General features: G+C 47.3%; 8 protein-coding genes and 3 long non-coding RNA genes across 22 annotated transcripts; 4 read left to right on the top strand and 7 right to left on the bottom strand.

Moving 5' to 3' along the window:
* Window positions 1-10,524: 10,524 nt before the first annotated feature.
* On the bottom strand, window positions 10,525-72,334 carry SEMA4C (semaphorin 4C). 3 transcript variants are annotated; one of them, XR_014551802.1, is made up of 16 exons: window positions 71,604-71,891; window positions 50,347-50,552; window positions 24,742-24,890; window positions 24,047-24,109; window positions 21,708-21,806; window positions 21,487-21,583; window positions 21,052-21,168; window positions 20,309-20,460; window positions 19,623-19,798; window positions 18,194-18,338; window positions 16,879-17,074; window positions 15,951-16,066; window positions 15,153-15,310; window positions 14,594-14,664; window positions 10,980-12,888; window positions 10,525-10,930 (listed from the first exon to the last, which is right to left on the bottom strand). XR_014551802.1 is itself a non-coding variant. In XM_083629355.1 (15 exons), exons 2-15 carry the CDS (start codon window positions 50,462-50,464, stop codon window positions 12,047-12,049), a joined length of 2,499 nt encoding a protein of 832 aa, XP_083485481.1. In that variant the 5' UTR covers window positions 50,465-50,552; window positions 72,147-72,334; the 3' UTR covers window positions 10,525-12,046. The 3 variants fall into 3 exon arrangements, 2 of the variants coding, with proteins under 2 accessions (XP_083485481.1, XP_083485480.1); XM_083629355.1 differs by lacking the exon at window positions 71,604-71,891 and adding an exon at window positions 72,147-72,334 and having other exon boundaries at window positions 10,525-12,888; XM_083629354.1 differs by having other exon boundaries at window positions 10,525-12,888; window positions 71,604-71,893.
* A 25,252-nt stretch (window positions 72,335-97,586) lies between these two features.
* FAM178B (family with sequence similarity 178 member B) lies at window positions 97,587-273,480 on the bottom strand. Of its 7 annotated transcripts, none has more exons than XM_083629328.1 (18): window positions 273,105-273,473; window positions 269,904-270,419; window positions 268,607-268,673; window positions 261,666-262,681; window positions 260,740-260,798; window positions 255,892-256,014; window positions 245,519-245,674; window positions 231,566-231,671; window positions 216,171-216,252; window positions 202,790-202,922; window positions 190,008-190,113; window positions 183,844-184,020; window positions 181,511-181,608; window positions 160,733-160,808; window positions 141,194-141,325; window positions 104,938-105,015; window positions 103,552-103,719; window positions 97,587-97,949 (listed from the first exon to the last, which is right to left on the bottom strand). In XM_083629328.1, exons 2-18 carry the CDS (start codon window positions 270,294-270,296, stop codon window positions 97,929-97,931), a joined length of 2,991 nt encoding a protein of 996 aa, XP_083485454.1. In that variant the 5' UTR covers window positions 270,297-270,419; window positions 273,105-273,473; the 3' UTR covers window positions 97,587-97,928. The 7 variants fall into 7 exon arrangements, 6 of the variants coding, with proteins under 6 accessions (XP_083485454.1, XP_083485455.1, XP_083485456.1 ...); XM_083629329.1 differs by having other exon boundaries at window positions 202,790-202,919; XM_083629330.1 differs by lacking the exon at window positions 255,892-256,014 and having other exon boundaries at window positions 273,105-273,474.
* On the top strand, window positions 105,374-116,536 carry LOC310769956. The gene is made up of 2 exons (XR_014551889.1): window positions 105,374-107,956; window positions 116,156-116,536. It is a non-coding gene; the product is annotated as an uncharacterized lncRNA (long non-coding RNA).
* Window positions 273,481-279,463: 5,983 nt separating the features above from the next.
* Window positions 279,464-282,350, top strand: LOC310769897 (cytochrome c oxidase subunit 5B, mitochondrial-like). 2 transcript variants are annotated; one of them, XM_083629767.1, is made up of 4 exons: window positions 279,464-279,683; window positions 280,462-280,532; window positions 281,501-281,600; window positions 282,112-282,350. In XM_083629767.1, the coding sequence occupies exons 1-4, from the start codon at window positions 279,566-279,568 to the stop codon at window positions 282,219-282,221; spliced, it is 399 nt and encodes a 132-aa protein (XP_083485893.1). In that variant the 5' UTR covers window positions 279,464-279,565; the 3' UTR covers window positions 282,222-282,350. The 2 variants fall into 2 exon arrangements, with proteins under 2 accessions (XP_083485893.1, XP_083485894.1); XM_083629768.1 differs by having other exon boundaries at window positions 279,466-279,683; window positions 281,473-281,600.
* Window positions 282,351-284,607: 2,257 nt separating this feature from the next.
* ACTR1B (actin related protein 1B) lies at window positions 284,608-299,374 on the bottom strand. Its single transcript, XM_083629590.1, has 11 exons — window positions 299,051-299,374; window positions 294,551-294,615; window positions 294,297-294,372; window positions 292,995-293,120; window positions 291,494-291,618; window positions 290,866-291,082; window positions 289,895-289,987; window positions 289,439-289,613; window positions 287,450-287,511; window positions 287,064-287,104; window positions 284,608-286,615 (listed from the first exon to the last, which is right to left on the bottom strand). Exons 1-11 carry the CDS (start codon window positions 299,096-299,098, stop codon window positions 286,513-286,515), a joined length of 1,131 nt encoding a protein of 376 aa, XP_083485716.1. The 5' UTR covers window positions 299,099-299,374; the 3' UTR covers window positions 284,608-286,512.
* Window positions 299,375-299,481: 107 nt separating this feature from the next.
* LOC310769836 (E3 ubiquitin-protein ligase MARCHF5-like) lies at window positions 299,482-396,152 on the top strand. 2 transcript variants are annotated; one of them, XM_083629651.1, is made up of 7 exons: window positions 299,482-299,548; window positions 380,364-380,442; window positions 386,607-386,809; window positions 392,017-392,147; window positions 392,792-392,975; window positions 393,807-393,976; window positions 395,657-396,152. In XM_083629651.1, exons 2-7 carry the CDS (start codon window positions 380,417-380,419, stop codon window positions 395,825-395,827), a joined length of 885 nt encoding a protein of 294 aa, XP_083485777.1. In that variant the 5' UTR covers window positions 299,482-299,548; window positions 380,364-380,416; the 3' UTR covers window positions 395,828-396,152. The 2 variants fall into 2 exon arrangements, with proteins under 2 accessions (XP_083485777.1, XP_083485776.1); XM_083629650.1 differs by lacking the exons at window positions 299,482-299,548; window positions 380,364-380,442 and adding an exon at window positions 383,161-383,436.
* LOC310769717 (uncharacterized protein) lies at window positions 328,556-388,095 on the bottom strand. Its single transcript, XM_083629353.1, has 20 exons — window positions 387,830-388,095; window positions 364,210-364,277; window positions 336,932-337,100; window positions 336,435-336,576; window positions 336,239-336,357; window positions 335,976-336,125; window positions 335,420-335,562; window positions 335,158-335,272; window positions 334,910-335,046; window positions 334,605-334,724; window positions 334,357-334,471; window positions 333,955-334,089; window positions 333,639-333,803; window positions 333,178-333,345; window positions 332,965-333,069; window positions 332,742-332,847; window positions 332,425-332,487; window positions 331,996-332,178; window positions 331,738-331,906; window positions 328,556-329,498 (listed from the first exon to the last, which is right to left on the bottom strand). The coding sequence occupies exons 1-19, from the start codon at window positions 388,082-388,084 to the stop codon at window positions 331,893-331,895; spliced, it is 2,472 nt and encodes an 823-aa protein (XP_083485479.1). The 5' UTR covers window positions 388,085-388,095; the 3' UTR covers window positions 328,556-329,498; window positions 331,738-331,892.
* Window positions 368,340-369,554, bottom strand: LOC310769941. The gene is made up of 2 exons (XR_014551873.1): window positions 369,317-369,554; window positions 368,340-369,275 (listed from the first exon to the last, which is right to left on the bottom strand). It is a non-coding gene; the product is annotated as an uncharacterized lncRNA (long non-coding RNA).
* On the bottom strand, window positions 372,135-372,858 carry LOC310769917. The gene is made up of 2 exons (XR_014551846.1): window positions 372,590-372,858; window positions 372,135-372,416 (listed from the first exon to the last, which is right to left on the bottom strand). It is a non-coding gene; the product is annotated as an uncharacterized lncRNA (long non-coding RNA).
* LOC310769908 (basement membrane-specific heparan sulfate proteoglycan core protein-like) lies at window positions 372,863-378,484 on the bottom strand. Of its 2 annotated transcripts, XM_083629791.1 has the most exons (4): window positions 377,853-378,484; window positions 377,431-377,514; window positions 376,338-376,441; window positions 372,863-374,411 (listed from the first exon to the last, which is right to left on the bottom strand). In XM_083629791.1, the coding sequence occupies exons 3-4, from the start codon at window positions 376,399-376,401 to the stop codon at window positions 374,239-374,241; spliced, it is 237 nt and encodes a 78-aa protein (XP_083485917.1). In that variant the 5' UTR covers window positions 376,402-376,441; window positions 377,431-377,514; window positions 377,853-378,484; the 3' UTR covers window positions 372,863-374,238. The 2 variants fall into 2 exon arrangements, with proteins under 2 accessions (XP_083485917.1, XP_083485918.1); XM_083629792.1 differs by lacking the exons at window positions 377,431-377,514; window positions 377,853-378,484 and adding an exon at window positions 377,346-377,407.
* A 17,843-nt stretch (window positions 396,153-413,995) lies between the features above and the next one.
* On the top strand, window positions 413,996-419,857 carry LOC310769808 (neuropeptide Y receptor type 1-like). Its single transcript, XM_083629596.1, has 2 exons — window positions 413,996-414,328; window positions 417,302-419,857. Exon 2 carries the CDS (start codon window positions 417,425-417,427, stop codon window positions 418,529-418,531), a length of 1,107 nt encoding a protein of 368 aa, XP_083485722.1. The 5' UTR covers window positions 413,996-414,328; window positions 417,302-417,424; the 3' UTR covers window positions 418,532-419,857.
* Window positions 419,858-436,615: the final 16,758 nt, after the last annotated feature.

The raw sequence follows: 436,615 nt of genomic DNA, 5'->3' as shown, positions 1-436,615 counted from the left end.
TCCACAGCCACAGTGGGCCCCAACAGAGGCCCCACAGGAGAGGCCGAGGCCCCAGTCGGGTCTCCGCACCAGCAGCACCAGAGAAGCACAGCTGTGGTCGGCGGTGGCAGTGGGCAGAGGCTGAGCAGAGCACACGCGACATCATGACGTCACGTTGAGTGTGCATCGCTGGGCACCCACAACCTGGTGCCCAAGTCACCTGGTGTCAAGCGAAATCTACTTTGTTCACGCTCTGTGATAATATTGTTATATCAGTTCTGTTTTGAGAAGGTTGTCAGTCATAACTGCTGCCTCTCCAACCACTGCACAGCACTGGCATAGTTCCCCTGCCCCTCTGCCCACTTTGGAGTCCTTCACCCCTACATTTCTGGGGCCGCACCTGGAATTCTGTCACTTAAATCCTAGGCCTAAAAGCAGCCGTTTGCCAACCTGGGTATTTTGGACTAGAACACCCATCAGTCCCCTCCAGATGTTTTCTCCAAGAGGCTCAAGCTGGTGCACATGGTTCCCCCTCCCCTCCTCATTTAATCCCCACAACAATCCTGTGAGGTAGGTTAGGCAGACTCTGGGAAGCTGGGAGGGGCGGCAGATCTGGCCTCCTTTAACTCCCAGGCTGTCTCCAGTTGAATCAGCCAGTGACCTTTGTGGAGGAGGAGGAAGGGGAAGCAGTGATGGTGGGGGGCTGCGGAGGAGGAGGCGGCGGGAGAACGCTTTCCATTTCACCTCAAGCGGCAAAACGTCCTGGGATGTCCTGCTTCCCACAAACATCAGGGAAATCAAGCCCGGTGTCAGGATGGGGAGAGTTTGTTTCCTTCAAGCTCACATTTCTCTTGCTTGTATAGAAGAGGGTAGCATGGAACTCCTGTCAAGATTGCTTAGTGACGGCTTAATGGGATAGAAAAACTTGAAGGGTGCTCTGCAGCGGCAACGAAGAGGCCACTTTGCGTCCCACGCGCACACCATGGTGTGCCCAGGCGCCCAGCGACACCAATTGTGCAGAGCCTGGAAAGGACCAGCAGCAGGCGGTCTTTGATGACACAACGCAAAAGGAGACGCGCTGGAGTCTGCAGGCCTCTTGAGGAGCGGGAAAAGGCCAGCCTCCTGGCGCATTATCTCTGGTGCCGAAACCCTTGGCCGCCCCTCCAGGGCAACTTCTTAGAAGTTGTCTGTTGTGTGCACAGAGAGAAAGGGAGGGAGAGAAGCACAGGCGTTCCAGGCCAAGCCAACATTTTCTCATTATTACAACATCCTTTCTAGGGCCACATTGCCACCAAACGTTTAAAGCACTATGATACCACTTTAAACAGTCCAGTTATTAAAGAGAGGGAGAGAAAGTTAATCATTTTATAAACCTTTACCACCCCCACCACACGCAATTACTACATCCACCCACGCAGAGAGGGAGCTTTTCAACCAATACACTTTAGCCTTTCCTTACAGTTTGCACTGGACTTGAACCCAATGCCCTCAGCAGCTAATCCTCAGCAACTTTCCTGGCAATTCTAACATTGCTTAATAATCCAGCATGAACTCACTGCCCCAACCCAGCCTGCTTTTTCTCAGGCTGGAGGCTGGAGCCATCCTGGCTGGAGGGGAAAGCCTTGGCTGGGAGGCTAAATCCCCTACGATAATGGGTGCCCCTTGAGGACCTGTGAGGTTCTTCGCCAAACTTTCAATGAGACCAGGGAAAATCAGCCCATGTGGAGATCTGTGCCATAGGGGTCAGGATTCTGAGCAGCAATGCTTCACAGGGACTGCCCAAGACAGAGTGTCTGTGGTTCACAGGAAAAGGCATAAAATGTGCTGTGATTTCTTCCTACATGCCAGGGCATACCCTTCAACATTTCTCCGATGGAAATAGGGATGTCCTATTTCTTCTTCTTCTTCTTTTTCTTCTTCTTCTTCTTCTTCTTCGTCCTTTTATTATTTATGCCCCACCCATCTGACAGGGTTGCCCCAGCCACTTTGGGTGGCTTCTAACATATATAAAAACATAACAAAACATTAAACATTAACAAAACTTCCCTATGCAGGGCTGTCTTCAGGTGTCTTCTAGCAGTTGTATAGTACCTTATCTCCTTGGCTCGGGGGTCGCATACCCTCCAACTTACCCTCCGATGAAAATAGAGACATCCTAAGGAAAAGCGAGACATTCCAGGATCAAATGAGAAACAGGGACGCCTTCTGTAAATCCGGGACTGTTCCTGGAGAATGGCGGCACTTGGAGGGTCTGCAAATGGTGCCAGGAAGGTGGGCAGGGACGGCCTGCTTAAATATTTCCATTTCTTCTTAAACCTTAAAATGTTCTCCCCCTCCCCACAAACCACTGTCCTATCACTACCATGGTAGGGGAACTGGCAAAGTGTGATTGATGCACTGGCAGAGAGAGGGCCATGAGTGCTGCCCTCTTGCGCACTTACTCTTGTCCTGCCTTCCCCTGGGAGAAAAGATGGACTGAACAATTTTCTGCGGTGGCTGCTCTGAGCTTCCTGGCTGTGCTGCCACCATCCCTATCATACTTGCCCTGGAAGGGAGAGGGGTAATGTTCACCCGGCCACCTCCCCCTGCTTCACCCCACAGCTTTGGCCCCCTTTGCTGTTTAGTCATTTAGTTGTGTCCGACTCTTCGTGACCCCATGGACCAGAGCAGGCCAGGCACTCCTGTCTTCCACTGCCTCCCGCAGTTTGGTGGTAGCTTTGAGAACACTGTCCCACCATCTCCTTGTGCCCTCCATCTTTCCCAACATCAGGGTCTTTTCCAGGGAGTCTTCTCTTCTCATGAGGTGGCCAAAGTATTGGAGCCTCAGCTTCAGGATCTGTCCTTCCAGTGAGCATTCAGGGCTGATTTCCTTCAGAATGGAGAGGTTGGATCTTCTTGCAGTCCATGGGACTCTCAAGAGTCTCCTCCAGCACCAGAATTCAAAAGCATCAATTCTTCGGCGATCAGCCTTCTTTATGGTCCAGGTCTTACTTCCATACATCACCACTGGGAAAACCATAGCTTTTACTATACAGACCTTTGTCAGCAAGGTGATGTCTCTTGATGCTTAAAAATATGGCCCCCTACCAGCCCTGAAATTCAAAGTGCTGTTTTTATACCTCAAAGCTCTAAGCCTGGGATGGAGAACCTCTTTTCAGCCCAAGGGATGCATCTGCTTCTGGTCAGCCCCCAGTGGGGGTGGGACCAGGAGCAAAAGTGGGTGGGGCAGCAAATGTAAATGTTACCTGTGTACAGCAGCCTGTCGTTTCCATGCACAATCCTCTCCACTTTCCACGCAGGCAAGCAGGAGGCAAGTTCAAGGACACTTTCCAGCCAGAGAAAAATGCTTGTGGAGAGGGGGTGGTGGCCTGGGGAGAGTTTTGTGGGCTTGACAGAGAGGCCCGGGGGACATCATGTGGCCACTCTGGCCCTACATAATTTTGGGCCAGGTAAATGGAAGGACCACCTGTGCCTGGAGGCCCGGCTTGTTCACTCACCTTTAAGGTGCGTCCAGTGGGCAGGCTCTCCGGCCAGGCCCTTCTCTAGGGAACGGCCTCCCAAGTGATGGAAGCCTGGTCGTTTCTGTTCTCAAAGAGACTTTTAAAAGCAGCCTGCTTCATGTGGTTTTTAACCAATCTGGGGCTTGTTTACTACTGTCTGAACAGTATTATAATGTGTTGCTGTTTTCAGGTGTGGGGTCGAGTTGTTTTGATTTTCATTTTGAAATTTTAATATCTCGCATTACTGTGGTTTTATGTTTTATGTTATACTTCACCTTTGTCCAGAAGAGCAATTTATAAATATTAAAATAGATTTATTTTTTTTAAAAAAATATTTAAAAAGATTAAAATAAAACAATTATTTCCAATTGTTATTACTAGCCAACCTAAGAATGGACATTTTTGGTTTTGTGCTAAAGTCACAAAGATTGAAACCACTGCTGCCATTATGTCTCCTGCAACTGATCCCTTCCTCCATGGATTCGGACAGCTAGCTTTTGCACATTTCCTTTCTCTCTTCCTCCCTTTACATTTTCATTTTAGCCGTTGTGCACCACCACCACTACTACTACTAGTAGTAACAACAACAACAACATGAACACGCAAATATTCAACTTTAGGGGGGGGGCCCTCGAGTGAAATGGCTGGTGTAATACGGCGGCACCCACTTTAGCTGTGGGGACAGTTGTGTTGTGGGATTGTAACAGGGATTAGAGCTCTATGGGACCTTCCAGTCTGCGTGGGAGTAGGCTCACACACTAGAAAATTACGGCTGCACAATTAAAGCTGTTCTGGAGCTCTTTCACAATAAACCCATTTCCCAAAATATCTGACTTTTTGCAATAAGGAAAGTGATGGGAAAACACATGCCTGACGCAATGCAGTATCATCTCCCTGCAAACAAATCAGAATAAATACACAAGCAGAGCTGATATCATCTAGCTTCACCTCAAACTTTGTGCAAACAGATCAGGGTGGATGCTTAATAAACATGCATTCTAAAAGAAACACAAATTAACTGCCACATGGAGTCACAGAGTCACCTGCTTCCAGCTAGTTGCAAAAAAAGGGAAAATAAAACAAAAGTCTCAGTATCACTAAACTAGAGGGCCCTAATGTGGAAGAGACTGAAGAGCAGAGAAAGAAGGTGCTGTGTGAACATACTATTTTGGTTTCTAGGGTTCGGGAGTCTGTCGCCCCCATTTTCTCAAAGCACAGCAGCCGTTATCTGAAAATACCTCGCTGTCCCTCCTGCATTAGACCCAGGATTTGCCAATTCTCCGCATTTCTTAAGCCTGAAATTCTCATGCTGGGGCTGGACAGTTTGGTGTGGTGGCGTGGATTCTTTCTCCCCCTGTTCCCTCATGGCCATTCAATTAAGATTAATCATCTGGAGGGTGGCCAAGTTAAACTCTGGAGAGGACGGGGCCAGAGCGATCTCTCAGCCATCACTCCAAGGGGCCCACCAGCACCAGTCTGTTCCTGCAGCTTGTGGGAAAGGCTAGGAAGGAGGCCAAATCTGCTTGTGGTACAGTGCTTTTCCCAGCCCCTCTCGCCGTTGTTTGCATCTACAGGGCTGTGTCGGGGCTATTTCTGACGCAGGCTGCTTCATCTGCAGGCCGCCTCCGTCCTCCGCCCAGAGCGAATCTTCCACGGCCCCCTGCTGAGCAGCGACACGGCTCATTCTGCAAGGCAGAGGCGAAGGCCGGTAAAGGGGTCATTTCCTGGCTGCACGGAATTGACTTCACAGGCTTGGGCAGCCTGGTGCCCTCCAGATGTTTTGGACTACCACTCCAGCTGGCTGGGGCTGATGGGAGTTGTAGTCCAGAACATCTGGGGGGCACCAGGCTGCCCAAGGCTGCTGTAAACAGTCAGAATAGACTGGTTCATCAATACAAGCCACTGGTCATATTTGGAACAAAATCAAAGCTCAAAGGCTTTTTAAACAGTCTGCATATTCCTTTTCCATACGGCCATTTGCTTTGTGCACTGTGAAAGCGAGGGAATCCTAACTCCGCTGCTGTTATCAGGAAGACCAGCTCTGAAGAGCCATTCCTTTGCCTCAGCTTCTCACTCCCGCCTGGCACTAAGGAATGGGCGCCTGCAGCTGAGGGGCCTAAAAACAAGGCTCTAGCAGAGTCTGTGTTGCTGCTCATGCCAGGGCTGGGGAGAAGCAGACATTGAGCCAAAAAGTAGAAAATTGTCCCTGCAATTTGAGGAGAAATGCCTTTGTGAAATGGCCCCTTCCAGAAACACATTTCTCTGAATGATACAGCTGATTCTTCAGCACATTTAGTTGGGAGTAAACTACTGAGCTCAATGGGGTTTGTTTCTGATTTTTGCATAGGATTCACTGGCAATCTCTGGTTCTGCCCCTTCCCTCTCCCAAAAATGTTTGTATCTGCTTTTGAACAAATTGTATTTGTTTGTTTGTTTGTATGTTTGGTTTTTTTGCAAGACAGTCTTATTCAGCATAAGGAAAAAAGAAACCCACATGTAAAAAATGTTTTTTTCTTGCAGTTCAAGTTTAAAAATAGGATTTTATGAAACGGCACACTGTGACTTTATATTTTTAATAAGCTTGCTTCAGTCATTGTCCTTTTGGAGGAGTATTTAACTGTAGTGCAGCTCTTGAATAAAATGAGTTGCTGGGGGAACGATGTGCCCACTGTGTAAAAGCAAGTGTAAGTTTCTCTCAATATTCTGCTGCTGCTGACTAAGTGGCAGCCACTTTTTCTCATGGTGCCAGCCATTTTGAATTCCCCCCAATCGAAAAAGCTCCTTGGGACAGGCGTTTTTGTGGGAAGCAAAATGGTGGGTGGAAACGATGATTCCCACCTGACGGAATTTCACCTCCCTCTCAAAATATAGATGAAACAAATCAACTAGTTTCAATGTGTGTGAAGCAGCTGCGAAATGCTTTGTGTCAGTTCAGTCCCTCTCTAGTTCACCCTGGGAAGACATCTGACATATTACAATTAAAAATAGGGGGGGGGGGGCACAGACAGAATACGTAGATAATCTCATCCTGGTCTGCTGCCCACAGCTTTGACACACGCAGAGACATCTCCCATCTTTCACACCCATAAAAAGAGGAGCATGTAGGGCAAAACAGTTTTAGCCCAGTCTTTACTGGTGGGATGTATTTAGAACATGGCAAGGGAGTTGTGTGTCAGCACAAAAGCGAGGGCAGGCAACGGGAAGCCATCTGTGCTCAAATCCTAATGGGGGAATGTGTGTGTGTGCTTGGGAGCCAGAATGCCTGCGTTCTTTTTCTTGCTCAACTGAAGACAGTGATGAGAAGATGCGGTCTCTCTTTCCTCCGGCGGTTGTTGTTGTTGCTTTCCTTTCGGGGTGGGGTGGGGGTGGGATTGGTTGCTGGGATGGGCCTCAGGCCTACCACATCCCCTGCCAATAATAGTCACTAGCCCTCCCCAACACCACTGGCACCGATGAGTGATGTGCCCCAAAACCTCTGGAGGGGACCAGTTTGGTGTTCAGTTCTCGAAAGAGGGAGCTGGGCCTCACCGGCCACGTGACCCCGAAGTGCACTGCTCTCTTTCCAAATTTGCTTCATGCTCCTGCCTGAAATCCAGCTGTTTCTTTTTAAGTGGACAGGATGGGCATAACACAGGAACTATCAAGGCAACCTAAGGCCATGGGAAAAGACTCTCTGCCAAAGTGCAGACTGGGAAGAGTCAACTGAGCATCACCCATTTCCCATCCTTTGCCTGCAGACATATATAGATGGATGGGGCCTCTTTTATGCATCCGTTTCAAGAGTTCAAACCCTATAAAAACACACACATCTCCAAACCCATTCCAATGTCACACTGTGACAGCTCTTATCTTATCTGATGGTGTTTCCTGCTTGGCAGGGGGTTGGACTCAATGGCCCTTGTGGTCTCTTCCAACTCTATGATTCTATGATTCTATGGACCTTTTTGTGTCATTTCTATTGGGGCTGCCTCTATTCTTACACAAGTGAATCTTAGAAGACATATGGTTATTATTTATCTGTTAAGCGAGACCTGCAACGAAGTGTTGCAGTGTACCCTGACCTCCTAATAGGAGGGTTCCTGTTCAGGGATTCAGCCTGCCAGCCTTGCTCTCCTCCAGGAAACTCCATTTGACCCCACCCAGCCCTCTGCTTTTCTTTTCCAGCTGACATTCAGCATTCTGTGGGTGCCGACCATGCTCAGACCTTATTGAGCTGAGCTGGTTGAACTTTCTGATGGTAAAAGATGTTTGACAGTGGACTATCTCGGAAGACTCTCCTTCACTGGAGGTTTCTAAATGGAGGCTGGATGACCTTCTGTCAGGGATCCCTTAGCTGTGATTCCTGCATTGCAGAGGGTTGGACTAGATGACCTTTGGAATTCCTTCTAACTCAACAATTTTATGATTCTGTGTTTTTGTTTCTTTTGAACTTTACGTTTCTCCCAAGCATGCTGTTATCTCTCTCTTCTTTCTAAAGGGCTCTATTTTGAGGACAACGCCATCAGCACTCAGCACCTGAGTGTGCTTTTAGAGAGTTGCCAGGTCTTGAAATAAAAAAAAAATGAGAGCTGGATGGGAGTGGGGCTGAGTTAGGAGGAGGAGCCCAGAACAGCTCTGGTGATGGAGCCACAGAGTCCGGCTGTTTTGTCAAGGTGCGGAAAAAGAGAGCACAGTGCAAAAGTGATCTATTAGTTTAAGATGAATCGGTGAAAAACTAAGGAATTAACCCAGCCTTGCCCCACACAGTACTAACATAAGTAAGAGCCACATCCTTGCCACAAAGAGCTTACAATCCGCTCAGTCATTGCACACTCCCAGCTGCATCTGCCCATGAATGATTCTCAGCTTAGGGGTTTCCCCCCACAAATCATTTTTAAAATCAATAAACCAAAAGGGAAGCAAGTAACCTGCTTATTCCATCCTGGGGAAGCGATCTGGCCGGCCACAATGAAGGCTGCTCTGCTATGGCCAGTGAGGCACCGGCCTACCATCCTACTCCCCTCCCAGAGTTCTCTGTGAAGAGGGATTGGTTGTAAAGCACTCTGCAACTCCCGGAGGGGAACAGGGGTCTCCTAACAGCTCTCAGCACCCTTAGCAAACTACGGCTCCCGGAGTTCTTGGGAGGATGGACAGTGTGGCTCTGGAGCCACTGTCATAGGCTTCCCTGCTGTCCACCCCGCCAGTGCCAACGGGCATCGGTCACTGCTGGATTAGAAAGCAAGGATGCCAAATGCAACACAGGTTTGGTCACTGCCAGGAATCTACACTGCCCTGTGGTACAGATAGCAAATTTTTGATTCTGGACTTAATGGCTCCACGGGTAGCGTGCCTTGATTCATTTAGACAGTAGTGGCGGACAGTTGCATTTTGTGTCCTAGGGTTGGCCTCTGCTATGAACTCGCTATTGTGGTCTGAGCTAAGCAACGATTGTGCCTCATCCTCCACAACTTGACAGTAATACAGATCTTCATTACAGGGGTGTTGCAAGGATCACAAAGCCTTTGACTTTATCTTCATTGCCAATTCTAGCAAAGCCTATGTAGGTTTAACTTCATTGCTCACAAAGATCCCTCCCTCCCCTCCCCTCTCTTCTCTTCGCTATTCCCCCTCTGTAAAAATGTAGATTTTAAGTTCTTTTGGTGGTGGAGAGCAGTCTATTTTTTGCTGAAGCACCATGTTAATTGATACACACAAAAACACTTTGCCTTACTCTTGGCAAAGAAGTTGTAAGTGCTATGAAAATAAGGAACTGAATGCTGAGATGCCAAAATAGGTCACAAGCTGGGGATGCACAGATATCTTGAGATTCCACGTTCCACTCCAGAAACTTCCTTGCAAATCCTTTTTAAACACCCAATTTCATCTCTTCATTGCAAGGTTATTGTTAGCTGATTGCCTGATCTGCGCCTCATGTGTAGCAGGGGAAAACTATGGATTATTTTCCCAGACTGGAAGCTAGAAGGGAATCAAGGCAGGATAAGTGGGGGAGGAGAAATCTGTTGCAACACACACCATTACTTCCATCCTTAATATATTTATAAATGCGTGTACAATCAACAGGAGCAGGGAAGGCATTAAATTGGCAGTTGTGACAACAGAGCCCAGAGAGCTGCTTCCTGGGAGCTCTGGTTATTTCCTCCAGGCTCTCCCACCCCACCCCTCCCCTCCCTGCTTGGCCCTCTGGAGTGCTGGGAACAGAGAAATGCCCTTTTATAGCCCTGCTGTTCTTTTTCCATGAGCTCACAAGCGAAAGGAAAAAGACTGGCAGGCTGTCACAAGGGCAGGCCCCGAAGATCGCGGGGAAAGAGGCCCAGTTGTCGGGAAAGCTAACGAAAGGACAGCGCGATATCCAGGAGTGGCCTCCACAGGGCAGAAAAAGAAGAGTTTGTCCTGTCTGGGGCAATTCATCATCTGAGATGCATCATAGCCAGGAATAAAAAAATTGCAGAAAACCAACTTTCACCAACCTAGCGCCCTCAAGATGTTTTGAACTACAGGTCTCTTCATTGCAAGAGATACACTGGGGTGTTGTCAAAAATATCTGGAGTTTGGCAAAGGTTAGCATAATCACACAGCAATTTGTCAGGGCTTCGTTTTCGAGAAGAGGCAATCAGAAACCACCCAACACCATATCCTAATATATGGCCCTTATTCAGCCTTCCTCCCAAGATGACGCCTTTGCCTCTCTCTTCTCTTCCAAATGCAATGTACAGAGCCAATGAAAACAACGTTAGCCATGCCATTTAATGTCCACGGGTCTACTCTTGAGTAGGGCTGGTCCTGGATACACAGCACATTCACCTTTTTTTCTCCCAATTTCCTGCTCTCTCCCTCCTTCTCCCATCTAGATTTAGATGGCAGTCTGCTTGGGACAAGGACCTCTTCTGTTCTGTAAAATGCAGTGTACACCCAATGAGGTTTTAACAATATTATCACTGCCGTCAACTATTATTAATAACCTATAATGCACACTCTCCTCTTGAGAAGGCATGTTCTGCAATGGAAGAGAAACCCCCACGCCCCGATGAACACGGTACTCATCATGTTATTCTTATTCTCCATTTTATTATTAATATAAAAATATCCAGATATTTACATCAAATAAATATATTTCAGTAACAAATAAATTACACGAATTGCCTGGGGGAGGTGGGCAGGGCGAGCAAGAGACCCTTGTTATCAAGAGGCCTCTCTTATTATTTACATGGGGTTTTTCTTGGATTAAAAAAGGGTAAAAAGAGAGGAGGGGGGTGAAGTCAGCTGCTGGCAGTGGTGTGATGCATGCAGGATTAGGGGAAGGGTCTGGCTGCGTTGAGGGCTTGGTTACCAGGCAGGGATACAGCCAGGGGGGTGGGGGTATCTACACTGCATGCTCCTCATTCCCCCAAAAAGAAGGGAGGAAGCTCAGTTTAGTCACAGCAGTCAATTGCTTTGAAGGAAGAGGCATCTCTCTCTCTCTCTCTCTCTCTCTCTCTCTCTCTCTCTCTCTCTCTCACACACACACACACACACACACACACAGGGGTTCTCTCTTCCTCCAGAAGCAAGTCTTACCACGGGGTAAGTAAAGGTGGTCACCACAGGTGGCAGATCTGGGGAGGGCGCCAATCAGACTGGGAAGGGTGTGATTTACTGGGGAGATCTCCTGCACAAGCCCCGCTGAATTGAACATAAACCTGAAAGGCTTTAGCAGGATGGGAGATTGCCACTCAAAACTTTCTGCCTTGACCTGACCACAATCCCTTGGGCAAACCCAGATTCTGCGCACCTTCCCTGGTGGTGCCACCTTTGACAAAAGGTGGGTCTTTTCCAGGCAAAGAAGCCTCCAGCTCAGTTATTCCCTGCGCCACCTTCCCTGGAACTCAGTTCTTCCCTGCGCCACCTTCCCAACCCCTTTTCGCTCTCACCAAGACATCTAAGCTTGAAGAGGCCCAGCCCCACACATGCAGGCCCCCTTTGTGGCATTACTCCCTCGGGGGGATTTATGCATCTTCATGTTAATCCCCAGTGTTTCCTTCAGAGGCATGGGTGGGGGGCACACACTCTCAGCTACCCTGGCCCAACTATTGCATTTGGCCGGTTGTTTCCTGGTCAGCACAGCAGAGGGAAGTGGCAAACAGAACAGCATGGACCCAACAGCAGCTGTGTACTGGGAATGAGACTCTGCCCTGCCTTTTGCTGTCCACTCTGCCATCAGCCACAAAGCCGTTTTGGGGTGGGGGTGGGGGTGGGCAGCCCTGAATTACTGGGTCTGCCAGTCCAATGGTCAAGTCTCCAGTGAGGTTCAGGCTCACCATCCAAGGCAAAGGAAGAGTTGAACACACCTCCCACAAAGTCCTGGGGATTTCTCAGAAGGAAGCACGGCTGAAAACACTGAATGAGGCAGGAGCAGCCTGTAATGGGGGCTTGGCAGTGTATAAAAACTGGGGGCCGAAGTGTCTGAAGGAAGTATTTAAATAGGATTTTCTTTTCTTAAAAAAAGAAGTAGAACCAGCCAGGGGCAGTGATCCCAGCCTAGTTTATGAGGTAGTTGAGTAATAATACACAGGCCCAGTCCACGGCGCTGCTCATACGGACGACTCCTCGGGGTTTGAGTCAGGCAGCGCTTGCCTCTGCTTGAGCTTCCGGCGCAGCTCCTCAGCCAGGTCGCTGTAGTCTGGCCGCTCCTCGGCGCCCAGGTTGAGGCGGATGTAGCCATTGGAGGAAGAGCCGCGGATGTTGCCCAGGTTGATGCGGTTGGGCGAGTGGAGTGGGGGAGACTGCAGGGGCTGCCCAGGGATGCCGTTGGTGGTGGGAGAGGGTGTGGTGCCTCCGTTCTGGCACACGGCATGGCCGGGGACGATCTTCAGGGACCCGTCAGAGTAGTAGTAGCTGGCTGGGTCCCACAGCTTCTCGTCCGAGTCTGAGGTGGTGCTGGGAATGAAGGTGGGGCTCTTTGCCTCCTTGGGCAGCTCAATGGGGTAGACCAAGGTGCTCTCGATGGCCTTGGAGCCCTTCTCCAGCTCTTCCTTGAGCCTGCGCCGCAGGGATAGCACCACCAACAGAAGCACCAAGCACACGGCAGCCAGAGCGATCACAACCATCCACACCAGGCCCAGGTTCTCCAGAGGGGCTCGCGCTTCCAGAGACATGGCCGGGCCAGAGACCACGGTGACCACATAGCTCTCGGACATCAGCTCATTGCGTTCCTCCAGCTGGACACACCTGTACAGCCCGCTGTGCTTCAGGCTGGTGCCCAAGATGATCAGCGCCTTGAGGTGGGCATCGTACAGGACCGAGTCCCGCTCCTCAGGCAACTCCTGCCCATTGAAGGTCCAGCGAGCCTGGGCCAGGTTGGAGGTTGGGCGGCAAGGCAGGACCAGGTCTGTGCCCACCATCACCGTGATGTTCTTGGGAATTACTTTGGTTCCTGCAGAGAGAAGGAAGAGGGTGAACAAGAGATGGGGGAGGACATCACACCTAGCTATTCTTCTGCCAACAGACAGGGCTCCTTGCAGTCTACGAAACACAGGATTTTCTTCCTTCCAAAGCAAAAGCACCCTGGGATCCCACAAGCAGAAATGAAAAGACAGCAGAGTCTTTGTATATTGCATTTGTATCCAGTAAGTCCCTCCCAGGAACCGAAAGAGTGACACACATTTTTAAAATGTCTATCCCACCTGTTTGTTCAAAGAAACACATAATCCCTGACAAACCTCAATATTAGGGTTGCCATATTGCAAAAAGCAAAAATAGCAAAGTTGTTGAGTTTTTTAAAAAATGCTTTTGAGGTTTTTTAAAATGAAATTTGCCAAAACATCAACACTTCCAACATGGGTTGCTCTGTGCCTTGGGTTTCCTGGACATTTTGGCTGAATTTCAGTAATTCTGCCCAGATGCTATTTCCAGCAGACAAATCCCAGCTATGTCTGGGCAATTCTGGGTGTATGGCAGCCCTACTCAGTATAGTGTCACAGAATCATAGAACTGCAGAGCTGAAGGGACCACGAGGGGAATTAACCCCTGGCAATGCAGGAACCTTTTTGTGGGGCTCGAATCCAAGACCCTGAAATTAAGTGTCTCATGCTCTACTGATTGAGCTATATTCAAAGCAATAAATTAACAATAATCAACCCGTTTAACGAATTCCAGCAGCAAAAAACCCACACAGAACTAATCTAGCAAAAATTTGCCCCAGTAACCAAAGTCCTTTTCAAAAAGGCAGGTCTTTATCAATCACGGAGCTACAATTCCCAGAAATCCCTGGGAAGAGGGACTGACTCTTAAACCACTCTGGGAATTGTAGCTCTGCAAGGGGAAAAGGGGTCTCCAAACAACTCTCAGCACCCTCAACGAACTACAGTTCCCAGAATCCTTTGGGGGAATCCAGGACTGTTTAATGTGCTATCACAGCACTTTAAATGTACTGTGTGAAAGTGACCTAGTATAGACATTCTGATCAGGCAGCCTCTTGCCTAATTCTGTTCTCTTGTGCTTCAAATTATGTGCCCACAGGCTCCCACCACCATTTCTAGAAGGATTTGCAGACAGAGGACTCAATGTCATGTGAGTTTTGATCAAGAGGCAATTATGCCTCCTCCTTTTCATGGTCCAGCCACAAGTCCCAGGGCTGCCCTCAGACAAGCAACCAAATCTCCTTGCAGTGAGAGTCCATCCAGGCGCAGCCTGTGAGAGTCCGTCGGTTGCATGATGCAGCACACCAGGGAGGGCCCAGGGACAAATTCCTCACTTGGCTATGAAGCTCCCTGGGTGACCCCAGGCCTGCCGCTTTTGCTTAGCCCAACCTACCTCACAGGGTTGCTGTGAGGATAATAAGGAGGTGTGTGGTGTGGAGACAACTGAGGACATTGCTCCAGAGTTACTGGTGAAAGCTGGAGTGTTTCCTTCACTTGGCATGAGGGATGAGTAAAACTCGATTTTGTGGCATTTCCTATGAAGATGCTAGCTTTGGAGTTGCAACTGAGCATTTGAAACACACAATCACCCTAGTTAAGCTTGTTTTGTCACTGAAGGACCACAATGCTGAAACCACAAGTCCCACAAAGCATATATACGAGGAGTCCACAGAGTAACCACAACACAACACTGCCTGAAAATTGCAGAGCAGGACTGACCTGATTTTGACGTGCGCAGGGGGCTGCAAATCCCCGGCTCCACTCCCAAATCCTGGAACAGCAGCGAGGTCCTAAAAGAGCCAAAAGCCAGTTCATCAGAAGATGTTTTGCCACAAGACAGAGGGAACAAAGCTAAGGAACGGCACAACAATACCAAGGAAAAGCTGGGGGTCACCTTTGTTTTAAAATTTGTATGTTGTCTGTTTTATTTATTTTTTTGTAAGCCACTTTGAGACATGTGTGAAAAACAGGATATAAATTATTTAAATAAAAGGCAACAGGACCATAAAACCAGAGTTGAGTGTATTCTGCATGCCTGTAAGTTCTTTTTGTGCAGGCATAGAGTTCTGACCCTCAGAAAGTGCAGAAGTTTCTAGGCCTGGTGGTTGAAGCTACTTAAGAGCATTCAGCAAAGGTCTGGACACAGAAGAGTAGCTGAACAAGACTCCTGAGAGTTGATGTCTCAGGGCGTACACAAATAGACAACTGCTCTCCACATTTCCCTTCCTTGTCACTCCCTCTTTTGCCACTTTCCAAGATGCACTGATGTGCCTCTTACCCATCATAGGCATCGATGCGAACACAGCGACTCCCATTCCACGTCCAGGCACAGTACGGGTCCTTAGCAAGGATGCAGTCAGAACAGCTGTGATACTTGCTGCAGTCGGCCACAGGAAGCTGGATAACTTGGGAGTTGGAGCCAACAAACAGCACCCTCTGGGGTGAGAGGGAAGAATATCAATACTGGAGCAGCATCTAGACTCATACCACTTTGATCCCACCTTAATCTTCAGATACCACTGAAAAAGTCAGCGCTGCCTCATTCCCTGGGTTGCTCTATTGCATGCTCTTGCTGCAGAGGCACAAACATCTCCTGCCAAATGTGGGATGTTGTGGATCTAAGTTTGCATACATTTGTCCAGGTTTCTAGTCCTTATGGTTGCAGAGAACCATGCAGGCAGTTTCTGATGAAATCTTAGCAAACCCCAAAGTACACAGTGGCTGACCCCAATCCTGTAGTGCTCAGTTGGCTGCACTGCCCTCATCTCCTGACCAGCACATCCCACTATTCTCTCACCTCCAAAACACTACAATTCCACCCATCCCTCATCAAAAAGACCCGCTCACTAACCCTTTGATGTCTGAATCCTGAAAGTAGAATTAGCCAAAGCAAAAGCAAGTGGTCTTAACTTGTAGAATCTGTTCTGAGCAAGGCTTTTTGGGTGGGCCTACACATCAGCACTGCCCATCATGTGGTGCGATTGGGGACATGCCTTGTGACTCCGCAAGGAAAGGACTGTTGCCTGCTGTCACCCCCCGTGTTTCCAACCCCAGCCCATGCAGGGACATTTCTTACCTTCTGCAGAGACAACACTAGGCTCTTGACAGGCTGGGCATGCTCAAAGATCTGCAGCTCTTCGATCAGGTGGACACCCGATGGCAAGACCACGGCCTTGTGCAGCCAGCCATTATCTTCAGAAAATTCAAGAGAGGGAGGTCATGGCAATGAAGCATCACAGGAAGGCGCTTTCTGGGCCACCCTCCTCCAGAACAGAGCTGCCCTAGGGACCACTGCCTCTGCCAGTTACCATATCATAGGAACCTAGGAAGCTGCCTTGAGTCTGGCCATTAGGTCCACCTAGCTGACACTGCCGGTCAGCAGCTCTCTGGGATTCCAGGTCAGGAATCTTTCCCAGGCCTTCCTGGAGATGTCAGGGGTTGATTCTGGGACCTTCTACATGCAGGCGTTAAGCTACAGTCCTTCCTCAGGCCACTCCTTCCAAGAACCGCCCCAGCATCAAAACTGAAATTATGTTGTTCTCATCTGACTCAAGAGCGGGACTCATGTGGCATTTCCATCCCCCAAACCCAGGAACAGGTTGCAGCACTAACTCAGTCTATCCGCAGAGGTGCTGCAACTGGACATACAGAGCCAGACCCCCTACACAATCTTCTCTGCCTGGCAGTGGAGTTTCAGTTTGTGGAGCAAGTACACCAGGGATGGGGAGCCTGTGGTTTTCCAGATGTGGCTGGACTCCAACTCCCAACAGCCTCAGCCAACAAGGTCCTTGGCGGGGGGGGGGGCATGAGAGTTGGTGGTCCACCGTCTTGAGGGCCACAGGTTCCCTATCCCTGGTCTACTCCGGCAGGCAGCAACACTCCAAGACCTCCTGCAGAGAAGCTTTGCCATCCTTCACTAACCAAGACCCTTTCGTTTGATGCGCCAGAGGTTAAACTGGTACCTTCTGCATGCAAAGAGTGCTCTGGGCCTTAGAATCCCATACCTGTGCCAATGTAGAGCAATTCATACGGTTTGCCATCCAAGCCATGAACCCGTTCCACCACCAGCTGGGTGAAGTTGGCCTCCTTCTTCACCAGCAAAGGCCGGTTGCCTTGGGGAGGGACCACCTTATCCATCAAGGGGTGCTTCTTTGCAAAGTTGAGCGTGTTGTCAGGCAGCTCCAGGGAGTTGGTGATGCACTGGAAGGAAGGGAAGATGCAGGGCTTAGGTCAGAGCTGAAAATGCTTTGACACAGATTAAGCCTTGGCTCTGCAAAACTGATTTTAATTTGACAAGGCCCAGCCGTGATGGATGCAAAGCAGTCATGAAGAAGAGTGCTTCTGAGGGCGTACAGAAGGAGTTGCCTTCCAGCTCCTATCAGCCCCAAGCAGCACAATCAGGAGGGGAGCTGCAGTTCAGCAACAGCTGAAGAGCACCATATTGGCTGCTCCGGGTGTGCAGAGCACACTTTCCTCATGGCTAAATAAGAAGGCACCTGGAAAAGTAATGTGCACATGGCAAAAGATGCAAGGATTTGAAGCCAGGAAATGTAGCTTCCACAAGATGAGTAGACACTTATGACAGAGAGACAGCCAGAGAAAACACACCCAGAGAGATAATAATAGAATTGCAGAGCTGGAAATGACCACGAGGGTCATCTAGCCCAACCCCCTGCAATGCAGGAGTTTCTTGCCCAATGTGGGGCTTGAACCCACGACCCTGGGATTGAAAGTCTCGTGCTCCACCAACTGAGCTATCCCAGCTGCCTATGCTCTCAACTGTTGGCCCGATCATGCTTGGGCACCTGGATAAGAGGTAGACACAAAGCCCTGTGGCCCATTATCACAGAATCACCCCAGGATCACTGAGGTGGAAGGGCTGCCACGGGTCATCTAGTATGACCCACTGTGATGCAGGAATCACAACATCAGCTGGGGTGGGGATTCACATAAGCTTGGGGACATGCCAAGTCTTCCGTGTAAGACCAGGGAAATTTCCACTGAGTTGCTCCATCATATACACATTTTCCAAATGTGTGCCTACATTTTTCGTGTTGCTGCCACCTGCCCTGTGTAGTGGCATGAGGTATCTACCACATGTGATAAAAAGTAAAGATACTCTGGAAGAATCTGGATATGGAGAAGCAATCTCAGGATCGTGAGCCAATCTGTCCAAGGGGAAACTGGGAGGGAAGGGAGTGATGGGTACACTTCTGCCCTCACAGACCAGAAGGGGGCAGCAGCTGGGCACCCCATCTCTCAGGGGGTGGGGCAGGCAAGCCACTCGGGATTCCCACTCTCCTCCCCAGAAGTACTTACTGCTCCAGGACGAGGGCTGGGCACTTGGTCCGAGTACCGAACCCACTTCTGAGCTACCTCGCTGTACTCCTTGTAGGGACCGTCAAACACTTTCTGCACCTCTTGAATCTGGTATTGACAGACGGCAGAAACATCCACATCTCCCCTGCAGGAAAGGAAGGGAGGGAGGCAGAAATAAGTTTAGCAATAGAGAGCAACCAAGATTGGGAAGATTCAATTTTAAATAGTTACTCGCCCCCCCCAAAAAAACCATAAGAAGTTGCAAACAAAAAAATGGTATTGAACTAGAAATATTTACAAATAAAAGAAAATATGTTCTAATGAAAACTACATATATGTTTGATATGACTGCCATAATTAAATCCTAAACTGATATGACAACACAGAAAAACAACCATACACTAGGCTTGCTTTTTATCTTGAAATTTGTTATTCCCCAAATAAACAAAGACCATTTTTCAAAGAACACATTTATTTTCTTGAACAGCTTCCAGAAAAACAAGTTAGAAAAACAAATCAGCCATGTAGTGTCCTATATTTTGCTTAACCAGTAGGTGATTGTGGAGAATTTGTCCCATCCCCCCCCGCCCTGCCCTTTGCTTTACAGATTCTACCAGCAGCCAGTAAATTGAACAATAATTCAAGATCAACTATTTCAACCTCCCCTTTCAGATATCAAGGTTGGGAAGTTTTTATTGCTGTTATATCAGGACAGGCTGAGGGAAAGAACAGGACGCCTGCAATTATTCCCATTTCATTGACTGTGTTATCCAAGTATCAGGATGACAGCCTCTCTAACCCTACCCAACCCCACATCTTTCCTTTTGGCATTGGAAGTCTTTTTTTTTGGGGGGGGGGACACCAGGAACAACATAAATCATGTAGACTAATTTAGGCAATTTATGCTGCTCTTTCCCCCATGTTGCGTGACTAGCACAGGTCCTGCTCACTAAGGGCAAAGTAGTGTATGTGCCCAAAAGAGACCTATAACACACTGAAGTTGTACCCGCCTCCCCTGGAAATCTTGTCTGATCACCCCTCCTATTCCCAGGATTTCTATAGGCACGGACCACATGCTTTAAAGGATATGGTTTTACTTCTAATATATAGATTTCTTTTTATATTGTTTTAAGGAAATTTCACTGAATGTCATTTTCAAAAACTGGGTTTTTAAAAATGATTCAGTTGTATCAATAGTCCATCTATCAATACCTAACAAATATTGTTTCTGGCCTTAGGACAAGATGCTTGCTTGTTAAAAAAAAAAAGTGAAAGCAGAGATTCTCAGGAAGCTGAATTCTGTTCTCACCCTCGTACCTTGTGTCATTTTTACACTCCTGCAGCCCTGCCACCCACCCACTCAGCCTTTGCAGAGCAGAGGGCCATCAGCCCCACAGACAAATCTGAAAGCAGTTCTTTGCTGCCTTACCAGCGTGCTTGGAAGACTCCGAAAAAGCTAGTTTCAGACCAATGATCCCCACTCAGAGTGTACGTTCCCTGGATCCGATTGAAATGCAGCTGTTGCTCCGGAATAGAGCACAACAGCCGTGCCTTCAGGAACGTCGTCCACCTCTTCTGCAAAGTCCGAGCGCCACCCACGTCCCCCTGCACAGAGATAATTAACATTTAAGGGGGGGGAGGTCCCTGTCTCATGGAGCTTACAGGCAAAATTTTAAGAGCTGGAGAGGAAGAAGTGAGGCAAAGGTAAAGTATGAAAATCAGCTTCTTGCTGTTTTGTGCATGTTTGTTTTTTATTCTAGAAATGCTGACTTGTTAAAGTTTTTTATTCTTTAGATTTCTCACATTTCATTCCTTTGATGCTATATCAGGTCACTGATGAAGACCTCTGTGTTGTTGGCCAGAGGGTGAAATATACTGCATCAGAATAAGTCCTATTAAGGACTTATTATTGGAGTGTCTGTATATAAGAAAATTGTTTCATTGCAATAAAAGAATTCTGTAGGGTTTTTAAAATACATCCTTCTTTCAACTCTGATTTGGGCTGCTGGAATAGACAAGCCTTGGGCTCTGACCCAGCTGGAGTCTTCTGAGGTGGTCGGAGCCTGCCTTCTGAGCCTGCCATAACTCTCCATCACCTCTGGAAGTGCCGCCTACCTTGCAGACTCTGGCTACCCGGGCCACAACTTGGTCTATGTCACAGTCGTACTCCACCGCCCGCTCGCTGAAGAAGAAATAGACCTTGTCATCATCCCCTCTGTCGCTGCCTTTGCTCTCCCGGACGAAGGCCGAGCCCACAAAGTGGGGTTCTACAAAAGGAGGAAAGGAAGCAAGATGAACGGCCAGTCCTGAAACCAAATGCATCCTTCCCGATCCCCTCCAAGTCCCCACCAAACACACATGTGCAGATATAATCCTGGCCTACTTTCTTTCAATGACAATTATACCCCTCCTTTCATCCAAGGACCTCTCTCCCCATTTAATCTTCACAACAGCCCTGTGAGATGGGTTAGTCTGAGTGACAGTGACCGGCCCAAGGTAACTCAGTGAGTTTTACACCTGAGTGGGGCCTTGAACTCTGTTCTCCCAGATCTCAGTCCAATGTTTTACCCACTACACCACACGGGCTTTAGAAACGGTTGGTTTCAGGCTCCCCATGCCTAGCACAGACAATATTGAACTATGTGCAGACTTGAGATCACAAATTCAGAGTACAGAAGCAGAGGGTGCTGGTTTTTCCAAGCTAAGTAAACCAAGGCAAGCAGCATTTGCCACACTTGTGAGCCTCTGCCTGGAACCCATCGTGGAAAACATGCATTTGTAAGGAGGAGCCATGACGCACTCATGCGCACAGAGAGCCCAACTGGAGAACCACCCCCCTGCTTCCCATCACATCTCACCATTGAGCCATGTGGGCAGGTGCTCAGTCTTGACAGAATACTGGGGGCCCAGGTTGCGCAGGATCACAGGTTCCGTGCCCAGAAAGTTGTAGAGTGTTGCCGAATACAACTCTTCCTCTAAAATGGGTGGAAGAGAAGGGGTTAGTCTGGCTTGAAGAGCCCTGAGGCCCAGGCTGCATTGAGGGGGAGCAGGCAGGGAGCAGGCTGGCCAGCTGTTACTTGCCTGGTTGCCTGTGGAGAGCAAGAACTTGCCTGCAGGCGACCAGGCAAGAAAAGCTTTGCAGAAGTTGGCTCTTCCCCCCACTGCACCCCAAAGCCCTTCTGCAGAATCCTTTTGAATGAGCTTTGTGAAAGAGCGCCTCCCAATGGGACATCCTGCCCTTTGGACTTTGCTCCTCAGGCTGAAGAAGGCAGGCAGCCCTGGGTGCCACTTACCCACAATGAGGCCCGTGTGCCCCTTGTCGGGGTCGTAGGGGCACTTGCCCCTTCCGTCTTCAAAGGAGAGCCTGTCCAAGGAGAAGGTGGCCAGATTCTGCAAGGAGGCCAAGAAAGAGAGGGATGTGATGGGACTGAGCCAGTTGCCCCCATTCAGCGCACTCAGCCCACGTGTCCAAGCACGATTCATGGACAGAAAAGTTGCTCCCCGCCATACTCACAATGTAGGCGCACTTGGGCTGGAAGGCATAAGTACCACAGGCATACATGTGGGAACTGTTGTAACTCTGCAGGAAACGGATGTAGTTGAAGCAGTCAGTCTGAGGAGGAAAAGCAGGTCCTTAGTGAGACTCCAACCGCAACAAACACAGAATAGAATCGCAGAGTTGGAAGGGACCACAAGCGTCATCTAGTCCAACCCCCGCAATGCAGGGATTTTTTGCTCATCGTGGGGCTCAAACCCGCAACCCTGAGATTTAGAGTCTCATTCTCTGCCAAATGACCTGTCCCAGAGGGTGTGGGTTGTTTTCATTTTGTGGTTGCATTGCTGACACGCAGAAGTCAGCATCTGGAGAATCTTGCTGTTCTTTAAAATCATGTTTCCAGTCCTCACGGCTCCTCAGAAGCCAAACTTAGCAATCAGAGGTTAGAGCTCCTTCACAAAAACCACCACAGTGTACCCATGGCACCAATTAAAAGCACAATACAGTGGTACCTCTGGTTACAAACTTAATTCATTCCGGAGGTCTGTTCTTAAGCTGAAACCGTTCTTATCCTGAGGCGTGCTTTCGCTAATGGGGCCTCCCGCTGTGTGATTTCCGTTCACATCCTGGGGCAAAGTTCGCAACCAGGAGCAGCTACTTCTGGGTTAGCGGAGCTCGTAACCTGAAGCATTCGTAACCAGAGGTACCACTGTAAATGTAACCAAAGCATGCATCTATGTATATTATATGCAAATAATGTGCAGGATTCAGCACACAGATACAGCAAAATGGTATCAAATCCTGGCTTAATAAGCCAGCAAATTCAGGAGTGGCCATGAAAACCCTTTCAGGACAAAACAGAAAAGGATAACCCAAACTGGAGAGACATTGAAAGATGAAAAAGCCATGAATGCTTGGCCGCCACAAGCCACAAACCCTGTGGTAACTTTTCTGACACTCGTTGCTTGCCCTTTTTTCATGTAAGAAATTAATTAACTGATTAATTAGCTGGATCACATCAGCATTTGTTTTCATATCCACACACAAATGGATCCCCCGGGAGGGTGGTGATGTGGTTGTTTTTTTTAATATGGAGCCTGTGCATAAATAGTAGGAAGACCTGCTTAGGAAAAGGCATCTCTGCTTCCCTCTCACACCAAAGGGAACACCTCTCTTCTATGGAGGATGCCGGTCACCTAGAGTTGTGTTGTTTTTTTTTAAAAAAAATATTTTACTGTAAGTTAGAAATTCAGCTGCCTGGTTAATTCAGGCCACATTTTATCACTGAGAAAAAGGTTTTAAAACCTACCAAGGGACTCAACATTGAAGCCCCATCAACAATGATCCATAATCAACTGCAACAACAGAAAGAGTGATGGGAGGCTGCTAAAGCTGTGGTCTTAACTGTGACTACTCAGGTGCAGGTCACCCTGAATTCAATGGGGCTTACTCCCAGGTTAAGTGGGGAGAGGAAGGCAGCCTCGGTCTCTGTCTCTCCTGTTGCCCAGTCAGCAAGGAAGCAAGGCTGACTGCCAGATGCACACCTGTCTGGTCCAAAGCCAGCCCAGCTCAGTGAGGATTCACGTTTGTCAGAGAAGTCGGCAGGGGAAGATTTGATGCACAGAGAGCCCTGGTCTGCTTGCTTAGCAGGAAAGGCGAGAAGCTGAGCCGACTAGAGCGGACCAGTGTTCCCAGGGGCAGGGCAATGGAAAGGGGAAGTATAAAGCAGCCACCCTCTCTGCAGGGTGCCTGGGGGCTCACGGGGAAAGGGCCCGTGCACACACTGATACCAAGATGGTGGAGCATAATGGACAGGACAGTGAGCTATGAATCAGGAAAGCCCTGAGCCAAATCTCACCTCCACCATGAACTCCTTTAGGGACAAGCCGCTCTCCCTCAGCTTCAAAGTGGGTCCTCTCTGAATACTCCCCCGGCGTAACAGGTGGGGAGAGCAGCAAGTTCCTCACTGCAGGTGCCTGACAAGCCATGACAATATTGCGCTTGCCTGCCCACCGCTGTCAAGAGACGTTTGGTGGTAGGGACAAAGGCCCATCCTTCTGTGGGAGATCCATGGGGCAAGAGGACCCCCACGGGGTGCAGGTCTCAGACGCCAGCCTCAGTTTTCTTAAGGACAGCTCTTGAAAACAACCCCCAAAAAAGCAATGGGAGACACCTCTCTGTTTCCTTGTCTAGAAGTCTGCAGTGAAGGAAACGTGAACTGGCTCAGATTTGAGTGGCATGTAGGACAGCTGTCCTGCCTGGGGCTGATGGGAGTTGTAGTACAAAGCAGCTGCAGGGCACCAGGTTGGAGGAGGCTGAGTTATGGCCCTGATCCCCAGGGTCATGTCCTGTCTTACCTGATTACTTTTGCCCTTTTGAATACACTCTGCTTTCTTCTCTGCTGGAGCCTCCCAATGGATCTGCAAAGAAGTAGAAATTATTCTTAAGCATCCTATGAAGCCCACCCTATCACAAGGGCTTGGTGTGGTTTATGTTGCCTAAACAGGAAAGTCACACAATCACAGCCACAAACAGCACGATAAAAGCATTTTAAAAGGGTGTTTTAGAGTTGGAAAAGAGCAACCAAAACAATCAAGGGGGTGGAGCAACTTCCCTAGGAGTAAAGGCTGCAGCATTTGCAGTTTTCTAGTTTAGAAAAAAAGTGGGCAAGAGGTCTGGCTTTCTACAAGACAGCTTGCTATGTAAGGACAGACCAACCCAATGGCTGCCAGTCCTGATGGCTGAACACGGCTGGGAAGCAAGAGCAGCACAGCAAGTGCTCTTGGCCTTCAAATGCCCATTTTGGGGATTCCTGAGCACTGCTAGAACACGGGTCAAAGAACGAGATGGATCTTTGGCACAGCCGTCCCAACCTGATGAGACTACAACTCCCCTCAGCGCCAACCAGCACAGCCATCTGGTGCTGGGTCTGATGGGAGTTGCAGTTCCCAAAACTAGAGGGCACCCAGTTGGGAAAGGCAGATTTGGCAGGCATCTCTGTGATTAATGCATCTGTGTAGCACCTCCCAGGACAGCCCAATCTGCAACTCACCATTTCCTCAAGCTCCATGCTGTTGGTGCGGAGGGCGAAAATGGCTTCTCGAGCCCCCACGTAAAGCAGCCCTTTGGGGTCAGCCAGGGTCAGTGTTGTGTAGTTGAACACCCCCATCTTGGAGAAGCGCTTCGTCACTTCCCTCAGGTCTGCAAGGGAAGAGCAGGCAACGTTAAGGGTCAGTGTGGTGCAGTGGTTAGAGTGCTGAGCTTGGGTCTGGGAGGGAAATCCCCACTCAGGCCCACAAGGGTCACTGGGTGATTCTGGGCCAGGCGCCATCTCTCAGCCTAACCTACCTCGCAGTGTTGTCGTATGAAATGGGGAATGAGTGAAGCATATATACCACCCTGAGCTCCTTGGGGGAAGGTGGGTTATCAATGTAATAAAAACTAAACATGAACAATGTTTTAAAAAGTTAAAAGAGGACAACAGGATTCTTGCTTCTCTGCTAGCAGCAGATCCCGGTCCTGTTTGTGCTTAACAGAGAGGTAGACAGACAGATAGAGAGATATGTCCCAGTGGCTTTTCAGGCAACACCCTCGCAAAGCAGGGAACACACAATAGAAGATATAAAGATATAATAGACTTATTAGCAAGAATGCAGAATACTTTCAGACGCTGCTCTGCCACACCCAAGCTAATGAAAATCTCAGTTAAAAGGCAGCACTGAAGAGGCAAGTCCCATACATAGGAGGAAGAATCTTTCTGGAGGAAGAATCCGTAAGAGTGTAACATCCCATGTAGCACAAGGACAGAGCCTTGTGGCGTGATACTTGTTCTGCTAGCAATATGCAAGAGAATGCAGAAACAGGTTGTTGGAAACTAGTTGTATGATCATGTATAATCCAGTTGGGATTCCTGCATGGGGGGAGTTGCAGTGGGTGACACTAGGGGTCCCTTCCAACTCTACAATTCTATACCTTTGCTACACAATGGTATGTGTGATCCACTAGAGAAACTGTTGCATTGGATCCCTGATAGTGTCTGGGTAGACCCATGAAATTAATGGACATTACTAACTTGGGGTTATTAATTTCAGTATGTCTATTCTGTGCATAACTTAGCTGGCAATTTACTGAATTTGCACCAGACAAACTTTTCTGGGTCCCCCTGCCATCAGAGGCAAGGGTGATAGTGACAGGAGGCAGGACCTTTTTGGTGGTGGTGCCTGTTTGTTAGAATGCCTTTTCCAGAGAAAAGCCTGCTGGGTGCCTTCTTTGGCTGTGTACACATTTAAAGCATGTCTTCCTCCCAGCCCCCCCAAGCTCTGGAAACTATTCTTAAATTTGCAGGCTGCTGGGAATTGTAGTTCTGGGGTAAACTCCTGTTTCCATTATCCTGTTTTTTGGGGGGGAGGATGCTTTAAATTTATGGTGCACACAGGGGCAAAGTTACAGTTAAGGCCTTTGTCTCTGACTTGAACCTTTGTAATAATAATAATTTATTTGTTTATTTACTTATTTAATATGCTGCCCTATACACTGGGGTCTCAGGGCGGTTCACAGAATAAAATCAAGATATAAAACCACAAAATACCATAATAAAAATATAAAACAACAACCCAATAGTCCCCTCCCACAAAAAAAAAAAAACATTTTAAAAGGGCATAGGATGTAAATCGGATTAACCAAAGGCCTGGTTAAAAAGGAACCTGTTGCGTAAAGGTGTATAATGAAGGTGCCAGGCGAACTTCCTATGGCGAGAGCATTCCACAGACGGGGAGCCACTGCAGAGAAGGCCCCGTTCTCATGTTGCCACCCTCCGGACCTCTTTCGGAGGAGGCACGCGAAGAAGAGCCTCAGAATATGATCTCAGGGTCTGGGTAGGTTCATATGGAAAGAGGCGGTCCTTGAGGTATTGCGGTCCAGAGCCATTTAAGGTTTTATAGGTCAAAACCAGCACTTTGAATTGAGCCAGGAAACTAATCAGTGGCCAGTGAAGTGGCACCAGGATTGGTGTAATGTGCTCAGACCGTCTTGCTCCAGTGAGCAACCTGACCGCTGAATTCTGCACCAGTTTCCGAACTGTCTTCAGAGGCAGCCCTACGTATAACAAATTGCAGTAATCTAACCTTGAGGTTATCAGAGCACTGACAACAGTAGTTAGACTAACCCTGAGCAGATAGGGGCGTAGCTGGGCCACCAGCCGAAGCTGATGGAAGGCACTCTGGGCCACTGAGGCCACCTGAGCCTCAAGCTTACAGCAATGAATCCAGGAGAACCCCCAAGCTATGAACCTGCTCCTTCAGAGAAAGTGTAACCCCATCAAGAGCAGGCGATCTCCTAGCCATCCGGTCTAGGGAACCCCCCACTAACAGCGCCTCCATCTTATCTGGATTGAGCTTCACTTTGTTGGCTCTCATCCAGTCCATGACTGAGGCAAGACACTGGTCCAGCACTTCCACTGCCTCACCTGCAGATGCAAAGGAGAAATAGAGCTGAGTGTCATCAGCATCTGCTGACAATGTACTCCAAACATCCGGATAACCCCACTATGTTAAACAGCATGGGGAATCTGTGCCCCCCCGCAAGACTGCTGAGACTCCAACTCCTGTTACAGCGATGGAGCTAGCAGTCCTGCATCTGGAGGGCCACAGATTCACCATCTCTGTGAAGTTTAAGAGGCTTCTTGGTGAACAGGGAGCTTCTTTTGTCTGCCAAAAACTTTCATCCAAGTCATTTAATGTCCCATCTGGCATTTGAATATTTTCGTTATTCCTACCCGTTCCAGCTGCTGCAAGTGATTGATTTTAATTGCCATTCTATTTAATGTAGTTCTTTTTACGATTTATGTTCACTGCTGGAATTCCGGTTACAAACTTCTAAGTGGGGATACACATTTCAAAGAAATAAATAGCAATTTTCGTGTTATTTTTGAAGCTAGCAGGTGCAAACACTGTTTCGCTGTGGGGGCGGCACTTGCGCACAAACATCACCGGCCCATCACAAGAAGGGCAGAGATGATATCACTTCCAGGCACATCATTAATCATTCCCCTGCGTGGCTGGGCCATTTTGAGCAGCAAAAACCTCTCTCCCCCCTCTCTTTCCCTTTGCCAATCTGGTGCCCTCCAGACATTTTGGGTGACAACTCCAATCAGCCCCAGCAACACAGAGGATAGGTGTTGTAGCCCAAAACGTCTGGAGAACATTAGGTTGGTAAAGGCTGCCCTAGAGGCTGTGCACTCATATGCACTAGTATCCCAGAGTATAACAAAGGAGCAGTCCTGACCCCTTCCACTGTTTGAGTTTAGGGAATGCCGCTGTGCAGGGCAAGAACAGTAATCTAACCACCTGCAGTGCAGTAACCACAGAAGCTACCATGGGTTTGCAAGGACCCAAGGATTGCCCCCTTTCCCTTTTAGGGTGGCTGCAAGGGCCATCCAGCATCTCCTTTAATCTGAGAGGAATAATTTCACTGCAATTCTCCAAAGGAGATCTAAGCAAAACATTAAGAATGTAAGGTGAGCCTGCTGGATCAGGCCAATGGCCCCTCAAGTCCAGCATCCTGTTCTCAGGGTGGCCAACAAGATGCCTGTGAGAAGCATGCAAGCTGAACAGGAGTGCAGAAGCACTCTGCCCACCCTCTGAGCTTAGCAGGGGCAGCAGCCTCTAACATACGTGTGTGTGTGTGTGTGTGTGTGTGTGTGTGTGCGTGCGTGCGAGATTTATATATACTGATGTACATGCACGCGTGTACATACACACACAGTTTTAACTGTTTTTATATAAGTAACTGTTTTTTGTAGCATTGCTTTGAAATACATGAATTAAATAAATCACCACCACCGGATCCCTGGGCGAAGCGCTGGCACCTAAGTGGTAAAGGCAAACCATGATTTGCAAGCCAGGAGCCAGTCTGAGGAAACAATAACACCCTCTGCCTCTCCTCCCTCCCTTTCTCAATGTTAAGCATGGTTCATTTGAAACAGCACCCCACAAACCTCGCATTTAGAAAACCACGCTTTCATATGCTGCTGCTGCTTCGGATGTCTCCGATTCAAAGGAATTAAAAACACTCTGCAGGACAAGGCAGAATTGCTTAAGGGGGCGGAAGAACCGCTCTGACTTGGCTGCAATGCATGACACAGGCTCCAGGGAGCACAGGTTAACCCTTTCCCTTGATTTCTAAGCCTTGAGTGATGACCAGGTCAAAAGTCTTTAAGTCATCAGAGTGGGAAAAGCAAAAATCTGCATTTGGGGATTAAGGTCTCAGCGCATTCTGTTTCCCAGATGCAGGGCACTCATCCCACAAATGACGGGAAGACCAGGAGCAGAGGCTCCTGGGAAAGACAGCAGCACAATGGTGGCCCATGAACAAACTGGCATCGCTCTTTGAGAGAGTAATCCTGCAAGCCTCAGTCACCAGCATGGCCGGGGACATCGCTGAGCTCCACTATGCTAGCACAGGGAAGGTTAATCCTACAAAATCGCTTCCATTCCCCTGCTCACTGATTAGCAAATTAGTCTCTCTATAAGCCACCGGAAGCTACAGAGCCAGAGCTGGGGACTAAAAACAGCTGTTTTCATGGCAAAGCAGAATGAAGCAGCGCCTATTAGATCACTTCTACCAGGAGGCTGGGTGATATCATCGCCCCCTGTGATAAGCCAGATGGGCAAAAGAAAGGGGGACAAGCGTGCTTGCGGTGGAATACTGATGTGGACACACACAAACACACTGACTGACAGGCTTGACAGATCTGGCAAGCAGCCTCAAGCACAGGCAGGCAGCACAGGCTGCAGAGCAGTGTATGCCGCCTGGAGGCACCAGCTTGGGGAAGGCTGGTGTAATTCCCAATCCAAGGTTTGCTCCCAGAAGACATAGCAACGGCTACCAGCTTGGGTGGCTCCAAAAGGAGAATGGAAGATGGAGCTGCCAGTGGCTCATGGCTCTGATGGCTGCTGCTCCATCTCTGAATGAATGGGATGCCTCTGAGTATCTGTGGCTGGGAATCTCAGGTGGGAAGAGGGCAGCTGCACTCAGGTCCTGCTTGTGGCATCCCCACTGGTACTTCTGTCTGACCACTGTGAGAACAGGATGTTGGACTAGATGGGCCTTGGGCCTGATCCAGAAGCCAGGCTCTTCTTCCTGGCATAGTGCTCAGTCTTGGGAGAGAACAAAGAGGTGGCAGAGCTGGGCTGGAGGCAGGACATCTTTCTCTCTCCTTTTTTTAAGCTGACGGTGGTACAACAGTGCCATTATAAGCCACAAGCTATTAGGAGAGCTGGCCAGAGGCTCTACCTTGTAAAGTTTACAAGGTGACCAAGTTCATAAGATCTAGTTAGTCGGGAACAGTGGAGTGGAGTACAAATGACCTGGAAGCAGAGTGTCACGGGTCTACTGCATGTCCCCATTGTCCTGGGAGGCAGCTGCAGGAAAAGTAAGTTTGTCAAAAGGGCTCCCAGTGGGTAGATTTGCAGAGGGGCCCACTGGCACCCCCACACACGCAAGGAAGCAGCTGGAATCCATGGAAAACGTCCCACCTGGAGGAGGCCTCTGCAGCCCCGCTCCTGCCTGCCAGACCTGATCAAAGGACCATTGTCTGGGATATCCAGAGTGTAACCAGAGACAGAGAACCCTTTCCCCAGCCGGCTCAGGCCTTGAGAGCAGCGCTTTGTTCGCCAAAGAGGCAGCCCTCTGTGTGGCGGAGAGCAGATCCCCCAGGGGAGTTTGTAACGCATCAGGATACGGTTGGCACTCAAGCAGTGCTGGAGGGTGGGGGGAGCCACATGCTGGATCTCCAGGCATTGCTGGCTGCTTGGAGTGAGGAGACGGGGCAGGCGGGGAAAGAAGCCCAGCCAAGCACTGCACCTGCCTGCTCCAGTCCTGCTAAGTGACTTTGGGCAGACACAACAGTGAAGGAAAGCAGACGGAGGAGGGAAGAGGTAGCAACTGCTGTGCCCACTTGTGACCATACGGGCATGTGGCCTTTGGAGGATCGCCCAAAAGGGAATGTGGCCCTTGGGCAGAAGAAGGCTCCGCACCCCTGCTATATATGCAGTTATGCTGTTTCCACGCTAGCCAGAAAGCTGAAACCTGTTGCATGCACAAGACCCAGAAATGGTGGGAAATGATGCTGATGACACTTCGAAGCCACTCATAAAGTTGAAATCTGGCACCTCCAAATGACTGGACAATGAGACATTTTGGACCTAAGTGTCAAAATGCAAGATGTGAACTTGAGCCCAGAGAGGAGCTGACATTTTACCAGAGAGAAAGCAAAGCACCCCGAGGCAAAGGGTTAGGGGCAGGTGTGCTGTTGCTTCGTCCAGCCTGGGTCTGGGAAAGGAACAGTCATCCAAACAAGCAACCAGGTTGCCTGAAGAAGGTGGGCTCCCCCCGCCCCCCCACGGCCAGTGGCTGGATCCACATGGGGCCCTTCCAAACCACCCCAGGAAACCTGCCTCCGCAGTAGCAACTCCTGTCGCTTCTTGGCTCAGCTCCCTCAGCAATCCTTCTGCACAGTGCTCGGCGCCCCCCCTCCCCATTTCCTGGCGCTTCCAAATCCAGCATCTGCAATTTGCCCAGCACCCAAAGACGCTGCAGAGGTCAGGCATCTGGGAGCGATTAGGCCTTGGAGCTGCCACAACACGCCGCCTGATCAAAAGCCCCAAACGCCTGGCTTCAATCAGCCCCTTTTCCCTCAGCAGGAGAGGCTGGGAAGGAAGCCGTCCCAACTCCCTGGGAAGAGAAAGCCAAGGGGGGACATGGAAGGTTCTGGAAGCCCCCAAATGGAGATTCTCTCATCGTGTGCGCACCTCAAGCACACTCACAATTCTTATCATGCCAGCCACACAAACTGCCACTGGGACAAGTGGAAACTAGCTGGGGATCCTCAAGGAAAGCTGCTCCCCAAATGCCAGGTTTGCCCAGCTCAGAAGCTGTTGTGCAGAAAATCTGCCGGCTTCTTCCAGCCCTTGTTGCAGAGCCCCCTGCTTTCTCCTCCCCCCACAGCAGCGTTCAGCGACTGAATGCGCTGAGCTGTGTCAGGCTGCAGGCGCAGGGCCAAGGAGGAAGCTGCAATGGTGCCATCCTGACTGGCCCACTGCCCTCAAAAGCCCCAGAGCAAGGCAGTATCTGGCTTTTTCATCTAAAGCATGCTTAATTATGCCACCCTAAAAAGAAAAAGGAAAACCCACAGCGTCATTTAACATTTATTTTGAAAACCGTCAGATTGGTTGCATGATCTCTGACAACACCCATTTTGTGTCCTGCTCTTGGTCGCGCCCACAGCAACTGTTCCTGTTGCCCTGCCCTCGTGAGACAACTGCAGGCTAGCTCCAGCTCTGGATTAGCAAGGAAGAAGCCAGCGTGTCGGAGCCAATGGGGGTTATAGTCATTTGGAGGGCGCCAGGTTGGGGGAGGTTGGCATGTGCAGTTGTGCAGCCAGCGCTGCCTTTCTTTGCTTGGGACTGCTTGCCAGAGCTACAAATGCTGTTACATATTTCAAATGCAGATCCAGATCCAGATCAGCATTCTGCTCCAAACACTTCCTTTCTTTTGGATCTCCAGCTTATCACAAGGGGGTGTTGAGCTCCAAATGAGATCATCCAGCATCCTAGCAGAAGTGATCTAAGAGGGCCGCTTCATCATTCCTTGCCACAAAACCAGCAGTTTCCAGCCCCCAACTCTGACTGTAAAGAGACTAATTTGCTGGTTGTTTGGGAAAACTGCACTAAGGCCTTCATCTATGGACAGGGACCACCTTGCACAAGAGAAGAGGGCTGGCAGCTATGCAAGCCAAGAACTGCAACCTCAGGCAGGCTTGAGCTGAGCCAGGCTTAGCCCAGAACTCTCCATGCCTTGGGACTGGGCACAGCCCCCGCTGCCCCTTCACTTCGTCCTCACACTTTTGCCTGACTGGAAAGTGCCTTAGCTCTCTTGATACGGCTTCTCTGGGTGAATGATAGAGGGCCGTGTGTGTTCAGGTAGAAACCAGCCTACTCCACCCACTTTTGCCTCTGGCCCCACCCACCACCGCTGTGTGGCCCCTGAAAAGCTGCCCAGAAAGGAATGCGGCCCTTGGTTGGGCTGAAAGAAGTTCCCCTTCCCTGGAAGAGGAAGCATATCTGAGCATATGCAGAATGCCCTTGCCTTACCACTGAGCATACAAGGTAATGGGCAAGTCTCCCCACAAAGAGAGTTACGTTCCTGGATGTTTCCCATTTTAGAAACAAGAAATATTACTCTCAAAACTAATAGGGAAGACAAGGCAGGGAGAATGTGTGTGGCTCGTTGCCACCTCTTTTCTGTTTCTGTCAGGGCAGGTGCCCTTGGCAGCCTCTGGCCATCCATCGGCCCAGAACTGGGCCATCAACGTACCAAATTTATTCAGCGCAAGGGCCAGAAAAGGCAGGCCTGAATTTGCTTTCCTGGGCCTTGGCTCCAGCTCCTGCTCCACTCAGATTCAATTACAAGAAGACTTCAGAAAAATATCCGAACAAGATAGACAGGCGCTGCCAAAATATACACTGACAGATCCTCAGTGTGTCTAGCCAGGGAATGGAGCTATCATTAAGGCTGGCAGGTGCTGGGGGTGGGGGGGGGGGAGAGGACCAAGTCCAAATACCTGGTGGAGCAGATGGCTTGAATAGCGTGCTGGTACCACACAGGATTTGGTACCATTTGTCATATTTCCAGTGCTGCAGAGCAGTAATGCTCTGTGCCTTCCTTCTGTGTTGCTTTCACAGCTGATCACCAATACTGAGTGTGCAGGTCTCTCATGCGAGGTGTTTAAAGCCCTCCGCATTCTCCGGCTTGTTCTAATGCAGGGGCCAGGAGCCTGTTGCCCATGGAGGACCTGCAAGCCAGCAAGAGTCGAAGCAAGCCAGGGGGGGCCTTCTCTGGCTCTCTCTTTCTGACACCCCCTTGTTCTCTCGTTCTAACATCCTCCTCTCCTGATTCTTTCTCTTTTCCCATCCCCTCCATCTCTCCCTCTCACACCCCCTTTCTCTCGCTCTCTTTCTGCTATCTTCTTTCTCCCACAGACAACCTCTTCTCCCCTCCCCATCCCTGGATCACTTTTACCCAAAGACTGAAATGATCACTTGCATAGGGCTCCCCCCCCATCCACTTTGGCTTTCCGCTGTTCATTCCCCCTGCTTCCCTTTTCCTCTCCCTCAGCATGAAATCAGGCTGAGAACTGCAAGGGCCCACCTCTGCTGCAATTTGTACAACATTTTTGTAAAGTAGGACAATAGCCTCACTGGCAAGCTGAGGGCTGAGTTGGAATTGCCTAAAGCTACTTAGACTGATTCTTACATTACCTAAAAATATGTGCTTCCGAGTGGTTCCTCTCTAGATTGCTCAGATAACACTGCAGAACCATCTGCACATGTTCATGAGAAAAATGTTCTTCTTGCATCGCACAAACTGTCTGCTAAATGTTCCTGTTTTCTTCCAATGACTGATAACTACACTGAACCTCCAGGCGCAGGGGCAGTATACCACACAACAGCAAAGGCTGTGAGCAAATCACAAAGGAGAGCAGTTGCCTATACGCATGTTCTGCTTGCAAGCTTCCTGGAAGTATCAGTTGGCCATTGTTGGAAGGCAGCCTACTGGGCCAGATGGACCTTTGGCCTGACTGAGCAAGATGCTGGAACCTGGGAGGTCGTGCAGGATGGGCCCATTGCAGGGGGTTGGACTAGATGACCCTTGGGTCCCTTCCATCTCCAAGATCCTATGATTCTATGACTCTGGCACATGCTCTAGGGCGCACAGCAAGGTGTGCTGGTCAAAGGCTACTGGGCTGTACCACCGTGAAATGAATATGCCCTGACACACCCCCAGGGCTCCTCCATGCCTGTGCATTCCAGGGTAAGGCCGACAACAGAGGACAGGCTGTCTCTTGGGGAAGATTTCGTCTGCCATTGCCATCTGCAACCCCCAGATAAGATATTGGGGGTCCCCAAGACTCCCCAGAAGGCAATTTAAAGGCTGCTGGCCTACAAGCGCATTCCACAGTTTCCTCTCTGCTAGGCGGAATAGTCCTGTGAGGCAGTCTCAGGGGCTGTTGCTAAGAACAACTGCAGGCTTCCCAAAAGAGAGAGGAAGGGGCTACTTGCGACCAGAGGAGTGATTCCAAAGCCCAGTGTGAGCAACCAGTTCAGACCTCTGGAGAAAGCAAGCCATCCCTCCTCGGGCAGCCTGCTAGGTGGGCAGGAGGAGAGGAAGGGGGCAGAGGATGGGTGGCAAAATGAGAGGGAGGGAGGGGCAGAGAGAGAGAGAGAGAGAAAGGGAGAGGGAGAATGGGGTGGCACACAGAGGAGGGAAGAGAGAGTTATTGGTGCCAGAATGAGAGAAAGGGGTGGGAGAGAGAGAGAGAGAGAGAGAGAGAGAGAGAGAGAGAGAGAGAGACGGAGGAAAGGGGGTGGCTGCACCAACTGCTGGCATGCAGCCCCCAACAGATTACTCACATGGAAATGCAGCAAGGAAAAAAGCAGCCACCACCCACTGACCCACATGGCATCAACTCAGCAAAGCTGTCCTGCCAACTCGGGCATTTCAAGCACTGAGCAAGGTCTTTGCAACAGAGCTGGCAGGATGGGTCTCTTCAGCCAAGCACCCCAGCCAGGCAATTACGGAGCCCGGCCCTGTAATCAGTGGCTTTGTCATGAATCAGCAGAATGTGCTGACACGCACCACTGGAGGGAGAGGGATTAGAGCGGCGTGCCTCCATTTGGAGCCAGGCTGGGTGCCCAGCTCCGCCTTCTGGGTGCCCAGCAGCAAAAGGGGGAGTGGAAGAGGAGGAGGCAGGCAGGCGGCTGTGTGTCATCTGTGCACGAGATGGGTGGGAGGTCCGTGGCCCCTCCTTGTACACTTTCACCCCACCTACTCCCATTATAAATGGCTCTAACCTCTCCCTCTGTGTTTGGGGAGACTCCCATCCTCTAAGCCAGAGCAGGGAGGGCGCCTGGGGCTGCCACGCCTCTGCTGTCCCTGCCCTGAAAGAACCCTGTGCAGCCCAAAGTCTGGACTGGTTCATCGCCCCAAAGAGCCACTGCCGGTCAGTGAAGAGACAATACGAGCCAGAGGGAGGAACTGTCTGACTCGCCCAGGCCCTGTCTGCACCATACAGTTAAAGCACTATGATATCACTTTAAAGAGTCCTGGCCTCCCTCAAAGAATCCTGGGAACTGTAGTTTGTTAAGGGTACTGAGACTTCTATTCCTCTCACAGGTTACAATTCCGGGGGGTTCCTTGGGAAGAGGGACTGACTGTTAAACCTGTTCTGTAGCACAGTCTCTCCACCCTTGGCTGGTGGGCCACGTGGCTGCTGTCCCATTGCCAAACAGTGGAAAAGCAGTGGAAAGGAATGCGTGACTCAAGGAATATGGGGAGACTCAGGCCAGAGCCGGCTGTGAGGTTCACGTGGACTAGAAACTTGTTCCTTAATGTAAACGAAACCTGGGATTCTCCAAAATAGACCAGACTCTTTGGAGAGAGGAGAAATGCAGCAGTTCACAGCATGGCTGCAGTCACAGAGTAAGTCATTCACCGTATAAAACAAAAACCTCACAAGCTACCTCTTACGTTTGGACCTAAAATAGACTGGGTTGCCACAAGGGGATAAAGACTATTGCCAGGCGCTGGCCCAAGCCTCCCCCCGCATCCCTATGGCAAAGGATGACATAAGGGAAGGCAGCATTGCTAGCAGGAAGAAGAGGTCCCCAAGGACTCTGTCTGAGCTGCAAACAGAGCATGAGATCATTATCAGGTGTTTGCAGCAACCGCTGGCAATTGTCTCAGGAGAGCCCAGCAGGTGAGACCACGCACTCTCCAGGTGCCCACAGCTCCCTCTATTAGAGCCAATCCTAGGGCAAACCTCCAGCCCAAAGGTGCCAAAGAAAGAGAGGCAGAGATGCTGGCGCGTTGCCCGACAAGCTGGCAAATCTCAGGAAAACCGTGTTCTGCAGGTTCATCTAGAAGAGGAGGGTGCTCTCCACTTATTGCATCTAATAAAAAGCAAGATTTATTTGACAGGAGGCGAACGCTGTCTGGCAGAACTGTTCAGATTGTTCCAAACCTCCACACTACTCATGCCAGTTAAGCTCTCTGCCCCAACTTGTGAGGCCGTGACGGCAGGCAGAGCACAGGCGCCCGGGCAGCACTCAGGGCTCCCCATTGGGGCATCTGGTTGGCCACGGTGGGAAAAGGACTAGAAGGACCTTTGGTCTGATCTGGCATCCAGGCTCTTCTCATGTTCTCAACAGCACTGGGAGGTGTAGAAAAGGCCCGAGCCCCTTCCACGACTCCCAGAGCCTTCCTCTTTTAGAAACCATGAGATCTAGAAGCTTGCTTGCAACTTTGGGGAATGAAGTATTCTGGATTGAAGCCAGGTTCTTTTATTCATGACAAGGCTGTGGCCTCATAAAAAGGAAAGGAAAAGGAAGTGTGGTGGGGGCACAAACACTCTGAGGACAGAGGAGCCCTGGAGGAGCCCACACACCGTGGCACCTTCAGTCTCCTCACCTAGTGACTGTCCCGGACCCCCTGCCCCAAGCCTTCTCAATTTACAACATTTAGAGGTTTCTTTTTGTTTTTGCTTGTTTGGTGATGCTGCAGCCTCTGTCTTTTTGGAGGAGTTGATGCTTGCTTTATTTCTCTGTGTTTTACGTGTGTGTTTTTTTTTTTTGGGGGGGGTCATTATAGGTATTTTGCTTGGAAGGTATTATGAGCATCCAATAGGCTAGGGAACCCTGAAGCAGCCTATGGCATGGAGCCTCATCTCTAAGACTCTGCAGTGGGATTCTTTAAAAACATATTAAGAAACATTTAGTGCTTTCGATTGTTCATTAAAATGGAAATAAAACCAGTATTTGTATACTCATACTGTCATACTTGGGACGCAGGTGGCGCTGTGGGTTAAACCACAGAGCCTAGGGCTTGCCGATTGGAAGGTCGGTGGTTTGAATCCCCGCGACGGAGTGAGCTCCCATTGCTCGGTCCCTGCTCCTGCCAACCTAACAGTTCAAAAGCACGTCAAAGTGCAAGCAGATAAATAGGTACCACTCCGGCGGGAAGGTAAACGGAGTTTCCGTGCGCTGCTCTGGTTTGCCAGAAGCAGCTTAGTCATGCTGGCCACATGATCTGGAAGCCGCACACCAGCTCCCTCGGCCAATAAAGTGAGATGAGCGCCACAACCCCAGAGTCTGTCACGACTGGACCTAATGGTCAGGGGTCCCTTTACCTTTACCTTCATACTACAGATGGGAGGGGAAAGACTGAAGATTTAAGATGTGTTTAAGTGTATAGATATCACAAATCCGTCTGACAAAAGGAGAGGGGGGAATTATTTCCAGCCTTCAGTTGTAGAGCTCCATTAGCCACTTCAGCATGCAATTAAGACCTGCCTCGAGCCTGGTTCACACATGCACATTCACCACTTGATGACCTGCATGTGTGAATGGGACGGTGCAGACATCACATTAAGAAGTTTCAAATCCTTGTCACAGAAGCAGTTGCCACACTCAACACACAGCATGTAAGAAGCAAATCGAGTGAATAAAATAGAATTATATGCCCTTGTATCTGAAACAGGAGTCATTCTCCACCACTCAGGCAGGGGCGAAACCAAAGCAAAGTAACTCCCATCTTTCGTCTCACAAACACAGCACCAAAGCCTTGAGAGAAAACAAGGTCCAGTGGCACAGTCCTAATTCAACAGACAAGGCGATGCTTCAAAGAAGGCGGCTCCGCTTCCTCTCCCCAGGACCAGGACAGCTTGAATCCTTTGAGAGCCTGATCCTGCCACTATTTATTTGGAAGTAGAGTAACACTATATTTCACTGGGGAGCTCTTACTCACAAGCAAATGAGAGTTAGTCCTGATTTAAATAATTTATTTTTATTCTATGAACTTCTAGCTCACTCTTCATTAAATTTAATCCCTGTGGAGCAGAGTATAATATAACAAACCTAATGCATAAAATATAATAACACCCCCCTCCCCACACTAATATACGGTCATACCTTGGAAGTTGAACAGAATCCGTTCCGGAAGTCCGTTCGACTTCCAAAGCGTTCAAAAATCAAAGCACGGCTTCTAATTGGCTGCAGGAAGCTTCTGCAGCAAATTGGAAGCCGCAGAAGCCCCCCAAAGAACGTTCGAAAACCAGAACAGTCACTTCCGGGTTTCGGTCGTTTGGGAGCCAAAACGTTTGAGAAGTAAGGGTAGGACTGTAATCTTCAAACAACAAATCCAGAAGTCCAACAAGGGCAGGCCTATTTCCAATAAGAATAACCTAGGAAGAGCCCTGCAGAATCCGGTCCAAGGCCCATCTGGCCCATCATCCTGCTCTCACATGGCCAACCAGGTGCCTCTTGGTGAGAGGTGGGCAGTAAGGATGCCCAAACACTCTGCACCCCTTTGAGGCAGCCTGGGCTCCAGAGCGCAAGGAGGAGCAAGAGCTTTTTTGGAAGGAGCAGAGGAAAAACTCCAGGCCAGACTGGATCAGCTACGAGGACAAGATTCTTACTTCAGCACAGAAAGTGGGGAGGCAGCAGCAGCCCCCCCTACCTTTGCTACTCACATGCCTTCTTTCTTTTTCAAAGGAAACTACCATGGGTCATATCCAATTGTGGTTTGCACTCACAGGAAGAAGCACCCAGCTTCCACTCCTTCCCCATCCCCTTGTTTACTGTTGCAGAGGGTTCACTCAGGCTCCAGGAGCAGCTCTTCGGAGGGTTGGGTGACTGCAGCAGTGAGGGGGGTTGAGACTGCAAAAAATGGGGGTTCAGCCTTCCAGAACTGCTTTCCACTTAAGCACAGTGGCCACTATAATAATAATAATAATAATAATAATAATAATAATAATAATAATTTATTATTTGTACCCCGCCCATCTGGCTGGGTTTCCCCAGCCACTCTGGGCGGCTTCCATAGAAACCAAAAATACACTAAAATATCACAGATTAAAAACTTCCCTGAACAGGGCTGCCTTAAGATGTCTTCTGAATGTCAGGTAGTTGTTTATCGCTTTGACATCTGCTGGAAGGGCGTTCCACAGGGCGGGCGCCACTACCGAGAAGGCCCTCTGCCTGGTTCCCTGTAGCTTTGCTTCTCGCAATGAGGGAACCGCCAGAAGGCCCTCGGCGCTGGACCTCAGCGTCTGGGCAGAATGATGAGGGTGGAGACGCTCCTTCAGGTATACTGGACCGAGGCCGTTTAGGGCTTTAAAGGTCAGCACCAACACTTTGAATTGTGCTCGGAAACGTACTGGGAGCCAATGTAGGTCTTTCAAGACCGGTGTTATGTGGTCTCGGCGGCTGCTCCCAGTCACCAGTCTAGCTGCCGCATTCTGGATTAGTTGCAGTTTCCGAGCCACCTTCAAAGGTAGCCCCACGTAGAGCGCTTTTTACTATACATTTTTATGTAATGCAACAATAAAAGAAGAGATAAATATAAATATTTATGTTATTTATGTTCTCCAAGGAACTTGAGGTGTCACCCATGGCTCTTCCCCTCCTCAGTCAATCCCCACAACTGCCCTGTTAGGTAGGATAGGTTGAGGGGCAGAGAGACAGGCCGAAGGCCAACCAGTGATCTACAGGAACGAGTGGAGATTCGAACCCTGGTCTCCCAAGTCCTCGCCTGACACTCTAACCTCTACACCACCCTGGCTCTCATTGGGAATCGCAATTCACCTCTCACCTCCCCATTTTACATATTATTTCACACACAGGCTTAATCAAAATATTAAATTGTTAAGATCTAACCTGGTAGGGCAGGAATATTCAGGTGAGTGTTGCCGAATGATAGGGCAGAGTCCCCAACGAGGGGGGAAAGTGCAAGCGAGGGGAAATAAAACAGGTCTATGCAAAAACTAGCACAGATGAAGTCAAGCTGAGCTAGAAGCTCTCTCTCCAAAGCGCTAGGTCAGGGGTGGCCAAACTTTTTTCAGAGACGGCTGGATTTGATGAGTGAGGGCCAACCAAAGTTGTTGAGTCGAAAACACCAATGTGGTTATCCCCACTGGAGATAATGAGCACGAAAAAAGTCAATATGACAGGAGATTGGATTACATATGAAAATTTAATAATCAAAGAAGGTGATAAATGGAATTTGAAACCATATGAAGAGGTTAAAGAAAAAGTGTATGATTGGCTGCATTATTTTCAATTGAATGCAATGTTTAAAAAAGAGATGCGGGAGAAAGGTTACTCAGGAAAAAAATCAAAGTTTCAGCAAGAAATTTTGAATAGTGATGTAAAAGTATTGTCAAAAATGTACAAACTATTACTTGAATGGCATACAAAAGATGAGGAAGTTAAAACGGCAATGATTCAATGGGCTAAAGATTTTGGTTACAATATACAATTTGATGATTGGATAAGGTTATGGAAAGAGGGAATGAAATTCACCGCATGTACCACGATAAAAGAGAATGTGATGAAAATGTTATACAGATGGTATATAACTCCAGTGAAATTAGGTAAGATGTTTAAAGTTAGTAATAAATGTTGGAAATGTCAGGAGAAAGAAGGAACATTTTATCACATGTGGTGGGAATGCAAGAAAGTGAAAAGCTTCTGGGAAATGATTTATAACGAGATGAAAAAAATGATGAGATACACGTTTGTAAAGAAACCAGAAGCATTGTTATTAGGCATACTAGGCAATGATGTTGAAAAGAAAGATGTGAAACTATTTAGATATGCAGTTACAGCTGCCAGAATCTTGATGGCCCAAAAATGGAAACAGGAAGAAATGCCAACGAGGGAGGAATGGAGAATGAAACTGATGGAATACGCAGAGATGGATAAATTAACATGTAAAATTAGAGACCAACGCGATCAGAGGTTCACCGAGGACTGGAACAAATTTACAGAGTATATCAAAACTGTGTGTGATCAGGAAATAACGCTTGTTGGATTTCAGGAAGCTTTGTGAAGAGAATAGTAAGGAATGTTGTTTAAAAGGAAAGATAAAATAAGGACTGTTAAAGTGCAACACAAGTTAAGGAATGTGAAATGTTGTGAAAAATATGGAAATTGTCAGATAGGTTGATGGAAGTCTATAAGATGTATAAGTTAAATTGGATGTTAAATTGTAATTGGATTGGTTATTATAAATTTGAATAAAAATTAATTATAAAAAAAAAAAAAGTTGTTGAGCTTTTTTTAAGGATTATAGGGCTTTTGCTGCAGGAAATAAACTGCCACGGGGGCCGGATTAAATCGACCAGAGGGCCAAATTAGGCTCACAAAATGAACTTTGTACATGCCTGCGCTAGGTGGTTTTTTTGTTGAGGAAAGGATTATATTATTATTATTATTATTATTATTATTATTATTATTATTATTATTTAAAAAGCACCTTCCACTTCTGAAATGAAATACTGTAGACCTGGTCTACCCATCCAGAAGAAAAATGAGTTGGTTGAATCCTGAGGGGCTGGAGGGGGTCATCTTGCAGATATGCAATTAAGTCTGCAAGTGTTCCCTGATCCTGGGGCCCAAATCTGCCATAAAGCTCCCACCCCCAGGCTTCCATATTTAGTTCAGATCTGTTGCATCAACCTAGCCATTATCAAAACATCCCGTTGTTTATTAATCCAATCTGTCTCAATGGTCGGAAGAGACTTCTAATGTTGCACAATAAGCATCTTTGCAGCAGGCAACATAGTTTGGATTTTTTTTTTATGAAAGTGAGCAGCAGCAACACCATCAACATTGCTTAATGTTTTAACAAAAAGGCTGTGATTTCTACCATTTCCTGATGGACTGGAGCGCAAAACTGCAGTGAAATAAGACAAGACCACCCTGTGTGTTTATAAGTGCAGCTTCTCAGGCTTGACCTTTCCAGGTGTTAAACATCAAGATGCCACAGCTTTTCTTTAAGGCTAAGATCCCAGCAATGGTCTTGTCCATATGGCCATTAATGTTTCATATCCACAACTGGGATGGGCAGGCTTGATGACGTGCAGGATCTGCCTACTTTGTTTTTACTGAAAACCCCAAATCCCAGCACCTGGAGTCTGGTGCAAAAGACATGCACTTTGAATTAAATAATTCTGAGCCCAGGGACTTGATTTTGAGCATCAGAACTGGGTGTTCAGAGTCCTTCCAGACACAAAATCCACCCCTGGTCACTGCCCCCCAACACCCAGCTCTCACCATTTAAACAGTATAATTTGGGGGAGGGGCCACTTTGTTGCTGCTTATACCATTAGAAATCTTGCCAACCTACCGCAAGCCACCCAGAGATCTGGATCCAGATCTATCTTCTGTATGTTCTTCATACAGAATATATTGCTCTAAAAGTGTGTTCCGTTTTTTAAACCAATATATCTTGATTCCTGGATCAAATCAAGCAAGCTATTGTATGCAGCCAAAGGACTGCTCTTAAAAGGCTCTTCTGTCGTGTTTTACTAACCTTCCCAAATGGGTCTTCCTTTCCTAATTTTACTGTGATATGAGCAGTACCTGGGACAGGCTGCAGTTAAGAACTTCAGAAGAGGCTGTGCCAATCGGGTCAGCATCCTGGTCTCACTGTGGCCAAGCAGACGCCTCCCTGGGGAGCCACAGGCAGGACTTGAGTGTCACAGCCCTCCGGCATTTTGAGGTACACTGCCTCTCATAGGGCACAGGCATTGTGGCTGGTAGCTACTGGCAGCCTTTTCCTCCATTAATGGGTCTAATACTCTCTTAAAGCCGTCCAAGGAGGTGGCCAGCGCTACTTCTTCTGAGAGCAAATTCCATAATTTAACTATGTGCTATGTCAAGAAGTATTTTTCTTATGTCGGACCTGAATCTGCTAATGTTCAGCAGCATGCAGTTTGGGGGGGGGAGATAAAGGAGCTCTGTATATACTACTCAGTAACACAGATATTATTGCATAACCATTTCTCTGAAGAAGAACAATGGCTGAAGATAGGGCAGGGGCATGAATAGAGGAGGAAGGGCTTATGCCCTTGCCTAGGTCTGGCCCACAGTGACCTCTGGAGCCCATGGCATATTATAGCGACAGAAAGGAGAGAGGAAACAGAACTGCCCCATGGTGTGCCTGCGCTCAGGTCTCAATAACACACCTACCAGCTCTCAGTTAATCCTGGTCCAACTCAAAAAGGCATATGAAGCTTTATAGTCATTAGCTGGGGGAGGAAATATTTTAGAGGCACCAACAAAACCGTGCAGAATGGAAAAGCCCCCCCCCCCAAAAAAAAATCCTGCTGGGAAAGGAACATACAGATGGCCTGAGGCTAGACCCTTAGCATCCTCAGCGCTGTCAGAAAAGTTCCTGTCCAAGCACACAGTCAACTGCTCAGGCGGATGAACTGTCACAGCCCAGTCCTGCTTCTGCTATTTATTATCTCAATACCTTCCAGAACTGGCCAGCACTACAGCCCCATCACTTCAGAGGAGAGTCATCAAGCGATTTAGTCCCCTCCTCCACCACTGTTCCCCTGCCAAGTCCTTCTCCCTACGCTGTCAGTTCTGGATGACGAGTCCGCAGCAGATCAAGAGCCCACCACCGGCCCACGAGTGCATCACCTCACACAAGGCCCTATTAATTTCCTCCCAGCTTCCGTTGCTCCAGCCTATGAGGTCACTCAGTATCACCCTTTGGTCGTCTTCCAATCCTCATCTCTGCCAGCGCCTCTTAACTTGGGGTCATCAGTGAATTTTAGAACACCACACATCCCCCCCCCCCCCGTAAGGAAAAGAAGTGGGGGAAACAAAACGGTCTAAAAGCTGATCTGGGAAGCACATGCTCCTTTACTGTTTGCTGTTTGAATAGAAAATCATCTTTGGAAAAGATGGTAGGAGGAAGGCAAGTGGTGAGCTGCCCTTTTGCATTCTTCTCCCTGCACTTTCGGGTCTTCTTGCCCCAAAGGAGTTTCTTTAATAGGTTAGTATTATGGTTCTTGTTCATTATTTATTACTATTATTGATGATGATGATGCCTCAACATCTATACGGACAATGCTTTACAGAGTAAGATAAGCAAAAACAAAAGAGGCTCCTGAGCAAGATATTGCAGTCTAAATTTCGCCAAGTGGGCAGAGCAACGGAAAGAGAGCAGCCAGGGGAACAAGGGATGGGTGTGAGCCAATGCAATTGTGCACGTTGGGTTTCATTTCATCTGGAGGCAAGGACATCAAAGGAGTTAAAATAGGCACTCTGATAATGCCTCTTGCTTGCCTGAATGGAGGGATGTGTCTGTGGGTACAAACCTCCGGCTTCAGCCTGGCTGACACAAAAACCCCAGTACACAAAGCCAGAGTCTCATTCACCCCCTTTTGCCTCCGACTCTCTCTGCCGTTGGCAAGTGGTCCTTGGAAGGTTGCCCACGAAGGAATGTGGACTCAAAAAATACCTTCACCCCAAGTTAAACCCCCCCAAAGTGAACTTTGAAGAGCATAAAGTTTGGTTTGCAAAGAAGGCATGGCACCGAATATCATCTTAAATGGGGTGTATCCTGAGCTGCTTGCTTCCAGCCTTGGTGCAAACGCTGATTGACGGGGCCCACAGGGCACTTTCTGACAGCCATTCCCAGCTTCCATCTGCCAGCCAAACAGACTCTGCCGATCCATCAAGCAGGATCAGTGCAGGTCACACAATCCGAATGAATGACAGCACTGGGGGGGGGGAAAGAAACCCACAAAAAACCCACAGAGCCAGCATGACGGCCTGAAGGCCCATGAGGCTACAACCTTGCTGAAGCTACAGGAGTCAGTACTAGGAGCACAGACTGTCTGAAAACTGTATGGACTCAAGCAGAACCCTTGAATTCTACTGGAGGCGAGGCAGAATTCAATTCATTTATTTACTTAGGTCAGTGGTTTTCAGCCCGTGCACCGTGGGCCCCTGGGGTGCCTTGAATGGTGGTCGGGTGCCACAGGCAACACTGGCCTCTGTCCCTCTTTCCTTCCCTCCCTCCTCTGATGCCCTCTCATGTCTCTGCCTCCCAAAGGCTTGCACAGCTGTTTGTTGCAGCAGCCCTGGCTACAAGCTCCCCAGGCGAAAGGTGCTTCTAGGGCAGTGTGAGGAGGCACCTCTCTTTGGGGCGGGGGGGCAGTTCAGGGACCTGGGGCAGCAGCTGTGGCTGCCCAGAAGACTCCCAAGGAGGGGGGAGAAGAGAGGAGGCTGAGGGAACCCTCCACAATGGAGGGTGTTTGAAAAGGGGTGAGGGGCTGCTGGCTCTGTAACTGGGCTCCTGAGCCCCACTGGGTGCCGCAGAAAGAATGTAGTTGGTGAAGGGAGCTGTGGACCTAAAAAGGTTGAAAACCTCTGCCTTAGGTGGTTGACACACCACCCTTTGTGCAAGCCACAGGGACACAGCTCTGCAGCAGAGCATCTGCTTTGCACGAAGGTCCCAGGTTCACTCCCCAAGGTCTTCAGGTAGGGCTGGGAGAGTCTCCCGTCTGAGACTCTGGAGGGCTGTTGCCAGTCAGTGTAGGCAATACTGAGCTAGGGGGACCAATAGTCTGACACAGGCAGCTTCCTGTGTTTCCTACACAAGTTGTCCCTCTGCACCCCTGGCAAGGGAAACAGCCACACATGGGGCCCCAGCCACATGGATGGGTCCTTCAGATGCCATCCACAGCCATGTGGGATCATGCCACACAAAAGAGGGTCCCACAGCACTGCAGTTGTGCACAAAGAAGCCTAAGCCATGAGTGTTTCCGTCTGACCCTCTCTGGAGTGGCACCAGTCGCAAAATCAGCTGACTTCTCCAAGTCTGGGTTCTTCTTAAAAATGAGCATACAACTGGATTTCCAATTCAAGCCGCTTCTCCTTCTTTGGAGTCTCCTTCTTTGGAGGTCTTTAAGCAGAGGCTTGACAACCATATGTCAGGAGTGCTCTGATGGTGTTTCCTGCTTGGCAGGGGGTTGGACTCGATGGCCCTTGTGGTCTCTTCCAACTCTATGATTCTATGATTCTATGATTCTGCCTCTAGCTGGCCTAACTCCTCCCTATTTTGCATTTAATTTACAGTGTTTGCTTGCCCCAACTCCCCAGCTTAATTAACAGCTCGCTTGCGAGCCTCAGTCAAACCCACATGCAAAGTTCCACCAGATCACAGCACTCCTTGTGGTTTTTAAGGTTTCCTCGTTGTCAACAGTTGGATCAAGGGACGGGCTTCTTGGAGAAGTCTCCATTCTGAGCCAGGGACAAGGAAGTGGCTTTGAACTCCCAGCGCAGCCTGACCTGGCCCTGTGCTTGCTGCAACCTGGTTATCTCCAGGTGCTGTGGACTAAAAACCCCAACAGCCCCTGTGTCATATATGGCTGTGCTAGCTGGGGCTGATGGGACTTGTAGTTTAATAGATCTAGTTCAATGCTGGTCATTGACCCTAATAATAAAGATTTGATTTGATTTACAAGCAACTGGAGAGTTGCTAAGGCTGCCTTGGAAGATTTGGTGCTAACAGAAGTCACCAACAGCAAGGAACTTTGCAGAATAGTTGTGAGCCCCACTAGAGAACCAGCAGCCAAAGAGCCTCTCTGGGATGCCCTAAAGCGACTTAACTCTCTGCCTTGCTTGTGTGGGACTGGAGGGAAGCTGTGGGCTGCTCACATGGAAGCAGCTCCAAGGGTTTGGGCACATGCAGAATCCTTGGAAGCAACCCCCCACTTGAGAGGCAATTGTACTGCATCCCCCAGGGCAAGGTTGCAGATCACGCAGGAGCCTCAAGCCTTCAGCAGTGGGACCTGCCAACATATAAGCACAGCCTTCTGAAACAGACTACAACGCACGCCTTGCAAAATGCAGCAGTTGCTTCCGTGTTCCTCTTGCTCTGGGTCAGAGTCCCCCGTCCCCCCACACTGTGCATGTACAACACCCAACAAGCACAGCACCCCCCCAATCCCTTTGGCGTATGGGCAGGCGCTGTGACGATTAGAGCACAATAACAGCAAGCACTGACTTGGCAGGCATTTGCCTTCTCCTGGTTCTGGCAAATGGCCCAAAGGACAGAATTCTGGTCAGGCCTGTACAATTCTGGCTGGGTGGAAACTCTAGGCATCTCCTCCTCCCCACATGTGCTGCAAGGGAGGGGCAGGAGCAGCTCTATCTAATGAAAAGGCTGGGTAACCACACCAACCAGCCAGGTGACTCTGCCAGGTCACCCTGATCCACAGTCCTTGCTTTCATCCACCCCATACGGTTCCCATTCAAGGCCCAAACTGCATTCAAGAAAGACAAAAAAAAACCAAAAACAAAACAAAAAACCTTGACTCTTTTGCACTGTAGCTTTAGCATCTGCTCCAGTCACTTTTTCAAACGTATTCCCACTTCAGCCATCAGGACTAGAAGCTTAGAGGTGAAAGATTCCTGTTGGCAGGGCGGTGCATAAAGTTCCAGTTTTCAAAACAGTAAAAACTAGATTGTTGCTTTTGTAAAGCCACTGACTCTTCCTCCTGAGTCTATTACAATGCTTTATCTCATTTGTTTTTCGCTTTAACTGCTTTGGTAGTAACTTTAATTGTTTTAGTAGTTTGTACTAATAGTTTTTAATTGTCGTAGAGATTTTTTTATATATTCAATGGTATAAAATGGTCCTTAACAAGTAAACTAAGGCAGAGCCAGGACTCAAATTCAGTCCAAGGTCTGATTCCACCATCTGGGCTGCAGCTTCACGAAGCAACCCCTTACCCAGCCACAGTCTGAAGTTAGAAGGAAATACCACGAGGGTCAAAAGGCTTAGAGGCAAAAGTCCCTTAACCAACAACCCTTGAGAACTTCTGCCGAGTCCCTGCCTGCCTTGGAGCCCAGATCACCCAAGGCCCAAGGCGCTGCCCTGCTTTCTTTGGCTTCACCCTAAAAAGAAGTGGGAGGAGGAGGGGGCTGGGGGGGCAGCCTCAGGGCAGCTGCCAGGGACAGAGATGTCTTGGTGCCCCATTCAGGGAATGCCCTCTCCAGAGCAGCTCACCTGGGGATCAAATGTGGTATTTTTAGGCACAGAGTGAAGACCTTTTCTCCCTCCAAGGCCCCTTTCCACAGCACCACCCACATTTGCCTGGAGCTTTTCTACAACTCTTTACATCTTAATCTGTGGGCTGCTCACATATTTACACTGGCTTTTCAAAGTCGTCTTCTCTGTTCCTAATTCTTAGTTACAGGGGTAGCACAGAAATGATGGTTTGTTTCCAAAAGAAGTGGGGAGATAAGCATCCTACCACAAGGATTTCCACTTGCACAACAGAAACACACACACACCCCGCTCCCCTGTGTGCCCCCTAAACCCGTTCTGGGGTTCCCCCAACCCTCCAGATCAGACCTGGGGAGGGTGCAGGGGTGGGTGGGGAAATCTCTGCCCTGGTGGGATGTGTTAGCTGGATGGCGTCCTAAATATATAAAAATCAGCTCCCCGTGAAGAGCTGCCTGGCTGCGCTTCACACCCGCTTTCTGTCTCTGGGTTCCTTTGCTCTGCCTGTTTGCCTTTGAAGTCCTGGCTAGCCCTCAGCCCATCCAAGGCAGTTTGCTGAAGGAAAAGCTCAGAGGAGAAAAGAACAGAAGAATCCAAGCAGACCAGATACCTGGGTGATGCCAGAGGCACCGGTCTCCATCTCCTCTGAAACTAGGCTCAGGGCAAGGAAGAGGCAAGGCTCAAAGAGTGGGTGGGGGAAGGGAGGGAACCTCCAAGTTATTAGCTCACATGTCATTAACACTGCCAGCCCACCCTTTTAATGGAGAAAGAGGTGCATTTCCAGTTCACACAGGGTTTCAGACATGAAAAAGTCTTATCTGGAGTCTTCCAAAGAGTGGGTAAGACTTTAGGCCAGAGTAATAGATCTGTAAAGTTAAAATGTGCTATAGAGAAAACTACTGGACACTTTTGCATTGTAGCTTTAGCATCTGTTACAGTCACCTGTTCAGTCTGGTCACCATTACAACCTTGTTTTAAAATATTACTGTTTATAATAATTATAATAATAATAATTTATTATTTATACCCTGTCCACCTGACTGAGTTTCCCAACCCACTCTGGGCGGCTCAAACAGAATATTAATAATAATAAAGCAATAAAACATCAAACATTTAAAACTTCCCTAAACCTTCAGATGTCCTCTAAAAGTCAGATACAGTGGTACCTCGGGTCACAGACGCTTCAGGTTACAGACGCTTCAGGTTACAGATGCTTCCACATTACAGACTCCACTAACCCAGAAATAGTACCTCGGGTTAAGAACTTTGCTTCAGGAAGAGAACAGAAATCGTGCGGCGGCAGCAATGGGAGGCCGGCCCCATTAGCTAAAGTGGTACCTCAGGTTAAGAACAGTTTCAGGTTAAGAACGGAACTCCAGAACAAATTAAGTTCTTAACCCGAGATACCACTGTAGTTGTTTATTTCCTTGACATCTGATGGGAGGGCATTTCACAGGGCGGGCGCCACTACCAAGAAGGCCCTCTGCTTTTCAGGGGCAGCCGCTGCTTTTTTAAATAAACACTATGCATTTTTTATTTCTATAAAGCCACCAATATGCATTTAAAATAGAACAGAAAGGGAGAGGAAAGCCTGTAACCTCACTGCCCACTTAAGGGAGATGTTATCTAGGTCTCTGTTGTGGATATGCAAGCACACAGTGGACATCTATCAAGCTTCCATTTTCACCCTGGCATACGGGTTGGGCCAAGAAAGGCGTACTTGACTCACCTTTGTAGGGGACTGTTTTCCGGGGCACCAGGTTCCACCAGTTGCTAACCGAGGAGGCACCCACACTCAGAACTACAGAGGCCAGGAAACACATGCCCAGGGCTGGGCTGGCGGCCATGGTGACCAGGACGCAAGGCTCCCACTTCTCCCGCTGCCGTCCGAGGAGGCTCCTGCTGCGATGCCTTCCTCTCGCTCCGTCAGGGGCCCTGACAACAATGGAAGGAAGGAGGTTAGCCTGGCTAAGGTTACAGCGGCCTCAATTATGAATGAACAGTGTCAGAATCGGATGGTGGGAAAGGAAGGGGGAGGGAAAGAGGATGCAGAGGGGAACAAAGGGGGCATTGAGAGAGTTTCCACTCAGGTACTGTGATGATCGGTTCCTGCTTGAAGGGAAGGAGCACGTGGCAGCCAGGATGAGTCAGGCTGTGAGTAACCGGGGCTCGAAATGGGAGGAAACCCCCCCCCAGCACATATACATCACCACCCCCTTCATACACTTGTCCAGTTCTGAAATTCCACTTCCTGTGTGTCTATATCAATAAAAAGGGTTTCCTGGACATCACAGGACACTGACCTGAAAGTGAGTCATTGCGAAATATACCCCAGAGCATTAAAAAAGGTAACCACTAATGTGCCCATTAAGGCTGTGATGCTGATAATGGTTTCTGATCTGAGGTGTACCAAGACTCTCAGCCTTGGGAGCAGAGTTCAAGCTAGGGAATTCGGACAGAGGAACAGCAGGTTATGAATGCATTTCCTAGGCTGGAGGCAGACGAGAAGACCTTCTTTTTAAAGGCAGCGGGGGAGCGGGGAATGACCTGTGAAGGCTCCTTCAAGCCACCACTTCCAGCTGGTGAATGTCAATGTGCAAGCAATGTGTGCTCTTCTGTGTTTTTTGGTGCAGTTTGGGCAGCTGCTTCTTTTGCAGAGTTGGAGAAGTTTTGCTTCTTAGGGTGATTGGCTTTGGACCACAACTCCTATTATTCCCATGTGGAGGCTATCAGGCTGGTTGTCAAACACCTGCTTTTTACACACACACACACACACACACACACACACACACACACACACACGCCACCTCCTCTTCTCAAATTGTCTTTAGAAGCAGGCCAGCCCCCACCACAAAACTATTTAGCAGAGTCAAGAGTGAGGTGAATATACACACACCACAAGCCATGATCTTTTTCCAAGTGCCCAGAGTGTTTCTGGAGAATTTGGGGAAACTGAACTACTGTAGTGGCAGAGTGTGAATTAGCTCCTCTTCAGTTCATTTACCCATAATTAATTCCCCAAGATGTCTTACTCCGAATCAATTCCATTCCCCCCGTGCATTACCCCAAGTTATATTAAACCATTTCATACACCCCACAATTCATATCCCACTCAATAACCCACTCATGTCACCCTATCCCTAAATTCTCCAGAAGCAGCCTGGGCACTCGGGGAAATAAATGCTGTGGCCCGTGTGGTGGTTAGAGTGCTGGACCAGGGCCTGGGGAGCGGGTTCAAATCCCACCCAGCCACACCACTTGCTGGGTGCGACCCTGAGCCAACCATCTCTCAGCACAACCTCCCTCCCAGGGTTGTGAAGATATAATAAAGAGAAGGAGTATGAAAGGTGAGATATAAATGTATACTAATAATTCAGCAGTTTTGATTGTTGTCCTAAGACATAAAAATATTTGTAATGTTTCTCAAGAAAGAAAACCTAACTGCTATAATAATTTGCTGGTTTAATTTCACCAGCCAACCAACCACAGCGCTTGTTAAGCGTTCCCTCGGGTCAAATGGCTGGTGGGCTTGTTGTGCTCCCTGCAGGCCCAGCTTGGCCAGATTATTTGTTGTGCTAACAGCCTCCTTGCTACATTTTGCTCTTGGGTTTGATAACCACAGCTGGAATGGGATTGGCACCTCAGAGAAAAGCCATCCAACGGTGCAGAACAGCACTGGCTTAATTTGATAGAACAAGTTCCTCATCGCTTTCTTTCCAACTTGTTCGCCATGGAATATTAACCTTGGGAACAAAAAGAGTAGCAAGGCATTTTTCCCATATTTAAACTGGTCTTCTCTACAGTAGGATTAGGCAGAACAAGGTAGATACATAGAATCATAGAGTTGGCCGAATCAACCAAATCCTTTTTGATCTGCCATGTGCTCAAACCCAGGGAAATCTTTTTCTGGCTTCAAACACAGAAACTAGATTCTGGGGGGAAACACCCAAAAAAACCCTGACACAATTTTTGAAGGAGCAACCTGTCTCTTGCTGTGCAAGCCCAGAATACCTGGCTCAATTTGCACAGATAGCACCTCTTCAAGAAAATGTCACTTTCAAACTCCTGTTCTGCAGAAACAGGCATTCACTTCTCCCAAGGAGAGCACGGCACAACTTCCTGCCACACACCTGTGGGTGAATCACATCCAAGCGCAACAGAGCAACAGCTGCTGCTTAATTTGTATTGATCAAGGATTCCTTTCAGAATCTGGCTAGACAGATCAACAGCCTGACTCAGTTAAAGGCAGCTTCCTATGTCCTAAGTTGTTCTGAGTCTTTCCCATTTCTCCACCTGAAGCCCATGAGCATGTGCAGAATGCACTTAAACCCCATCACTTCTGAATCTAACTGACATTCAGGGGCAGGGCTAGCCCACACGCTTGAGCCAATGCATTTGTCTACATCTGGAATACAGCCTCTGAATAGCCAATAGCTAGACCAATCCAACAGCAGCAGCCTGAGATCCTCTAAATCTTACCTGGCTTGAGATTTGTAGACAAGATCTTCAAGGGCATCAAGAATGCGCTCTCCCCCACCCCTTGCAGAATTATGTTTCCCAGGTTGGTTAACCATGACAGTCTGAAAACGGTTAAAGCACACAAGTGCAGACAGGGACTCAGATGCCCCTCTCTGCGCAGCCCTCCAAATCAGAAGCTGAGCATCCAGCAAAGCACAGTGGAAGACTTGGGAGAGGAGGGGAGGATGGAGAATTACAAACAAGCGTGAACACTCACATTCCCAACAGGAAGGAGAGAATGGAGAGACCAGGCTGAGAACCAGCCAACCAAGTAATTGTATACTATTTCATTTCAGGACTTTATAAATCCAGAAAATTGTTCTGAACAAGACAGCTAATTTCAGCTCTCCCCAGTCCAATCCCAAAACTCTAGGCCAGCCTTTGCCAACTTGGTGCCCTCCAGAGGTTGTTGGGAGGGACAGGTGGGAATTGCAGTCTAACAAACTCTGGAGGGCATCAGGTTGGCAACACCCCAAACTTGATTAGGGGGAGTGCCATAGTTCTGTGGTAGGTAATCAATACTTCAAGGACTGCCTCTCCCCATATGAACCGACCTGGACCCTGCGATCATCATCTGAGACCCTTCTTGGTGCCCCTCCTCCATGAGAGGTCCAGAGGGTGGCAGCACAAGAACGGGCCTTTTCTGCGGTGGCTCCCTGCTTGTGGAATGCTCTCCCCAGGCAGGCTTGTCTGGCTCCTTCATTATATATCTGTAAGTGCCAGGCAAAAACATTCCTCTTCTCCCAGATCTGAAACCTTGGAAAGTCACTGCCAGCAAGTGTAGATGATACTGAGCTAGGTAAGACTGATGGAATAAGACAGCTTCCTAAATTTTGCCTCCAACTTGAGATGCTGGGTTTAATCCTCCTTGCCAGCCACCAGAGCTTAGTTCTGAGCCAAGGCAGACCACAACTTAAGACTTCCACTGCCACAAAGGTCCCGATGTGCAATTGCTGCACCAGCTGTGGTTTTACCCAATGGTGAGGGAAAGGCACTCTGCACAGGTTCATAGTCTTGGGGGGCTTCAAATCCCCACCCAGCCACAAACTTGAGTGGCAGCATGCAAGTGACTCAGTTTCAATTCCCCATGTGTAATCTGAGAAAAGGCTTCTGGGGCTAATAAGTGCCCCTCCACGCACATATTAAATCCTGCCGGCAGCAGGCAATCCACACAAAAAGGCAGCAGCAAGACTAAATGGATACCAACATTGCCTGCAGGATAGGTCTATCAGTAGCAAAGAGGACAACACAAAACCTCCATGTACAGAGGAAGTATACCTCCAAATATCAGGTGTTGTGGAGAAAGAGCAGAGAAACCACATTGTTAAAAGTAGGAAATTGGTTCCTACAAAAGAGGACGTGGACAAATTCATGAAGAAGGCGGCTATCCACAACCACTAGCGATTGTCGCCAGCGTTCAAAACCTGTCAGGTGCCGGGCGCATTTTGCACCTGACTATTGGCCACTTGCGACCAAGTGAAGATGCCCAGGTGCCAGGGTGGCAGGTGACGTCTCCACTACCTGGAGGTGCCTGCCTGGGGATCTTGTCTGTTTTCACACACTAGCAACACATCCTTTAGAATTCTATTTGTGATATTTTATCTGCACAATCAGAAAGAAATTCAGGAACAAAAAAGTTGTATTGAAAAATACGACTTTTGAGCAGTCTGGCCCCAAAGTGGAAACTAGACATTCAATTTTGGCAACTGTAACCCTGGTTTAAGGAGCCATTTGGCGCCTGGCTTATGTATCTGTGCTCTTCGGCTCAGGTCCTGCTTGCAGGTCTCCCAGAGGCACCTGGTGGTCAGCCATTGTGAGAAGAGGGGGCTGGACTGGACGGGCCACTGGCCCGAACCAGGAGCCAGGCCCCTTCCCACAAAACATCTTCGCCTTCACAAACCTTGCCTGTGAGCTTCCTAGAGCTGGCGAGCTGCTTACAGAATATTGGATTAGATGGCTGTCGTCTGACACAGTGATTTATATATTTGCGTGCTGCTCCCACTACGCACATGTGCTCACACACATGCGCACATGTGCTGGAGGAGAAAATGAGTCCTTGCTCTCCTCGTCCCCAGTAATGTGATTTGCTGGCTGCCCCCTCTCCTCCCAAGGGCAGAGTTTCATGCCACACTTCCCAAACTGGCTTCCTTCCAAGGCGGCAGGAGTCTGGGGGCTACCTGTCTGTTGGCTCTGCTTGTTCGCAAGCCAGTTTGCCTTCTCTTCAAATTATTCCAGACAGGGAAGCAGCAAAGTCAACTCCCCACACGACCCTCCGGTCAGCAGGACTCACACAGCAAGACTCTGCAGTGTGTGCCGGTTAAAACATGGTAGAAAACTGCCCCCGAGAGCCCACCCACAATCCGAGGCCCGTCCCTCCCCTCCCCCCATCAGGCACACAAAGCCAATTAGGACGTCGTGGTTTTTTAATATCATCAAAGCGCCCTGCCAAGGCTCCCAACAGCCACAGCCGTTCGGCCTGCATCATTATGCCCACTTAACAGATCAGAAGCCGGGGATGAGTAACAGCCCATGGGGTGGCTAGAACCAGTTTTCACGGCACTCCACCTCCTAGGGCTAATTTAAAATTAAAGTAACTATATATACCTACAGAGCAAAGCAAGGTATTTGAACCTAGAAAACCTGGGATCCACTTTGCGCTTGGTCATGTGCAGACACAAGCCACTCAGGCACCAGGGTAATTTGGGGGTATTTGTGGCTCACCTGACAGCACTGTTGTCGGAAGGATAAATGTAAAGAACAGGGCCCATTAAAATGTTCTGTCAGTCATTCCCTAGGCAAGGTTGGCAAAGTCACTCCTGCCCCCCAGCCTCAGGGGCGCAGTCTGTAAAACGGGAAGACTGCAGACCTAAAAACACTACTTAGCATCTCCACACCTATGCCACCCGTGTTCAGAATTGCTTCACAAACATTTACCTCGCTAATCCTCACAACAACCCTTTAAGGTAGGTCCACAGACAGCAAAAAGCAAAGACTGGGAGCCAGTTGTCTGAGGCCCCTTTTAAGCAGAGCTTGGCTGGCCGTCTGACAGGCACCGCAGGGGGTCCCTTCCAACTCTACAATCTATAATTCTTGGTAAGTTCATGGCAGACCCACCCAGAGGGCACTATTGACTGAAAAGTATATCAACTGCCAAAAATAAAGTAGCAAAATAAGTCCGTTTTGAATGATCTGCTTCCTTCAGCCATCCTGCTACATTTCTGTATATGGTTGGTATCTAACTAATTTCTACAATGAAATTAATGAGTAAGTTGTGTCAATTAACATCAATTTCTATGCCTACAAAGCCACCAACTAACAAAAGTGAAAATGCTGCCGTTTAGCTGGTCTTTGGGGGGCAGAGCCAAGTGTGGGTCTCAGCTGGGGGCAGGCTGGGTCAGGGCCCAATAGCTTTCAGAAGGCTGTGGGGGCAAAGGCCAGTGCAAAATCTGCCTTTTCACCTCAAGCGTACAGCTGAACAAGAAAAGAAAAATACCACCGATTTTTTGACCACCAGGGCCACGGGTGGGCATGCTGCACGAACCACTATGTAGATGAATAGAGGATCTAAACTAGGTTTCCACCCAGTTTTATTATCCACTAACTGTGTGGAGGGGGGTGGAATGGGGGAAGCAAAATAGCCTGCACTGGCTCTATTTTAAAAGAAAGAAACAGCAATGTTCTCCGAGATCCAGGCCAAGAGCCACGGCCCTCCACACCAGAAAACTCTGCCAGGACTTAGAAATGCAGCCCAGCCAACTCACCACAAATCCTTCCATCCAACTCTCCCCAAAGAAGCCTCCCCCCTTGGTCAAATACCCTTTCTTGTGGCTTTCCTGTGCTTTTAACCACTTCCTGTCTTCCGAATGAGGCCAGCGCTGAGTCAGCTGCGTGTAGGAACCAGGGGGGAGAGAACGAAACAATTAACAGTTCCAAAAAAGCAGCCGTGTTTTCCTTTTCCAGCTGAGTCGGAACTGCAGCCACACCTTCCTCTGCCCCTGGGAGCTAAGTCCACCTCACTACCAGGAATGCAGATGGATCACGTCTTCTGCAGTCTCTGGCAAAGGCAGCCTTGCCTGGCCAAACTCACGCCTCCCCCCCCCCCCATCAATTCTGGGAAGGATGCAAGGCGCTGTGAAAGGCGGCATGGGAGGGAAGGGGAGAAGCGAAGACTCCCGATCCTCAATCCAACCAAAAGCTGGCTACTAGTTCACAGAAGAGAGAAAGGCACTCTGTACATGTTCAGAGGCTACCACTTCATGCCAGCAGAGTCTCAAAGCCAGGATTCCTGTGTTCCTTTTTTATCTTCAGGGAAAAGCTGCAGTGCAGGTTGACAAAAGTGAAGTGTCAACTAGGAAGGAACCTTATCGGGAACAGAAACAACATAGAACACAGAACGCTGTCTTACATGTTCCATCTAGCTCAGCACGGTCTACACTGACTGGCAGCGGCTCTACAGGATTTCAGGCAGGAGTCTCTGCCAACCCTACCTGGAGATGCCAGGACTGAACCTGGGACCTTCTGCTTGGAAGGCAGGTGTTGTGCCACTGAGCTATGGCCCTTTCCCAGCATAGACACAGCTGCCCTGAAGGTCTGGCCCAACCACTGGCCAGAGGGAAGCAGGTGCCTCTGGCTGCAGCTGTGGGAGGCAGGAAGCAGCAGCAAAGGCTTTGGTGCTCCATGCACAACACATACACCCATCGCTACTGGTCACGGTGGCTGTGCCCCACCTCCACTGTCGGAGGCAGGGCGTCTCTGAAGGCCGCTCCTGGCATCCCATGTGGGCAGAGTGCTGTTGTGCTCAGGTCCTGCTTTTCAGGCTTCCCACAGGCATACGGCTGGCCGGTGTGAGCACAGAGGGCTGAACTAGGTGGGCCAGAGGCCTGATCCAGCAAGAAATCTGTCCCCCAAGTATGCCTGCTGCTCTTGCGTGTCGCAGAGGAGCCTGTTCTGTTGTCTGTGTTGAAGCAAGAGATTGCCAGGACAGAGCACCCTCTTATGGCTTACAAACACTCGCTCAAAACATCCAGTTGAGCATGCAACGGCAGGGGCAGCCATCGCCAATGGCTTTCCGGTTCACATGCCACTGGGCCAACCTGGCACCTTCAGCCCAAGATGGCTAGGAATAGCCAGAAGCCGGGGAGTGAGTGACCTATGGAAAACTTGACTTATCCCGGGGTGGGGGTGGGGGTGGAGGCCGGAAGAGACATCCCACTTGCTGGCAGCTGAAACAACCATTCAGATGCCAGGCTACACCAATGGTCTCCACTAGGCCATTGCCAAGTTCTATTTCAGAAATTCCCAAGAAGACAGGAGGAGGCTGCAGAGGCGGGTAATGGATCAGTAAACAACACACCCATCATGCGTCACAATCCCCAAATAAGCATTGATGTGGGACGAGGGAAGGTACCCCCCCCAACACACACACACACAGAGCAGAAAAGCATGGGGAAAGATGCAGTAAGTCAAGACAGGAAGAAATGTGGACTTCTTTATCCTGGACGACATCAAGGACCACCAAATGACACAGAAGCAGAGTTCTAATGTTGACTGTTGTGGGACTGAGGGGGACATCAAGATGCTCATGGTTGCTGGCTGGTCTTTCTGGGGCATCCTCCACAGGTGAATCTTCATTAACTCAACCCAATCACATTTCCCTGGTACTTTAGCAACCCTAGCTTGAAAACAAAAGGCATTGTAGCACCTTAAAGACTACCAAACGTATTATTATGGGGCATACCTTCTTGGAGCAGAATCCACTTCCTCTCCAAAAGCAGCATTCTGGCACAGTTCCTGTTCCTTTCAAATGGGTTTGCATAGGAGAAGTTCCTGATTAGAGTGTGCCTGCGCCTTAACTGTGGAGTGGACAGAATAGAAAATCCACTTTGATTTTCCTGCTCAGACCCCCGAATACTTGGGGTGGAGAGCAGGTTCACTCCAAGGCGCCACAAAGCAGAGGTTGCCAATGTGACGCATGGGAGGACGGCAGCTGCCACCAGTTCCTGTCAGCACAGCCAATGGGCAGGAATGATGGAGTTGCAGACCACAAGATTTGAGGACATGGCATTGGCTATGCCTGGCTCCACCCCAGATTGGGGAAAGCAAGTCAAAACGGGTCCATTATCTTCCTTTGGGGTTGGAGGGCAATTCCTTTTTTGAACTAGCTGCTGTATTCTCCACTGAACATAAAAAAGAATCAGGTGTTGTAGATCACTGAGACGGATTGTCACAACCAGAGAGACCCGCTGTGCATGCAGGGACCTAGACATGGTGAATTCTGTGTAGTGACGCTCACATGAGAACCGGGATGAAAGCCAAGGCCTTTCAGGTCCAGCACCCCATTTCCCAGAGTGGGCAACTAGGTGCCCCTTAGAAACCCACCATCAGGCTGTGAGTGCAGCAGTTGTCTCCTCCGGCTGGCATTCCTAGGGATGCTGTCTCTCCTGGAGGTAAGATACAGCCATCAAGACAGTGGGCACTGATAGCTTCATGCTGTGTGAATTTGCCTAAGTAGGTGGTGATCACTATATCTTACAGCAGCAAATTCCCAGTTTACATGCATGAAGCAGTGCTTCCTTTCCTCTGTCCTGGAATCTCCCAGCATTTCAGCTTCATTGCAGGATTCTTGATTCTAGTGTTATGAAAGGGGGGGTGAGGGGGGTTCACTTTCTCCAGGCCATGCATCCTTTGATAAGCCTCTGTTATCCTCCACATGCCCAGACATCTTTTTTCTACACTAACCCCCCCCTCCCCATTGTTGCGATGTATCCTTTGACAATCATCGCCACCCTTTTCAGAGATGTGTTATCTAGAAGTGTACAATGTGGCCCCACTAAGTCTGTACAATGTGGCCCTTTGAGGCTCTATCTGAGGCAATTGGGTTTGTACCGCAGCCACACCCTCTCCCCCTAGAACATCTTTTCTCAAACTTGGGTCCCCCAGTTGTTGTTGGACTGATCATCCCTAGCTAGCAGGACTAGCGGCTGCCCAAGACCACCCCTGCTTTGCACCATCCTTGAGGGTTCCTGCCTGGCTGGACTGTTGTCTTGGACCTCTGACCATGCCCCCCACTTGCCAGGGCAGAGAATAAACAGCAGGGGATGGGGGTGTAGACACTAGCCCACAGTATAAAGCTAAAATTCACTTGTTGCTACACCTACTTTTGCCTTTGGTCCCCCCCCACTGGGATGCGGCCCCCGGAAGGCAATGTGGCCCTCCGGCTGAAAAGGGTTATCCACCCCTGCTACAAGGGCATTCCTCTATTGGCTGCTTTGTTTTTATCCTCCCTGATTCCTGGGACTGGTTCAGATTTGACTCTTCCATCATTTACAGATTGCAGCACTAACTGAGAGACATAACACATCTTGGCACCCTGGGCTTGAGCTCACATCTCCAGGGCAAGTCAAGTGGGACTCAAGTGCAGAGTGTGCAAAGGGTGAACTGGCTGCAGAGCACACAACCCCCATTCCCAGAAGCACCTCTGAGGTGCAGGGTCAGGGCGAGTTACGCAGCATTTGGAAAGCCCTGGACAAGACCATTTTTAGAATTCAGCAGGCCTGAGGATGGGGGGAGTCACAGCTGCTATTGTTCTTCATTAAGGGAAACAGGAAGAGCCCTCCCTCCTCCCAAGGTCCCCAAAGGAGGCAGAGTTCATGGCAGAAAGAAGCATATAAATGGATCTCCGGAAAGGGAACAAGGAACAGGGTCAGTGGACTGTGGGAACCGAAGGCTATTACACCAGGAAGCCCCACCACCAAGCACAGTCCAAGCAGAGCAGGATCTTGGATCTCGGCCATCACCATCAACGGTGGGAGAAGCATGTAAAGTTTTTGGAGTCAGCCCAGAGGCCATGTGGCCCCTCCAGGCCCCTGGGATTCTCCCTGGACCCCACCTCTTGCCAGCCCTGCTCTCTGCTCTCCTAGAGCGCTTCCTTCCTTGCTGGAACTGCATCACCCAACTAGGATGGTGCTTTTTGCACAGATGTCCCCTTCAGTACAGAAATAAAGGTTACAGATAGGTAGCCGTGTTGGTCTGTCATAGTCAAAACAAAAAAAAATTTTTTCCTTCCAGTAGCACCTTAAAGACCAACTAAGTTAGTTCTTGGTATGAGCTTTCATGTGCATGCACACTTCTTCAGATACACACTGTGTATCTGAAGAAGTGTGCATGCACATGAAAGCTCATACCAAGAACTAACTTAGTTGGTCTTTAAGGTGCTACTGGAAGGTAGAAATAAAGGTGACACCCATTGCTCCACCCCCTTTTGCCTCTGGCCCTGCCCACCACTGGGAAGTGGCCCCTAGAAGGTTGGCCAGGAGGGAATGCGGCCCTCAGACTGAAGGTTCCTCAAACCTGGTCCTACTTAACTTCATGAAGGAATCAGGGGAAACTGTGGAGTAATAAAATAAGCACCCTGAACACGTACAGAATGCATTTCTCAGGGATTCCAGGATAGCACAGCAAAGCTTCAGGTCAAAGGCTGCAACCTCAAGACATGCTGCAGCCCCCAGGCCTCTTTTTGCAGATTAGCCTCTCTCTCCTGCCCCACCACCCTGCAAACTACACTTGAAATCATTTTATACAACCTTCCTCACCCCTGAATTCATGTGGATTTGGATGCGCTAGGCTACTATAAATTTATGCAAATTTAAAAATAGCTCACTGCTTAATATTAGCAGATGCCTGAAAAAACAGACTTCAGTTATAAAAAAAGCATATGTGAAAATTGGAATAAAGGGGGCAGGAAGATTCCAGCACTCAACAGCTTCTCCTCCAGGCCTTTTTCATAAAGATTCAGCTCCCTGGGGCACAGGAGAAAACACTCAACTTGGGGTTCATCTGTGCTCAGTCATAAGAAACTTTAAAATGTGAAGAGAGATTCCAGTGTGAAAATGCTGGATTAGAATTTATCAAGAAGTTTGACTCTATCTGCGCAGGGGTTTCCTTTCCCACTCCAGCTCTTAAATAACACAGCAAATCTAGAATGATTATGTTGTATCACCAATTAATGCTTCCACGAATGATCCACTGGGCTTATATTGCATACATTTTAGCATTAACTGAATGGTCACAAACTCAGCATTTTGCATTCTCTTCCCATTTCTCCCCACAGGTCACCTCCCCTTCCCATCTGAAAAATGTATAATCTGTCTGCCAGCTGAGGAGAGGTCCATGCAGCTGATGTTGTGGATGCTGCAATCCACAAAAGTATACCCTATAATACAGGGATGAGCAGGCGAGCAGGCTTTTCTTTGTTGTTTTTTTAACTCCCCCAAATCCACCAATTAGAGCCTGGTGCAAAATATGTGTGCTTAGAATTAAATAATTTGGAGTCCAGGAATTAGTTCTGGGTACCAGAACTGGCTGAGTTTTGTTGCTGCTACTATTAAACAAACTGAGAGTCAGAAATGCTTCTGATCTCCTTCAAATCACCCAGAAATCTGCCTTGCCCATCCCCGACATAATACACATCTTAATCTTGAAGGCCCCACAAGACCCTGATGGGTTCACTGCAACAGACAACTGCGGCTATTTGTATATTTGGTTAGGCTGTCTTGGGTGGCTTGCAAGTTGGGGGCTGCGGAACTCAAACTGGAACTACTCCCTCCCCCAAGTGCTGCTGGCCAGAGGCAGGTTGAATTGGCTGGTCAGACTCCTGCCAAACCCTTCTAATTCCTGCACTGCGAGCGAAGGAGAAACCCACTCTGGTACCATGGGGTGTCTGAAAGTCAGTGGCAGCAGGAAACCCCACCCTCTGCACAAAAGCCAGACCTGTAGATCACTGCTGGATCTCAGGAGAATGGCAGCAACCTTGGCAAGTGTTAAGCAGGTGCTTACAACCAGATCAGAAATAGACCAAGATAAGCAACAAATGTGGAAAAGTCTGTTTAGTGCACACCTTTGGAACCCTGCAACACACCCTGCCCCACAATTCCCCCCCCCCCTTGGTTTATGCATCTGGGATCGGCCAAACCATGCATGCCAACAAGAAAGCTACTGGACTGAATGGGGGTGACCCCCCCAACCGGAATATAGGGAACTGCTTTAGGCCAAGTCAGATTCTTTGTCCATCCTTACACCAACTGGCAGCAGCTCTCCAAGATTTTGGAAAAGGGTTGCAGCTCACACCTTCTGCATGCTCTGCCCCTTCCCCAGACGGTGCATCAGGAACGAAGTGTGCCAATCAGTTTATACCATAACACATCCTTTGCCAGCCTAGTGCACTCGAGATGTTTTGGACCCCAGCTCACAATGAGCGGAAGTTGCCATCCAAAACATCTGGAAGACTCCAGGGTGGCAAAGACTGCTATCCCCATCAGCCAGCACTGCTGTGCCCCCATCAAAACCTCTCTCAAAGCACTTCAACACATTTTGAAGGTTTTTGTTCTGTTTTTCACAATCATGCAGTACTGTATTTTATGAAATAAAATTAACAAACTCTGGCAGGGAGGGGGAAGATCATCTGACTCCAGCCAGACACCCTAGATGCCACTTGCAAATTTGTCTTCATCCGCTAACAAGCAGCACATTCCAACCTGACACCCCCCTCGCCCCCCTGTCAATTGCTGAAGAGCCAAGCGGCAAGAAATCCACCATTGCCCACAGGCCTGCATGAGCAGCTTCAAACGGGTCAGAGGATGCTTTTGATAGGGGGCTGATTATGTTGGCAAGAGGTGGCAGGAACATTCCTATTAATGCTGAAGTGTCCATCAGACTCCAGGGCAGCAGTGAAATCCTGACTAGAGAAACCACCAGGCCACTTACTAATGCAAATACACACAGGTAGCTCTCAATTATACACCAGTGAGGACTACTTTCCAATGCAAATATATTCAGCTGCTACAGTTAGATAGCGGCTTACATCTCAAAACAGTTGCAGTTGCCTAAGTGAGCCAACAGGCTGGAGAAATTTGCATTGGTGCAGACGGTAACACCAGGCGTTCACTCCCCATAGGGGAGAATTTAAAGGCCTTTCCACTTTGGCTGAAAGGAGATCTGTGCCATTCCACCGTTACTTCACCAGCTGATGCCAACTCAGTAGGAAGGAGCCAATTTTTACCTATGGCTATATCAAAGAACCACCAAAGCTACCTGAGACTGCAGAGCTGAAGCGAGACACACTTTGGCCTCTGCCATGGAACCAAGTCTCCCTATCTCCCAGGAAGAACATTCTGCAAAGGGAAGGTCAACCTGGCCCCATCCATCATCTAATGAAGGCACAGCTGCTCCAGTGCTCGCTTTCTTCTTCCTCCCTCCCCAATCCTTTTTCCTTTCGTGCCATGTCAGTTACATGAAGCATCATTTGTTAACTGCTTCCTGTGTCTTGTGAACAAACATTTTTCTCTTGACCCATAAGATTTATTTATTTATTTATTTTTACATTTACCTTTCCTCCAAGGAGCTCAAGACTGGACTCTCCCCCCGCCCCCGCCCCCCTGGAAATTCTGTTTGTACCTGTATCTTGCTTTAAAATATTAAGCAGTTTAGAAATGCTTCTAAATAAATAAATAAATTGTGAGCCTATCAGATGGCGGGGGCCATCTTATTTTTCAGTATGTGAACAGCGCTTAGAAAATGTACCCATAGTTAAACTATGGCATCTGCTTCTACAAGATGTGGTGAATTTTAAATGTTTTAAATATGAATATAAAAGGAGATTAGGCAATGTTCACTAACCATAATGGCCATATAATCTCTCCAAGATCAGAGGCAGGGGGTCTCTGATTGCCACTCACAAGCAAGAGAGGGCCACTGCCCTCATGTTTTCCTCATGGGCTTTCTGGAGAAAAAACCATGGACACCCCCTTGAGCTCCTCCAGGGAAAAGTTGCAACAGAAATGCAATAAATGTTTTAAATAAATCTGGCAGATCACTGTAGGAAGCAGAATGCTGGTCTTGATAAGTCATGTCTGGGGAACCTGGGACCTCAGGTGCTGCAGAACTACATCTCCCATCATCCCTGGCCACAAGCCATGCTGCCTGGGGCTGAGGGGAGATGTAGGTCAGCAGCATCTGAAGGGCCAGAAGTCGCCACACCTGAAACAGACCTTTGCTCAGACCCATCAGGAACTGGATCCTTTAAACTAGAGATATTGCGTGAATATACATTCCCACGGAGTTATCACAGATCTTCCCATTTTTGGATGCTGTGAAGAAAAGAGCCATCAAAGTCAGCAGAGCAGTTGCACAACTCCCAACTAAAAGAGGCTCCGGAATAGCCAGTGAGTCAAAAGGGGAAGAGGACAAAATTAAGCCCCAAGAGAGAAGGCAGAAGAGCAAGACTGTGGAAGCACGTTTATTGGGTTCTGAATAAAAATGATTCAGCCTAGATCAGTCCACCTGAAATGGCTACTTCAGGGTGGATTTTGGGGTGCCAATAAAGGCAGCAATTAGGAACACAAACAGATCTGGCCACCATGGACCATCTCCCAGGATGTTCCATTCATTCCACCGGGGCTTCCAAGGGATTGTCTCCCATAAGTCGAGGGGCAGCGGTTCTTTTTATCTTAGACTACCACACAGATGGGGACCCTGTGGCTCTCCAGATGTTTTTCAATTATAGCCCCTATCACCCCTAAGCACACTAGTTGCTGATGGGAACTGGAAGACCAGCAACTCCTGGAGGGCCACAGGTCCCCCATCAGTGCTGTACTACATGGTGGGTCAGTCTTAGGCAAGAATACAAAGGGAACTCCTCATCCAAGGAGCTAAAATTTAGGCAGAAGGAAGGAACAAAGCAGGCTGGCCCAGTCTAGATTGCTCCAGCAAGGAAATCAGGATGCTTTCTGTGGTGGGAAAAACACATCCAAGATGAATGCCTGTAAGATGCCAATCAGTCCTGTCCCTCCACGAAGGAGTTTCACACCTTGGCAAGACAGACTAGGAATAAAAACAAAATCATTGGTGTCATCCTTGGTGGCTAAGAGGCAGAGACTCACACCAAGAAGTCTGCAGTTCTAATCTCTTACACTCTGCCACTAAATGGCATTAGTTCTCTCACCCTCAGTCTTGCATCTGCAAAATGGGGATAACAGCACTGGCCAACCTTTTAGGGCTCATGTAAAGGTTGCTGATTAGCATTATATAATATAGAAGCATTGTGCACATATGAAGCTTAGAGCTATTGTCCATCAAGCTCAGTATTGTCCACAGACTGGCAACAGCTCTCCAGGGTTTCAGCTGGAAGACAATTCCCAGCCCTGGCTTCAGATGTTCTGCATGCAAGGCAGATACTGTGCCCCTGAGCCACAGCCCTTGCAGTCCCCTCAGTGTCACCCTGGTGGCCGTGGGTCTCTCAGCTTGCACTGAACAATGGTGCAGAGCACCCGCTGCAGCACATGGGGGGGTGGGCTAAGTCCAGGGCCTCTTCTTTAAGGCAGACTAAACAGGAACATGAGTGACAAACTGTAGGGGTCCATTAAGGGATCCTTCCCCAAAATGCAGCGCTCTTTTTCTAGAAAAAGAGGTGCTGGAACTCACCATGAACACCTCCCTTGTTCTTTTATAATGGCAATGGTGCCCCCACCTGAGAGGTGCCAGAACTGAGTTCTAGCAAGTTCTGGCTGAAGAAAAGCCCAGCTAGGCAGCACCTGCACCTACAAACATCCAGTCTCCCCCACCCATCGTGAAAATGAGCAAAGAACCACGTGGAGGGAGGCCGCTTGTGAAATGGAACAGGCCCCAGACCGGGAGAGTGAACTACTTGGAGGTCCCAACAGCCTGGCTTTTTATATCAAGGACTGGGCCTGAGCAGGACCCCGGACAACTAACTACATTTCCACAGGCGATTCATCATAGCAGCCTTTCCGGTTGTTTTGGACTACAGTTCCCCTCAGCCTCAGCCAGCACAGCTGCATTACAGCTTGACTCACTTGCTTTGACCCCCTGGTGTTATTTCCCATGTAGCATGCCTGTTCCTGAAGGGCAGGTAATAAATAGAAAAAGTAATAGGCTTTAGACAGACCAAACCTATTGAAATTAGTGGACTGAACAGAGTAATGTGTGTTAATTTTAAACGAGCCTACTCTGTGTAGGACTAACACTGGATACACCTTTGGGTATGCACAGCTCTACATCTGTGGGGCCTCAAAATGAGTCCACCTTTGGGTTAAGGAGGTCTAACTGGGGGGTGTCTTGTTTCATGCCCAAATCTACCCTCCCCAGCAAGCATTTGCCCACTACTGTCCTGATGACATTTGCCACCAGCTCCAAATGCTGAAGCCACCCAGCAGCAGAAATCAGAGGCAATCTCTGAGGAAATGCTGTGTTGGCAGCAGGCAGGAGAAAGCAGGCAAAAGGAGGAGAGGAAACAAGAGAGAAAACAAAAGATGCAGTTTGCCGCCTCCTGCCCTGGCTGGGAAGATCTTGGTTGGCACAAAAAGCTAACACCAGTGTCGCGTGTGTTTAAATTAGTACCCCTCTGAAAGCCACTTCAGTCGTCTGGAAGCCATGAAGCCAGCTCCACCCGAGAGGCAAAAGCCACAGAGATAAAAGAGCCGTCAAGAGATCAAGGAGGAGGATCTGTGGCTCTGAGCCATTTAGTAACTAGCTTTACTACCGCCTCCTCTCCCCCCTCCCCCACAAAGCCCAAAATGCTTCTGAGTTGAAGATTCCCAGATCCTGCCTACAGAACAGAAAATAGAAGGGGGGGGAGACCACTCCCCTCATTTGGGAAGATGAGGAGGAGGAGGGCATGAGGGTGCCCCCTGCTGGAAAGGAATACATGGTCATCCCAGTGGCCCCCAATTCTGTAAGAGAGAGAGGGATTTGACAATATGGATCCGCTCCCTTTTGTGTGTCCAAGCAGAAGGCATAGCTCAGGTGAAAGCAGCCTTCCACAGCCAGGTGCCCTCCAGATGTTTTGGACTATAATTCTCATCAGCTGTGCTGGCTGGGGCTGAGGGAAGTTGTCGTCCAAAGCATCTGTAGGGCACCAGGTCAGGAAAGGCTGGGGAAGGATGCGCCCCTCCTTAGCACCCAATTTGCTTTTTCCAGCAGAGGAAAACTCACCTGGGGTTCATCTCATTCAAGTCCTAAGCAGTCTACATCTTGCAAAACAGTTGTAGAGGTAGAACAGTTTCGTGAAAGACCAACATCCTCAGTTTAGCATCAACAAGGTGTTGACAGGGTGTTAACATGGGAGGCTGTCATTAGCCCCCAACCCAGAGTCATGTAACTATCAGAACCCTACTAAGATGATCTAAACGAATCCTTACAGTAATCCTGTGAGGAAGGCTCCCTCAAATAAAGTGAGTCTAGAAAGGGAAGAAAATTGGGGAACCTGAGTAGCAGAAGAGAAAGCAGGAATAAATAAGCAAAGAATGCCCACATTTCCTTTGCTAACTTACTTTGCAGATGCTGCTACTCCTGTGCTAATTAAGGAGGGACAATTACTCCTCGCCTCCACACCAAAAATCAGCTCACAGATTAGAAACCTCAGCCAGAGTGGATTGAGAAGGAAAACTGACACCCAGGCTGGCATACACACAACAAACAGGTTCTGAGCAAAAGCTATTAGTCCAAGAACAGCCCAGCTAAATGGAACGGAGTCCCATGGAGAAGCCCAGCCAACTAGTTCCACCTTTGCAGACTCACAAGCAGGGCTGGACAGGTGAGGGGGGGGGGCTTTCTTTTAGTTTGCCCCCAGAGGTACCTTGCCTCTGAACATGGTGGATCCATTTGGTTATCATGCCCCAGAGCTGCTGGCAGACACCACCACCCCCCTTCTCCACAAATGCGCCTGGTCCTTCTTGCTAGAGTCCATCACCACATCCTGTGGCAGCGAATTCCACAAGCTCATAACTTCACATGGAAATAAGTCCTTCCTTTTTCTCAACCTTGAACCTACCAACAATTTCAAAGGCTGACACACACACACAGAGCAAATTATATCTGGCTTAGTGAGGCATTGAGAAGGGGGATCCTTCTCTGCTGGTGTTGAAAGCACAGTTTACAGTGCAAGGAATCCACATCAAGTGTTTCCATCAAATACATCACCACACTCCATCCGTCTGTGATTCTATGGCATGCAGAGTTGCTTACTTCCCAACTGTCCAGCGGTCCTATGCCCTGCTAAAGCAGCTGTTCTGCACCTTCACTGGCAGGTATTAGCTGGCCATCACACTTACCCCCATGCCCAGAAAAGCATTCCCTGCTGCTTCTGCAGATCAGGCTATTATTAAGGCCACAAGAGCAAGCCTAGCAAGGGGCTTTTTGTTCGCTTTTCCTGGTCAGCTGGCAACCCTATTCTGTGTGGCTATGGGATGTGTGGGTGTGGAGAAACGGCAAGGGAGACTGGGGCTATCTGGCCAGTTTTGAACTGGAGAGTTTATTTAAAATAAAAAGCTACACTGAACGGCCGTTGCCTCCCATGCTTTGTACTGATGTGAACAAGCCCCAGGGATCTATTTGCGTTTTTCAAATTACTTAAGAGAAAAAAGAGGGAGGAGAGAGAAAAGAACATTAAAAGCAGGAGGGGGAAGAGACTATAGAGGCTGAAAAGAAAAGCAGCCCAGATGGTGTTGTGTACACATACACAGAAGGGACTTTTTTGTGTTGCTCTGTTTGAAAAGTGGGGAGGCCGCCCCAGACATGCAGGGTTCAAATGTTTGCTGACAAGAGAGGCATCAGTATTTCATCTTCTTTTTCCTTTTCCTTTTTCCCCCCTTTCCTTTTTTGGGAAGAGCCTGTCTGTGGGGGAGGGCAACAGACCCAAAAACTGCAGCAGGAGGAATAAATATTAAATTAAGATTGTGAGATATATATTAGTGGTGAAGGAAAGGAATAGGAAAGGTTGAGTAGTGCTACCACTAGCCAAATATCTGCTAGAATCATTTTCACGATTCTCTGCCTGGGCCGGGCAGCTGCTCTTGGGCCCGAAGCAAGAAGCCAGAGCAGCTGGCTTAGAGACAACCCTTCCCCCCCCCACACACACCTGGGGGAGGACTGCCAAGGCGGCGCCAATGCTGCAATCCTACCCAAGAGTCAAGGCTTCCCCTTACCTGGAAGCAAGCCCCACTGAATTTAACAGGATTTGCTCCCAGGGAAGCACCAATGGGATCGGGCTGCGAGCCCAAGAGTGCAGAGGATGAGCGCATGCCTCGCTTGGAAGGCCGGGAACTTGTTTCTAAGTAACTATGCAGGCAGGCAGTGGAAGACCGGAGTGCCTGGCGCGCTCTGGCCCAGGGGGTCACGGAGAGGCGGACACGACTGAACGACTCAACAACAACAACAACTATGCAGGCAGGAGGGTCGGGCTACCAAATGATGCAGGGGGGCGGGGGGGGCGGGAATGCCCCGGGCAGGAGCCGGGCGGGGGGGGAGAAATCTCGTAACGCGCTCCTCCAAAAGTCACCAGAAGAAACTTGATCCGGAGCAAACACAGGCACACGCCCCAGCGCGCGGGGGGGGGGGGAGTTGCGAAGGAAGGCGAGAGGCGAACAGAAAACTTTCCACAGCTGTTTTTTCTTTGGCTTAAAAAGAAAACAGGCCCACAAGAGGGAAGCAAGCCTAAAACAACATTTTAAACCTGCGTTAGCACGAGAAAGAAGAAAGGAAAACGAAGCCCTTGTGAGAAATTGAGGTGGGGCAGAGGCGCTCCGCAAAAGCTCTTGAGAAGAGCGACCCAGCGCATATTTCCCTGGGAACTGTTGCAGCCAGCGGGACTTACTCCTCAATGAACGTGCAACAGGATCGCGCCCACGTTCCAGATAACACTTGGTCGTTTGCAAAAAAATATGGGGGGGCAGCAACAAATAGGCAGATCCTCTCTCTCTCTCTCTCTCTCTCTCTCTCACTCTCTCTCACACACACACACACACACACACACACACATAGCAACACCCCCAACCCTCTCCGGAGAGAAAGGCGCTGGCCAAGCCCATCCTTGGCCAATGCGCGATCTACTGGATCCCAGGAGAAAGCAACGGAAGGAAGGACGGGCGGGGGGTACATCGTCACACTCTGAGCCCGTTTCCAAAAGGGAATCGTCTTTCTCTCCTCCACCCCCCTCCGCCCAGACAAATAAATTAATTTCACGCCAGAAGCGCTTCTCTGCAATGTTGATGTTATGGTGGGGAAATCAGAGGATGGGAGGATCTGAAGCGAAGGAGCCCCCGCGCGTGCACACGGCATTGTAGGCAAAGGGGGTGGCCTTATCTGACGGGGGTCTCCCCAAGGAAACTCTCTGTTGGCCGGGCTGGGCGTTCGCCAGGCAGACCCCCCCCCCGCCACGCAACACGCCGTTTTGGCCCCGGGGAGGAGAGGGGGGGCGCTTTCTTTTCTGCTTCCTTTCTCTCGCCCGCGCGCAGCGTCCGCCCCTCGAGCGACCCCCTTCCCTGGACCCCGCCCGGCAAGGTAAACAGAGGCAGACCCGGCGGCGAGACAATAGCGGCGGCGGCGGCGGCCCGAGAAGAGCCAAGCGCGCCCAAGGCGGGGAAGACCCGCGGGCTCCCGGGGCGCCTCGGCGCTCACCTCTCCGGCAGCCAGCCCCGCGCGCCCTCCTCTTGCGCCTCCTCGGCTCCGCCCGATGGGAAAGGCGTAGATCCACAGGCGGCGCCCCGGCTTCTCCCGCACCCCCGCCGAGGGGACGGCCACCCCAGAACTTCGGGCGACCCTCCGGCCGCTCCTAAGCCGGCGCTGCTCCGGCTGCTCCTCCCGCTCGGCTGCTGCCCTGCTCGGCTGGCGCGGGAGTGTTTTCCTGGCTGCCTCGCTCGCTCCCGCCTTCCTTCGCTCCCTTTTGCTTTCACTCTCCTCCTTCCTTGACGTCAGGGCCGGGGCGGGCGCCGCCAGTCGGGAGTCGGGAGTCGGGAGCGGGGGGCGGCGAGGGCGCGCGCTCTCCCCCCCCCACCCCTCGCCCTCCTCGCTCGGCCGCCGCCTTCCCCAGGCGCCGGGCTCCCCGGAGCGCGCCCCTCCGCGGCCGAGGAAGGCGCCCTGGGGAGGCCCTCGGGCACCTCCCCCCTCCAGCCCCGCAGCCCCCGGCCCGGGACTCTTGATCTCGCCGGTGCACGGGTCTACCTGGGTGCTTACAACTCACGGAGCCACCATTCCGCGCTCACTCGCCGCGAAACAAAGCCGAGCCTATTATGCTCCGCGTCCAGGCGCCGGGGAAGGATTCACACGGATTATTCAAGCGCATTCGCGCCTGTTGAGCGCTGCCCTCTGCCGGGCAGAGATGCTTTCTGGATGTTACCTTCCTATTCCCTACACGGCGGGGAGGAGTTTCCTTCCCTTCCCGGCGAATTCGTTTTACTGGCTGAGTTTCCTTCCAGCAGGAGCGGGTTTCAGATGCAGGATTAAGGCCACAAGCCCGTTTAAGGGGTGCACGTGTGAAATAGCTCTAGGGGCCAAATGCTGTGCCGGCTAATGGTCCTGGCAGGTGCTGGAAGTTGGCGGGTCGAGGGGCTCACAAGCAATTGCCACTTTTAAATGCTTTTTCTTATGGATATAGGCAGTGCTTTTTTCTGGGGGGGTGCAGGGGGATGCATACCCCTAAACATTTTGTGAATCTTTGTACTTCTGTCCATTTACTGTAATTATTTTTCCCCATTTGAAATGGGTGGTTTTCTTGAGTCAAAATGAGAGTACCCCTAAACATTTTTTTAAGAAAAAAACACACTGGATATAGGAAGCATACACAACCTTCACAAATGTGCAATATATAAACAATAATAAAGCATAGTAAAAAAGTAATTTGGGAGGAGGAGGGAGCACCACCCCACTTGCCTTCCCATCACAATGACATTGCCTTCTCCGCAACCCAGCAAAAGAGATCAGGCCAGTGGTCACATCACCCCAAAGACCTGAGCACGCAGTTTGCTCCAATAAGACTGGGGGTGGTTGAGGTCTTTCCAGCCTCTGCCTCCTGGGCTGTGTTCACACACCCATTTGTTCTGCATCCGGTGGTTTGGTTTGTGAAGCCACGTGGACACAAGAACGTAAGCCACAATTCACATCTATCTGGGAGTTTCTCAAGAAATAATGTGCCTCGATGTGTGTGTCCCCCCCAGCCCCCGCAAGCTTTGATCCAATTGAACAGGTGAGACAGATGAAGACATCCATGCCCACTCAGATGACTGATGCAAGTGCAATTAGAAACAGGGATTTAAGACGGGTGATGTAGGTACTTAAAAACACCAGAAGAGCCCATCTAGTCCAGCATCCTGTTTTTGCAGTGGCCAACCACAAGCCCATGAGAAGCCAGCAAGCAATACCCAGGCACAAGAGCCCTCTCCTCTCCTGTGGTTCCCAGCAACTGGTGTTCAGAAGCATTGCTGCCTCTAACTGTGGAGGCAGAGCATAGCCATTGTAGCCAGGAGTCATTGCTAGCCCTCTCCTCCATGAATTTGTCTCATCCTCTCTTGAAGCCATCCAAGTTGGTGGCTGTTGCTGCCTCCAGTGGGAATGAGTTCCACAGTTGGCCTTGGGTACTTGGCTTGAAGGAAGGCGCCCATGAGATTCCTCCTGACTCTGGCTCTATGAACTTTGGTGGTGTGGGATCTGATGAGGGGGGAACCTCCTCAATCACCTGCTGATCACAAGCATCAGACTCACAGCCAGCTCCTTTGCTGGTGAAACTGCAACCTCTGTCTCAGTTTCCCGATCACTGCTGGGCTCCCGGGGCCAAGACCCCTCTTCCCCATCACTTTTCTATCCCTCCTGAAGGCCAGTCAGGATTTCATGTGGCTCAGAGGCTGCTCTCTTAGGCAATATAAAGACAACAATAACAATGCACTTTAAATTATTCAAAGTTCTTTGGTAATCCTATAACAACTCTGTAAAGTAGGTCTGTATAAATATCGCCAGATTGCAAGTGGGAGAGGGCATGGCAAGAGAGTTGGCTTAAGCAAGGTCCCTGTCCTAGTAACTTTTGAATTGAGCACAGGTAACTTTTGAATTGGGTTTCTTGGCACTGAGTTGGCACTTGGCTGACTGACCGAACCCAAAGGGTGCTCATCAATGGTTCCTCTTCATCCTGGAGAAGAGTGACTAGTGGGGTGCCACAGGGTTCTGTCTTGGGCCCGGTCTTATTCAACATCTTTATCAACGACTTGGATGATGGACTCAAGGGCATCCTGATCAAATTTGCAGATGACACCAAACTGGGAGGGGTGCCTAACACCCCAGAGGACAGGATCACACTTCAAAATGACCTTGACAGATTAGAGAACTGGGCCAAAACAAACAAGATGAATTTTAACAGGGAGAAATGTAAAGTATTGCACTTGGGCAAAAAAAATTGAGAGGCACAAATACAAGATGGGTGACCCCTGGCTTGAGAGCAGTACATGTGAAAAGGATCTAGGAGTCTTGGCTGACCACAAACTTGACATGAGCCAACAGTGTGACGCGGCAGCTAAAAAAGCCAATGCAATTCTGGGCTGCATCAATAGGAGTATAGCATCTAGATCAAGGGAAGTAATAGTGCCACTGTATTCTGCTCTGGTCAGACCTCACCTGGAGTACTGTGTCCAGTTCTGGGCACCACAGTTCAAGAAGGACATTGACAAACTGGAACGTGTCCAGAGGAGGGCAACCAGAATGGTCAAAGGCCTGGAAACGATGCCTTATGAGGAACGGCTAAGGGAGCTGGGCATGTTTAGCCTGGAGAAGAGGAGGTAAAGGGATGATATGATAGCCATGTTCAAATATATAAAAGGATGTCACATAGAGGAGGGAGAAAGGTTGTTTTCTGCTGCTCCAGAGAAGCGGACACGGAGCAATGGATCCAAACTGCAAGAAAGAAGATTCCACCTAAACATTAGGAAGAACTTCCTGACAGTAAGAGCTGTTCGACAGTGGAATTTGCTGCCAAGGAGTGTGGTGGAGTCTCCTTCTTAGGAGGTCTTTAAGCAGAGGCTTGACAACCATATGTCAGGAGTGCTCTGATGGTGTTTCCTGCTTGGCAGGGGGTTGGACTCGATGGCCCTTGTGGTCTCTTCCAACTCTATGATTCTATGATTCTATGATTCTATGAATGAATGGCACTGGATGCAGGCAGTGAGCTGGAGCCAAATGAATAGTGTAATGAGTCCTGCTAGTGCCATGGTACCCTTGTCCCCTAATTGGCTCTGACACGGTAAGGAGAACCCACCCCCCCAACAGCATGTTGCGGTGAGGAGAGGGGAGATTGTTCCATCAAAAGGGGTTTGTGAGAGGTTTTACTTGTCCTGATGTGCACACATATCTTTTGTCCCAGTGTCACATCTGACCAAAAAGGTATTGCAGGTGTTTCAGAGCATGGTGCTGATAATGCCAAGGTTGCAGCTTCAATCCCTGTATGGGACAGCTGCATATTCCTGCATTGCAGGGGGTTAGACTAGATTATCCTCTGGGTCCCTTCCAACTCTATAATTCTATGATTATGACTAGAGGCAAAAAATGGGGTGACTATACGCACCACAAACAGCAGTCCCTTGTTCATCTGCTCTCTAACATGAATTGGTTTTATCCTACACAGAGTAGACCCATTGAAATTAATATACAGTTAGGTTAGTAAAAGTTAGTTGGATATGATCCACTGTCTCTGGATCAGTCCTTTCCAACCTGGTGCCTTCCATATGGTTTTTGGACTACAACTTCCATCAATCCCTTGCCAGCATGGTCAATTGTCAACAGCGATGGGGATTGTAGTCCAAAAACCTGGCAGCACCAGGTTGAGGTTAGGCCACCGAAGAGGCACAGCCAAGCAGAAAAGACTTCTAGGAATCATCTCACAAGTCACCTGTTGTAGCTTATTGATACCCCCACAAATATTCTGAACTCAGGCATAAAGAGCAGCATATAAACAGTCCTAATAAATGATTGCAATTAACAAGCAAACACCTGAAGCTGGGAGGTCCTACTGGTGTTCTGCAGGACAGGTGGGCTGAACCAACTTCACCAACAGAGCACCTGAAGGGATTTTCCACCAGGGATCCTGGGGCGCCAATAGATGGCTTCTTCCTGAATTCTTCCTGAACAACATTTTTTTTTTGTGGTAGTGGGGGGACCTTCCTAGAGAAAGCAGTTGGGTAGGGAAGGTTGATTCTTGCCCATCTCTGGCACAGGGCTATTTGTTTTGTCTGGGTGCCCTTATCTTTAATGGCTTCATTGAGCACGTTGTGGCCCTATGGCAGACTCCCCAGCCTAGTACTTTCTAAATCTATTGGACTCCCAACTCCCAACAGCACCAACTTGCATGGCTGCATTTCCATCAGCACCAGCATCCTAGAGCTACACTGGGGGGAGCTGATGGAAGCTGTAGCCCAACCACCTGGAGGGCACCAGGTTGTGTTTCTCTGCTGATTCTGTTTTATCCCTTTATTGGAAACCGCATTGGAATCAGCATACAAGTTGCCTAAATAGATAAGCTGATGACTCCTGTTTCCCTGCACCTGGGCTTTCACCATCCATGCAATCCTGTTATCTCTGCCTTCCTGTCATTTGCGCTGTGCTCTTGCACAACACCCATTTGCCTCCAGATCAAAGGGGTTTGCGTGGGACACAGGAAGCTGCCTCCTTCATATGGGCTATTGTCCATTTAGCTCACTGCGGATGCGGGCGGGGGGGCTTTTTCAGCCTGAGAGAAGCATGGCAGTGGGGGCAAGGCCAGAGGCAGAGGAGAAGGAGAGAAAGGGATGTGGCTCTTACCTTTGTGCAGGAGGCTGCACCCCAGCTGTGCAGAAGTCTGAGTCTTCCAGAGGCACACCTCCATCCAGGGGAGCAAGAGGCCTTAATATCATGGTTATATGACACATTCCTCTCATGGGAGGGCCAAGGAGAGGGCTGGAAACCCAGAAGTGCTCCCCAGAGTCTCCAGCCGTGACTGGTCCTCTCTGTCACCTGCTCCTTGATCCTTTATCAACAGATGTCAGGGACTGAACCTGAGACCTTCTGCATGCAAAAAAGGTGCTCCACTATGGGGCTCGCAAACTGGCATGTAATAATTCTGCATGTGGACTTGCATTTGGATCTTCTACACCAAAACTATTTGGAGCTGCCCAGCAGACATTGCAGTGAATGGGGAAAGCAGCAGCACTTTCCAGCAAACACAGTGACGCACCTTGTCTTCATCCCTGGAAAGGTGATCATGCAAGCAATGCTCCAGCTGTTGCATCTGCCTGGCGGAGTTTAAAGTTGCAACCGAAATGACTCAAGTGACGGTCAGCAAAAAGGAGCACCAGAAAGACTTGGTTTACGAGTGCAAGAAACTTGGTGTGAAGAGGCCTGTAATGGGGGGGAAGGAGAGTTACATGGCATTCTTAGAAGACTGGCCCCAGGATATCCTCTCTGGGGCTGCAATAAAATATGTGAGGAGGGGGCCCTAAGGCAAAAGAAACAATTTGCCCCACTAATGAATATGCAGCACAATAATTGCTTCCGAGCCAGCCTAATTAAAACCATTCTTCTTGCCCAACTCCTATTTCTTTTATTCATTCATTTTATTACATTTCTGTCCTGCCTTTTTGCCAAGGAGCCTACAGTTGGTGCGCACAGTTCTCTGCCTCCCCATTCTCTCCTCACAACAACCTTCCAGGATAGGTTAGTCTGAGAGATGGTGACTGAGAGATCACCTGGTGAGCATCATGGCCAAGCTGGCCTTTGAACCCTGGGTGATCCCTCTACACCACACTGGCTTTCAAATGAGTTTGTGTCGGAGAAGGACATCTTGATGGATTGGGTCCCCCCTCGGGGTGGGGGTGGGATTCTACCTCACGGAAAGGGCTTCAGAAAGATAGGAGATGGCTTTAAAAGAGGGTTAGACAAAGTGATGCAGGCTGCCAAAGGCCATTGGCCAGGATGGCTGCGTTCTTCTGTGCAATATGCCTCTGCAGAGCAGCCGCCGGAAATTGCAAGTGGGAAGAGTCCTGCTTGTGGCTTCCCACTGTGTCTGCTTGGCCATTGTGAGAACAAGATGCTGGACCAGATGCACCTTCTGCCTGACCCAGCAGGGCCTCCTGATGTTCTTACGTTCATCTCTTGAGGATACTGTAGTTCTCAATTTCCTGCATTAATCTTTCAGTTGACCTGGATGGTGAACAAGGCTCCCTTCTCCCAGCTGCATCTGTCTCCCAGTTTGCACCTAAAACCTGCCACCTCTGGTGTGTGCACTGTAACTGCTTATCCCAATCTGGTGCCCTTCAGGTGTTTTCAGCTGCACCTCCCCTCGGCCTCAGCCAGCACAGCTGTGCTGATGCTGAAGCTGATGGGAGCATGGCTGTGGTGTCTGGGGATGGCGGGAGGGAGCTGTAGTCTGAAGGGCACGAGATTTAGGAAGGCTGCATTGCAGCCTTAAACTGGTTTAATCAGAGTTGGAAGGGACCCAAGGGTCATCTAGTCCAACCCCCTGCAATGCATAATTGTTCTTTTCCCAGGACAGGGGAACCTGAGTGTTGTAGTTCTCTGAAAGTGGATTATGAATTCTCAATAAAAAATGGTCAGCACTCTCACCGAACTACAATTCCCAGAATGCTTTAGGAGAAGATGTGACAGCCATCTCTGCTGCTGCCTTTTCCAAGCATCCAGAGCCATTTCCATTTCCCAGTATGACTAGCATCAAAACCAGGCGGTGGTCTCAGTGTGTGTGAATGGTCGCAGTTCAGCGGTAGAGCATCTGTCTTGCAGGCAGAAGCTCCCAGGTTCAATCCCCAGTATCTCTGGGTAGGGCTAAGAGAGACACCGCTGCTTGACAGTCGCTGCCAGTCAGTGTAGACAATACTAAGCTAGATGGAGCAATGGTCTGACTTGGTATATGGCAGATTCCTATGTTCCTGTGTGCACAGTGGGCAAAAATGCCCTGTCATTTCATCTTTAAGGATTCACTGCTGTGCCGCAAGCAGAAAAACATGCAAAGTGAATCCTCCTACACCTGCCCATCCACTGGGGAAGCATCACCTCTTGAACGTCTGCCTGTCTTGTGGCTGATAAAGGGCCAGAAACAAATGATGTCGACCTTAATCCACCCTTGTTCTCCTTCTCCTGGCCTCTATTTCTTAGGGTACGCAGCACACAAGCAGAAGTCTAGAGCTGGCGTAGGACAAGCCCTGCGGCAATCATGAATGCCTCAGGGTACTCCACTTTTCCTTTTCAGATGTGGTTTCCTTCCTTTCTTCTCTAACAACCCTGCTGGCTGCTTGTTCTTCAGGGTCTCTCCTTGAGACTCCCTTATGTGACAGAGAGTAGTTTTCCACAAAAGGAACTGGGCTTTCGGCAGCTTTGGGGAAGGCGTGCAGCTCAGCGGTCACAGAACATCTGCTTTGCATGCAGGACGTCCTGGATTCAGCCCCCAGCACTTGGGACAGTCTTCCTGCCCGAGGTGCCAGGAGAGCCACTACCACGCAGTGCAGACCACAATGAGCTAGAGATGGATCAGTGGCCTGGCTCCATTGGAGGCAGATTCCTACGCTGTTCCACTCTTGTTCCTACCATATTGGGAGAAAACAAGTTGTCTCTGCTGCAGATCGCTGAGCTTTAGTCCCTGAAGCAGTTGTGCAGGGAAGGGGGGCAGAGGACAGTGCGCATGCTGTTGATGGTGATGGGAGTGTAATTGCAACAGCTGGAAAAGGCAGCCACCAGGCAGCACCGCCTGTCTTCTTCAGCTCCAGCATCCTTTTAAGAGAAGGCAGGCAGGATTCTGCATCTATATAGCACCTGGCATTAGAGAGTCCCGGGTGAGTGCTACGTCAGCGTCGCACTGAATTAGAGTCAGGAAAGCAATATTCTGGAGAGGCAAGGGGAGCAGGGGACAGAGAGAGGCTGCTGTGCCAGGCCTGGTGGCAGACGTGTGGCAAACCACTCTGGCAGCCTGGTGCCCTCTGGGGGTTTTGGACTATGACTCCCATCAACTCCAGCTAAGCATAGTTGTGAATGGTGATCCCCAAAGCTCCAGTTGCTGCTGGGAAGTTGTCCTGCAGCACAAGCCTTTCTGAGGTTCGCAGGAGCTGTGCAAGAGTGTGGCAGAAGGAACAGGGAGGTGTGTGTCCAGCCATGGCCACCAGAGCCCAGCTGGACCTGTTTTCAGGCCTGGTCAAGCCTCTGGATGGGAGATCAGGAGGGGAGGCATTTCCTGTCACAGAGAATAAGACACACCTCTCATTCCCTGCTGGCTGCCTGCAAGTCAAGTGACCGCTAAAGGCCCAGCTGCAGAGGGTGGCTCAAAAGTCAGAGAGAAAACCAGCCATGGAGGAGTGGGAGGAGGAGGCAGCGCTGAGAACCAGGGAACATCCTGTGCAAATTAATGTGACAGAGTTGGTGAAGTGCTGGCATCACAAGCTTGTTTCACCTCCAAGAGTGTGTTTCAGGGGCTACTTCACCAACCTGGAGCTCACCTAATATTTTGGGCTACAACTCCCATCCCAACAGGGCTGGGCTGGTAGGAGTTGTGGTTCAAAACATTTGGAGGGCAAAGTGAGCTGGTGGTGTTGGGGAGCTGACAAGGATGTCCCTCCATGCCCATCTGCCGGAGAGTCTGCGCTGCTGGCCTGTGTGAGGACCTAAGAGGAGGGAGGCCCCCTGTCCATGGACTGCTGTCCCTGCAAGACCTTCTGGCGCTGACTTTGCCATCTTTCCAGTGTCAAGTCACGATGTTCTTCTTCTTGCAAACATCTGCTGGGATGGTTATTTTGCACATTTTAGCTGATTATCCCTGATGTTTTGTCTGCTAGGATAATGTGGCTATGGTATCGTGGTACTCCTTAGACTGTTTTATATTATTGTTTAATTTTTGTACATTTTAATCTGCTGCAAGATGAGTTTCTTTTGAAATAGATGTTTAAGTCATTTAATAAACAAAGTGAAACTTTAATAAACTCTGGATGCTGCCCGATACCAGCCTGCCAGACGGGTATCATCCTTCTAGTCCACGACTGGGCTCTGAATGGGCCTTTTGCATCACCTGCTACTCTGAAATCCTTTTTAATTAGAGATGTGAGGAAGCTGACATGGGACCTTCTGCATGCAAGGAATGAGCATTGTCACCTTGCTCCCTGCACCCTCCTTTGCTGGTCTGTGTCTGGGGAAGCACATTGGCTCAAGCCTCCCACATTCAAAAAAAATTTTTTTTTTAGCCCAAACTGTCTTGGCTGACTCCTGGGATGGCTCCTGGGATGTCAGCAGCTTTCTTTGCCCTAAGTATACCCACCTCTCAATTCCAGGAAGCCATCAACATCAAAGCTTGCTCAGTTTGTGGGGCCAAGGAGGCACCTCCCAAATCATGCACTCTTTTGAGATTCAGATTGCTCTGAAGCACCCAGAGGCACCAGAATCCATCAGCACAAGCCAATCTCAACTGCATCCAGGAGCAACTGTGCCTCGGGCATTGCTCTCTATGTGCATTTGTAAATAACCATGCCAAGCTTCCTTTCTTCGAACCTGCATTAGGGTTATACATTTGCTTCTGGAAATGGAGCTTATTTCTGGCCACAAAGGCCTTAATATTCTGCTTCTCCAGCTAAGCAGGACAGTGCTCTTGCCCAGAGGAACGGTAATAAGCAGATCCTGACCATCTATCCCACCCTCTTAACTCCTTCCTCGTTCCTCTGAATTCCCCAACCTGGTAACCTCCAGATGCTTTAGACTACAGCTCTCATCAGACCCAACGCCATCTGTCCATATTTGTTGGAGCTGTGGATTAAAACAACTGGAGGTTCCTAGGCTGGGGAAGGCTGCTGTCAGGTGTTTCTTAACTCCAACCATAGGAAAGCTGGTTCCTAATAGGTATGCAAGTCCCAACAGAACTTGCTTCCCAATGCACATTGTGCAGGGTCTGGATGCAAGGCTATTAGGATGGGAAACTGGCTGGTCTGACTGGGGAAGGACCATAGCTCAGCGGCAGAGCAGAAGCTCCCAAGTTCGATTCCCAATGGCATCTCCAGGTGGGGCTGGGAGAGGCTCCCTGCCGGAAATCCTGAAGAGCTGCTGCCAGGCAGTGTTGACAATACTGAGCAAGACAGCCCAGAGGCCTGACTCACTCTAAGGGCTCATGCATCCATGGACACAGCCAGTGTTAATCTGAGGCTCTAGTCTGGGTTCACATTTGCACAGGAGCAAATTCCCCCTGGATTTTGCCTCATGCTGTTTATGGGGAGGGTGGTGCCCCATAACCCTTTGTCCAATCCCTTTGCCTGGGAGTTTCCCCTCTACCACACAGGCCCCTTTTGAACAGCCCTGCTGCCTCAGCATTTCCCTTGTCTCTGTTGCAGATGATCACCCAGCTTTGCCTGTGTAAACAGAGGCTTCCTCTCCCCTCGCCGGGGTGCCTGGCAGTGTGTAATCTTGGCCTTGGCGGTGGTGACTGGGGCTGGAGTTCACTGACGCAGATCTGGGCTATTGCAGGATATGGAGAGTGTCTGGTTATGACAGCACCTCTCCTCTGAAAGACGTATCTTTACTTGCTGGCCTGTCATCATCCGTCGTCATCCCATGAGAATTAGGATCAGGAGTTAAGTACTGAGGATCCAGCACGTCAGACAGGGATGGCAAGTGTTGATGTTCCACAGCTAACCTTTGACAAATTAAAAATTAAGGTCATTGATTCATATGGCACACACTGGAGAGTTCTCCAAGAACTCAGATGTGAAATTGTTGATCTCCTGGGTGGGGGGAATATGCAGCTTGTCACTAAGGATGGTGAAAGCTCCACATAAACTGTAAAGAGATCCAAACAGGATTTCTCCAGAGTCTGACTGAACAGAGAACAAAAAGTCAAATGAGGTTCAGGGAAAGGAAACCTAAAGTGTTGCACACAAACAGGGCAAAGAAATCTCTATGCACACCTTCTAGACTGGCAGTGGCTAATCAGGAAGGGGATCTTGCTCTAGAGACTAGCACAGAGGGTGGCCAGGGCTGGCTCAGCGTTGGGAAGAGTGAGGCAGCTAGCTCTGTCTGGCAGCAGCAGTTGGGAGGCAAGCAGCAGTAACAGCAAAGGTTTATGAGCTGTGTCCAGTGTCCACCATGCACACATCATGGGTACTAGCCACAATAGCTATACTCTATGTCAGTGTGCCAAGCTAAATTGAAAGGAATAGGAGCAAGGCAAGAGGAAAAGTTGGCAACTCTCTAACAGCCAATGGAGCAGCACTTGAGTTCCTTTTACATGGAGCATTACGTTTTATGGATGTGTCAGTCACAAGTGGAGCAGATGGTTGAGCCTCAGTATGGGGTGGGAGAGACCAGGGCAGACGATTAACACACCCACACCCATTTGCTACACTCCTAATGGGGAGGAAAACAGCCAGCAGATCAATCCCATCCCAATCTGCTTCCTAATCTACGCTCTCCTTCCTTTTCATCCAAAGGGAAATTAATTAATCAGGCCTGCATCTGTTCCACACCCACCCTCTCTGAACAATGCAAGCGCTTGGGTCTCTCTGCCTAACCCACCCACACAGACAGTTTCCCGCTGCGCAGATCTCCAAACAGGAACTCATCCATCACAAGCTCAGGACCTCGTGTGGAACTTCGAAGCTTGCACTCCCACAATCATTCACAACTTCTCTCTCCATCCATCTGGTGCCTGCTGGAACCCCAGTCCTCTTCCATTCACACGCAGCACGCAATGGTTCCCAGCTTCTCCTCCTATTTCTTAATCAGCTATTAAGCTGATTCTATTTCTTCGGTGCTTTAGGGTGCAAACTAACATGCTGAAATTAGGCATATGAAACATTGCCTACATTTATCACCATGTGTGGGAACATAAAGGTTTTTTATAGAACAACTATTTTTATTCATTTTTCAGAAACCAACGCAACACAAATGGGGAGTGCAGAGGCCAGTTCCAGCGAAGAGTTTACATCTGGCATGGAAAGATTTCCATGAGAACCTGCCTGCCTGAATCTATGTTGCTTAGTGGCTGAATCAGATATAAAATTTGACCAAACTACATAAACTTTCTCTGTGTTCTGACTTCTCCTTGTGCACAAAGTTGCCAAGTCAGTTTGTCCATGAGCACAAAACTCCACAGTTGTTGGTGCAAAGTTATTGTCAGACTAGCACCACACTTCTCCAAACATTTGCGGTCGTAAGCCTTGCAGCAATCGTCAGATGGGTTATCAGATCTTCAGGAACCAAATCCTAATTTTCATGGTTAAAAATGAGGAGAAGAGCTATTTTGGGGTTTGGGTCTTTTTAAGGGGGGGGGATTGGCAGCCAGCCAGCCATACTGATTCTCAGCCATTTTTTGGTGCCCCCCCCCCCATCCACCCTGCTCCCAACAGCCAGTCAGCATTCCACAGCCACTGAGGATGTTCATTCCTTACTGGGCGGCCTTAGGAGGTTATTCATTTAATTAAAACATTTGTGTCCCACACTTCAGCCAGAAAGGTTCCCAGAGCAGCTTCCATACAATCTGTTAAAACAAGGCAGTCTTTGCCCGCAGGGTTACAATCTAGAAAACACAACACATAAGGGAAAAGGGACAAGGAAGGAAGGTGGGGGTGGGACAAATGCAGGCACCAATTTTTAAACAGCAGTTCTTATAATGTGCAGCTTGAATGGAAGCAGTTCAGGGGCAGCCCGTTCTTGATGGAGCTGCTCTTCCAGCAAAGCTGGTGGAATATGCCCTGCTTCCCATGTCTCTCCTTGGCATGGACGGAAGCCCTTTGGTGTCCCCCATCTCACCCAAGGGCTATTCATTTATTCAGACACTTCTGCAAACTTCAGGAATGCACCAAGCCGGCTGGAGCCTCCTTGTTGTGCTTTGACGATGCTCTTCTGGCCTTATAAGCAGTGGCACTCGTTCCTGTACAACATAAACAGAGGGAATAATCAACAGTACTTTTTAAAAGAGAGAGATCGAGAGAGATCCCACTTTATAATTTAGAAAGAATTCTAGCTGGCTTATGATAAAAATAAATAGCAACATGCTACTGACAACATAAAAACATTATTATTATTATTATTATTATTATTATTATTATTATTATTATTTCTATAAATTATCTGTGGGTCTTCCATAAAGGTTTTTATTGAAGGGATGGAATAAACATTTTCTAAACAATGTGATCATTAATTCGCTAAGTAGAGGTGTGTGTGTGTGTGTGTTTAAGCAACAGAATTGCATTTATTAAATACTAAATGTCTAGGCTTTTTTTTAAAGGTCTTAGCCTAGCACTTAAAAGTCACTGGGTTATACACTACTTAACTCAAGAGTAGACCCATTGAAATTAATGACCATGGCTACCTTAGGTCCATTAATCTCAATGGGTCTACTCTGACTAAATGTTAGTTGGTTGTAACCCATTCAAGCGAGGAGATCCTCTCTGCAGAATATGGGTGGTAGTCAACAAAGCTTTACTCAGAGTAGATGCATTAAAATGAACATGACTAAGTTAATTTCGATTGGTCTACTACTGCAATAAAACTCCGCTGACCCCCACCCTGTGGGTGTTGCTGCTGCAGGGAAGGTTCTCTGAAGGGGCCCCTGAAGGCGGCAGGGGTAGGGGCTCCGGAGGCCACCTTTAGATCCTGAATCCCCCCCCAGCTGGATGACAAATAACAATGAATTAGCATGTAGGCACCCAAACATTTTAGTCCCCAAAGCACTTCTTCACGCATCATCCCTGGATGTTGCTGGACTCCAACTCCCATCAGCTCCAGTCACCATGCCCAATAGTTAAGGGTGCTGGGAGTTAGAGGCTCAGCAGCATCAAAAGGGACACAGGTACCCCCATCCCTGACTTGCAACAACCCTGTAAGGTGGGCCAGGCTGAGAAAGTGTTAACTTTAACAATGTAAGTTAGCAGGAGCCTTTTGTGCATGTTAGCACTGACATCTGTCAACATGTGCAGATCCACTAATGGTTAAAGGTAGGAGAGCAGCAGGCAGTTAAAAAATTGGCATCCTGATCAATTGAGATGAGATGCAAACTGGGACCTCTGTGTCTCACACTCTCAGGGAAAGCTTCGCCTGTGTTACTGTTTCCTCCAGTTAAGCTGTCTTTTAGCACCTGGGAGCAGGGCAGAGGCATGGGAGGGGCGATGGCTAATAGTAAAGATGGAAATGCCAACCTTCTGAATTCTGGAAGAAATAACAGTTGCTCAGTCTAATCTGAGCTCCCGGTTCACCTCTGCTCCCTGTGCTGTTCACGGTGGATCACATCATAAATGCGCTTCTTTTCTCTCTCCACTAGATACTTACAGGGCGCCTGGGGCTGCTCAGGTTAGTCACATGTTACTGCTCCTTTTCTAAAAGTAATTTGCAATCCCATCTGAGCCCCATGGGCCAGACCTCGCTCTCCCTGGAAGGAGCTGCTGACCCTTCCTTGGCTGGGGCTATAATTAGCCAAGCCCAGAAGTGGTGCAAAAACCTGCAATTGGAGAGAGCCCTCAGGTGGGATCACACCTGAGCCAGAACAAGGGCAAAGGAGGTGGTTTGAAAAAGGGCTCCTTATAACTGGGGTGAATCACCAAATTATTTTAATACTATGTAACCTGATCCTGGCTGTTGATTCAGAATACAGCCCCACTGAGCCTCCTAAGGAAGGCTGGAATGACATGCGGTGGTGGGAACTTTATATTGTTTTTATACCAGTTTTAACTATCATTGTTCCCCCACCCTGACAAAAAACTCTGGGGAATTATAGATTGCTCCTGATCATTTCTGTTTAGCTGAGAAATCTTTAGCTCCCCTTCCAGAACATTCCCATGGGGGATAAAGCGTTCCTTTTAAACCAGTTTCACTATGTGGTGTAGATGTTGGTGCTGACCTTTAAAGCCCTAAACGGGCTCAGTCCAGTATACCTGAAGGAGCGTCTCCACCCCCATCATTCTACCCAGACACTGAGGTCCAGCGCTGAGGGCCTTCTGGCGGTTCCCTCATTGCGAGAAGCAAAGCTACAGGGAACCAGGCAAAGGGCCTTCTCGGTAGTGGCGCCCGCCCTGTGGAACACCCTCCCACCAGATGTCAAAGCGATAAATAACTACCTGACATTCAGAAGACATCTTAAGGCAGCCCTGTTCAGGGAAGTTTTTAACGTGTGATATTTTTAGTGTATTTTTGGTTTCTATGGAAGCTGCCCAGAGTGGCTGGGGAGGCCCAGCCAGATGGGCGGGGTATAAATAATAATAATAATAATAATAATAATAATAATAATAATAATAATGTGCCCCCCTATGTCTGAAGTCGGGGAGCAGGAGAAGGGGCAGAGGCGACATAACACTGCAGCCTTTCCCAAGCTGGTCCCTTCCAGGTGTTCTGGACTATAACTCCCAGCACCCCAGCCAGCACTGCTTGAGAGGGACTTCTCTAGCAATAGTTCTGTTGTTTACTATTTTGTTCCTTACAGAGGATAACATTGCTGCTGCTGCTGCTGGCAATGCTCTTGCATCCATTCATGCTGGTGGCGATTGTGCAAGATACCTTCCCAGTTATGCATCATGTTAAATATTGGGAGAGGAAGGCAACATTTGGATTTTTCCTCTAAGGTGCCAAGGTCTCTCAGTGGTGGGGCAAAGCATGGGCACACTAGTCCTTCGCCATGGGTTGAAATGTGCACCCTTGCTCGTGAGCTCTGCCTTGGCCAGTTGGATGGTGTGAATCTTCCCACAGAATAGGCTGAATTGTGTCTTGGTATGGTCAGGGTTTCCCAGACTTCTGATAAGCTGAGGACACACTGTCCCCCCCCGAATTAGAAGTTGGGGTACACAAATAATTCTCTCACTTTGGGGGTGGGGAAAGGTTGACTTCTACAAAGGCTAAGAGTCAAGGACTGCACTTCTTCCTTCCATGAGCTGGTCCCTTGTGTGTGTGCATGAGGACCAAATAAGGTGTGCATCCCCATTTAATTATTTCACTTGTCTTAAGGAAGGGGTGTTTCTTACAGAAATGGCCAGGGCACGGGGGCCCAATCTACATCAGAACATTGACATGGGGGCAGAGGAGCTTTAGCCCTTCCCCTGCTGCAGTCCCAATCCGGATCAGTCCTTCCTGCCTACAGTTTGCATGAGGGGAGAAATGCCCATTTGTTCCAGCTGCATATTTTTCTGGAGGGCACTGATTTGAGTCTAGTGCAGTGGAGGCAATGTGTTAAAGTTCCACTGCCTCCTCACACCACAGTCAGGTCACTTGCGCAGGCTATTTCTATAAGGAAAATTCTGCAGCAATCATGTCACATGTACTTGGCCACTGATTTGGGACTGCTGCCCAGAGCAGCAACTCATTCAGAGACGCAATGGGCAGCCTTCTTCAAGGATGGCTAATTTGGCTTCATCTGTGCAATGGAAGTGATGGAATGAACTAAGCATTTGCACCTGATTCGGAGAGGTGCAGAGTTATCCGTTCCCAGTGGCAGCTATTTGAAGACATGGTAGGCCAGGATGCTGAATCATGCAGAGATCAGTAGGCAGCCTCTTCTGCAGGTTTGCTCTTTGGGCTGAGGCACACTTTGGGAATTAATGATCTATCTGGTTAAGAGAAGTCAATTCACTTTTGCTAAGTGATACAAGCAACAATCTCAGGCTGTGAAGGCTTGTTTGAAAAGGGCGTGTGCTCCCCCCTCCCCCCATGAAAAACTTATCTGCAAGGAAACCGTATTTGTGGTGCAAAATGTCAAAAACTGCAGCTGTCCAGAAGCCCCACCCATAGCGTGAGGGAGACCGCAGCTGAAGCAACAGATGGTCTCTGACAATAGTTCAACGGCAACAGGGAAGGGAGGGGGGAGCAGGGGGGCCACAATCTGACTTCGGAAATCAAAGTTTATTTGTGGAGAGGCATAAAAAGGGTCTGTGCTAATACAACAGCTGAAACACGGCAGCTTCTCTCAATGTGATGGAATCCCTGTGTAAATGCATATTCACCAAGAATCATTGTGCCCACCCTCCAGTTGTGGCTTCAGGTCAGCTTTGGGGGTTTTTTGGGTGTGTGTGTGTGTGTGTGTGTGGACTGAGTGCTGGACTTTGATCCAGGAGCTACCAGCTCAAATCTCTGCTTACCCTTTATCATCCTACAGCCAGGTTGAAATTTCTGGAGAAATGGAAGGATGAATAGTAATAAAAAGAAAAAGCTCTTTTTTTAGACTGTATCTGTCCCAAATACATACTATCCCAGTTCTTCAACAATGACAATTATTTCACATGCATTGGAATAATCTCGCATCACACACCTACAAAAATATGTGTTGGAAAAGTTTATATATAGTGTTAAGTGACCTGGAGTTACTGCACTGAGTAGGTACACTTCTGAGTTGATGGAAAGACACAGCCGTAGTAGAGAGAGAATAACAATGGTGGATGTTTATAGAGCACTTTTTGAGTGTTTCCCTCCCCCTCCCCCCCCTTACACTCACTGCAGGAGGAGGCAAAATGGAAGGAGGCGGAGGGAACTTTCAGACTGGGTTAAGTTTCATGTGCTTAACCACCATTCCAAACTGCAACACCTTTGTTACACAACTGGGCATTCTCAGCCATAGCAGTGTGTCCCTTTCCACCAAAACAAGTCTTTGTTTCCACATTTACTCTTTGCAATAAATAGAAATGTGCATCTTGTTCCTACTTGTGTGACAATTAACCCCACCCTGGGATTTCCCAGTTCTGTTGAAACCAGGGATCTGCTTCAGCTGCCAGGTATTGCTTCCCCTCTCTCCCAGTTCACCAGCCTCTCTCCAGGTACTGGAGGGCCGAGGGGGCTAAACTGGGTCTGAGGGGAAGCAGGATGTGTGCAAGACAGGCAACAACTGCAAGAAGGGCAAGTCATGGGCATGCAGCACTTTCTTCATCCCTTTGGCTGGCCCAAGGTGGTTTAAAGGAAATCTTAATGGTTTCCCACTTTCTCTGCACATAGCTAAAAGAATGTTTATTATTTTTTAAAAAGAATCCTGGCCATTTGCTGCCTCTTAACCAGAATCTGCTGCCTTCCTTTGCCTAAAGCAAGGTAAGGCTGCATCCTTTGACAGAGTTCTCCCAACACTTCCTGTTATCAGTTTGGCAACCCGCCCACAGCCATCTGGCCAGTCCCAACGCACCCTGCAGGAAGACTGGCCAAGTTGCTTCCAAGGCCATTTCCCACTTAGCAGTTTGCAGATTTTGAGCACCCTTAACAGTGACAGGCAGGCGGGTATCACCCACAGGCTACCATCCAGAGGGAAGTTCTCCTGCATTCTTTGCAGACTGTGTCTCATTAGGATGATCATTTACAGGAAAAGAGGAAACACATCACCAAAAGGAGAAGAAAAAAAGAGGCAGTTTTGCATACAATTTGCATATGCCAATTTATCCGTACCACTTTAGCTTTCTTTAGAAATACACCTCAGGCTTCCAGAATGTTTTGGGAACAGCTCAGAGAAGGTAGGGTGTGCATTCAGAGTGTGGCCATTGCTTTTGGACCTGCTGGGATGCAACTCAGCTTGTTGCAGGATTTGCAAGGGGTTAAAGCAGACAGAGAAGGGAACCTCCAAGATTCCCAATCTGTCTCACTATCCTTTGATCTCTGTGCTGACCTTTCTATTGATGTTAGGCTGATATTCTTAGAGTTGTTGACCCAGGATCCTGCTTCCCCTTTCTTCATGCTCTTAATTCTGAAGCTGATGGAGAGAGGACATATTTGTGTGTCTCTCTGCTGAGTGCAAGAGGCACGCACAACTCTCCGCAACTCCAACTTAGTTGGCTAGAACTAGGAACTTTTTTCTATCCAAGTAAGTGTTTCCTAAAATAAGCCTAAGCTTTCTTATTTTCTGTGAGCAACCAAGGTAAGCCTCCTCTCCCAGCAAGGACTCAATACCTAGTCAGCTTCAAGCTGTGTGCTAACTCTGCCAACTAAAACAAGTGCCACCAATATTGTTTGCTGCCTGATGCAGAGAACCCTTCCCCATGCTAGCGCCATTAAAGCTTGCTGCACCATTCAGCAATTCATTTCTGCATTCATCTGTCACCCTAAATGTAACCATATCTGTATAGAGGTTTAGGGGAGGGGCAGTGCCTCTGGCGGGGCCAAGTCATGCTCCTTCTGGGGTGGTTTGTGCACCTTTGGTCCCTACCGTGTACTCAGATCTCACCTGTGGCTCTTAGAAGCTGTCAGCAGGCGACAGCAGCCACACCCCAGGGAATGGCTTCCACTGGCTGGCTAAACCAGGTGAGGGGAGCCGATGGGTCTGAAACCCTTGATGAGTTAGGGACTTGCCCTGCATGCAAATACAGGTTCAGGCAAATTGAGCAGACAAGACCATGAGTGGGCTAAATGGCCAGGAAGGAGGTTGTTGCACTTGCAGTAGAGGGAAATGAGGGGCAGATGGGGCTGGTCAACCTGGGAAGGTAGCCCTTCTAGAAGGAAAACTCTGGTCCTAAATCTCCATTGCTTTGCAGCTATATTCATTCCTAAGAAAGAAGTAAACCCTGAGGAAAAATTTGTAGCCGCTGCCTTGTGAGAAGTAAACCCTACACAAATCTGGAGAGGAGTCCTCAAGACAGTTGGGTGGCGCCTCATACATCTCCTTCCAGCAACTCCTGCAGCCAAGCTGGTGCCAAACATACTGCTATAATTTCATTTGAACCACATAAGAAAGGCTGTTTTGTCATCTGAGCAGTCCATGCACACTGCCCAAGCATGCATCCTGGAGAGGTCACTTCGGTGCTCCTAATGCAACAAAAACAACGCAGGAGGCAGCAATCACAAGTTACCATTCTCTGCAGCCACAGCAGGTGCTGTGATTCTCAGTGCTTTGACTTCACACCCAGAGACACTCCATTGTCTCTTGAGTACAGATTGGCAATCTGTTGCTTGCATTTGTATCGTTTTTATATCTTTGGAAGCTGCCTTGTGAAAAGATTTGCTAATAGGCAGGGTATATATCTGTGAAATAGACATGTAAAAGTCCACCGCTTGAGTCAGCTTCTGCACCTTGCTGCAAGGTATGGCTGCCTGTGGATGCAGTGAGGGACTCACTGAAAAAGGCAAAGGGAGACCCTGCCTTGTGCAACCCACAGCCTTCCCCCCAATATCTTTTCTGGCCCTCCACGACCCTAGAAGAGCACCTCCCACCCTGGAAGTGGATACATTGCAGTTGGGACACTGACCTACCAACAACACTGGTGACTGAACAGGACAGGGCCTGGGTGGCTTGTAAAGTCCCCAGCTAGCCTAAGATCCTGGCATGTCCCTTCCTCAAAGGGCTAAAGATAGAGAAGCTCAGTGGCTAATCCTGAGGGATTTATCACCAATCCCAGGACCATTGTCCCACATAGATTTCACAGGGCACAACCTGTCTGACTTCATTGTGCTGGGAAAGTGCCCTTGTATTTGAAGAGACGGGTGGGAGTCACAACCCAGAACTCTGCTTGCATCATTGGTTTCCCCTGCCCTGAATCTCATTAGCATTTATTTACATGTAAAGGCATGCTTATATGGGATGCATTGCAGGATACAGATTTGACATGAGTAAATTATATGGCAATCTGAGTTGTTCACTGCTATTGGCTCCCTGCCCGCTTGCACCAGGAGTTTCCCAACATCACCAATAGCATACTGACAAGCTTACTGGGGCTGATGGGAGCTAAAGTCCAAAACATCTGGAGGCCACCAAGTTGGCGAAAGCTAGGTTAGAGTACTGGACAACCTGGGACCTTCTGTGTGTAGAGGATTTTTCAGACACAAAAATGTATTTTGGGGGGTGGACCTCCTTTTTAATCTTGAACCATATAATTGTATGGTGGTAGTGCTGCTGTTGCAACCACCCTTAAATCAGGCCACAGCCAGGGCCCTGATCCACCAACCAAAGCCAGGCATCCTATATCCTTGAGATATCCCCAAATGTGAGTGTTAGTAATTTGCTTAATTCAAAGCAGAAGCAACAAAGGATCTTTGCTCATAGTTCAGTAATTTCACTGCTACACAACACAGGATGGAAACCTCTGGCCTGGACCAACCCTTCTGTTAGGTGGCCCAGCCTGCAGTCTCAGGTGTCCTGGAGGACACTATGCCACCAGTCCCATTGGCTTCTGCCTGTGGAATGGGCGTGGTGGATCAACTGCTGCCTCCTCTCACTGTGAGCTCTTGTAGAAGACAACACAAAAGGCAGGAAACTTCCAAGATGAAACCAATTCCCACATGGAGCCCAGACAGAAGTGGTTCCCTGTCCTGGCAGACATAAGCATCTGGGCTGCCTGATTCCACCACCCAAAGAGGAATCACAGCTTTGCTGCTGCTGCACACAAACTGCCGCCCACACAACCACTTCCTGCATTACAAATGGACAAAGAAGTCATCCATCTCCTAATGGGAATGCCCAACGGGTCCCCTCTCTGCTGCTTGCAGCGACTCCTCAGCCCTAGTGAAAATGGCTGCAGGCCAGATCCAGGCCCACTGGCATTTCCTGCTTACAGGTAAAATATGCTGCTCATTCAATCCAGCAACTGTTTTAGCAGGCTGGCCCTATGCAAAACCCCTCTGTGAACACCCATGTGTGGACGCACGCACATTTTGTGTGGCTGCATGGCAGGAAATTGAGGGTGGCAACCATAGAACTGGATGGCAGGTAGGGGGGGTCAGGAATGCAATCCGGAGACCTTTCAGGCCACTACTGTTGCAAAGGCAGGCCTGACTATTTTGATTATTGGAGGGAGTGTGCACAGCAGGAGGTGAGAAACCTCAGGACTGGACTTCTACAGAACCGCACACACCCTGCCAACTGGACAGTACTAAGTTACCAAAGGTTGGGTTAACCCTTTGTGCCAAATCAGCAGTGGAAAAGTCCTTCTGCAAGGAAGCTGGCCGTTAACTTTGCCTGGGAAGTCTGAGATGGGAGAAGGGCGCACAGGGCCTGCTCAGCCCCCACCCCATCTGAACAGGAGTGTCTGCTATGGCACCTTCCTTGCCTCTGGACGTCCCTGTCCATCTCCATCGGCCAGACCCACTCGGCTGACTTTCAGGAGAAGGAAGATGCTGGCTTCCTCATTGGCTTTGGACATGGTGCTCTCTTTGAATTGTTGGTGGCTCTGATTTGTCATCTGTGGATTGTTTTAATTATATTTATAAGCTGCCTCTAGAAATCCCTTGCTTTAGAAGGCAGGGTATAAATGTTTCAAATAACATTTCCCCGCCATATGAAGAAACCACCCATGGCTTTACGAAATTAAAATAGATTCTTAACTCTGCTGGCGATGGAGTTACCACCATTCTTCCTTCTGGCTGTTTTGTCTTCCAAAGGGAAGGCTATTTTAATTTACTGCTTCATCCCTGCTGGAAGGACCTCACTAGTGAGGCCTCCTTGACACTGAATTAACAGCATCTGCTTCCCGGATACCAAGGAGCATCTGGCTGGTTGATGCGGAAGCAGGATGCTGAACTGGACCTGCCTTCTCCAGCCTCGTGGCCCAGTGGGGCAGTCCTTACTTCTTACATCGCCATGGCTGCTGAAGGCACCGGGGCAGCTCCCCGCCTTCCAGCGCGCGCACGTTTTCTTGCTAAGATCCCGGCCCGCTCTCGGGACTCTTCTCTCGCCCTCGGGGGCCTGAGCGCACGGACCGCCCTCTGGGCTCCGGGCCGGCGAGGCGAGAGACCCCGCGGCAGCGGCGTCGGAGGTTGAGCGAGCCCCGAAGGCAGCTCCTTCCCCGCGATCAGGCCGCGCCTGGAAGCAAAGGCGGATCAGGGGCAGCTAATCCTCTAACAGGATCCGCGCGATCGCCTTGATTTCTGGCGGGGCGGGGCGGACAGCGAGCAAAGAGCAGCGGATCAGGCGTCCCTGCAGCCGGGGCGCAGCCTGCCGTATCTGCCCACCTGCCCGGTGACCTTCGGCCCGGGCCTGATCCAAGCCCTTTCCTCCCTGTTTGAGCCAGGCAGATCTTTCTTACTTACACACGTCCAGCCCTCCCCTGCACCCCTTTCGGCAGCGCCTCCGTCGTTCAACAAGCTAAAGCCACCATCCGGGGCCATGAAAACCATCAGCTGCTGATTTCTGGGCCCCCAGTCGCTGTTTAAAGGGAAGACTATTCTTTTTTTTTTTTTAATTCTTTTTATTGAGTTTCAGTTACAACATCAAAGAAAGAAAGAAGAAGAAAAAAAGAAAAAAGAAAACCAAAAAAGAACACAAAAGACAAGACAACAATTTCAAAAAGAGAAAGGGAGAACAAGAAGAAAAGAAAAATATCCACATCTAACACCAGAGAGCAACAATCTCTGTTACAATTCTATATCTTATTCTTTAAAACTTTACATATTTGGATATTTAGATCTTTCTTCTGCACCCCTGTTGACCTCCTTCCCTCCCGATTTCGGGCTTCTTGATGAAAGGAAATTTTCCGTTTTCTGCAGCTGATAATTATTAATGGTTTGCGCATCGTAAGTTTTATAACAGACCTGCTATAGTTTTTAGATTTGTATAGTTTCCTTCAGTGTATACCATAAATTTATTCCAGTCACTAATAAACTTTGTATTTTTTTGGTTTCTAATTTTTTGCGTCATTTTTGCTAATTCAACATATTCAAATAATCTTGTTTGCCAATCCCTAACCGTTGGTATATTTATACTTTTCCAATTTTGTGCAATTAGTATTCTGGCCGCTGCTGTCGAATATTGGAATAAAATCTTATCTTCCTTTTTAATTTCATCCCCAATTATTCCTAGTAAAAAGGCCTCTGGTCTTTTAGGGAAGGTATATTTAAATATTTTTTTTAACTCATTATAAATCAAATCCCAAAATTTCTTCATTTCCTCGCAAGTCCACCACATATGGTAGAAGTTGCCTTCTTTGATTTTACACTTCCAGCAGGCCTTATTTCCTGTTTTGTACATTTTTCCTAATTTTGCTGGTGTGATATACCACCTATATATCATCTTCTCCAAATTTTCTCTAAGTGTAACACTTGCCGTAAATTTTATTCCATTGTTCCATAATTTCGACCATTTTTCATATTCTATATTATATCCCAAGTCCATTGCCCATTTTGTCATAACCTCCTTTATTTCTTCATCTTTGGTGTCCCATTCCAATAATATATCATACATTTTGGATAATAACTTGGTTTTACCTTCAATTATTTCTATCTGAAATTTGGATTTTTTTCCACTCATCCCTACTTTTTAAAGGGAAGACTATTCTATGGTTCTCCATGTCTGATCTAGCGGAGATTCCTGCACTGCAGGGAGTTGGGCTAGATGACCCCGGGGGTCCCTGCTATCGCTATAATTCTAAGGAGACAAGCCTTCCCGTCTCAGTCTGGTCCAGGGAAGCGACTCTGCCTCCACAGGGCTGCTTCCTGGGAACTGAGCCACACTGAGCGCAGGACCTTCTTGCTGGTGAATGTGCTCCAGCTGCAGCTGCCCCTCGAGGAGGAGAACCAGGCTTGGCTGGGGACAGGAGCTGGGTGGGCGGCCGCCAGAGTGGAAGGCTGACTATGCTTAAGCACAGGGGGGAGCGCCAGTTTGCCCCTCCCTGAAACCCTGGAGAGCTGCTCCCACTCGAAGCAGACCAGCCTCCTCCCGCCTGGGAACTGTGTTCTGGACTACAGCTTCGCATCAGCCGCGTCTACAGCACCACCCCAAACAGGGTGTCCCCGATGCTGTGCTAGATGGAGCAATGGCATGGCTAGGCATAAGGCAGCTGACACTGGATGGGGCACCATCCAGAGAACTTCCTGGTGGGTTGGGAGCGGGTTGCAGCTATGGGGCTCTTTCAGGTCCCTTTATTTTGAGGCCAGAGAAGTCTCTTGAATGGAAGCGGAGATGAGCGGGGTCACTCACGTATCTTGCCCACCTGAGTCTGCAAATGTGTCCCCTCCTCTCTCACCTGCCTATTCAGAGTGACATTTGGCTAGTGGTACATGGCGGCCGCCAAATCAAATGACTCTGTAAGGTCACAGTGACTGGGTCACGGAGGGTTATCTTGCGACTCCCCCCACCCCCTTTTTTATTTTCAGTTGGCTTTCTACAGCTGCTTCTTGTTGCCCAGCGAAGACACTCCTCAGAGCTAGATCAATAAGCAAAAAGATGGTGGTGGGTTGGAACTGCACACCAGTTTGCTTTGGACAGAGCAGTGACTCCTCCTGCCAGCAGCCAGGCAGTGGGCGCTTTGTCATGCAAGCGAGCAGCATGCATCGACTCCATGTTTTGGAGTATCCTTGGACAAGACACTCTCCAGGGCCTCCCCCTCCCTCCCTGCATCTACCTGCTTGCAACAGCAGGTCCAGGGCACTCTCCTCACCTGCACTGAGCCCTTGGCAGATGCTGACCCTTGGCGCCAGCCTGTAGCAGCTTTGCAAGGCCTTGAATCCTTTCAACCTGATATGCTAGATTGAACCCAGAGCCTGCTGCAGGTGAATCATGTGTGCCTCTTAGCACTGACCTCCGCTGAGCAAACGCCTGGTGGTTCTGTAGACCCACCAGCAGTTCAGGAAGTACAGCCTCTATTTCCTCCAGATCCCTTTCCTGATCTCCCCGGTAAGTAACAAGAATCCAGCATGCTTTTAAGAGTCCTCTCCACACCCTTGATGTGGCCCATCGCCATGCAGTAGAGCACTTACTGTTACAACCTCAGGGAACAGCCAGGAAGAGAGAAATAAAATCCATTAAAAATGACATTTATTTTGGCCTCCTCTGTGCAGAGAGGGGTGGATATTCCTTCCTTGAGCGTTTTTGCTTTGAAAGGCACACTTCTTAAAGGCACAAGGTTGTGCAAATAAATAGCAAACATTGTTAGCTTAGCCCTTGAAAGATCTTTTCTCCTTTAGAAAAAAAAGGTTTGAAACCCAAGTTAAAAATGTCTCTGCGGCTGAGGAACTAGGAAGGGGGGGGACTGGGGGGGAACTGTTGTGCGCCTGCCTCACTCCACCAAACTGCTTTGCTGGACTCCTTGCTGCTGCTCCCTCTGGCAAAGCCCTGGTTTCTTGGGTTATGTCCCATCAGATGTTTTCATTCTGGCCCTAAGAGGGGAGAAAAACACAAGGACAAACTCTCAGAAACATATTTTGCAGCAGACGCCAGCTCTGGGGGGCAGCTATGAGCTATGTAAGCAAAGCCTCCTGCAGACACTGCCACTCTTGGCCTGTTGTCCCCCCCCCCTTCCACCTTGATTATTGCAATTATTGCTCAGCTATCCTCCAAGGATCTCAAGGTGGTGTAGGTGCTTCTCTCACCTCTCATTGTATCCTCACAACAACCCTGTGAGGTAGGTTAGGTGGAGAAACTGTGGCTGATCCATGGTACACCCACTCAGTGAGCTTCAGGATTTGAACCCTGGCCCCCCGGGTCCTACCTCAACATTCTGACCACTGGACCACACTGGTTCTCCTTCTACACCCACACCCATTGAGCACGGCTCTCATCTGCGTCTCTTTTTCAAGTAAACAGGCATGACGTGACTTTTCCTCACCGCTAGGAACATCAGCAGAGCCTGCTGGATCAGGCCAATGGCCCTTCCAGTCGCGGTGGCCCCAGGTGCCTTTGGGAGACCCTCCAGCAGGACCTGAGGGTTTCCAACAACTCTCCGCTCCTGTGGCTGCCAACAATGCAACCCTCTGACTGCAGAGGCAAAGTCCAGCCAGTGGGGCTAACAGCCATGGGTAGCCTTGGCCCCCACGGAAATCTATCTCCAAGGAGCAGAACTTCCTTCCAGAGCAGATGGCTATGCTTCCACACAAGCTGAGCCCTGGCAACTCTCTTCTTAGAAACTGAGCGCTTGCTCTTGCTTTGCTTTGCAGTGTTCCAAGAACACAGTCCAAACACAGTCCACAGTTTACACAGTCCAAAGCAGCTGTGGCTACTGTTAAAATGTATGGCTCTAGGCAGCATATGCTGACTGAGTAGCGGGGGGGGGGGGAGTGGGGCTCTTCCCTTCCAGATGGATGCACGAGGTGGTCAGGACAGGCAGGGCTTTGCACATCTGCTGCAGGGGTTTTTGGTTTGTTTGTTTTTTATTAATTAATCGAATTTATATACCACCCTTCATCTGAGGATCACAGGTGGTTTACAGTACAAAAATGCGAAAAGCAACATAGTAACAAAACAAACCTCCCCTCCACAGTTTAAAAGTCCATAGATTGTTAGCCTGATTACATAAAAATGCTTTTGCCTGGCACCTAAAGATATGCCATGAAGGTGCCAGCAAGCCTCCTTGGGGAAAGCATTCCACCAATGGGAAGCCACCACAGACCCTGCGTTGCCCCCCCCCCCCCCCGTACCTCTTGCGGAGGAGGCACGTGGAGAAGGGCCTAAGAGGAGGATCGCAGGATCCTTGAGGTACTGAGGTTCTGCCTCAGGCAGCAAAATAGTCAACCAACCCCTTGTGGGGGAGCTTCTATCAGCACATCTGGGTCTTCTAGTGCATGAGCAAGCAGGACATGGTGCGGCTCAGAAGTAACCCCTACAGACAACTTTCTCCCTCTCCTGGCCCCTGCAACATAGGTGGGGGAAGGGGGCCAGGGAAGGCTGTCAGGCAGGAGGAGAATGCCAAGGACAGGTCTGCAAAAGCACATTAATCTGCACACATGGCAAACCCTGTGGCTGGGGGTGAGCACCCAACCTCTGCAGATTCACATTTTGTGTGACAGGACAGGGATTCTGGCTCTGTTCTCCCTTGTGGAAAAAGGGAAAGGATTTAGGGTGATGGTCTGGGAACGGCTGGTGGTGTTAGAGACCAAGACACACAGATCCTGAACACCAAAGTGACAGCCTCTCCTCTGCCCCCTGTGGAGGACTGGGGTCACCCAAAGGCATCTGGGGGCATGAGGCAAATGGCATTTTCCACCTCACAATAGCATGAGACGTCATGAGGCATAAAACATAAAGTGAAGTTTCTCTGCACATTACAATAAACAGGAGCTGTGGAAGAGCACTGCTGGAATTTATATCGCCAGCTTAAAAAAATTGCTTATGAAACTTTGCAGAGTGCCATTTGTATGGATGGCACTGTATTACAAATAATTCAGTGTGTCCCTTTCCTAAAGAACACTTGCTCACAATGCTGAAACTCACGAGGTGTCCACACACCCCAACCCCGTAGGCAGCTACTGATGCATCCAGCGCTCTCCTCCTGTCCTGGCTGATTGGATTAAAAGAGGGCAGCCACCAGGTCAGGAAGGGAAGACAACTCATTAAACTCTGTTTAGTAATTAAGTGGGCAGTAACAGCTCTGAACCCCTTTGATTTGAGCCACGCTGATGAAGATCATTTCCTCTCTCCAGCCCCCCCTCCCTATGACTTCAGGCCACACTAGCAGGAAAGGGCCCGGCCAGCATTAACTCCTGGGGTGAGTCAGTCCTTCAGCAACGGAGGCGGAGAAGAGTCATGGAAGTAGTGCTTCTGTTTCCCATCACGTTTGCACAAAAGGATGTAAGCATCATCCCAGCTCGTAAAGCAGGGATTGGGGTGGGAGTGCGAGGCAGCCCTCTTGGGCTTCCTGGGTGCAGGAATGGGTCACAAAGGTTTGGAGGTTATTCCAAATTTTGAGGTTCGTAGTTAATGTTAAGTACAAACCCCATGTTAGCTGTGTCAGTTGCTCAGTTTGTGAGATGCTGCAAAATGCAGAGAGGGTTTTTTGCCGCAAAACAACTGCCAAAGTTTGGCAGAGGTTTGCAAGAGTTCCAAAATTTTGTAGTTTCCGTATTTTTCGCTCTATAAGACGCACCAGACCACAAGACGCACCTAGTTTTTGGAGGAGGAAAACAAGAAAAAAATATTCTGAATCTCAGAAGCCAGAACAGCAAGAGGGATCGCTGCGCAGTGAAAGCAGCAATCCCTCTTGCTATTCTGGCTTCTGGGATAGCTGCACAGCCTGCATTCACTCCACAAGACGCGCACACATTTCCCCTTACTTTTTAAGGAGGGAAAAAGTGAGTCTTATAGAGCAAAAAATATGATAGTTTCCCTGGTCAGAAAGCCTCTGCTGTGGTGCCCTGGACTCTGCTCCCAGGATCCTGCAGCCAGGCCAACCTGCCTGAGCAGGGCTGGAGCTCTCTCTGGCTTTGTAAGCCTGCACAGAAGACAAAGGGTCTCATCCCCAGTGAGGCCCTTTCCTGCAAATCTCTGCCCAAAGCTACTGATCAGTCTCCCCTGACATGGCACTCTTTCCCAAGGGGGAGTTTATTAACCTTTTCTTTCCCTCTAGAGCCAGTGCACTAAAATAAGATTCAAAAATTGTACAGCAATATGGACAAAGAAAACTCAAAATGTATAGAATCTGAGTTCTACTCAGAGTAGACCAACTGAAATGAATGAACCTAAGTTAATCATGTTCATTAACTTTAATGGGTCTAAGTAGGACTGGCATTGGAGTCAACCCACAATTCCTTGGTATACTGGCAATATCATATTGTTGCACTTAACTAAGTTGGCACAGTTTTGAACGCACCAAGGTTTTGTGCATGTTCAGCTGTGCATCTGACCTGCCCCCTGCAGATCCGAGTCCACATTCCCAGCATGTCTGCATTTCTGCCCAGTGCTATTTTTCTAGAAAAACAGGTGCCAGAACTCTCTTATCATGGCAATGGTGCCTACTTGAGAGGTGCCGGAACTGAGTTCTGGCGAGTTCCAGCTGAAAAAATACGCTGCTTCTGTCTCAGTGACGTCTATGCTGGCTTGGTCATGTCCACAGAATGGAAGATGGCAGGATTCGCAAGGATATGTTTTACAGGGGGTTGGCTTCAGGCAACATTCCGCCCCCCCCCCGAACAAGATTTAGTGAAGATAGGAGAGCGGCCAGTCCCTTGCCTCATCACCTTTCAGGCCACATCTGATTGTTTCCCAGGAACGCCTAGACTTCTGGCAACTCAGCTGGCCTCAAGCACAGAACAGCAATTGCTTTAATCTATGAAATGGGCCAGTGTACAAACAAACAAAGGATTGTCTAACCTGTGTTCATAATAGTGCCATAGTCATACTGAGTTCTTTAAAAGATAGGAACCTTCTGAAGATAAACCAATGTGTTGTAATTTAATCTTGAACAGGGAGCAGCCCTTCCAACCTCATCAGTGGCGTAGCGTGGGGGGTGCAGGGGGTGCAGGCCGCACCGGGCGCAACATCTGGGGGTTAGGGTTAGGGGGCGCAAATCCACGGGTTAGGGGGCGCAAATCCATGGGTTAGGGGGCGCAAATTACTTGCCTTGCCCCGGGTGCTGACAACCCACGCTACGCCACTGAACCTCATAGAGAATCTTGCACCATCATACTAAAATCTCATTGTACCCTCCTACGGAAATCTGAAACGGAGCCCGGAGCCCCCTCACCCAGACCAGGGAAGCTCTTTTTCAGCCAGGTCTGCATCCTGCAGAGATTGCTTTGCTCCTCTCCTGGGGGGTTGTGCAGGGGGTGCTGCTGTGGCCTGCAGTCGCTGGGAGTAATGGAGATGGGGAGGTGGAAAGCAAGGGAAAGTGGGGTTTTCTTGCACAAGTACACACGAGCTCCAGGTGGGGTTTTTGGTTAATATTCTGGAGCTGTCCAGGACCAAAGCAGGAACTGCTGGGAGCTTGCCCACTCCTTGCTTTGGGGTACAAGTGAAGTCTTTCTTGGCTGACCTGCAGCACAAATGGCACCAAGTGGACCAGGCTACCTGGGAAAGTGGTGGGCTCTCCTCCCCTGCAGGTTTTTAAACAGAGGCTGGGTGGCCATCTGCCAGGGATTCTTGAGCTGTGATTCCTGCATTGCGGGGGGTGGGACAAGATGACACTTGGGGTACTTCCAACTCTGCAATTCTATGATTCCAAGTTAGACACAGCTCTGGCACGCTTGATCCCTTTCCTCCTTGTTCTGCTTGCTCCAAGCTGTGGGCTTCTTGCCACCCAGCAGGGACGGGTGTGTGTGTCATGTGTGATTAGCCACAGACAGCTGGAGATGGAGCCACAGCTGCCAGGGTCCCATGCATCCCAGGCTGGCTTGAAATACTGCCAGGCTTTTGGTGGACTATCCAAATGACATCCCCCTTACACACACACACACACACACTGCACAGAAGAGTTCTCCTGGTCCTCCCAGTGGCTGTGGTCAGACTGGTCTGTATCTTATTGTACTGCCCTTAAGGGCACCCTCCCATCATCTTCAGCTTGCCTCATGGTGGCATTTCAGCTCCTTTCACATGTTTTGTTCCACTGCACTTTTGTATGAGTGTGTGAACAGGGCTGCACCTGCTTGTGCTTGCTGGCCTGGCTCAGCTCTGGATCCTCTGCTCGGTGGTACAGCAGATGTTTTGCCTGCAGAAGGTCCCAGGCTCAGCCCCTGGCACCTCCAGACTTCCTGAAACCTTGGAGAGCTGCTGCTGGTCAGTGTAGAGAATACTAAGCTAGAAGGACCCATGTCAAGGCAGCTTCTTCTGTTTGGTGAAAGCTGTAAAAGAGCCTATCCATGTTCCAAAATGCCGGTGCATCCGCTCCATCCGTGGAGTCAGGATCCTTTGCAGAGTTTGTGTGCACAGAGGCTCTTTCACACCTTCTCCTGAATACAGGACAGGGAGAGAAGTTGTGACCCTTCCTCTGCCTCACCACCTGCTCACTCACCCCTTCCCACGTGTTTCCAGGTCCCTCTACAAGGAAGTTACCTGCAGGGAGGTTATCTTGAGCCAGCCCCGAGAATGCAGCTCCTCCCACTTGAGAAAGGTTTGGGCAGCCAGGTCCTTGAGCTCAGTGCGGTACATGAGGCCAGCGTCTTCCCGTATGCTGGAGGTGATGTGTTGCTGCAGCTGGATGCAGAGCTGCTGGAGGTGCCTCTGGTGCGGGATCAAGGGGAGCACAGAGTCAAGGGAACAGAAAGGCAGGAAGAGAGGCATCTTTCAGGGAGCAGAAGCTGCTCTCGTCTGGTGAAGCATTAGCAGAGTGCAGAATAACTTTGTGTTTTTTTAATATATATATATCAGAATTCTGCACCAGGGTAGATGATATCCTGCATCCAGGGAAAGCCACATTCTGCAACCTGAACAAATCATGCATTTATATCTTTATGTGTTTGTGGGACGGGGGGTTATTGGTTTGTTTTGTTCTTGTTTTTATTATGCATTTTGTGTTTCTATTTTGTGGTATGCAAATATAATTTAAAAAATAAATAAATAAAATATTTTTGGGTACCAGACATCCTTTTCATTGCACTTTTTCATGATTTGTACTCATGATGCTACTGTTGCCTTCAATGCTGTTTACTGTATTTCCCCACAGCAATACTTTTTCTGAGCACTGCCCCATGCCCCTGCTTACAAAGACCGCTGGGCCTTCAGCTAGATATAATTAAAATAGATAGCATGGAGGTGAACCTTCTCCCACACATGCAGGGAAGTTTTATGTGCAGGGCAGTGGGGCGGCCTTCAATCAGAAATGCTGCTGCTATGCTTAAAGCGTGATGACTTGATTCTGCTAGTTGTATCAACACAGGGCTGCCTCCAAAGGGAGTCTGAAGAGAAACAAGACAAAAGGAGAACTGGAAGAAGCTCTGGACCAAGCCATACATTACACAGTTGAGGGAGGCTTAAGACAGGTTTGTGTGTAATATGTAGCTCAGTCCAGACCTTTCCCCCAGTTCCCCTTTGCTTCCCTCTTGCTTTTGCTTGGACTCCCTTGAGAGTGGAGCCACTTCTCTGCCCAAGCGCACCCTCCCAGGGGCTGCTAGGCTACCATTCAGCTACCACTGCAGCCCCACAGCTGAGTTCTGCTTTGTGCCACTCCCAGCCCCACAGTTGCTCTGAGCTAGGACTTTTTGTTGCTTCTGTGTGCTGTGTGTGAGAGCTGGCTCCAGCAAAGCCGTGAAGCTGCAGTTTATGCTGCCCACAAAGCTGGCCTGCCTCCAGCCTTCTCCTCCACCACACCAGGCTAAATGTCACACACAGTGCAGTTTTCATTTCTCCTGGTGAGCGATCTGTTCTCTTAGCTGGCCTGGGCACAGCCCCCTTTTCAACACAGCCGCTCTCTGCTGTCCTTGCTCCGGGATCCTGACTCACCTGATCTCTCAGAGGGACAGCCGTGGTTCCCACAACCACATTGGCCAGTGTCAGGAGGCTGTGGCAGAGGTAGCAGGCCTGGAAGAGAGAGGGAGGTAGAGGCATATCATTTGGAAGTAGGTCAGCTAGCGAGAGAGAGAGCGACTGGCCCAAGGTGACCTTTGGAGGTCTTTAAGCAGAGGCTTGACAACCATATGTCAGGAGTGCTCTGATGGTGTTTCCTGCTTGGCAGGGGGTTGGACTCGATGGCCCTTGTGGTCTCTTCCAACTCTATGATTCTATGATTCTATGACCCAGTGGGCTTCATGGCTGGGCTCCCAGGCCCCAGCCCAGAATATTAACCTCTACACCAGCTCATGCAACATTCATCACAGAGAGAGAGAGAGAGAGAGAGAGAGAGAGAGAGAGAGAGAGAGAAAGAAAGAAAGAAAGAAAGAAAGAAAGAAAGAAAGAAGCAGGTGTGTTTCCAGACTGAATACTCTCTCACTACCCAGATGCCGCTCTTCTGTGGTAAGACACAGGTAGAACTGCAACTGAGCTTCTGCATTACTACAGTTTTTCTGTGCCCCCCACTACGTTCTCTCCACATTAGCAGGAGTGATGCTACTGCTGTGGGTGGAGCCCTTTGAAGCTTAGCACCCATTCCGTATAACGCTTGCGGCTGGTGGGTGACATTAATTGTTGCTAAAAAAACCTTTTCCAGTTTATAATGAAAGAGAGGCGGCACAGGGCTGTAATGCAATGGTACGGTCACACGTTACTACTACAGAGCCAGAGCATTAGAGGGTTTTAGCACTGCGGTTGCTTCCAGATGACCTCTTTATTGAGCATTTATCCTGATTTGTTTGCAGGGAGATCAGACAATGCCAGCTATGCACTGAGCATTCATTCCTTTTCGTTTGTGGGGAGGTCAGAGGATGCTGTGTCAGAGCAAGTGTTACCTGTCACTTTCCTTATAGCAAGAGTCTGATTTTGGGGGTGGGGAAGCAGGATTGTTGTGCATGAGCACTAACCACCTTTAACCTGAATTTGCCAGTATGCAAATGAATCCAATCTGAAAATAGGAACAGTTGGGAAGCACCCTTGAAATGTCCTTAACATTAGAAATAAATGGAGGAAACATTTCAGCTGTGGAGAATGCACTGCTTCTGGAAAATGTTGGACTTTCTGCAGTGTGGAAAAAGTTGGAAGGTCCGCATGGAAAATAGAGGATGACAGTGGTTTGATGCCCTCTAGAGAGAAAAGGAACAAAGCTGAAAGACCCTTCCCTCAGCCTCCTGGGACCCCCTGCCTCTTCTCAGGACAGAACCATGGATGGCCAACCCACCTGGTGTCCAGCAGAAGGAGACAGACAAATGACCATGCAAGCTTTATCAGTTTTGGGGCATAGCTGTCAAGTGTCCCTTATTTGAAGGGACAGTCCCTTATTCCAGCGCCATGTCCCGCTGCTGTCCCTTATTGATGGATGTCCCTTAAATGTCCCTTAAATGATGTCCCTTAAATTTCAAAGGAAGCAGCTCCTCTCCCTCCCTCCCTGCCCTGTTGCTCACCCAATAAGAAGTCTAAGAACGACTGGGGGTGGAGCTTGCATGCCTTGTGTGTGGTTAGTTAATGCAAGCTGAGGGGGTTTTTGAATGCTGGACGCCATTTTGTTGCACATGCTGCTGCAAACTTTGCAGTGCAAAGCCAGGCCGGGGAGCCATCTTAAGTTGAGGCTGCATAGGCCTTGTGGTGCATGTGATTCAGATTCTATTCAGTTGAACCTCTGGTTACAAAGTTGGTTGGACAGTGTTCTCGAAGCTACCCAGCATGAGTTTGACCAGACTGGAGGACAGGAAGACTGGAGTGCCTGGAACAGGTGAGGCTGCAGGTCCCTTATTTTGGCTGCTGGTCCCTTATTTTCAAATCTGTAAGTTGACAGCTATGTTTTGGGGCCCCATGGCCACTAGCGCCATTGCTTCCAACGGTGTGCCCTGCTAGCAACTAGCCCACCCTGCAGGGAGAGCAAGACCCTTCCTAGGTCTGCCCACTTGCACAACTCCCAGCTCATATCAAGGGGGCTTTTGCACAGGAACTTCTCAGTGGATTGGCGCTTGGGCAGATCTGTTGGTCTCCTACCCTCTGCCCTAAAGGGCATGCAAATCCTACTGCCTTGTTTTGCTGGAAAGCTTAGGTTGCAAGCCTAACCCCACGCACCCGGCAGTTTAAGTCCCACTGAATTCAACAGGGCTGACTTCTGAGTAAACATGGTTAGGAAGCCACTACTGATCAACTTGCTTTGTATCACAACAAACTTTGACTGAAAAAGTCCCCCAATGAATCTCTCTGCTTGATAGTTAGATATTGTAGCCGCAAGCAAGCCGCCTACTTGGCGCACTGAGATTTGTCTCGTAGGGAGAAGGCAGAAGGACAAAGAAGTTCTGTATAGAGTGGAAACTCAGTCTCCCCTGCAAAGAAGTGGAGAACTAGAATCTATCCAAGCCCTTTGCAGCTGCCAGGTGAGTCAGCCCTGCAGCTGTTTTCTCCCAAGCTGAAATCCACCTTATAGTGCAGCAGGGAAGGGGTGTGGCTCTGTTAGGGCTGACACACGCCTGGGATTTCCTGGACATTACCGGGATTTCAAAGGCAGAAGTGACATCCAGGGGGAATTTCCAATTTCCGGAAGGCAGCAGTTTGTCCTGGATCTTTGGCAAGTAAACAATTTTTTTGCCGTTTTTGTAAAGAAAAGCTCAGCAATATTTGGGGTGTCCTGGTTTTTGCTTTTTGAAATATGGCAACCCTAGGCTCCGTGCTCCTGCCTCAGCCTCTGCCCCCACACCTGTCCCTGCCAGTGCCACCTGTCCAGGCCTGAAAGTCTCCCCAGCTTCTATGCCAGACTTCATGGAGTCCCTTGTGCAAACTGTCCTTCCCACAGATGTCCTGCAGCTCAGCTCGTCGCAGCAGAACTCCTCAGCTGTTGTTTCAGCTGTGGAAGGCGGCAGCCAACTTACTGCAGGGCAATGGAGAAAAGAAGATCAGGGTAGGTGTGTGTGTTAAACCACATATCTGCTTCCAAAGGTATGAACAACAGAGCGATTAGAGTGGGAGGAGGCCTGGCAGGCCATCTGCTTGAACTCTCCGTTCACTGCAAGATATTCAGAGTATCTTCAGCAGTAGACGGCCATCCAGCCTCTACGAGTTCCTTCCCTCTCCCACCTTTTCCTTCAGCAGAAGTTACACAGGTCAACTTAGTCAGTAAGTTCCATTCAGTTCCATGGAGCTGCCTGCCAGTAAGTGAGCATAGGAATGCAGATTTGTAGCCTGCCTGCTTCCTGAACAAAGCAATCTAGCCTCTGATCCACTGTGCTGCATGGTGTTTGGAGGCAGAGGACATGTCTTTCTGCTCAGTTCTGCCTGGCTGTGCTGGACTTCACTGATGGGGAGACTCAGCTGCCTAAAAGCACACACCACTTGGAGCTACTGCTGGTGGCATCCCAACCAGTGGCAGCCAGTGCAAAGCCCCCAAAAGGCGTGTTTCAGAGGCAAGAGGGGGAGTTGTGCCCAAAGATCCACTGGATCTTCAGCCAGTCCAGGCCTGCTGGTTACCTGCTTTTCTTAGGGCTGCCTTGCATCCAGAATTTCCTGGACATACAGCACTCTGAAACAGTGTCTGGGCGGAAATCACTTGAATGTCTGGGAAAACCAGACATGGCAACCCATGTCAAAAGTCAAGATTTTGGTGAATTTCCTTAAAAATATCTGAACAACTTCATTTTTCATTCACAAGTTCAACTTTGACCCCAAAAAGCTCAACATTTTCACATTTTGACATATGGTAACCCTAGCTTTTCTTGCTGGCGCAAAGTGGCTCCAGGGTTAGGATGGAGGTCCCAAGGCTGAAATCCTGTGCCCACTTTCTTGTGGCCAAGCCCCATGGAACTCAGTGGGACTTAGAGGTTAGTAGAAGTGTGTAACTCATGGGATCCTGAAGCTCCGCCTTACTTTTATGTATTCCAAAGAGATGGTTATGCTAGTTTTTGCAGCAAGAATAAAAACACCTTACAGCACCAGAAAAAGCAGCAGAATTCTTCTAGTTTACATTTTCTTGGATGAGAGCCCACTTTGTCTGATACATGACACATTATCCTTAGCGCTCTCTCTCTCTCTCTCTCTCTCTCTCTCTCTCTCTCTCTCTCTCTCACACACACACACACACACACACACAAAACAGGCGCGTTTTGGGGTGTGTGTGTAAACAGTGGGCCAAAAGGCCAAGCAAAGCCAGAGGTTCACCCAGCATACATTTCTATGCTAAGCTCCAATGTCTGCAAGAGAAGCATGGTGGCCATTTGCAACAGGAGTAATGAATGATAAGGCAACCTCCTTAGCTTCTTATCTTACATACATACAAGCTTTGCATAGATTGGAAATGCCACAGATCTGCTGTTCCTCTTGCATTGCACGGCCTCCTGGCCCCAGATTGACAATCCATCTTCTGTAGGTTTGTGTGTTTCTCTGTCAACTGGGGATACCCTCACGCTTCTAACAAACTGGGCTTTCCTTCACAAAATCTTATGCCACAGTAAACCTGTAAGTCTTTAATAGTGCCACAAAACTCCCTGTAGTTTTATAAATGTGATTGCTGATGTTGATTAGCAATCTCAGCTGGAGCAGCTGGTAGCATCAAGGTCGTGGGGAATTCAAGCGGTGAATTAGTCAGAATACATGCCAGAGAGCTGTGGGCGAGCGAAGGGAGCAATACGGAAACCTTCCAGCTTTTGAATTGGGCTAAATATGTTGAAAAGCTGGCCCAGCCCCTCTGGCCTCCCCCAGCTTTGCATAGCTGCACATTGCACAATCCTGGGAGTCAGTTCTTCTGTGGAAATTCCTGATTTAGCCGGGTGATGTTTGTCCCAATTCCCTCTAGTAAGTCCCTTTGAAGATTTAACCTATGCTGGTGATCTTTCAACTAGCAAGTAACCCAGCAGCCAACAGGGAACCGTGAAGCATTGTGTGCCGTTTTGCACAAGCTTAGCAGAAGAGGTCAGCAGGTAAAGGGGTTTGCAGGTAAGCTGTTTGCTGTGGGGACGCCAGCAAATTGCATTAAGAGATTGCAAGACAAACAGGATTAAGCTTAGAGGTGGGAGACAATCCTCCCTTTACCTACCAGCTCCCAAGTGCCAGAGGTGGTATCAGCTAGTCCCTTGTCTGATACATGCTACCATCTGGCACTGGAAAAGTCTGCAACTTCAGGTTCCCCCACCTTAAAAATAACCCCTATTTATTCATTTGAACATCTCACCAACTGCATCCCTGCACTGCTGAATAAGTTAGCCCATTGTCAGTATAAAACTGCAAAGTGGTTTGCCTCTGCAGGATTGCATGTGTCTAAGTTGGAACCCCCCCTTTAAAAATCTTTACCTCCAACATTTTCCTACATAATTAGGATTATTTTGTAAACCAGGGGTAGGCAACCTAAGGCCCATGGGCCACAAGCAGCCCATGGGGGTCATTTAACTGGCCCACAAGCCGCCCCCAAACGGCATTAAACCAGCACAGCACGGAGACTCGCTTCCACGGTGCCGGAAATCTCATCTGCGCATGCTCAGGCACCGAAAATCACAGCCATGCGCACGTGCGATCCGGCCCACGGAGGGATCTCCGCTGGAGTGAACTGGCCCAGGTGAGGTAAACCTTGCCGACCCCTGTAAACCGACAGATCACCTGAAAAAACATTGTGGACCACAGTTTTATGGAGAATGCTTTGGAAGAATGCCGTGATGTTTACTGGATGAAGGGAACAGTCTCAGCTTCCAAGTGTACATTTTGAAGCACCCTTTACTAACTGAGGTAGCACATGTTCCTGAGACAAAAAGCAGCACTGCAATTATGAAAATGTTTTGCGCTCCTGTGCAGGACTTAAAACCCTGGAGCCTTTTTTGGAAGGCATGGCTGGAATATGAAAAGAAATAAGGAAGAGGTATAGTTCAATTGAGACTCATAATCTCAGGGTCATGCGCTGATTTGTTTGCTTTTTTTTAAAGATATTTATTGAGATTGTACAGAAACATAAGTTTACAAAATAGAAAAAAGTCACATAGAAAGAAAAAGATACAAAAAAGAAGACATAGAAAAATACATAAAAGAGAAAAAAGAAGAATAAAAATACAAAATACAAAAAACAAATAGATAAAAAAGAATTAAAAAACAAATCCGTTTTTAGTAACTTTAGACTCATTAGCTTGTTTCCTTGGCCTCCTCACACCTCCCCTTTTTGTATTCCCATTTAAATAATCAAATCAGCAAATCCTTACCCTCTTTCGTTTATCTTAACTCTATATCTTAACATATTATAACTATATTTTCATCCATTTATCAATTCATTTTTGCATATTCTTATTAACTTTGTTGCTAATGCCACTTATTTTCAGTCCAACATCATTTTAACATTCATTAATTTTACAGTGTTTCTGAAGGTAGTCTTTAAATTTCTTCCAGTCTTCTTCCACCAACTCTTCTCCCAGGTCTCGAATTCTGCCAGTCATTTCCGCCAATTCCATATACTTCATCACCTTCATCTGCCACTCTTCCAGGGTGGGTAACTCTTGTGTCTTCCAATACTTTGCAATAAGTATTCTTGCTGCTGTTGTTGCATACATAAAGAAAGTTCTATCCTTCTTTGGCACCAATTGGCCGACTATGCCCAGGAGAAAGGCCTCTGGTTTCTTCAGGAAGGTATATTTAAATACCTTTTTCATTTCATTATATATCATCTCCCAGAAAGCCTTAATCTTTGGGCACGTCCACCAAAGGTGAAAGAATGTACCTTCATTTTCTTTACATTTCCAACATTTATTATCGGGCAAATGATATATTTTTGCAAGCTTGACTGGTGTCATGTACCACCTGTAAATCATTTTCATAATATTCTCTCTTAAGGCATTACATGCTGTAAATTTCATACCGGTGGTCCACAACTGTTCCCAGTCAGCAAACATAATGTTGTGACCAGTTTCTTGTGCCCATTTGATCATAGCAGATTTAACCGTTTCATCCTGCGTATTCCATTTTAACAGCAAGTTATACATTCTTGAAAGTATCTTAGTTTTGGGATCAAACAGTTCTGTTTCCAATTTTGATTTTTCCACCTGGAAGCCAATTTTTTTATCCAAATTATAGGCCTCTCTTATTTGATAATAATGAAGCCAGTCTCGCACTTTATCTTTTAATTTCTCAAAACTCTGCAATTTCAATTTGTCTCCTTCTTGTTCCAATATTTCCCAATATTTCGGCCATTTGGCCTCCATATTGAGCTTTTTCGGAGCCTTCGCTTCCATTGGTGACAACCACCTTGGGGTTTTATTTTCCAGTAAATCTTTGTATCTTATCCAGACATTGAACAATGCTTTCCTGACAATATGGTTTTTAAATGCTTTATGTGCTTTAACCTTGTCGTACCACAAATATGCATGCCATCCAAAAACGTTGTTAAAACCTTCTAGGTCCAAAATGCCTGTGTTCTCAAGAAGCAGCCAGTCTTTCAACCAGCAGAATGCTGCTGATTCATAATAAAGTTTAAGGTCTGGCTGATTTGATCCACACGTTGGGCAAAGGATTCCTACATTGCAGGGGGCTGGACTAGATTATTCTCGTGGTCCTTTCCAACTCTACGATTCTATCATTCTAAGATGCTGAGAGTGCCTCTGAGAGTATGTTCCCATCCCCACTGAGTAATCATAGTCCAGCTGTGAATAGAGACTGCTCTCTGAGTTTCAGCATTTCTCTTTGTAGACATGGGCTTCTTTTGCAAAACACAACCAGTGAAAACAAAGCCCCGTTGCCTCCATAAGACATGGGAGCCCATGAATCAGACAGAGCATCTGAGAAGCCAGGCTACTCCTGACGGCTGGAGTGGTGCCTTTTTGCCTTTTCACACCCTGCCTCCTCTCCGCCTCCACACCCGGAAAGGGGAGCAGGTCGGGAGTTGCCAGCCCCAGAGCTAACACGTTCCAGGATGCGATTGTGCAGTGCAGGGGAAGGTTTTACCTGGAGCCTGTCCAAGTAGGGGAAGTGGAGGCCTGGGAGGAGAAAGCCCAGGCAGACAGATGGAGCTACGCGTCATATAGGGCTGGCTCTCACTAGACCCAGCTAGACTTTGGGCATGTGGAGGGAATAGATGTTAGGAGCAAAACACACGGTTCCCAAGACCCCCCTCCTTCGGTAGCTGGGAGGCAGATTCATAGAGTGCTGGCAGGTGTGTGTGTGTGTGTGTGTGTGTGTGAGAGAGAGAGAGAGAGAGAGAGAGAGAGAGAGAGAGAACCCTTGCACGGCTGCTTTTCTTCCTTGCTGAGCTCCAACATCAGAAACACCTGAGTGAAAAACAACTGGGGGGGAGGGGGTAGAGAGCATCCCACCTGCTCAGGATTGAGGCCTGAGAAGCTCACTCATAATGGATAAACACTGAAGACCTCTTTGTTGCCTAAAGTGCCAAGGGAGCTCCCTGATTCCTTATATCTCTGTCTTATTGCTGAGGTCTTTGGGGTGGGAGTCACTGTTAGTGGTCCCCCATGGCTCAGATGTTTGGCACATGTCTGCCAGAAGGGCTTGGGGCCCATTTCAGCTGAGGTCAGACAGACCTCCTCCCTGCTGAACTTCCAGCACCTAATAAAGACCTTCTGTGTCAGCTTTTAAGCACCTACTGAAAACGTTTCTGTTCAGTCAGATTTATGTAGGCAATGAAGAATACATCTTCCCATAACAACTGATTTCTGATTTCAACTTTTTAAATATGGTTTTTATTGTATCATCTTATGCACAATTGTTGTAAACTGCTTTGACATTTTTTTAATGAAAGCAGTAAATAAACAAATACTTTTTAAAAATCCCAGCAGGCATTTAAACTGAATTTTGACTTTATAATTTTAACTGATTTTTCTTTTCAATGTATTGAGACTCTTGTACATTGCTTAGAGGCAACTGCAATTAAGCAGTACTTAAACTGTCAAAATAAATAAATAAAACTGAAACCACTTGCACAGGTCTGGGTGCTTTTCCATGGAAACGTGGAATCCTAGATTTGTAGAGCTGAAAGGGACCACCAGGGTCATCTAATCCAACCCTGTGCAGGGCAAGAAAGAGGCTCTTATGCTCTACTGACTGAACTGTTTCAGTGCTGATCTTAACCTTGCACATTTTTATCGTATTTTAATGGTGGGTTTCTTGCTTTTCTCAGCTGCCTTGTGGGTCTGGTACAAGTTAAGACAGAATACAAGCAAACAGGATATGGGCAGGTTTGTCTCCCGCTAATTCAGCAGTTAAAAGACACAGAAATAAAATGGGTCTGATAACAGAGAAGGAAGAGCAGGAAGGGGAACGAAGCGCCACCCAGACTAATAAAGGGAACTTCTAATCTTCTTAGCAGTAGAAATGTTCATGTTAAGAACCCAAAGTACGCAAACCCCAGTGACAGATCGCAGGATGCGACACACATGACACTATCTTCGTGGGTATGATATTATTGCACAAAAATCTGCCCACCCCTTCCGTGTGTGTGTGTGTGTGTGTGTGTGTGTTCAAGCTGCCCTAAGCAAAGGCCAGCAAAGACCCCCTTCTCTGCTCTGCCAGCAGCAGACCCCCCTCTTCCAGGCTGTTGCCAAGCACATCTCTGAGGGGTGTTCCCAGACAACTCTGCTTTTAAAGGACCAGCACACGCCAAGCGCCTGCCTCTCTTCTCATGTGTACTCTTCACATATCCACATATAATTTAAGAAATGTTAAGTGCAATTATTTGAAGGGATAATTAATTAGGCAGCTGAGGATAAAAGGGGGAGGTTGGGGAGGGTTATTTTTAATTGCCCAAACAGAGATATGCAATAATAGATGTTGGAATGCAGTCTGTTTTGTTGAGTAGAGAGAAAATGCTAATAAATATGTATCATTTTCCACCCTCCTTCTTTCTCTAATCCTATACTTTCCCCAGTTGCCTTCCAGCCAAGAATCTCTGAGCAATTAAAAGAGCTCTAATTAAGCATGAAAGAAAATAAAAAACCAAGGCAAATTAAAGTAATGAGTTGTTGGATAGCTGGGTTGGGAGTGGAGAGAAGGAAATTACAGAATCATCCTTCAAGCCCTGAGTGTAGTCTTGCCATCTACCAACTGCAAGATGAAAACTTCCTTGTGTTCAGAGCTATGCACACATATAGAAACAGGAGCGGGATAAATTCTACACATCTCTGGCACTGGAAGTTCAGCTTCCTGGCAATCTTTGCTTTCCTTCAGATACAGAAAGAAGGGGGAAATGGTGCAATCCAGAAGTGTGCATATGGTGGCATCAATATGTTCAGTGGAGGGTTGCCAGCTTTTCAGCACGCTTCTGTTGCTCTGCCCTTGCCAGCAAATTGATGTGCTGCTGGCACTAGCAGGTGATCACGTTCCTCTTCAGGCTGTGAAAAATCCCACCTACTTATTTCTGCTATTTTAAGTTGCTGTTAAAGGCATAGGTGCAAGCTTACTGGGGCTGCCCTTGAGACTGACCCAGAAACTCCAGCGGGTGCAGAATGCTGCGGTGAGACTCCTTATGGGGTCCTTGCTGCGAGATCACATTCACCCGGTGCTATACCAGCTGCACTGGCTCCCGGTGGAGTACAGGATCAGGTTTAAGGTGCTGGTTTTAACCTTTAAAGCCCTATACAGCTTATGACCCTCGTACCTACAGGACCGCCTCTCCTGGTATGTCCCACAGAGGAACTTACGGTCTGCAAATAAAAACATCCTGAAGGTCCCAGGCCTCAGAGAGGTTAGGCTGGCCTCAACTAGAGCCAGGGCTTTCTCGGCTGCGGCTCCAATCTGGTGGAACGCTCTGTCACAAGAGACTAGGGCCCTGCGGGACCTGACATCTTTCCACAGGGCCTCCAAGACAGAGCTGTTCCACCAGGCCTTTGGTCAGGGCGCAGCCTGACTCCCTCCTCTGGCAATCTGCACAGAATTTTTGCTTAATGGTTGCCATCAATTTGATTTTAATTAATTTTTATAATGAAATGTTTTTAGAATGTTGGATTATTTGATTGTTGTTAGCCGCCCTGAGCCCGGCTTTGGTTGGGGAGGGCGGGATATAAATATTTTTTTTAATTATTATTATTATTATTATTATTATTATTATTATTATTATTATGTCTCCTATGTGGGACTTCTCAAAAAGCCTTATTTTGTGGCTAAAGTGGCTACCTTTTATCTGTTCCAGTGCCTGACACAGAAATGAAGCTGCTTGGAGATGCAAGGCAAGAGGAACAGCACCTGCTGATTTTCTGCATCTCCTGCTGCACTTTCAGGCATGGGAACAGGTCTAGCAGCCAGCCTTAAAATGGATCCTAAGGGCAGCACAGAAGGAGAATGAGATGTTCCTATTTATAAAAACACAAGACAATAGGCTTGCTGCACAAATACAAGCCCTGGGCACATTAGCACAGCCAGTCTTTGAACTGGCCACTGCACATGTGTCTTTAACAGTAGCAGCAACTGACTGGAGCATCCTCCTTCCGCCAGCTCACTCTTAAGAGCGCGATCTGTTGTTAAAGGCGGGGGCGACCCTGCCTGGCTGAAAAGATGGCAAGTCTAAGGGACATTGTTTGCTGCCCCGCACAAAAAAGCTGACCACTGCTTTTGGGGGTTGCTGTTTGTTGTTTTTAACTTCTGTGTTTTTAATAGCAGCTTGATTAGCAGGAGATAATCCTTAAGCCCATGCTATGAATAAGCTTCACCTCTTTGTTTCTGCAGTTCAAACCGCACTCAGTCACAGAAGCAGACTTTCCTCTCCTGCAGATCAGCTGGCAACACAAACTGTTATCAGAGCTACAAATCAAAGGCTTCTTTACTAAAAAAGGTGAGGTTGGCAGAGAAACGCCATGGAGGGCAGGTGGCTCATCCCTGGGGCATATCTGTACATCTGCAAAAAATTGCTGGACTCAGGAGAATCCCAATTTCTTTCTTTCTTTCTAGTAGTAATCTAGCTCTCACCCCCACAATGTACAAATGTTGGCAGCAAAAATACTGGACACTCAGGAATAAGGAGGTAGGTGTGTGTGTGTGTGTGTGTGTGTGTGGTGAAATACAGATTGCTAGTTTCCCCTCAATCTGGTGTTTTTTAAGCCTTTGCCTCAAGGTTTCTCTAGGTCTGTCTCACATTTTTCACAAGTGAAGACAAGAATCCTCAAATAAGCATATGGAAGCCCAACAGGCTTATCAACTGAGCAGAGTACAGGCGTTGCTGCCTCTTTCCTGGCAGGGATCATTCAGAGCCAAGGGGATAAAAAAATGCTGACCTATCACTACTCAGCCCTTTTCCTGCCTCTTTCCCTGAAACAGAGAAGAGGTCAAGAGGAGGAACTGCAAGAAGTTAAAACCAGGTTCCTGCTTTTCTGCACGGAGGCTCAAGCGTTGCCTCAGCCGGGCAACCTGATATCTCCTGGAGACGCATCAAGCGGGGATGCCCCAGACCTGCCCAATCCTGCCTGGTGCTTGGCAACTCTCAAGAGCTCATCCTCTTACGGTCAGGATTAGGCTTGTTTTTTATGGAGCCGTGGCGAGGTCGGTACTGAGGGAAGTGGGTCAGAGGCAGGGCCTCGTGTGACCCCTGGCAGGCCAAAAAAAGGTATGTTTATTTAGGTTGTGAGGCTGAATCCTAGCATTTGGATGAACCTGTGCTCAGAGGCACTGACTGTTTCCCAGCACACAGATGTGTCAATGGATGGCAGGACTAGGAGCTAATCCACATGTACCTCTTGCCCCACACTTTAAAACTCTGAGTCCCCGATAGAAGTGTTAACGGTAAAAAAGTTAAATATAAATGGTGGAAGAGCAACTTATGAAGACATTTTAATGAAAACCGAGGATGGGTGGAAGTTAAAACCCTATGAAAGTATAGAAAACGCTTTCACAGGATGGCTTCAATACCATCAAGTTCATGGAATATTAACAGAAGACAAAAAAACAGGTTTTAGTGGAAAAAAGTCAAGATTCCAAATTGAAATTTTAGAGGGTAGAACAAAACTTCTATCCAAAATGTATGATTTTCTCCTGGAATGGGACACAAAAGATGAACCGATAAAGGAAGTCATGATAAAATGGGCAGTCGACTTTGGATCGACTATGACAACTGGGTAAAACTATGGAACGAAGGTATGAGTTTTACAGCGTGCTCTACCTTAAAAGAAAATTTAAAGAAAATGATGTACCGGTGGTATATTACCCTACTTAAATTAGCTAAAATGTACAGAGTGAGCAACAAAGCCTGCTGGAAATGCAAATTAAAAGATGGTGAACTCTTCCACATGTGGTGGACTTGCGAAAAAATGAAAAACTTTTGGACTTGATTTATAACGAAATGAAAAAACTGTTTAAATATACATTCCCAAAGAAACTAGAGGCTTTCCTGCTAGGGATAATAGGAGATGAAGTGAAAAAAGAGGATTGTAAGTTATTTGTGTATGCTACGACTGCTGCTAGGATTCTCATGGCCCAGAAATGGAAATCCCAGGAGATCCCAACGTTAGTGGAGTGGCAAGTGAAGATGTTTGAATATGCGGAGTTGGCGAAAATGACTAATAAGATTAGACATCAAAAAGTAACAAAGTTCGAAGAGGAGTGGAATAAATTTGTTGTATATATACAGAATAATTGTAGAAGTTTAAAAACCGTAGCAGGAATAACTTAAATCTTGTGATGTGGGTGGAGGGTAAATAAGAATCTGTAGGAGTAGGTGTTAATTTGTGAAAGCCGAAGCAGGGAAGGAAGGAATTCTGAGCGCGACAACCTCTGAGTCCAGGTGAACTTTTTCATCCCAGAGCTTTCCCTGCAAAATCCCACTCTTTAGAGCTGAAGTGAACAAATGGCAATTTGCTATTTGCTCCGATTCAGCAGTAAAGAGTGGGGTTGTTGCAGGGAAAGTTCTGGAGCAGAAAACCCCAAAACCAAACAAAAACAAAGTACCAGAGTTTAAAGCACAGAGCATGCCTGGAAAGCGCAGAGGAAAGGTAAGTGAGGGTTGCTGCATTTCCCCCCTGGCAGGGGTCTTATTGAATAACTGAGACATGGAATAACTTATTGAATAACTGAGACATGGATACATAAACAGATGAAGCTTTTGTGGGCATGGAGGTGCTGTGACGGGGAAGCCTGGACAGCTAAATCTCTATTGACCGTGTTGCTGTTAAAAAGGAACAAGAACTACAAAAACCCCACTCAATTGGAAACTCTACCTGTAAACTCAAGCACACTGGGAACTCTGCCATTCCCCAGCCGAAAAACTGGCAAACCTCTGAAAAATTCCTTGGCCTTTTGGGACTGGCAGATGGCCTACTTAGCTGCTCTGCTTGCTTTTGACGCGGATGTAGAAATTCAGGAGGGAAAATCCCCTTTGACTGAGAGTTTAAAAAGTGAGGGAAAGAAAACTTCTCATTTCATCAGAAAGCAAGGAGTTGAGTCACTCCGATGCCCCCTTTCCCTGGCTCTCCTCCTCCTCACCAGCCTCGGCAGCTGCTGTCGCCAAGGAGGAGGGGGGAGAGCATGCAGTGCGGAACCAGATGTTCAGGCTGGCCTTGCAGACAGGAGCCAGCTCCCAGCTGTTTATGCTGCTTCTAGCTATTAGATTACAAACTGGGGTGGGGTGGGGGTGGCTTAAACTCTAGATTGAGAATGAGGTGACGAGTAGCAGAAGGCACTGCTGCCTGAGCCCTTTCCTTACTCCCTAAAGGTTGGAAGACCAGCTCTGCTATTGGGAGGACACTTGTACAAATGGGATAAAAATAAAATGGGAATATATGCAATGGGAATATATGCATTCTTGGATGAGGCTGGAGACCAACAACAGGTTGCAAGAGAGCTGGAAGTGGTTGAAGAGAAGATTCGCCCTGATGTTACGAACACCGATTTCTTTTCCCTGCCTGCCATCTCTAGTGTCTTGTGGGATTTTGAAACAATAGAAAAAGCTGAAAGACCTGCTTAACAGAGGCAAACACAGGATAAACATACCACAATGAACACCAGTCCCTCTTCCAAACAACCTATATTATAACACTTCATCTGATGTTATGACTGTTCAGAAATGATCTGGAGTTATGTAACCAAATGTGCTGATAATACCAAATTGTTCAGGGCGGCTAAAACAAAAAGGATTGTGAGGAGCTCCGAAAGGATCTCTCCCAACTGGATGAGTGAGCAATAAAATGGTGAAGGCAATTCAGTGTAAGCAAGTGTAAAGGGATTGGAGGGGAGAGGGTCCTTACTTCACACGCACATGAATGGGACTGAACTGGCAGTGACTGATGGGAAGAAGACCTTGCAGTCACAGTGGACAGCTAGGTGACGATGATGCCAATCTAGTGTGCAGTAGTTGTGGAGGAGGTGAACTGCATTTTAGGGATCATTAGAAACGGGACTAAAAATAAACTTCCAATACCACAATGTCCTTATGCAAAACTATGGTGAGACCACACTAGCAATAATACTGTGTACAGTTCTGGTTGCCTCACCTCAGAAAAGGTATTGCAGAGTTGGAAAAGGTAGGTGGGGTGGGGCATGATAGAGGTGGTTAAGTTTAAACGTGGTGTGGAGAAAGTGAGCAGAGAAAGGAACTTTTTTCTCGCCCCCTAGTTCTAGACCCCAGGGCCCTCCTATGAAGCTGAGTGTTGGGAAGCTCAGGACAAGGAAAACGAGCTGGTTCTTCACACACAGCGGAGTCAAACTATGGACTTCTGGTTGTGTCGTCACCAAGTCGTACTGCTCTGGAGGGTCACAGGGCTACTTTTGTATACATTTAAATTTTGTTTATTTACTGACTTGGTAGAAAACCTCTAAATTGTTTAAAAAGATATAAAATAGAACATTAATATTCTTGATAAAAAGCAGTTAAAAACAGGCATTTAAAAACGTTCAAATCAACAGCAGCTAAAAAGAGGTAAAACACATGCAACTTCCCCATATCTGGACAGACCTGCCTATGTGGGAATCTTGTAAGCAGACACTTAAAGAATTGAGTGAAGCTGCCTGCTTGATATCCATCGGCAGGGAGTTCCAACGTGTAGGTCCTGCCACACTAAAAGATCTATTTCTTACAACTGCAGAATGAGTATTATGTCACAGTGCCAGTTCTGCAGATCAAGTGGGCACATTTAGGGATAGGTGATCCTGCAGGTAAACTGGGCCCAAACTGTTAAGGGCTTTATATACCAACAGGAACTCCTTGATCTTGGCCCAGAAGCAAATGGGCTACCAGTGCAGATGTCTGAGCAGAGGTGTTCCACGCTCACAGGGTCTCAGTCCTTTTCGTTATGTGTATTCTCCTCCCCAGTGCCCTGATTTCTTGGTCAATTTGGCCTGACTGTGGAGGGGCTAAACACAGCAATTTCAGTAGCAGCCTGCTAGACTAAGATCTGGGCTCGCTAGTGGAGCAGGTAGCCACTGTGGCCTCTCCCACTTCCAAAAGTACAGACCAAAAAAAGAAAGAAAAAGAAAAAGTAATTGAGCGTGGTTGCGGGAAACTGCCCTCCAGGCAGGCTCTCGTCTTGCCTGTACCATGCTGCGGAGCCAAGGAGACACACGCCATTGGCATTGCTTCTTGAGGCCCAACAAAAAGCCTGCCTAGGGCCTTGGGGGTTCCCTTGAGGTGGCTCTTTAATTGCAAGGCTTCTTTTGTGCACAGGGAGACGGCAATAAAGCCTTTCTATTGAGCAGCAGGAGCAAGGAATTTGGGTCAACAGGCACCCCTGCCGCAATGGTCCATCGCTGGAGTTTTAATCTGAAGCGGTCTTCATTGCCAGAAGCACCCAGACATTCCAGGGTGTTGCAAACTGACTGCAGCCATCAACATGATGCCTTTGCAAAAGCTGAGCAAGGGCCATTTGGAGGTTGCTGCATATCCCAGACATAGAAAGGGCAGACCCACCAACTGGACGGTTGCCTAGAATGTCAGTGGGATGGGAACTGCAGAAGAGGCAATGCCCTCCTTTTGCCTCTGCCATGCTTCACCAGGTGGCTGGTTTGGTTAGGTTTGTTGAATTTAATGCTGCTTCCCATGACGAAAAGCCCCAAAGCGATTTACAACAAGAATGAAATGCAATAATAAAAAGATGCAGCTGTATTGAAAACACAGTTGGAATAAAAACACAGAACTGTAGAGTTGGAAGGGACCCCAGGGCTCACGGAGTCCAACCTCCTTTCATGCAGGAATTACAGCTGAGGAATCCCTGACACAGGGCCATTTTGTTTAAATACCTCCAAGGAAGGCGAGGCCACCACCTTCCAAGGGAGTTCATTCCACTGTCAAATATCTAAGTTCTGCTGCTGCACGGGAAATGCACGGGAAAATAAAAGCAGATTTGCCCAGTGCCAAAACGATTACAAAGTTGGTGCCAGGCCGGCATGCCTGGGGAGGGCGTTCCGCAGGCCGGGAGATACAGCAGAAAGGCTTGTGCTCTCGCCGCCATCCTTTGGACTTCCGTCAGAGGTGGCACACAGAGAAGGACCTCAGGGGACAATTTCAGGAACTGGGCAGGTCCATATGGGAAACGTTCATGTGTTGCTGGCTGAAATGGGAATGAGGGGTGGAGGATAAACCTGGATAAACCCCTTCCCCACCCCAGGCCAGAAAGTTGTCTTTACTACCAGTGCCCCTATACCATTACGTGCCTCTGGATGGGCAACTGGAAGAGGCAGATTTGGCCCTGGAACCTCCTGCTGCTGACCCCTATGGCTTAATGGAGAATTCAGGTAGTCTCTAGTGCACCCCTTCCCCCCTCCCATTTTGTTTATGAACATTATAGAGCCTCGAGGCTTCACTGTAATGAATATCAATCATAAGGAACGCGCCTTCTCAACCTGTTAATGCATGATCCAAAGTGAGACACGGTTCTAGCGGGATTAATGTCTTCCCAGGCCAAGCTGATGGAGATAACGAGGATGCCACCCAGCTAGACAAAATGCAATGCAATAAAAATGATTCCTAGCATAAATATTCTGGAGATCCCAAGATGAAGGACAGAAGGTAAGCTTCTCCAGTTGATTCTGGAAGGCACTCCTAGAGAGGAAGTGGGGGCTGGATCCCATTTTGGTGAGAGCCCCCAAGCCTCCCCGCCCCAGGTGCAACGTCCTGCTGTGACATGTTCCTGCTGCACAAGCCCACTGATATGTCGGGCAAAAGATCCCTGCATGGCAGGGGGCTGGACTAGATGACTCTCATGGTCCCTCCCAACTCTACAATTCTTGCCACATGTGACCCACCTCCCACTTTACACCCTTCCCTGCCCCTTGGAAGAATTGCTCCCAAGCAGGGTGCAGGAACAACCATCAAAACAAAGATCCTGGACAACAGTTCTGGCAGTACCTTCTTGCCTAGTGGTTAGAGAGGGGCTGAGAGGATGAGTGGAGTAAAAGGACATCTGGGTTCTGAGGGAGGGAGAGTCCCCAGTCCTTTCGCATGGCTGAAGTACTAGAGGGAAATCAAGGTTCCTTGGGGCTGTGCTCCTCTGAAAGAAGGGAGCCAATGCAGGCTTTTAGGAAGAGAGGCCTCACATTTAAAGAGAAGCTACAGCAGGTTCTCCACCTGTAGCCACGGTCCCTCTCAGCTTGTCATCTGCATGGCACACATAAAATGGACCTGCTGCCAACTTCCAGCGCCTGTAGCCTTCTCTAATTAATCCTAAATACACAATAACAGAAATAATGGCACATTTGTCCCATTCATGTCTGTCTCCATCTCCCTCACCTTCCTTTTCTTGCTACTGTGGAAGCTATTTTCAGACTGTAAGCCCTTGCAACAGATCTCATTCTCTGCAAATCATATACACCTATAAAGATAGTAAATAAAAGAATATAATATCATAATCTTGCCCCTCCCCACAGCCAGCATGTTTCAAATACGCTCTTCAAACATATACATTCATCTGTTTACCCATTCACAAACATACAAATCTCCCCACCCAAACAACAGCAACAGCAGTTGAAGAGTCCTGGGGTTTGGCAAAGTGCAGGGAGCAGAGGAGTCTTGCTGACATCACAAGCCCAGGGGAGAGCAGCCTTTTTGGCCCAGCGGGCCAGATATTTTTCTCCCCCACCCTGGCAGGCCAACTTTAGCAGGGGCTGGGGCCACCCATCTCTCAAAGTTGGCCTTCAGGGGAGGGGGAAGATACTGCCCAAGCAGGACTGAATTCAATCCTGCTTTCTGCAAGGCCAGCCAGTTCCAGGAGAGAAGCAGCTGGTGTGCTCAGTCCGAGTTGGACTGATCTCGCGGCACCTGGGGAGTTCAATCCTGCTTTCTGTAAATGGGTCTCAACCTGCCACACACCTGATGTCACATATGGGCAGGTGGGCATGATGGGCAGGTGGGCACAATGTTGGGGAAATGGTTTGGAGGGCCAAATGGGGGGGCTGGGGGGCCACCTTTGGCCTGCGGGACAGAGGCGTTTCACCCTTGCACCAGAAAATCTGCAGCAACAGCTGGCTTACTGCACAGTTACAGAACTGATTTATTTTCTTCCTTTTTCAGGAAAGAGAAATATATATCTTTGCACAGAACAGGGCAAGGGCACTTCCAAAGCAGTGCCATTTGCTCCACAGATCTGTCTCCACCCGGTGATACATGCCAGCAGCCGCAGCGAGTGAAGAAAATGACTAAACCTGCTGCAGGAGACATTCTAGGGTTGAATGCTGCTTATTGGGAGCAACCTTCATTACGATTTGTCCTGATATAGTTTGGCAACCCTTGAGTAAGTTGTCAGGCCAACAGAATATTAATGGAATTGAGCTGACTGAGAGCTGGCAAGAGATGCCTGTTTGCCACCCCTGCACTGGGGCAGAGTCCAAGCCAGGTAGCTGGCCAGCCCACAGCAGGTCCAGTGGGGCAGAAGGTGAGCACAATCAGCTGTGCATCCTGATCCCCTTCACCAGGGCTTACTCCTCGGTAGGTATGCATATCATTTCGGCCTTTGATTTAAGAATTTTCACACAACTGGTGGTGCAAGGCTGTGCTCACCACTTCAGAGAACACAACGTTAAGCTTTCCCCCTTCCAAACCTAAAGCTACTTTGGGGGCCCTTTGGAAGCCAAAAGTAGACATTTTCTAAACTTCTACCACTATAGCCATTGTTTTGAAAGGACACTGAAAATGGTAGTAGGCACAAAATGCTGTTTCCTGAGATTAAAACTGCATTTTTTATATTAAAAACAAAGCAAGATTCTAGCCCTCATGGCTGCAGACATATATATTTGGGGGGGGGAAGACAATGCTTGCTGAGATCTCAGCAGCCAGAAGGGCAGTTGCATAAGAATTCCAGCAGAGCAGCGAGGAAGATATCTGTCTTCTTTCTCCTCTGATGGTCAGCAAAACCAAAATAAATTATGCAAACAGCAAAAATGACAATACAGTATATTCATTTATTTGTGCGTGTTATTTGCACATGCACAATGGCCGTCTCATATGTACACATACAGTATTATTGTTGTATTGAGCATACCTTTTAATATGTGATTGTTTATTCAGAGGCATCTTATGTGGCATGGCTTCATGCGCCAGGGCAGAAACCAAAGCCGCTCCTGGCTGACTCTGCCCTGACCCCCCTCTCCTTTTTCTGCACCCCTTTTCTGGATAAAGCTGACAAATTCCAAGGCACTTAACTTCTGGCAGCTGGCAGGGGAAATGTGGGTGTTCAAAAACTGACAGTGCCTAAGGGGGGGGGATGCATTTTCTTTCCCCTTCCGGCTTCTTAGGAGGAAGTGCCAGTACAGCAGATCACCAGGAGCGGTGTGATAGCTTCTTGTGGGAACAGCCTCAGCATCAGCCGGGCAGCCAAGGCACCAAAGGAGGGAGCTCAGGCCAAAGAACTGGCTAATGGCCAGGGGCAGCCTGCGCTTCTTCTCTCAAGGGACACGGGGCAGGCGTCCCTTATGAATGACGCTGCGGCAGACCTGCACCAACCCTGCTGAGCGCTTATGCAGAGGCTGCCTCCCCCCCCCAGGCTCTCCATGCTCTTTTGGATGGCATCTCACCGCACTGTTTTTACTGTGATGCTGCAAATCTGCCCAAAGCATGCGAAAGGGCGAGTAGCACATTAAAATGAGGGTGCATTGTCACGGCATACGTCTAAAGCACTTTCAGATCACTTAGACTGCCATGGCTCCCAACACATAATCTTGGGAACTGTAGTTCACCCCCCAAAGAGCTACAATTCTCAACACCCCTGGCAAACTACAAGTTTCTGGGACTATTTTTTTTTTTGGGGGGGGAGCCAATGGATGGTGTGGATGTGACCTAACTGAGCTGAAACCTAGTAAACACAAAGGTTTTGCACAGGTCATGCTGTGAAAGGATGCACTCAGCAGGGTTCATGGCTGGTTTAAAGACACACACTGCAAAGTATCCATCAACCCCCCCCCCCTCACTGGGTGACCTTGGGCCAGTCCTGTGACTGTTCTCTCATCCTAATTTACCTCACAGGGTTGTGTTGGGTTAGTGGTAGTAGCAGCAGTAATATCCTTATTTGATGGCAGCAGATGGAAAGCCACCTGCTATGTTAAATTTCCCACAGTGCCCTGGACAAGCAGCACATCAGATGTGCCAGGGAGCTGTGGGAAACCTGACATGGAAGGCAGCTTCCCACACCCAGCTGCTAATGTCTGATACGTTTGGGGCAAGGGAAACAAAGGGGCAGGAGAGCCAAGGTCTCAGTGCCAATGGACTCTGCCAGGGGGCTTGGGCCCAACAGCTGCCCAAGGGCGCTGGCTGCTTCCTCCTCCTCTAGTCCCCCTTTGTTCACATAGTTGTGTGGATCCAGGTGACCCAGAATCCTGCCTTTAACTTCCTCTGTTATTTCCCTGGGCGCAGCTGAGAGTAAATCCCTGGATAAAAGAACCACCTGAGTCAACGTCTCTGCGCACTCTGCCCCTAAACTCAAGCGCACAAAGCTGACCCCCCACTCACACTTCGGAAGTTCTGCAAGTGTCGCTGAATGTGACCCAAGAAGCAACTTGCTTTCCCAGTTCTACCTGCCTACAAGGAAGTAAAAGGAGAACACGCAAGAACAGGACTCCTGAAGATCTCTGCATGTTGAGGGCTTTTCGCTCTGGAGCCACTACCCCTGAGGCGGATCAGGAGCACACAAGCCTCAGCGCCTCCCCTCTGTTCCCTCTCGTGTCAGGTCCCAGCTGGCTGCCAAATTATCTGTATGTTCCCGTACTTGGCCCCACAGAGAGTTGGTTCACTACTCAGAATGCAGAGAAGAGTTTCTGCTAGGCTGCAGCAGAATTGCCTCACAATATTCTGGATTTGTGGGTGCAAGGCTGTCCTGCAAGGTTATGGAAAGGCCTGCGAATCTTACTCCCTTGAGCTAAGCAAAGTGACTATTAGCTCAGCTTAGGTGGACTTTGCTTTTGTTTTGCATGCTATTGCATGCTATTGTTCTAAAGCACTATTTTAAAGCCGAGTTGTTTGAAAATGCATATATCGCCATGAGTACTTGTTTAATAAATTTCAAATACAAATAAATAATGCTATAGTTAAAACATCACCATTCTGAATGTCTGCACTTGCACAGTTCTGTAAGCTCAGCACTGCACAAATGGCTTGAGCAGAGTTGCATGTGCTGCAGACACCCCCTCGCACCCAGAATGGTGCCTTCCTCGCCCTTGGCTATTCCTGCATCCCTGGCATTAGAGGATCTTTCCCTTGACACTTCCTCCTGCAGGAGTTGAGAACTCCACTCACTGCTTCAGCCTTCGGATGCCCTTGCTCATGTCGCCTACACAAATCTCAGTGGTTGTACAATGGGCTCTTCTGTCACATGGAGGGGCAGGAGAGGGGGGCGGGGAGGGACCAGCCTGGCTGAAATCTCTTGTTCTGGAGTGCAAGCATCAGGTCTACAGTGAATGCCCACCCAACTCCCTTCCAAGTGGCTATATAGATAGATTAGCCTATGACACCCCTTTATTACCCTAGAAAATAGCCTCTACTTCGGACGGCTCTGGGCAGGCGGTGACGCTGGAGCGGATTCAGATTGGCTGCAAGAAGTTCCTGCAGCCAACCCAAAGCCTCACAGTCCACGGCTGAGGTAAACCCGGCGCGGCCATGGACAGAGAGGCCAGCAGGCGGGCGGCGGGTCTGGGCCACACCATGGGCATCATGATGGGTTCATTGCAGGGCTTCAGCTGGAGCTTGGTGCTGCTGCCGGTGCGTTCTGCGGCCGCGCTGGAGCAGTTGGAGGGCGAGCTGCACGCCGCCTGCCCGGTGCTCTGCGTGCATGGCCTGCCCACCGACCTGGCCTCAGACGACGGGCTGCAGCGTATGGTGCATGCCGCCTGGGAGCTCCGCGGATAAGGGCCGATGGAGCAGCTGCTGCTCATCAACAACGCCGGTGAGTGGGCGGTGCCAAGCTGTGCTGCTGAGCGCGTGCAGAGTGCTTTCCTCCTCCAGGTCCAGAAGCAGCTGTGGGACTGGTTTGCAGGGTATTTATATTTTTCAAAATATAGTCGAGTCCCCCACAAAGTCTGAGGGACAGTGGACCGGCCACCTGATGAAAAAGTTTGCTGACGCCTGCTTTGGTGGTTCAGAAACAGAAAGGGCAATCTTTAACAAAGAAAATCTGGACTTTGGCCAGTAAGTTCAGGATTCAAATTAATGCTTGGCTATTCAGCTACATAGGAACTGAGTATGATCTAGGCCCTAGGGTTTCAGGCAGGGGACAGTCCTCCCCTACAGGGAGATGCTAAGCCAGGCTTCCTCAACCTCGCCCCACCCCAAGATGTTTTGAGATACAGTTCCCATCATCCCTGACCACTGGTCCTGCTAGCTAGGGATCATGGGAGTTGTAGGCCAAAAACATCTGGGGGGCCGAGGCTGAGGAAGCCTGTAAGCACTGAAGTCAGGACCTTATGCACACAAAGCATGTGCTCTACCAATGGGCTAAAACCTTTCTCCACTTGCTTAGGGTGACTTGATATCTTTCAGGCTCAAGTCACCATCTGCACCATGGCCTACCTCATAAATGATTGTGAGAATGAGCAGAAATGTAAAATGCTTTGCAAATTCAAAGTGCAAACTAATTGTTATTACTATCTATGATACATTTTGGAATGTTGAATTTTGGAATCTCTATGCATATGGACAGCTCTTAAAACATCACAACCAAATTTTGCATGATGGTTTCTGAGATCAAAGTGCAGATTTTCATTTATGTTTGAATACCGTTAGACACCCTTTTGAAACCAAAATGACTGAACCTTTCAAAAGTGCACTGGTTTCTTAGAGCTCCTGAGCAATGTGCGAGGCTGCTAGCGGATGATAAAGTATTTGAAGTGTCTACATGCAGCTGGGCTCTTTTGGGGACAATGGTGTTCTCCCTACCAGCACTATAGGCAGGGATGTATTCATATCACAAAGCGGCTTTCTAAAGAAAAAAAATCCTCCATATCAGAAGTGCTCACTCTACAAAGGCCTTTCTTTGCATAATTGGATTAACTCCTGAATTGCTCAAGGACTCCTTACAAGAACCCTGTTTGTCTCAATGGCTGAAGGAGACCATGGATTTAGGGCATGGTAACTATGTGATGAGGACTCTGGGTTCTCCTGCACTACATCATCCCTACTTTGGCAGGGTTTGTGTTCGGGGGGGGGGGGCCTTCTCCCAATTGCTGAATTCATGTTAAAGCACCAGAGCAAGCAAAATCCCCATGGAATAGTCCAGGGGTTGCCAACATGGTACCCATGAGCACCAGTGTGCACAGCGGTGCCTCCTATGGCATCTGTGAAGGACTCAGCTGGAGGTGCAAAGAGCTTCTCTCTGCGAGTACAGCTGTGGCTGATGTAGGTGCCTTTTCCCATTAATGGGGGGGGACTAATGGGGGACATAGCCTGCCCCATTTTGTAATTTCATTCTCTTTGCTCTTTAAATGTGGCAGCTATGATGTGTTGTGCCACATCCCGGTGGCACTTGCCCAGAATTCCAGATGTGCCCAGAGGCCACTGAAAGGTTAGCTGGATTTATAAAGCCCTTTAAACCCCACCCTGGAATCCCCCTTTGCCATGAAGCCTTTGGCTTCTCCCCCAACGGAAAGAAAGACGAGGTTTGTACAGCTCCATTTGCTGACGGTCTTCCTTTGACGTTCCCTTCCCTTCTCTACGTCTGTTGTCTCTCCCCCCACCAACCTCTGCCAAAAATTAGATTGTAAGCTCCTTGGGGTATGAACCTTTCTTTTTTGCTTACCCTACCCTGCAGAAATGTCATGTATATTGACAGCATGGTATAATAAAAAATAAAAATAAAACCTAATTAAGGTTTTATATTAGGTTTTATTAGGAGTAAACCTAATTAAATCTGCACAACGCATTCAGTGCTCCATCTTTCAAACTGCAGACGGAAGCTTTTCACTGTGCTCAGGAACCATTTTTGCTTTCGTCAACGTTATGACTGGATCCAGACTTTAGTGGGTAATGTGGCAGGCTTTGGGTTTTCACATTTCAGTGCTTCCCTGTGCAACACCAAAATTCATTGCCCCCCCCCCCCGGTGTATTCTGTACTAAGTCACTGTTGCCGCACCCCCTGAAGGACCCTTTCAGCTCAGCATCCAGTGTGGGCAAACCAGTCCCTCTGCCCTAGATCTGTCTCTGGTGGGCTGACCTAACGCCGACCTCGGCACTTGCCCAGAACTGTTGCTGCCCCTGCTGGGCATTGCTCTGCTCTCATCTATACCTGTATATGCCACCACACCTGCTTGAGTGAGCACATCTGGGGAAAGTTTCTGGCAGTATCAGACAAGGCGGCCAAAATTGGTGGATGGTGTCAGCAATGCTGTGTGAGGGCTCCATGGCAGCAACCAAGCCTGTTACCCACTCCAGTCTCTGGAATGCAAAAGCTTGCTTGCTACTATCTTTTTTTCTTTTACTGAGTTTTAATAACAAGTGATACTTAAATAATGAAACATTTAAAAATCAGTTGCAATTCCTCCCTCCCTGTTTCCTCACTTATATTTTGGTCCACTTAGTTGAAGAAAACAGAGAGCAGTATCTTTGCTCATTACTTTCTCATCTTTTATGTGGCATCACAGAAGTAGGTATCACCCAGCTATTACTTTGGGATTTTTTCCGAATGCACCAACACAGAAACCAACAATTATCAAATTACTGCAACCACAGGGTGGCTGCTCTAAGTCTGTGCTGATCTATCTCCTCTCTGAAATGCTTATGGGTGAACCCCAGATTGGTTATACAAGAAAAACAGTCACTAAGACTTCAGACTTATCCTCTTGTCCCACTGCTTTCCTCTGGGGAAAATCGCTCTTTAGTGCTCAGCTGGAGCAAATGGCAATTCGGGTTTTCTCCAGACTGAGTTTTGCTCTGATTTAGCACTAAAGAGCAGGTTTTCCATGGGGAAAGAGTGTGGCAAGGAGGCAACCGCTCAACCCCGTGCTTTCTAGGCTCTATGATGAACTAAAGCTGGATCAGCTGGGGCCCTAAGACGTAGGATAACTTTAACACATACACATGCACACTCTTGCAAGTAAGTATGGAAAGCACACACACTGCATTTGGGATCCAACCTGCAAAAGCAGGAGGCAGAAGCCAGCAAACTCCTAAGCCTCGGCTGTGAAATCTGTTCATCTAGATGAATAAAACATGACAGGGGTCCCCCCAGGCTCTGGCAGTGTTTATACCATGCATATTCTCTGTGCCAGCATGGAGAAAGCAACCTCTGATCCAAAAGGAAAAGACAAACACACACACAAACACCTCTCCCCTCTTCTCTGCATTTTCAATGGCATGAAAATACATGTTTCTGCCATTTGCTGCGCTTCACCCGTGAGCACGAGTGATAGACAGCCTTTAATCAGCAAGGGCTGAACCAAAAGCTCAACTTTCCTTAAGCACTCCATGAATTTGCCTGTAATAAGAATGTGTATTTCCCCACCCCCACTCCCAAAATCATTAGTCTTATCGAAACTAATCTGGGGAGCAACACAGTCTAAAACAGAGTTCCCTGGGACGTGCCCAAAGATTAAGGCTTTCTGGGAGATGATATATAATGAAATGAAAAAGGTATTTAAATATACCTTCCTGAAGAAACCAGAGGCCTTTCTCCTGGGCATGGTCGGCCAATTGGTGCCAAAGAAGGATAGAACTTTCTTTATGTATGCAACAACAGCAGCAAGAATACTTATTGCAAAGTATTGGAAGACACAAGAGTTACCCACCCTGGAAGAGTGGCAGATGAAGGTGATGGAGTATATGGAATTGGCGGAAATGACTGGCAGAATTCGAGACCTGGGAGAAGAGTTGGTGGAAGAAGATTGGAAGAAATTCAAAGACTATCTGCAGAAACACTGTAAAATTAATGAATGTTAAAATGATGTTGGATTGAAAATAAGTGGCATTAGCAACAAAGTTAATAAGAATATGCAAAAATGAATTGATAAATGGATGAAAATATAGAGTTATAATATGTTAAGATATAGAGTTAAGATAAACGAAAGAGGGTAAGGATTTGCTGATTTGATTATTTAAATGGGAATACAAAAAGGGGAGATGTGAGGAGGCCAAGGAAACAAGCTAATGAGTTTAAAGTTACTAAAAACGGATTTGTTTTTAATTCTTTTTTATCTATTTGTTTTTTGTTTTTTGTATTTTTATTCTTCTTTTTTCTCTTTTATGTATTTTTCTATGTCTTCTTTTTTGTATCTTTTTCTTTCTATGTGACTTTTTTCTATTTTGTAAACTTATGTTTTTGTAAAATCTCAATAAATATCTTTTAAAAAATAAAAATAAAACAGAGTTCCCTGAAGTTAGCGAACACCTGGCCTTTGTTAAAATCCTAATTTCTAGTAGGTAACAGGCTTAATAAACTCTAAAGGCTAATAGAATCCTCATTATGACAGATGAAGAATGGGGTGGGGAATTTAGTGGAGGCTGCCCCACTGACCTTGGCCTGCGCTCATCCAGCCCCCCCAACCTGCCTCTTTACTTACAACAGTCCAAGGGACGGCCCTGCCTGCCTCTCAGCTTCCTCCTCCTCCATCTCAATGTTGCCTTTGTAGAACTCAACAAGGAAGTGGATGAGGACAAAACTAGAATTACTGATTTAAGTGATTGAATGAATTCCAGAAAATACCCAGGCAGAAAAAGCCCCAGTGATTTTCTGGGGAATAGCAACTTCCTATAATCAAATAATAACATTAAAGGAAGTGTTTACTTCCCTGTTTCAGTTCAATGCTTGCAACTACTGAACCTCAACTCCCACAATTAACTTTTTGGAAAGGCTGGAGGAAGCCCATTTATTGATAATTTAGGACAGGCATGTCCAACAGATAGATTGCAGCGCCCCCAGTGATTTCCTCCTCCCCCTTCCTCAAAAGGGGGGACACACACCACTGTGGCTCCCTAAAAAAAGCTCAACAACTTTGCCTTTTCCAACATAGCTCAACAACTCTAAAAAAAGCTCAAGAACTCTGGACCATCCAACGACAATGGGTAGATCAGTGCCAGTTTTTTTTCATACTGTGAGTAGATCACAGTCTATTGGGAGTTAGACATCTCTGATTTAGGAGAACAAAACCAACACAGGGAAGCAATTCTCCTCCCTAAACGTGATTGATCTATTGTGGTTTGTTTCTTTTTTGCTGACCTCCTTTACTGAGTTAGACAAGACGAAATCAGCAGCATAGGCTAATGTGTAGCAGACAGGAGATGAAACTTGAGAAATTGTAACAGGCTTCTGGAAAATCTGCACCATAATAAAATACATAAACTGCCAGAGGTTGGATAAGGAGTTTGCACTGCAAACGCCGTCACAATTTGACCACTGGCCTCTGCTACGTGGAGCCACAAAACACTCCTCTTCTGACGATGCCTAGTATGTAAGGGAATTCCAATTTTCATTTGAATCCATCAGCACATAAAATAGAAGTGTTAGAAAGCAATCAGGCCGCCTCCTCTTACCTCTGCCTCTTTGTATGCATGCAAATGCTAGACCATTAAGAGGAACCCTTTGAGCTGTCTGGATCTTAGAAAGCCTAATGTCATTACTTGTTAATGGAATCTTTCTTCCTTGCCTTTCTAACTTGAGCCCCCATGGAGAATGCTAAGGAGCTTGCTATTCCATTTCCCATTACTGTTACTATTTGGGGAACATGTGAAAAGGGGAGGGGGGAGAGAGGAGGGACCACATATGAGCAAATGTTTGTGCTTGTCCTAAATCAAAGAGCAAGAACTCTGAGCTAAAAGATTAAGTATGCTGCACTAGTGGAACCCATGTTCTGCAAGAATAACAATAGCTGAATTCTGTGATCAGTGTTTTTGCACGTCTTTTCCTATGCTTAAATTGTCCTGTTCCTGCATATGCTGCCTCTGACTGCTGGAAATCTTATTCAGCAAGATCTTTTGGAGTCTGATACAGTGGTACCTCAGGTTAAGAACTTAATTTGTTCTGGAGGTCTGTTCTTAACCTGAAACTGTTCTTAACCTGAAGCAGCACTTTAGCTAATGGGGCCTCCTGTTGCCGCTGCGCCACTGCTGCACAATTTCTGTTCTCATCCTGAAGCAAAGTTCTTAACCCGAGGTAATATTTCTGGGTTAGCGGAGTCTGTAACCTGAAGCGTATGTAACCTGAAGTGTAAGAAACCCGAGGTACCACCCGAGGTACCACTGTATTTCAACAGTCTCATGGCAGAAGTTCCAGCTGGTTATGAAACATTTTCCTTGCTTACCATTTCCTAATAATAATAATAATAATAATAATAATAATAATAGTAATAATATAGCACTGCAACTCAACTCTCTGAAGCTGGATATCTGTAATCCAAGCCCTTGCTGAAATTCAAATATTCATTGGAGACAAACTCTGATCTGCCCTCTTGCAAACTGATACTTAAAATTGACAACGGTCTTGTCATCAAGCCATTTTCTCAGCAAAAGGAGCTCCAGTATTAGCTCCAGAAAAGATTGTCCTCAAGTTGTTTGGGTGTGCTGGGTCCTTCGCCGCAACCCAGGGGAACACACCCCACACCTTTCCTTTCTGACCTGCAATAGATGGGTTCCTTGCACACAGCCGTCTGCATGCGCTCCTATTGCTTTCAACGTATGTCAGAGCTGCTGCGGAGGCTGGATAAAGTGATGAGCTTCCCAGAGCTGGAAAACAGCCCCTGAGCCCAGGGAACAGCTCTTCCTTTCCAGCTGTTTCTCCCATTACTTCCCCTCCTCCAACCTTGCATCCAGGGCCAAGTCCCTGATCAACGCTGATCCTGCACAGATGAGGGCCAAAGAGAAGTGCACCAGAACTACCAGGCTAGGACTATGTGAAAGATAACATGTGCTCTATTGCAGCCTTCACCAACTTGGTGCCCTCCAGATATTTTGAAATATTACTCCCATCAGCCCCAGCCAACACATGCTGACTGAGGTTGGTGGGAATTGTATGTAAAACATCTGGAGTTGGGTGAAGGCTGCTCTATTGAAATCTGCTGCGAGTGCACTTTTAGGGAGGAAAGGCAGGGTATAAATCCCACTGATAAATATATGCATAAATAGGCAAAGCAAAAATTATGTGCTCAGATCAATCAAATTCTGCAGTTTACATAAATTATGCATATTTGCACGGTATCTCTGAGGTTGCATAATTCTGATCTTAAAACTGTTTTGTGCAATTGATTTTGGCTCTGCTAGTCATGGGGAGAGGAGGGAGGGAAATGGAGGGCACCCCTCCCCAATGAATATAAGAAACAAAGATATTCAACTGCTGCAAGGAACTGGGACAACACATGTGGATGATCCCATTTTATCCTAATAGTGCTAATATCTGTGATCTGTAATACCAAGATCATATCCCCACCACAAATTTAAAGCTCTCTTATAGCTTCCCCAATGAATACTGAGAACTGTAGTTTCTTAAGGGTGCTGGGAAATATTAGAAGAGCTCCTCACAGAGCTACAGTTCCCAACACCCTTTTAAAACTGCAGCTCCCAGGATTCTTTGGGGGAAGCCATGCCTGTTAAAAGAGGGCTTTGCTTGTATGGGGGTGGAGGAGACCTTGGAGCTGATTAACCTTGACCTTCCTGGTCTAAGCCCAACAGGTTAGCTTATTGCTGAAACTCCATTTTTGACCAGCACAATTATAACCTGTTGGACATCCTAATGTGAATGTGAGGCACATGGCATTTGTACGGAGAGCAGGCACTTGAAGCTTCTACTACTCTGATTCTTCAGTTGGCATTGAAGAGTCTCGCTGTGTGCAGGCCGGCTGGAAAGCATTAACAGGGAGAGAGGAAAGAGGGAGTCCTTTGTGCATATGCTCAGGTTTGCCTAGCTGTGCTGGAGACACATCTGCCACTCATCTCCCACTGAAACCCTCTGGATAGTGCCCTGTCTGCCTGCTGCATACTTGGCCATGGAACTGCTGACTTTTCTATGTGAGGTTATGGAATAACTTACACATGAGAAAAGATTTGCCTGCTGACGACACTCTCTAGGTCCAGGGATCTTTGTACAGACAAAAACCTCTAATTTCTTGTTTCAGTATATAAGTGACAGGAGCTGCAGAAGAAACGAGATTGTTTTCCACTTGAGATCAGTTAATACCCTTGGCTAGAATGTCCCTTTTTATTTCTGTTGCCCTCTGCTTTGGTGAGCCAAGCAGTGAGGAGAAAGGAGAGGCTGTGGTAAGTTTCCAGCCTTTGATACAACAACAGAGAAAAGCAAGGGGTTTCTTGGACTACTGTAACACACTCTATGTAGAGCTGCCCTTGGAGACAGCCTGAAGCTGCAGTTAGTGCAAAATTCAGTCCCCAGGCTCTTGTAGGGATTAGTCTGTTGGGATCTTCTAGCACTCTCCTGAAGCAGCTCCACCAGCTGCCTATCAATAGCAGCTGGTTTTGCTGCCCCGGTTTCCCAATGCCAGGCATCAGTGAGGGAGAGGGAGAGGGCAGCAGGGAGCTTGGCACAGTGAGGTGGCATGAGCATCAAAACAGGTGTACCGCTGAGCTTGCTCCGGAAGTGATGTATGGCATCGGAAAGCAGGTCATCGATGCAGCCATCCAACGTTGGCTGCTACTACTGTCAATATGCTACTGGGCCACGTTATTGGTGCTGAGTAATACATTACAAAGCCCAACACAACTTGGGACCTAAATATTTGAAGGCGTGTCTCCTCCCGCAGCAGCTTGCTCACCTACTAAGATACCCGGGGTGGCAGGGGGTGGGTGTTCCACAGCCAGCTGAGATCTGTTCCACAGCAACATGGCAAAGCACCTGCTCCATGGCGCCGTCCCTCTTCTCTCCAGCTGGAGACTTTTTTATTTGCACAGCCGTGTGGGAGTCATAAAGCCATGGCAGAGGCTTGTAATACTGCAGGTGCCCCCTGACCTTGGCTGACCAGCACTCTGTGCCTTACAATGTATTAGAATGTATTGACCTTATATGGTGATGGGTGTAGTAAAAGCCTGACCGGATGAGGTAACGTGAGACATTGGCAAACAGCCATGCGGGCAGAGGAGAACAGAGGAGAATAAAATTGGGGGAGAGCGGACGAGGGAGCTGCTCTTACCATCCTGAAAATATAGCTAGCTCTCTGTGTCTTTTTTCTATGCTGTGCACCATCTTATGACGGCTGGACTTCCGTCACACCCGGGTTCTGGGTGTTAATATATAGGCCAGGTATAAGGTGAGACTGTTATTTCTCTACTGGATGCTGTTTTGATTGTTACTGCTTTTTCCTTTATTATCAAATGTTGTTGTTATGGTTTTAGATTCCTTTATTGCAGGGTGGGCTAAAAAAATCTGAATAAATGAACAAAATAAGGGAAAATTAGGATAAATAACTTATTCAAGAACAAAGTGAACACTTACTGTCCAAGTCAGTGAAGTGGAGGGGCAAGAGTATGGAACAAGGACCTGGGAGACCAGGGTTCAAATCCCCATTTGGCCATGAAGCTCCCTGGGTGACCTTGGGCCAGTCACTGCCTCTCAGCCTAGCCTAACTCACAGGGTTGTTGTGGGAATTAATTGAAGAGAAGGAGAACCATATACAGCAGCTTGAGGATCCTGGAGAAATAGGTGGGATATAAATGCAATTAAAAGTAATAATAATACGAAGTCATTATGAGATTGGATTTGGCACCATTTAGTCATGCGCGAAATGTTAGGCTCAAATCCAGCTCAAGGCTTGGTAGGTGGTTGCACCCAAGCGTGCGCCTGTCCGTGCGGCAGCGCAAGGCAGTCCCTCTTCCCAAGCACATTCTCCCTCCCTCCCTTTGCCTGCTTATCTCTCTGCTTTTGCTCCGGCAGCCCAACACTTTGCCCTCCTTTCCCTTCAACCTCAGCCTGCAATTAAAAGCCATGCACCAAAGAGCTGTTCTGTACTCTCTTGTTCCCCGGCTTCCCTTTGCAAACAAGCCCCAGTGGCTGGCAATAAAGAGGCGCTTTTTCTTACTCCTCCAGTTCCTCCTCTCCCCCTTTGATGCCTCCTGCCAGAGGCCCCGGCTCCAAGGCCACGTGGACCTCACTTCAAACTTCTGATGCTGGCGAGAAATAAAGAGATCCTTTGTAGGCCTGTAAAAACAAACCCCTTAACAGCAAACCTCTCGCAGCTGGATATATCTTCCCCCTAGAACGCCCTGGCCCTTCTCTTCAACCCTGATGAAACATCTGATAGAAAAATGATGTAGCACCAGCTAATGGGGTTAGGCAAAAACTTTGGAGGCTTTATAAGACTGAGCTGAAATGGGAGGGAGGATGCAGAGTATGGAGGGGTTAACAGCAACAACAACAACATCCACTCCACACAAAACTGATTCCCATATGCTCGCATCCATGGCAGTGAATTTTCAGGAAGGCCAGTGAAACGGGATTAAAAATGTTCATCCATCAATGTGAATGCAGGAAGTATGGTACCCCACTGCTCTGGCTCCATGACATCAGCACCTAGTAAAATCTAACCGACCGACTATGTGATCATGCGGATGTGTTCTCTCACAGACTGGGGGCCCCTCCCAAATTCCCGTTCATTGTACATTCATGATTATTTGTGCTCGTGACAGTATGCAACTCTAGTTTAAACACTGTTTGTGCCTGCAAAAGTTTCTGGGTGCAAATACTACTTAATTTTCAGTCAGTGTGTATACTGTAGCTTCCGGCTGATATCCTGTACATTTCATAGCGCAGATGTTCTGGGGCAGAGGTGGCGACTGTCCCACTTCTGTTGCGCTATAGCTCAAAACTGTCCCTCCAAGCAGCAATGGGGAAGCATCTCAGGACAACTAATACAGAAGAATGATGTGTGGACAGTCTAGTATAAATCCACTACTGATGCAGCAATGTATTGCACCACAGAGTGTCAATGAGATGTTGCTGAATGAACCCGCAAACAAAACAAAACATGAGGGAGTTGGGACCACTTCAGGAGGAAGCTGTTTTGTCATTTCCCCTTCAAAATATTTGCAGCTGGAATTCGCCATGTCCCAATTATTTTGTGAAGTGCTATTATTTTATATCTACAAGGCGAGAAAAGATGCTTCTCCATAGAATAAAATTAATGAAATAGCTGACAATTTCCCACCCTTTCATATGATCAAAATGTTCCACCTCACTGTACAGGTACGTCATCAAGAAAAGTCTGGCTTTGTGCATACTGCATCCAGTAATTCAAGAAGAATGTCGACAAATTGCAAAATATTCCGAAAACACCTCATAAAAGCATCTAGAATAAACATTGGAAGTTGCTGCCTTTGTCCATCTAGCCCAGTATTCTCTGATGGGCAGCAGCTCCCCAGAAACTCTGGCAGAGAGAGGGAGGGAGAGAGAGAGGTCTTTTCTGTCACCTTCTAACTGGAGATGCCAGGCTGGACCTCAGACGCTCTGAGATCTACAGCTGAGCTATGGTTCCTCTGCAAGGAAGGCATGACATGGGTTGGATAAGTTTCATCTAGAGCAAGTGCCAGGTGCTAGGTCTGGCCAGAGGGATAGATCCTGATTTCCCATCCTCCCCCACCCGTACATCAAATGTGAAGAGTTGGTGACCCCACTCACCTGTCAATCATGCCATGTCACAATGACATCAGGTGACACAGCACTTGGAAGCCCCTAAAATCAGTACTGCCCTGAGGTCTTCCAGTCTCCTTCCATCATGTGTTGGGACTGTTCTGATACAGTCTCAGTTCAACAGTGAGACTCAGCAGGCCTGGGCATCACCCCACAGGAACTGAGAATGTGACTTTGGAACAACTCCCCCAAATAATCTGCAGTGATGAGCAAAGGCTGTTCCACAGCAAGCAAGCATGTTCACGTGGAAATGTGTCCCTGAAGGTTAAATGCTTGAAAACCAGTTAGCTAGCTAAAATTTGTTTCCAGCTGGATTTTTACAAATGGAAAGAGATGAGCAGTAATGTCACTTAGACATGGAGCGCAGGACAGTAGCTCTAAACTGCCAGGAGGCAGTTGAGGGCAAGAGATAAAACCACCTAAAGAATAATGCATCAGTGCGGCAAACCGACAAGAAAAGGATGTGAGATTTATTAGGGGGCGCAAGGTGGTTTTCTAGGCAGCCCCACCCAGCTTTGTTGGAGGGGCAGTTGGGTCTGCAGCACCTTCGGACTCCTCATTCTGCTGCAAAGAGGGAAGGGTCTCCATAGGCCCTTCCAAAGGTTATTCATCCCATCTCCACAAGGCGGAAGAGGCATCTGCAGGGTACCTTCTTTATGGAAGCCCCCCCCCCCCGCCCATTCAGATGTTCCACTGGATCCTGTTTTAAGTCTCCAAATTTACTAAATCAAGTTCTATTCGGAGATTGCAGCCACTTCACATCAACAAAAGTCCGTCCGTTTTGTCAGTCTGGACTCTGCACACTCCAGCGGACCATGTTTTCTGCTTGTTGATTCCCTGCCGCTGCTGCTGCTCTGCCCCACTGCACAACCTTCTGCACTGACAAAGGCCAATAAGTGCAATTCACACCACACATTTAAAACCACTATGATACCGCCTGAAACACACAAGTTTCCCCTAAAGAATTCTGGGAGCTGTCATTGGTTAAAGGTGTGGAGACCCTTATTCCCCTCACAGAGCTACAATTTCCATAGTTCCCTGGTAAGAGGGGTTGACTGTTAAAGCACCCTGGGAATGGGGTCTCCTGACAACTTTCAGCACCCCTAACAAACCAGAGTTCTTTGGCGGAAGCCACGATGCTTTAAAGTGGCTTCATAGTGCTTTAAATGCAAGGAACGAAGGCGGTCGAAGCCTTCCTCACCCCCCTTTGCTTTTCTCACCTCCAGGTCAAGTTCAGCGAGCGCCTCCTGCTGGTTTTTCCCGGGCTGCACCTGAAGCCTCTGATCTTGCTGTAGGCCCTGCTTCAAAAGGGCAGGCTTCATGAGGGGCAGGAGATGGACCAGCTGTTGCAACTGTGGGAGAAGAGAGGCACTCAGAGTTAGTGGCTGACATGAGCACCATGGGAATTGGTGCTCTAAAGCGATCAACTGGGACACCCCCTACACCCCCCAATTAGTGGTCAACAAATCTGTCAGGGTCAGGTTCTCTCAGTTTCTTATTTCTCCAGTCTTAAGCTCAATTCCACTACATTTCTGCAAGTGCGTGCATTGTATATAGAGACAGAGAGAGAGAGAGAGAGAGAGAGAGAGAGAGAGAGAGAGAGTATTCATGAAAATTCATCAACATTTTAGTGTGGATTTCTTCTAATAAACACATTTTTGCATGCAGTTTGGCCTGAGGCACATATTTTTTGCAAACAATTTCTCCAAATGCATTTGTATGTCGTATTTTCACTAACATTGTCTGTTATTCACTCTGTACACCAGTTCAGTGGCTTTATGCTGCAAAGTAGTTTGTACATTTGCTTAATAAATAGCTAAAATAATCACACCTGCTCTTTTACGCATACTTCCCCCTACTATAAGCATCTTTGTACAGTGGTACCTCGGGTTAAGTACTTAATTCGTTCTGGAGGTCCGTTCTTAATCTGAAACTGTTCTTAACCTGAAGCACCACTTTAGCTAATGGGGCCTCCTGCTGCTGCCGCTCCGCTGGAGCACAATTTCTGTTCTCATCCTGAAGCAAAATTCTTAATCTGAGGTAATATTTCTGGGTTAGCGGAGTCTGTAACCTGAAGCCTATGTAACCTGAAGCGCCTGTAACCTGAAGTGTATGTAACCCGAGGTACCACTGTACATATTATTTGCATACAAATGTTTATAAATGTGAATTTCATGTATTGTGAAATTCCCGTATTATTTTCAGAAAGTGTGAACTAAGAATCCAAAGGGCAATTTCTCCCCCATTGCTGCAGCCAACCTCTTCCCACTTCTGCCTTTCAGAAGGAGCCGAGCCCCATGGCAACATGGGAAGGGGGGCGGCTGCTTTGTCCCGGCAACACCTGGCGCCAAGAGCAGCTGTGTGCTTTGCTGCAACCTAATAATAGAGGCAGGGCCAGACCCTTCAGTTCCATGGGCTGCAGCCGACAGCCCAGCCAAGAGGCCCGCGAAGATCGAAAGCCCACCGAGTCAGACGCACGCTGAGATCAACGGGGTGAAACACTATTCACTCTGGCACCATTCCCACAAACTGCAGATGTTTGGACTGTACCACTTCAGAATTGCAGGTGGGGACTCACATGAACTAAAGTGCTCCCAATATTGAAAGCAATGTGAACAAACAGATCTGCACACAGTCATAAGTCCAGGAGAGCACTCACAAGCCAGCCTTGCCCCCCACATTCATGTTTTCTGTGTATGGGGATTTTTATTTTTCCCCTGGCATGGCGGAGCATTCAACTATGTGACTCTTCAGCTGGCACCAGAAGTGGTACAACTCAGAAACAAGCACCCACTGCTGGCAACACAAGCCTTTGGCCCCATGTCCTCCTCCTTCCCGATTTACTGTCTAAGGACATTTCCTTGGATTCACCCCTTGATATCTTTCCTTTGCTGTCCCTCCTTTGAGATACTTTGCTGACAAAGGCAAGGATGAAGAGCCGCAAAGGTAGCAAGAGGTGAAGGCTGTGGAAGAGGAAGAAGGCTGTGGACTTCATGGAAAAGGTGAGTTGGGGGGGGACTGGAAGGAAAAGAGCGGGGGGGGCACCACGTAGGTGTTCTGGGAAGCCGTTCTCGGCTCTGCAGCTCTTCCACATGAGGGGGAGGCGCTATTACTGGCACTCCGTTTCTGGATTCCTCAGTGCACTTCCAGGCAGAATCTGGGTGTGGCGGGAGCAAGGGATGGGTGCCTTATTTTACAGGTTAAAGATATGTCAGGTCTTCCTTGATGACGACAGAACCGTAAGGAAAACTGACTCAAAGGAAGGGAAACTACCAATTGCGTTCTTTAATATGGTGTCCAACTTTGATTTGATTGACCTATGGCTTTTTAAGCACCCGTTAGAACGCCAATTCGCATTTTTCTTCTCTATTCACAATTCTTTTTCCAGAATAGATCACCTTTGGGCTTCAAAAGGACTCCAAAACCATGTTTTATCTTGCTTATGTATTTCTCTACCTACAACACCCAATAGAAAGGCTTCTGGTTTCTTTACAATGTATATTTCAACATTTTTAAAAAGTTCATTACAGTATATATCATTTCCCAGGATTACAAACCCACCACATATGGTAGAAGGTACCCTTTTTTTCTTTACATTTACAACACTGATTATTTAGTCTGTACATTTTTGCCAACTTCACTGGTTTATGTACCATCCATACATCATTTTCATTACATTTTCTTTAAGTGAACTGCAAGCTGTAAAATTTATTCATCTTTCCAAAGTTTTCCCCAATCCTCTAATTGTATATTATAACCAATGTTTTTGCTCAATGTATCATAACTGATTTAACTTCCTCATCTTTCACATGCCATTCTAAAAGTAGTTTACACATTTTTGACAATATTTTAATTTTAGAACTCAACAAATCTACTTCAAACCTGGATTTTGTAGATTCAAACCCATTATTTTTCTTATCTTCTTTAAATATTTCATTTATTTGATGATAATGCAACCAATCTTTCACTAAGCTTTTAATTTCTTCGTAAGATTTTAATTTCCACTGATTGTCTACTCATAGCTGTCAACTTTCAGATTTGAAAATAAGGGATCAGCAGCCTCACCTGTCCCGGGGACAGTCTACGGGATATCTAACAATCCGGGATAGCAGCAGGAAGCAGCGGGAAACGGCGCTGAAATAAGGGAATTTCCCGCAAAAAAAGGGAAGGTTGACAGCTATGTGTCTACTTCGATCACCAAATTTTCATAGGTGGCCCAATTTCCTTCCATATTTACACTTGTAGCCTCCAATGGCAATAACCACCATGGTGTTTTACATTTTAACAAACTCTTATATCTATTCCATACCTCGTATAATGATTTTTGAATTATATGGTTCAAAAAACCCTTGTTTACTTTTACTTTATCATAACATAAGATCTGTTATCATATCCTTCGAGATCTAATAGATCTGATTTCTTTAATAAAATCCAATCCCTGAGCCAGCACAGATAAGAGGCTTCGTAATACAATTTTAGGTTTGGCAAGGCGAAGCCACCTCTTTCTTTTACATCTGTAAGTAATTTAAATTTAATTCTTGGTTTCTTCCCTTGCCAGATATATCTTAAAATTACTTTTTGCCACTCTTTAAAATTGCTTTGTCCATTTATAATTGGGATTGACTGGAATAGAAAAAAAAATCTTTGGTAGCACATTCATTTTAATTACAGAAATTCTACCCCACAGGGATAGTTTTATTCTTCCCCATATTTCTAAATCTCTTCTGATGCCATTCCACACTGGTATGTAATTATCTTTAAACAAATTAATATTTTTAGATGTTAGCCATATTCCTAAATATTTTACCTTTTTAACCACCTCTATACCTTCTTGTTGCAATTTGTCTTTCAAATCCCGATTCATATTCTTTACAAGCATTTTTGTATTTATTTAATTTAAAACCTGCTACTTGCCCAAATTGTTCAATTATTTCAAGTGCTCTTTTAGCATTGCTTAAAGGTTCTTCCACTGTTTTAACAAGATCATCTGGAAAGGCCCTTAATTTGTATTCATTCCGACCGACTCGAATTCCCTTAATTTGCTCCTCATTTCTCATATTTCTTAACAGGACTTCCAGGACCATGATAAATAATAATGGAGACGACAGACAACCTTGTCTTGTGCCCTTTGTAATTTCCAAATTTTCAGTTAATACATTATTATTATTCATAATAAATAATATCATTGATGAGGATAAACACCTGACAAGCCCAAAAGAAAAAAGGAAAGCATTCGGAAAATTTTATAGGTTACTATATCACCGTGGTAAAGAGGAGTGTAAGAAAATGGAATCTTATTTGAGTAACTGTAACATACCACAAGTATCCAAAGAAAACCAGATAAGTTTGAATGCACCCATATCAATATTGGAAGTACAAATGGCAATACAGAGAATGAAGATGGGGACGCACTGGGACCAGATGGACTTACAGCAATTTATTACAGAAAGTTCCAGGATGCTCTTATCGAACCGCTTAAAGATACCATGAATAGAATATTGGAGACGGGAGTAATTCCTGTATCATGGAAGGATGCCTCTGTTACCCTGATCCCCAAGCAGGACAGTGATCTCTATGATTCTATGATTCTTTACTGAATTGCGACTATTACACTATTTGCCACAATTTTAGCTAATAGACAGTCCATAGAGACCAAGTTTTATACACACACACACACACACACACACATACATATATATAATTTTCATTTTTAAAAACAATATTCTTATACATTCACATCGTTTTCAATTTCTACACTTCTGGGATTACTTAGATCCCTCGGACTTCCCCCTGCCCCTCTGGTTTCCAATTTTCCCTAATTTTTTTGCATCTAATTACATTTTTCTAATCCATTTTATCTCCTTTTTTACCTTAATTCATATTACAGTACATTATAAGTATTACAACAATCCTGCTAACGTTTATATGTATACACAGTGGTCTCTATAAACATTTGCCACTCTTGACTGAATTTCTTGTCATCTTGGGGCCTGATCCTCACGGTCATCTTTGCCATTTTGGCATAGTCCATCATCTTGGTTATCCACTCTTTGGTCGAGACTTTCTCTTCCTTCCACTTCTGGGCAAGTAGCAGTCTTGCAGCTGTTGTTGCGTACATAGTCTTTTTAAATCTTTTGGTATTTCATCTCCTGTTAACCCTAGTAAAAAATCTTTTGGTTTTTTGGATAAACGTTATCTTAAACATTTTTTTCAATTCATTATATATCATTTCCCAGAAGTCTTTTATTATTTTACATGTCCACCAGATGTGGTAAAAAGTACCTTCTTTATCTTTACACTTCCAACATAAGTTGGAGGTGTTTTTATACATTTTTGGTAATCTTACTAGAGTCAAATACCAACAGTGCATCATTTTCATTTAGTTTTCTCTCAATGTACAACAAGCCATAAATTTCAAATCCTCTTTCCACAACTTCTCCCATAAGTTAAATTGTATATTATAACCCACATCTTTTGCCCAGTGTATATTACAGCTTTAACTTCTTCATCCTTAGTGTCCCACTCTAACAGTAGCTTATACATTCTTGATAATAGTTTCTCATTGTTCTCCAATAATTATTTTTTGAACCTTGAGAATTCCTTCCCAAAGCCCACTCCTTTGTTGCTCCTAAATATGTCACTTAATTGGTGATATTGTAACCAGTCCGTTAATAGGTGCCTTATATCTTGAATTTTTTTCAATTTCAATTGATTTTCCATTTCGGTTAACAGCTCTCTATAGATTGTCCATTCTCCTTTCATGTTAATTTTTTTAACAGATATTGCTTCAAGTGGGGAAAGCCATCATGACGTTTTATTCTCTAATAAATTTTAATATGTTTCCTGTACCATATAACTTGATTTCCTTATAATGTGGTTCAGGAACCCTTTGTGTACCTTCGTTTTCCCATATCCTAAGTATGCATGCCAACCAAATCTATGATCATGCCCTTCCAAGTCTAATACATCTGTATTTTTTAACATTATCCATTCCCGTAGCCAGCAGAGAAGGACACTTCATAATATAATTTCAAATGTGGTAGAGAGAACCCACCCCTTTCTTTAGCATCTGTTAGCAATTAAATTTAATTCTGGGCTTCTTCCCCTGCCAGATAAATTTAGAAATATCCTTTTGCCATTGCTTAAAGTGTTCTGGCTCCTCTGACCACGGTATTGATTGGGGAAAAAATAGCATTCTTGGCAATACATTCATTTTAATCATCGAGATCCTTCGCCACAAAGATAAATTCATCCTTCCCTATACCTCCATATCCCTCTTTATTTCATTCTAGATCTTTACATAATTATCTTTGAAAATAAGTGCTGGAGATGTAACAAGGTTGAGGGTACGTTTTATCATATGTAGTGGACTTGTAAAAGGGTAAAAGAATATTGAGAAATGATATATAATGAACTGGAAAAAATGTTCAAAAGTACCTTTCCAAAAAGAGTCCTTTTTGTTGGGGATAATTCAGAGGGAAATTCCCAGGTGTCAAAAAGGACTATTTATGTGTGCCATTATTGCAGCCCGTGTCTTGTTAGCCCAAAAATGGAAAACGAGTGAGGTCCCAACCAAAGAAGAATGGCAACTTGCAGATTTAACACACAGAATAAGAGAACAAGAAAAATGCAAGTTTAAAGAAGACTGGAAAATGTTTATGGAATATATGAGTAAAAACTGTGTTCATTTAAAAACGCTGGTAACATTAAGATAATTTCAGTGTAAATAAGATTTGATAGATGTAACAATGGATTATTGAATGGTTTAGTTCATGTAAAATACGCAGCGCTGTATGGTATGCAAAACGAACCACTGAAAGAGAAGAAGGGGAGTCATTGATTCAAGGATGTTTAAATGAATATTCTGAAATGTAATTTAGAAAATTTAATAAAAAACTATTTTTAAAAAAGATATGTCAGGGAGATGTGTGGAATTCCTCCCAGGGCTTCTGCAGCGCTTGGGCCCCGTAGCCATGCAGCCCTAACAATGGGCAGAATAAAGCAGCCGCCTCCGCTGGCAGACACTGGGGAGCCATGAGGTGTTGTGGGGAAGACCTGTACGTGCCCTATAGCCAGCTCTACACCTGCTGGTCTAGCTTGCTGCCCTCAGGGGCAGTGCAGCATGCAGTCCTGTCACCAGTGCCAAGGTAAGATCCAGCTGTCTGTCTGGTTGCCTTTTGAACATCGAAAGGGTGTGTGTGTGTGTGTGCCATTTTGTCCTTTGCCTCAGGCAGCAAAACATCTTGGCCCAGCCCTGGATGTGTGTGAGCCAAGGGGCCTGCTCAAGCAGCGGCTTGCAGGCGTGTCGTGCCTCGGCTCGCCCCCCACTCGGTCCTCCAACCGGTTTGTTGTTAGCAGCTCGTGACTCAGGGCTGCCTGCCTGACAGCAAGACTCACCCATTCTGCCGGCAAACAACAGCTCAGCATCCCACTGAAGGCACAAAGAATAGCAGAGTTTGGCAGGAAATTGCAGGAGCTCCAAACCCTGGATCAGAAGCCTGCAGTCTATACAGGCACACACACATGTGCACTGGTTTTATTGCTGATGTCGTGTGCTCTGCGATGGAGCCGTGGGCATAGTGCAATTGCTATGCTGCTATTGAACTATGCTGTGCAGCACAAGCAGAGCAGAACTATCCAGTTCTTTGCCTTAGGACAACTTTTTCTTGGTGGGGGGCATAATAAAGGCAGCGGCAGATTTCCAGCAATGGACACCGGGTCTGGAATTGAAGAGCCAGTTTTCCTGCAACAGAATCACAGGTGGGCCAAAGATTGCCAGATTCAGCAACGTAGTGTTGGTTGCCGGTGCCTGGGATGGGTGTGCACTGGAGCAAAGTGGGGCTGCACTGAGCTGCCTGCCCCCCCCTGCACAGGGGGGAGCCAGCCAATGCGTGGGCAGAAATGGGAGACTGGGACGGGCCATGCAGGGGTCACCTGTATGGAGGCGCCTGGTTCGCACCCACTCAAAAATTGTGTGCCCGGGGCCCTGCTACCCCTCACACTTCACCCCCATCCAGTTCATAATTAATACATACAGCATTAATACAAAGAATGTATCCAGTTGTTCAGAGTACTTCACATGCTTCAGTCACCCTTCCAAGGAAAAGCACTATTCTTATTCCCACATTGCAGATGCAGGAGCTGAGGCCAGGAGAACAGCTGCTTGTGGCTGAGCTCTGAACTCATGGTTCATACTTGGCCACAAAAGCATGGCAATGTCAGTGGGCACTTCCAGACAACCTGTTTATTGAGCATTCATCTTGATTTGTTTGCAGGGAGATTAGACAGCATGGGATATTTAATGTGATTTGTTTGCGGGAAGGTTAGATGTTGTAGCGTCAAAGCCTTTGTTGTTGTTATTGCACACTTTCCAGTACATTTTCCTGTCGGTTTCCTTTAGGGAAGCTGTTTTGTTCTGCCAGAGCTTCCAAACCTGAATTTGCTGGTATGTGAATGAGTCCCACTCAAAAATAGCAACAATGCCCGGGAAGTGAACTAATGGCATTCTGCCCCTTTGCATGGAGCTTATCTGGCAGCATGATAGGGATGTTGGGCGAGTCAGCAGCAGCTGCAGCAGATCTTTGCGCTCAGTCCCATGAGGAGGGAGGGTGACAGGGCAGGTGGATGAAAGGATCAAACAGTAAGAAGGCCTCTCAAATGCAAGGACTCTGACCTGGCCAGTTTGTGCACTGCGGCTCTTGAGACCAGGAGGCAATGGAGTGAGCTGATGAGCCCAAGACATTTCTGGAGCCACTCAAAACAAACTAGGATATAATGCTGGCAAAGGTCTGAGAGAGAAGGAAATCAAATAAAACTGGGAGAGGAGAAAGGAAAGGTGAAGACAGGCATAATACAGAAACAGCTCACAGCAGATTTGTCAGCCTGGCTTTCTTCAGCTTTCACCAATGAAATGACAGGCATTTGGCTGGCACAGCTGGCAGCCTTGCCCCTTCTGCCATGCTTCAGGAGTGTTGATACCTTTTAACATTGTTAGAAGTGCTGTACAAATGCCTGCCTTTATATCGTCATTTGTTGCTGTATTAATTTAAAAGTTTTTATTTATTTATTTTAAAACTGCTCTGGGGAAGAGAGTCTTCTGCTCCCAACTTGCAGGACTGGTTTCCCCGTCATTGCCTACTCAGACTTGACTCTGAATAGCAGCCTCTGTCTGATCTGCTTGGCACGCAGCGGGGGCAGCTTGATAGACCTGGCTGGTCTAGAAATGCCCTGCATGTTTCTCCCCAATGTGAAGACGTTTGTTTCCAGTTACTTTGTTGTCGTTAGCAAAAAGAAGGGATTGTTGGCTCCTGTCTTAGCTGCCACTTGCTGCTCACATGATGTGAGCCCCAACCACAGAACCAGAGCCCAAAGGATTCTACCCCACACATGCACCGCACAGATGTCACATGGGAGTGAGCACTGCGGCTTGTGGGCTTGTAGTCAGAGGATAAGGGCCGGAGGCTGCACTGGGGATGAACAAGCAGAGCAACCTCCTCTTCCCTGGCTCAGACAAGTCCCTTGAAGAGGCTGCATGGCGGGTTCCCTTCCCTTGGCAGAAGTTGTGGGATCAGTTCACTCACCAGCAACCAGACAGCAGTTCTGTGTTTTCAGCTCCCCCAACTGACTTGCAGCAAAAAAGAATCCCATCCCTTCTCCTGAAAAAGGCAGCCCTATGAAATAGGAGGCACCCTGACACCGAAATAAAATGAGCCAACAGTCTAGGGACACAAGGGCAGACTTACGAGAGACACCAATCCAACATTTCCGCGCCATTCCTTTTTGCAGGGGAGATTTGCAAGGGCAGAAGAACCGTTTGGGAGATGGGCTTCATCTTTTGCAGGCGTGCTCCCTGGATTCTCCCTGGATTATTGACTCTCCTCCTCCCTTTGCATACATGTAAGTGGAAGTGCAACTTGCAGGGCGGGGGTTGCACTTCTCAGCCCCTATAAGGACCCGAGCTAGCAGGCAGCTCCAGCTCCATTTCTTAGGCTTCACCCTGTCTGCCCTGAATAATGTTGTTTGAGCTCTGTGAGCTGCCATCAATGCTACAGTCTCTGCCTGCCTGGGTTTTCAAGCCTAAAAAGGCAATGGAACAGCAAGCAAATGGAAGGAAGCCAATCCCACCCCACTCCCCCGAGAGAACGGAAAAGGCCACTCAGAAAGACAGCCTCTGTTCCCAGCCAGGCCTGACCTTCTGTAGGATAGGATGTGGGTTTCTGCTGAAAGGGATCAATTCACATGACACTGACCCAAAGCCACCATTCCTTGACCTCACCATTGTCTCCCATCGAAATGGCACGAGAGAGGGGGTAGCAATGTGGGTGTCAAATCCAGACTCCAGCAGGGAGGGAAAGGAGGCTAGCGGGAAGGGGGGAGCCTGTGAGACTAAGAGAGCCCTGCGGGATTAGATGAATCGTCTGTGTAGTCCAGCATTCTGTTTCTCGTGCTGGGGAAGCAGAAGCCTCCAATAATCCCATGTCTCGTGGTACATGAGGGCAGTAGCCTCCTCCAGCTGCTGCTCTCCAGTAACGGGTGTTTGTGACTAGCAGCCATGTGTCGGGGATTGGCAGGGCTCCAAAGTGCACATGGCAGAGCCAGGGGACCAGGGGAGTGACCCAGGAGAGGGGACCAGCGATATATGGGCTTTGATGCCACCCGTAAGGCAGGAAATAGGGCAGGGGGTGGAGATCATTTTGGTTACTTTTTCTGCAACTCTTTTTGAGATATGGCAATTAAAAACCAAACACAGTATTCATATTCTGGTTATACCATAGAGTTTTATAAAGTTGCTATGATATTGGAACTTTTATTTTTTTATCCCTTCCCTAATGATCTCGAGCCTGAAATTTGCTTTTTTAAAAACAGCTGGTGTACTCTAGCACAGTGTTTTGACCGAGCTACCCAGCATGATCCCAAGATCCCATTCCTGTTACATCAGACTCCATCAATATGCATGCAGCTAGGATTTATTTTTATTTGCCAAGATGTGCTTAACATTACATTTACTTACAACAAACCATGTTTGCTATTGCCCATTCACTCGGTTTTGAGAGATCTTTGGGAGCTCTTTACAATTCTTTTTAATTTTACCAACCTGAACAATGTGGTGTCACCAGCAAGTCTGGCCTCTAACCGTCCTCCCCCATATCTAGTCTGTTGATGAACATGTTAAAAACCAAAACAGCTCCTTGAGGAACCTTACTTTTGTGGGAAATTTCAGTCAAATGTAGCTAGCAAGCTTGGGGCTAGTTAATGCATGAAGGGGTTATTCCCCCTTCACCTTTGGTGAAGATGGAAGTAAAGGTTCTTTGTTCATTCTAAAGTTGACCAAGACAACACTGCACTCCAAGCCCAGACTGTGTGCCGAGAAGTATTTTTCTGTGTTTTGTAAAACATTTTTTTTCTACCTGTGTTCTTATTGCTGCTGCATGGAATAACACATTAATCTTTGGAGTTTGTAAGTAATGCATTTAAACTTGCTAATGGTGTGATCGGTTCATTGCAAGAAGGGTTCATTGCAAGAAGGCTATACTGTGGCTTGCTTTTGTGGTTTATAACTTTGCTGCTGGGACTCTGGCTCTGTTACTGGAGTTTGACTGCCCCACATTTCTGGATGTAGGCACCCAGCACATTCTTTTATTAATTAGCCCACATGGGTGATATATACTAGAATCATAGAATCATAGAATCATAGAGTTGGAAGAGACCACAAGGGCTATCGAGTCCAACCCCCTGACAAGCAGGAAACACCATCAGAGCACTCCTGACATATGGTTGTCAAGCCTCTGCTTAAAGACCTCCAAAGAAGGAGACTCCACCACACTCCTTGGCAGCAAATTCCACTGTCGAACAGCTCTTACTGTCAGGAAGTTCTTCCTAATGTTTAGGTGGAATCTTCTTTCTTGTAGTTTGGATCCATTGCTCCGTGTCCGCTTTTCTGGAGCAGCAGAAAACAACCTTTCTCCCTCCTCTATGTGACATCCTTTTATATATTTGAACATGGCTATCATATCACCCCTTAACCGCCTCTTCTCCAGGCTAAACATGCCCAGCTCCCGTAGCTGTTCCTCATAAGGCATCGTTTCCAGGCCTTTGACCATGTTGGTTGCCCTCCTCTGGACACGTTCCAGTTTGTCAGTGTCCTTCTTGAACTGTGGTGCCCAGAACTGGACACAGTACTCCAGGTGAGGTCTGACCAGAGCAGAATACAGTGGCACTATTACTTCCCTTAATCTAGATTGCTATACTCCTATTGATGCAGCCCAGAATTGCATTGGTTTCTTTAGCTGCCGCGTCACACTGTTGGCTCATGTCAAGTTTGTGGTCAACCAAGACTCCTAGATCCTTTTCACATGTACTGCTCTCAAGCCAGGTGTCACCCATCTTGTATTTGTGCCTCTCATTTTATTTGCCCAAGTGCAATACTTTACAGGGAGAAATCTCCCTGTTAAAATTCATCTTGTTTGTTTTGGCCCAGTTCTCTAATCTGTCAAGGTCGTTTTGAAGTGTGATCCTGTCCTCTGGGGTGTTAGCCACTCCTCCCAGTTTGGTGTCATCTGCAAATTTGATCAGGATGCCCTTGAGTCCATCATCCAAGTCGTTGATAAAGATGTTGAATAAGACCGGGCCCAAGACAGAACCCTGTGGCACACCACTAGTCACTTTTCTCCAGGATGAAGAGGAACCATTGATGAGCACCCTTTGGGTTCGGTCAGTCAGCCAGTTACAAATCCACTGAGTGGTAGCATAGTCAAGACCGCATTTTACCAGCTTCTTTACAAGAATATCATGGGGCACCTTGTCAAATGCCTTGCTGAAATCAAGGTAGGCTACATCCACTGCGTTCCCTTCATCTACCAGGCTTGTAATTCTGTCAAAAAACAAGATCAGGTTAGTCTGACATGACTTATTTTTCAGAAATCCATGCTGACTATTGGTGATCACAGCATTCCTTTCTAGGTGCTCACAGACTGTTTGCTTAATGATCTGCTCCAGAATCTTCCCTGGTATTGATGTCAGACTGACTGGGCGGTAATTATTTGGGTCCTCTCTTTTCCCCTTTTTGAAAATAGGGACAACATTTGCCCTCCTCCAGTCTGCCGGGACTTCGCCTGTTCTCCAGGAATTCTCAAAGATGACTGCCAGTGGTTCTGAGATCACATCTGCCAGTTCTTTTAATACTCTTGGATGCAGTTCATCTGGCCCTGGAGACTTGAATACATCTAAACTAGCCAAGTATTCTTGTACTATCTCCTTAGTTATTCTGGGCTGTGTTTCCTCTGCTGAATCATTTGCTCCAAATTCTTCAGGTCGGGCATTGTTTTCTTTATCGGAGAAGACTGAGGCAAAGAAGGCATTGAGGAGTTCAGCCCTTTCTGTGTCCCCTGTTTGCATTTCACCATCTTCTCCTCTGAGTGACCCCACTGTTTCTTTGTTCTTCCTTTTGCTACGAACATACCCATAAAAGCCTTTTTTGTTGCTTTTAACCTCTCTAGCAAGCCTGAGTTCATTCTGTGCTTTAGCTTTTCTGACTTTGTGTCTACACGTGCTGGCTATTTGTTTGAATTCCTCTTTGGTGGTTTCCCCCCTTTCCCATTTTTTGTACACATCCTTTTTTAATCTTAACTCAGTTAAAAGTTCTTTTGATAGCCACCCTGGCTTCTTTAGGCACCTTCCATGTTTCCGTCTCATTGGTATTGCCTGAAGTTGTGCTTTTACTATCTCCCTCTTAACAAACTCCCAGCCATCATGAACTCCCTTTCCTTTTAGTATTACTGTCCATGGGATCTCACCCAGCACTTCCCTAAGTTTTATGAAGTCGGCTTTCTTAAAGTCGAGAAATTGAGTCCTAGTATGCTTGGCTGCTCCTTTCCGCTGTATAGTAAACTTCAGAAGAGCATGATCACTCGCGCCTAATGATCCTTCCACTTCTACCCCACTAACCAGGTCATCAACATTGGTTAGGACCAGATTTAAAATCGCTGTTCCTCTTGTTGCTTCTCCCACTTTCTGGACAATGAAGTTGTCTGCAAGGCCAGTGAGGAATCTGTTTGACCTTATGCTCTTGGCTGAGTTTGACATCCAACAAATATCCGGGTAATTGAAGTCCCCCATTACTACTATCTCCCTTCCTTTTGCATGCTTGGCCATCTGTTCCAGGAAGGCATCATCTATGTCCTCCGTTTGGCTTGGGGATCTATAGTAAACTCCCACAATGAGGTCACTGTTATTCTTCTCTCCCTTAATTTTGACCCAAATGCTCTCACTTTGGCTTTGAGGTTCTAAATCTTGGATCTCTTCACAGGTATACACATCCCTGACATATAACGCCACTCCTCCTCCTTTCTTGTCTGGTCTGTTTCTCTGAAATAGATTGTATCCCTCCATTATTACATTCCAATCGTGGGACTTATCCCACCAGGTTTCAGTGATGCCTATTATGTCATATTCAGTTTGCTGTACCAAGAGCTCAAGCTCATCTTGTTTATTTCCCATGCTTTGCGCATTAGTGTACAGACACTGAAGTCCATTAATCATTCCCCCGTGTCTCTTATTTAAGAATTTTTTCCTCCCACCACTAGGTCTGCGTGCTGTTTGCTCCATTCGGTCTATGACATTTGGATGATCATCTTCATCAATTGATAGACTCCTACCTTCAGGAGCACTGTCTCCCTCCCCCACATTAGTCAGTTTAAAGCCCTCCTGATGAGGTTTCTGAGATTTTTTGCAAAAACATTCCTCCCAACCGTTGTGAGGTGCAGCCCATCGCTTGCCAGAAGTCCATCTTCAAGAAACTGCATTGCGTGATCTAAGAATCCAAACCGTTCCTGTTTACACCATTTGCGAAGCCAGTTGTTCACTTCCACTATTTTTCCCTCTCTCCCTGGGCCACGTTGTTCAACTGGGAGGACAGATGAGATGACAATTTGTGCATTTAATTGCTTCAATTTCCTGCCCAGAGCCTCGTAATCTCTTTTGATCTTCTGGAGGCTATTGCTTGCAGTGTCATTGGTTCCCACATGAACCAAGAGGAAGGGGTATTTGTCAGTGGGTTTTATGATTCCTTGCAGTTGTTCAGTTACATCTTGGATCTTAGCCCCGGGGAGACAGCACACTTCCCGAGACATCTTGTCAGGCCCACAGATCACTGCTTCTGTTCCCCTCAGTAGGGAATCCCCTATCACCACTATCACCACTACTATTTCTTCCCCTGCAACCTAATCCGTCTTTTTAGCAACCCAGACGTATCTCATTACTGTCATCATCAGACCTAAACCTTTGCTGCTTGTTCAGGACAAGGATGAAGAATACAAGGCATCCAGATATTAAGTGGGGGTTGGGTGCAATTATTTCCTCTGCTCAGCCCATAATCCAGCCATGCTGATGAGTACATTTTTTTAGCTGCCTATAAAAAGTGTGCTTGTTTCTGCACCTCCACAACGCCTGCTGACTCAGTATACCATAAGTCAGTACTGATCCTTCTTCAAGCTGGCCTTGTAAAGGCCACCCTGAATTTCTCAAGGCTCCAGGAAGGAAGAATGCACAATAACATCATAGGTTCAGGTCAGACTGTGCATTTAAACAAATAATTAGCAAGAAGCTTGAAATGGTGGAAACTGGAAAAGGTGGCTTAAGCAGAGTCACAAAACTGATCCAGCTTCTCAGAAACTTTGGCAATTCCACTGCTAATCCCTGATAAAGTCCAAAATTCTAAGGCTTGAGTTGGGAACCCGGTGGTCCTTTCAAGGACTGGGTGTGCTCAAGCCACAAAGTCCTTCTTCAAAGAACGGTAATGTGACACACATCTGTGCTTGTGATTGGCCGGCATATATAAGGCCTCCAGACTGGACTGGGCAGGCCAGGTGTAAAGCGGCTCTTGCCTGGCCAACAGGTTAGAACCGCCTGCTTGCTGCCTAAGGCCTGAGTGCAGCTTTGTTTCCAGGCTGGCTCAGCTGCCTGCTCCCCTGGCCGAGCCCTGAGGCAGCACGCCTTGCGCAGATCGGATGGGCTGAGTCGGCACTTCTGGGGCCCCACTGCCCCTGCCAAGCTCCTGTGCAGACTTGCCCTTGTAAAAGCGATTCCTCCTTGTGCACTCTTTCCCTGCCTCCCAAGTGCTTCTAACTCTGCATAACCTCGTTGTGGGTTTGAATGTTAACAAATCAGCAGAAATTTCATTTCCACGGAGCACTGGAGGGGAGGGGGTGTGGGGGGGAAGGAGAGGGAAAGCAATCTGTCAGATCTCCTCTCCGCTCCCGTCCATTCCCATCGCTCCCCATTGTGCCTGCTGATTGCTTATTCTTCTTCCTTAAAAAGAAACCTTGGAGAATATTTAAACAATAGCTTACTTGCTGGGATGAATCACAAAACATATATAGAGCTAAATATACAAAAATAAGCCGCCCACCTGCACGCCTTTCTCGGCGCAAAAGCGCAGAAGCCAAAGGAGTTTCTGCTGTGATGGGCTTTGGAATAAGCCAAGTTGGCAATTTCGAAATTACATTCAATTGCTGGAGCAGAAAACAAAGTATACAGCTCTGGACGTCAACTAATTTTTAAAAATGGGGGTGGGGGGTTGATTTTGAAGGAAGCAAAGCCAGAGCTGGCTTTGTCTGTCAAGTCATTCCCTTGCAACCCAAGCTGCATGCAAACTCTCTCCTCTCCATTGCGCACAAAACTTTTACCAACCTGGGGCCGATGTCGTCCAAAACATATGTGGAGCACCAATGTTGGTAAAAGTTGGTGCACAGCAGGGGGCTACAGGGGGGATAGCCAGGTTTTTTGCCCCGGGCAAAGCCTCCAAAGGGGTACCATTGAGGCTCCTAGCATGTGTGTTTGTTTGTTTGTTTGTTTGTGTGTGTGTGTGTGTGTATGTATGCAAATGCACATGGGAGGCCAAACTGGGTCTTTGACCCTAGTGAAATAAAGCCTAGTTTTGCCCCTGGTGCACAGCAAGAGAGGCCTTGGTAGCACGCAACCCCCCCCCCCAATTTTAGGCACCTCACCTTTTACTCTTGTCCATAATGCAAGGGCTGCTCAAGGGCTCTGAGAGAGGGAACTGCTGTTGACTGCCTTGGGGGGGATTGAAGAGTCATTTGTCTAGCATCTCAGATACATTGTGGGGGTTCTTGGGGTCCTCCTGGGGAGCAGATGGGAAGCCCTGGGTTCCAGATTGAGTTGCTAGACCTCCAGTTGCCTTCCCCTAATATACAGAAATGTGTGGGAAAGGGCTGATGTATTGCTCATAAGGAGAAAAAAGTTTATCTTCATTATGTGATCCTGCCAAGTCTTCATCAGTTTGCATCATTCAAATAGAGTTACAGATTTTTTAAAAAATGTTTCAGCTTGCTTAAGATCATAAGAACGTAAGAAAAGCCTGCTGGATTAGGCTAAAGAGGGCCCACCTAGTTCAGCCTCCTGTCCTCACAGGGGCGAACCAGGCGCCTCTGGGAACCCGGCAAGCCTTCTTCAAACTGAGTAGGGAGAGTTCGGCTGGAAGACACAGAAGGATGGGAAGCAAGAGCGATGGAGTGCTGCAAGGACCTGGCATGAGCAGGTGAAAGGCAAAGACACAGCAGAATGTGCAACTGCCTTTGTGGATGTGACTCCCCTTCTCTCTCTCTCTCGCTTTGCTACCAGCACCTCCTGCCAAAACGTCGACCGAAAGCTCTTTGAGGTGCAGAGCCTCCTGTAAAGCAGGGCGGCCAATGTGGAAGTACTGGCCTCCATCCTTCCTGAACGTTGGCTGGCTGGGGCTGAAGGTAGTTCAAAACAGCAGGAGAAAGGGCACCAGGGTGGGGAAGGTTGCTTTAAACCAGCCAAAATGTCTCAGTCAGTAGAGCATGAGACTCTTAATCTCAGGGTCGTGGGTCCGAGCGCCCCTCCCCCCGTTGGTCAAAAAGATTCCTGCATTGCAAAGGGTTGGACCAGATGACCCTCTTGGTCCCTTCCAACTCTACAGTTCTATGAATGCTTCAGCAACAGGCATCCTGGCTGGGCCCCAAACCCAGTCCTTCTGATTACTGCCTCCATCCTTGGTTGCTAACCAGGAGGCATATGGAGGGAGGAGAAAATAAGTTCGGGGGCAGCAGGATTCCCAGCAGTGCACCTATGGCACTGGCGCATAAGACCCACGGGCTTTTTCCAGTGGCCTTGATATCCTTTTGTGAGGGTAGGTATATAAATACTTTTATAAATAAATATGCATTCATCAAAACTCTGACACCGAAATCATTCTACCAGACTATCTGGCCCCTCATGTATGACAGATATACATGCTCCTGTCTACACGAGAGTGCAATGTGCGGGAGATACTGACAGCAGGGCACATGCTGCTGGAAAGGATGCTAAGAGCAGGCGGCCTTGCTCTCGTGTCGCTTTCCTCCGCAGGGATCCCATCAGCCTTTATCAGTCCCAGACGCAAGCAGCTATATTAATTTTCTGGCATTGCGTTCAAAGTTGAGAAATCAAAACCAGGAAGGATTGGAACCCAGTCACACATGGCAGTCACAAAACCACGGTGTGCACCTCCTCCCTTTCTCCTCCCCTCCTCTGCCCTGGGGGGGCGCACAGAGATGGAACCCAGATGAGGGCAGAAAAGTTGCTGGAGGAAACGATGGTTTCTAGATGTCTTAAAGGGTGCGCCACCTTGGAAGGTTCTGAAGGGGCTAGGCGCACCTTTCTAATTCCGGGGTGGGCAACGTGAGCCTGAGGGCTGATTCTAGACTAAATGCAGGGAGGGGCGAGAAGAAAGAAAAGAAAGAGAAATGGGAGAAGTGAGAGGGAGAGAGAAGTCGGTGGCAGAGGGGCAGGGGCAGGGAGAACACAGGCTGTAATAGAGAGAAGGGGAAAAGAAAGCAGAGAACGAGGGAGGGAGAAAAGGCGTGTCCTGCCCACTTCTGCCCCCAGCCTGTGGTTCCCTGGCAGATCCCCCCCCCCCCCGGAATGTATTCCTCAAGATAAAATGACTTGTCCTTTCGTGCCGCAATGTGTGTCAGAATTCTGACCTGCAAAGGTTCCGTCTGCTGACAAGGAGTTTGCAGGGCACAACGTGGCTCTCCTTCTGTGCCAGGGCCAGGCTGCCCTGCCCTCTGGCACCACCTGCTTTGCTTCCCCTTCTGGGTAGACATGCTCAGACGTGCACATCTACAGTGCTCAGCCTGCTGGGGAGTTCTGAATGCATTCTAAGTCACACTTGGGACTTCTTGGGGCCCTGTAAGCCTGGCTGGCACTCTGTCTGCACCCCAAATGTGTATATGAGCTTGGAGAAAGGCATGCAACAACTCACTGACAGTCACACAGACACAGAAAGGCCTCTTTCACAGGCAAAACTTTGACAACTGCTGGTCTACACAAATGTTTCAGCATCCACAAACACAATGCAATATCCCTGCCAGCCATGCTCCCAGAAAAACCCATAGCCAGTATTCCAAGGGAGCTCCTGCTATACAAGAAAGGCGATTCCGACTAAACCTCAAGAAGAACCGTCTGACGGGAAGAGCTGTTTGACAGTGGGATGGTCTCCCTTGGGAAGTGGTGGACTCTCCTTCCTGGGAGGTTTTTAGGCCGAGATTGGATGCCCACCTGCCATGGATGAGCTGAGATCCCTGCACTGCAGGTTGGGCTAGATGGCCCTTGGTCTCCCTTCCAACTCTAAAATTCTGTGATCCTTTGATTCTATGATTCTATCTTGCAAGGATCCCAGGAAAGCATCATCAGACCTGGAACCAGTTCACCCTCTTCCCACGTTTTCCCACACTAACCTCATTGCTCACTGCTGTCTGCATCTTTCCCAGCAGCTTTGTAATGAAACAGAGACTCAGGTTCCTGCGCAGTTGTCTAGAGGAAAGACGAGAAAGCATCAGCCTCTCCAGTCCCATGCCAAGAAGCCTTTCTTTCCTTCAGCATGCCATGGACCAGCTCTGCCAAGAGGCTGGCAGATTCGTGATGTTGCCAAAGGGCAGCAAAGTTTCTGTTTTTAAATGGAATTATTACTTTTTTAAAAAAGGCAAAAAACATCCCAACAAGGGCAGGCAGGAGCATTTGGATTGTATGCCTCAGGTGCCAAAGTGCCCTTTGGATCAGTCCTAAGGATCCCCATTCTTTTTCTCTCTCTTCAAGGCTCTCAGGGCCCCTCCAGATATCCTTTTCATGGGGCATTCATGGAGACTGGGGCAGTCATATGCAACCCCACTTTTTGAGAATTGTTCGAGTCTGCTAAGGTTTGGCACCTGCCCCGTAACCTCCTGCTAGAATCCTGTAAATTTTCATAACCACAAATATTCAGGTGGGGACAGGATTCGCTCTGCTTTTGCTGTGCTATAGCACAAGAGTTCCCTTCTGGACAGTATAGTAACACTGGGGAAGCATCACAGAGCAAAGATTGAAGAGGGAGGATGTGTGGGTGGTCCAGTATAAATTCACAACTCATGCACTATTACTGAATCTGTGACATGCCGCAGAATACACCCACAAAAACCCCACTGGTCTGGAGGGACCTCAGTCTCCCATCACAGGTTTCATTCACTCCATGTGATTTGTGTCAGGAGAACCACTGGGTGGATTGTGCCCCATATTAGTGAGTGGCCTTTTGGGTTTCCCTTCTCTCAGGCAATGAAACCATCTTGGACAGATCCCACCAGCACCATGCAAAGGGGTCGGTTAGGAGTGAACCACAAACCTCTTGCTAAAGCATTGGCAGAGCTCTATCCCTTGCTGCCTCCCACTTTATGTAATTTGCTAGCCACTCTGTGAGCATTCTTTTGGATGATTTTCTTTTTACTAATTAAATTTAGACTGTCCTCTTATTATGTTAGCACTACAGTTGTATCCTCTTTCCGTATTCTGGGTTGTATTATTATTATTTTATTAGATTTATATACCACCCTTCATCATAAGATCTCAGGGCAGTTCACAGGATAAAAATAAGTAAAACAGCACAACAACAACACGCACACCCTTCCCACAGACTCATTTAAAAGGTGGTAGAATATTAATCAGCCCAAGGCCTGGTTGAAGAGGAACGTTTTCTCCCTAAAAATTGGATTGTGTCCAGTGCAGCACTAAGTTAAAGTTGCTTAGTGGGATAGTTACTCTACTGGTGGGATGTTGTTGCCCAAAGGAATGCCTGAGCAGGTTGCTGGCATCTTTGCTGCACAATGATTCTCTGCTAGCGCAACACTGCACTGGATTCCTCTGTTGCGCTGCGTTACTCCCTTGCACGAGGGCCACTGCAGAACTCTGGCACCACCATGCAAACCAAAAGCTTCTGTGCCAACAGGCCACTCTTATCATCCCCAGCATTAGGCTGGAACTCCTGACCCTCACTCCAAGTCATAATAAGCCACCTTGGCTACATTCAAACGCCAAGCAGCAGCAAGTAAATTAAATCAGCTATATGCATTCTGACAACGCAAACTGGCACGCTGCTCTTTCGCTGACGGTGACATCACTGGCAACAAGGCTGGCAGCCGGGGATCCCTAAGGGCCAAGCCAGGCAAGATGTAAAAGCAGTCATGGGAGATTGGGAATGGCGTTACGGCAGGAGGGGGGGTTAATGCTCCCCTCCGTCTGCACCAGACCCCAGAAGGCCATAGCACTGGTGAGCAGGGATGAGCTCACGCATCCTCCTCCAGGGATTCAGCGCTGCAGAATCTCCAGAGCTTGCTGCCCCTTGGGACTGTGCCAAGGCCCACACCCTTCTCCCCAGCCCCGCTTCCCACCCTCCTCGCGTGTTTTTGCCTGGCTAAAATGTGTCCATGAACTCTGACAATGCCTCTTGCTTGTTTGGTTGTTTGGACAGAGGCTAGAGAGGGACGTGTGAGCATGTGCAGAAACGAGCTCATTTACAGAAAGGCTGCTCCTCCGACCTTGGTCCTTGGCCCAACCTTCCACTGGCATTTGGCCCCCAGAAGGTGGCCCAAGAGGGAATGTGGCCCTTGGTCACAAAAAGGGCCCCCCCACCCCTGCCAAATAAAGTGGTGGTTGCACCCAATATGGTGGCTTAGGGTGAAAGAAGGCCTAATACAAACAGAGCCTTTACAGGAGTCCTTGTGTGAGCCTGGCTTCTTCTCGGGCTCGCAGTTGCCGCAATGGGACTACATGGCAGCAAACTGAGCCCTGATTCAGCCACCGGCTCTGTCCTTCCCCAATTCATGAGCAAGCTGCCTGCCTTTAAAGCGTCACATGAATGATATCTGTTTATAGACCCACCCTTCAGCTTCTTCATAGGAAAAAAGAGAAACTTTTCCTTTTATATATGCAAAGCTGTCCTGGGAGTTTGGGAATGAGGGCAGATTGCAAGCATCATAAGCAGCACCAGCCACAGCTGGCTTTTACTGACAATTTGCAGTATTATTCCCCCCTCCCTGGCAGTTTGACCCTGATGATGGAAAAAGGTGTTCTGCCTGAACTGAACGGAGCTGAGCCACTTTGAAACTGAACCCGCTGCTCTACAAAATGATGTCTTCATCCATGATGTTTCAAGGTACCCTTCAGCCCCTCTATTTGCATACCATTTGGGAATCCCTGCTTTAAATGAAGAAGTGTTTAAATGGAGAAGAGGAGCCTTCACCAGCCTGCTGCCCCCGCCTCCAAGTTCTGAATTACAGTTCCCCTCAGCCCCAGTCAGCCGTATGGGGGCTGGAACATGGGAGCACGGCCATTCTGGCAGAGGCTGGTGGCAGATGCAGGGCAAAACATCTGTGGAAGGGCACCAGGTTGGCACATTTTGAGTGGAATGAACACATAACAGCGCTTAATTCCTGAATAAACCGCTGAGAATTCATTGTGGGTTTTGTCCTTCTGTGGAGTTCCTTGCTGCTGAAAGAGAAGCCCTTTTGTTTTCTTCTGCTGAGGGTGTGTTCCTTTTGTGTGATGTGTAAATATTACTAGCACCATGTGAAACTCTGCAACTTAGTGCTGCTTCACTTCCTACAGGATTCCTCCTACAGGCAGCTTTTTGGCTATGCATACACACGGCATGGAGATTTCACACAAATTCCAGATTCTTTAATATGCACAAAGAGGATTACATGTGCAGAGTCCTAATTTTTAAAATTTCTTTAGAATATTTGTACACCAACCTTCAGAAAAAATTATCCCAGAGAAGTTTACAATATAGTTTAAGACTTTAAAACAACAATAGCAAAATAGCAAATATAGAAATACAACAGAACATTAAAGCAGAGTGGAACACACATTAAACACACCAGTACTTAACATAGTATAAAATTGTTTAAAATGCCTGAAAGAACCATCACACCTTAACCTGGTGCCCAAGGTCACTTTCAGACAACCTGTTTATTAAGCATTCATCCTGATGTGTTTGCACAAAGGTTGAGCAGAGGTGACAGCTATTTACTGAGCATTCATTCTTATTTGTTTCCGGGGAAGATAGATGATGTTGCATTAAGCAAATGTTATCTCACACTTTCCAGTGCCTTTCCCCATCACATTCCTTATTGCAAAAAGGCTGGGGGGTGAGTTTGGGGGGGCAGGTCTGTTGTGCAAGAGCTCCAAATAAACCTGAATTGCACGACCTGCATTTGCCAGTAACTGAATCCCACCTAAAAATGGTGACATTCTGGAAGCACCCAAAGTGACCACAAGATGGGGACCAGGTATACTTCTATGGGGAAGGTGTTGGTTGCCACCTGCCTTTCCCCCAGTATCTGGGGCACCTGAAGAAACAGCTTAGCTAAAGATTTGGGCAGGTTGGCATGGGAGCAGGTGGTCCTTAAGGCGTATGGACAACTCAATTGACATTTGTTCCAATTCAGTGGTAAACAGCATGTTTTCCTGGGGAAATTGTTGGGGTGGGCACACACACAAAACTGCCCAGACCCAGGCCTCTGAATCACAGACCTGTGCCTAGAAATTGCAGCACAAATGGAAATGTGGATGAGCTTCTGCTTCTCAAGTTAGCCAGAGCCTCGCTATCCTCTGGGGCCAAGACCCACCTGGAACATAAGACTGGCCAGCCAACGAGAATATCCAGGACTTCAGTGGAAAAGGAGTTTCATCGACTTGGACTGCTGCTCCTGCTAATCTGGGGAGCCTTCCTTAAACAGCTCGCTGCCACAAGAGAAGGGAGGTGTTCCCACAGAGTTCACCACTAGCTTAGTCTGCCCACAACAGTAGCATCAAGATCTGGTGCTCTTAAGCAGTGGCACGAGGAAGCCTTCTTTTTAGGCCCGCAAGACTTTTGCTGAGCTCTTTGACTTTTGCTGAACCATAAAAAACTTTAAGAGTTGGAAGGAACCTGGCGAACCACCTCGGCTAAGCTCCTTCTCCCCGAGACAGGATTTCCTGGACATAAAGCAGCCATGACAGATTCGTGTCCAACCTTGTCTTGAAAAGCTCTAGGGAAAGACATGCTGCAACTTCCTCTTGCACTGCCAAAGCGTTTGCAGTTTCCTGGAGTTCATGGTAGAGCTTCTCCTGTGCAGCCCTTTGCTCCTTCCAACTAGATTAAATGGGGCAAAGTAATGTGCATTGCACAGTAAATTATGCAATTTATAAATTATACAATTTACAATTTATACAATACATAAATTTATAAATTATACAATTTATAAATTATTCAATTTACAGGTTACAGAATCCATTTTTTTCTCCATGCAGAATTTGGATTATATTGCCTGAAAATTATGGCTTTTATCCAGCATTAATCTGGCTCATAGAGACCATGTCTATATCTCTGTTGGGAAAGCTCAGAATGCTCTTCTCTAGAATACATGCCCTTTTAATGTCGTGGAAGGAGAGATCATGGGTTTGTTTCTGTTCTTATTTTTATTATGTGTTTTGTTTTGTTTTTTTGTGTTGTACTTTTGTGTTGTGAACCGCTCTGAGATCTATGGGTATACAAATTTAATAAACAATAGTAACATAATAAATTAAGGTTGCCATATTTCAAAAAGTGAAAATCCAGACACAAAAGTTGACCTGTTTTTTTTTTTTTGTTTTATTCCAAAGTTGTTGAGTCTGCCAACTGGTCACCCACAAAACCATTCACCAGGAAGAGGGATACCTGAAGAATCCGCAGCCCTGGAGGGAGCCAGGTAACTGCTCACTTCAGACAAAGCCATGCAACTCAGCTCAGCAATTCACACAGCCTGGATCCCTGCCAGCACTCAAGTCATGATTACTTCATTCATTAGATTAGGAGAGAAATGGCTGCAAAGTCTATTGCAATTGTAGCTTTACCATTGGGCACTAGCTGCACAGTGAAGACACTCCCCACTTCTAAGGTCTGCCAGCAAGAGACTTTAAGGCTGCAATTCAATAGACCCTTGGGTGGCGGTGGAGGACTTGTTTTTATTGTTGATATTAATCTTTTGTATCTTTATTTTGGATCTTATGATATATGTGGAAATTGTGCAGTTTGGTAGTGTATTTTTTGATGTTTTATTTATTGTTTATAACTTCTTTTGCTATCTTGTAATTATGTATTTTCCCATGTTTTAAGCTGCCTTGAGCATGGCTTGAACTATGGAAAGGTGGCCTACAAATTAAGTGATGTATATATGTATGTACCTGGGAGTGAGTCCCATTGAAGTCAGGATTGCACTGCAAACCTCTTGAACCACATTAGAATTAAACACACTGTTTTTTTCTGTCTTCCCACCTTACCTGCTGATAAAAGGTAAGCCATTTCCAAATATCAGATGGGGAAACTGAATAATATAAAGGACTAGCTCAGAGGTCACACTGGACAACTCTGCTATAGCAAGGCTGCATAGCACACACTGTGGGATGTAACATCACTCAAGCAGTCAAATACAACATTTCCTGTTTGCCCAGAGTGGACACACAGGGGAATGTTGCTCCAGCCAGAAGGACTAACTGTCACACCTGGTCTGGAGCGTCCTCCCCCTGTGTGTGACCAGGTAGATGGGTGTGGCCCTGGCAGACCCTACAAAAGGGCCAGTCATGCAGCCATCTCTCTCTCTCTCTCGATCCCTTCTCTCCATCTTGCCTTTTGCTGTCTGCTGGCTCTCAGCCAGCAGCACATGGGCTCATCCCTCACAGAGGATGAACCCACACTTTTCTCTGCAACTGTAACTACAAGATAATGCCTGCCATCAGGACTATACTGTGAACTGAATGTAAGTAATGATCATTACTTTAAAAAAAAAACCTGTCGTGTCATTACTGTTTTTAAGAGGGAACTAAATAGGAAATTTACCAGGAACAATCCAATCTGGATAAGCCTGGATTGCTCAACTTATACGATTCCAATGAATCTATCAACTGACTTCCAGCAATGTGCAAGGGAATGTGCTCTGCTACTAGCTCACTAGTGTGAGTGAAGAAGGATAATATTTAATCAATATATTCTCTCCTACTATCCACAACATTCCCCCTGCAACTCTGTCTTCTAACACTTCACTGCCTCCCCCTCAGCCCTTACCACCTGAGGCAGCCACCTCTCTCTGTCTAATGGTAGAGCCAGCCCTGTTAGGGATTGAGTATGTCTCCTGTGTGAGAGCACCAAAAAGCTGCACAATATGGAAATAACTTCCTGAGAATCTTTGGTACTCAGGTTTATATGGGAATCCCTGCTCCTTACTCAGTGTGGAGAAGGAAAAGCACTTGGTACATGCTCAGAAGTAGTTCTCTTTATTCTTGTTGGAAGTTTGCAGGAGAAGAGTTTACACTGACCGAGTAAGGAACCTCCTAACTACCAGACTATCCCTGTACCTTTATCTCTATGTGGACTTCCCTCCCTCCCTCCCTCCCTCCCTCCCTCTCTCTCTCTCTCATTATTTTTGTTGTCTATAGACTGATACATCTTAGGGAGTATACCATTTACAGCTTCCTCCTCTTCCTCACACTTCTCTCTCAGACCTCAATATGGGAGGTCATCTTTAACTATCCTCATGGCTGCCTTGTTCTTCTCTAGACTAGTTAGACTAGAACTAGAAACCTTTTCCATCCAAGTTATGCATCTCCTACAACAAACAACTTTATTATTATTTTTACCTACAAGCATCTATGCGTGTGAGACTGCAGCAGGTGTAGTCTACTCTCTCACCAGACCCACTAAGCAAACGCTGCACACTTAGTATAAGAAAGGGCTTCGAAGACCTTGTCATTCAGCTCAGTTGGTAGAGTCTGAGACTTTCAATCTCAGGGTTGTGAGTTTGAGCCGCATGTTGGGCAAAAGATTCCTGCATTGCAGGGGTTGGGCTAGATGAGTCTTGGGGTCTCTTCAACAATTCTATGATTCTATCTAAAGAACAGTAGGTAATTGAGCCAGTTACCCCAATAATAGTGTTATCACACATATTAATAGCAACCTTAATTTTGTGAGTGCTGTTGCACCAGAGGGAGGTATCAGTGGACTTGGGGAAGCCCTAAAGTTTACAGAAGTACCACCTCGGGAGGGGAATACGCGCCATACAGCCCAATTAGGATGTAAGAGGCTCTGTGGGCATGGAATGCTGAGTGCTGGGGGGAGAGGGAGGAAAGAGAACTTGGATGCAGGTTACACTTGTATTATTTCCTATCTGCTTTCTTCATATAAGGTGCTTTCAAACTGTCACTATTTTCTGGTGGGATGCAATTACATACTGGCAAATTCAATTACAGTTGATTGGAAGGTATTGAGCCAAACAAAAACAAAAAAGCTCCCCCAAAAGATTGGACTTCTTTTTCAATAAGTGTTATACAGTGGTTCTTCTCCTTCCTCCTGGGCCGTGTTCAGAAAGTGGGGGGGGGAATAAGTGTTCAGACCCCTGGGCTCTCACTTGTGGGGTGCCTCAGGGTTCCATCCTCTCCCCCATGCTTTTTAACATCTACACGAAGCCGCTGGGAGAGATCATCAGGGGGTTTGGGCTGGGTGTTCATCAATATGTGGATGATGCCCAGCTCTACCTCTCTTTTAAATCAGAACCAGTGAGGGCAGTGAAGGTCCTGTGTGAGTGTCTGGAGGCAGCTGAAGGATGGATGGCGGCTAATGGATTGAAGTTGTATCCTGACAAGACAGAAGTACTATTTTGGGGGGACAGGGGGCAGGCTGGTTTGGGGGACTCCCTGGTCCTGAATGGGGTAACTGTGCCCCTGAAGGAACAGGAGCGCAGCCTGGGAGTCATTTTGGACTCACAGCTGTCCATGGAGGCGCAGGTCCATTCTGTGTCCAGGGCAGCTGTCTACCAGCTCCATCTAGTACGCAGGCTACCTGCCGACAGACTGTCTTGCCTGAGTGGTGCATGCTCTAGTTACCTCCTGCTTGGACTACTGCAACGCACTCTATGTGGGACTACCTTTGAAGGTGACTCGAAAACTGCAATTAATCCAGAATACCGCAGCTAGATTGGTGACTGGGAGTGGCTGCCAAGACCGTATAACACTGGTCCTGAGAGATCTGCATTGGCTCCCAGTACGTTTCCGAGCACAATTCAAAGTGTTGGTGCTGACCTTTAAAGCCCTAAATGGCCTTGGCCCAGTATACCTGAAGGAGCGTCTCCACCCCCATTGTTCAGCCTGGACACTGAGGTCCAGCTCCGAGGGCCTTCTGGCAGTTCCCTCACTGTGAGAAGCGAAGTTACAGGGAACCAGGCAGAGGGCCTTCTCGGTAGTGGCGCCCGCCCTGTGGAACGCCCTCCTGTCAGATATCAAAGAAATAAGCAACTATCCTACTTTTAAAAGACATCTGAAGGCAGCCCTGTTTCGGGAAGTTTTTAATGTTTAATGCTGTACTGTGTTTTAATATTTGGTTGGGAGCTGCCCAGAGTGGCTGGGGAAACCCAGCCAGAGGGCGGGGTATGTATGTATGTATGTATGTATGTATAAATAAATTATTATTATTATTATTATTATTATTATTATTAGGCAAGGCACGTGGAAAGTGTAGGATAATAACACTTGCTTTGAGTCAGCATCCTCTAACCTCCCAACATACAAATCAGAATGGATGCTCATTCATTGTCTAATCTTCCTGCAAACAAGTCAGGATGAACTTTCCATAAACAGGCTGCCTGGAAGCGCCCAAAGAGGCCTTCCCAGGGCAGGGGGCAGGGAGGCTAAAGAGACATGGCTTAAGGAGGAGTGGGGCGGGGTGATAAGACCATTCGCACTCGCAGGACATTTTTGTTCCACTTATGCTGGGTGCAAGGTCCAGTGCAGCAAAACAGGTGATTTCAGGCTATTATTTCAATCCCTCACCCCCGTTTTGCTGCTGGATGACAGAGGCAGCCTTAGCTCCTGGGCACCACCTTGTGCTTGGGATGCTGCTATTGCTCTGCCAAGCATTAGGAAGTGACTGGTCTGGGTGTAATCATATTGTTGTGCAGCCGCCGCCACTGTGCCTCAGCAGGGTGAATACAAAAGACACATGCTCATCCCACTATTGTGGCTTATCCAGAACTCAATAAACAAATTCCCACAGAGTTATCTCGGGGACTGGACCAGGACATCAGGTAAACTAACCACATAGAGGTGTTCATGCATGGGTGGGTGGGGGTGGATATAGAGAGATATGCCAGCATGCACACATACATGCTGATCATGCCAGCAGTCTGTCTTATGCGTTCATCTGCAGCTGTCTAACTCTATGTCACTTTTGTTCTGGCTTGGAAGGCGAGGCAGGGGGTGGGGAGTGCTGCCGTACAGAAAAGCTGAATGCACTCCACACCCGCTGTCAAGCACAATAAGGAAGGACTCCTTAGATGTGGAAATTGCTCTACACAGGGCAATGCAAAGCATCATCACTGCATGACAACCGTCAGCTGAAGCAGCGGCGTTGGGCTTCATCTCTGAACAGCTGCTTTTAAGGACTTTGCTGGAAAGCACCCCATCAGCAAAATGAGGTGAATGTAAGACAAGGGGCAGCTGAGGCGGGGAGGGAAATTGGCCAGGCACGTGCCTAATAGCAGGCTGGAGAACTCTGCTGCAGAGATTTATAAGGGCATGAGGCCCAGGCAGAGGAATTATCGGAAGGGGGTGTGTGGGTGTGGGTGCATGCGTGTGCGAGTGCCTGGCGAGGAATGAGGGGCAACTGAGGGCAAGGCTAAAGAAATGCTTTCCAGCAGAAAGGCAAAAGAATTAGGTGGCTGTGTCTGTTATCTAGGTGGAGAAGTTGTGGGAGTTTTCCTAGAGCTTGGGAGATGTTCTGTGTGGAGAAAGGTTGTGGGAGACAACTTTGGCAGAGGGAACTGGTCCTCATCAGAATGTGTCAAAGTGTACCAGTGTGCCTCCTTAGGAGAAGTAAAAGAAAAGAAAAGAAAAGAAAAGATTTTCTCTGAAGGAATCTCTCTGAAGGTCTCTCCAAAGAGAAACAGCTCAGATACAAAACCTGAAGCCCAAACAGCAGCAAATGGGCACCACCAATCTGCGTCTGACTGGTAATGCACAGTAGAAAAACAAAACACACAACACCATTGCACGAGTGCTTCCTTGTTTCCCCACTGTTATGAATAGCAGCCAAGTAAGCAGAAAAATCACACGCAATCACGCCAAATCACATTTTCTTCTGGAAAACTCAGGTTGGTGGCACTCGTGCCACTGTTTCCCCATAAGCATATAGCTTGAGCTTTGCTCTCCTTAAGGTCAGAAGGATGCAACCCAACAGAGTTAATAAGGCTTCTGCTAAAGGAAGTAACTCAGTGGGAAATAAATGGGACATCTCATTCCCTCCATGGTGGTGCCATTTCCGGGCCCAGACTGAAGCTCAGTCCTGCCTGAAGTTTGGGCACCAGGTGAAGTAGGGAGAAAGTCCAATGGAGCCAACATGGAGTGAGCTGCGGATTATTATTATTATTACTATTACTAAATTTTGCATGTTTTACTATGTTTTTATATGTGCTGTAAGCTGCCCAGAGTGGCTGGAGAAATCCAGCAAGATGGGCGGGGTACTATTATTATTATTATTATTATTATTATTATTATTATTATTATTACACCCTTCATTCAAAGAGCATAGGGTGGTTCACAACATCAACAAAATTTTTATACTGTATTGATAACATTAATCACTTTGAATTTCTTTTTAAAGAAAATTAAAACCAGGCATATCAGCACGATCTGTATATCTTTCGTCTGTCTGACCTCACAGCCTGTACACATCAGGAATGGAGAACCTGCGGGTGGCCCTCCAAGTGTTATTGGACTAGAATTCCCATCAGGTTCAGCCGGCACAGCCAATGATCAGGGCTGAAGGAGTCCAGCAACAGTTTCTCATGCTCTGCTGTACAGGACCTCACACCCCTTACAAGATTAGCTCCAGACCATATAAAAGATCCACCAACCCCTGCCCAGAGCCTGAGTCTGAAGAGCTACACCTCCCTATCAGTCACCTTTGGATCTTTCTGGCCCTGTTCTAGGCTCATGGTGCCCAAAGGCCACAGAGGTCCCCTCAACGAATGCCAAAGGTTAGACAGACTCAGTCAAGGTACCCAAGAAACCAAGAAGGATCTCGTTCCCCATGAAGCAACTGTTAATACCTCCAGCACGACTGCCAATGCCTCTTTAGGGAGCCCCACTTCCTACTAAGAAGTTTGGCCTATATGTGCATTACTGTTTGGCCAAGCACCAGGAAATAAATGGAAGAGAGTAGTCCAGTATCTAATCGATCAGATGGGACTTAAGATTCATAGCCTAACCTGTCTTGAATCGCTCCATACCTCATTCATCATCCCAACAAGTCAGTGGAGTGGGTTACATTTATCTAATGGAAGCACAAAGAGAGTGACTTGCTCAGAGGTACCAAATGAGCATAGCTGAGTAGGTCTTCTTGGTCCTGCAGGAAGGGCACTGGCTCTGTTGCTGAGCTGTACTTAGTTGAGTTTGCATCAAAGGCCATTCTCATTCTTTTCCTCTTTTCCTCCCACCAGGATGCCCCTGCCTGCTAACTGTGGATGTTTCTGCTAAACTCATCTTCCCATCACTATAAACACATTCCATGAGCGTCCGTACACTGGCTCCCTGTCAAGCTCCATATCAGCTTCATTTTTCTAGCTCTTGCTTTTAATTCTCCCACACTCTCTGCTCCTGACTTTGGGTAAATCAACACAGTCAGAGAAAAGAGCATGGGGCAATAATCCTAGGACTACACAACAGCAGGATGAGCGTAAGAACCTATTTTTGGTTTAAAGGCAACCAAGGCCACCACCTTGCTGAAGCTAAGCAGGTCTACCTGGATGGGTGACCATCTGTGAACCACAAGACAGCCCCCTTGGGTTTCATGTGGTGCAAATGCGAGGTATGAATTTAGTAAAGTAGATAAAGTAAGAAGAGCCTTGGTGGATCAGTCCCAGCAATTGAGCCTTCCACAGTCTGGTGCCCTTCAGGTGCTGTTAGAGGATGCTATCTGATTGTTGGCCATGCTGGATGGGGCTGGTGGCAACGGGCAGTCCAAAACATCTGGAAGGTCCCATGCAGGAGAAGGCTGCAGGGGCCAAGTAGGGCCAGCAACTCCTCTCCCTTTGAGGTTCCATTTAGTGACCTACCATGGCTTATCCACTGACAGATCTGTCCTCTATAAAATTTGTCTCGCTCATAGAATAAAAAAAAATTGTGGATTTGGGAGGGACCTTGAGGGTCATCTAGTCCAACCCCCTGCAATGAAGGAATCCTGCCTACAGCTGTCCTTGGGTGGGCTAGAACCACCAACCTTCTGGTTAGCAGCCAGGTGCACTGACCCATTGTGCCACATATTTTGAGGTCATCTAAGCTAATGCCCCCCCAAATCTTGTGACAGTGAATTCCATACAACCTTCTCAGTGGTGCCCCCCCCCCAGATCTCTCTCCCTCTGAGTTACAGCTGGCGTCGACTTAGATGAGCTTTTCACCGCTAGCTGAAAGGGACGTTTCTTTGCTCCACAATATGCAGGGTGTTAATGCTGGAGCCTGGTGCAACTTGCCTGTTTTAGTGGCTGCTGATACTGTGAATAGATGTTTTGTGTTTTAATCTAAGGGGCTGCATTTTCACCATCTGTTATTTACTCCATACTGGAATTATTTGTAACAATGAAGGGGGTGGATAACACACATTATTAAGTAAATAATTTTTAAATTAATACAAAATGCAGGCCTCTTTTGCCACCAGAACTCGTTCTGGCCCCTCTCAGAGGGTGGTCACCTTTTCCATTCTAAGAAAGGAGGGCTGTGTTCAGGGTGAGTTTCGGCACCTCATTTTCTAAGAAACATGAATAAACTGACAAGACTGGCCTCAAAGATGTTTAGATGCTTTCTACAGCCCATCTTTCCCACTGCTGTTCTGGGGACTGTAAGACCTGCCAGGAGGGAGGATTATACCAGGGTTGCCATATTTCAAGCATCAAAGAGATGTGAACTGGGGTTAGGGGGCAGGTCTCTTGCCTAGAAGTCGTCAGCTGAGGGCCTCTACGCCCCCTGCTATATTTTCAACTTTCTATTATGCACTGGCAACGATAATGCAGTTTATGGCATTATCCAAAAGGCCTAGAAGTCTCAGCATAGCTGGGCTGAAGCCTTCAGAGGGAAGCATGGTCCTGCTTTGAATGTGGGCCTGGTAGAATAAGGGAGTGAGAGTGAGCCGTACAGCAACAAACCTCCCCTCCTCCCCCTGTGCTCAGGGGAAACAGCTGGCATCATGCCAGTGGGCTGATCCCAGCTACCAAAGGGAAAAATAAAACTCAACTCCAAGTAACCTCTCTGGCGAAAGCAGGTTTTATACAGCCAGCTGGGCTGCTGTCCAGCAGGATCCACAGAAGAGAGGGGAGAAGGGGAGGAGGAGCTGCAGGCCAAGGGCTCACAGGAGAATCATTGCGGAAGGCACAGCAGGAGGTGTGGGGAGAAACTGTCAGGGGCAGCCCTGCTTTGGGACATGGGACACGGAGAAGTCCCAAGAAGAGGTGGCCCTCCCACAATGGCCCAGGGAACATATCTGCCATGTACGGACGGGCAAATCTCACAACTTCAGTTTCTCTTACTTTCTCATTTATTTTTTCAATTTTAAATTCAGCTGTATACATTTCCACATCAGTTTGTATTAAACACGAGGGAAAGACCTCATGAAAATTCACCATCAATGGCTCCTAACATACAAATTTTTGCATACAATTTTGCTTTGTGCACATATTTTTGCAAAACAATTTCCTCTAATTGAAGGCATTTTTAATGTTATTTCCCCCAATACATGCATTTTTGTGTACACGTTACATATGCACATGCATTTTATACGTATCTAGTGGGCTGGAAAACTGCATTGCAAAATTCAGGGAAATGTGAATTTCAAAAGAGGACTGTGTTTTGCTTCAAAAAGCGCACACTACGTAGGTTTGCCTTTAAATGTGACGTGAATCATTTCCCACCCCCTCCCCATTTGGGTGCCTCTAAGGGAGTCAGAGTGGGAAACAGAAGACCTTTGTGGCACAATCCAGTGGTTCGTTCTCCCATGCAAATCCTATTGAAATGAACGAGGGCGGCTGCCCTTGAGCATCTCCCAATCGTTTCAGTGGGGCTTGCACAAGGCAATTTCCCACTGAACTGCATTGGGGAGATGGGGGCTCTTTGGGTTCTCCCAAATGCTACAGGCCAGCCCTGGAAAGAGGCAAATTGTTTCACAAAAGCTATAATTGTCTCCTGTCACATTCTTTTGGCGTTTAAAAAATGCTAATTGGAAGCCTCTCTTTTCTCTCCAACTCCCTCCCACCGCCTTTCTATAAATACTGGGGGGGGGGCTTGCCAATGGGGGACAGAGCACGGAAGATTCTGCAACCTCAGGAATAAAAATAAGATTATTATTTTTTAAGTGTGTGTATGAGGAAGGATACTGGAAGATTTCATAACAGGAAGATTTCAAATGGAAATAAGACTCCATGGCTTCTGGCATCCTGCAGCATGGAAGGCACTTCTATCAGCAACTGGTTAACCCTCAAAAGCTTTTGGTTTTGCCTCTGAAAAGGTGCATTCCTGCTTTTGCAGAGAAGAAAATTGTGTGTTTGTGTGTAGAAACTTTGGAGAACCATTTCAAATTTGGGTGGGAAGAAGATTTCAAGGGTAGGAGCAACATTCTCAGCAAAGTTTAAACATCTATTATTGGATCTAGTCAAGAATAAACTGCAGAAAAAGACTATATTATAAGAGAGTCACACGTTAATGAAGCTTTATAAGAGCATGTATTATGGGAACTCTGTCAAACTTCATGATAACTACAGCATTATAATCAGCTAAAGTCAACAACTGAAATTTAGTTATAGGGGGCTGAAAATGTGCCTGGAGCAGCATGGCAACTGGGGATGGGCTACTTTAACCTTCCCCTCCAGGCTATTTTCCTGAGCAAAATTCCTCTCCTCCCCGCTGCTTTCTCATTCATGAAAGGAAAGATATGGGGTTCCCCCCTTTTTTGCCTTATAGATAGAAAAGTAATGGGGGGAGGGCTGATTCTGAGGGGATAAATGGCCCAAGGGAGAAAACAAGACATGAAGCTGTTAAATGTGTCACTTAGAAGGAAATCAGGGATATAAAAATATATAATAACTGGTGTGAGCCCCTTCCCCAAACACACAAAATTTTCAACAATGCAACTATAATCCTAACAAAAATCAATCCCATGCTGCTATTAGTCTTGGAGGGGGAAATTCAGAAAGGGAACTTATCTCAAACCTTCCTAACCTGCAACTCTGGTCCCTAAGAAGATCTCCCGCTTGCTCCTATTCCTATTCACCCCTAATGCGCTGCCAAGGGATCCTTACTGCCATGTCCAGTTTGTGCCGCAATTAAAAGAGAAATATCCACATTGGCCAGTATCTCATCTCATCTGAGGCTTACAGTGTAGATTAGAGCCATTCAAGCTGGACAGAAGTATAGATGATCTCAAGGAATAATTTATATGTTGTCTAAAATGCAGGTCTAAATACTTCTCAAAAAGAAGATTTCCAAACCACGGAGAAGATTTGGGATCCCTCTAGATGGGTGTTTGTTGGGAGGTGTACTGTGTCATTGACACAAGAACAGAGTATTAGCGGTGGATTTAAACAGGACAGTCTACACACCATTCGCCTTTATTAGCCGCTCTGCAATGCTTCCCCAATGCTACTGCGTCATTGCTGTCCAGAAGGGCACTCTGCCGCAAAAGTGGGGCACCCCACCCCAATATGTGCAGTATTAAAAGTTACAGGATTTCAGTGGGAAGTTACAGGGCATGCACTGACGGGAAATGAAGCAGGATGTCCACCCTGGAGCTTTTGCAGGTACAAACTGTATTGAAAGCAGGATAACATGTAACCATCCTGATATCATCATGAGCACAAAACTTCATGAATGCACAAAAAAAAAGGCACCCGGAGCTGAGCTGAGAAGAGAACTCGGGAGTCCAGGCCCCTAGCAGAGCACTGCTGAGGAATGAATGCAAATTATGGGGAGCCAGGAGGTGGCAAGTCACTTTTCAGACTATTATCTCATTACATAAGGAAGTCATTCACCCCTCTGTGCCTGTGGAAAGGAGATAAAATACTTAATGCCTGTTCAAAGCTGTCAGGATTATACAAAGCTAAGTAGAGTTATTATCCTGCTTTAACCTCAGGAACTGCCCTAACTTTTCAAAAGACAGAAAGGAAACTTAGGGTCTGTTTGGACCTTACTCACCCCACCCCACAATCCTTCCATGAGGCAAGGTGAGGAGGTCTCCTCAGAAATGGATTTTGAGGGCATTTAAGGGCAGGGTGGAGGACAGACATACCTGATCCTGAAGAGCACAGACTTCTGGAAGGATATATGTATTCCATGCAATAAAAACACACCCCCAACTTCTCATTGATTGGGCTACTTCGCTTAAACTGACTGACCTATAGAAGAATAGCTAGCACTGGCATGTTACTGTCAGGGCCATTGCGAAATGCAGTGTTCCACTTCAGCTCCGTCCAAGAAGGAAGGGCTTCATGTACTTGAGTATTAATGAGCAGCCCTGTCCCTCACAGTAACAGAAGTAGACAGTCCACTGCAAAAGTCTAAGAATGCCCTAGAACAACTATTATGCTTAACATTTCCCGACAAGCTAATAATTGAGGAACAGCAACTGTGTGTTGTGGGGGGCAGGGCTTTAGAGCAACGGGGCGGCAGGTACAGGCAGGAGCCTTAGTGAAAGGCCAGGATGCTCATGTTCATGTTGTTTTGTAGCCATGAATTGGCCAGGCACTGCTAAGCATACAAGTGACTGGTTTGACCTGCAGCTCCATTTGGGGTCAGGCAAAAGAAGAATTAGATGTGCCAATGAGCTGAGACCATTTGGCAAGACTTTTGGTCTCAGGGTAGGTGAGATAAAGTGGACAGGAATGGAGAGAAAAGGAAGGAAGCTTACTCTTTGATAATAACACACACACAAAAGATCTTCAGTCACTCGACAGCCCTCATTTAGCTGAACTGGCACGTGGAAACAAGCAGGAGTCACTGAGAGGGGATAAACTGTAAGGTTGTGGTCCTGTATACTTTGGAAGAAGCCCATTGAATCATAGAACATGGAATGTTGGAAGGGACCCCAAGGGATCTCTAGTTCAACCTTTGTCTTGTAATGCAGGAATCTCAACTAAAGCATCCATGACAGATGGTCATCCAACCTCCAAGGAAGGAGAGTCCACAACCTCCCGAGGGAGACCGTTCCACTGCCAAATAGCTTTCACAGTAAACATGCACAAGACTGGGCTGAAAATCAGTGCCTCCTTTTGTAAGTGAGGGTCATAAGGCCTTATTCAAACCAACTCTCAAACCCCTCTAGTTCTCTCCCTCCTCTGGGCCTGGCCTTGATCTCCTGAGGCCCTTGTGAGCTCTCATGCTGGCTGGGGTGGGAGTGAGCAGGATGGGGTGGAAGCAGCCTGTGCGCAGAGGAAGCCATGGGAGTTCATCTCACCCCTCTGCTTCCGCTTCCCTTTGCTGGGACTTGAACTCTTGCCCCCAGGAATGGATGGCTGAATGCCTTTCCTCTCCCAAGCAATGTGCAAAGGAAAAGGCAATCTTTGGAAATTTCTGCCCCACCTCCCAAAGAAGGAAATGGGCCCCATGAAGAGCGGCAAGTTTCAGAAAGGAGATGAGGCCTTTGTGTAGTTACAGATGATTTGGGGTTTCTCATCTGGGCCACTCCCTTCCAGCAACTGTTCCCCATCAGACCTGCTGCTTAAGTCGGCTCCCACAAGAGGACACGTGTGGAAATGTGGAGATGAGCAATGCTTTAAATTTCCAAGGGATGCATAGAATGCAGCACTTCCTATGAGCCATAAGCTAATCTAGCAACCCTAAAGTTGCAGCTTCTGCTCAGGTCCTCCGTAAAGCTGCCAAGTGCCCTTTTAGTTCCCCCGAACAGGAATAACATCAACACCTTCAGAAACACACATAGCCCCTGGCAGCCCTGCCCCTTTTCACTTCAATCTGTCTATCAGATCTGTGGGACTAGGAGCCTTCAAGCAAACCTTTTGGCTAGGAAATTCCTGCGTGCACAACCACCACCTACCACACTATCAAGGAACTATGGAAGACACCCCCCCTCCCTGCAAATGTTTCTTACACCAGCTGGTATTTCTCCCCATCTCCATGCTTCTCTGTTCATACATCAGGGATGGTGGTCTTGGCATGGCTGGTGCCACAACTGGTGTGTGGACTGCTGTCTCCAGCACTAAACACCACCAGCTGGGCAGTCCACCATGATGACCAGTAATGAGAAGGCCTTAAGGAGGAGGTCTTAATCATGCAATGTCCCCTTTCCTGAGGGAGGGAAATGGTGTGAGATGGGCTTCTGTGGAGGAGACCCTGGCTCACACGTTCTTGGGAGGGGAAAGTAGTGATGGGGGGCTGCCTCTACCAGCACCCAGACTCACGCTCTCTCCTCCTCAGGGCACATCCAGACTGGTGTTTCTCGCAGGTGGATGCAGCAAGGTATCACTTACACATGAATAATGCCTTTGGCATGGACCATCCACACTTCATACAGCTTTATCCGTTGTTCTGTGCTGATTTCCCCGTGTTCCTGCATTCTTGCACCTACACTTTAACGCAGTCCATGCCATTGTCTGTGTTCCCATCTTCTCCCATATCCTCTCTGAGTGCAGGATGCCATGACACCCTACTTTTATTTCTGCACCTTTGAAGTTCTTATGCTCAGGCTGTGACTGTTGTGCTGAGCCATAGCTTGTTTCCACTACAGGATGCCACAGTATTTGGCATCAGCAGGAAGTATGTGGGAGGGGTTATATCACACAGAGGCAGATAGAGCACATTTCTGCACATTGCCAAGGCACTCCTGCACTACTACAAGCAGAGCATTTGTTGTATAGAAAAAGGTATGGATTTCAGCAGGAAACTACGGTGCGTGCACTAAGTGCACCTGACTGCCCCCAAACTGCCCCAAACCTTTCGCAGGTGGAAATGGAATGGGAAACGTTATTGTGTATAACTTGCCCCGATAGCATCCTGAGCACAAATCATGATGAACACAGCAAGGACATCTGGAGGGGCCCTGAGACGTATGTTCTGATGAGGGCAAGGATTTGCCACTGCATGTAGAATGCAGTCTAAGGCATCATTCAAATGCTCTGTCGTGCACGTGCAACGACATGATTCTCACAGCATGACTGCTGGACTGTCATCACGGCACACTATGATTGAGGATAGTATGCTCATTTCATGGTGATTGGATTGAAAAGTTAGTACAGGAGCTGGAGAAGGGAGACAGGCTGGCAAGCAAGAGATTATGGCAGCAGTCTCTGCATAGGGAACAGCCTCTGGGCTAAATCCTCTAAATTCCATTATCCTAACACTTTTTACACTACAGATCTGCTCCTGCAGCAGCTGCCAGAGATTTGGGTGGCCTTGTAACTTTTTAAGAAACTGTTTTTGGGGCCATGTGTGCTTCCACCTCTGCCCGTTCTCTTGTCCTTCTGCTCCCTTTTCTGATGTTCCTCTGGAGTACTCCCACCTTCCAGCCTTCCTTTCCGAATCCTCTGTGCTTCCTTAGGCTTGCTGAAATTGGAGTCTGTGCCTCCTCCTGTTTTCCTAAACTCTTACTACTACTGCCCCACAGTAGAGGATCCTCTGCCTGTTCCACTCACAGCCCGGCAACATGATAGACATTGGGTTGGTGAAGCCAGTCAATGTCAGAGATGACGTTATCATCAGTCCCACCACCAACTCCCTCAGTGCATCACAATGTGATGCCCGTGGTATCAGTTTTAAGTTGCACCATGTTCTCATTCTAAACAATGTGGTCTGAAATAGACACTCCTGCCCCCCCTTCTTTTTTTCCAAAGCACACATTTCTCAACATGCAGGCACTCTGTTTGGACAGGGGAGGCTAGGAAGGATCTGGCATTCTAATCGGGAAAAGGCTGTGAGCAGAGTGGAAGCACTAGGAGAGAGAGAAAAAGAGAAGGGGACTTCCCAGATAACAGCATGTTTCACTGCATGGCCATGTTTCTGATTTAGCATGAAGCATCCCCTGGAAACATTCAGGTCTGAGTATGGCGGGCACTTGCAATAATTAGTGCCTCCAGAGACATCTAGCCACACTTCTTCCAGGATCTCTTCAGCAAGTCATCCTCCCTCCCGTTCTTACTGAACAAGGGCAAACTCACCGTCCTCTGGCTGTGGTGTCAGGAAAGGAACGCACAACAGCTACCAAATTGTGATGGTGCTGTGAGACATGGCAGAGGGACCTGCACAATTCTGGCAGCTGCAAAAGAAAAGGATGTGTCAGTTGTGAAGTTGCCGGGGAGGTGGGTTGAGATGGTTACTTATGGGGAGAAGGAGGAGACGGAGTGGGTGGGTGATGTTTCAAGATGAACAGCTCCAGTGAACATCTGCAGGCTATGCAGGCTGTGCTTGCAAGCTTCCCATAAACCAGGGCAGGGAACCTCAGGCCTCAGGCCTCTCTAGCTGGCCCTCTGAACTCTCTCTGAGACATGTCCTTCCTCAGGCCACACCCCTCACCCCTCCACAAGTTCTTGTGGAGCCTGATGTCTGCTCAGCTGCATGGTGACAGCAAGCAACATGGAGCCAACCTGATGCTCGGTGCAGCTCTTATGTCCTTTGCTCACTAGCTCTCAGCTGATATTAAACTAGCCTGAGTTTCTCCCTGTTGCACAGCTACATCCCTCTAACCAACAGCTGGTATGAAATCCTGGGGACTCTTTCCCGTTAAGGGTATTCAGGGCCAGACTGCAGCTGGAAGGGGGCGTTGGAGATCTGATCTGGAGCAGTCTCAGCACAGTGCCTGCCTCCACCCAGCAGGCTGCTGCGACCCCAGCCTAGCCAAGCATGTCAGCTCCAGACAGAAGCATACAAATGCCAGCAGCTCTGTCAGGCTCTGCAGGGAATTGCCAAAGCAAAGCTCGAGCCAGAGGTTCATTAAGCCTTGCAATTAATTAAGCAGCTGAATGGAAGATGCTGCTGGCTGTGGTGCAGAAAGAGGCAGAGGACAAGCCTGAATCAGCAGGGCTCCAATGGAGGGGAACCCTATTGCTGCAGCAGGTTTCTGAAGACAAGAAGAAGGTACACATGGATTGTAGGAAGAAGCAGTGCCTATGGGCAGGGACTCTCCAGTATTGCACACTGAAAAGCTCTGCTCTTGCTGCTGCTGCTGCTGTTATCCACAACCAGGACAATGTGAAGACCCCCAACATGAAAACCAATCTTCCAAAATCTAAGCCCCAAATAAATCATGTATCTTGAGGAAATATGCATACACTTCCTTATATTGTATCACTTATTCAGATTGCTTGACCCACATTTGTTTTCCCCATCCCCAAAAAGTAGAATTATTTTAAGCCAAAGATTAGAAGAATGGAAGAGGGTGGATATTGTGAATGGGCACAGCAGCAGAAATCACGAAAAAGAAACCACCGAACATTCCACTCCTGTTCTGTATACTCAAAGTTATTATTATTCAAGAACATGTAGGCACCAAAAGAACAGGTAACAGAGAACAAGTAATGCAGACTTACAGAATAAAATAATAACAGCAAACTCAAACTCTGAAGGTGCAGAATTTTTAGTAGTAAATTCTTCCATCTAAGGCTATAGTATTAATATACTGCCAATGTGCCTTCAGCCACAACTGGTGGAACCAGGCATGCGGCATCCTTTCCTTAGGGCTGTGTTTTCTTGAACAGCAAACAGAAAGAACGGCAATGTGTAGCACCCAGCAAAAATTCATTACATATGTGTGGTGTCTCTTGGGGGCGGGGGGAAACCACCACCCACACAATGTGTTTCAGTGCATCCATGGTGAGGTGACATGAGATTTTTATATTGGATTTTCTTCCCTTAATAGATTATCTGTGGATCAGGAAGATTTGAATTAACTGGGAGTAAGGGCCAGCTGCCAGTTGGATGAGGATGTTGTGTGGAAGCTGCAATAAAACTGAGACACAAGCAGTTTTGGATTTGCAGACCTGGCCCACCCAAGGGGCAGGGTGATGCACATGCCTCAGGCGACAGAAGTGCAAGAGGGGGCAGGGGAGCAGGAAGATGACATTCCCGTTTCAAACAGGACAGGCCACCCCTGCGAACAGTCATTAAACATCCTGTGTGGACAAGACTGCTAACTAAATTGGATTATAATTTTCATTCCATTTGAGAAAAAGCAACAGGAAGTCTGTGCAAGAGAGAATCTGTCTCCTTTCCCACACTTGGGCAGGAAAATTGGTAATGAGCTTAAACCAGTGATATTTTAGTTGTGCATTGTGACTGAAATCTGCCAATCCCATCCTGCCCTGACAGGAAAGACTGGCAACTCTTTTACCGCTCCTTTGTCTTTGACAGCAGCCTGGCAGACAGAAATTCAGCAGGTGAAGCTTTTCTGGACATGGGAAAGTCTGACATGGAAATGTCAAAGACACACAAGCAGAGTCAGCAAAAAAGGGGAGGCAACTCTGTTCACAGGTGTACTAACTGGAGAGGTCACTACCTTTTCTGACCAGTCCTGGATGCCTTCAAACAGCACCAGCAGCAGTTGCTGAAGCCCTGTCTGGGGATGCTTCCGCAGGTTCTTGTCCAGGCCAAGCCGGCAGAGCAACACGAGGAGGGCCAAGCGCTGGCGGTCAGGGTAGGAGTGTGGATGGGATGCCACACACAATGTCAGGAACTAGAAGGAAAGGAGAAACCCAAACAGTGTCAGTGAGAATGAGGCAAGGGGTCTTCCCCAAGCCTGACCCACCAGGAATATCTTAAGAAGAGCTTCCCAGAGGTTCTCCAACACCAGTTGGATAAGGCATACAGATTAATTTGGCATGTATTCATGGCTAGCTGGCAGGCAGGCATCCAAGCTCCCAGATCAATCCTACTTCTAACTGCAACCTGCCACAGCACAGTGATCAGCGTGGCCTGAAGCACTGAGCACTGGCTTGGGACCCAGCAAGATCCATGTCTGAGGACCACCTCTAATGTGAATTTGTGTCACTATCTCTCACTATTAGTTCCCCTCTATAATGTGGAAAGAACAAGTCACCTAACACAACAAAGATAGAGAAGCACTTTGTAGATTAGAAGTGCCAGATGGGTGAAAAAGTCTAGCAGCAATACAGATGATAATACTGTGTTTTTAGAGCAATAGCCTGGAGATGGGCAGAGTCTCCCAGTGCATTTTCAGGGGGGCCATGAGAACGCAACACAGAACATGCCAAGGAAGCCAGACACAGGGCTTGTCCACACTTACTTTTAGTCCCACTCTTTGCAGGCACAGGTCCTTGCTTTACCAAGCGTTGGTTTTTTTGCCCCAAATTCTCCCTGCAAAAGCCCACTTTTTAAAGCTGAATCCGAGCAAATGTCAAGTTGGGCTTTCCATGGATTGACATTTGCTCTGATTGAGCTTTAAAGAGCAGGTTTTTGTGAAGCAATAAAACACAGTGCTCAGATACGGAGCTAAAAAGTGCAGACCATGCCTGGAAAGAGCAGAGGAAAATAAGTGCGAATAAGTCTGAAGTCCTATCTGTAGAAGTCAGCTTCAGACTGATTATTAAGGGGCTCCTTTGCTGGTCTCCTTGTAGTTTCTACCCAGGACTAAGGAACCTTTTCCAGCCTAAGGGCTGCATTATCTCTTTCTCTCTCTTTATATATAATTTCTCCCCCCACCACGTATATACAATATTAATTTGAGAGAACAAAAGAGAAGTAATAAAAAAGTATAATAATGGAAACTTATAGTACATATTGCTTTCTTGATCTACATAAAGTCTCTGTATAATTATACAGAAATGCATTATCATATACCTAATAAAATGTGTGGATTTGCTTTTTCCTGTACTTTATTACACCAATACATTATAAATGCACTCCATTTTTCTATAAAACAATAATAAGATTGCCTGCCTGCTCTGACTTTGACTAAGTAAGTTAATTTGATCATATTTACAATGTCCCACACTGATTATCCAACAAAGGGGCCCTTATTTCCCCCCAATTATGACTTATGGTTATATGAGCATATGCATAATAAACTAAAAACCAGTCTTTTATCATCCGTTATAACATGGTCTTTAATATATCCACAAAGGATAACCAATGGATCTACTAAAAGTGTATGCAGTGGTACCTCGGGTTACATACGCTTCAGGTTACAGACTCCGCTAACCCAGAAATAGTACCTCGGGTTAAGAACTTTGCTTCAGGATGAGAACAGAAATCAGCTGAAGGCTCCATTAGCTAAAGTCGTGCTTCAGGTTAAGAACAATTTCAGGTTAAGAATGGACCTCCAGAACGAATTAAGTTCTTAACCCGAGGTACCACTGTGCCCTGTGACTGTTTCTATTTCTTTTATCATCGCCCAACAGAATTTCTTTATTTTTGGACAAGTCCAGAAAATACATTGTATATCAGCCTTATTTGTTTTACAATGGCAGCCTATATTGCTTGTTGTTCTGTATATATGACTATGTTGTTCTGACATCAGATACGATCACTAATCATTAAGATTAACAGATATGGTTTGTTGAGGAATATTTAACCATTCTTTTTGGGGTGCCAAATGCTACTGGGGATGGGCAGTAGTGGGCAGTGCAACAAAATGTTAATTGCACCTTTATATGGTGGTATTATTAATATTATTATTGTTTGTTTATTTATTATTTTATATTGCATCCTTCACCAGTAGGTCTCAGGGCAGGTCACAATTTTAATTTCAGTATTAAAAACAGGTAAAACAAATTGCAAACACAGGAATAGCAGCAAAACTGCCCCCCCCTCCAAAAATAAGGGCTTTTTGCTGTAAGGAAAGTAACAGGAAAATGCACTGGAAAGTGTAGGATAAAACTTGACACAACATTGTAAACAAATCAGAATGCTCAATAAATAGCAGGTGTTATCTAACCTCCATGAAACTTTGTGCAAGGAAATCAGGATGAATGCTCAATAAACAGGCTGTTTATTGGGTTTTGAGGCGATAGCTTTAACCCTAGGTTTGAGGAGCAATTAGTGTGTGGGGCACTGCAAAACAGGGGGTTTTCACTGCAAAATGCTGCCAAACTGTTGCCAAACTTTGGCACCGGTTTGGAGTAAATCAGACAATGTTGGATTTTGGGGTGTTAACCACTGACCTCATGTTTGATGTTTCAATTACTCAATTTGTGAGGTGGTGCAAAACGTGGGGTTTTCCTTGAAAAATGCTGCAAAGCAACTACAAAACTTTGGCACGGGTTTGGAGGGGATCCAAAATTTTGGAGTTTCTGTTAATTATCCTGCCTGGAAGCAGGCCTTATGCCCCTGGATCTATTTCTGCCTTGACTCTGACCTGGACCAGACCAGCCTTGCCTCCAGCCTGAACTCAACATTCTGCTAACCCCAGTTACCTGCTCTGATTGCAAAGACTGTGTAATGGTTTTAGGGGTTGCTCGTGCATAAGTTGCCGCCACTCCTGGCTAGGTTACCTGTTGAACCCTTTCTGTCTGGACAGCCTCTAGCTTCGTGGCTGTCTCAGTCGCTGGCAGAATCCGTCAGTGGGCGTTTCTTGAACTTCTTCCAGCAAAGAAGTTCTTTGACGCCAAGTCTCCTCCTACTCTCCCTGTGCGGAAGTCTTCTGCGCAGGGAGGGTGTGGGCAGCAGAGTACCCGTACTCTCTCCGCTGGTCTCCGGCGAGGAGTCTTGGAGCCTCCTCTCCAATTCCCCCATCTGCCCCCCTTCTCCACTGGTGTTATGCTGATTTCCTTCCCCAGCAGATGGGCTGCCTCTCTCCCTACTGGGACCCTCTCCGGCATCCCTCGGGAGCCTTCCCTCCGCCTCTAGCTCCGATGGCAGTTCCCTGACAGACTGAGACCATCTACATGACTCAGGCTGGCTGGTATCATTGGAGACAGATAATATGCATGACATGCATGTCATACATGTATGACAAGCATTGAGAAATGTTGATCACAGACGATTGCAGTAAAGCTTAAGCTGCCGTCTGTCTGAATGTGTCCTCTGGCAGGAGAAGAGAATCAGATGCATAATACAAGGAGAAAGAACTGGTGGTTCTCTCCCTTGCGGAGGAGGAGCAAGGAGAACAAGAGGCAGCCTACCTCTCTGTGCTGAAGGCTGCAGTGGAACTGGCCAAGGAAGGATGGAAATCCCAAGCAGTATCTTGCTGAATTATTCAAGTCGGGGAATGAAGTTGTTGGTCTAAGTAGTTACAGAAGGAAGCGGTGGACCATGGGGCAATCCAGGTTCTAGTACAGGGGTAGGTAAACTAAGGCCCGTGGGCCAGATCCAGCCCAATTGCCTTCTCAGTCCGGCCCATAGACGGTCTGGGAATCAGTGTGTTTTTACACGAGTAGAATGTGTCCTTTTATTTAAAATGCATCTCTGGGTTATTTGTGGGGCATAGGAATTTGTTCATTCCCCCCCTCCAAAATATAGACCGGCCCCCCACAAGGTCTGAGGGACAGTGGACCAGCCCCCTGCTGAAAAAGTCTGCTGACCCCTGTTCTAGCACTTCATTGCTGCCAATTCTCAAGCAGATTAACACCCGCTTTGTGACTTGGTTTCCCCTCTGATGCAGAAAGCAATACCTGTCCAGCATATCTGAAGTGTTCAACAGTAAATCTGAGGAGCTCCAGGAGCTATTTAGTTGGGGGACTGTATGACCTGGCGATGGAGGAGCCTGAACTAGAGACCTGCTCTGTGTCTTCATCTCTTGCCTGGGGAAGACAGATGCTCCCCCCACTGAAAGAACATGCTGCTCCTTTGCTAGTATAAACCTTAGGACGTCCTCCTTACTTCAGTCCCAAGAGCCAGAACAGGCACAGGAAGGGTGGATTAAGGGTTTGTCCCATAGGATCTTCAAACAAGCAGCTGTCTGGCTTAGCTAAGTGTCAGCATTGGCCATGCCAGTTATTCACCCATTTTCACCTCCACAAGGCCAGACTAAAGGAAGAGCGGTTTCTGTGCAGCTTTCCATTTAGAGCCCCCAGGAAGGGGCAGGCTCTTTGTGCCCAGGCATGACTGCTTGTCTGTTGCAGGAGACAGAATATGGTGATTCTTTCCCCTTATGGATGCTCTGCGGCCAAGCAAGTCCTAAAACTCAAAAGCATGCTCAAATTCCCAATCTAAATGATTCAGATTGGGAAAACCCACACATACCAGCTTGTTTTGCATAATTTATCATAATTCCAGCAACCAGAGCCTTTGATGGTGTAGAGGAGTGGTGCCTTTCCCTGAAGACGGTGCTTCTGTTGCAAGGTGTTATGTTCCCCCTAGCTATCAAACCACATCTTTGTCCCTGGAAAAATGTTATCCACCCCCCTGCAAAAGAAACCTAGCACATCAGTTGCAGTTTTCTGCAAATGTAACTGCGCTGCTGTCACAGTTTCATAGCAACAAGAAAAATTGCATCCATGGAATGTCACCCTGCTTCACAGCCCTTGCATTTGATTCAGCAGCTCACTTTTAAAAGTTTTTAACCAAGCCCTGTTTCTGAGCAGTATGACAGACAAAGCACGGAAAATTGGTCCTTGTTGCAAGCATTTTTCTTGGCGCATCAGATTTCTGGGCTCACGCTGTCACACCAGGAATGCTTCTGTGTAACAAATAGCTCTGACACTTTCAGGTTGTGATGGTTTCAGCAGTGCTCTCCCCCATCACCACTTGAAAATCCTAATCCCCTGGGTAGGGGCATCACAATTAGCTGCCACAGAGATGATTGTGGTGTGTGACAAACAGCGGATTAGGAGGATGTCAGGCAGAGGAGCAGGCCGTTGCAGGGAGGCAAGAGGAGCTAATCCACACACAGGGTGAATGAAACCAGATTAGCTAACATCAGAACCAGATTGTGGAAATACAGTAAATGCCAGTCAAAACCTTATTTCCAGGCCTAGCTCAGTCTTCCCCAACCTGGTGCCCTCCAGATGTTTTGGACTACAATGCCCATCAGCTCCAGCCAATGGTCAGGGCTGACAGGAGTTGCACTCCAAAACATGTTGAGGGCACCTAGGCTTTGGGTCTTTGCTATTAAATAGGGCCTCCTCATTCAGAATCTGGGGCAGTCACATGGCTTGTCTTTGACAAAAAAGGCTTTCTGGAACCTATCACATTCTGGGCATCCCAGCAGATCATGTGTAATGTTAGTTTCCAGAACCTGCTTTAGATAATCTAAACCCCTTCCTCACTGTCTGTGTCTCAGCCAGAAAATGGTGGTTGCATATGAACAGACACAGGAGCAGGTGTAGGTTTTGATGCTGCCAGTGAGTTGTGTTACCTTCACTCCTCACATGTACAGCCTTCAAATCAAATCATAACCACCTCTTCCATTGCGCCTGTCTCCCCATGATTCAGACAAGCGGTTTGTTTAATCCCCCGTCCCCCCTCTGTGAGTACCCTGCATGAAACTCTTCTTTGGTGGTTTGTTTGTTTTTTTAAAAAACCAAACAGCTTTTTTAACCCCTGAAAAACTGCTATGAGAAGAGTGCTGGCACCAGGGCCTGCCAACCCACCCTGTACAAATCCAGTTTCCATTGCAGACTGGAAAAACAGGCTTCTCCTAAATTCAGTCTGGAAGAAGAGATTGGGACATGTGCCCAAAATGCAGTGGGCATGTTTTCATGCTGGGTCGACAGCTGGGAGTAGCTATGTCTGGATGCACCGGGTGTTTTGCTTGACGCTTACCTTAAATATATCTCCAAGCACTGATGTCAAGGTGAGCTGCCAAGACGCTCCCTCGGGAAGGCTCTCGCTCTCGGTGTCTGCGGAGCCAGGAAGGTGTTCAGAAACCCTTGAGGCAAGAGGAACAAGGAGGAGGTCAGCAGGGGGAGACCAAGGGCAACCCTAGATGCTCTAGCACCAGGCCTGGAGTCCCGAGGCTGAAGACCTTGGGAATGCCAAACTGAACAGCATCTGATCACGAGAAATGAAACCTCACTCTCTTATTTATCCACGCAATGAAAGCAGAACATTGTTTAAATTTTAGCATGGATAAAAAGATTGTTTATAAATGTATAACCTTTAATAAGTTTACAAAAGTATGAGATTAATGAACACATTAACACAGAACATTCATAGGAGAATCATAGGTACATTATTATAACATTACACTATATACAGAGCAGTTTCTTTCAAGCTCTTTTGGATGCAAACATCAATTATATCATTAAAATCCATAAGTCACAGTTTACCATTCTCTATGCAGAGAATGCTTTGATCAGAAAACTTGGGACATTGGTGACCATAGATCATTCTTTATCTTTTCTAGTCTAAAAAAATGATCATTCACCAGTACAGTTTGCAACCATTAACCATGGGAACAATCTGAAAATAGTTTCCAAAGGTGATAAGGTGACTGCTGAGCGCAGGGTGTGGACCAAAGGTGGAAGAACTACCCCAAGAGGAGCATGATGTGTCCCCTACCAGAGGTACTGCCCGTCCCCCAACACCCCATTTTTTTGGTAACAAATTGGGTGCCACTACCAATAACTTGATAAAAGTGCTGCAGGTGTCAACACAAAATGGTCTTGGACAGCAAAAAAGAAAAAAAGAAAAAAAAGAGGTGACTATTCTCCATACCAGTGAGGACTGTCACAAAAAAGCACTGCTTGCAACTCTTTCTTTCCATTGGGACTGAGTAAACTCAACTGGACAGAGCTGGAATAATTGTGCTTTTTCAGAGTCTCCCCCCCTCTCCCCTCCCCATACGAAACCACTTGAGTCTGGCATGTTGCCAGCTGCTGTTTTGAGAAATAACTTCATCCTAACCCAGGGAGTGGAGGGCTTCCAACACACACTTTCATCATGGCAACGTGGAGCAAAAGGCGATTTCACACTCTGCTCCAGATTTCTGCTCAGCAAATCTAACTTGGGGGGGGGACCTCACTTCTCAGCCCCCACCCTTCGTTCCCATTAGAAACCTTCAATTTCAAGGCTCAATTTCTCAGCCATCTCAGATTGCTCTGGGCTGAAACTGAACATGCAGGATCAGACGGCAGCTCTGATTCCACCCGCCTTTTATTCTCTTTTATTTATTTCTTCCTCTTCTTCATAACCGAAAGTGATTTTAAAAAATGCCTCTTTTTATTATTAGAAGGCTTTTAGCTCAAAAGTCTGACCTACATTGAAGACTGTATAATTTAATCAGGATGAAAGAAAGTTCTCTCGTTTCTTAATACCACATTTTTAACTCTTACCATCCTGTTGATGAGAAATCTCATAAAAACAAGCACTGTTCTTGAATTTCCTTGGGGGGGGGGGACACACAGCAGCACCATCTTTAACTCTTTCTTTATTCCAAAGCACAGGCATTTCCACACGAGGCTTAAATGTGTAGGCAATACGAATCTAAACTCAACTTTGGCTGAAAGGTAGAATCTGTCTGCCTGTGCCATAGCCAAATTATCATTATGGAATTGGACTTCCCTATTTTCATCGGAGAAATGTTGGAGGGTATGTAATAACAGGGAATTTTGCAAATTTGACATAAAAATGGCCCTCCACTTTCCTGTCTGCACCAGCCACATCCACACAGTGACAATATAACTGGGGCTGCACAGTGTTTCTTATGCATACTCTGTGCGTCTAATTCTGGAATGTTCCCCAGCAACTCTTGTGTGATTGGTTAACTCTAGTCACATGGGAGGTATCTCATTATCCATTTTGTTTTGTGGGTGAGTGACTTGGCTGTAATGGTGGCATCTCCATGAACACGGAAGAAGAGACCGTGTTAGAGAATTCTCCCTCTCAATGCAATAGAGGAGAGGAGTGCTCATGTTTCTGGATGAATGCATGTGAAGTTGATGCACAGAAGTTGATGTTCTCCCAAAGAAGCAGGTAGGAGAATGGGGAAACCTCTCAGAAGGAGCTGCATGGCCAAGGCGGGTCATGTGCAGAAGGCTGAGAGCAAGGACTGGAAAGAGAGAAAGACACCACTTGTTTGAATGTTTAAGGAAGAAGCTGTAATCTTCAACTAAGAAAAATCAAGCCCATGCTTGGATAAGCATGTGAATGTAAATATTTTGCATATATCTTCTTTAGCTATATGTTATACAGGTAATAGCTTTTGAATAGTTTAACAAGTGTTTGGACACTGTTCTATTCTAATTTCAGGAAATAAAATTTCAAGATTTGGCTTCCTAGCTGCAATTTAGCTACTCTGCCAACCATAACTGGGAAGACGTCTCTGTTTCATCACAGCATCCATGACATCATCCAGCCCTTGACACAAGGGAGAATGGATTGCGAGTTGCAGGTTATGAAACTCCACACGGGATTTTTAGTGGCTAACAGCATAATTTGCGAGCTTTTTTGCAGAGAAAGTCTTGCTGCTCCGCCATGACCTCCCTGCCAATTTGGATACAGTAACAGAACTGGAGGCCCCTTGACTGTCCTCGGGTCCAGTATTGGACCATTTCGACCGGATACTCCCTGCCAATGAGGACAGATTCCTCCGAGCTGGAAGGCCTACCACTTGCCCCCTTGACCCGTGCCTGTCCTGGCTGATTAGAGCATGCCCAGACGAGGTGCGGGTCTCCCTGGGTGATATCATCAATCAGTCCCTTGGCACAGGGACTTTCCCAGGGGAGTTGAAGGAAGCAGTGGTGCATCTGCTCTTAAAGAAAACATCTCTAGATCCTTTAGATCTATCCAATTACCACCCTGTTTCGAATCTTCTGTACCTGGGTAAGGTAACTGAGAGAGCAGTTGCCAAACAGCTTGGCAGGTTTGTGGATGAGACATCGGCTCTGGATCCATTTCAGTCCGGCTTTCACCCTGGTTATGGGACTGAGATGGCTTTGGTCGCCCTAACAGATGATCTCCGTAGACAGCTGGATTGAGGCGGGTCAGGACTGCTGATTCTCTTAGATCTGTCGGCAGCCTTCGACATGGTCAATCATGATCTTTTGGACCACCGCCTTGCCGACATGGGGATTCAGGGCACAGTCCGACAATGGCTGTGCTCCTTTATCTCAGGTCGGGGACAGAGGGTGGCGCTAGGGAAGGAGTTGTTGTCGCAGCACTCCTTGGTGTGTGGAGTCCCGTGGGGCACAATCCTTTCTCCGATGCTTTTTAACATCTTTATGCGCTCCCTTGCCCAGACTTTTCGAGTTTTGGGCTGCGTTGTCATCAATATGCTGATGACACCAAGCTTTATCTGTTGATGGACGGCTGCCTTGACTTGGCTCTGGACACACTGACCAGATGCTTGGAAGCTGTGGCTGGATGGCTGGGTGGGAGCCGGTTGAAGTTAAACCCTTTGAAGAATAGGTCCTCTGACTGGGTTGGGATGACATGGGGTTGGGGGTCCAACTCCCATCTCTTGCGGGGGCTCAATTAGTGCCAGCGCCTTTTGTCAAGAGCCTGGGTGTAACCTTTGACGCCACCCTTTCCATGGAGGCGCAGGTTGCAGCCACAACAAAGGTGGCATTTTTTCATCTCCGCCGTATTAAGCAGTTGGTCCCTTACCTTTCTCGCCCTGGCCACAGTGATCCATACAACGGTCACCTCCAGGCTTGATTATTGTAACTCGCTCTACGTGGGGCTGCCCTTGAAGCTGACCCAGAAACTCCAGCGGGTGCAGAACCCATGGCAAGGCTCCTTACGGGGTCCTTGCTGCGGGATCACATTCATCCAGTGCTTTACCAACTGTGCTGGCTTCCCAGTGGAGCACAGGGTCAGGTTTAAGGTGCTGGTTTTGACCTTTAAAGCCCTATATGGCCTAGGACCCACGTACCTACGGGACCGCCTCTCCTGGTATGCCCCACAGAGGACCTTAAGGCCATAAATGACAACACTTTGGAGGTCCCAAGTCGCAAGGTGGTTAGATTGGTCTCGACTAGGGCCAGGGCCTTTTCAGCAATGGCCCCAACTTGGTGGAACACTCTGTCACAAGAGACTAGGACCCTGCGGGACTTGACATCTTTCCGCAGGGCCTGCAAGACAGAGCTGTTCTTTGGCCTTTGGTTTGGACTCAGTCTGACCCTTATGTTTCCCTCCCCTTAGGTTTTGATCTATTGGCTACTTTTAAAATGAGGCTGCATTTTAAATTGCATTTTAACCTGTATTTTAAATTGGTTTTTTCTATTATGTTTTTATTGTAATTTTACTGATGTTAGCCACTCTGAGCCTGGCTCTGGCCGAGGAGGGCGGGATATAAATAAAATGTATTATTATTATTATTATTATTATTATTATTATTATTATTAATCCTAACAATGTCTACTTACAAAAAGGGAAAGGTAGTTAGGATTGCAGCCTCTCTGCAGTCAAATCTTTTAAGAGAACACAGTATTTTGCCCGTCCCCCATGATAACAAAACAGGATTTTTCATTTCAGTTTAATATTTATTTCCCCATTTTTCTTTCTATAGAAACCAAATGCAAGCAAAAAAACTATATCAAAAACAGCAATATAAACCATTCAACAAATGGACGAACCCCATGAATGCTTCCTAGGCTGTTGGATTTTCTACTCCAGAGCAACGTGTTCCCCACGCATCCTCTGCTCAAATTGCTTAAAAGCAAACAAACACACACATTCCCACAGAGGTAAATGTTATGTTGCTACAGCCTTTGAAAGGACCTCAGCTATCTCTGCTCATGTAAATAAATGGAAAGGTGTGAAGGGAATCAGAGCCTTGTGTGTTATGCTCATTCAGCCATGGGATTGCCGTTCTCCAGAAGCTCAGCTAAGGCCCCGTGACAGCTGCTAGATTCTCCCCTCCCAGAGCTATCAAGAGCTAAAGGAGCAAAGGGGAGAATAAGACATGGCATGAGCCCTTGGCTGCCATGTAAAAACAGCTCAATTCACTCTTGCTCAGGTGCAAAGTGATCAGGTGATGGTGGAGGAGGAGGAGGAGGAGGATTGGTGCAGAGCAAATCACAAAGGCCAAACACAGCAGGAGGGGACCTGGCAACCTGCCCAGGCGCTGGCAAGAATAGAGCCTTAACAAAGCAAACCCGCCGGTTAATCCCGTGGGTGGGAAGCCTCTTGACTGCCAGGCAGTGGAAGTTACACCTGGCTCTGCGCAGAGGCTTTAATCTCCGCCAGTTTGAGAGAATGGAGCAGAGAGGCTACCCCTGGGCCCAAGGTCAAGGGTTTGGAAAGGGTCACAAGACGTCTCGTTCAAAGGGGGGAATTATGCACTCAATAGGTTATCAAGGACTCACACACAAAAGCAATCAGAGGGAAAAGGATGATGGGGAAAACAGCTTGCCGAGAACAGAAATTCTTCCTACTGAACAGTGGAAAATGTGGCCTCAGATTCTCAGTCACTTTTAAGAGCTGGGCTGGAGCAAGTCAGTGTTGCCGCTTGAGGCGAAGGACAAGATGGAGACCCCGATGTTCTATGTACAGAAGCCAGCTGGCCTGGCAGTTGAATCTTATTTCATTCTATTTGAATGCAATAGTGTTCTCTATCACATCTGAGGGCACCATCATTACCCTATATTGTTTTGTGGCTTGGCCCTCCCCCCTGGCTAGTTATCAGAGTGCAGAACAGGCACATAGCATACATAGCTCTGGTCTCTCTCACACACAAAAAGAGCACAGCCATGGGGTTGCCACGGCTGCCCTCCCAGCGTCTGCCACCCAAGACTAATGGCAGAGTCAGCCCTGTCCAAATGTCTTGCTACTCCTCCACTGCCCAGAGATGGAAGGACCAGCGTCTGGGCTGATGTCAAGCTTCAGAGGCACATGGCAAGCATTAGGCAAAGGTGAAGTCATCACCTGAGATGACGGATTTTGCCTGCTTGTCAGAGTAGCAGAACTCCCTGGAGGCACCATTAGGAACTGAGGGGCGGGGGAAGAGAAATTCAGGACAGTTTGAATTCCACTGTGATGTGAAAATACCTAATTTGCACTTTCCCAAACAATATGTGAACTGAAACCAGTCTTTGAAACTCCCATTGTTCTAGGCACATTTTGTGACAGGGAATTTCGTTAGCGCAAGTAGTTTCTGAGCTCTGGGTACAGTACTGCGCCTAAGATTTCAGATTAAAACTGCAGAGTGGAAGGAAAGGAGGACCTTTTTCTGCCTGCCCACTTCCAGCTACTCTCTGAAGATTGGAGAAGAATATTAGGGGGGTGGGCAGGGTAAGGACTAGACCATGTGAAAATGAACATAATATTTTAGCTGCAGTTCATTCACTTCCAGTTTTGTATTCTTGTTGTATCGTGCCTAGACATTCTGTTGTTGCGTCCATAACATTGATTTAAGGTGCCTTTTAGCTCCTAGCTTTCATATCTCAGTTTCTAACACTGACTGAAACACAGCTGTCCTTTGACATTTGCATTTCTCCCAATGCTGTGATGCTGCAAAAACGTGTGTGCAAGGGGCAAGTGTGCCCTTCACAGTTTGGGACCAGTTCACCTGCAAGACGACTTTACCGCAGTATATATCCACTTGCCCTCGTTGATCTGCGGAGCTGGCACAAACACAGTCCTAAAACTCATTCTGCATTTGTAAGAATACAGTCTTTGAGTGTGACAGCTCCCACACTCTGGAACTCCCTGCCTAGTGACGCCAGGCAGGCTCCATTTGCCACCTGCTCAAAACATTTTTCTTTAGGCAGGTCTACCTAATGTTGACATGTGTTTTCATCTGTTTTTAGGTTATTTTGTTTTTAATTATTTTGAACGTTTTAAGCAGCTGTCTTAACTGTTTTTTATTGATAATTTTATTGATTCTTTTTGTAAACAGCTTTCTGAGGGTGTTTTTTTCTAAAAGCAAGTGTTACATAAATTTTATGAAATAAATAAAATAAAAAAAATATATGAGTGAAAATAACATAGAACAATGCTTTGCAAAAATGTATGGATTAGTCAAAACTGCACACAAAAATATGCACATTAGGATAAATTTGTTCTAAAATGCTGATGAATATTCATTAGGACTTTTTAAAAATGGCAAATCAGAAACTGATGAAGAAATATGGATCACAAACTGTAAAAAGGAGCAACGGAGAGAAATTGACAGATTCGTCCCTCCCAGGCTGCAATGCCCCGCAAGGTCCTCCTAAACAAGCCCCAGGAAATGAAGTGGAGCTAAGCAAGGGCCTCTCGGTGGGACTCGCACAAAACTTGGATTTTTAAAAAATCTCAAGTGCCAAAATGTCTCAGTCCAATCCTGTGGCCCTATTCCTTGGGTGCTATTTCCTGAATTTCTGTTTCTGTGCCAGGGGGCAACCCTGGGGTGTGAAAAGTCCAACTGATCTCACATAAGACACTATAAGAAGAATGTGGCAAATAGGAGACAGCTGTTATGTGTAAAGGTGATTAAAGGATCCTTAAACAACAAATTCACTTTTTAAAAAAGTTTTAACCTTTTGAAGTGACAGAGAAATGCATTGAAAAGTTTAGCATTGATGAGGAAGCTGTGGAAATATACCCTGCAAGCAAATCAGGATGAATTATGTTATATAACTCATTGGTCTTCCGCTGGTGGGTCAGTACTGACTAGTGAGTAAGAAAGATTAGGAAATGGGTTCTCCAATGCATGTTTGGATTAAAAGTGGGTCCTGGGACCCACTATTCCACCACGCAGCACAAAACCTCCAGATATAAACCTGCCAAGCCAAAGGCTTATACAGTACCGCCTAGCAGACTTCTACAAAAACAACAAACCCATATCAACACAAGAAATACAAGACAAACTAGGGCATGCCCCTGGCTAACACTCTACCAAATTACATGCCCTCTTTAAATAACTCAGTAGTAAAGTCAGCAGCAACTAGGCTCTTGACAACCTTCAAAAACCTCCTCCTAACAACAAAGAGACATGGCAAAGGGATGATATCCACAATATACAAAATACTGCTCCAAAACCCCACTAAGACGTAATCAAAAAGCAATGGGAGGACAACATAGGCTATTAGATTACCCCACCCAGTGGAACAGGATGCGGTCTAAACCCTTCTTTAAATCCATAACAGCAAAAAGAAGTCACTTATCAGTGAAAAGAAAAGAACCCACTCCATAAAGAGCTCATAACCCACCTACTCTCAGCAGCCAGAAACATCATAGCCAGACACTGGAGAGACCTGTCAGGAGTAAGCATGGACCAATGGTACCAGTATGGGAAACGGCCTTATTAGAAAAACTAGCCAACAAACTGAAATTGACCCAGGGACAAATAGAAGACGACGCCTTCACCCTGGTATGGTTCCCCTTTATCACGTACACAGCCCAACAAGACAATGACAAGCATCCGCCGACAGCATACGAATCAGTCTGGCTAAACTGATTCAAAAATACATACTCACACTCCGCTCACACATAAAAACAATTCTCACTACAGCCAACCAAAGACAACCAACCACACCCTAAGTCCCCCTCAACCTTTCTCACCACCAAGGAAACCCGCAACCTTTCTCACCACCAAGGAAACACAGCAAATGAATAGTAAGAGAACCCATACAAGTGACGCTGACACAACCCCCCCCCCACTAAGTAGAAGAACAGAAGCATAACCACCTGACCCCACCCCACTCACCATTCCCCTCCCCCCTTCCCCCCTTTTTTCTCCCTAATTGTTTAAAGCAATTCATGAACCAAGAACCTATACATTGACCACTAATAATGAAACATATGTTGTAAATATTTTTCCACGGTAATATGCTATTTTTGTGATATACAAATGACATGAGAAAACTTGGTATACTTATTTGTATAACGTTATTCTTGTTTATAAAACCAAATAAATAAATAAATAAATAAATAAATAAATAAATAAGTGGGTCCTGGGTCTGAAAAGGTTGAAGACACCTCATGTAACCGGCCTGTAAAGAACAAAAGCTCCACCAGCTTTTACTGATGTGCTTGACATTTCTAACTTGTTTTACTTCAATACTGTGCTTTTAGTTGGTAACGCACCTTGTGATACTTAGAAATGAAAGTGTAGATTATAAACATTAAAATAAATAAGTAGCTATCTGCTGTCATCTAACCACGATGTAATCAAGGTCCAAGCAAATCAGGATGCCGCCTGGAAGGTCCCTCTCTTGGCAAAAGGGCTATTTGCCTCCCTCCAGCCTTCTAGAAAGGGGACCAAGCTCATCGACTCGTGAGCCACCAAGCGCACCCTCTCCTGGGAAGGGCCCTGGGCTACAGCTGGGACTGCACTCAACCTGGGCAGCAAACTTCCCTCCTAGCGTGGTTGCATGTGACCCGGTCAGAAACATCTGGCCCACCTTGCAACGTGGTTGCTCAGCACAGCTTTCCAGCACCCGCAAGCCCTCTGTTTCTCCTCCCCACCCTGGCTTTGTGGCTGCCTTTATGAACCTGGCTATCTTCTCTTTCCAGACTCCCATCATTTACTTGCTTCTTTGCTTCCCGGCCTGTTAATTACAGGCCTGATGTGGGCAAACAGAATAGAGGGAGGGGGTGTTATTTAGATGGATAACTGCTTTTGTTTCCTTCCCCCTGCCAGACTTTGGAAACTGGAAGAGGTGAGTTAAAAGAGGAAGATTTATACCAGGATCCTCTCCCTGCGGCTCACCACCAGGATTTATAACCTGCTCTGGTTCAAACTATGTTCAGGAACTGGTGGCTCATAAAAGTGAAGGATTGAGAGGTGCCAGCTGGGACCAGGTGGCAGCAGATGCTGGGAAAGACACCCCCCCCCAGCCCTGCCGATGCTGCTCCTGGCCTCCAGCCATCTCCTTATTGCAGCTCTGGGCGTCCCACACATGGAGCCTTCTCAGTCCCTCTCAGTTCTTAATTTCAGCTCTCAGGCACTAACAGCCGTACTGAGTCAATGCTGGGCTCAGGGTGTCACAGCAGGGTTCTAAGGTACACAGCTAGGCATAAGCTAAGCCGGCGTTGTCCCAACACTTGACCTGCCTTCTGAGCTGGGTGGGCATGGTGGTCATCCCAAGGCCTGGGACTGGGCAATAAAGAGAGCGCTCCTGGGAGGAGGCTGGGTCTGTTCAGCCCAGTTGCTGTTGCATCCTTGGCAATGGAGGCTGAGACAATACGGCGGGCTCACTATCTAGTCTGGTCTCAGGGGAGCACTTCACGGATGAGCGGGGGTGTTGAAGTCATGCTGCTGCCGCATTGGAAACATCCAGTAACACGGAGGTGAGACTGAGAGTCCTAGAACTACACCTACAAGGCGCCACGACAATAGCAGCTGAGGAGCATGGGCCCCTGACAAGTTCTTGGACTTGAACTCACATCACAATGGTCAATTGTTGGGAATAACAGGAATTGTGTTACACAAATCAAAACACACCTGTCCTCCTAAATTCACTCTGAATTGTGCAATGCAGTTCTCCAACCCAAAAATGTGTACAAAAACTCCCCTTATATAAGAGAAAGTGTGCACAAAATGCACATATTGGCAAAAATAGCATGCACTATAATTAGGAGAGTTGCACACAAAAATATGCACAAATTTTCATTTGATTTTTATTTTTTTTATTTTTTGCAAAATGATGTGAAAATGGGATGGACTGAATTTACAATTAGAAAAATGAGAAAGTGATAGAAACCAAAATTTTCAAGTTTATCCATCCCTAGTTTTCAGACCCAAAGTTCTGTCATTATGTCAACTTCTGTTCTGGCTCAGAGCAGAATCCAGTACATCCATCAGACTGGAAAAAGCCAACACTTTCTTTTTCTAGTCCTCATGGATGTGCAGATAAAACAGGGAGAAGGCTTAAAACTCAAGTGTGAAAGTCAGTTCAGTAAAGTACTTGTGCTATTTCTTCTCCATACACCAGAATCATCCCAACTTGCCTTTGCTGCTCCACTGCCAACCTGCTTTGGGCTGCTCTCCATTGCTCTAGGGGTGTGTGGATATGAAACAACAAGCTGGGTGTTTAGTGAGGCAAACTCAGCATTGCTTTGCCCAATGCCAAACCCATCCACAACAACACACACCAATCTGCTTGTATAAAGAAAGGCCTTTTTCATGCTCACTGGACTGGTGCTGATAGGCAATGTAGTCCAAAACATCTAGAGCGAACCAAGTTGAGAAAGGCTGGTCTAGATGTGGTACTGGGCAAGAATACCTCACGAAGGACAACATCACATAAAACGTTACACTACTGTCTGGTTTAGCCGGCCAGTCAAAGCTGTTTCCCGGGGTGTGGCCGCTGTCGCCTGCTGACAGCTTCTAGGAGCCACAGGTGAGAGCTGGGAGCAGGATGGGGACCAAAGGTGGACAAACTATCCCTGAAGGAGCACAGTGTTTCCCCCCAGCAAAGGTACTACCCTCCCCTAACACCCCATAAACCCTAAAGCAGGCGAGGGTAGCTGATGGGTCCCAAACCCTTGGTGAGTTAGGGACTTTCCCTGCATGTGAAGACAGGCTCTGGCGGATTGAATGGACGAGACCAAGAGTGAGTCCATGGTCAAGAAGAACTGAAAGTCATTTGGCAGTGGCATTGCTCCCCATAATATACACATGTATTTCTTTGTCCCACTTTCCCTCTCTGGTTAAACAGTTTCTATAGGTTAGAAAATACAAAATCCAGCACATCTTGTTTACCAGCAGCAAAAGCAAGATGAGCACATACTATAGGCAATGATCCCTGTTTCAAATTACTTCCAACTCTGAAAAACAGCCATCTGTTTCTAGGCTTTGCCTTTCTTCAAAGATAGCAAACAGAATGTACAATTCCCAGGGTCCTCTGACTGGGAGTCATTACTATTAGACAGGTTAAAATTGGCTTAACTTTCTTGTTATATCATCCACCCAAGGCTTCTGCGCTGAGCAAGCAGCACAGAAATGTCCTGAAGCAGGAACCTATTGGTCCTCTTCCCAGGGGCCAAATGCTTGTTGCTGCAGCATTCCTTGTCTCATGGTCAGAATGTCTCACAGGAAACAATCTGCAAAGCTGTACATTATTGCTTTAGAAACAGAGACAAAAATCCAGGGCTCATCACCTCCACAAGTTTCGAAGGCATCCAAACCAGCAGCATGGGGATGAAGGTTCAATTTGCTCATCTGATGGTCTTACTTTCTCACCTCTCTACTTATTTTCACATATTACATTTATATCTCCCAAGGATTTACAGGAAGTTTCTCTGATCCTGGCCAGGCCCAGACCAGCTTACAGCTTACATCAGCCACCTCAGACCATTCACTCGGTCCTGCGTCAAAAGGGACGCGTCAGTGCAGCCCCAGTCCTCTGTGTCTACTGGTTCCAAGGACAAGAGAGCTGCTGCTGCTGCTGCTCCAGTGACTTGAAAAGAAGTTTCATGAATATAGGAAATAGCCTTATACCAAGTCAGACAATGTGATCCATCTTAGCAGTGCAGTCTGTATTGTCTCGACCGACTGGCAGCAAATCCCCAGAGTTTCAGAGAGGAAGACATTCCCAGTCCAACCTGCAGATGCTAAGGAATCTGGGACCTTCCTCATGCAAGGCAGTTGCTCTACCACAATGGCCCTTCCCCAAATTTCTTTAGAAGTTCAAAAAGAGTTCAAGCATGGTCCACAAAAATAAAACTTAACTCACTTTACTTCTTTAGGTCTGAATTCTGGCTGAAGAAGCCCAGGAAGGTACAAGGCAGATGTACAGGCTCCCAAATTGTAGAAGGCTTGTGTGATGTCCTTCAGCATTGGGCACCAAAGATCTGGGATCTTGTCTGCTAATAAGAGAAAAAGAGTTTGAGTGTATCTATTTGGGGTTCTTTCAATTTCTTGTTTCTTCATTTTTTCTTGTAATATAGACATCTATTCACTTTGCCTAAATGCACATTTTTGCTAAGCAATTTTCCCTAATAGAATACATTTTTGTATTTTATTTTCACGAATATATGTATTTTAATACACACCTTACCCCGGTATATAATTTTTTGAATACATTATGTGGCTGGAGAACTTCGCTGAAGGATGGCCGTGTTTCTGTTCATGTATTGTTTCATAAAGTGCAAATGAGGTAGGCTCACTTTTAAATAGGAACCTCTGGGCTCATCTACACTTCCACTTGCCCTGTGCCTAGAAAGCAGTTTTCTGCTTGTCCCATGCTTTCTAGACACGGGTTTTTCCTCTTTGCCCCATTGTTTTCTGCTGAAAAACCCCACTCTGGCGCTAAATCAGAACAAATGTTAATCCATAAAAAATCTGCCTGCTGTTTGTTCCAATTCTGAGCTAAACTGCGGGTTTTCTCAGGGGAAAGTAGCAGGGCAAATGAAGGCATAGATTCACCCAGAATCCAATTTCATTAGGTGTCCAGTTGCAGAACACAGGAACAGATCCTTGTCCCTTCTCCAGTGAGAAAGAAATATCAGAACCTTTCACTGATCTGGAGCATTTTGGTCTGGAATGTGAACAAGCAGCATCTCCTCCTGCAGTTTCAAGCAGCAAGCTTGAAGGAGATGGTGTTCCTTGCCACTTGCTTCTCCTTGCCTCATGGGGGGGGGAGTGCTGCAGGAGTCAGCACCTTATAAGCAAGCGCACATCCGCAATACAAACTTATATGAACTCTATGTTAGTTTAACTTTCATAACTTCTCTCTATTGAGGGTAGTAGCTTTTTGGGTTAGATATCCACAGATTTAGAGCCCCTAGGTTTCTGGCAGTGGGGGACTATTCCCACAATAAATTTGGGCTGTGCACACACTGTACCTTTAAAGCACCTTCAAAGCACATTCTCCCCCTCGAAGAATTCTGGTTTACCCCTCTTTTTTGTTAATTCATTAAATATGTACAATGCTCTTCATCTGAAGATCACAAGGTGGTTCACAACATAACAAAAGAACAAACAAAAGCAAACCAATAGCCCACAAACACTGAAAGGGTCACAGAATGCCCAGCCAAAGCCCTGGTTACAGAGAAACGTAATTGCCTGGCGCCTGGAAATATGTAATGAAGGTGCCAGGTGAGACTCTCTGGGGAGAGCATCCCACAGACGCTCTGAGTGGCCTGTTGGTGGGTACATTGTCTTGCATGTTTTTGACATGCCGAGCAGCGGCGGAGCATATGCTACTGCCACCCAGGGCAGGCAAGCAGAGGGAGCCCACTGCAGCCGCACCAGCCCAGCCCTCCCCACTGCTTCAAGGGCACACTCAGGCCATCCTGCACAGCTTTGCAAGGTGCTGGAGGCCAGGGCAGGAGAGAGGCGGCAACACTGCTGCTGCTGCTGCCTCTCCTCCTCCAGGTCAGGCCTGCCCCGGGAATGGAGCCGTGACTGGTGGGGCGTTGGGCCATTGCAAGAAGCAGCTGTCTCCGCAGCTCTCTCTCGCACCAGAGCCAGGCCTCAGAGACCCGGCTGGGTTCGGCTTCCCTCCCTGTGGCTCTGGCTACGATGAGGGGCCTGTCATGGAGGCACCTCGGCACACCTAGGGCCGTAGCCCCCCATGCTACCTCACTGATGCCAAGGTTAGGGGGACTATGCTACAACCAACCACAAGTGACCAGAGAACCTGTATGTATTACAGCAAGTTTATATGCTCCTCTCACTCGGACTAAGAATTTGTTACCTTTGTCCCAAAAGAAACCAGAACTGCTGCCTGCCTGCCTGATGGATGAAGGAACAAGAGAGGCTGTCGGTCGCTCACCCACGGCCTTGTGAAAGCAGACCTTGCCCCCACCCCAAGGCCAAGTGTGGTCGCCATTCTGCTGCCCCCCCCCCCCCCGCCACTTGGTTTAACTACCTCAGCTAGAGAGGCCAGAAGACCCCCCACCCAAATCCCAGAGCGCTGAGGCCCCTTCCCTTCCGGTGTCTAAGCAGATAAGCGCGCAGGCTGCTCAGGGTGACTCAAGCCCTCATAGCACATAATTGCCTGAGGGAAACAAATCTTTACCATCAGACAAACCACTGCCTTTCTTTGTTGCAGCCATTTGCAGCTGGTGGGCTCCCCCTCCACCCCACCCTTTGTTTCTTCGCCAGCTTAACAGATCCTCTAATTACCATGTAGGATGGGAGGAGGGAAACTGCTGCTTTTAGGAGCCGGGTGGCAAATTCCCTCCCTCCCTTTTCCCTCTTCACCTCACAATTACCTGACGCCTGGCTGGGCCATATCCTGAGCAATTTAGTTGCTGGAGGTGGGAAGATTCTTTGGCTGGGGCAGGGTGGGGCGCAAGAGCAGCAACAAACTGCTGTGCATCTGGAAGGGATATGGAGGGTGGGGGCAGAGCAGCATCACACACGCAAGAGCGCTAGGAGTGGGAGAAATGAACGAGGGACGGAGCCAGATGTGGGCCTCCTGGGCAGACGGCTGGCTGGGAAGCTGGTGCTGCAAGGCTAGCAATATTGGGTCTGGGGAAGGGGCCAGTAGTCCAGGGAATGGAGAGCTGGATCCAGGAGATGGACCACCCGGTGACATCAGATACCCTAGCAGATACCTTTTGGTGTGGAGTGGCCCCCAGCTCCGCCTTCTGTCAATGAGTGGCCTCCTCCTTCTGGGGAGGAGGCTGAAAGTAAATCAGATGCTGGGGAGGCATCAGGATAGCAGAGGCAGATTTAGGGCAGCATGACTGGTCCCCCCCCCCCCACTGGGTGCCAAGCTGAGGGAGGTGCTTCTGCGCGCTGCATCCATGACGTAGTGCACATGCACAATGGAAGGCAAGAGGCATGGGCGTGCCAAATTTTGGGCCCACACACTGTGCCGTGGAAATCTGAAAGACCAAAGGGTGCCCCTGAGCATGAGCACTGACACCACCTCTGTCTCCAAGGATATGGAGACGCCAACCCTGGCACAAATAAATCTTGCAGACCCAACCCACTCAAAGGATTGCCCATATCTGTTTGCCCAGTCCTGCGACTCCAGCTGCTTGCTGCGCTAAGAGCTAGGCATGACTCGCTCTTCCAAAGGAAGATGCAGGGAGTGTGTCACTTGTTGTATCAATGTCTTGGCTTGCACTTGGACACATCTTGTAATTTTATGTTGTGAACTACCCAGAGAAGCAGGAGCCTCATGGCTTTAGAAGCCATCTGAAGGCAAGGGAAGTTTTTTTTTAATGTTTAAAGTTCTATTATGTTTTTATATGTGTTGGAAGCTGCCCAGAGTGGCTGGGGCACTACTGCTACTGCTACTAATAATAATCCACACTCCCACTTGTCCTGTGTTCACTTACGCTTGTCTTGTGCTTTGGGGGCACAAGTCCAAGCGGCTTTTCGTTTGCTCTCCCTGGGAAAACCCACTGTTTACCACTGAATCAGAACAAACATCAATCTGCAGAAAACCCAATTCACCTTTTTTTTACAGTTTAGCAGTAAACAGCGGATGTTTCTGAGGAAAGCAACAGAGCAAACGAAAAACCTCTCGGACCCATGCCTAAAAAGCACAAGATGAATGGGAGTGTGGATGAGCCCTAATATAGGCTCATCTGCAACAATATTTGTCCGAAATCTTAACAACCACTAAAACACATCTCCAATTTGCCTGCGGTCTTTGCATTCTCACGGAAGCCTGCACTGCTACCCACATGGGTGGTTCTGAGCCGGAGCCGACTGTCTCTAATAACTTCCCCAGCTGTGCTAAGCTATTAGTTCCTGAATGTTTATTGCTGGTGTTCTCCACTCTGTGCAAGAGTGATAGCCCCACGGTGAAGCTTATGAAAGCCAGAACAGTCAAGTCTGGTAAACATGCCCACTCCCCCGTAGCTTATGCTACAATGAGAAAAAGCTGCTTTCATGGAACCTGAGAACGGATGCAGGAAGCGAAGAAAGTTCCTTCTCCCTCTGATAAAGCCATTATATCCCCGGATCTCTTGGCTACTTTCACATCTGCTGGGTGAGTCCAAGCACTTGACGCCTGCCCACATGCTCTTCAGTGGAGAGGGCAACCTCCCTGAGGAGCTGAGCAGGAGGCGGAAGCTGACGGCATCTGAGACAGCTCCTTCCGTCTCAAAACTGACGTGGGAAAGCTCCTGAGCACAGCCATGTGCTTCTCTGCAGGGCTTCTCCAAGAGAATGCATTGGTGGATTGTGGCCTCTAAGATGCTACTGGACAATTTTTAAATTTTTTAATTTATTTTGACTGCGTCAGACCAGCACGGCTACCTACCTGAATCCCCATTCCCATGGAACTGAAAGGGCCTCACTGCAGGGGGAGAGCCCTTCTTTTAAAGGGCATGGAAGGAGGCATGCACAGAGCAGAAACACACACACACTCCAAAGAGAAGACCCCCCCCAAAAAAAACTATTTGTGTAGTGCGGGGGGGGGGGGGAGCTCGGGCACAAGGCCAAATGCAGCCCTCTAGGTTTCTCTGTTTGGCCCTTGCAAAACTACCCAGCCAAAGGCGCACCTAGGAGTTGGTGAAACCAGTCCCCACTGGGGGGGGCAGGCCCAGGCAGGGAAGGGGCACAAAAATCACCTCTCGGATTATGAAGTGTATGGTGTATATGTGTTTGGCAATGAGCTACTGCTGTCGTGGTGAGATCAAATGCCGGATAAGTTTCATGTCGGTCTTGCTCCACTTTTCACCTTCCTCCTCCCCTCACCATCACTCCGGATGCTTTGAGAACTTGGGCTACGTAAAATGTAATTTCTAATGTGGCTATTGTGATAAAGTGATGGGGGGTGGAAGAGGATGCCAATACAGCTCCTTGCCAAAGGCGCAAGGGACCCTAAGTTTGCTTCTCTACCCAGCCAAAAATACCCCTGAGCATTTTTGCCTGATGGGAAAATGTCTTCAAACTCTGCTAAAGCATCTTTCCTCCTGATGCATGGGCATATCCTAGGCAGAGGAGATGGGAAACTTTGGTTCTGAAATAAGACAGAGAGGTGGATGGAGGTGTGTGATCCACTTGTATTTCCTGTTCTTAGGGATTTCCTAAAAATCCACAAGCAACACAAAGAGCACTTGAGAGGCTAGATAACCCGTGGTTATAACCCGTGGGCAACAGGTACCATATGTTTGCACTCACTTATTTCAAAATTCGCACCAGTGGAGCAAAAGCAGTCGCCACAGAGCCTCTGTCCTCCTTCCTTCTTAGGACCTCATCATTCAGCCCCACCACCTGGGTGTCGTCTGGTCTGCACATGCTGAAGAAGGAAGTGGCTTCTGCTTTTTGTTGTCTCATCCGTCTGACCCTCCCCCTGCCCTCCCCTTCTCTTCCCCCACTCAGCATTCAGCCTCTGACCTTGCCCAGTCCTCTTCCAAACCCATTCATGTTCCTTGCTCCACGGCCTCCCTCCTGCTGATTCACACTAGTTGTTCCCTTTCCTCTGTCTGCCTGACTCACTTACTCTCCTGGCTCACGCATGTCAGAACGTGTGTGCGCCACTGGCCTGGCGGCATCAGTGGGAAGGGGAGTGTGCTCTGCAGTGGCTTCGGAGACTTGCATCCAGGCTCTGTGACAGCTGGCAGGCTGCCTGTCACGGGTGGCCCGGTGCAAGGCTCTTGCACCAGAGCAGCTTCCCTCTTCCATCAGCTGTGCACTGCAGAGAGCAGGAAGAGAGAGTGAGCTGGGGCAATGGGGAGATGGGGAAAGAAGGAAAGGAGGAGAGGAGACACACCCATGCCATGCATTTAAAGCACAGGGCTTCCCCCCAAGAATCCAGGGAACTCTCATTTGTTATATGGGCACTGAGTTCCCAGGATTCTTTGGGGGAAGCCCTGTGCTTTAAATGCATGGCATGGGTGTCAATGTGACCAAAGAACAGGAAGAGAGGATTTGTGTGCGTTATAGGGAGGCAGAAGGAGTATTATATATTGCTATAGATTCTGGGGAGACCCCACACCTAAACCCTGGATGGAAATTAATAAATGGAAGGGTTTTGATGAATTGGGATATGGATGAAAGTACAAGCCATAGGAGCCAACTCTTAGGGCCTGAGGTCCCTTTGCCCCCCCCCCAAAAAATATTTGGGCCGGTCCTCCAAAAGTTGATGGGCATTGCCATTCAAATGGTGTCTGTGCACCACGTCATGTGATTGATTATGCGGGGGGAGAGGGCTTACTCGCCCCCAAAATATTTTAGTCAAGTTGGCACCCTGGTATAAGCTGGGCCGACTTAACATGACAAAAGGGGTTGATGGGCATCTGAGAGGAATCCTTTGGCCTGGGGAGTCAGATGGTGCCAAGGTGATGGGATGTATGTTTGAAGTGACAGGAAGAGAGTTTTAGCAAGGTGTTCTGGGAAGAAGTGGGGGAGAACAAGGTCTGGGATCCATCTTGGACAGCCTGGCTGAAGGCTGGCTGGGAGAGATGCCCTGGAGAGCTGCACTGCTGTAGGGGACAACCCCTCTTGAAATGACCAAGCTGTAAGATCTGGACTCTCTCCATGCAGACGGAAGGTGTAAATAGGTGAATAAGCCATAGTTCTTAAATCTATGAAAGTCTCTGCCACATCTTCAAATCTCCAGAGGAGCACAGACCCTATGAGAGTGCCCAGGACTCCTTGGGATCTCACCAACACTCGGCAGAGAGTAGGGTTGGCACCCAACTTTCGGAACAATATGAAGGAAGCAGAGGCTACGGTAGTCAGACTCATTGGGAACCTATGGGGCAGTGTCTCTGTGTGTGAATAACAGGCAAATGGGATTACTCTAGTCCAGGGGGTCAGCAAAATTTTTCAGCAGGGGGCCGGTCCACTGTCCTTCAGACCTTGTGGAGGGCCAGACTGTATTCTGAAAAAAAAAAATGAATGAATTCCTATGCCCCACAAATAACCCAGAGATGCATTTTAAATAAAAGGACACATTCTTCTCATGTAAAAGCATGCTGATTCCCAGACCGTTTGCGGGCTGGATTTAGAAGGCGATTGGGCCTGATCCGGCCCCCGGGCCTTAGTTTGCCTACCCATGCTCTAGTCCTCCACCCTCTCTTCCCAAAGTGATCATCCCATATAACTAGTTGCTGATCAGAGACAAGTCAATTTGGAAAAAACAGCAGCAGCCAAATACTTGGCCTCTGGCTTTGAGAGCAATTTTATTTGCTTGTTTTTAATGTCCTCAGTGGCTACATATTCCCTGTGGTGCACTACCAATGTATTAGAGCAACCGACCAAGGATTTGCTTTTGAGAGGGTGGGGTGAGCACAACATGGTTGATCATCTAGGCAGGACTTGTTTTTCATCCCCGCTGGACTGCTTTGAGCTGCAGTATCCCACTGATATGAAGGTCTGCAAGGGGGTGAGGGACCGTGAGTCTGCGTAACGGGATAAAGGCAGGTGAAGACAGATGCAACTTTCTCAGAGCAGAGGGCGAGTGGCATTGAATCCAAAGGTGCCTTTTTCTCTCCAGGGCTCCACTCTGGGGTGGAGGTGAGGGGGCACATCTTTTGGTCTTTTCAGAATGTGTAAATCTGAGGGAAAGACTGCTGTGGACAATATAAATCAGTTAGTTCCTATGGTGTCCCTAACATACTGATTTCTGGAGCAGTTTTGCAATTTATTGCAGCTTTCGGTGCTGCTGTTTTTTAAAGCTAGGGCAAAGGATGAATAATAAGAATAAGAATAAGAATAAAAAAAATTATTTATATCCCGCCCTCCCCAGCCGAAGCTGGGCTCAGGGCGGCTAACAACAATAAAACAGTACAATGTACAACACAACACAACACAACACAACACTCTAAAATAATTCATTATAAAATTAATTCAAATCAAACCAATGGCAACCATTGGGCCAGAGCTCCACGAAGATTGCCGAAGGAGGGAGTCAGGCTGTGCCGTGGCCAAAGGCCTGGTGGAACAGCTCTGTCTTGCAGGCCCTGCGGAAAGATGTCAAGTCCCGCAGGGCCCTAGTCTCTTGTGACAGAGTGTTCCACCAGATCGGAGCCACAGCCGAAAAAGCCCTGGCTCTAGTTGAGGCTAGCACATGCACATGCAGTAATGACAATCATAGCAAATGGCTCACATGAGGTGCTGGCTGAGGGACAAGACGAATGGCGGAGGCAGCACGTGACTTGTAGCGATGCACTTTTGAAAGGCAAGTGGCAAAGTCAGGCTCACACCGCAAGTGAAGAGCCCACTGCTAAAATGTCATGTCTTTTTTCACCCCCAATGTGAGTCATAGGTGAGGCGCCACCATCGGTTACGCCCCTCTCTGCTCTGTTTGCTACACACCTGGCCACTCTGTGAGCAGCTGCACAGAAGCACACTGAGCTGGAGGCTCTCTGCCACTTCCTGACGGCCGTGCACCAACCCTCTCCCCTGTGGACAGCAGCTGTCAGAGGCTGCCTGCACACAGAGACCTTGGAGTTGCGGAGGGCAAGTCCACCTCTGGTGTAGGCACAGCTGCAGCCAAGCAGTGGCATAGCTGTCAACGTTTCCCTTTTTTTAAGGGAAATTTTCTTATTCCGAATAGGATTCCTTGCCAGAAAAGGGAAAGGTTGACAGCTGTGAGCAGCGGTGAACACCAGAACCCATTGTGGGGACCTTGAAGGAGAAGGGGAATTAAGTCCTGGCTTGGGGGAAAGCAGGAGAGCATTTGCTGGCCCAGGGGAGAGGCGATGGGGATGGGTGGCATCAGAGAGAACGGAAAGCAAGAGGAGGACGCTGTAAAGTTCTGTCACTTCCCAAACTAGCATGGCAACAAAAGAGGACAAAAAAGTTTGGCATTGCCCGGAGAGAACAGAATGAGGCAATAAACCAGCCTCCCCAACCGGCTGTTTTCCAGCTTTTTTGGAATGCAACTCCTGTCAGCTCCAGCCAGCACCGTCACGTAACCCATGCAATATACCTTCTGCAGGCAAAAGTGCACGTCTGCACTGCAGATTAAAATCAGTTTTATAATCTCGTGTTCCTCCCTGCAAGGAATCCTAGGTGCGCAGGTGGGTCAGGGACTGATGAGAGAGAGTTCTGAGCACCTTTACAGAAAAGTACAATTCCAGGTCTGCTTGGGATGGAGAAAAATTGTCAAAAGAATGGCTCATATTTCCAAGTGCTGACATACTGATAGTTAGCTAGTGTGGGTCTTAAACTACTACAACTGCCATGGCTTCCTCTCACTCCCTGCCATTTGGCAAGGGTGCAGAGAATACTCTTAAGATCTCTCTAGATCCCAGGCCTCTCTACAAAGAACTACAACTCCCAGGGTTTCCAGCTGAGAGGGAATCACTGTTAAACAATGTTAAGTCTGTGGTGTGGATGGCCTCCTGGGGCTTCCACGGAGAATGTTCTACACTAGAAGATAAGAAAAGTCTTGCTGGATCAGGCCCATGGCCCTTCTTGTCCAGCATCCTGTTCTCACCAGTGGCCAACCAGATGCCCGTAGGAAACCCGCAAGCAGGATCTGAGCACAAGAGCATCTCTCCCCGCCTGTGGTTTCCAGCAACTGGGGTTCAGAACCGTGGAAGCAGAGCAGAGCCATTGTGGTTAGCTGCCCTTGATAGCCCTTTCATCCATGAATTTGTCCAGTCCTCTCTTAAAGCCATCCAAGTTGGTGGCCATGACGGCCTCTTGTGGCAGGGAGTTCCATAGGTTCTAGCAACCTAAAGCTTGCTGTGGGAGTTTCCATTGAAAGGGGCCATCCAATTGGCAGTGTCATTTGATCTCCCTTTACCATTCTGCAAACTCCAACTTTTAAAATGTAATTTAATTCCTTTGGCTCTATTTCTCCTGCACCCTTCCCGGGTTGTGCATCCCCAGTAAAGTGAGATTATTATTATGAATTAGCAAAACTCAGGGCTTCCCCATCTCTCTTGCACACTCCTATGTCAATTTGTAAACCTTTACTTTTACGTTATTTATTTCTGGGCTGGCAGCGCACATCTTCATATCTCAAAGCCAATGCTATAGCACTCATTCAGCTCGGTTTAGGGGGGAAAGGAGGGGAGGGATAAAAAGCAGATTGTTATTTACAAGTAGACCTCATAGCACTACTGGAGCTCAATGTGGGTTACCTTGCAATTCAAGGAAAGAATGCTATACATGTTGGCAGTTTCCTACTCCTGAAGCAAAACAAGATTTTTGTTGGATAACTCTCACAAACATTAAGCAAGTCTGTAAGTACTGCTGCTAGATCTTGTGGGAAGGAGGAAGGTGACTGAGTTTGTGCAAATGGTTGTAAAACTAAGACAGAGCTTGGGCCAAAAGGAGGAAGAGAACTTCTCTTTCTCTCTCTCATACACCCACACACCCCACAACCCCAACCATTCACAAACACAGGCTCTACACCGAATTTGTACTGGAGAAAAGCAAACAAACCTCCTATTCACTTCAGTGGGATATTGCACAAATGGCCCATGCACACATATTCCCGGCACAGAGCCCCAATCGAGATCTGAACCACAGTTGGCAGGCCAAGGACTGAAATGCACCCCCCCCCCTTCTCCAGGATCCTGATTTCCTTGCAGAGAAGGAAGGAAGAAAAAGCCCTCCCTGCACAACCAGCGCAGAAGCAGAGGAGGCTGGGCTGGGGCTGGAGGGGGATCCTGCCAAGGCTGCCTTGGGGGGCCTGCGGGCTTGCGCTTCCCTGTCTCTTACCTTGGTCAGCTGTGCGGAGCACGACCAAGACAAAGGGACAGGCTTTGGGTTCCAGCCAATGCAAGGATAACAACGCTGGGCCAGTGGCGTAGCGTGGGTTGTCAGCACCCGGGGCAAGGCAAGTAATTTGCGCCCCCTAACCCGTGGATTTGCGCCCCCTAACCCGTGGATTTGCGCCCCCTAACCCATGGATTTGCCCTAACCCCAGATGTTGCGCCCGGTGCGGCCCGCCCCCCCTGCACCCCCCACGCTACGCCACTGCGCTGGGCTGGGGCACAGATTCTGATCATGTGGAAGCAGTGGCGTAGCGTGGGGGGTGCAGGGGGGGCCGGCCACACCAGGCACAACATCTGGGGGGGCACGCGCTCGCACTAGTGGAAGAGACTCAAGTGCTAAAATCCACGGGTTAGGGGGCGCAAATTACTTGCCTTGCCCCGGGTGCTGACAACCCACGCTACGCCACTGTGTGGAAGCGTCACTACTAAGAAGGGAAGCTTCCCGACCAAGAGGCTCTGGTCTGCCGCCATGAGCGACAGCATCTTTCCCTCCCTGTTTGTGTCTCTTCTTTCCCTCAGCAGCTGACAACTGCATGAAAGCAAAATCTCAGGTACGTATAACCTCATTGGCTCCGGCTGCTCCTTATCCACCTGGAATTCCTAATCTTTGTTTGCAGCACCGAAGTTAATTGCCTTGGAGAAGAAGAGGAGGAGGAGGATGTAGCAAACAGGAGATTAAGACTCCCTCATCTCTGGTGCTGCCTTAGATGTTTCTTTCTGTTTGAAGTGTTCCTCTTCCCCCACCCCAGCCCTGGAAGCTCGGAGGGAAGCGGGGAAGTGCTTGCATGTGGAGCAGCAGCCAGAGAACAGATGAGAAGCTCGCTAAAGTAAGCAAATTCCCTAGGAGAGAAGCACAGAATATCTAAAGCGGTATCAGACATCTTTCTGTGGCTGCCCACACAGGCAATGAAAGGCTGCTCCCCATCCCCGGCGCACACGAGATGCTAATCTTCCCTGCCTCCCCGTCAACAGAGAGTTGATGCCGAATCTCATCAAAAGCAAATCTTTTAGAAATGAGTTTAAATGGTTTCTGCTCCTGCAAAACAACCGAGGAATTGAAAGGCAGCCGAGAGTTTTGTAAAGGCAAAGTTTCTATTAGCGTGTGGCCAGAGCGAGGGGTGTGGCCTCGGAAGAGGGGGCGGGGTTGAGGAAGGGCGGGGCTACGCATGGGGAGAAATTTTAATTTGCACTTTCAAAAACAATATGCTGAAGCACAGCTGTCCTTAAAAACTGGCACTTTGAAAATAACCTACAAGATGCATTATGAAAAATGCTCGCCAATAATGTGCATCTCAGGCAAACTTGCACACAAAAACATGAACATTAGGAAAGAGCTGCACTAAAGTGCTGACAAATTTTCAAGAGGGCTTTATGAAACAAAATTGACTAGTACATAAATGTGGAGAACCAAACTTAAGACTGCCAAAATGCGAGGGGGAGAGAAACCAAAACTGACAGTCACCCATCCCTAGCCATCCTCTAGCTGGCCCTGAGGAGGCTCCAGGACCAGATGGAGAGACCTGGAGGGGCACATTTGGCCGCAGGTCTTGAGGTTCCCCACCCCTGCTGCCTCAGGCAGAGTGAGGCATCTCCCCCTGTGTGCGAGTGGAAGACAGAGAAGCCACGGCAGCCCCCTCCCAGCTACGCCCACTGAGCCGCCTGGCTGCTCCCCTTTACTGCAAGGCAGAGCTGTGGGGGCCTCAGCCCTCTCTGCACCCGCTAAGCAAGGTTCAGCCAGGGGCAAAACTAGGTTTTATTTCACCCGGGTCAAAGACCCAGTTTGGCACCCCCACGTGCATTTGCGTCCACACACCCACAGGCTGGGAGCCTCAAGGGCACCCCTCTGGAGGCTTCCCCCGGGCCAAAAAGCCTGGCTAGCCCTCCGGAAGCTAAGGCTCTGGATTCAGCTGTCCAGTCTGGTCAGTGCCTGTTCCGGGGAGTGGCTGTGGAGTGTGGGCAGGGAAAGGCATCTTGTCCTTCACCTCAAGCAGCAAAATGTCTTGAGCCAGCCCTGGGTGGGTGGCTGGGTTTGCATGCAGAAGGTCCACAGCATTTCCAGGTAGGACTGAGAAAGACTCCCCGTGTGAAATCCTGGAGAGCTGCTACCAGTCAGTGTAGACAGCACTGAGCTAGATGGGGCAATTGCTCTGACTCTGATTAAGCCAACTGTCTGTGTTCCTAAAGGTCTCTCACACAGGCCGGGAGCTGGGGTTGGTTGTGGCTCCCTGCTGAGCACGTGCCCTGGAGGAAACCCGAGTTCACTGCTGTGTAATGTGTGAAATGGACCTTAGACCCAGTACAGTACAGGCAGGAATGGAATAAAACAAAAGGCTCAAGTTGCCTGCAGCAGTTTGGAACTTCTTCCCCAGCCATCCCCAACCTGCTGCCCTTCAGACTACAACTCCCATTTCCAGACAAGTACAGCTTCATCTTACAAACTGCCCCCTCACACAACCCCACACTGACCGGCTGAGGCAATCTGAGGAGCGCTGATTTCCCAGAGAGTTTGGAAGGCACCTGGTGAGGCAACTGGACTCCAAGACATCAGCTGCAAAAGAAGCAGGGACACACCATCACTCAGAGTTATCAGTGGCCTAAAAGGTCCCCATTTAAAAACGTAAATACATTATGCCATTAAAAAAAAAATCACGTAAAACATTAACATACAATGCTGACCTATCAGTAATACATGTGTGTATCTTCCATATTAAAAACAGCCACAGGAAGCAACAGAAAAAATACCAAGTGAAGCACTCTAAAAGGCTTATGTAAGTGCTGGCAAGTATTATCACTTGATGGCTGCAACCTCAAGTGACGACATACAAGTGTGGAGGAGCTACCTCTACCCAAACACTGTAGGCAGCATTTCCTTACCACCAGATCTATCCCCTCACACAGGCAAGACTTCCTGCTGGAGCCCGGCTACCCTCGGCTGCACTTCACCTCAGTGGAAGAGGCTGGAAGGCAGAGACAGCAGGCTGTGCCGGGAGGGGTGGAATTATGCATTGCACAGCACCAGAGGGCAGGGATGGGGAATCAGGTTGGTGATGCTTCCCTCGGTGAAAACCTCCTTGAATCCACACAACCAGCACTTTGTAGGGGAAAGTTTTAGCACCGCCTCTCTCCACACGTGCTAGCTCACTACAGAAGGAGGCACTTCTTCACACAGTTGGACTATAGAATTGGCTGCCACAAGATGAAAAGGCAATGAAAACAATGAATGAGATTCAAGGAGGATTAGACAATTTCATGGAGGATAAGACTATGGAAGGCTGCTAGCCATGACTGCTATGTTTTGCGTCTGCTGCGGAAGGCAGGGGTAGGCCTCTGAATACCAGCTGCTGGAAACCACGGTGGGGAGAGTCCTGCTCTTCAATCGGGAGAAAGCCGCACTTGCAGAGCTCAGGCGATGCTGGATTTTGGCATCAGTGTCGGCCCTTGAGGAAAGAGAACTGCCCAGGTAGGAGAAGTGGACATTCTCCAACTTTACACCAGTTGGATTTGTGGCGCTGCAGAGGGGTTGTTTTGTGCTTGTTGGTGCAGCACTTTGGTTTTTTGGATGCTGAGCAACAGGCCAAGCTTTTTGTAAACTTCTGCAAATATATTTAGGATGGCTTGGAGGTCATCCTCTGAGTGTGCGCACACTATGTTGTCATCAGGATACTGAAGCTCCTCTGGGCACCTCAGTGAAGGAATCTGGTCACTGGCGGGGGCCATCGCAACAGTCCTGTGGGGCGCCCTCCCCAGTCGGCTGGCAGCGAGTGCTATTAGTCCCTTACCAAGGGGGCAGGTGATGCGGGGAGCCAATGCAGCTCCTTTCCATATGCTACAACAGCAGCAAGAATACTCATCGCAAAGTATTGGAAGACACAAGATCTACCCACCGTGGAAGAATGGCAGATGAAAGTGATAGACTATATGGGACTGGCAGAAATGACCGGCAGAATTCGAGACCAGGGAAAAGAGATGGCGGAAGAAGATTGGAAGAAATTTAAGGACTATCTTAAGAAACATTGCAAAATTATTGAAGGCTAGAACGATGTTGATTTAGAAATTAAGGAGTTAAAAGCTGTAATGATTATGTGATTAAGAAAAGAAAGGTTAAAAAAGTACATAGAAATTAGGGAAAGGATTTGCTGAATTGACTTAATTAGAGAATGGAATACAGAAAGGGGAGGTATGAGGAGGTCGGGAAAGTAAGTTTTATGAATATAAGGGATGGAAACTATACCTGTTTTGTATGTGTGTTTTTTCTTTTTTGGATTGTATGTATTGTTATTGTTTTTGTTTTTATTGTTCTGTTTATTCTGTTTAATATAAATTCCTAAACTTTAATAAATATATTATATAAAAAAAAATGCAGCTCCTTTCCCAGGGTGCAAGGGAGCCTTGGCACATCTCGGTTTCAGCACCCAACACCTCCAAGTCGGGTTGCCTGAAAGTGATCACTGCCAGTTAGTGTTGGTAATATTGGGCTATATGGGCCAATGTTCTGAAGTGGTGTAAAGAAGCTTTCTCTGTTCTGCATTCATGTCTGGAACTCCTGTGCTCTTGTGCAGCTCCTCTTGGTTCCAGCAGTGCTTGACCTGGAGCAGCTCCTGCCTCCTGGTGGGTAACAGACCTGCCAACCTTGACAAGACCCAAGACCCACCAGGTGGCAGAGCTCTGCCTGGAGAATGGAGCCTGCCCAGAAGTTGGCTGTCCCTGCTGGCAGCTATCAGCATCCCACTCTTCCCACAGCTCTTAATAAGATTTTCCTTTCCCAACCCTTCTTTTATCTACCTCCTGATCTCTGTTCTGCCAGGGTCAAAGCAGCCACTAAGCTTGGACTGGGCAACCTCAGGACTCCTTTTCATGTCCCTCTCAGTCTCCCTCTTTCATCCTCTCGCACTCAGTTTCGCACTGCTGTGGTGGAGCACATCTGGCCAGGCTCATTAGACTGCACTTAACTGCATTTGTCACAGGCCTGCTGTTTGACTGCCAGTGCAGCTCCAACCCTGTAATTTAGTACCTGGATGCCTCTTTCTGTGTGGCTTAAACAATTAGGCGACTCCATTCTTAGGCTTGGAGGAGGGGGAGCCAGAGGGATGCAGCAGCTGGAGAAGGGGGGTGTGCCCGCATAGCCGCTTATGGGGAGGCGGGGAGCTTGGAGCAGCAGCAGGACCAAAGGCCCTCCAAATCCCCCTCTTGTCCTGGGCAGCTGGGTAGGCCTGCAGCATGAATCCCGTTGGGGTGGCAGTGAAAGACTCTCCCTGCAGTGTTGTATGGAAGAAGGGAAGGTGAGAGAGAGCCAAAGACAGTGAAGTGGAGGTGGGAAAGCAAATGAGAAAGAGACAAGGAGGAAGGGAAAGGAAATGCTGGCATAGTGGGAGGGCGGGGGGGGGGATGCAATTCAACTCAGTTCTCCATTGCAGGCAAACTGATGAAAATCCACACTTTCTGAAACAATATGTGAATTCTAACACAGCCTTCCTTTGAAATTCACACATTTCTGAAATTTGTCATGCAGTTCTCCAGCCAAGTAATGTGTAAAAAAATGCATATAAAATGTATAAAACAATGGAAATACCATATAAAAATCCATTAAGTTATGGAGAAACTGCTTGCAAAAATATGCATATTTATCAACATTGCAGAAAAACATACACATTAGGGGAAATTTAAATGTTTTTTTAAAAATGGAAATTGCTGTGGGAATGTGGAGAAATGAATTTAAGATTGGGGGAAATGAAGAAATCTGATAGATTTGTTCATCCCTCCATGACAGACAGGGAAACAGAGCCAGAACAGAGATCCAGGAAGCTATACTCAAAAATGCCATGTCCTGTAACATGGTGGCTTGTGAAAAGCTGAATCACAGAATCACAGAATCATAGAGTTGGAAGAGACCACAAGGGCCATTGAGTCCAACCCCCTGCCAAGCAGGAAACACCATCAGAGCACTCCTGACATATGGTTGTCAAGCCTCTGCTTAAAGACCTCCAAAGAAGGAGACTCCACCACACTCCTTGGCAGCAAATTCCACTGTCGAACAGCTCTTACTGTCAGGAAGTTCTTCCTAATGTTTAGGTGGAATCTTCTTTCTTGTAGTTTGGATCCATTGCTCCTTGTCCGCTTCTCTGGAGCAGCAGAAAACAACCTTTCTCCCTCCTCTATGTGACATCCTTTTATATAGCTTATGGAGTACAACAAGGAACTCAAAACCCAGGGACAACAACCACACGATAATTGTCGCTGTCAGGAATGGGACAGGGGAGAAAAGTATTGGAGTTTCTAATTCTCACTTGTGTTGTAGGAAAACTTGAAAAAATTGGGGGGCTAAAGGTGAAGACCACACTACAAGCAATGCTCAGTTGTCCCAGATGTTTTCTGGTTTGCCCTTGGATCCCAGAAAAGGGATGAGGGACTCCTTCACTCCATGTATCATTCAGCTATTTTCTGCTCTAAGTTGGCCCATATTGCTTCCAAATCTCAGTTGCAGAATTTGGGGATTCTGGTAGTAGAATTTGAGTTGACTGCACAGGTAATTTTGGATCCTCTTTAACTTGGTGTATGTGCTGGCAGAGCAAAGGAGATCAGAAAAGCACCATGAAGAGGACAATGGGCGGCCAATTCACACAGGGCACTTCCAGTTCCAGTTCCCTATGAACTCAGTGCTGCTCATCTCAGGCATGGGATTTTTTCACAACATCCACACAGCCTCCTCCTCATCAAAATGCCATTCCACATTCCATATCTCCTCCCAGTCCTCTCTCAATCTCGATTTACTGTTTCCATGGGGCTGAGTAACTGGATTTCCCCCGGAAATGGTAAATCTGCTTTAAATGGGAAAATAATATGGGAATGGCATACTGAGGAGGCCAATGCCATGTTGATGGTGTGCAAAACTTGCATGTGTCAGCAGCACTGAGCCCACATGAAACTCTGCTGTGTGGAAATGCCCACAGCAGACTCAAGTCGTAACAGCTTTTCCTAGACGTCAGGATCTAAGTTAGGAGGGCTGTTTGTCTGAATGGATAGAACTCTCTGCAGCAGAACTCAACCAAGGCAAGGAGAAGGGTTTCATACAACCTTCCTCCTGACATGCTAACTTTCTATGCAACGACAGGCTTGTTGCTTTTTCTGTTACCAAGCTAAAACATGACCCAGCTTATCTCATCTTCCAAGGGAATGCACTTTTTGGTATTCTTTCTTCACCTATGACGGCTAGACACTTGTGGGTTTGGAAAAACAAACAAATGCACCATTGTCGTCATGATGTTCTCAAGAGTGCCATCAAGGGAGAAAAAGCAGGGGTGTGTGAAGATGGACGTGTTTGAAAACAAGAAGTATGAAGGCAGAGCTGCAAGCCTCCTCCCTTTTTCTGAGCCAAGAACCTGTTAACAGTTCCCTACTCAGCTAGGTCTTTTCGTTGTTCTTGCAAGAAGCCAGAACATAGGAGCTTTCACCACAACAAGACACGGGATTTCCAGAAACTGAGGTCAACCTGGCATGAGGTGGGTGCCTTTGCTGTAATAACAGCCTGTGAGGTAGTTGGCGTGAGGCATCTTAATACCTGATGCAGAAAATCCAAAGTGGCCCACCACTCACTTCCCACGCATCAACGCAGGCTCAGTCCAGGAAGAGGTTCTGCTGTATGAGCCTCACCGAAATGAAAAAGAGCTGTGGAAGAAGTGTCCTTGGGCAGTTCCTGTCAGTGAGGCTCATTCAGGAAACCACCGCGTGATCTTCAGATATAGGGCGGTATACAAATTTAATAAATGGTGATGATAATGATGTACCAGTATGCCCACTCAAAAACCTTGAAATGTACAAACAAGTATTGAAAGTGGCTTCACATATAACTACCCCAATACCATAATGTATGGAGGCTCCCCTGGAGAGACTGATAATCCCATTGAAGCTTTGGTATGCAGAGTGTGGTTTGTGAATTAGGCTACAGGGTACACTTTACCTTTTGCAATCACTCATAGATAGATATGGGTGCGAAAAATAAGAAAATTGTTTATTATAGGAAGTAAATAACCTGCATAGAAAAGTTTCTTGTTTAACCCAGAAAAGTGAAAGGCAGCCATGCTTGCTCCTTTGTTCTCAGAGGAAAGATCCAGGGTGATCTCTCATCCCGAGGTCTGGGAGAGAAGTGTGAGGAGGTGCAAGTTGCCAACAGGATGCTTAACCGTCTAACCTTCTTGCAAGCAAATCAGAATGAATGCTCGGTAAACTGGCCGATGTCATCTAACCACCCCCAAACGCTGTGCAAACAATCCAGAGTGACAGCTCAGTGAACTGGGCCTCTGGAAGTGACCAGTGTCTGAACACAGAATACTCCACAATCACCACACAGGCCATGTGGAGCAACTGTCACACTGGGGCCACATTCAGTCAGGGTGCTGCCCATTAGCTATAGTAAGGCAAATGAGCCTGTGCACAGGCTTTCTATCCAGCTTTCTACCCGTACTTTCTATCCAGCAGGGAATCAAACACATACCTACCAAATTTGTCTGATGAAAATAGGGACATCCTATTTTTTAACAACAACAACACCACATCCTGTCCATCTGACTGAATAGCTTCCAACATATATACCATAAAAACATAATAAAACATTAAACATTAAAAAACTTCCCTATGCAGGGCTGCCTTCAGATGTCTTCTAAAGGTTGTATAGTTACTTATCTCCTTGGCTCAAGGGTCACGTAACTCCATACCCTTCAACATTTCTCCAAGTGAAATAGGGACGTCCTTATGGAAAAGCGGGACATTCAGGGAACAATTCAGAAACTGGGACGGCTTCTGTAAATTTGGGACTGTCCCTGGAAAATCGGGACACAGGGAGGGTCTGCAAACCATGGAATGACTGGCTTATCATGATGTCTGAACCAGTACGGTGGTTTGTTTCTCCCAACCAACCTCAAGCACTGGAGGCAACGCTAAGCCTGTCACTTTGTGATTTGTTTCCCTGCGAGGAGCTCTCAGTGTGAGTGCCCTTTCACGCAGCTGGCACACAAATTAATTTGCCCAAGCCGAGTTAATGGTCAGTGTTACGTGTGAACATGGCTCAGATCAGACTGTCCCTGGTCGAGGCTACTGACCTACCGCATGCCCCGACGGAGTCCCCCAGCAGTGTGCCATGGGGATAGCCCCACACTTCTTATTCATCTCCAGTAGTCAGACCCACAGGGTTTGTATTCAGAACAACTCAAGTCCAAACTTTTGTTCCTGCAGTTAGACAAATCTCACATGCCAAGTCTGGGGGAAGACTCTGCCTCAGGCTGGGGCTCAGCAGCTGCCAATCAGAGTATACAGCACTGGGCTAGTCAGTGGCTGCTAACCTTTGGGGGCCAATGGGCACAGTTGCAGACCGGAGAAACTTGTAGTGGACACACCAAACACATGACAACCTCGCATACTCCTTTCCAGCCTCATTTTAGCAGGGGAAGCAGAGCCTACAGGCAGCAGGGAAGGCTTGGGTGGGAGCACGTGCACACATGGGTGCCACAACAGCAACCTAAGGCTAGATGGATAAATAGTCAGACTCAGTGTAAGCAGCTGCAAATCTTCCTCAGGGTATTTCGCTGGCAGCAGTGTAGTATACAGAGTAATAAATTGACACTGGACTTAGACTACACCAGGGGTCAGCAAACCTTTTCAGCAGGGGGCCGATCCAATGTCCCTCAGACCTTGTTGGGGGCTGGACTATATTTGGGGGGGGGACAAAAAACGAATTCCTATGCCCCACAAATAACCCAGAGATGCATTTGAAATAAAAGCACACATTCTACTCATGTAAAAACACGCCGATTCCCGGACTGTCCGCGGGCCAGATTTAGAAGGTGATTGGGCTAGATCCGGCCCCCGGGCCTTAGTTTGTCTACCCATGGACTACACCTATTAAGCAGCAGGGGCCACTTTTTCCTGGGCTGATGGTTGCTGACAGGCTCTTAGGTTCTGAGGATGAGGGCTGCAGGGGGTTTGCACACAGCCACTCCTTGTGGAATCAGCGCTGCTCATGCCTTTGAGGGGTTCTTTGGGGGGGTGTTTTGCAACATCCAGACATCGTCATCTTCATCAAAATGCCACCCCAGGTAAGAGCACACACCAGACCCAAGGGGGAAAGAGTGCCATAGGCAAGAAGAGAAATGATTTATGCACAGGCCAGAGGTCTTTTGCTCGTGTCTAAGTGTGGTTTAATGAGAAAGAACCCTAAGGAGAGAAAGAGGGGAGGGGGCAGTTTTGAATTTGCCCATCCAAAATCACCACCTCGAAAGCAGACTGAGCAGGCACAATGGCCACTGCATGGAGACTTGGACTGCATTGCCACTTAAATTACAGTAAGTATTTCAAAATGTGATCTACAACTTTAAATGAGGATATGTAAAACGTATGCAAACATGTTTCCCTTTTTGTCCTCTCTTTTGAAGATGTGTTTCCTTTGGGAGAAGCAATCCCCACTCAGCCATGAGGCCCACAGGGTGGCCTTGCACCAGCCACCATCTCTCAGACTACAACCTCGCAGGGCTGTTGTGAGAAGGAAATGGGGGGGGGGCGAGAACCATGTGACCACCTGGAGCTCCTTGGAGGGGGGGTGGGATATATTTATGTAAAGATGATGATAGCGCTGGTGATGCACAAGCAGCCAACCTTAGGAAGCCCACCTGCAGGCTCACTTTGGGCCAGTTCATGCAACAGGCAAAGATGGCACTGGCTGCCACTCATAGTAATGCCAGCACCGACCTCATGCGCCCCTGACTCTCTCCATCTATCTGCCGGAGAAGCGAAAAGCTTTGCACTCTGTGGTTCACCTCTTGAGTCATTAAGGTATAATAGTCTCAATGCACGGAACAGCAGGGGTGAATTTTCTGCCCGGAGTTGTGTAGGAGAAACAAGATCATTGTTGCAGCGCCTTTTGGATTAAGATGCATGAACCCGCAGCAACCACATAAATTACACCTACACTATGAACTTAAAATGCTCCCTGCCCACCAAACATCGTGCAGGAATTATTACTTACAGCAGCGGCCAGAAGCATGTGAGAGAAAATGCATCAGAAGAATGCCCCAGAGGTGATTCAAACACCGAGGAAGGGCGTGTGGCAGAGTCCTCCCAGGCTTGCGTTGTACCACCTCTGCCTTAAAATGAGGGGGGGAGGGGGGTATTTGTTGGAAAACAGCCCCCTCTCCTGCATCAAAGTTCCCTTGCACATGTTAAGCATCCATTTTTCCTTAAATATATACTTTTACATGTGTGGACAAGTTCTTGGATACAGAAGGACTTTCAAGTATTTTAAGTCCTCCCCATAAGCATCATCTGCGTTCAGTTCCTGTGTAGACCATAGAATCACAGAATTGTAGAGCTGAAAGGGATCCCAAGGATCATCTAGTCCAACCCCCTGCAAAGTAGGAATCTCAGCTAAAGCATCCATGTGTAAAAGGAAAATTCCAAGAAAATAGGAGCAAAACAGCAGCCTGTAGGCTTGACCTTTATTTAAAAGACTGTTGCAACCGGACTTCCAGCCACCCCACAGAAGAAGCAGGAAGAAGCCCCGAACAAAGGGATGCTTCCTCTTTTATACGGTTTCCCTTTTCCCATAAATACCTCAGGTGAAGCATCATGCATACATCACAGATACATCATACATATGTCACAAACAGGGAGGGGTTTTCTGGTAGAAACCAGTTTGTCAGGTTTGCCCCCAACCTCCCTGTTATGTACTGAGTTGAATAGGATTCAGAATGCAGCAGTCTGATTGGTCCTAGAACAATAGGATTCAGAATGCAGCAGTCCGATTGGTCCTAGAACAATAGGACCCAGAATGCAGCAGTCTGATTGGTCCACAGGAGCCACCCAATCCAGCTCCAGGTGGAAGTGAATCCACAACCTGATTGGCCTACAGGAGAACCCAGGAATTAGCCAATCACGTGGGGCCCATTGTGTAAATAATGTATATAAAGCAGACATTCTGGGGGAACTTCCATTCCTCACTACTATGAGCTGAATAAAGAGCATTAAATCCACACTCGACTCTGAGTATATTTCACTCCCTTACTCACCGCCATATACCCATCAAGTGATACAATAGGAATATTTATAAGTTCCTGGTTTTCCCCTGACTGAGGACCTAATCCATTCCTGGGTGGTTTGCCATTGTCCATGGGATGACTGCCTGTCTGGCACCCACCTGCCAGGATGCCAGTCTTGTGCAAGAGGCTGCTGTGTGCATGATCCCAGGTTTCAGGGATTATGGCTGCTCACATCCCAGACACCCCCCCCCCTTGGTAACCATTCCTTTCCCAAACAGAACAAATTTGGAATGGCGCAAATCCATACTGGAGCAATTTTATATGACTTTCTAAAGTTTTCCCAGTGAGCCAGTACATAAATACATTTATCAGTGAATTGTTGCATTTGTTGAATAGTGATAGGGAAAAACTGTGATGAAGTGTTTTGTGGGGACATTTGCAGGAGTGATGTTTTGCGTTTGGTAGTCGGTGTGTGTGTGATGTCTGCTGGAGGGGCAACCCCCCCCAACCTTTACATAAATTCCGGTAACACATGGCAGACAGCCATCCATCTTAACTCTAATGGCTGTAAGTAGAGATCCGTTCCCTGAGACAGGAAGTGCTTCCTCTAAGCAAGAAGTGTCCCACAAAAGAGGACACCCCACTCCAGTCTGATCCAGCAAGAATGTTTGGCCTCTCTGCCTTCGCCACAGGGATCAGCACAGCTGACATCCACTTTCAGGTGCCCGACACAGAGAGGCAAGCTGCCAGTCACCTGCAAAAGCATTTCCAGTTGGGCTGGCAATTGAGAGCTGCCTTTGGACCTGAGGGGCGGCTGCAGAGCCATCAGCGTCACTTGCTGACTCGGGCCTGTACACCTTGGGACACGGGCCAAGAGGGAGGCTTTGGCCCACTCCTGACTGCGCAGCTGAGCTAACGGGATGCAAGCAAAGAGCAGCTGGTTCATGTTCCTCCCCTTCCCCCGCGTGAATTCCAAACATCCTCTCAGTTCTGTCTTTACTATTATTGCAGCATTTGGGGACACAGGTGGTACCTTTTACCTGTTAAAGGCAGGGGTCAGCAACCTTTTTCAGCCGTGGGCCGGTCCACCGTCCCTCAGACCTTGTGGGCAGCCAGACTATATGGGGGGGGGGGAATGAACGAATTCCTATGTCCCACAAATAACCCAGAGATGCATTTTAATCTAATTCTACTCATTCTAATGAGTAGAATTTTACATTCTACTCATGTAAAAACATGCTGATTCCTGGACCATCCACAGGCCGGATTGAGAAGGCTATTGGGCTATCTGACCCACGGGCCTTAGGTTGCCTACTCCTGTGTTACAGCATTAAATTCATGAGTTGCTTTTTTGCCACAGAACAAAACAAATGCATTCATGAAAATCACAGCTGGGGGGGGGGGGATAGTCACCTGGGTTTCCCAGGTCTTTGGCACTCTAACCACTTGCCTGTGTGATACATGACACGTGAGAGAGAGGGGGTAGCGTGGTGAGAGAGATCCACCATGCCATGCACACTGGCGAAAGTAAGCGGAGTGCAGCTTGCCTCCCTCCCTGGGGGGCAGACAAGCACAGCCTGCCCAAGTGCTGCTGGGAGCAGGGAGTGTTCTCTGTAAATGCACGGCATTATCATCTGGCTGGATGTGATGTGAGGCAGGAAGGAAAGGGAGGTGTAGAATGTATTTCAAAGGCAGCCCCCGCCAATGTGCCCCCACATCCCCAGAGCCAGGGAGAGCTGGAAGCGGGACAGGGGTTGGCGGATGTGCAGGAGGGCTCCAAGGGCAAAGAGAAATGGCCTTTGCTTGTGCCTGCAGCCAGCTCCATGAACTATGAACCCCAGAATCTGCTGACTCTGATACATATGTGGATTCTAAACTTATAAACTTATCATACAATAAAAAAAGAAGGACGCTAGTTTGGAGTGAACCAAACAATGTTGGGTTTTTGAGTGACCCTGTGACCTCCGGGTTTGAGGGTCTATTGCCCCATTTGTGGGATGCTGCAAAAACACAGGATTTACATGAGTGGAATGCAAAATGCTGTAAAACATTTGCCAAAGTTTGGATTGAAAAGCATTAGATTTTGGGATCATAAACTCAAAATGGGGGCCAGTTTAAATTACTCTATTTGTAGGGTTCCGGAAAATCTGGGGTTTGCAACAAAACAATTACAAAACTTTGGCACCAGTTTTGAGGGGATCCCAGATTTTGGGGTTCATAGTTAATGAAGCTCCAAAAGAGCCGGGATCGCTCATAGTTGCAGTCTGCTCAGGGATGCGATAGGAGGATAACTAACTATGAAGCCCAAAGTTTGAGATCCCCTCCAAACCTGTCCAAAGTTTTGCACTTGTTTTGCAGCATTTTGCAGTGAAAACATCACAATTTGTAGCACCCCACAAACTGAGTAATCAAACACGGGGGTTGTAACTAACACCTGTGGGCGGGGCTTTCACTGCAAAATGTTGCAAATTAACTGCAAAACTTTGGAACAGGTTTGGAGTGGATCCCAAATTTTGGGGTACATAGTTAATGGGACCAGTGCTGGGAAAGGGGAGAAAGGGGGCACTAAGACTAAGATGTCAAAGCACAACCCCCACCCCAAGATAAGGCTGAAGTGTTTGGGCTTTAGACGACGGGGTGGGTGAGGTCACAGCAACATTCCCCAGCCCAGCAGACTTCAGATGTTCTATTTATTTACAGCATTGGAAGAGCAGGCCACATGCAACCAAGTAAGGCAAGACACTCCTGGCTTGCAGGCTTGCTGTCTAAATGAAAAAGCGACAAGAGAGGGAGAAGCAATTCAGGTGCCAAGTCTTAAAGTTACATAGCAACTTCCTATAATGTCAAGCTGAAAACGGTTTGGGTGCAGGAGGTGCCTGAGGCAGCTGGACTTCCAGCACATCGGATGGAATGTTTCGGATGGCAACCCCTATTAGCCCCAGCTAGCCCAGCTGTCCTCCTGCAGCCCAAAACATCTGGATAGGAGAAGCTGGAAAGATTTCTCTCCCTCTCCTTTTCTCATAATATTAGGGATACTCTATAAAATTTGTCAACAATCAATTTAGGACTTACAAAAGGGAATTCTGTTTTATTCAGTGGAATTTGTGAAACTCACCAGCACAAGGTATAATAAGACATTGTTTTTATTGTGATTATTTGCACTCATGATGGCATCAGGGTCGTTCTATGTTATCCCATTTTTGGTACCATTTGCCTGCAAATGTTTCCAGGAGGGAAACGCTGCTTTGTTTCCGACTGGTGCATGTGCCATAGCTTCCTGCTGAAATCCTTTAACTTTTTATACCACAAATGACCTGGTCAATTTTATGTCCCACTTTCATTGCACTATAGCCCAGGAGTGCTTCTCCATATGGCAACAAGGCAGTAATACTGGGAAAGTATCACAGAACAACTAATAAAGCAGAATTATGTGTGGACAGAATGGCACAAATCCATCACTAATGCCCTATTGGGACATGCTGCAGAATGAATATACCTGCAAAAACACACCAGTCTGGAGGGGGTCCAGGGTAGTTTTAAAAGAGGACTAGAAAACTTGAAGAGGAGAGGTCTACCAGGCTCTACCAGCAGAGGCGGGTTTAGAGGAGCATGGCACACTGGGCGCAGAGTCTTGGGGCGCTTCAGGGCATGCCACTACTGTGATGTAGAATGGAAGGCAAGAGGCGGGGGCACCAAATTTTGGTGTTGCACAGGGTGCCGCTGAAATCTGAGACCCCAGGGTCCGCCCCTGCTCCTAGCCACAAGAGACACTGTAAGTAGAAACACCAGATTAAGAGACAATCCACCCCAAAAGGGCTCTTGCCTCCATGGTCTGCTCTGGGTTTCCCAGAGATATCCGGCTACCCACAGCCACTGCTGGAAAGAGGATGCTAGGCTAGCTGAACCAAACGCTCTCCTGTTTCTGGGTGGGAAAACAGCCGAGACCAAATGTGATATTGGAGTTGGACACACCAAGGCATCAGGACTTCCTGAACATTGTGTGGGGACTCCATAGTAAGTTCCTGGTAATATTCTCTGAGAGCTGCTTTTCCTTAGCCATGCTGCAAATAGAGGGGTTGTGTGCAATGCCTGAACAGACACAGTTCTATCATCATCATCTGCTATGACACAAAATTTGGCATCCTGAGAACTTGAAGCTGTTTAAACTTTCTGTTTTTGTTTGTTTGAAAGTCAAGTTTGTAGTCTTCATTGTTTGGGGCGGGTGGGGAATCAGTTATGGGACATGCAGGGAGAATCTGGTGTAAGCTCAGGAACTAGAAAACTTGAGCAGGACTTCAAGTGAGAAAGGATGCAGTTTGTGCTATCAGCAGGCTGGTGGATCAAGGAGCCGGAAGGGAAGGAGAGGAGTCAGCCTAGATGCAGAATCTGGGCCGCAAAAGGCCCACAAAGGAGCTACCCAGGCTAAGGAAGCTTTAGAAATCCCCAAACCCCTCACAGAAATACAGTTTCCTCAAAGGCAGGGAAGCAAAGTTGCAGCATTCCATTTTGATGTGGTTTGAACATGCCATAGGACATAGGAAAGGCAATTTCTGGATGATGAAGATGGATATAAAGTCTGAGAAAGAGCTCCAATGAGCACGTCCCACAGACACAAGGGAATCTTCCTTCCAGTTTGCAATTGCAATGACAGACATGCAAGTCAGTGAACTAAATTCCTCAAATGCTTCATGCAACCTGTCCACTTTTTCCTTTTCTTTTAAAGCACTGCATGAACTTGTCACTTTAATAACCACCAGAAACAATAAATCATTTTTAAAAAGTGCAAAGCTGCCGTGAGGGTGGGAGTTAGCCAATCAGCACCAATCATAATCAATTTCTGCTTTGGATGTTCAGAATCTTTTGCTTTTCCAGAGCTCAACCGGGGGCGGGGAGGCAGGAATTGCATGTTTTGAACAAGGGGTGAAACTAGGGTTTATTTCACCCAGGTCAAAGACCCAGTGCATTTGCTCACACACACAGGCCCGGAGCCTCAGTGCACCCCTCTGGAGGCTTCACCCAGGGCAAAACACCCAGCTAGCCCCCGCATTGCCACGGCTCTGCTTTGAACAGAGCGCTTCAAAGCAGCCTCACAGCTCTGAAAGGATTGCATCCATCTTCACCTTTGCATCCATCAAATCTGCAAAACGGGCAATGCCCTATCAGGCTGGCATGACTAACCTGTGGACTCTCCAGGTCACAGACTATAAATCCCCTTATCCCTAGTCACACAAATCCCATTATCCTCAGTATGCACAAATTTGTATGCCACCCTTCATCCAAAGATTGCAGGGTGGTTCACAACATAAAAATACAAAAAGAGAATGCAAAATACAAAGAAACAAAAATGAATACCAAGTTCCACCCCGCAGGGGACAAACAATTATTTACAAGTCCGTTCCTCCTCAATCAACTTGGAGGGTCCTTTAGGCATAATAATGATGCTAGATATGCGCCAGCTTGCTACCACTGGCCACTTCAACCGACGTGTGGCTTGTTTGGCACACCAGCAGCACTGGACATCCTTTTCGCAAAGTCCTGATGCGCTTGGGAGATACAGGATCCCCTCCACCGCCCCCTGCCCCAATTGTCCTTAGTCAAGCAAAGGTGCTTTGGGGAGCCCAAGGCTGAGGACTTGCCCAATTAGCCAGACTTGCATCTTAAAACCAGTGATTAACGTTTTAGTGGATTAAGCATGCTAATTGATTAGTGTCCAGGCAGTGTGCCCTCAACTATTGGGAGCTCAAAAGGTGATGAATGGTGCCTCCCAACGCAGTCCCACCTTGGGCACTGCTGCCATCTAGTGGCAAGGCCTTCTTCCTGCAGTTGGGCTGCTTGGCTTACCTGGAAGAGCCACTGCAGGAGAGGCTGAGGGCAGTGGCAGGTGCCGTGGTACAGGGCGCCAAGGAAGCCGTCTTGGAGTAGCGCCATCTGGAGGGCAAATGGAGCGCTGGAGACAAAGAGGGGAAAGGGACGGAGTACTGAGGATCAATAGGGTTGTGAGCTTCCCCAACAACCATCACTCAAATCTCAACCCAGTCCCACAGGATAGGTAGGGCATCTTAGGAGATGGACGCAACGCAGGAAGCTGCCTTCTGCTGAGTCTGATCATGGGGCTGCCTAGCTCAGTACTGCCCACACTGACTGGCAGTGCCTCTCTGGGGTTTTCAGGCAGGAAACTTTTGCAGCTGCACCGGGAGACGCTGGGGGCTGCACTTGGGACCTCTGCATGCAAGGTGGATGCCTGCACCCCACGGCCCCTCCCCTGAAGCGCGGAGGCAGAAAGGAAACACAGAAGTGAACGAACTATGACAGCAGCTAAGAACCTCCACCTGCAGGGGCCGTATGCCTCTGTATTAGACCCTGAGGATGCATAGCAGGGCAAGACGTCACATTCACACTCCAGAAGCAGAGTACTGGGACTGCAGGGCCTGTGTTCTGATCCGACTCCACCCCGTGATGGAGGAAGCATCTGCAGCTAGACCAGAGAGGGCACAACTGAAAATGTTTCCAAATGGTTCTATATCTCGGCTCCCTAAATTGCAGAGGAAATTGTGGGGTTTTGACAGATGGAAAATTGGATGTCCTTTTTCTTTTTATTTCTTGTTTCTATTACAGTGGTACCTCGGCTTAAAGATGCTGCAGCTTATAGACTCCGCTAACCCAGAAATAGTACCTTGGGTTAAGAACTTTGCTTCAGGATGAGAACAGAAATCGTGCAGCGGCAGTGGCAGGCCCCATTAGCTAAAGTTTTATCTCAGGTTAAGAACAGTTTCAGCTTAAGAACGGACCTCCAGAACGAATTAAGTTCTTAACCCGAGGTACCACTGTATTTGCTTCTTTTTATCTTCTTTCTTCTGTTTTCTCTGCTCTCTTCTTTTATTTTCGTTTGGTGTTCTCTGCTCAGGGCCATTATTGGGATCCAAGCATCACACACAGGAAGGCAGCCCTGCCCTCCCCCCCCCCCCCCCCCGTGTGAGAGATGGGGAAGGAAATCCTGCCAGGGAGAGAAGCTGGGAGAAGAAAGGAAAGCTCCCAGGTGAGAAGAGCTAGGAGCGTCCAGCACTTTCTGTGAGGCAAGCATTTCAAGCAGTGCTATTTTTCTAGAAAAAGAGGAGCTGGAACTCACCCTGAACACTTCCCTCGTTCTCGTAGAACCTGAGAGGTGCCGGAACTGAGTTCCAGCAAGTTCCCACTGGGGAAAAAAGCCCTGGTTGCAAGCTACTTTTGAGACTCTGCGTTTTCTTTGCTTTTTTCTGTTTCAGTTTTTATTTAGATTAATTTATTTTATCTTATTGTATGATGAAAAAGCTTTTAAAAATCTTATTAAAAAGAAAAAGGAAGTATGGGGTTTCTGCTGGGAACAGGCAAACTCTTAGATTGGACTGTATTTGCAGACCCCACCTTCCCACTCTAAGAGGGTCTTGTGAATGAGCTGTCTCTGTGGCCAGAAAGGGGAACCTTTGGTCCTTGGGAGGCTGCAGGCTGCAGGCTGCACCCCCCCCCCCGCCGCCCAGCTGGCACCTCCCATGCTCAGGGATAAGGGGGCGTTGTAACCCACAGGTTCTCTCTTCTGCATGCTTTGTTCATTGATCAAAGGACACGGCTGCTCTTCAGAGAGGAGGAGTGAGGGGGACATAGCCTTCAGGAGAAGCCTTTCCCCCAGGCCTCCTTTTGACAAGGGGGGGGGCCTCGTGTGATTCTGTGCTAAGCTCTCCTGGGGCTCACAAATCCATCCGTCTAAATCAAGTTGGAGGTAAACAAAGAAAAAAAGCACCCCAGAAATGGAAAAAATCCCCAAGCCAGTCACTCCTTCAGAGCATTATTTCTAAACAACTCCTGTAAGTGAAAATAAAAGATGCAGGAAGAAGTCTTGTGCATTAAAGAGAAAACACAATTTAAAAGACACCCGGCGGCCCCCCTAAAAGCAGCTGTTTTTCAAATAAATCTTTCCAGAGCATTTGATGCCATACTTTTCTGGGACAAAATATATTTAAGCTGCTCAGAACATAATGATCCGTAGTGATGGTTCCCCCCCTGGGCCACGCAGGCTGTCATTCCGCTCCCTGACTGCGTCGAGGCAATTTGATGAATTTCTCCTCAGCAGGAATTGCTGCAAATTTGGAAACGAAAAGAGCTCCCGGTTCTGGCTTGCTAGGAAAAAAGAGTCTTTATTCTCTGAAACGCAGAGTTTGCATTCAGATTCACGCATGCAAAAGTGAAACGCAAACACATTTTTTTCTTTGTCGGATGGGTGGAGGAGAGGAAGGGTCCAGTGGAACTTTACTCCATGAAGAACAACTCATTTTGCCCCCAGAACCAAGGAATCAGGGGGCTCTAGGAATTGCAGCATAAAGTGAGTTGGCGCTGTCACAGGCACTAGCCAAGAGGCACCCTCCACAACTAGTCCCTCCACCCCCTGTTCCAAATATGCGGAATTTGGTTTCCAGAGCTTGCCCCAGAACAGAAAAGGGCACACATGTACTGAAAGAGGGGGGGCACTTTCAAAAGGGCTCTACTGTTCTTAAATGTTGAATCTGTTTTCCTCCAAACACAAAGCCAGCAAATTCTGCAGAGTATCAGTCACTTCAGGGTCATCCAGCTGCAACTCTTCTTTTAATTGCACAAAGGAAGATGAGCTGGTCTCCTTGTGCCCCACTTCCTGCCTGTCTGGAGGCCTCTCAATAGGCTGAGTGACTTGTCCGAAATTCCAGCTGCTGGGCTCGGGCTGCTCTGGCCTCCAATTCGCCTTGCCTGTCTCCCAGCCAGTCCAGCGTCAGCCCTTAGGGGAGCGAGGCTGGATCCTGACATAAAGGGGATTGATGAGCATGGAGTTACAAGGAAAGCACAGACTTGCCTCGTGTCGTTGGAATCCAAAGGGCCTTTGTCGGATAATGGAAAGGGCATTTAAATATAGGCCAGGTCAGAGGTTAATTGCGTGTGTGGAGCTGATGTAGGTATTAGATCAGCCTAGTCAGGACCACAGGCTCCAAAAGGCCAATTCTGCTCAAGGAGAATCCAAGAAGGAAAAGTGACTCGTGGGTGGGGGGGTGGTAGGGGTGGGGCTCATGAGACCCCAAATGTTGTGTGTGCGGGGTTGTTGTTGTTGTAGTAAAAGCGCTGAATATTACTTGATGAATTTCGGGGAAGTAAAATTGGGTGTGTGTGATCTGGGTTATGCAGTAAGGTATTAAATTTGGGGAAATAAATTAGGATGACTTTATCTAGAGATTCATGTGGGGGATATGAGTGCATTGAAGCAGATCTGATTTGGAGCGATCTGGGGTTGGGGTGGCAGATTAATTGGGGAATTCACCTAGGGTGATTTGATTGGGAAATTAGTTGGCTTGCTTTCTAGCCAAAGTTTCTAGCTTGCTTTCTAGCTAAAGTTACGTCTGTACCTATTAGGCGACATGTGCAAATATGTATCTAGGGGTCAGTGCCCTGAATCTCTTATGTACTCAGCAATGCCCCTACAGCCAGGAGAGCAACCTGGGGCCAAGGTAAGTGATGACCTGAGGTTACATATGTTTCAGGTTACATACACTTCAGGTTACAGACTCCGCTAACCCAGAAATAGTGCTTCAGGTTAAGAACATTGCTTCAGGATGAGAACAGAAATCATGCTCCGGCGGCGCGGCGGCAGCAGGAGGCCCCATTAGCTAAAGTGGTGCTTCAGGTTAAGAACAGTTTCAGGTTAAGAACGGACCTCCGGAACGAATTAAGTACTTAACCCGAGGTACCACTGTATAGGGATGCACACAGGGTGTGCCCAGGCACAACCTAATGTTTCAAAAAGATTTGGGGTTTGTGGCAAGGAGCATGTACTGGCAACTCGGCTCCCTTAGTTGCCACGACTTGTGGGGAGTGGCATGGGGACAGCAACAAAGGTGGAAGGGAGCGGGCGGGAAGCAGAGAGAGACACAGAAGAAGAAAAGGGTTCTACCTAGAATCATAGAATCATAGAGTTGGAAGAGACCACAAGGGCCATTGAGTCCAACCCCCTTCCAAGCAGGAAACACCACCAGAGCACTCCTGACATATGGTTGTCAAGCCTCTGCTTAAAGACCTCCAAAGAAGGAGACTCCACCACACTCCTTGGCAGCAAATTCCACTGTCGAACAGCTCTTACTGTCAGGAAGTTCTTCCTAATGTTTAGGTGGAATCTTCTTTCTTGTAGTTTGGAACCATTGCTCCGTGTCCGCTTCTCTGGAGCAGCAGAAAACAACCTTTCTCCCTCCTCTATGTGACATCCTTTTATATCTTTGAACATGGCTATCATATCACCCCTTAACCTCCTCTTCTCCAGGCTAAACATGCCCAGCTCCCTTAGCCGTTCCTCATAAGGCATCGTTTCCAGGCCTTTGACCATTTTGGTTGCCCTCCTCTGGACACGTTCCAGTTTGTCAGTGTCCTTCTTGAACTGTGGTGCCCAGAACTGGACACAGTACTCCAGGTGAGGTCTGACCAGGGCAGAATACAGTGGCACTATTACTTCCCTTGATCTAGATGCTATACTCCTATTGATGCAGCCCAGAATTGCATTGGCTTTTTTAGCTGCCGCATCACACTGTTGGCTCATGTCAAGTTTGTGGTCAACCAAGACTCCTAGATCCTTTTCACATGTACTGCTCTCAAGCCAGGTGTCACCCATCTTGTATTTGTGCCTCTAATTTTTTTTGCCCAAGTGCAATACTTTACATTTCTCCCTGTTAAAATTCATCTTGTTTGTTTTGGCCCAGTTCTCTAATCTGTCAAGGTCATTTTGAAGTGTGATCCTGTCCTCTGGGGTGTTAGGCACCCCTCCCAGTTTGGTGTCATCTGCAAATTTGATCAGGATGCCCTTGAGTCTGTCGGAATCAAGCCTTCAGTCAGAGGAATTGGCCACTCTCCAGGTGCCCGGCTTGGATTCCTTGTTGATCTCCCCCGTCTCGGCTCCCGGCAAGACAAGGCCAGATCTCTATCGGCCGATCCTTCTCAAACGTGAGAAGAACACAACCACTCCCTTGCCATCCCCAGGGAGGGGAGAGAGACAGACAGAAATGTATTTACATGCCTTTATTTCTGTCTTTCCAACAGTACAGAGAAAACGTGTCTGCACTCTCTTAACACCAACAGCAGAGAGAGAATAACTCCTCCCATGTACTTCCAGTACAGGGTCATGTGACACTGTGAGCTAACATCCGGTGCTCAGTGCACAGAATAGACTGTCCCTTGTTCCCACGGTACAGTCCCAAAACATCAACATCCTGTTTGGCTTTCCAGCCATCTGGAGCACTCAGCAGCATTGCTCCTTTTTCGTAACAGAGTCCATCATCCAAGTCGTTGATAAAGATGTTGAATAAGACCGGGCCCAAGACAGAACCCTGTGGCACCCCACTAGTCACTCTTCTCCAGGATGAAGAGGAACCCTTTGGGTTCGGTCAGTCAGCCAGTTACAAATCCACTCAGTGGTAGCATAGTCAAGACCGCATTTTACCAGCTTCTTTACAAGAATATCATGGGGCACCTTGTCAAATGCCTTGCTGAGATCAAGGTAGGCTACATCCACTGCGTTCCCTTCATCTACCAGGCTTGTAATTCTGTCAAAAAATGAGATCAGGTTAGTCTGACATGACTTATTTTTCAGAAATCCATGCTGACTATTGGTGATCACAGCATTCCTTTCTAGGTGCTCACAGACTGTTTGCTTAATGATCTGCTCCAGAATCTTCCCTGGTATTGATGTCAGACTGACTGGGCGGTAATTATTTGGGTCCTCTCTTTCCCCCTTTTTGAAAATAGGGACAACATTTGCCCTCCTCCAGTCTGCCGGGACTTCACCTGTTCTCCAGGAATTCTCAAAGATGACTGCCAGTGGTTCTGAGATCACATCTGCCAGTTCTTTTAATACTCTTGGATGCAGTTCATCTGGCCCTGGAGACTTGAATACATCTAAACTAGCCAAGTATTCTTGTGCTATCTCCTTAGTTATTCTGGGCTGTGTTTCCTCTGCTGAATCATTTGCTCCAAATTCTTTAGGTCGGGCATTGTTTTCTTTATCGGAGAAGACTGAGGCAAAGAAGGCATTGAGGAGTTCAGCCCTTTCTGTGTCCCCTGTTTGCATTTCACCATCTTCTCCTCTGAGTGACCCCACTGTTTCTTTGTTCTTCCTTTTGCTACGAACATACCCATAAAAGCCTTTTTTGTTGCTTTTAACCTCTCTAGCAAGCCTGAGTTCATTCTGTGCTTTAGCTTTTCCGACTTTGTGTCTACACGTGCTGGCTATTTGTTTGAATTCCTCTTTGGTGGTTTCCCCCCTTTTCCATTTTTTGTACACATCCTTTTTGAATCTTAACTCAGTTAAAAGTTCTTTAGATAGCCACCCTGGCTTCTTTAGGCACCTTCCATGTTTCCGTCTCATTGGTATTGCCTGAAGTTGTGCTTTTACTATCTCCCTCTTAACAAACTCCCAGCCATCATGAACTCCCTTTCCTTTTAGTATTACTGTCCATGGGATCTCACCCAGCACTTCCCTAAGTTTTATGAAGTCGGCTTTCTTAAAGTCAAGAAATTGAGTCCTAGTATGCTTGGCTGCTCCTTTCCGCTGTATAGTAAACTTCAGAAGAGCATGATCACTCGCGCCTAATGATCCTTCCACTTCTACCCCACTAACCAGGTCATCAACATTGGTTAGGACCAGATCTAAAATGGCTGTTCCTCTTGTTGCTTCTCCCACTTTCTGGACAATGAAGTTGTCTGCAAGGCCAGTGAGGAATCTGTTTGACCTTATGCTCTTGGCTGAGTTTGACATCCAACAAATATCCGGGTAATTGAAGTCCCCCATTACTACTATCTCCCTTCCTTTTGCATGCTTGGCCATCTGTTCCAGGAAGGCATCATCTATGTCCTCCGTTTGGCTTGGGGATCTATAGTAAACTCCCACAATGAGGTCACTGTTATTCTTCTCTCCCTTAATTTTGACCCAAATGCTCTCACTTTGGCTTTGAGGTTCTAAATCTTGGATCTCTTCACAGGTATACACATCCCTGACATATAACGCCACTCCTCCTCCTTTCTTGTCTGGTCTGTTTCTCTGAAATAGATTGTATCCCTCCATTATTACATTCCAATCGTGGGACTTATCCCACCAGGTTTCAGTGATGCCTATTATGTCATATTTAGTTTGCTGTACCAAGAGCTCAAGCTCATCTTGTTTATTTCCCATGCTTTGCGCATTAGTGTACAGACATTGAAGTCCATTAATCATTCCCCCGTGTCTCTTATTTAAGGATTTTTTCCTCCCACCACTAGGTCTGCGTGCTGTTTGCTCCATTCGGTCTATGACATTTGGGTGATCATCTTCATCAATTGATAGACTCCTACCTTCAGGAGCACTGTCTCCCTCCCCCACATTAGTCAGTTTAAAGCCCTCCTGATGAGGTTTCTGAGATTTTTTGCAAAAACATTCCTCCCAACCGTTGTGAGGTGCAGCCCATCGCTTGCCAGAAGTCCATCTTCAAGAAACTGCATTCCGTGATCTAAGAATCCAAACCATTCCTGTTTGCACCATTTGTGAAGCCAGTTGTTCACTTCCACTATTTTTCCCTCTCTCCCTGGGCCACGTCGTTCAACTGGGAGGACAGATGAGATGACAATTTGTGCATTTAATTGCTTCAATTTCCTGCCCAGAGCCTCGTAATCTCTTTTGATCTTCTGGAGGCTATTGCTTGCAGTGTCATTGGTTCCCACATGAACCAAGAGGAAGGGGTATTTGTCAGTGGGTTTTATGATTCCTTGCAGTCGTTCAGTTACATCTTGGATCTTAGCCCCTGTGTCTGTCTCTGGAAGCAGTGGTAAGGGAGGAGGCCGCTTGCAGAGTGGCTGGGGAAACCCAGCCAGATGGGCAGAGTAGAAATAATAAATTTTTGTTGTTGTTGGCACAGACAGAAGCTGCAGATCCATTCCAGCCTTTTTCTTCTGCCTGTGTCTGTCTCATGGCTCTGTCTCCACCTGAGCTCTGTTTGCCACCTTTTGTGGTGAGATATTTGTGGGGGTGAGAGGCTGCTTTTATGGTATGCAAGCAAGGAGGAGGAGAAGCCCCCCCCCCGCCCTTGGCCCTCCAGATCTACCTGCCCCTGGTCAGCTTGGCACAGCTCCTTTTCTCTGCAGGAAAAATTCTGTTTTGACTTCTTGACTGCTCCTGTTGTAGACGTTTTGTTAGCTTTTTGCCCCTTTACCTCTTCCTTGTCCTTCTTTGTTTGTCTTGCAATTTCCCCCCATTCTCTCCTTTGTTGAACTAAATAAATTCCTTGGGTGCACATGCTAATGAAATGTGCTGTGCAAGCCTGTGTAAATGACAGAGTGGGTGTCGGGACTTGAGGGGTGTCAGGAGGGCATTTCCATGCAGAAACGTCCTAGTCCAGGGCACACAACCCAAATGATACTAGAAAGGGAAAGACGGCCGCCGTTGTAACAATGCGGCTTGTTTGCATGTTGGGTGCTCAGTCACTGCCAGAGCTGAGTGTCCAGTGGGAGCCAGGAACCAGAGCAGGCCAATGTCTCCATTTCAGTTTCTTGTTTTTCCAATCCTAACTTCAGTTTTCCACATTTTTGCACTTTCCTCAAGAAAATCCACCAGCATTTTAGTGCAAATTTCTCCTAACATATGCATTTCTGCAAGCAATTATTCTATCATAATTCATTTTGCATACTATTGTCACTAAGAGATGCATTTCAATGTACACTTCCCCTAACATGTGTAGTTTGGCATACACTGTTTGATTGGAGAAGTGCGTCACAAAATTCGGAGAAGCATTAATTTTGAAGGATCGCTAAGCTTCAGTTCTGTACTGATTGGGGAAGGATGAATTACATAGGTTTGCCTTTATCACCCTTTCTAGTTGTGGGCTTCACTTCCCAAAATGCCTCTTTGACCTGTAGCCACATAGGGCACCTGCGCAAAGAACCGTGAGCTCCTGGTTGTAGCCCTGGCAGCTCCTGGCAGAAGTGCTGAGGAACTGCATTGTGGGCAGAGCGTTTATAAAAGTTAGGCAGCACCATCTGACTTATTTTGTTGGTCTGATGCAAAGCTGTTATGTACTGAGTTGAATAGGATCCAAACTGCAGCAGTCTGATTGGTCCTAGAACAATAGGATCCAAAATGCAGCAGTCTGATTGGTCCTAGAACAATAGGATTCAGAATGCAGCAGTCTGATTGGTCCTAGAACAATGCAGCAGTATGATTGGTTGGCAGGAACCACCCAATCATGCTCCAGATAGAAGTGAATCCACAACCTGATTGGCTTACAGTAGAATTCCGGAATTAGCCAAACATGTGCAGCCCATTGTGTAAATAATGTATATAAAGAGGGGACATTCATTCATTCGTCCTCACCACTATGAGCTGAATAAAGAGCATGAAATCACTTTGCGACTCTGAGTATATTTCAAAAGCTTTCCTAATTTTTCATGTTGGTGACACAGTCTTAAGACATGCATTATTTCGCGACACAGCAAATCAGTTTTACTAGCAAACCAGAGTTCAAACTAACCCCTTTGCAACCCTGGCAGGAGCACGGGGAGCTTTTGCGCAACACACCTACACACTACAGCCGACACATTAACATGTCTCAACACACAGTTTGGAAAGCGGTGACTGTTTGGCTGGAGCCTGGCAGTGACAGACAAGCTCAGTCTCTGTCCAAGTTCTCTCAGATGCTGCTGAAGCTCCTACGTGGTAAGAGACAGATTATCACTGGAAGAAGGGAACGTGAACTGGAAATGCCACTGAGGATGGTCCAAAAAGTACAGCAATCTAGCCTACAACCTGGCAGCCACATCCACACTCAACCTAATTTTATGCTGCCCCCAAGACCTTCTGAAACTGCCCTGTTCTTGCATCCTATCACAGTTCCTTCCTTCCTGTAAATTTTCTCCTTACTCCTTGGCTTATTTTCTTTTTAAAATCTTCTTTTTTTACCTCTTCCTATGTAATTTTAGAATGATTGGCAGTATTTTATTTGATAAAAATAAATCAGCGTGTTGCGTTTTCTTTCTTTCTTTTTACCTCTTTCTGGGTTGCATGACGAGAAAAAGAAATTTCTCCCCAGCTGTCTGAGAACAAATTGGTAGGCTTCCGACATATATATGTGTGGGTGTGTACAGCTCAGTGAAGCCATAAGGGAATTACCTTCACTTGTTTTCCAGCACTGGAGCTATTTTGTTCTGTTGTATCAAAAAATACAAATATGAAAAAATCCTCTGTATACTCAAGTGTGACCCCATCAAACCCCGTGGGGTTTACTGCCGGGTAGACCTTTAATCTGAGAAAGACACAGTGAACACTGAAGTGAGACAATCTTTATTCTGGATTAGTTAATCCAGAACACCTTGGTCTGCTGCCACAGCAACTGTCCCTTGCAGAAAAACAACAGCACAGGCTTATATGAATGAGCACATGTGAAACTGACACGGATGGATCCGTCCATCTCTTGGCTCAATCTTCATCGCATGCAGAGACAATATGCTTGTGCCTTTGATTGCACAGGAGCTTTGAGACAGGATGGCACAGGTTTTTCTGCAGTGCCCATGTGACGCCATTGGGTTCAATGTGGCAGCCCGTAGTTTCCCCCTCATATAATCCAGATTTATCCTTTCTACAGAAAATTAAGAACGCCTGCTGGCAACACTGAGCCCCACCTGGAAGCACACTATGGGCAGGCTGGACTGCAACCAGAGTGCTTCCTTTCACTCTACATGCATGTTTCACGCATGTGCCTTGCCCATGTGCTCATTTGTATGGGAATATGTGCAGCACAAACTCGTGAATATTCTAGCAGAGCTGCAAAAGTAGGTTACCTGTAACGCACAGCATCCCTATGATAAATGGCAATTGAGAGGGCCCCCCCCCAGAGCACAGTGGAGCCTGCGCCAGAATAACAATGAAGTGACTGCTTTGCTCAGCTCCAACCAAGCAGGGTGGTGGCGGGGGGGGGGGAGGGAAACCGCTGCACTGAACGAGATTCTGACAGTAATTAGCCCGCATTGGCTCTGCTAATTGGAGGAGCTGCACGGCACTGTTGGAAGCGGAATTGCAAGGATGTCAGACAAGAGGGGAGTTGTGCGGTTGACAGAGGGAGGGCAGGAGGGATGCACACCCTGAATCAGGAACATCCGCTGACAGGCACGAATGTCATTTCTACCCACCAAGACAGGCAAAGGAAATGCCAGCCACTTCCCTGGGCAAAACCTCCATGGAAGGAATCAGGTCCCAGCTGCACTACGCATTTAAAGAGGCATCCTGCCACATTCAGCAGTTGTGGGTTTCCCCAGAGACGCCTGGGAAGTGTAGTTGTTAAAGGTGCTGAGAGGTGTTGGGAGACAGCTTCTCCCTTCACAGAGCTACGTTTTTCAGAGTGGTTTGTCAATCAATCCTTCTTTGCAGAGAACGATGGGAACTGAACTGAACGATGGGAACTGTGTGCTCCAATAGTGGCTGGCCACTGTCAGAGGCAAAACACCAGGCTAGCCAGTTCTTTGATTTGAACAGTTCTTGTTGCATTAATAGACCAAGCTAAACTGACAGTACATTAAGTCTGCTTCTGCCATTTTCCTGTCTCAATTGTCTGAAAAGGTTCTTTACAACTCCAGAAACAAGACTATTTGGTATGTGAATCACCGCCACACTGTCATGGAAACCCACGGACTTGCAATTTCATATGCCCATGGCCCCTGCAGAACACAGTTGCACAGCAGTGTTACTGAAGAGGCAAGGTGCTTTTTAAAAGTTGGTTGCCTCTTCTGCATATGGTGAAAACTTTAAAGAGCAAAATAAACTCTTAGCATTTTCTTCTGTTTCCACCAGGGCCTTGGGGGCTACCTAAAAGAAGACCAGGTTTTAAGGGGGGCCACACCACAGCTGGAGAGATTCAGTTCCTCCACTGAAGGAAGAAGGAAAGAAAAACTTTCCATCTTTGCAAACTGAAAGTATGAATCTGCGTTCTTGGTGGAGGCCACTCGGATTCCCACTTCTGCCCAATTCTTCACTGCTTCCAAATTTCACCAAGGCTTAATGTGTTCACCAGGATCCAGGCCTCACTGCTGCCCCAGCAAAGCAGAAGGCCATTAGTTATTCATTCTGATGCTGAAATAATATGCTGGCTGGCGACACAGAGGCAAGAGAAGCAGAAGCAAACCTGAGCTGTTTTGAAGCCAATTATCACGATGGCCGCAGGACCCCCATTTCCAGCAACAGAGAAAGCAGCATTGACCTGGGAAGATCATCTGTGTCCACATCGTTCAAATCACTCACTCGAGCGAGTAAAATGCTCAGCAAGTGGCAGGCAGGCAAGCAGGCAGGCAGGCAGGCAGGCAGGCGGGGGGACAGGAGGCTTCTTCTGGAAGAGACGAGAGCAACTTCTGCCCCACGGGAGGCTGCGAAAGATGAGGGGTCAGGCCATGTGATCAGTAAGAGGCAGTGTTCCTCAGCGGAGAGATGTTTCAGTCAAGGAAGTTCCAGGCTCATGCCCCCAAGATCCACAGGTGATCTTCCTCCAGCTTCTACTTCCACAATAAGCATGGCAGGATCTGTGGGGACGCTCACTCTTGAGGAGGGGCGAAGGTCTGAGCAAAGGAAGGGTGGGCATTTCTGGTTCCCAAGGCAAGGCATCTTTGGGGGAGGTCATCGTGTGGATTCAGGACCATGGCTAGTGCTCCTGCAACTGAGGCCTTACCTCCATGTCTCAGCAAGGTCCTGCAGCCATAGGCTGAGCTTTATAGCAAAGCTAGGGAGTCGCTTACTGAAGGACCAGCCCTGCTGCCTCCTGATCAGCCACAGGACCAGCACTGACATTGGCTCCTTGGGGGTAATGGGGTTCCCAGCTGCGAGGATCTTTCCAAAGGGCTCTCTTGGTCCCCCAAGGAGTCTGTGTGTCTCTTTGGGGGGGCTGGGGGAACGGAGGCAGGCTCTGATGTCCGTAGACCGACACGGGGGGAGGGCCAGGTAATGAATCCATCTCCTCTTTGGAGTGGAGTGACTAGAGGACTCTATCTCCTCTTTGGAGTGCAGTGACTAGAGGACTCTAACTCCAAGGAGTCCTGGATCAAGGCCATGGCGAAATCTCCAGTACCATACCAATGTATACTGCTCCTCAGAGGTGGATTTAGAAATAGAATCCCCTGCATTTTGCAAGAGTGGACTAAGGGACTGGCCTAGTTCTCACTGAGGTGATCAACTTGTGCCTGAGTTACACCATTTCAGACTGCAGGCAGAAGGATAATATGATGGAAGCCACACGGAGAGCCAGTGTGGTGTAGTGGTTAAGAGTGGTAGTCTTGTAATCTGGGGAACTGGGTTCGTGTCTCCGCTCCTCTACATGCAGCTGCTGGGTGACCCTGGGCTAGTCACACTTCTCTGACGTCTCTCAGCCACACTCACCCCACAGAGTGTTTGTTGTGGGGGAGGAAGGGAAAGGAGATTGTTAGCCGCTTTGATACTCCTTCGGACAGTGATAAAGCTGGATATCAAATCCAAACTCTTCTCTTCTTCTTCTCCTTCTCTATGGGGAGGGGTGGGTGGGAATCCCTGCACATAGAAAGCTAGCGTGTCAAAGAGAAGTCTAGGCAGGATCTCTTCTCCCTGGCATTCAGCTATTCACTGACCTTCAGGCTGAAATGGTACAGACCAGGGACAGGTTTGACCCTCTCAGTGAACACCAGACCTACATCAACCGGCCTCCTGCACCCTCTGGCCTGAAGCCGTGACTTCCTTGAGGCCCACAATATATTCTTTACCTTGCAGTTGAACAGAGAACTCACCCAAAGAAATATCTTTCTAGCTGATTCTGCGGTTTCAGCCGAACAGTGTCAAGGGTCAAAGCCGTCCTCAGGTAGGGAGGCAACACGAAGATGCCTTCGCCGGGATGAACAGCTGGGATTGTGGCCTGGCTGACAAGGAACTGCTCCAGGAGGAACCTGGGAAGAGGAGGAAAACCAGCCTTTTAGAAACAGCTGCAAGAAGGAAATAATTACACTGGCTTTCAAATGGGAAACTGTGAGGCAGGAACATAGGAAGCTGGCTTGTGCTGACTCAGATCCTGGAGGAGAGAGCTAACGGCGGCTCCCAGCCATGATGACTCGGCTCCCAAATACCACTTGCTGGAAACCATGAGAGGGGAGAGGGCTGCTCTTGGGCTCAGGCTCTGCTCCCTGGTTTCCCACAGGCACCTGGTTGGCCACTGTCAGAACAGGATGCTGGGCTAGAGGGGCCATGGGCCTGATCCTGCAGGCTCTTCTTAGGCTCTTATGTCCCTTGAGCACAGCACTCTATGGTGGTAGCAGGTCTCCAGGGTTTCAGGCTTTCCCAGGGACCCCTTCCCAGCTGCGGCTGGAGATGCAGGGATCTGGGGTGTCTGTATGCTCATCAGGTGCTCTGCCACTGAGCTCCAAGGCACAGGGTCACGGATACAGGACGCCTCTCCTCAGCTGCACAGAGGCATAGGAAGGGGGTGGCGGTGGGGCAGGCCGCCCCGGGTGTCAACCCTGAGGGGGGGGGTGACAAAATTATCAACAATTACCGCCCTCCCCTCCAAGAGGTGGGCAGGGTTTGCAACCCAGGTCCCGGACGCCACCCTCCTTGCCTTGGGGTCTTCGCCCTGCCCCCAACCAGCTGGCCAATTGGCTGCAGGCTGCAGGCTGGGTGAAGGAAAGGAAAGGGCCGGTGCTGCTCAGCCCAGTCTCATTTTGTTTCCCTCCAGACTGAGGGCCTGCCGAGGCCGAGGACACTGCCTGTCCCGCGCGCCCCCTTTGGGCCCCGATCCCCCTCCGAGAAGCCCCTGCTGCCTCCGAAAGTGGAGCACGCGGGACAATGGCACCAGCCCCATTTTGCCCACACGTGGCACTGGGAGGAGCAGCACAGCGCAGCCCTGGGTGCTCGGCAGGCTGGCCTCCCCTTTGCCCCCAGTCTCCCCTCCCTGTAGGTAGCATTTATTATTCCAAAAATGAAACCTTCATCCGGTTGTAAAAATTAAGATTATACCAGCAAGAATGAGTCTTTCTGTTAAAAAAAAAGTGATTTAAATCGAGTCTTACTGACTAGTAATTTAAATTGTGGTTTAAACTGTGATTTAAATCAAATCCACCCTGCTCACCCAGCTTTGGAAATGTAGCACAAAGGGCTGTGTTGTGCTTTGGCCTACCCTGTGATAGTCAATAAACCTGACAAAAGGGAGATTTGTTGGTGGTTTGTCTTGTCCAGCCTCCTAGTGTTCAGCCTATTCTGGAGCAGGTTACACCACCCTGGCCTAAAGGGATCAGGTTTGTAATCTGAGAGTGCTCTTGGATCTGGCATTGTCACTGGAGGACCAAGTGGCCTCCATGATTAACAGCATTAAAAAACAAAACAAAAGAACCCAGTTTATGCAAAGAAATCAACTGCAACTCTTATCTGGACAGAGATAGTCCCCAACCCTTGCCTCTGCCAGAAACCCCAAAAGAGTCCATTGATTTAATTTCCTCCCCCTTCAATTATGTGTTTTCAAGAGACGTGGGAATACATTTTTTATGAGTAGCAAAGATGTGCCTCTCTAATACAACAGCCTACACTTAATAAAAAGTGTTTCCCTCCCAACTTCCTTATCCCTCCTTCTTGGCTTGGGTTCTGCCGGCTTCTTAAAGAGACAGCCAATGGCAACACAGAGAGTGCAGTTAGGATGAGTGAAAGTTAGGTTTCAGGGTTTTGCAAAGTGCACACTGAGAAATGTAAGGCTGGGGTGGGTTTTGGAAATGCATCTTTCAGGCAGGTGTGCTCTTCAGATAAGAGCCACAATAGGCTGCAGCATCCCTGCCCTGAGTTTTCTGCTGCACACTACATGCAAGGGGACTTGGTTCCATTTTACAGCCATTGCCAATGAGGCTTGGCTGGAGCTCACTCTAGGAGACTATGGCTAAACAAAAGTATGGTCCAGTAGTGCTTAGAGTGAAGGGCCAGGACCTGGTCGAGAGACCAGAATTCAAATCCCCATTCAGCCAAGAAATTTACTGGGTGACCTTGGGCAGGCCGCTCCATCTCAGTCTGAGCTGCCTCACAAGGTTGATGTTGTAAGGATAAAATGCTCAGTCAAGAGTTATCTTAGGTCCACTGTGAGCCAAGCTCGGCTCTCTGGCTTATCCATCTTGTCAGTTGAAAACCAAGTAGCGAAAGGAACTGATTTTGACGATGCAATTTCAAAATTTGCAGAGAACAAAGTTAGGGGGAAATGGTTTTAAGTGCTTATGCTCACCATGTTAAGTAAACAAACCAGAAAATAACACTTGCAACTGTAAGTTCAATGGGGGGGGGGGGACACAAGAAATTTTCTGCACCGGGTACCACTTGCTACGCCACTGCATCTGCCTTGCCCTGCACATCCTTAAAAGAAGAGCAGGATGGTGGCCATGAATGTTTAAGCAACTCAAAAAGATCAAAGGCTGCAAATTCTAGTTTGGGGGGGTCCTTTTGGGTACGGAAACATCAGAAGAGGCTTAGTGCAGTCAGGCCATTGGTCCATCAAGCGCAGCTTTTCAACACTGCCTGGCAGCAGCTCTCCTGGGTTTCAGACAGGAAACCATTCCCAGCCTTACCTGGAGATGCCAGGAATTCAACCTGCAACCTTCTGCATGTCAGGCAGATGCTCTGCTGCTGAGGAACAACAGATTTTTTTCCAAGCAAGTGTAGCAAGGCTTAAAAGCACTAGGCAAAGGAATTATATGATACAGCTAAAAAGACCAACCAATTTTGCTCGGGTTCGCTTTCCCGTTAGCCTAAAGTGCTGACCAGCATTTCTCTGGCTGGAATTCTGGAGAAAGTGAGGAAGATTAACAGCAAACCACTGGATTGATTTCTCCTTTAATCTCTGGTCCCAGCAGGGCTCCTGAACTGATGAGTTTTGAAGCAACACTCACAAGAGAAGTAGGACAATGACTGCATGCAGAAAACCACTCCACTGACAGGTTGCGATTGCGGATCTGTGCCGGTGCAATAAACTACCAGATACAGGGGGCCTCGCCTGGAAGGAGAACTGTGGCTCTAAGCGAGGGACCCTGCGGCCTTCCCTCTCCAATCCTGTGCAGAGCCAAAACAGAGGCGGCGGCGAAGAAGGTTTGGTGGAGGGGAGAGCATGGGGCCAGCCCCACCATTAAGCACCATTAAACCTCTCTCCCAGGACTCTTCCATTCCCATGGGGAGGTCCAGTCGCAGATCTTCCACGTCATGTCAAGTCTGGCTCTTGGGCACCAAAATAAAGTCTTGGGTGTCCAAGCAAATGGTCAGAGGAATGGATGGATGGAGCAGGTGTTAGAACTGGGAAGACGCAGCTTGACATGAGTGGAGCTCATATGTTTCCTATTCAGCAACCTGGCAGTTGAACAGACTTCAAGGAGCCCTCAAAAACAGCTTCAGAACACATTGCGGTGGTCTAACATGGATAAGGATGGACAATTGCGCTCAGTTATCCTTGTCTATCCTGGCCCAGATGAGGGATAAAGGAAGAAGGCTCCTGATTTCATCTCTGTCTTGGGGCACGAGGCACAAATGGGCTTGTCCGTCTCATGATCAGCACTGTCCCCTGTTCCCATGACACGACTCCAGGGATGGGGAGGGGGGAAGGAAGGGAACACCCCACTTTCAAAGTGGTGAAGCAGCTGCCTCTGAACTTTCCACAGTTATGCTTTGTGGGTGGAAATTTGGGTGCAACTCAGCTTGCAGAAACAGGGTTGCATGAGGTTAAAACCAGATAGAGCAAGAGGCCTCCAGATTCCCAGGCTACTCCTATACCTTCTGCCTCTGTGCTGACCTCCCTATCTTTTAAAATTTAGATGGATATGTCTTAGGAGGCATCCTGTTTGCAACTTCCACTTCCTGACACCTCTCTCGGACCTCAAGATGAGAGGCCATCCTGGATCTATCCTCTGAGAACAGAAGCAGCAAAGCATGGCTGACTTTCACTTCTCTAGATCAGTTGTCTTGGCTACAACTGGGAACTTTTCTATGCAGGTCTTTTACTTCTTACGATAAACAACTATTGTTTCCCTATGATTGCGACAGGTAAAGTCACCTTCCTAGCAAAATTCACAAAGCACAGTCTGTGTGCCCAAGTTCCGTAGCACCCCCATTCATCCCCCCTCGAAAGTCCTCTGCAGTGGGAAACACTAAACCCACTCAGTGCTGGCAGCCTCTGCCCTTGCCCCCCCCCCCGCCTTCATGGAGAAAAACTCTGGAGCTCAACTCTGCAGGCCCTTTGCGGGGCCTAATCCCCAGCAAGCGCTCCTGCTGCACTGACCTCTAGCAGCAAGCCACCTCCACATTGTTGCTTAGTCGTCTTAGTCGTGTTCATGCAAAAGGAAGGGAGATAGTAGTAATGGGGGACTTCAATTACCCGGATATTTGTTGGATGTCAAACTCAGCCAAGAGCATAAGGTCAAACAGATTCCTCACTGGCCTTGCAGACAACTTCATTGTCCAGAAAGTGGGAGAAGCAACAAGAGGAACAGCCATTTTAGATCTGGTCCTAACCAATGTTGATGACCTGGTTAGTGGGGTAGAAGTGGAAGGATCATTAGGCGCGAGTGATCATGCTCTTCTGAAGTTTACTATACAGCGGAAAGGAGCAGCCAAGCATACTAGGACTCAATTTCTTGACTTTAAGAAAGCCGACTTCATAAAACTTAGGGAAGTGCTGGGTGAGATCCCATGGACAGTAATACTAAAAGGAAAGGGAGTTCATGATGGCTGGGAGTTTGTTAAGAGGGAGATAGTAAAAGCACAACTTCAGGCAATACCAATGAGACGGAAACATGGAAGGTGCCTAAAGAAGCCAGGGTGGCTATCTAAAGAACTTTTAACTGAGTTAAGATTCAAAAAGGATGTGTACAAAAAATGGAAAAGGGGGGAAACCACCAAAGAGGAATTCAAACAAATAGCCAGCACGTGTAGACACAAAGTCAGAAAAGCTAAAGCACAGAATGAACTCAGGCTTGCTAGAGAGGTTAAAAGCAACAAAAAAGGCTTTTATGGGTATGTTCGTAGCAAAAGGAAGAACAAAGAAACAGTGGGGTCACTCAGAGGAGAAGATGGTGAAATGCAAACAGGGGACACAGAAAGGGCTGAACTCCTCAATGCCTTCTTTGCCTCAGTCTTCTCCGATAAAGAAAACAATGCCCGACCTGAAGAATTTGGAGCAAATGATTCAGCAGAGGAAACACAGCCCAGAATAACTAAGGAGATAGCACAAGAATACTTGGCTAGTTTAGATGTATTCAAGTCTCCAGGGCCAGATGAACTGCATCCAAGAGTATTAAAAGAACTGGCAGATGTGATCTCAGAACCACTGGCAGTCATCTTTGAGAATTCCTGGAGAACAGGCGAAGTCCCGGCAGACTGGAGGAGGGCAAATGTTGTCCCTATTTTCAAAAAGGGGGAAAGAGAGGACCCAAATAATTACCGCCCAGTCAGTCTGACATCAATACCAGGGAAGATTCTGGAGCAGATCATTAAGCAAACAGTCTGTGAGCACCTAGAAAGGAATGCTGTGATCACCAATAGTCAGCATGGATTTCTGAAAAATAAGTCATGTCAGACTAACCTGATCTCATTTTTTGACAGAATTACAAGCCTGGTAGATGAAGGGAACGCAGTGGATGTAGCCTACCTTGATTTCAGCAAGGCATTTGACAAGGTGCCCCATGATATTCTTGTAAAGAAGCTGGTAAAATGCGGTCTTGACTATGCTACCACTCAGTGGATTTGTAACTGGCTGACTGACCGAACCCAAAGGGTGCTCATCAATGGTTCCTCTTCATCCTGGAGAAGAGTGACTAGTGGGGTGCCACAGGGTTCTGTCTTGGGCCCGGTCTTATTCAACATCTTTATCAACAACTTGGATGATGGACTCAAGGGCATCCTGATCAAATTTGCAGATGACACCAAACTGGGAGGGTTGGCTAACACCCCAGAGGACAGGATCACACTTCAAAATGACCTTGACAGATTAGAGAACTGGGCCAAAACAAACAAGATGAATTTTAACAGGGAGAAATGTAAAGTATTGCACTTGGGCAAAAAAAATGAGAGGCACAAATACAAGATGGGTGACACCTGGCTTGAGAGCAGTACATGTGAAAAGGATCTAGGAGTCTTGGTTGACCACAAACTTGACATGAGCCAACAGTGTGATGCGGCAGCTAAAAAAGCCAATGCAATTCTGGGCTGCATCAATAGGAGTATAGCATCTAGATCAAGGGAAGTAATAGTGCCACTGTATTCTGCTCTGGTCAGACCTCACCTGGAGTACTGTGTCCAGTTCTGGGCACCACAGTTCAAGAAGGACACTGACAAACTGGAACGTGTCCAGAGGAGGGCAACCAAAATGGTCAAAGGCCTGGAAACGATGCCTTATGAGGAACGGCTAAGGGAGCTGGGCATGTTTAGCCTGGAGAAGAGGAGGTTAAGGGGTGATATGATAGCCATGTTCAAAGATATAAAAGGATGTCACATAGAGGAGGGAGAAAGGTTGTTTTCTGCTGCTCCAGAGAAGCGGACACGGAGCAATGGTTCCAAACTACAAGAAAGAAGATTCCACCTAAACATTAGGAAGAACTTCCTGACAGTAAGAGCTGTTCGACAGTGGAATTTGCTGCCAAGGAGTGTGGTGGAGGTCTTTAAGCAGAGGCTTGACAACCATATGTCAGGAGTGCTCTGATGGTGTTTCCTGCTTGGAAGGGGGTTGGACTCAATGGCCCTTGTGGTCTCTTCCAACTCTATGATTCTATGATTCTATGATTCTATGTGTTCGACTCTCCGTGACCCCATGAACCAGAGCATGCCTTGGAAACTCTCGTTTTCTTCTCAAAGCTTCTCCTTTTTTTATGTCCATGGAGTTTTCTTGGCAAAATCCTGGAGTGGTTTGCCAGTTCCTTCTCCAGGTGCATCACATTTAAACTCTCGACTATGACCTGTCCATCTTTTGTGGCCTGCACGGCATGGCGCACAGCTTCTCAGAGTTATTCAAGCCCCTTTGCCACGACAAGGCAAGGATCCATGAAGGGGCATCCCCACCTATCCACCCACAAAAAGACAGGGAGGGGCCACAGCTCTGTGACAGAGACCATGCGCTGCAGGCAGAAGGTCCCAGGTTGAAATCCGGGTGCCTCCGGAGAAGGCTGGGGGTGACGGACGCCCCAGAGAGCCACAGCCCGTCCGTGTGGTGCCAGCACAGAGCCTGGTGGACCAAGGGTGCTTGCAGATTGGGAGTCTATGATCAAAGCCCTCCAAAACCCCAGAGGCTTCACCACCAAGGAATCCCCCAGAAAAGCACCACTAGCTGCCACAGGAATTAACACGCAAAAGCCTGGGAGAGGAGAAATGTCCTCAGCTAGTGCCGCAAATACAAGCAAACCTCCCTGAGGAGAACTCTTCCAGAAGAGGGGGTTCTTGTCTTGCTCCCCCAGCCAAAAGGAAAAATCCTGGGAACTGCAGTTTATCCCCTACAGAGATACAATTCCCAGCACTCTTAACAAACCACAGTTCCCAGAATTATTTGAGGGAAGCCATGTGTTTTAAGTGTGCTTTAAACATTTGGCATCTTCCTGTCTTGCTAGCAGCAGGCAACAGCAAAGATTTCTCATTGCCTGAGTCACGGAAGCGCCTCTGCCAGTCAGAGTAGACAGCACTGGGTTAGGCGGAGAAATAGCCAGGCCTGGTAGAGAGTTCCTAAGACCTTCCACTCCTCACAGGTCCCTCCTTTGTCATCCGTCTCTTTTTAAATTATTGTTTTGAGTAAACGGCCACTGCATTCAGCATTCTGCATCTTACTGCATTCTGTGGGAACGGCAGCCATTTTCATCCCACAAGGGGTTAATTGCTTTTGATCTCAGGAACTGCGAATTCCTGCCTTCCCCCTACTTTTTCTTTGACTGCAGCCTGACAGACTAATAACTCTTCTGCCAGGTCTCCGGATAATTGCCCACCTCCCTTGCTGGGATAATGAGCGACAACCACTGATGCAGAGCCATTTGTTCCCCCAAAAGAGACGGCGAGATTGGACCACTGCTGCAGTGCCAAGAGCTGGGTGGGGAGCTGGCACACCCGCCTTGCTGCCATGGCTCCTAGGGGATCACTCCCCAGGCTCAATCAAGCAGCCTGCCTGGCAAAGGGCAACTGTAAAGCAGCTGCCCTCCAACCCTGGGCACCAGAATGGGTTGCTTTAGGATGGCACCCAATGGCTCCTGAAGGAGGGTACAGAGGGGCCCATAAACCTGGTTCCCCACATTTCCCCCCAGTTCAGCTCCTACCATCAAGCGGGGGGTTGTGCGCCTGCATTCTTTGCAACTGTTGTCTAAACTTGATTTGCAGCAATACAACATGAAAGGAACTGAAGCCTTCAGCTCAGTGGCAGAGAGTGTGTTTTGTTTTGCATACAGAAGGCAAAACCCTCAGCATCCACCCAGAAAAGACTTCTGCCTGAGGTCAACAGTCCAAGCAGAGGGTGTTTCATGTGGGTCAACGGCAGAAAGGCCTGGTCTCAATTATCCCGTGGCAGGTGAAGCTATGAGGGCCAGCAGTTAGCAGCAGGGCTGGGAAAGAAAGGCCTCTGTCTGGGACATAATGGGGCCGGCCAAGGTCTGAAAAAGAATCGGGCCCATTTCAGTGGCCATCTTGAATATCAAAGCCAAAGATGGAGGACAGAGGTTGAATCCGCCACTCAGCACACAAAATGCTCAAGTGGGATGGGAAAGCCCCTTCCCACCAGAATGCCCTGCAAGGGAAGAGGGGGGTCTTCAGCCACTGCCCTCTGATTTTGCGCCCCCCCCCCCCCCGTCAGAACTAATGGAGCCAATCATTCCTATGGGGGCAGGAAAACAACTTCATAGGAGGAGAAATGGAGGGTGTGGACAGAAAGCCTTTCTCTGCAAATGTGGCCCCCAAAGCTTCTTTGGGCTCCTCCGGGTGACCCATTTAATCAGCACTCATCCCGACTTGCTCACACAAAGCTTACATGGAAGTTAGACAACAGGTCCCTCCAGGCACCTTTTTCATTTTGAACTTAGTAGGATTTGGGGCAGCTGTGCACATTCCCCTTTCAAAGCTGTTTGCCCCTGCAAAAATTTTGGGGCGGACATACTGCTTTGCTTCCAGCTGTGTCTCACAGTTTCCTGCTGATTTCCTGTTAACTTTTTATATGTCAATTTTTTGTCCTGCTTCTGCTGTGCTGCAGTGCAAGAGTGACCCCTCCAGATATCCACAATGCAGTAACACTGGGGAAACATCACAGGGCAACTAATGAAGCCTAGGGTTTGCCACTGATTCTTTCCTTTTTTTCAAACAGGAGTTTGACCTTTGGGCAAGCATTCAACCCCTGGCCCAAGATATACAGGCCCACTGGTGCAAACTCCTGGGGACCCCGGCAGCCACAAAAATTTGCTGTGGGTGCCCAGCTTCCTTTTCAGCTCTGGCTGAGTTCACATGAGCCCCTTACAGCACAGTGAAGCTTCTGTCCCCCTGCTGCCCCCCAATGATGGGCCAAGGATGCTTGGCTAGAAACAAATAAAGATCAGCTTAAGGACTCCAGCTGCTGCAAAGCTGGTTTGAGAAATAATGTCAAACAGCAGTATTTTGTAACAAAGTACAGTATACATATGCATTCAGGATAATGTGCTTGTGTGAACACGGATTAAAAACCCAGAACAGTCCATGGAGTGCACAGTAAAACGGGAATGTGAAGACAGCCGGAGCCTCTGAGTTCTGTACGTTCTGGTACAGAACATTCTGGTACAGAGTATATTCCTTCTCATGTTATACTTAGTCAGACCATGGGGCCCATTGAGTTCTGCACTGCCTACACTGACTGGCAGCAGCTCTCCAGGGTTTCAGGCAGGGGATCTCTCCCAGTCCTATCTGGAGATGCCAGGGATTGAACTGGCAACCTTCGGTCTACAAGCTGGATGCTCTGTGGGCCCCTGCAGCAGCATCTGCTCTCACTATCGGCTTTCAAGAGTCTGCTCGTCTTGTGTTATCTTTCCGCAGTCATCCAGCTAGTCCTCGGAAGATGCTGCCCAACACCTGAAGTGCTCAAGGCGCCAAAACCAGGGCCACCCTTCTCTAAGCGCTGAGCCCTTCCCACTCCCTGCTGCCCAGCTGCAGAAGGGGGGCTCATTACCTGCGGGCCTCAGGAGACAAGGCTGCATTCTCTTCCGTTGCCTCCACCAAACTGAACGAGTTGGAGAGCAGCAACTTCTCCCCCAGGCTTCTTTCCAGCTCCTCATCCGCACAGGATTGTTCCCTAGAAAGCCACAGCAGCAGCATGAGAATAGGGGCAGCGGGCAGAGGATTGAGTGGGATATGTGGGCTTCATAAGGATCAGTGGAGCAGCTTTGCCCCGGCTGCCAGCCTCCAGTCCTGATGGCCTGCTTATTTATTATTACATTTATATCACACCTTTTCTCCAAAGAGCTCAAGGTGGTGCACATTGTTCTCCTCCCAACAACCCTGTGAGATGGCTAAGCTAAGAGACGGTGGCTGGCCCAAGGTCACCCAGGGATCTTCATGACCAAGTAGGGATCTGAACTCTGGTCCCCCAGGCCACAGTCCAACACTCTAACCGTTACACCACTGGCTCTCAACTACAGCTCCCATCAGCCCCAGGCTAGCATGGCAATAGCATGCTGATGGGAGTTGTGGTCCAAAACATCCAGCCTGGAGGGCCCCAGCTTAGGGAAGGCTGAAGCTGGAGAGCCTGGGTGGTGCCATGGCGAGAGTGCTGTAGTGGGAGCATGGCCAAAGGCCCTGACGAATGGGGAGGGAGCGCCTTTTAAATCTGCCTCAGCACAGATGATGGGGAACTTGTTCATAGCTGATATAGGCACCCACTTCCTTTAAGCAAAATAACTAAAAAACCTCAACACTCTATTGGATAAACTGCTATGTAACTGATTCATTTAGTCATATGTGGTGGTGGTGATGCTGTGCTTCTTCTTTTTGGATAAAGGTGTTTCATGAGGCAAGCCTCATTGCAGAACAGACTATCTTCCTTGATCCCAAATTGCCCTTTTATCCTGCTCTGTGGCCACCCAAGAGCACATAAGACCCCATCACCCACCCAATGACTGCAGCAAAACTAACCATTGTCAAGTACAGGAAAGCATTGAACACAAACTTGTTTGGGTCTCAACTTTGGGATTTAATTCTGATGGACAAATTAGTAACCCATGTTTCTAGAAAAATGGATGGGCAAGAAATTTGACACTTTTTATTAAAATTGGTATAAATTTATTAACTGGTATAAAATTGGTATATATATATATTGGTAGAGGGAATTACTTGAGGAGGGGTGTTTCTGTTGTGATTCTAGATTCTCAGTTCTCTTTCTTTGCTGTATTAACGTCTGGATGTTTTTAAAAAGAAGTGGGAGAATCCAACTTCAAAATCCCTCTAGCCAAACTGGCTAGCAACTCTGGGCTCCACAGCGCAAGATGTGGCTTGGCTCACTATCATGAGCCAGCCAGAGCTATTTTCTTAACAGGTGCCACCTTCCGGCTGTGCACATCTTCGACTGTGACACAATGAGCAGACAGTACAGATTACCAACGACATGATGTGCGGAAAGCAATGCTGCCAAGCTGCAACCCAGAAATACGCTCTGCAGCTGCTAACTCCCCAGTGAAGCAAGAAGAGGCTGCAGTTCTGCCCCCCCTTTCTTCACCTAGTCCTGCTCCATCAGCTCTCTTCTGCCACCTGCTGCAAGGAGCAGGGCTCCAGGTGCACTGCAAAGCAGACCAGTGGGGTTGAAGCATGGCAGAAATCATGGGGGAGAAAGCTATCAGTGGCTACTGGCCGTGGAGGCTGCTAAGCTCTGCCTTCACAATCAGGAATAATGCTTCAGAATACAAGTTGCTGGAAACCAGAGGAGGGAGAGGCATCTGGCTGGCCACAGGGAGGACAGGAACTTGCAGATGCAATCTCAGAGCCTCTGAATATAATATATGAGAATTCTTGGAGAACATGTGAGGTCCCTGTGGACTTGAGATGAGCAAATGTTGTCCCCATCTTCAAAGTGGGGGGAGAGGGCCCAGGCAACTACCGGTCAGTCTGGTTGACGTCCATACCAGGAAAAGGCCTAGAACAGATAATTAAACAGTCGGTCTGTGAGCAATTAGAAAAAGATGCTGTGATTAGTAAGAGCCAGCATGGGTTTCTTAAAAGCAAGGCATGCAAGACTAATTTTATTTCTTTTTTTTGATAAGAGTTACAAGCTTGATGGACTAGAGGAATGCTGTGGATGTAATGTATCTTGGTTTCAATAAGGCTTTCAACCAAGTCTCCCATGATTGTCTTTCAGAGAAGCTGGTAAAATGTGGACTGGATGAGGTTACTCTTAAGTGGATTTGTAGCTTGAGGACTGACCAAACCCAAAGAGTGCTCATTAATGGTTCCTTCTCATCCTGGGAAAAAGTGACAAGTGGGGTGCCACAGGGAGCCACCCCGCCGTTCAACATCTTTATAAACAACTTGGATGAAGGCGTTGAGGGATGCTCATCAAATTTGCAGATAACACCAAACTGGGAGATGTAGCCAATGCCACTGAAGGCAGAACTGAGATTCAAGAGGACCTCAACAGATTGGAGAACTTGGCCCAAACTAACAAAATGAATTTCAATAGGGGCAAATGTGAGGTTCTGCACTTAGGCAGGAAGAACCAGATGCCCAAATATAGGATGGGAGACACTAGCGGTACCTGTGAAAAGGATCTAGGGGTCTTAGTGGACCACAAGCTTAACATGAGTCAACAGTGTGGTGCAGGAGCAAAAAATAAAAAATAAAAATGCTCATGCTATTCTAGGCTGCATCAACAGAAGTCTAGTGTCCAGATCAAGGGAAGTAACAGCACCGTTCTATTCTGCCTTGGTCGGACCACACCTGGAATACTACTGTGTCCAGTTCTGGGCACCACAGTTTGAGATGGATGTTGACAAACATGTGCAGAGGAAGGTCTGGAAACCAAGCCTTATGAGGAACGGTTAAAGGAGCTTGGTATGTTGAGCCCGAAAAAGAGGAGACTGAGAGGAGATATGAGAGCCATCTTCAAATATCTCAAGGGCTGTCACATGGAGGAGGGAGCAAGCTTGTTTTCTCCTGCTCTGGAGGGAAGGACTCAAAAGATTCCAACTAAACATCAGGAAGAACTTTCTGACAGTAGGAGTTGTTCAACAGTGGGACAGTCTCAAGAGGTTGGAGGTTCTTAAGCCAAGGTTAGGCGGCCACCAGTCAGGGATTCTGTGGCTGTGATTCCCACATTGCAAGGGGTGGGCTAGATGATCCTTGGTGTCCCTTCCAACTCTACAATTCTAGGATTTTAGGATGCTGGACTAGATGGGACAGTGCCCTGATCCAACAGGCTCTTCTTATGTTCTTGACTAAGCCGAGTCTTGAGTCACAAGACCGTAGGGGAGCCTGTGGTCCTGCGGATGTTGTTGGACTCCCATCATCCTCTGCCACCATGGCCAGCAGACAGGGATGGTGGGAGATGTAGTCCAGCAACACCTGAAAGGCCACACGTTCCACATTCTGACTTAGAGGAATATGGATGTTATCTAGGCTGCAACAACCTGGAAATCCCAGTGGAAGGTTTGTCCAGTGCATGGAGAAGGGTGTGCATATAGAACAAGAGTGGGAAAAGGCAGGCTGGGATCTGCTTTTGTAGAGCTGAGTGACTGGCAAGGATTTCTCCCTCCCAATTGTTTAACAGTGGCAGCAACTGGAGGAGGGAAAACCTCCTTCACTCCCTGAGGTTGCTAAAAAAGAATGCTGGGTGAAAAAAATGAGTGGCTTTTTTCATGAAAGAAATTGTGAGTTTGATCCTGGTACTGAATAAAAATTCCTGAGCTGAACATGTGTTCAGAGGAACCCAATTCCTTTACTGTTATTTCAATTTCTTACCCATCCTTCACCACAAGGCCACAGAGCAGGTTATAACAATACAAAAATGTAGTAAGTCAATTTAAACCATTTGAAATCAGAAGAGCAGGGCAGAAAGTTTCATCTTCAGCATGCACCTCTGTGGGGATGGAGTTCCAAAAGTGAGGGGCTGCCCCAGAGAATGCCCTCTTCCAAGCTAGCATTCCCGATGTTAGCATTTCACTCCTCCCCATACTTCTCCTTCACCCCATACTCCAGGGGGGGCAGAATTCTATCAAGAAACACCCAATAAGGTCTGTATGGGTGGAGGTGCTCTTCCAGAAATTTGGGGCCTAAAGGCTAGCGTATGTCCACCCAGCTGAGCCTTGAGGTTCTGGGTAAAAACCAAGGAGATCCTGAAAGCCCAGCCACCTTTGGTTTGTATCACAGCCTCCAATGATAGGATTCCATAAAGTTACCATAAAAGCAGCACTGAAACAGAAAACTCTCTGGCAGCTCTCCTGGGGCTCTCCAGAGATGGATGCTTCATGGAACCACCCACACCAAGTGGGCTCTGAGATGTGCCAAGCCCAGTCTCTTCCTGTGTCCTGACGGCAGGGCCCCTCTCAGCAACCCTTTCATTGGGCATTCCTGATGACTTGTCCTCACGATGGTACTGGGGTGCTAGACATGATTCCCCTTTCCCAGTAAAATTACCTGAGTACATGACTTTATTGGGGCAATTAGACACAATCCCACTTTCAACTGCACCTGCAGAAGTTTCGGGATGGACCTACTGCTTCTTTTCCACTCACTCCATGTCCTGTAACTTTCTGCTGAAATTCTGTCCCTTTTCATACCTCAGGTGTCCCAGTTTTTTTGCCCCGCCTCTGTTCTGCTACAGCGCAGGAGCCCCCCCCCCATGTGGCAATAAGGGGGATAACATGGGGGGAGCAGAATGATGTGTGGGTGGGTCCAATGCAGAAGACACACCAATAAACCTGAATGGAGGGGCCCACGCAGCAATGAACACATGGCATGCGCAGGTTGCTTCAAGGTGTAGCTGCAAGACACAACATGCACCAGTGGAGTTCCATCCCTGGGTGAGCCTTACCTTTTCTCAAGGAACTTGTCAAGGCTGCTGAGATAACCGTCTGGCTCTGGAGAAAGGAGCTGGATGCAAAGGTGGAGGAGAAATGTGTCATTTTAGCAGACGAGGACAGAGCAGTGCTGCACAACTACTAAACAGGGCTGGTGTTGGCACCTGGCATTCTGGGGCAGCTGCCAAGGACCCAGTAGGGAGACACACATGACATGTGGCAGCAGCAGGATCTCAATGCTGCCCGTGCAGGCCACCATTTTTGCCCTGGAGCAATGCTACATCAAAAGCATTGCAGATAACTAAAACGGCAGGCAGATTGCATCGTAAAAAGCAGTACTGTGTCCACTGCTGCCACCAGGGGGCTCCATCAACATAGGAGGGGGGGTCCACCAGAGGGCATTTACTGTATTTTTCGCTCTATAAGACGCACCAGACCACAAGACGCACCTAGTTTTTGGAGGAGGAAAACAAGAAAAAAAATATTCTGAATCTCAGAAGCCAGAACAGCAAGAGGGATCGCTGCACAGTGAAAGCAAGCAATCCCTCTTGCTGTTCTGGCTTCTGGGATAGCTGCGCAACCTGCATTCGCTCCATAAGACACACACACATTTCCCCTTTTTAGGAGGGAAAAAGTGAGTCTTATAGAGCAAAAAATACGGTAACTACCTCTCCCTTTAAATTGAGAATTGGCCCGGCCACACAACCCACGGGCTGTGCGTTATTCTCCCTGCCTTCAGCTTTGCAGTCTCTCTTTGTGCATTTCTATGGGGCGTAGTCTGCATCAGACATCCGGCCTGCTGCCCTTGACAGTGTCCAGGGACCTTGTGGGGTGCTACCTCTCTGAAATCACACTGGTAAGGAAGATGGGCTACTGAACCAAACTAAGCCAATTCTATGCCATTACATTCCAAACCTCTAGTCCACAGAGTGTTACCTACTGTGTAAAGGTCCTCAGAGCCCGGATCTGAATTGCTCATCTGCAGGAGGTCTCCAAGAGACACAAGGTCATCAGTGTCTTCATCCATGTCTGAGCCCTGAGCCAGTCTCCTTGGGTCACCTGAAAGCTCATCTGGGGAGGCTGAGATGCTGGAGGATGTTATCGGGAAATGGGCAGGGGTGGGAAAAGAGGAATGCTCTGGGCCTGGGTCTTCCTCTTGGTCTGAATCATAGGGCAGCCTCACTGGGTCCCCAGCAAGCTCACTGGAGGATGTCGAGGCACTGCTTCTAAGGTATGTGGCAGGTGGTGTGGCCAATGGATGGCTAGGAGAGGGTAAGAAAGGAGACTCCAGCTCTAAGGCCCTCTGGGTGCTTGTCTGGGTTTGGCCCTCAAGCGGGGCTCCTTCCAGCTGCTCACTTGCCATGTGAAAGACACTGGCCATGGGGAGCACTGGACCAACTCTCTCTGCCTCCTGAAGAGTTGCATTCTTTGGCTGCAGGATCACAGGCTCTTCTAGGAACTCTGGGTGGTCCCCAGCGGGGGAAGAGGCCTTGGCTGTGGACTCCATCATGTGCAGCTCAGCAGGCTCTTGGGTGATATCAGGCATCTCCTCCAAGCTTTGGTACTCAGATGCGGGGTCTGGGGCAGGGCTCAAGGGCGGCAGTTCGTCATTGTACAGGAATTCAATCCGGGGTGGGGACCAGTCTGGAGGGAACATGGCATCCTCTTGATCTTCCTCCAGCGGAGAGTCTGGGTTGCCCCACAGGCTGGAGCTGTGGCTGCTGTGGGATGCCTCTTCCAGGGGATGTGCAGGGGGAAACAAATTAGGGAGGCCGTGTTGATACAAAGAGAGGCGTTGCTGCCCCTCTTTGTTGCTGCAGCTGCTGCCAGGCCCCTTCTTCTGTCCCTGGCTGGGAGCTCCCAAGAAGCCTGTGTCTCTCTTGGACAAAAAGCGGGCTGCTGATGACCTGCATTTCTGGGACCGTTTTTGCATCTGCCGCAAAGTGGCCTGGGGCTCTGCCGAAGACAGGGAGAAAGAGAGAGAGAGAGAGAGAGAGAGAGGAGTTAATGCTCTGGCAATTAGCATGCTACAATGCCACAGGGAAACAAACAAACAAAAGGCGCAATGGGCAGGGAGGACTGAGCACAGAATTCAACTTTCTAAGAATTTCGCGTTTATTTTGGTGTGTGTGTATGTGTGTTTAGAATCTGACCCTTAAGGCTGCAAATATATAACTGAAAGTGCCTGGACAGTGTCAGATAAGAAATCAGAAGCCACCGGAGAAGTGGATGGATAAGATTTCTGTGGCCAAAGGGCAGGACTTCTGTGCCCTGCTAAGGTCCTTGCCCCTTCACAAGGCAAGGCTCTGGTACACGTTGGGTTAATGCTGACACAGGACCTTGAGGGGTTTGCATAAGCCCAGGATGCAAACAGACCCCACCTGTTACGTGAAGGTCTCAAAGAACCTTCCTAAAGATTAGAAACAGAACTGTAGAGATGCAAGAGACCCCAGGGGTCATCTAGTCCAACCCTTTGCAATGCAGGAATCGCAGCTGAAGAATCCCTGACAGACGGCCAATCAAACTGTTAAAAAACTTCCAAGGAAGGAGAGTCCACCACCTTTCGAGGAAGCCTGATTCACAGTCAAACAGCTCTTAGCGTCAGAAAGTTCTTCCTAATGTTTAGCTGGAATATTCAGCGCTCCTGAGTCAAGATCCATCCCCTTAACTAAGTTGTTTCGGCTTCAGACCTATACACATTTGTACTGATGGAGGCCAGTTTTAAGAAGTTTCAGAAATCCTACTATATTGTTCCACTAGACTGGTGCTTCTAAGGGCAGGCGCATCTTTTGAGAGAAGGGGCTTTCTGACCTGTGAAAAATACAACTTTCATTTAGTGAAAAACTCCTGGGATTCAGTAACATTTTCAAGGGGAAAGCGCCCTCTGCTGACTCCTCCTGCAGTCCAAGAAGATAGGCGTTTCCCTTGGTGTTGCTTCCCTCCACTGCCATGCAGACGTTTACTTCGCAAACCAGACTGGTGGGCTTATTCTGCAACATGCGCTTGATGCAATAACAGTGCATGACTGGTGGATTCATCCTGAACTGTCCACACATATCACTCCACTCCATTCTGCCAGCCTTCCCCAATCCTATTGCATTATTACCAACGGGGGGGGGGGGGGCGTGCACTGACTGGAAACAAAAAATAATAATAATACATTTTTATTTATACCCCGCCCTCCCCAGCCAAGACCGGGCTCAGGGCGGCTAACAACCAATAATAAAAACAAGTTGATTAAAATACAATTTTAAAAAGATTAAAATACAACATTAAAACATTAGGATGCAGCCTCTTCACAGGAGGTGAAAGGAAAAAGAAAGAGAGGGAGGGAATCAAATTGGCTCCAAGCCAAAGGCCAGGTGGAACAACTCTGTCTTACAGGCCCTGCAGAAAGAAATCAGATCCTGCAGGGCCCTGGTCTCAAGAGACAGAGCGTTCCACCAGGCCGGAGCCAGTGTTGAGAAGGCCCTGGCTCTGGTTGAGGCTAATCTAACTTCCTTAGGGCCCAAGACCTCTAGGGTGTTGCTATATATGGATGTTAAGGTCCTCCGGGGGGCATATCAGGAGAGGCGGTCCCGTAGGTATGAGGGTCCTAGGCTTTAAAGGTCAAAATCAACACCTTAAATCTGACGCTATACTCCACCAGGTGCCAGTGCAGCTGGAAAAGCACTGGGTGAATATGCTCCCATGGCAGAGACCCCGTGAGGAGCCTCACTGCAGCATTCTGCACCCGCTGGAGTTTCTGGGACAGCTTCAAGGGCAGCCCCGCGTAGAGCGAATTACAGTAGTCAAGCCTGGAGGTGACCATCGCATGCATCACTGTGGCCAGGTCAGGGTGGGAAAGGTAAGGGACCAACTGCTTGATGCGGCGAAGGTGGAAAAATGTTGCTATGTCTGCCCCCAAAACTTGAACATGGGATTTCATATAATTGTCCCAATACCATCTTGAGCACAAATAATTTTATTGTGAATGGACAATATAAAGGACATTTGAAGGGGCCCACTGTTGACCACATCAAAACAGCTGCACTACCAGTTTCACGTGCTTTAAATATCACCATTCTGTAGGCTGCATTCCAAGAGCTCAGGCTTGCTAGAGAGGTTAAAAGCAACAAAAAAGGCTTTTATGGGTATGTTCGTAGCAAAAGGAAGAACAAAGAAACAGTGGGGTCACTCAGAGGAGAAGATGGTGAAATGCAAACAGGGGACACAGAAAGGGCTGAACTCCTCAATGCCTTCTTTGCCTCAGTCTTCTCCAATAAAGAAAACAATGCCCGACCTGAAGAATGTGGAGCAAATGATTCAGCAGAGGAAACACAGCCCAGAATAACTAAGGAGATAGTACAAGAATACTTGGCTAGTTTAGATGTATTCAAGTCTCCAGGGCCAGATGAACTGCATCCAAGAGTATTAAAAGAACTGGCAGATGTGATCTCAGAACCACTGGCAGTCATCTTTGAGAATTCCTGGAGAACAGGCGAAGTCCCGGCAGACTGGAGGAGGGCAAATGTTGTCCCTATTTTCAAAAAGGGGAAAAGAGAGGACCCAAATAATTACCGCCCAGTCAGTCTGACATTAATACCAGGGAAGATTCTGGAGCAGATCATTAAGCAAACAGTCTGTGAGCACCTAGAAAGGAATGCTGTGATCACCAATAGTCAGCATGGATTTCTGAAAAATAAGTCATGTCAGACTAACCTGATCTCGTTTTTTGACAGAATTACAAGCCTGGTAGATGAAGGGAACGCAGTGGATGTAGCCTACCTTGATTTCAGCAAGGCATTTGACAAGGTGCCCCGTGATATTCTTGTAAAGAAGCTGGTAAAATGCGGTCTTGACTATGCTACCACTCAGTGGATTTGTAACTGGCTGACTGACCGAACCCAAAGGGTGCTCATCAATGGTTCCTCTTCATCCTGGAGAAGAGTGACTAGTGGGGTGCCACAGGGTTCTGTCTTGGGCCCGGTCTTATTCAACATCTTTATCAACGACTTGGATGATGGACGCAAGGGCATCCTGATCAAATTTGCAGATGACACCAAACTGGGAGGGGTGGCTAACACCCCAGAGGACAGGATCACACTTCAAAACGACCTTGACAGATTAGAGAACTGGGCCAAAACAAACAAGATGAATTTTAACAGGGAGAAATGTAAAGTATTGCACTTGGGCAAAAAAAATGAGAGGCACAAATACAAGATGGGTGACACCTGGCTTGAGAGCACTACATGTGAAAAGGATCTAGGAGTCTTGGTTGACCACAAACTTGACAAGAGCCAACAGTGTGACGCGGCAGCTAAAAAAGCCAATGCAATTCTGGGCTGCATCAATAGGAGTATAGCATCTAGATCAAGGGAAGTAATAGTGCCACTGTATTCTGCTCTGGTCAGACCTCACCTGGAGTACTGTGTCCAGTTCTGGGCACCACAGTTCAAGAAGGACACTGACAAACTGGAACGTGTCCAGAGGAGGGCAACCAAAATGGTCAAAGGCCTGGAAACGATGCCTTATGAGGAACGGCTAAGGGAGCTGGGCATGTTTAGCCTGGAGAAGAGGGGGTTAAGGGGTGATATGATAGCCATGTTCAAATATATAAAAGGATGTCACATAGAGGAGGGAGAAAGGTTGTTTTCTGCTGCTCCAGGGAAGCGGACACGGAGCAATGGATCCAAACTACAAGAAAGAAGATTCCACCTAAACATTAGGAAGAACTTCCTGACAGTAAGAGCTGTTCGACAGTGGAATTTGCTGCCAAGGAGTGTGGTGGAGTCTCCTTCTTTGGAGGTCTTTAAGCAGAGGCTTGACAACCATATGTCAGGAGTGCTCTGATGGTGTTTCCTGCTTGGCAGGGGGTTGGACTCGATGGCCCTTGTGGTCTCTTCCAACTCTATGATTCTATGAAGAGGATGTGGTTTGATTCTGTAGACTGCATTCCAAGAGGATGTGGTTTGATTCTGTAGACTGCATTCCAAGAGGATGTGGTTTGATTCTGTAGACTGCATTCCAAGAGGATGTGGTTTAGCATACAAAGTGCTTGAGATTACAAATTTTAACACTGTAATCCTCAAATCTATGGGTAAGGAACTGCAGGCCCCCTGCATGGACAGCTCTAAAAGGAGATTAGGCAAACGCCGCAGGGAGGTAAATCTCTCAAAGGGCACCAAGATCAGGAGAGCCCTGCTGCCCCAGGTCCTGCTGGCAGGCTTCTCACAGGCATCTGGTTGTCCATTGTGGGAAGCAGAAGGGAAGACAAGACAGGCCTTTGGTCTGGTCCAGCAGGGCTTTTCTTATGTCCTAAAATAAATACTACCCTCCATATTATGGGTGGGGGCTGAGAATGAAAGACGAGCAAGGTGAGGACCCCCAGGATTAGGGGCAGTTGGTGCAGTCAAGGATAACGGAGTGAGCGCCTCCCCCCACCTTGCTTAGAATGTCTTAGGAAAGGAGAAGGACCTGCGTGGGGTGTCCTTGCCATCCAAAGCACAACCAGACGCTGCTCAGACGAGGGCTTTATCTGTGGTGGGACTCACAGCTTCACGGCTCTTCAACACATTTAATTTAATTTTATTTACATCTGACATTTCCCTGTAAGGAGCTCAAGGTGGCAGACATGGCTTTCCCCCTCCTCATCTGTATTCTCACAACAAACCTGTGAGGTAGGTCAGGCTAAGAGACAGTGACTGTCCCAGGGTCACTCAGCGAGCACAATAGCTGAGTGGGGATTTGAACCCTGGTCTCCCAGCTCCTAGTCCAACAGTATAACCACTACATTACCCTGGCCTTACATTATGCATCAAAACTTTCCATTTCAGCAGAGCCTGGGACTGCCAAACTGGATATGGATCTTTTTCTGCTGGCTGGATTTATTTTTAAAGCCAATGCAAAACACTTTTTGAATTGTTGGGGCATTACATTTTGAGAAAGAAATTGAGTTACGCCTGCATTTATCAGACGTATGATCCACTCCTCCCTTTCAACTATCTCCATGGGATCACAACCCACAGCAGAGATTGGATGGCCATCTGCCATGGATGCTTTAGCTGAGATCCTACAAAAAAGCAAGAACATTGCAATAAATAGCAAGTGCTAAATACACATTCATGAGCCACTTGGTGGTGACAGCATAAACCTCTGCAGAAATTCTGTGAAAGCAAATCTGGAAGCAACCCCAGAATGAGGAGCTGATGTGGATTGGATGGTTTCATAAGACAGTGTTTCCTAGCTGGCCTGTTGGGGGGAACCCTTGATCCACCAAGCCTAGTCTGACTGAGGGGCCAGAGCACTGAAGAACCACTCAGGTGAACTCACCTGCCACCAACCATTTATGAGAATCCCTAAACCCTCCTTCATCACATTGACAGCAAAAGGATGGCCAACTACGGCCATTGTTGTGCTTTTAGCATTGCCTCTGGAAAAGCAAAGGGTATCCATTAATTGCCCTGGTGTAAGGTCCAGCAAAGCAGAGCTGCCTTCGAAGCAGGACCTTAGGGGATTGCCCTGCCAGAAGCAATCCCTTTGCACTGCCAAAGTCACTGGTGACATTTTGGATCAAGGGTGGGAAGAAGGTAGATCAAAATATAATGGTGGATCTCTGAATGATTTGCAGCAGATCAACATGACTCAGGGGCAATGAAAAAGAAATCCAACTTAAATCAGGCTGCTGAAATGTAGAGAGCTAATGGGGGGGGGGACTGTGTGAGCTCAGTTCATTCCCAGCCCTGAAGACCTACCTCTCAGCTCAGAGGCTCCCTGCTCTTTCATTCAAACTGGGTGCCTTTTGCACCTGGTTCTCCTTGATAAATCTCAGGGATCTAGCAAAAAGTGAAGCGTAGATCCAACAAGCCTTACGTCTTGCCCACCCCTGTTTTAAAATATTACCTTTGATATAGGAGAGGGATTTGCCACCTTTGGCTTCACCAGCTCTTGAGCGCCTGCGGCCGTCTTGCTGTAGGACAAAAGGGACATCCGTTCAAGGTGTGTCATTATCCAAAGGAAGCCTCTCTGCAGCAACTTCATCAGCGCTTTCTGTGGCTTTTGCACTACTGCCTTGTGTCTGCAGTTTGGCTGTCTGCGCTGGGGACAAAACTGATAGGACCCAATTCATGCTTACAGAGATCTCATGGTAATGCAGGATGCTTGGGAATTAGAATTTGTACTGGGACATTTGTGGCACGATGTACAGCGGTACCTCTAGTTACGAACTTAATTCGTTCCAGAGGTCCATTCTTAACCTGAAACTGTTCTTAACTAGAGGCGTACTTTCGCTAATGAGGCCTCTAGCTGCTGCTGCGCCACCGACACACAATTTCCGTTCTCATCCTGGGGCAAAGTTCTCAACTCGAGGTAACTCTTCCAGGTTAGCGGAGTTTGTAACCTGAGGCATTTGTAACTCGAGGTATCTACCAGCCGAGGATGACCAAGGGTCACCTAGGGAAAGAGCAGCCTGAACCCTTCTAGGCAACCGCAACAGCTGCAGGGAGTTTGCTTTCTCCTCCCCACACTCTCCAGAAAGAACTCTGCTGCGACTATTAGTTGCTGTTGCCACGTAGCTGCAGAGAGCTGGGGAAGGGAAATGACGGGCTCCTATCACAAGCCGAAGAAGGACTGGCTCCTATCGCAAGCTGCTGGGTAGCCCCTTCACCTCCATCACAGCAAGACCACCAGCAAGTAAAGAACATTGTGGTTCCAGCAGGATGGACCCTCTGCATCCTAGCATTGCCAAACGGATCCCTCCCCCTCTACCATTTCTCTACATGGAAAGCTGCCTTCCACAGGGTTGGATCCTTGGTCCATCTACTCAGTAACAAGCTTGGTATTGTCCACACTGACTGGCAGAGGTTTTCTAGCATTATAAACAAGGATGATTCCCAGCCCTACCTGCAGATACTAAGGACTGAAGCTGGGACCGTCTGCCGCTGAGCAGTGCCTCTTCCCTCTTGCCGGAGGCTTCCAAGAGGCATTGGGCAAGACGGTCTTCTGCCCTCTCAGAGTCTAAGCCCAAGGGCAGGGCATGTGCCTTTCGGACACTCTAAAAATAATACTTATTTGCACATATATCTATTTGGACTGATAACAAAGGCAACAGTACACACCAGCCCCAGGAGTCAATCCATGAGCACACTCCTCCCTCCCAAGCCCCAAATTCTAGCTTCACGTTTGGCCAGGGATTACTCACCCTCTTGTGTGGTGCTTCCTGGGAGCCATCAGTGAGCATCAAGGGAACAGAAGAAAGAGGCGGCATGGAGAAGGGCCGGCCGATTTTCAGATTCTTGGACTTCCGGAGCTGCTGGTACTCCTCCAGGCTGGACTGGAATGTAAAGCTGAAGAGGCCTGCTTTGGGCCTCCTTGAAGATGACAAGGGGATCTGGTACCACCGAAGGTCCTGCCAGGGGTTAAACAGCTCCATGCTGTAGGATGGCTGTTTTGGGTGGGGAAGTGAAGTGACTCTGACGGCGTCCTCCTGGGAAGGTGGGTTAGGGGACATCTGCTCTGATGCATCCCTGGATGTCCCTTGCGGGTCACTGGATGAAGAGGAGCCTCCAGGGCTTTGCTTCCCTGCCTTCTTCATGGCTAACTCTGCTGATGTCTCCTCCAGCTTGTTCTGCCTGCTCTCTGGAGTTTCTTAAAGGAATGAGTTCAGCAGCTGGGGAAAGCAGCCTTATCTCCTGCTTTCTGGAAGGCCTCCAGCCACCTGGAGTGAGGGAAAGGGAGGCAAACAATATTTATCTTCTTGCTACAAAGAATAAATCCCACCCCACCCCCAATTTGGTGGCTTATTGCAGTCATCATCTGTCTGGTGCTTAAGCTACTTTATTTTATTTATTAAAGCATTTTTTGCCACTCATTAACAATACTATTGATTGGGATAACTTGGTGAATGACTTATTGAAACCCTTTTGGTATGCAGAGCAAGCAGTGTTTAAACTAGTGAAACCTTGGTTAGAGAAGAGACATTGCCTGTCACAATCACGCAGAGATAAAAGCTTGCAGAGAAGAAAATAGTAAAGTTGTTTATTGCAGGAAATACATAACTGAAACTAGAACTAGAAACTTCTATCCAGCTAGTCCAGAGAAGAACAAGAAAGCCACGCTTGCTCCTTTGTTCTCTCATAGAAGAGTTAAAGATGACCTCTCATCTTGAAGTCTAAGATAGAAGTCTGAGGAGGAAGTGGTAAACAGGATGCAACCCAAGACATGTCAGTCTAAGCAAGAAGGAGATAGAGAAGTCAGCTGATGGGTGAAAGGGACAGGGATAGTGTGGGAATGTGGGTACCTGCCCTCTCTCGTCTTAACTCCTCCAAGCTGAGTTGCACCCAAACTCCCAAGACGCCACATGAATCCCAGGAGCAACAGCCAGCATGGTCAGGGGTCAGGGGTGATGAGAACGGCTGTCCAGCCAATCTGAAGGCCTACAGGCTTCCCCACCCCAATGTGGGTGTCTTGTTTTATTCTTGTACCTACAGCACAAATCAAAGTTTTCGCTCTTGTGAATCACTCAGGAAGACAGAATAGACTATTCCTCATTGCAGGCATCTCCAGAGGTCATTTTATTGCTCATTCATGCTGCTTTGTGCTCATGATGCTATTGGGACAGTCATACGTGATCCCACTTTCAATACTATTTGTGTCTGCAAAGTTTGGGAGCGGTCATCCTGCTTGTTTCCAATCAGTGCATGTCCTTTAACTTTCTGCTAAAATCCCTTAACTTTTCATAACCCAAATGTTGGGGGTGGGCTGTCCCACTTATGTTGCGCTATAGCCTCTCTCAGGAGCAGTAATGTGGCAGCACTAAGGAAACATTGCAGAATAAATCCATCACTAATGTACTGTGATCATGTCAGCAAGAACATGCTGCAGAATACACCTCAATGAAACACCTGTCTGGAGGGGCTGAGGACTCTAACTCCAGGATCCTGCATTGCAGGGGTTGGACTAGCTAACCCTTTGGGCTCCTTCCCACTCTACCATTATACGATTCTGTGACAGTTGCATTACAGGAAGCAGCAGCACACAAGGACTTTCAGAATACACCAGTCTGGAGGGGGCCTGCTTCTCACTCATGTGCATTCGACTTGAATGACCAGAATACAGTGGCAGCAGGGCTGAAAGCCTCCACCACCTCATTGCAAAGCCTTCCATCAAAAAATGATCATGGCAATGCGAGAAGAAAAAAGTTACCATAGGGAGGTTATTTTACCGCACACAGCCTCCGCTTTTTGAAAGTTGAGTCTGTGAGTCTTATCTACACGCAAAAAGCAGCAACAATTGCTTGTTGCTCTTAAAAAGTCCCAAGGTCTTTCACTCTGCACCACTGTAGGATTTTGTACTGACAGCTTAAAATGTGGCTCCAGCATCTCTCAGCAAGGTCAGAGCCCGACTGTTCCAAGGCATTCATTTCTGGGGTCCTTGAGAATCCACCCACCATTGGAGCCAGGCAGTGACAGATCAGGCGAGTTCGCAAATTTTTAAAGATTTATTAAGGAACAAATATGTGAAAACAGAGGACTTTCAGATGATAACTTGCTGGTGTAGGACTAGAACAGTGGTTACAAAACTTTTTTGAGCCATCATGCCCTTAGTTCCATAAACTCATCCCCAGTGCCCCCGCCACCCTGTTCTAGAACAAGCATTTTTGGAACAACAATTTGCACAACCCACCAAGGAAGGTAACACAATAGAATTCAAACCAGTAGCAATTAATTGCACATTTGTTCAAACTATTCAGTTTAATTAAGTTGACAAAACGGATGAACTTGATCCACAGATACCAGTTTTTCAAAGTCTGATGGTCCTTTACACCTCCAGCACCCGCCCACGGTCCCCCTTGCCTCTTAGCTCCCCCAAGGTAAACCCTCCAGGGGGCACTACCACTCATTTTGGGAACCACTGGAAGAGAACAACATATGTGTGTTGATATTTTATGTGTGTGATATATCATGCTCTGAGTAACTATAGGTAGGAAGAGGGTTACTATAGGGGCTAACTCAGAATCGTGGCTAAAAGCAGTGGCATCTAGCACAAAGCAGCAGCAGCAGGACGAGAAGGTGGTGGGGGTGGTACTTAGAGGCCACAGCATGCAAGATCCAGTATCTTTGCACCTTTTCTGCACCTCACCAAGTACTTTGATATGACAAGCAGGCAGCTCGTTGCCACTGCAGGGCGACCCTGGAAGGCAGCGGGCATTCAAGGATGAAGCCACCTTGCGAGAGCGGCGTTTTGCTTTGCCGCAGCTTGACCATGGGAACTGCACCGGCTTGGGAGGCAGGCGTGGGAGAGGAAGGTTGATCCCAGCGAAGGATGCAAGAAGGAAGACCTCGAAAAAGAGGGGAGGAAAAGGACCCCGAGAACTGGGAAGGGGCTGCACCCCGCTCTCTACCTGCGAAAAAACTCCTCCGGCCGCTTCTGCCGCCGCCCAACTCCCACCTGCTTCGGCCCGATTCAAAAATCAGCCCGAACGCTCCATCCCTCGGTCGCCCGGGGCGCCAGGCGGCAGCCAAGGACAGCCAATCAGCAAGCGGGGATCCCAAGCCAGCCACGTGGTCGCCTCGAGAGGGAGAAGGGGTCCTTTCCGCGCGCGCAGCCCGATCCTAAACTTACAGGCACCCCACCCCTCCGGAATGCGGGGAACTGTGGTTTAAGGGTACTGCGCATTGTAGCCCCTGAGGGGTAGACTATGGTTTCCAGGATTCTTTCTGTTGCAGGGAGGGGTGCTTTAAATTGCCTGGAGCGGATTCATGAGATGCGGCTCCAAGATGCAACCTCCACCTGCTAAAACACTGGCTAAAAAACTGGGCCACACTTTCAGAATAAAAATGTGCTTTGCGCTGCACCAATTTTTTTTTATAATTGATAATAAGTACACTGGAATACAAAAAGAAAAAAAAACTTATAGCAGTGCTTGGTTTATAACAGTGGTTCCCAATTAGTTAATTACTGAGGACCCCCTATTTTTCAAAAGCCAAGCCACGGATCCCCCACTTTTGAAAATTTTGATAACTCTAAGGTAGTTTACCTCTACAAAGCAATTTTTTTTGAACAAAACGGTGGGGTAGCCCATAATAAGCAAAGGGTTTTGTTGTTGTTTAGTCGTGTCCGACACTTCGTGACCCCATGGACCAGAGCACGCCAGGCACTCCTGTCTTCCACTGCCTCCCGCAGTTTGGTCAGACTCATGTTTGTAGCTTTGAGAACACTGTCCAACCATCTCGTCCTCTGTCGACCCCTTCTCTTTGTGCCCTCCATCTTTCCCAACATCAGGGTCTTTTCCAGGCAGTCCTCTTCTCATGAGGTGGCCAAAGTCTGGGAGCCTCAGCTTCAGGATCTGTCCTTCCAGTGAGCACTCAGGGCTGATTTCCTTAAGAATGGAGAGGTTTGATCTCCTTGCAGTCCATGGGACTCTCAAGAGTCTCCTCCAGCACCATAATTCAAAAGCATCAATTCTTTGGCAATCAGCCTTCTTTATGGTCCAGCCCTCACTTCCGTACATCACTACTGGGAAAACCATGGCTTTAACTATACGGAACTTTGTTGGCAAGGTGATGTCTCTGCTTTTTAGGAAGCTGTCTAGGTTTGTCATCGCCTTTCTCCCAAGGAGCAGGCGTCTTTTAAGGATTTTAGGTATACTAAAAAAAACAGACTAGGGATGAGTGTTATATGGTTTTCAACGCTGTGATATATCAGCAGCTAAACATTGTTATTGGGTGGTTTTGATTTTGTATTTTGTGGTTTTGTATTTTGATTTTGTTCTGTGAACCACCCTGAAAACTCCGGATATAGGGCAGTATATAAATTCAATAAATCAATCATTAATAATAATAATCTGATATATCACAATGCCTGAAGTTGAAGATCAGGTGTGAGGATGAGGGAAGGAGCAGTCACGGAGATCGCACAGGTGGGGTGCCTGCTGATCAGGCGTGGAGATGAGGGAATCACAGAATCTGAGAGTTGGAAGGGACCCGAGGGTCATCTAGTCCAACATCCCCCCACAATGCAGGAAGCAGCAGCCGCAGAGATTGGGGGGGGGAGGAAAGGAAGCGGCATCACCTCCACTGCATGGTTTGAGGGGGTGGGGATGCATCAAGCTGCAGTCCGTGGGGCATCCAGTGGAGATGCACGTCCTTCTGTGGCTGCTTTCTTGCTGAGTGAGAAAAGCAAGCATCATGCCTTTGTTGGTTAAGGGATTGGATGTTGTTGGAGAATAAAGACCTTTTAGATCTGGAAGGATTTGGCAACAGATTCAGATGGCACGCATATCTTTGGTATGATAAAGTAAAAGTTCATAAAGGATTTGGAAACCACATACAGTGGTGCCTCGGATTGCGAACAGGACCCATTCCGGAGCCCCGTTTGCAACATGAGCAGAATGCAACCCGCGTGTCCGAGTGCGCGGGTCGCGATTCACCGCTTCTGCGCATGCGTGTGACGTCATTTTGCGTGTCTATGCATGCGCGAGTGGCGAAACCCCGAAGTAACCCTTTCCGGTACTTCCTGGGTCGCCGCGGGACGCAACCTGAAAACGCTCAACCTGAAGCAAACATAACATGAGGTATGACTGTATTTCGAAAGTCATTGTATGAGGTGTGGGACAGATATAAAAATCTATTACAACGCAAGACACCATGGTGGCTTTCACCTCTTGAGGCAATGAGTGTAAAAAAGATAAACATGGGTAAAAATTGGGCCACCTATGAGCAATTGGTAACAGAGATGGAGAACCAATGGAAGCTAAAACCGTATGAAGATGTAAAAGGTTTGGTGAATGATTGGTTGCATTATCGTCAAGTCAACAAAATGTTTAAAGAGGATAAAAAGAAAAAATGGATTTGGATATACAAAATCAAATTTGAATTGGAGTTATTAAATAATAGATTTAAAATATTATCTAAAATGTACAAATTATTATTGGAATGGCATCTGAAAGATGAGGAAGTTCAATCGGTTATGATTCATTGGGCTAAAGATGTTGGTCACAATATACAAATAGATTGGGCGAAACTGTGGAAAGAGGGAATAAAATTTACTGCTTGCAGTGCACTGAAAGAAAATATTATGAAAATGATGTACAACACTAGTGAAATTAGCTGAAATATATAAAACAGACAATAAATGTTGGAAATGTAAAGAAAAGTAACAAAATGCACAATTAAAAAAGATTTTAGAAAACCACCGGTCAAGGTTGAAGGAAGTCCTAGGCTGTGATAGCCAAAAAATTTGAAATGATGTTTAAAAGGATATGCTGGAAAATATGTGTAAAAACCAATAAAAAATTAAACATAAGAGAAAAGCTGCTCTGCCTCAGTGCCAGGGGAAGGTGGGGCCACAGTGCCTTGAAGTGATCTTCTCCATCAGTGTGAGGGAAAGGCAGAGACTTGCAACCAGATGCCCTGCTCTCCCTCGCATGAGGAGTGATCTGTTGCTATATATTGCCGGGTCAAAATCGTTATTGCAGTGTGATTTCAAAACCAATTTTGGCCCATATACTGAAAAATTGCACAGCACTAAAACAGACCATACAATTTGTGATATAACCCTGCAAAAATGGCAAACAAACAAAAAAATAGTTGGGGGGGGGAGGCAAGGGATGGGGCTGCAGAGCCCCTGGGTGCATTCCATGGGAGTCCCAGGAGTCCCCAAACCCCTAATTGGGAACCACTGATGTATAACATAGAACACGACTGCTTCATAATATGATCATGATCATGGGACATTCAGAAATTATAAAACAATGCAGCTACATAAGAACATGAATCATTCATGAAATAGAATTATAAATGAGCCTCTGACATACGTATCTTAAGTATGTATACAAACTCATTTATCTTAATTTGCATAAAGGCACAGGATTTTTTCTAACAGGCAAATCCATAAAAACCCACAAAATGACACAAGCCTTTAAAAACATGTAACGACACATCAAAGGACAGAGATGGCCTAATTTCTGTCATCTATGCTCTAGTAGCCTCTGCATTAGATTACTGCAATGCGTTTTACATTGGGCTACCTCTGAAGACAGCTGGGAAACTTCAGCTGGTGCAGAATTTGGGGCCCCGGTTGCTCACTGGGGCAAGACGGTTTGAGCAGACAACACTGATCCAACTGCAGTGGCTGCCAATTAGTTTCCGAGCCCAATTCAAAGTGCTGTTTTTTGTCCCAATAAAGTGTTAAACAGCAGTACCTCAAGGGTCATCTTTCCCCTACAAAGCTACCTGGACTCTGCAACCATCATCTGAGGCCCCCCTTCATGCACCTCCTCCATGAGATCCAGAGAATTGCAACATGAGAGTGAGCCTTTCCCGGAGGGGCAAAAACATTTCTCTTCTCCCAAGCCTTTGGCAAATTAAACAATCTTTGGCCTTTTTAACTGTGGGTTTGGAGTTATTGTTTTTGTTTGTCATTATGTTTGTGTTTTAATACTGTAAAACACCCTGTGATCTTCAGATGAAGGGCGGTATAGAAATTTAATGAACAACAACAACAAATCATTGCTAATGCAGTAGTTGCAGCTTTTCTCCTTAAGTGCCCATCAAAAAGAAGCATCTTAACTAGCCACCTATATAGAGTTGGGCCCAGGAGAGCACACCAGGTATCTGATACTGAGGATGGGCCTCCAGGAGGGCCTCAGTTGCTGATCTTAGAGTAAGGGCAGGTTGATATGGAAGGGTTTTTTGCAGCAAATATAATGGAATTATTGGTCCTAGAAAGCTTGACTGGTTCCCTCACTTGTTCTTTCATCAGATGGTAAAGAGGGTTTTTTTAATTCAAGCTGTGGGTTAAACAGAGCCTAGGACTTGCCGATCAGAAGATCGGCGGTTCGAATCCCCACGATGGGGTGAGCTCCCGTTGCTCGGTCCCTGCTCCTGCCCACCTAGCAGTTCGAAAGCACGTCAAAGTTCAAGTAGATAAATAGGTACCGCTCTGGCGGAAAGGTAAACGGTGTTTCCGTGCGCTGCTCTGGTTCACCAGAAGTGGCTTAGTCATGCCGGCCACATGACCCGGAAGCTGTACGCCGGCTCCCTCGGCCTATAGAGCGAGATGAGCGCTGCAACCCCAAGGTCGGCCACGACTGGACCTAATGGTCAGGGGTCCCTTTACCTTTACCTATTTGTTTGTTTTACCAAATAAATAATTTCCTACCTAATGTATTTGCTTTATTTGTTGAACCTTTCTTCATCTTATATTACTTTGATGTCATTTCATTGCATTTTCTAATGTTTTACTTGCAAGTTGTCCTGAATAGCAGTGAGCACATCGGATTTTGAGAGAGTGCTGTGGATGCCAGTCACAAAGTGGGTGCCAGGAGTGGTGTGCTGCATAACACAAAATGGCTGCCACATCTTAAAGAGCAGAGAAATTGGTGCACAAAATGTTGCAGGCATGCCCCTGCATCAGCCACCCTCACCAGTGAGAGAGAAAGGGAACTACACCTGCCACCATCCCACTTCACTTGCTCTGAAAGAGAAGCCCTGTGCACCTCCCCTTTGTTCAGAAGAGAAAGTGGGCATCCACTCCTGTCACCCACTGCAAAGTGGACATGTTTGGAGTGGTGGGAGTTCAATGTAACAAGAACTGAGCAGGAAGAGCAAAAGTCTTTCATACATTTTGGATTTGTGAGGGGATATTTACTGAGACCTTTCACAGGTGCTGTAAGAGATACTGGTAGGTACACTGCTGCCCACAGGCACCATGCTGGGGACCCTAAGAAGGCTGGCATATATAATCCTGAATTGCAGCAATTATCTAACTGACATGGTGAGATTCTAGGTGTTTCCTCTTATATTCAGCCCAGGCATAGAGGGGAAATATATTTTAAAAAAGAAATACAAAAACAGTCAACCAGAGGGGCAGCCACAGCATGTTTGGAAACAGGCCAGAAATCCGGTGCCAGGCCAGTAAAGGCGCTCACACGCCACGCGGACACAGAGGCATCCAAACCACGCAGGCATTTCTGATGTGCTGCCCCACCTGCCCCACGGAAGGAAGGGGGACACTGGGGCAGAGGCCGAAGCCCAAGGCCAGAGTCCGGGAGCAGCTGCCCTGCCTGGGGCGGCCAGGCTCTGTCAGAGGGAAGGGAGAAGAGAGGGAGGCTGGCTGGGCTTACTTCCGCCCAGCGCAGGACGGGGAACTTCCTCACATGGCATGTGGGGCTCAAGGAAAGATGCGTCTTTGGTGTGAGCCGAGGGGTGCCATGTTTCAAAAAGTAAAAACCTGGACCCCCCAAAAAAAGTCGTTGTGGAGCTTTTTTAAGGAAGACCCCAACATTGTTGAGCTCTTCTTCTTCTCTATATAAAAACGCCACAAAACACCGCGATTTTTCGATTGATTTGTCTAAGATCCTGGACGTAAACCCCGCCCTTGACATCACTTTTTGTCCGGGAAAGTCCGGACGCACGGCAGCCCAATGTGAGCCTGTCAGGAATGAAGGCGTGTCAGGACTCCGGCTGTGATCTCCTCACACGTGTTGGACTCCCCTCCCGTCTGGGCTGCTGGGCATTTTGTTTGGGAGAGCAGCTGGACCTTCCCGGGAGGCAGGCCGCGCTCTGCTACGGCCGGGCTGACCACTCCCAAGGAACGGCCTCTGGCTTCAAGATGGCGCCTCCCGCCCGCCGCCTCTTCGGCCCGGCGCTTTCTCCCGCCCGGCCATTCTCGCGAGGGCGCTGCTGCCCTGGGCCCGCCCACAGGGCGTCGCGACCAATGGGGGCTTTGTTTTATTTTTAACACCGGAACTAGGTGGGCGGGCGTCTTCTTAGGCGGCGAAGTGAAGGGCAGGAAGCGGAAGAGATCCTGTGGGGAGGCTGCCTCTCTGCGCCTCTCTCTCGCTCTGCTCTGAGGGTTGCCATGGCGTCAAGGTTACTGCGGGTGTGCGGGGCCCTGCGAGGCCTCAGAGCGGGCCGGAGTCCCCTGGGCCGGGGGCCGCTGCGCCTGACGGGGGCCGCCCGCTCCATGGGCGCCGGAGGTGAGCGGCGGGCGGAGGCGGCGCGGGGGGACCTTGCTGGGGTCTCTCGGCCGCGACTGCGACGGGGGCTGCGCGGGGGCAGGGCCGCCCTGGCCTGGCCGCCTTGGTCTCCCCGGGCGCGGCGGGAAGATGCGAGGGGAATGCGGGCCGCGTTGGAGGGACCCTCCCTCTTCTCCAGGGTCGCCTCCTGCCAAGGGACCCAGCGACTTTTACCTCGCCCTTTTATATTGCTTCCGTTTTCAATTTCCTAAAAGAAGTACAGTAGAAGAGAAAGTCCCAGGTCTCCGTTTTTAATTTTGGGGGGATTTGCCGGACTGCACAAAAACCTTAAACATGGCTCAGTCCAGAACGGAGATATTTCAAAACTAAAAATACCAATCTCTTCAGAACTTCATAGGCTTTAATATGATTTGGCACATAAAGTTAAGTTACAAAATTTATACTTTAAAAAATGATTTAAAAATCAATACGATTAAAAATCCACCCCCCCTCCAAATGTATTAATATTTCAAAGAGCTTCCTGCAAAATTTCAACTTGGGATCTCAAAACAGATATAGGCCCTTCTCTTATACTACTTTTAGGAAACAGAAACGGAAAGCAATTTAAAATGGTATGGTAAAAGTCATTGGATCACTTGACATGGACTGGACAAAGTGGTAAATGCCAGGGGCACAGATGCCAAGAGGCTCACTGGTAGTAAAACAAATATTTTGTGTCTTCCCTGACATAGGGAAGACTCTTTCATCCCCAACAGTTCACTGTTGTTCTCTATCCTAGGTATTCCCAGTGATGAAGAACAGGCTACAGGAATGGAGAGGAAAACCATGAAAGCTTTAGAGAAGGGGCTGGTGAGTAAAAACAAGCAAGGGAAATGACCTTTATTGATAAAACTGTGTTGTGATTGTGCTCCTTTAGTATAAATGGTAAAAAACTGGTAACTTCCCCCAGAACACTGGCACTTTTACAGTGGTACCTTGGTTTACGAACTTAATCCGTTCCGGAAGTCCGTTCTTAAACCAAAGTGTTCTTTAACCAAAGTGTGCTTTCCCATAGCAGCGGGGACTCAGTTTACAAATGGAACACACTCAACAGGAAGCGGAACATGTTCTGCTTCCAAGGCAAAGGTCACAAACCAAAACACCTACTTCCGGGTTTGCAGCGTTCTTAATCCAAGTTGTTCATAAACTAAGCTGTTCTTAAACCAAGATACCACTGTAATTGGATCACTTAGAATACTTTAGACTTAAAAATGAATTTATTAGGTAGCAGCAACAGCCTGTCCCACTAAACATTTTCTCTCTTTATTCAGTATTCAGCTAAATGGAAATCAATTGAGTAGATCCCCCACAATAATTTACTGATGCTCGTTTTTAGTTTTTTCCCTTTTGTATCTGATTTTTTATTTTACTCTATTGTTTTACAATGTTGTAAACCACTGCAATATATTTTTATGATACAGCAGTATAGAACATTTTATAAATAAATAACATTCTGGCGCTTCCATCAAATGAGAGATGGAGACTGGTTTTTATCTGATTCATAGTACAGTACTTGAACTGAATCTGAGAAACTGTCAGGTTTGTAGGGCTGGGTGTGGTTGAGTTCATATCTTGGCTTGGAAATCAGGTATTTTAGTCACAAAATTATACAAATAGAATAACTGGCTGGAGGGGGGGATGTCTAGGGCATTCGGCTGCAAGCTGATTTGCTGCCACAAACCTCAGGGGTGGGAAAGGCAAATAGTCAGTTACTGGGAACATGTGCAGTAATTTTTTTTGGTTTCTAAAGTGGTCTTCAACTCTCCTGCTGCTTGTAGGATCCTTACAACATGCTACCACCCAAACGATATGCTGGAACAAAGGAAGACCCCAACATAGTCCCTTCAATTACAGACAAGAGGCTTGTGGGCTGCATCTGTAAGTCTCTCTTAAATACAGAAATAGCTTCTGGCTCAGTGCTGTTTGTTCACATCATTTCAAGGGAACTTTCTTGTGCGGTCACTTATCTGTATGTGAAATCAGTGTTGCGGGGGGGGGGCGGGGAGCATCTCATTTGTGTTGAACTTCCTTTGGGTAGGCGGGAAGAATATGGCTGAAGATGTGACATGTTTGAGTTGGAACATCTGCAAAATTTGTGAAGGCAAATTGTTGGCTTGCCTGCAGATGCAGCTGAACTCTTAGACATGATCAGTGTAACAAAACAAGCCTCATAAATGGCCTCTGCCTAAAGTAGTTTCTTTAATAGCTTGAGTGGCTATTAAATTCACTCTTGGTGATTTAGTTTATTAATCAACTTTTTCTTTGTGCTTGCTCTTTTATTGAATCCACTTGTATTGCCTAGATGCAACCCCCTGTCATCATTCCTATGTACATTTTTCCAATGTGTCTGTAGTATCTTGCCTAATCTACTTTATCCCACGCATTGCAGGTGAAGAGGACAACAGCACTGTGATCTGGTTCTGGCTGCACAAGGGAAATCCCCAGCGCTGCCCCTCCTGTGGAGCCCATTACAAGTTGGTTGGCTACCAATTGCCCTGATTTGGCTTCAAAGCTTTGCTGAGCTCTCCATTTATGATTTCTGGATACAGGGCTGAGCGACGTAGATGTTTATGTCACGATGTATCACATTCCTTGAAACCTAATAAAGTCTTTGACTCATTGTGTGAATGAATTCTCTCTTTATGGTCTAACCCAGCTGCTAAAACTAGCTGTGTGTGCCTTGGAGCTTTTTTCCTTTACTGTAGCTGCTCTTGTGCTGGAGCAAAAGAGGGTGGTGGTATTCCTCCCTCCTTTTTTTGAGTGAGGTACAGCTCTTCTGGGAGGAAAGTGGGTGTCACTTCTCTTGAAAGGGCAGCTGTACAAATCTACCAGCGACCTTAGTTCTTTTATCTCTAGATATGTGAGCTTTCTAATTTTTAGCATTCTAAAGCTGAACAGACACTACTTACAACCAGTTTGATAGCACACTAATGCAAGTAGATAAATAGGTACCACTGTGGCGGGAAATTAAACGACGTTTCCATGTGCTCTGGCTTGTCAGTGTCCCGTTGCACCAGAAGCGGTTTAGTCCTGCTGGCCACATGACCCAGAAAGCTGTCTATGGACAAACACTGGCTTCTTCGGCCTGAAAGCGAGATGAGCACCATGCCCCGTAGTTGCCTTTAACTGGACTTAAACATCCAGGGGTCCTTTACCTTTACTTTTACCTTACAGACCAATTTAGCCTAGCCTCCAGGAACCAGGAGGAGAAAATGTGCTAGCTAACTGATCCAAGGCTGGGAAGCAAGCAAAACTTGGTGGGAAAGTGACCCATGGCTTCAAGGGAACAGATTAGTTGGCAGAGTCATTGCTGGTGCTGCTTGAAAGAGCAACTTAGGTTTGCGTGGGTAGATGGTTGCACTTTCGCATCCAGCAATATATCTTAAGCTCAAGCCATTTCCCCTCCTCTCTTGCTTCAGAGAACATTCTCCAAAATTATGACATACTTAAGCAGTCCCTATGGAAGATTGAAAACATTCTTCATTAAGATTGGGTTCTTGGCCAATCATGTGGAAACTTGCTGTTGGTCACATTAACAGTACAAGCCATCTTTGTCTTGTAGGAATTGTTCAAACCCTAGTCCTGCATCAAGATTCCTGCAGTATTCAGCTGGGCTGTTCCAGGACGGCCACATTACCACCCCTACAAAAGAGAGGTTCCCATGGCTCATGCGTGTCTCGGAGAAGCCCCTCTCCCATTACTTATGAAGAAATCTTAAGCTGTTAAGTAATCTTTCTAAAGCTCCATGAAAATACAGGTTCCTTTCCTTCAAGCAACCCTCCCTCTTTGTGTCTTCATTAGAATTCTTCCAGAACCACAAAAGCAGAGGATGTATCTTGTCTAGCACAATTTTCCTCATTTGTTCCTAGTTTCCTTTTCCCAGTAAAGGGTTTTTAGGCATTTTTGCCCATGTGAACATCTCCGTCTGCCACAATATAATCTGTGCAGCTTGGTTTGAAACTGCATATAGCCTATCACAGCTGTAAGAGATTCTGGCTCCCCAGTATGTTTTCTACATACAGTAGCCTATGAAGCTGCTGACAAGCATGAACCCCTTTTAATAATAATTTATAATAATAATAATTTATTATTTGTACCCTGCCCATCTGGCTGCGTTTCCCCAGCCACTCTGGGCGGCTTCCACAGAAAACAAAAATACACTAAAATATTACACATTAAAAAGTTCAATTAAAAAGTTCCCTGAACTTAAGATGTCTTCTGAATGTTAGGTAGTCGTTTATCACTTTGACATCTGATGGGAGGGCGTTCCACAAGGCGGACGCCACTATCGAGAAGGCCCTCTGCCTGGTTCCCTGTAGCTTTGCTTCTCGCAATGAGGGAACCGCCAGAAGGCCCTCGGCGCTGGACCTCAGTGTCCGGGCAGAACGATAGGGGTGGAGACGCTCCTTCAGGTATACTGGGCCAAGGCCGTTTAGGGCTTTAAAGGTCAACACCAGCACTTTGAATTGTGCTCGGAAACGTACTGGGAAACGTACTTTTAAGCAGTTTACACCAAAACACACCTTTCATATGTGTAGACAAGGCTTTTGTCTACACATACGGTTGTATTTTCACCTTGCTTTCTCTTCAGCAGTTCAAAGCAGCTTTTTACCTGTTTTGCGTGCAATGTCTACTGAAAAGGCAGAGGAATCAGTATCGGATATCTGTAGAGCCATTTTGTCCATTAGCCACCTATCTGTTGACCTCAGTCCTTGCTCTAACCCTTCACCTTTTCAAAAACATGCACTGGTAAATTTAGCCCTATGTGTTCCTAGTGTATATTGGGGTCCACAGAAGTCTCCTGCCTGCGTTCTTGTATGCACTGTTCCCAATTAGTCACAGTAAAGACACCACACCACCTTTGAGCAATGACAGCAGTCTCAGACCCATGCAAAGCCACTGGCTGTTAATTTATAATTATTACTATAATGAATTTACAAAATAAAAATACAGGCAACTGTGTTATTGTACATTGCAGCCCAGGGGGGGTGTATAGTTTTTTGGAGTGTGGGGGGCTTTGCTCTTGCCTCCATTTGGTATAAGATCACGATAGGTCGATAAGATGGAGAAGCCAATATACACACACTTGGAGGGGTGGAGCCATGGGCCCACCAGTCAACAGGGGGTCTCTTAAATTAATTCATTTCCTTAAAAAAAAGTTTTTAACCCTTTCCAGTCCAAGGCTACAAAGAGCATCTATCTTTGCAATGCACCTGGAGTCAGCAGAAGGCAGCTGAGTAGCTTCCCATCATCTTAGCTCTTGTATATACTTTGGCTGCCACAGGACAGTCCTCCTCCCATGTTCTGCAATCCCACCCAGTGCGATTCTCTACATACCCAGCATGGCCTGGCAATTTTTAATGGAACAGCAGCAGAATCGGGACCTTAGGTCAAGCCTATGCACATCAGAGAGTCCGTGAACAAGGAGGCCCAGCCACCGTTTCCTACAGGGAGCAGAAGGATAAAAGGGGTGCAGGGAGAGGGGAGTACAGCCCACCAAGAGGAGCAGGCACTCCCAAGAGGGGCAAGCTGGAGATGCAGGGCGCACCTGTAAGTGTGGTAGCTTAAAAGACAGACAGGTGAGAGTATTCCTCCTTATCTTCCCCCTGACTCAGACTACAGCAGAGTGCTAGGCCTGGAGAAAGGATTTGCAGGCCCCTCCAACTGCGGTCATCCCATCCTGTCTTGTCCAATAGCCAGTTCGCAACATTCTCTTGCATTACATGAGCAGATCAACTCTCAAAAGGGGGAAGCACAGACAATCTTCCTCCTCCTCTGCCATCACAGATAGTCCCTTCGAAGCTAGCTAGGCCACACTGCAGAAGCCACCAGGCCCAGAAGATGTCACGGCTGGACTCTTCTATCTCCTGCTGCCTCACAGACTTCTAACCGAAACTTACAGCATGCTGACCCTACTCCCCTGGGACTGGACAGGGCAGAGACGGTGGGGAGAGAGCCCTGCCCTATTTCCCTTCCTATACCTCTTCCTCCAAGAGGTAACCAAGATCCTCTTTCTTACCAAATCTGGCAGTCCATGAGAGCGGGGCGGCTGGGTTGCACTGAGGCAAGAGTTCCTCAGCACTCCTTGAAACACCTTGGCACTGAGCCCTGAGTGAGGCCCTGCCAGGAGGACCTCTCCGAGAAGCAGGCTGAAGACTGCTTGGCAGACACGGCCACTCAAAAGGCAGGGGAACTTGAGGGGGGCGATAGCACCTCCTGGCCTACACCTTTCCTATGCTTTAGGCAGGCAATGCAACTGCCCCAGGCAGTCACATCAACAAACTGATTTATTCCTTTTGGGGGGCATCTGAACGTTTGAGATTTCCGCAACAAACCGTGGAGCAGGCAGGCAGGCACCTTTCCCCCAGGGCAGGGCAGCCAGAGGCCGCACAACAGCTCCCTGCTCAGGGGAAAAAGCAGCCTTCCTACCAGCTGACAGGCACAATGAGCACCAGGTCAAAGCAGCAGTGAGGCTCATGGAACAGATTAGAAAGTGGAATGGAGCTTCAGTTTCCTTCCTGGCTGGGGTCGCTGCCCTCCTCCACCACAGCCAAGGCCTTGAAATACAGCTGCACCTCCCTCCCAAGGGGGTGCGTGCTAGCAACATGCATCGGACAGGGCACTAAGACAGGAAAGCGTGAGGCCTGGGAGGAAGGCAGGAATTGGCCCCAGCCAGCAGGGATGCGGCAGCCCTGGACAAGTAAGGGTTAAGAGAAAAAAAGACACAACCTGGATGAGTCGCCCACAGGCACCAGCTGCCTTGCTGCTGCCCTGCCCCCCCGCCCCTGCCCTAGAATGTCTTCCGATGGATGGCCCGGCTCCCGTCCTCTTCATACTCCTTCTTGGACACCCACATCTTCTTGAACGTGTCCAGGGAGGCGAGAATAGAGCCACTGTGGGGGAAAGAGCACAGAATCAGCAGGCCTGGCCAAAGGAAGCAAGGCATGCAAACAGAGGAGAAATGAAGGGCCCGCCCACCGATGCAATTGCCGCACAGAGAATGCCCACCAGAGACGGTATAACCCTCGCTCCTGATGCAGGACATACGGCTCCACTGCCACGCACAACTTGGAGCCAGTTCATTTTCTGAAACTAACCCAAGCACAGGAGAACTTTCCAGATGGAAGAACAGGAGCTGCCTCACCCAACCCAAGTTCATGCTGCAGTATCAGGCTCCCTGTGCTGAGAAAAAGCCTCTACATCACAGGCCTCTGTTTCTGTGGAGGCCTCAGTGCACTAAGGACAACTTGACCAATTTTGTTAAGCCCAATAGGAGCACCTGATGCGAGGTGCCAGAGGGGTCAGGGGTTGTTTTTATCCCTCCCTGCAGAATGCTCTTACCCAATCCATGTAGAGTATAATCTCTCCTGAGGTGCAGAGATCTGCAAGGAAGAAAGCACAAATCAGAGACATAGCCTCCGGGGAAGAAGGGTACATGCGCACACAGGAACTGCCCTTCTGAGCACCAGAGCCCAAGCCCTCCTTCCACTGGAACATCACCTGGAGATCCTTGCCTTTGTAATAAGAGAATGCATCCTCCAGTACAGAGCTTAGCAACTTAAGAAAATTCAGACACTTTGTGTTTCCCTTTAAAGAGCGAGTTGCCAGCCTTCGTTATGGAGTGTGTATTGGAAACCAGATCACTCTGCTCCTCCTGCTCCTCCTCCACCCACCATGGTCACTGCACACAAACTGCCTTGGGGCCCGGAGTTCCTCCAAAGCCTCACCTTAATTTTGACATCTTTTGGAGCAAGTTTCTTCACCTCGCTGAGCAGCCGGTCTCCAAAACCTGAGGAGTTGAGAGACAAGTGCGGAAGCTTAGAGTTCAAGGTGCTGTACCATAGAAGTCAAGTATCGACTACATTTCATGTTGGTACATCCCAAACATCAGTGCCTCATCGTTCCAATGCCAATCCCAAAAAGGACTGGACACAGTTAGCTTTTCAGCATCTCTTCACAGCAGAAATGTCCCCGTCCTTCTGCCCCTTCAGAGGCCAGGTGGTGGTGGTGGCAACTTTGTTTCCCTGGCCAGGTTTGGCAGGCACAAACTCTTCTTGTCTAAAGCTCAAGTGAAGACCTTATTCTCTGAGGCTCTTTGTGAGTGATGGATGCAAACTGCTTTCGATGATTGCTTTCTGCTATTTTATGGCTCTTTTTTATTCTTTGTTCCAGCTCCCATCCTTTAGAAACTGTTTTAATGCTTTGTTCTGATATTCTCATGAATCACTCTGAATGTGTTATATAAAAAGTGGAATAGGTATTGTATAAATAAAGTAAACACACTCGGAATCTGTAGAGAACAGGGCCTGGGGGAAGCCACAATTCTGATTCCCAAATATGACATTGAACTTGTTTCGTTAAAACAAAAAAGCCATTCACTCTCTGGCTTTCAGAAAGGGAAAAGAAAAACTAAGACAGTATTTGCCTAAGACACAAAAGCCAGAGAAAGCCTGGATGGCGTTTCTGGTAATCACTTCCCTGCATCCCACAAAAAATATTAATATTGTAATAGGGACACTGCCCTCCGCTTGGGGCAATTACACACTTCTTGTCTTGCCTTAACATTGATTCACATGCAGTTAGATGAAATAGACTGTAGAATCCTGATCCAAGTTTGTCTGCATGTTTGTATTGTGTGCATATTCATTCCTATTCATGTACTAATATTTAGATATTTATCTAGTATCCCTGCACACTTTGGATATACTGTATACCCTGCCCCATTTAGCAGCTCGGGTGCCCATGAAGACCTACGAATCTCCAATTTAACTGCTGTGTTGGCAGATTCTGCTATGAGACAACTCACTCTGGGGAAGCGGGTGGGAAGCTTTTTGAGTCCCAGAAGTTATTCACAATTAGCCTCCATCCAAAGTGAACTGGGTTAATTTGGCCTCCACTGGAAACCTAATGTTCTACATATGCTCCTCCTCGCCACCACCTTTGGGTGTGTGGAACAGGACTCCTTTATCAATAGTGTTAAGTAATTGCTAGGGCTCCTCACAATACCAACACTATTCTTGATTTGTAGGAAACGCCAAATAAATTGGGGGTAGACCAGTGAAATTGTAGTTTTTAACACCCCTCCCTCTTCCAGGTTAACACATCTTCCTGAAGTCATCTTGCTTGAAGGGTTCCAAGATCCTGGTGCTTGATCGTCTGCAATGTACACCTGTTTTTCAGGGCAAAAATGGTCCTCCAGAGGACTGGGAAGTGCAGAGGGGACTTGGATATGTACTGACACAGGAAGAAGCAGAGACTCATCCCAAGAGTTACATGCTCGGCTGAAAGCAGGGCATGAGACTGGGTGTGCCAGAGGTTTTAACAGTGCAAGCTTTGAAGCTTTCACACAAAACAGGGCAGCAAGAGAGGGCACAGAGGAAGACTATTGTCAGAAACCCAGCCTCTTAATATCAGCACTTTGTCTCCTACACATATCAAGAGCTCACTGGAATGATACATGCTTTACATACACAAGGTCCCAAGTTCCATTCCTAGCATTCCTCAGCTAAAACAGATCTCATGCAGGATCTGACTGGCAATGGTTCTCCACAGTCTCAACCAGAGCTCATTCACAGGCTGAGAACCTTTCATTCAGGCCTCTCCCAATAAGAATAGACCATATGCAGCTAGTTGGACTACCTGACAATTCATGGTGTGAAGCAGCCTCCTCTTATAAGACAAACAAGCTCTCTACCTCTTCTGGGGAGCCCCCATACCTTTAAAAAGTGTAGATCCTCCAGACAGAACAATATTCCCAAATAATGTCCGCCGCAGGTCCATGTCAGATTTCTGAATAGCAAATGCTAGCACTTCATGGATCCCCTCGCTTTCATCTCCTATTAAGTCCGGCTGGAACAGCAGCTCAGGGGCTCGGAACCGGGATGGACCAACCTGCCAGGAAAGCCACAGTGCCAATCAAAGTAGGGCAAGGGGACAAATAAGCTCTACTTCAACCCACAACAGCTACAGCATTCAAAAGACAGCCTTTTTTGTCACTAGGGGGTTCTGCATGACTGTGAGATGTTTGTGTCAACCACCTTCTTGTACACAGCATGAACGCTGCAAAACTTCTCCAGAAATAATTGCAAACACCTCTACTGCAAAATGCAATGTGAAGAAGCCCCAAACCTCAAGATTTCCTGCAAGACCCCTTTTCCAGTTCAAAAACTTACATCTAAAGTGCTTCCATCAGGCAGCGTGTACTGCACCTTCTCTGTCTCCAGGGCCTCATCCTTCTGAGGGTTGATGGACAAGTAACAAGCTCTCTGCAAGGAGGAAGGCAGCATGTGAGGCAGCTGGGTACTGGAAGCCACTTGCTAGAAGAACTCCTAGTAGCTCCACCCACCCAGGCCCACAGTGAGCTAACTGGACAGAGGGCCAGAATTCAAGCCTCCCCTCTGCAGATGCACTTTCGATCATGACATAGACCAGTTATCTTGCACAATCTCATACTACAACCCAATCCAGGATAGTTCACCCAAATTAGCGAACTATCCTGGTTTTCTTGCTCTCAGCAGACAACCACATTGTCTTATTTTATGGACAGCATGTAGCAAATTGCTTCAAGAACTTCCTAGCTCCTGCATTTGTCTTCCATGGCTACAGCTCTGAAAAGCTGTATACATATACCTGAAGATGGATACAGAATGTGTGAAAAATTGACTACAGGTGGTCGCACTGCTTAAGAAGCACACAGTTTTGACTCATTAAACTCAAGAGTTGCTTGCCTCTTCAGTATATGATGGAAATGTCAAAAAGAAACCCCTGGTTCATCAGAACTTTTCTCTTTTAAGATCATTGCGACCTCAGATGTAAACTGAAAATGCACTAGTTTAAGAACCAGACTTGGCAGCATCTAGCTGGGAAGACTGTCATAGCACTGCTCAACCATATCCTCTTTCTGATTTACAAGGCTCTTAGGGAACATTCTCTGAATCAATCGGCCAGTTACTGCTCCAATTCTACAGAGGAGTGTTTAAAGACAGGGGTCACCTGGAACTAGATTGTTAACAATTTAGAGGTCTAGTCCAGTGTGCTGCTCAGTAACCAAAAACACCTTATTTAAATCCTAGGACTGTCTCTCGGCAGGAGCAGGATATCCCCCCCCCAATGGCAGGCATGTATCCATCTGCCCCAACCTCACCTCCTTTATTGTCTTCACGACTTCAAACTCAGCTGAGGTGTGGAAGTCATAGCCCTCTTTCCGCAGCAGCAGACGGAGGTAACGGGAGACGTCTCGCCCAGCAATGTCTACGCGCATGATCGAGTGAGGCATGGCAAAGCCCTCGTAGATGGGGACTGCATGTGTCACTCCATCCCCTGCGTCCAGCACCACCCCTGTAGTGCGGCCAGTGGCGTAGCTTAGAGAGAGAGAGCAGAGGGAAACAAGAAGGGTAATTAGTTCAGGACTTCTTCAAACAACTATGGCATGCGCTCTCACAAGATGCAGTAACGGCCACCAATTTGGATGGGTAGAAAAGGGAATGTGACAAATTCATGACGGACACGGCTATGAATGGCAACTAGCCATAACAGCTTTCTACTGCCACCGTCGGAGGCAGTATGCTGGGAACTACAAAATGACTAAATGAGCCTTTGGCCTGATCCAACAGACAGGCTTTTCCTATGTTCTTAGTCTGGCCATGGCCCTCCAGAGCACAGGAAACAGATTAGGCTCAGAAGAGAAAAGTATCCAAAGTCTTCTGGTCATCACAGTGAAGCAATGCCAGAAGCAACCACCTCCCCAACCTTCCAGCAGGCTGGATACTCACAGGCTGAGGACAGCTTGCATGGAGATGAAAAGAGCTGGAACGTTGAAAGTCTCAAAGAAAACCTCGGCGGCCTTCTCTCGATTTTTGCTGGGGTTTAGCGGGGCTTCTGTCAGGAGAACTGGATGCTGGAAGGAAAGCAGGAAGTGACAGTCGTGGGGAAAACTGGCTGAATGCCCACATGCTATTCACTGGAGGAGGTCCACACACTCTTTCCTGGTAGCCTGCTCCAAGTTCTGCTAAGCTGCCCTCACAGAAGCCCCTTCAGGAAGTGATGCTCTGGTTTTACTACTAGAAGCTGTTGGCTCCTAAAATGATACACACATTAAAATGCTAAATGCAGCACATCCATTAAAACTGAGGGAACTGTTAAATGTTCTGTTGACCTTTCTATCAAGCCGCTCTTCTCCAGGAATAATTTGATCCACTGATGTTGCGGAATACAGTGTCCCTCCCTCCAAGTCTCCTCAGCTTCCCAGCAGACCTGCATCACAACAGCCAGAGTGTGGCTGCTGCCTTTCTTCAGGATTAGTTAGGAACCAGCACAAGGACCCAGAGGGTGAAGCGCCTTCATATCTGCGCACCCCAGAAGGAATTCAAGGTTTCCTTCTGAGAATCAACTTGCAGGGAACGAGAAACATCTTTCCAGGGATAGGGTGAAGGTTTAATTATCTGTTAAGATAATTGCCTCTAGTTCTTTTCCCCTTGAGTTAAAGAGATTAAAAGTCCACAAGTTAAACACAGAAAATTAAGAAATTTGGCGTCTCCTTGACAGGCACCAAAAAAACACCAGCCAGAAACTATTTTCCTAGGAAGGGTTAACAGTCATAGGCCTGGAAAAAACCAGGCATGCCCTGCCAAGCTCCCAGAGGGACCACCACATTGCTGATGCAGAAAGAAGCTGGACTTTGAATGCTCATCAAGCAGTCCTCCATCCCCAACGTGAGCAAGACTGCCTCCTCAAGGCCTCCTGTGGCCGGAGAGGTTCGTACAGAAGAAGGTCCTCCTCAAGGCATGAAGGATCAGACTGTGAAGGTCACCCAATGGATCAGTAATAACACTCTCCAGGACTGACAGTAGAAGATAGTCACCTTCCAGCCACATCTATCCCAAGGCTGCCTTTTGCCTCAGAGATTATGCAGGCTCACAGCTTACAGGTGAAAGGGATTTCCACCATGTTTCCCATGACCCTATTTTGGCAGGAGGAGAGTCTGAGAGCATCATCACTCATGTTTCCTTTTGGCACTTGACCAGGCTCCGAACTGGGAAGCAAGCAAGAGAATCACAAGCCAAAGCAGCAGTACTCAACTTACTAGGAGGAGGGGGGATGTAGATTTCCTTAATGAAATCCACACCTCACCCCTGGACTGCCTGCATTGTAACTGTCTAAAACAGCAGCTAAGGGGAAGTGTCACATAAAGGTACAGCAAATGCAATTTCCCAGCCCCCCACCTAATGCTAATATTCAAAGGCTGGCTAGAAGCATTGTTCTTGCAACTATTACCTCTTCTGAGAACGTCTGCAGCTGATCTTTGGAATAAACATACTGCCAGATCCTCTCCATGTCATTCCAGTCCCGGACAATGCCGTGTTCCATGGGATACCGGATAGATAACAATCCTCTATGCTCCTGCGCAAGGAAAGAGTAAGCAATGTGTTGCAGCAAGAGCATTTTGATCAGGAGGATAATGGCATGTCCCCGGTACTCAATGGCTTTGGGGTGCAGTATCACAACCCACAATGCTTCTGTGGGGGAGCCTGCCCCTTTGGGGATTTCTAGCTTGCTGGACTCAAAGCCTTCTTTGACATACAGAGTGACACTCCCTCCGGTATGTCTTTCCTATAGAGTTTACATGTGGAGGTAACTGTGTCCTCCTGGTTCTCTGCACTCCACCAGGATGCCGTTATCCCCACTATATCAGTGCTGTCTGCTAAGACCTAGCACTCTGGTTTGCCCATCTTGGCCAGGAGTCTTCTAACCTTAGAGCTTGCACACATCTGGACAGGCTCTCTCTTCCAAGTCTCTTGCATTTTAACTGTGGTGCTTTGGTCTCTCTGAGCTGCCATCCTGTGCCCCTGCACTCACAGTGCCTTGTTCTATGCCACCCCATTTAAATTTTCATCAATTTTATGTTCTTCATCCTAAGGGAGATTTGTTCTGAGCCAGACCCTCCTCCGCTCCTGTCAGCCCCCCACCACACAATGCCAATCAGTTTTAAAACTGCTCTGCCACCTTTTTTTCATTTTGGGCACCAGCAGTCTGTTTCTATCCTGGCTCAATTGAAGCCTGTCCCTTTTGTACAGGCCTGGCTTCCCTCACAATATTCCCCAATGCCCAACAAATCCAACTCCTCCTCTCGACACCACTGACTCATCCACTCATTGAAACTACAAAGTTAGTCCTGCGCATGGAACCAGTAGCATTTCAGAGAAAGTTACCTTGGAGGTCCCAGCCTCCAGCATCCTACCAGCGACCTAAATTTGGCTTCCAGGATCTCATGACTACATTTCCCCATGTTATTAATACCAACATGCGCCACTAGCTCCTCCCCAGCACTCTCTACTAGGCTATCTAGGCAATGTGCAACACCCACAACCTTTGCAGCAGGCAGGCATGTATATCCATCCCATGCCCAATTACCTATGTTCTTAATGATCTTTCTACTTTAAGTGGGACTTTGTTAGCTACAACCCTACGGGATGACGGCTACAAAATGTTTCTGTCAAACGCAAAGGGAACACACACAAAATAGGGAGTCAACACCCCCCTCCCCCCAAACACACACAGAGGCAAGGTGGACTTTACCTCTGCTTTGGGTCCAATGAAAAGGTCTCCTTCCAGCGCCCCAGCCATAACCCGGACATGTTTTGGACGGCCCACACTGACAAGAAAAAAGAGACTGATTATCTGTCTACACTGCCAGGTTGAGTGTTATGAACCATGGCAAGTGAATTTAAAACAAAACAAAAACAAAGCCTCACTAAGCACATATTGTCTTCAAAAACTACCACACTTTATTATTGATGAGGCAATCAATCAAATATCACAGCAACACTCACTAGTTTGGGAAGCAGTATTTGGGGATCTGATCTCCAGCAAAACCAGCCTTCACCACACCGGAACCCTGAAGAAAGAAGAAAAACCAGTTAAGAGAGAAAGGGAAAAGACTTTTCAGTGCAAGACAAAGTCTGAGAAACATTTCCTAAAACTCATGAGGACTGACCAGCAGCCATTACTTCAAAACTTACACCATGAGCTCCGTTCCTCTTTTGGGTTTAAGTCACCTTTCAGCTTCTATTTAGTTCCTGAGTCACCACAGATTGAAAGATAACATGCACATAACTTGCAAAGCACTTGAGGCATACAAATGCCTCACATAAGTCCTTTCCTTCCAACATTACCAAGGGGAAGGACCATAACTCAGTGACTGACTCCATGCTTCACACAGCATGCTGAAGTCCCTGGAATCTCCAGTTACGCAAAAGGCTGGGGATGATCATGGCCTGAGAATCCAGAGAACATTACTAGTCAGAGATGACAGTTCTGGGATACGGGGTATGAGGTAGCATCATATGTTTTTCATGAGTAGGGCTTAGTACCAAAATTCCTAGCCTGCTGGTAAAACCAAACCACTCTGTAAAACCAAGGCCAAGGCCCATACCAATTACAACCCCATGGGGGCATAGACAAGCCAAATTAAAGGCAATTAAAAGAGGAAGGGCTGCAGACAAGATTAAGAGATCTCATATCAGAGGTCTGCCTCCAAAACCCTGGAAAGCTGAGTTTAAGACCCTGATTAGATGGCCCTCTGGCCCCACTCCCAAAGGGTCAAAATCACTGCTTCATCTCAGAAATGTGGAAGCCAAGGCAGAGGGAGTGCAGGGAAATAACTTCCCATGGCGCAAGAATCCAAACCAAGAATAGAAGTTGAGCCTGATTTTCTTTCAGTCACAAGATCTGCCTCTTAGTTCTCCAGGCCAATGACAAAGATTCCCAATGGCTGTGTAGAAAGGCAGCCAGTCCCCCCACCCCGGCCTAGTGACAAGGCCCACGATTCAGCACCTTCTATGAATGAAAAGAGAACAAGTGCCCCCCAAAAGTGAATAGCGGTCAGTGAAAAACCCTACTGTGCCCATCCTGGAGGATCATGTAGCAGCTCAGCTGACTAGTCTTGCCAGCCTCCAAAAGCAGCTATGAGGCTGGGCTGCTCTCATTCCTGTTCCTAATTATTTCTTCGCAGCATGAATAAGCAAGTCTCTTTCACAGACACACCCCAGCAATGGGCATAAACAGGCCAAAGACCTTTACACGGAAAACAGTCCGAAGACAAGAGCCATCAGCAAAGTCACTTTCCTAGAAAATCCAATGCCAGACACTTCTTCTGTGTTCCTCTTCTTGTACTTGCCCTCTTCTTGTACTTGTACTTTTATCCGAAAGGAACATGGGGAGCCTGGAAACATTGCAGACAGAGAATTCTCCAGGCACCTTTCCATTCCCAAGACTATGAACGCTCCTACAAGTTATATCTTGAACAAACATACCCCCAAACAGCTAAAAATAGTTTTTAAAAGAGTACAGAAAACAAGTTTAAAAGCAATAAATACAAAATTAATACCGAAGGCAGAGAGCTTTTTGTCTACCTGGAAAACTTTTCAAAACAAAAATGTCTTCCATTGTTTCTGGAAAGTACAGCTAGTGAGCACATGTCATCTCAAAGCTGAAGAATGGACTCCAGATGGCAGTACTTTGGAAAATCCAGAGTTTGGTCAGTATATATAAGGATTCTTTCAGGCAAAATTTGCCTTTATAGTGTTGGAAACCATCGCTAGACAGCCATCAGACAAAAAAGAGGACGTCCACAGTTTTGCCACCACATTACATCGCATCTCCACCTCTGACAAGATTCAATACCTACACAATTTTTCTCCATACATGACATGCATATGCAGTGGAAAATTTTCTGTGAAAACAAATCCAAACTGAAAAATTTTCTGAAAATATTTCCAATCTTTATTTTTCTGGGGTACATTTTCCATTCATAAGGTCTTTAGCAATAATGAATAGATGATAACTGCAAATATAATAATCATCATCATCATCCACCCATCTGACTGAGTTGCTCCAGCCACTCTGGGCGGCTTTCAACAAAACATAAAACACAGTAAAACATCGAACATTTAAAAATTCCCTTTACAGGGCTGCCTGCAGATGTCTTCTAAAAGTCATATAATTGTTTATTTCTTTGACATCTGATTGGGGGGGGGCATTCCACAAGGAGGGGCCACTACTGAGAAGCCCTTCTGGATGGTTCCCTTTACTTCATGCAGTGAGGAGCATCTCAACCAGGGTCACTGAAAGTGGTTGATATTGACCCCTCTAGGAACAATGGGGCTATGCAGGGCTTGAATAAAGACATTGGGTCTGGAATGATCCTGGGGTGGAAAACAAGTTTATGAGCTATGGTGCAAAAAAATCAGAAATTCAGAGTCTCAGAAATAAAGGGCATGGTATGGTATACAAGGTATGGTATTATTTTTTGCACTTGTTTTCCTTCTTTATTTTTTACATATTATGATTCCTACAAACGGTGAATGCAAGAGTAATAGGTGACAATATAGTTAAGCCTTCAAGTAAGCTGGCTGAGGTGACCTACCTAAGTGGCAGACTTTCGGCTGCCGTTTATATTGTGGGATGTGACATCCGATGCTGCTCAAGCAATGGGGCTTCACCTTCTCCTCTCCACTTGTCTCCCATGTGCCCTCAAAATCTGCTCTGGATGGCTACAGCAGTGTTTGGAGGGTTGAGGAGGTGGGAAAAGGATAAATTCCCACTGCGTGAGTGGAAGTCCACTCCCACAATGTTGGGTTCCACCCACTATATTCTTACAAAGTGTTGGTGCTGACCTTTAAAGCCCTAAATGGCCTCAGTCCTGTATACCTGAAGGAGCATCTCCACCCCTATCATTCTGCCTGGACACTGAGGTCTAGTACCGAGGGCCTTCTGGCGGTTCTTTCATTGCGAGAAATGAAGTTACAGAGAACCAGGCAGAGGGCCTTCTTGGTAGTTGCGTCCGCCCTGTGGAACGCCCTCCCATCCGATGTCAAGGAAATAAACAACTATCTGACTTTTAGAAGACATCCGAAGGCAGTTCTGCTTAGGGAAAAATTTTATGTCTAATGTTTTACAATTTTTTATGTGCTGTAAGCCGCCAAGAGTGGCTGAGGAAACCCAGCCAGATGGGTGGGGTATAAATAATAAAATTATTATTACTGTTACTACGAAGCTGTATGCCGGCTCCCTTGGCCAATAAAGCGAGATGAGCGCCGCAACCCCGGAGTTGATTGTGACTGGACCTAATGGTCAGGGGTCCCTTTACCTTACTACTACTACTACTACTACTACTAATATGGAGAGGAAAGATGCTGCTAAGAATGCCAAGCGCTAAGAATGCAAAGTTACTTTTAGTCCTAATCACCAAAAGCTAGTATCAACAACAAAGTTATTACACAACTTAATAACTAAGCATGATAACTTCTTAATAGAATGTGCTGTACAACAGCAATAACGGCAACAAGAGCACTATAAGGAATGGTTTAGTAATGATTGTTAATACAATTCAGACTTAAGTATTATTTTGTAAAACAAACAGAAGTGCCATGACAATCCTCCAGATTCAATTCCCATAGCAGATATTGGAGTTCCAGTTGCGAAGACAAAAATCCTAGATCCTTCTTAGTCCAATTCTCTCTCTCCAGACTTTCAGGCAGAGACCCTTTCCAATCATTTGCTAACTTGATCCTTTTAACAGGAATTCAAACCTGGTTTTAAAGAATGCATGTAAAGCAAGGGGTTTCCCAACACTATAAATGCAATTTACTGTTTTAATGATTTTATGTGCCTTGCTTTGCAATCCTTACCTTGAAAACATCTAAAACAAAAAATAAATATGTTACATTACCATGATGGCTATATGCCATTTTCAGGATCTGAGTCCCCTAAACTCTTCAGCACTGGAGAACAGGAGCGCTAGTCCCTTCATGACTTGCTTGCTGGCTTGAATAGAAAAGCCAGGGGCAGCCAAAAAGGCGGCTCCCTCAGACATTGTTGACTACACCTCCTATCAGCCCTTACCCGCAAATGGTCTGGCCTGATGGGCGTTGCAGCCCCACAACCTCCCCAGAGAGGCCCTGGGCCTGATCTAGCTGGCGGGCAGCGGCTCCCCCTCCGCCCCCCGGCAGCGGGAGGGAAGCGGGGCCACGATCCTCCCGAGCGGGAAGCGTCCTCGGCTCCTGCTCTCCTTGGCGATGCTTTCTTCGGGCAGCAGCCACAAGGCCCCCCACCCCCCCTCACAACGGGCATTGAATAGCAGCAGCCCGGGCTGCGAACAGCGCCTTTTCTTTTTAACGGGCCCGACGGCCCGCTCCTTCTCCGAGGCTGAGGGGGTTCAGGCCCGCGCTGGCCTTTCTGAAGCCGGGCTCGCCCAGCCGACTCAAGGGAGCAGGCCGCCAGCGCAGGCCCCACCCGGACCCGGCTCCTCCGCCGCCGCCCGCCCCGCTTACGTTGTCAATCACCACGGGCTGGTTGGCGATGATATCGTAGGACTCCATGGCCGGGGCCGCCGCCGCGGGGCCAAGCCGGGCCCAGGACTCCGCGATGCGCCGCCGCCGCCGCCGCTGCCGCTGCCGTGGCCCGGGAACCACCACCCAGTGCGGCGCAACCCAGCCCGCTGCCCGTGTCCGCCGCCGAGGGAGGCGGGACCAAGCGTCGCTTCACGCTCCCTCGCCCAATCGGAACCCCCGACAGCCGCCAACAAGCCGGAGATGCGCCTGCCCGGGTGCGGCTCCGGCCTTGACAGCTGCCAAGCTATTGGCCCGCTCGGCTGCGAGGGGCGGGTCTTCCGCATCAAGCTTAGTGGAGCGGGCACGCTGCGGGAGGGAGCGGGGAAGAGCGAGTGATGTCATAGCGCGGCTCTTAAAGGGCCAGAGGCGTCGCTTTGCTCCCCGCCCTGATCTGCCTGAGGCGAGTCCGCATTGGGTGTTGCGGCTGCCTCCTCGGAAGTAAATCCCGGGAGGAAACATAAGGGTTTGCTTTCATGGAAATATGCTGAGGTCAGGATTGTGAATGGGTAGTCGAGTGAGCTACTGCTTTACCGGCGACGCACTCACACGTTACGTGTCAGAAAATCATGGTGTTGAGATATATATATATATATGATAAAGGAGGTCAGCGACAGGTCGCACTCTCACAGAAAAGAGGTTGCCATGGCTAAGATGCAGGTCATCCAGTGTTCGTGTCCGCCCCCCCCCCGCAAAAAAACAACAACATAAGAATCTGCTGCACCGGGCCAATGGCCCATCCATCGAGTCCAGCATCCCCTACTCAGAGTGGCCAAGCAGGTGCCCGTGGGAAACCAGGGAGCAGGACACGAGCACAAGAGCAACACCCTCTGCCTGGTTCCTTGAAAGCCCCCTAAAAACTCTGATACCCCATTTTTAAACACAATCTACTCCCATACAGACTCCTTACAATGCGTTTAAAACCAAAATCGCAATTGGGTAGAAACTGTTTCTCGGGCGGCTAGTCCTAGTCTTTATAACCCTGTACCTTCTTCCAGAAGGCAGAAGCTGAAAGAAATCATTTCCGGGGTGCGCACTATCCTGCACTATCTCTGCAGCTTTCTTATGGCACCTGGAAGCATCGATTTGATCTAAGGTGGGAAGAGTGCACCCAATTATTCTCTCCGCAGTCTTTACAACCCTGGACAGCGTTTTTTCCCCCCTGACCATGCAGTTCCCAAACCACACGCACAGACCATAAGTTAATACACTCTCCACAATACAATGGTAAAATGCCATCAACAGGTCCTTTGAGAGATTGTTTTTCCGGAAGATTCTCAGAAAATATAATCTCTGCTGTGCTCTCTTCATCAGGTCTTTGCTGTTTTCTCCGTATTGGCCTGAATATAAGCCACATTCCCCCCCCCCCCCAATTCTGACCGTGAAAAGTTAAAGTGAAGTTTATACGCGCAACCTTACAGTGTGCAGCCAGGAACGCGGGGCAAACAGTACCAGGAGAACAGCAAAGCGGTGCCCGCCCCACACGTAGTACCCCGTCCTCTCCCCCAAGGAAGACAGTGAAGAAAGTGGAAGGCCACCAGCAACGCAGTGCACCTCCCCCCGCCTAGTATGCACCCAGGAACAGCGAGCAGCTTATATTTGAGTACCCCCCCCCCCAGTTTAAAAGGTGCGGCTTATATTCAGGCCAATACTGTATGTTTTTATGCATTTATTTTAAAAAATAAATTATATGCCGCTGTATCACAGAAATAGATCACAGCTATGACATGGCTCCCCAAATCAACACAGACTGTGGAAACTTCACACAGGACTTCAAGCGCTGGACTGGCATTGTGTGCCTCCCTATTCTTCCTCCAGACTCTGGGTCCTTGGTTTCCAAATGAGATGCAAAAGCTGCTCTCATCAGAAAAGAGATTTGGGGAGCCATGTCATCAGCTGGTGTTGGTCCACTGTGCTTCATTAAGTCCAGGGTCAACACAGCCATCTACCAGGAGATTTTTTTTTATATATAATATATTTATTAAGGTTTAGGAATTTATATAAAACAGAAAAAACAGAACAATAAAAAACAAAAACAAAAAAATGCATACAATCCAAACAAAACACATACGAAACAAGTATAATTTCCATCCCTTATATTCATAAAACTTACTTTCCCGACCTCCTCATACCTCCCCTTTCTGTATTCCATTCTCTAATTAAGTCAATTCAGCAAATCCTTCCCCTAATTTCTAAATAATTTTTAACCTTTCTTTTCTTAGTCACATAATCATTACAGCTTTTAACCCCTTAATTTCTGAATCAACATCGTTCTAGCCTTCAATAATTTTACAATGTTTCTTAAGATAGTCCTTAAATTTCTTCCAATCTTCTTCCGCCATCTCTTTTCCCTGGTCTCGGATTCTGCCGGTCATTTCTGCCAGTCCCATATAGTCTATCACTTTCATCTGCCATTCTTCCACGGTGGGTAGATCTTGTGTCTTCCAATACTTTGCGATGAGTATTCTTGCTGCTGTTGTAGCATACATAAAAAATGTTCTGTCCTTCTTTGGCACCAATTGGTCGACCATACCCAGGAGAAAGGCCTCTGGTTTCTTCAGGAAGGTATATTTAAATACCTTTTTCATTTCATTATAAATCATTTCCCAGAAAGCCTTAATCCTTGGGCATGTCCACCAAAGGTGAAAGAATGTACCTTCAGTCTCTTTACATTTCCAACACTTATTATCAGGCAAGTGGTAAATTTTTGCGAGCTTGACTGGAGTCATGTACCACCTATAAATCATTTTCATAATATTTTCTTTCAAGGCATTACAAGCCGTAAATTTTATACCGGTGGTCCACAACCGTTCCCAGTCCTCAAACATAATGTTATGACCAATATCTTGTGCCCACTTGATCATAGCTGATTTAACTATTTCATCCTGTGTATTCCATTCCAACAGCAAGTTATACATTTTTGACAAGTTCTTAGTTTTGGATTCTAGTAATTCTGTCTCCAGTTTTGATTTTTCCACCTGGAAGCCAATTTTCCTGTCTAACTTAAAAACCTCCATTATTTGATAGTAATGGAGCCAATCTCGCACTTTATCTTTCAATTTCTCATAACTCTGCAATTTCATTATATCCCCTTCTTGTTCCAAAATTTCCCAATATTTCGGCCATTTAAACTCCATATTAAGTTTTTTCACGGCCTTTGCCTCCATTGGGGACAACCACCTGGGAGTTTTGTTCTCCAGCAGGTCTTTATACCTAATCCAGACATTATACAGTGCTTTCCTGACAATATGGTTTTTAAAAGCTTTATGAGCTTTGACCTTGTCGTACCACAAATATGCATGCCACCCAAACGTATTATTGAACCCTTCTAAATCCAAGATATCTGTGTTCTCAAGAAGTAGCCAGTCTTTCAACCAGCAAAAAGCTGCTGATTCATAATAAAGTTTAAAATCTGGCAGGGCAAATCCCTCCCTTTCTTTTGCATCAGTTAATATCTTAAATTTTATCCTGGGCTTCTTGCCCTGCCAGACAAATTTAGAAATATCTTTCTGCCACTTCTTGAAACAGTCCATCTTATCAACAATTTGCAATGTTTGGAAGGAGGGAAGACAAATGGCAATGCAATTAAAGAAATGCGTATTAAAGGGTAAAAATGGATGATTTTCAGGGAAGTTGAAGGAAGTCCAAAATTTGAACTTTGTTAAAATCTGGTAAAATTTTGATAAATTGTATAATGTATGGAAAACTAATAAAAATTTATTTAAAAAAAAACAATTTGCAATGTTTGGAACAAAAATAACATTCTAGGCAATACATTCATCTTTATGGCTGCAATTCGACCCAACAAGGAAAGCTTCAATTTTGACCAGATTTCTAAATCTTTTTTTACCTCTGTCCAGCATTTTTCATAATTATCTTTAAACAAATTCACATTTTTAGCTGTCATATTGATCCCCAAATATTTCACTTTCTTAACCACAGTTAAACCTGTCTCATTCTGAAACCTCTCCCTTTCCATAGGTGTTAAGTTTTTCTCCAATACCTTAGTTTTAGATTTGTTCAATTTAAATCCTGCAACCTGGCCAAAATCTTGAATTAGTTCTAAAACCCTTTTAGTACTAGATTCTGGCTCTTGTAGCGTAAGTACCAAGTCATCTGCAAATGCTCTCAATTTGTATTGTTTAGCTCCGACCTGTACCCCTTTAACCAGCTGGTCCCTTCTGATCATATTCAGCAAGACTTCCAGGACTGATATAAAAAGTAATGGAGAAATTGGGCACCCCTGACGTGTCCCTTTTTCTATCTTAAACTCTTCCGTAACCACATTGTTTACAATTAACTTTGCTTTCTGCTCTGAGTATATTGCGCCTATACCGTTTTCAAATCCTTGGCCTACCCCCATCCCCTGGAGATTCTTCTTCATAAAACTCCAAGAAATATTGTCAAAGGCTTTCTCCGCGTCCACAAATATCAAAACTGCTTTAGTATTTATGTTCACTTCTAGCTTTTCCAAAATGTCTATTATATTCCTTACATTATCTGACATATGTCTTCTCGGGAGAAAGCCCGCTTGGTCCCTGTGAATCTCCTCCATCAAAACTTTTTTCAGTCTCTTAGCCAAAATATCAGCAAAGATTTTGTAATCCACATTTAGTAACGAAATAGGGCGGTAGTTCTTATGTTGGTTCTTTTCAGTCTCAGTCTTTGGTATAAGTGTAATATAAGCTTCTTTCCACGTTTCTGGTGCCCTTTTCCCCTCCAAAATTTCATTACAAACTTCCTTCATAGGTTGTAGTAGCCACTCCTTTAACATTTTATAGTATCTGGAAGTAAGCCCATCCGGTCCCGGGGACTTGCCCAATTGCATATTTTGAATGGCACCTTCTATTTCCTGTTCAGTTATTTTCTGGTTCAAACCTATTTTACTTTCATAAGAAATTTTTTGTAATCCATAAGTCTTGAGGAATTTGTCTATGTCCATCTCTTTCTGCGGCCCTTGTGTATATAATTGTTTAAAATATCTCTGGAAGCAATTTCTAATCTCATTTGGCTTATATACGTTCTTTCCTTCCACTTCTAAATTTGTAACCGTATTTAGTTTTTGTCTTTTCTTCATTTGCCAAGCCAATAGTTTACCGCATTTATCTGCTGATTCAAATGTCTTTTGTCTCATTTGTTTAATTTTCCATTCGATTTCTTGATTCATCAGTTCCATATATTGTATTTGGTACAATTTGATTTCTCTCAAAATCTCTTTGGACTTTGGTTTTGATCTTAGTTTCTTTTCCCCTTCTTTTATCTTCTCCAAAATCTTGTCTTTTTTCTCATTTTGGCTTCTCTTTTTTATTGCATTTTGTTGTATCAGAAATCCTCGCATAACGGCTTTACTTGCGTCCCAGATTACTCTTTTTTCCACATTGGTGTTCATGTTTATTTCAAAATAATCTCTCAAAGTTTTTTGGGCCTTTTTGTACACTTCTTCATCTCTAAATAGGGTGTCATTCATCCTCCATCTGAAGGATCCAGTTGTTATTTGCTTCATCTCCATTCTTACTGCATTGTGGTCGGAGCAGGTTTTTGGGCAGATTTCCACTTTCTTTATCTTTGATGCCATTCCTCTAGTAACCCAAATTTGGTCGATTCTGGTCCATGTCATTTTGGCTTCAGAAAAGAAGGTTCCCTCTCTTTCAAGAGGATTCTTTGTTCTCCAAATGTCAATCAAGTCCATATTGTCAGTCATTTCAAAAAAAGTTTTTGGTAATCTTCCATCCTTAGTGAGTACCTGTCTTTGTGCTTTGTCCATATTAGTAGATACTACTCCATTCATGTCTCCCATCAAAATTAAATTATAGTCCAAATAGTCCAACAAAGTCTCATGCAGCTTCTTAAAGAATTCAGATTTCCCCTTGTTCGGTGCATAAATTCCTACAGCCAAAAATTTCTCTCTTGGATTTGGATTTCAATTGCCAGGAATCTTCCTTGTTCATCTTTAAAAACAAATTTCGGTAGCAGTTTTTCCTTTGCATATATCACAACTCCTCTTTTTTTAACTTTGTCTGATGAAATAAATTCTTGTCCCAATCTTTTATTCACCAATATTTTCCTATGTAACCTCGTCACATGTGTTTCTTGCAGACAAATCAAATCCAATTGTTCTTTCTTCAATATATGAAAAACAGCTTTCCTCTTTCGAGGCATATTCAAACCATTACAATTCCAGCTTAGAAGTTGCAGAGCCATGATGAGACTATTTACTTACTCCTGTTGCTCCGAGCAGTTGTTCTTCCTCTGTCGATGGTTTAAAGCCGAATGACAAGTTCGATATGTCTGATATATCCAGTGTTCCTTTTCCCAATGATGTCAGTTCCTGCCCAGATTCCACCTCCTTCTGTAGATCCTCTTCGTGGTCTCTCAAGAATTTGTCTTTATCACTCAATGTTTTTATTCTTATCCTCCTTCCTTTGTATTTGAAAGATAGGCCTTGTGGGAATTCCCACCTGAAGAATATTTTGTTTTTTTTCAATAAAACAAACAGATCTCTGTAGTAGGTTCTTACATCCAAAATGTGCTTCGGGATATCTTTAAAGATCTCCACATAAGAGTTTTCAATCGCCAAGGTTTTTTGGTAGTGCAGATTCAAAATTTTGTCGCTTTCTTCCTTTGTTCTTAATGTTATTAAACAGTCTCTTGCCTTATTCTTCCTTTGTCTTGTGCCAAGCCTAAATGCACTCACTATCTTGAATTCCTCCTTCTCCAGGCCCTGTTGCCAAAAGTCCAAAAATTCTTTTGTCAGGAAGTCCGCCAAGTTATCTTTCTCACTTTCCGGGACTGATCTGATCCTTAAATTTCTCTCTTTTCTCTGCAGTTCAATCATAGACAAAGTCAGATCATGATCCTCCAATTTTCTGATGACCGGTGGTATCCTCTCTTGGGTGGCAACTGCAATTTCCTTTGCTTCCTCTGCAATCTTTCGAGTTGTAGCTGAGTCCTCCAAAAGTCTTACAATGGTCTCTGTGTTAGAATTTACCTTCCTTCCCAATTCATCAATACTTTTCGTGTTCAGATCAATTTTTGCTGAGATCTCAGCCACTTGTTTATTAGTTTCCAGAATTTGTTTATTAGTTTCCGCAACTTGTTTACTTGTCTCTGTTCCCTGCTTCGTTAAGTATTCCAAAGATACATTAATCTTGCCAAGTGCTTGTGCCAAAGCGTCTTCTGCTGACATAGCTCTTGCTTTTGTTTGAGAGGCAGCAGCTGCGCCCGTGCCTCCGGATGTTGAAGCTCTCCGCTGGTGGGAAAAATCAGTCTTGTATTGTCTACCTGATCTTAAGCTTCTTTCTTCAGATTTCCCCTTTTCTTTATCCATAACACTCTCATTCGGAGCCAAGGTCACGTCTTGCTCTTGTACTTTGTTTTGAAAAGGAAATTTCCACTGGCTCTCACTCTAGTGGCTTAGTTGTTATTGTAGCAACAAAGTCTCCACTAGGGGGGAAAGTTCCAGCTTCACTTTGTAATTTTGTAGCGAATGTCTCTTAAAAGACCCCCTTTTTCCCCTTTGTTGTTGTTGTTTAGTCGTTTAGTCGTGTCCAACTCTTCGTAACCCCATGGACCAGAGCACGCCAGGCACTTCTGACCTCCACTGCCTCCCGCAGTTTGATCAAACTCATGCTGGTAACTTCAAGAACACCATCCAACCATCTCATCCTCTGTCGTCCCCTTCTCCTTTCCCAACATCCGGGTCTTTTCCAGGGAGTCTTCTCTTCTCATGAGGTGGCCAAAGTATTGGAGCCTCAGCTTCATGATCTGTCCTTCCAGTGAGCACTCAGGGCTGATTTCCTTCAAAATGGATACGTTTGATCTTCTTGCAGTCCATGGGACTCTCAAGAGTCTCCTCCAGCACCATAATTCAAAAGCATCAATTCTTCAGCGATCAGCCTTCTTTATGGTCCAGCTCTCACTTCCATACATCACTACTGGGAAAACCATAGCTTTAACTATACGGACCTTTGTTGGCAAGGTGATGTCTCTACTTTTTAAGATGCTGTCTAGGTTTGTCATTGCTTTTCTCCCAAGAAGCAGGCATCTTTTGATTTCGTGACTGCTGTCACCATCTGCAGTGATCATGGAACCCAAGAAAGTAAAATCTCTTACTGCCTCCATTTCTTCCCCTTCTATTTGCCAGGAGGTGATGGGACCAGTGGCCATGATCTTCGTTTTTTTGATGTTGAGCTTCAGACCATATTTTGCGCTCTCCTCTTTCACCCTGAATAAAAGGTTCTTTAATTCCTCCTCACTTTCTGCCATCAAGGTTGTGTCATCTGCATATCTGAGGTTGTTGATATTTCTTCCGTCAATCTTAATTCCAGCTTCGGATTCATCCAGCCCAACCTTTCGCATGATGAATTCTGCATATAAGTTAAATAAGCAGGGAGACATTATACAGCCTTGTCGTACTCCTTTCCCAATTTTGAACCAATCAGTTGTTCCATATCCAGTTCTAACTGTAGCTTCTTGTCCCACATAGAGATTTCTCAGGAGACAGATGAGGTAATCAGGCACTCCCATTTCTTTAAGAACTTGCCATAGTTTGCTGTGGTCGACACAGTCAAAGGCTTTTGCATAGTCAATGAAGCAGAAGTAGATGTCTTTCTGGAACTCTCTAGCTTTCTCCATAATCCAGCGCATGTTTGCAATTTGGTCTCTGGTTCCTCTGCCTCTTCTAAATCCAGCTTGCACTTCTGGGAGTTCTCGGTCCACATACTGCTTGAGCCTGCCTTGTAGAATTTTAAGCATAACCTTGCTAGCGTGTGAAATGAGTGCAACTGTGCGGTAGTTTGAGCATTCTTTGGCACTGCCCTTCTTTGGGATTGGGATGTAGACTGATCTTCTCCAATCCTCTGGCCACTGCTGAGTTTTCCAAACTTGCTGGCATATTGAGTGTAGCACCTTAACAGCGTCATCTTTTAAAATTTTAAATAGTTCAGCTGGAATACCATCACTTCCACTGGCCTTGTTATTTGCAGTGCTTTCTAAGGCCCATTTGACTTCACTCTCCAGGATATCTGGCTCAAGGTCAGCAATCACACTGCTTGGGGTGTACAAGACATCCATATCTTTCTGGTATAATTCCTCTGTGTATTCTTGCCACCTCTTCTTGATGTCTTCTGCTTCTGTTAGGTCCTTACTACTTTTGTCCTTTATTATGGTAATCTTTGTACGAAATGTTCCTTTCATATTTCCGATTTTCTTGAACAGATCTCTGGTTCTTCCCATTCTGTTGTTTTCCTCTATTTCTTTGCATTGCTCATTTAAGAAGGCCTTCTTGTCTCTCCTTGCTATTCTTTGGAAATCTGCATTCAATTTCCTGTATCTTTCACTATCTCCCTCGCATTTTGCTTGCCTTCTCTCCCCCGCTATTTGTAAGGCCTCGTTGGACAGCCACTTTGCTTTCTTGCATTTCTTTTTCATTGGGATGGTTTTAGTTGCTGCCTCCTGTATAATGTTGCGAGCCTCCACCCATAGTTCTTCAGGCACTCTGTCCAGCAAATCTAAATCCTTAAACCTGTTCCTCACTTCCACTGCGTATTCATAAGGGATTTGGTTTAGATTGTATCTTACCGGCCCAGTGGTTTTTCCTACTTTCTTCAGTTTAAGCTTGAATTTTGCTATAAGAAGCTGATGATCTGAGCCACAGTCAGCTCCAGGTCTTGTTTTTGCTGACTGTATAGAGCTTCTCCATCTTTGGCTGCAGAGAATATAATCAATCTGATTTCGATGCTGCCCATCTGGTGATGTCCATGTGTAGAGTCGTCTCCTGTGTTATTGGAAAAGAGTGTTTGTGATGACCAGCTTGTTCTCTTGTCAGAACTCTATTAGCCTTTGCCCTGCTTCGTTTTGATCTCCAAGGCCAAACTTGCCAGTTGTTCCTTTTATCTCTTTATTCCCTACTTTAGCATTCCAATCCCCTATAATGAGAAGAACATCCTTCTTTGGTGTCACTTCTATAAGGTCTTGTAAGTCTTCATAGAATTGGTCAATTTCAGTTTCTTCAGCACCAGTAGTTGGTGCATAAACTTGGATTACTGTGATGTTAAAAGGTCTGCCTTGGATTCGTATCGAGATCATTCTATCATTTTTGAGATTGCATCCCAGTACAGCTTTCGCCACTCTTTTGTTGACTATGAGGGCCACTCCATTTCTTTTACGGGTTTCTTGCCCACAGTAGTAGATATGATAGTCATCCGAACTGAATTCGCCCATTCCCGTCCATTTCAGTTCACTGATTCCCAGGATGTCAATATTTATTCTTGCCATCTCATTTTTGACCACATCCAACTTACTCAGATTCATGGTTCTTACATTCCAGGTTCCTATGCAATATTTTTCTTTACAGCATTGGACTTTCCTTTCGCTTCCATGCATATCCGCAACTGAGCGTCCTTTTGGCTTTGGCCCAGCCGCTTCATCAGCTCTGGATCTACTTGTACTTGTCCTCCGCTCTTCCCCAGTAGCATGTTGGACGCCTTCCGACCTGAGGGGCTCATCTTCCAGCGTCATAACTTTTATATGCCTGTTGTCTTTGTCCATGGAGTTTTCTTGGCAGGGATACTGGAGTGGCTTGCCGGTTCCTCCTCCAGGTGGATCACGTTTGGTCAAAACTCTCCACTATGACCTGTTCATCTTGGGTGCCCTGCTCGGCATAGTTCATAGCTTCTCTGAGTTATTCAAGCCCCTTCGCCACGGCAAGGCAGTGATCCATGAAGGGGTTTTTGTTTGTTTGTTTTTCCAATTAGCCAGTTTCAAATTTATCTTCAATGCTATTTTATGTATAAGTCCATTCAAAGACACTGTATCTTTACATAAAATTACTGCTATAAACAATCCCAATGTGTTGACAGTCCACCATTCAGTTTCCCTGTCAAGGCAGTCCGACTCCAGAGATCAAAGCAGCGGACGTTCTTTTTAAATTCGTTCCTTTCTTACAGGCATAAAAAGTTCAATTTCCACCCCCCTCCGCTCCTGTCAAGCGTTGGGGAGAAATACTCTTCCAAACGATAGATTACTAATTCCAAGAAGATATTCCCTCTTAAGTTACAGCTTACAGTCTCTTTGCTTTAGATTATTTACACAACGGGAAGGCAGACTTCCTTTTTGTACCTTTCCCGTGCAGTACCAAAATTCTTCCTAATTTTGTTTCAAATTAAGTCCGTTATTCCTACTCACGAGTAGTTGCTTTTAAGTCCAGATTTTTGGGAAGAAATCAGCGCTCTCCGATCATGGCGATGCGGCTTCACTCAGCAGGCTTTGTCAACGACCCTCAGCACTGCGCCGCTCACCCGCTGCCGCTCCGAAGCCTTTAAAAAGGCTTCTTTGCGGTTTTGGGGGGGGCGCAAAAGGTGCCCGCCGGATCTCTTCGTTCACAGGCTTCCACGCCTGTGATTTTTAAGGGTCCCCGCTTCGCCATTGCGGCAGGACCCGAACCTGCGGAGCAGTCTTCCCCCGGAGCTCGGGGGAAAGTCAGCCATTAATCGCTGGCGCTGACCGGAAGTCCCTCTACCAGGAGATTTTGGAGCACTTCATGCTTCCGTCCGCACACGAGCTTTATGAGGATGCTGACTTCATTTTCCAGCAGGACTTTGGCATCTGCCCACACTGCCCAAAGTACCAAAACCTGGTTCAATGCCCATGGGATTACTGTGCTTGATTGGCCAGCAAACTCGCCTGACCTGAACCCCATAGAGAATCTATGGGGCAATAAAAATTAATGAATGTTAGAATGATGTTGGATAGAAATTAAGCGGTTTCCAGCTGTAATGCTTTAAGAATATGGAAGAAGGGCATAAATAGGTTTAAAAAAAATAACTAAAATGGTGTGGGATTGGAAATAAGTGGTATTAGTAACAAAGTTAATAAGAATATGCAAAAATGAATTGATAATGGATGAAAATACTGAGCTATAAAATGTTAAGTTATAGAGATAAGATAAATGAAAGAGGGTAAGGATTTGCTGATTTGATTATTTAAACGGGAATACAAGAAGGGGAGGTGTGAGGAAGTCAATGAAACAAGCAAATGAGTTTTAAGTTATGAAAAATAATTGTTTTTAATTTCTTTTTGTTTTTTCTGTATGTTTTACTTATTTTTTTAATTTTTACTTTTATTATTATGTGTTTTTGTATATTTGTTTTTGTAAAATCTTAATAAAAAAATTTTTTTTAAAAAAGAGAGAATCTATGGGGCATTGCCAAGAGAAAGATAAGAGACATGAGACCGAGCAATGCAGAAGAGCTGAAGGCTGCTATTGAAGCATCCTGGTCTTCATAACAGCCCAGCAGTGCCACAGGCTGACAGCATCCATGCCACACCACATTGAGGCAGTAACTGATGCAAAAGGGGCCCAAACCAAGTACTGAGTACATATGCATGCTTCTACTTCTCAGAGGTCCAATATTGGTCTATTTGCAGTCCTTGTTTTGCTGATTTCATTTAATATTCTAGTTTTCTGAGATTGTTAATTTGGGGTTTTCATCAGCTGTACACCATGATCATCACAATTATAACAAATAAAGGCTTGACATATCTCACTTTGCATGTCATGAGTCTATCTCGTATATTAGTTTCACCTTTTAAGCTGAATTACTAAAATAAATGAAGGCCCTCTGCCTGGTTCCTTGTAACCTCACTTCTCGCAGGGAGAGAACCGCCAGAAGCCCTCGGAGCTGGACCTCAGTGTCCGGGCTGAACAATGGGGTGGAGATGCTCCTTCAGGTATACTGGGCCAATGCCGTTTAGGGCTTTAAAGGTCAATGTTAAGTTGTGGGCGAACATATCAGACGACACAGCGATTCTTCAAACAGCTCTTGTTTATTCAGAGGTCAGAACAGAAGTGAACTGAAGAGCTCAGTCAGCCTGCTTATATAGAGCTCCAGAACAGTGTAACTGTAGCAACTTTCTAAAACTATCCAATCACTGAACGTCACTTTTGATCCTTCATTTGCATACAAACTATCCAATCATTGAATGTCACTTTCGATCCTTCATTTGCATAACTATCTACAGTATCCCCCTGCTGGCCCAGGGTGAGAACTTCAGTACATAACACCCCTCCCCACCGAGATAAGGCATTAGTTACAATCGTAATGGTTTCCTTATATACAGCACTACACGTAATGGTTCAATTAGGCACAAAAGCATATCGGTTACATTTCACATACTTAGACCAACAGTGATACATGTCCAACAACATAGCCCTTTAAATAAGTTGGGCGTTTGGAAACTCTGCCAGACCGCCGGGGACTGGTAGCCAAGTCCAGGGGGCCACCCAATTCATGCTGAGGCTGTGGTGCGACCCTAGGTGGCGTTGAAACCAAGTCCCCTAGATCCGCTGCTGTGGATGGAACCTCTGCAAATGGAGTTGGCGGAATGTCAGGCACAGCAGTGGTCTGAGTCTGTGGTAAGTCCGGCACACCCTCTGAAGCGGCTTGGTTCGGCTCCACGCCGGCAGTTTGCGAGGGAGGTGTAGGTGGAGCCCCACCATCTGTAAGTGTCTGTTCCAGAACCACGAGCGCAGTTGGGGGCATCACGGTAGCATCCAAGTCCCCAACCCTGTGCCTAAGCTGGTCTACGTGCCGGCGCCACAAGCGTCCGTCTTTGAGTGCCACCTGGTACCAGCGAGGTCCAGTGACTCCCACTACTGTGGCTGGCACCCAAGGAATGTCCCCCACATAGTTCCGGGCAAAAACCTGGTTTCCTGGAACAAATGACCGTGGCCGCGTGAGGGGTGATGTGTTGTACGAACAAGTATTCGGCGACCCACTCGTACCAGTCTCCCCGGTCCAGGCGCGCCACTGCCTCTTTTGCCGAGCGCACCATTCTCTCTGCTTGCCCGTTGCTGCATGGATGAAATGGTGCCGTTAGGGAATAGCGGATGCCCAGTCCCAAAAGATACCGCTCGAAAGTGCCTGACATGAACTGCGGTCCGTTGTCGGAGACAAGGACATCAGGACACCCATGTGTCGCAAACAGGCCTCGCAGCACCCGGATGACGGCCTCGGTAGTGGTGGAGGGCATCAGGGCCACCTCCAGCCATTTGGAATAGGCGTCCACCCCTACCATAAAGATCCGGCCGTGAAAGGGGCCAGCCAGATCGATGTGCACCCTCGACCAGGGTGTCTTGGGCGTCTCCCAGGTGTGTCCCTTAGCTGCCGGTGGCGCAGGCTTTGATTCTTGGCACGCTTGACAGGTGGAAACCCAGGCAGTGATGGCATTGTCCATGTTAGGCCACCAGACCTAACACCGAGCCAATGCCTTCATTTTGATGATTCCCGGGTGGCCAACTTGCAGAGCCTCCAGCACATGTTGACGGAGTCTTTGGGGAATCACAACGCGGTCTCCCCACAGCAGACAGCCGCGATGAGCCGAGAGTTCATGTTGTCTGGTTGCGAATGGCTGAAACTCCGATGCAAAAGGCCCTTGTGGCCACCCCCTCCACACCCAGTTGAGCACACAGCTGATGGTGCGATCCTGGGCAGATGCGGAGGCCACAGTGGCAGCTGATACAGGCGCTGCCGAAAGATCCTCAATCAGGAGGAGCGATGAAGCAGGAGCCGGGTCTTCCACAAATGCTGGAAGAGGGCAACGGCTAAGGGCATCGGCATGGCCCATCGATTTCCCTGGGCAATGGACGAGCCGGTACTGGTAGGCAGCCAGGAAAACAGTCCATCACAGCATGCGCGGTGAGAGGACTGGTGGAGTTGGACGATCACCAGCGAGGAGGCCCAGGAGCGGCTTGTGGTCGGTGATGAGGTCAAAAGTCCTGCCATAGAGGTATTCATGGAACCTCTTCACTCCAGCCACAAGTGCCAGTGCCTCCTTGTCGAGCTGGCTGTAATTCCGTTCAGTCAGAGATAGCGTCCTAGAAAAGTAGGCGAGCGGTGCTTCTCTTCCATCTGGAAAATGGTGACTAAGGATAGCGTCGATGCCAAAAGGTGAGGCGTCGCAGGCAAGGACCAGCGGCCTGGCTTCACTGTACTGTACCAGCACACTGTTCAATGAAAGGAGAGCCTTGACCGCGTTGAAGGCCGCCGTCTCCCGATGACCCCAGGACCAAGGCGTCTTTGTGCTGAGGAGTCGGTGAAGAGGCTCAGCCACCGTGGCTTTGTGGGGCAGGAACATGTTATAAAACTTCAGCAGTCCCTGGAATGCCTGCAACTCCGTCTTATTCTTTGGGATGGGGGCCTGCTGGATAGCACGGATCTTGGATGTGGTCGGGTGAAGGCCGGAGGCGTCGATAAGATAGTCCAGGAACTCCACCTGTGGAACGGCGATCTGGCACTTCTCCCTCTTTACCGTGAGCCCGGCCTCCTGGAACCTGGTCAGCACGGCACGGAGGCGCTCGAACAGCTGCTGGTGTGAGTCTGCGGACACCAAGACGTCATCAAAATATGGTACCACGCCCGGAAGCCCTTGGAAGAGACGCTCCATAAGGCTTTGGAAGATGCCAGGAGCCACACTCACCCCGAACTGCAAACGGCGGCAACGGAATGCCCCTCGGTGGGTGACGATCGTCTGGGCTTCAGCAGTGGCATCATCGACGGGCAGTTGTTGATAGGCTTGGGCAAGGTCCAGCTTAGCAAAGACCTTACCCTCACCCAGGGAATGCAGCAGGTGTTGGACAACAGGAACCGGATAAGCGTGCTGCTGAAGTGCCTTGTTGTGCGTGGACTTGTAGTCAGTGCAGATTCTCACCGACCCGTCTGGCTTGACAAGCGTGACGATGGGGGTTTCCCACTTGGCGTGGTCAACCGGCTCCAAAACTCCTTGGGCGATCAGCTTGTCCAGTTGTTCGGCCACCTTAGCCTTGAGAGCAAAGCGGACCCAGCGTGGTTTTAGCTTGATGGGAGTGACTTGTGGATCAAGGCTAAAGAAGATGGGCGTACCTGTATATTGCCCCAAAGTGCCGTCAAAAACCTCGGCAAAGTGTTTGACCAGACCCTCAGTCTCTGCATTAGAGATGCAGTTGATTCTGGTGACTTCCAAGCCGTGGGCATCAAACCAGTCTAGCCCTAGGAGGCTTGGCCACTGACCTTCGACCACTACCAGTCAGAGCAGGACCGAAAAATCCTTGAAGGCGATCCGGAACCGGCCAACGCCTACCACGGGAATGTCGTTTCCCTGGTAGTCTCTCAGGTGTACGCGTTAAGAGTCAAGTTGCCTTTTGGACACTCTGGGTACCAGTCTTTTGATGGTGCTCCAAGACACGATGGACAGGGCAGACCCGGTGTCAATCTCCATGTCACATGGAGCTCCTTCAATGAGCACCGTGACGTTCAGCTTGTGTCACGTAGGCGAGTCGGTTTGGCCAATCATGGTTCCAGACGGGCAGCGGCAGTTGGTGAGAGTGAAACAGCTTTCCTTGGTGGACTGGAGTGAAGACTTGGACTTGTGAGTCGGTGAAGGGGGGGTGTCAGATGGAGCCGATCAGCAGACCTTCGCGATGTGGCCCCTTCTGGAACACTTCTGACAGATGGCATCTGTGAATCGACACTTGGCACGGGAATGGTTGCCTCCGCAGCTGGCACATTCCGATTGGCCCTTGGACTTCTTTTGGAACTTCCTGCACTCCCACAGGTCTTATACTGTTTTGAACCAGTCCAAGCAGGTTGGAACAGGTCCAAGCCAGTTGGATCCTGTTCAGTCCTGGTGGAACCGGTCCAAGCCTGTTTGAAAAGGTCTAGGCTGGCATGAACCGGTCTAGGCCAGTTTGTGCTGGTCCAAGCCAGTTTGAATAGGTCTAGGCCTGTTTGAACTGGTCCAGGCCGCTTTGTACTGGTCCAAGCCGGTTTGGACTAGGCCGGTTTGTGCTGCTCCAAGCCGGTTTGAACCTGTTGAGGCCAGTATGTGCCGGTCCAAAGTTTGAACTGGCCCAGACTCGTTGGAACTAGCTCAGACTAGTTGGAACAGGTCCAGGTCGCTTGGAACAGGTTTATGTCACTTGGAACCAGCCCAAACCTGTTGGAACCAGTTCATACTGGTTGTATCCGGTCCAAGTTGGTTGGAACCGGTCCAAGCTGGTTTGAAACTGCAAGGGGGCACCGAGTACAGACCCATCCATCAGGGTTTGGCTCTGCTGGTGGCACCTACCCCTTTGGTTTCACTCTGCGGTGGCATCTATTCTCCTTCTTTCCTCAGTGGTGAAGAGGGTCATTAAAAGATGCCTGCAATCTTGCCACGTGGGCAGATGGGTTACCATGAATGAGGCTATTAGGTCCTGCATAGCTTGAGGCTTTTCAGAAAAAGGCAGGGTATGGGTTTTCCAGTTTAGCAGGTCAGTAGTAGTGAATGGCACATATTCTGGACTGGGCTCTTCACTTTAAACCGGTTCCAATGGGGTGGGACATTATCTTGATGACTTTATTCTCGTGGCAAGACAATCTGTTGCTTCAGGCTGACTTTCAGGTACAGTCTGATGCGGCGGGTTCCTTAGGGTTTGGCGTCTATTTTAAAGGACAGTGGTGTGCACAACCTTGACCTTCGACCTGGCAGGTAAGCCTCTAATGTGTGACCTCACCTTCCTAGAATTTTTTCCGATCGTGGTCGCGGTACACTTGTGGGCGGAGGAGTTCAAAAATCACCGGGTAGGCTTCTGGACAGACAACCAGGCAGTTGTCTCAGTCCTGTCAAAACAGTCATCACATTCCCTGAGGGTGGCAGCCCTGCTGAGATCCTTTGTCCTTTTGTGCCTAAAACTAAACATTTATTTTTCGGCTAAGTTTGTACCAGGAGTTAATAACGACATCGCGGATGCTCTATCTCATTTCCAGATGGATCGCTTCTGCTCGTTAGCACCAGAAGCACAGCAATTGCCACAACCATTTCCAGAGCACCTTTGGAGCCTTGGAAGCAAGAAGTCCTGAAGAGAGTATTAGCATCTGTTGCCCCGTCAACACTTAGATCATATAAAAAGGCTTGGTCAGATTTTTGGGCGTTCCGTAATAAAATAGAGAATGATAGGCATGACACCCCCCCTACAAAGGCAGAGGTGCTAAAATACCTGGTGCATTTTCAAGGGTTGGGCCTCACAGCAAAGACACTTAACATACAGTCTGCAGCGATCTCCTTCTTTTGTAAGGCCATGTACTCGGTAGACCCTTGTGCTGATTTTCTGGTGTGGAAGGTGCTGGAGGGCTGGCGCAGGCTTCAGCCTCCCAGCACCGATGGTAGAAGACCCATAACCTTCAACATCCTATGTCAAATCCATAAAAAACTAAGGGCCATTTGTCGGTCAAAGTATGAAGCACGTCTATTTTCAGCAGCTTACTCCATCGCCTTTTTCGGCTCCTTGTGCATAGGCGAGGTGCTTTGCGACGACCAGCCAGATTCTGTTGCATGTGGGATCCTCTTAAAGAATGTGACATTATCTCGCTCAGATCTAGCTCAAAAACTGATCAGCTAGGTAAAGGGGCCCTAATTCGACTTATAGCAACTCAAAAGAAAGGGCCATGCCCAGTAAAGGACGCAAGACGATTTATATATTTGAGACCAAATACCCCTGGACCATTTTTCATACATGCAGATGGCTCCCGCCTTACAAGACATCAGTTTACACGCGTTATGCCTAAAGCAATTGCTGCTTGTGGTTTTCCCCCAGCTGAATTTGTGGCCCAATCATTTCGGATCGGGGCAGCCACTACAGCGGTACATTTAGGCTTACCGGCTGAAAGGATAAAGGATCTGGGTCCATGGAAGTCAGATGCTTTTAAAGGGTATATTCATAGAATCATAGAATCATAGAGTTGGAAGAGACCACAAGGGCCATCGAGTCCAACCCCCTGCCAAGCAGGAAACACCATCAGAGCACTCCTGACATATGGTTGTCAAGCCTCTGCTTAAAGACCTCCAAAGAAGGAGACTCCACCACACTCCTTGGCAGCAAATTCCACTGTCGAACAGCTCTTACTGTCAGGAAGTTCTTCCTAATGTTTAGGTGGAATCTTCTTTCTTGTAGTTTGGATCCATTGCTCCGTGTCCGCTTCTCTGGAGCAGCAGAAAACAACCTTTCTCCCTCCTCTATGTGACATCCTTTTATATATTTGAACATGGCTATCATATCACCCCTTAACCTCCTCTTCTCCAGGCTAAACATGCCCAGCTCCCTTAGCCGTTCCTCATAAGGCATCGTTTCCAGGCCTTTGACCATTTTGGTTGCCCTCCTCTGGACACGTTCCAGTTTGTCAGTGTCCTTCTTGAACTGTGGTGCCCAGAACTGGACACAGTACTCCAGGTGAGGTCTGACCAGAGCAGAACACAGTGGCAATATTACTTCCCTTGATCTAGATGCTATACTCCTAGTGATGCAGCCCAGAATTGCATTGGCTTTTTTAGCTGCCGCGTCACACTGTTGGCTCATGTCAAGTTTGTGGTCAACCAAGACTCCTAGATCCTTTTCACATGTACTGCTCTCAAGCCAGGTGTCACCCATCTTGTATTTGTGCCTCTCATTTTTTTTGCCCAAGTGCAATACTTTACATTTCTCCCTGTTAAAATTCATCTTGTTTGTTTTGGCCCAGTTCTCTAATCTGTCAAGGTCGTTTTGAAGTGTAATCCTGTCCTCTGGGGTGTTAGCCACCCCTCCCAGTTTGGTGTCATCTGCAAATTTGATCAGGATGCCCTTGAGTCCATCATCCAAGTCGTTGATAAAGATGTTGAATAAGACCGGGCCCAAGACAGAACCCTGTGGCACCCCACTAGTCACTCTTCTCCAGGATGAAGAGGAACCATTGATGAGCACCCTTTGGGTTCGGTCAGTCAGCCAGTTACAAATCCACTGAGTGGTAGCATAGTCAAGACCGCATTTTACCAGCTTCTTTACAAGAATATCATGGGGCACCTTGTCAAATGCCTTGCTGAAATCAAGGTAGGCTACATCCACTGCGTTCCCTTCATCTACCAGGCTTGTAATTCTGTCAAAAAACGAGATCAGGTTAGTCTGACATGACTTATTTTTCAGAAATCCATGCTGACTATTGGTGATCACAGCATTCCTTTCTAGGTGCTCACAGACTGTTTGCTTAATGATCTGCTCCAGAATCTTCCCTGGTATTAATGTCAGACTGACTGGGCGGTAATTATTTGGGTCCTCTCTTTCCCCCCTTTTGAAAATAGGGACAACATTTGCCCTCCTCCAGTCTGCCGGGACTTCGCCTGTTCTCCAGGAATTCTCAAAGATGACTGCCAGTGGTTCTGAGATCACATCTGCCAGTTCTTTTAATACTCTTGGATGCAGTTCATCTGGCCCTGGAGACTTGAATACATCTAAACTAGCCAAGTATTCTTGTACTATCTCCTTAGTTATTCTGGGCTGTGTTTCCTCTGCTGAATCATTTGCTCCAAATTCTTTAGGTCGGACATTGTTTTCTTTATCGGAGAAGACTGAGGCAAAGAAGGCATTGAGGAGTTCAGCCCTTTCTGTGTCCCCTGTTTGCATTTCACCATCTTCTCCTCTGAGTGACCCCACTGTTTCTTTGTTCTTCCTTTTGCTACAAACATACCCATAAAAGCCTTTTTTGTTGCTTTTAACCTCTCTAGCAAGCCTGAGTTCATTCTGTGCTTTAGCTTTTCTGACTTTGTGTCTACACGTGCTGGCTATTTGTTTGAATTCCTCTTTGGTGGTTTCCCCCCTTTTCCATTTTTTGTACACATCCTTTTTGAATCTTAACTCAGTTAAAAGTTCTTTAGATAGCCACCCTGGCTTCTTTAGGCACCTTCCATGTTTCCGTCTCATTGGTATTGCCTGAAGTTGTGCTTTTACTATCTCCCTCTTAACAAACTCCCAGCCATCGTGAACTCCCTTTCCTTTTAGTATTACTGTCCATGGGATCTCACCCAGCACTTCCCTAAGTTTTATGAAGTCGGCTTTCTTAAAGTCAAGAAACTGAGTCCTAGTATGCTTGGCTGCTCCTTTCCGCTGTATAGTAAACTTCAGAAGAGCATGATCACTCGCGCCTAATGATCCTTCCACTTCTACCCCACTAACCAGGTCATCAACATTGGTTAGGACCAGATCTAAAATGGCTGTTCCTCATGTTGCTTCTCCCACTTTCTGGACAATGAAGTTGTCTGCAAGGCCAGTGAGGAATCTGTTTGACCTTATGCTCTTGGCTGAGTTTGACATCCAACAAATATCCAGGTAATTGAAGTCCCCCATTACTACTATCTCCCTTCCTTTTGCATGCTTGGCCATCTGTTCCAGGAAGGCATCATCTATGTCCTCCGTTTGGCTTGGGGATCTATAGTAAACTCCCACAATGAGGTCACTGTTATTCTTCTCTCCCTTAATTTTGACCCAAATGCTCTCACTTTGGCTTTGAGGTTCTAAATCTTGGATCTCTTCACAGGTATACACATCCCTGACATATAACGCCACTCCTCCTCCTTTCTTGTCTGGTCTGTTTCTCTGAAATAGATTGTATCCCTCCATTATTGCATTCCAATCGTGGGACTTATCCCACCAGGTTTCAGTGATTCCTATTATGTCATATTTAGTTTGCTGTACCAAGAGCTCAAGCTCATCTTGTTTATTTCCCATGCTTTGCGCATTAGTGTACAGACATTGAAGTCCATTAATCATTCCCCCGTGTCTCTTATTTAAGGATTTTTAACTCCCACCACTAGGTCTGCGTGCTGTTTGCTCCATTCGGTCTATGACATTTGGATGATCATCTTCATCAATTGATAGACTCCTACCTTCAGGAGCACTGTCTCCCTCCCCCACATTAGTCAGTTTAAAGCCCTCCTGATGAGGTTTCTGAGATTTTTTGCAAAAACATTCCTCCCAACCGTTGTGAGGTGCAGCCCATCGCTTGCCAGAAGTCCATCTTCAAGAAACTGCATTCCGTGATCTAAGAATCCAAACCGTTCCTGTTTACACCATTTGCGAAGCCAGTTGTTCACTTCCACTATTTTTTTCCTCTCTCCCTGGGCCACGTCGTTCAACTGGGAGGACAGATGAGATGACAATTTGTGCATTTAATTGCTTCAATTTCCTGCCCAGAGCCTCGTAATCTCTTTTGATCTTCTGGAGGCTATTGCTTGCAGTGTCATTGGTTCCCACATGAACCAAGAGGAAGGGGTATTTGTCAGTGGGTTTTATTATTCCTTGCAGTCGTTCAGTTACATCTTGGATCTTAGCCCCGAGGAGACAGCACACTTCCCGAGACGAGAGGCCTTTATGACTATTTTCATCAGCCCTGACCCCTCCTTATTATGCTCTTTTCCTTTTAGGTGATGTGGTTGTGCGCGTTTGGCTCATAGGCCATAGTAACGTCCACTGGGCCAGAAACCGTGCTGTCAGCCATGGCCGGGGTGCAGATTAGATCTGCCAAAAAATGTTGAAATCTCCTGGATCACTCGCCGTGGAATGCGTTGGGCGGAATTTCTGCCAGCAGTAAAAGATAGAGCCGCCGTGAAAGGCCCACCGGATGCCCTTGTCATTCAGCTGGGTGAAAATGATTTGGCCTACCGGAAGGGCGTGGACGTAATGTGGAACATTTTCGATGATTTTGAAGATCTGATTATTATTTTTTTATAATATGGAACTGGCCCAGACAGGTTGGAGCAGGTCTGGGCCAGCTGGAGCAGGTGCAGGTCATTTGAAACTGGCCCAAGCTGGTTACAACAGGTCCAGGCTGGTTGGAACAGGTCTATGTTGCTTGGAACCAGCCCAGACCAGTTGGAATCATTTCATACCAGCTGGATCCAGCCTAAACCAGTTGGAAAAGGTCCAGGTGGGTTCCAACTTGCCCAGATGAGTTTGAACTGGCCCAGACTGGTTGGAACTAGCTCAGACTGGTTGGAAGAGGTCTAGACTGGTTTGAACCAGTCCAAGCTGATTTCTGCTGGTCAAAGCCAGTTTGAACTGGTCTAGGCTGGTTTGAACCGGTCAAATTCAGTTTCAAATGACCTGCACCTGCTCCAAGTGGTCTGGACCTGCTCCAACCTGTCTGGGCCAGTTCCAACCCACTTGGAACTGCTCAAACTGGCCTGGGCCATTTCAAACCGGCCTAGACCTGTTCAAACCGGCCAAGACCGGTTCAAACCTGCTTGTACCGGCACAAACCGACCTAGACCGGTTCAAACTGGTTTAGACCGGTTTGAACTGGCTTGGACCTGTTTCAACCAACTTGGACCGGTTCAAACCGGCCTAGACCTGTTCCAAGCAGTCTGAGCCTGTTCCAACCCGTCTGGGCCAGTTCAAACTGGTCTGGGCAAGTTGGAACCCGCCTGGACTTTTCCCACCTAGTTTCAGCTGGTTCAAACTGTCTTGGACCAGTTCCAACCAGTCTGAACCAGTTCCAACTGGTTTGGACCTGTACCACCCGGCTTGGACCGGTTCAAACCAGCCTAGACCTGTTCAAACCGGTCTGAGCCAGCAATAAAACCCTAAAACCCTTTCTGCAACCCCAAGAATGCCAGACTGGAGGGAGGTCCCTCACTCATCAGTTTCTTTATGTACCAGAATGTCCCATTCCCCTTTTGGGACGTGATTTCCTATCTAAAATTCAAACTCAAATAGCCTTCACTCCTAAAGGGCAGAATTGAAATTACCACCAATTGTAGTAGCTCTAAAGCCAGGTGCAAGCAGAACTGCACATGCGTCAGCGTGGGTAGACGCACACCCATCTCGCTCTTGGAACTTTACTAATTAAAAGCCTGAAAAACAAATAACTCTCTTCAAACTGATAGCTGAGATAACTCACCAAAAACTGGGCTCAGGTCCAGGTCCTGGATTGGGGTGAGTTAGTGTTTAATGGGGTGAGTTAGTGTTTAAAACAGTGGTTTATCTATTTATTTGGGAAAGACTTAAGAAGGACTTAACAAGATGGCCAAGGCTTTGAAGGAGCTGGGTGAAATAATTCAGCGTTCGGAAGCAAATGTTCGCGCTGATATGCAAGACTTGAAAGGAGAGGTGAGAAGAATGACTGCTACAGTAGAAAAAGTTATGAAAATAGCAGAGTATGCAAAAGAGGTAGCTGATGCAAACGTAAACAAAATAGAATCTCTGACAAAAAGAATTTCACTAATGAACGATAGACAGTGCAGAAGGAATTTAAAATTCTCTGGTATTTCTGAAGATATTGGGAATAAGGACCTGGAAAAGGAGATGTTACAATGGCTCAAAGAACAAGGAATTGAAATTGAGCAGAATGAAATTGAGAGAGTGCACCGGGTGTTCACATCACAAGGAGTCTCTGGACTTCCCAGGGTCGTAATCATGGCATTCACAAGAGAGAAGTTAAGAGATCAAATTTAAAAATCACTCCGGCAGAAAGCAGACCTGCAGTTTAAACAGCGAAAGGTCATAGTGAGACAAGACTTTTCTCAGGAAACGCTTCAAGACAGGAAATGTATGCAGCGGTTTGCACAAGCTCTCTACAATAATAAAATCCTCTTTACCTGGGCCTACCCTGCTACACTGTTGGTTTTTAAAGACGGCAGGAAATATTCTGCTAAGAACCCTGGTGAAGCAAAAAAAATGCTAGCTGATTTAGGAGTTGGACTACAAGCACAGACCGAGCAAGAACTCTCATGTTCGGAAGAATTACAGGTAGACCAACAGGTAGAGTCGAGTGAAGAATCTCAAGAATCTCCAGTGCAGAGACAAGAGAATAAAAGAACATGGAAGTCGAGACGGGAAGGAAACAGCAAGAAATAATATATACTAGAGACATCTAAAATGGGCTTTTGTAAATATATATATATATGTTGCTTTTTTCTGATATAAACTTTCCAAGAGCAAAGGGAGAGGAGTGTGGTTCTCCAAGATACCATGAGACAGGGATCATGGAGATCCCTAACTGAGTCTCAGGGGGGAGGGGGGGGGTTGAATGGGCCAGAATTGAAAATATAATATATGTACACAGAGGGATTAAAAAAATAAACAGTAGCTGGGATAATGGATAGATCTTTAAAGGTTTTATCTTTAAATGTTAACGGGCTGGCCTCAAACACCAAACGCTACAGGGTACTGACACTGGCAAAGAAAATGAAAGTGGATATACTATGCCTTCAGGAGACTCATAGAGCCAAAGCAAACAATAGACCTTTGTTATGCTCTCAGCAATGGGGCCTAATAGCAGAATCGAAAGCGACAAATAAGGCTAAAGGGGTCGCTATACTATGCAATGCAATCTTAGGCCGGAGGTTCTGAGCCTGAAAAAGGATAATTATGGTAGATTTATATTCTTAAAAATTAAAGTGTAACAAAAAATCTTTACAGTAGCTAATATATACAGGCCTAACACAAGACAGAAAAAAATTATAAAGAAAACCTTGAATAGACTGCAGCTTTACGCTGAAGGGGAAGTTATCGTTATAGCAGACTTTAATTGGAATATAAAAAATGACAGTACTTTCAGATTAATTAAATGGGGATTAAAGGATGTTTTTGAGAGGGGAAACCCCAACACCAAACCTACCTTCTTCTCCAACAGACATAAGACTTTCTCTTATATTGACTACGAGCTAATTAAAGAATGGAATGAAATCAGTGTTAGAACAGCAAAGACTATGGGAATATGGATTTCAGACCATGCTCCACTATTTGTGGAGCTGGGACTGGAAGAGGATGGAAAAAGTAGGAGATGGCGGTACAATAACCTAATAATGGCAAAAGAGATTGACAGGGAATATATTAGAAAACCAATTGGTTGGTATTTAAAAGAAAACAATAGTTCAGCCGAGATCCCGGTAGTATGGGACACTTTCAAAGCTGTTATAAGAGGACATTGTATACTGAAAGAGATTGTGATTAAGAAGGATTGGTACTCGGGGAGACAGGAAAAAATTAAAGAGATTGAAATCTTGCAACAACAGCAACAGGTTAAACTTCTAAGGAGAAGGCAGGAGCAGTTAAGAAAGTTAAAACGGGAATTGGATGAGCTGGATATAGTTGGAAGAGAGATAATATGATCCAAAATGATTTTCAGAGAACCTCAATAGGATCATATAAGAGACTGGCAAACTATTTAAAGAAAAGAAGGGATAAACAGAGGGTGAAGGCCATTAAGACCAGAAGGAAAATACTTACACAAAGCTCTAGAGAAATAAGGAAAGAATTTGCAGAATTCTATCAATCTTTATACAAAGAAGAAAATAAAAATATAAGTAGGGAAAGTTTAGGGTTTAAAATCGAAGAAAGTGATAGATTAAGACTGAAGGAGGAAATTTCTCTGGAAGAAATAGAGAATGTAGTTAAATCATTTAAAAGTAAGAAATCCCCAGGATTAGATGGAATTACATCAGACTTTTATAAAGAAACAATGGATATCCTGGGCTCAGAACTGAAAAAAGTATTTAATAATATCTTAGAAGGGGGGGAAGCCCCAGACACTTGGAAACTAGCGGAAATAGTAGTGATAGAAAAACCACAAAAGGACCCTACAGAGGTGGGGTCATACAGACCAATTAGCCTATTAAATCAAGACTATAAGATATTTACAAAGATCCTGGCAAGGCGACTGGAAAAGGTCTACCTAAAATAATTAAGGAAGATCAATATGGATTTGTTAAGGGAAGATACGTAGGCCATCCTATAAGAAAGGTGTTTTAATTAATACATTTAATAAATATTTTTTTATTTTTTATTTTTTTATTTTTTTATTATTTTTATTGTTTTAATAAATACATTTATTAACAAGCAGGGTAAAAGGAAAATTGGTGGTCTTAAAATTGGATGTGTATAAGGCCTTCGACACAATTAGACATAAATTCTTATGGAATATTATGCAGGAGGTAGGATTAGGAGAGAACTCTGTCGAAGCAATCTGGGAATTGTATAGAGAAGGGAAGGCTGTGGTCAGAGTGAATGAGGGGGTTTCAGATCAATTCAATATACAAATAGTAGTTTGTATATACCACTACTATTTGCATTGGGTATGGAGTACTTGGCAGACAGAATACGGAACTCAGTAAGGATAAAAGGATATAAGGAAGGAAAGGAAGAAATTAAGTTAAACATGTATGCAGCTGCTATCCTATTATTATTTACAAACCCCTTAGAGGGTGTAAGAGAATTTAGGATAATCCTGAAGGACTTTAAAGAGGAGTCGGGATTGGGAGTAAATCTGGAGAAGTCTGAAATTTTATTTTGGGATGTAAAGAAAGAGGAGAAGAAGGAAATTGCAAAAATGACAAAGATGGATATCAATAGGAAAAAAATTGAAGACTTGTGGTAAATATTATTTAAAATAGTGCTAGGATTCCAGATGTAAATTACAAAGAAGCGTGGAGAAAGATCAAGAAGGATATAAAACCATGGAATAATAAGAATTTATTTATTCTAGGTAGGGTTAGAGCAGTTAAAATGTTTTTGGTACCGAAATTATTATATTTATTTCAAGTAATTACACTAGCCATTAGGAAAATATGGTTCAAAACATGGAATAAGGTATTTTAAAATTGGATTTTTGGAAGTAAAAGAGTTAGAATCCCAGACATAGTAAATTATTCATCTCAAGAAGAGATGGGATGGGGAATACTGAACTTAGAATTTTACTATGAAACTTTCCAATTGAAAAATCTAATAGATATTGGATATAAGGAAGGGATTAAATGGATAAGACTGGAGAATGAAATAAATGAAGGAATAGGAAGAGAAAGGCTATTTAATAGAGATATTAACACGGCTTTTAAGAAGACAATAGGACCAAGGAAAACTGCGTAAGGAATCTGGAAGAACTGGAATACAAAATGGATGCCAACATACTCAAGGTGGATGCCGTTAAAATATATGCAGGAGGGTCAAAGGGAACCTGGTTGGTGGAAGAAATTAGAAGATCAGGGATTTTATAAATTAAAAGATATGTTTGATGAAGAGGGGAATTTTAATTACAAAAAAAGTTTTTAAAGAAAAAATAGGAAAACAATATTGGCTGAAAGTGCAAGGACTTTATGATTTAATAAAAATGGAAAGAGAAGATGAAACGATGAGGACACAAATGAAAATAGATATGGTGCTGAACAAAAGACAAATGACGAAGAAAGGGATAGTAGGGGTGTTATATGAACTGATGATAAGCGACAAAGAAAGAATGATAAGGATTATTCAGATTAAATGGGAGCAGGAAGGTATGATCCATCCAAACACGGCCTAAGAAATTGTGGCACTCACTAGGGCCCTACAGCTATCAACAGGCTGCTGTGCCAATATCTATACTGATTCAAAGTTTGCCTTCTTAACCTTGCATGCCCATGAAGCCCTATGGAAGGAGAACGGACTCGTTGGTATAAAGGGCAAAGCTCTTAAATATGACCCACAATTAGAAAATCTCTTGGAAGCTGTATGGGCACCCGAGAAAATTGTTGTAATGCACTGCCGGGGCCACAGCCGGGAGTCCACCAAAATGGCAAAGGGCAATAATTGCCAACAGTTCTTAATATGCAGGAAATGAAGCCCATTTATACAGAGAGAGAAGCAAAATAGGCCCAACATGAAGGAAGAATCAGCTTACCTCCCCATAAAGGATGGTTCATATTGCCAGATCAGCGAGTTTTTGTCCCAGAAACCCTAGGCAGAGAAGTGGTGAAGCGGTACCACAAGTCCACTCATTATGTAGCCACAGCGTTGCGAGAAGGCCTAGGCAGGCAATTCTATATCGCCAGGCTATCTCAGCTGGCTGAGGCCGTGTCAAGAACGTGTCTCCTATGTGCCAAAAACAACCCCAAGCAGGGCCCAGTACTTCCTCCAGGAGTACAGCAGACAGGCTTAATGCCAATGGAGAACATGATTGTGGAATTCACAGAAATGCCTGGGGCAAGAGGCTATCGTTATCTACTCGTCTTTGTGGATACTCTGACAGGGTGGGTTGAGGCATATCTCACAAGGACTGAGACAGCCCAGGAAGTTGTTAAGCACCTCTTAACCGAGATCATCCCAAGATTTGGGCTACCAAGCAGTATAGGCAGTGATAATGGACCAGCCTTTATCGCTTTGTTAGTGGAAGGTGTATGCAAAGCCCTGCAGATACAATGGAAACTGCACGCTGCCTACCGACCACAGAGTTCCGGCAAGACAGAAAGAATGAACTGGACTCTTAAATCACAGCTGGCCAAATTGTGCCAGGAAACTCATGGCAATTGGGTGGACTTTCTACCCGTAGCCTTGCTCAGGATCAGATGTACACCCACCAAGAGGCTAAAGCTCTCTCCCTTTGAGCTTTTGTATGGAAGACCTCTTCCACTTACCACAGAAATAAGAGCAGACTTAGTGCAAACGGGAGGACAGAGTACATCAGTACAAATCCAGTCTCTCTCTTGTGTTTTGACTTCTCTTAACAGGTGGGCCCTTGAACGTACGCCAATCAGCCTGGCTGAACCCATACAGCCCTTACAGCCTGGAGATGACATGTGGGTGAAGGAGTGGAAGAACAACCCGTTGGCTCCTAAGTGGCATGGTCCATATGCCATCTTGCTTGCAACGCCTACCACGGTGAATGTGGCCGAGGTGACCCCCTGGATTGATCATTCTCATCTGAAGTGGTCTGAGGGTCATTGGAACTGTGAGCAGAATCCTTTGGACCCCCTGAAGTTGAAGATCACCAGGAACCCCTGCCCCTAGCCCCACCGGGAGTGGGTTAGGGCACGAGCCCCAGACACCCGGTCTGTTCTCACTGCACCGGAAGCCAGTGAGTCTACGCACACCTGAAGATTGAGGAACTGCACCGGCAGATGGGAGGATCTTTACCAGTTGAATTATCAGCCAGTCCTCAATTTGTGCCAGATTTAAATACAGACCCACTGTACAGATAGTAGTAAGGAATGTGGATGGGCTAGGGAACATAATTGATAAGTGGGGAGAGTTGTTGGAGGATTACGGACGTCATATCCCCTTGTATTTTCATGATTGGTACATACCCGTTTGGGTAGAAGCATTACCAAGGCAGCTGTGGCATATACCCATATACCCTTAGAAGGGTTTCGGCCAAGACCAACCTATCATAGGAGGTAAATGCCCGGGGGAACCTAAAAGAACTGCAGTCAGGTTCTCTCACCCACCACCCCAAGGTGCACTTCCTCCCACCATACTGGTCACAGTAGCCTTCTTTCCTCCCTTCTTTCTCTGCCCCCCCCCCCACAAACCCTTTTTGAGTAGCAATAGCAGGGTGTATACAGTGTGAACTGACCACTCCAGTTCGACCAGAACCCGGGGACCACTAAGAGGCTCTACTGGGTGCGGCTGAACGGAGGGTTGGCTCACTCTCCAGGTATGCTCTGGTCTTGGTTACCTCCAGTTCTTTTTACAGTAATAATAACTGTTCTCCTTCTTATCTTCTTTTACTACCCAGGACGAATTGTTGATATCCTTGGGCTCCTTGAACCCATGGAGTTCCTTGATCATGATGAAGTTGATGTTAACCCTGATGTGCATCTTGACCTTAAGGAGACCAATGACAAAAGAAAATGTTTTTGTAAAGAATGCTAAGCAGATGTTTCAAATATATGGAGAAAATGTCACCCTTTATTATGAACACCCTAGAAAGGTAGCTGAGTAGCTGACGTGTCCCTCATCCCAGGACTAATCAGGGACCCTGACATTGTCTTGGCAGGCCTACTGTATAATCAAAGTGGCCTTTTCGTGACACCTCCTTCTGAAATGAATGATACCTCCTACCGATATTTCCAGTTCTCCAGAACCACCCAGGGCTTGTGCTTTTGTTGTTATGCCTCTGGATCATGGAACGCGAAATGGAAAGATTGGTCGCATGTCCAGCACCACCAACATAAAGGTTGGCTGGGAAATTACACACAGTGCACTGCTAAGTTTTGGTTGTGGGGTTCCTTCAACGCCTCTTACCAAAGCAATACCACATCCTCAGATTTGTATACATACTTTCGCCAATATACAGTCAACTTCACCGGACAGGGATCCATCTGTTCTGGCTGGCTGATCAAGGACCCCAATCTTTGGTTCTTGTATAATGGACTAGCCACTAATTACCACCCTGGTGATTATCAGTGGGTGGGAATAGGTGCCTTTACTTTCCCTGTGACTGTGGAGGCTTTTCCTCCTCTACCCTCTCTTAGAAACAGAAAGAGGAGAGAAGTCCAAGGGGAACAGTGCAGGGATGAGATTTTCCCGGCCCGCTCTGTGGGTGCTGTTGGTGGAGGCTTCGTGAGCATCCTCACCATCGGCATACATCCGGGAGTTGTGGCTGAACAAAACCGTGAAGCACTATTTGCCCTAACATGCAGGTTGGAGAAAACCATCAATGCCACTACACATATCCTCTGACAGTTGCAGTTTAAGATTGAGGATTTGAACCAGATAGCAGCAGCTAATAGACTTGCTCTTGACTATCTCCTTGCCAAATCAGGAGGTTTTTGTAAAATAGTCCCAGAAGGCAAATGCAGAGTGAAGTTTCATGACCTCAACAACACTACTGAGGACGAGTTGCCAAAATTACAGGCCCTTATAAATGATAACCATTGCTGCATCTGTCGATTCTTGAGCATATTTTGAATGGGTAACAGGTATTCCTTATATGTTTGCAACATACGCTTCTGATTTCTTATTGAATGGTTTTTAAAAAAATCTTAATGATTTCTTCATGAACTTTGTTCCAAAAGCTTTTTATCTCCTTACACCCCACGAAATATGGTACATTGTTCCTATCTCGGTGTTACATCTCCAGCACACATTGGTTTTTTGCTTATAGATTTTTGCCGATTCCTTGGGGCAGGGGTTAGGTACCATCGGTAGATCATTTTCATTAGATTCTCCCTTATTGTATAACATGCTGTGAACTTGATGTCAAATTTCCACAGCTAACATTATGTTGTGGCCAAAATCCTGTGCCCACTTTATCATAACGTCCTTTAGCATCTCATCCTTGAGTTCCCATTCCAAAAGTAGATCATACATCCTAGATAGGGTCTTTTTATTAGTTTGTACTAATTCCTTTTGTAAGAATGACTTCTTATCTCCAAAACCAATTTTCTTATCCTGATTAAATATATGCACTATTTGGTGGTATTGAATCCAGCCGTTACAATACTGTTTAATTTCTTCATACAATTTGATTTTTAATTGGCCCTGTTCTACCTTTATTAATTGTTGGTAAGTTGCCCAATTTGTGTCCATTTTTGTCTTTTTTACCGTTATCATCTCCACTGGGGATACCCACCAGGGTTTTTGGGCTCTAATAGTCTGTAGTACTTATCCCAGACCTTGTATAATGAAATTCTTACTATATGATTTTAAAAGTCCTTATGCACTGCCACTTTGTTGTATGTTAGGTAGGCGTGCCATCCAAACCTCGTATTCCAACCTTCTAAATCTAATATATCAGCCTTCTTCAAGAAGGTGGGGTTGTTTTAAATGGTTGTTAAATGTGTTACATTGATTTAGATTTTGTATTTGTGGGCTGGAGTGTTGTTTCAGGGCTTTTGTATTGTTTATTAGTGTGCATACATTAGTCTTGTGGCTCTTTTTAGTATGTTATGATTATGTTCTGATATTTTTATTATGAATTTTGTGCAGTGATTATTCTTATTATGTATTTTGTGCTTCATATACTTGGTGTTGTGAACCACCCTGAGATTCAAAATCAATAAAATCAACAATCCAAAACAACATCAACAAGAAACACAACAACAACAAAAAGGTTTCCTACCGCTGTGTACGGAGGGTCGTGAGGGCAGCACCACTCCTCTTGGTCCATCCTGATGGCGTTGATGTTCCTGGCGCTGGTCCAGACTGGATCCCGCGGAGAGCAGAAGATGGTATCTCTGCAGCACAACTCTGATGTTACGTTGCCTTGGCCTGGCGCTACTGCAGATGTTCTGTCAGGAGGAGAAAGGGGCTCCTTGAGAAATGTCACCTCCAAACAGCCCACCAGATGTCCCAATAGCCCACCAGATGCCTCACTCACCTGGCATGCAGCTCAGGAAGTCCTGTGGATAAGGTTTCCTGTGAATGCAGTGGAGCAGCCTCCTCAAAAAGCGCTGGACCCTGCCTTTATTCCGATGTTTATAGGCCCGCTGCATGATGTTCAGGCAGCTCCTCCCTGTCTGCCTGAGCCCTTCTTCCTCGTGCTGCTGCATCTCTTCCAGCCCTGAGTGGCAAGGGAGAAAGGTTAAGCAAGGCGGAGATACACAGGAAAAGAGCCATCCATCAACAATATGAAAACAGCCATCAGGTGTGTTTGTGTGTGAGAGAGAGCAGTGAAGTCATATTCCAATTCTCTTTGCATGTTCATCTTGTGGCACCTCTGTCTGAACATACATCTGAGAATTTGCCTTCCCCTGAAGACCTTTCTCAGCAGAAGCATCCCTCCCTGCCCTCCGTACGTCTCACTCACATGTTCCGTAGGATGCCATGTCTTGATCGTGGATGAAACTGGCATCCCGGAAAGCCAGATGACCTAGAGAGAGAAAGAGGCAAGAAAAGGGACGTCATCTTGATGCAAAGCAAGTGGAGACAGATGCAGCTCAGCAGGAGGACAGGTATGCTCTGCTGCGTCTAGAGGCCTCCACCCTCACGGAGCACTCAGAGCAAGATCTGGGCACAGATGGAGGCCTACCTAGCAGGTGGCCTGGGGACATGTCCATCCTCCCTGCCATCATTACCAAGACGTTTCTGTCCATCCCTACCAGGGAAGGACGTTGCTTGACTTACCCAGAAGCAGAGCTGCCACCCTGGAGACTGCTGGCAGCCTGTTGGCAGACGGCTTCGCACATGTTAAGGCAGCACTCCGAAGGATGTCCTTGCTGAAGGTCTTGCTCTGTCGGCAAAGACAAAGGAGAAGTGGCATCAGAGAGGCTTGAGAGCATGGCAGAAGAGCCTTGCACTCCCAAAGACATGCCTGGGCAAAGCTGCCAATGAAGCAGAGGGACCTTACCAGATGCTTGGCAGCCTGGTGCAGAGCAAAGTGGAGGCTAAATTTGTTGGGATGAGCCAACCACTTGACTTGAGGGGCTAGATGGGAAAGAGCCCTCCTTGCAGCCTGCAACACAAGAAGAGAAGAGGGTTACAAATTGCAGTACATAGTCTCGGAAGCTCCTGAGAATAATCCCTCCCTCCTACTGTGTAAGTCCACCTCTTTGGCCCTCACCTTGGCCACCTCGTCCTCATCTTCGAGGTGAATGAGGACCACAACCAGTTCGTGAATGGCTTCTTCTTCTTCTGTTGTTGTTGTTGTTATGGGAAGCCTTTGGTCTCTCACCCAGCCCCGAAGCAGCCCCAGATGTTGGATGGCTGATGCCCGGACGGAGGCTTCCTCCTGTAGGCAGAAAATATCAGAGGTTGTATTTCTCATCAGATCAGTTTCCTTTCTTCTGCCCACTGCGGTGTTTTGAGGCTGCTCAGCCCCCTATCCTCCTCCTGGGGGAGACTGGGGGCAGGGGTGACTCTCCCCCTGTGTTTTCCAGGCAGGCTTCCAAGAGAAGGTGCTCCAGAGGAACACCCTCCTGAAGCCAGAACACCTCCGCTGCATGCCAGTCTAAACCCCACCCTTCCTCTTCCAAAGCATTCCTCCTCCACCGGGTGTGGTGTCATGTTTTCCCTAACACTCACATGGGCAGCCAGACCGCAGTAGGCTGCCGCCAGCATCTTCAGGTCTTCCTCTCCCAGCTCCCTGGAATGGTAGGCTTGGTCTACTAGCTCTATCAACTCTGGGAGGACATCAGCTTCTGCAGAAGGGAGGGAATCCAGCAGCAACAGCCGCAGAAGCGAAGGGTCCTACACAAAAGAGAGAATCTTTTCAAAGGTCTGAAAGGCCTCACGCCTTTTAGCACAGGCCCTTCAGTATTGTGCCAGCAAAAGAGTGCTGGACCATGATTAGAATCAAGATCTGCACCCCCCTCCCTCCCTCCCTCTGAGCATCACTTGCCATGTCAGAGTCCAGAAGCAGGGATATCCCTCTGACGCTGAGCTTCTGGACTTGCAGGTGGTCGTGTGCCAGCCAGTTGAGGAGCTGCTCCAGTGTATCTTCACAGGGATAGACCTCCAGGCGGCAGCTGAGCAGCTAAAGAGGCCCAAAGAGAAAGAAACTCTTCAGGGATGAGAGGCTGAGGCAGGTTCTCCTTTTACCCACCATTTGCAATTCTGCACAGAGCAAACCCACTGAAGTGAATGTACCAAAGTTTGTCATGTACATCAAATCCAATGGGTCTACTCTGAGGAGCACTAAAACAGGCAACAGTCCTTAGGCTCAAAGCAGCCCAACACTCGGCAGAAACCAAGCCAGGGCCTCCTTGCTGCACCCATTTCCTCCCGCGTCAGTCCCCCTCACCTCGATGTAGATAGCTGCCGCGACTTGTGGCACTCCGGCAAACTCCTGGTCCTCGAGAGCAGCGATGATATTTTCCACCATGGGAGGGATCCACCAGCGTCGCTTACCGACAGCTCTGAAATGGAGAAACAGATCTTGGTAAGGAAGGGAAAGACACCGCAGGAAGCAAACAGGGGCACAGTCCGATCCCGTGCCTTCAGCTCCGTTTGCCAGACCACTGTGGAAGGTCACCGCGTTCTTCCTCTTACCTCACCATGGCAGACAACCCCTGGCTGAAATTCTCCCGGCAGAAAAGTTGGTCAACGATGGCCGCCTCCACTTGCTCTCCAGTGGTGCCAAGAAGGAGGTGCAGAACTTCCTTAGCCCCTCTGGAACCAAAGCAAGACCATGTTCACCAGGAGGGTCATTGTCACACACTCAAATTCTTTCCCCATCCTTCCTCCCTAGCAGCCGCCTGAAGGAGAGCCTCCCTTGGAAAACCAAGCTGGACTGGAAACCCCCCGAGGTTGAAGGGGAAAGGACTCCATTGGTCCCTTTGCAACACACTACTCACCCGAGGAATTCCTGGTCATAGTGGAAGTTCATAACCATCCCCAGGAGAGCGATCAGCAGCTGTGGGAAGTTCCGGCGCACAGCTGCCTTGTAGTCCTCCATCCTGAGGATGGCGTGCAACAGGCTGGTGAGATGTTGCTGGAAGAGAGAGGGGCGCAAGTCACTTTCTCTGCTTTTCTGCAGAATACAGGAACCCCTCGACATTACCCTGGGAAGAAGGAAGCCAGAAAGCAGGTGGTTGGTCCTTACCACTTGGGTGGCAGATTCCGCCAAGGGGCTTTGGTAAATCTGCTTGGCCATGAGATGGATCAGTTGTTCTGGATCGGCCGATGCTAAAACCTCCTTCCATACTCTCTCGCAGTCTCTGTGAATGCAAAAGCAATGGTCAGATTCAAGTCTTCTGCTTGCTGCCATGCTCCAGAGAGAGGAAATGGCAGCAAGGGCTTTCTGAGCAAGCCCTGCAGCTTGCCAACCTTCCCCTTAGCCCAGTAGAACCTGGAGGGCTCCATACCCGAAGGGAAACTGGAGGAGGTATTCAACCACTTTTGCCAGATGGTGGTGCGCCAAGATTGACAAAGAGAAGACGGCCATGCTTCTGCCTTTCACTGTAGGCCCCTGGCTGATCTTATAGAAGGCCTCCAGCAGCACCTTCACCTGTCAGAAAAAAGGAGAGTGTTGCTTGGAGAGTACAAGGAAGCGGGGCTGTCTGCAGGTGGATCCCTCCATCCCTCATTGAAAGAGGGACCCTTGACCTGTGTCATCACAGCCATCTTCTTTCCAAGGTACCACTCAGGGTCCTTGGAAGTATTGAACCGGGGCAGCTCCAGGGCGCCAGTTCCCCTATCCATTGTGGACCAAGAGAAGAAGCTTGCCAGTCTGCTCCCAGAAGGAGGAGGATTCCCCATCCCTGAACCCATGTTTCTCAGGACCCTTGGCTGAGGTTCTTGTCCTGACATTGCCAGGCCCCTCTCAACTAACATGTGCCCTGGCCACCCAATGGCATGAGGTTGCCTCCCCTACACCAAAGCGGAGAATCTTCTTCTCTCCTACCTTTGCAGATGCCTTACCTCCACTTTTGTGCCGCCAAACTGCTTGATGAATTCTTGCAGTAAGTGGGAGATATCCAACAGGTTGAAGCTGCTCTCGACAACCAGGTCTCTGGCCAGGAAGCACATGGCCTCCAGGAGCTGCTCCGCAGGGAGAAAGGCGCCAAAGACCTGAAGCAAGAGAGGAAGGTCAGAGATGCCCACAGGGCAGGGCTGGGGAGCAGAAAGCCCAGGTGCTGCCTCTGCGGAACCCAGAACATGTGGATTGAGAGACAGCGACTTACCCTGGCAAGATGGTAACAGTTATTCACGAACAATTCAGGAACCGGTCCTCCGGTGGATTTGAGGACCTTCTCAGCTCTGATGATGAGCGTTTGGTTCCACGATGTTCGTGCTAGCATCTCTGCAAAGGAAAGCCAAAGGGTTAGTTTGGGTCTTGCTCAACCCACCCCATGCTGGGATGCATTCTTCCACTCTTACCTTCGTTGCGCCGCAGGATGGGCAGAAGATGGCAGAGGGCCTCTGCTGCCCGCTGCCTGCTCTCCGGGTCTGGATCCAACGCACAAAGACAGGAAATCGCCACCAGTTGGCCAAGGGAGGATGCAGAAAGCGCTACCGATGGCTGAGAAGAAACCAAGAGAAGTGACTGATAAGAGAAGCAACCCATCACCATTTTTCCTATAACATTTTAATTAAATCTTCCAAACATTCCAAAACATTTTGCATCCTATGCAGAAAAAAAACCATTTCTTCTTGACTTCCCACCCCTCTTTTCCTGATGTTCGCTTTTTACTTCTTTTCTAGGCTGTTTTACTCACTGGGATTCGTTCTGCTATGGCCCAGCTCTGTTCTCAATTTTGGATAAGTGCTGGGATGCCTGATTGTCCCTTGGGCACCTTGCAGGGTGGGCCTAGAAGCAGCAGCCTGAAGGCCTTGACAGCCCTGCATGATTGCAATTCTTCCCTTCAGAAACTCACATATTCCTGGATCTTCTGCAGGAAGGCGGAAAGATCTCGGAGCGCCTTCCTTCGGATCTTCCCACTCTTCATCGTTGCAACGACATCCGTAAGTTTGGTCTTCAGCTGGTCCCTGCTGTCGCTTTCAGGAGGAAGATCAGCCGCATCCGGAGAAGCTGCGGTTGGGATGCTGAGGGGAGAGAGGAGTAGCACTTTTGTCAAAAGGGTTTATTGCCTCCCATCCTTCAAAGACCCCAAGCGCCGCCACCATAGAAATGGACTGGGGTTTTTTTTAAATATATTTTATTAATATTTTCCACACAACAACAACAACACGAAAGATATCTAAAAATAACAATACACGACACACAAAAATCAACATTCAAAAACTAAAGAACGCAACAACAAAAAAACAAATAAAAAACCTAATCCATATCTTACAAGTTACTATTGTTAAGTTGTGGGCGAACATATCAGACGACACAGTGATTCTTCCAAAGCAGCTCTTTATTGTAAGCTGGAACAGAACTGACTGAGGAGCTCAGCCAGCCTGCTTATATAGAGCTCCAGAACAATGTAACTGTTGCCATTTTCTAAAACTATCCAATCACTGAATGTCACTTTCGATCCTTCATTTGCATAACTATCTACAGTATCCCCCTGCTGGCCCAGGGTGAGAACTTCAGTACATAACACCCCTCCCCACCGAGATAAGGCATTAGTTACAATCGTAATGGTTTCCTTATATACAGCACTACACGTAATGGTTCAATTAGGCACAAAAGCATATCGGTTACATTTCACATACTTAGACCAACAGTGATACATGTCCAACAACATAGTCCTTTAAATAAGTTGGGCGCTTGGAAACTCTGACAGACCGCCGGGGACTGGTAGCCAAGTCCAGGGGGCCACACAACTCTTGTTGAGTCTGTGGTGTGACCCTAGGTGGCGTTGAAACCAAATCCCCTGGATCCGCTGCTGTGGGTGGAGCCTCCGCAAGTGGAATGGTCTGAACCTGTGGTAAGTCTGGCAGACCCTCTGAAGCGGCTTGGTTCGGCTCCACGCTGGCAGTTTGCGAGGGAGGTGTAGGTGGAGCCTCGCCATCTGTAAGCGTCTCTTCTGGAGCCACGAGCGCAGTTGGGGCACCACGGTAGTGCCCAAGTCCCCAACCCTGCGCCTAAGCTGGTCTATGTGCCGGCGCCACAAGCGTCCGTCTTCGAGTGCCACCTGGTACCAGCGAGGTCCAGTGACTCCCACTACTGTGGCTGGCACCCAAGGAATGTCCCCCACATAGTTCCGGGCAAAGACCTGGTTTCCTGGAACAAATGACCGTGGCGCGTTGGAACAGCCTGGGGGTTTGGCCACGGCAAAGTCCAGGTGCAGCCAGTCGAGCGGTGACCTGAGGCGGCGGCCCATAAGCAGTTCGGCAGGACTCTGCCCTGTGGCCGCGTGAGGGGTGATGTGTTGCACGAACAAGTATTCGGCGACCCGCTCGTGCCAGTCTCCCCGGTCCAGGCGCGCCAGTGCCTCTTTTGCCGAGCGCACCATTCTCTCCGCTTGCCCATTGCTGGATGGAGGAAATGGTGCCGTTAGGGCATGGCGGATGCCCAGTCCCAAAAGATACCGCTCGAAAGTGCCTGACATGAACTGCGGTCCGTTGTCAGAGACAAGGACATCAGGACACCCATGCGTCGCAAACAGGCCTCGCAGCACCCGGATGACGGCCTCGGTAGTGGTGGAGGGCATCAGGGCCACCTCCAGCCATTTGGAATAGGCGTCCACCACTACCATAAAGGTCCGGCCGTGAAAGGGGCCAGCCAGATCGATGTGCACCCTCGACCAGGGTGTCTTGGGCATCTCCCAGGTGTGTCCCTTAGCTGCCGGTGGCGCCGGCTTTGATTCTTGGCACGCTTGACAGGTGGAAACCCAGGCAGTGATGCCATCGTCCATGTTAGGCCACCAGACGTAACACGAATGGTTGCGAATGGCTGGAACTCCGATGCAAAAGGCCCTTGTGGCCACCCCCTCCACACCCAGTTGAGCACACGGCTGATGGTGCGATCCTGGGCAGATGCGGAGGCCACAGTGGCAGCCGATACAGGCGCTGCTGGAAGATCCTCAATCAGGAGGAGCGATGAAGCTGGAGCCGGGTCTTCCACAAACGCTGGAAGAGGGCAACGGCTGAGGGCGTTGGCATGGCCCATCGATTTCCCCGGGTGATGGACAAGCCGGTAGTGGTAGGCAGCCAGGAAAACAGTCCATCACAGCATGCGCGGTGAGAGGACCGGTGGAGTTGGACGATCACCGGCGAGGAGGCCCAGGAGCGGCTTGTGGTCAGTGATGAGGTCAAAAGTCCTGCCATAGAGGTATTCACGGAACCTCTTTACTCCAGCCACAAGTGCCAGTGCCTCCTTGTCGAGCTGGCTGTAATTCCGTTCAGTCAGAGATAGCGTCCTGGAAAAGTAGGCGAGCGGTGCGTCTCTTCCATCTGGAAAACAGTGACTAAGGACAGCGCCGATGCCAAAAGGTGAGGCGTCGCAGGCAAGGACCAGCGGCCTAGCTTCACTGTAGTGTACCAGCACACTGTCCGATGAAAGGAGAGCCTTGACCGCGTTGAAGGCCGCCGTCTCCCGATGACCCCAGGACCAAGGCGTCTTTGTGCTGAGGAGTCGGTGAAGAGGCTCAGCCACCGTGGCTTTGTGGGGCAGGAACATGTTATAAAAGTTCAGCAGCCCCAGGAACGCCTGCAACTCTGTCTTGTTCTTTGGGATGGGGGCCTGCTGGATAGCGCGGATCTTGGATGTGGTCGGGTGAAGGCCGGAGGCGTCGATAAGATAGCCCAGGAACTCCACCTGTGGAACGGCGATCTGGCACTTCTCCCTCTTTACCTTGAGCCCGGCCTCCTGGAACCTGGTCAGCACGGCACGGAGGCGCTCGAACAGCTGCTGGTGTGAGTCTGCGGACACCAAGACGTCATCAAAATATGGTACCACGCCCGGAAGCCCTTGGAGGAGACGCTCCATAAGGCTTTGGAAGATGCCAGGAGCCACACTCACCCCGAACTGCAAACGGCAGCAACGGAATGCCCCTCGGTGGGTGACGATCGTCTGGGCTTCAGCAGTGGCATCATCGACGGGCAGTTGTTGATAGGCTTGGGCAAGGTCCAGCTTAGCAAAGACCTTACCCTCACCCAGGGAATGCAGCAGGTGTTGGACAACAGGAACCGGATAAGCGTGCTGCTGAAGTGCCTTGTTGATCGTGCACTTGTAGTCAGCGCAGATTCTCACCGACCCGTCTGGCTTGACAGGTGTGACGATGGGGTTTCCCACTTGGCGTGGTCAACCGGCTCCAAAACTCCTTGGGCGATCAGCTTGTCCAGTTGTTCGTCCACCTTAGCCTTGAGAGCAAAGGGAACCCGGCATGGCTTTAGCTTGATGGGAGCGACTTGTGGATCAAGGCTAAAGGAGATGGGCGTACCTGTATATTGCCCCAAAGTGCCGTCAAAAACCTCGGCAAAGTCGTTGACCAGACCCTCAGTCTCTGCGTTAGAGATGCAGTTGATGCCGGTGACTTCCAGGCCGAGGGCATCAAACCAGTCTAGCCCTAGGAGGCTTGGCCGCTGACCTTCGACCACCACCAGTCGGAGCAGGCCCAAAAAATCCTTGAAGGCGATCCGGAACCGGCCAACGCCTACCATGGGAATGTTGTTTCCCTGGTAGTCTCTCAGGTGTACGTGGTGAGAGTCGAGTTGCCTTTTGGACATTCTGGGTACCAGTCTTTTGATGGTGCTCCAAGACACGATGGACAGGGCAGACTCGGTGTCGATCTCCATGTCACATGGAGCTCCTTCAATAAGCACTGTGATGTTCAGCTTGCGTCGCGTAGGCGAGTCGGTTTGGCCAATCGTGGTTCCAGAAGGGCAGCGGCAGTTGGTGAGAGCGAAACAGCTTTCCTTGGCAGACTGGAGTGAAGACTTGGACTTGCGAGTCGGTGAAGGGGGGGTGTCAGATGGAGCCGATCGGCAGACCTTCGCGATGTGGCCCCTTCTGGAACACTTCTGACAGATGGCATCTGTGAATCGACACTTGGCACAGGAATGGTTGCCTCCGCAGCCGGCACATTCCGATTGGCCCTTGGACTTCTGTTGGAACTTCCTGCGCTCCCGCTTTGTCTGGTGCACGTCATCGTCTTCACTGGAGGATGCCTCATCACTGCTGGCCTCTTTGTGATGCACTGGAACTGGCTTCCTAGCAAGACGCGAGCTGCTGGACTTGCGCAATTCCTGGGTGGAGCGTTCAGCAGCTTCTGAGGCCACAGCCTCCTCAATGGCTTTCTGTAGCATGAGGTCTGGCTTGGCGAGGAGACGCCGTTGCAGATGGATGTCCCGGACCCCGCAGATGATTCGATCCATCAGGGCATCGTCTAAGTCTCAGAACTCGCAGTGCATTGCAGCCTGTCGCAGGGCGGTGGTGTAGTTGTTGATTGACTCCCCCTCTGCCTGGTTCTGGTGGTAGAACGCATGGCGGGCAGCAATATTGGACGGCTTTGGCGCGTAGTGGTTGCGGAGCTTCTCTTGGATCGTGTCCCATGGTGTTGCCTGGACTGCTTCAGGCGCAACCAATGCTCGGGCTGTCTCAAACACCTCAGGTCCACAGAGGCTGAGGAATAGGCCCCGCTTCCGTTCCTTTGATGCTGCTGTCAGCTCGTTGGCTTGGAGGTAGCAGTCGAACCGAGCGAGGTAGGAGTCCCATGATTCAGAGGCTGGTGCAAACGGCGGTAGAGGCACAAGTGAAGCCATGATTCCGATGCCGGCGTGGAGGGCGATGGATGGAACACAGTGCTCTAGCCAGAACAGTCAGCTCTGAATTGGTTCTTTCCAGTGATTTCGCTCAGTGATTCAGCTCAGTGATTCAGCTCAGTTCAGAGGATGGCCGCATCTGGCTGTGCTCTGATGTCCATCGATCCCATCCTCGTCGCCAGTGTTAAGTTGTGGGCGAACATATCAGACGACACAGCGATTCTTCCAAAGCAGCTCTTTATTGTAAGCTGGAACAGAACTAACTGAGGAGCTCAGTCAGCCTGCTTATATAGAGCTCCAGAACAATGTAACTGTTGCCATTTTCTAAAACTATCCAATCACTGAACGACACTTTTCGATCCTTCATTTGCATAACTATCTACAGTATCCCCCTGCTGGCCCAGGGTGAGAACTTCAGTACTTAGCAACTATTATAAACACTAAAACAACAACAACAAGACACTGACTTCCACCAATCCCACAGCACCTCCTTTATCTCTCATTGTGTCTTCCTGTTTTCCTGTTTTCTTTATCACCTCTATCCTAGCATCTAGATATAAATCCCTCTTTCATATCCTTTCACTTCACAAGGTTATTCCAAACTCAGCCAGATTTCTGTCCTCGAACCTTAACTTTTGAGGTATTCATTTAGGCACTCCCATTCTTTTTTTACTTCACTTTTTGGTTTTTGTCTTATTATGTCTGTCAATTTGGCTAATTCTAAGTATTCTGAAAGCTTACATAGCCACTCTCCCCTAGTGGGTGACTGATTCCTTTTCCAGTACTTAGCCACCAGGATTCTTGCTGCAGACGTTGCGTATAAGAAAAATTTAGTTTTGTCTTTTGGAATATAGTCATTTAAAATTTCTAAAAGGAATGCCTCTGGCCTTTTACTATATGATATTCTTAATATTTTCTTTATTTCTTTGTGGATCATGCTCCAAAATTTCCCAATTTTGGGGCATGTCCACCACATATGGTAGAAGGTTCCTTTTTGTATCTTGCATCTCCAGCACTTATTATTATATGAGCTTCCAGGGAAGATGGCGCCAGGTCAAGTCTCAACTCTCTGCTGCCTGAGTAGGAGCTCTAATGATCAAATTACCCTGATAAAAAGGCTCAACCTATGAAAATATCTGTCAACTTTTATCAGTAAAAGACTCCGGGAGCTGTCAGGTGGACTTTTAAACCTCCCCTCCCTTTTAAAGCTACTTAAATCAACTTTGAACCACCTACCTTGAAAAGCCCATAAAGTTGTGGGTTGGATAAAATAGCCCCATTTATTTCTGAGTACGAAGATGGTACTTGAGATTTCACCTTTACAACCTGTAACAACTCCCCCAAAGAAAAAACAGGCCAAAATTTCAACCTACTTCCATCCCAAGGCTGATGAAGCAAATAATCCAGGAAACCTCCATTCTCATGAGTGGTCTATTGACCACACCTGGATTGGAAGGGAGGAAAAAACTAACGTCGGAGGTGAGGGAGTGGACCTGGCAACAGAACTAAAACAAGCTGAGCTAGCCAAAGAGGGACCTGAAGCAAGTTTAGAACAGGAGCTATTCCTGGAAAACCCAGAAGCCATGTCAAACGAGCCTCCTTTCCCCTCCCTATCAGGAGAGAAATTAAGATGCCCTCCCCCGACTGAGCTGACTGAAACAGACAAATGGCCAAACAGCTTAAGGGTACAGTACCTGGACAACTTTATCTTCTACTTGTCAGGGATGTTCGAAGAGTTACTCAAAACTCATTTCACACAGATAAGCAAAGAACTTGAGCCAATTAAAAATTTCCTTTCGGAAAGCTTGAACCTGCTTACCACCCTAACTGAATTGATTAAGAACCATGAGGTCGCTTTCCCTCACATGACATCTGGGAATAGGACTAATGGAGGTGAAACCAAGCCGTGACTCGATTACAAAAAAACAAACAGAAACAATTCAGTGCAGGAGGGAGGGTCCCTTGCTCCCAAGAAACCGACCTTAAAAACGCTCAACACAAAAAATGAAGAAGACCAAAAACATCAAATTGAGAGGCCAAAAGGGAACGCCGACCTGCCGGACTAAAAAAATGAATTTCCAGAAGCTCTTTAAGCTGCTGGAGAATACAACAACAAAGAACTCTGCTCCTACAACCCAAAAGAAAATCACAAACTCATGCACGCCAATAAAGCACTCTGAGGAAAAGCCCCACGCCCCAGCAGATAGGAAAACCAAAGGAAATTCCGGCTCCCATTCAACCAACCCTTCTCTTGACATCGCAAAGAAATCCCATGTATCCTAACATGACAAGAAAGGATCAAGATAAAACAACACAGACTTGGTGGAAGCTAACGTTAAATAATCACCAACTTGCCTTCACAATACTTCCCACAAATAGAAGACACCCATCATATGCTCAAAGAAAAGTAAATATTCCCGAAAAAATCGGAATAGTCACCAGGGGCCTCGTGACAACAGAAAATATCATCAAGGTAAAATTCCTCCCTCATGATACGGCCCAAAATAGGGCTATAGTGACTTTTTTTAAAAAAAAATTCTTTTTATTGAGTTCTTTTTCAGAAGAAAAAAAAAAGAAAAGAAAAGAAAAACCAACAACACCAAAAACATACAACGTGATAACGCAAAGCTTGTACCAACCCATACAAGAAAAAAGAAAACAAACATAAAACATCATAACATTGAGTGACTTCCCTCCATCTCAGTTTTGAGCTATATCACCACGATATCTTTCTACGGTATTTTTTTTTTTTAACCTCTATCAATACTTCGCAGGTTTTATATTTCACCTACTGTGATTTTGTTGTATCCTAAATTTGTTTCTATGTATGTTACAAATTTGTGCCAATCATTAATAAATTTTACATTTTTCTGATGCCTGATTTTTTGTGTCATCCTAGCTAGTTCTATATATTCAAATAGCTTAATTTGCCATTCTCTAACAGTTGGGATATTGGGAGTTTTCCAGTTTTGCGCTAGCAATATCCTGGCGGTTACCGTTGCGTATTGGAACATTGTTTGATCCTCTTTCCTAATCTCCTCTCCAACCATTCCTAAGAGAAAGGCTTCGGGTTTTGGGGGGAAAGTATATTTCAGAATTTTTTTTAATTCATCATAGATAAGTCCCCAAAACCTTTTCACTTCTTCACATGCCCACCACATATGGTGGAAATCACCTTCTTTTGTTTTGCATTTCCAGCACGTTTTGTCCCCAGTCTTATACATTTTGTCCAATTTCACGGGGGTGATGTACTATCTGTACATCATTTTTTCCATATTTTCTCGGAGTCCAACGCATGCTGTGAATTTCATATCCTTATTCCAAAGTTTTACCCACCTATCATAATCTAGGTTATATCCCAAGTCTATAGCCCATTTGATCATAACCTCCTTTATTTCTTCATCCTTGGTGTCCCACTCTAATAATTGATTATACATTTTGGATAAGAGTTTGGAGTTTCCTTCTAATATTTCCACCTGATATCTAGACTTTTTCTCATTCATCCCTGTTTTTTTATGTTCATTCCATAAAGCGTTAATTTGGTGAAATTGTAGCCAACCCAATAATTTATCCTTTAAGTCCTCATATGTTCTAATTTTCCACCCTTTATCTGTTCTTACCAGGAGGTCTTCATAGGTCCATCTTTGGCTTTCCATGTTTATTTTTTTAATAGTTAGGATATCAATTGTGATAACCACCAGGGGGTGTCTTTTTCTAAAAATCTTTTATTTCTGTTCCAAACCTCGAGTAACGCACCTCTAATAATATGGTCAGAGAATCCTTTATGTACCCTCTCTTTATCATGCCATAGATAAGCATGCCAGCCAAATCTGGTGTTAAATCCCTCTAAGTCCAACAAGTCTGTATTTTTCAAAACAACCCACTCCTTGATCCAACACAAACACGAGGCCTCATAATATAATTTCAGATTCGGGACAGCAAGCCCTCCTCTCTCTCTTCAGTCTGTGAGTAATTTAAACTTAATTCTTGCTCTCTTGCCCTGCCAAATAAATCTGGAAAGTGTTTTCTGCCAATCTTTAAACACTGTCGTACCTCTAATCACCGGGATGTTCTGAAATAGGAACAGCAGTCTTGGAAGAATATTCATCTTAATTGCGGCCATTCTGCCCGACCAGGAGAGTTTTATCCTACTCCAGGTGTCTAAGTCTTTTTAAATTTCTCTCCAGGTCCTAATGTAGTTATCTTCTACTAAATTTATGTTTTTTGTGGAGACCCAAATACCCAAATACTTCACCTTTTTCACCACCTTAATTCCTGATTGTAACTCTAACTGATTTCTTAAATCTTCTGCCAAATTCTTTGTCAACATCTTGGTTTTGACCTTATTTAGCTTAAAACCGGACAGTTTCCCAAATTCTTCTAATAACTCTAAGACTTTACTGATACTTTTTACTGGATCTTCTAACGATATTACCAAATCATCAGCGTAAGCCTTTAATTTATATTCTTTTTTCCAATTCTGATTCCTCTTATTTCTGGGGTTTCCCTTATTTCATTTGCAATTACTTCCAACACCATAATAAATAAGAGAGGGGACAGAGGGCACCCCTGTCTTGTACCCTTCGAGATCACAAATGGGTTAGTTAGATTATTGTTAATAATTAAGTTAGCCCTTTGGCTTGAATAAATCGCTTTTATGCCTTCCATAAAAGGCCCCTCTATTCCTACCCTTTCCAAGCATTTTAGTAAAAACCGCCAGGATACATTGTTGAAAGCCTTTTCGGCGTCAATGAAGATTAGTGCCGCGGGGATTTCATTCTTGAGTTCCAGATATTCAATGATATTTATTATGTGCCTTACATTGTCTTTTAATTGCCTGTTAGGGAGGAATCCAGCTTGATCTTTATGAATGGATTTTGTTAAATATTTCTTAAGTCTATTCGCCATTATTTCTGCGAAGATTTTGTAATCATTATTAAGTAGTGATATCGGTCTATAATTTCTTATGTCCAGTTTATCAGAATCTGATTTGGGTATTAACGTGATGTGTGCCTCTTTCCAGGAGTCAGGTATCCTCCCTCCTTGTAGAATACTATTCATTACGTCGCATAAAACCGGGGTCAGATGCTCTTCCAAAACTTTATAATACTTTTGTGACAAACCATCTGGACCTGGTGCTTTCCCTGGTTTCATCTTCTTAATTGCCTCCTTAATCTCATCTGCTGTTATTGGTTTATTTAAGTAAGTTTTCTCTTCATCCATCAAGTGTTTTCCTCCATTTCTTTCCAGATATTTTTCTATTTCTACTATATTCTCATCTTCCTTTTTATACAGGTTTTCATAGAATTGAAGGAACCTTTCCTTTATTTCATTGGGGTCTTCTAATATCTGCTCTTCTATTTTGATTTTGTTGATCACATTTTGTTTTTTCCTTTTTCTTAATTGCCACGCCATTAGTTTCCCCGTTTTGTTTGCAGATTCAAAGTATTTCTGCTTCATTGATTTGATTCTCCATTCTACTTCCTGGCTTATTAATATTGAATATTGTGTTTGCAGCATTCTAGAGATTTGTTTAGTCCTTTCATCCCTAGGGTTTATTGTTAATTTTTTCTCACAGTCTCTTAATTGCTTAATAATTTCTTCTTTCTTCGATTCTCTTAGTTTCCTTCTATAATTGTTCTGTTGGATTAAGAATCCTCTAAGAACTGCCTTGCTAGCGTCCCAAACTGTATCAATTTTTGTTTCTTTATTTAAGTTTATATCAAAATAGTCTTTTAGGGTATTTTTAGCCTTCTCGGCCGTCTCCTCATTTTCAAGTAAGTGTTCATTCATTCTCCACCTATACGGTCCAGATGACTTACACTTTATTTCCAAAATGATTGGGTTGTGATCGGAAAGGGTTCTGGGTTGCATTTCACATCTCGTTGTTCTTGTCGATAGTTCTCTTGAGACCCATATCTGGTCAATTCTACCCCAGCTCTGGTGTGGTTCTGAGAAATGTGTAAATTGTCTCGTTATTGGGTTTTTATGCCTCCAAATATCAATCAAATCTAGATTTTCTTCAAGGTTATTAAAGGATTTTGGAAGTTTCCCTTGGTTCGATTTCCTCTTTTTTTCACTTCTGTCTAATTCTGGTATTGGTACTCCATTCAGATCTCCAAGCAGAATTAATTTATGATTTTCTAATTCTAATAGTACTTGTTCTAATTTTTTGAAGAACTCTGCTTTATTTGTATTAGGGGTGTAAACATTTACCACATTAAATTTTTCACCTTGGTGGTTAATTTGAACTCCCAAGATTCTTCCCTCATCATCTTTGCAAATTAATACAGATTCCCATTTCTCCTTAACGTAAATCACCAATCCTCTTTTTTTACTTACATCTGAGTTAATAAATTCAACTCCCAACTTTTTATTTATCAGTATATGTTTGTGTTTTTTGGCCACGTGCGTCTCTTGACAACAAATCACATCATAGTTTTTATTCCTCAAAACTTTCTCTATTTTATTCCTTTTCGATTTTTCATTTAGACCGTTTACATTCCAGGACAAAAAGTTCAAAGACATTATTAAAATTAATTTCTATTTATTCAATTTAGATTTTCAAACTTGTGTTTTAGAGCTTCCGTTCTCTATATACTCTTCTTCTTCTGCCTCTTCACCTCCCACGGCACCTTTTTCCTCTTCTACTACATCTTCTTCGTCCTCTCTCTCTTCCCGTGCCCCTCTCCTCTCTTTCCTTCCTCTTTTCTCGGTTTTGCTTCCCTCTCTGTCTCTTATCCCGTCTTCAGCCTTACCCAATTCTTTCTCATATCTTCTCAAAAATTTTCCCACCTCTTGGACGTCTGTCAGCTTAAACCTTCTATCTTTAAAAAAGAAGGCAATCCCTTCAGGGAACTCCCATCTATATTGTATAGCATTTCACTTCAGGACGCCTACTATTTGTCTGTATCCCTCTCTTTTACGAAGGAGTCTAACTGGTATTTCTTTAAGGACAATAATTGGTCTGCCATCAATTATTAGTTTTTTATGGTAGCTCGTTTTTAATATTAAATTCTTCATCTCTATTGAGTTAAAGATTACTAGACAGTCCCCAAGGGGTTTTTTTAGCTTATTTTGTTGGCCTCTCATTCTTATTCTAAAGGCGTTCTCTATCATGTATGCTACCTCTTCCTCTTTTAGTTCCAGCCATTTAGTTAGCTCCTTAATCATTTTCTCTTTTACATTCTCTTTCACTTCTTCTCCTATTCCTCTGAATTTTAAGTGAAGTTGTTTCTGTCGCATTTCTGTCATTGCTAAGTTATCCCATATTTGCTCTTGCTTTTTATTCACCTCTTTCATTTCTTCCTTTATTTTTTCTGTCTCCTTTTTCTGTTCTCTCATCTCTCCTATAGTGACTTTTAAGGACGGGCTCTCAACTAAGCAGACCCTTTCTAATAAAGACAATTTCCTGAGGGCTGGCTTGCTTGTGCACCGTTTCTTCGAAAACATTGAAGACCCTTTACCACTTCTAGGAGCACATAGGCCAGTCAGACCAAAAACCAAAACCAGCACTGCAGAATCCAACAGCGCCGGAAACGGTAAGCCGCTCTACCCAGAGGCTGGCAATCTTAAACAATCTGGCAGGCTGTACAAAACCCCGCCCTCACCAAATAAGCTAGAAAAGGATTTCTCCTCAAAGGATGAACAACTCCTAACAACCTACCTCAAGCAGATCCTACTTTCCCAGGATGCACTAATTGAAAGACTTTCAACCATAAGGAAGTCCCTTCCACCTCTAGCCCCGCCTCCTCCCATGGAATTTAATTACATCAATTGCAAATCAAAGCCTTTAACCAACGAGGAATGGACATCTTGTCGATATCTGTCTCCAGAAGAAACGGGCTCTCCTACACACACACCCATAGCCCAATCCAAATCGCAACAAGTCGAACTAGTGGTGCCAGCACCGGGAATCGGCTCAATCTTCATGGATTGCCTTAGAATCCTAGAAGCTATTCATGCAGAAGAATGAAATAAGGTCTTAGCGGGTGACTGCCTGGACGGACAAATTAATACCCCCAAATTAGTCTTCCCCTCAAAAGGCTCCCCCATTCCTCCGCATCGTGGCTCAATCAAGCCAAACTCAAAGGACCTGAGGAATCAGCGGCAGAAAACAGCTATGAGAGCCTGGAATCTAAAAACCCAAGAATCAACTGCTGCCCTAAACATCATCTCCTGGAATGTTGCCGGCTGGTCTAGATGCCTCTCCCATTCTACAGACATTCCCTTCTACCTTCAAAACTTTAACATCATCGCTCTCCAAGAGACGTGGGCAGCTGAAAACCCATCATTGGAAGGATACTATACATATGCAGTGAGAGCGGTTGCAGGCAGAGGACCAGGGATGCTCAAGGGGGGGTTATGCATCCTAATCTCATTCTGCTTAAACACCACCTGTAAGGAACTGTCCCCCTAGATCACCTAGCAATGGCCCTACTTATATCCTGGGGAAGCTGCAGTTTACTAATTATCAATGCTTATATCCCCCCAACAAGCAAAAAAAAAAAAAAAAAACGATATTGAGGGCATCTGGAATAGACTGGACTCTTATGTCAGGTTACTGCTAACAGACTATCCGGGAGCAAAGGTCCTGCTGGTGGGCGACCTAAACACAAGATTAGGTCCTGATGACCCCAGTTTAGAAACCAAATACAGGCAAAAAATAGGCTACCCTGACGACTTTGGCCCAGAAGCCTTACAACTACCAAGGCAGTCAAAGGATCAACATTCAAATTTTGCTGGAGCCTGCCTCCTCAAATTCTCTAGGCGGCTAAGTCTTCATATGGTCGCACCAGGGGCAACATTCCCGGGGAATATACATTCATGTCTGGGGTAAGATCCAGCACAATTGATTATATGTTGGCAGACAGCGAATTGCTAACAAAAATAGTGAATTTAAAAGTGTTCCCATTCATAGAGGGGGACCATTTCCCTTTGCACCTCCAGGTGTCTCAGTTAAACGAGTCACCCTTCCTGAGAATAGTATACCCTGCAGAGATCACCGCATTAGAGCGACCTGGTTGCCAAGTCAAATGGACCCCTGCACTTGACTCCAAACTGAAGAAGATTCTAACCTCTGAAAAACTCCGTACAATTTTAACTGACTTTGGGGGTAATCCTAGGCCTGAGGACCCAGTTTCCAAGTATGAGAGCCTGCTCCAACAATTAAAACCCTATTTTGTTAATAGCACAGAGAAAAGGCCAACTAAACCAATAACATCAACTAAACCCTGGTTTGATTACACCTGCTTTGAGGCAAAGAAAGCCCTGCAAAATGCTTACAAAGCTGCCCTGACAGCCGAAAATTCTGTCAGACATCAAGCCTATCTTGTTGTCCGTGCCCTAAAAAAGAGTATAAAGACCTAATACTCCACCAAAAGAATGCCTATAACAGAAAATGTTGGCTAGAATTAATTAGTGCGGCAAAAGCAAAAGATCAGACACTATTCTGGAAATTGGTAGCTTCTGGCACCCATAAAGCTATTTCCCCCTTACCCTCACAAATTCCCCCTAGCCTGTGGGTCTCATTCTTCCAATCTTTGTATGAGGACGCTGAACCTCCACTACGGAATTATAATACAGAACAACTGGCTAAATGGCCGCCTGTTTCAGTAACTGAAGTGAAATCATATATAAACCAACTGAAAACGGCCAAAGCCCCAGGCTCAGGCGGCATTACGCCAGAAATGATAAAAGCACAGGCGGATTGGTGGGCACCTTTCTTAGCCACCCTCTTCACCTATATAGATGACACCGGCCGCATCCCAAGGGAATGGGGAACAGCTATAATAGTTCCAATCTATAAAAAGGGCAACAGAGGGGACCCAGCGAATTATAGGCTGATTAGCTTGTTAAGTTTGATCAGTAAACTCTACGCAAAGCACCTCCTTAATAAGTTTACAGAATGGCTGGAGAACGAAGATATCCTGGCAATAGAACAAGCGGGCTTCAGACCCGGAAGGTCCACGACAGATCACTGCCTAATGCTACAACATCTCATCAACAAATACAACTCAGGAGGGCAGGCCTCACTATATGCTGCCTTCATTGACCTAAAAGCAGCCTTTGATACAGTCTCCAGAACCAGACTCTGGGACAGACTACAGGGTACCAATATAGATAGAAGGCTCCTGTTCTTAATCCAGGCACTGCATGCAAACACGACTCTTAGAGTCAGGTGCAGCCGCCTAGGACACCTAACGGACCCTATTAAAACCTTCAAAGGAGTCAGGCAAGGGTGCCTATTGGCCCCTCTACTATTTAATTTCTATCTAAATAACTTAGTATCTAAATAACTTAGTACTCAATGACTCAGAACTCCACCCACCAAAGCTTGCAAATCGGCATATTTCAGTCCTGCTATATGCCGATGATGCAGTAATTCTATCTAGAACCCCCATTGGACTCAAAAGAGCACTAAGAAAGCTCGCAACATACTGTGAATCTGAATGTCTCAAAATCAACTATCAAAAGACCAAGATACTCGCTTTTGGGGGAAAACCAAAGCTTAGAAGCTGGGAACTCCAAGGCCATAAATTAGAACAAGTCACAAACTATAAGTATCTAGGAATGGTGGTACAGGCCTCAGGAACCAACAAACTACACATAAACTCCATCGGGAGTTCAGCGGATAAAACCGCAAATTGTATTCTTAAATTCTTCAGAGCACAAGGGGGCTTCTTTGTCCCCACAGCTCTAAAATTATACAAGGCCAAAACTTTGGCACAACTCCTGTATGGTTCCTTTTTGGGTCCGCCTTCCTCTGCTTTCTCCCCCCTTGAGAGAGTTCAATCTAGACTTCTTAGAGCTCTCCTCCAAGTCCCCAGATGTGTATCAAACGCATGGGTGAGATTGGAAACGGGGATGATGAGAGTGGAGGGTAGCATTTGCTTAGCAACAATTTACAAATGGCTGACATTGAATCTGCTCCCCCCGAGGGATAGCCCCACTGATCCTCTGCGACCAATTCCAGTCGGGCTGGCAGACTGCAGTTCTGAACACCCTCCAGAAACTGGGTTTTGTCCCTCAAGCCCTTCTAAGTCTGGGCTTGGGCCAGGCAAAAGCCACGGTCAGGCAAAGAATATTAGATACCGAGAGACATATCTCTCGGCAGCATATCTCTTCTTTCTCGTATCTAGAAATGCAAGAAGGGCCTTTACACTCGCCAGAAGTGCGGCTCTTCCCTCACCGGTCCTGGATGGAGCCTTTAGAAAAGTCCCCTACGCTCAGAGACTTTGCACCTGTCCACTGGGAGAGATAGGAAGCCCAGAACACTTGTTCTTTAAATGTCCCTTTTACGAAGAGGCACATAGTAAGTTCATTGATCCCCTACTGGTGAGGCTCGCCGACCTCCCGCAAAAGCAAAAATTTGACCTTTTGCTGTTAGGCAAAGATCAGAAGACGACCTGGATGGTCTCCAGATTCTGTGTACAAATCTGTAGGCGCAGACCATCGCCCAACTCAAAATAGTCCGGCATGAAAATCCCCAAACTCGGTTCCATGGGTGACTCTGAGTCAACTCCCTGGGATAGTTTATTGTTGCACATTGTTTCTAAATTTATTGTTGCACATTGTTTCTAAATTTATTGTTGTACATTGTTTTAATTGTCTGTTTTAACCACATCTGCACATCAGTTTCTAATGTTGTGAGTGTCCTCTATTTCAGAGGCTTCTACTCTGCAGCCTCTTATAGTTGTTTTAACTGTGAGTCTTTTAGTTCTTACACTCTTTCAGTTGTTTTAACTGCATGTTTTTATTTGTTTTTAGTTCTTATCTGTTTTAATTATCAGTTTTTATCTATCCATTATCCGTGTTTAACCTTGTATTTTATTCAGATGTTTTATCCTATGCTTGTTTCTTTGTTCTTATCTGCTGCAACATTTATCAGTTAAAAAAAATCCTAACTGCTATTTTATTTATATGTTGTTGTTTTTTATCCTGGTCTGTGACCGTAATAAAGTTCATTCATTCATATTATGTTTTATTCATTTTTGCAAGCCTTTCTGGTGCCAGGGACCACCTGTGATGCATTTTCATATAGTTCTCTCTTATTAGGTAACATGCTGTAAAAATTTATATTTTTTGTCCATAGCCTTTCCCATTCATTATATTCAATTGGGTGGCCCAGATCTTGTTCCCATTTTTTATCATGGAACTTTGAAGTGTCAGGCATAGCTCTAATGGCTTTAGCCCAAACGTAGCAGAGTTTTCCTGCACAGCGAAGAAGCTAGTTGAGGTGGAAATGACTAGTCAGCTAGACTCAGAATAACTATTTACAGGATTTATTAAAAGGAAAAATAAAACCAGCAGAGTTTCTGCATACAAAACAACACAAAATAAATCCTTTCTTTCTCTCTCTCTCTTAACCATACACAGCACTTCTACTCCTAACACACCCCTAACACACCAAACTGTGCTAGCACTCCTAGATAACAGAGTTGAGTGCTGGTCGTTAACCAATCAGAGTAAGCAGTTTCTAGGTCAAGCAGACCTTGGCTTTCTGCCAAGAGTAAATTGACACTGCCTTGAGTTAATTGTGTGAAGCCAGAATCTGTAAGTTTTCATGAGAATCAATTAACAGAAACTGAACACCCCCTCACAGATTCTGCTGGACAATTAACATCAAATAACACCTATGTAGGAGATTATTTTTCCAGCAAACCTAAACCCTTGCACATTTGCTTGTTCTTTATCTTTGCCAATGGTTTAGTTAATACATCTGCTACATTTTCTTCACTTGATACATAAGTACATGTGATTATATTGTCTTGTACACAGCAACGTACATTTTGGTATTTTACAGAGATATGTTTGGAACGTGATTTGAAACCCTCTGTTTTACTTAAGGTTATACAAGCCTGATTATCAATGTAAACTCGTACTGGTTCTCCACAATTTACATTTAAATCTGCTAACAAATGCTTGAAATAAATCACCTCGTTGCACAATTCACTCAATGCGGCGTACTCGGATTCCGTTGATGACACACTTACAACGTCTTGCTTGCGTGACCGCCAGCTGATTAAAGCTCCACCGACCATTATGACTAGTCCTGTGACAGATTTTCTATCTGGCAAATTTCCCCAGTCACTATCACAGTAGCAACTCAACATTTCATCTTCTGAAGAATTTAATTGTAACATATAGCCAATTGTCTGTTTGAGGTATCTCAGAACTTGTTTTACCCCTTTCCAGGCATTTAGTGTGGGTTTTGAGACCAATCTACTTAATATGCCTACTGCGTAGCTAATATCAGGTCTGGACCACTGTGCTAAATACAATAAACTTCCAATTACAGAATGACATCAGGATGTTCAAATTCAGGACTCTCATCTATATGAAGTGTTTTTATGAAACCTGGATCCATAGGCACCACTGTCCCTTTGCAATCCTGCATCCCGTATGTAGTCAGTAGTTGTTTAACTTTGTTCTGCTGACTAATTAGGCAACTGCCATCTTGGGCCCAGCACACTTCCAACCCTAGATATGTCCTAACCAGGCCTAAGTCTTTCATTTTGAACTTACTGGACAATTGCTTGGCAAACCTTTTAGTTTGTTTATCTGTTTTGCAAGCATACAATACATCATCTACATAAATCAGACAAAACTCTTGATCACTGCCTGTACCACGTACATAAACACAATTGTCAGCTGTACTCTGCTTGAAACCAAATGACACTAAAGCCTCATGGAAACATTTGTTCCAAGATCTTGCAGCCTGTTTGAGACCATATAGAGCTTTGTTTAATTTCAACACTCTATTGGAACCTGTCTCATAACCAGGCGGTTCGGCTAGATACAGGTCTTCTGATATTGATGCATGTAAATATGCAGTCTGGATATCAAAATGGTTTAACAGGAGTTTTCTCTTTGCTCCAAGCGTTAGAATCAGCCTTACACCGTCCCCCTTAGCAGTAGGGGAAAAAATCTCATCATAATCTTTTCCAGGCCTCTGAGAGTATCCTTGAGCCACTAAACGAGCTTTGTATTTGTACTTTCCTGTCACCAGAGGTTTAAGTTTGTACACCCACCTGCAGCCTACAATCTTTGCCCCCTCAGGCGCTGCTACTGGTGTAAAGACCTTGTGCTCATTCAGAGAGGACATCTCTTCCTCCATTGCCTGTTTCCAGAGCTCTGCCTCCTCTTTTGGTAACTTTAACACCTCCTGAAAACTCTTGGGCTCTGCAATTACACTAAACACATTTGCAGTATCTGGAGAAAAACGCACCGGAGGCACTCCTTTGTTTTGTCTTTTAGATCTTCTGGGAGAAAACTTTTCTTCTGACCCACTTTCCTCCTCAGAACTACGACCTCTCTTTTGTTGCTTAGCAACTGGTCTCTGACTAATTCCACTTTCTTGAGAGCTCTTATCTGAACTTTCCTCCCCCTCAGACTCTGATTCTCTATGTTTACCTTCAGAGTCATGAAGCTCCTGGGAAGGTTCAAACCAAACCTCAGTATTGGCATGTAGTCTCTCCCAGCCACTATGTTCACAAAAACTGGCATTCCTGGAGATCACAATGCCATTTGTCCCTTCAGCAAAACGGAAACCTTTTCCCAGCTCCTGGTAACCCACAAACACTAACTGTTTGGTCTTAGGAACTCCCTTCTTTCTCATTTGTTTTGGAATTAATACCCAGGCTTTTGATCCAAACACATGCAAATGGTCAATTTTGGGTTTTTTCTGAAACAATTTAAAATACGGAGTTGTACCTATTGTTTGATGAAAGAGCCTATTTTGGAGATAACACGCGGTGAGCATGCTCTCCCCCCAATAAGACATGGGCAAATCAGCATCATCAAGCATGGCAAACATCATATTTTGTAAAGATCTGTGTTTTCGCTCTGCAACGCCATTCTCCTCTGGGGAAAAAGCGTTCGTTTTTCTATGCCCAATGCCACGCTTTTGTAACCAATCTCTAAAAGCATTTGACATAAATTCGCCACCTCTGTCCGTCTGAATCCTTCTGAGTTTAATGGACAGAAATCTTTCCACAGATGCCACCCAGCTTTTAAACTTAGTGAACACGTCACCCTTATTCTTCATGGGAAAAACCCAAGAGTAACGCGTGACGTCATCCACAATTGTTAATGAAAAACGCGATCCACCCCTGCTTACAGCAAATGGACCAATTACGTCCATGTGAACCAGCTGTAGTGGTGACTCACTAACTCTGTCACTTCTGGGGTAAGAGACTCTGTGGGTTTTAACCTTTTTACAAACATTACAATCAAGGTACTTGTTACAACTCTTTAAATCACCCCCATCAGCCAATTCAGACATTTTTAGTACACTTTTCCAGCCAGCATGCCCCATTTTCCTATGCAATAAGTGCACACAGTTGTCATGTATAGCTTTGTTATTCACTGCAGGCTGAGATTTACTGACTACTGCTGCAACTTGAGATCCCGCTTTAAGCCAAAACAAGCCTCCCTCTGACTTAGCAGTGCCTAAAGTCTCACCAGCCTTCTTAATAATGCAACTGTCTCCTTCAAAATACACTTTAAACCCAGCTTTTAGCAAACAATCTACAGACATCAGATTGCTCCTTAATGAAGGCACACAAAGTACATTTTGCAGGCATTCACGAAGACAAGGAACAAAAACTGCACCCCCCGAAATCACTTCGGAAGTACTTCCGTCTGCTAGAGCCACCTGGCTGCGCTGTGCTGAGTTCTTGGAAACAAACAATTCATCTGAATTTACGATGTGCCGAGAAGCTCCCGAATCGACCACCCAGACAGCTTGTTTCTCATCAGCAATCTTGACCTTGGCGGTCACCAGCTGAGCCGACTGTTTTCGTTTGAAGAATTTCCTTTTACGCTGCTGCTGCTGCTGCTGATCTCGTCTCTGCTCCTGCACCGGCCACTGAGACTTGACCAACTCCGGACATTGTCGTTTTAGATGTGCTGAAGACCCACATCGGAAACAACGCCTAACAGCAAATGCTGACTCCTCATCAGTACGCTGCTTTTGCTTCACCTCTGGCACGGCATGAGAACTCCTTCCAAACCGCCCGCCTGTAGAAGCCTCTGCAGCAAACGACCTTTCTTGCCTCTTCTGCCATTCTTCAATCAAACGCCCAGTAACGTAACTGACTGATAAATCACGCTCCTGTATGCCTTCTAGAGACAAAACTAAATTATCCCAGCTTTCCGGGAGAGAACTCAAAATAATAGCCACCTTCTCCTGCTGGTCTAACGCACAGTCTCTTTCCTGTAGCGCAGCAAACTTTAACTGTAAACTGTGTAGGTGTTCCTGCATTGTAACCCCAGGCTGTAACATTGCCTTGTACAATGCCTTGCGAATGAACAGCTTGGAAACCGCTGTCTCACGCACATGGAGTTCTTTAAGTGCTTGCCACACACCTCTAGCTGTCTTGATTCCCCTCACATACGGCAACTGGGAATCTTCCAGCCCCAAGACAATTGTGGCCCTTGCTCTTTGGTCTTTATCGAGGTCTTCATCATCAGGCTTCGCAGGAAACTTACTCACCACTTGCCAGAGACGATCCCTCTGCAGCACTGCCTGCACGCGTTCTGACCACAGCAAGTAATTGGAGTCATTCAGACGCTCAAAAGCCATCTGAACTGGTTGTGAGGCCATCTTGAGAGCGATGTCCCTGGAACCCGGAACCAGCTACTCACGACCACCGAGAGAGAAAACAGGAACCACAGCACCCAGCACTCACACGCTGCAGCTGTTGTCCTTGTGTCCACTGCGTCACCAGCTCACCACAGTCAGGAACCAGCCAGTGTCCATCTGCTGCACCAACGGGAACAACAACTTCTGGAACTACTGGAACCAGCACCGTTGATGCTGACACCACCACAACTCAGGCTGGCAGCACAATACCCATAACCTCATGGAACTTTGAAGTGTCAGGCATAGCTCTAATGGCTTTAGCCCAAACGTAGCAGAGTTTTCCTGCACAGCGAAGAAGCTAGTTGAGGTGGAAATGACTAGTCAGCTAGACTCAGAATAACTATTTACAGGATTTATTAAAAGGAAAAATAAAACCAGCAGAGTTTCTGCATACAAAACAAAACAAAATAAATCCTTTCTTTCTCTCTCTCTCTTAACCATACACAGCACTTCTACTCCTAACACACCCCTAACACACCAAACTGTGCTAGCACTCCTAGATAACAGAGTTGAGTGCTGGTCGTTAACCAATCAGAGTAAGCAGTTTCTAGGTCAAGCAGACCTTGGCTTTCTGCCAAGAGTAAATTGACACTGCCTTGAGGTAATTGTGTGAAGCCAGAATCTGTAAGTTTTCATGAGAATTAATTAACAGAAACTGAACATTTTAATAGTGTCTCCTTTTTCCTCCTTTTCTATTTTCCCATTTTGTAACAGTTTATATATTTCTGAGAGAGTCTGTTGGTTGTTATATAAAATTAATGGTATGCTGCCTTACTGGAAATCAATCGACAGTGTGAAGAGAAACTTTAAGCTTTTACTAAATATCCATTGCAACACTCTGATCGCGATAAACCTTCTTTGCATGGACCCTCAGCACACTAGACTCATGCTGACATTTTCTGACTCAGCTACCCCTAAAATGCTCCTGAAATATAGGGCCCTTTTACAGGACTATAATATTGAGTTGAGGCGTGTTTTTAAAGACACAGAACGAAAACAACTACTGCCAAACTTGTCGTATAGCCGGACCGACCCCAAGCAATCAACACTCTCTCTGCCGAAGGGCTTTCGCCATAGGGCCATGATTCATTCGGAAGGGCCGTCAAAGATGAATACGTGCGGTGAACCCAGCCGTAACACTCCCTTGGAGAGGAAAACGTCCGAGCAAAAAGGCCAAACATACAAAGAACGCCAGCCCAATCTAGATAATTCAAAGATAGGACACTCCATTACGCCTTTGGCAGATCCAGAATTTCACCACACTCTACCCCAGCTGGAATCTGATCAGCCAATGCCAAGTGACGCTCCTCCCAAGGGAAATGGGACACACAGAAAGCCAGAGACAGATTTAATTGTCTTTGACGAAGACCCCCCAATGGTCCCAGCAATTCAGATAACACTGTCGATGCCGGGAAATCGGGAAAATGCTGCAAATCAACCCCGAGAACAACAACACCGTGCATATCCTAAGAACGGTTGCATCATTACCGAACCAGCGGGAGAGCTGATAACAATTTCCCCACCACAATGAAGCCAAGCCAGTTATGGAACGAGCAGCCTTAACATTCCCTCATGGAACATAGCGGGTTGGGCCAACAAACTAGGGGACGTGCCATTTCGTGAATATATAACGGGTTTTGACATAATAATGCTGCAGGAAACTTGGGCAACTGACAACATAGTTCTCGACGGTTACGACGCCTATGAAATCAAGGCCTCTAAACCGCTCGGAAGGGGACGACCGAGGGGGCGCCTAGTAACTCTGGTTTCCACTCAGTTGGTGTCACAAGTTACTGAGTGCTCAGTTTTCGAGCAGCTGGCACTTTGCATCTGGAATCCAAGGGTATCATTCTTGTTTCAGCTTATATCCCACCATATACAGTGCAAACACAGAGAGCACGTGGCGTAAATTGAGTCCATAGTTTCCTTTATTCCCTACAAATTAAGTACCCTGGATCGCCATTTTACCTAATGGGAGATATGAATGCCAGAATAGGCTCAAATGATGATAGCCTGGAAATAAAATTCCTAATATTAAGAGATCTAAAGGGAAATAGCGCCCTCTTTCTAAACTATGCTGGCTTCTGCCTCGCTTTTTAACAAATAAGTCTTGACCTCATCATTGCTAATGGGGCACTCCCCGGGGACAGAGAAGGCGAATACACATTCATAAATACAAATGGAGCCAGCACAATAGACTACTGTCTCACTAACAGGGAGGCCTTGGAATCAATTAAAAAATTCACCATAGATAATAGGACTGAAAGCAACCACCTAACTCTAATCATATCCACTACTGGCCAAAACTCAGTTCAGAGCTCTTACATAGAACATGAGGATATAGATAAAGCAAATGATCCAGCATTGCGTAGAAAAAAATGGACACCTGAGATAGCAATTGCAGTTGAGAATAGATTGAATTCACAAACTGCAATTAAGTTAAGATCAATTATAATAAACAATTTATCAATAGATTCCTCCCTGACGGCTTACGAAAATCTCATTGAGTCCTTGCAGGATGTGGTCTCTGTCAACATAAACTCAGCCAGCAAGCCACACACTGCTAAAGGGCACGGTTGGTTTGACCAAGAGTGCCGCACAAAGAGGGAAGCCTTAAGGAACGCTTATTTGGCCTATAGAAACGCTGGACTAAATTACTTACCTCCATCTTATTTCAAAATCAAAAAAGAGTATAAAGCCCTTTTGGCCTCAAAAAAAAGGCAGTCCGAACAAAATTCCTGGTCCCTGCTATTGAATGCCTCACTAAACAATGAAACTAAACTCTTTTGGCAACTGGTCTCCGACTCAATGAAAAATAGTTCTTCAGCCCCCAGCTGTGTCATTCCAGCTCAGGTTTGGGAGAACCACTTCAGAAATATATTTATGAAAAATCCAAACCTCCCTTCCAGCTTCCAGGATGATGACAGGGCAGAATTGTCACTGCTCCCTCATTGGAGGCCGGTTACTGTGGAGGAAGTCCATACATTAATTGGGAATCTGAAGAGTGGAAAGGCTCTGGGGAAAGACTTTATCCCAGCTGAGTTGATTACATCAAACCAGCACTGGTGGGCTCCGCTTCTGGCAGCACTTTTTACAGTAGTAAATAACTCGGGTAAGGTACCATATAGCTGGAAACATGCTATAGTAGTCCCAATCTTTAAGAGAGGCCACCCAAATGTACCTTCCAATTATAGGCCAATTAGCCTGCTCTCAATAATTGGGAAGCTGTATGCCCGTTTCCTCAGTAGCAAACTGACAACTTTTCTAAATGAACATAATATACTATCTGAAGCCCAGGCAGCTTTTCGTGAGAACCATTCAACATCACTGTCTAATGCTGTCCTTCCTAGCCGAGAAGTATACCAGGCCTCTACAGGGTAAACTCTTCGTGGCCTTCATGGATCTGAAATCAGCGTTTGACTTCATCCCCAGATCCCAGCTATGGTCCAAATTAAGTCTGATTTTGCAGGACAAACGACTTCTCTTTCTCATAAAAGCCCTGTACCATGGAACCAAACTGCAGGTCCGATGCGGTCGACAGGGACAGCTATCGAACAGCATCGAGATGACTAGGGGGTGAGACAGGGTTGTATTTTGGCCCCCACATTGTTTTGTCTATTCTTAAATGACCTAGAAGAGAGCTTAATGGACCCAGATGGACACCTTCCAAAAATAGGAATGAGAAGGACCCCCTTGTTGTTATATGCTGATGACGCGGCCATCACCTCACGTTCCAGACCAGGTTTGAATTATCTGCTGAGGAAATTTTCTGATTACTGTTCTGGAAATGGTTTATCCATTAATTATGAAAAATCTAAAATTTTAGTCTTTGAAAGAAGATTCTCCCGGTCTAAATGGGTGCTGGATGGCCATAACCTTGAACAGATAAAATACTTCAGTTATCTAGGGCTCACATTCCATCATACAGGATCTTGGAAGCACCATTGGTGTTAAGTTGTGGGCGAACATATCAGACGACACAATACTTCTTCAAACAGCTCTTGTTTATTCAAAAGGCCAGAACTGAACTGAGGAGCTCAGTCAGCCTGCCTATATAGAGCTCCAGAACAGCGTAACTGTTGCGACTTTCTAAAACTATCCAATCACTGAACGTCACTTTTCGATCCTTCATTTGCATACAAACTATCCAATCACTGAACGTCACTTTCAATCCTTCATTTGCATGACTATCTACAGTATCTCCCTGCTGGCCCAGGGTGAGAACTTCAGTACATAACAATTGGCAAACCTCCCTTCAAAAGGCGGAGATTACAAAGCTAGCCATACTCAGATTCTTTTTCACAAAGGGCGGCAAATATGTTCCAGCAGCCTTAAGGGTTTTCAACGCAAAGCCCGTTTCCCAACTCCTGTATGCAGCAAATGTCTGGCATAATGGGGACCTGCCAAAGCTAGATGGCTTTCAGGCAAAATTTCTACGATCTCTGCTGCAGGTAGCCAACTGCGTCCCCAACTCCGTACTTCTGTTAGAAGCTGGTGAATGCCCAATTTCAGCTAGAGCGTGGTGGGCTGCCCTAAAACATGGGCTCAGGATTTCAATGTTTAACCTAGGGAAGGGTTTGTACCAACACCTGACCAATGAGGAATTTGTCAGCAAATGGCAGAAAACCATGGCTAAAAAAGCCACCTCTATTGGTCTGTCTCCCCCCAACTGTATTACCTGGGTTATGAAGGCGCCCAAAAGATTTTAAAGCAAAGATTATGGGATAATGCACACAGTGACTTGCGATCTCGATCACACGCAGTCTGTAGTCAGCTGGCATTAGGAGTTCAATATGAGTATGTCTTTAAGTTAACATCTTACATTAAAAATCTGACAGTACCAAACTACCGTAGGCTTTTCACCAAAGCCAGACTAAATGTCTTTCCCTCTGCAGTGTTGGATGGCAGGTTGAGAGGAGTTCCCTACCAGGACAGACTTTGCTCGTGTGCTCAAGACATTGATTCCATAAAACATATTTTGCTGCATTGTGCAAAATATGAGCAAGCCAGGGCTGAACTGATACTACCCTTGCTGGTACCTTTCCCGGGAAAATCAGAGGCTCACTATGTCAGGTTCCTACTGGAAGACCGGACAAATGCTAGAACGTTAGCAGTGGAAAAGTTTTTATCGGTGGTTGCAAGAACAAATGAGCCCTATATTCTAAACAAAATGCTTGTTTAACCTGGAGGTAGGCTGTATGAATTGTGTATTGATTTGTAATGATTTGTAGGGTCTCTGGACCGTAATAAAGATTGATTGATATATAAAATTTCTTTCTCCCATACCGAGATTTTTTTATCAAACTCCTTAAGCTTATTATCCTTCTCAAATATTGTTTTTAATTGGAAATATTCTAACCAATTCACACACCCCTTTTTAATTCTTCAAATTTCTTTACTGTTGGGCAATCTTTGATCTCTTCTACGAGTTCCCTATATGTTAGCCAGCTATCTTTCATATTGCTTCTGTGCAAGGCTGATGACTCTATAGGTGATAGCCAACAGGGAGTTTTGGCTGTTACTATTGTTTTATTTCTTTCCCAAACTTTGAATAGGGCCTTTCTCACCAAATGATTAGTGAAGCCTCTATGTGCTTTTATTTTATCGTGACCCAGGTAGCCATGCCACCCGAAAAGTTTGCCCCAGCCCTCCAGGTCTAAGATTTCAGTATCTGTCAATAACATCCAATCTTTCAGTCATGTCATGCATGCAGCCTCAAAATACAGCTTGAGTATTTGGGAGTGCGAACCCGCCCCTTTCTCTCGGCTCCATCAGTACTTGAACCTTACTCTTACTGGGGTTTTTTTAAAAAGCAATTGATTATGGGGGAGGGGATTAGCACAGGATTACCTTGGAGGAAGATCCTCCCCATCTTCCAGGCTGATTTCTGATATTTGATCTTCATCAAAATCAATTCCCTGTCCATGAGAAAAGAGAAACAGGAACGTCAGAATGTGAAGAATGGATCAAACCCATCAAGCAGTTGGTCCCTTACCTTTCCCGCCCCGACCTGGCCACAGTGATCCATGAGATGGTCACCTCCAGGCTTGACTACTGTAATTTGCTCTACGCGGGGCTGCCCTTGAAGCTGGCCCAGAAACTCCAGCGGGTGCAGAATGCTACAGCGAGGCTCCTCACGGGGTCTCTGCCATGGGAGCATATTCACCCAGTGCTTTTCCAGCTGCACTGGCACCCGGTGGAGTACAGGGTCAGATTTAAGGTGTTGATTTTGACCTTTAAAGCCTAGGACCCTCATACCTACGGGACCGCCTCTCCTGATATGCCCCCCGGAGGACCTTAACATCCATATATAGCAACACCCTAGAGGTTTTGGGCCCTAAGGAAGTTAGATTAGCCTCAACCAGAGCCAGGGCCTTCTCAACACTGGCTCCGGCCTGGTGGAACGCTCTGCCTCATGAGACCAGGGCCCTGCAGGATCTGATTTCTTTCCGCAGGGCCTGTAAGACAGAGTTGTTCCGCCTGACCTTTGGCTTAGAATCAGTTTGATTCCCTCCCCCTCTTTCTATTTCCTTTTCCCTCCTGTGAAGAGGCTGCATCCTAATGTTTTAATGTTGTATCTTAATCTTTTAAATTGTATTTTAATCAACTTGTTTTTATTATTGGATGTTAGCCACCCTGAGCCCGGTCTTGGCTGGGGAGAGCGGGGTATAAATAACCTCTACTTACCTCCAGGAGTCTTTGGGACGCCATCCTCTCCTGTAGTGACGGAGCGAAGGTCACTACAGGCTACCTCTGCCAACCTCCAGATGCTGAGGAACCTCAAACGGTCACAAGCTCCGTTGCTAGGCAACGGCAGTTGAGAACATGGAATTCCCGGCCTCAGTGCCAAGGTTCTGAGGCATCTGATCAAGACTTGTATTTTAAAATGAGCTTAAAAAATATATATTTGCAGATGCTTGTGTGTTTTTATGCCAGGCAGAAGACCAGCTGGCTAAAAGACTTTGGCAGATGTTTATCCTCCTGGACAAAGGCCCCCTGATTTATAGCAGGAGCCAAAATTCTCAAAGTTGTAAAAAGGGAATTACAGGCTGAGAGCAAAGGTTACTAGGTTACTGACCCTACAGAATACAATCAAGCTGCAAAAGCACTAATTAAGAGTTGGTAAATAGTAGGATTCATTGTTTAACAAAATATAATACCATGTGTCTCCCAGTAGAGACTTGAGCCACATTTTCCTAAGGTTAAAGGGCAAGAGCTAATGGGAAAAGCAGCTGGCCAGGAAAGGGGGGTGTAAACTGAAGAAGTTTTACTTTGAAAAGGATCTATGTTAATGTATAAGATTTGTTGGCTTAAATGTAATTATGCAAAGGATTTAGAAAGTAAGAAATGTTAGATTCTTATTTCATTGATGGTGTGTGAGAATGTGAACCCAAGATCTCTGATCTCTGTTTAAGACAGAATGAGCATCTGTTTTAACCATCTGTTTTGGAGGGCAGTAGGGCAAAAAGGGCAAAAGGTGATCTGGTAATTAAGGTGCCTTGTTGAGGCAAATGTAAGATATATGGCTACTTGTTTGCCATTTATAGATAGAAGGAAATATAGCTCTTTGTCTCCCATAAAAGGTAATAGGAAATGGGTGTATCTTTTATGATTGGTTCTAGCAAACAGCCAATAGGAATTTCAACCAGGCTGATTGGACAGAGGCAGCCAAAGGAGGAACAAGGGGGCTGGGCTGAGGAAATATAAGTGCTGACCATCAGGGCTGGAGTGGGCAGAGCTTTGGTAACCATATACCACTGTGTCTCTCATTTATTTGTCTGACAAATAAATTATTATTTTAATTTCTCTATTGCTGCGTTGAATATTTCATTCCAGCTAAGCGTTAACCACAAGCAGGGTGCTACAGTTCTAGGAGAGTCCGTGTGGCCTAGTGGTTAGAACTATGTTAATGCCATGCAACGCTAGGGTGATATATATATATATTCTTTGAAATGTACAGTTTAATACTTTTTCTATTATTTGTATCCTGCTTTGCAGGCTCTTGTTGTCTCCTAAAGAAGCTGACAGGATTGCTTCCCTGTACTTACTTATGTGTTTGCCGTGTACATTTATGAACATTTATTTTATATTTGGGACCTTTGAATTCTTAACTCTGAACTCTGGATTAATAACATTTTAGGAATCTTCCAGTACGGCTAAGTGACTCAGTGACCCTGGTCTATTTTAGGAGAGAGGGTGGTATGGGGTTGGGGGCAGATGAGATGGAGCTGCTTGGCAGTGGGTGTGTTGTATGCAGAAAGCGTACACTTCAATTCCCATGACCCACCTCCTTCAGTTACTGGTTTCTTGGGGTTGGGGCTAAATCCATGATGGGTCAGAGAAAAATGAGCGGTGGCAGGAACCAGTCAAAGCAAGTTAGATCTTCATTTTACTGTTGTGACAGAGTTTCTCACCTTACATGTTGCATAGAGGTGAGGAGCCAAGACAAGTGTGTGTAACAACTTTGAAAGACTTGAGAAATTGCCCATAACAACAACAATAATAATTTATTTTTTATAACCCCCCTCCAATCTGGCTGGGTTTCCCTTAGCCCAGAGGTTTTTGACTTTTTTGAGTCCACAGCTCCCTTGACCAACTACATTCTTTCTGCGACAGCCCTGTGAGGCTCAGGAGCCCAGCTATGTCACCCCTTGCCAGCAGAGCTGGCAGCCTCTCGTTCTTTTTCTGACTCCTTCCCTTGTGGAGTGTTCCCTTTTCTCCTCTCCCCTCTCCTTAGGAGTCCTCTGGACAGCCGCAGCTGCCGCCCCTTCCCTAAAGAGAGGTGCCTCCTCACGCCTGAGGAGGGGCCTGGGAAGTACCCCCTGGCCAGCTCCAGAGGCACCGGTCGCCTGGGGAGCTAGTAGCCAGGGGTGCTGCAACAAACAGCTGCACAAGCCTTTGGGAGGCAGAGATGCAAGAAGGCATGGGGGGGAGAGAAAGAGGGACAGAGGCCAGTGTTGCTCCCAGCACCCTTGACCATCATTCAAGGCACCAAAGGGTGCCATAGCACCCTGGTTGAAAACCCCCGCCCACCCAACAAGCATCAGACATACATCACAGAAAGAGGCAGTCTTGTCTCCTGGCTTGTCTTTTGTCATGATACCTGACAATGTTTGCTGGTTGCCTTTCCTGCCAGTCTGAGCCGTTCCCTTGAAATGGTAAATACCTCAGTTCTTGAATCCATTGTCACAGATCTACCCCTATTTATGTGAGAGGCTTATAGGTTTTGCAGGATTTGTAAGTGAAAAGAACTATTGGGAAAGGTTTTTCCTTCAACTGCAGAATAAATACCTGGGATCATTAAGAGGGTCAAGATGGCTTCAGGATTGCTCTGTGAACTCAAAGAAAGTGTCTTTTTTTTTCAGGGAATATTTTATAATTTTTGAATGGTGAAGGATTGGTTTTTCTCTAGGGTGTGTGTCTGCTATGTGTGCACCTTCAGATTTGTGTAACACTCATGCCAACTTCAGTTGCCCAGCACCTGCAAGCCCCCTACTGTGACATCATAGAATGCTTGCAGTTGTGCTTTTTTAAAACCACACCAGCAACTGCTCATCAGGAGCAGAACTGAGCAGCTTCTGTGAGTGAAGTGAAGGGCTGTTTCTCAGAAGGGGAAATCCTGGGAGAGACTAGGGTTCAAATACCTCCTTACTCAGCTATGCAGCTCACAGGGTGACCTGGGGCCAGGTTGTGGGGATTAAATGAGAAGGCGAGAACTATGTATGTCGTCTTGAGCTCCTTGGAGTAAAAGATGGGATATCAATTCAGATGCCCTCAGAAGGTGGTGGATGTTGTAAATCAAGCCTTCTTTGGGAGAAGCTGGCAACTCTCCCGGGCTCCCGGCTTGGTCTACGGTGACCTCCCTGTCTGCAATTCTCGCAGGATCCAGGCTAGGTCTCAATAGGTGACACCTCCCAGCGTGGGAGATGCACACCCCCTCCCTCCTGCTCCCCGGCAGGGAAAGGAGATAGACAGAAACGTCTATTTTACATGCTTTTATTTTGACTTTTCAGCACTACAGAAAACATGTCCGTTTACTTCAAACTCCTTCCAGCAAGTGACAAATACTTCCTGTGCATACGCAAGAGGAAGGTCTCAGATTACACTCTGAGCAAATTCCGGTGCATTGCCCTGTGAACTAACTGTCCCACTGTTTCCCACAGTCAGTCCCACCATTCCCATCATGTGATGTTTTCAAGCTATCAGTTTGCAGCTGCGTTGCTTCTATATCGTAACAGTGGACTCTCCTTCTTTGGAGGTTTTTTATACACAGAGGTTGGGTGGCCATTTGCAAGGGATTCTTGAATTGGATTCCTGTTTTGCAGGCAATTGGACTAGATGCCCCTTGTTCATGAGTAGAATGTGTCCTTTTATTTAAAATGCATCTCTGGGTTATTTGTGGGGCCTGCCTGGTGTTTTTACATGAGTACAGTGGTACCTCGGGTTAAGAACTTAATTCGTTCTGGAGATCCGTTCTTAATCTGAAACTGTTCTTAACCAGAAGCACCACTTTAGCTAATGGGGCCTCCCGCTGCCACCGCACGATTTCTGTTCTCGTCCTGAAGCAAAGTTCTTAACCCGAGGTAATATTTCTGGGTTAGCAGAGTCTGTAACCTGAAGCATATGTAACCTTAGCGTATGTAACCCGAGGTACCACTGTAGAATGTTGCCTTTTATTTAAAATGCATCTCTGGGTTATTTGTGGGGCATAGGAATTCGTTCTTCTTCCTCCCCGCCCCCAAATATAGTCCGGCCCACCACATGGTCTGAGGGATGGTGGACTGGCCCACGGCTGAAAAAGGTTGCTGACTCCTGGGCTAATCAGGCAGATGTATACTGGCTGATTTCCCACAAGGTGGCAGGAGATGCCTGCTTCTTTCCTTAGTGGTTTCAAACTAAGGCATTTGGCACCAGGCCTTGAGATATGCTCACATCCACACCATGCATTTAAGAACACAAGAATAGCCTGCTGGATCAGGCCAATGGCCCATCTAGTCCATCATCCTGTTCTCACAGTGGCCGCCAAGATGCCTGTGGGAAACCTGCAACCAGAGCACAAGAGCAACTGGCATTCTTAAGCATTCACTGCCTCTGACCTCCATGAATTTGCCTGATCTGATCCTCTTTCAAAGCCTTCTACACTGGTGGCCATCACTGCCTTCTGTGGGAGGGAGTTCCATAGTTTAACTATGCACTAAGTAAAGTAGTATTTCTTCTTCTTCTTCTTCTTCTTCTTCTTCTTCTTCTTCTTCTTCTTCTTCTTCTTCTTCTTCTTCTTCTACCACCCTATACCCGGAGGTCTCAGGGAGGTTCACAGAAAAGATAAACATAAAAACCACAATATATATAATCAAAATAAAAACAACCCAATAACACCCCCCCCAAAGGAGCTGCATTTTAAAAGGATATAGGATGTCAAACAGATCAACCAAAGGCCTGGTTAAAGAGGAAAGTTTTTGCCTGGCACCTAAAAGTGTGTAATGAAGGCACCAGGCGAACTTCCCTGGGGAGAGCATTCCACAGACAGGGAGCCACTGCAGAGAAGGCCCTGCTCTCATGTTGCCACCCTCTGGACCTCTCGAGGAGGAGGCACACAAAGAAGGGCCTCAGAAGATGATCTAGGGTCCGGGTAGGTTCATATGGAAAGAGGCAGTCCTTGAGGTATTGTAGTCCTGAGCCATTTAAGGCTTTATAGGTCAAAACCAGCACTTTGAAACTGGGCCAGGAAACTAATTGGTAGCCAGTGCAGTCGGACCAGGATCGGTGTAATATGCTCAGACCGCCTTGCTCCGGTGAGCAACCTGGCTGCCAAATTCTGCACCAGCTGAAGTTTCTGAACCATCTTCAGAGGCAGCCCTACGTATAACACATTGCAGTAATATAACCTTGAAGTTACCAGAGCACAGACAACAGTAGTTAGGCTATCCCTGTCCAGATAGGGGCCAATTCTTCCAGCATTCAGGATGTGCACGAGTTCTCGTGTCATATACCACTTTGGTTTCATAGAATCAACCAATTGCAATGCAGGAATCTCAGCTACAGCGTCCTTGACAGATGGCCACCCAACCACCGCTTAGAATCTTCCATGGAAGGAGAGTCCACCACCTTCCTCTGTCGAACAGCTCTTGGAACTGCACTTTTAAGGGTGCTTAGGAGACCAACCCCCCGCGCAAGAGCTAAGAGTCCCTAGGATTTTGGGGGGAAAGTCATGACCGTTAAAGTGGCCCAAAAACACTTTAAAGGTTTGGTGTGTGGATGGGGTTTCTCTTTTGCTCTGGGCCTGAGATCTTTCCTCTTAAGGAACAGTCAGCTTATGATAGGGGAAGAAAAGCCCATGTTCATCTAGCTGACTTCCCACTGTAAGAAAAGGAAAAGACCCGAGTTGTGGGATCAAGTCAAAGGAGACCCACAGATGTTCCCTCTTGTTTTCTATCGAGGCACCAAGTCAGGCACCTGTTCCACTGATGGTATCAGGAGACTGGGAATGGCAAGCTTTGAAATGTGGGTATTTTAGATTTTCAACCTTTTTGAGTCCATGTCTCCCTTGACCAACTACATCCTTTCTGTGGCACCTCTTGTGGGGCTCAGGAGCCCAGTTATGTCACCCCTTGCTTGCAGAGCTGGCAGCCTCTCACCCTTTTTCAAACACCCTCCCTTGTGAAGTGTTCCCTCAGCCTCCTCTCCTATTTCCTTGGGAGTCCTCTGGGCAGCAGCTGCCGCCATCCCTGGTCTCTGAGCTGCCCCCCTGCCCCAAAGAGAGGTGCCTCCCCAAGGCACCATTCGCCTGTGGAGCTTATAGCCAGGGCTGCTGCAATAATTAGCCGCACAAGCCTTTGGGAGGCAGAGACACAAGAGGGCATCAGAGGAGGAAGGGAAGGAAAGAGGGGCAGAGGCCAGTGTTGCCCTGGCACACCTGACCATCATTCAAGGCACCCCAGGGTGCCATGGCACACCGGTTGAAAACCACTGTTTTAAATCATAGGACTGTTCTTCATCTGTTCCCAGCATAGTCATAAGGAAAGGCAGAACACACTGGGGAAAGGAAATTACTGAAATGGAGGGGATTTTTTTTTTACTTCTTTTGGGATGTGCAGCTGATCTACCACACTTGGTATGTACAAAATCAACCCAGAGACCAGTATGGAATTTCTCTGCCCTCCTGTGTTGTTTTCACTTCACCATTGGCCAAGCTGTTGCAATGCTGTCCAAGGCAAAAGGTAAAAAAGGTAAAAGGCCCTTGGACGATTAAGTCCAGTTAAAGGCGACTATGGGGTTGCAGCAAGGAAGCCGGCGTTTGTCCACAGACAGCTTTCCAGGTCATGTGGGCAGCATGACTAAACCGCTTCTGGTGCAATGGGATACTGTGACGGAAACCAGAGTGCATGGAAATGCCGTTTACCTTCCCGCCGCAGCAATACCTATTTATCTACTTGCACTGGCGTGCTTTCGAACTGCTAAGTTGGGAGGAGCTGGGACAGAGCAATGGGAGCTCACCCCATCGCGGGGATTTGAACCGCTGACCTTCCGATCGGCAAGCCCAAGAGGCTCAGTGGTTTAGGCCACAGTGCCACCTGTTAAAACACCACACAGTTAAAGCACACAACTGTCCCACAAAGAATCCCAAGAACTGTTGTTTGCCCCTCCCAGAGCTAGTCCCCAGCACCCTTAACAAGCTACTTCCCAAGATTTGTGTCTCTCTCTGTGTGTGTGCTTTAAATGTACAGCATGCACACAACCTCAGCTAAGACAGGGAGCCACAGACTTGACACATGGACTTTGGGGTTCAGCACCATTTATTTAAGAAAGAAAGAAAAAGAACAAATGGGGGGTGGCAGGCAGAGGAAGCAAAAGGCAGGAACAAGTTCTGGAGCGACACAAGCATCATGGTGCCTCCCAGGCAGTATAATTCTGGTTCTGGAAGGAAGCGGGCAAGGCAGAGTGAACACTGGCGGCAAAGGCTCACACAGGGCAAGCCAGAGCCAGCCACACCATTAAGGGAATGTGGGAGGCTGGCTGGAGCACAATCCTGTGAGGCCCAAGCTCAAAAGATAAGCCCCCTAGTGCCTGCTTGGCAGTGGCGTAGCGTGGGTTGTCAGCACCCGGGGCAAGGCAAGTAATTTGCGCCCCCTAACCCGTGGATTTTAGTAGGGGCAGAGAGCTGCCAGTGCGAGCGCGCCCCCCCAGATGTTGCGCCCGGTGCGGCCGGCCCCCCCTGCACCCCCCACGCTACGCCACTGCTGCTTGGCACCAGCACTGTCTGCAGGGGCAACACCCAGGGCTGTCTGAAGAGGGAAGGAAAGGCAGTATAGTTAGCTGAAGATCAGCTCCAAAGTCTGCCCTTTTCAGTGTCTCGGGGCCAGATGAGAGGAGAAGGTAGCAGTCGAAACTCCCTTTCCCCAGCTGTAATGGGCTCCTTCTGCCTCTCATCCCCCAGCAAAGCATCTTGCCGCCCTCCTGGGAACGCTGGATGGGACACTCCTGCCCTCCAGTGCTTGTGGCACACGGTGCAACACTCTCGCCCCCGCCCCTGCCCATGGAAAGGGAGCAGCCTGGTCCTCTGAAATGCTGATGAGAGACCTACCTGCCTGCTTCCCAGGCAGCAGATGAGGCTGCAACAGCTCCTTACCTGGCCCTGCCAGGCCCCGGGGTGTCTGCAGCTCTGGGGGACTGTACACTGCAAAAGAAGGTGTGGCTCTATGGGAGACCCCACGCAGACTAATAAGACACTGATGGCTTGGGAGGGGCAAATCCCATTTCCGCCTTGCGGCGCTTAAGGCATGGGAACCATTGCCCGCTTTTTGGTGTTGGGCTCTCGGCTGCTTTCCACGCCAGCCAGAGCACAGGGGAACTCCGTATGGCTTCGCATGTGTCACTGAGGACCAGGTGGAGAGGACGCTCTGAGGCGCCGCAGCCGTTCCCGGCTGGAACTCGCCAGAACTCGGTTCCAGCACCTCTCGGGCCGGCGCCATTGCCACTAAAAAGAGAACCAGCGAGGCATTCACGGTGAGTTCCAGCACCTCTTTTTCTAGAAAAATAACACTGACCACAGCCTAGCCGGATGAGGGAGGGGCGGGAGCAAACTCGATTGTGCCAGGTGGGCAGTGCCACATGGGGCACCGCGACAAAACGCAGGAAGCTCAAACTTGTCCAAGTTGAAAAGCTTGGCTCATGCTGGAGGACGAGGGCAAAGGACCTCCCTCCCTCCTGCCCTGGCTGGAGTGCTGGCTGCTGCTACGGCGTTGGGCATGGGGCACCACGATACAGAGACCCACCCAGCCCACGCCCACCCAGGGGAAGGGCAAGACAGGACAGTATCTTTGGTCACAACCTGCCTGGCCCAGCCCAGCCCAGCAGCGGAAGCAAGAGTAGCCACGCGGTCACCCCACTGCCCACCCCTCGGCCTCAGAGCAGCCTCTTCAGGGCAAGGTGGCACGTTGGGCCCTGCCTGAGATGCTCATCCCTGGAAAACCCGGGCACGGCACTGTCCAAGCGCCTCTCACGAATGCCACTCTCCAGTCCTTTAAGTGTCCACTGTGCCCTCTCTCTCTCTCTCTCTCTCTCTCTGTGTGTGTCCCTCCATGTGAGTGCTGGGGAAGGTGGTGGGACGACGACAGGCCCTGTGTGGCCCCCATCGGTCTGTCACTTCCACAAAAAAAACCCCTCACAAACCAACTCCCTCCCACGTCACCCCACCCCCATTTTCTTTTGGTAGCAGCAAAGCACCATTTGTGAGTGTGTGTGTGTTTCTCTTTTTTAAAAAAAATTCTTCATCATCATAATAAAAAATAATAACAATAATAATAACAATAGATGTCTCTCAATTGGTCTGATGACAAAAACATAAAACAGTGAAGAGTGTGGTTAAGAGGCAAGCCCGGCCTATGAGGAGCACTCCTGGATGTTGAGAACGGCCTCAGAGAGATGGTCCAGGTCAATGGGCTGCTGAGGCTGCTGGCCGGGCCGGTCGTTGATCAGCACCACGTTCTTGATGCAGCCCGTGATCCCTGAGATGTACTTTCCCGCGGTCAGGGTTTGGATGTCAGGTGCTCCGCCTGCGCAGAGGGAAAGGAAGAGCCGTCTGTCAGCAAGTGTGTTCCCTGAAGTGGAGAGGCTGCTGTCCTCTTTCTCCTCCTCAAGTCACTGGGAGGATTCGGGAGGCTGGCAGGGACCGCAGCCTCCATCCTAAGATTTTGATTTCCAGCATCATCACTGATGCTGCCTCATTTGGGCCGTGGGATTCAATTGCACAGCATCCTTCAGAGAGGCGTGTAGACTTTTCAAGGTTCTCCTATTGCTATTCGTTCACATCTCGGGCCCACAAGTCACTTGCTATTCTCACTGCCATGTGGACCACGTTTTTAAAATGAAATTCATGCAAGCTGCTTTCTATGTTTTCTTAAAGGAAAATGTAGAAACACGATTAGGGAAATGCATTAAAATCCTTTTGTTGTGTTTCTCCTGGGGGTTTTTTGTAGGTGTTCTTTAAATATATATATATATATACTTTTCAGATTTAGACATTTCACTGATTTTGCAATCATTTTAACATTTCAAAACTTGACTTCCTACCCCCTGTTTCTGCAGTTCCTTAAATTTATTTTTAATATCTTCTGCTTATCCAAATTACTATATTGGCTTGAATATAAGCCTCACTTCCCCCCCAAATTCCGACCATGAAAAGTTAAAGTGCGGCTTAAATTCGTGACCTTACAAAAATTGACTTTTACGATAACGCTGCTGAAACAGACATATGGTAAAATGGAACAGGTGTGACTGCCTGCAGAATTTTAATGGAGTGGCCTATATTTGAGTATTGTCTTTTTTTCTTTCCCCTCCTTGAAGTTTAAAGGTGTGGCTTATATTTGGGTGCGGCTTATATTTGGGCCAATACGGTAACTTAATTTGACAGTAACTTTAATTTATTTATCTTCTTTAAATATATACTCTTATGAAACTGCAGGTTATTACAATAATCCCGCCAATGTTCTTATCTGTTTATGATTTATCTGTAAATATTCAATAAACCATTTGTAGGAGGCGTTCCTGAAGAAGCATTGCTTAGCAAATTGATAATGTCCCCCCAGGAACATCTTGTAGGGAGGGGTGGCCCTGAGGGTGCTCTAAAAGTGACAAGACATTGACACAGTCCAGACTGAAGTGTAAAGCTTTGAGGATGAGGGTCCTTTGAACAGCCTTCCCAAATTCAGGAGGGCTGATGCCACAAAGTTGTCGTGCGGCACCTGTGAATTTTACACCATTTGCATGGAAAGGCTCTAGAAGTCAGGCAGCAACCAGTGTGGCAATCAGCGTTGAAAGGAAACATGAAAAGCAATGCCCTCCTGCATGGAGGACACATCCTGTTCTGTTGCCTTAGGCGAAATGGGAAGGTGCTTTCGCACTGCTGGCGCCCTGACCTGGGTTCTGCGGCAGCACCTGCAAAGTGGTGGTGCCGACAGCGGGTTCCAGCAAGATCTTGTGAGATCTTGGCAAGATCTTGCCAGAAGCTGCTGCCATGGCCATCACCACTCAGTAGAGCATGAGAGTCACAAATTCGAGTCTTACATTGAGGCAAACGGGTCCTGCATTGTATGGGGTTGGACTAGATCAGCCTTTCTCAACCTGTGGGTCCCCAGATGTTGTTGAACTACAACTCCCATCACCCCTAGCTAACAAGGCCAGAGCTCAGGGATCATGGGAGTTGTAGTCCAACAACATCTGGGGACCCACTGGTTGAGAACCGCTGGACTAGATGTTCCTTGTGGTCCCTTCCAACTCTACAATTCTATGATTCTCTGGCCTGTTCCCACCTCATGGCTGTACCCCCGAGTGAAACATAACAGAAGAAGAAGAAGAAAACCTACTCAGTTGATGAGGGCTGCTGAAAACTAAACGAAAAGGGGAAGTGTGAATCCCTCATGAGCCCATACACCCAAAGTGCCCTGAAAGTGGTCCGGCTTTGTTGAGACGAAGGCGCTTACCTATATAAATTCGACCTTTGGTATTCACTATGACGTTCTTGCCAGGAGATTCCCCAGCTACCATCTCCTCGCCGTCAACTTGAAGGAAGCCTCTTTTCCCTTCCCTGGGGGAGGAACGGGAAAGTGTGTCAGAAGGACTAAGGTGTTTTTGAGTGAGGTTGGTTTGATTGGAGAGGATGAACATGGATAAGGAAGTGCTTGTCATCTGCCCGTGAGAACAGAATTGGAAATGTGGTCCAAGGATATTCCACAGGGGAATCCTCACGTGGATCAAAATAATAATAATAATAATAATAATAATAATAATAATAATAATAATTATTATTATTATTTATTTATACCCCACCCTCCCTGGCCTGAGCCGGGCTCAGGGCGGCTAACACCAGTAAAATTACAATAAAAACATAATGCGGGGGGGGGGGGACAATTTAAAATACAGGTTAAAATGCAATTTAAAATGCAGCCTCATTTTAAAAATAGCCCATGGATCAAAACCATAAGGGGAGGGAAACATAAGGGTCAGACTGAGTCCAAACCAAAGGCCAGCTGGAACAGCTCTGTCTTGCAGGCCCTGCGGAAAGATGTTAAGTCCCGCAAGGCCCTAGTCTCTTGTGGCAGAGCGTTCCACCAGATCAGAGCCACAGCCGAAAAAGCCCTGGCTCTGGTTGAGGCCAGCCTAACCTCTCTGTGGCCTGGGACCTTCAAGATGTTTTTATTTGAAGACCGTAAGGTCCTCCGAGGGACATACCAGGAGAGGCGGTCCTGTAGGTATGTGGGTCCTAGGCCATGTAGGGATTTAAAGGTCAAAACCAGCACCTTAAACCTGACCCTGTACTCCACTGGGAGCCAGTGCAGCTGGTAAAGCACTGGATGAATGTGATCCCACGGCAAGGACCCCGTAAGGAGCCTCGCCGCGGCATTCTGTACCCACTGGAGTTTCTGGGCCAGCTTCAAGGGCTGGGACAGTATCCCCAGCCCCAGAAGCAAACAAATTGTTCCTCAACCCGCCTTGTTCAGGAAACAGGGCCTTGACAACGCTTGGGCTTGTCAAACTAGGGGTGTCCCAAGCCACATCTCTCCACACTCGTCTCACCAGATGGCTGTCACTCTGTGCCATTCTCCATCATCAACTGGGTCTTCGGACAGGATGTTCACTTCTCCGCTTCCTAGCTGGTAACTGCAGGAAACACACGGTCAGTGTCAGAGAAGAAGAAGAAGAGGAGTTTGGATTTGATATCCCTCTTTATCACTACCCAAAGGAGTCTCAAAGCGGCTAACATTCTCCTTTCCCTTCCTCCCCCACAACAAACTCTGTGAGGTGAGTGGGGCTGAGAGACTTCAGAAAAGTGTGACTGGCCCAAGGTCACCCAGCAGCTGCATGTGGAGGAGCAGGGAAGCGAATCCGGTTCACCAGATTACAAGTCCACCGCTCTTAACCACTACACCACACTGGCCACCCCAGAGCCTCAATGCAGAGCGACCAATAGCGTGAGCTCTTATGCGGCCTTTCCTCACCTGAACACCAGGTGCCCGTCCTTCAGCCCGAGGCTGATGAAGTCCTTCACTTTGGCGCTCTCTCCTCCCTTCTGTGACAGAAGCCAGAGCGTTGTTTCTCACCTTCTCCTTTCCTTAGGAGATGGCACCCCTAGGCGCCACCCCTGGGGGGGGGTCATCCCATAGAGGGAGAGAAGCCCCTGAACTGCTAAGGAACTGGTACTGCTTCTCAGGTGCCACATTTTACTTTGTCAGAAATCCCGTCTTTGAGTGTGGCAGCACCGACACTTAGCAACCCCCTACCTACTGGCATCAGCTGGGTGCCTTCACTCTATTTGGCGCCTGCTAAAAACATTTTTTTAAGGCAACTGCTTATCCAGACGTGTATAAATGTTGACAGGTGTTTTTAGCTTATGATTGATTTTAGTTAGGCTTAATAAGAGCCATTCAACAGTGGAACAGTCCCTTGGTAGGTGGCGGGCTCTCCTTCATCAGAGGTTTTTAAACTGATGTTGGATGGCCATCTTTTGGGGATTCCTGAGCTGTGATTCCTGTCTTGTAGGGGGTCAGGCTGGATGACCCTTTGGGATCCTTTACAACTCTACAATTCGATGATGATGATGATAAGCCTCTGCACTGCATAGTGAGGGGGTCTTATATTTTTTAAAAAATAATTTTTATTAACTGGCCAATCACATCAAATTAAATCACATCACATAATTCCAAATTACAAAGCCAAATTTTTAAATTTTGTTGGGGGAACCCATACTTCAAGATCCAAAGGGGGATTCAAATTACTGCGTTAATGTCCAAATCAGTCCCAATCAGTCCAGACAAAGTTCATAATTCTATCCAGTCTTATCTTGGTGTTTCCACATCATATCTTGTTCATATAATTTCTATTTTTCCTTTACGATCTTTTCTGTTAGTCTCCTTAAGCCGATAAGCAAAATAATAATCCTGTGTGGATTTCCCGTTCCTCCACTAAGTCCAGATGGCTTCCATATATCTCCTTCGTAGATAGCATCGCTCTTTCCATCATGAATTTGGCATTTGTCGCTCTTAAGTCCCACCGAGGAGTTGATCCACGATATGTAAACAACTCTATTTCTCTCTTTCTCCTCCCAGACCCAAGAGCTCCAACAATGCCTCCCAAAATGGCGACGGCATTTTTAACTGCGTCATTCCAAAACTCTTAGCTTTCCAGCTTCATCTTGAAACATTGCTTTGGTTCGAAAGTTTATCTCCACACAGCCTTAAATCCACAGCTTAAGTCCTTAGTTTCTGACTCATTAGGGGAGGGGATTCTTGTTAAATCACATAAGAAAAAGGAAGGCAGGTTTTCCCCCCCTCCCCCCTCAGACATTTGTCATACCGTATCTTGACGTATCTTCTCATATTTTATTCTTGTCTTGTTATCAGAGATCTCTTCTGTCAGCAGTCTTTACTCCCCTTTTTCCTTGAAGCATGTGCAATTTATCTCGTCCAAATTGTTTCTTTTGAAGATGCTTGCAACTAGCGGCGCGAATCAGGGACGGCGTCCAGGAGTGCCGGAATCCCACAGGAGGGCTTTGTGCCTAGTGCCCCCACCCCCACAAATTCGGGGGTGGTATAGGGCACAGCAGGCAAGGGCCGTCCCCCCCACAATCCTGGGGGGGTTAAGGAGGCTAATTACCCCCATCATAGCCTCCAAATTACCTCGTGTGGGTCGGAGAGATGTTATTGTCAGCCATCTTCCGATGCGCCACCTAGTGGCCCCCCCGTGAGGGGGTCTTATAATCACAGATTCATAGAACTGTGAAGTAGGAAGGGACCCCAAGAGTCATCTAATTCAAACCCCCCCCCCCCCGGCAATGCAGGAATCTGGACCACCTCCTGCTGGGACAGAATGCTCTCACCCCCATGGGGGCCAGTCTCTTGCCTACTACTACTACTACTAATTTATTTATACCTTGCCCATCTGACTGGGTTTCCCCAGCCACTCTGGGCGGCTCCCAACAAATTATTAAAAACACAATAAAACATCAATCATTAAAAACTTCCCTAAATAGGGCTGTCTTCAGATGTCTTATAAAATACCAGGCTTACCAGGTTGGGATAGCTGGGATAGCAGGCTTGTTGGGTTTTGAATGTCTTATGTAGATTTTTCAATTTCGTTGTTCTGTATGGGACAATGACAACAAAGATTATCGTATCATATCGTAATAAGTGCCTTCAGCTTGATCTGACCAGTGGCCCATCGAATCCAGCGTCCTGTGCTTGCGGGAGGGTTGGAGGCAGGGCACGAGTGCAACTCTACAGTTGCTGTTCGCCATCACCCGGTATTCAGAGGTAGACTGCTCCTGGGCAAGGAGGTTCTGCTATTACAGCGGGTGTCCCTAAGGAGAGCCCTGCTGGATTGGACTGAAGGGCCATCTCATCCAGCGTTCTCTTCTCCCAGTGACCAACCAGATTCCTGTGGGGAAACTGGCTAACGCAGCAGAAATGTGCAGTCTCTCATCGCTTGGTCTCTTTTTTTTCTCTTGGTTGCAGCCTCCCGGACTCACCGGAGACAATCAAGCTGGAAGTGCGCACCAACTCAGCAAATGGGCTTCTCCTCTGGCAGGGCGTGGTGAGTGAATGCGACAGAGCAGGGGTCTGTCAGCTCAGTGTGGCCTACACTGGCTGGCTGGGGCCCCTCCAGGGTTTCAGACTGGTTTTTGGGGGGAGGGGATCCTTACTTGGGGATGCTATGGAGGAACTGAACCTGGGGCCTTCTCTCTGCCTCTCCCAGAGACTGGAGGTGGAAACAGGAGATGTAAAGCTTTGGGTGAGGGGTGGAGGGCGAGGGGGCAGTTGGATCCTGGCAAAACTGAGCAGGGGGATGAAAATGCTAGCAGCCTGTGACGCCAAAGTGTTGATGAGGCCTCTTCACTGATCACAAGTAAATAAAGTGCAGTCTTTGTGCCAGGCCTCACAAGTCAGTGCCATCTTGATCATTGGCGCTGCAAAGATCAGCAGGAGTGCAGGGACAGCCTCTGCTTCACCTGGGATGCGGGTGGCGCCGTGGTCTAAACCACTGAGCCTCTTGGGCTTGCCGATCGGAAGGTTGGCGGTTCGAATCCCCGCGACAGGGTGAGCTCCCGTTACTCTGTCCCAGCTCCTGCACACTCGAAAGCACACTGGCGCAAGTAGATAAATAGGTACCACTGCGGTGGGAAGGCAAACGACGTTTCTGTATGGACCAGTTATTAATAAATTTCTTTTGGCATAAGCCTTTGGGGACCAGAGTCCACTTCAAACCTGGCAAACTCCCTCCACGGTAAGTTGCTATGAGATGTCTTGTAAAAAGTTGTGAACAAACATAATAAATAATAATCACCATCATGTCTTCCAGAATCCATTTTATTCAGCATACTTATCTAGTATAGTCATTGATATCCCTTCTTTTAGGATATGAATATTTCCCAGGCAGTGGAAAAATAACATTAAAATGTGTGTGTTTTATAGCCACATTTCACAGTATCCACTCTAAAACTCATCAGGATCTTTCCCTCTGGGCAGCTGATGGTAGAGAGAGGAGAGGAGCTAGCCCACGGGTGTCTTCTCCTGGGATCTTTCCCACAGTGGTGGGTGGCCCTGTGGAGCAAGGGAGTTCCCTACATTTGCAGGCTGGCACTCCTCCCAACAGTTCAGGGCAGCCTAAATGTCCTTTCCCCACATTCCACCTTCACAACAACTCTGTGTAGGAGGTTCAGCAGATTGATGGTGATCCATGCAAAATCACCAGTGAATTTGGGAGCAAGGATTTAAATCTAGGTCTCTCCAGCCCAAGAGCAATACTCTGCACTAGATCTCAGCACTCTACATTTAGATAGCTTGTGATTCCTTCTGACCTTTCATCTTTCTATTCTGAATGTGCAACAATGCCATTTAATTTATGTGTATCCACAAAAAAGGAGGGGCCAGGAAGAAACTCCAACCAAATAAAATGTCAATAGAAGGAATAAGGAAGCAAGGTTGGAATAAGAGTTGCAATGTTCATTTGATTCCCAGGTAGGTTTATTGCAGGTGCTAGTGAACTTTGGTCCTCCAGATGTTGCTGAAGGACAACTCCCATTCTTCCAGTGTGGTTAAGAGCGGTAGTCTTGTAATCTGGTGGACCGGGTTCGCGTCTCCGCTCCTCCACATGCAGCTGCTGCGTGACCTTGGGCTAGTCACACTTCTCTGAAGTCTCTCAGCCCCACTCACCTCACAGAGTGTTTGTTGTGGGGGAGGAAGGGAAAGGAGAATGTTAGCCGCTTTGAGACTCCTTAAAGGGAGTGAAAGGTGGGATATCAAACCCAAACTCTTCTCTTCTTCCTGGCTGTTAGCTATGCTGGAGCTGATTGGAGGAGTCGTTCAGCAACATCTGGAGGGCCAAAAGCCGCTGGCCCCGGCTTACTGGAAGGCTCTCTTTTGGGGGCAAAGATAGAGTGGCTAATGATCAGGGAAGATGAGTGCTGCAGCCCAATACTACTAATACTAATACTAAATTATTATTTATATGCCACCCATCTGACTAGGTTGCCCCAGCCACTCTGGGTGGCGTCCAACAGATTAAAACATCAGTAACCTCTGGAGGGTAACAGGTTCCCCATGCCTGCTCTAGGGGGCTTTTGAGGTAGGGTGCCCCACTTACACATCCAAAAGGGAGAGCATGCTTTGCATAAAAGTTGCTCGGTCCCTGCTCCTGCCCACCTAGCAGTTCGAAAGCACCTCAAAGTGCAAGTAGATAAATAGGCACCGCTCCGGCGGGAAGGTAAATGGCGTTTCCGTGCGCTGCTCTGGTTCACCAGAAGCGGCTTAGTCATGCCGGCCACATGACCCGGAAGCTGTATGCCGGCTCCCTCGGCCAATAAAGAGAGATGAGCACCGCAACCCCAGAGTCGGCCACGACTGGACCTAATGGTCAGGGGTCCCTTTACCTTTAATTAGAATTAGAAAAAAGTAATCTTAAATACAATAGCTCTCTCCCTAGAGGGGAAAGAGCGGCCAGGAGAGCTGAGTGCTGCAAGGTCTGCTCTTCAGGTGCTGGAGAAAGTACCTAGAGACTGTCCTCTGGCAGCCCTTCAAAAGAGGACTGTCCTGAGTCAAAGCAGGAGACCTGGGAAGCCTATTTTGAGGTGACTAGACGGATGCACGAAACAAAAAGACAGAAAAATGGGGAAGTACTATGCCCCGTGGCCCAGTCTTAAGCCTTCCAGGAGGAGGCTTGGTCCAGTCCATCCTCGCCAAGGTCGTACCAAGGCCGAGCGGGGACTTTCCTGGAGAAACTCAAAGGAGCAGCGCAATCCCTGTGCTCCGGCCGCCGCGGGGCTGGGCTGCGATCCTCGCCCCATTCCCTCAGCGGGGAGCGAGTCCCGCCGCCTCCAGCCGGCCTTGGGCGCGTCTCGGGGCCTTCCGGCAGGTGAAGCTCCTCCTGGCGAGCGGAGAAGAGCCGGGCGCGGCTGAGCTGCTGCGTGTGCGGCCACAGGCGGAGGCCAGCAGGAGCGGAAGCCGGGCCAGGCCTCGGCCGCTGGGCCGCATCTCCGGGCTGACGGCGGGCGATGGCAGACGCGGCGGCCCCCGGGGAAGCCTCGGAGAGGTAGGCCGGGCTGGGCGCGCCAGGCCGGGGGGGGGGGGCTCGTGCCAATGGCCGCCCCTTCTCCCCCCCCCGCCAGGTGGGGAGGGCACCTTGGATGTCAAGCCTCTCTTGCCCTTCTTGCCGCCGGGCTGCCGCTTCCGAAGCCCCCCAGAGGCTCCGCGGCGGCTTCGGGTTTCGTTTCCCGAGCGCCGAAAGGGGCCTTGCTCTCTCCCGGCCGAGAGAGGGGCTGCTCCAAGGGCCCCTTCCGTGGGCTTCGGCCCCCGGCAGCCGCGACGCCCCACGGGCGCTTCTGGGCGGGAAGGGCTCGCTCTTCTTGCCTCGGGTGAAACTGAAATTTAAACTCACACTTTTCTTTAAAGCCTCGCAGCGCTTTTTTGTCCAGAAAGACAGAATGAGCGTCTCTACAGCAAATCGTAGGACAGCCTTTCCCAAGTTTCTCCCCCAACTGCCACCGCATGTGCCGGTGAGTGTTGTAGTCCAAAACATCTGGAGGGCGCCAGGTTGGGGAAGGCTCTTTTAGGAACCCAGGCCTCTCTCTAACCGGTTTTCCACACATTTAGAAAAACCGACTTGATTGTCTGTATTTATATTAATAAAATGGTAATGCTGCCCTCTGATAGATACCAAAAGTGGCTTACAATAAAATAAATGAAAAGAAACAGAATAAATAAAAGACTAGAGTAATTAAACAGTAGGGTGTAAGAGCCACATCAAAGCAATCCTATGTTAAATCTAAATTGGTGAAATAAAATGAAATGAAATGCCCTTCAGCTGCCTGGTGCTGAGGGAAGACATCAGGGTGAGTCTAAAGCAAGCTTCCCACCCCAGAAAATGTTGTCAGTTGAGCACCTCTTATATAAAAGATGTCTGAAGTCCCACAGTCTCACTCAGGAAAAGCAGCAGAAATCCAGATCGATAAGGGTTGTCTCCATTGTGAGTTCTGCTCAGAGTAAACATTGCAACCAATGGCCGTGAATCCACTGATTTCAGTGGGTCCAAGATGAACTAGCATTGCATACAACCCTTCAGCTGTAACCCTTTATTATACAGATGTTGCCATGGATGATGGGAGTTGTAGTCCAGCAACATCTTGAGGCCTACCGTTTCCCCATCCCTGCTATAAACATACCTGGGCTGGAGGAAATCCCAGGTATGTCGGAGCAGAAATGCATAGGATCGTGGGGTTGATGGCCAGGCTGTGGGGAACGAGTCTTGTGAGCTATCATGTCAAGGTGATTGAGAACAAGGAGCCACAAATCAGGAAGTCCCACATTTAGATCTTGCGTACTCCTATATTTGCTCCTGTTCTTTCCCAAGCCTCATGCTTTCATCTGCAGTATCACATTACAGGGCCACTAGAAGGCTTATCAAAGCACTTTACACACTCAAACTCTGTGTGCTGTAACTGGGACACGCTGGGTGTGCCAACCTGCACTACACCTGTGCCTCAGGCATGTCTCAGGACCTGTTTTCAGCGCTAGTGCAGAAGGATTACCGTGGCTGATGGTATAGTATTGGAAACCACTGGGGAACCAACAGGGACCACAGCCTCCTGTCCAGGCTGTGGTCAGAGGGAGACATTCCTGAACGATGTGAAAAGCATCCTGTAGCCCAAGTACCTGCTGGACTCTGGGAAATCCCTTTTGTCTCCCCATGGCTTTCCTTTTAGAGCAGGGATGGGTCCCAATGCGTCTCCTGATCTGACCCCCTGGCCTCTTCCCAGGCCCCGGCCATTTCTTCTTGATGCTCACCTTTCTTTCAAATCAGGCGAGCAGTGTGGTTAAAGCTCCCCATCCTGTGTCCTGCTCTCAAGCTGCTCAGCTGAGCCCTGGAAAACAGCTCTGCAGTGGAAACTGGGTGTGTGTGGCTGAGCCCTGTCCCCAAGTACCCAAGGAGGAAGAATGTGCAAGGAGAGGGCATGTCTGTGCCCATGCTGGTGGTATGGATGGTGCTTGTGAGTTTTGGCCCTGTCCACTACTGATAGGCAGCCCCGTCCCGGCCCACCCACTTCTCCCAGGGAAAGAAAAGTCGGGGGAAGGTTCTCTGTCCTGGTCTTGAGCCTGGAAAACACAGCCTGGCCTACCCTGTATTCCAGTGGTTCTCAAGCTCTTTTCTCTGGGCCAGACTTTCAGAATAAAAACATGCTCACACTGCACCAATTCTTTTACTGATAAGAAATATATTGGAAAACAAAAAAAAGCAACTCCTGGCAGTGCTTGATTTATAACATAGAAGACATCCACTTTATAATACTGTATGATCCAGAAATTATAAAATAGTGCAGCTACATAAGAGCGCAAATCATTCCCAAAGTAGAATGATAAGCAAGCCTCTTACAAATGTACCTTAAGTATGTATACAAACTGAATGAGAGGTGTGAGCTGTTTGATGCTCTTGCTCTGATATCTACCCATATTCATATACAGTGGTACCTCTGGTTATGTACTTAATTTGTTCCGGAGGTCCGTTCTTAACCTGAAACTGTTCTTAACCTGAAGAACCACTTTAGCTAATGGGGCCTCCTGCTGCTGCCGCGCAATTTCTGTTCTCATCCTGAAGCAAAGTTCTTAACCCAAGGTATTATTTCTGGGTTAGCGGAGTCTGTAACCTGAAGTGTATGTAACCGGAAGCGTATGTAACCCGAGGTACCACTGTGTGTGTGTGTGTGTGTGCGCGCGCACTACGTTGCACTAATAGTATCCTATACTATTCTGAAATGTTTAAATTTTCTTTGTTCTTGAATCTTCCTGCCACACCTGCCATCTCCTGCCACACCCTTTCAGAGCCACTGATTTACACACAAGCAATGGCGGCAGTTACGTCAGTATATGGCAAGACTGGCTTCTACTGGTTTAACCATGGGGCATTGCAACTTTCTTATCTCTGTGGCTACAACAGTTATAACAATCTCTTGCTTACATGCTCTCATGGTACTCTTGCAAAGACAACCTTCATCTTCCAACTTTCATTTACTTGTAACACAGATTTCAACTTTTTTAAATTATTTAATTCCTTTATAATTTTATCCTCCTTCCATACTACCTCAATCCTATCACATATCAGTCTTATGACTTAGGGAGTTTAAAACCTTACCTTGCCCGGCTTCTTATGCACCTTCAAACTGGTGGAACAAGTGACAGCTATGCTCTCTCTCTCCCCCCCCCCCCCAGGCACTGCTGGGTCTGTTTTGGCACTGAGAGCGATGACCGCTCAGCTGAGTGGGTCTGCCCCTGCCGCTGCAAAGGCTCCACCAAATGGATCCACCAGGCCTGCCTCCAGCGGTGGCTGGATGAGAAGCAGAAAGGCAACAGCACAGGCAGTGTGAGCTGCCCACAGTGTGGAACGGAGTATCGCATTGTCTTCCCCAAACTAGGTGAGTTGTAGGGGTGGCCTGGCCAGCCCCATTCCCTGGTGTGGCTAGATTGAGTCCCTAGCAAAGTTGTGGAGCTGCCCAGCAAAGCCAGGTCCAAGGCAAGGTGTGTTTAAGCAGCAGGTGAGCTGTCCAGCCAAGGATTTCCACTGGGCTAGGGGACACACAGTACTCTTTCTGAAGTACCGTATTTTTCGCTCTATAAGACGTACCAGACCACAAGACGCACCTAGTTTTTGGAGGAGGAAAACAAAAAAAATATTCTGAATCTCAGAAGCCAGAACAGCAAGAGGGATCGCTGGGCAGTGAATGCAGCGATCCCTCTTGCTGTTCTGGCTTCTGGGATAGCTGCGCAGCCTGCATTCGCTCCATAAGACGCACACACATTTCCCCTTCTTTTTAGAAGGGAAAAAGTGAGTCTTATAGAGCAAAAAATACGGTAGTTTGCCCACCCTTGGTCCCCACCCTGTGATCAGCTCTCACCTTTGGCTCCTAGCAGGCAACAGCAGCCACACCCCAGGAATGGCTTCCACTGGCTAGCTAAACCAGGTGAGGGGAGCCAATGGGTCTCAAATCCTTGAGGCCAAATGGATTGCTCTGCTTTCCTTTGGAGCACATCAGCAAGGCCAAGAGGGGGGTCTTGTCGTCTTCAGCCACAGCAGGCGCTGTGATGCTACAATGGTTGACTTTGCCTCTGGAAGCGCATTTCATTTTCTTTTGAGAGAGATGGATGCCAACAACAAAATAGCCAGGCAGCAACATAGCAGTTGTGTAGCTGTTCCTGCAGCCTTCCTGGAGTGTCAGCAGGGTCCTGATCCAAAGGTGCACATCCAGTTATTGAGCCCAGTGATGGGAGGCCTTGTTGTACTGCCACATACATACATTCTGGCATTTAGTTTGGCCATCAACTTGGCCTTGCTACTTCCTGTGTTCCTGGGATCTTGGGGGTAATAGGTGCAGGTTACAGCAACAGCCAAGGCGACATTTTTCCGCCTTCAACGCATCAAGCAGTTGGTCCCTTACCTTTCCCGCCCCGACCTGGCCACAGTGATCCACGCGACGGTCACCTCCAGGCTTGACTACTGTAATTCGCTCTACGCGGGGCTGCCCTTGAAGCTGTCCCAGAAACTCCAGCGGGTACAGAATGCTGCAGCGAGGCTCCTCACAGGGTCTCTGCCATGGGAGCATATTCACCCAGTGCTTTTCCAGCTGCACTGGCTCCCGGTGGAGTACAGGGTCAGATTTAAGGTGCTGGTTTTGACCTTTAAAGCCCTTCATGGCCTAGGACCCTTGTACCTACGGGACCGCCTCTCCTGGTATGCCCCCCGGAGGACCTTAAGGTCCATATATAGCAACACCCTAGAGGTCCCGGGCCCTAAGGAAGTTAGATTAGCTTCAACCAGAGCCAGAGCCTTTATTATTATTAATAAAGGAAGGTCTTTGGTTGCTGAGCATCCAGGCCCCTTCTGCAGACTTCCTGGGTAGGGGTGGTCTTGGAGGTCCTGGGAGAAAGAAGTCTCACCTGCTTCCAGGTCCAAGCTGGGAGCATGAGAAAAACTCTGGCAGACTGGTTTTTTGCTCACCCTTCCTCTGGCAGCCGATTGCTGCTGTCAAAAAGGGAGCAGTGCAGTGGTGGTCAGTGGCAGCTTCCTTGCCATGCACTTAGGCACACACAGTCTTCTTTACGGATGGGGGTATGCAAAATATTTAGAGATCCCTCTCCTACCCATAGCAGAAGTGGTTCCTTCAAATCATTTTCTTGATCCTTACATTTATATTCCACCTTTCCTCCAAGGAGCTCTCCCTTTTATCCTCAGAACAACCCTGTGAGGTAGGTTAGGCTGAGAGAGGGCGGCAGGACTGGTCTCCCTGGTCCCAGCATCTCTGTGTGGCTCTGCTTTGGCTTCCCCTTCCCTGCGCAAATGCACACACACATCTTTTCTAAAATTGTACTAGAATACAAGCCCCCATTACACAAAAACGAGCCACTTATCTTCTAAGTAGGATCATTGCCTGGACAATAAAAAACAATGTTGTGTTACTTTTGGGGAGGAATTTGCAAAATTTGTTGGAGACCAGCCTTAAGCATGAGAGAGAGAATAATGCTGAAAGTTAATGAAGCAGGAGGGCACCCCGGCTCCCCATGTGGGCTAGAGCTGGTGGAGGTGGGGTGCAATGACTGGAGGGCTCCAGGTTCCCCATCCCTGAGCTAAGGGCTGCCTGGCTGGATCAGATCCAAAGTCCATGTGCTCCCACCACAGCCAGCCACCTGCCCAAGGGAAACTTACAGACAATGTTGGTGGGCCTTTGCCAACCTGGTGCCCTCCAAATAATAAGAATAACAATTTTAATAATTTTATTACGGAGTTCCAGAGTGTGGGTGCTGCCACACTAACTGATCAGTTTCTTACAAATGCAGAACAGGCATCCTACGGCACCTGTAACAAAAGCCCCACGCAGAGCGCATGGCGGCAATCCAACCTTAAATTAACCACTGCATGAATGACTGACCGAGCCTTCCTGATCCAGGAACAGTCAAAGCTGCCATACCTGTCGCAGCTGGTAAAAGGTGCTACTAGCCCCTGAGGCTGCTTTGGGTTCCAGGGGCAAAGTTGGACCCAGAAGCACCCCCAGACTGTGAACCTGCTCCTTCAGAGGAAGTGCAGCCCCCTCCAGGATAGGGAACTGCCCCAATTCTCAGACATGGGTGCCAGCCAACCAACCAACCACAGTGCCTTTGTCTTGGCAGGATTCAAGCTCAGCATGTTTTTCCTCCTCCATCTCACCCCTGTGTCCAGGCCAGGGACTGCTTAGCCCCTCCCAGTTCAGATGCTATGGAGAAATTGAGCTGAGCATCCTCAGCATCCTCATGGTGTCTTATCCCAAAACTCCCGATGACCACTCCCAGCACCTTCCTATAGATATTAAATAGCCCTGGAGATGAGATGGTGCCCCCTGTGACGTGGCCACCAGGGGACTGAGAAGCATTCCCCTAACGCCACTCTCTGGACTCAGTCCAGGAGGCGCAACCAAAACCACTGCAGCACAAAATTCCCTGGAGCCGGTCCAGAAGGATAACATGCTCAGTGTCATTAAAAGCCAAAGCGAGATCAAGATGCAGGAGCAGAGTCATAGTTTAATAATGTTGGGCTGCTTTGGAGAGTTAGCACACAGCTTGGAAGCAGGCCACTACTGAATACTTGTCGTATGAGCACCCTTGGCTGGTAAAGCAACCAGAGTGAGACTTCTAAGTGTGGAAAATGAGAAAGCGTATAGAATTATAGGGAAAACGTATTGGATAGGAAAGAGCTCCTATTCTAGCTAGTTGTGAATCCAAAGGAGCCGTCCTTGCCCCTTGATCTCTGCAGCAGAGAGACAGTAGGAGGTTGTCCCCTCTCCTTTTCTGCTCCAGAAGGAAGCGGGGAGGAAGCTTGAAGTTAGGTCAGCAGCCCTAAGAATCAGTCTAACCTCAGAAGGAAGGCCAGCACAGGTGCAGAGGACAGTGAGAAAGTTTAAGAAGCTTGGAGGTCTACTTTCTCCCCATGCAAATGTAGTCAGCATTAATGCAAGCTGAGTTGCATCCCAACACTTCCAAGAAATAAAACAGGTCGCTTGGTCCCATAGACCAGCAGTGGGGAACAGCCAATGGGTCGGCCTAATGAGACCCCTGCCAGACTTCCCCAATGGACCCAGTTGGTTTGTTTGCACAAATCACACCCACATTGTGTGGCATCAGTTGCAGGACAGGTAATGGTGTCATGTATTGTATTCATAGTGATCCAGAGCAGAATCTTTAAGATATGGTTAGCAGAGTAAAAACTTTAACATGTTGCAGAATTAAAAAAAAAAAAAATAGACCAGAGGCAATTTCATTTCATCCAGCAGAGCTTTGCTGCTACTGAAGGCAAGTGAGGATAATGTTGACAAATCCAATACGTTCAGGATTGCCCCTGTCCATAAGAAATCCAGTTGCAGCAGACTTAACTTAAACTTACAATAACTTATAATAAGACTAAACCTTAACACTTAGCAAACTATGTGCAGAACACCACACCAGAAGGAAAAGAGATAGAAAGTGAAGCCCAGGTTCCTTCTGGCCTCTTATTATAGTCAGCATTACCTTGACAGAAAAGATAACAGAACCAGTTTAGGCCAGCTGTACTCAGCTTCCCTGAAGGAATAACCCAAACATCATGAACCTTCTGCTTGTTTCTTTCACACAGAGAAACTTCCAGAACCCTCTTGAATTATTTAGGAAAGATCTCTACACATCATACACACAATACTCTCTGTACTAAGAAATGTAAACTGACAAAAGGCACATCTGCAAGAAGTGCCAGATTCAGGCCTGTTTGAATTTAGCACCTTTCCCTGTTGCAGTGTTTTCTGAAGGGATCTGATGCACTCAAGAGCATCACTAACGGGTGTATCCAGCCTTTTCCAAAAGCAACACGATAGGAAAATGTGCCAAATTCAAGCAGTGCCGTAAGCAAAGCCATGGCTGCAAAGGAACAATTGGGAGCACACCCCCTGCCACAGACAGGCATTTTATGATGATGTCAACTCCACTGAGGCCTCATCCATAGCATACATTTAAAGCACTAGGATACCACTTTAAACCGTCATGGCTTTCCCCAGAGAATTCTGGGAGCTGTAGTTAAGGGTACCAAGAGTTGTTAGGTGTTTCTTATTCCCCTCGCAGAGCTACAATTCCCAGAGTTCCTAATGAAGAGAGATTGATTAGGACAACTCTCAGCACCCGTAACAAACTACAGCTCCCAAAATTATTTGGGGAAAGCTATGACGATTTAAAGTAGTATCATAGTGCTTAAAATGTATAGCAGAAACCTAGTCTAATATGTTATGAGCTAGTTTTAATAAAGTAAGTTAGATTTTAAGAAAAAAACTAAAAAGAAACAATCACTTACCATTTGTTGGTTACTCAACTCATTCGGGTTCATCGGCAGGAACTTTGAGAAGCCAGGAGCAGAAGGGGCCAGAATGCCAAGGAAGCGGATAGACCCCTTCCTGTTCCCTTTTCCTTCTGTCTTGGGATTTCACACCCACACCCCTCTTTCAATGGAACCTCAGTGGCTGAGGGATGCGACACCTCTGAAGGGGCCTGAATGCCTAGGCCATGATCCTGGTGGTTGTTGAGAGTCCAAGCTGAGTGCCTGCAACATTGAGTTTCTGCTGTCCTTCCTTTGTAGGACCCTTGGTGTATTTCTTGCAACAAGTGGACCGAATTTTATCCAAAGTGAGCCCCTTCGCTGCAGCTGGCATTGTCGTGGGGACACTCTACTGGTCGGCTGTGACGTATGGAGCTGTCACTGTCATGCAGGTAAAGCAAAGGGGTGCAGGGAAAGAATGAATCAGATGGCCTTCAGCTCAGTCAGTAGCTTTGAAAGTCACTTGGAAATTTTATTATAATCAAGCAGTGGAGAAAATTTGTGAAATAAAATCATATGCAAGAAAGCTTAATGAGGCTTCACGGTTTAATCAGAATTGACAAAGGTTATGACTGATTAATCAGTGGGATAAAAAGGGGGGTGCATTCACACTATGATACCACCTTAAACAGGTTTCCTGCAAAGAATTCTGGGAACTGTCAGTTGTTAAGAGTTGTTAGGAGACCCTGTTCCCAGAGCTACCATTCCTAGCATGGTTAAACAGTCAGTTCCTCTTCACATGTAACTCTGTCCACTTTGGAGCTCTGTGAGAGAAATTGTGTGTGTGTGTGCAGGCCCTAACGAATCCCAGCACCCTTCACAAACTAAAACTTCCAGAATTCTTTGGGGGAAGCAATGACTGTTTAATGTGATATCATAGTGCTTCAGACAGTGCTGTGCTAGGAATCTGAAGCCATTCAGTAAGAATCTGACCATTTGGGTTATGTGAATGGAGTTTTATTCTCCTCACTGATGAAGGCAGAAGCCCCCCGGCTCGCCCCACTGCACTACTGATCGGTCTCTTCTCCTTTGGCAGGTTGTTGGTCATAAAAAGGGCCTGGATGTGATGGAGCGGGCAGACCCCCTTTTCTTGCTCATGGGGCTCCCCACCATCCCTGTCATGCTGGTGCTGGGCAAGATGATCCGCTGGGAAGACTACGTGCTGAGGGTGTGGCAGAAATACTCCAGCAAGCTGCAAGCCCTGCAGGCCTTGGTGCCAGGTGAGTGCCACCCTCCACTCGCTCCTCCTGGCCTGGGCATTTGCCTGACGTTGATGGGCCGGGAGACCAGCATGAGGCAGGCTTCCCCTGGACTCTGCATTTGGAAGGAAAGGTGGGCCAACCGAAATTTATGGTATGCGGATGAATCCCTCCTACAAAACAGTGGCAATTGGCAGCACCCTAGGACAGCTTTGTCCAGCTTGGTGCCGCTGCCCTCCCACTGTTTTTGACTACAATTCCCATTGGCCTCAGCCTGCTGGTGGGAATTGTAGTCAGAAGCAGTGGGAGGGCACCAGGTTGGACAAAGCTGAACTATTCATGGAATTCACAAGAATATGGAGTTCTCACAGCCATCCTACTTCTGGACTAGCTACTGGGCAGAGCACAGCTCTGCATCTGGGGCAGCAGGACAAAAAAACAGATCCTCCATTCCTTGTCCTTTTTGTAAGCCAAGAGCCTACCTGTATACTTAGCTTTGCCAGTGGGAGTTGAATGGCACCTGGGGTTATGGACTGTTCTGCTTGGCAACAGCAGCACACACAACAAGTAACTGCAATTGCCATGAGCTGCAGCATGAACTGATCCCTCTAATCCATGTGCATTTGGCCAGGATGCAGTGGAAGGAAGAGCAGAGGCAAGGCATGTTCCTCCATTGTGCAGAATAATAATAATCAACAACAGCAACAAATTTGCACCAAGCAAAGTTTGCAGTCTGTCCAAATCATGCTAAATAGTCATGTTTGCATTTTTTTATTCTGCAGATGTTCTTATTTTTATTAAACAGATTTTTAGCTCTCACCATGTTTTTCCTAATCTCTCTTGCATCCTCAGGGATCAGCCGCCCTGTTCCGCACATCCCTCTCGCCGAGTCGCGCTACCAGAGTGACCACCTCTCCATCTCGCGCACGCTGTGCGGGGCCCTGGTCTTCCCCACCATTGCCAACCTAGTTGGCAGAGTCACCTTCCACAGGGTGAACTCCAGCCTCCAACGTACCATCCTGGTGAGTGGAGAGACTGGGGAAGGAACTCTGGAGTCAACGGGGTGCAATACTTGGGTCAGAATTCAAACTTTTGAAGGAATCACTTCCATGCTTGGTTCGACGTAGCATCCCTGCCACAGCACCCTAATGCTGCTAGCCATGGTGGCAAGGCTGGGACAGCCCTCGGGTTAGCTGGCACAGCACATAGTTCATATGCAGAAGGTTTGGTGCACTGGCACCTCTGGGTAAAAGGATCTCAAACAGCCAGGCTGGGAAGGACCTTTGTTGGAGGTGATGCCCATTGGATTAGACTCGGCTTCTCCAACCTGGTGCCCTCCAGAAGTTTTAGACTACAGCTCCCATCAGCCTGGCGCCATATGGCTGTGCTGGTTGAGGCTGGTGAAAGTTGCAGTTCAGTCCATCAGGAAGGCATGCAGCCGCCAAGGTGCTGGGCAGATGGACCGATGGACCTGTTTGTGGGATGCTCTCCCCAAGGAGGCTTGCCTGGCACTTTCATTGCAAATCTTTAGGCACCAGGCAAGAACATGCCTCTTCTCCCAGGCCTTTGGCCAATTGAATGATATACAGTGTTTTAAACTTTGGGGGGTTATTGCTTTGTTTATTGTTTTTATACTGTGATCTTAGGATGAAGGGTGGTATATAAATTTAATAAGTAACAATAATGGTCTGACTTGATAGAAGGAGCTCCACATTTCCACTTTTCTTTCTGGATTTATATCCTGCCTCTCCATCATTTAGGTCTTCCCTCTTTTTTTAGGTGGCTTGAAAACATATGTTAGCACAGTTGTTTTCAGTCTGAGGGGGCAGGGGGGGCCTCCATACTGGAGAACCTGGAGGAAGCCTGTAGATCCCTTTTGTCTTAAGCCAGGAGTCACCAACTTGCGTCCCCCAGATATTTTTGGAGAGACACCAGCTCCTGTCATCCCCAACTAGTGGCCATGGTGATGGGGGCTGGTGGGAGCAGGAGTCTCACAGCATTGGGAGGGCACTATGTTGGCTGTTACAGAAGGCCAGTTCCCTCTGGTATCCCCCTCAGGTGATGCGTCCGCTGCCTCAGTGGGAGAGAGGGCTCCTTCCTACAGCGCCACTGAAAGCGCTGGATCCTAGGCTTCCTCTCCCTCAGGTCTCACCTGGTAGCCACCGTTCCCGCAGGCTGCCTCCAGGGCAGAGATGGGCAAGGGGGCTCATTGCATCTTCTCCGCATGGAAGACCAGATGCAACCGGCACCTTCCACCTCTGAACTGTTTCCATTCAAGCTGGTCATTGTAAGAACCACAATTTTACTTTAAGAATTGGCACCCATGTTTTCTTTTTTCTTCTTCCCTCCCTGGCCCTTTTTTCTTTTGTGCTGCGCCTTTTAGATTGTAACCCTGTGGGGAAAGGGCTGTTTTGTTTTAACTGATTGCTTTAACCCTGGAGTCTTCTGGCCGAAGAGCCCTGGCTAAATGTTCTAAAGGAAAAGGAAATCCTGGACTGGAGCAGATAATGATGATCTGGCTGCTTCCCTCTGTCAATCAGACTCCTCTCAGGAAGGGGCTTGAGGGAACTGCTCTCTCCTCCCTCCCATACCGAGTGGTGGTTCACCTGCCTCTCCAGTGCTCAGCTTGGAGGTGAAGGCAAAAGAGGTGGTTTGAGGCTCTTAACTTCACCTACCCCTCCTTTTCTCTGTTTCCCTGCCAGGGAGGCATTGCTTTTGTGGCCCTGAAGGGAGCCCTGAAGGTCTACTTTCGCCAGCAGCAGTACCTGATCCAAGCCAACCGGCGCATCCTCAACTTTGTGGAGAAAGGGGACATGGAAAGGAACTCCACTCAGCTCGATGAGGACAGCGGCAGTGAAGCAGGGCTCAGCTAGGGCAGGAAAGGCACCCATGCACGCTCAAGAGACACACACACCGCTCCAAAGCTCCTCAAAAGAAACTGGATTCCTCTCTGGGATGGATTTTAGGCCAGTCGAGTCCGCTCCCAAGAGGAAGCACTCTGGGCTTTGCTGCTGTGGTTTGCGGAGAGGGCGAGGTGCTCCATTTAGGCCGGACTGGGCAAAGTCTGCTTCTTCTTAAGCTGGTGGTTTATCGGCAGTCTGGCTCTTTGACTCTCTTCTGCCTGGTTGCTCCCCTTGCACGGGGCTGTGCTCTGATCTCTTTGTAAACCAGGAGTTAAATAAAGGAGTCAAGCTGTAAGTGTCCTCTTTGTGACCATGGAGAATTGCTACTGCTGCTTCACTTGCTTTATTGAAGAACAGTGCAGAGGTTTGCTAGTTTCTTATCCCAGCCTTCCCCAACCCAGTGTCCTCCCGGTGCTGCAGGGCTACAACCCCCCTCGGACTCAGCTGGCACAGCAGTGGGTCAGGGCGGCGGGACATAGGGGTCCAGCAGCATCTGGAAGGCTGCAGCTTCTCCCGACCCCTGTCCTGAGGCAGCTTGGTATGGGTAAAAGGCTAGCCAGTCTCCTGCCAGGGGTGCAAAGAGATGGTGCAGCTCAGGTCTTTTTGGAAATGCAACTCTCTGATTATGAAATCCTCTCCTCCCCACCCCAGTACAGCAGACCACCCTCTGCATTACTTTTTGCCAACTTGGCCCAGTCCCAGCTCCATCAGCCCTCATGGGAGTTGTCATCCAGAATGTCTGTCCAATACTCCACACGTGCAGCTCTGCTGACGCAGGAGGACTCCCTCTTCCTCTACTCCCCCTGTGCACCCCCAAGTCTTCTCTGAAGGACCCTCCTGCACCAAGCCCTTCTAGGCCTTGCAGAGAAGCAAGTTCTTATTGGCGCCAAGCAAAAAAGTATTTAAGGATCAGACCCTGTGCTAGCAAGTGCTGCCTCTCAGCCTAGAATGATTGATGCACAGAACCTGCAGTTGGCAGTTACAATGCCCAGCCCATCCTCAAAGGACAATGCCCACTGCTGAATTGGAGCAAGCGTTGTTGGGTTTTCTCCAGTTTGACATTTTTTCCGATTAAGCACAAAATAGCAGGCTTTGTGGGGGGAAGCGGCAGGGCCATGCCTAGAAAGCACGGGGCAAGTGGGAAACGGCTTGGGCTCTTGCTTGCCAGGCCTGGGGCAAGGGTGGACGAGTCCAGAGACTAAGGAGGAGGAAGCTGGCTGGCAACGTCCCCCCAGGCTGCAAGTAATAAAAGGAAGTGGAGGCTAAGCGAGGGCAGGCTGGGGTGGGTGGGGCAGGGTCCCATTTGCCCTCTGTAAAAGTGGCCCCAGCAGCCCATAGCAGGAGCTGCCTTTGGCACTGCATACGACACCCCCATGGAATCCAGCTGTTCACAGAAGGGAAAGGTCCTCGATCCCACGTTATCAGCTGATATTTATTCACAAATTAAGAGGGCAAGGAGAAAGCAGGCAGGCAGCCCAGCATCACAGACTCCAGCGCTAGAGATGGTCCTGTCAATTGTCACAGAAGGCCAGATCTTCTACCTTTTGTTCTTGGGACTAGACCAGAGGAGGCCCAAAGCTTTTTTTTATGGCATACCATTCAGGAGCCACTGTGGTCTTCCCCACCCAGAATTCCTTGAGAAGAAGGATTGGCTGTTATTTGCGGGGGGGGGGGGGCAGAGAGAGGGGCTTCTAGCAATTCTCAGCACCCTTAATAGGCCACAGTTGGCAGGATTCTTTGGGAGCAGCCAATACTGTTTAAAGTGGCACCATAGCGCTTTGAATGCATGGTGTCAGGGTGGTCTTTGAGCCAATCAGGGTGTCTCAGCCTGGCCAACCTTGCAGGGTTGTTTTGAAGATAAAACAGGGAGGGCACAGAACCATGTACACCACCTTCAACTCCTTGGGTGGAAAGGTGGGATATAAATGCCATATAAATAACTGCCAGTTTTTTCATCTTGCTAAGATTCGCAACCTGGTGCCTCCCAGATGTTTTGGTCTCTGGCTCCCATCAGCCCCAGCCAGCATGTTATGTCATTCAAAACATCTGGTTGGGGAAGACTATGCAAGATTATTGGGGGGGGGCGTTTGGACAGGATGAGAAAGAAGCGTCTATCAGGGTGGTGCAGAAGCTCACGGGTAGAGGTTTTCTTACAATCAAACAGTATAGAAATTTTGTTAAATGAATAAGACAGCAAGATAGTTGAATTAATGATGAGGATTATGTACAGCCAAGCTGCTTCACTGAGAATAACAGCCCATGGCATAGAACCCAGGGTCATGTGAGAACCTCCAACTTTTGCCTGCTGAACTCAATCCACCCTTTAATTAGAAAATAGTAAAAGTGCATTCCTACTTGGCCACAAGGTGGTACCGGTGGTCTAAGGAATGACACCTAAGGTTTCTCTCCCACATTTCCAAATAATTGGGTTTAAGGGTGCTGCCAGAAAGGTGTTTATTGTGGGATTGGTGCTCCTCACACATACAGGTTTTTCTTAGCATCCACGTGGTATTGTGGGCATTAAAATGCCAGCCTGCATTCTAATCCCCCCCGCCCCATTTAATCCGATATACATTTTCCGCTGAAAATCCAATAAGGTTTTTTTTATAAAAACAAAAAACAAAAACCAAACCTGTTGCCCTTGTCATATTAAGCTCCTAACTGGAAGCACGTTAGGTTATGTTACCCAGCCAACAGAACAAGTAAAGTAAAAGTAAAGGAACCCCTGACCATTAGGTCCAGTCGCGGACAACTCTGGGGTTGCGGCGCTCATCTCGCTTTACTGGCCGAGGGAGCCGGCATATAGCTTCCGGGTCATGTGGCCAGCATGACTAAGCCGCTTCTGGCGAACCAGAGCAAGGCATGGAAACGCCATTTACCTTCCTGCCGGAGCGGTACCTATTTATCTACTTGCACTTTGACATGCTTTCGAACTGCTAGATTGGCAGGAGCAGGGATTGAGCAACGGGAGCTCACCCCGTTGCGGGAATTCGAACCGCTGACCTTCCGATCGGCAAGTCCTAGGCTCTGTGGTTTAGGGCTTTTGGAGCTTTTGAGCTACACAGAGTTCTTCTTATCCAGTGGAGTAGAATTGGTAGCTTGGGGGGTGGGCAGGATTATGGATAAAATTTTCATAAGGATTGCCTGACTAGATTAAACTAAGGTCCATTGAGTCTAGCATTCTTCCAGACAGATATTTTGTGATGGGCTCATATTTTTGAATGCCCTGCCCAAGGAAATGTGTATTGGCGTTTAGGAAAACCCTGAATTCTGGTGGCTTTATGATAGTTACAGTCAACTGTTTTCTCTGCTACACTTGCTTTAAAACTCTTTATTGGTTTATCTTAACTCTTGGGGCTTTAATGTTTTTTCCTGAAGTGTTGAAATTCACCTCCGCATTAACTCATCATTGGCAAACCCTCTGTGTAGGGAAGCCTGACTGCTGCATCCGACTCTCATACCTGCCTTCTGACCAGGAAACTTGGAACAACAACCAGCCATTTATGGGGTGGGGGGGTGTTGTTCAATTCAGCTCCCATCTTCCCTGACCATTGGTCATGCTGGCTGGGGCTGATGGGAGCCGGAGTTGAACAATATCTGGAGGACATACATTTCCCCACCCCCGGTCTAAGGGGATTGGGTGGCCCTGCTTGCAATGCCTCTCCCCCAGTAGCCCCCCCCCCATTCCATTTCCTCGTTTGTGCTAGATTTAGATGCTTCCAGCAGTGCAACCCACATTGGGCACCCTAGTTCCGCATGGTTGCTAAGTGACAAGTCCCTGTGATCTGGCTCAGGACTGAATCATTTCCCCCACCCTGGAGCCCACCATTCCATACACGTATCCACCAGCCCACCCCCCCACCCCAGTCCTCCGCAGCATCCTTTTTTAACATCATTTCTTGGTTCCTTTTCCTTCCCTGCTGCCCATTTATTTCAAGGCGGCTGCCACAGGAGAATGTCCTTGAGGGATTGTCCCCATAGGAAGGGATGCTCTGGGTTTTCTGCCTTGAGCACTGAAATGTCACTGGCCATCCCCAACTCCTGCACCTGTGAAAAGCTGGCAAGGGAGGCACAAAATTGGCAAGCGGAGGGAGAGGAGGGAGGGGCTGCTCTTGATTTAAGTTGGCCTTTGGAGGCCAAGAGAGCGGAGCAGTAAAGTGAATTATGCCACCTTGGTCCACTGGAGTAGGAGAGATCTGAGAGGTGCCTTCACACGTCTTGGAAAGAGCTGTTTTGTTTTCATTAGCTGGGAAGGGACATGCACAGACAGACGCACATGGAGGTAGAAGCTGTTCCAAATAAACCAGAGCCAGACTCCTTTACTCTGGACCCTTTGCAGATCTATTTAAAAAACTGTAAGCTCCTCAAGTGCGGAGAACTATATTTTTCACTTATGCTATTCTATAATGCAGAATTTGCCAAAATATCAGGGATTTGAATCATGCTATTCCACCCCCCGAATTAAAACTGGACACACATTTCTCCCTTGCACCTGAAAAGGCTTTTGAGTGTGAAAGCGTCAGAATTGCTCTGTGTTTCTGTGTGAGTCACTATTCTGAGTATTTTCGCTGTTTGGAAGGAGCCCAGGGCATCTAGAGGCACTGTGGGTGGCTCGTTGAGTGAGGAGAGCACTTACTTCAGACTTTGCTGGGCCTCTAATTGTTTAGTTTGTGTATTTCTTATGCACATGAGAAGTTCTGTTGCAGCAAATCTCTCTCCCCACCACCACCTACCTACCTGCCTGCCTGCCTGCACTTACAGGCTACCCTTCACTCTGTCATCTCATGGTGGGTTATTATAGGATTATATAGTGCTAAGTTAAAGTCACTTAGTGGTACACCTAAGATGGGTGACACCTGGCTTGAGAGCAGTACATGTGAAAAGGATCTAGGAGTCTTGGTTGACCACAAACTTGACATGAGCCAACAGTGTGATGTGGCAGCTAAAAAAGCCAATGCAATTCTGGGCTGCATCAATAGGAGTATAGCATCTAGATCAAAGGAAGTAATAGTGCCACTGTATTCTGCTCTGGTCAGACCTCACCTGGAGTACTGTGTCCAGTTCTGGGCACCACAGTTCAAGAAGGACACTGACAAACTGGAACGTGTCCAGAGGAGGGCAACCAAAATGGTCAAAGGCCTGGAAACGATGCCTTATGAGGAACGGCTAAGGGAGCTGGGCATGTTTAGCCTGGAGAAGAGGAGGTTAAGGGGTGATATGATAGCCATGTTCAAATATATAAAAGAATGTCACATAGAGGAGGGAGAAAGGTTGTTTTCTGCTGCTCCAGAGAAGCGGACACGGAGCAATGGTTCCAAACTACAAGAAAGAAGATTCCACCTAAACATTAGGAAGAACTTCCTGACAGTAAGAGCTGTTCGACAGTGGAATTTGCTGCCAAGGAGTGTGGTGGAGTCTTCTTCTTTGGAGGTCTTTAAGCAGAGGCTTGACAACCATAGGAGTGCTCTGATGGTGTTTCCTGCTTGGCAGGGGGTTGGACTCGATGGCCCTTGTGGTCTCTTCCAACTCTATGATTCTATGATTCTATGATTCTATGATTCTATGATTCTATGATTCTACACCTGTTCTGCTGGAGAATGTTTGTTGTTGCCCAAAAGGATGCATAAGTAGGACGCTTTGCTGCACTATAGATGGTGTGATCTATTGCACATAGAGTTTCTGCTAGCACACCTGATGCATTGGAATCCTCTGGAGAGCAATATAAAAAGTCACCCATCCAAAAATAGATCACCTGACATCCATAGAATCATAGAATTGCAGACTTGGACGGCACCCTAAGGTGATCCCTTCCAACCCTACAATTCTCTAATTCAAGGGTAGGCAAACTAAGGCCCAGGGACCGGATCAGGCCCAGTTGCCTTCTCAATCCGGCCCACGGATGGTCTGGGAATCAACATGTTTTTTACATGAGTAGAATGTGTCCTTTTATTTAAAATGCACCTCTGGGTTATTTGTGGGGCTTAGGAATTCATTCATCTCCCCCCAAAAAAATATAGTCCGCCCCCCCAAGGTCTGAGGGCCAGTGGACCAGCCCCCTGCTGAAAAAGTTTGCTGACCCCTGCTCTAATTCCTCCACATGACCCGTTCACTCAGCATTCCTCCTGATTTGCTTGCACAAAGCTTACATGGTGCTTGGAGTATGTTCTTTTGTGAACAGGTTGTGCATCTTCCAATTAATAATTTATTCATCCCACTCCTTTCTGTGCATTTCCTTGTCACTTTCCTAACTGCAAAAAAGTCCTTTAAAAATAAATAAAGTGCATTTGTTGCATCAGGGTGACAGCAAGCTTTAATCTGTTACATTGGAAAAACCTAAATTTCTGGAATGCAGAGCTATAAAATAGCAACAATCTGGAGGAGGAACCCTAGGACAGCTTTGTCCAACCTGGCGCCCTCCCGCTGTTTTTGACTACAATTCCCATCAGCCTCAGCACAGTTGCTTGGGTCCAGGGGAAGGTGTCTGTGAGGGTCTTGGCTCTGCTTCCACAGACCAGCTTCCCAGTCAGGAGTCCCCTGGCCACCAGCTTCAGGCTCGGAGGCAGAAAACTAGTCCAGCTCCTCAGCCCTCAGGTGATGCTGAGCCTCCCACTTGGTGTCCTTGTCTGTGCTAGTTTCTGGGGTCATAAGAAGGAACCTTTTACAATGCTTACTCAGCAGTAAGGTCATTCAAAAAAATGTCCATGCTTTCCTTGCCTTTCTCCCTTTAATTAGTAAGCTTCTGCCTGCCCCATTCCTTTAAAACAGCTTCAATCCCTGTGATTATTTTCTCCCTGTTAATATGCATATCCATGACATTCCTGAATTGTTCGTTAATTAGGGGCTTCAGTTATTGATTTCCTCTTTCCAATTGTTCAGTAATTCAGTTTAGTTTCATGTTTATGAGAGCAATTCTGCATTGCAGGGGTCTCCAGGCTAAAAGGGTGGAAAGTTTGCCTGGCACCTTCATTATACACCTTTAGGCACCAGGTAAAAATGTCCTTTTTAACCAGGCCTTTGGTTGACCTGATTTACATCCTTTACCCTTTTAAAATGTGGCTCTTTTTGGGGGGAGTGTTATTGGGCTATTGTTTTTAGTTTTATTTTATACATTGTGATATTTTCTGTGAACTGCCCTGAGACCTCCAACAATAATAATAAATGTTTTAGATAAATAACATTTTAATAACTATCTCCTGGGGGCAACAGGAAGTAATTAAGGGGCAATCCAAGTGGGGACAGGAAGGAACTCAGTAAAGGGCAGGAGTTATTTGAAAAGAAAGGAGCAAGAGGAACGATATTGTTATGAGCTGGAGTTGTTATGTATGCTAAGACCCTTCTAACCAGCAAATGTTAAAATATAAGGCAGGCTGTCTTCCTGATGAAGTGATGCCCTGTGTGATGGCCCATTAAGGGGAACAAAGGAAAAGGGTTCTATGGGAGATGACAAATTGGGGGTGGGGGTGGGGGTGGGGGTGGGGGGGCCCTCCCTCAACTCACAGATAGTTAGAAGGAAAAAGGTAGAGTTGAAAAGAAGCGAGCTGGAGAACCCCTCCATTGCAGGCTCAGGTTGTATATCTGTGTAAATAAACCATATATCATGAAGACACCACAGTCTCTGCTGTGCCTCTTTCCAATAGGAAACATGAACCCTGGGGAAGTGCCTGGAACCCCTGAATTCTGGCACCACTCACAGATTGGGGTGGCCGGCAACAATATTAAGGAAAGGGACAATAGCTTCCAAAAGCTTCTACAATGTTTTGCCAGTCCATGCGGGACAGGATACCACTGCAGCCACATTTTAAGATCAATAAAATAAATAAATAATCACAAATTATATTTTTAAAAAGACGGGGGAACAACATGGAAAACACCGAATGCAATGGGATGTCAGTGAGGTTGCCAGGATTATCTGTAAAAACTGAATGAACAAAGGATAGAAGCTCCAGAGAAAAAGGAGCAGGGGTGGAAGCAAACAGACAGAAGACAAACAGTGCCAGGACCACTGTCAGTCTCTCCCTTGTTGCTCCGGCCAGCCCTCCAGGCAGGCAATCATGCAGTGCCAAGGACCCGAGTTCCCTGCAAATCTGGAATCCCAGATGCCCTCCTACAGGAATGTTCTAAAAAAGCATGGGCAATCTGCAAAAAAGCAGGGGGCCAGATGGCTTCTATCTGCAGCTTGTTTTTTCCAGGGCAAGCTCAAAATAAATAAATCTCTACACCTAAGATATAGCTGATGCTAATGAATTCTGGGGGTGTGGAGGGGGGCTGTGTTGGCCTGTAGTAGCGAAATAACAAAAGTGTGTCCTGACCCCTTAAAAACTAGCAGATCCATTCTGGCAGAGGGTTTCATGGACCAACGCCCACTCCCTTCCCCCATGAACTCTCAGTTGGCATGAGGAGCACTAGGCTGTGCAATATTCCTGTTCAAAACCGACACTGGCCAAGGAGGGTTACAGACTCTCTGGCCACTTGCATTTCAGGGCCTTGGGGACTCTCCTGTTCAGCCTCCTATCCACTGACTCACTTTGCAAATCTAACATTTATGAAAGGTGTCAATTTTTCATCAGCTTCAGCAACATGTTTGATTTGTGAAGTGCATTAAATTAGTCACCAGCCTTGCAAATCAGTCCATGTAAGTTATTCGCCCACCATACCAGGGTAAGCTGTTTGTGGCACATCAAGCAGGCTTTTTTTTAAAAAAGGGGGGGTCACATTCTCATCCAGTTCACAAAAACTTCCCTACCTTTTCCCCTGGAAGCAATTCTTACTTTCTGCCGGCAAAGAGGGAAGTGGCTACAGCGTTTCCAACTTGCTTGGAGCTGAGTAACGAGAGTGGTGCTGGACTCGCAGGGCGCCTGAGCTTCTGCATCCTTCTCAGGAACCTCCAGCTGGAGCCAAGAGCTCAGGGCCCCCTGCGAGTCCAGCCCTGTTTTTGTGAGTCTTGCAAAGCGATGCTGGACTCACAGGGCACCAAGTGCGCCCTCAGAGCCGGCCAGCCAGTGGGTGGGGGCCGCTCTACTACTGGTGCTCCCCTCCCCACATCTGTAATGTCATCTCCCTCCCCCTCAAGATCTAGTTTAAAGCTCTCTGGATCAGGTCTGGGAGACTCTTAGCAAACGCATTCTTGCCAGCTGCTGTGAGGTGCAGCCCATCTCTTGTCCTTCTTCAAGGAAGCAGAAAACATGACTGAAGAAGCCAAACCCTTATTATTTTCATAATAATTATTATAATAATAATTTTATTGTTTATATGCTGGCCATTTGACTAGGTTGCCCCATCCACTCTGGGCAGCTCCCAACAAAATATTAAAAACACAATAAAACAACCATTAAAAACTTCCCTTTACAGGAAGTCAGTGTAGAAAATTCAGGGCTAGAAAATTCAGGTCTGTGTGTGCGTGTGTGCGTGTGTGTGTGTGTGTGAGAGAGAGAGAGAGAGAGAGAGAGAGAGAGAGAGAGAGAGATTTCTATCAGCTTAAAAAAATGTTCCTGCAAGTCCAGGTTTCCATGTAAACTGTAACAGCAAACAGAAATGACTTGGCACTTGCTAGGTGTCTGATGGAGCACATTGAACAAAGCTTGGGGTACCAGACATGTAACGAATAGGAGCTTTGGAGGTGACTGAGCAGAGCCAGAGCAAGAGTTTTGGCCACCTGTGGGGAAAGACAAGATGGCGCTCCCACCATGGCAAGTACAAGAACTGACCAGACTAGCAGTGGTGCCTGCCCTGTGAACACCCCCCCCCCCCGCCCAACAAATGTCAAGGAGATACTGCACAACTTTTAAAAGACATCTGAAGGCAGTCCTACATAGGGATAGATTTTTTTAAATGTTTTATTATATTTTTATGTGTGTTGGAGCAACCCCGTCAGATGGGCCGGGTATAAATTTTAAAATGGTGGTGGTGGTGATGAGGATGGTGGTGACAGAGGAATAGGACATCCCTATTTTCATCGTAGAAATGTTGGAGGGTATGGTATATAACACATCTTCGTATGTTACTACATTAAGCCAGAGCCAAAACGGAGAAGGGGGCAAGGCTGTGGAGATCATCGATCCAATCTGGCTAGGGTGCCTTGAAAACTACATGAATAATTTTAATGAGACAAATAAAGTAATGAAGAGGAAATAAATCCAGAGTGACTCATTCCATCAAAGGGAGAAAACACACCAATTTCCCTCAATTAAGAGGATGAAAAACTCTTACATGCTAAATCAGCCAATTCATGACGTCTCCAGCTAATGAATCTGACTCGTATTTGGTTGTTTTGCTCATGGTTGGGGATGAAATTAAGTTATACTCTATTGTTTCATGTTGCAGATGCATTAACATTTTTTATTCCAGCACAGCAGCACTTTCCTCTCTGGCACACAACCCTGTTATATAGCCTGTATTTATCATAAATGAGCAACATGCCACCCAGCTCACAGGGCTACTGTGTGTGCTCTGAACATAGCTGTCAAGTGTCCCTTATTTGAAGGGACAGTCCCTTATTCCAGCACCATGTCCCGCTGCTGTCCCTTATTGATGGATGTCCCTTAAATGTCCCTTAAATGATGTCCCTTAAATTTCAAAGGAAGCAGCTCCTCTCCCTCCCTCCCTGCCGGCCAGGGAGGAGGGAGGCTCCAACTGTGTCGCTTGGCTGTGTTGCTCACCCAATAAGAAGTCTAAGAACGACTGGGGGGTGGAGCTTGCATGCCTTGTGTGTGGCTAGTTAATGCAAGCTGAGGGGGTTTTTGAATGCTGGACGCCATTTTGTTGCACGTGCTGCTGCAAACTTTGCAGTGCAAAGCCAGGCCGGGGAGCCATCTTAAGTTGAGGCTGCATAGGCCTTGTGGTGCATGTGATTCAGATTCTATTCAGTTGAACCTCTGGTTACAAAGTTGGTTGGACAGTGTTCTCGAAGCTACCAGCATGAGTTTGACCAGACTGCAGGAGGACAGGAAGACTGGAGTGCCTGGAGGTCCCTTATTTTGGCTGCTGGTCCCTTATTTTCAAGGCTGCTGGTCCCTTATTTTCAAATCTGTAAGTTGACAGCTATGGCTTTGAACATACAGGGATGTGCAGCAGCTCTTGGTCCCCTCACTGCAACATAGGACTTTCAGCCCTATTGTATTTGGTTTGGGGTTGGAAGGCATAGGCTGCTTTTAGTTTTAGATGAGGCTCTTCTGCACAGGAGGGTCAAAAGTTCAGAGGAAGGTAGAAAATACACAGGAGGGTAAAAGGTTCAGCCTAGGAATCCAGCAATAAAAGAGAAACATAAGCAGGGCTGAAACACTGGGAGGAAGAGTGAAAAGGCTGTATAAAAGTCAAGCTGGGCAATAGGGTAATTAGAGAAGTTGAAGAGCTACAAGGAAGAGAAAGGGCTGGAACACTTTAAGAGAGCTGGAACACGGGAAAGTGTTGAAGAGCACAGTTGGGAAACTGTGGCAGAAAGGAGTGAGGAGAAGGCTGCAGAGGGACCCAGAATAAGTTTAACTGAGAGGTGCAAAGTGTTTTAACTGTTAGCTTAGTTAGGGAAACAGTCTGGACTAGGTCTGGCTGAATAATTTCTCTACAAAAACTGGAGGTTGAAAGAGCAATGTGGGGCTGTTTGCAAAAGGGCTTTCAAACAGTCCCACACTGCACTTTGAAGCAGCACTCAGCAGGACTGAAGTCTCCACGCATCATTTGGTGAGTGGAAAGTTCACTCCTGCTCTCTGCAAGGGACTAAGCAGGATTTAAAACACACCTTGGCCACTCATCAAACGTGTGCTGCAAAATCCTTCTGCTTTGGCTGTGGGGAATTGGCATGCGCAGCCAGCAGAGATTCGAACCTCTCAACCTGGTCCATCACCTGATGTCACCCATGAGAGTGTGGTTTGGGAAAGAATGCCTAGTGGCCAAGACGACCACAAGCTGGAGATTCCCCTCTGCTCATGGAGACCCTTTCTCCTGTGACAAAGCCTTCTGTGAGCTCATTGGGCTCCAGTCACCTTCACTCCTTAGGCCCAGAGGGGGGAAGGGAGAGAATTTGGGATCAAGACAGGGCAAAGGCATTCCTGAGATGGGGCTCTCCTGGCTGTCTTGGCACCCATAGAGGTTCTTCCAGGTCTTCAGTTGCAGTGAAGTTCTCTGAAGCCTCTTGCTCCAAAGAGGTTTCTCCAAGGTCTGGGTTGGATCTCATCCTGATCGCACTGGACCTGTTGCCACCCACTGAGTGGCAGCTCACCCACTATATCTGGGATGGAGAACCTGGGTCCTGCCATGTCCTCTTGGACTCCTGCTCTCAGCAGCCCCAGCCAATACGGCCAGTGGTCAGGGCGGGTGGGCAGGGCCAGCCCAGGATGTTTTGCCGCTTGAGGCAAAACAGAAAAGCCACCTCCCTCCTCCTCCTCCTCTGCAGCCTCCCCTCCACTGCTGCCATTGCCTCCTGTATAACCCCCAGCCCCCACTGTGCCCAGGTTGGTGGGGGAGTAAAAGGAGGCTGGAGAGAAGCAGGCACCACGCCCCTCAGAGGCCTCTCTTGCCACTCTCAGTCCGGTTTATTAAAATTTGCCTTTCCTCAAAGTTAGTCACATTTCATTGATAAGCCAAAGCTTTATTTGCTGCATCTATTAATTAAGCCTAGCCGCCTTTATGCTATAGATGTTAATGAGGCATTTCTTAGAGTAGCATCAAATTCTCTGCTTTCCCTTCTCAAACTAGCAGAGGCCACTTCCTCCTTTTTTAACAAAATAAATAAATGAGAACTTCTTTTGGCTTCCTATCAACATTCTGCTTGCTCTTTCTCCCACATTCCAGGGGGTCCACCCCCCCCCCCCCCGGCCACTGCAGAAATCCCTCAGGTCTATAGCAGGGAAGGCATTTCCTGGACAAGCTGCATCCTTCACCTGCCAGGCTTCCCCTAGTTCACAGAATGGCAGGAAGTTCCATTGACATCACTGGCTCCATGCCAGCCAGGTGCCTGGAGCTTCCATCCCCATTTATCCCCCCCCCCCACACACACACTCCCTGGTCCCTGAGAGCTTCAGTGCTTAGGCAAAGCCAGTTTTCTCAGTCTGGGGCTCACATGACCTTCTTTCAACTGCACTGGCTGCCTGTCTGCTACTGGGCCACGTCCAGTGTTCTTGCACTTGCGTAAAGGTAAAGGTACCCCTGACCAACAGGTCCAGTCATGATCAACTCTGGGGTTGCGCGCTCATCTCGCTCCAGAGGCCGGGAGCCAGCGCTGTCCGAAGACACTTCCGGGTCACGTGGCCAGCGTGACTAAGCTGCATCTGGCGAGCCAGCACCAGCGCCGCACACAGAAACGCCGTTTACCTTCCCGCTATAAAGCGGTCCCTATTTATCTACTTGCACTTAGGGGTGCTTTCGAACTGCTAGGTAGGCAGGAGCTGGGACCGAACGACGGGAGCTCACCCCGCCGCGGGGATTCAAACCACGACCTTTCGATCAGCAAGTCCTAGGCTCTGTGGTTTAACCCACAGCGCCACCCGTGTCCCTTGCACTTGCGTACAAAGCCCTGAATAACTTAGGCCCAGAATACCTTATGGACTGCCCTACCCTCTAGACTCAAAGTCCATCACTGGAACCCTGGGCGTGGGGAGTGACGATTAGTGGTTCCCTGTGGATGGAGGCCATGCTTTCAGTGTGGTGAGCTCATCTCCATGGATGAGACCTGGACACGGTGGCCAGGGAAGAGCCTGGTTGACCAGGTGTCTCATGGTGAAGGATAAGGAATGGAGAAAATGGCAAAACCTCTTAAGCCAAGCAGAAAATAGCCTTCCGCCTCCAAGACGCAGGGTCCCTTCTCTTGAACTTTACTTCTCCTGGAAGCTAAAACCCTGGCATTCCAGGTCAAGCCCCAAGACCTGGCAACTCCTTTGCTTCCACTTTCTTGAGCAGAGATATCAACCTCATGCTTCTGGGGCTTTGACTTTCCAGCAAGCGGTTCCTGGAGTTTTCTGGCCATGCTGGCCTACACTGTCCAGAGCCCTGACTGGCTTCAGGTGGCTACGCAGTTTAGCACAGACACCAGCAGAACCCAAAGCCTGGCTGTGAATGGAAATTGGAAATTTCATTTATTACGGCCATAGGCCCATACAGGTAAAAACAACACATAAATAACAGCTTGTGCCGTAGGGGGAAAAAAAGCAATCACTAAAACACCACTATAACAATAAAATACTGTAAAATGGAAAGGCATACTACGCCTTAATTTGCTTGTAGTGCTCCTTGGCGTCGCTTTTGGGAAAGGACAGCAACTAGGAACCTAGCCACCTTCAGGGTCGTGTGGGTATCCTTGTCCTGCAGGATTTGGGCAAGGTGGAATTTTGGTGGGGTACCCTCTAGTTTCTGTATGATTGATCCCAACAAATTTGCCCGTAGCACATTAAACAAGGGGCAAGTGAACATAATGTGCTGGAGCGACTCCGGCGTCACCTTATCACATTCGCACATGGCGGAGGCTTGGCCCTTTGAGAACCTATGTTCTCAAATGTTGAATGTTGGAAAGAGCCTTTCCCATCCTAGTGTCTTTCTGATGTTTGGGCTACAACTCCCATCAGCCTCAGCCAGCATGGGAGATGTAATTCAAAACAATTACAGGGCACCAGGGATAGGAAAACTGGTTTTTTTAAACAACAACAAACAAACAAACAAACAACAACAAACCATAACAAAGAGGGACCAATTGTCCAATGTGCCATGAATTCCCAATCCTCTACCTGAACCAAAACCCCTGCCCCTCATGCCAGATGGCTAGGGACAAGAACTTTGCACAGTCCCAGATGCATCTGCCTCTTTATCATTATGCTCTGAGTTTCAGGGCTAAGGTACGTTGGAGTTCCAGAGGATAATGTGGGTCCCTTGCAACGGAGGATCCTGTATCTGTGAGGGTGGACTCTATAGCAGGAGACCTGTCTGATCAGTTTCTCTGTCAAGTTCATGACCTTAGCCACTCAACTAGGTACCCACCACCTGCATCTTGTTGCCACAGAGGCAAATAAGTGGCCTTTTCCTACATTACCTGGCTGGAGGCCACATCATCCTGGGATGGAGAACATGAGGCCAAGGCCAGCTGCAGATGCGTAAGTTATGTGCAAACAGTGTCAGTGTTTGGCTGACACTGGAGCAAGAGCCAGTGTGGTATAGTGGTTAAGAGCGGTAGACTCCTAATCTGGTGGACCAGGTTCGCGTCTCCGCTCCTCCACATGCAGCTGCTGCGTGACCTTGGGCCAGTCACACTTTTCTGAAGTCTCTCAGCCCCACTCACCTCACAGAGTGTTTGTTGTGGGGGAGGAAGGGAAAGGAGAATGTTAGCCGCTTTGAGACTCCTTCGGGTAGTGATAAAGCAGGATATCAAATCCCCCCCAAAAAAGACATGCTGCTGTGCCTCCAGCTTCCAGGCTGGAGGCCACATCATCCTAGGAACCCAGGCTGTGGCCACTGAGGCCTTCCCTGGAACCCTAATGGGAAGCTCAGGTTGTAGACCTGCAGAAAGAAAACCATAGATCTGAAAGACACCATAGTGCCCACTAACCTTTATTCCATGAAAACTAAATCCTGAGAAAGTACAGGCACCCCTGGAAGTCTCATAGATTGGTGTTCAAAACTATGATGAGTGTTGATTTAAATTAATTTTGCAAGTTTGCAAGGTGTAAATTGTTCCTAACTCAACTTTGCTGATTCATACATGCACTCAACTGGCCACTGCAAGCAGGCAGGCAGGAAGATGGGTTGGTGCATGGATAAGAGCAGTGGTGTAGCGTGGGTTGTCAGCACCCGGGGCAAGGCAAGTAATTTGCGCCCCCTAACCCGTGGATTTGCGCCCCCTAACCCTAACCCCCAGATGTTGCGCCCGGTGCGGCCGGCCCCCCTGCACCCCCCACGCTACGCCACTGGATAAGAGGAGAAAGCCCTGAAAAACGTGCTCCTGGAACACAAGGCTGCTTTTCTCTCTCCTAGCAAAAGCACTTACTGCTTCAGAAAATTAAATCAACACCAGGCCCTGTCTTTTACTGAGGTGAATATCAATATAGATTGACCCTCCAGATAAGCAGGAGCATTTGTGCTGATGAATCCCAGCGGCAACATTGGCATCACTGGCGCCAAAGTATCTCATTAGCTTCCCAGGAAACTGGCTGTTGTTGTGCCATCAGGAAGTGAAGGTGGAAGGTGGGGCCGCCCAGAGGCCTCCTGTGGAACTGCAGCTACACACACCATGGTTTTACATATTCAACTACTGTACATTCTTCTGAAATGTGCAGTAGAAGTGTGAACACAACAAACAGGTGCTTGGAAACGCAATCGTCATCCAAGCATACCCATCAAAGAGATTGGAACAGTCATAGTGCCATAGCAATGGGCAAGCTAACAGTTTTTTGCATTGTGATGTCTGAAGCTGCACTAAGAGCAATCTTAATGGTGATGAATCAGAAAGTTCTTGGTTTCTGCCACAAAGTGTCTTTAGACAAAAAGGAGAAAGCAGCTCCTAAGAAAGAGGAAGGGGCTGGAGAGCCTGTGCAGATGTGCTTCTATTGCTGCCGTTTGGTACAAGAGGTTCTGCAGGTTTTTGAAACCGTTCAACCCACCCCTGCAAAACCTGTTTACCAGAGGCAGTAGTGGGATGGAACGCAGGCATCATAGTTTCACTCCCTCTTTCAAAGCTCTCCGAAGCAAATTCTTGTCTGTCTCAGCCTCCCCCATTCTAGTGTCCTCTAGATATTTTGGGCTACAACTTGCAGTCCAACACATGTACAGCATTCAGGGATTGGGAAGGTTCTCCTAGGAAGTCAAGCCTCTTTCAAACTCCCTTTCAATTCTTTTACAGCATTTAGAACTCTTCAGTTTAGAGAATAGGCGAGTAAGAGGGAACATACCAGAGGTTTATGCATGGCATAGAAGGAGTGGATAGAAAAAAGTTTTTCTCCCTCTCTCATAACACTACAACTTGCAGACATTTAATGAAGCTGAATGCTTCAGGACAGTGAAAGAAAGGACTTCCTCATGCACTTGCTCCCACAGGAGGCAGCAATGCCCATCAGCTTGGATGGCTTTAAGATTGGACAGATTCATGGAGGACACAGGGCTGCCAGTGGCTCTGCTCTGCCTCCACAGTGATGCTTCTGAATCCCAGTTGCTGGAAGCCACAGGAGGCAAGTGCTCTTGTGCTCAGATCCTGCTTGCAAGGCTTCCTAGAGGCATCTGGTTGGCCGTTGTGAGAGAAGGAAACTGGGCCACTGGCTCTTCTCATGTTCTTGTGCTGTGTCTCCATCTTGAGATGAGCCACATCAGGATTTGAACTCAGGTCCCTACTACCTGTTCCGCTATTCTGTGCAGTGCTGGGATAAAAGAACAGGGAGGGTCTTTTACCTTCATGCCTTCTTTGTGGCCATGTGAGTTATTATTTAATAGATTTCAATCCCAAGTCCCTTGAGCCAGTATGATCAGCCCTGGAATCCTGCAGCCCTTCTGGCTGGGGTTGAGGGGAGTTGTAGCCAAACATCTGGAGGGCACCAGGTTGGAGAAGACTGTCCTTCACCATAGACAGTGCAGGTGCCTGCTAGTTTGCCTTGCCCAGCCATCCCTTGATGGGTGATTTAAAGCCAAGCCCCTTCCTTCCTCCTAACCAGTTGGCATGGCTGTCCACTACCTGGCTGTCAGGAGAGGGAAGACCTCTGGCTTGCAGGATCGACTCGCTGCCTTCCTACTAGAAACCACCCACCGAAACCTGGCGCAGAAGGGGTTTGTTTGGAATCCCAGAGATGAGCAGAGCTCGCAGTCTTTCTGCACAAAAATCCACTCTTGCTCACCCCACCTTAGCTTTCTTTATTTTAGCGGTGGTGTCGCCAGTTGCAAAACCGTTTTGGGAGCCAGGAATCCTCGCCCATCTACTTCCCAGCGCCCAGAGATCTCCCAGGAGCGCCTGACCTCCCTACCTTCCGCCCATCAATGCTCGCCTGAGTAAAACCCCCGCTCGCTCGCCTGCCTGCCAGCCTGCCAGCCTGCCAGGGAGCTGGACCTTTGCCAGAGCTGGATCTGGGGCACCTCCGCCCCCGCATGCAGCAGCAACAGCAGCCTCCCCCCCCCTTCACGTGCTCTCACACTGAGAGACTGGAGCGCGCGGCTGGGCGGGGGAGAGGAGTGGTACCCACGTGGAAGAAGCATCCCCTCTCCGCCTGGAAGCCAGAGTCCCGGGTGGGGCTAAGCCACGCTCCTCCCAGGGGTGGAGTTTTTTATATGGGTCGGGGGGGCAGGGGGGCTTCCCTAGTTCTTCTTAAGGCAGCCTTTTCTCTGGGTGTCTCCTTGCTTCCCCCTCCCAAAAAACCCTGGAGCCCATCATTTGGGGGAGGGAAAAGAAGAAGAGGAGGACCCCTGAGCTGGGAGACGCATTCACGTGTACCGGGAGGGTGTTGCAGCATATTTCAGAGCAGATCTGCCCGGGTTTAAGAAGAGGCTGAGCTGACACGAGAACTAGTTCAGCATCAGGTAAGTGAGGGGCGGGTGTGTGTGTGTGTGTGTGTGTGTGTGTGTGTACGCGCGCTTGCTTGTGTATTCTTCATAGACCTGGGGGCTGCACTTTGGGCTGGGTGCCCAGGAGTACCGTCCTCACTCCCCTGACCCTGTAGCAGCAACAGCACTAGAACTTGTGTAATAGTCCCAAGCTGCATTTTCTGCTGGGCTTGCCAGCCTCTACCAGCCTCAGAGCTAATTCTCCAAAGCTGGGGCAGAGTGGAGGGATGACAACCACAGCGTCTCCCGTCAAAAGCTGCAGCAATCTACCGCTCGGCCGCGTGCGCATCTGTCTGGGCAGTGGTCGACGGCTGGCCTGCTGGGCTGGGGGCGGGTGGGAGGCATGGGGGGGCACCTGCTCCCCAGCTAGCGCTGGCATTCCAAGGCTAGCCTGCAGACCAAGTTCCAAGAGGGGAAGGGTACTTTGCCTTCATTCCACTATCCCTTCCTACCATTAAATGCTGGTCTTGGAATCGAAAGGAAAGGATGAGGGGGGCTGGGGGGGCAGCCCTGTGCAGCTTTTTCTGAAAGAGGGCAGGTTGTGCATTGCAGCGCTGAAGGGGAGGACCTAAGGACACAAGCTCCAATTGACAAACATTTTACAAATAAAGCAAAGTGTCCATGAAATGGGGTGTTGATGTGGACACCAGCGGAAGCAGACTTGCTTGCATTTCCTCCCATTTTACCGTTTAAGAGACTACCTGGGTGTCCTGCATTGGAAACAGTATTGTAGGCAAGATCTCTACATTGAAAGAAGTAGGAAATAATATATTTTTTTAACATTTCAGAGGATGTTGCAGATATAAATGGTGGAAGTTGCCTTCCTGCTCTGACACTGGCCAACAGGTGCTTGTGATAGTTGCCTGGCCATATCCTACTCAGCAGTTACTCCTCACCTGTTTTAAGTCTTATGTGCTCAGTTTATCCATATGTTTTATCTTATGCTGGTCTGTGACTGAAATAAACTTTGATACCGATACTGATACTCAGCAGTTACTATGTAGGCTTGAAAATAGCTGCTTGCCTGGGGCAAGTAAAAATTGCCTCTGGCAAGAATGCTTTTCTAGGTTGGAAGAGTCTGTCTTCTCCCTCTCAATTTCATTTTCCTTTTTGCAGGCCTTAGACACACTAAAAATAACTATCACTAGACAGGGACTTGTGAACAATTTTTTTGCAGGCTTGTAACTTCTGTGGACTTCATTCGCAAGGCTGCATTATCATAGCTGATGGGCTAGATGGGAACAGAGGGCAGGAAAAGACAATAAGTGATGGCCATGACTTTGCTGAACAACAGGGCGGGGATTGTCTGGAAAAATGTAGAGAGTACCAGGCCATGCAGAGAAAGGGCGGAGGGGGGTGTTCTCATTTCCTCTGCCTCCATTGCAATGAATAGGAACTCTGCTTTACAGCAGGTGGATAACTCACTCTTAAGATCTCATGTCTGTCTTCACAGTAAATGGCAACCACAGGAGAGGGCTGTCTCAAGACAAATAACACATTTTTAATACTTTCAGTGAGCGTGTTCTTACCCAATAGAAGCTTCTAGGATAAGGTGGGGTCACTGCGGAGTGTGGCCCATCCATACCTCAGCTTAGTGTGTCTTGTTATCCCCCCCATGCTTCCTGTGGCTCCTTAGCCCACTTGATGTTCTCCTCCATCTACTGCAGCCTCACATTTTCTTCTCCCTAGATGTGGAGATTCCTTAAAGGTAAAGGTAAAGGGACCCCTGACCATTAGGTCCAGTTGTGACCAACTCTCATCTCACTTTATTGGCCGAGGGAGCCGGCATACAACTTCCGGGTCATGTGGCCAGCATGACTAAGCCACTTCTGGAGAACCAGAGCAGTGCACGGAAATGCTGTTTACCTCCCCCCCCGCCCCGGAGTGGTACCTATTTATCTACTGGCACTTTGACGTGCTTTTGAACTGCTAGATTGGCAGGAGCAGGGACCGAGCAACAGGAGCTCACCCTGTCGCGGGGATTCGAATTGCCAACCTTCTGATCAGCAAGTCCTAGGCTCTGTGGTTTAACCCACAGCAACATCCATTGCATAGGGAATATCTGATTTAGGGAGGAGAAAATTTGGGGTGGTAGTTGGAGGAGAATGTCACCAGGATGAGGGGGAATTAAAGGGGGCACAAGGGGTTCCCAATGGGCATTAAGCCAAGGTATGGATGGGCCGTAAGACTAAACTATGTGGGGCAGAAGATGAGTAGTCCTTGGGCAGCTGATCCAGACTAGCACCCTCCAGATGTTTTGGACTACAACTCCCATCAGTTGGCTGGGATTAATGGGAACATATGGAAGGTGCCAGATTGGGGAAGGCTGCAGTAGGGCATGCTCTGAAGACTCCTGATACAGCCAACCACTTGGTGAAGCTAACAAGACTTGGGTCTGGGAGTGACTGCCCAGACCATATACTGAAAAACTGGTCCTAAAGGATCTTCTGGCTCCCAGTATGTTTCCAAGTACAATTCAAAGTGTTGGTGCTGATCTTTAAAGCCCTAAACAGCCTCGGCCCTGTATACCTGAAGGAGCTTCTCCACTCCCATCACTCAGCCCGGACAGTCGGACACTTAGGTCCTCCTCCAAGGGTCTTCTGCTGGTTTCCTCACTGCGAGAAGTGAAGCTACAGGGAACCAGGCAGAGGGCCTTCTCAGTAGTGGCGCCCACCCTCCCTTCAGATGTCAAGGAAATAAACAACTATCTGACTTTTAGAAGACATCTGAAGGCAGTTCTGTTTAGGGAAGTTTTTAAGGATGTTTTTAGATATGTTGTAAGCCACCCAGAGTGGCTGGGGAAAGCAGCAGAGAAGGCCTGAAGCAATCCTAGGAGCCCCCTGGGCACTTCTATATGCCACCTTGAGCTCCATGGAAGAAATGCAATATATAAATGTAGTCAATAAGTAAGTGCCTCCTAATGACTGGATGTCTTCTTCCTTGGCACAGGGCAAGTGAGCGCAGCATCTCATGAGGAGGGACAGCTGCTGCTGCCGCTGCCGCAGCCTTTTTTGCCACCTGCACTAGAGAGCTCTCCATCCTTCCATCTCTAAGGTAGAGTTGGGACGTGCCATGGACCAGCTGATGAATCTCCTCTACCTCAACTTCTCAGAGCAGCTGAGCCTGCTAGAGGAAAACGACATGTCCTGCAGCGACTCTGTGGGGAATGGCACTTTCCTGATCGTAGCTTACAGCGCAGTCATTGCAGTGGGGTTGATTGGCAACCTCTGCTTGGTGTGTGTCATCATCCAGCAGAAGGAGATGAGAAACGTCACCAACATCTTCATCGCCAACCTCTCCTGCTCTGACATCCTCATGTCACTTGTTTGCATGCCTGTCACGGTCATTTACACCTTGATGGACCGCTGGATCTTAGGAGAAGTGCTCTGCAAGGCCAGCCCCTTTGTCCAGTGCATCTCCGTCACTGTCTCCATTCTCTCCCTCGTATGGATTGCCCTGGAAAGGCATCAGCTCATCATCAATCCGACTGGGCGGAAGCCAGGAGCTAACCATGCGTACCTGGCTGTGGCCATTACCTGGGTGGTGGCCTGCTTCATTTCCCTGCCCTTCCTCTCCTTCACCATCCTGACCAATGAGCCCTTTCAAAACTTAAGCCTTCCCTTTGACCCGTTTGCCAACCACGTGGCCTGCATTGAGCACTGGCCATCGGATCAGCATCGCCTAGCTTACACCACCTTCCTCTTGCTTTTCCAGTACTGCCTGCCCCTGCTCCTCATCATGGCCTGCTATTTCCGCATCTTCCTGCGCCTTCAGCGTCGCAAGGACATGGTGGAGCGCTCCAAGGATGGCTCCCGGGCCACTAGCCACAGGAAGGTCAACATTATGTTGGCTTGCATCGTCGTTGCTTTTGCTGCCTGTTGGTTTCCACTCACTGTCTTCAATGCCCTCTATGACTGGGACCATGAGAAGATCTCCGTGTGCTACCACAACTTCATCTTCTCCCTCTGCCACCTTATGGCCATGGCTTCCACTTGCATCAACCCCATCATGTATGGTTTCCTCAACAGCAATTTCCAAAAGGAAGTCAAGGCATTGCTGTATCGCTGCAGCTGCAGCAGTGAGAAGGACAAGTATGAAAGCTTCCCCCTTTCCACAGTCAGCACGGAGATCTCCAAGGCCTCGCTCCATAGCGGGGCCGGCACCAGTACCCATGCGTGACTGCCAAGATCCCATGCAGTGCCTTCCAACAGCAACCAGTCCCTTTCTCAGCTGAGCCAAGCTGGAAGTATCTCCGCTGTCTGCATATTTCCAATTCTCTGGTTACCCCACCCCCCAACCCATCTCATACCAAACTTGTATCAGGGATCATCTGCAATTATCTGGGGTACAAAGAATATGTACTGAGGTGGGGAGGGAATGACCCGGAGGATTGGGGAACAGTGTGTCTTGAGTTCAAATCCAAGCTTGCCCATCAGTTATTCTCTTTGATCCTTAACCCATCTTAACATTTGGAGCTTTGAAAACTTCCTTGAGAATATGGTTGTACTCCACTAAAACGGATGGAAACTGTGAGTCCTGGGACAATAACTAAGCAACTTACTGTCTGCTTAGCCTCTCAAGAAGATCCAAGGGCCCCTAAATAAATCATCCAACTCTGTTAAGAGTTGCATTCATCAGCATTGGGCAACTTAGAAGCAGATCTTCACAAATGGTCCTTCAAAGAGAAGATTGATCATGGCAAAGAAACATTTCCCGAAAGAAAGCTTCCCCAGCACCCTAGCATTTTTTTGTGCTAGACTGAACTTCAGGAGAACATTGGGTGTGTCCTAGGTTGTATTCTCCATTCAGATGGACCAACTTGGGCTTGACAGGCCTGGTCATTGTCCTCCATGAACTAAATGTGTTCCCTGGTACAAGGACCGAAGCTCGGTGGTAGAGCATCTGCTTTGCATGCAGAAGGTCCCAGGTTCAATTTCCAGGCTGGACTGGAAGGAGACTCCTGTCTCACATCATGGAGACCCACCACTGCCAGTCAATATAGGCAGCACAGAGCTGGATGAACCAATGGGCTGATGTCCTGTGTTCCAGAAACGTATGCAGTGCTCTGGGAATCCACGGTAGATGTGTCCCTTGGAAAGCATTTTTTGAAGGTAGGAACCTGGAAAAACGATGCCCTAAGTGAGTCTCCATCTCCATGCAAATGGAATTATCCTGGTTGAAGAAGAGCTTTAAAAAATAGAACTGGTAAGATCCAAACTGGTTCAGCTGAAATCCTTAGTATGAAATGTCTGAGTAATACATCAAGATTTTGAGAGAGCCTCCCAGTCATCCCAACGGCCAAGGCAGAAAACTTTAAAGGCCTTCCTCTACCCCACCCTGGATGGTTTAGTCTGCATTTCCCCACCTGAAGAAATGTTTTGCCCCACTCAAAAACTTGCTATCATGTCCTGTCAATATAATTGCATCAATTGAAACATTGTTTGATCTTCTCTCTTTCTTTTGAATAATAATAAAGCAAGCGTTTCCATAATAGAAACTGAGAAAGATGATATATTGTTCTGATTGGTTCTGCCCTTTTATTTCCATGAAAGTTAGTCCATTTAATATAAAGGACTTATGAGTTTGGAATGTGTATTAAGACTTGGAGCTTGAAGGGTTTTGGCTTTGAGAGCTCTGCCTTCATTTGCCTATTGGAACTACCGTATATGATCAGCAATTCTCATTTATTGCACATTTACTGGGGAGAAGGGGGTGAGAAATACTTCATTCCTAAAACTCTCTGGATACAAAATGCACTGCGTTAAAAGGATGAGTCAATGAGTGCTGGCACTGCATAATCCAGCTGAGGACAGCAATGTGTAGCTTAGTGCCCCTTTTTTTCTAACACAGGGAGACTCTTCAGAACGGTATTATCATTTTAGCCTTAATATTTAAATCAGGAATGGACAGGAGCTGGCCTTCAGAGGGCACCTTTTCATCAGATGGCCTGAGCAAATGTCAGTCACATGAGGATGTAATCAGTTTCCCTCATCAGGATAAAGAAAAAGTTTCCATCTTGTAAGAAACAGAGAGTCCCATAATAGTCAGGACAGTGGCAGTCTCAGCCCCAAACATTTGGAGGCACAAGGCTTTTGGCAAGCAGGTCTAAAGCTTTAACTCATTCATCACCTGGGCCAAAACCAAATGGCACAAGTGTGTATGTGTGTTTAAAAATGCCATTAGGTTTGAGTGCATGATTGTAACAATGAATTAAAAAGAAAATAGTAAAGATGGCATTTCCTTGTATTAGTGTGAGGAGTCACTTTTTAATCATCTTCTACATTGGCTCACATTTCTTTCAAAATCACCCAGAATTCCTGACCAGTGTGAGTGCTCTTATGAGTTGTTCTGTTTCATAAATTAGTTGTAATTGATCTTTCTGCCATGCTTTCCTTAACATGTTTTCAATCAGTAAAAACCGTGAAGTGTCTTGTGGCACCTCAAAAGCTAAAAAATATTATTATTATGGCATAAAGTTTCATGGACTGCAGTCTAGAACATTTTTCCATTTTGGTTTGTGGCTTTAACGAAGACTGATTTGACGTGGGACATTTCTGGGTTTTCACTCTGAACAGAAAATCCATAATGCAAAAGAAAGTGTTATTGCTAGCAAATATGTTACTGTTGTAAAAATAAAAATAAAAATCTGGACCTCAGACTAAACCTTCAGAAGGTGACTAAGACATTTCACAAACTTTTTCACAGGTAAAATTCCACTAGACTTCCTGGGGCTAACTTTTATGGAGATAGCTTTGAGCTATCTCACTCCCTACCCTGGTCCATTTCTAGACCATTTATTAACTGAGTCTCATGCCCTGGCAAAAATGCTGCGATGTTTGGGATGCACAGATCAAGCCAGAGGATTTTTTCATAACATTCATAGGAAAGACATACAAGGTCGTATCTAATGCTAGCCATAGAGTCAATTTTTTGAGATTCACAGTCATGGCTAACTTAGGCAGATTGATTTCAATGGGTCCACTCTGAGCAAAAGTTAGTTGGACACACTCTGATATTTACAAGCATAGAGCAAACATTCTAGAATATTTGTCTAAGCTAACTGTGTTCTTCCAACCTTTCAACATCAGCTGAATGTATCCTAATGCCTGATCTCTTAATATGGTGATGTCTGCTGACTCCTAGATCTAGGAGCTTGCGGGCAAACAGTGCTTGTGTTTTCAACCAGTTTTGAAACATGTACTTTATTTAACTGCATAGGCATGGGTCTACTTTGTGAGAAGAAGAAAGTCTGTTTTCCTGCCACTTCCTTTACCTAATACATGAGCAATGTCCTTTAAATAAACTTGAGGCTGCACATGAAAAGCAAGGTGTGTCCATGTTCCTGGGTTAGCTGTGAGCAAGCTTGCTTACTGAGGACAGGAAAAAACTTTGCCCATGTTCAGATATGCTTTTCTCCAGTGAACCAGAACATGTGGAGAGAAAAAACCTGATGTAGACTGGCCCTCCACAACCTGGTGCAGATGTCTTGGACTTCAACTCCCAGCTGCCCCTTTGCCAACACAGCAGATGGAAGTTGCAGTTTGAAACATCTGGAGGGCACCAGCCTGGGGAAGGAGGAGATCCGTGGTCTCCCTTTAAGCCTGGCAGGAACTGACAGGAACAGGGACTCACTAAAGCAGTGTAAAAGTTCAGGTTCTTTATTGAAACTCCTCCAGGTTTGATGCCAAGTTCAAAATCACTGGGGTGAGATAGAAACCATCCCTAACTGGCAGTGGAGGCCAGCCTTTTTCTGACCCAGAATTCCTCAGAAATATAGTGGCTACACTACAATTTTATATCATTTCTAAACCATTTAACTGTCTTGGCTTCATCCTGAAGAATCTTGGAAACTATAGTTGCTGAAGATGTTTAGGTGAGAGTTTGGCTCTCTGGCCACAAAATGGTTGTTTTAGGGCAAGCAGGCAGGACAACAAGGGACATTTTTCTTTGCAACAGAAGGGCTAGAAAAACATTGCTAGCCTCTTTTTTATACAACAAGTGTTTTTCTCCTTGAAACTAACTTGGAGAGTATATTTATGTCACAGTCAGTTAAAAAGATATCCCCATGCAAACTGTCAGACCACACAGCAAATCTGATCGTTCTATATCAGTTTAATCATCAAGATCCTCCCTCCGCCCTCAAAGAATCCTGGGATCTGTAGTTTTGTGAGAGTGCTGGTAGCTACAGTTCCCAGCCTCCCATGAAGCAAAGTTCTGACTTCTGAAGCAGTTTGGCTCTGCAGTGTAGATGTGCCCTTTAACTGTGCAGAGGCTCATTTGGTCTGTGAAATAGACTTCTTCTTCTGTTTTGCTTGAACTATAATAACAGTAATCCAATTATATTCCAGGGAGGGGGTATGTGCCATAAAACTGGTTGTATTATATGGCTCCCCCCCAAAAAAAAACCCTGCTAGGAAAGAATAAAACATGCTGCAGTTGCAAAATCCCAACCGTCTTTTCTTTGGCTTTGTTGTGTCTCTCCTTTGGTGTGTGGGCTTGGGCAGGGTGTGCCAAGGAGCACTCAAACTTATGGGATAGGTCGGAGGGTGGGGATTGAGGGGCACACGCACACTCTCATGACACCAACCCCCCTTTGTGGAGGGGGGTTCCTCGCATTTGGCCTGCTGCCTCCCTCATCACCCCGGCCTCAAGTCACGTAGATGGGCCGGGGCCAGCAGTCAACATGGGACGGCTCCCACAGGGGGCTTGAGCCACAGCTGTAGCCTCTCTCCCAAGCTGGTGTCAGAAGAGACTCCAGCACCAAAGAGGAGGGAAGGTCAGGTCAGGGTGGCGGAGGAGTCCAAGTGGTGGCAGACCCACACCATGCTGGACTGGCGGCGGCAGTGGTGGCTGAAGAGATGCACCAATGGGGGGTGAGGAAGGAGAGGGCGAGGGAGGCAAAGGAGGTTGCTCCTTCCCCCTTCTTTCTATTGTCGCTTGTCAGCCGCACCTACAGTAATGCAGCCGCCATTTTGGGCCAGCTGCCACCCTCTCATGCCCACTGGTGTCAAGGAGGAAAGGGCTTCTCTTGGGGTTGGGGAGGATAATACAGCAGTTGCAAGGACAGTGACAGAGAGTGGGGAGAAGAGAGGTGGTGGGCAACATCAACTGTTATAAGAATTCTAAGGTCTTATATATATATAATAAACGTTCATAAAAATGTACGTGGCAAACACATACATAAGTATATAAGCCATGTGTCTGAAATAGTACAGGAGAACAATCCTGAAGCCATTTTGACTCTTCCAGTAACCTCAAATGTTCTCCCCATTGCTCACAAATCCTGTCTTAAGGGTGAGCCTGTGACCTGGCTTGGACAGTGTTCTCGAAGCTACCAGCATGAGTTTGACTAAACTGCGGGAGGCTGCTAAGAACTTAAATTTATTTAAAGATAACTATGAGAAATTTTGGACAGAAGTGAAAAAAGACTTAGAAATATGGTCAAATTTGAAGCTTTCCTTGTTGGGTCGAATTGCAGCTATAAAGATGAATGTATTGCCAAAAATGTTATTTCTGTTTCAATCATTGCAAATTTTGGACAAGATGGACTGTTTCAAGAAGTGGCAGAGAGAAATTTCTAGATTTGTCTGGCAGGGCAAGAAGCCCAGAATAAAATTTAAAATATTAACTGACGCAAAGGAAAGAGGCGGATTTGCCCTGCCAGACCTTAAACTTTACTATGAATCAGCAGCATTCTGCTGGTTGAAAGACTGGCTGCTTCTTGAGAACACAGACATTTTGGACCTAGAAGGTTTTAACAACGTTTTTGGATAGCATGCATATTTGTGGTACGACAAGGTTAAAGCACATAAAGCATTTAAAAACCATATTGTCAGGAAAGCATTGTTCAATGTCTGGATAAGATACAAAGATTTACTGGAAAATAAAACCCCAAGGTGGTTGTCACCAATGGAAGTGAAGGCTCAGAAAAAGCTCAATATGGAGGCCAAATGGCCGAAATATTGGGAAATATTGGAACAAGGAGACAAATTGAAATTGCAGAGTTTTGAGAAATTAAAAGATAAAGTGCGAGACTGGCTTCATTATTATCAAAGAAGAGAGGCCTATAATTTGGACAAAAAATTGGCTTCCAGGTGGAAAAATCAAAATTGGAAACAGAACTGTTAGATCCCAAAACTAAGATACTTTCAAGAATGTATAACTTGCTGTTAAAATGGAATACGCAGGATGAAACGGTTAAATCTGCTATGATTAAATGGGCACAAGATATTGGTCACAACATTATGTTTGCTGACTGGGAACAGTTGTGGACCACCGGTATGAAATTTACAGCATGTAATGCCTTAAGAGAGAATATTATGAAAATGATATACACCAGTCAAGCTTGCAAAAATATATCATTTGCCCGATAACAAATGTTGGAAATGTAAAGAAAATGAAGGTACATTCTTTCACCTTTGGTGGACATGCCCAAAGATTAAGGCTTTCTGGGAGATGATCTATAATGAAATGAAAAAGGTATTTAAATATACCTTCCTGAAGAAACCAGAGGCCTTTCTCCTGGGCATAGTCGGCCAATTGGTGCCAAAGAAGGATAGAACTTTCTTCATGTATGCAACAACAGCAGCAAGAATACTTATTGCAAAGTATTGGAAGACACAAGAGTTACCCACCCGGGAAGAATGGCAGATGAAGGTGATGGACTATATGGAATTGGCGGAAATGACTGGCAAAATCCGAGACCTGGGAGAAGAGTTGGTAGAAGAAGATTGGAAGAAATTTAAAGACTATCTGCAGAAACACTGTAAAATTAATGAATGTTAAAATGATGTTGGATTGAAAATAAGTGGTATTAGCAACAAAGTTAATAAGAATATGCAAAACTGAATTGATAATGGATGAAAATATAGAGTTATAATATGTTAAGTTATAGAGTTAAGATAAACGAAAGAGGGTAAGGATTTGCTGATTTGATTATTTAAATGGGAATACAAAAAGGGGAGGTGTGAGGAGGTCAAGGAAACAAGCTAATGAGTTTAAAGTTATAAAAAACGGATTTGTTTTTAATTCTTTTTTATCTACTTGTTTTTTGTATTTTGTATTTTTATTTTTATTTTTTATTTTTTATGTATTTTTGTATGTTTTCTTTTTTTATCTTTTTCTTTCCATATGTTTTCTTTGTATTTTGTAAACCTATGTTTTTGTAAAATCTCAATAAATATTTTATAAACAAAAAACAAAAAACTGCGGGAGGCAGTGGAAGACAGTGCCTGGCGTGCTCTGGCCCAGGGGGTCACGAAGAGGTGGACACGACTAAATGACTAAACAACAACAAAGAATGACCAGGCTGCCCAGATATAGCAATGATTGACCATTGACAGGTTTTCTGCTGCAGACCGCCCCCTGTGATTTATTTCTGCTGGGGACCCCCTCTTTCTGTTACGTAAATATTATGTTTTGGGCGGCGGTCTTGAGCTACAGGGGAGGCAATTTCAAAAGTCTATATAAGAGCTTGCACACCATTGTTCTAGGTTCTTCTCCCTCCCTCCCTCCCTGCGTGGGGGGAGTGGGGGGATTCTGTTGCAACAGTTCAATAGAGATCAGACTTATTAGCTGCTTTGCTTCTCAATATTCTCTGGTTGGCCTCTGTTATTTTCTCCTACTAATAGAGAACTTGCATAAGGACTCTATATGGGCTCTTGGATACCCATAAGGGATAAAGGAACTTTTTTTTTCTTATAACACCAACCAATGAACTGGACCCACCCTCTGCCCTGCCTGCACAAACTCTCGCTCTCCCCCAGCCACCCTCTGCCCATGCAGTTTTGAGGAGGAGGAGTTTAAATACGGGGGGGGGGGGGGGCAGGCAGGCATCCCGTTTGAAATCCAAATGGGACTGGGGATTCTTTTATTAATAATATTTTTATTGGTTTTACACAATTGTATACATTTTAACTTTAACCATTTCAAACATTAAAATAAAAGGTTCTTTTGAACCTTCGGACCTCCTTCCCTCCCTTCATGGATTCCATATTTAAGATTAAATTTTCTGCATCTTTTACCATTATCCATCTATTATATATCCCTAGTTACCGCAGTCAGTTCCACATTATTATTATTATTTATTTCATTTCTATACCGCTTTATATTACAAGCGTCATTACATCCCTGCCAATGATTTTAACTGTTTACAGTGGTCTTTTAAATAAATTAAGAATTTGCTCTAGTCTTTTAAAAATACTTGATCTTCCTGGTTTCAGATCTTCCCCGTCTGTTTCGCCATCTCTGCCTACTCCATCAGTTTCGTCTGCCATTCTTCTTTTGTTGGTACTTCTCCTTCTTTCCATTTCTGGGCTAGTAGCATTCTCCCTGCCGTCGTTGCATACATAAAAAGTCTTTTGTCCTCTCTTGGTATCTCTTCACCTATTATACCTACAAAAAGTCTTCTGGTTTATTAACAAATGTATTTTTAAATATTTTCTTTATTTTATTATATATCATTTCCCAGAAAGCCTTTACCAGTGTACATGTCCACCACATATGATAAAAAGTATCTCCCTTCCCTTTGCATTTCCAACACAGATTTGAACTCGTTTTGTACATTTTTGCAATTTTACTCGGTGTTAGATACCAATGATACATCATTTTCATATAGTTTTCTTTCAACAAACAGCATGCAGTAAATTTTATTTCCTCTTTCCATAACTTTTCCCAAGATGAAAGTTGGATATTATACCCAAAATCTCTAGCCCAATGTATCATCACTGCCTTAACTTCATCTTTTGTATACTGTTCCAAAAGTAATTTGTACATTTTTATAACACTATTATTTTCAAACAGATCTATTTCAAACCTCGATCTCACTGTATCAAAACCATTTTTTTGTCTACCTTAAAAACTTCATTTAATTGGTGATATGGTAACCACTCCGTTAATAACACTCTTACATCTTCAAATTTCCTCAATTTTAGTTGGTCTTCTGCCTCTATTAACAAATCTGGTCCAATTCCCTCTCATATTTAATTTTTTAACTGAAATTGCTTCCAATGGAGAGAGCCACCATGGTGTTATGCGTTCTAGTAAGTTTTTATATCTATCTCATACCTCGTAGATTGATTTTCTTACCAAGTGGTTCAGGAATCCTTTATGTGCTTTCGTTTTATCATACCATAAATATGTGTGCCACCCAAACCTGTTACCATGACCTTCCAAATCTAGTAAATCTTTATAATATAACTTCAAATCAAGCAAGGAGAAGCCTCCTCTTTCTTTAGGATCAATTAGTAACTTTTATTTTATTCTTGGTTTCTTTGGGACAGGGGACTCTTTTGTCCAAAAAAGGGACAATCCCGTTTTTCTAGGGACAAGTGGCAACCCTACTCAAACTGGACATTTGAGGAGGTGGGACCTAAGTTACTGAGCGACTGCGGACTGTCCATGCGCAGTCCTTGAACCTCTTTCCTGGTACTGAAGGGCAAAAAGATTACTGCATTGCAGGCGGTTGGACTAAATAATTCTCGTGGTCCCTTCCAACTCTACAATTATATGATTCTCTGGTCCTCTCCTCCCCACCATGTGCCCCCCAAATGGGCTAGGGCCATGTTTAAGAACCCCCGGAACAGTGCAGGGGATGGCAGAGTGGGATTGTTCCATCTGGCAAGCCAAAATGCTTGCCCTGGTGAAACAATTGCCTCAGTGCAATGTTGCATTCCTCCCACTGAAATTAATAGAACTGGCTAACTGAGGTCATCTCTGAACTGAGATCGTGAAGCTGAGGCTCCAGTACTTTGGCCACCTCATGAGAAGAGAAGACTCCCTGGAAAAGACCCTGATGCTGGGAAAGATGGAGGGCACAAGGAGAAGGGGCGACAGAAGACGAGATGGCGGGACAGTGTTCTCGAAGATACCAGCATGAGTTTGACCAAACTGCAGGAGGCAGTGGAAGATGAGAGGGCCTGGCATGCTCTGGTCCAGGGGATCACAAAGAGTCGGACACGACTGAACGACTAAACAACAAACTGAGGTCAATTAATTTCAATGGGTCTACTCTGAGTAGAAGTCAGTTGGCTACAACTGCATATCCTCCGAGTGCCTCTGTTTTCCAGGGACAGTCCTGGGATTACAAAAACCACCCCAGCTTCTGATTTGATCCAGAAATGTCCCTCTTTCCCCCACCAGTGCTGCCACCACTGAGCTCGGGGAGGAGGAGGAGCCGGCGCTTGTCCTGAGCGATGGCAGTGGTGGCTGCTGCTGCTGTTGCTGCTACAAGGGCCTCGAAATGCTGCTGCCGGCTTCCTCCCTCGGGCAGCTCGTAGGGGCTGCTGGAGAGCAGACAAGAAGGAGGAGACATCTACTGCACCCTCAAAGGCCCTTTCTCCCCTCCTGCCCCTCCATTATTTATTTGTTTAATTTCATATATTTATATACCACTTAATACTGAAGATACTCCAGGTGGTTCACAAAACAACAAATAAAACATGTACATATACAAACAATTAAATGGAAAGGCTATAATACAATATTACAGTCTTCAAACAACTTACAGTCTTCAAACAAAAACATCTTGGAGGTCCCAGGCCACAGAGAGGTTTGGCTGGCCTCAACCAGAGCCAGGGCTTTTTCGGCTGTGGCTCTGATCTGGTGGAACGCTCTGCCACAAGAGACAAGGGCCCTGTGGGACTTGACATCTTTCCGCAGGGCCTGCAAGACAGAGCTGTTCCACCAGGCCTTTGGCCAAGGCACAGTCTGACCCCCTCCTTTGGCAATCCTCACAGAACCCTAGCCCAATTGGTTGCCATTAATCTGATTTGAATTCATTTTATAATGAAATGATTTTAGAATGTGTATCATTTTATTGTTGTTAGCCGCTCTGAGTCCAGCTTCGGCTGGGGAGGGGGGGGATATAAATAACATTTTATTATTTTATTATTATTTATTATTAAGCAAGAGTGCAATACAATGCAGAAAAACAATTTAAAAAACCTACACAGAAACACAGCAGCCAATTCTGAAACCTTTTAGCAAGCAGCTTCAAGCCCTTGCCCCCTCCTCTTTATCTTTAAACTTCACTTGGAACAGACACCCCTTCAAAGAGAGGGCTTGGAAGAGGGGAGCACAGAACCGTCTGTTGAGATCACCCCTGATCTCCAGCGACAGAAGCAGAGACCAGAGACAGAAGGAGGAGGTGAGTTGCCTCTCTGCCCAAGACTGGATTACTTCTGAATTATTCCAAGCCAATCTGGAGCAGTGGGTTCCAACGGTTGCCAGACCTTTGATGCTACCAGCCCATCAAGCAAGATTCCAGTTGGCCGGCACGTTCAGTATTATTATTGTCAGCTTCAAGGAGGGTGCCAGAAATTGAACTTGTGATTAAAGGCCTATTAGTTCAGTAAGTATCATCACAAAATTGCATGCTAGCCAAGTTCAGTATTGGGGCAGTGCTAATAAGGTCATTTCCAAGGATCAAGTGAGTTTTAGAGCAGGTTATTCTGTATAGCCTATGGAACAGCCTTCCTATTGCTATACTTCAGGGGAATTCCATGGCTGGGAGCCAGGCCTCTTCTCCCTCAGCCATTGGGGGCATCAGCCATTCTGTCCAAAAGACCAGCTCCACCTGGCACCTCCTCCCCCTGAACAATACAAGCCAGTCCTTACAAAGAACAACTGCTTAAGAATTGGTCCCCGAGTTTGATTTTCCCTCTTCTCCCCCTATCCCTTTTCCCTTGTGTGTCTCTTTTTTTTATTTACTGTAAGACCATCTTGTTTTAACTGATTGTGTGTAAGACACTCTGGGAGCCCTTTTGGCTGAGGAGCAAGGTACAAACACTCTAAATAATAATTATATCTGCATTTTCTGGAAAGAGTTGAAGACATTTTTTGTTCCCACAGGGTTTCCCAGGTGGATAAATGGGTCATGGCTTCAGTGTGGTTTTAAATTGATTTGTTTTTGTTTTTTACTGTTTTCAATTCTCTGATGTGCAAATTGCCTTCAAGTGGTGGTTTAGAAGGTGATTAATAAATCATTTGCAATAATAAAAGCAATAATAGTAGCAGTAAAAATAATAATAAGGCACCTGTTTTTTCCATCTAACATAGCATGGTCTGCTCTGACTGAAGGCTGGCCAGAGGGTTTATGGTGCATGTGCAGAGTTGGCCTGCAGAATCCCCACAGACCACCTGCAAGAAATGGAAATCTCAGCCCTTCCTTGCCCTGGAAACAAGAGGGCTTTATCATTAGAAAGGGAGATTGGCAGAGCTTGCCTCAGAGGCAAGCTAACACTCGGCACACGAACTCTTTATTAAACTCATGCCGCAAAGTTAAGAAATGAAGAATGGAACACTCTTGCCACTGGGCAGTGTGGCAGAAAAGAAATATGGCACACTTGCAAGTTTGGGTTGGTGGGAGCTCAGACACGATTGGATCTCTTTTGAAGATGCCCCCAGGGACTGGATCCTTAGGTAACATTTCCTGAAGCCCCATATCAGATCCAGACCCCAGATCAGTAGCTTCATTTTCGCCCCTCCCTCATCTGATGCCATATCCACATCAGCTTGCACCTCCAAAGCACCACACGGGGTGTCAAATTCTCCAGCTGCAGTGCTGGCTTGCTTTGTGACATGTTCACAATCAGAGTATTCAGGGCTTTTTTCCGCTGGAACTCACTGGAACGCAGTTCTGACACCTGTCGGGGCGGCACCATTGTCATTATGTGAGAACAAGGGAGACATTCATGGTGAGCTACAGCCCCTCCTTTCTAGAAAAATAGCACTGAGAGTATTCCTCCTCATTCCCTGCCTGGCTCCATAGCCTGTTCCACATCCAGCTTCTTCTTTCCAAATCACGGCCACCATGCTTCTTTGTCTCTGAACCTCAGGGGCAGACAATGCCATAGGAAGAATCATGCTCGGAGCATAAGTGTTTGGCTTCTGTGGATGAGTCACCCTCTCCCGGCCCAGGACTTTGGCCTAGTAAGTCCTTCCTCCCAGCCAGCTGCCCTGGCCTTGAAGCTGACAGGATGTGGGTTGCAGGTGGCTTAGGAGAAGGAAGGGGCCTTTGTTTTTGCCGCCACTGCCACAAATCCTGGAGCTGATGAGGTAAAGAGCCTGCTGCTGACGCTGGAGGTGGTCTCCTGTTGTGCTCAGCTGTGACACACTCACGCACCCACCCCAGCTCCTTTCCTTACAAGATAGATGTGTGTTCCTCATGACAGCAGCTGGCTGAGGGAGGCAGGAAGGAAGGGCAGCAAAGCAGCAGTGGGGTGAGGAAGCGAGAGAGCTGGCTTCGCTTCCTCAAGGACTGGTGTCCCAGGTGCCAAGTGCAAAGGTTGTTCCAAGCAAAAAGACATTCTCAGCTTTTGGCACAAGGCTAAGCCCCCAGGCCAGGGGTCTGCAACCCGCGGCTCTGGAGCCGCATGTGGCTCTTTTACACCTTTGCCACGGCTCCGGGGCGGATACTAGCGAGGGGAGGAGGCGCATTGTACGCCCCGACACTCCCCACTGTGGCGGGCGCTGTACTGGCTGTGACGTCGCATGGGGGCGGTGCGTGCGTTAGTCACGCACCATCCCGGCGTCACCTTCGCGCCCGCACGCCCGCTGCATTGTAAGGGGCATGTACGCTGGTCACTGCATTGAAAGGGGGCATGTACGCTGGTCACTGTTTTGAAGGGGAGTGAAGAACACACACACACAAAAAGGTAACTTGTTAATTTAACGTTTATTTCTATGAGGAGGAGTAATTCTGAGGGGTCAAACAAAGAAATAATAAAAAAGTGACAAAAAAGTTATTTTTATAATGACGAGTTTTGCAGCTCCCAGTTTTTTTCCCTTCGGAAACGGGTCCAAGTGGCTCTTTTTGTCTTAAAGTTTGCAGACCCCTGCCCCAGGCCTACTTTCTGCAGCTGCCAGAGACCAACCAAGACTCAGAAGATATGTCGTAAACTCTTGTTTACCTGTTAATAATAATTATTTGCATTAATGCCGTGCTAAAAAAAGTGCTTCTTCTCCTACTTTATCTCAGGGCACCTCCAGACTGTCTTGCAAGAGGGATTCAGGTGCATACTGGAAATCTGCACTATACATCTAAAGCAGTATCACACCACTTCAAACAGCCATGGCTTATCACAAAGAATCCTGGGAACTGTAGTTTTTAAGAGCGCTGAGAGTTGTCAGGAGACCCCTGTTCTCCCCATAGAGCTACAATTTCCAGAGTGGCTTGACAATTAATCATTCTTCCCAGGGAACTCTGAAAATTGTAGTGCTGAGATGGGAATAGGAGTCTCCTAACACCTCTAAGCCCCCTTAACAAACTGTTTATGGTAGTATCACAGTCCTTCTGATGCATAGTGCAGAGGGGGCGTTAGAGTCAGCAGAAATGAAGTTGGTTAAAGTGCTCTGTTGTCCTAGGCAGGGGTAGGCAACCTAAGGCCTGGGGGCCAGATGCGGCCCAATCACCTTATAAATCCGGCCTGCAGATGGTCTGGGAATCAGCGTGTTTTTACATGAGTAGAATGTGTCCTTTTTTTTAAAATGCATCTCTGGGTTATTTGTGGGGCATAGGAATTCGTTCATTATTTTTTTCCAAAATATAGTCCAGCCTATCACATGCTCTGAGGGACGATGGACCAGCCCATGGCTGAAAAAGGTTGCTGACCCCTGTCCTAGGGCAACAAACCCACTTTCAGCAGGAACTTAAACCTGGGTCTCAGCAGACTTAACTTGACACTCAAACCACTACACCATACTAGAATATTATATTTTTGTGTATTCTAGAATATATTTATATTCTAGCTCCACTTGCTACTCCTGCCTATCCTTTTGCCAACCAACCCACTTGACACCTCCTGCCCCCCCACTTCTCCCCCAAAAGCTGGCCCCTAGCCCCTCCCTCATTTAAAAGAGAGAAGGGGCTTCCCAGAGCAGCGTGCTCAACCCTTGCGTGAAGCTCCTCTTCCCCCCTCCATGAAACCCCACTGCAGACAATCTTGGGGCTGCTGGGATGGGGAGGAGCTTCTCTGCAGAGCCTGCCTGTGAGCCCCAGGTGGGCTGGGAGGGGGCTCCTGCTGGGTTGGCTTTGGGCCCAGGAGGACGTGGCCCAGTGGGGGCTGAGGTTACGCAGCAACAGCCTCAGAGCCCAGCCATTTTCGTAGGAATTGATGGCTATGCCTGCACTTCACAGAGCAGGTTGCTAAAGGGCTCTGTGACGCTCCTTTCCCCTCTCTGTTCAACCTTGCTGCAGCCACATTTAAGGGGGGGGGCCTCAACCGCTGTGTGAGGTGCCTCCCCCTCCGTTAATCCACACTGCCCCTAGTGGAGGCAGGAGGCACTTCACCTTGTCTCCCTCTCCACTAAACAGCTTGCCTAGGCCTGTCCGTCATTCCTCACACTGACTCCTATCAGCCACTATGGATGCATTTGACATCTGGGGGCAAAGTGATTGTGGAGTGGGGGTGTTAGGAACATAGGAAGCTGTCTCCTACTGAGTCAGACCATTGGTCCTTCGCAGTGCTTTTTTCTCTAAAAAAATGTTTACGGGTACTCTCATTTTGACTCATGAAAAGCACCATGTTATAGTTCAAATCAGGGGCAATAAATACAGTAAATGGACAAAAGTACAAAGATTCACAAATGTTTAGGGGTATGCGTCCCCCCAGAGAAAAGGCACTGGTCCATCTAGTTCAGTACTGTCTCCTGGTTTTCAGACAAGGGACATTCCCAGCCCTACCAAGAGATGCCAGGGACTGAACCTGGGACCATCTCATGGAAGGCATGAGCTACAGTCCTTGCCAGCAGATCTCTCAACAGCTCTGCAAGTGGTTCTCACTCTTTGTACAGGCTGACCTACACATTCTCAACCACTTTTCAGCTCCAAAACTAAACACATGTCTGTAGAAACTGCACAAACATTACCCCCCTTTCTTTCTATCTTGCTCCTCTAGGATGCCCCCTTCCCTCAAGGTCTTGGGATGCAGCTGCCTCCTAAGCCACTGGAATGTGTCCTTGCTGAAGGAAGCTGGGAATGTCAACATTCCTCAGCACAGCTGCCTGGGGAAAGGAAAACAGTACATTCTGTAGTTGCTTTAGCTGATTTGGTGCGGTGGCTAGATAAAGCCTTTTTGTGAGCCAAGTTCCTATTGCAGATATTAATATTGCAGTTTAAAGAGACTGGATGCATGAAAACTGACTCCTTTTGGAAATGAAGCATTGTCCAGGCCCATTCAATTGTTCAACTTTTTACTTGAAGAACTTTCTTCAAAACATAACAGAAACATCAAAGATACATCCAAATAACATATGCTTATCCAAGCATAGGCTCAGCATCATCTCAGAAATAAAATAACTTATTATCAGAGCTTACAAACATAGCTCTCTCTCTCTCTCTCTCTCTCTCTCTCTCTCTCTCTCTCACACACACACACACACACACACACACACACACACACACAGGCTTCATTGCCTGCATTCCAGCCCCCCAGGCTGTTGAGCTCCTGGAGAGCCATTTACATGCCCTTATTCCATGGAGCCTGGGAACAAAGAACCAAAGGCAACTCCCTTCAAAATGGCAACTTGCCATTCAATACCTTAATCACTTGATCTAAGGTTAAACACTCATGTGTTAGGTAGCAGAAAACAACAATGCAGTGATACTTTGGGTTAAGAACTTATTTCGTTCTGGAGGTCCATTCTTAACCTGAAACTGTTCTTAACCTGATTGTTCTTGTATTTTTCTTGCCTATTGCATTGCATTGCACTGAACTGCATTACAATTGGAATTCTATGGAATTCAATTTGTAATACAATAAAATACAATATATAAGAAATAAACAAAAAATAAACAAAAAAATCGTACAGCATCCAGCACGGATGCGGTGTGGGTGTGGAATTATTAAGTGGTCCTTCAAGAGCCTCAGCAATTTTCAAGTGGTCTGTGGCAGAGGAGTTTTGGAATCACTGTGCTAAACTAGCCTTGAGGAAGGCATCAAAGCTGGAACACTCCTGTTTGCGGATGATGGTGTACTGCAACATTTTGTTGCATATCTCATGTTATTATATATATATATATATATATATATATATATATATATATATATATATAATAATGAAAAATATATTTGAAAAATGAATTTGTAAATTCAACACCCTGCCCTATGTGCCTTTATTGTCTCAAGAAGGTTGGTCATCCTCCTTTAGGCCGTCATTTTAAAATGATTTATAAAACATCTGCAGATTGTGCTGCTTTTGTTGTTGCTGCCAGAATGATCGGAAGAGACTCCTCTCACAGGTTTGCTCCTCTTCCTTACAAATCCAGGGAACCAAATACAAACCTTTGACATGGAAATGAGTTACGCAAAAGGGAGCCATTGCCCATCCTCCTTGCCTATTATTGCATGACCCCATTTTTAAAACACTTTGTCAAGGACGTAGCAGTTTGTCTGCTAGTTTAATAACTACCCAGGAACAAAGCCAAGAGCGTCAACTAAATTGTAGCAATGTTTACAGTAATGAGGCCTCTACTCCACACCACAATTACAGACCCCGTATTGCTTTATAGCTGGAGGCCCATAAACTAGTAGCTCATAAGTAGGATTATTGCAACTGCTCTATGATAGTGCCCTGGGGTTTGGGGGAAATTCATAATATGGGGCTCGGTGGAAGGAAGGCAGCAGGCATGAGCTGCACACCACAGCCATTACCTTAAGTTAGCACACACCTGACACCAGGACTACAGCCTTCCTCGGACTGCAGGGCTCCATGAAAGGATGCTAATTCACCCGCTGATCCTAAAGAGGTTCTTCGGAAATACAGTGGTATCTCGGGTTAAGTACTCAATTCGTTCCGGAGGGCCGTTCTTAACCTGAAACTTTTCTTAACCTGAAGCACCACTTTAGCTAATGGGCCCTCCTGCTGCTGTCGCGCCGCCGGAACACGATTTCTGTTCTCATCCTGAAGCAAAGTTCTTAACCTAAAGCACTATTTCTGGGTTAGCGGAGTCTTTAACCTGAAGTGTATGTAACCTGAAGCGTATGTAACCTGAGGTACCACTGTAAATGTAACTTCCCTGTCCTCTCTGAGGGAGCAGACCTCTCTCTAGAGTCTAGACTGTGCCCCTTTCAAGTTGCCGGGGTGAGTGACACTAGCATCAAGGCTTCCCCCAAAGAATCCTGAGAATTGTAGTTAAAGGTGCTGAGGGCTGTTAGGAGTCCCCAATTCCCCTCCGAGAGCTACAATGCCAGAGCGATTTAACAATAAATTCTTCTTCCCAGGGAACTCTGAGAATTGTAGCTCTGGAAGGCAAATAGGGGCGTT

The sequence above is a fragment of the Podarcis filfolensis genome (assembly GCF_964270895.1).
Source record: "Podarcis filfolensis genome assembly, chromosome: 8".
Lineage (NCBI taxonomy): Eukaryota > Metazoa > Chordata > Lepidosauria > Squamata > Lacertidae > Podarcis > Podarcis filfolensis.
Note: the sequence above shows the minus strand (reverse complement) of the source record. Positions and strands in the feature narration are given on the sequence as shown.

Excerpts from the sequence above, each read along its gene's own strand:
- LOC310769908 (XM_083629791.1), bottom strand. The coding sequence starts at position 376,401 with ATGGTAGCTGGGGAATCTCCTGGCAAGAACGTCATAGTGAATACCAAA. Across the intron at positions 374,412-376,337 it reads CAAAGGTCGAATTTATATAG|GCGGAGCACCTGACATCCAA; the intron begins GTAAGCGCCTTC and ends CCCTCTGCGCAG.
- SEMA4C (XM_083629355.1), bottom strand. The coding sequence starts at position 50,464 with ATGGCCGCCAGCCCAGCCCTGGGCATGTGTTTCCTGGCCTCTGTAGTT. Across the intron at positions 24,891-50,346 it reads GAAAACAGTCCCCTACAAAG|ACCTGAGGGAAGTGACGAAG; the intron begins GTGAGTCAAGTA and ends CTTCCCTTGCAG. Across the intron at positions 12,889-14,593 it reads CCTGCGCACGTCAAAATCAG|GAACCAAAGTAATTCCCAAG; the intron begins GTCAGTCCTGCT and ends TTCTCTCTGCAG.
- FAM178B (XM_083629328.1), bottom strand. The coding sequence starts at position 270,296 with ATGAAGAAGGCAGGGAAGCAAAGCCCTGGAGGCTCCTCTTCATCCAGT. Across the intron at positions 262,682-268,606 it reads ATCCCTCTCCTATATCAAAG|AGCCCCAGGCCACTTTGCGG; the intron begins GTAATATTTTAA and ends TGTCTTCGGCAG. Across the intron at positions 256,015-260,739 it reads GACAAGTTCCTTGAGAAAAG|GGAACAATCCTGTGCGGATG; the intron begins GTAAGGCTCACC and ends GTGGCTTTCTAG.
- LOC310769836 (XM_083629650.1), top strand. The coding sequence starts at position 383,399 with ATGGCAGACGCGGCGGCCCCCGGGGAAGCCTCGGAGAG. Across the intron at positions 386,810-392,016 it reads CATTGTCTTCCCCAAACTAG|GACCCTTGGTGTATTTCTTG; the intron begins GTGAGTTGTAGG and ends CTTCCTTTGTAG. Across the intron at positions 392,976-393,806 it reads CCTGCAGGCCTTGGTGCCAG|GGATCAGCCGCCCTGTTCCG; the intron begins GTGAGTGCCACC and ends TTGCATCCTCAG.
- ACTR1B (XM_083629590.1), bottom strand. The coding sequence starts at position 299,098 with ATGGAGTCCTACGATATCATCGCCAACCAGCCCGTGGTGATTGACAAC. Across the intron at positions 291,619-292,994 it reads TGCAGACGTTCTCAGAAGAG|CATCCAGTTCTCCTGACAGA; the intron begins GTAATAGTTGCA and ends CTTTCCTTCCAG. Across the intron at positions 287,512-289,438 it reads AGGATCTACACTTTTTAAAG|GTTTTGGAGACCGGCTGCTC; the intron begins GTATGGGGGCTC and ends TCAACTCCTCAG.
- LOC310769808 (XM_083629596.1), top strand. The coding sequence starts at position 417,425 with ATGGACCAGCTGATGAATCTCCTCTACCTCAACTTCTCAGAGCAGCTG.
- LOC310769897 (XM_083629767.1), top strand. The coding sequence starts at position 279,566 with ATGGCGTCAAGGTTACTGCGGGTGTGCGGGGCCCTGCGAGGCCTCAGA. Across the intron at positions 280,533-281,500 it reads AAGCTTTAGAGAAGGGGCTG|GATCCTTACAACATGCTACC; the intron begins GTGAGTAAAAAC and ends TGCTGCTTGTAG. Across the intron at positions 281,601-282,111 it reads GAGGCTTGTGGGCTGCATCT|GTGAAGAGGACAACAGCACT; the intron begins GTAAGTCTCTCT and ends CACGCATTGCAG.
- LOC310769717 (XM_083629353.1), bottom strand. The coding sequence starts at position 388,084 with ATGAAGGGCTTTAAAGGTCAAAACCAGCACCTTAAATCTGACCCTGTA. Across the intron at positions 336,577-336,931 it reads TGCAGAAGATCCAGGAATAT|CCATCGGTAGCGCTTTCTGC; the intron begins GTGAGTTTCTGA and ends GTTTCTTCTCAG. Across the intron at positions 335,047-335,157 it reads CGGAATCTGCCACCCAAGTG|CAACATCTCACCAGCCTGTT; the intron begins GTAAGGACCAAC and ends TCTCTCTTCCAG.